The sequence below is a fragment of the Equus caballus genome, chromosome 1, assembly GCF_041296265.1.
Source record: "Equus caballus isolate H_3958 breed thoroughbred chromosome 1, TB-T2T, whole genome shotgun sequence".
Lineage (NCBI taxonomy): Eukaryota > Metazoa > Chordata > Mammalia > Perissodactyla > Equidae > Equus > Equus caballus.
In genome coordinates this window covers 185,396,573-185,889,841 of record NC_091684.1, presented here as the reverse complement: position 1 = coordinate 185,889,841, position 493,269 = coordinate 185,396,573, and the positions used below count along the sequence as shown (strand labels likewise).

The 493,269-nt window shown below is 40.1% G+C and overlaps 7 protein-coding genes, 1 long non-coding RNA gene and 2 pseudogenes across 21 annotated transcripts; 7 read left to right on the top strand and 3 right to left on the bottom strand.

The window, feature by feature from the left end:
• The first annotated feature begins 62,481 nt into the window (after positions 1-62,481).
• On the top strand, positions 62,482-63,422 carry LOC138918815 (ferritin heavy chain). The gene has a single exon (XM_070242123.1). The coding sequence runs from the start codon at positions 62,689-62,691 to the stop codon at positions 63,235-63,237; it is 549 nt and encodes a 182-aa protein (XP_070098224.1). The 5' UTR covers positions 62,482-62,688; the 3' UTR covers positions 63,238-63,422.
• A 19,196-nt stretch (positions 63,423-82,618) lies between these two features.
• Positions 82,619-85,987, top strand: LOC138919291 (ferritin heavy chain pseudogene; annotated as a pseudogene).
• A 17,363-nt stretch (positions 85,988-103,350) lies between these two features.
• NFKBIA (NFKB inhibitor alpha) lies at positions 103,351-107,229 on the top strand. Its single transcript, XM_023624022.2, has 6 exons — positions 103,351-104,349; positions 104,908-105,016; positions 105,344-105,554; positions 105,840-105,928; positions 106,050-106,310; positions 106,664-107,229. Exons 1-6 carry the CDS (start codon positions 103,436-103,438, stop codon positions 106,709-106,711), a joined length of 1,632 nt encoding a protein of 543 aa, XP_023479790.2. The 5' UTR covers positions 103,351-103,435; the 3' UTR covers positions 106,712-107,229.
• A 16,750-nt stretch (positions 107,230-123,979) lies between these two features.
• On the top strand, positions 123,980-127,889 carry LOC138925166 (uncharacterized). Of its 2 annotated transcripts, none has more exons than XR_011440998.1 (3): positions 123,980-124,127; positions 126,026-126,301; positions 127,702-127,845. It is a non-coding gene; the product is annotated as an uncharacterized lncRNA (long non-coding RNA). The 2 variants fall into 2 exon arrangements; XR_011440999.1 differs by having other exon boundaries at positions 123,990-124,127; positions 124,470-126,301; positions 127,702-127,889.
• Positions 127,890-135,461: 7,572 nt separating this feature from the next.
• LOC111769794 (U2 spliceosomal RNA) lies at positions 135,462-135,576 on the top strand (annotated as a pseudogene).
• A 29,665-nt stretch (positions 135,577-165,241) lies between these two features.
• On the bottom strand, positions 165,242-186,128 carry PSMA6 (proteasome 20S subunit alpha 6). 2 transcript variants are annotated; one of them, XM_001491270.5, is made up of 7 exons: positions 185,655-186,128; positions 173,246-173,340; positions 172,688-172,769; positions 171,815-171,970; positions 168,642-168,820; positions 167,293-167,387; positions 165,242-165,462 (listed from the first exon to the last, which is right to left on the bottom strand). In XM_001491270.5, the coding sequence occupies exons 1-7, from the start codon at positions 185,728-185,730 to the stop codon at positions 165,405-165,407; spliced, it is 741 nt and encodes a 246-aa protein (XP_001491320.1). In that variant the 5' UTR covers positions 185,731-186,128; the 3' UTR covers positions 165,242-165,404. The 2 variants fall into 2 exon arrangements, with proteins under 2 accessions (XP_001491320.1, XP_070098213.1); XM_070242112.1 differs by lacking the exon at positions 185,655-186,128 and adding an exon at positions 179,375-185,476.
• Positions 186,129-201,422: 15,294 nt separating this feature from the next.
• On the bottom strand, positions 201,423-316,502 carry PRORP (protein only RNase P catalytic subunit). Of its 3 annotated transcripts, none has more exons than XM_005603440.4 (8): positions 315,994-316,502; positions 314,346-315,632; positions 312,560-312,607; positions 311,950-312,082; positions 274,136-274,243; positions 206,331-206,479; positions 203,203-203,398; positions 201,423-201,827 (listed from the first exon to the last, which is right to left on the bottom strand). In XM_005603440.4, exons 2-8 carry the CDS (start codon positions 315,332-315,334, stop codon positions 201,696-201,698), a joined length of 1,755 nt encoding a protein of 584 aa, XP_005603497.1. In that variant the 5' UTR covers positions 315,335-315,632; positions 315,994-316,502; the 3' UTR covers positions 201,423-201,695.
• A 43-nt stretch (positions 316,503-316,545) lies between these two features.
• Positions 316,546-337,360, top strand: PPP2R3C (protein phosphatase 2 regulatory subunit B''gamma). Of its 3 annotated transcripts, none has more exons than XM_023623974.2 (13): positions 316,546-316,683; positions 320,571-320,698; positions 322,835-322,939; positions 323,588-323,700; positions 324,364-324,461; positions 325,339-325,409; positions 329,531-329,663; positions 331,156-331,211; positions 331,290-331,365; positions 332,141-332,277; positions 334,013-334,150; positions 335,617-335,676; positions 337,058-337,360. In XM_023623974.2, exons 1-13 carry the CDS (start codon positions 316,626-316,628, stop codon positions 337,244-337,246), a joined length of 1,362 nt encoding a protein of 453 aa, XP_023479742.1. In that variant the 5' UTR covers positions 316,546-316,625; the 3' UTR covers positions 337,247-337,360. The 3 variants fall into 3 exon arrangements, with proteins under 3 accessions (XP_023479742.1, XP_070098189.1, XP_070098184.1); XM_070242083.1 differs by lacking the exon at positions 316,546-316,683 and adding an exon at positions 320,203-320,374; XM_070242088.1 differs by lacking the exons at positions 331,290-331,365; positions 332,141-332,277.
• A 522-nt stretch (positions 337,361-337,882) lies between these two features.
• Positions 337,883-417,225, bottom strand: SRP54 (signal recognition particle 54). 6 transcript variants are annotated; one of them, XM_070242071.1, is made up of 17 exons: positions 416,685-416,956; positions 406,849-406,959; positions 404,385-404,476; positions 403,328-403,412; positions 395,573-395,677; positions 394,776-394,842; positions 394,638-394,695; positions 391,527-391,677; positions 389,315-389,463; positions 388,922-389,022; positions 388,345-388,431; positions 384,963-385,036; positions 384,632-384,740; positions 380,156-380,326; positions 377,313-377,408; positions 341,735-341,832; positions 337,883-339,934 (listed from the first exon to the last, which is right to left on the bottom strand). In XM_070242071.1, the coding sequence occupies exons 2-17, from the start codon at positions 406,924-406,926 to the stop codon at positions 339,728-339,730; spliced, it is 1,728 nt and encodes a 575-aa protein (XP_070098172.1). In that variant the 5' UTR covers positions 406,927-406,959; positions 416,685-416,956; the 3' UTR covers positions 337,883-339,727. The 6 variants fall into 6 exon arrangements, with proteins under 6 accessions (XP_070098172.1, XP_001914987.4, XP_014589642.1 ...); XM_014734156.3 differs by lacking the exons at positions 337,883-339,934; positions 341,735-341,832 and adding exons at positions 375,899-376,421; positions 411,124-411,258 and having other exon boundaries at positions 416,685-417,106; XM_023623962.2 differs by lacking the exons at positions 337,883-339,934; positions 341,735-341,832; positions 416,685-416,956 and adding exons at positions 375,899-376,421; positions 417,038-417,225.
• Positions 417,226-417,240: 15 nt separating this feature from the next.
• LOC100057679 (uncharacterized) lies at positions 417,241-461,038 on the top strand. Of its 3 annotated transcripts, none has more exons than XM_005603438.4 (8): positions 417,241-417,373; positions 430,603-430,724; positions 432,587-432,725; positions 434,850-434,971; positions 436,671-436,781; positions 441,073-441,179; positions 442,727-442,817; positions 460,289-461,038. In XM_005603438.4, exons 1-8 carry the CDS (start codon positions 417,241-417,243, stop codon positions 460,298-460,300), a joined length of 837 nt encoding a protein of 278 aa, XP_005603495.1. In that variant the 3' UTR covers positions 460,301-461,038. The 3 variants fall into 3 exon arrangements, with proteins under 3 accessions (XP_005603495.1, XP_023479770.1, XP_001490999.3); XM_023624002.2 differs by lacking the exon at positions 460,289-461,038 and adding an exon at positions 458,200-458,513; XM_001490949.6 differs by lacking the exon at positions 460,289-461,038 and adding an exon at positions 444,627-445,185.
• Positions 461,039-493,269: the final 32,231 nt, after the last annotated feature.

Sequence of the window (493,269 nt, the reverse complement as noted above, 5' to 3'; positions counted from 1 at the left end):
ATTAAAATAAATTTGTACTTATTTAATTACTAAGGAAGTTTAACATCTTATAATCTGTTTATTGAAATTGTATTTTATTTTTTGTATTCTAACCTGTTCAAATTGTCTGCTTTTTTTCCTTGGATCCTTTGGCTATTGTAAAGCTGGTACCCACCAAAAGAGCTGTATCAGTCGTTAAAAATATTAAAATACTTCTGTATTGATTAACAAATAGCCACTATCTTTCCAAATCTTCTCCCCTTGACTCTTCCAGTCACTCCAGACCCTCCCAGACACCACCCACCTCCCCGTTATTTATCAACTAAAGAGTTAATGTCCAACTTACCAAGAGGTCTTTAGGACCCTGTGCTAGCTCTGTGGCCGATGTCATTTCTTATTGGTTAGCAGCCATTTCATACGTATTGTTAAATATTTTAATGTAACCCATGTGCATATATATTGAAAGTATTTTTCCCATTTGACAATAAAACTTTAAAAGGCATCACACTGTATTCCCTTCTCCTTCCATATTCTCTTCCCTTAATTTTTATTTATAATTAGTTGCTGTTTCTCTCGAAATTATTACTGTTACTATAGCTGTTTTCTTTTAAGTTATCTCTCAGCTCTTAAAAACCTATAAAGGAATTTATTCACAAACCTACCTAAGATTTTCACTGAATTTTACTGTTTTGGAAACCTATCAAACTTGTGGTAATCTATCTATTTTAATGCTTTTGGCAGACATCACAAATTCCAAATTTTGTAAATATCAGTAGAGGCCAAAAATAAAGTAATAGTTCATTTTAGACAATAGTAAAGTATTTCAAACCAATTTTTATTTATGATATGTTACCTCCTGAAGGAAGAGTAAATTAATTTTTGTGGACTAAATCATTTTCATACTTGCTTATGATATTGATCTATAAAGATGCTAGCTCTTTTATGGTCTTCTGCCAAATACCTCAATTAGATATTATGATCTATTTTTTATGATTCCTCTGTTTTAAATCTGATAACCACACCACTGCATTGTTATCCAGGCAACATCTTCCCAGCATTTCAATTATCGTAATCTCATGCAGAGCCTCATCAAAAGCTTTTACAAACATTTAGATATATTGTTTGTCCATGGAGTTTTCTTTACCCACAAACTTGTTGAGTAATTTTATAAGACCAAATAAATCAGATTTGCCTGGCATAATCTGTCTTCATAAACAAATGCTGTCCGCTGCCCATCACATTGTTATCTAAATGATTTCAGATCAATTTGGTTCACTCTAACTTGGGCAATTGCATTCTGCCAGCCCCAAACTCCCTCTGTTTTTCAATTGGACACATTATTCTTCCTTTCACTTAACAAAGTGTTCTGTAAAGCAAGCAGGCAAGTATCTGAACCAATAAAGCCTAGTTTCCTGAAGATTTGCGTCTGATAGGCTAACTGAAACTATGTATTACATCCATGTCATAGCTTTAACTGGTGACATTATTACCTAAATCATTGTGCTAGATGTCGTAAGTAATATTTTGTGTTACATCAACAGGAAATTTAGGCAAAACAAAGCATGTCTTCCTTTCGTGTGTACTTATAGTACATACACTACATTCCCTGTTACATAATTAGATTTAGTTGTAATTGAGTTTTATATCAGAGGTTAATAATGAGATACACTGGATGTGAGATGATTTCATTGGAAAACTTCTTATAAATTATACTAAGGCAGAATTATCATTGTGCTTTATCTAAGAATTATGATAGTTCTATATTTCAAGGTAAATAAACAAACTATTCATTACTTATCATGTCATTACATAAAATGTATAAATTTGTTAATGCCATTCCTCTTACATTTATACGATGCCCTTTGAAATCTATGGCTTATCTCCATAAGTGACATTTGCCTAAAACTACATGTTAATTTGGAGGCAATCAAAAGAGGCACTAGGCCAGCTAACACACTTAATGGGCTTGTCTAGCATGTTTCCAGAGGGAGAGACGAACACCCTTCCACTTCCCTTTGGTGTTCCTATATCTTAATTTCAACCAGGCTCAGCTTCCAAAATTCAGTCATAACTCTCAGGGAATGATACCCCTACGGGAAAAAGGAATGTGTAGTTTTGTGCTTGGGAGCCATTTTGACTAGCACTGGTAGCACCAAATCCACATGGCTCAAGAAACAGTAATTTGGAAGAAGACACTACAAGGCGGCATAGATAGAATAAATAGAAAGATTGTCATTATTTACTCACTAAAAGTATCTCCTTAACTAATAGAGTATATAGTTAAAGTTTCTCTGTCCAATAATGAATTGATCAAAACCCAGTGGAAACATGAGTAAAGACTACAGTAAATATCTGTAACATGAAAGTATTATATTCTCTAATCTTCATTATTCTTATTAGTAAGTTGGTTTTATTTTGGTTTTTTAACTTAAGGACATGATAGCTCATGAGATAATTATAATAGCATCTTTCTTGACTTCTGGTTTTCTACTGCTTAAATATCAACCATGCTTTTTTAGTGGAAGATATTAAATATCATGTGTGTGTATGTGTGTGTGTATGTGTGTGTGAAATGATTATTAAAGATGACAGAATTATTGTGAGAGAGCAGGATAGAATGTTGCAGGGTTGGCTACATTTCATTTACTTATTTGCATTTCTCTAGGGACCTTACATAGAGAGAATTTGAATATTGGCCTGGCTGCTGTTGTCAAATGGAGTTGCCTGTCATTAATAAGACCTGTACCTGCCTTGGTACATTGTAACTACAGTGCTGACATGTCAGGAGGGTTATGCTTTCCAAGAAAGCCGATTTCCCCAGAGGCTTATTTGTGGTTGATATTTTGCTGGGGAGGGGAGGTTGTTAAGAGAGGGCAGAAATGCAAAGAAGACTAAACCAAGAAAACTTTCACATTTTCAACTATGATTCCTCATCAGGACCGCAGTACACAGAAAATTACTTGACTATTTTCTCAATTGTCCCAAGGATGGTACATAACTAGTGCCATTCTAGATGCAAGGAGAAAAGTTAATTTGTTACATACAATGGATGCCTTAGGGCATTAGGGCTTAATTCTCCACTAAATCAGTTGAGAAAGACTCGCAGCCATATTTAAGTATAATTCTTTAAATAGTACATTGTAACTTCAAAATAAAGTTGAAGCTCAGATGTAAGTAGCTTTAATCATTTCGATCTATTACGAATAAAGAGATTGATTCGCTCCCCAAAAGGTTAATTGTAATTAATCCTTTGAAACTAGTTTAACAATGAAAGCAGCATTGTTACCTCAGATCTTTTATGGCACAAGAAATAGGGTGCTAGTTAATTAAAACAAGAGCTACAGAGCATATTCATTAGCACTAACTGCTTGCAAAGTCCTAACTTGGTGTCAGGATCAATAGGTTTTATTCCTAGTTTGATCAGAGACTTAACTGACAGACGACCTAACTTTCTAAATGTTTTGACTTCAAACACTCCATTGAAAAATATAAAAACAAATAACTATAAGCAACACCTTTCTCACTGGGAATGTTGAGACAAAGTCTTTACATAAAGGAAATCAATGTGTGTTGATGTTTTATATACTTTTTATAAATAAGAAACTAGGACTGCAATATTTATTCGTAGTGAGCTATTGAATCTATCTTCCTGGGCAGAACGTCTTAAAGAAAGTTCCAAAATGAAAGAAAACACAGAAAAGCAGTATCTCAAAACATAAGGAGGGGAAGGAAAAGAAACCTGTGAACAAATAACACAGTGGAGCCAAAACACATTAGCTATCCATTAGGATATTTTAAAAGTCTACCCAATGCCCATAAATATTTAGTATTTCAACTGAGAAAGTTTGTATAGATATATTCTATAGATACAAATATATATATAAATACATAGTGTACAACTACGGACATATTTTGGACAATTATGTGTGAAATCCTCATCATGACCATTTTCACTGAACGACTCCAGTACGAGTGGAGGATTTTCTGAAACTGAAATTGCTATTTGCACGATGTGGTGCATTGAAGCAATTCAAGGCTTTCATTCCACTTCACTGGAAATGAAGATTCACTGTATTAATGTTCTCTAGACACTTACGTGGTGTGAAATTATGCCCCTCAATTACGAATTCTTCCAGCCTTCGTTCTCTCTGCTTCTCTATTTTCAAGTCTCATTTCAAAAACTCTACAAAATATTTGGCCTCACTTGGCATAAAAGAAGCAAACCTCTGTGCCTTCTTTCCCCCACCTTTATATGGAGATAAGAACACTTGCCTCTCTCATGAAGATATCGTGAGGCATAATATTTTGTAAAGCACTTTAAAACCTTTGATATGAGGGCTAATGGAAATAAAACGTGTATTGTCACCTATTCTTCCAGTTCCTCTCAAGTTGGCCGTTTTCCTTTCGCTTGGATGTTAAGAAGCAATATTGTTTCGCTATTGAATGTTGAAGCTTAGTTTTATTTCCTTCAACTTCTCTCCACTTCTATTTCTTTGTGACCTCTTCTGGTTTCACTACCACAGAATCAGAGATTGCTGCCAAGGACCCATCGAGAACTGATTCAAGTACGATCTGTTTTATAACTAAAGCACCTGTACATGGTCTAATCTTACAACCAAGATGCTCCCGAATACTAATTCATAACTTAAGGCCTCATGATGGCATGACTGGACACTACTGCCACTATATGCCACCACATGACCTTATATTCGTGCTCTCCGCCCTGTCAGTCCTCCATCCCACTTAGTCCTATATTCGTATTAATTGAATATATTCTCTCTCTCGTTCCATTGTGAACACCCTTGAGGGAAGTGCCTGGGTCTATCCACAAAGTACCTAGCACAATGTTCTCCTCATGGTAAGAATTTAATAAATGATTTAAAGTAATTAAATGAAACTAGATTTTGTACTTCCCAAACCAGCGGTACTGCAGGTCTTTGGAGCCAAGTTGGGCTGAGGCGAGAGATGGGGCTGCCCGTTCTTTCCGAACTCAAAGCAGTCCAGGGCTGGAGAACCGCTTGACCGAGTCCAAGGAGTTTGTCTGGATCCCTTTTTATGTATCTGCAAGCCAAATCGGGACCGGACTCTCCTCTTCAGAGCTGCTAATAGGGGACTCCATTGTCAGATTTAAAGACGTGAGCCTCTTTTCTATCTACTATACAACCATTTCTGCAGAAAGATGCTCTTAGAAAGCATCAACATACATGATGAAAGAACACAATAAAAGATGAATAGAGGAGTACGTAAAGTACAGAATGAAAGGATGATGTTGAGAAAATTAGTTAGCTAGAGAGGCCTTGAAGTTGGACAGACCCAAGGTCCTATCCTGGTTGTACAATTTGCTAGCTGTGTTACATTGAATGACTTACTTAACCTCTCTGAACTTCTATTTCCTCATCCTTAGGATAATACTTTCCTTGGACAGTTGTGAAGATAGTTTTACTGTAAGTAATACTAAACCATGCCTGACCCAATGTGGAAGCTCAATCAACGGCATTATCATTATTAGTAGAAAACACACCATGGAAAATTATGAAAGTGAACAACTCAGGAGTAGCCTTAACCAAAGTAACAATGAAACACTACTGAAAATAGCCCTCAGGAAAGCCTAGTAGGCTGAACCACAGGGAGCTTTTTTCACCAACTAAGCAGAAAATCACAACTTTCTCTCCGTCCTATCTCACTCTTAGTAGGGTTCAGAGAAGGAAACCTTTGGTAGAAGAATTACAAATCAAGCATATAAAACCACTGAGTTTGAATAAAATGATTTCCAATTTTCTCTTAGGATCGCTCCATGAGAAGGAGGAACTCTAGACATCACGGGTCCTTCGTTTATCCAGCCAGTTTTAATAAAACAGAAAAGACGGAGTGCAAGGGGGCAACATTTGATCTTATTCTCGCAGGCTCTGTGTAGGAATTAGAAGAACTGGAGTAATTCACTTGTTAGATTTGTTACGTTACATTGGGGTAACATTTCCTTCCAGAATTCTGGGAAAGGAGCATTCCCCAGACACAGAAGAAAGGATACACAGTGACTCCGCCTCCTCCACTCCCAGGTTCTTTTTTATAAAATAAAATGAAGGAATTTCAAAGAACACATCTTAGATTCAAACAGTTTTTCAGGCATCTCAGAAACATTTGATCACAAATGTCCGGAAAATATGATCACAAATCCCAATAGGAGGAGGTCACGTCGCTGCCTTTCTCCTCTGAGCCGCGTGAAGAACAGGTCTCAGAACACGTCTTAGAGAGATACAGACAGACAGACGGCTAGGCAGACAGGTAGCAACGGGCTGGCAGATAGGAGTTGTTGCTAGTGAAATCCCATCATAGCAGGGTTCTCCAGGGCGCAGGATGTCAAACTTAATGCTTCAAAAGAGATTGAAACCATATTTGAAGTGACAGTTCCTGATCAGTCAAATAGGTGAAGATTTGCCAGTGGGGAGAAACAGGAAGATTTCGCTGTGTCGCCCTCCCTGAGCAAACCCCAGTAACGATTACCTTTCCAAACAGAAGCACTGACCACTTGGCATTCGAAGATTACATAACCCAGTACAATAAGAGATCGAAAAAATAAATGGGGCAACACAGCACGTAGTTCAGAGAAGCAATGCCTTTTTTTTTATTATATGGAGCTTAAGTAGCTGACAATGTGGACATTTTCAAGTAACTGAGACAAGAACTAAATGTTTTAGGAAGTCCTAAGTCAGTAGCAAGCAGTGCATGAGGCTTTCCTTCTGGTGATATTCTTAGTATGGTGCTAAAATTTAAGAGGTCATGGGTAGAAAAAGAATTATTTGGTCGGTAGGCTATAAATAATGGTTATATTCTGGGCCAGCTCATTTTTCTTCCCCTTTTTGTGAATGTGTCTGTAACGGGAGGAAATTAAGAAGAGGAAGAATTTCTAGACTGTGGTAGAAGCAATCAACTCATTTAGCCTAAAATTGTGTTGTGCAATCTGATATTTAAAAAGTGTTTGATACACTCAATTTTTTAAGTCTCTGTGACAAAGGAAAACAGCATTCATAGATTTTTCTGTAATGCTTAATTCTGGAATAATGAAATTTTAATTCTCTTAATTATATCTCTTATCAAGTGAATTAAGCGATTCAAACACAAACTTCCCCATTATTTCAGCTTTTCTCTGATTTTCTACAAAATTTATAAATCTGCACTTTACCTTCTACTGCTTGAATATATTCTGGATTTTGTTGTTCTCTTATTTGTCATTCCTAAAGCTTTGATTTTTTTTCTTTATGCGTTTTGGTGGATAGACTGTTACAAACTCCTTGTGGCTACCACAAGTGTTATCTTTCACATCTTGATATCACCCATAGCATCTAAAACAGTTGAGTACTTACTACATGTTCACTGGCTTGAATTGAATGAAATATCTAAAAAGGACTTGAAAGGTTCTATTCTCATTGCTTTGTTTTCAGGATCACACATCAATGTAGAGAGAGAAAAGCAGTGCTTTTGTTCAACCCCAAGAAAAAGCGGTTTCTACCACCTCTACAGGCAGTCCTGGCTAATAGTAGAAGTACTTCTGGAAAGGAAATTCTTTATAGATGGATATGTATGTATATATATATATATATATATATATATATATATATATATATATACACACACATACAAATCCTTTATTTTTGTTTGTTTTATCCAAAAAGCTGCAAATGATATTTGCTACACTAATATTACATAGGAAATGCACCTTACAAGATTTATTTCTTCAGAGTATCAGGAAAAAAATCAATAAGATAATTAGTGAAGAGAAGGGGAAAAATATTCATGAATCTAGAAGGCAGGAACAACTATTAAGAATAGCATTTTAATTCCCAGCATGAGATTTTAAAGTCTAAGATACAAAGTTAATTCCTCTTTTAATCCAATGTTTTCAGTATAGTGACACCTTTTCATTCAAGAACTGTGTCCCTCAGAGTAGATCTTAAATGTTCTTACTACACACACACACACACACACACACAAGGTAACTATGTAAGGTGATGGACGTGTTAACTAGCTTTATTGTGGTACTCATTTCATAATTTCTATCTATGTCAAATAACCACATTGGACACCTTAAACTTACACAACATTATATGTCAATTATACCTCAATAAAGCTGGGAAAAAAAGAACTATGTGCCTCAAAGCAAATGATACTGGAGTTCAAGGAAACTCCAAGTCACTCAAAACATGAAGATGCCCAGTGACTATAAGTTGCTAAACTTCTAGCAGTCTCTCTCTTTTCCTGACACCTGATTAAAGTCTTATCATACATTAATTATTGTTTTGAGCAAAGGCCCCAAATTTCACCGAGTTCACCAGCTCTAGACACCTACAAATATGTTGTGCTATAAATTACTGGCACTGTTTCTGTTGATCTTCAGCATAATCAAACATTTGTAAGCATGCTGTCTTTTCAATCTGTTCAGCTGATGCACTTTACCTGATCTTTCATTAAAGTAATCAAAACACTTGCTGTGTCGCATCTAATGAATGTTGCATGTATGATTAAGTGCTTTCATTCATATTGCAAGTTTGATTTAATGTAATCTGCCTTTCAGACAGCCATTAGCCTAGCTCCTACGTGAATTCGATTAATTGGCTGAATTCTTCCAGATGTCCATTAAGCATTACAGGAATTTCTATGTCGAAACAGCAGGCACTGTCTAGCACAGAACCAAACAATGAACTGTTATATTGCTGCCATGACTTACAAAAAGCCGGATTCATTTTCATTAATAAAACATCTGTACTCCTGCACAGCTATGCATTGAGATGCATTTATTTCATATGTTTATTTCTCTTATGACTGTAAATAGGTAGTTAAATAGAAGCACATTTACTGACACTATGTAGGCCCCGGGCTTAGCAGATGCTGATTGACAAAACAGCTCAATTTTGAAAGTTTACAGAAGGTCCTAAACAGAAGAAAATATCCTAACAGACACCTGTTTGAAACAGAATTAAAGAATGTCTGGGATTGCAGCAATAGAAATAAAGTATTAAAAGGACATTAGAGACTAATTTCTTAAAGGGTTTGATTGTTCTACATACTCCCAAACCATTGGGTCTCTTTAAGAGAAAATGGCAAATGTGGCTCCTGCGGGGGAGACCTGTGCTGTTGTTTCGAAGGAAGAATAGCTTTCTTCTTCGTTTTGGATCGTTCCTTCTTAAAGCAGGGAGAGGCCTGGGGCGGACCCCAGCTCAGCGCATTTTACCATTCCGTACACCCTATTTACCCACCATTTAGGAGGCTTACCACAACTGATAAATGAAACAAAACATAAGTTTCAAATGAAGCCGGTATTGAGGACAATTACATATTCTTTAATACCAAATATTCATCAGTGAGGAGAGCACCACAAAAATGACTTCTTGTGTCTCTTTTATAAGGAGTTACAAATCGATTTTATCAATTGAAACCATTTTCTTACATCCATGATTTTATGAAATGACTATTTTGTAACTATCCATCATCCCTGTTGTAAAGACAGATAGTGTTTGAACTTGAAGACTCAATGCCTTTTATCCTTTTTTTCCACAATTAGACAAAATATGTAAACTTGGAGTGAAGGAGAAAACACAATCTCATAATAAAATATATGTGCAAATCATTAATCATAATATAAATTTTCTAAAATAATTGAACTTCAGAATTTTAAGTTTTATCTGAAATGACTTCTCTATTCGTAGTTTCTACTTCTTTGAAACTTTTTTATAAAAAAGTGATTCTTTATTACCTAGTAGTTTATTTTAATTATGAGTAGGTGAAATTATATTAACTGGAAGAGGACATCTTTTAGGATCAGATCGTCAGTCATATGTGCCATGTTACTAAAATGATGCCAACAAGATTTCAAAGATGGGGCTTGAATAGGCAATATCTCCCTTGACCAGAGGTTTGTTAGCAAATTTTTGGAGGATAGAAAGTCTTATAAAGGAAAATAATTGATAGTCTTCTTATTGGTCTTGGTGCTAAAATGCAGACTTAAAAATACTAATTTAAAAGTACTAATACTAGGGGCCGGCCCTGTGGCCGAGTGGTTAAGTTCACGTGCTCTCCTTCGGTGGCCCAGGGTTTCACTGGTTCAAATCCTGGGCGTGGAGATGGCACCACTCGTCAAGCCATGCTGAGGCAGCATCCCACATGCCACAACTAGAAGCACCCAGAACTAAAAATATACAACTATGTACCAGTGGGCTTTGGGAGAAAAAGGAAAAAAAAAAAAAATACTAATACTAATTTAAAAATATTTGAGTTTACCATCTTTTTCACAGTCATTCTGCAAAAATTCATTGAACACCTGTTATGGAAATATAAAGATACAAGCCATAGCCTCTGCTCACAAGGGAAAGAAAGCATGTAAGTACAGTCATGCACCACGTAAGGCCGTTGAGGTCAATGATGGACTGAGTTTACAATGGTGGTCCCATAAGATTAGTACCACACAGCCTAGATGTGCAGTGGACTACCCCATAGCTTTGTGTAAGTCCACTCTATGAGGTTCACATGACAACGAAATCACCTCACAATGCATTTCTGAGAATGTGGGGATGTTCCCACCAACTCCCTCAAGCTTCACAGAGGAGTTAACATTTGAGCTGCAACTTGAAATAGGAAGAGGAGTAAGATATTCAAAATAAGGCAAGGGAGTAGGGAGCCATAGTGTGTCTCAGGCACCGAGAATAGTGCACGCTGTCAGGGGCAGCATTTGCTCCCCACTCCTGACGTTTCCCTTCATGTCAAGGGACATGTGTTGGAGTGACATTTCTGGACTCTTGCCTTCCCCTCCTTCACTCATTCCTCACAAGGGGAAGAATGACTTAATTTGATGGGAGAGTTAGGGCCCGGGAACTTGGAATGCTTTGCTCAGCCACTTTCCTCCTCCCTCCCCTTTCGGATCCACCTGGTCTGCTCTTGGCCTTCCATAAGCTTAGGAGCAGTTGGTTGTCTCTGAGAGAAGAAGCCAGTAGCTATCCAATGCTGCCTGGGATGGGATGGGTAAGTGTGTCTAATTCTGGAGTCCAGAATTAAGAAACCCTGTTTGCCACATCTAAGCCACATTCTCCAATCACACTATCAGTAGTAATAAAAGTGTATTTTTCTCTTGAACTGCCTCCTTTCTCGTTCTCAGTTGGTGTGGAACTCAGGCAGGGAATTGGGATCTTATTTATTGTCCTCCCTCTCACCCGCAAAACAAACAACCACCCTCAAGACATGTATGAGCGTAGAGCCATGAAAGCCATGTATTCAGAGTGCTGAAACATAGAATGATGGAGAGGAGAGGTTGGAAAGGAGACTGGGAAAGTAAGGAGGACAGATTGAGAAAGCCACTGAGCTTTGACAAGAATTTGCTGAAATACTTCGTTGCAATTATAAAGATAAAATTCCTAGATGTTGCCTAGGACACTGGCTAATGCCGTAATAGAGCCTCACTGGCTCTGATCTCGGGCTTCTCAGGCAGCGACTCAAGCTTTCCTCTGCACTAGAATCATCGGGAGCCCTCGGTAAAATACGGCTCTTGAGCCCCATGCTCAAAGATTCTGATGGAGTATGAGTCCAGGAATCTGTATGTTTAACAAGCCCACTAGGTGATTCTCATGCCAGAAATTTTAAAACCATCCTTGGAGAAACACTATTTGAGGCTCTGAGCTTCAGCTTTATAGTTCTAGAAATTCAGCCTTGTCAGAATACCCAAAGATGTTCTGAGTCCTGATCACCAAACTCCCAAGAGATTTAAATATTTATAATGAGAACTATAACTTTAAAAAAAAGATTGGAGTTCTTGGGACTGTAGAGGCACATTCTCTCCTTGTAGGAAAACCCATATGGAGAGCTACATCATAACAGAAGGTCGCTTGAGTTAGTGGGATGACCTTTACTAATGGCACCAAGCCAGCCTGATGCATCCATCTCCACTGTTGAGGTTGACTTGTAAAGGGGACCGGAAGCTGCTGGTCGGAGCCCCTGCTCACTGCTGTGATGAAGACCTACTGGCAAATTTCTGCTCTTGATTTCTCCTTTTTCTAGGCTTCTTTTAATATATTCTTTAGGTAAGATTAAATATAACTGATAAGGTTACAGATTTAGATATACTAACACAGTCATGTTTTCTTGGAAATATGCTGTTGTTACCTTGAACAGAGTTTGAGCGCTCCTGGAATTCACCTACCCATTTACAAAGTACTGTTTAGGGTGGAATATTTCTGCAAACGAGTGTAAGCTTTAGGATGTCAGAGATCTTGACTTCCTGTTCACCACTTTATCCCAAGTGCTTAAAATAGTGCCTGACATAAAAGAGTAGCCACCAAACATATTTGGAACGAATGAATGATTAGTCTCATGTACTTCATGACCACTTTTCTCATTTTGATTCTCAGAGGCAAACTTTAATTCCAAATCTGGGACTATGTTGCCGTTGCCTCCTACGGGTTAGCCACACACCTCAACAAAATGCCCAAAGCAAATCAGTTGCTTCTGTTACACTTTGGTGATGGGCACGCCACACATTGTCAGAATTTGTTTTGATTTTTAGCACCCATCTCTGAGTTCATGTTTTGTGAGTTCCCAACTGGTTAAAGGGAGTAGGAAACCCCTGCTTGCTCCAGAATAAAAGAGAATAGAAATGGAGCGGACTGGATACTGTTTCTTTTAGTATTTGCGATGGAGAGCTAAATCTAAGAACTTTTTCCTTGGTGTGTAAGCGAATGTCACCCAATACTCCTTGCACCTTCTTCACAACAAACATGAGGAGGAAGTTCCTTAGCTTCTGAGCGGAAGATGTTGTTGATAAATATTGTGAGGCCCCAACTAATTAAAAATGAAATGCAGCCAGCTAAGCTCCAGCCATTTTTAATTTCCAATATTGCTTTGCTTCCGAGGCAAATGTGGACAAGTCACAACTTCTTTTGATGCCTGAGGGACTGAAAAAATTAAATCAGCAGGATTGGCTATTGATGTTTTCTAGCAAATGTTTTGAAATCTCTGCCTTTCATCCTTCTTGTAGGAAAACAGGATTGCTTTGTGAGCCTTCGAAGATATTAATTCCTTTAATAAATCCTGATTTGTATGTTGAAAACTTCCAACGGTTAGGTTTCTGTAGCCATCTCTACATCAGGGGTAAATGTTGCCCTCAGGCAGGCTCCCAATTTTTTTCCAAGTATCATCGCTCTTCGTCTGAAACTGGGGCTAACCAACCCTACAACAGATTAAACACGCCTTCTGTTCAGCCTTTTCTCATAAGATTTCTTTGTTATATTGTCTGCAAGGCAAATTTCATGACAGGCTGTTTGCTTTCGTGGTGATCAGCGCTTAATGAGATAAAGCGCAAACATAAGCAGTGACTGTCCCAGTTCTGGGCTTTGATCCCTGTCCTTCCAGCCAACGTGAAAAAAGATGGACACCAACTGGAGATTCAAAAACAGAGCAAATATTTGTCATCCAGTAAACCAATCAGAGCTCCACCCAACAAAAAGAATAAAAACTCAGTATAGTAATTTCAATGCACAGAGAGAACACTACGTGTGCATGCATGAAAGGTGGGCGTAGGGTAGAAGTTGAGCCTATTGTGAAGAATCTACGTACAGCGTCTGTTTCTCCAACAACCGTCACCACAATGATTATGCAAAGACAGGAGAAATGAGAGGACAGCAGCCAACCATCAGAGGACCCTCCTGAGGCCAGCATTATTTCGGGGGGGGTTCTTTTATTAAAAGGAAGCATTTATGACGTTGGTTTAAAATGCTGTTCTGAGGCATTCTCCTTGAAATTCCTGCTTAAGGGAGTAAATAGTAATGTGTTTCTGCTGAAAAAAGTATACTGTTTTCTCTTTCTTGTCCAAGCCATTAAAAAAAAAAAATAAGAAATGGTAAATAGACTGGCTCTTGTGGGAGAGAGAGAGAGAGGCTGAACAGTGATAAATAAATGAGCCAACACCTTTCCCCTGGAGACTAAACTAAAAAGGGAGAGTCTAGATAGCTTTTGACTTTAGAAAAGGAGACAACAAAGAAAAAAACGAATGCAGAGAGCATCATCAGGAAGGTTTTGAGGGACAGCTTGAGAGCCTGCGACTCAGTGGGGCCCAGCGTCTCTTTTCATGAAGAATCTTTACCATTCTTGAATTAATGATTTACTTTAGACTGATATTTCCTGAAAGTTAAAAGTCCTAAGTAGATTAACTATACACAAATAACCAATGTTGTCACAATACTACTGGCCATGGGACTATATATTTAGAGACATATTTTATTGTTCTTTTTTCCCCATTAAGGTATAATAATGAAAAATTAAACATTACATTAAATACTTTAAGGATTCTATGTTTTAGAATAGCTACCTAATTACATATATGTATGGATAGAACTAGATATACATACACATATGTAATAAGTACACAATTAGAAAAACGAATTCAGGTGTGTACATTACTGCTGTCATGGTTAATCACTTGTTGACTTTAAATAGCATGTTCTGCCTTTATTGAAGCAAAATAAATAAGAATAAAAATGTTAGAATTCCCATAAGTAAATTTTAATTTCATTATTCAAGAATAAGCTATCCTTACAGTTTACTATAATGATGTCCATAGTGCTATACTAAATGTTAAATAATCTATTTTTATCCTTCACACTAGAACTCTAAAGAGAATCCTAGTCATATTTATTCGCTTTGCTACCGACCCTCAAAGGTTCTGATTCTCCAAGTCTGAGGAGGATTCTGAGCATCTCTGCTTCTTAAAAACTCCACAGGTGAGTGTAATGTGCAGCCAGGGTTGAGAACTACTGACTTAGAGGACCTGAAATGTAGAAATTATCGTCATACTTGGGAACAATATCTTTCATTAAGAGTAGAAATACACTGGACAAATAAGTAGGTCTCCAACTACCCCAGAGACACTGAGTCACTACAGAAATCAGAGGTACTTTGTTGACCAAAAGTTCCAGTGTATGAAATGCTAGTGTTGATGATGTCAGCAGTCCCATGCTCTCATTCCCCAACAGAAACATTGAAAAACAAACAGAAATTGTCAGAACCAACTTTGTCAGAACTCTGGAAAAAAGCCAAAGGCTTACAGCAACCAAATGAACACTCAATCAACAAAAAGACGCCTTGAAAATGGTAGAAAAGCTTCGTGGCATTTTTACTTGCCCTTGCCTCCACTCTGGCCTCGTGGCAGTGTTAAAGCTGCAGCAGCCCGCGTTCCTAGGGTGGACCCTGGTCCCTAGTTCCAGAGGAAGCAGACACGACCTTATTTGAAAATTATTGTGTATGTTTATTCTAACCTGTGTGGGGCTATCTGAGGAACCGACTCAAGTGTTTGATTCTGTTTGGACTAACTCAGGCCCAGAAAAGCTGGAAGCATTGTTCAAAAAAGCTGCAAGGCACACTGTCAACCCACAGACGCCTGGAGTAAAGGATTAAGGTCTAGACATACAATAGACCGCCTCAGACCCAGGAGGAAACACTGAGGGGATTCTTTGGGAAATTAGGACATTCAAAAGCACCTATGGAGCCAGCCCTGATGACCTACTGGTTAAAGTTTGGCACACTCCACTTTGGTGGCCTGGGTTCAGTTCCCGGGCACAGAACCATATCACTTGTCCATCAGTAGCCATGCTGTGGTGGTGGTTCACATAGAAAAACTAGAAGGACATATAACTAGAATATACAACTATGTGCTGGGGCTTTGGAGAGGAAAAAAAAAGAGGAAGATTGGTAACAGATGTTAGCTCAGGGTGAGTCTTTCCTAGCAAAAAAATTAAAAATAATTAAAGGGCTAGCCCAGTGGCATAGCAGTTAAGTTTGCATGCTCTGCTTTGGTGGCCTGGCATTCTCTAGTTCGGATCCCGGGCACAGACCTATGCATCACTTACCAAACCATGCTGTGGCAGGCGTCCCACATATAAGATAGATGAAGATGGGCATGGATGTTAGCTCAGGGCCAATCTTCCTCAGCAAAAAGAGGAGGATTAGCAGTGGATGCTAACACAGGGCTGATCTTCCTCAAAAAAGAAAAGTAAGTTCTTTAAATTAAAAAAAAAGTGCCTATATATAAAAGGAATATTCAGGGGGATTTAGAAAGCCAGACACATGTCTAGGGCAAGACACATGCTCAGAAAGACCTGAGAGGACCCTAACTTTTCATCTCAGGCTGATCTCTAGGCTCAGTGCGAGACTGTGTAAGGGTGGCATGCCCCAGCACAGAGCCAATCTGCAAGGACGACGAGAGGTGTGTGCTATTCTTTTGTCTTTCTTTTCTGCTTTTTTTAGGGGGTGGGATGTAATTTTTAAAATTTATTTTATTTGATTTTATCTTCTAGCCTTCAAGAAAGTCTCTGAAAGAACAGAGATTTCAAGGACCACAGATGACGAGATACACAGACTTTGCAAACACACTTAGGAAAAGTCACTAAATGATAGACTGCTATAGCCTTCAATAATCAAAAAATAAAAAACAGCAAACCCTAGAGAAGGGGGAGAATCTGATTTCCAGAGTCACCACATTATAATATTCAAATGTCCATTTTTCAACAAACATTACAAGGTATACAAAAAACAGGAAAGTATGGCCCATTCAAAGGAACAAAGTAAATTGGCCAAAACTGTCCTTGAGGAAGCCCAGACATTGGACTTCCTAGACAAAGACTTTAAAACAACTATCTTAGATATACTCAATCACCAAAGGAAAACATGGACAAAGAACCAAAGGAAATCAGGGAAACAACGTATGAACAAAATGAGAATATCAATAAGGAGACAGAAATTATAAAAAGGAACCAAAGATAAATTCTGGAACTGAAAAGTGCAATAACTAAAGTGAAAAATTCACCAGAGGGGTTCAATAGCAGACGTGAGCAGACAAAAGAAAAAATCAGTGAACTTAAAGATAGAATAACTCAAACTATCAAGTTTGAGGGGCAGAAAGGAAAAAAAAATGAAGAAAACTGCACAGAGTCTGAGGGATGTGAGGAGCCTCATCACGTGAACTAATGTAGGCAACATGCAAGTTCCAGAGGGAGAAGACAGAGAAAGCAGCAGAAAAGTTATTTGAAGAAATAATGGCAGAAAACTTCCCAGATATGAGAAAAGACAAGGAAAAGTCCAGGACCAGATGACTTCACTGGTGAATTCTACCAAACATTTAAAGAAGAATTAACACCAATTCTTCTTAAACTCTTCCAAAAAAGTGAAGAGGAGGGAACACTTCCAAACTCATTCTATGAGGCCAGCATTATCCTGCTAATGACACCAGAAAAAGACATAACGAGAAAAGAAAATTACAGACGCAAATTCCTTATGAATGTAGATGAAAAAGTCCTCAACAAAACACAAGAAACCTAATCCAACAGCATATTAAAATGATTATACACCATGACCAAGTGGGATTTGTCCTAGGAATGAAATACTGATTACATAAGAAAATCAATCTATGCAATAAATCACACTAATAGGATGAAGGAAAAAATAGATGATTATCTCAATTGATGCAGAAAAGGCATTTGACACTCTGTCATGATAAAATCCAACACTCTTTTTAAAAACTCAGAAAACTAGGAATATAAGGGAATTTCTTCAATGCGGTAAAGGGTATTTATGAAAAACTCATGGCCAACATCACACTCAGCAGTAGAAGACTGAGAGCTGTCTCCTTAAGATGGGGACGAGATAAGGATGTCCCCTTTCACCACTGCTATTCAACTTTGTACTGGGATTTCTAGCCAGAGAAATTAGACAAGAAAAAGAAATAAAAGATAACTAGATTGGAAAGGAAGAAGTAAAACTCTCTCTATTTGCAGATAACATGGTCTTATGTGTAGAAAATCCCAAAGAATCCACAAAAAAGCTACTAGAGCTAATAAAGGAATTCAGCAAATTTGCAGGATACAAGATCAACACACAAAAATCAGTTGTAGTTCTATATACCTGTGATGAGAAATCCAAAAAAGGAAATTAATAAAGCAATTACATTTATAATAGCATCCAAAAGAATAAAATACCTAGGAATAAGTTTAACCAATAAAGTAAAAGAGTAGTACACTGAAAACTACACAACATCGCTGAAGAAAACTAAATAAATAAATGGAAATACATCCTATATTCTTGAGTAGGAATACTTATTATTCTTAAAATGTCAATACTACCCAAAGTGATCTGCAAATTCGATGCAATCACTATCAAAATTTCAACAGCCTTTGGTGGAGATAAGGAAAAACTTATCTCCAAATTCATATGGAATTGCAAGGGACCCTGAACAGCCAAAACAGTCTTGAAAAAGAACAAATTTGGAACACTCAGAAATCCCAATTTCAAAACTGACTACAAAGCTACAGTAATCAAAGCAATGTGATACTGGCATAAGGATAGACATGCAGATCAATGGAATAGAATTGAGACTCCAGAAATAAATCCAAACATTTATGGTCAATTAATTTTTTACAAGGATGCCAAGTCCATTCGGTGGGGGAAAAAATAGTCTTTTCAACAGATGGTGTTGGGACAACTGGATTTCCACACGCAAAAGAATGAAGTTGGACCTTTATCTCACACCATACACAAAAATTAACTCAAAATGGATCAATGACCTAAAATAAATATAAGAGCTAAAACCATAAAACTCTTATAAGAAAACAGAAGTAAGTCTTCATGACCTTGGATTTGGCAATAACATCAAAAGCCTGAACAACAAAAGAAAAGTACACAGGACTTCATCAAAATGTAAAGCTTTTCTGCATCAAGATGTTATCAATGAAGTGAAAAGATAACCTACAGTATGGGAGAAAATATTTTTAAATCATATATCTGATAATGATATATTATCCAGTATATATAAAGAACTACAACTCAACAACAAAAAGACAACCCAATTCAAACATGGGCAAAGGACTTGAATAGATATTTCTCTAAAGAAAATATACAAATGACCAATAAGCATAAGAAAAGATGCTCAACATCATTAGTCATTAGAGAAAGGCAAATCAAAACCACAATGAAATATCATTTCACACCTACTAGGATGATGGTAATTTTTTTTTTAAATAACAAGTATTGGCAAGGATATGGAAAACTCTGGTGTATTACTGGTGAGAATGTAAAATGGTGCAGTTGCTATGGAAAACAGTTTGACAGTTCCTCAGAAAGCTAAACATACAATTACCATATGACCTAGCAATTCCACTCCTAGGCATACACCCAAAAGAATTGAAAACAGGGATTCAAACAGATGCTTGTATGCCAGTGTTCATTGTAGCATTATTCACAATTGCCAAAATATGGAAACAACCCAAGTTCCATAAAGAGATGAATGGATAAATAAAATGTGGTATATACATAGAATGGAATATTATTCAGCCTTAAAAAGGAGTGAAATTCTGAAACATGCTACAACATGGATGAACCTTGAAAACGTTACGCTAAGCAAAATAAGCCAGGCACAAAAGGATAAAATGTTCTATGATTCCACTTATATATAAAATGTCTAAATGGCCACCAGGTACATGAAAATATGCTCAACATTACTAATCATCAGGGAAGTGCAAATCAAAGCCACAGTAAGGTATCACCTCACACCTGTTAGAATGGCTATCACCAAAAAGACAAGAGATCAGTGTTGATGAGGATGTGGAGAAAAGGGTCTCTTTGTACACTGTTGGTGGGAATGCAAATTGGTACAGACACTATGGAAAACAATACGGAGGTTTCTCAAAAAATTAAAAATAGAGGCCAGCCCGGTAGCGCAGCAGTTAAGTTTGCATGTCCTTCGGCAGCCCGGGGTTCACCGGTTCGGATCCCGAGTGCAGACATGGCACCGTGCATCAAGCCATGCTGTGGCAGGCATCCCACAAATAAAGTAGAGGAAGTTAGCTCAGGGCCAGTCTTTCTCAGCAAAAAGAGGAGGATTGGCAGCAGATGTTAGCTCAGGGCTAATCTTCCTCAAAAAAAAAAAAATTAAATTAAAATAGAACTACCATATGATGCAGCAATCCCACTTCTGGGTATATATCCCAAGGAAATGAAATCACTGTCTTTAGGAGATATCTGCACCCCAATGTTTATTGCAGCATTATTCACAACAGCCAAGACATGGAAACAATCAAAGTGTCAATCAACAGATGAATGGATCAAGCAAATGTGGTATAAAGAGATAACAAATACAGATACAGATGCGGATAAAAGGAAATGTTTGTGCACTGTTGGTGGGAATGTAAACTGGTGCAGCAACTATGGAAAACAGTATGGAGGATCCTCAGAAAATTAAAAATACAACTACTATATGATCTGGCACTTCTGAGAATATATCCAAAGGAAACAAAAACTCTAACTCGAAAAGATATTTGCACCTCCATGTTCATAGCAGCATTATTTACAATAGCCAAGAAAGGGAAACAACCTAAGGGTCTATAGATCTAATAGATGAATGGATAAAGGAGTTGTGGTGTATATATGTATCTATAGATACCACACATACATATATATACACACATACACAAAATACTTTTTTTTTTTTTTTTTGAGGATGATCAGCCCTGAGCTAACATCCACTGCCAATCCTTCTCTTTTTGCTGAGGAAGACTGGCCTTGAGCTAACATCTGTGCCCATCTTCCTCTACTTTACATGTGGGATGCCTCCCACAGCATGGCTTGCCAAGCGGTGCCATGTCCGCACCCAGGATCCAAACCCAGGATCCGAAACAGTGAACCCCGGGCCGCCTGAAGTGCAACGTGCACACCTAACTGCTGCGCCACAAGGCCAGCCCCCAAAATACATATTTTTGTGTCTACATTTATATATCTATATAGGTACTTATATATATATATACACACACAAAACGTATATATGTATACACAAAATATATATATACATACACAAACACACAACAGAATATTATTCAGCCATAAAAAATTAGGAAATCCTGCCATTTGCAATAACATGGCTGGACCTTGAAGGCATTATGCTAAGTGAAATGTCAGGCAGAGAAAGACAAATACTGTATGATCTCAATTATATGTAGAATCTAAAATATAAAAAATCAAAGTCATAGAGAGATCAGGCTTGTGGTTACCAGAGGGGGAGGGTAGGGGGAGGGGAAATTATATGAAGGTGGTTGAAAGGTACAGACTTCCAGTTATAAGATAAACAAGTACCGGGTATGTAATGTTCAACATGATGACTACAGTTAGTGCTGCTGTATGATATCTGAGGAAGTTGTTAAGAGAGTAAATCCTGAGTTCTCATCACAAGGAGAAAATTCTTTTCTTTTCATTTTATTTTGTCTATATGAGATGACAGATGTTAGCTGAACCTATTGTGATAATCATATCACAACATATGGATATCAAACCATCATGCTGTCTGCCTTAAACTTCTACAGTGATGTATGTCAATTATTTCTCAATAAAACTGGAAAAGAAAGAAACAAAATGTGGTGTGTATATATATATATATACACACATATATATCCAATAAAATATTATTCAGACATAAAGAAGAAGGAAATCCTGCCATCTGTAACAACATGGACGGACTCTGAGCACGTTACGCTAAGTGAAATAAGTCAGAATTTGTCAGAAAGACAAATACTGTATGATCTCACTTACATGTGGAATCTGAACAAACCAAACTCAGAGAAACAGAGATCAGATTTGTGGCTGCCAGAGGGAGGGGTGGCGGTGGAGGACATGGGTGAAGGTCGTCAAGAGGCACAGACCTCCAGGTATAAGATAAATGAGCTCTGAGGATGTGAGTACAGCACGGTGACTACAGTTGCCAACGCTGTATTATATACTTGAAAGTTGCTAAGACAGTAGATCTTAAAAATGCTCATCACAAGAAAAATAATGTGTAACTGCGAGGTGATGAATATTTACTAAACGTACTGCAGAAATCATTTCACGATATATACATATATGAAATCATGCTGTACACTTACACTAAGACAGCGTTATAGTCAATTATATCTCAATAAAACACGAGAAAAAAAATGATCCTTTCCAAATGTTATCTCGTTGACCCAGCCCTATGATTAAAAACTCTCTTTTCTGCCCAGTGTGAGTGAAGGGGAACCTAAAATAGGCAAATTCTTAGAGAAAGAAAGTAGATTAGAGGTTACTAGGAGTTGGGTGAAGGCCAGAATGAGGAGTTATTGTTTAGTGGGTACAGACTTTCTGTTTGGGTGATAAAAATGTTTTGGGAATAGATAGTGGTGATGGTATAGAGCATTGTGAATGCAATTAACGCCACTGAATTTTACACTTAAAACTGGTGAAATGGGGGCCGGCCCGGTGGCGCAGCAAAGCTCGCATGTTCCGCTTTGGCGGCACCTTTCGGCAAGCCAGGCTGCAGTAGGCGTCCCACATATAAAGTAGAGGAAGATGGGCACGGATGTGAGCTCAGGGCCAGCCTTCCTCAGCAAAAAGAGGAGGATTGGCGGCAAATGTTAGCTCAGGACTAATCTTCCCCAAAAAACTGGTTAAAGGGCAAATTTTGTGTTATATAGATTTTACTATAATAAAAAAGAAGAGAGAAAGCTAATGGCTGTCATTCAGATACTCCTGTCCTCTCTGTAGGGAAGGCAAGGGGTATAATTGGGGAGAGGTTCATAGGGGTTCATTGTTAATGTTCTATTAACCTTATGATGGGCACATGGATATTTTTAGTATATTTTTATACTTTTTATTATATCTTACATATTTATAATAAAAGCAGGACGTTATGGAAGCACATAGAAGGTGTACTCAAGCCCAAAGAGATGATCAGGTAAGGATTTCCAGAGAAGCTTAGACACAACATACAACACTATACAATAAGGTCCAAGAGGTTAAAAACTGTATACAATTTACCCACTAATCTATTCCCAATATCTGGCCCATAGTAAGAGCTCAATATTTCCTGAATTTTAAAAAAACGCATGGCTGTCACTTAAGAAACTTTATTGTCTAAGAAAATCTGGATTCAGATAGATAAATCTAGGAGGTAATATTCGCTTTATAAAAGATTTCACAATAGAATTCCTGTACAAAACAAGCTCTTTTTGGTGAATTTAAGTTGTGACATGGTATATAAAAACATGATTACTTACAACTTTGAACATAAACTCCATCATAGAGAAAAATATAAGTGCTTTCTAAATTGGCCTGCTGAGAATTCCCTCGGTCTTCCCAATTAAATGAGGATCATAATGCATCAGGATCACGAGAAATAACAAAATGCTATGTTTGATGATTTGACTGAAAAGCAAAATAGGCTAGAAATATCATTAGCAACATTGGGTTGAGAAAAGATGCAACAAACTACATAGTCAGAACGTGGGAATGAAGTTTTGCCTTTTTTCCTACTGTTTGGTATTATCTTCCCAGAAGAAGGTTAATTGTTTTAATAGTAGTTACAGCCACAAGGGAAAACAGAATTGAATGGTGGGCGTTTTGATAACCTTTGTATGGGAGAAAGGGCCGCAGCCTCTCCTAAAGGAGTCCCCAGTCACTGGGGAGTGAGGCAGCTGGGGATGGAACCCTCTTATCTCTCAGGACACACCAACTATCAAGATCATCTGAGGGCTTGTGAAGTTGACAAATAAGTTGTGCGTGGGCTGCTTATATGAACAAAAAGAAAGACAGTAAAGTCAGAAGAGCAGAGAGTGACCCTTCCCAAGAGCCCGATTACGATGCAAGGCCATTATCAGTCCAATGATTCCCACACATACAATAAAATTCACTATTTTATTAACACAGTGGGATCTTATTAAATCCTAGCAGAGGATTGAGGGAAGTAGATTTCCTCTTGTTTTCCTCTTGAACCTGTCATCACCTTTGCAAAATAACTGTTTCTGCCAGTTGTGGCAGTCAGGCCATCGGAACACCTGCAAATCGTAGTCTTGCCCTTTTTGGAAATGGAAGCGGGTGCTGCATTAATGCAGAATAGGTGGAAGCCTGTCCGGAAGGAGCACGTGGAAGGAACAGATTTTTACTTTCCTTGCTGAGGACAAAGTAATAATAGTAACAATAGTTTAAATTTGTATAGCATTTTACAATTTTCAAAGCATTTCCTTAGACATTATTTCATCTGACCTTCAAAATATTTCTCTGCTGTGCTGTAACTGTGCCAAGTTACTTAACTTTCAGAGTTGAGTTCCCTCACCTGTAAAAAAGGGATAATACCATTTACTTTACGAAGTTGTGAAGATAAAAAGGAAAAGTGCGTATAAACTGTCTAGCGCCACACCCGGAGTGAAGGACCAGTGAATGCGAGCTCTCAGCCTTTTCCCACACCAGCCCTCAACACCACGTCACTCAGCTCGGAAGGACCAGATCTGGTCCAGAACCCAGGTCTTCTGATGCTCCACTGTGCAAAGGAAAGCAAGAGAAGGGAGAGTATTTGACTTTACATGTGTCAGGTACATAGCCTTGATCTCATTCCCACGCCTCATCGTGGGACTGAACTACTCGAACAGTGGTGAGGACGAACACAACTAAAGGAAAAGCTGCTCATCTCAGTTCGTCTTTCTTTCTGCTCCCGACCTTCACACAGCTTGTCTTTGTTTCCTTTACTTTGGTTTTGTGTGTGAAACATATGAAATGCAAAATAGTTCCACATTAAGCCCTCAGCTAGAGAGAGATTATCTTTAAAGCATTCACATAAAAATGGGACTACGAAATAGCCAACTCCATAATTGCAACTACAACAAATCACAGTAAAACAAAAATTATTATTATTGATTGGGTTGCATTCTTAACACCAGTTAAGTAACTCTGTGCAAACTCTTCATTTGTTGATATCTAAGATGAAAATCAGTGAAATTGTCTATAATCTCTATTTCTCAGGTTTGCCTCTCCATAGATCAAACGAGAGTAATTAGATTCTGCTTGACCAGCAGTGGAGGGAAACTCTTTCATTTGGGATCAAGCTCATCCTAGTGGATCCCATCACACTTTCTTTCCTTTACCTACCACTCTGTAGCAATGGCTTCTGTGTTTTGTTTGGTTCAAAGTATCAAAATGTTATCCTATAATTTTCAGTAGAAGGATGCCAGAGTTAAAGTTTGATTCTAATTCTAAATTTAAGGCTTATTCTTCCCATTTCACTTTCTTCCAAAGTTCTCTGCTTGATACCTTTTAAACATGATAATATCTATCCTCCCAATTGTTAATGGCAGTTTTCCTTATTGTAATAAATGTGATGATAAGAATAGTAACTACACCTGCACTTTAGAGTTTCGGAAATGTTTTCACGCACATCATCTCATGAGATCCTTACAATTCCATGAAGTAGACAGTGCAGGTATTATTTTTACCAAGGAGGAAGCAGAGATTCAGAGGCTAAATCGACTTGCCTAAGATTTCCCAGCCAGAGAGCCCTACCTAGAACTCCTGCTACTGCATTACCTCATGTCATTTCGTGGTAATAAAGCTCCTCAGCAGAGTACTGCAGGGCAAGACATCCCACGTCATCTGGTCACGAAATTACACTAACACACAAGGAAGTGTTGAGCAGCCACAGAAATGCTTGTGCGTTATCTACGTGACCAAAAGATGCCGTTGTTATCTTACATATGCATTTGTGCAATTTTTATATTAAGTAATACATGCTGGGAACAATTCTGAGACTTTCTTTAGTGATGGCTATACTTAATTTTTAATGAAAATAGCTTTTTTCTGATTCTAAAAGTGATACACGCTTTTTTCCCCATTCTAATAGTACAGAAAAAAATAAAGCACAAAGTAGAGAAGACCTTAAATCCCAGCACCTAGAGTAAACCACTGCCCCTTTTAGAATCTCTCGAAGTACACACGCACACACACGCACGCACGCACACACACCTTTATATAAATAGCATGATAAAAAAAAAGCCACCTGGCAGTTTTTATTCAACAACATCTTAAATATTTTCCATGTCGATCCATGAGATCTCCTTAACCATTTTTCACTGTTGAGAGTACACAGTGTATAGACACACTATTTTTTCATCTAACTCTCTATTGAAACTTTAAGCTATCTTCATTTTTTATTTTGCAACTATAAACTGCACTATGATGAAAATTTAGGACACATTCCTGAAAGTGTTACTGAAATCAGCGGGTATTCCAAATTTAAAATCATGACACGCGCTGCCATGGTGACCTCCAGAAACATCCCGATTTGCGCTCATGTTGACAGTGGTGTAAGGCAAATCTCCCCACACTCCCAATGATGTCAAGATTTGCCAAGTAATTCTTATCTTTTCCAATCTGAATCATGAAAAATATCTCATTTTCATTTGCATAATTTTGATAACTAGTGATAAATATATTTTATCTGTTTTTGGACTATTTAATTTCTTTATTTTTGACTTCCCTTAACATGTTCTTTGCCTATTTTTTCACAGGTATATTCATTTTTATTAATTTATAGAAATATTTTATAATAGGAAAATCAACTTTTTCTCCTATATATGTGCAGATAATTCATCTTTATTTGTCTTTAACTCTGTTCAAGATGGTTTCTACTTCCCAAAACAATTTACTTTTTATTTTTATTTAATCAAATTTATGAGTCTTTTTCTCTATACTTTTCTATCTTGGATTGTAAAAACATTCATCCGTCTTTTTCTGTAGGACTTCTATGATCTCTTAATATTTTGCTCCTTTAACAATCTAGAATTTATTTTTTTAACAATCTGGAATCAACTTAATTTTATTTTTTGCAGAGTTGCTAACTTGGAAAATGTTGCTATAAGGCCATTTATTAAATATGCCAATTTTATCACATACTAAATTCTTGTATATTCCTACATCTATCTCTAGATTTTCTCTTCTGAACCACTGAGCTGTCTATACCTATGTCAATATCACACTACTATAATTTTTATAGTAGTTTTATAATATATTTACTATTTGGTAGTCAAGTACTCCATTATCACTTTTCTCTTACATAAATTCCCAGTATTCATTTTGCCGGCTCACATTGATCTCATGGAATTTCTGAATTGTTAGGGAGAGTTAGTTTCTACAATACTGAACCTAGAAAACGCTTAAATATTTCTCAGTAGGGAGGGCTTATAGAAACTACATTCATCTATACTTATGGAAGGCTAGAAGCAGTGATAAGTGGTTACATGGAAGAATCAAGATGATGTAATTTAGGTTTTTAAACAGAGGTCTCAGGAATTCTGCTTCTGGTAAGATGGAATACTTATCCCTATTCCTCCCTCTAAATACAACCGGAAACCCTGGACATTACATCTAAAACAAACATAAGAAGACTCTGAAAGGCAGAGAGAATGCAAACTAGCTAGGGATCTTGACATGGTATGAATTCCCTGGATTTTCTTTTGCCTCCTATATGCCTGACTTGGAGCTGAAGAAGCTGGCAACCTGGAAAGGCCAACAGAAGCAAACAAAAAAAGCACAAACAAATGCTTTCTCTCTAGCCAGAGTACCAGAAACACAGCAGCTTAGTAAGACAGAAATCTTTTAGACAATTACTGCTCTACTCCAGCCAAACACCACAGGAAAACTGTAATCCCACCTCCACTGACGCCAACAAAGTCCTGGTCAGAAGCCTAGATTTCTGCTCTCAGAAAGCTTTTTCGAGGTGCCTCAATACCCTCTCCAGGGCGGTGTCAGGGGAGGTCTCGTGGAGGGTCAAGACTTCCGCCGCTGCCCTGTAGCAAAGAGGCTGCCTCCACCTCGGTGTCAGCGGAGACAACGCAAGGAGCCAGAACTTCCACTCCCACCCAGCAGCAGCAAGGAGCACCCCCTCAGGTGTCAACGGAAAGTAGGGGGGGACCAGGACTTGAACATCCACCTGGTGGTAAGAAGGCAGTGCCCCCTGCCTCCCATTGCTGGAGTAGTAGCAGAGAAAGCCAGCTCAAACAGAAGGTTGAAAGAAGATCCAGAGTCTAGGAAGATAATTCAAAATGTCCAGGTTTCAATAAAAAATCACCCATCATATCAAGAACCAGGAAGATTTCAAATGAATTGTTAAAGAAAGACAATCAATAGATTCCAACACCACCGATGTGATAGAGATGTTAGAATTATTCACAAGGATTTTAAAGCCACCATGATAAAAACGCTTCAGTGAGCAACTATGAACACGCTTGAAACAAATGAAAAAAACAAAAAGCCTCAGCAAAGAAATAGAGTCTCAACAAAGAAATAGAAGATATAAGAAGAGCCAAATTAACACAATAAATAAAATAAAAAGCTCAGTGAGTGGGCTTAACAGAATAGAAGAGACAGAGGAAATAATCAGTGAACTGGAAGAGAGAAGAATAGACATTAACCAATGTGGGGGGCCAGCCCCATGGCCAAGTGGTTAAGTTTGCGCGTTCTGCTTCTGCAGCCAGCGTTTTGCCAGTTCGGATGCCGGACACGGACATGGCACTGCTCATCAAGCCATGCTGAGGTGGCATCCCACATAGCACAACCAGAGGCACTCACAACTAGAATATACAACTATGTACTGGGGTCTTTGGGGAGAAGAAAAAGAGGAAAAAAAAGACAATTGGCAACAGTTGTTAGCTCAGGTGCCAATCTTTAAAAAAAAAAAAAAAGGAAATTACCCAATATGAAGAAGAGAGAGAAAACACGCTGAAAAAAAATGTTACAGAAGAAAACATATAGTACTATCCTATTTGTGAAAAAGAAAAAAATATATATACATATATACACACAGACATACACATTTGTAAATAAACTCATAGAAAGGAGCCTAAAGGTTGCACATGTCACGTCTAGAGAAAAAATTAAGAGTTGGTAAAGGGGAATTTTCTCTTCTGCTCTGTGTTCCTCTGTATTATTTGACTCTGCTGCAACAACATATTCATGCTGCTTACATCATATAAAATATTCTTATCTAAAAGAAAGGTTGCCTTTTTGTTTATTCTAAGATGTCTTTTATGTTCCACAGTAGTTTTATAGTTTTCTTTACACAAGTACTGAAAACATTGCTAGACTTTCCCTGAGTATCTTATATTTCTTTGTTGCTCTTGTGAATGAGTTATTTTTTCCCATTATATTTTCTGACTGGTTTTTGTTGGTATACAAGAAAGCTTTTGACTTTAATAAATTTACTATAAACTATTCCGATTACTAAAACCTCTCATCATTTCTAGTAGTTTTTTAGTTGATTTACTTGGTTGTTCCATATATAATCATATCATCTGTAGATAGCTACATTTTCTCCTCCTTTTCAATATTTTTCATATTTTATTCTCTTATTTAATTACATCACCTCCAACTCATAGAACAGTGTTAACCAACAGTAGAATGCTATTCATAACATTAACAGAAATCTTTTCAGTGTTTTACCCTTAATTGATCCTTGATTGGTTGATTGATTGATTCATTCATTCATTCTGCTTATTCACTGCCTACCATGTGCAAGGCATTGTGCTAAACACTAGAGATCTGATGACAAGCAAAACCAGACATGGTCCCTGCTGGCACAGAGCCTTTAGTCTAGTGGGAAAGGTAGACATTAGCAAGTAATCATACTCATCAATGTCTATTTACAAATTGGGACAACTGCTAGAAAGAAGAGCATCTTGATTCTATGAGAATGTGTAACAGAGGGATCTGAAGGAAGCAGACGTGCTCTTCTATTATGAAAGAACCAGAGTAGATTCCATTAAGCCCATTTTAAGTCTACAACCTTTTCTCCTAAGAGAATATAGAGGAAGTGAGAGTCAGATAAGCACCTTACTCAAATCTTTATGACTACGCAATGCAGTAAATACCACTTGCTCCATGATTTTGAGTCAGGATACATGACAAATCAACTCATAAAAGCTACTATTCGTAGATGCCTAGCTCCATGCTACTTTGCATCTTATCAAGCCTCCCAATCATCATTTCACAAAGGTATTATTGCCCATTTTTTACACTCAAGAGCAGTTCGGGTGGGCAGGCCGGGCAAAGTCTTAGGGCATAGATAATTATCAGGGGATGTCCTGACCGCTATTGATTAATGGCTTTTAGCATGCAACATCGAGTCTGGTAAGCCCAGGTATTGACTCAGATTTTTTATTTCACTAGAGTGTATACTCCTCGAGTGTAGGAATTACGTCTAAGTTATATGTATATCCCCAGTACCAAACACAGGGCCACGCACATACAAAGTGTCCAGTCAAATGTTTACTGAATGCTGAACGAATGGATTAATCAAGGATTGCTATGTCTACATAGACTGCAAGCCTCAACAGCCTCCACATTCCAATGTTGCGTAAATTTTAATGCACTGATTTAGATTTTTATTAAGTTGTATGGCTAGGAAAGTTTTCACACTTGGTTGTTACATATTAAATTCTACTCTGTTTTCAAAGTATTGTGACATTGTTTAATTAAAATGCGATAAAAATTAAGTATGAAAATTCTAAAGTAAAATTTAAAGTACTTTCAAGCAGATAAAAAGTACCCTTTGAAAATTAGAATGGGGACCTATGAGAAGACCCTGATGAAGCTGGGGCATTGAACCTCTAAATTCGGCCGAGTTTCTTTGCCAGTAGCAGCAGCCCTTCCATAGCCGTCCGAGGAGGTTAACCCTGCTTTTCCTGAAGAACCTGTAATGCCCTCCCATGAAGTAGGTGCCTTGCAAGACACCGCTGAGTCTCCTCAGCACCTTCCCCTGCCACCCCTCTTTGCTTCTAGATGTAGATCCAAGTCCCAGCAGGCCGCAAGGGGTGAGGGACAAAGGGTGACCCATGAGGAGATGTGCTACACACCAAAGAATTGCATGATTTTTCTTATTTATACCGAAATAAGTGTGGAGAATTTACGTGGGAATGGATCTTAAGGGTGTGGGAGAATGATAGACAGAACACAAAATTGCATCAAGTCAAATGTATTGATATGGGCCCACTAAACAGAGATTCCAGATTCAATATTTAGCTCAAAGGTTTAGAAAGGGCTATAACACTTTATTTGGTTGATTGGCTGAAAGAGACCAATAAGTTGCCTACACCAGATGAAGTAGAAATTCCAGAATTGCCCTGGTGTACTATAAAGGAAGGTATACGAAGGCTTCGGGAGATTGGAATGTTAGAGTGGAGTCATCACATAAGACCTGCTCACCCACCCCAGAAGGATCCAGATGACACATCTTTCACCACAACTGTGAGAAATAAATTTGTGAGGGGAGCCCCAGCATCTTTGAAGTACTCCAACTTGAATCATCAAAACAGAGAGTCATTGTCCCTCAGTCAGTTTCCATACTTGAGCCAGTTTATAGACCCAGAACCCCTTGAATTAAGGGGAGGATGGGTTTCTTGAGGAAGGACCCTGCTACACTGCCAAAAATGTATACTATCAATCTTTCTCCCAGCCTTTCCCAAAGGTAAATAATCTGACTTTGCAGGGATTACTAGACAGTAACTCTGAAATGACACTAATTCCAGGAGACCCAAAACATCACTGAAATCCACCAGGTATCAAGAAGAAAGCATTCGCCAGACCAATAGCTGCCTATCAGGTACCACGGGATGTATTCATTTGCTCAAGCAATGAAACCACACCTGGAACAGCAGCTACAATTGGAGTCACCACCTGGTTAAGCCTATGATAATCCACTGTCATTCTCCAAGATCCACCTGTTTTCTGACATCAAGTTACCACGGGACCTGAGCTGCCCATTATGAACTGGGTGTTATCTGACCCACCAACCCGTAAAGTTGGGTGTGCAGAGCAGCATTCCGTCTTCAAATGGAAGTGGTATATACAAGATTAGGATCAAGCAGGCCTTGAATGCACAAGTAAGTTACATGAGGAAGTGGTCTAAATTCCCATGACCCCCGCTCCTACCAAATTACCTTCTCTCTCCCAGTCTGCATGTATACGGCCTCAGGGAGAGTTCCTATCAATCAGCTGACTGAGGAAGAGAAAACACAGGCCTGGTTTACAGAGGATTCTGCAGGATATGCAGACGCTACCCACGAGTGAACCACTGCACAATAAGCCCCTGTCTGGAACATCCCTGAGGGCAGTGGTGAAGGGAAATCCTCCTAGACGGTAAAAGTTGGAGCAGTGCACCTGACTGTTCATTCTGCTTGGCAGGATAAATGGCCAAGGCATGAGTCTCTAGGGATTCACCGGCCGGAGCTGATGTTCTGGCTGGATGGTCAGGGACTTGGAAGGAACATGATTGGAAAAATTGGTGACAAAGAGCTTTGGAGAAGAGGTATTTGGACAGACCTCTTTAAATAGACAAAAAATGTGAAGATATTTGTGTTCTATGTGAATGCTTACCAAAGAGTGACCTCAGCTGAGGAGAATTTTAATAATCAAGTGGATAGGATGACCCATTCTATAGATGCCGGTCAGGCTCTTCCCCAGCCATTCCTGTCACTGCCCAACGGGCTCATGAACAAAGTGGCCAGTGGCGGCAGGGATGGAGGTCATGCACGGTCTCAGGAATGTGGACTTTCACTCTCTAAAGCTATAGCCACTGCTGAGTGCCCAACTTGCCAGCAGCAGAGACCAACACTGAATCACCAATATGGTGGCACCATTCCCCAGGGTCATCAGCCATTTACCTAGTGGGACGCTGATTACATTTGACTGCTTCCATCATGGAAGGGGCAGTGCTTTGTCCTTAATGGAATAGATACTCTTGATAGGGATTTACCTCTCCCCTATGCAACTTCAGCCAAAACTACCATTCATTCATGGACTTACAAAATGCCTCATTTTTCTATCATTGTATTCCACACAGCACTGCTTCTGATCAAGGAACTCACTTCACAGCAAAAGTGCAGCAATGGGCCCACACTCATGGAATTCACTCCTCCCATCTCATTCATCATTCTGAAGCACCTAGATGGATAGAACAGTGGAATGACTTTTAAAGACTCGGTTACAGTGCTGGTTAGGCAGCAATCCAATATTACCCCTAGTGATCCACTAGGAAAAAGTTTGCTTCCCATCCCTTAACTTTACATTTTTCTGGTCTAAAGATCTTAGTTTCAAATGCTTCCACAGGAGACACAACAATGATTCCATTGAACTGGAAGTTAAGACTGCCACCTGTCCACTTGGGCTTCTCATATTTCTGAACCAACGGACAAAGAAGGGAGTTACTGTACTGCTTGGGTGATTGATCCTCCTTCCCAAGTGAAAATTGGGCCATTATTAAACAATGGAGATAAGGAAAACTATGTCTGGAATGCAACAGATCCCTTAGGACATCTCTTAGCACTCCCATGTCCTGGATTAAAGTCAATGGAAAACTGCAACCACCCAATTCAAGCAGGACTGCTAATGGCCAACCCTTCAGGAATGAAGGTTTGGGTTACCTCCCCAGGAAAAGAACCACAACTAACTGAGATGCTTGCTAAGGGTAAGGGGAATCTGGAATGGAGAGTGGAAGAAGCTGGCTATAAATACTAGCTATGACAGTATATCCAGTTGCAGAGGACTATAATTGTTATGAATATTTCTTCCTTCTTTGGTTATGAATATGTGTGTATGTGTACACCATAAACATTTTTTCCTTCTCTTATTCCCTTATCATGTAACATAAGATACATTATAATAGTTAGCTTTATATCACAGTATTTAAGTTACAGGATATCAAGGAGAAGAGTGAACATCACCCAAGGACATCGCATCTTCTGGGGAAAGGGTGTGTGTGTTTTGGTTGTATGCAAGATGATTGTATCATGTTATACAGAAGTTTGACTTTGTTGTTGTCATCTTTACTTGGAGATTAAGTATGGTTTAAGGAGAAATATAAGGATGCTAAATTGACAAGCAAAAGACTGTGATGGTTGGTTTAATGTGTCAACTTGGCTAGAATATAGTACTCAATTATTCAATCAAATACTCATCTAGGTGTTATTGTGAAGGTATTTTGAAGATGTAATTAACATCTAAAATCAGCTGACTTTAAGTAAAGAAAATTATTCTCAATAATCTGGAGTGGGCCTTATCCAATCACTTGAAAGGCCTTAAGAGCAAAACTGGAGTTTCCCCGAAAAGGAAGAAATCCCATCTGTGGACTGCAACAGCAGCTCCTGCCCAAGGACTTCAAGGCTCCAAGAAGTTTTTAGTATATTCACAAGGTTATGCAAGGATCACCACTCTCTATTTCCAGAACATTTCTATCACCTCAAAAAGAAACCCCATACTCAGCAGTCACTTTTCATTCTCTCCTTCCCTACTCCCTGGGAACCACTAATCTATTTTCTGACTCTATGGATTTTCCTATTTTGGACATTTTGTACAAATAGAATCATACAATGTATGGCCTTTTGTGTCTGGCCTCTTTCATTTAGCATAATGTTTTCAAAGTTCATCCATGCTGTAGCATGTGTCAATATATTCACTGTTATGGCTGAATAATAATCCATTTTACGGATATACCATATTTTGTTTATTCATTCATCAGTTGATGGACATCTGTGTTGTTTCTACTTTTTTGCTATCATGAATAATGATGCTACGAGCATTCATGTACAAGTTTTTGTATGAACATGTGTGTTTAATTCACTCGGATATGAGTAGAATTGCTGCATCATCTCCTTTATTCTTTAAGGACAGTTTTGGCGGGATATAGAAATCTTGATTGAAAGTTTCTTTTCCTTTGAATACTTTGAATATGTCATTCTACTGTCTCCTGACTTTTACTGTTCTTGATGAGAAATCAGCCATTAGTTGCATTGTTCTTCCCCTGTACTTGATGAGTTGTGTTTTCTCTTGCTGTTTCACGATTTTCTCTTTGTCTTGGCTTTCAACGGTTTGACTATGATCTATCCAGATCCAACTTGACATTCATTGAGATTCTTGGATCTATAGATTAAAAATTTTCAACGAATTTGAGAAGTTTTCAGTTATTATTTCTTCTATTTTTTTGCCCCTTTTTCTCTTCCTTCTGGGACTCCCATTAGATGTATGTTGATAAGCTTGATATAACCTCACATGTGTTTGAGGCTTTGTTTGCTTTTCTTCAGTCTTTTTTTATCACTATTCTTTAAATTGGATAAATGTTGAGTCCACCTCATGGGCCTTTTATTGCAGTTATTGAATTTTTCAACTCTCGAATTTTCATTTGGTTCTTCTAAATAGATTCTATTTCTTTATTGATATTCTGGTTGTTGAGGAATTATATATATTTTTTTTAGTTCTTTAAATACAGTTTCTTTCAATTCTTGGAACATATTTATAACTACTTTGAAGTCTTTGTCTGCTAAATCCAACATCTGGGCCTAGAGACAGTTTCCATTGACTACTTTTTTTTTCCTGAGTGTGTATCACACTTTCTTATATTTTTTTTTACATGCCTTGTAATTTTCTTAAAAATCTGGACATTTTAGGTAATATATTGCAGCAATTCTGGATTCTGACTTTCTTTTTTTCCCTCTAAGGATTTTTGCTATTGCTGACTTTAATTGGTTTTTGGTTTTTTGTTGTTGTCGTTTTAAGTAACTTGTCTGGAGTTAAACTGAAGAATCTGTTACCTCCAATGTATGTGGCCACTGATGTCACTGCTCAATTTTTTTATTCTCATTTTTTATATTTCAGCCTGATTTCCTGGCAATTTTTCCTGTGATCACATAGCTCAATGGCGAGCCAATGATTAGTCTGAAATATTCAAACACCTTGAACTCTCAAAACTCCCATTCTCTGCTGGTGGCTCTATGCTTGCTTTAGGGATGCATTTATTTATTTATTTATTTTTAAGATTGGCGCCTGAGCTGACATCCATTACCAATCTTCTCTTCTTCTTTTTCCTTCTTCTTCTCCCCAAAGCCCCCAGTACCTGGTTGTATATTCTAGTTGTGGGTCCCTCTGGCTGTGCTATGTGGGACACCGCCTCAGCGTGGCCTGATGAGTGGTGCCATGTCTGCGCCCAGGATCCGAACTGGCAAAACCCTGGGCCGCCGAAGTGGATTGTTTTCTATATGTTGGATAAGAATGTTGAAATTGGAAACAAGAGTGTGGGAGATTTTCTCTGAGATTTTAACCAATTTCACTTGGCTTTTGGAAAACAGACAATATTCAACTATATCTCAAAGAAAATGAAGTACAACTACTATTATTTTTAAATATTTTTTGACTCTACTTTTCCCAAAATGTTTAAGGGAAAGGAATGTAGTTTGTTAGCACTCTTATTGCTTCCTGTTTGGTTCTGTAAAGTTACTAACGGTATTATTCAGAATGTTATGAACTATTATGACCTCAATAAAAAAAAAAATAGTAACATCAGCAAAAAAAAAAATTTTAAATTCATGATCCTCAGCTTCTTTTTTTCTGAATGTAACGTGTGATAATAAACATAACTTCAGATAGATGTTTGAAGGAATAAAGGAAATGTGTGGAAATAATTTGTGGAGTCCAAAGAAAATGTTCAAGACTAAAAACAACAACAACAACAAAAACCTGTGCATGAAAGCTCATAGCAGCTTTATTCACAATAGCCCCAAAGTGGAGACAACTCAAATGTCCTTCAGCTGGTGAATGGGTAAACCATGTGTGGTGCATTCATACTGTGGAATATTACTCAGCAATAAAAAGGAATGAACTCGTGATACACGCGACAACCTGCATGGATCTCAGGCAACTATGTTAAGTGACTAAAGCCAGTCTCAAAAGGTTACACATTTATATTATTGCATTTACATAACATTCTCAAAATGATAAAATTATGGAGATAGGGAACATATTAATGGTTACCAAGGTTGTGAAAAGGGAAGGAGGTAGAAATAACTATAAAGGGGTAGCAGAAGGGATCTTTGTGATGAAGGAATAGTGCTGTATCTTGATTGTGGTCATGGTAACACAAACCTACATATGTGATAAAATTGCATCAAACTATACACACACACACACGTGCATGCACACGAATGTCTGCTATAAAACTGGTGAAATCTCAATTTCATTATACAAGATGATATAAGATTTTATTACGTAAGGTGTTACTATTGGAGGAAAACTGCGTGAAAGGCATGTGGGACCTCTGTCTACCACTTTTTGCAACTTCCTGTGAATCTCTAATTATTTCAAAATAAAGTGGAAAAAAAGTTGTGTCAAGAAAAAAAAAGTTTTAGCCAGGAGTAGTTAATTTTTTTGCAGTTTTATTGAAGTATAATTAACAAATTAGTTTTAAGATGTTTACAGTGCATGAAGTGATGATTTGATATACATATACACTGTAAAAGGATTCCAACCACCAAGTTAATTAATACAGCCAGCACCTCACATATTTACATTTTTTGGGAGGAAGTGAGAACATTTAAGTTCTACTCTCCTAGCAAATTTCAATTACACAATACAGTGTTATCAACTATAGTCACCAAACATTAGATGTATACATTACTGTGTAACATTAGTTATACTTTAGATCCTCAGACCTTATTGATGTTATAGCTATAAGGTTTTTTACCCTTTTACCGACCCAATCCCTATTTCCCCCAACCCTCAGCCCCTGGCAACCACTTCTCCACTCTCTGTTTCTATGAGTTCAGCTTTTTTTTTTTTAAGATTCCACATGTAGTTGAAACCATGTGGTATTTGTCTCTGTCTGGCTTATTTCACTTAGTGTAATGCCCTCCAATTTCATACATGTTGCTGCAAGTGACAGGGTTTCCTTCTTTTTTAAGGCTGAATAATATTTCATTGTGTGTATATACCACATTTTCTTTATTCACTCATCAGTTTACGGACACTCAGGTTATTTCCATACCTTGGCTATTGTGAATAATGCTGCTATAAACATGGGGGTACAGATATCTCTTCGGGAGAGTGATTTCATTTCCTTTGGATATATACCCAGAAGTGGGGTTGCTGAATTATATGGTAGTTCTATTTTTAATTTCTTGAGAAATTTCCATACTGTTTTCCATAATGGCTGCACCAATTTACATTCCCTCCAACAGTGCGGAAGGGTTCCCTTTTCTCCACATTCTCGCCAACAGTTATCTCTTGTCTTTTTGATGACAGCCATTCTAACAGGTGTGAGGTGATACCTCATTGCGGTTTTGATTTGCATTTCCCTGATGAATAGTGATGTTAAGAATCTTTCCATGTGCCTGTTGACCATTTGTATGTCTTCTTTAGAAAAATGTCTACTCAAGTCCTTTGCCCATTTTTAAATTGGGTTGTTTTTTGCTATTAAGTATACGAGTTCCCTGTATATTTTTAATATTAACCCCTTATCAGATATGTGTTTCACGAGCAAGGAGCAGCTAATTTTAGAATATTTTCTGTGGAGTGTTAAAGACAAAAGACAAAAAATAAGAGACTAAAGAAGGAAATGTTATATATACACAATGGAATATTATTCAGCCATAAAAAAGAACAAAACTTTGCCATTTGTGACAACAAGGATGGACCTTGGGCATTATGCTAAGTGAAATAAGTCAGAGAGAGAACGACAAATCCTGTATGATCTTACTTATATGTGGAATCTGAAAAAAAAAAAAAAAAAACCAAGCTCATAAATACAGAGAAAAAATTTGGGGGGTTGCCAGAGGCAGGGCATAGAAGATGGCAAAATGAGTGAAGGGGGTGAAAAGGTACAAACTTCCAGTTATAAAATAAATAAGTCACAGGGATGTAAGCACAGCTATAGTTAATAATACTGTGTTGCCTATTTGAAGTTTGATAAGAGAGTAGTTCTTAAAAGTTCTCACCACAAGAGAAAAAATTTCATAACTATGTTTGGTGTTGGATGTTAACTAGACTTTATTGTGGTGATCATTTTGCAATACATGCAAATATTGAATCATTATATTGTGTACCTGAAACTAATAGAGTGCTTATGTCAATTATACCTCAATTAAAAAAAAAAAGGAAATGCATGGTGAATAGTCTCTCTTTCCAACTAAACCCAAGTGATCCACAGTATTTTCTTAATGTTATAATGCACACCAACCAGAATGGAAGGGGCTTTTGGAATAAAGGAAAAAACGAAGGATTGTCTAGGCTGTAACAAACAAAAGCAAACGCAGCTTAAGGAGATTTTGGAGGTGTTATACGTAATGTCTGATTCGTTGAACCTGATGGCAAGAGGAATATAAATAGAAGATTCTCTGCCTTTCTCCAACTCACTGTCCTCCAGAATTAGTTTTTTAACCAGGAATCAACACCCTGCAAAGCCAGGATTCAGAGCTATCAAGGACTTACTACCAAATGGATTCTTAACACGGAGCAGAGCCTTATAATTATGACAAACAGCAACATTTTTGCTTTCCGGTCCCTTCCTGTTGTACTCAGGGTTAGTATGATAGGAAAGAGGGAGAGGACTTTGCAGGATAACTTACGTAATAGGAAGTCTCTAGTGTATTTGCAGCTCAGCATGTGGGACTGAAGCAGCTTAACTCATTGCCTGATCTGAAAATAATCACCTTTGATGCAGAATCCTGTTGGGTTCAGAAATTTAATATATAAGACAAAATATTCCTACTTATCTCAGATTATTTATCCATAGCAAAAACTTATATCTGCACATCTTACTGTCTAAAATCTGATTCATCTCTCTCCAGCTCTCTCTCCCCCTGTACTCTTTGAAGAAAGAATATAAAGATATATTTTATATATATATATATACAGTCTTGCACTGCTTAACAATGGAGATATGTTCTGAGAAAAGTGTCGTTAGATGATTTCATCTGAGCATCATAGAGTGTACTTAAGTCAAGTATGGAAGAAATGGAAGAAAATGATTCAATCAAGAGATGTGGTAAACAGGCAATGTATGAGGCTGCTGCGAGTATAACACGGCACACTGTTTTACAGTAAATGTTTTTTATAAGTAGAAAGAGTACACTCTAAAATAATGATAAAAAGTATAGTATAGTACATACATAAACCAGTAACATAGTCATTTATTATCATTACCAAGTATTATGTACTGTACATAATTGTACGTGCTATATTTCTATAAGACTGGTGGCACAGCAGGTTTGTTTACACCAGTATCACCACAAACACGTGAGTAATAGGCTGAGCTACAATGTTAGGATGGCTACAGCATCACTAGGCAATAGGGATTTCTCAGCTCCATTATAATCTTATGGGACCACTGTCGTATATGCAGTCCATCATTGACTGAAACATTGTTATGCGGCACATGACTACGTGTACATATATATGTGTGTGTGTATACATATATTCTCCAGATCTCTAAATCTTTCTCCAGATCTAATCATGAGAAATTAACTGTTTCTTTGAGCTCCCCTCAAGAATGGTTTGCTTCCGATTTCAAGATAGAAAGCTTTCCTTTGCCTTTTGATAACAGCCATAATATTTAATGAATAAAATCACTTTCATTACTAGGGGGAAAATCTTGCTCATCTGTTTTGGTTTCATACAAATCAGGATCAGTGTTTCAGAGTAAAAACAGAATCTTAAAACTTTACAGCTGGAAGGGGCCTTAAATGGTTCTCTCTCCAACCCCTTTATTTTACAGATAAAGAAACTGAGGCACAAAGAAATTAAAGTAACTTCTCAAGTTCAGGAAAACAATAAAGTTAGAGAGACAAGAAGTCTGTCTAATGATTTTAGCCCTGTTCTTAGAAGCTGGAATCTAGTCTTAATCCTTTTGCAAAAACAATGCCAAAACTATCACACTACCACTATTTTCACTATTATAAACAATGGTGCAATGAATATTCTTCCACATATCTCTTTGTGCATACATGCAAGGGTTTCTTTGGGGTCTAGCTCTAGAAGCAGAATTGCTATTGACGAATATTGATGAATTGAAATTGAATTATTAGATATTGACAAATTGCTCTCTAAAGTGGTTGTCTGATTTTCACTCCCACTAGAGTTTGAGTCCCTGTTTAGCCTAATCAAACATTGTAATTTTAACAATCTGATGGGTACGGATGAGATCTTATTGTTTTGAGTTAAATTTCCCTGTTTACTAGTTCTACTGAGCATCTATTCATATGTCCATTGCCTATATTTGATCTCTTCTTCTGTCAATTGTCTGTTATTCTTTGCCAATTTCTCTCAAAGGTCGATCAGTAGTACTTCTTCATATAGTTTTCATGTACTAATTGTTTGTTGCTTTCATGCATTGTAAATATCTTCTCTCAGTGAGACTTTGTCTTATTCATTTCCATCAACCAGAAGAGTATCTGGAAGAACCTAAAATATAAAAAAAAGTGTAGGGCCTGCCCCATGACCGAGTGGTTAAGTTCACTCGCTCCACCTCGGTGGCCCAGGGTTCCCCAGTTCGGATCCTGGGCACAGATATAGCACTGCTCATCAAGCCATGATGAGGCAGCATCCCACATGCCACAACTAGAAGGACTCGCAACTAAAAATATACAAATATGTACCGGGGGGCTTTGGGGAGAAAAAGGAAAAATAAAAATCTTTAAAAAAAAAAAAAAAGTGCAGGGGGCCAGCCTGGTGGCACAGGGGTTAAGTGCATACTTCCACTTTGGTGGCCTGGGGTTCACCGGTTCAGATCCCAGGTGTGGACGTGGCACCTCTTGCCAAGCTATGCTGTGGTAGGCGTCCCACATATAAAGTAGATGAAGATGGGCATGGATGTTAGCTCAGGGCCAGTCTTCCTCAGCAAAAAGAGGAGGATTGGCAGCAGATGTTAGCTCAGGGGTAATCTTCCTCAAAAAAAAAAACTACAGAAAGTTTTTAAAGACAAAAACAGAGAGAGGGAAAGAACAACTTCACACCTTATTCTGACTAAGGCATAGGCATTTGAAGAAGGTTCCACAACAGATTTGATAGGACTAATCATCAAATCACTTTAGTTCAAAATATCCGATTAATTGATTAAAATTTTTACAATCCTAACTTCAGGGCATTCTGTGTTGGTGGTGGTGGCCGTGATAACGGTGGTGGCTTTTCATTTGACATATTGTTTTTTCGTCCATCTGGGCAACTATGCCTTAACCAAAGAGATTTTTTAAAATTTTTGTCTACATTTTAGCAAGTCACCACAGTCAAAAAAGGCTAATAAACAGGTTAGTAAATGTTAGCTTATGATCTCTTAAGATTGTTTCATTGCTGTTTTTTCTTTATCCTCCCCCCTGCTGTGTTTTCTATAGAAGGCACAATTACATAAAAGATACATCCGGTCCACATTTGCTGTCCTCAGGCATAGGAATTAGACGGGGCTATTTCCATACACAGGCTTCTGCTAGGCCTTCTCTATAGATGCCAATTAGAAGATTAGCGTCTTTTCTTTCTCCCTCTTTGCTATTAAATAGCCACACAAAAGCTGAGCTGACAAATTACTCTCTCCATGGTGCTTGACAAAGACAGACAATAGATCATCATCATTTACTATACTCAAATCCTATTAATCACAGATTAATGAGAACATGTCTAGTGGGGAAGAAATTACCAGAAAGTGGGCCTGTTGGCTTGTTCCTCATGTAACATCTGCTCTGCCTTTACCTTTAGTGTCATGTCATCTTTTATCACATTGAAATAATGTTTGCTCCAGAAACATAATTAAGATAATGGAGTAGATTCAGAGCCCTTCCCTTAATAATTAAAGAACCAGGGTTATATTTCTTAGTCTGAAGGCTTCTAAAAAACTAATTTCCCTCTGTTCTTGATTATTTCCTTTTTCTTTTGCTCATAATGATCTATCAAATCTTGGGGAGTTTTTTCCCTCTAAACTGTAATTAATACTCATACCCAAAACTAGGACAAAGTCAGAGTTTGAGTTCCTTTTTCTAGTGAGATAAAATTCACCACTGTCACCACATTAAAGCATGCTCTTCAGAGGATTTCCTTTTTACAATTTGAAATATTCTAAATTCAAATTCACATTTCAATGACTATAAAGCTTGTGATGAGCATCAAGCACTGTATAGGCTTTCCTTAACCCTCACCTACAGTGTGCTCTTTTATTTTTTAATAAATATTTTTATTTTGTAAATGTGTGGTCTCATTAATGTTTTAGTCTTTTACTCTTAAGCCAATTTTCTTCTTAATGCACAGAAGTTGAAACTTGGACTCAAATATTTAATATTCTTGGGGGTCTCCTATGTCCTCTTGTCTCAACAAGGGGTAGAACTGGGGGAACAAGTGAAAAGATATGTTTAAAAAAAAGCAATGGCATCTGTAATCAGCTGATAAAGAGAAAAGAAGAATCGCAATCTATAGTCATAAAATTGAAGAAAGCCATTGCTCCTGTTATTAAAATCTAGAATACGTACTTGTCACTCTTGGAAGGCAGTGGGGATTAGTGCTCGGGGCTGGGTAAGCTGTGATCCAAGGCTCTGTGATTAAGCCGTGATTCAGCACCACGGGGATAAAAACAGCTCCACAACCAAGAGCTGGCAAGCACCAGTTGAGGGAGGCGGGGAGGAGGATTGCAAAGAGCTTCTTAATTAAATTTTAATTATTGCTAATTAGAACTACTGTTTTTTTATATCCCCAACAAGGAAGACAAGAGCTGATCTTGCCTTTTTATTATTCTGCTAATTAGTTTCCCAAGGAGAGGTTTGAAAGGGCAGACTCTGCTTTCACAGTATCCAAGTTGTTAGCTGAGCCAGACCTGCAGGTAACTCTTATCCTAAAATCTGAGCTGTAATATTCCCAGGTAGTTCTTTTCCAGATCTAAGATTGTCTTCCAGACCCATCTCAGGAAATGAGCTGTTATTCTTCAAATCTGCTATTTGAAGAAATCCATGAATTAGTTTTCCTTTTGTTTACCCTGTCTACTTTATCTTCATACAAGTCTCAAAGATGTTTGCTTAATTATTAAAATAGATGGCAAACCCTCTACACACTACTAATGTACTCATGTAAACTTCATGCTTTTGTGAATTGTTTACTACCAGATTTAAAAGAATAACCAAATGTACACATAAAAAGTGACTGCTGGTTTTCTCCAGCAGTGAATTTAGTGCTTTGCAATAGGGAACAAGAACGAAACCCAAGTCCTGCCCTGAAGAGCTCCCAAGTTCTATTAAACACCATTGAAGATGAAATGCTCCAGGTAAATGCTCCACACTTGAGATTGCAAAGCAGAAACCCTAATTGCGAGCTTAAGGATATAATCCCAGAAGGTTCCCAAGACCCATTAGCATTATAAACCCTCTGCAAAATATGAATCCCATTTTATGAGTGCATACATTTCATAATTCTTCTCCCAAGATAATAAAGTTAAGAGTTCTGAGTTGGTGCAGCTCCCTGTGTTAATTACTATAAAATCCATCAAATGAAATTACATTTCTGGAATCAACAGCCTTTGGCCCAGCTCACACACGTGCCTTGACAGCCTTACTCTACGGTTGGAGTCACATTAACACATGTGTTTGTTTCCTCACCTTTTACAGACACAAGAGCCCTGTGATATGTTAATTCACACCAAATTCCAATCCTTTCCCTTGTCTTTATCTTCCCAACTCGATGATATGATGTGTCAACACCTTTCATATTGGGAGGAAAAAATGCTTAGACAAGACTTTGTTTTTACTCAGTTTAATTAAAATTACAGAAACTAGCAAACAAAGAGTAAATAAATTAAATTTGCCTTTCAGTGCCATTCACCGTCTGCCCTGTCAATATCCACCCTGATCTGAATGATTCTAAAAGTCATCTGGGTCTTTCCTCCTCTGATTAGTCAATTAGCCACATCTCACACTGGTTTAAAATGTGTTTTTTCAGGTCAGTGAGTTACTCTCACAATCTTAGAGTAGTTGGCATACCAATAAAGACAGACTTCTGAGATTTCCCATTAGCACCCAAAGATTTTTGCCACTTCTTTATTTAGTATATTCAATATTTGAAAGCTCTCTAATACTGCTATAACTTTTTCTTCAAAATCATAAACATTACACAATCATGTTTTATTTTCTCTATTATATATTTTTGTGTTAGATATGGAGCAGGTTATTATTAAGCTCATGTTCACAGGTTAAGAAAGTCCACTAGAATATTATCCAACTTTAGCTTTCTCGTTTTGCAGCTTGCTCATTAACCGTTTTTGATTGTTCTGCTTTTTGCTTGTTCTGCAATCACCTGTACGAGTCAACGGGATTTTTTTTTTCTTTTTAGTGAGGAAGATTGTCGCTGAACTAACATCTGCACCAATCTTCCTCCATTTTGTATGTGGGTCACCGCCACAGCACAGCTTGATGAGCGGTGTGTAGATCCATGCCCAGGATATGAACCTGCAAACCCTGGGCCACTGAAGTGCACAAACTTAACCGCTATGCCACCGGGCTGGCCCCAGGAACTGGTTTTTTAAGAGATACTTGGGGGGCTGGCCCCGTGGCCGAGTGGTTAAGTCCACGTGCTCCGCTGCAGGTGGCCCAGTGCTTCATCAGTTCGGATCCTGGGCGTGGACATGGCACTGCTCATAGGCCACGCTGGGGCGGCGTCCACATGCCACAACTAGAAGGACCCACAACTAAGAATATACAACTATGTACCAGGGGTCAGAAAAAGGAAAAAAATAACAAATCTTTAAAAAAAAAAAAAAGAGAGATACTTGGACTATTCCAAACCTCTATGGGCAACCATAAGAAAAGCCTCTAGGTTGGGTGCCTCTGAAGAGAATGGCAGTGAGGTAAAGAATGAAAGGGGAAAGTAAAAGAAAACGGGAGGGCAACCTTGCACAGAATAATTGTGTGGCAAGAACTGAATCTGATAAAGTCAATTCTGTGCACCTGAGCCCCACCCCCACCAAAACCAAAACCAAACAAAACAAAAACCTGTGGCCCAGTTACATTCAAGGATGCCTTGGTACATGTAGCTCCACAAGGCTAGAACTAAGCTCATGCCTTCCCAAAAGCTGGAATTCTCTAATCTTTTATTTTAAATTTTGGCAGATTTAGTGAGCTGTAAGGTGTAAGTTATAAGATATAACAAGTAGTGTATACCTAAATTAAAGCACAGGTAGTGGGTATGATCAAAAATTCACATAGCAAGAAATATTACTTTATTTTATAGAAAAACTTAATTTCTGACTCTAGTCCCTCTGATCTCCTAGGCTAGTGGAAAACTTAAGACTAGTTATTTTTAAAACCTTTCCCTCAGTACCTCTGAGTTGTGTCAAGGTTCTGCTCTCTTACCTTCTAGGGCGGGACTGGCCCTGGCACTCAGTTCCCTCTGGGCACAGGCAACCACCGAGTCTGCCCCGGTCTTGTGTAAACGGCGTCGTCAGTATCACTGGTTCTCTTCTCACACATCGATGTATTTGGTACTTGGAATATTCCTCAACTGACTAAATCTCCGTATGCCTAGAGTTCTGAAGATTTCTGCTGCTTCTTTATTTATTATTTGTTTTATTTATTTTTATTTATTTTTATATATTATATGCCCCACTCTCTCCCTCACTTCTCCAGGATGTTCTACCTCAACCTGAAAATCTCCTTCTCCCTTTTTCCTGCTCCACAAACTCTCTAAATTTGCCCAAGAGCTTAAGCTTTTGGGAACAGAAGCCAAAAAGTCTTGCATAAAACCTCTGGATTCTTCCCTATCTCTATAGATAGCCCTGAGCAGGCTGTTTACTTTAAATGGAGGAAGTAAAAAGGAAAATACATGGATATAAAAACAAGCTAATATCACAAAATACTATCCATACTGCATACCATACACTAGGAATATTCCAAATAGATTGCAGTGCTAAATGAAAGAAAGAAAGGAAGGAGGGAGGGAGGGAGCAGGGGAGGGAAGGGAAAGAAAAGAAAAGAAGAAAAGAAAAAACAGACAGGAAAGAAAGAAAAGACAGAAAAGAAAGAAAGAACCAGCCATAAAAGTATGAAAAGATGGCCAGCCCCAGTGGCCTAGTGCTTAAGTTCAGCATGCTCCACTTTGATGGCCCAGATTCGGTTCTCAGGCATGGACCTACACCACTCCTTTGTCAGTGGTCATACTGTGGTGGCAGCTCACATACAAAAAGTGGAAGATTGGCAACAGATGTTAGCTTAGGGTGAATCTTCCTCAGCGGAAAAAAAAAAAGTATGAAAAGAAAGGAGAATACCTTTATAATCTTGGCATAGGGAAGGGCCTTTCTAACTCAGACTTGAAAGCTAGATGTCATCAAAGAAAATATGGATAAATTTAACTACATAAAAAAAATTTTTTAATTCAACACTGCAAAAGAACTATGTGTGATGTCGAAAGATAAATTACGAATTGGAGGGATATGTTTGTAATTCTTTCCACAGACAAAAGGCAAATCTCCCTTATCTAGAAGGAGCTCCTATAAACAAAAACAGGAAAGAGACCATCAACCCAATCCAACAGTAAAATGAGCTAAAGATAGGAATAATTTACAGAAAAGGAAATAAAAACACTTTTTGAACACAAGAAAAGATACCTAACCTCACTTATGATATGAGGAATAATTAAAACTACCCTGAGATATCATTTCTCAGCTATTAAACCAGTAAAAATCCAAAAGTGTGAAATGCCCACTGTTGGCAAAGCTGCGGGCAAACAGGCAGTTTCATACATTGCTGGTGGCAGTGTAAATTAACACAGCTCCTATCAAAGGCAATTTGCAATATCTATCCAAATCACAAATGTGTATGTCCTTTGACTTAGCAAATCCACTGCTGGGAATTTATCCTATAGATACACTTGCATAGGTTATTCACCGAAACATTGAAATAGCAAAAGATTGGAAAACAATCTAAGTGTCTATTAAGAGAGATTTAGCTAACTAAATTATGGTACATCTATATATCGGAATATTTTGCAGATATATGAAAACAGTGAGAAAGCTCTATATGGGGAAAAAAACCACCAGGACACATAAAGGGGTTTTTTTAAGTATACAATATGCCATCTTTTTTGTAAAAAAGAAGGGGGGATATATAGCCATAACTACTTGTATATGCAGAAATTCTGGAAAGATTCAGAGGAAACTAATAACAGTGATTATGGTGGGGGGTGGGAAGCAGACAGTTGGGGCCAGATATGAGAAGTGTGTTCACATGTCTACATGCAATGTGACCCTTTAATGTGTCACTTTTAGTCTTTAGCCATATACATGTATGTTCTCTGGTCCTTTCTACCACTTAACTATGTTAAAAATTACAATGAATTCTGATGATCACTTTATACATTTTTAATGAATTTTGACTGACTCAAAATTTAAATCCAAAATAATTATTCACTTTTCAAATTTTTAACACTTCTAGGCTTAAACAACTGTTGTGTGTTTTTTTTAGTGCCATTAGAGTGAATACCATAATGCTGAACAGTTTTGTCTTTTTAAAAAAAGAATACAGGTAATTTTACTATAATCAGATCTTCAAAAAAAGTTTACTAGAGTACAGATAAGCTTTTCTTTTTGTAAGTATTGTTACAATATCATTCATACAGCCAAATTCCATTATGAGAAATTCCAAGAGACTTTCAGCTATTTTATTGTATTTTCTGTACCAGGAGTACGTAATTGTAATTGCTTGAAATGTATTAGCCAACAACTGAAGCTTGAAATATTTGGTCAGAAATAAATTTTTGCTTCAACATTGTTTGTGCTACTGGATTTGATCCACATCATTACTGTCTGCACACGTATTTTTCTCCAGTCTTGGATCATGCAACCTAGTCGGGGGGTCAAAAGCTGGGCTGTCAGCTCAGACTGTCTGGCCTCATGTCCTGACTCCACCACTTACTACCCGTGTGGGCTTAGGTAAGTGACTTCACTTCTGAGTACTCTGTTTCTTCATCTTAAAATGGGGATGATAGGGAGCTGGCCCCATGGCCGAGTGGTTAAGTTCTCGCACTCCACTTCGGCGGCCCAGGGTTTCTCCAGTTCGAATCCTGGCCGTGGACACGGCACCGCTCATCTAAGCCATGCTGAGCTGGCATCCCACATGCCACAGCTAGAAGGACCCACAACTGAGAAGAATGCACAACTATGTACCAGGGGCTTTGGGGACAAAAAGGAAAAATTTAAAAATCTTAAAAAAAAAATGGGGATGATAATGGTATCTACCTCCTAGGATGCCCCTGAGAATTAAATCATTCAGTGCCTGCAGATAGAAAGTGTCCCAAAAGCTTTAAATATATATCATCATTATAGATAGACAGATATACAAAAAGAGAAAAAACTGCCACCTGATTTTCTGGCATGGACTCCGACGAAGTGTATAAGAACACAATGGCATTTTTTACACAAATAGAACAGATATTCCTGAAATTTGTATGGAACCAAAAAAGATCCCACAAAGACAAAGCAATGCTGAGAAAGAAGAACAAAGCTGGAGGCATCGTCCTCCTGGTTTCAAATTCTACAACAAAGCTACAGTAATCAAAACAGTATGATACTGGCACAAAAACAGACACACAGATCAATGGAACAGAACAGAGAACCCAAAAATAAACCCACGCACATATGGTCAATTAATTTATGACAAAGGAGCCAAGAATATACAACGGAGAAAGGAAGTCTCTCTACTAAATGGTGTCAGGAGAACTGGGGACCCACATGAAAAGAATGAAACTGGACCACTATCTTACATCATACACAAAAATTAGCTCAAAATGGATTAAAGACTTGAATGTAAGACCTGAAACCATAAGACCCTTAGAAGAAAATACAGGCAGTAAGCTCCTCGACATCAGTCTTGGCAAGGATTTTTTGGATTTGACACCAAAAGCAAAGTCAATATAAACAAAAGTAAACAAGCGGAACTGCATCAAACTAAAAAGCTTCTGCACAGCAAAGGAAACCACCAACAAAATGAAAAAGCAACCTACCAAATGGGAGAAAATATTTGCAAATCATATATCTGATAAGGGATTAATATCCAAAATATATAAAGAACTCATACAACTCAATAGCAAAAAAAACCCAAACCAAACAATCTGATTAAAAAATGGGGCCAGCCCAATGGCATAGTGGTTAGGTTTGCACACCCCACTTCAGAGGCCCGGGGTTTACAGGTTCGGACCTATGCACCACTTATCAAGCCATGCTGTGGCAGGCATCCCACATATAACGTAGAGGACAATGGGCACAGATGTTAGCTCATGGCCAGTCTTCCTCAGCAAAAAAAGAGGAGGATTGGTGGCAGATGTTAGCTCAGGGCTAATGTTCCTCACTGAAAAAAAAAAAAAGAGCAGAGGATCTAAACAGACATTTTTCCAAAGAAGACATACAGATGGACAACAGGTGCATGAAAAGGTGCTCAACATCACTAATCATCACGGAAACGCAAATCAAAACTACGAGATATCACCTCACACCTGTTAACATGGCTATTATCAAAAAGACAAGAAACATCAAGTGTTGGCAAGGATATGGAGAAAAGGGAACCCTTGTGCCCTGTTGCTGGGAATGTAACTTGGTGCAGCCACCATGGAAAACAGCATGGAGGTTCCTCAAAAAATTAAGACTAGAACTACCATAGAATGAAAGTAGACTGTTATCTGTTGCCATACAAAAAACTAACTTAAAATGGATTAGAGACTTGAAGGTAAGATGTGAAACCATAAAACTCCTAGAAGAAAATATAGGCAGTACACCCTGACATCAGTCTTAGAAGCATCTTTTCAAATATCATGTCTACCTAAATGAGGGAAACAAAAGAAAACATAAACAAATGTGACTTCATCAGACTAAAGAGCTTCTGCAAGGCAAAGGAAACCAGGAACAAAACGAAAGACACCCCACCAACTGGGAGAAAATCATATATGCAACAAGGGGTTAATTTCCAAAATATATAAAAAACTCATACAACTCAACAACAAAAAAACAAACAACCCAATCGAAATAATGGGCAGAGGATATGAACAGACGTTTTTCCAAAGAAGATATACCAATGGCCAATAAACACATGAAAAGAGGTTCAACACCACTAATCATTAGGGAAATGCAAATCAAAACTACAATAAGATTTCACCTTACTCTTGTCAGAATGGCTGTAATTATCCAGACAAAAAATAACAAATGTTGGAGAGCATGTGGAGAAAAGGGGACACTCATACACTGCTGGTGGGAATGTAAACCGGCACCCCTACTATGGAAAATAGTTTGGAGATTTCTCAAAAAATTGAAAATAGAAATACCATATGATCCAGCTATTCCACTACTGGATATTTATCCCAAGAACTTGAAATCAACAATTCAAAGAGACTTATGCACCCCTATGTTCATTGCATTATTATTCACAATAGCCAAGACAGGGAAGCAACCCAGTGCCCAGTGACCGATGAATGAAGAAGATGTAGATATATATACAATGGAATACTATTCAGCCATAAAAAAGACAAAATTGTCCCATTTGCAACAACATGGATGGACCTTGAGGGTATTATGTTAAGTGAAATAAGCCAGACAGAAAAAGACAAACACCATATGATTTCACTCACACGTGGAAGATAAACAAACGTGTGGAGAAAGAGAAGAGATTACTGGTTACCAGAGGTGAAGGGGGTTGGGGGGTGGGCAGAAGGGCTAAAGAGGCATGTATATATGGTGACTAACAAATAATAATGTACAATTGAAATTTCACAATGTTATAAACTATTATGACCTCAATAAAATAATTTTAAAAAATAGAACTACCATATGATCCTGCAATCCCACTTCTGGAAAGATATATATGTGTGTGTGTGTGTATATATATATACACATATAATCTCCAAAGAAAATGAAGACACTAACTCAGAAAGGTATCTGCAGCCCCATGTTCATTGCAGCATTATTCACAATAGCTGAGGTATGGGAACAACCTAAACGTCCATCGATTGATCAATGGATAAAGAAAATGTGGTGTATATGTACAATGAAATATTATTCAGCCATAAAAAAGAAGGAAATCCTGCCATTTGTGACAAAATGGATGGTCCCTGAGGGCATTATGCTAAGTGAAATAAGTCAGACAGAGAAAGACAAATACTGTTTGGTCTCACTTATATGTGGAATTTTAAATACAAACAAACAAAAAAACCAAACTCCTAGATACAGAGAGCAGATTAGTGGTTACTAGAGGCCGGGGCAGGGATGGGGGTGGGTGGGTAGAGAGGGTCGGGAGGGGCAAAATGGGTAAAGGGAGTCAAAAGGTACAAACTTCCAGTTATAAAATAGACAAGTTCTGGGGACGTGATGTATAGCACAGTGACTATAGTTAATGCTGTATTGTATATTGGTAAGTTGCTAAGAGAGTAAATCTCAACAATTCTCATCACAAGAAAAAAATGTGTAACTATGTCTGGTGACGGATGCTAACTAGACTTATTGTGGTATCATTTCCCAATATATACAAATATTGAATCATTATTTTGTATATCTGAGACTAATATAATGTTATATATTAATTTATATCTCAATAAAAAATTTTTTTAAAAAAGGAATATAAAAACAGAATCTTTCTCTATGAGCCATACACAAACAGACACTCAAAAACAAGAAAAATGTTTCATTGGGGCTGGCCTTGTGGGTGAATGGTTAGAGTTCCACACACTCTGCTTTGGCAGGCTGGGTTTGCAGGTTCAGATCCTGGGCACAGATCTACTCCACTCATCAGCCATGCTGTGGAGGTGTCCCACATACAAGATAGAGGAAGATTGGCACAGATGTTAGCTCAAGGACAATCTTCCTCAAGCAGAAACAAAAGGAAGAAGAGAGGAAGATTGGCAATGGATGTTAGCTCAGGGCAAATCTTCCTCACCAAAAAAATAAATAAATAATTAAAAATAAAAAGATTTTTTAAAAAAGTTTCCTCAAGTCAATTATTTTCCTCAGAGAAGTATCTTGGAGGGCTTATCATCCATTTAGGGTTTGGAGGACTAGCAAGGGAGAAAAGCACACCCAATCTGAAAACGCACTGAATCAACAATGTTATAATATCATTTTCTATCTGGGAGAAAACAACCTATTGTTCACATAATGCAAACAAAGAAAGTGAAGTTCAAGGAAATTATTTTGCCTAGAGCTTCCCAACAAGGGGCATGCCATTTTAAAGAGACACATCAGAATTGGCGGTGGGGGGGCAGCAGGAGAAATGGGATGAGACAGTTACCTTTAACCAAGGGGCTTGAGGTGGACAGGAAGTAGAGAAATATTGCTTTAAAATGAAGTCAATTGGGGCCGGGGCCCGGTGGCGCAGCAGTTAAGTGCGCACATTCCGATTCTGGCGGCCGGGGTTCACCGGTTCAGGTCCCAGGTGCGGACTTGGCACCACTTGGCACGCCATGCTGTGGCAGGCGTCCCACATATAAAGTAGAGGAAGATGGGCACGGATGTTAGCTCAGGGCCAGTCTTCCTCAGCAAAAAGAGGAGGATTGGCAGCAGTTAGCTCAGGACTAATCTTCCTCAAAAAAATAATAAAATAAAAAATAAAATAAAAAAAATAAAATGAAGTAAAGGGGCCGGCCTGGTGGCGCAGCGGTTAAGTGCACACGTTCTGCTTCGGTGGCCTGGGGTTCGCTGGTTCGGATCCCGGTGCCCACGTGGCACCGCTTGGCAAGCCACGCTGTGGTAGCCGTCCCACATAGAAAGTAGAGGAAGATGGGCACAGATGTTAGCTCAGGGCCAGTCTTCCTCAGCAAAAAGAGGAGGATTGGTGGCAGTTAGCTCAGGGCTAATCTTCCTCAAAAAAATAAATAAATAAAAATAAATAAATAAAATGAAGTAAAACTGGCCAAATTATCAGAGGAAAGAGATCGCTTATCATAAAAAAAAAAAAAAAAGGAAGGTTCAACTTAAAAAAGAAATCATTATTGGCTTGCATCTCCACCACCCTGGGCCCCCTCATGTAGATGGATTTGGCTGTTTGTTTTGAGGATGAGGAATACAGATTAATCAGAAGGGTCGGTATTTATCTTGCCTTCCCAGGGGGTGAGTTGGAACCCGATCTTCCATCTTCCCAGGCTTCCTACTGCAGTAATGAAATTCCATTACATTGAAAATGATGTAATCCCCATGGGTTAGTGGTAATCACACTTGACCTATGTGGACAGGGTGGTGATGAGAATGAAAGAACAGGGAAATTAACAGGAAGAAAAGGGCAGCATTTAGATGTGCTTTGCTTGCTTTACTTTGCTCTAATCCAGTTATACAACATCTATTAAAAACTTGCTTCATTTCTGATGAGAAAAAATAATGAAAAATAATAGAGATAAATTGCCAAACAGCTTCAGAATTCAGCGTTCCCTGAACAGGGATCAGCGTTTCTTCTGCTTCCTCCCTCCACCTCCCCTTCCCCCCTCCCCCCACCATTGATCAATTCTCATTATTAGCTCTTAGAAAAGCAGACAATCCCTGGAACAAGCCTGGCTTCAGATCAGAGAGTCAATATTCTACTGTAACAATCTGCCAAAAAACGCAATTCAGGCGCATTTAAAGTGTGTCTCCCCAGAGGAAAGCAAGAAACAGAGGCCACTGAGAGGGCCTCACTATTTAGTCTGATTCAACCACAGCTGCCTCTGACATTTCTGAGCCAGTCGGGGTTATCCTCAGAAAATGCGAGTGAGCAAACGCAGAGTGACAGCAGACCACAGCACAAAGGCCGCCTGGTGCAGGAAGTTTACCCTGCTCCCCTCTCTATCCGCCCCTCCCCTGATGAGGAGCTGAGTTCCCGACGACAAGGACTCCCGGAGAGCGCCAGGGGGCACCAGGTGAGAGGAGGGGTACCAGTCGCATCGCATAAAAAATAATTGATGAAGCACTGGCTGAGGACCAAATGAAGCCTGCATCTCTGGAGGAGCCTTCGGAGTTGCATGATTCGGGATAAACACTGAGTACTTCCTTGTGTGTGTATACATGCGTGTGTGCGAAACTGCCATGTTTGTGGTCAAAAATGGTCAAGCATCCACAATTTTATATCATTCAACCACATATACTTACATTTGACAAATATAACATGTACATAATCGAAAACAGACTGGGATAGAAATGATCTTGGAGAAATGAACTGTTAGGAAGCCAGAGGTGAGGTGAGAATAAATGGCTTATTCAGATATTGTTAAATTGTTAAAAATCCATCTTGATTAGTATGATTTAATTATATTTAGTACTTAAGTTATATATATATGAAAATTACATTTTTAAGACTATTTGTGTTAGTGACATAGTAGTAATAAAAAAGGATACAAACTGTGTGATAAAATTCCAATTCTATTTTTAGTTTTATGTTTTTTATTGCAGTAACATTGGATTATAACGTTATATAACTTTCAGATGTACATCATAATATATTTCTAATTCTGTGTGGATTACATCATGTTCACCACCCAAAGACTAATTAGTTACAAGCCATCACCATACACGTGTGGCTCATCATCCCTTTCACCCTCCGCCTCCCCCCTCTCCCTACCTCCTTCCCCCCGCCCTTCCCCTCTGGTAACCACCAATCCAATCTCTATGTGTTTGTTTGTTGTAGTTTTTTTTTTTGTTGTTTTTTTTTAAGGAAGATCAGCCCTGAGCTAACATCTGCTGCCAATCCTCCTCTTTTTGCTGGGGAAGACTGGCCCTGAGCTAACATCGGTGCCCATCTTCCTCTACTTTCTATGTGGGACACCTACCACAGCATTGCTTGATGAACGGTGCCATGTCCGTTCCCAGGATCCAAACTGGCAAACCCCAGGCCGCCAAAGCGGAACATGTGAACTTAACTGCTGCGCCACCAGCTGGCCCCTGTTGTAGTTTTTATCTATCTCCTACTTATGAATGAGATCATATGGTATTTGACTTTCTCTCTCTGATTTATTTCACTCAGCATAATACCCTCAAGCTCCATCCATGTTGTCACAAATGGTAAGATTTCATCTTTTTTATGGCTGAGTAGTATTCCATTGTGTATATATACCACATCTTTATTCATTCATCCCTTGATGGGCACCTAGGTTGCTTCCAAGTCTTGGCTATTGTGAACAATGCTGCAATGAACATAGGAGTGCATGTATATTTATGCATTAGTGTTTTCAAGTTCTTTGGAAAAATACCCAGAAGAGGAATACCTGGATCATATGATAGATCTATTCTTAATTTTCTGAGGAAACTCCATACTGTTTTCCATAGTGGCTGCACCAGTTTGCACTCCCACCAGCAGTGTACGAGAGTTCCCTTCTCTCCACATCCTCTCCAACACTTGTTTCCTGTCTTGTTAATTATAGCCATTCTGACCAGAGTGAGGTGATATCTCATTGTAGTTTTAATTTGCATTTCCCTGATAGTAAATGATGTTGAACATGTTTTCATGTGCCTGTTGGCCATACGTATATCTTCTTTAGTGAAATCTCTGTTCAGATCTTTTGCCCATTTTTTAATTGGGTTGTTGGGTTTTTTGTTCTTGAGATGTATGCGTTCTTTATGTATTTTGGATATTAACCCCTTATCTCATATATTGTCTGCAAATATCTTCTCCCAAGTGTTAGGATGTCTTTTCATTTTGTTGATGGTTTCCCAATTCTATTTTCAAATGTGTACCAAAATAACTATAGAATATATACAAAACATTAACAACATTCCTGGATTCTTGGATTAGATGTAGTAGTAACTTTCCTACAGCTTCAAAATTTTGGTCATTTATAGATTTTCCTTCCTTTTCTTCACCCCCAACATTAAAACATTGATCATTGACCCTAATGAATATGCAATTATTGTATAATGAAAAATATTCTTAAATATATGTATCACTTTTCTTACCTGTACTCTTATTATAAGATAAAGTTTATTATTCTCCTAAGAGCTAGCAGCAGAATTTTTTTTACACACAAACTTTCTTTGCAAAGTATTTGAAGTAGAAGAGGGGGCCCCCAGGGTATTAGAGAAAGAGGTAAAAATGCCTTGCGCAAGACTGAGTGAGGAATTTGTTCTTCTAGAGAGGGAAAGTAAGTAGGGAAAGTAAGTTTCCTATTAAGAAGGAAAGCAAATGAGGGGAGGGAGGAGGTTGAAAGAGGTGACCGGGCAGATGTGTGTGGTGATGGATGGTAATCAGTCTTTGGGTGGTGAACATGATGTAATCTACACAGAAACTGAAATATATAATGATATACACCTGAAATTTATATAATGTTATAAACCAATGTTACCACAATAAAAAAAATAAATAAGATCGCCTAAAGAAAAAACATCACTAACAACCACATAAAAAAAAGAAAATAGAAAACATAAATACAAAGCTATTTCTATTATCAATAATTGTTAATCCCACATGTGCACTTGCACACATAAGAAAAAAAGAGGTTAGAAGAAACAATAGTGGGTTATCTTTTCTGTGGGTTATTTTTTCCTCCAAAATTTACCATGTTTTTCAAAGTATCTACAGTAAACATGTGTTAATTTGATAATCAGAAAAAAAGTCAGGGGCCGGCCCAGTGGCGCAGCAGTTATGTCCGTGCGCTCGGCTTTGACGGCCTGGGGTTCACTTGTTCGGATCCTGGGCACGGATGTGGCACCGCATATCAAGCCATGCTGTGGCAGGCGTCCCACATAGAAAGTAGAGGAAGATGGGTATGGATGTAGCTCACGGCCAATCTTCCTCAGCAAAAAGAGGAGGATTTGTGGCAGATGTTAGCTCACGGCTAATCTTCGTCAAAAAGAGAAAAAAAAAGTTATTCTAAAAACCAGAGGAGTTTAGATAGATTAAGAAACGGGGAGGGAACATTCCAAGTATATTGAATGCACTGAGCAAAGCGATGGAGGGGACACAGCTTTAACACAGCAATAGGCTAGACATAGTCTAGGTGCAATCACTGAGCCAGTCTGACTGACACCAAGAGTTCTCATGAGAGATGGGTGGGAGAGAAACTTAGAAAGGGAAATTAGGAACTGATGAAGCCTTGAATGCTGATTTAAGCTTCTAGGGACCGGCCTCCTGAGACTAAAATAGAATGGGGGGAAGCCTAGGATGATAAACTGCTCCAGACAAGTTTGTTTCAGAGCAAATCCTAGCAGGATCGCCAGGCCAAGTCAGAGTAACGGAAGATCAGAAGGCCCCATGCAAGTCATAACGGATGAAGGACATGAGTCAGGGAACTTATTCAATCCAGATGCCAGGCTGCTAAAGCATTAGGGAAGTCAGAGAGATAAAGCAAGAGAATTATTATGAGGCAGCCAGGCAAGGCTGAGTCTGTAGTCAGGCTATAATAAATCTCCAATCGAGGCCACAGATTCCTCTAAAGCAAGAATTCTTACCCAGAACATCAAAAACACTTGTGAAGTATTTTCTACACAAACACATACCTTGTGCTGTCCCTTCTGGATGACACATTTACTCTCTAGATCTGACCTTATAGAAACCCTCAGTTAACCCCTCCCAGGGGAGTTCCCTCTGGGAATGCACACTGGAAGAAGTGATTGTAGGAGCCTATCGGGATCAAGTTCTTAGGGCTTATTGTCCCCTAACCCAAGAAGTTCAGATGACTGATCCCCACAAAAATCTCCACAGTCCTAGAGTGGCATCCTCCTCCCCAAACTATCATGGGTGTTCCTTGGGTTCATCCCACATTTCATCAGGGATGAAATCTATTGACGAATGAATCTATTCAAGGAGGGCTATGATTTATCCAGTTCCTGGCTGGATAAGTCCAAGCTATTCAGCAAATTAAAGAGACTTCATCTGTGCTGCATGCTCCTTCTGCCCCACGATGCCCATTCCTGGAAGAGACCAACACTTCCAGCCTCAATCCAGGCGATTTTTCCACAAGTGAAGCCAAGGCCAGTGCTTTCCAAGCCTCCCTGAAGATAAGAATCGCAGGTTCCTGTGCCCATCCCTAGATCAACAACTACAATGTCCACGGGAGAGATCTGGTAATCTGCTCCAGACAAATGCTCTTATGGCCGAAGCATACTTCTTCTGTAAATGCATCTCTGTCTGACCTCCAAGCCCAGCTCATTTGGCTGAAGAGCTCCTACAGCTATGGCTGCCTTCAACACTACCTGGGAGAGGCCCGGCAGCCACCACATGTGAGACATCTCCACTGACTGCGGGCTTCCTGCAAGCTGAGCGAGGAGAGGCGCAGTTGGCTCTGTTCTTCCAGTAACCCGCGTCCAACACAGTCTCAAATCTGTTTCTGAAGGAAACAGTCAGGCAGGCAAATAGGTCCTCACCCGGAAGTGGATTATAGAACAGAATATCAGGGATCCCAGCACCTGCATCACCTCAGCTGGAGATTTCACAGGAATGTGGCCCTATCGGGTTCTTCAGCTTTCATCGAGTAGCCTTCTCCAGCCACTTTACCTGATACGGTTCTGTGGGCCATTAAGGCCTCCTAAAGCAGCAACGTTGTTTTTTATGTCCTAACCATTGAAGTCCAGATTATAGTCTAGACTGGGGTAATGGGGGCATAGTTGGTCCACTAGCTCTTCCAGTAACCCTACATATTCCACAACATTCCACCCATTGCAGGGTCTATACATGGGTGCAGTGCCCAAGCGAAATATAGACAGACAGGAATAGGTAGATCTCTGAGAGTAATGCCTAGGAGACCTGTAGCCTGCCTTCCCCATAATCCTAATCCTTCGGCAGGCTTCCCGTGAAAGAACTTGGAGAAACCTGGAGTCCACCCCAATTCACGGTGAAGACTAAAAGAGAACAGGAGTGAGACCTCTGGAAGCAAAGGCCAAACATAAAAACAGGCTACAATTAGGACCTGGCATCTATTACATACAGTCTTGTTACCATGGATCACACTCTTCTCAGCCTGTTTCAAGCTTGATTCCACCAGTAAATAGTATAATTGCTTTAGCATACGGGGCTTTAACCACCTCACGGCCTTGACCTTTCCCACCATTTCAACCTCCCAGGTCACAACTTACCTTCTTCCGGGCTCTGCACATCTGGACCAACCACATGGAAACAGACCTGTGTCCTATTTCAGGACCTTTCTCTTGGAAGTTGATTCCACGAGTAAACCAAGTGGGCAGACCCACCACATCCAGATGTTCCCACATCCAGTAAGGGAACTGAAGAAAAGTCTTGGAAGATTTTGAGCAAGAGAGTGGTACGATGAAATCTGTGCTTTAAGAGAGTTAATATGACATCTGCAGAATGGATTTAAAGGTAAGAGTTGCTTAATTCATGGGAAGGGTACTGTAATAATCATGTACAAGAGTCTAAAAGTCTAAAGTTGTAAGGTGAGAATGTAAAGGAAGATGCATATATTAGAGGCAATGGGGGAAAAAAATCAATTAATTAAGGGTGTAAAATTTCACCCAGAGAAAAAGAAGGCCTAAGAGAGAGTGCTGGTGGGACTGACATGTCTTAAAAATAGAGGCAGGGCAGAAGAAAGTTAGGTGTCGGAGAAAGCTGGGATTCCTGAGGGTGAGCACGTTTAGGGGTTATTTGGATAAAGCAAATCACTAACTGTATAGGAAGCACCAAGCTTCAGGCACCAATAAGAAAATAAAATTTGATTTCCTTTCTGTATATGTGACTGTGCTTACTGTTTTCTAAATTCAAGAGCAACTCAGCCCAGAAAAAGAATCTCAATAGACAATTCACAGAGGAAGAAATTCAAACGGCCAATAAGCCTTTGAAAAGATGTTCAATAGTGGAATCTCAGCTGATAAGGACTGATTTCTAAAAATAGAATGGAAGGCAAAAATCAAGTACAGTCCAGCCAATTACTCTCGAAAACTTCTTAATTCTCTCATTAAATACAGTATATGGGATTTGGTGGACAGAATCCTACATGTGTGTGCAAATATATAATGGATTGTGTTGCAGGGGGTCCCCAAGACCACCCTTAGTTTCAGTGATTCGCTAAGAGGACACACAGAACTCAGAAGAGCTGTTACACTTGTAGTTATGGTTTATCACAGCAAAGGAAAAAGTTTTACAGAGCAGAATCCGGGGGACGCCAAGCTTGAGCTTCGAGTTGTCCTCTCTCAGTGAAGTCACACAGACAGTGCTTGATTCTCCCAGCAACAACGTGTGACAACATGTACCAAGTACTGCCAACCAGGGAAATCACCTTGAAGCCTTGGTGTCCAAGGTCTTTATTGGGAGTCAATCACATAGACATGAAGGACCTACATGACTGACCTTAGTCAGTCTCCAGTCCCCCAGAGGTCTAATTGCTACAGTGGCCCAGGGCCCCAGGTGAACCAAAACAGGTGTTCACCATAAATCACATGGTTAATATAAACTACCCAGCACGGCCTATGGTCACTATACAAAGACACCCTTATCAAGCAGGATATTCCAAGGGCTTAGAAGTTATCCCCAAGGAGCTTATCAAACGTCAGTCCTAAAGACCTTGGAATATGCAGGATGTGGATGCCTAGGCCTGCTGAGTTAACCCTCCACTGCACATGAACATAAAAATATGGACTATAGGGCCGAGTGGTTAAGTTCGCATGCTCCGCCGCAGTGGACCAGGGTCTCGCCAGTTCCGATTCGAAGCGCGGACATGGCACCGCTCATCAGGCCATGTTGAGGTGGCATCCCACATGTCACAACTAGAAGGATCCACAACTAAGATATACAACTATGTACCCAGGGGGGTTTGGGGAGAAAAAGGAGAAAAAATTTTTTTAATGATTCAAAAAAATATATATATATAGACTATATAGTAGATATCCATGTAAAACAAACTATATAATACTCCGGCTTTAAAGACTAGAACCACAATTCTTTTATAGGAATATATCCAAGTAAATAACAGATATGAATCAAGACCTAGATTCAAGGATGACAGTAAAAGAGCAAAAATTTGAAAACAAACTAAATGTCCAAGACTAGGAAAATGGTCAAATAAATCATGGTACATTTATCTTTTGAACTACTGCATCCATGAAAATCCAGATATTAAGTGAAAAGAACAGGTTACACTATATAATCAATGCTCATTTTTCATGGATTCTGTATTTGCGAATTTACCTATTCTCTAAAACGTATTTATTACCCCCAAAATCAATAATGGCGGTGCTTTTGTGGTCATTTGCAGATTTTCATAAAGTGGCAAAAAATTTGAGTCTCCCTGCAAGGACATTCCCACAAGGTTGAATAAGACCACACCCTGCCTTCCCGTTCCAGCTCTCAGATTGTAAACGAGTGTCCTTTTATGGGTTACCTACTGCCATGTATTTCACATTTTTGTGCTTTTTGTTGGTAATTTAAAATGATCCCCAAGCAGAGTGCTGAACTGCTGTCCAGCATTCCTCAGCACAAGAAGGCTGTGATGTGTCTTTGGGAGAAGATAGATGTGTTAAATTAAATAAGGTCCATTCAGGCGTGAGTCTTAGTGCTGTTGGCCACGAGTTCAATGTCAACGACTCAACAACATATCTTAAAAAAACTGTCTTCAAACTGAAACACACATAAAAAAAAGCTTATGTATTGATCAATTAAGGAAAACATTGTGACTACAGGCTCTCAGGACCTAACACTGTGCTTCTCCCAGGACCGGTGTTTCAGTATTCACTAATTCAGTGTTGCAGTGACTTCACAGAACACAACTACTGCAAATAATGAGAACCGTATACGAATATACAGCAATATGGAGGGATATATATCAAGATATTAATAGTGGTTATCCTTAATAATAACAACCTGGTGGATTTTAATTTTCTCTTTTATACTTTGCTATATTTGCCAGATTGCCTATCAGCAACATGTATCATAGATATAATTGAGGAAAAGTTAGTTATATAATAAATAAATGTAAGACTTTAAGAAATAGATTATGCCGACAGTCTTCGTCGGAGTTGCCGAGGTTTCCTGCTTCAACAGTGCTTGAACGGAACCCGGCGCTCGCTCCCCGCCCCGGCCGGCCACCCAGAGTCAGCCCTCCTTCACCTCCTCACAGCGCCCTCGGCCCGCCGCAAGGCTCCCGCCGCCGCTCCAGCGCCGCCCCGCCGCCGCCGCCCTCTCCTCTCCTCAGCCGTCCGCCATGACGACCGCGTTCCCCTCGCAGGTGCGCCAGAACTACCACCAGGACTCGGAGGCCGCCATCAACCGTCAGATCAACCTGGAGCTCCACGCCTCCTATGTGTACCTGTCCATGTCTTTCTATTTTGATCGCGATGATGTGGCTTTGAAGAACTTTGCCAAATATTTTCTTCACCAATCTCATGAGGAGAGGGAACATGCTGAGAAACTGATGAAGCTGCAGAACCAACGAGGCGGCCGGATCTTCCTTCAGGACATCAAGAAACCAGACCAGGATGACTGGGAGAATGGGCTGAAGGCAATGGAGTGTGCATTACACTTGGAAAAAAATGTGAATGAGTCACTATTGGAACTGCACAAACTGGCCACTGACAAAAATGACCCCCACTTGTGTGACTTCCTCGAGACTCATTACCTGAATGAGCAGGTGAAAGCCATCAAAGAATTGGGTGACCACGTAACCAACCTGCGCAGGATGGGGGCCCCCGAATCTGGCATGGCAGAGTATCTCTTTGACAAGCACACCCTGGGAGAGTGTGACGAGAGCTAAGTCTCAGGCCAGCTTCCCTCAGCCACCGGGTGACTTCCCTGATCCACCGAGGCAGTGCATGCATGTTGGGGTTACCTTTACCTTTTCTATAAGTTGTACCAAAACATCTACTTAAGTTCTTGGATTTGTACCATTCCTTCAAATAAAGTAATTTGGTACCCAAAAAAAAAAAAAAAAAAAAGAAATAGATTATGCCAATTAAAGACTTTAGTAACATTCAGGAAGTCGTGAAAGGTGGGCACTAATGTTTCACCACCCAGGTGAGCACATGAGCTCTCCCTTTGGAGTGGTGGGTGGGGCCTAGTAGAGAAAGCTGACTGAGTAATATTGTGTTTACTCATAGAAACAAAACTTCATTCTATTCACAGTCAAAATCGTGGAAGGGAAAATTCTTGTTGGCTCACCTCTTTCAGCCCATCTTCAAATAGAGCTTATTTATGAGCTGGGAGCTGAAAAGGACGGCGAATCCTTGCCTTGTTCCCACACTGATGCTTGGTGGTAGAGATAACAAAGCTGCTGTGGGCCTCGCATAGCCAACCCATCCCACGTCACACAGTGGTCAGGCTGCGCTTCAAGGAAACGTGGTATGCGAAAGTCAACGCTAAGACCATGAGAAGAGCATTGCAGGATTCTGACAGTCTCACCCCCTGGTTCTCTCTGGGGATGTGTGTTGTCAACACTTCACCCTCACATTACTCATAGGCGATAGCAGCTGTGGCAACATTTTTTCATCCTTGGTTTTTTTCAAGTCCCCTGAGAACCATATAGAACACACCTCCCGTTTACGCCAACTCTTCTTTACAAAGGATCCCTCAAGGCTTCATTAGTTTCTCAAACTAGCCCCGGAGGTCACTGCTGCCACTTTGGGGCAAAGCACTACCCGAGAGCACCCAGAAACCCAGGATAGCCATTGGAATTAAGAAACAGAAAAGCATCCCCACTGCAGGGAGCTCAGGAACACTGTGTGTGGCCAGTTAACCCGGGACTTAGTCAGGCATTCGCACCTAGATAAAGAAATAATGGCTGTCATTGGCTTTGAGGTGCGGTCCTTACCCTAGGAGTGCAAAGAGCATTTAGAAGAGGTGATTCCAAAGAATAAAATTTAAGGCAAAGAGTACTCTTTGGGTGAGACAAAAATTTGACACATCTTGAAAGGAATACTAATGCAATGACGTTTCCTTATACAACGCACTCAAAACGCCAAAGGAATTAATTTTCCTTTGATATAATGCAGCTGGATATTAGCAAGAAAGAACTACATGAAAAAGCTAAGGTCAAATGCATCGAGCATGGAGAACACAAAGCAATTAATGTGAGAGAAAAAGAGGACTGTGGCTGTAAAGGAAACGGAAATGGGGTATTAGCAGCCTTTTGATGATCACAGACCAAGCCCTCTTCAGCAGGAAAAGGTTACATTAACTAAATGGCCTGGGAGCTCTTAACACGGATGCGGCAGAGAGCACGTGCTTCCAGGGCAGAGAAGGAAAAAATTTTATTTAAAGATGAGAACGCAAAAGATCTTTCAAAAAATTTCTTACCGACTACCTAAAAATCAATAAGAAACAGCAAAAAACCACACTAGAACTATGGGCAAAGACACGAAGAGCAAATCACATGCACAAAAAAATTCCTAATAAACATTAAAAGAGGCTTAGCTTTCCTTATAATTAATCAAATAAAAATTAAAACAATAATGTGATTATTTCAACAAATCAGATTGGCAAAGATTTAAAAATTGATGATATTTAGTGTTGACAAGAGGGTAGGAAAGCATCAATGGGGACATAGTCTTGTTAGAATTGTTAATTAGTACAACTCTTTTGCTGGAACTCTTTGCCTTTTTTGGAGGAAAATATAGCAATTTTGATGATATTTTTAATGTTCATCTCTTTTGACTCAAGATTTCTATTTCTAATCACTTGTCTCACAGAAGTGTGCAAGTGTTCAAGGGGGTTAATTATAGCATTGTTTATAATATTTTAAAATTCTAGAATAACCCAACTGTCCATTAATTGAGGTTGGTAAATAACTATGGCACTTATAATGGAATACTATAAAGCTATTAAAAAGAACAAGACGTATCTTTACACAGTGGCATGCAGTAAGCAAGAAAGCAAGTTGCAAAACAATATGACTAGTGTATAGGGTTTCCTTATGGGGTGACGAAAATGTTCTGGAATTAGATCGTAGTGATAGTTGCACAACACTGTGAGTGGACTAAGAACTACTAAATTGTTCAATTTAAAATGGTAAAAATGGGGGCCGGCCCCGTGGCCGAGTAAGCTTAGGTTCACACGCTCTGCTTTGGCGGCCCAGGGTTTCGCAGGTTCGGATCCTGGGCGAGGACATGGCACCGCTCAGTAGGCCACACACGCTGAGGCAGTGTCCCACATGCCACAGCTGGAAGGACCTACAACTAGAATACACAACTATGTACTGGGGGGATTTGGGGAGAAAAAGCAGGAAAAAAAAGATTGGCAACAGTTGTTAGCTCAGGTGCCAATCTTTGGATAAAATGGTTAAAATGTTGAAGTTTATGTTATATGAATTTTACCTCAATTTAAGAAAACAATATGAATAACATAACTCCATTTTTGTGAGACAAACAATAATGTCTATTAGTATGTGTGCAGAAAAAACCTGGAGAAAGATATAGCAAATAATTGATAGTGATTATCTCTGAGGGTGATAGATATGGTCTATTGTCAATATCCATGTTGCATATGTCTCCAATGTTTGAATTTTTAGTAAAACAGCATTTGTAACTTTCATATTTGGAAAAAACATACTAAGTCTCTTGAAAAGTATACCTTTTTCTAGAGAACTAAGTTCTGATTATTTGGGAACAAATAATTGAACCAGTAAAAATTTCCTTTCATCAAAGATATTTCAAAATATCTATTTTGGTGATGATGGGGTTCACAATATGGCACCTTGGCATGGCTGGCCTTGGGGTGGCGTACCAGTTAAGTTTGCGTGCTCTGGCTGGCCTTGGGATGGCATAGTGGTTAAGTTTGTGTGCTCTGCTTTGGCAGCCCAGGGTTCACCAGCTTGGTAGGGACCTACACGCCGCTTATCAAGCCATGCTGTGACAGGCATCCCACTTATAAAATAGAGGACGATGGGCACAGATGTTAGCTCAGAGCCAGTCTTCCTCAGCAAAAAAGAGGAGGATTGGCAGCAGACATTAGCTCAGGGCTAATCTTCCTGAAAAAAAAAAAAAGCACCTAGGCAAATTAAATATCTTAAGCTGAAGGAATTTTTTAAAAATAGCAGAAGCTAGGTCACTCCGACCTCCTTCCCCACCTTCTTCCCTGAAACAGGTCATAAAGCTCCCATGTAAAAGTTCCCCTTCTAGTACCAGGAGAAAAGAAGATGCTCTTATCACCAGAGACAAGCATTGGGACCAATAAGGCTGTATCAACACACCTTGCTAAACTAACCCTTATCTTCCGAGTTGCTTCTTCACCATTTACTTACCCCTAGCCCAAAACTCTTTGTCTTGTCAATTCTTCACAAATTTATTGTTTCTTTGTTCAAAAAGTGGAAAAGCTTCCTGCTCTGGTCACTTCTTCAGGTCTTCATTCTCTCTTGAAGGCTCCCCTGTACACATAAAAATTCAATAGAACTTGTATGCTTCTCTCCTGTCAATCTCCCTTTGTCAATTTAATTTTCAGACCCAGCCAGGGACCCTTAGGGTTGAGGAAAACTTCTTTCCTCCCCCATAGTGGGAATCATCTTGTTTCAGAACTGTGAGATTGTAAAGGCTTTATTTTCTGTTTTGCACTTCCTTACTCAATAAAGACAAAGGAGAACATGCACAAACCCTTGTTCGCTACAGTGAGACGCTAAAATCCAACCTTCATTACGACTGAGACGTAAACACTCATTGTCTGGAAGGAATCGGGTACCGAAGTCTGTGTACCCTGAATTATGCCTCCATTTCCAACCAAAGCATCTGCTGGGTCTTGACCTTCAGACAATACCAGGAAGTATAAGTCTCAGGGTCAGAAGATCAGGATTCTGGCTCCAGTTCCACCACTAATTTGCTGTGTGAACAAAGGCTAATCCTTCAACCTCTCTAGCCCTCCATTCCTTCATCTCTAAAAATGGGGAGATGGTACTAAACACTTAGAGTGGTAAAATTATGTGATTATGTAAAAAATCAAGAAGCCAAACAAACTGAAATAAAATGATGTACACCTGAAATTTATACAGTGTTATCAACCAATGTGACCTCAATAAAATAACGTTAAAAGAAAAAGCCAAAGAAATACTACACTCAGAAAATTCCAGGGGCTGGCCCTGTGGCATAGTGGTTAAGTTCACACACACCGCTTTGGCAGTCCAGGGTTCACAGGTTTGGATCCCAGGCGCAGACCTACATACTGCTCATCAAGCCACGCTGTGGTGGCATCCCACATACAAAATAGAGGAAAATTGGCACAGATGTTAGCTCAGCAACGGTCTTCCTCAAGCAAAAAGAGGAAGACTGGCAATAGCTCAGGGCCAACCCTCCTCACCGCCCCCCCCCCAAAAAGCAACTTTAAACAAAAAAAGAAAAAGAAAATTCCATTTAGGACAGTGCACATAATTTTATATAATCTTAAGAGTCTGTTAAGGCAACTAAGCACAGAGCTGTGGCCAAACATACTTGTTTGTGAGGATGGCCAAGACACTGTATGCTTACATGATGCTATCAAAGAGTTCCTGTGAGTGCAGTGAAGTCCTTCTCTGCAGAAACGTTTGAACCTTCTAAGAAGAAGAAAGTTCACTCAATAATCTAATGTTTCTTCTAGTTCTAAAGATGTGTGATTTTACGAACAGAAAAGAATTGTATTCCTTGCTGCCCCCTTGTGAATTTTAAGGAAACTGCTCCTTGGTTTATTAAATTCCTTTTTTAATTCAGCAAACATTTGTCAAGTACTTGTCTTGTACCAGACACTCTGCTGGTAATGCGAACACAAAAATAAATAAGGCGATGCCCACTCTTAAGGAACTCACAGATTAATAAAGGCTATCAATGGCCAAACATTTGTGCTGTATATGTATACGTGGTCTACACGGCCATACTGCACTTAACAGCACATGGAAACAAAAGAGACTTTAAAATGGTCAGTCTTTTCAGCTCTTTCAGCATAGTCTCTGTGAGTTAATTCCTGTCAGTGTCTCAGTCATATTTCATATTTAATTTATTCTACTTCTAATCTCAGGTATTATCATTTAGTACTATGGGTTTTATTTGGGCATCGTTACCATCATTTTATGTTTGATAACTCTAGACAAAGGCCATGTGATATTCAAACCATACTAACACAAACACTAGTGTCATGGAAGAATTTTTTGCAATAAACAAAAGCATAGCCCATGTCAGGAAAGAAGTTAAATTTTTTTTTCAATTTCTCACTGTTGTAATCCCCAGGGCCTCTGCAGGACCTGGCCCATGGTTGGTTGGTTGAAATAATAAATTTGAATGAATGACTAAAGAGTGGATGAAGTTGAAGGATGGGTTTGAAATCAGCCTGTGAACAAAGAGTAAGACTTGGATTGCTAGAAAGGATGGAGAAGAACAAATGAGAAAGGGAGAGCCGCATCTAAGCCAGGCCGTTTATCAAGCAAAACATGATGTTAAGTACATGGATTAATTATTAATTAGTGCTGATTCATTTAGGGGGCTACTTGAGGCCACAGGTATCCAAATATAGACAGAATCTGACTCGGGTCTTTTCCCTGAGCCTCAAGAGATTATTTACTGTACATCTACTCTTCGGAATAGGAAGAGATTGAAGCAGGGTCTATAGAGAGTGAATCCGGCTTAGTGAGTCAGGAGCCAGAAGGTCTCCTTCCACCACTTCCTGCCAGAATATTGGCCTGTGATACCCACAGCTTCAACCACTTCTTTTCAAGACCTAGATATAAATCTTGTTCAATAAAAACAATTACCAGAAGAGAGAACATTCAACAGTTGTAATTACCTAAATGTCCCACCATTAACCATTTGAATGACTAAAGCCTCTACATTGATTGTTTTAATGAATGATAATTAAAACCAAATAACCTCTAGGCTCATTTGATTTCTACAGTGACAAAACTGAACCTCTAGGCATTATATTGCAAGGCCCTGAATTGAGTCAAACAAAGCAAAACAAATAAAGAACAAGGGGAATTGGGAGGTGGGTGGAAAGGTGCCCATTGCACACTGGAGTAGAAAGAAGGCAGTGTACCACCCTAAACACATTTCGATTACCAGTAGATGGGACAGTCCTGCACCGCTCCCTAGTCAAGAAATTCTTGCAGGCTTTGCAATGTGAATGGTGTAGTTAGAGTAATAACTGCTTCCCACCATCCCCTACCACCAACCAATATGCAGCTCATTTCTGCCCTCTGCAGCTCTGCTTCCCTCATGTGGAGTCATTTCCCCAATTCCCTAAGCCCTGCTGGGAATATGACATGTCCTCGGCTTAGACACGTGATTGAGGATTTTACCTCTTTAAATCTAAGGCATCTTGCAAAGTATTTCCTCCAGCCCCAAAAGATGTTAGCAATGGACAAGGATTAGACACACTTGGTTTGCCATATTTGTAGTACAGAGAAGGGACATCATCTTGCATAAGTTAAGGCAGGGACTGTCACACTTATCATTACACCCTCAGAGGTTAGCGCAGCACACAGTAAGTCCACAAAAATACTTTTTGAACTCAACACAAAGTAATTTATATTAAAATCTAGGCTAGGCCTAACAATATTAATGTCACAAATCATACACTAATAAGTCTTTCCAGAGTACCGTATTTGTTGAAATCTTTAAATATTTAAAATGGCAGGTGAGCAGACTCCGTAACTTGGTGCTCTGTGGTATCTGAGAACACTATGACCGAAAATTTTCTTCTGCAGGACGAGCACTTCAGGGTGGAAGACAGAGAGAGCCAGAAAGTTTGGCCAGTTTGGCACTTTCTATAAACAGTCAGTGAACCCACGCTTACAAAGCATTACCATGTGCTGGGCATTGTTCCAGGCGCTGAGATCATGGGGGAGTCGTCTGGGGTCAGCCAACAGTATTGGAAGACGCTCTCCCAATGAGCTACAAATTAACCCCAAATCTTCTATTTTCCTGGAATTTGTATTAAGAACCTCATATCAAAGAAAACATGACACCCACTGCATGCATTAATTAGTAATTAGTGCTGACTAATTTAGGGGGCTACTTGAAGGCATAAGTATCCAAATACAGACAGAAAGCAATGCATTTTAAAATAGTGCAATTTTCACAGCCTGTGTGTTTGTGTTTAATGGAACCCACGTGCAATGGCATTTATGATGCACTAAAATAAATAAGCTCGCAAAATCCACAGCACTATAAATAAAACAATCGTGGAAAATACACTGCCAACTTCTCCCCTAGTAATCTTAAATTCAAATTAATGTGTTTTCATTATGGCAATCCCTTTGGCTCTTTTAATTTTTTTTTTTTTTTTTTTTTTACCACATTCATGTATTCTCCATTACTACCCTCCACCCCACTCCCACGAAATCTGTACCCATGATGATACTTTTATTTTTTAGGGAAATATTCTGGTTTTTAAAAGTTGGCAAGAGCCCTATCTCTTTAGGAAGCACAGGTCAGAAAAAAAAGCACTACCATATTTGAATTAATTTCAGATGGTTTAAAGACCTAAATGGGAAAAGTAAAAATTTTAAACGATTAGAAGACCATTTAGGAGACTCTCTATGACATCCAGACACAAATAAGACCCAAAACACAAACCATAAAGAAAAGTATTATAAACTCCACTACATTAAAATATAAAGCAATATAATAAAATAGAAAACAATAGTTACCAAGCAATATAATAAAATAGAAAACAATAGTTACCATTAAAAGAAAGGTTAAGAAAAGCTACAGACTGAGAGATGATATTTAGGAGTGTAAATTAGCACAATTACTTTCAAGACAATTTGTCTAAATCTCATAAATTTAGAAATACACATATCCTATAACCCAGCAATTCTACTGTAAAATATACACCTACAGCAGTAATCCTCAGACTTTAGCTTGCATCAGAACTACCGGAGAGCTTGTTAAAATTCAGTTTGCTGGCCCCTCCCCCAGTTTCTGACTTAGTCAGCCTGAGTTAAGGCCCTGGAATTTGCATTTCTAAGAAGTTGCAGGTGATACTCAAGCTGCTGCTGCTGACTCCGCACTACATTTTGAGAGTCACCACCCTAGAGAAACCATCACACACGCACCTAAGGGGACACATACAAAAATGTTCACCATAGTACTGTCTGCAGTTGTGAAAAACTGGAAACCTCCAATAAGGAAACGGTTGAATAAGTGTAGAGCATTCAGGCAATGCAGCTAAACGTGTGAACAACACGTATCTATATGAATAAATCTCAAATCAAAATGGTGAGTGATAAAGCAAGTTGCAAAAGAATACATTCAATATAGCATTTACGTAAATCTGAACACCGGTTCCTATTGTTTATGGATACAGTCATATGTACCCAAAGTAGGAAAACAGGGACAGGAAAGATACATATTAGCGAGAGATTAAGGGAGTTGAGATTGAGAAGGGGTTCAAAGGAGCTTCAATTGTGTCTGGTATATTTTGTTTCTTTAAAACTGACCCCAAGCTCACCTCTTTCCAATTCCTTCCTCCCACCCCAGAAAAGACAGAGGGCAGTGACAAAGTGAGATGGTCCGTCCTGTCTAGGGCAGAGCTGAAAAGGATGGTTCAATGGGAGCGTCCCTCTCCACACAGCAAAATGATAAAGGAAGAAGACGATTGATTTCACTACTTTTTGTTTCTTTTTTCCTGGTCTTTCAAACAAACTTGGACATCAGTATCTGCCTGTCTGAACATAAATAAGCAAATAAATAAATAAGGAGGGAACGGAAGAAGAGAGGAGACAAGAGAGAAAAGAAAAAGAATCACACCAGCACTCTTTAGAAGGACGGCGCCTCTCTTTAGCGAGGGACGTATTTACCATCATGGTGTGGGAGAGGCACGGCAGGAGCCACAAAGTTGTTAGTAAGAACACCAACTTATTTTTCCATCTTCAAGCTGTTTCACTGAGAGTAGAAAACAGAGACACTTACATGAAGTAAGAGAAATGCGGCGCACCCTGAAATGACTACCGGAGGTTTGGGCTCTGACCAAAAAAAAAGTTTCCTTCTTCCTTTGAACGTGAAGAAGTTCAGAGCATGTTACCTCAAAATATGCTGCTTTGGCATATTGACTATTTTCAGTTAAAGGCACTTGGAAAACAGCCAATATAAGAAAAAGACGCCGATCTTTCTTTTTCTTAAAAGCAGGAAATGAAATTCCTACATGAAAGATGTCCTCCGGAAAAGCAAAGTCACATTCTTGTCATCAAGGATGAGAAGTTGAGCCAAGGAGAACTGGATACAAACAGACCTTGTTAACATAATTCTCACCTTCCTTGAGCCTCTCCACAGTTAGTCACTTTTCCACACTTGTTTCTCTTTGTTCAACCTACTGTAAAAGCAAGTAGGTTTTGCCATTTCTTTGGGTTTCATTCTTGTGAGGGCTCCCATGTCACATAAAACTTCACATAAATTTGTATGCTCTTCTCCTGTTAATCTGTTTCATGTCAGTTTAATTCTCAGGTCCAGCTGCAAAACCCTAAGACAGTAAAGGGAAAAATTTGCCTCCCCTACAAATGTATATAATGTCTCTGAAAACTTCCTCTGAACTAAGTCTTGGCTCAATTCAGCTCCCCAGAAACTTCAAATGCTATCAGCTCCTCCAAGAAGCCCTGCTGACCACAGTAGCCCCCTCTTTATCCACAGAAGATATGCGGGATCTGTTCCAAGACCCCCAGTAGATGCCTGAAACCACGGACAGTACCGCACCCTACATATACTATGTTTTCTCCTATACATACATACCTATGATAAAGTTTAATTCATAAAATAGACACAGTAAGAGATTAACAACAATAAGTGATAATGAAATAGAACAATTATAACAACAGACTGTAATAAAAGTTATATGAATGGTTCTCTCTCTCAAAATATCCTACTGCACTGGACTCAGCCTTCTTCTTCTCGTGTTATGAGATGATAGACGATGCCTATGAGATGAGATGAAAGAAGTGAATGAAGGGCATTGCGACGTAGCGTCCCCGGCAGGAAGGAGCCGGATGGCATGAGATTTCATCACACTACTCAGAATGGCACACTATTAAAACTTATGAATTGTTTATTTCTGGAATTTTCCATTCAATATTTTCAGCCTGCGGTTGGCTGTGGGTAACTGAAACCACGGAAAGTGAAACCACAGATAAGGGAAGACTATTGTATGCATTCTAAAATAGCATCTTCAGTCTCCCTCCAATTCCTTTCCCTGCTTTATATTTGTTCACAGTACTTATCACTACCTGATATCTTTTTTTTTCCTGCTTTTTCTCCCCAAATCCCCCCAGTACAGAGTTGTATATTTCAGTTGTGGGTCCTTCTAGTTGTGGCATGTAGGACACCACCTCAGCATGGCCTGATGCACGGTGCCATGTCCATGCCCAGGATCCAAACCGGTGAAACCCTGGGCCGCTGAAGCAGAGCATTGCCATTTACAAAGTATTTTAACATTAGTGATCTTACTTAACCCTTAAAACCTTCCCAAACTGGGTATTTATCTTAGAGAAATGAAGCTTATGTTCATAAAAACTTGTACATGAATGCTTACAGCAGGTTTATGTGATGGAGCAAAAGACTAGAAAGAACCCAAACATCCTCCAACAGGTGAATGGATAAACTGTGGTACACCCATAGAAATGGAATACTACTCACCAATAAAAAGGAATAAACTATTAACACCTGCAACAACCTGGATGGGTCTCGAGGGCATTATATTGAATTTAAAAAGAAAATCTCAAAAGTTCACATATTGTATAATTCCATTTATATAACATTCTGAAAATGACAAAACTATAGTGATGGAGAACAGATCAGTCATTGCCAGGGGTTGGTGACAGGGGAGGGGTGACTTTAAGGGGTAGCGCTGGGAGTTCCTTTGCGGCAAGGAAACAGTTCTGTATCCTGATTGTGGTAGTGGTTACACAAATCTATGACTGGATAAAATGTCACAGAACTGTACAGCGGAAAACAAAAACCAGTACACGTAAGAACTGTGAAATCTGAACAAAATCTCTAGTTAGTTCTTGTTAGCATTGCACCACTGTCAATTTGCTGGTTTGGGTAATGTGTCCCTGGAGGAGACTGAGTGGAGAAAACACAGGAACTCTCTATACTATTGTTGCAACTTTTGTGAGTACAATGTTATTTCAAAATAAAAAGTTTAAATTATGCATAATTCTACGAATTGCATATACAACACACAGTGACTGACTTTTAATTAGAAGGGCTATCAAGTAGAAAGTTTACACTGGGAAGATCCTCGGTTGCAAATCTCAGAGCCATATTTGATATTCCATAGACCTACGCATTCTGAACCACTCCAAAGACTTAAGGAAAGAGTGACACTCTACACCGGTACCTCATAATCGTGATTAGTAATCAACAAATTTACTTTTACTAACCTGGAGCTCTAGCTGCCAATCAGGGTTTCAAGGATAAGCGCTCCCACTGAAATGGTCGGTTTTCACTCTCTGACAGGCAGGGCCTGAAATGTGATTAGAGGGGGGTGGGTTTAATTGAATGTTCTCGTAAAAACCTTCCTATATACAAAATTCTAATGTAATTTTATTCTGTGTCACTTCACATGGAAAGTGAATTTTGGCTGAACACGTGTATGTTGTACAGATAATTTTGTAACTAAACACCTAATCACCGAAATAAAAGAAAACCCACAGAAAAGCTGTGGCAGTGGTGATGGCAACAGCTCACACACGTGAGGGCTCACCCAAGGCACTGTGCTGAGGGCCTCAGAGATGGCCTCATTTCATCCTCACGACGGCCATGTGAGGAGGTATTACTATTGCTTTTTAAAGATGAAGCTGTTGAGACTCAGAGAGGTTAAGTAACTTGATCTGGGTCACACAGGCAGTAACTGGCAGAACTGGGAACCTCCACTGGTCATCTGATTCATGTGTCCACTGCTTTTGCCCCTACATTACAGTGCCTTGATCTTTACTCGCCTCCTCACCTTCAGCTTCCCTTCCTGTCAATCCATGTATTAGTTTTCCTATTGCTTCCGTAACAAATTACTACACACTAAGGACATAAACAGCACAGTTCTGAAAGTCAGAAGTCTAAAATGAGTCCCACTGGGCTCAAATAAATGTGTTGGCACAGCTGTGTTCCTTCTGGAGGTCCTTGAGGAGAATCCATTTCCTCGCCTCTTTCTAGCTTCCTGAGGCTGCCTGTATTCCTTGGCTTGTGGCCTCATCCCTCCATCTTCGAAGCCAGTGAGTCTTTTCACAATGGCAGCTCTCTGGTTCTCTCTCTTCTGCCTCCTTCTTCCATTTGTCCATCTTGTGATTACATTAGGCCCACCTAGATAATCCAGGATCATCTCCCCATCTCAAGGTCATCTGATTAGCAACATCAATTCCATCTGCAACCTTAATTCTCCTTTACCAAGTCACCTCACATGTTCACGGGGTCTGGGAATCAGGACATGGACATCTTGGTGGAGGGGAAGGCATTGTTCTGCCTACCACAAGCCATAATGCTGGCATTGAAATGATCTTTTTATTTATCACTTCAGATGACCTTTCTTTTTCCTATCAATTCTAAATTTTTTCATTTATACATTTATATTCCTACCTTGTTCTTAACAATTTGGTGTGTCTTAGGAATACATACTTGTGTACAGAAAATTACAATGTAAAAAATCAGGGTTGAAGAGGAGATTCTGGGAAGATAGTAGATGAAAAGCACCGAGCGTCTGTCTCCTCACCTGGACAACAATTGCACTGGCAGAATCTGTCGGATGCAACTACTTTGGGATTCTGCAGTCCATTGAAGGTTTACAACTTCCAGGGGATGCCTGGATGGCAAAATGGGGTTAATTTCGGTCAATTTCAAGCCTCAGCGAAGCCCCAGCTACTCACCATCCTCCAGTCCCATGGCAGGTAGCTGTGCATGCATTCCTGGAGCAGCTTGCACACAGCTTGTGGGAACCAGGGTGGGCAACAAGGATCCTGTCCTCCAAATATTGGGACTCTGTGCCCTAATTGCTGTGTCCGACTCAGAGACAGGCAGCCATTGATGCATTGCCCCCTCCCCCACGTTGTTGCAAGCCTCTCCCTGTCTGACCGAAGTGACCTCTATGAGATTTCAAGGGCTGGCTTTCTTCCCCCTCACCTTCATTTTCCTCTTTTCCACATTTTGGGAGCCAGACATTAAACATTAGGATTTTCAAAAGCAACTGTATATATGGGGCAAATTAGAAAGTCACCACACATGCCCCAGGAAATGTACAAGCTCAAAAAAGACCTGAGGAGACCTTACGTCTACATCTCAGGCTGATCCTTGGCAGAGACAGACCCCAACAATTTTTTTTTAAAGTAAATCAAAACAAAACCTAAAGCCAGCAAACCTTGGGGAAAGGAGAGTATCTGATTTCCAGAGTTACCATATCATTAGATTCAAATGCTCACATTTTCAACAACAAAAAAAAAATCACAAGGCACACAAAGAAACAGGACTGTCTGGCCCATTCAAAGGAAAAAAACACATCAACAGACCTGTCCCAGAGGAAGACTAGGTGGCAGACCTACCACACAAAGGCTTACCAAAAACTATCTTGAACATGTTCAAAGAACTAAAAGAAAATGTGGAGAATTTCAAGAAAACAAAGTATGAACAAAGTAGAAATATCAATAGGGAGATAGAAAACCTAAAAAGAAATCAAAAAAGAAATTCTAGGGGCCAGCCCCATGGTCGAGTGGTTAAGTTCACACGCTCCGCTTCGGCGGCCCAGGGTTTTCCCAGTTCAGATCCTGGGCATGGACGTGGCACCACTTGTCAAGCTATGCTGAGGCAGTGTCACACATAGCACAACCAGCGGCACTCACAACTAGATTATACAACTATGTACTGGGGGACTTTGGGGAGAAGAAGAACAAAAAAGAAGATTGGCAACAGATGCTAGCTCAGGTGCCAATCTCTAAAAAAAATCAAAGAAATTCTAGAGCTGAAAAGTACACTGACTAAAATGAAAATTTCAAAAGTAGATTTGAGCAGGCAGAAGACAGAATCAGTGAACCTGAAGATAGGATAATGGAAATTATCAAGTCTAAGGAATGAAAAGAAAAAAGATTAAAGAAAAGTCAACAGAGCCTAAGGGAACTGTGGGACACCATCAAGCAAACCACCATACACATTGTGAGTCTCAAAAGAAAAGAGAGAAAGGGGAAGAGATTATTTGAAGAAATGATAGCTGAAAACTTCCAATTTGATGAAAGACGTAAATATAAACGTCCAAGAAGCTCAATGAATTGCAAGAAAGAAGAACTCGGAGACCCACACCAAGACACACTGTGAACAAACTGTTGAAAGACAAAGAGAGGATCTTGAAAGCAGCAACAGAGAAGCAACGCATCACACCCAAGGGATCCTTAATTAGATCACCAGCAGATTTCTCATCAGAAACCTTGAAGCCCAGAAGGCAGTGGGCTGATATGTTCAAAGTGCTAAAAGAAAAAAACTGTCAACCAGGAATCCTATATCTAGTAAAACTGTCCTTTAAAAGCGAGAGAGAAATTAAGACATTCTCAGATAAACAAAAGCTGAGGGGGGCCAGCCCTGCTCATCACACCATGCTGAGCTGGTGTCCCACGTGCCACAACTAGGAGGACCCACAACTAAAATATGCAACTCTGTACTGGGGGGATTTGGGGAGAAAAAGCAGAAAAGAAAAAAGCTTGGCAACAGCCATTAGCTCAGGTGCCAATTTTTTCAAAAAAAAAAAAGCTGAGGAAATTTGTTACCACTAGACCTGCCCTGAAGAAAATGCTAAAGAAAGTCTTGCAGGTTGAAATGAAAGGACACCAGACTGTAACCTAAAATCATAGGAAAAATTAAGATTTCAGTAAAAGTAAATCTGTGGGCAACTATAAAAGGTAGTATTATTGTAAAAAATGATTTGTAACTCTACTTTTGGTTTTCTACAAGATTTAAGAGAGTAATATATTTTTTAAAAAACAATTATTAGTCTAAAAGCTAGTATTATTATAACTTTGGTTTGTAACTCTACATTTTGTTTCCTACACAATTTAAGTGACTAATGCATGATAAGTAACAATTATTAGTTTATGGTTTTAGACACACCATGTATGAAGATGTAATTTTGTGACATCTATAACATCCATAATCCAACAAAGGCTACATTGCCCAAATACCAGGATGCTGGAGAGATCCACACCTTGGTACCTACAAAGGTGGGTGGATTGGAGCACACAGAGGAAGCCAACCAGAGGAATAGTGGAGGAAGTGCCTAGGATCCTGGCCTTCTGGCCACAGCAGCTGAGCCAGCTGCCCCCAACCCCAGAGAACCTGGCGGGCAGCAGTGGAGACATGTGTGTGACTCCAGTCTCCCAGCTGAGGTGGCACCTGCAGCCATCAGGAGCATAGCAGCAGTGGAAGTGGAACTCTGTGATCCCAGGCCCCCTGGCCATGCTCAGAGCCTGGAGGCAGCAGCAGAGATACACACACAATTCTAATTTCCCAACCACAGCAGCACCTGGAGCCACAAGGAAATAGGCAAAGGCAGAGGTAGAGCACTCCCCTCCCCCTAACCTGGCTCCCCCAACCCCCCTGCCACTTTGGCAGAGACTACAACCCGGGCTCTTGGATGCAGTAGAGGCATCAGCCATTCCTGTACCCCTAGTGGTGAAGCCAGCAACCAGAGCACACTGGCAACAGCAAGGCATCAGTGACTCTGGGAGGTGCAGGCAGGGACCATGGACCTACTGGCAACACCCCTAATAGAGGGGGTGAAGGGCGGAACGCGTCTACCCTCAAATATAGGCAGAGTGCGCTCAGCTAAGAGAAACCAAAAACTAGTGCTATAGCGCCACCTACTGAAAAACAAAAGAAAGCCCTCTAATTTCCAACCAGTTGAATAGTTAGAATCAAAACAAAGCTATGCCTAAATAAGAAAAGCTTTTGCTACAAGTCCACCAGTAGAGGAATAACTCAGCAAGCACCACGAAAAGCCACAGTAACATGGCATGACAAAAAGAAAATAATTCAGAAACCAAACATAAAGTCAGGGAAGAGTGTGATGTAACTCATAAAGAATTCGAAATAGCTGTCATGAAGAACTCAAAGAGCTACAACAAAACTCAGAAAGGCAGTTCAGTGAGCTCAGGAATAAAATTGACGAACAGAAGGAATACTTTACCAAAGAAATTGAAACTGAAAAAGAACTAAACAGAAATTCTGTAGCTGAATAACTCAATAAATAAGATGAAGAATGCATTAGAAAGCATTGGAAATAGAGCCAGAGCAATTAGGCAAGAAAAAGAAAGAAAAAGTATCTAAATTGGAAAGGAAGAAGTAAAACTGTCACCGTTTGCAAAAAACTATTAGAAATAATAAATACAGTAAAGTTGAGGGTACAAAATCAACGTACAAAAATCAGTTGTGTTTCTATACATTAACAACAAACTAGCAGAAAGACAAATCAAGAAAACAATCCCATTTACAACTACAACAAAAAGAATAAAATATCAAGGAATAAATTTAACCAAGAAGGTGAAAAACCTATACACTGAAAACTATAAGACATTGTTGAAAGAAATCAAAGAAGACACAAAGAAGTGGAAAGATATTCCATGTTCATGGATTGAAAGAATTTACATAATTAAAATGTCCATATTACCTAAAGCAATCTACAGATTCAATGCAATCTCTATCAAAATCCCAATGACATTTTTCATGGAAATAGAACAACGAATCCTAAAATTTATATGGAATAACAAAAGACCCCAAATAGCCAAGGAAATTCTAAGAAAAAAGAACAAAGCTGGAGGTACCACAATCTCTCATTTCAAAGTATACCATAAATCAAAACCACACAGTATTGGCAGAAAAAGACACACAGATCAATGGAAGAAAATTGAGAGCTCAGAAATAAACCCACACATCTATGGACAGCTAATTTTCAACAAAGGGACCAAGAGCATGTAATGGAAAAAAGACAGGTCTCTTCAATAAATGGTGTTGGGAAAACAGCCACATGTAAAAGAATGAAACTAGATCACTATCTTACATCATACAAAAATTGACTCAAAATGGATTAAAGATTTGGATGTGAGAGCCAAAACCACAAAGTCCTAGAAGAAAACATAGGCAGTAAGCTCTTTGACATTGCCTTAGCAGTATCTTTTTGAATATGTCTCCTCAGGCAAGAGAAACAAAAGCAAAAATAAACAAATGAGATGACATAAAACTAAAAAGCTTACGTATAACAAAGGAAACCAACAAAATGAAAGACAATCTACCATTTGGGGGAAGATATTTGCAAATCATATATATGATAAGAGATTAATATCCAAAATGTATAAAGAACTCATACAACTCAACAACAAAAAGACAAACAACCTGATTAAAAATTAGGGAAAGGATCTGAACAGATATTTTTCCAAAGAAGATATACAAATGGCCAATAGGCACATGAAAAGATGTTCAACATCACTAATTATTAGGGAAATGCAAATCAAAACCACAATGAGATATCACCTCATGCCTGTCAGAATGGCTATTATTAAAAAGACAAGAAATAACAAGTGTTGGAGAGGATGTGGAGAAAAGAGTACCCTCATACACTGCTGGTGAGAATGTAAACTGGTGCAGCCACTATGGAAAACAGTATGGAGATTTCTCAAAAAAGTAAAAATAGAAATACTGTATGATCCAGCTATTCCACTTCTGGGTATTTATTACAAAGAATATGAAAATACTAATTTGAAAAGATATCTATATCCCTACGTTCACTGCAGCATTATTCACAATAGCCAAGACTTGGAAATCACCTAAGTGCCCATCAACAAATGAATGAATCATATATACATAAAATGAAATATTACTCAGCCATAGAAAATGATGAAATCTTGCCATTTGCAACAGCACGGATAGACCTTGAGGGTATTATGCTTAGCAAAATAAGTCAGACAGAGAAAGACAAATATCATATGATTTTACTCATAAGTGGAAGATAGAAAACAACAACAACAAACAAACACATAGATACAGAGAGCAGATTGGTGGTTACCAGAAGAGAAGAGGGGGAGGGCAAAAGGGGAAAAGGGGGACACTTGTATGGTAATAAATGGAAACTAGACTCTTGGTGGTGAACATGATGTAGTGTATACAGAAGTAGACATACAATGACGTACACCTTAAATTTACATAATTCTATAAGCCAAAGTTACCGCAATAAAAATAATTAAAAGCATACAGAATGGTTTCTCCTAAAAAAATAAAAAATAAAATAAATAACTGAAAGGAATGGGGATGGAGCTATATAAGAGCAGAGTTGTATGTTTTCGAACTTAAGCTGGTATAAATTCAAATTAGAATGTTATCACTTTAGGATGTGAAATGTAATCCCCATGGTAACTGCAAAGAAAATAGGTATAGAATATGCACAAATGAGAAGGGAATTAAGATGTTTTACTACAAAAAAATCAACTAAACACAAAAGAAGACAGAATGCAGGAAATGAAGGACCAAAAACGCTAAGGCATATAGAAAACGAATATTAAAATGACAAAGTCTCTCTTTATCAATTAGTACTTTAAATGTAAATATATTAAAATCTCCAATCAAAAGACACAGATTGGCAGAATGGATTTAAAATAATGATCCAACTATATGATCTCTACAAGAGACTCACTTTGGATCCAAAGACACAAATAAGTTGAAAGTGAAAGGATGGAAAAAGACATTCCATGCAAATAGTAACCAAAACAGCAGAGGTGCCTATACTAATATCAGACAAAACAGACTTTATTTATTTATTTATTCATTTTTAGGGAGATTAGCTCTGAATTAACATCTGTTGCCAATTCTCTTTTTGCTGAGGGAGATTGGCTCTAAGCTGACATCTGTGCCCATCTTCCTCTATTTCATATGTGGGACACCTGCCACAGCATGGCTTGACAAGCAGTGCATAGGTCCGCACCCAGGATCTGAACTGGTGCACCCCAGGCTGCCAAAGTGAAACATGTGAACTTAACCACTGCACCACCAGGCTGGCACCCCAAAACAGACTTTAAATCAAAAAAGTTTACAAAAGTCAAAGAAAGACATTATATATTAATAAGTGGTTGAATAGCAAGGAGATAAACTAATTATAAACATTTATGCACCTAATAACAGACCATCAAAATATATGAAGCAAAAACTGACAGAATTGAAGGGAAAATAAACAGTTCCACAATCATGGCTGGAGACTTCAATAACCCACTCTCAATAATGGAGAGAACAGACAGACAGAAGATAAGTAAGGAGAGGGCTTGAACAATCCAATAAACCAACTAGACCTAAGAGACATACAGAACACTCTACCCAACAACGACAGAATACACATTCTTCTCAAGTGCACGTGGGACATTCTCCAGGATAAAACATATGCTAGGCTACAATTAAGTTTCAATAGATTTTAAAAGATAGATATCACCCAAAATATCTTCTCCAATCATAATAAGATGAAGTTAGAAATCAGTAACAGAAGGAAAACTGGAAAATTAATAAATTTGTAGAAATTACACAACACACTCCTATACAGCCAATGACTTAAAGAAGAAATCACAAGGGACATTAGAAAATGCTTAGAAACTAATGAAAACAAAAATATAACATATCAAAACTTATGGGATGCAGCAAAAGCAGTACTAAGGGGGAAATGTATAGCTATAAACACTTACATTAAAAAACAAGAAAGATCTCAAATCAATGACCTAACTTTACAACTTAGGAAACTAACAAAAGAAGAAACAAATAAACCCAAAGCTAGCAGAAAAAAGGAAATAATAAAGTTTAGAGCAAAGATAAATGTAATAGAGGGTAGAAAAACAATAGATGAGATCAATGAAACCAAAAGTTGGTTCTTTGAAAACGTCAACAAAACTGACAAATCTTTAGCTAGATTGACTAGGAAAAAAGAGAGAATTTATTTTATTAAGATAAAATAAATGAAAGTGGGGACATTACTACTGAATCTATGGAAATAAAAAGGATTATAAGAGAGTACTATGAACAATTGTATGCCAACAAATTTCACAACCTATATGAAATGGAAAAATCCTTAGAAACACAAAACCTATCAAGTTTGAATAATAAAGAAATACAAAATCTGATAGACCTATAACTAGTAAGGAGACTGAATCAGTAATCAAAAACTTCCCAACAAATAAAAGCCCTAGCCTTGATGGTTCAGTGGTAAATTCTACCAAACATTTAAAGAAGAACTAACACCAATCCTTCTCAAATTCTTCCCAAAAATTGGAGTGAACACTTCCAAATTCATTCTATGAGACCAGCATCACTCTAATACCAAAGCCAGACAATGACACTACAAGAAAAGAAAACTACAGAACAATATCCCCTGTGAACATTGATGCAAAAATCCTCAACAAAATAGTAGCAAACCAAATTGAGCAGCACATTAAAAGGATCATACATCATGACCCAGTGGGAATTATTCCTGGAATGCAAGGAAGGTTCAACATACAGAAATTGCTCAATGTTAATCAACCACATTAATAGAATGAAGGGAAAAAACCTTCACAATCATCTTAGTTGATACAGAAAAAGCATTTGACAGAATTCAACACCCTTTCGTGATAAAAGAAACACTCAACAAACTAGGAGTAGTAGGAAACTACCTCAACATAACAAAAGCCATCTATGAAAAATCCACAGCAAACATTATACTCAATAGTGAAAGACTGAAAGCTTTTCCGCTAAGATTAGGAACATGGCAATGATGCCTGCTTTCACCATTTTTATTCAACATAGTACTAGAAGCCTGAGGCAGAGCAATTAGGCAAAAAAGAAAAGAAAAGAAATAAAAGGTATCCAAATTGGAAAGGAAGAAGTAAAAATATCTCTGTTCACAGATGATACTATGTTAAATGTAGAAAACCTTAAAGATTCCACAAAAAAATCTTGTTAGTACTAATAAACAAATTTAGCAAAATAGCAGGATACAAAGTCAACATACAAAAATCAGTTGTATTTCTATACAATAACAATGAACAAACTGAAAAGAAAATTAAAAAACCAGTTCCACTTACAGTAGCACGAAAAGACTAAAATATGTAGAATTAACTTACCTAAGGAGGTAAAAGACTTCTACAATGAAAACTATGAAACATTGCAGGAAGAAATTAAAGAAGACATAAATAAATGGAAACACATTCCATGTTCATGAATTAGAAGACTTAGCATTGTGAAAATGTCTATACTACTCAAAACAATCTACAGATTATATGAAATCCCTATCAAAATCCCAATGACATTTTTTACAGAAATACAAAAATCCATCCTAAAATTCATGCGGAATTTCAAGAGACCCAGAATAGTCAAAACAATCTTGAAAAAGAAGAATAAAGTGAGAGGACTCATAGTTCCTGATTTCAGAACTTACTACAAAACTATAGTAATCAAAACAGTGTGGTACTGGCATAAAGATAGACATATAGACCAATGGAATAGAATAGAGAGCCCAGAAATAAACCCTCACATATCTAGTCAATTGATTTTCACCAAGGATGCCAAGACCATTCAATGAAGAAAGGATAGTCTTTTCAACAAGTGTTGCTGGGAAAACTAGACATCCACACGTAAAAGAATGAAGTTGGACCCTTATCTAATACCATATACAAAAATTAACTCAAAATGGATCACAGACCTAAATATCAGACCTAAAACATAAAACACTTAGAAGAAAACATAGAGAAAAAGCTTCAGGACACTGGGTTTGGTAATGATTCCTTGGACATGACATCAAAGACACAGGCAACAAAAGAAAAAATAGACAAGGTCAACCAAGAAAATTAAAAGCTTTTGTGCATCAAAGGAGGCTTTCGACAGTCTTTTCCAAGAGTCACCAGTTTCCTGCCTCACCAGTGCTTGGATGAAACAGGAGCTGCTCCTCTGGCTGGCCACTTGGAGCCAGCCCTCAGCCACCTCCTCACAGTGCCCAGTGACAGCCCTAAGACCCCTGCTGGGGTCCAGTGCTGGGCAGCCACCGCTGCCTCTTGTCAGCCACCCGCCATAACAACTGCGTCCCCCTCACTGGTAGGACTACCACCAGGACTCGGAGGCCACCATCAACTGCCAGATCAACCTGGAGCTCCACGCCTCCCACATCTACCTAACCGTGTCTTACCACTTTGACCACGAAGATTGGCCTTGAAGAACTTTGCCAACTATTTTCTTCACCAGTCTCGTGAGGAGAGGGAACTGGTTGAGAAACTGATGAAGCTGCAGAACCACCGAGGTGACCAAGTCTTCCTTCAGGATATCCAGAAACCAGACCGGGAGAACGGGCTGAATACACAGGAGTGTGTGTTACACTTGGGAAGTGTGAATCAGTCTCTACTGGAACTGCACCAACTGGCCACTGACAGAAACAACCCCTACTGTGTGACTCCATTGAGGCTCGTTACCTGAATCAACAGGTGAAATCTATCAAAGAATTGGGTGACCACATAACCGATACACAAGATGGCAGGCCCAGAAGCTGGCATGACGCACTATCTCTTCGACAAGTACATCCTGGGAGACAGTGACAATGAGAACTAAGCTTTATGCTGGCTTCCCATAGCCACGGGGGTGAGTGCCCTGGTCACCAAGGCAATACGCACATGTTGGGGTCACCTTTACCTTTTCTATAGGTTGTACCAAAACATCTACTTAAGTCCTTTCATTTGTACCGTTCCTTCAAATAAAGCAATTTAGTACCCTCACCCCTCAACAAAGAACATTTTTCTTTTTTTTTTTTTTAAAGATTGGCACCTGAGCTAACAACTGTTTCCAATCTTCTTTTTTCTTTTTCTTTTTTTTTCTTTCTGCTTTTTCTCCCCAAATCCCCCCAGTACATAGTTGTATATTTTAGTTGTGGGTCCTCCTAGTTGTGAGAACATTTTTCAACAGAGTGAAAAGGCAACCCACAGAATGGGAGAAAATATTTGCAAATCATATATTTGATAAGGGATTAATATCCAGAACATATAGAGAACTCCTAAAACTAAACAACAAATAACCCAATTCAAAACTAGGCAAAAGACTAGAATGGACATTTCCCCAGGAAAGATATTCGAATGTCCAATAAGCACATGAAAAGATGCTCAACATCACTAATCATCAGAGAAATGCAAATCACAACCAGAATGAGATACCGGTTCGTATCCATTAGGATGGCTACTATCAAAAAACCCGAAATAACATGTGCTGGCGAGGATGTGGAGAAATTGGAACCCTTGTGCACTGTTGGTATAAATGTAAAATGGTACAGCCACTGTGGAAAACAGCAGGGCAATTCCCAAAAAACTTAAAAATAGATTTAGCATATGATCCAGCAATTCCACTCCTGGGTCTACACCCAAAAGAATTGAAAGTAGGGTCTCAAAGATATATTTGTACACCCATGTTCATAGCTAAATCAGAATAGGTAAATCATGGAAGCAACCCAAAGGTCCATGAACAGATAAATAGATAGCAAAATGTACGTATATACATACAGTGGAATATTATTCAGCCTTAAAAAGGAAGGAAATTTTGACATATGCTACAACATGGATGAACTTTGAAGATATTATGCTAAGTGAAATAAGCCAGTCACAAAGATACTAACACTGTATGATTCCATTTATATGATGTATCTAGAGTAGTGAAAATGATAGAGACAGAAAATAGAATGGTGGTTGCCAGGGGCCGGGGGCTGGGTGAATAGGGAGTTGTTGTTTAATGGGTATAGAGTTTCAGTTAGGGCAAGCTCAAAGAGCTCTGGAGATGGATGATGATGACGGTTGCTCAAGAATAGGAATGTAATTCATACCATGGAACTGTATACTTAAACATGGTTAAGATGCTAATTTTTGTTATATGTACTTTACAATAAAAAAATTTGAAAAAATCAGGACCAATTTCAGGCCAAATCCAACATGCAGATATACAGACCTTAAGTTTCTATGTAGTTAGTAAATTAAGCAACAGATTTGAATTACCATCCCCTCTACCAACTCTCACCTTCCAGGAGCACATATTTAACAGGCAAGCTTCCCTATGGATTCAGCAAGTGAGAGAAAATTATACGTTATCTAGCCAAACTGTCTCAAGCATGAGTGTAGAATAAAGCGGCTGTCATACATGCAAAGCCTCAAAATGTTGACACCTCAAGCACTCTTTCTTAGGAGACCACTACAGCCATGCATCGTTAACAACGGGGATACATTCTGAGAAATGCGTTGTCAGGCAATTTCATCGTGGTGTGAACTTCCTGGAGTGCACTTACACAAACCTGGATGGGACTGCACACCTAGGCTACACGGTATGGCCTATTGCTCCTAGGCTACAAACCTGTACAGCACATTACCGTATTGACTATGCAGGCAACTGTAACACGATGGTAAGTATTTGTATATCTAAACATAGAAAAGGTACAGCAAAAATATGGTATAAAGATAAAAAATGGCACACCTGTGTAGGGCACTTACCAGGAATGGAGCTTGCAGGACTGGAATTTTCCTTTTCTCTTGCCTCTTCTTTAGCTATGCATTCCTACTGCAGTTAAAACTCCTCATGAGTCAGTTCCTCAGGAACCACCTCTGGGAGCTCCTCAGCATCGTCCTCATCACATCCAGGTTAGAGCTGCTCGCCATCGCAACCACGGCCTTGCTGATGTTTGCAGCCTCCTCATCCTCGGCAAATCCACTGAAGTCATGGATGAACCTCTCCAGCATCTTCTTCCAGATGCCATTCATCCACTCCTTGGTGACAGCACCCCAAGCCCAAGGAAGCTTCTTGATGCAGTCATAGATGTTGTAACCCTTCCAGAATTGCATCAGTGTCTCCTCAGTTGCAGCAATAGCCTGGGCAAAGGTCCTCCTCAGGTAGCAGGCCTTGATAGCTGCTATAACTCCCTGATTCATTGGTTGGATCAGAGGTGGTGTTTGGAGCAAGAAACATCACTTTGATACTGGGATGAAGATCACCAATAAAAGAAGGATGTCTGAGAGCATTATCAACAACAAGCAAACTCTTGAAAGGTACATTATTCTCCAAACAGCACTTCTCCATTTCGTTGGCAGAGCAATTCAGGAGGGCATCTTGAAAGAGGGGCTGGGTCATCGAAGACTTCTCATTGCTCTTGTAGTACACTGGCAGTGTGTGCTTATTGACATGCTTGCAGGCGCTGGGGTTCTCACTGTGCCAGATTGAAAGGTTTCAATTTGTAGCCTGCAACATTGCCCCCAATTATCCTGTCTTAAAAGCCTTGAAACCTGGCATTGACTTGGTCTCCTTGTGGATGAAAGTCCTTTCACGCATCCGGTTCTGGCATAGGGAGGATTCATCCATATTGAATATTTGCTCTGGCAAGTAATTTTCCTCCACAATCAGCTCATCTAGAGTTTCCAAAAATTCGTCAGCTGCCTTCACATCAGCACTCACAGACTCACCACTCACTTTCACATTATGTGATGAATAATGATTCTTGAATCATTTAAACCACCCCCAAGTAGCAGTAAATTCAGCATCGTAGTCGGATTCAGCCTCTTCTTTCAACATCACAAATAACTTTTTACTTTGGCCATGATCGTCATGCTGCTGAGTGGGATATGCTTCTGTGTCTGGTCGTCAGTCCAAGTCTTTAGGAGTTTCTCTACATCTGATACGGGCCCTTCTTGAATTCCTGTTAGTCTCATTGCCTTCGATGAAGCAGATCCTTTAACAGCTCCTGTCACTTTGTTCTTGTCCTTCAAGATCATAGCTATGGTGGCAGGGGACATGCCTGACTGGCGAGCAATGACCATCACTGATTTTCTGCCTCCGTAGTCCTTACTCACTTTTAATTTTGTTTCCATGTCAATTACTCAATGTGGTCTCTTACTGGCAACATTAGCAGTGGATTTTGTACACTTCGGGGCCATGATGAGCAAAACAACATACGATTAATTCAAGCACAAGAGAAAATGATGCAATCAAGAGACATGGTAAAGCAAGATGTATGAGGCTGCTGCCAGTGTAATACAGCACACAATTTACAGTAAACTGTTTTAGTAAGGAAAAAGAGTACACTCTAAAACAATGATAAAAAGTATAGTATAATAAGTGCATAAACTAGTAACATAGCCACTTGTCATCATTATCAAGTATTAGGTACTGCACATAATTGTATGTGCCATGCTTTTATACCACCAGCAGAGCAGATTTGTTTACACCAGCATCACCACAAACATGTGAGTAATGTGTTACACTACAGTGTTATGACAGATGCAATATCATTAGGCAATAGGGATTTTTTTTTTTTTTTTGCTGAGGAAGATTTGCCCTGAGTTAACATCTGTTGCAAATTTTCCTCTTTTTGCTTGAGAAAGATTCACCCTGAGCTATTCACCCTGTGCCAATCTTCCTCTGTTTTATGTGTGGGTTGCTGCCACAGCATGGCCACCAATGTTGCAGCCACAGCACAAGCATCAATGAGTGGTGTAAGTCCACATGCAGGAACTGGGCCCAGGCTGCTGAAATGGAGCCCACCGAACTTAACCACTAGGCCATGAGGCCATCCCTTAGGCAATAGGAATTTTTGAGCTCCATTATAATCTTATGGGACCACCGTAGTATACGTGGTCCATTGTTGATCAAAACGTCTTTCCGTGGCACATGACTGTACATGACATAAGTCATTCCTTAATTCCCAATATAAGATATCTTGTATTTTTCTCTAATTTCTCTACAGAATTGATTATTTAATCCCTGAGGAAGGGACTATATTTTACACTTCTATCACTCAACAGGATTTTGAGACTGTGTTCATACCGTAGTAGAGATTCAATAGGTGTTGTTATTTATCCGAGAGTATTACAAGCAGTACGTGAATCTTCCATTAGCCAAGAGTTGGGGGGGGAGGGGGGGGGAACGAAGTCCCCTGGGACGTGCGGAGTGTTGAGGCTCCTTTCTCTAGCCATTCACTCAGCAGCGCTCCACTGTCTGGTCCCAGTGAGACCATCCAACTTCACCTCCAGTTCCTGCCAACGTAGGCCCTCCCAGCGGTAATCTTCTTAGCTGCTTCTTCCAGAAATGATCATTCTTAGTATTCTCCATGATCTCTAGTTATATTTAAGCATATACAAATCTGGGCAGTTTCTCTTGCTTGATTTCCAAGAAACTTCTCGTGTTAGGAAAACAAACAGTTGTGCCCCGCTTCCGAGGAAAGATTGTCCCTGCAGTTCCACTAAGTCCCAGTAGGTGGCAGTAACATCATACAAAGGGGTTCCAACTTGATCTCTGTTTATTGAAAGAATTCATCTCTTTTGGCCATTGAGGTTACAATATTTATTTTTCATGTGACTTGATGGGCCTTGTCTGTAATTTAACAATATTGGAATCAAATTCTGATAGCTAATCACACGATGCCAGCTCTATTAGATTTCAATTAGCATTCACTCTGATTTGATTAGAAGGCTTTAGCCACTCAAATGGCTAATAGGGAGACATTTAGATAATTGCAGCTGTCTGGGGTCATTACATTTGCTAGCATTTTCACAGAGAGATCCATGTGAAGACGGGGCCATAAAATTTGTTTTCGTTGGTGGAGACAGGGAACGATGGCTTACTGAGGCGGGGGCACTAAGCATTTGCTATTGTGGTCTGGCCTTCGGGATTGTTTTTTCCTTAAGAGGGAAATTCAAGCGTAGGGTGCTTGCCATTTAGCTGTTTTCCAAAAAAGATATTCTTGATTCTCTAGCCACAATATTGTTTCATTTGGCAAAAGAAACGAGGCATTAGCCACGTTTCCTTTTCCTCTCTTTTAATTGAACTGAATTTCATTTGAAGAGATTAACCCCGTCAGAGCTCCCCTCCTGCACAAAGGCCTTCCTGAGTAAGTGGAACGGGGGTCTCCATCCTCGCCTGGCACCACCCCTCAGTGCAAACAACAGAGGCGTTTTACGGAAGCTGCTAGACTACTTGGTGAGGCTATTGAGACATGCTTTAAGCATAAAAGCAGTGCTGGACTAAATGACCTCAAAGATCACTTCAGCTCCTACCGTCTAAGATTCTAGGGATCAACAAAAAATATCCGTGCCCGAAAGAGCCCTCAGACCCTAGGAGCAGGGACAGTAGCCCGGGGTCTCAGAGCGGCCCACCTGCCGTGTATCTTTCTGGGCAGGATGCAGAGGTGGGGAATTTCACCTACAGAGAGTCACCCTCTAGTCTCTGGGGGCCACTGAGAGCTAATTCAAGTCTGGAAAGAAAAAAGTCATCAGTGAGGACTCATGTAATTTTAAAACCAATACTTTATCATTTGTACCCACAGACAACTTGATAATTTGCCAATATGGCTTCAAAACTATGTTCTGTTCAAGGAAACGAATGTGGTCTTTGAAGACTCAAAACCAAATTGTGAGGGAAGCTTAGAACTCTCTTTTGTTCTGGTAGAAAATATTTCTCATGTACCAATTTAAAGACATTAATCCTCATAAATACCCCTACATTCTCAGAGGCCTAGGAGGTAAACTCTTAGAGTCTCTAAGCCTCTTTTTCGTCCTAGGTTTTCGTGCAGGACATAGCCCCGAGGCTCCACAGATGACAAGGAAGCACTTCACTCCGCCATAGATCCCATTCTCTTCCAGGTCAGATTGTTATGTGAGAACAGAAGAAAACGCAAAGCTTTCTTAGAACAATGATCCATCCAGCCTACTAGTTGGCCTTTGACCGTGGCAACTGTTACCTTTAAGATTTCTATATGTTTGAACATAAATTCAGTAATCTTCCAGAAAGACAAACATCCTAGTCTGTCCTTTAACAAGTTAATGAGTCTTTTTTTTTCCCCCAGTACAGGTGGTTGTGGGGTGGGCCAGGACCCAAAAGGTCTGACCATAAAAAGAATGCAGGCTGACGAAATGAAGGTCTGAGCCACGGCCCACGACTCATATGGGTGGGGTCAACTTTTCCCAGAAGTGCAGACAGTGTAATTTGTAATACAGAAAAAATGCGGCCGACATTGCCAGGGTATTCTCTCAGAATTCAGTGAAGAAGTCGGGGTGGATTGGGAGGGGGATGGAAGTGCACATACACACAAAACCGGTGGCCACACAAACACTTCTTTCTATAGCCGTCCCTCCAGACTGGTCTGTATTCAACTTTTTTGGGAAAACCAGCAGCTGAGCTGATGCATTAGGCACTTTGTGGAGGGAACTTCTATAACCCCTCAGAACTGGGAGACCCACAGCTCAATTTTGGGACCTAACGTTCTTCAAAAGTAAATAGTCCATTTTAGTACAAGAGAAGAGGAGTGACATTTTATGGAAGGATTTCCTAAATTTCGTAAAAGCTCAGAAGATCCCAGCATTGATCTGGCTTTCTGTTATCTCTGACTTCATTTCCTATTACTCCTTCCCGACTCACTCCACTTAGCCCACACAGGCTCCCTGCTGGTCCTCAAAGAACGGGCCCACCGCAGGGCCTTAGCACTCACTGAGTCCTGCCCCACCTTCTTCCCCTGGCTGTCGGCACAGCTCACTCTCCCTTCCTTGAGATCTTCACTTCGCTGTTGCCCTCTCATCTTCCCAACCACCCTACTTAAAATTCCAACATGTCCTCTTGCCCTGGCATCTCTAGCCCTTTTCCCTGATTGATTTTTCTCCTTAGCACTCTCGCTAACATACTGTACATCTTAATTCCTTATCTAGTATATTTGTTCAGCTCCCTGAGCAGGGTTTTTGACTGTACCTCCAATGCCCAGAAGAGTGTCTACCACCGTGCAGGCGCCTGAAACAGTTTAGAGTTAATCAAGTTTAGTTCCATATTCATACTTTCCACAGGGACACTCCGATTCACATCAAGAAAATATTCCTTCTAAGCAAATTAATACTATAAGGGTTTCTTAGAGAATGACTAAGCAACCTGGGAGACCTAACTGGTTCCTAGAATCCTCAAGTACATTTGGGTGTTAGAGATAAAGAAGCATCGAGAGCAGTGCTTCTCAAAGCGTGGTCCCAGGCCAGAAGAAATAGGGAACCTGGAGCTCATAAGAAACGCGCCTCAACCCCAGCCCAGAATTACAGAATTCAAACTTCTGGGGTGGGGCTCAGCAATCTGCGCTCTAAAAGCCCTCTAGGTGACTCTAATGCAAGCAGAAGTCTGAAAAGCAAACACTGATACAGAGGAAAGAGCAGTGGGCGAAATATGTAGAGATCTGGATTCTGGTCCCGATCCATTTAATAGCGTGACCTTGGGTGAATCCTTTAACCTCATCCTCCTCCATCAATTCACTTCCAAAATGAAACAGATGCTAAATTTTTACGATACGCTTTTAATGCTCTAATGGTAAATCTTTCAATCACAGCCCTGAAGGACCCCACGAGTTAGCCTTGTAATTGTATATTTGCAAGTAATGAAACATCCTATCTGAAGTAAAACTTTCTTTTCTTTCAGCCTGGCCTTTCCTCTCAAGTTAGCCTGAATTCCTGAGCAGTTCACACAGACACACAATCTTGACACCCTTGACACTTTTGACAATGAGCACCTTGTGACACCCCTCACCTTTCTCAGCTTCTGGGACAGCCCTCTGCTCTGGATTCCCTCCTATCTCTTCAGACGTTCTTTCTCAGTTTCCTGTGCTGGCTTCTCAGCCTCAGCTCCCTTCTTCAAAGCTGGTGTCCCCATCTTGGTCCTTGGAACGCTACACACAATTCCTGGGTGGCTTGGTCCTCACCCTGACTTCAGCTATTTCTTGAATAAGCTGGTGACTTCCAAACGTTTCATTCTCTTAGAACTCCCCACATTAAATCACCTGTTATATAGCCACTGGGCCCCTCAAATCAACATGTCCAAGACAGGACTGCTCATCCATCCCCCAACCCACTCTTCCTCCTATCTTCCCACTACGTACGGAGCCCGAGTCAGAAACTGCGTGCTCCTAGATGCTTCCCTCTCTCCTTCCTTCTCATCCAATGATCACCAAGACCTGTGGAGCTGCTCTCGAATCTCTTTAGCCATCTCTCTTCTTCACTCTCCAGCCACTGCCTTTAACTGGTCACCAGCTTCATGCCTAACCCACTCCAGTCTATTTGCCACCCTGCGTTCTAAAACCCTCCCTGATGAGAGCCCCAGGTAAATCCCTCGGGGGGCTCTCCGTGGCTTTCAGGGTGCTGTTCCAGCATCTCTGCTCGGTCACACGGCGTGCACCGTCTCCTTTCTGCCTGACACTCTCGTCCCCCGTTCCAACACACCAAGCCATGTGCAACTGCTTGTTTCACACCTCTGTGCTTCACCACACTCGATCTTCTCGCTACTCGTACTTCTTCCCCCTTTCTAACTGACTCTTACTTGGCTCATAAAGCGGTCCTTGACCAACCCTCCTAATCTGACTTAGCGCCCCCGTTCTGTGCTCCCAGAGCGCTTTGTTCCTACCTCAACCACAGCCCTCATCACTCTTTACTAGAATCACTCATTTACCGGATTCTCTCCCCGCAGCCTGCAAGCTCCTTGAGAGCAGGAGCCCTATTTTATCTTCTTTGCACCTCCAGACCCCGGCGCAGTGCCCCGCACCAAATAAGTGCTTAATAAACGCTTGACAAATTAACGTTTATTTTTTCTTTAAATATAATACTTTTTTTCTTTAGAGAGAATTCCTTTTTCATATTAGCCACGTGTGTCAATATTTCACATTTCCTTTATCTTAACCAGTCCTTTGACTAAACATAGCGACAGGCTGTTAGGGGCAGACATCTGTTCTTGGTCCTGAAGCTGGGACGAAGAAACAAAGTGAATTTACGCAGAGGGGAAGCCTCTGATGGGAGGTCTGGGGGTGGAAACGAGTGAGAGCCCGTCTGTGGGAGCTGTGACATTTTGAAAGCACCAAATTCACTATCACCTTGAGCTTTTTCTGTGGGGCAAAAGGGCTGACAGAGGTGGGGGCTTTTGTCCTCTCTTGTGGGCAGATTTCCTGGGTGAGTTTTCCTTTTGTGGGGCCTGTGACCACGATGGAGGCTGCCCCAGGAACCCCCATCTATTTTTAGCCTCAGTTTCGCAACCCTCCCATCTACGTCCATGTTAATTTTCAGTCTTGCTGTTGCCAAGATGAATCACCTAGAGTGAGCCTGACAAATTGCTGGACCTGAAGTGAGAATATAGACCTGAAGCAAGAAGGGAAAGCCTTTAACAGCGGAAAGTTGCAAAGACGCCCTGACCTCTCATACGTCTGACGGCCTCCCTGTGCTACTCTTACAAGACAGTTCAGCGTGCGTTCATATGTACAGTTCTTTGAATGAAGTCCTCTGTGATCAGAGTCCAAGGTGTGGAGCGTGCACTGGATAATCTTACCTCCTCCCCAGGGTTTCCTCCTTAAGGGAAACTTCTCTGGGAAACGAATTGTGCTAGATTTTGCCTGAGTCAGATAGACGACAAACCATACACCATTCTTGGTACACCCACGGGCTTTTCGTTTAAATAGTGATTAGGTTAGGTTATGTGTGCTTTGTCAAACTAGGTCAAGCTCTGGAGGGATGATATTTTGTGTTGGGAATGCCTCTGCTTCTGAAAGCCATCAAAGGTCACCCTGGAAGGCAGCTGCCAGGGCTCAACAGCTACCCTTCTCCTGCGTCCAGACAGTCCCGTGTCCATGGCCTTCAGCCTTGCAGTCCATTGATGGAAGTTCTGATGAAGCATCATCCTGCCAGGCAGTCTCTCAACCAACCAGACAGACTCCCTTCAGCCTGCTTCCCCTCATTCCATGCCCTCCAAGGGTTTTTGGCACAGGGGGTACTCTAAGCAAAGCCTCATCTATTCTTCTAAACTAGAGCTTCTGCCCCAATTTCCTTTTTGATCTCTTGTCTTGGGCAGCTGGAACAAGCCATAGGCAAGCCTCCAGGACCTCATCTATGGCCAAAATGAAGGTTTGGAGGAGGAGGAGCCTTCCTCCTTTCCCTGGGCCCCACCCTAGAGGTTACTCTCAGGCAGCAGAACAGGAAAGAAGAGAAGGGAGCACAATCTAGGTTTATTTATAATCTCTTTGCGCCTCTTCTGAATGCTCCAGGCCCTGGATGGGCTGGGCTCTGTGGTGGCTCTGTCTGCCCTCCCATCCTCCCAATGGCCTTTATTCCACAATGCCTCCTTCCTTTGCAAAGGGGAGTGATGACACCTTACTCTCCCCATGCAGAAGTGGGACCAGATGAGCTCTTGAGATAATTCCCAGACAGAGAAGAAAAGTTGATTGGATGAATAAAGAAATATTAACAGAGAAGAAGAGTCAAAGAACAATTATGATAGGTTGAACGAAAAGAGGAGGCTCGTGCCTTAGACAACGGACTGGGCAAGGGAGACAAGAAGAAACGAATATTCTCCTCCCCACTCATTGGTGCCCATTCCATCCCACATCCTTACCTGTCTGACTAGAGTCAAAAGGTGACCTGAGCAATAACTAAGCAGTACAAGGCCACATGTGACCACAGGCCCAGTGTGCAAGACAGACGATATGAATTAGAAGGATTCAGAAGACAGCAGAGCCCTCCAGGAACAGGAAGACAGGGAAGGACTCTTGGAAAGGGTGGCTCCTGGCAAGAAGTGGAAAGAAGCTGGTCCTCGCACAGGAGCGAGAGCACAGGCCGCATCCCACTGAAGGCCAGAGCAGCTGGAGCAGAGGGTTGGGGCTGGGGAGAAATGAGGACTAGGAGTGGCCAAGCTGGGGAGGAGTCTGACTCTGGAGGGCTTGAAATGCTGTCTGAGGAATTCAGACTCTGTCCTACAGGCCAGAATACGTCACTAGAGGCTCTATTACGGGAAATGACATGACAAAAACGTGTGTTAGAAACAATAGTGAAAGGAGAATTAATTGTATAATTGTAACCCTTTTATATTACAGTACTTGAATTTTTTAGCCACATGCAAGTGTTAGGTTTCAATTTAAAACTAAGGGCCAGCCCTGACAGACTAGTGGTTCAAGTTCAGTGCACTCTGTTTTGGCAGCTGAGGTTTGGTTCCCAGGCGCAGAACCACACCACTCATCCGTCAGTTGCCACGCTGTGGTGGCGGCTCACATAGAAGAAATAGAAGGACTCACAACTAGAATGTACAACTATATACTGGGGCTTTGAGGAGAAAAAAAAAAGAGGAAGATTGGCAACAGATGTTAGCTCAGGGTGAATCTTTCCTAGCCAAAAAAAAAAAAAGAAACCAACTTGGGGCCAGCCCAGTGGCGCAGCAGTTAAGTGAGTACGTTCCGCTTTGGCGACCCGGGTTTGCTGGTTCAGATCCCAGGTGCAGACATGGCATTGCTTGTCAAGCCGTGCTGTGGCAGGCATGCCACATATAAAGTAGAGGAAGATGGGCACAGATGTTAGCTCAGGGCCAATCTTCCTCAGCAAAAAAAGAGGAGGATTGGCAGCAGATGTTAGCTCAGGGGTAATCTTCCTCAAAAAAAAAGCAATTAACTAATTTTTAATACTATAGAAAATACAACATATAATTTGTGCCAATACTTTTGAAAGTTTTTCCGACAGGAATAGTCAAGCCACACTGCATGTTGCAGAATGGAGAGGAACGGTGAGGGGTGGGCGGCACGATGGGTTTGATGCTGGGTTCTGCCTTCTGAGTGAGTGACTGAACCTGTCTGAGCCTCAAATCCCTTTAAAACAGAGAAGAGGAAACTCACCTAACAGAATGTTGTCAAGATTAAATAGGATAAAGCATGTCAAGCGTTGGCCCTGGTAAGTGTTCAATAAATGTATAAATAACAAACTGAGAGGCTGCTATGGAAAACAGGGCCTGCCCTAACGTGGGGCCAGAGGAGCTGGGAAGGGATGGGCTGGAGTCATTTCAAAAGCAGGATGAACAGAACCGGTCGGCTAGTAGGGATTTTAGGAGAGGGAACGCTCCCGGCTTTCCCCTGGGACTGTGATAACCGATGCGCTGCGGTCACACCTAAACACCCAGGCTCAGCGCACATCCTCAGCCCACATCCTCAGCCCAAATTCAGGAAATCTCCTCCTTAAGAAAATGTGATTCCGCGGAGAAGTTATTCCACAGATGACCTGAAGATGTCGCTGCAGACAGTACCATCCATACGGCGCTCCTCATCTTCTGTCTAGATGGTCTGTGAAGGAAAAAGTGCTCGGTGCCCCACTAGGTAACGCCCCTTCCTCTACACTCCTGCCCTGGACTAGCCTCCTCTTTCTCCCGTGAATCGTCATCCTTCCGTCTACGTCCCTGCCCTGATGCCCTGGCCCCTGGCGGGGGGGAGATTTGAGTCCTCAAGGCAGCAGAGCCAATGTTTTGACAGTTGTATATGTGCTTCCTGCTCTCTCTCTCTCTCTGTCATCATGTTCATACAGATTATTTACCAAGACCTATACCCATGCTGTCACGCCCCCCCACCTCCCCCAGGGCTCTTGAGTTTCCATCAATGAATCAAGGGGCACCCCTATCCCCTATCTTGCACGCCCCTTGACTTCTCTTCTAAATTGGACCAATTTTCAAATATTACAAGATTTGGTGATGCATTAATCTACCTCACTTTCTGAAAATACTGTTCCTGGTAACATAATCCCTAAACTGTAGCCTACAAACCGCCCTGGGATATAGGAGATGATGAGCATTCCTGAGCCAAGCTGAGTGACGTATCCAGAGGGAATATGGCACAGTCATGGGGCTGAACTCTGACAGCTGAGATATGATAACAAAGGAAAAATGTTCCAGGCCAATATCCCCCTTTCTCCTTGCTCATGGCTTCTGTTTGTGACCCTTCTTTCTCTGTCTCTGATTTGCTTTCAGTATTTAAAAGTCAACCTAAGAATAATTTCAGAATCAGTTTTTTATAGTAGCACCCATTAACAGCATCAGAGATAAGCCTCCGAGACATCTCAATTTCTCATATTTATCCAAGTAACCTGGGGCTCTACTCCAGCGAACAGAGGCTCAAAAGGAGGGTTGGGAAAGACATTATCATAGTGATCACAAGAAAGGGCTGAGGATCCAGTTTCCTAAATCTTCACTCTATTTGCGATCTGAAGCAAATCTTTTAGCAGCTATGATTTTGTTTACTTTTGTCCTAGACCATTCCTAAGACCTTAGACCATCGAGGACAGCAAGGTCGACATCCCCATATAGTTTCTGGTGGCGGATTTTGCCTCCGATGCTGAGGGATCATGTGCCCCTGACCTAATTATAGTGTGCAAGAGCAGGGTCCTCCCATCATTTATGTCCCATATCCTGCTGAGTACCAGTCTCCTCGTATCCTGACTACACTCAGAATGAATTTACAGCCTGCCCCCAAAACAGCAAATACACCAGCATGCAGAGGAAGCAATGTGCTGTTAAACCTCCGCCCCCTTCCTGATCCAGCTGCTCGTCCCGGACAAAACAGAACATGATCAACCCTCCACACCTACAGATATTACTTGGTTACCGCCAACAAACAGCAGAAAGGGAGAGCCAGGAATTTTGACCAAGGGTGACACGTGCAGGCCTCTCCTTCCCCGGCAGCAGGTTATCCAACAGGCGGACTGGGCACATGGTTGGGGTGCCAGCAGAGCAGGTATACCCCAAAGAGATGTTTATTGAGAGAATGAGTTAAAAAACACCACCCCCTAAGCAGTCTTTGTGAGATAAATCAGAACTTTGTGGAGCTATTTATACCGATTTTGCAGTGCAGCAGAGCAGAGGAGGGGTAGCTCTCCTTTCAGGGCTTAGAGCCCCTGATTCCAACCCTGCCTGCCAGGAACAGACTGAACTTCCTGGACAGACACACTCCACCCCCAGCCTCCGGTCACACGGAGGAGCAGAGACCCTGTGATGCCAGGGAGCCGCAGGTGGGTGCCTTCCGCCAAGGCCCCGGGAAGACGTCAGACCTTGCCTGAAAATGAGGTTGTAAACTCAGGGCCTCTATCTTTTGATTTAGCCAAAAGACACAGAAGCGCATTTTGTTTGTTTTTCACGTGTTTTAAAATTTGAAAAACTTCACATCGAAATCCATTTTCTGATTTTTTTCTCTAACAATGGAATATCAGTACTGCGCTCACAGTGCTGCTTGGCAAAACTTGTCTGAGCTGAGTGTAAGGGACACGCTTTTTCAGGCCTAGACCATGAGAGGTGCCACCACTTCCCCTTGGACTCACATGGCCGGCTTCACTCATCTGTGAAAGCTGCCTGGCCCCTATGGGTAGATATTGGCGTTAGACCCTTTAAAGCTTTCATCCCCATTAAACTGCAGGCTTCATAGCAAAAGAAACACATGAAGGCGTTGACAGTTTTATTTTTAAGTCACTACAAATGACGGTTCTGACAGCTGTTTTTCTGTGCGGAAAGATCCAGAGCTTGGGAGCTCCAGGTTCTGAGTCGGATGGATGGAGGCAGTTGCTAACCACCACAGGAGGAAAGAAGACTGAGCCTGGGATCGGAAGCAGAATATAAACCCAGAACCACACAGGGGGGCTGTCCATCAGCACTGTGCCTGGCTGGCCCTTCAGGACTCTGTCATGGCCACTCTCCCTTACAGCCTGGCTGCATTGAGCAACGGGTAACCTTTTTTAGGAGTTCAATTTGCTAGGGCTAAAACAATTTCAGTTTAATCGGCCAGTGCAACTGCCCATGATGTTAAGAAAAGCCAAGTATGTTGGAACAGTTGAACTTACACAAAAATCTCCACACGGCCAGGCCATGGGGCATGTCAGCCAGTACATTCAGTCCAGGCTGTGCATTTCCCACCCAGGAAGAGAGTGAGCTTCACTGGCCATCCTGTCATTCCCTACGGCTGCATCCTGGACTAAAGCACAAAGCAGCTTCAAGGTCAACTGATTCATTCTTTTGCCTTTTGCATTAAAAAGAAAAAAGCCAAATGACGTTAACAACCAGTAGTGTAAGGTTTTAACATCTTCAGTGGTCAAGATTAGCTAAAATGTTTGACAATGAGGTGGGCAGAACTCTAAGAGCCTGAGAGTCCATGAAGTTCTTTCTAAACCAAAAGTCAGCTTTGGTGTCTTCTTCTGCCCCAGCTGCTTGTGTTCTCTGATTTCCAGGTATGTTCTTTATGGCCCGGGATGTACTGTTTGTTGATCTAAACCATATACAGGTATCTATGATAGAGAGAAAACCTGTTGGATCACATTACTCAAAGCTGTCTCCTAGGCTGCAGAGAAACAAAAGGTGCCTCCTTGGGAAACCCCACCACAGGGCCAGGTCATCAAGGCCCAGCACCTCCCGAAATTTCCAAAAGCATGTGACATATCAGGGACGCCTGCGTCTTACCACTAGGTGTCACACTAAACAACCAGGAATAAAGACCACCAGGTCCTGAAAGGCTCAGGGACATAAAACCAGAAAAAAAGGATGTGCAAAGATGCTTATTCCTGAGATGCTTTTTACTTATGCATGATTTTCTTTTTAATGATCATTTTTAAACCTGCAGCTAAAACTTCTCTTCTAAGGTATCCTTTCTAAGTGAGGCACTTAGAATTGGACATTTCTGTACGTTTTTTACAGAAGTCATTATCCCCAGACAGAGGGACATCAGCCCTCCATTCTACCTAACAACTGGAGGAGGAAGTACTTTGAGTAGCTTCCAAATTATAGTGTATTCGGTCTCGTTTTCAAAAATGTTAATACTTTGACTGCTTTGGCCAAATGATTAATATGTTAGGATAGAAATAAACTGCCATGGGGTGCCTAGGTAAATTTCTCTGCATTTCAGTTTCTTTTTGGGAAAGCAGGAGCAATACCTATGTTACAAGATTAGTTCGAGAACTAACAATGTGTTGCGTAAAGCGTTTGAGTCCTCTCCAAAATTTACGCTGTGATATTTCCAAGAGACATAGCCCCCGTGACACAGAGTTATAAATGCATGTGTGGCCAAGTAATACAATTTTTAAACTGGAAAAAAAAACCCTCTAAACAGCATTAAATCCAATCTTATTACTATAAAAACAGGTATACCACAGCAAAATTAACTGATCTCTCCAACTTAACGTGCAGTTAATTCAAGGTAGAGCCTGGAATTGCGATCTCCAGCTTCCAGTCGCTGTTCCACCTTGCCTCGTAATTGCATATTCGAGTATCACATGCTGCAGAGAATGGGGTCTATCTCCGGGACGTTTTCATTTTAACATGTGATCATTACTACCCCAAAGGTTTTATCTCTTTACTTTTTTCCCCCTCATATTTTGTCTCTCACCCCCCCCGCCCCATTGACCCAGATCCCCACATTCAGATACTGTGGGCCACGCAGGGGAGGTGAGGAGAGAAGGGTTGGTTAGTCCCACCCCTGGTCAAGTTAAAGATGATTGCAGAAATCCCTGCAAAACTGTAGAGGCCTCCTGGGGCTAATTCTGAAGATCTCAGACCAAAGTTGCTTTCTCTCTCCTGGACCAGTTCTAGAAGTAGATGAATTCAATTGAGGGCTTACTGGCTAGGAGGTAGGGGTAGGGCAGAGAGCATAAGTTCTGTCTCTGCAGGTGAAACCAGAGGATGGGGAGCCTGGCGTGGCTACTGGGGTTGCATGGACAAGTTCAATGGCTGCCTCCTCCAGCACAGGAGAGCAAGGAGGCAGCAGGGGCAGGGGCAATGTTTGGGCTGCCTTGAGCCCGCTGCAGCAGCCTAGCAGCTATTTTCTTAGCCATCCATAAGGCCTGATCCTGGATAAGACACTACTCAACCCATTCTTCAGCCTCTGTCTCCAAATGCTTCTGGAAAGTCGCCTGGCTGGGCATCCAGCAGGAGGCTCAGGATCCATTCTCTGCAGCAGCACAGTGCAAATCAGAGAACACGACCTCAGTGATTACTGTTACTGCAAGGTATCTACAACTTCTACCACAAAGATTTACACCTTGCTCTACTTGAAAAAAGTTATGGTCACATTCAGCATTTTCCTGCATCCAGGGCACAGTGCTTGCCCCCTCCCCCAGGCAACAGGATTGTTAATCCAGAGGAAATGATTTGAGGGTTCTCCAAGCATTTAGACTGTTAACTCCAAGGCTCTCACAGCATCGGCCTGAGGGGTCTGGGGGAGGGCTCCGCGTCCCGCACGGCCGAGAGCCTGGCATGGGCAGGAACGCAGAGGCAGCCTGCACTCGACCCTCTAACGGCCAGCGCGTCCTTCTCGGCAGAGGGAACTTTGGGGAAGCGAATCCCTACACCCAGCCATCATTTCCACTCGCGTGTTCAAAAGATCAAGAATCGGAAAGGACCGGCAGGTTGGCAAAGCCCAATGAGGAACCGCCCAGCAGGTCTGCGTCCTTGGGATCTCGGCAGCCGACGACCCCAAATCAAATCGATCGTGGGAAACCCCAGGGAAAGAAGGATTCTTGCAGAAGGACAGGATTACTGAGTGCAGGCTGCAGGGAAGTACCGGGGGAGGGGGCCTGGCCGGGAGGACTTTCCAGCCACTCAGCCTTCATCAAAAAGTTCCCTGTACATGACCCCAGTGGCTCATCGCAGGGAGTTTCTCCGATGAACCCCGGCTCAGGGTTTAGAGTTCTTTTTCCCCTAGCAGAGGACGAGGCCAGTTCTCTTTTCTGGTCTGACTGGCTTGGAAATTCCCCGCGCCTGACCCCGCCCCGGAGAAATCCCCTGCCAGCGTTTATAGGGCGGCGCGGCGGCGCTGCCGAGCCCACAACAGTCCCGAGCCGCCGCCGCCGCCACCAGGGTCGACGCTGCCAGCGAGCGAGCGAGCGAGAGCGCAGCCTGCGGCCGAGCGCCCCCGGGACCGCGCCGAGGCCCCGCCGCGCCATGTTTCAGCCCGCCGAGCCCGGCCAGGAGTGGGCCATGGAGGGCCCGCGGGACGCGCTCAAGAAGGAGCGGCTGCTGGACGACCGCCACGACAGCGGCCTGGACTCCATGAAGGACGAGGAGTACGAGCAGATGGTGAAGGAGCTGCGCGAGATCCGCCTGGAGCCGCAGGAGGCGCCGCGGGGCGCCGAACCCTGGAAGCAGCAGCTCACCGAGGACGGAGACTCGTAAGTGGCGCGGGCCCGGGTGGCGGGGCCGGGGTGGGGGCGCCGGGCCTGCAGCCCGAGCCGCGGGTCGCGCGATGGGGCCTGGGGCCCGGGGTTATGCACGCCCCGAGGCCGTGCAGAGCGGCGGGGCTGCAAGGGTTGGGGGTCGCTCTCGGGGCCGCGGTTCGCAGCTCTGCCTTGCAGCGCGCACCCCCCCCAACCCCCCGCGTCCCTGTCCCCGGGACCGGGGGCGGGGCGGCGGCGGGGACGCGAAGTCCCCGCTTGCATAAGGGGGGCGGAGCTCCAGGCCCGCCGGCGGGCGCCGCGCGGCCGGGAGGGGAAGTACAGGGCGTTCCGGGCGGCGGCGGGCGGGGCGGGCTGGCGGGCGCCCGCGGCGGGCGGGGCCCGGAAAGTCCCTGGGCGCCTGCCAGGAACACTCGGCTCATAATAACCTCGCGGAAAACACCGCGGCCGCGGCCTCCCGAAACCCCGGCCTTGCGCAATCCCCCGCAGCCCGCGCCTCCCGGGCCCCACGCACTGCACTCACCGGCCCTGGGGGTTTCCCTCTCTTCCCCTCAGGTTCCTGCACTTGGCCATCATCCACGAAGAGAAGGCCCTGACCATGGAGGTGGTCCGCCAAGTGAAGGGAGACCTGGCGTTCCTCAACTTCCAGAACAACCTGCAGCAGGTGCGCCGCTTGCCCGGCCCCGCGCCCCTGCCCCTCGGTGAAGCCGGATCTAGCACAGCTGCTCCCAGTGCTTTATAAATGAACAGTCACTAGTCCTTGCCTGCCCTGACCTTTGACCTTTGAGTCGGCCAATATCCTAGAGTAAAGCATTCCATTGATTTGGTGAGGCCTTTAGGAAGCCCACCTGGGGGCTCTGGTATTTGTTTGCCTTGTCCGTTGTACCTGTCTGGGAGGAGCAGCATCCACAAGCAGGAGATCTCTGGGGTTCAAGGGACTGTAGGTTTGGTCCTTGACTCATCCTTTTTCTGTTCTCTCTTCTGTGTATAGACTCCACTCCACTTGGCTGTGATCACCAACCAGCCAGAAATTGCTAAGGCACTTCTGGAAGCTGGCTGTGATCCTGAGCTCCGAGACTTTCGAGGAAATACCCCCCTACACCTTGCCTGTGAGCAGGGCTGCCTGGCCAGCGTGGGAGTCCTGACTCAGTCCTACGGAACCCCGCACCTCCATTCCATCCTGCAGGCCACTAACTACAACGGTACGTCTGCCTGCCCTGCTCATCCGAGGGCCGGTGACATGGACAAGGGAGAGGGGGGCCAGCTGAAGGAGTCTAGGCAAGAGCTTAAACTCTCACTGTGTGAAAGGTTCAGAAAATATGTAGGCAAAAGGCCTATCTGATGCCTTTATAAAGTTCATTCAGAACTCAGATTCTGGGTTCTTCAAGTTAAGAAGAATTTGTCCATTAAAAGAATAGGGGAAAGGTTCTGCTTGAGACGTGAGGGTTGGAACAGATGGTTACACTTTTTTCCTTTTGTTCTTCCAGGCCACACGTGTCTGCACCTAGCCTCTATCCACGGCTACCTGGGCATCGTGGAGCTTCTGGTGTCCTTGGGTGCTGATGTCAATGCTCAGGTGAGCGCTTCATGCCTCCAGGTGGAGTGCATCCGGCTCCTCAATAAGACTTCACGTGCTCTCGTTGCAAGCAGAAATTCCAAACTCATCCGTAAACATCCCAAATGCCTTTCGTTTTCAGGAGCCCTGTAATGGCCGAACTGCCCTCCATCTCGCTGTGGACCTGCAGAATCCTGACCTGGTGTCGCTCTTGTTGAAATGTGGGGCTGACGTCAACAGAGTCACCTACCAGGGCTACTCCCCGTACCAGCTTACCTGGGGCCGCCCGAGCACCCGGATACAGCAGCAGCTGGGCCAGCTGACCCTAGAAAACCTTCAGATGCTGCCAGAGAGCGAGGATGAGGAGAGCTATGACACGGAGTCAGAGTTCACGGAGGACGAGGTGAGTCTCAGCTTCTTTGTTGCTCTGCAAAAAGCAGTGAGAGTGGCTGTTCTCCCCCCACCCTCCCAGGCCCCTAGAGCTACTTTTTACCTGAAGGTCTCAACATAGTGAAGTTCTCAGACCTTCGTGTGCATAGCCAGTGTCCCAAGAGAGTGTCTTTTCTTTTGTGCTCTTTTCTAAGGAGAGGAGCATTGAAGGAAAACTCCCTCAGCCCGTGAAGTTAACTTATATTTGGGATATAGAGTAAAGAGTCCAAGAATACCTGAGTTATTCCCACTGGCACCGCCCACCACCATCCCAGCACCCCGGCCGAGCTTTGGAAGTTTAACGTGCCTTTTTTCCTCTGTTTTTAGCTGCCCTATGATGACTGTGTGCTTGGAGGACAGCGCCTGACGCTATGAGCTTCGGAAAGTGTCTCAAAGAACATGGACTTGTAGATTTGTACAAAAAGAGAGTTTTATTTTTCTAAAAAAAAAGCAAAAAGAAAAAAAAGGGTGTACTCCTTAGAACCACACTGCCTGGGCTGAAACGTTTGACTGGGGATCAGCCCTCCTTTTGTCATTTTTGTGAACTTTGGAAGGGGGGACAAGAAAGATCCTTGGAATTCAAAGAAAACTCCTTTTACACTTCACCTTCGTGAGGCTTTTCGAGAAGGTGACCCAAAATCCGATGAAAGGACTACGTTTTATTTATTGTGCTTCTTGATCAAACCTCCATGGATTCAGTGGCCGAGCCCAGTTGTGTCCTGTGACATGTAATGATCAGGTGTACTGTTGAACCTTTTGGTGGTGTGGGGTTAAAAGTTGCTACCTGTCAAGGTTTGTGTCACCCTCCTGTAAATGGTGTACATAGTGTATTTTGTTGGTAATTATTTTGGTACTTTGAAGATGTATATTTATTAAACAGATTTTTACAAACAGCACTGTCCTGATCGTTTTCTTCAGGCCGCGTGGGACTCCTATTCTGAGAGTCATTTGATCCCCAGGTGGAGGTGGAGGTGGAGAGTCGTGTGGGAGCCCTCACCGCAGCCAGCCCCGGAACCCTTTCGGAAAGCAGCTTCTCACACTGTACACCAGCCTCCCCGCCAGGCTTTGCAGGCAGCCCCGGGGCCCTGTGCGTGGGAGGGGAGGCTGTTGCCTGAGGAGAGGAAACACCAGTCTCAGGCTTGGGGTGGCAACAAGCTGCGTGCCCTACATCTGGAAGGCTCTCCATTGTCATTGACTTTCATCCTCTTGGTTTAAACTCTTGCAGGACCCTTACTTCCACTCTAGGAAATTATTTTGGCCGAGAGGAGTATGCTGAATTCACATTTTATTTAGCTGGGCAAGATCTCACCGATAATCCTGGAAGTTCCTGAGGACGTGGGCTCAGGAGTGGGAGGGCACTAACATTGCTTAGCAGGTGCCCACCTCTGAGCCTTGGCTTCCTCGTTTATAAACTGGGCTGTTGTGAAGATTACACAAGACAACCCACATAGAGAGCATAGGGTACCAGGCACATAGTGCAAAAGAAAAATACAAGCTATTGCATAACATCCTGTATTTCACACAGGAAGAAACAAGTCCAGAGAGAATGTCCTGTCCAGGGTCACCTGCAGGACAGGCGGGTGGTGAACCTATCTAATATACTCTTGTTTTCAAGTGGTTAATGTCTTAAATGCACACCACCTCTAACTCGGGCTATTTTGTTACCAGCTCTAGTGTGAAAGTGATCATAGAGGTTTGATCTCCATCAAGGTGTCCATCAGCTCAGTCTACTGAACGATTCTACAGGAACGGAAGACTTCACAAGTAATCAATAACTTATGACATTTGGGTTTAGGTGCTCTGTATCTCTGTGTTTTCATCCCTAAAATGCATCCCTTGCATAGGTAGGAAAAGGAGTAAAGGAAAGTTGAGGGCATTCTAGAAAATGCAGAATGGGGCATAAATACAATTCAAGTCCTTTGGCTTCATTTAAGGAAACAATATTACATTATATTACCCATTTCCTGATCCACAAATGATGTCCAAGTCAAGTCAATACGATCACATTCCTCTCAGACCAAAAAGGAGCCAATATTTAGTGGGTCTTTCATATATAAAGAGTATTATTCTATACTGGACTGACTGGTCAGAGCCAGGTCTGTCCCCTCCTGCAGCTTAAGTCATCTGGAGCTGAGCACTGTGGTGGCCTGTCTATCAGTCTCGTCTTCCCTCAAAGTGCTTCATGCCCTTCACTGAAATTCCTTGTCCCTCCCAGAGCACTTGAACACAAGTGTTAGAAGATGTAGTACAAGGATGTCCATTAGGTTGCACACTCTCAGCTGGTAAGTAGAAGACGCGAGAGGAGTTGGGGGAAGGGGTGGCCACCTTGGATCCAAAAGAACAAAGGTTGGTTGAAGCTTGGCTCCAAATTTGGAATGACGCCCTTAGCGCTTCTCAATCCAACATGCCTCTTTATTCCCCCTGTGATGGTGTGAATTTGTGCCGTGTCCCTCCAGTTCTGTGCTAGAGGGTTGGAGAAACGGGACAGAGGAACAAGGCCCACTCTTCCTCAGCCTCCTTGGTGACCAGCTTTTGTGTAGAGGTGTCACCTTCCGTGGTCACGGCAGGAAGGAGCCTCGTCCTACCCACTCAGGCCCAGCCTCCCACCTTTCTAGGCTTCAGCTTTTCTGCCCTTCAGGCCCCCAAGCCTCGGGGTGGATTCCATGGTTTGCAGAAATCTCGAAGTAGCTGGGCCTGGTTTCTTACTCTCCAGGTCTTTTTCCTGTTTCTCCATCTCCTTTCTTTTTAAACCTGCTGTTTTTCCTTCATACCATTTGTTGGGTGGCTGGAGCCTGGAGTTCCCTAAAGAAAAACTTTGGAACATTCTAATCTGTGGAAAGGCTTCCTCAAAACTCTAAGCAAACAAGAACAAAAGTTTTCAAAGAAAATATTTTGGCAGACTGAGAGCCTTTTGTGCCCTTGATTTTCTCCCGCAGTTCAAGGCCCCGTCCTGACAGATAGAAGGAAGGGAGCCTTGCAAAAGAGGGAAGCAACAGGAGGGGAAATAAAAAGTCACGTCAGCAACTTCCTTGAATTTAAGTTCCTTGATTCCTTCTGCCTGCCTCATCCTCAGGATAAATTTCCTTTATAGGTCAAGAGTTTTTCTTTAAAGAGGGAATGCACTCCAGTCTGAGCCATCTGAAGACCTTCACAAGGGGCCTGGAAATGCCAGAGGCTGGGTGCTTGGGGGTATTTGCATTGAAACTTCAATTGCTACTGGATGTGATTAAGTGGTGACAGTTAGAACTGACTCAGTGAGCTGGGTTCTTCCTTCGCGCCCTTTCCTCCCCGTCTTCATCAACTTGCCTTAGGTGGAGTTGAAGTTTCATTTGGCAAGAAAGGTCAGAGTGGAACTCCTGTCAGAAACATGCCCGAGGAGGATTCCCCGCCCTCTGGTTCTTGGACAAGAATATCCCAGGTCGGGTTGGGGGGGCCGGGGGAGGGCACAGCCCGGCCCCATGGCCAAGTGGTTAAGTTCGCGAGCTCGGCTTCAGCGGCCCAGGGTTTCGCTGGTTCGGATCCTGGGTGCGGACATGGCACCGCTCATCAGGCCATGCTGAGGAGGCGTCCCACATGCCACAACTAAAAATGCACAACTATGCACTGGGGGGATTTGGGGAGAAAAAGCAGAAAAAAAATAAAAAGATTAGCAACAGCTGTTAGCTCAGGTGCCAACCTTTAAAACCAGCTTTTCATCTTCTTAATTAGCAAGTCACCTTCAAGTACGTTTCTTTCATGATTTATGTTCCCTTCTTGGACCTCAGACGGTTATGCCTTTGGCCTTGTATCATGTCAGCTGCTTCCTTTATTACACTTACCTGGCTCGATGGCAGGTCTGTGGCTGCGGCCCCTATTTTGATGTCAATGCTCAGGATCCCGCCCTGCTTTTCAAAAGACTCAGTGCCCGATGCTGGATCGTTCTTAGGAGGCGCTGAGAAGCTTGTCCCGGTTCGCAGCGGTGTCAAGGGGGATGGCAGAGAGCACTGGCCTTAAATAAATACAATAACATTTTATTTAAAATGTTATTCAAAATACGGTCCCCAGACCAGCTGCACAGGCCTTGTCTGGGAACTTGTTAGAAATCCAAGTGTCAGGCCAGCCCCGGACCAACTGAATCAGAACCTGCATTTCAACAAAATCTCCAGGCTGAGTGCACATTGAGTTTGAGAAGCTCTGTCCTAAGGCATGCATGTCATTTATCATTAATTCAAAGACTAGTGGCAAACTGCTTTCAGGCTCAGCTCTGGAATCTAGGATCACACACAGGTGCAAAAATGAACAGCACGGCCTACTGGGGATGGTCGATTTACTCCCACCCCGGAAGTTAGTTTTGTTCCCAGCACAGCTTTGTTTCCTGCCACTTGTCAAGAGAGTGCCACTGGTCACTTGAGACACGGGGATAAGAGACTACATAGTAGTGGCCTGGGGGCACATAGTTAACCAGGGGGAAACCTCTTGATCCGCCTCCCGCCTTCCATTCCTGTTGGGGGCCTCTGCTCTGAGCTCACATCAGCTCAGTGCTTCATCTCACCATCCTGTCCTGGACGTGCTGGTTTGCCTCACTCTCCACCTAAGCAAGGAGCTCTTTGAGGCAGAGGCCGCGACTGGTTCCACTGTGTCTCTAGCCCCTGGCACAGGGCCTGGAGAATAATAGTGCTTTATAATGTGAGCGAATGAATGAGACTGAGTCCCACTTCTCCAGGAGGGAAACCCACACTGGATATCCAGTTTCGGTTTCTGTAATGCTTCCTTAAAATGGGGAAACAACCTGGGATATTCTTTTTTTCGTTTGTTTGACATTGGCACCGAGCTAACAACTGTTGCCAATATTTTTTTTTTTCTGCTTTTTCTCCCCAAATCCCCCCAGTACCTAGTTGTATATTTTTAGTTGTGGGTCCTTCTAGTTGTGGCATGTGGGATGCCGCCTCAGCGTGGCCTGACAAGCGGTGCCATGTCTGCGCCCAGGATCCGAACCAGCGAAACCCTGGGCCGCAGCAGCAGAGCAGGCGAATGTAACCACTTGGCCACGGGGCAGCCCTGAAAAGCTGGTTTTAAAATGAGTTTATTTCTACCTTCATTTGGGGTTGCTGTGGCCTGTGGGAGGGACCCTGACCGGGCCTCGACCTGGAAGGAAGGGAGAGGCAGCCGCTTTCCTATGACAAATTCCCCACTGTAACCTTATCAGAATATGAAAAGCCTGAACATGCACTTGACTAGAATGCATCAGGGAAGATCTTCAGTAAAGAATAACTTCCCCTTCAATGTTGCCATCATTTCACTTTTCCTAATTTAAAAAATTTATTGAGTATATTCAGCTACTTAAAGGTAAGTTTTCAAAAAACTGTTAAGTTGCCATATTTTCATTTTGTACCATATTTTATTCAAAATGTTATTTAACTGATCTATGATAATATATATCATGGGATTAAATAATAGAATAAATTTTTAAATTATTAAACATGTCTGTAGTGCTTACTATGTGCCAGACATTGTTCTAAGTGGTTGACAAATGCTAACTCCTGTAATCCTCAAACAACCCGGTGAGGTAGGTACTAGGATTATTTTCACATTTTTCATGAGGACCGAAGCACAGCCCAGTTAAGAAACTCTCAGCCCAGGTCACACGGTCAATCAAAGGCAGCACAGGGCTTGGGTGGGCTCCAGGTCCACGTTCCCAAACTGTGGCCTAAAGCAGCTTCCACATGTGCCTGGGAATTCCCACTAACTAAGATGATTTCAGGGCATCCGTTCTGAGTGTGTCTTATGTTTGTTACCGATATCCAACCAAAATTGGGTAAATATTACTAAGGATGGTTTAAATTTCTGACGTGTCATGTGAAGGGAAGAGTGTCTCATAGAAACTATACAATAATGCAGAGACTGCAAGACATAAGACCTTAGGAAACCTCGGTAAACTGAGCAATCGCGTGTGACTGGGGCAGCGCTGCACCAAGTCCTGGAGCGTCTCCTCTGAATGCTTCATATCAAGTTTCATCTGGTTCTAAATAAAAGGCAATGAGGCACATCTCTCTTTCCAGGAGTTTCCAGTTGTGTGGTCTGTGTCTGCTTCTGATTGAGGCTCGATCTACCCAAAGTCACCACATTAAACATTTTGGTCAGACTTCTTAAAACTTTGCAGTATTTTAATATTCATCTCCGGGAAAGCACAAAACAAACAAGCAAATGCAACTTTTAAGGACTAATGAAGGAGCTTCTTTCAGGTGAAATAGCCAGTGTTGATTCAGTTTTAAGCTGGTTTTTAAAGTTCTTCTTCGAATGCCTTCCCACCCCCGTCATCGGGAGGCAACTTCCCAGGGCAGGACCTGGCCGCGTGGCCCACCGTGGGTGGCCTAGCCAAACGGGGCAGCCGGGGCTCCATAAACTTTTATGTGTATTTGCACTTAATTCAGTTGTTCTCTCCCACAAAACACAGAGTAAACTCTGATTGAAAGCAGAGGCCCAAGCCATAGACATGTAAATATCATATAATTTACAAGTCAAATAGAGTAGAAACTTTCACCTCTTTGAGGCTAGAACTGGGAATAACCGTAGCACCGGCAGATTCACCACAGAAGGGTCTGTCTTGGGTGTGTGCAGTCCTTGCAGGGTCTGAAGTGCACTCAGCAGTGATGGTCACAAGGGGCACTGGGCTTGCAGCCCTCCCCTCATGGTCCTCACAGCACCCCAAGGAGGGAGGGACAAGGTCAAATCTCAATGAGAATTTCCAATTCGGTTTAAAGTGTGTCTTTCAAAGCAGGGACTTGATTGGGATTGGGGAAATTTCATGATACAGCAGTTTGGGGCTGGAAAAAGCCAGGTGGGGATTTTAAGGCGAGGGGTTCGAAGCGTCCCAGGCGTGAATGGTCCGTTGATGCGTCCTATCGAAGAGTCGATGGGTCTTTCGGGAAATTCCTGCAATGAACAATCAAGTTATTTGCCTGGGCAAGAGTGTCTTGGAATAGTAAAGTTATTGTAATGAACAATGGAAGAAGAAAGTCATGCTGTGTAGACAGTAAACCAGGGGGCAGGAGGGGGTAGTTTTGGTCTCAATCTAATTAGTCATCAGGGCTACAGTAAGGTCCTGAGGAATATGAGGGCACATGACAGGCACATTGTGATAAGTTTAAAAGATTAAAAATTCAGGACATGAACCCTTGAACAATGGGGGTGGCGGGTTGGTGTGGGCTCATGGGAGTTTACAGAGGAAGCTGTACACAGGGAGCACAGAGGAAGTGAGGGGGGATCAAAAGCAAATTTTACCTGCTCTATAATTTCACCCTGTTCAGTAATTTTACTGTTGAATAATTTCAGTAACTGACAAGCCTTAGGTACAATCTCTGTCATGAATTAGTTCACATTGCAAATCCACACTGCAAAGTACCCGTGTAATCCACCTACCACTGGTAAATAATGGCGTAGGGATCATTTCTAAAACAGTGGCTCTACGCCAGGCATTTTACATATGTCAGGGGAGGGAGTATCCCCATTTTCCAGATGAGGAAACTGAGTTCAGAGAGGTTTAGTAACTTGTCTGAGGTGATGCAGCTAAGAAAGGTGGCAAAGCTGGGATTCAAACTCCGCCCCTCTGCCTCCAAAGCTCTTTCCACCAGGCTGGCAGGGGAGCCTCCTCCTGTGCTGACGGTTTTGGAAGTTTCTCAACCACTGCCATTTTCCACTGCTGCTGGCGTTAACCTTAAGGAGCTCGGGCTGCCGTGTAAACCCGTCTTACTCTGAGAAGCCATTTGCTACTACCTCTCTTTCCTTATTGGAAAGGTACCTCCTAGGAGTGTTTGAGAAGTAGCTGATAGAGTTGCTGTAAGCACACAGGGGACTCCTGTTTCCTGTGAACTCACCACACGGCCATGGGTGCAGTCCTGGACGCCAGGCTTCAGTGTGGGAGAGGCCACCATCCCCAGAGAGGCTCCAGTCACCTCTGGTCCCAGCTCAGGGGGCTGTCCCGGGAGAGTTCTTGAGAGCAAATGGTAGGAATCCACCAGCAAAGGAGAAAGAAAAGTCCACCTCCTCTGAGCCTGCTGGGAAACCCCGTTCAAGGTAACACATGGTAAAGTTTAGACCACATTTCAGGGGACCTTCTGGGGTGGAGCCTGGGCCCTGGGCCCTGGGGGAGGCAGCTTCAAGGGGCATTTTTCAAAGGACCAGCAGGCACCAGCCCTGGTGGCTGTCATGACAGAGGCACCTCCAGAGTGACTGCCCAGCCGTTTGAGGATCAAACCAACCTGGCTCCCACTCCGGGCCCTCATCCGTACCATCGCGTGACCCTGGACTAGTGGCTCCACCGCTCTGCTTCTCGGTTTGCCATCCGTCAAGGGGGTAATGCAGCTGCCTTGCAGAGAGCTGTGGTGCTTAACCATCACTAGTGGAGTCTGTAAAGCTCTGACAAAGTGCCCTCACACAGCAGGGTCTCGGCAGAGGACAGCTTCTGCTATTCAGATTATTGGTATTAGTGACATGAAGGGGCGCCTGACAACCCTCCCTTTGGCACGTCGTCCCCTCCAAGCAGCACTCCTCCTTCCCCCACCTCTCAGTCACCCAGGACCTGAGGAACCAGATCCTCTGAGGACAAACTGGGGCAGCCAGTCTTCCCTGGTGCCCTCCCTGCCCGTGTCCCTTGCCCCAGGGCTCCACCCTCACCCAGGCATCTTGGCCTCAAGGCGTGGCCTCCTGATGAGGGGACCGGATGGGTGGGGGGAGCCTGTTCGGCACAGACCCGACCGGCAGGAGCTGCCTTAGGGCTGGACAAGGAGACACGATCCATGAGGCGCCTGATCAAGGGTGGGGAACGGAAGCTTGTTATGGGCCCCGGCCCGGGTGCGAGTCTGGATGCTCCTGCCCTCTGACAGCCCCGCGAAGCCGTGGAAGGTGAAACCGCGGCTCCAGTGGTCAGCAGTGGGCCAGGCTGCAGGCCGCTCAGCGGACGCATCTCAGTGGAGACAGTGTGATGAACACCCCTCTCGTGAGGCCTTGCCAGGAGCCCGCTGTGAGGGGGCAGCTGGTCAGGTGCACCCTCGGGCCGTCCAGGCCCCCCACCCTGCCTCATGATGAGGAAAGTGAACTTTTAGATGGAGACCCTTTCCTTCCTTCCATCAGCCCACCTGTGGGAAGGCAAGGAAGGAGAGAGCCTCCGCTCCTGCAGCAGCATTAACTGTGCTGGAGGAGGGAGGGGGGAGGTCTGTATACCCACAGACGCCCTCCACATGCTATTAAGTGCAGGGGTGGGGGTGGGCGGAGGGGGAAGCACCTTACAGAGCAGTTTGCGTAGTGTAATCCTATCCATAAACAAAAGAGTACACTATAATGTCCCACCTGCCAGGACTCTTCGTTATAAGGAAAAGAAACTAATTCTGGATAATTTAGGCAGAAAGAGATCTGTGAGAAGGATTTGGGGGAGCCCTCAGAATCTCCAGGGGGGCTGGAGAGTCAGAGAGAAGAGCCACTGAGCTCCTCTCGGCAGCCTGGATGACCCTCGGTGGCCCGACTGGATGCCACACAATCGCTCCCATTCTTGGCCTCTGACTCAAGCTCTGGTCAGACGGTGTGATTGCTGGAGCTTCGGTCATGTGCCCGAGCGAGGGAGGCTGGGAACGTGCGTGCTGGCACCCTGGCTTCACGTTCGGGCATCCTCCAAACTGAAGAAGTAGGTTCAGGCAACAAATTTGAGTGACAAATGTCCCAAGATGTAATAATGGTGATTAGAGCAAAGGGTGGGTTTTGTTGTTGTTGTTGTATTTATGGAGAATTTCAAACATATACAAATGTAGAAAAAAATATTAAAATGAACCCCCATCTCCAGCTTCGGTTATCAGCTCATGGGCAATTTTGTTTCATTTATACTCCCATCTGCCTCCTTCCCCACAGCTTATTTCGAAGTAAACACTAGTCGTCAGATCATCCTTAAATATCTTAGTACTTATCCCAAAAAGATAAGGACTATATTTTAAGTGCGTGACTTTAATGCCATTATCACTAACAATAATTCAGAGAGATTTCTTTTGGTGTCTTCTTTGTGCATTTCTCTATTACTTTAATTATCAGGAAAAAAATTAAAGGTAATCACACTTTTAACTTGTTCTCAGAAACATTACCCCACAGCTGAGCATGCCTCACAAACCCAGTCTGAGGAGAAAGGCCAGACAGGGGACACTGAAGCATTACCCAGGGTGACAGTGGGCATGGTTGGGGTCACAAATAACAGAAGTCCCTGGAGCAAGGGGCGTAGAGGCTCCCTGAAGCTGAGGACAGTGGAGAGGGGAGGCTGCATGTCACCAGAAATCGCCTGGCCCCACCTCTGCTCCCCTCTAAGGATGAGCTTTGCCTGGTTTCTCTCTGGGTGTCCTGTCACATGGCAAGAGAGTCGTGCCGTGGCTGCCAAGCTCACAGGTGACAGGCAGAGAACAGAGACAGGCCAAACCCTCCATCAGCCTTGCCCTTTCTCTCACACACACACTCACACACACACATGCACACACTCCCAGGGAAAGGACTCAGACCAGTCTAATTACATCTCAAAAGTGGAGCATGTTTAGGACGTGGCTAACCCCTGAGAACCTGCACTGAGTCCCTGCATGGGCCTAGGCAGAGCAAAGACAATGACAGAAAGAGGGCCACTGTGAGCTGGAGAGCCAGCCCAGTGGGTGCCCACCTCACATAGGATCTGTGCTGGCAGAGGGCTTGGTTTCGGGGAGAAGTCCTGGGTGCCGACAACGGTTAGAAAGCCACACGGAGCAGCACGAGGCAGGGTCAGGTGGTGACCTTGGCCTCAGCTCCCACAGGGGAAAGTCCTGTGGACTCCAGCATCACCGAATCCCAGTCTCTGCCCACTGGACGGCCTTGGCCCACGCGGCTGGAGCCAACAGTGAGCTCTCTGCCTCTGTGGACCTGGGATCAACGTCTGTCTCCGTTTTTCCAAGGTCCGATAGTGCAAGCCATCCTGCACCCACCCAGCTCACAGGATTGTAGTGACGAGGGATGGAGGCAGACAAAGGGGGGCCTTTGGACGGCCCCTCTGTAACCTCTGCCAGGGCTGGGGCCTCAAAAAGGAAAGTCGTGACCAAAAGTGGCCGGGGGGCTTTATACAGTATTGGGTCAATTGGGAACTGTGAGGAGCCATTAACAACCACCTGACACAACCCGGGCCTTCTGTAGATGACACCGGCAGCCCCCAGGGAGGGTCAGTGACTGCCCCAAACCACAGTAAGTTCCTGGGAGCACTGAACCAGATCCAGAGAGCCAACTCCCAGCCCCAAATTCTTGCCAGGATTTGGACAGACAAGAAAGGACAGGCAGGGGACGATGCCAAAGTGGGCATCTGCCTGGAGCCCCTCAAGGAGAACACAGGGCTCCTCGGCTCAGATGGCAGAGGCAAGACCAGAGTACAGAAGGCTGTGGACTTCTGGACTTGACCTACGGGCAATGGGGAGCCACACAAGGTTCTTGAGCAGGAAAGTCACAGGATAAAGGGCAACAGGGGCACGCAGCAGAGCTGAGGATGCAGAGCCAGCTGTAGGGGAGCCCAGCTGGGAAGCTGCTGCAGGCACCCAGCAGTGAGAAAACACAGACCTGGATGGAGATCACGGGGGCATGAATCAGGTGCAAGATGTATTGTGAAAAGTGGGGGACGCTCTGACTGGCTCCCCACTGCCAACTTGTCAGACAAGTGGTTGACTCAGGCCCAAAGCTCGTGTCCATAAGCTGTACACCAGCTCTAGCTAATTTTAAGCAAAGGAGAATTTCACAGGAGCCCACAGAGGATGGAGTGCTCACAGGATGGACAAGAAATTGGGGAGACGAGGCTCGGGAAAGTCAGGAATCGAGGGCCCTAGAGAACTAGAAGACGGTCATGTCCAGGACGCGGAGGCTGCAGCACCCCTGCGGCACCTGCCTCTGTAAATGACCTCTAACTGCCCACTGCCCACAGCTCACTCGCTCAGGATCCAAAGCCCTAGGCAAGAACGCCCAACTGGCCAGGGGGAGGCCACGTTCCTGTCCCGACTGTGCTGGGGTGGGGGTGGAGTGGGAAGGATTTGACCCCCTTGGCTGTCTTTGAGGGAAGTAGGGATGAGGCGGTCTCCCCAAAGGAGGCCAGAGTGCTCTTAGGATTGGATGCTGGATGCCCCAAGATGATACCTAGCCTCCGCCTGGCCCTTGCTTCCATCCCACTGATTCCCCAGCTTGCTGAGATCTCTGACCACCGCTCTTCCTCTCCTGAAACTGCTTTCCAAGATCACCGCTCCCAGAAGGGCCTCTCAGGTGTCTCTGTGCTCCGTGACTTTCACGCCGCATTTGCCGCTCCTGCAGATGACGGCAAGTGCCTGCTGGTGGGCAGTGGGTGAGTCGTGGGCAGACCACTGGGCTTCCAGGACTCCTCAGAATGGTCCTTGGCTCCTTAGGTCCCTCTCTCCCCCAGGTCACCTTCATACAGCGCCAGATCGAGCCTTCCAGCACCCTTCAGATGAAGCTTAAGGTCCTTTGGGGTCACATGAGGTCCTTTACGAGCTGGCCCTGCCTGCCCAACCTCCTGGTCTGCCACGCACACTTGCCATTCTCTCTGTACACTCTTGCTCCTGCTGGTCCCTCTGCCCACAAGGCCTCTGTACTCCACTCAACAGCCCACACATCTGGCTGGGGCTGGCCAACTCCTCTTCAGCCTGCAGAACCCCTTCCCTACCCCCCCAGGATTCCTAAACACCCCTCCTTTGATCCCACCACATTTTGTCATATTTACTTTAATACTTTTTTCCTTTCAGAAAGAAATGGGACTTTGGACATAAGACAAAAATCTCCTTTAACTACCAGCTCTCCATTCTCCCCCTGCCCCAGCCCGAGGGGTAACACCTCCCTGAACTTGGTAGGTGGCCTCTGGATCCATTGTGCATACTTTTTTTATTCCCTTATATTTGCTCATAACCGGTGCTTGGTACCGGTCTTTGGCAGTGTTGATTTTATTCTCATTTACGTAAATGTCGTCACGCTCTAGGCGTTATTCCACATCTTCGTTCTTCCTACTCCCGTCATCAAGGCAATCAGCAGACTGTATCATAAGCACTTCTCTCTTGCCCCTTTGTCTCCCTTCTTGGAGGACAGAGCCTGGGTCTTTTCCACTCTGTATTCCCAATTAGGTGCTCAATAATATTTTCAAATGAAGATATGAATGTAAATATGGCTCGAGTTATTTTCAGTATTTCCACTGAGAATGAGAAGCCACAGCAGCTGCCTCCTCTCCCGTCTTGCCTGTCTCCATCAAGCTCTACCTTCTCTTGGTTCTAAGTTTTAAATCCGCATAGATCCAGCCCCTGCACCCCTTCCCTGCAACACCCCAAGTCCCCATCCGACATCTTCAGCTCTGCTGATCTTTTGGAGCACAATTGAACAAAACTTTGAGAAATACAAAGGCAAATGACTACAAATGACCCCTCTCGGCCAGCAGGAATGGATCAGATGGCCAGATCCCAGCAATGGAGCGGGGACCCAGGAGGCCTTCCCGGGGCCACTGCAAATGTTTTTCTTCTTGTGCATTTAGTTCTTTTTTCTTATAAAGAAAATGCATGTTTCTTAAAGAAAAAAAAAGAAAAAACTCAACCAACTCAACTAGACTTCTCTTACCCAAATACAAACTCATCTTAGCTACAGGGTAGCTCTCAAAATTACTATTTTGAATGATTTCTTTCCTGACTTTATGCCATTTTTTCTTTATACAGTTGTGTATGTATAATTTTGTAATCTAGTTTAAAATGTAACACTATAAGTAGTTTCCATATTATAAAAGCTATTTAAGTGTAAGTCAATGGTTGCAAAATAAATATCCAAGTGAATACTGTAATTTACCTAATCATTTCTCTAATATTAGATATTTAGTTTATTTCCATTTTTTTTCCTGCTTTATCTCCCCAAACCCCCCTGTACACAGTTGTATATCTTAGTTGCAGGTCCTTCTAGTTGTGGGATGCATTTCCATTTTTTTGGTACTGGAAATAATGTTGAATACAGAGCTTCTTCTCTATTTAAGGTTGTGGCCTTAGGATGGTGTTTCATAAGAGTAGGTGCTGGACCCGAGGGTGTAGCTTGCAGAGGCTCCTGACATGCATTGCTAAACCAGCCAGCTTTCAAAGAGCCAGCCCCCCTCCTCGAGGCGGCGGGTGAGGAAGAACACCCGTTCTACAATAGCATTTTTTCTAACCCTGGATGTTACACATTTTCAAAGTCAGCAATTTGATAGGTGGAAAATATATCCTATTTTAAATGTGCATTTCTTCGATTATCATACCTTTTTAAATTATTCAAAAATCAATTTGCTTTATTTGTGATTTGTCTGCTCATATCCTTTATTTCCCTTGGAATAATATTATTTTTCTTTTCCATTTGATGCTACAGTAAGAATTGTAATACTTTGTCACCTTCTCTATCAATATCTTTTATCAGATTTTCTTAAAACTTTTTTTAAGATTGGCGCTTGAGCTAATATCTGTCGCCAATCTTCTTTCTTTTCTTTTTCTTCTCCCCAAAGCCCCCAAGTACATAGTTGTATATTCTAGTTGTAGGTCCTTCTAGTTGTGCTGTGTGAGATGCTGCCTCAGCATGGCTTGATGAGCGGTGCTAGGTCCACACCCAGGACACAAACTGTGAAAACCCTGGTCCGCTGATGCGGAGTGCGTGAACTTAAGCACTCGGCCACAGGGCCAGCCCCAAAACCTTTCTAATGACAGTACTGGACTGAGTTGAAATGTTCAGGCATGATGCTACCTTTCAGGCATACCACGTGTTTTCTCATGCTATTTTCCAGCAGAGTATATTTTGTCTCGAAGGGTACACACTACTTCCATGATATTCCTGGGAAAGGATTCCATTGCCTACATTTGAATGGGAGGCAGAGGCCGCCAGCCTTTGCTTAGAGGAGTATTTCCCTCACTGACGTAGGAAATAGCCTTTACTCAGCTCAGCTGAGTGTGGCTTAATATGTCTTTTAACCAAATCTGTCAATCTTTTCTTATATGATTATTTCTCCTTTAAACTTAGAAAGTCCTTTCATCTCCAACAATCATGTTACTTTTTTTCTTTTGTTTTCTCTTAGATCTTATGGAGTTTTTTAAAAATTTATTTTTAATATCTATCTCCAATCCAGCTGGAATTTATTTTGGTGGGGGGATCTAGGAACAGTTTGGAAATATGCAACAAGAGCTATATTTATACTCCCTGACCCACTCTAGAGATATACTTTCAAGGAAATAATCCAAAATAGAAGATTAGCAAAGATGTTCATAGCAGCACTATTTATAACAGCAAGAGTGTAGAAAGCCTGGATGTCTACCCGCAGAGGAGGAGTGAGGCAACCTGTGACACAGAATAGGAAGAAGAAAGGTGCATATGGTGAATTTTAAAAAGAATACAGGATGTACCTACTCTGTGCTTACACTTTCATAAAAACACGCAGGAATGTGACCACAGCCTGGGGAGACACAAGTGGCAGGCTTGTGAGTAAATTAGTGACTGCTGCTGGGCAGGTGGGTGGCCCCTGGCGGCGCCGTGTCCCTTCCTTCAAAGGTATTCAGAAAGGGGATCTGGAGATGGGAAGCATGCCCCTGGGTGAGTTATTTTCCCTTTCTATTTAAATTCTGTTAATATCAGAGGAGGATTTATTACGTTAATACAGCAGCCACCTGACATTTGCAATGGATGTGTTTCAAGCCCTTTGCCAATCTGCAAATTTGCGCATAAACATCCTGCTCCTCACCCCGTGAACCGTGTCTTGTGTATCTTGTGCTGCTTCTTGTACCTTTTCAACCATCACAAGCTTTATCTCTCACATCATGTCCTTTCTTTTTTTCTACAAAGAAAAAGCGTTGATCTTTCCCCTGCTTTACAAGAGCGACCCTGTGACCAAGATGAGTGAGGCCATCCCAGCCTTGATGGGAGTCAGGCACTGTGTAGACAGCCAGGCTCACTCACCAGGGAGTGACTCCCACTTCAGCGCTGGCCTAACCTTGTCCTTGCAAAATCACAACCCCAAGGTCAGGTTTGCTCTCAAACAGTTAAGCCTGAAATGTCAAATCCACAACTATGACTAGTCTTCTGGAACAAGAAGGAAGTTGCAGTAAAAAGTTACATTGTGGTAGACTCTGCCCTCCCAGCAAGCCAGGCTCCTAGAATCCCTGCCCTGGGTACTCCCTCCCACGTAGGCTCTGGCCTTGGCCGTGTGCCTGGCTTTGGCAGGTGGGACTGTAAGAAGGCATGACACAAAGGCAGCCTTGGTCAGTGCTTGTGCTTTAGGTCTGTCCTCTTGGGACACTCCCTCCTAGAACCCAGCTGCCACGCTTTAAGGAAGTCCTGGAAAGCCAGCTGGAGTGTGGAGGTGCCTGGGAGAATGAGACAGCTCACAGAGAAGAACAGAGGTGCTCAGCTGAGCTTCCAGCTGAAGGCAGACACGTGGGTAACACCATAAGGAAGAGAAGAACCTCCCAGCCAACCCACAGGATCACAAGAAATAATAAATCTAGGTCGTTTTAAGCCACAAAGTTTTGGAGTATCAAATAACTGAAATGCATGGAAATTTATATATAGTATGTACCGTAGGATGTTAAAACAGAAAGTAAAGCACAAAAGAAACACACAGGGATCAATCGAAACTGTATAAAAGTGCGTGCCTAGACCATAAACCAGGATTAGAAGCTGCTTTAAAATTATAGAAAGTGTTTGCTGCTCATTAGGTTACTTTTTCAGTATATGTTTCTTTGAAAGTGCTGTGAGGAATTTCAAAAATTCTATCGTGGCTCCTGTTCTCAAGAACTTCCAGTCCTTTGAAAAAGGAGTGCCAGGCAGCTCTTGGGAACCATGCTTGTGACTCCCAGCCCAGAGAGGGACCTGCTAAATGGGAGACATTCTGGGGCCAGCTAAAGGCCAGCGTGGTTTCCCAGAGAAGCAACTGGCATCCTCTTTTTATAGAAAGGTGGCCCTCAGTAGGGAAGATGCTCCACTATGAAACAAAATGATTGTGTATGTGTGCATGTGTGTGTCCGTGTGTGTGTGTGCGTGTGTGCACATGCAAGCAAGAATTAATCCAGCCTCAGAAAAAAAAAAACCCAGTCCTGAGCACCCGTGGTTGTGGCAGTGCTGGGCTCTGTCCCCAAGGTCAGGGACCTTCTTGGGACTCACTGACAAGTCTTGAACTCTCTCAACTCTTCCGGTCAGCTCCAGACCAAACCACGCTGTGGTTGCCATCAGCAAGTGGCTGACATGATGTGACATGTACAGCTAGGATCTTCTGAAGGCGATTGAACTCTTGTTGGCTGAAATACACCACGTGTGAGGCCTGTGCAAAATTAGGAAAATTACAGAATTGGTAAGGATGCAATGACATCTGGGAAAGTACTTTTTAAAAATAAACCACTTAAGGAACTTTGCAAAACAGGCTACCACAAAAACATAAAACTTTATTTCCACCCTTCCAATTTCTTGACTAATTACGGATAATGTCCATATATGTTTTACAGAATACATTTATAAGAGCAAACAAACATTAATGAAAAAACTAGGAAACCGTTGCTCACGCTGTGAGGGAAAGCTTTTTCGGAAACCTGCTTTTGTTTGTGATTTCACGTCCTATTCACAGGCAAACTTTCTGTTGGCACTATTTCCTGTGGTTCGTGAGATGGATTAATAGTCCAACATGTGCTGGTGTTCCAGAAGAACACCCTGGCTGCCAGATAGGGAGCGGTCTGTGACCCTCTGCAGAAGGACATCGGCTCACTCAGCCGTTCTGGACTCAACCGCTTCTGCAAAGGTAAGAGCACTGTTCGTGCCAACCACGAGTCTTCTAGCCGGGGCCTTCAGCAAAAAGTATAGGCGTCAGGATCCTGATCGATCCACTTATTTAGAGGGAATGACACTGTGTTTGCGAAACCTCTTTGTGAAATGAAGACGTGCTGAGTCATCTTTATGAGGTATTCCTGCAATGAGCTTCCTAGATTTCCCAAGACTTTTTTATTTCATTTTTCCTTGATTAAGAAATTAGTACAATGAGTAGGCTAGTCAATGTCACAGAAGGTAGAAAGACACCAGTGTCGACAGCCAGGCCGGCTTCAGGTTCACGATGTTCTAACTGAACGTGCCTTTCTGTTTGCAGAGGCCTCCATTCACAGATGCAGGAAAGATTGCCTGGCCCTGGGCCCTGGGAAACAAGTGGACTGGCTGCACAGTGTTGACTTGCATCCCAAACTGTCTCCTTCAATGGCTATTTTGAGTTTTAATTGGAACTTTTTGTTCCAGCTGCTCAGTGAACTGGGCCTCTGTGATCTTGATAAAGGAAGGCACCCTTCCTATTTTTTCTGGCTTCCCAGCCCTGCATCTTGGCTTGGTTCCCAGCCTTATTGCAGTCTGTTTGAATAACCATGCTCTCTGCTGAGGGCTCCATGACCCACTCCCTAGTAGGCAGTGCCAGGGGTGGGGCCTGGCTCTGGCCAAACTCATTCCTGGTGGTCTCCTCTTAACTCCCACTTTTCGCCTCAGAGGCGCACTGGGCACCCAAGGGTGTGGGCTGGGCAAGGACTTCTCACAGCTCAGGGGTCGTGGAACTCTTGGAGTCCTCATGGTGACATAACGAAAAGCTCCTTGATCTTGGAACCCAGCTTACTTGGGTGGCCACTGTGACTCTGCTCAGAGGATCCCTCAACACCCCATCAAGGGCACGGAGGCCACCATGAATCACTTCAGAGGGAGGGGGCGGTAGGGCATAGTGGCTCAAGCCATGAGGCCTTGAGCACATCACTTAACCTTTCTGTGCCCCAGTTTTTTCATCTTTACATTGGGAGTTTGGGTAGCTCCTGCCTATAGGGTTGAAAGAAGCAATCCAAATGCCTAACACACGGTAAGCTCTCAATAATACAACCCTTAATATTAGCGGTGGGGTAGTGGGGAGAATAGGAAGTATTTTTATCTGCTCTGCTTCAGAAAACAATCCCACTGGCCCCTGTTAATCTGGCACCAGCTCCCATCCCCACCCCCGCCCCCACCCTGCCTGGGCGGCAGCGGGCCTCGTCCCAGCCGGGACGGCCCAGGCATTAGCACCCAGACCTTCTTCAGTCCCAGTCCTTGGATTTCTGTGGCTTCTGTCCTAGGACAACTGTGCATCCAAGTTCAACACACACTCGTCAGGTGTAGAATTACGAAGAAGGAAGGACTGTGCAGGAAGAGGGAGCAGGGACATTACGCGGGATATGTGGGTTGACACAGATGAACATCAACCTTTACAGCCTACTTTGGGAGATCATGGGAAACAGAGGATTTCTGAGAAGGGAGCCATCGCTCTAACAGGGCTCATCAGAAAGGGCTTCAGGAGGCAGCACTGACTTTCCTTAATAGCCTGGATCTTCCCTCCCCAGCTTCTGAACAACCAGTTTTCAACAGTGTTTTTGACCTGAGCCTCCAGGCCTTTGGCAAGAGGCTTAGAAAAACTGCTCAGAAAACAGCTCAGTGCCAGAGAAGAGCAGGGCTGGGTGCTGCTCAGAGCTGGGATTCCTGGGTTCTGGCCCAGCTCTGCAGCCCTGCAATCCTGCAATCCAGGCTTCTTCCTTGTTCATGAAATTAGGGCGATTAGGGAGTTGGTCAGAAGCTCCCCAGCCTCTCCTCAGGCTTGCAAAGTCTAGGATCCTTTGCTCACCGATCCCTGCCCTCCCCTTCCAGCCATACATCTATGCACCCGGGGAAGAAGCCCCAACAGGATTCAGCTGACTCAGGTTACAGAAACAGGATGCGTTTCATATTGCTCTCTGGACCTGGAAAAAAACTAGAGTGCCAAGGGTGGACCAGCCTGGGAGGGTTTCCTGTTTCTGCGAAAGCTGACTGCCATCAGCATCCCAGGAGCAGTGCAAGCCAAAAAGGACAGCAACTCCTGAGGGCCCCCGCCTCCCGGCCTCCCTGTTCCTTATAGCGCTGGGTGTGGCTGCCGTGCTGCCCCTGGTAAGTGACACAGGAACTGGGAGGCGTCATCCCTGCCCTCATGTTGGTGCAGCTGGTGGGGGAAGCACCGGTTAGTTCGCAGCCTGGAAGCTCCTGAAGGGTTTTGTGTACTCTGGTGCCCGCAGCACAGACCCTGACACAGTGGGGGTCTCAGTGGGATCCGTGAATGGCCAGACCCACCCCTGTGCCTCAGGAAGCTCCACTTTGCCAGGAATGTGCTCAGCACATCCATCTGTCAGTTTCCTGCAGGACCTTCCCTCCATGATATATTCATGCTTCCAGATACCAGGCAGCTCCGTTCCTTTAAATACATGGAGCTGAGATCTTTTAGGTTCTGGGCCCCTAGAATGGAGGGTGGCATTCACGGAGGCCATTTTGCCTGGACATGGTGGGTGTGAGGCCTGTATAAGAGAAGAGGGTCTGAACCAGCTGTCGTGCACATCACTAGGAACAGGCAGGAATCAGCTATCACCGGACAGGGGTTAATTTGGAGAGTTCAATAAAGGGACTGTTTAGAAAGGCCAGGGGCAGGGCATGGGGGCCACTAGGTTCAGTGCAGGGCCCAGGGCTCAAGCAGCGGCCATGACCCCGGGGCCTGGCACACGACAGGGCGCAGGGATCGAGCCCAGGAGGTGAAGGAATAACGGGCCTTGCCCTGTCTCCCGGTGCTGAACCCAGCCTGGAGCAGCGATGCCCCCAAGAAGAGCCAGAGGGACAGGTGTCCGGCACTGCCAGCTCATGTATAAGTGGTTTTGTTTTGTCTTTGCAGTCTAGAGATAATCATATAAAAATAGCTGCATCCAGATGTCTCAAGAGTCAAACACGGTCACCCCAGAACGCCCAGCCTCCCACTGGGTTTGCGTCCTCAGGCCGTTCATGGAGGATGGGCGGGCTTCCCTGCTGCCAGGTCAGCGCCTGGCCGGTCTCAGTGGCCCCATGGTCACTGTCACTGGTGAGCCCTAGCAGGCCGCACCCTCTGTCCAGAAAAGTCCCCAAATCACTCGTTCCACCCCAGGGACCTCTTCAAAACTCAAGTTGCTCAGTCACTGTCCCTTCTGTGGGCCACTCTTGTGCAGAGTCCCAGCTGAAGGGAAAGCACCAGTGGCTGCAAATCACTTAAAAATGAAAACAGACATACTTCATATCCCAACAACATAAAATATTAAAAGGAATTTCTTTTTACAAAATCCAATAAACCACTCACAATTGTACCCACCAAGCAAAAATGTGCCTTCGTTTGTAAGCAGAGTGGTGAGGAAATGTTGGAACACAATCTCGTGTGCAGGGCACTGCTTTAGGGACAAGTCTCATTTTCCCCCCACAAAGAGTTAACAGTCTGAAAAGAGTTGAAGAGGGGCCGGCCCGTGGCCGAGTGGTTAAGTTCTCGCGCTCTGCTGCAGGTGGCCCAGGGTTTCGTTGGTTCGAATCCTGCGTGCGAACATGGCACTGCTCATCAAACCACGCTGAGGCAGCGTCCCACATGCCACAACTAGAAGGACCCACAACGAAGAATATACAACTATGTACTGGGGGGCTTTGGGGAGAAAAAGGAAAAAATAAAAAATCTAAATAAATAAATAAATAAAAGAGTTGAGGAAAAGTAACATTTATGGGATACTGCCTAGCTGTGTAAACTTGGACAAGTTTCTTAACCTGTCGGTGCCACCGTTTTTTAATCTGTAAAATGGGAATAATCATACTGGCTTTTAGGGTTTTGTGAAGATTAAAGAGCCCATCTCTGGAAAGAACTGGCACAGCGTCTGGTGCACAGTAGACTGGTACCTAAGTGCTACCTCGCCAGCAGCTTTTATCACATGCCCACCCAGAGGAGGTGCACAGTCTGTCTTCCACCTCAGGAGACTGCAGCTTGGAGGAGCTTGGTGATGGAAAGTGGTCCTGAGCTGGGATTCAGGAGACACTCCGTGTAGCAGCTGAGCGCTCTTCATCTCTGGGCCTCAGGGTTCCCATCTGTAAAGCACAGATAAGAATTGCCCTCCGACCTACCCACATGCAGGGTGGTTGTAATGATCAAATGCAGGACTCCAAGCTCTCCTTAGATGTCACGTCACAATGTGTCACTGTGCGCAGTCTCTGCTGTAGCTCCAACCCCAGCTTCACTCCCTAAAGCTCAGCTGGGAATGGGATGGCTTGAAATAAACCAATCTCAACGGGTGTGCAAAGACCCCAGGGAGCTCCTCAGCCGTGCAGAGTCCTGGTCTGCCCAGACCACCAGGCTGCTGCTGGGAGGGGACCCAAATGAACCCTTGAACTTCTGGGGACAGGGAATGACAGGAGCAGATGTCCCATCCCTGGTGGTTCCCAGGTTCCAGGAGGAAGCAGGGATCCTGCCCCCATCCAGCCCAGAATGGAACCTGGGGAAGGCAGGGTGGTCTTCTGGCAGAGGTGACTCAGGCCCTGGTGCCCGCAGAGCTCAGAGGGTGGGGGGTGAGGTGACAGGAGGCGAAGTAACAAGTTCCTTTTGCAAACCTAAAGCTTCTAGTTGCAGCTGAACGTAGGGGAAAGTACCGGGGGAGCTGAGGGGCCCTGTGAACAGAGCACCCTTCAATGGGGGAAATAAAAATAGAAACAGAGCTCTCCCCACCCCCACCCCAGCTGAGGCACATCTGCATAGAAAGCCACCCTGGAATCATGCAGAGGCAACCACACGAATTACGCTGATTAAATGAGATACCGTGAGTGCCGGCCTAGCACTGGCTGGGCGCACAGTAGGTGCACAATGAGTTTGTTCCCCTTACACACGTGTACACACATACACAACTGCATTCAGCTTCACCACAGACTTTATGCAAATCCCAAAGACCTACTATGTGCTGGCGTTGTGCAAGGCTCAGGGGACCGGGCCCAAGAGCTAGCCTCGGCCTCTGGGAGCTCCCAGTCTGGCCGTGGAGACAGACCTGAGCCCAGGAGAGAATCGGAGCCCTAACAGGAGCCCTGGGGAGGTGCTCTGGAGCTAGGGGTGCTGGTGGGTGGGTCCCAAGCAGAGGGAACAGCAGGAGGGGCCAGAACTGTGGGGTGACTGTGAAGGGTAGGCTCGGCGGAGGGAGGGTCCTCCGGCAGCATTTTCTTGTTACCTGCCTGCTTGATTTGTTTCTTCGGCCCCTCCTGGAGGGACAGGATCTTGGCCTCCCACCCTTGCAGGCCTCCCTGTAACTGCACAAGGTCAGGCCAGCACGGGGCCCCTCATGGGAGGGGGTGGCAGTAGAGCCCCCACCCCAGATGACAGCACAGGTGGGCTGGAAGAATCTACAAAAGAGCCCTGCCCTCTGGGTTCCAGGAGAACATTCTAACCCATCTCAGAGTCCTCACGGGGCTGAAGGTTCTCCTAGAGGTGGCTCCTAGGACCAACTCCAGGGGCAGGGCCTGGGGTGCCACCCGTCACTTCTTCCCTCCCCACTCCAGTCATGCTTCCCCTCCACTTTTGGGGACAGGTAGCCGGTCCCCTCCACCCCTCGCTCCCTGCAGGCTGGCCCTGGGCTGTGCAAGGGGAGGATGGAAAAGAATCCTCCTCAGTGGTCTGCCCCTTGGGTGGTCATCTCAAGCTAGGCCAACCCTTCGCACTGCCCAGAGGAGCCAACTCCTCAGTCATGAGGGATCTCATCTCCTCCTCCAGCCACATGTTTGCATGAGGAGCTGGGGGGCTGGATACGGGAAAGGAAAGCGGTAACTGAGAGTTGAGCCTGGGGGTTGGTGCAATTTGAATTTTGCGTCAGAGCTGGCCTGGAAAAAGGAACACGTATCTAGCACCCAGATCGTACCCGGCACTGTGTCAGGCCCTTCGTGTACATTCTCATCTGACTCTCACCACAACTTTGTGAGGAAGGTGTTCCACACCCATTTTACAGACGAGGAAACTGAGATATAGCGAGTTTAATTTAGTTGCTCAGGGTCAAACAGCTACCTGAGAGGGAGACTGGCCTCTGGCTCCATTGGAGGCACCGTCTTTTCTGCCTGAGGGGTCCTCGGCAAGCTCCGGGCCAGCGTAGATTCTGAGTGAATGGCTGTGACTGGACTGTGTGTGGAAGGCTGGCTTGGTGAGTGTGGCAGCTCCATCACAGATGGGTGACGAACTGTGCAAGGGGTTTGCACAGGCCACCCCTGTTCCTGCAGTCACCAAGATTGAAATTAGCAAGGGTCCCCAAGCCTTATATTCCAGCGTGGGTGAAGACGGCTTCCCAATTGATGCAGTTGGAAAAGCCCCTGTCTCTACTGCGGGCCACAGAGTGCTGTGTAATTTCCTCTATGGGTCAGTCCTCCACCGAGGGCTGTGACGGGACCATGAGTCAGGCCTCAGCCTGTGGCTCACAAGCCACCAGCTGCCTGGCTTCCAGCCAGCTTGGTGGACACTGGAGTCGCTGCCCACTGCCTTCTCCCATCTCTGTTCTGTCCTGCACGGGAGAGGTGGGGCCACTCCAGGGGTGGTCAGGCAGACAGCCACTGTGGATGACCCAGAGCATGGCAGGAGTTGGGAGCAGTTCTGGGGTGTGGCTGAAGGGAACCACGATGGAGACAGACCCTTGGCCAGCTCCCGTGCAGCGCCCATGAGCTTCCAGGGTCAGGAATCAAAGTGTCACCAGCAACCTGTTTGAACTAGGCCTGATTGCCCCACACAACTCCTAAGAGCATTCTCCACCTTCCCCTCAAGCTCAGGAGACCTGCAGGGGAATTTGCTCCTCTCAGAAAAAGGCGCGAGCTTAGGGAATTAAAAAAAAAATCAGTGGTTACTTCAACAGCCTTCAAGGAATTCACCATGTACGGACAAGGCCTTGAAACTCAACAGCTGGCTTTTAGCAATGAAGAAGGATAATCTTTGGATCTCTTGTTCTGAGCTGCCAGTGGCTCACTCAGAACCCCTCGGGGTGGGGAGTGCCAGTCATTCTTCTGGGCAATTTAAAGCCACGTGCTCTGTGTCACCAAGATCGTGACTCAGCTGAGTGCTTGCCAAAGCTCGTTCACAGAGGGGCGAAACTGCTCTGTAGGCGCTTTTCAGAGGGAGGGCTCTCCACCGCCTGGGGGGAAAACAGGGATACACAGGAGATGGGTCTTTCCAGCTGTCCAGGTGGTGGCCCCTCAGAGCCAGGACCAGAAAGTGTTCAGTTCCGTGTCCCCAGCCCCTAGGCTTTCCGTAAATGTTGATCAGATGACTGAAGAAAAAATGAAGTGAAGCTGATACAAAAACCTACAGCCCATACTTTCCCACATAGGTATTTCCTGTCATCTTACTTTTTAGCAAAGAGGAGTGACACTTTTATGGTCCCTGCAGGGAGCCTGGACCTCCACACAGTGAGCTGACGGTCAGCTGGGAGCAAACAGGTCCATGCACCCCACGGGCTTGCCCTCCCTCTGCATCCCTCTGAGCAGGTAGGAGTTGGCCCAGAACCCTATGAGGGAATAAAGCCACTCCGTACCTGGGCAATTTCTGGAATTATAAAAGGTTTGTGTTGGCTGAGACCCTCAAAACAGTTTATTATTGTGCTCCTTAAAAACCAAAGGCAGGGCTGGCCCCGTGGCATAGTGGTTGAGTTCGCATGCTCCACTTTGGTGGCCTGGGGTTCACCAGTTCCGATCCCAGGGACAGACCTACACACTGCTGGCTGAGCCATGCTGTGGCAGCATCCCACATACAAAACAGAGGAAGATTGGCACAGATGTTAGCTCAGGGCCAATCTTCCTCACCAAAACAAACAAACAGAGGCCTGGTGACAGGTGCTAAAAGCCCAGTCTAGACCAGCATGGCCAGGCTGGGAGGAGTGAGCAGCCACTTGTGGGCCTTGGTCAGGCTGCCCCGACAGAGTGGGTAGGCAGCTCCCCCCACTGCAGGCTCCACCAGCCCCACAGCATCTCCTTCATGTCAAAATCCTCACCTTCAGTTGCACCCGTGTGTCGGACAGCAGTCACCGCCAGAGCTATTCCCCACCTCAGAGAGGAGGACCCAGGCATCCTGGCTTGAGTTGGCTTTTTTTTGCCTTTCCTTTCCTCTTCCCTTTTCTTTCTTTGCCTTCTCCTTACTTAATCTGGTTGTCACCCTGGCAGGTGGGGACCGGAAGCCAGAGAGCCAACATGGGGCAGAGACTTCCAATGGAGGCGAGAGCTCAGCAGCAAGGGCTGGGTGAGGAGCGGCTCCTCGGCTGCCCAGAGGGCAGGCAGATCCTGCTGGTCTCCCTGGACACTTGCTTTCCAAAGTTCCATCCAGGGGGATACCTACAGGGCAGGAGAGAACAGAGGCAACAGTGGGACACGAAGGATTGGGTCCCTAGAAGAAAAGGTAACAAGGAGGACATCAACAGTTGTATTTGGCTGATCACTTAACGGCCAAACCACCAGAGCTGAGCGGATCAGAAATACGGCAGGCATTGCTGCCCAGCTCGAGAATTCGAGTCTTCTCTGCGCTCAGGGCCTGATGGCCCACGTGGCAGGGTTTTTCACTTGCTGGGCCTTCGACAGAAGTGCATTTTTACCGTTCTTTGCACCATAAACAAATAAAAGCGCTCATGGCAAGCAGCTTTCAAAGACCTTTGTCTCTAAAAGGAAATCGGGACAGCATTTTCCCACAAGAAGTTCAAGGGAATTCTGATTACTCAGAACTCCCTCTCAACATCCTTGTGAACATTTGAGAAATTCCCAGTGCCTCCTGTTGCCCTGAGTGCGGGAAGCCAGGGATGAGCCGACTCACACAGCCGAGCAAGGGTTTTTGGACTCACAGCAACTGCAGAAACCGTTGCATAATTGCAATTGTGTGCTTTTTTTTTTCTTCTTAACTTTGATAATGAGAGGAAATGCAAATAAAGAAGTAATGACTTCTGGTAAAATTATGCCGAGAAGATGACTTCCTACTCTCTGTCCCGCCCATCCCCTCACAAGGTCTCCCCTCAAGATCTCTTCTCCAGGAGTTCACTTCCCAGAGCGGCTTTCCAGGATTGCTAAGGGGCATGTGACGCTCTCTGTAATTAATTCTGTGAGACCCCGACTTTGGGGCTCAAAGTTTCCCTCAGGCCTGGAGGATGCACAGACTCCTCAGGCTAGAAGAGCCTTCTGGCCACCAGCCAAGTTCCAATGCAGAGTGCAACTCCAGTCAGGAAAAAGACGTGAGGAGTCTTGCCGAAAACTGTAGACTCTGCCAGAAAAGAATAAAGGGTCTGCATAAGCCTGTCCCCATCACTCCACAGAGAGCGACACAGCTCATCTTGGTTACCTGCAACCATGGAGGATGAGTGGCAGGGGGCTGGAGGTGTCCAGGGGAGTCTAACCAGAGGGCTGTCAGAAGCCCAAAGGAGGTGTCTGCTCGCATGCATGCTGCAGCACTCAAGAGGGAACAGCCACTGGACAGCACAGAGTTCTGGAAAATAAGATTTCCCAGGATTCTCTGCGTGGGTGAATGTTGTAGGCAGGTAGACATATGTCTCAGTTTCTAAAGAATGATCTGTTTTAAGAAAGAAGGAAACAAAGAAAGGAAAGAAGGAAGGAGAGAGGGAGGAGAGAAAGGAAAGGGAGAAGAAAGGAAAAAGAGGCAGATAAAAGTTCTACATCTGTGCTGTTCGATACGGTAGCTTCTGCTCACACGTGACTACTGAGCACTTGAAATACGGTTGATCTGAATTGAGATATGCTGTAAGTATAAAATATATGCTGGATTTCAAGGACTCGGTATAAAAAAGAATGCAAACTAACAATAATTTTTATCAATTACATGTTGAAATGATAATATTTGGGATTAAACAAAATACATTCAAATTAATGTCACCTAGTTTTTACTCTTTTTAATGTGGCTCCTGGCACATAGCGATTACACCTGTGGCCTGCACTGCATTTCTTCTGCAGCTCTGCTCGCTGGTCCAGACAGCGGGCCCCGGGCGCCCAGTGCAGACCCTGGCCCCAGCCCCACTTGCAGTTCCCACCGAACTGCGGAGTCTTTAGCTCCGCCCCTTTCCCTGGACTGACGTAACCCAGCCCGGGTGTGCTGCGTCTTGATTCTTAGGGGTTCGGATGAGATGCAAGCCTGGAAAGCCCTTTCGCATTTTAAGCAGCTCTTTTTCAGTGCTGCTTGACCTTTTAAAATCCTCTGCTTCCTATGAAGGCGCGCAGGGGCTTTCTTGCACTCGTTGGAGAGAGCCGGTAGGTGGCTGTGTGATAGTAACGGAAACTTTGAATAGGATGTGTGAGTCGTGGGAGGTTTTGGTGAGGCCTCAGTGGGACTAGGGCATTAACAGACTCTGTTCAAGTGTGAATCCAGGTTCGCCAGTAAATATTTAGGAGAATTTGTTTTAAAGTGGTTTTACAGAACATCATAGCGACACTAACAAAACATTTCTTCCAAAAATATGCATTGAGCACCCTGGCAGTACACGAGGTAATGAATTCAGCTGGCTGCTGTAGGCACTGCAGGAGGGAGGAGAGGCTGGGCATCTGACTCAGTAGGAAACAGTCCAGGAGCCATCGGTCAACTGCTCAGTTTCCCAGGCCTCCAGCCGTGCGTGCGTACTTTTTATCAAGTCATAATTATAGTATAGATACATGTTTTGCTTTATACTTCCTTCTCATAAATGCTCATAAGCATTTTCCATGTTCCTATATAGTCCTCATATCGTCCTTTTTAGTAATTAAATAATATTCCACCAAGTGACTGTGTCATTTTGTAACCTTCTGTGGAACATTTAGATAGTTTCCAGTTTTGCTCATTTAAATAAGATAGCGGCAAAAACGCAATTTGCTTTCTTTGCTGTCGTTTCTTTTGGATTTATATTTCCTTATGATTAATTCTCAGAAAAGAAAGAAACTACCGTGTTCAAGGGTATGAATGTTTTTCTAGTTCTTGATAGCTATGGCCAAGGTGCTGTCCAAAAGGCATGTAGGAACTCACACTGCTCACAACGATGGACGTGTGTACCTGGTTCCTGGCAACTTTGCCAGCGTTGAGGTGTTAAGCACATATATGTATACATATAATATATATATTTTACAGCATTTAAATGTGCAAAATGCATATATGTGCACATGACATCTCCCTGAGATTTTTTGAAGCTCTTCTAAGCAAAATATTTGTAGACAAGTAACACAAATTTTTTTTTTTCTGAAAATGCCAAGACATTGTCTTGAGCATTTCTGGACTTTGCATGCATTTCTATTTTTAAATTATTCTGTACCAATTGCTTCTTGGCCTTTCAGCTAAGATCAAGTGTTGTATCTGTTCGTATCAGTTTAAATCATTCTGCACCAAAGATATGTCTCTTCTTCTCCATTTATTAATTTGTTCACTTATTTATATCGATATGGACTCATTTTATACATTAGGTTATAATCCAGTACTGCTTTATTTTATTGCTCAAAATTTTCCAGCTTAGGCCTTTGGGAGCTCTTTCAGCTGGCCCCTGTGCCCCTTTGACATCCCCCCATCCCTGTGTCTGTTTCGTGAGCACTTCCTGACTTTCTGGCACTGCGAGATGCTCTATGCCATCTTGTATATTTCCCACCCCAGTCCTAGAATCAATCTGTTCTCCAAGGATCCCTGTTCCTGTTATTGGAAAATGGTTCCAGAAACCAAAATCTGAGTGTCCACTAGGGTGTCATTTCTCAGGCAACAAAGCAAAGACATATGTGTGTTTACTAGCCTGCATGTATATATCCACATCCACAGTGTAACTGTTTCTATGTGTAACCATCTGTGTCCGTGTTAAGTTAAACATGAGCTCTTACTGGTGCTTCCAGCTCTAATCCAGTACCACCAGGATCATTCGAGCCTTGCTTATCTTCCTACTACAACTCCGCAAGCACTTTTAAGTCCTCTTTCCAGGGAGGGCTGATCACCCCTATTGAAGAATTTCCTTTCCAGAAGAACGTTGTTTGTGAAGGGGAAAAAAAAAGTCGTGCCTAATTTCTATCAACAGAGAGAGGAAAATGTCATCAGTTTGTAAAAACTTGAAATGTCCTTCAAGTTATCAGTGGAATCTGTTGCTGATGGAAACATAGCAGTCTGCATGAGTCTCCAAAGTCCCAGGGCTACGTAAGTGACTTTCCTGGTCCAAGGGCCAGTTGACTTTGCCCCCAGCGGCTCCTTGCTGGCACGGAGTGCCAGGGCTCCTGATCAGAACCCATGGGAGGATCCCAAACACAACTGTACACCCTTCAGAGTCACATGTCCTCAGTGTGTCCTCAGAAGAGCTCATGTCTTGGACCAGATGGGCTCCCCTTGCTTTGGTCAATGACACTGGTCACCTCTAACCGAATCAAGCCAATGTGGTGGTGTACCACAGAAAGACCTGTCCACACGAGCCTGATGCTTCTCAGGGCACGAGTCTTCTGTGTCCTTTTACTTTTTAATTGAAGTATGGTTGACTCTTCTGTGTCTTCTTAATCTGGCTTCCCGCCCTCTGGGAGCCCTGAGTCTCCTTTCGACCCCAACATAGGCAGCAAGCACCTCCTTCCCCTCTCCAGCCCACTCTCAGGTGAGTTGGCCTTGGTGTGACAGTCTCCATCCAAGCAGGCACAACTAACTTGTAAAACAAAGTTTACATTTAATTACACAAGTAAGAATAATTGGAACTCTTCCCACGGGTCGGGCTCTGTTCCAAGCATTTTGCTTCTCTGCACATATTTAATCCTTACAACAGGCCTATTATTAGCCCTATTTTTATTGGAAAAAAAAGTGAGGCTCATTGAGGTCTAGTTTTCTGCCTCTTACACAGCTGGTAACTAATGAAGCCAGGGTCTACACAAACCATGGGCGTACACACTGCCGCTAAGTAATGCAGGCTCATTGTCTAAAAATAAGTAAATAAATAAGTAATCCAACAACACAGAAATGTACGTAGTAAAACTCACCGTCCCTCTTTGTTATCCCCTGCCAATTCTCCTTTCCTTCCTAGAAGTAACTGCTCTGTATAGTGTGTGTACATTCTTCTACACCTGTTGCTGTGTGTGAGATACTCATAGGATTTGGAGGGACTTTAAATATATATATTATACTACACGTACCATACTTTTGACTTGTTAGTTTTACTTGTCAGTGTGCCTTAGAGAGCATTCCATATCAGGGGAGGTAAATCCCCCTCAGTCTTTTAAGGATTCCATGGTATGGATGTACCGTAAGTTATTTATCTGGTCTCTGACTGATGGCCATTTAAGTTGTTTCTAGCATGTTGCTAGATCAGCAATGCTGTGGCGAACATCCTTGCATATGCCTTGTGTGAGAATGCTGGAGTGTGGATTCTCATCAGTGGCATTTCTGGGCCAGAGTGAATCCACATTTAACATGTTGCTACTGCCTAATTGTTCTCCAGAAAGATTGGGGTGATCTTCACTCTCCCCAGCGCTGCTGGAGACCACCTGTTTTCCCACACCCTCATCAACACTGAATAGGAGCAACCCTTAACATTTTTACTAATGTGATGGATGAAACTGGGATCTCCCTGCTTGAATTTGAACTGACTTTGTTTGAATTTATGTTTCTAGTTCCCTCATTGCTTATCTGTTACTTTGCTTTGAATTTCTTCTTTTATCTTGTGCAAGCATTTACGTCCTTCCTAATAATAATCTAAAATAACTCTTCCGAGCTTTTTGTGGATCTCATCTTTAAGCTTAGGTAGATTTCACTGAGAAATAGGAGCTGTTTTGGCAGAGTGACCACAGCCCAGCCAGGGACAAGAGGGCTAATTTTCTGTCTCTCCCTGCAGTTGCCTCCTTATCAGTCTTTCCTGGTCCCACCTGGAGCCCCTCCAATGCTCCTTCCTCAAGGATAAACTGTTCTGGAACACGTCAGCAGTGCCTGCCTTTGGAAAGTTGTGGACTTTTGTCACAGCTTCCAGGATGGTTGTGACTCAGCCCGTGTCCTTGCGTCTGAGGCTGTCCATGTGGAAACCACTAATTCCTTGCACACTCCCCGCCCCCCTCCGCCCCCGTCCTTACCCCCCCCATCCCCAGGCCCGCAGACGTACTTGCTGTGTCTTCCTCCCACTGCTCCTCTGCTCCCGCTCGCCCTTTGACTCATAATGCTGTTATAAAAAGAAAACATCTACAGATGCTAACCATTCAAACAGTACAAAATTATCCCATGAGAATGTATGGATATTTGTTGAACCTCTGTGCCTCTTTTGAAACGCCCATGCATAAACATGCATGTATTTGCATATAGATTCCTTTATAAAAATGTACATGGCCGATGACTATACATTGTGTTCTGCAACTTGCTTTTTTTCTTTATAAATTAACAATGTATCTCTGAGATCTTTCCATGGCAGCACAGCAGATCTATTTCATTTTGAATGGCCACATGGTATTCTGTTGACGTGTCATTATTTATTTGTTTATCCAGTTCTCTATTAATAGACATTTGGGTTGTTTCCATTTTTTTCCCACTACAAACAATGCTACTGTGAACATCCTTGTGGCCATGGAGGGATGTCCCTGCAGGGGAGGACTGGAATTGCAGGGTCAACGGAAATGTGGACTTTAATTTTGACAGATATTGCCAACTTGCTCTCCAAAGCAGCTGTGCCAGCTTACCTTCCCATCTACAGTCAGGGGAGAGGCCGCTTCCCTGTCCTTCTCTCACCAGCACCAGGCTTTGGTAAACTGATAAACCTTCTCCCATCTGACAGCAAAAGAATGGTATCTCATTGTAATCTTAATTTGCGTTTCTCTAATTATGGCTGAGGAGTATGTTTCAAACGTTAAGAAGTCATTTGTTTTTCTTTTTCTGTGAACTGCCTATTTATATCCTTTATGAACTCTCTTGGTTGTCAGTCTTTATCTCGTTGATTTATAAGAGTTCTTTGTATAAGAAGGGAATTAGTATTTTTGTTATGTAGGGTGTAATAATTTCCCCCAGTTTATTGTTTATCTTTTGTTTGTAGGCTTTTATTATTTATATGTTGCCCTTAAAGGTTCTGGGTTTTCTATCTTATAGAAAGTTAGAATTTCAATACAAACTTTTGGGTGTGCAAGAATTGATTTTTATACCTCATCCTCATTTCTGTATTTCAGTCCCCATTTTCCTGAGGTGGCAGACACTGTGTCTTGTCAATCCAGAGACTGGCTGGTCCCGTTGTCCCCCCAAAATTCCTGGGATGGTCCTGAGTCCAGGTGGGCTTCCTCAGTACACGGGAGGAGGCCAGAGCTCACGTGATCCTCCAGGCTGTCAACTTGGCATCCTCTGGAATTTCCTGTCTGGTCACTTCTGGGCTGCCGCTTCTGGGCTGTCCACAAGGGCCCTCCTCAGCTGCTCTCTCCTCCATGCCCCTGCATTACGGAGAACTCAGGACTCTTTCTGCCGCCCACGGCGATGCAGAGGCCCATCTGCCTGACACCGCACGGCCATTTCTAACCTGGACCAATGCCACCGCCTCTGGGCTCATCCCAGGAAACTTGGGCAGGACCCCTTTCTCAGGGCCACCAACATCTATGTACAGCTCATGACACCCCCCAACTCTGCCCTCTTCCCAAGCCCGGGATTCTGTCCAGCTGGGGAGACTGGCAAGCCTTGCTCTTCCTCATCAAGGAGCTCCCAAATCTGTGCCCGTGTCTTACATTCCTCTAAGGAGTTGGAGTTCTCTACTTAGAGGTCAGGAAGACTTTCTCTCTACACTTTTTCTCTTCTTTCTGTCATCACATCCCTTCCCTGAGTCAGTGCACACAGAATGGCCAGAAGTGTGTGTGTGTGTGTGTGTGTGTGAGAGAGAGAGAGAGAGCTCAGTTCCTGGGGAGAGGAGAGGCCAAAGCTTGCCAGGAGCTACCAGGAGGAAGGCAGGCAGGTGGTGAGCCCTGTGCACCTCCCAGCGCCCCCTCAGCACCTCTCAGCTGCGCCCCTTGCTGCTGCGGGCTGTGTCCTCTCAGGCCCTCGTCTGACACCATCTGCTGCGGTTTGCCTGCTTGCTGGTGCCCCCTTTCCTGGAAGTCTCTGTGGGCGGGGGCTGGCCCCCCTGCTATCTTCTGTGGCATCTAGCCTGTGGCACATCTGGGCACTCAGTCGGGATGTGTGGTGTGGATTCACCTGCTGGTTTTCACAAGCCAGGCAGTCCTTGTCCTTGATGCTCTCCTAGAGGGTAGGGCCTCAGGGAAGGGAGGACTTGGGTGGCCCCCAGATGGTCTCCCAGGCTTCTGCTTTCTCCTGAAGGCTTTCCTCAGCTGATCCCCAAGGAAGCAGGGGAAAAAGGTCTTCTGTCTGCAGATGAGGCTTCCCTACCCATTTGGCTCCCCGAGCCTCCATCCCTGCTTGGCTGGTGTTTCTTCAGGCCAGGGGGCTGGACAGTGAAAAACGACCTCAGGAAGCAGGGCTTCGGGCGGAGGTGCCAGGCACCAGTCCTCGTCTGAACACAGCTGAATTCATTCCTCATAGTGTTTTCTCCCCATCCCTGCTGCACCTCTGGTTCCCTCTTTACTTCGCCTCCAACGGAATCAAAGCTCCACCTCTAAGCCTTTGGTCATAAGGGACAAGGTCCTTTCTGTGAGGTCTCACATTTCCTGGAAGTGGGGATGCAATACAATCCCTCCAGCTGCACACCAAGAGGGTCCTCCCGACTCAGGACCCCCTCTCCCTGCCCCTCTTGCTCGTTTCTGGGCAGGGCTAGTTCTCGTGACAGTGCAAACAAGTCTTTAGCTTGTCTCCAGCCCTCCGGCCATTTCTAGTCATCCCTGCCAGCATCCTCCATGAGCTCAGCCTGCCACCTGACCCAGTTTTGCTGGCCCTATTGCACCACATCTGCGCTGGTTACCCCTGGGCCTTGCTGCCTCTCATTCTTTTACATTAATTAATCTCTTCTCAGTGGCGTCTCTGAGCAACACCATCCTCCAGCAGGCTTGTCTTGGGACGTAGGCAAACTCATCTGGGAACTGAATGCATGCATTAGTGGAGGTTTGAATCAGGAGGAGGGTCCAGCCTCACCTCTGGCACTGACTGGCTGGTCCCTTGAGTCCCTGAGCCTCTTTCTTCATCAGTAACCTGGTGAAACAAACAGTACTTACCTCTCAGGGTGAGCGGGCCCCACAGCCATCATGTGTGTATTTGGAAAATATGTGCCATCTATTAGAGTAGTAGAATATGAAAGGCATCTTCCATTGTAATTGATCCTACCCCATCTGGCATAAACCTTGAGTCTTAGATTCTTTTGGAGGAGAGGGGGGGTTTTCTCTACCATTTTCTTTCTCTTTTTTCTGCAATCCTCTTTTTTATTAGAAGGTGGAGATGGTGATAGCAGTGTTAGAGAGGAAAAACAGTATAGGGTGCGGATGGGAAGATAAATAGGTTACCGGCAGCCTCGCCTCCCAGAGTAGGGGCCAGCAAATTCAGCTGGGACTGAGGGAAGTTTGGAAGCCGAGCTCCTCACCTCTGTGGGCTCCAGCCAGGCCCCTGCCCCTGCAGGTGCAGTGTGGGCCCTCCCGAGCAGCCCGTGTTAGAAGGCACCCCCACCTATGGATGTCATGGGGCTACCGACACCCTCTTGAACTGCCTTATGTCACTGTGGTTTGTCACATCTGAAACACGGGTCACCAGGGAGAGTGCTGGGCCCAGGAGACAGGGCTCCAAGGGGACACAGGCTGGGGTCACCGTAGAGCCATGGGTAAAGGAGCAGGTAGTCTCCTGAGAGGGGACAGCAGGTTTGGAACGCAGAGGACCCAAAGGCCCTGAAGTCACAATAGTAGCTGGTCTCCCTTGTAGGGAGGCAGAGCGGGAGATGCGGGGTCATCAGCCACGACAGGACACAGGTTAGAAGCAAAGCATAGCAATCAGTACGGCAAAAGATTGACAGCACCTTCAGTTTCCAGCCGTGGGGGAAGGCCTAACCATTTAGGGCATATCCATACCAGGGAAGGCCGAGAAGAAGGATGAGAAATTGTACTATGTACCGACGTGAAAGGATATCCAAGCTATGTCAAGTGAAAAAAGCTAGAGGAAGACAGTGGATGAAGTAAGCTATGACTTGTGTTTTTACATGTATGTATTTGCTTGCATATGCATAAAATATCTCCGGAAGGATTCACAAAAAAACACTTCAGGGAGTTCGTGTTTAATGAGGACAGAGTTTCAGTTTAGGAAGATGAAAAAGTTCTGGAGGTGGATGGTGGTAACGGTTGCACAACAAGGTGAATGTACTTACTGCCACAGAAGTGGACACTTAAAAATGATTAACATGGTAAATTTTATATTATGTATATTTAATCACAATAAAAAAAACCCAAAACATTTCATTGTCTGACTGGGTGTTCGAGAAAGAGAGGAAGGGAGACTTTTCACTACCCCTGCTTTTGTACCCATTGAAATCTTTTCAAAAAATAAATAGAAAAACTGAAAAACAAAAGAAGCAGCAAACTGACAGGGCCCGATGACCAGCTAAGCCTCGCTGGATGGACTGGCTGGTGAGGGTGGTGGCCAGTTCATTGACGAAGACGTCAAGTGGAGGGAGAACACAGTGGGTGGCGTGCCGCCCTGTCAATAACCACAGCCTCATGCTACTTACTGGAATCCAGGTGGAGAGAATCAGAGAGTCAGTGGAAGAGGCTGCTTGACAGAGGATGTGACCTTCCTTCCAGGGTTGCAGCCAGCCTGGGTGACCTTTCGTGGAGCACGTCAGAGGAATTAATACAGACTTCCCTTTCTTCCCTCCCTTTGATCTCTCCTGGGCTCCCCATTGGCCAACGCTGAAAGGCAGCCAGAGGGGAGGGTACCTGTTTGTGCAGGATCAGCCACACGGATCGATTGGCCTCCTCTGGACACAGCACAGGATGGAAAAGGGTGGGGAGAGGAATTGAAGAGACCAAGGGACAATCTGAGACAGCTTGGAGGCAAGAAGCCAGCCTGCCTGGGGGATAGCCCAGCTCCGTGCTCCCTGGGTACCTTAGGCATCAGGATCTGTAACGCAGGGTACTTATCCCAGAGGCCATTATGAGAGTTAAATTTGTTAACATCCATGGTACAGTGCTTAGAACAGTGACGGTCACATGATAAACACTGGACATGAGAGTGATGGCTGTTACCCATTACAGCCTGCTGTGTGAGACCTAAGGCTTTCCACGGCTCTTACCGAGGCAGGGTGCACTGGAGCAGACCCAGTCTGAGAGGGACCAGGGGGCCCAGTGGAGGGTGTCCGGGTGAGGCTGGCACCTGAGAATAGCAGTAATACCTATTAATGGAACACCTCTAAGCGTCAGCACTGTGCTGGGCCTGTTGTGTCCATTGTCATGAACCCTCAACACACATGCCAGCTGGGTGGAATCCTTGCGCCTTATAGAGGAGGGAAGGCTAAAGCTCAGAGGGGGAAGCCCCTGCCTGAGGCCACACAGCTGATAAAGGGCTTGTCCTAGCCAGCACCCCTCCCAGCGGCTAAGGGTTCCTTTAGAAACTCAGAGCCCGTGAAAGATATACAAATTGCAATGTAAAAAGTCAGAATTGAGAATAGCCTCTATTTACAGAATTTCTCTGAGCTTATCAACTATCTCAGCACTTACACAGAGAATAAATTCTTGTGTAAAAATGTTACAGTAGGGCTAGCCCGGTGGCACAGTGGTTAAGTGCGCACGTTCCGCTTCTCAGCGGCCCGGGGTTCGCTGGTTCGGATCCCAGATGCGGACATGGCACCGCTTGGCAAAAGCCATGCTGTGGTAGGCGTCCCACATAGAAAGTAGAGGAAGACGGGCATGGATGTTAGCTCAGGGCCAGTCTTCCTCAGCAAAAAGAGGAGGATTGGCAGTAGTTAGCTCAGGGCTAAACTTCCTCAAAAAAAAAAACCAAAAAACCAGTAAACAGGGGCCTGCCCCGTGGCCGAGTGGTTAAGTTCGTGTGCTCCACTTTGGCGGCCCAGGGTTTTGCAGGTTCGGATCCTGGGCACGGATGTGGCACCGCTCATCAGGCACCGCTCATCAGGCCACGCAGAGGCAGTGTCCCACATGCCACAGTCAGAGGCACTCACAACTGAAATATACAACTATGTACTGGGGGGCTTTGGGGAGAAGAAGAAGAAAAAAAAGAAGATTGGCAATAGATGTCAGCTCAGGTGCCAATCTTTAAAAATAAAATAAAATAAAATAAAAAATAAAAATTTACAGTACGTAGAGAAGAGTCAATTAAAAGTGTCACAAATGTCAAACTTACTAACTTTGAAATGCAACTTTAAAGGAGATTGCAAGCAATTTTATGAAAAATTAAAAATAATAAGCCAGTGTTGAAAGTAAAGCGTTTTTCAGAAAAATACCAGTGGTGTGGTATTTAGAGACAGATAAAATTAAGAAAGTAATAAAAGTACAGGAATAATATTAAAGTGATTAAAGTATCAAGAATAATATTTTTCTTTTGTTATTTTTAAATATTGGGATAATCAACATAAATGTTTTTTACTTGCTCTAGTGTACATTATCTTTTAAAACAATTTTATTTTTGAAAATAGTTTTTAAATACATTATTTTATAAGCCCACCAATATAATAAAATCAACTTCTTAGTCAATAAATACTTAAAAAATTTTAAAAGTCCAAGGCCACCCCCCATGTCAGCACCTGTCAGTGGCTTTGTGGGTCACCTCCTTGCTCCCTGTTCCTGCCTCTTCACAGAACGAAAGACGATTTTCGCCCCTATCAGTCTCTGGTTCACGGTAAATATGAATGAATGAATGAGTGGATGGACAAATGGTATATTTGAAGGACACACAGACCAGTGTAGAGAGGCGTGGGTGACGAGGTCGGGAAGACAGTTTGGGGGACATGGGGAAAGGCTTTGATATGAAGCTGAAGAGAGGATTGTACCCAAGAGGTGGAACAGAGCCCGCTGGGGTTTTGGACAGGAAAGTGTTATGACGAAAGCCGGGCTTTAAGGAAGATTTATCTTACCAAGGGGTGAGGAGAGGTTAGAGAAAGGACTGGTGTCAGGGTCACCATTTGGGGGTTGAGGTGACAGCATCTTTAGGAGGGCCTGGAAAGGAAGGCAAGGAAGTCTGAGAGGTGGTAAAGAGAGCTGGCAGGATCTGGTGGGTGCCCGAGTTGGGGGCCCAGACTCCCCAGTGCTCAGAATGGAGGACACCAAGGCCCCAGCACCACCACCTCCTCTGATTCTGGCCCTGTTTCTAGGGTGAAGTTCTGTCCCCTCTTGAGTGGCTGATGGGAGGCATCAGGTCCTTCCTTATAGTCCCTGAGACTTCTCCCAAGCAGGCAGACCCTGGACAGAACATTTGTCCAGACGTGTTTCTGTATCTCTCAGTGTATCTCCAGGATACCCAGTGGATAACCTCCCCTGAGAGCATCCCGCTGTGCTGAATCCCGAGGGACTGAGATAGCACTAGGAAGAGGAGATTCTAGATCATGTCTCCCTTGCTCTCTCCAGTCCCGCCTTTAATGTCAAAGTTCAAGTTGAACTGGACGTAAGGGAGAAGTAAAACAAACCATAAAGGAAGTGGCCTCCCCTCCCATTCGTGCATGAAGAAAGGCATCCTGGGAAAGAGGCCAAGGGGCCACAGACCGGAAGCTTCTGATTCTTGTCTGCAAGGCCAGTGATGGGCAGATGGGATCTTTATCAGCAAGAACATAGATCAAAGGGTCAGCAGGTCCCTCCAGCGTCACAAGGATGATTTATGACATCTGTGAACCCCAGCCTGCTCTTCAAACCTCAGTCAGAGAAGGGGCCGGGATCCAGTCCCTCGCCTGAAGCAGCCTCAGTGGGGGGAGGCCCACGCTGGAATCAAATAGCCATTTTCAAATTTTCAAAAGAACCTCCTGAGTGATACAGTGATCCATACCTGCACCTGGTGAGAGGACAGGGCTAGCCATGGGCTTGAAGACATGTTGGCACTTCATTCACTCAACACATATTTATGGAGCTCCTACTATGCACCAGGCATTGTGCTGGGTCGGGGGTGACAGAGAGCAGAACAGAAAACGTCTCTGCCCTTGTGAAACTTACCTTCTAGCGGCATAAGAGACATGCTAAGCATATATCTATGACCATTTGAAATGGCCGTGTGTGCAATAAGAGAAATGAAGAGGGGGTCATGATAGAGTGCAGGGAGTCCTTTAGAAACTTGATGGTCAAGGAAATCAGCATTTCACTTGAAAGAGACGAAGGCGCCAGCCATGTAATGACCCAGGGAGTCATGCAGGCAGGGGAGCAGAGAGTGCAAAGGCCCTGTGGTGGGCTGTATCGTGGCTTGTTCAGGGAGTATAAAGAGACATTCGTGAGCTGTGAGAACTGCCTAGCTCTCTAGCACTAAAGTTCCTGAAGGAACTCTTGCAGGAAAGAATGTCCTGATAGGGGTTTACAGTGCTCACAGGTCAAGAGTGTGTGAAGCTCTGGCCCTCCAACCGGCCTTCACTTTCAGGCTGGATGGTAGGGAGCGGCGTGGCTTGTGAGCCCCCAGAGGAGAAAGAGGATGGGTGTGCCTCCTCCGACCTCAGGGGGTTTGAAAAGTCTGCCTGGGTGGGTTGTGGTGCTCTGGCTATGTAAGGAGAGAACCTGGCTGGAAACAAGATGGACGCTGTGCCCGTCCCCCGCTGTCCCAGAAGTGAGAAGGGTTTGCTCCTGTTCCCTTCTGCATGGGCCCTGACATCACAAGCTATGGGCCAGCATTTCTCTAAGTAGGGCAGGGTCCGTGGGAGACAGGTGAGGAGACAGTGTGCACAGGGCCCTTTGGAGGTTATGGGTCATTGCTGGGAGACAGGCTGTTGCTGGAGGCTCGGGCCTCAGAGCAACCCTTGGCTCCATCCGCCTTCAGAGTTTCAACAGAGCCTGGAGTCACTCCAGGGGCGAGGGTGGTGCATCTGCCAACGTCTGCCCCGTTCTCCTCGGCCACGGGAGCCCAGGACCAGCAGCAAGTGGGCAGGAGCCAGACGGGTGTGGGCAATGGGGCTGTGGCCAGTGGAGGCCTTGGGACACGCATGGGCAGGGAGGTCCTTGAAGTCCTGGGCAGCAGGTTCCTCAAAAGCAAAACCACTTGGAACATATCATCTGGGACAGCTGGGCCCCTGTGGCCAGCCCCCCACGGCCCAGGAGGCGTCTGTGGTGGAAACCCCCACAGCAGTGGCCAGTGGGGACAGCTGCTGGCCAGAGATGCCCAGGGCTGCATCTCCCCACCCCTACCCCTGCACAGAGCCTGGGATGGCTGAGGGCGGGGGCTTGGGGATGGAGGGACGAGGAGGCGACTCTGGGGAGACTCTGGCCCCTGCCCTGAGCTCAGGCCTCCCCACCTTGGCTCTGTTCCCCTCTCCTCCTTCTGTTCTCGGCTCTGGCTTCTCCCCCAGTGAAGGCAGCCTGGGAGGCTCGCCTGCCCTGAGGAGCTGCCAGCAAGCTGTTGAAGGCAGGGGTTTGGCAAGCACACAGTGTCGCCTCTGTGGGAGCAGGGGGCTAATTATACTCAGCTGGCAGCAGAGCGGCCGGGAGTTTCCCAGCCTGCTCGCCTGGCCTCTTTCTGTGTGGTAAACACTGCGGGGAGGTTTGGGGACAGAGGGCGGGAGCCTTGAACAGCAGCCAGGTGGGGCAGCCCGGCCAATCCCTGTCTCCAACAAGGAACCTGACTTCGAGTTCTTGAATGTGGGGCAAATCCAGCCCCCTCCAGAGTCCAAGGTCCAGGGTCTAGAATCTAGGGTCTAGGGTCTAGGGTCCTACTGAGGGGGTTGAGTGGCCTGAGATCCGCCCAGCTGGGATATGGTGGAGCCAGAATGGAATGGAATTCTTGGGGAAGGCCCGGAGAAGGGGCCTGGTGGAGAATGTATTGTGTCTGCCTTTCCTTTTCCTACAAATCTTGGGGACTTTCCTGGGGTCAGGGCTGCTGCGGGCAGCCATGCAGGTGTGGGCTGAGGCCTGAGTGGGGGCTAACCCAGCCCGTGTTGGGCTATGTCCCTCTGGATGACGGGTCACTTTCTCCAAGTCACACAAAGGCCCTGTGCAGGCCAGGACCTGGTGCCCACCAGGCCGGGGTCAGAGGGGGTTGCTCATCAGAGATGAGCCCTGTGCATTGGAGAAGCAATTGGCTGGGGGACTCCTTGCCCAGAGGCTGGGCGACTTTCAGGACAGCACGTCTGACCTGGAGCCTCAGTGCTTCAGGCTCCTGGGTGAGGGACCAGCAGGTTTGCAGAGGGGCCTGAGGTCCCGGGCTGAGAAAGGCCAGACCCCTCTCTCCTCCCCAGGCTGTTGGTTTCCACATCCTTCTCTGCCTGTGTACCGACTGCTGCCACTGTGGCCGGGTCACCTCCAAACCAATCAAATTGTATCCCATGTGGTTTGAGTCACGCAGCATGGGAACGAGGCATGGGCCTGTGGAAGTCCAGGCCAGGAGTCTGTGGTACTGGCATTTGATCTGAAAAATATAGACCATGAGGCTAAATTACTTGTCAGATGAGTACATTAGGGCAGGACCAATGATTTAAGTTTGGCCCTATGCTTACATAATTCACAAGAATGTTTAGATTTACAAAAACTGATCTTGGAGCCCTATGCACTCAGTCAGCAAACGGGTGTGGAACATCTCCTGGGTCTCACGCAGCATTGTCTCTGAAGACAGAGCAGGGAAGCAAGTGCACCACATCCTCACTCACATTCTAGTGGGCAAAACAGACCAAAAAACCCAGAAAACAAACAAAATAATTGCAAATTGCCATAAGCACGAGGGAGGAAGGAGCATGCCGACGTAGAGAGTAATGGGCCCGCCTGAGTGTTGAAGCTGCGACTGAGCTGGTCTTGCTTCATTTCTGAGACAAGATAATAGAAACCCCCCCAAATCATTATCAGAGGAAAAACGTGTCTTGACGACCTGCAGATCACAGAGCCAGATTAAGAACGGCCTTCCCTGTACACCCACGCCAAGTGGCAGTTCCGCTCAGAGGAGAGGCCTGCGGGAGGTTTGCACGCTGACGGGAGCGCCCACGGATGTGAGGGATGTGACCACGAACGCGAGGGATGTGCCACCTCTCAGGCAGGAGGGAGAGATCAGTTCTCTGTCAGGTAGCAGGAGGATTCCTAGGTGAGGGAGCTGAGGTTGGTTTGGAAAGATGAATCCAAATTTGCATGCTGGCAAGGGGGCGCCTCCCTGGCCCAGAGGTGCAGAGGAGGGAACAGGAGGAGGTGGGTGTGCTGGAACGGGGTGTTTGAGGCCTCTGCCTGGGGGGTCAGACAAGCACCCTAGGGGAGGATGGTTCCCAGGCCTCTGTGCACCTCCCCCCAGCCGCCTCTGCGGCTCCCACGGGGTTTTCCCATGCTGTCAGCCTGGCCGGAGTCCCACAGGGCAAGGTCCTGGTGGTGATACGGGGGAGGAAGACTCTAGAAAGGGGCCCCTGGGAAGACAGGCTGCTTCTCCTCAGGGCTGGGTGCTCACTCCTCTGCAGAGAGCACCAGGACACTGAAAAATGCTCCTCTTGCTTGGATGTCTGGCCATTAACACAGAAATTTTGGGGTTTGGGGAGCTGGCTAGGGAAGAGGAAACCTGCTCTTTGCATAGAGCTGCCCCTCATCTAGCTCTGGCTGAGCGCACAGGGCAATGGCTCTCAAACTTGAGGGGACAAGAGTCACCTGGGGGCAGCGGGCCTGTTAGTGTGAAGACTCCCTTCCTTCTTCCTGTCCTCTGAGATCAGGGTGTCCAGGGTGGGACCCAGGAACGTGCAGCTTAAACAAGCACCCAAGCGATCCTGATGCAGGTGACCAGAGGGTCCAGAGCCAGGGAAACTGGCCCTGTGTAGCACAGAAGCCCCCAGGGAGGCTGAGAACTGACAGCTCACTGTGGTGCATGGCAGCTCTGGGGACCCCAGGACTTTTCCTTTGGTTCCCACCCCCTGCTCTGCCACAAGGTCTCAGAGGGGGTCTTCTCCTCACTGGCATCCCCACCTACTCTATCTGTGCCCCAACAGACAAACAAAGGCTGCTAAAGTCTCGAGAACCCCCTCCCCTGTACTCTCAATAATGTTTTTCCCACCAGAAACACAGCCTAAACAAAGCAGACGCAAGGATTTGGGGGGGCCTCGGGTCTGGGGAATCCAAGGCTGAAATGCATTTCTCCTACACGTCATTCCTCAGTCCCTCGGCACTCATGGCTGACAGTGATGTTGTCCGTGGACAAAGATGAACATTCCAGAAGAAGTGCTTGAAACCACCAAGCAACAGAGAGCACACAGCTGCTAAGAACCTGGAGGCATCGAGGCATAACTTCTCTGCCCACCCCCATAGCTGTTAGGCTGCAGGGGTGAGCATCCTGGTTGGTGAGGAAAGTCAGAAGGGGATGGAGAGGCCCAAGGGGTGCCTCAGGCAGGTCAAAGATGTTGTCCTCAACAAGCACCCCCACTCCAGGGTCAGAGGCTGGCTGAGCAGAGGCACACGGGGCTTGTCTGGGGGCAGATGGGCCTCACTGCACACGTTTTCAGGCCCCACTTAAGATTCATACTCACCTCTAGCCTGCTGTCTGCTAGGTCCTGAACTGCAGCCTGGGGGTTAGGTGGGGTTGTCCCATCTGTGGGGCTGCCCCAAGGCTGTCTCTGAGGGGCTGGGCACAATGAGGCCTGTGTTAGGACTTGCCAAACTGCACCAGTATTTCAACATCCTTTGTGGGAGGCAGAGATTTTGCCCTGATGATTTCCTCCCCTTTCCAGCCCCAGTCCTAGCCGTGGCCTATGCTTTCACCTCACAAGAGCTGCCGTGGTGGGTTCGGAGGAGCTGCCCCACCTGAGTGCAAGACAGGCCGACAGGCTCAGCTCCAGAGCCCTGAACACTCCCTGGCTTCTGGCTGGTGAGATCCACAGGGCCAGCCACATGAATAAACTTAGCTGGATAATACCAGCCAACATGAAGCCAATTCTGCTTTGAAATCATAAAGCAAAGTTACTTTGGCTTGCTTCTCATTAGGCCTTATACCTCATTTGGTCAACATCCTAATTTGGAGGGCTCAGTGTGAAACGGCAAAGCTTCGCCTGCCCTTTCTTGTCTGTCATTGTCGGTCGCCACAGGTCAGTCCCAGGCTGATCTAGAAGCTGAGCTGGATCCAGATCCCTGTGTCTTCTAGGGGCCTCAGGGACGTCTCTGGGTTCCCGTTTATAGATGCAAAGACGCTGGGAGAGTTGGAGCGCAAGCTGAGTGAGGCCGTAGATGAACTCTGCTGGATTTCACAAGGCGAGGGCTGCATGTTCTGGTTGACGGCAGCCCAGTAGCCGGGAAAGACTCCACGGCCATTGAACGCCGAACCGACCTGGCTTTGAATCACCCACCTACCATCTGTGCGACCTTGGGCAAGTCACTAGTCTTTCTGAGCCTCAGAATCTCAAAGTCAAATAGGCATGAAATATCTACCTCATAGGATTGCTATTGAGAGAGTCAACGGAGGTAGTGTTTAAGCACCAATCCGAGAGCCTGGCACCCAGTTGATGGTCAAGGTGTGTTCCTGCCAACTCTCCTTAATTAGGAGCAAGAGCCCTTGGGGTTCCGTTCCTCTCCTGAGCAATCATGGCCCCATCACAGAGGCAGCAGCAGCGGCAAGATAGGAGGAGAGCTGGGGAGCGAGTACTCATCAGACCCTCAGCCTGGGGACTACACGTGCTGGTGAGGACGGCGGGGAGGGGCTGCAGGGAGCAGATGACCAAGAGTTTTGGGCATCAAACCATTCCGCCTGGGTTGGTCACCGTTTACACAGTCTCTCAACCCCATTCTCCTCTGGAGATGGCAGTCCCCTGGCCCCACCTGCGGGGACCTCACCCTCACCCCTACCTTCTGCCCTGGGCCACCTGGTGGCAGAGCAGGGTGCAGCCAGCTGGGCGCTGCATTTGATCCTTCTCTGGTCACAAGCTCCTTGTCCCAGGGTCTCAGGCCTCTATGACCGAGGGGCATAGGCCAGGGTCCGGCCCCTACATGGCGGCACAGCCAGAATTTGCTGCCCTCCTTTGTGTCCCTGCATTCGTCACCACCCAGGACTGTGGGGCTAATGGGATTGGCCACGTGTCTTCACTTTCTGCTCCAGACAAGGCAAGGAGTTTAAATGCTAAACATGAACACAAACCATTTTTATATATTAAACAAAGAGGACCTCGGAGCTTGTGGGGGTTTTGTGTGGCCTTTCTCTGAGTGGAGCTTGGTTCCATCGGACAAACCGTGCCAAGGCTTTGTCAGGACCCCGCTGTGGGTGCAGCCAACGTGGGGCTGGAGACGTGCGCTGAGGGGCACAGGCCTGCCTCGCCCTCCATCTTCACCTCTCCTGGAGACAGACACTGCTGGTTGCCTGGGCAGCCCTACACACACATTTGCATTACTTTGTGGCAACAGGCAAATTTCTTGGAGGGGGGTTTTGGAAGAGCTGGGAGCTGCCCAGAGGGAAAGCCGGAGGAAACAGGTCTGGGCAGAAGCCGAGGCAGCAGGCTCTGGGGGAAAGGCGGGGCGCTGGCCGGGCCCTGGCAGAGGGATGTCTGTGGCCCTGCACCCCTCCTCCGCCTTTCGGAGCTGCAGAGGGGAAGCCAAGGCCCCAGCAGGCCCAGGCGCGGCCCCCGACCCGCGCTGACCTGCAGGAAAGCTTGCCCAACCCAGGTCTGTGTCAGCGGCAGGATGACGATCTAAGGAGGCGCTGTCAGGCTGCAGAGTAAGATGGAAAATTCCCACGGCGCTCCTGCACCTGAGGCTGCACCTGCGGTGGGGACATGCACGTGCTCCACCCGGGCCCTGACTGCAGAGCCAAGGGGCCCCCTGCAGGGGTTGGTGGGGCAGACCCCGGGGGCAACAAAGCCCAACAACTTCAAGGAGAGGGGACAGAGACCTGGCCTTTGACCTTTCTCTCTGTACTTGAGTTTTGGGAACTGGCCTGACTGTGGGCTTAGTGGATGTGTGTCCGGCAGGAGGCTGTTAGGAAATGAGAGAGGAGAGCTGCTTTCTGCATTTAAGAAGGTCCAACAACCCTCCCAACAGGCTGAGAATCTGAAAAAAATGGGTCCTGTTGGTTCAAACAAATCAAGCGGCCTTCCGCAAGTGTTATCAAGATTTTGAATTTAAGTCACTATTAAAACTGGAAGATGCAGACATTCTAAGGTTCAACCAATACTGATGAATATATAGTTGTCCCTTGGTGTCCAAGGACCCCTCGTGGATACCAAAATCCAGGATGCTCAAGTCCCTTAGTCGGCCCTCCATAAAGATAGCACACGATCTGCAGTTGGTTGAGTCCACTGATGCGAAATCAGAATATGGAGGGCCAACTGTAGCAGTTCACTGGGCCTGGGGTCTTGAGGAGCAGCATTATGGGGGCACCTGCTGTGTGCTGCGGGTTCACACACAGTCTGCCATTCAACCCTTGGTTGGTAAAAGCCCCACCAGCAGGAGGACATGCTCGGTGCAGTACAAAGCAAGATAGAAATGCTCCTGATGAATGTTCTTCCTCAGTTTCTCCCAGGAAGCCAGGCTAGAGCAGGCTATTTCCAGGCCCTGGAAATGCAGGTGTTTTCCATTTAGTCGGTCTACAGAGCAGGAGCCTCATGCTCTCCACGCCCCAGGAAGATGAGAAGGATCTAGGTATCAGGAGGAGTGTCCTCTGGACACTTGGCTGGGAGCCCAGGAGCCTGGGTGCCAAGCCCAGGAAGGCCTCCCCACCCCTGCGGGGCCCAGCCAGAGGGAGGAAGGAAGGAAGCCATGCAAGATAGGATTTCCCCATCCTAAGGCCTGCAGTCTTCCTGGCTCCAATCACCCGATAAGCGAGCTGCTTTGTTAGCTGACCTGTAGTTTTCCACAGGTGACAAAAGCCACTGGGAGGTTGCAAAATTCCTCCCGCACAAGTAGGCTTCAGGAGGCCATACTCTTTCAACAAGGATATGAAGCAAAGGTGGAAGAGCCCTGGACATTCTATAGAGGCTGACTCACCTCAGGGCCCCTTGGCTCGGACCAGAGCTACGGAGAGGAGCTTATAGCACAGAAGTTTCCCATCTCTGCTCCCCTTTCTTGTGCTTCTGAGATCTCTCCATCTCTGTCTCTCCCTCCCAGCTGGTCTTGACTCACACACTCCCTAGGTGAGGCACTTGCCCTTGGGCCTCACTCCCTCTGCTCTGCCCCCCTCCCCAGGACACCTGGGGTGAGGAGCCCCCGGGAGGGCAGGCTCTGGGTGCAGGCCAGGGCCTCAGAGCTCTGTGCTGGGGTCCAGCTGAACCAGGACCACCAGGGCTCTTGAGGACTCTCAGGCCCCGGGCAGGGTGGGGTCGGGGGAGTGGGAGACGACCTGAGTCCTGAGCCCAGGTTCCCCTGAGAGCTCCAGGAGACTGCCTCGGTTCATGGGAGGGTCAGAAGCTGCTTGCTTCCTGGTGCCATCTTGCCTGTTCCTCCAAGAAGAGAAGGCTCTAGCCAGGGCAGGTTTTGCCCTAAAGGCCAGGGACCCCCATGGGAACAGCTGCAGCCTGTGGGTGTCATAAGCAAACGAGTGATGGAGGGCCCAGGAGGGAAGCCCTTCACCACGAAAGAAGTGGGAAGTTGGCTCCCAGGCTGAACCGCAAGCCTTGTGCAGGTTACACGGGGCCACACTTGCTAGGCCCTGGCTGGGGAGGGAGGCTTTTTAGCTGCAGTCTGGCTTCTGCCTTGCTGAGCCCTCGACTTGAGTGAAAAGGTTCTCAGGAAATCATATTTTGGAAGGTCAGGGTGCTTTAGAAACTTGAAAGCATTCAAGAGCCATTCTGGAAGAGCTACGCCATACCCTGTTGATACTGTTCTTTTCCCCACTGTAAATGCATTATGTCATTTAATTCTCATAGCATCCCTTTGAGATGGATCCTATGATTAAGTCGTTTTACAGAAGAGAAAACTGAGGCTGTGAGTACTCAGCTGTGGATCGAGAGTTCAGAGGCTCTTTGTTGGAGGGTTGAAGTCCCTAGCTCTGAGTCCAGCAGATGGAAGCCTGGGGATGCAAGTGCCCCTGTCACCACCTCTCCAGTCAGCGCCTCTGTCACCTGGGTCTCCTTGAGGCCTAGTTTGAAATGGAGCAAACACAGGGCTGGGACTTTGGTGCTGGATGTGCAGCCATCAGGAGCTGTGAGCCATCACCTTTTCATCAGAATTCACCCCAAGCCCTATTTTGCTGTGTTGTCTGGTGCCCAAGTGCCTGAACAGGGGTTCACGTGACTATTTATCTCCCGCCATGGAAACCCCCTCCCTCCAAGGCCATCGGCTCCCCCTCACTTTGTGGAAGGGACGCCTGAGACTGGGGTTTTTCAGAAATGTGAAATCAGCTGTGAGCACCTGCAGCCCTTCCTGCTTTAGAAGAAACTGCACAATACCCTGTTTTACAATGTCATTTTGTTTTTTAAGAACACAGAAAAAAAGAAAAGAACAGAACGTCATCTCCCCCCCCCCCCCCGCCCCCCGCCCTGCCCCCAGCAGGGCTCTCCACATAGTTTGTGGCAGGAAAGGAGAGTACTCTGTGTATTAACTTGTAGAGTTGTTAGAGGCGTCTTCTCAACCATCACGGCAGTTGGCTGCCAGGCCTTGGCGTGCCCCCCACAGAGCCCGTCTGGAAGGAGGCTGGGAGGCTGGTTTTGCACAAGATGCCTTCTTGCCCAGTCTGCTTCTGCCAAGGGGCAAACCCCCACCCTGCCGATGCAGACAGGATGTGACGTTGCCACAAATATCTCCGCAACAGCTCACTTGGAGGAGGCTACTCTGCAAGAGATGCAAGCGCCGAAATTCTCAGCCCCGGGAGAGTTAGCCTGTGCTCCCTGACTTGCCACTGGGCCCCCAGGCCCCAAAGCAGGGTCTGACTTGTAGGAGAGTCTCAAAACGATTTGCTGATCAATAAGAAGAACCAATAGACCTTTTCCTACGCTGACAGGAGGTGGTGCAATAACACGGCCCCTGCTCAACAGCGCTCCTCCCTGGGTCCCTCTTGAAGGACGCTTTCTCAGGTGGCTGCTGGACACAGAGGCACAGAGAAGCAGCTGGCCCACTCCAGGTCACCCTGCGACGGTCTCGACAGCCATTCTGTTAGGCTCAGCGAGCAACTCTTTCGGAGGGGGTGATTTTGTCCCATGCTGTATCCAAACAAAACTTAGATCTTGACCGCTACTGCTTAAGAAACGCCAGTGTGGCCATTTTCACAGAAGCTTCCTTTGCCTTCGCTCTTAGTGAGAACTTATGTAAGCTCCTAAAACATGTGCCTGCCTGGCCCCCGGTGTGGCCCCAGTTATACCGACCCAGGCAAATGTGGCTCTGATGGTGGTAATCAGCTAGACAGCTAGATCCGGTTGATAACCGAGGTGCTGCTCTCAGCCTCCATCCTGGAAAATCCCTGCCAGGCCGGGCCCTCTGAGGCTGTTCGCTGGGGCTCCCCCAAATTCATCCCTACTCTGCCCAGGGAAACCAGGTCTTTCCTGTTCTCCTTCTGCTTCTCCTTTTCATCCTCATTCCAGTCCCCAACGGAGGCTTAATCACCGCGGCTCTTGGTAAAACCTACACAACGGGGTTACCCCTGCGGTTTGCAGGTCACCTTCTGCAACAAGATTAGGTGATGATTTCTGTGTGTAACGCAGACAATCTTCTTGTGGTAACTGCTCAGAAGGGGTATCGAGGGCTTCATCGAAGTTTCACCACTTGCCTTCTGGGATAAAGCGCGTTCCCTTCTCTTGAATGCACGTTTCCCTGAATTCCCTCACATCCCTCTGGATCTGGGACAGGCCTTGTTGGGAGAGGCTGCAGAAAGCCGTTATGGATGTGCCTGGAGCCCAGAGCCCCAGGATAAGCTTGCCAAGAGCTGGGCTGCAGAGAGTGGTTAATTATCGTTAGACATTTGCATTTTTTATCCCCTTGACCGGCTGTAGGAGTCAAGGATGAGGTCAGCGAAGGCACAGATGACATGAACCTAATGCACAGGGGTCACTTCCTGGAAACCCACTTGAATCCTCAGCACACGGGTAAGCTGCCCACTGACCAGAAGAGGTGGCTGAGCCCCCAGGACACTTGACTGCAATCATGCCACCTGCAGTTACCTCTTACCCTGTTTCCTCACTAGCAGCCAACACCAGACCTGACGGGGAGTGCCCTCAAAATTACCCATGCCCAGAGCGGCATCCTGGGAGCCTCTGAGTTGATAGATCAAGGCCGGGGGCCAGGCTTGTATACAAAAAACTTCCCCTGGTGGTTCCGATGTGAAACCCTGGCTAAGAGTCACTAAACCAGCACATTTCAGTTTGAAAGTCTTCACTCCTTACCCTCATGAGATTTGGGCACAGAAAAGTGGTATTACAGAGAATTTCAAACCACACTGAGCTCAGTGATTTCCTTCTTGCGTAGAGGGGTCAGCAGGCAAATAGTGCTTTTTGCTCCCTGGGAGGCTCTTTTTGAGTCAGAAGCAAGCACGGTACCTGACGAAGTGCTTTCATTCAAAGCAAAGGCGGGGCATCCCGAGGCTAGAGGTCAATCAGGTGGATGACAGGCGAGCAGGGCAAGATCGCATCAGGGAACCTCGGAGGCTGCTTTCCCCTCCGTGGCCCTTGTGCCGTGTGTAGCAGTGATGGCTTTGCCCTGGGAGGTGGGAATGCACTTCATGCCCGTGCAGAGTGTGGGCCACCTGGGTTAGGACTGGTCTGTGGCCTGGAACTGAGGAAAGCAAGCCCACCCAACAGGGTTTGAATGAGGGGTCTTGACCAGCGTGTGAACAGCTGAGCAAGGCTCCCTTCCAGGTAATCTACCGTAGGAAGTGCAAACACTTCAAAACTGGGTAAGAAGATATCCGTACCTTCACTTTTGGTATTTTATTGGGAAAATTTGGGCCTATTTGCTCAGAAAAAGACTGAAAACTTAAATCAGCTTAAAAAAAGTCCATGCTTTTCAGTATAGGTTTTTAGAATTCAGGACAATTTTTGTTTGATTGTCTCAGTAATATCTGATCCATTGAAGAACATTTGGAAAATATATTAAAATATAAGAAATGAGAAAAATTATTCATAACCAGAATGAACATTTCGGATTATCTCTTGAGATTTTCCTCATGCACTTAAAAAAATTAATAGACAATTTTTTGGAGCTGTTTTAGATTTATAGAAAAATTGAGCAGATTGTACTGAGAGTTCCCATATAACAATCCCCGCCCCCCCACACCAGTTTTTCCTATTAATATCTTGCACTAGTGTGGTACATTTGTTACAATTAATGAACTAATATTAATATATTATTATGAACCAAAGTCCACAGTTTATATTGAAGTCCACTACTTGTGTTGTACATTTCTATGGGTTTTGACAAATGCATAGTGTTGTGTGTCCACCACTATAGTATCAAACAATGGTTTCACTGCCCTAAACCTGTGCTTCACTAGTCATCGCTCCCCACCCTCCTCCACGCTCCCTCATCTCTGTTCCAAACTCCTGGCACTGATTGATCTTTTTACTGCTTCTATTAGTTTTGCTCCTTCTAAAATGTCTTATAGTTGGAATCATACAATATGTGGCTGTTCCAGACTGGCTTCTTTCACTTACAATATTCATGTCTTTTTGTGGCTTTGATCGTTCATTTCTTCTTAGCACTGAATAATATTCCATTGTCTGGATGTACTACAGTTTGTTTTCCATTCACTTCTTGAAGGATATCTTGGTTGTTTCCAAAATTATGAATAAAGCTGCTACAAACATTTGTGTGCAGGTTTTTATGTGGGCACAAGCTGGACCTTACAGTAAGACAATGTCTTCCAAAGTGGCTGTAGCATTTTGCATTCTCATCAGCATTTGGTATTGTCGATTTTTTTTATTTTAGCCAGTCTAATAGATGTGTAGTGGTATCTCGTTGTTTTAATTTATAATTCTTGATGACATATGATCTTGGACATCTTTTCATATGCTTATTTGCCATCTGTATATCTTCTTTGGTGAGGCATATATTAAGTTCTTTTGCCAATTGTTTAATTGTGTGTTTGTTTTCTTGTTGAGTTTTAAGAATTCTTCATATATTTTTGGATATTAGTCCTTTATCATATATGTGTTTGCAAATATTTTCTTCCAGTCTGTGACTTGTCTTTTCATTCTCTGAAGCATCTTCACAGAGCAGAAGTTGTCAATTTTAATAAAGTCTAGTTTTTTTCTTCAACTTTTTCTTTCGTGGATTGTGTTTTTGATATTGTATCTAACAGCTCCTCGCCAAACCCAAAGTCACCTGGATTTTCTTTTATGTTACTGTCTAGAAGTTTTATAGTTTGGTGTTTTACATTACGTCTATGATCCATTTTGAGTTACTTTTTATGATGGGTGGGGATCTGTGTCTAGAGTCATGTTTTTGCATGCAGATATCCAGTTGCTACCGCACCATTTGTCAAAAAAGACTATTCTTTCTCCATTGAATTGCTGTTCCTTTTTTCAAAGATCAGTTGATTTTATGTGTTTGGGTCTATTTCTAGGATCTCTATTCTGTTCTATTAATCTATCTCTTCTTTCACCAATACCATACTGTCTTCACTACTATACATTTGTAGTAAGTCTTGAAGTCAGGTATCAGTCCGTTAACTTTGTTCTTCTTCTTCTGTATGGCGTTGACTATTCTGGGTCTTTTGCCAAACTTTTGAATCAGTTTGTCAAATATCTACCAAATAACCTGCTGGGATTTTGAGTGGAATTGTGTGGAATCTATAGATTTAGTTGGGAAGAACTGACATCTTGATAATATTGACTCTTCCTATCCATGAACATGGACTCTCTCTCCATTTATTTAGATTTTTTATTTCTTTCATCAGAGTTTTATAGTTTTCCTCATCTAGATCTAGTACACATTTTGTTAGATTTATATCTGTGGTGTTTTGTTTGTTTGTTCTTTTTTGGTGCTAATGTAACCTTCCTATAGACACCTATCAGTTCCAGGAGTTTTTTTCCCCCATGCATTGTTTACATTGTCGAGGTCATAGACTTTGTAAACAATCTTACATCCTGTTTTTTTCTCTCAATTATGTTATAAGCATTTTTCAACGTCATTTTAAATTCTTTTAAAACACTTTTAATGGCAGCAAAATATTTTCTTGAGCTATGATCCATTTGTAACTTCACGCATATTCCTTATTAAAAATACAGAAGAATACAAGGGAAAAAAATGAAATGTGCTAGTAATTCCACCCTAAGTAACCAAAATAATTTCCACCAGAAATACCCACTGTTCGCATTCTATTGTTTTCCTTCTACTGTTTCCTTTCTGCCAGTGGTTCTCCTTTCTTGGGAAATAGCCTTCTTTGAATATCTGATGAAAGCTCTGGGTTTCTCCCAGGAAGTTAAGACATGCACTAAACTTTGCATAGTTTCAGAGTTCTAGGGCCCTCTATGGCCCATCCCAGAAATGCCCCACAAGAGGCTGGCACATTTATCCACCAGCTTCAGTTGCCATTATTTCCACCACACTTCCAGGTTAGGCTTGCAAACAATGAGCAGGCTTTCCTCACTTTAGAGAAGGCCTGAGGCTTCAGAGATGCCCGAGACAGGGAAGCAGAGAAACACATGGAGCACTGAAGGTGGGAAACTGTTGGTGAGTCAGAACTGTCGAGGCAGAGGGAATGAAAGGAGTACCCAAAGTGTCTGCTGCAGGCATCACACTGTATATTTTGTATCCTGTCTCTTACATAATACTACATTGTAAATGTTTCCCATTAAATATTCTTCAAAATAGGGATTTGAATGGCTGCACAATATTCCACAATATTGGATGCAATGCAATTTATTGTTGAACACAAAAGTTACTGTGAAATAATTCTGCATCTCTAATTATGTCACTAGGATAAATTCCCTCAAATAGAATTACATTTTTTTTTTGTTCTCCATATATTCCCAAATTGCCTTCCAGAAAGTGTGAATGTTTATCCTTCCACCAGCAGAATGAGTAGCTAACTTCTAATGTACCTCATCATTCCTTCCTACAATAAATACCGAGTAATTGTGATGTACCAAGTACATTATGTATTATAGTTTTAATTGAAATGTTTCACTAATTTGATAGAAAATGTGGTGTCTGATTTGCATTTTAAAATTAAGATTATTTTTTCAAGTTTATTGACTAGAAAATTTTCACGACCTGTGTTGTTAGTACATTTTTCTATTGGTGTTAGTATTTTCTTACTATTTGAAGTTTATGGTGGATGTTTTTTGTTGTTAGCGAAATCTAAATTTTTTTTTCTTTTAAGGAAGATTAGCCCTGAGCTAACTGCTGCCAATCCTCCCCTTTTTGCTGAGGAAGACTGGCCCTGAGCTAACATCCGTGCCCATCTTCCTCTACTTTCTATGTGGGACGCCTACCACAGCATGGCTTGCCAAGCGGTGCCATGTCCGCACCCAGGATCCGAACCAGCGAACCCCGGGCCGCCGAGAAGCGGAACGTGCTCACTTAACCGCTGCGCCACCGGGCAAGCCCCTTAAAATTTTTATGTAGTGAAATATATAGATTTTTTCCTTCATGATTTTAGCTATTGTTTATAAAATGCTTCACTATTCGGAGAATGTTTCCCCACTAATTTGTGGTGCTAATTTTATCATATATTAAATCACATATAGATCATATATATATATATGCTAAAGTCTGTTTCTGGGCAATTAAAAGTTTCAAAAAACTTTTGACTCAAATTATTTTAAACCTATACATTACTTTAGAAAAGAATTGACTTTCCAGTACGCAGGACTCCCATTCAGGAGCAGGGTGTCTCTCAGTCATGTTTTTGTAGTTTCTTTCATATAGGTCAATATTTCCAGTTAGAACTATTCTTAGGGAGTTTATATTTTTTTCTTGCTACTGCGACTGTAACACACACTCTCTCTATATATTTATTCTATTTTTGAAACAGTTATTCTTGATACAGTGGAACGGTACTTTTCAGAATTTTGAATCTAGCTACCCTACTGATGATGGTGGGGAGGGGGGAACTTGACAAAAATGAGTTGATTTCATCTAATGTCCTGACAAAGATGTGTCTTGGGGTCAGTTGTTGGTTCTATTCCAGTGACTGACACCTGTTAGTTGTGTGATCCAGGCCAAATGACTGAGCTGTTTTTTCACTTGCAGTAGGAGACCATTACCATTTCTATGATCGTTTATCCAAAAGCCTTAAGCCAGATTCATTTGGAATTTAATATATTTTGGATTTAGGGATGTAATACAGTAATATATTACACAACTCTCCCACTGGAGTATAAGAGCAGCACCCTGTAATTAAACACATTAACATTTCCGCAGCGATAAAGAGATAGAAACACCAAGTATAAATGGCTTCATAATTCAGGCCAGATTTTGAGGCTAAATAAGTTTTGTGAGCTTCCTGAATTTTGGAACTGTGGCGAGATTAGAGGACTGAATTTAAACCTTTAAACAGTGTAGAGGATATTGTATGTAAGACAGGGCCTGCCCCAATACAGGCTAATACTTTATTAGCTGATACTCTTTTTTAGGTGAACAATCTAAACAGCAAATTGTAATTCTCATCTGATAACTCTTAATTCACTTCCTTTTTTATTGTATTAGCTAGGTTTTCCAGAATGTAGAGTAAATGGAGATAAGTCATCTTGGGATCATTCCTGATTTCAATAGAAGTGCTTACCGCTATTCACCATTATGATGTTTGCTGTTTTTTCTTGTATTTTGTAAATGCGGTAGACGGTTGGAACATATTTCACCTCAGCACTTCTAACTCTTTGAGATCCTGAAGATCCTGAGTGTAGTAATTTGGTTGTGGCACAAATCTGAATCTTGGATCGGGTGCTAGTGAGGGAGCTGGGTACCCGGTTTGTGGTTCACTTACAACCTAAACAGTACAAAGCTGCTTCTTCATGAAGATGGTGTTCCGAGAGAAGGAAAGCCAGGTGTCTATCCAGATAGTTTCATGTTCATGAACATCTCGACACATCCCTCTGAATGTCAATGTTCAACTTTAGGCTTAAATTTCTTAATAGTTTATCAAAATGCCCTTTGGGTGAAGACATTTAAAGTTTTAAGGTATTTTTCTTAGCCTTTGTGTAAGATTTTAGCATTAACTGCTATCTATCCCCGACTGTTTGTGTTTAAAAATCCCCCCAAAACAGAGTATTTAATATTCACATACTTAAACTGTTTGCTACTTCTTCCAGTTCTTTTAAGCATAAAATAGCCAATCTATTTACTTAAAACTGTTTTATACTTAATCTTTAACTCATCTAGATTTTACATTATAAAGTAAAAACTTGCTTTTCTAACAAAGAGAATTTTCATTTTCTATCACTAGGAGGTATTTTCTTACAGAAAAACCAAGTTATTCGCTAGTTATTCGCCTCATCCATGATTCCAGAAGGGTGAAGTCAGTCAAGGCTCTAAGGGTACAGAAGTTCAGTCTGTTCAGGGGAGCAGCCCTTGTACAGTCTCCACTTTCAGAAGGATGGCAGCACCTTTACAGAGCCTAGTGGATTTCGACGGGCAATCCCAGAGCAGCAGACTCTGACCTGGAAGAACCCCGCCTCCCTTTCAGGACGCTTTACAACTCATGACTCAGCTCTGAAGAGGATGTGGTCGGTGAAGTTTCCTGCTTCTCGTGGTCACAGGTTCAAACGGCCTCCCCCTTTGTGGACCTAGTGGCTGCAGAAACAGGGGCAACTGACTCTGGGGATTGGTATTAGACCAGCAGCCGTGCTCACTAGCATGAGGCAACAGCACCAGTCTCACCCAGCGCAAATGGGAAAGTGAAATGTATCAGCCTTAGACAGTCTAAGATTTCTGGATCATCTGTAACAATTAGTGGTTCAGGTCACCAGGGAATCACTCTGGGAATTTTAAGAACTTAATTCTGTACATTAAAAAAAAAAAAAGAGATTATTCTGAATATACAGTTTGCTCTTTTTCCCTTAACACTGTTTATGATTGTATCTCTACTTAACTACAGACCAATTCCTTAATGTCTGCTTTAAACATTTACTCTAAAGGAAGCACAGAAAATATGCATATTCTACAACTTTTCTAGCCCTATTGTTTCTCAAAGGTAACCACCATTTCTGCTCTTAAAAACATTGGTTGTTATTGAGTGCAGATTAAATGTACATCTCAAAATTACTTATGAGCCATGCTATTTTTTTTTAAACTTTTTGAGATTTTGATAGTTTGCAACCTTGTGAAATTTCAGTTGTACATTACTGTTTGTCAGTCGTGTTGTAGGTGCACCACTTCACTCTTTGTGCCCTCCCCCCGGCCCCCCTTTCCCATGGCAACCACTAATCTGTTCTCTTTGTCCACATGTTTAACTTCCACATGAGTGGAGTCATACAAATTGTCTTTTTCTATCTGGCTTATTTTACTTAACATAATACCCTCAAGGTCCATCCATGTTGTTGTGAATGGAATGATTTTATCCTTTTTTATGGCTGAGTAGTATTTCATTGTATATATACCATATCTTCTTTATCCAATCATCAGTTGATGGGCACTTAGGTTGCTTCCATGTCTTGGCTATTGTAAATAATGCTGCAATGAACATAGGGGCGCATGGGACTTTTGGAATTGCTTATTTCAAGCTCTTTGGATAGATACCCAGTAGTGGGATGGTTGGGTCATATGCTATTTCATTTTTAATTTTTTGAGAAATCTCCATACTGTTTTCCATAGTGGCAGCACCAGTTTGCATTCCCACCAGCAGTGTCTGAGGGTTCCTTTTTCTCCACAACCTCTCCAACATTTGTTACTTTTTGTTTTGGTTATTTTTGCCAATAATGCTAATTTTTTACTGTAGTTAAAATCTCCAATGGAAGTCGGAGTCGAGGTTCAGGAATATCTCATTTGAATGAATGAAGAATTATAAAAAAAAAGGCCTTGCCTCACACGCCAACTTACAGCCAGAGCCAAGTTTTGAAACCAGATTTTTAGTTTGCTATTTATTAATTATGACATGTAACTATAGTTTAAATCTCTGGCTATTGCGTTGCTTAAACCAAAGAAACCTGGATCTCTGTCAACAATAAAGCTTGCTACAAGGTGAAGATGGTGAATATTTAACAGTCTGCACGTACTAAAGGCTTAACACTTAAAACTGGAGGTAAAGAAGACAGGATGCGATTATTTTCCAAAAGCACTGTTTTTATTTATAGAGTCCTAACGACTTCAGTGGCAGCAGGAGTGGGAGAGGTTCCTTTTTCAATCCAGGGGCCTCCAAAATGTTGGTCTGTTGTTACCAAACACACAGGCCAGTGGCATCATGGATTTGGTAAACTAACTACAATGTTTAGTCTCTCTCTGCTAGAGCAACAAGGTGAGCGTCAATCTCTGCTTCTGTGAGAATCCTGGAAGGCAAAGGGAAAAACCCCCACAACTATTTACTTTTTGAAAACTCTTTATTTTGCAAGATTCGAAACACACACAAAAGCAGAATAGATAGCAATAAACTCCTGTGTATATTTATCACCCAACTTCAACAATTATCAATTTATAGCTAATTTTTTCAAAATCTATATACCCACCACTCATCCCTTCAGATTATTTTGAAGGAATTCCTAGACATCATATCAACTTCACCTATACACAAAAATGTTTCCTTCTGACATCAGATCCCGAATTAAGTCTTTTGAACACTATTTTAGTTGCAGCTATGATAGAAAACATTTAAATTATATACAATGTATTCTATTTTAGCTCTTATGTCAAAATGCTTTTATACCTAGTATAACTCAAATCTGAGAGGGAAGAAGGCAGTCCATGTTGGACATATGATATTTTCTAAATGATGTTTGCCCCAAAGAAATAAATTGCTTGGCAACCTTTAATGTGACCTATTACTGCTGGACTTCTAAAAAGCGAAATTTGTCAGTGACACTTTTTAGTGCAAACTGAGGCAATGTAAGCAGTTTGTATAGTTGTTGAATGCTTATGTTATATATTCTAGTTATTATTTAAGTATATTTACTATCACAGAACTCATAAATGACACAAGGGCTTTTTGAAGACATAAAAAGATACAAGATCTTTGGTTTCTTATTTATTTAACTAATAGATGAAAATAAAAAATTTAAAGGTTATAGGAGAGTCTCAGAATAGAAAAGAAAACAAGAACTAATTGTAGGTCTTTAGAGAGATTTATAAATTGCTCCTGCTGGAATTTTACTGCTTTGGAAAAAAAAAAAACCACCTTTTCCTACTGGAAAAAAAAAAAAAAACAACCAGTGGAATCTATCTAGTAGATTCAATTTTTTTTTTTTTAACTCCATGAATTTTTGCTAAACTTTTTATTTTTCTATCACTTACCTGCAGGCAACAAAAAGAACAAATTAGAAAAAAGAGCATACTAATAAAAAACTGTTCAAGGCCTGGTTAAGCTTAGTTTACCACCTTTTTTTCCATCCCTAACCATGGGATGACCGTGTGTCCTGTAATTGTGACCTAAGGGTAGACACGCATGACAGTTAACATGTTTTCCAGCAGTTCCTTGCATCTGTGGATTAGCTGAAGTATTTTTCACTATTTACAAGAGCATCCAGGTTCATGGTAAGTAAACCACCTCATAGGGTTGCTGGGAGGATTAAGTGGCTGATAAATGTTAAGCACCCAGTGCAGATTTGACTCACGGAAGCCATAAGGTTGATCTGTGGGAGTTAGTTACTGAGTAAGAACAGACAAGCATCCAGCATCTGCAATTCAATTAGCTGTATTCAAAATTTGGGTTTTCCAAAGATCTCTAGATAGGGTCTGATGTATATCAGTACTTCATATTGCTCTTCAAAGCTCCCATTAAAAAACCATGAAATAATCAAAGCTCCACCCGAAAAACTTGAAAACTACCACTTTGGGAGTTGAATTTCTATCGGCCTGAAGCCAAAAAAAGAAAACACTTACGCTTACTTTACTCCTTACATAAAGGAGGTTATTTTATATCACCTCTGGTATTAGATATAAAATCATTCTGAAATGAGAAGAAAAGCAGTTATGCCTGTCTTAGACATCCAATAAGTTTTAAAACCGATCTCTCAGGTGCTGAACAAAAAAACTGTAATTGTAGTTCAAAAAAAAGTTTTTTCCCCAAGTTATAGGACAAATGGTCCCACACACCTCCACCTTTTTAGGCTGGAATTCATCACTTGGCAAACTTCTTTAAGAACCTGGCCAATGATATAACTCACCTGAATTTAGGATTTTCAACTGTAACTACTCCAACTTCTATTTCTGAAGGTTTGAAATCAATTGATAGAACAGTAGACAGGCATGTAATCGCAGTCTGAAAAAAGTATCAACATTAAAATATAGTTTTTTTCAGATTCCAAGATTTTCTCATTCCAAGCTTATACAAACATGAGTCAACCACAAGCTGTTTCTGCTCCAGGTTTCAGTGATGCAGTTCTATAGCCACACGTTACTAACAGACTATTTAATATGTGACCTGCCAAGACAAACTTGTTTATACCAAGTTGAGCCATAAATTAAAAGGGTCCATCGAACAAAACAGGATGGTTTACAGAAAACAGTCTGTCTGTTTGATGACCATTACATGCTAGGCACTATGCTTAGCACTTAGGGTTAGATGGGGAGAGGATAAAGATAAATGATACAGTCTTCAATGAATTGACAGTAATGATAATTTAAGAATGTTCTAAGTGGGTTTGTATCTGATGTGATTACTTATGTAATTATGAACTGCAATTTTAAAAAAAACCTTTATGAAACATTTAAACAGGGTATAGTACCTCCCAGATAAGACCTAGCTTTGTATCTCCTGGTAATATAAATAATACTGCCAATCAAACATCAAAGTATTAGATGGTAATTTTTCCTTTATCATTTATCAGAATCACGTTAGTCTTTAGAATGGTTGTATCCCAGACTCTCATTTCCAAAATCTACTAAAACTTTTGTTTTTAACTTATTGGCAGTAAGTAAGAGGCTTCTCTGGTCTAAGCATACTAAATATTTGTATAAGAATTTTTGCTTGTCCTGTCAATTTAAAACTTCCAAACCATAATGAATAATCCCAAGAACCCTGAATAAAGCTAGCTCTACTTTTGCATCCCAGATAATTTCTTTGCCAAGTCATCCTGTGAGTTTATCCTTTTAGTAGGAAGATGTTTGCTTCCCTGAGAATTTGGTGTGTGGCCATTTCTCCTTTAGGACCATAAGAGCAACACTACTGACTCAACTTTTTCACTTTTGCTACCAGGAAGCTTAAGCCTCTTTGAGTCACAACCATGCAGGTCTTTGGGCCTGGCTTGATTCCTATTCTTAGTTATGTTTTCCCATTTTATATGTGGTTTGTTGAAAGCAATTTCAAATACATTATGAAGTGAGACAGGGAATTAGGTGAAGAAAAGCCTCATGGTTTCCATGTCAGCTGAATGACACCAATTTTACCATTAAGCTGACAAACTTGGATCTCATGATATAACCCGGGAATAGCCTGTGTAGCTTGTCAATTACGCAATGATCCTCTCTATTCTATACAGCATAAAAAAAAGTCAGCTCCTTTTGGCTAACTTACTTCCACTGTTTGTTCAAATGTCCAATCAAATTTCTTCTTCACTTTTTTTTCAAGGAAGCTGGTTGACTCGGTTTGTTTAACTCCTGCTGCAGTGGCTTTAAACCCACAATAGTAACCTGCAGGATCACACTTGTACACCTGAGGGCCTTGTTCTTCATCTATACCAATTAAAATCATACCTAAAAAGAAAGACCCTCATTAAATATCTCATACCTTTATACAACAAAATTTCTTCTTCCTTGGTATTGTCACATAGCTGTTCTTAATTATTACTCTGGCCATTTATTTTAGGATATGTGTTTTGCTTTGAGAAAACTGATAAAATAAAGGTTACCCCCACAGATAATTAAGTAAAAAAGAAGTTTCTATTTCACAAAAGATTTTATCACAAATTTTTAAAAAGTTTGAATCTTCAGATGTAATTTACAAACAATTTTCAAATCCCTGCTATTACCCAAAGCATGTTCGTTTGAACGCTAATGTCTCAAGACATTAGCTGGTTAAATAAATTTGGAAAATGTACTTTTCATACAGCTCTTTTATTTAGAGAAGATAGTAACAATAGCATATTAAATGTTCTAAAATTCTCTGCTGTAGGTTGACCTACTTTAACTCAGTAGTTCTCTTCTTTTGGGGGGTGGGGGAGAGAGCAGCCCTGAGCTAACATCTGCTGCGAATCCTCCACTTTTTGCTGAGGAAGACTGGCCCTGAGCTCACATCCGTGCCCATCTTCCTCTACTTTCTATGTGGGACGCCTACCACACATGGCTTGCCAAGCGGTGCCATGTCCGTACCCGGGATCCAAAGTGGTGAACCCCGGGCCACCGGGAAGTGGAATGTGAGCACTTAACCACTGCGCCACCAGTCTGGCCCCAGTAGTTCTTAAATTTATTTGTCCAAGGAATACTTTTCCCTTTTTTAAATTTAAGAACTACCTATTAAGGTTCCAGGGAACTAAAAGTATACAGAATGCACGCACCTGGGGAATGCTGGTGCAAAGAGAAATACACTTAGGAGCTACCTGCCCACCTTTACACTGCCCATCTTTGTTACTACTGGTAGTCAGTATAAACCAAATTCTAAATTTTTACATAGAACTTTGCTATTACAAATCTAATCACGTTATTATAATGATATGCAATTAAAATAAGCACCACCACCAAATTTCTTTCTACTCAGCAGAGCAGGTAACAAAGTATTTAAAGAATGGTTTTAACTCTTGCTTTCTTATATTATAGATTTGAACTTCTTTTATATAATGGCCTATTAGAATATTCAGTATTAACCAATAAATGTGTGCACATTTATAGATGTTTTATAGAGTCTACTAATAAGGAATTTTCAACCTTATTTTATGGACAAACATTTGATAAGTGATCAGATATGTGCTTTATTCGAATATTACGTCACCCTGTAATTTTTTTTACATTTTATATTTGATATATACAAAGTATATATCAAATCAAATCAAAGTACAAGGGCAACACAAAAGAGATATCCACTTACTGCCCATGGAGAGACAAGAAACACTTTACTCCAGGGTCTTGCAAGATGAGCAGGGTCTAATAGGTATAAGGACATGAAGGGCAATCAAGGCAACAGGAACCACACGTGCAGAGGCACAGACACATCAAAGGTCGGGGTTCACCAGGGATGACAAAAAGACCCATGCACTACAGGGACTTCAGTGAGGGAGGAAAGAAAGCAGTACAAGAAAGAGGCTACTTAGGATTAAACTTAAGCGGCCCTGCACATGATATGAAGGAGTTCGGAATTTACACCACAGCCAATGAGGAATCAGTTTTTCCGAGAGCAACAATCACAATTGGATTTTAGAATGATAACTCATGCAGCAATATGGAAGACAGACTAGGAAAGAGTGAGAAGGGAGAGGACAGATAAATTAGGTGACAAAGGCAAGAGACAATGAAGAAGTAACAGAGGAGATGGACAAGGAACAGATATTCTGAGGTAAGGCATGCTGACTGATCAGATGACCAGGGAAGGTGGGGTCGGGGTAGGAAAGAGAAGTTGAGGATGAAAGTAGGAAAACAGAATGACTTCAAATTTGAAGTATCTGTGGATGTGGAGGGAGGGCTTGGGCTAAGGCTAATGTGGGAGTGATTGGCATACAGGTAGGAAATGAAGCCATGCAAGTGGGTGAGACCACACAGACAGAACAAAAGAGGGAGAGAAAGACCAAGGAGAGAAACCTGGTGAGCAACAACATTTAAGGGACCAGCAGAAGAGGATGCGCTAAGGAAAGTGAGGAGGAGAAGAGAGCACTACTAAAGAAATCAAGGGAGACTTTTTAAGTGAGAGGAGAAAATTAGGCTCAGATGCCAAAAAGGGAAACCATTACACTGACTGCCTTAATTCTCATGAATGAATGACACAACGTCAGAAATAAACGTGTATTGAGTTTTTCAGGCTAATTTATTTACATTAAATCTAAAATCAGTAAATTTTATCCCTTTCCCAAAAAATTTTACTTGTTAAAAAAATTTTTTTTATTCTAAAAATATGAATCACAGGAATATGTGTGCGAGCCTCATTCTGTAGGGTGGTCAAAAGAAACAGCTACATTGTTAAGATGCCTAGTTTAGACATTATCATCAAACCAGTAATCTAGAATTGTGGTAGAACTCCCATTACAAAAGCCTAATATTACAGTGACTTGGATCTTTCAAACAACACATCCTAAACAGAATTTTTTTTTCTTGTGAAGAAGACTGGCCCTGGGCTAACATCTGTTGCCAATCCTCCTCTTTTTGCTTGAGGAAGATTGTTCCTGAGCTAGTATCTATGCCAATCTTCCTCAATTCTGTATGTGGGACACCACCACAGCAGGGCTTGATGAGTGGTGTGTAGGTCCACGCCACGGATCTGAACCTGCAAACAAAGCGCCGAAGTGGAGCGCATGAACTTAACCACTGTGCCACTGGGCCAGCCCCTAAATAGAAATATTTTGATAAAAAGTCTAATAGCATCTAAAGCTTAAAGATAATACCTAAAATATTGTTGTGAAACCTATCCTTCATTGCTCATTTATTATAAAGACGTCCTCATCTTATATAATTTCCAAACCACATGTTCAGAACCCAAGTGTTACTGAAATAACTTTCCTTGAAAAACTACAATTCATCATTTGGGAGACATTTTAGCATACTTACAACAACCAAGAGGTCTCATTTCAGCATTTTGTGTGTAGACCTGAGAAATATCAGCAATTCTTTTACACAGCATGTCCACAGGAATCTCATAGCCATACTTGTACTTCCAATTAGCTGCCTCATAGCGTGCCCTCTGTACCTGGGATCTGCTGTCAGCTGAGACCATAGAAAACAAAGGTTTACTTCTTTAGAAGGAAAGAACGAACCTCAGAGCCAGAGAATTTTCCCAGTATATATCTCTCTCCATTATGACTAAAGGAAAGCAGAAGTGGTCCACTATGGCTTTGTTCCCCACCAATGAATATCAAATGACTCAGCAAAAGGACATGACAAAAAGGAAACCGTTAAGAGATGGAGTTTTATCTGCAGCACTGCCCTCTCATGATGAGCCCTTCATCAGCTGTCAAAATAGTTTCTACAGGTATCTAATAAACTCCTGAAAGAAAAAGTTTTAAGGAGAGAGAATGATGTTTCTCTTACCCTTTATTTTGTAGGCTTGAATGTTCCCTTGATTTCAGAAAATAGAAACCCAGAGTAATTTTTACAATTCTCACCTACTTATAAACCAGTGTCATTATTACCAGGTTTGAGATATACTGACTTACGTTCCCTTAAACTATTAACTGTATCTGAAATAAATCATCTGTGAGAGGGGCCTCAGCCCAGTCTCCCTGACAGGAGCACAGAGATCTATTACACTTATGATTTCAGGAATGCTCACAATACTCGGAAGACAGTGACACTAGTCCTGGAAGAGAGCAAATCTACTCATAGCGCCTGAAAACTAGGCACTAAAGGCAGCCTTCTAAAATAATATAACTAAAAAATAATTCGAAGAAAATAACAAATCTAAGTAGACACTGAGCCAATTACCTGTCATTCCTGTCATCACACAGCCAATGTTTTCGGTTATCTTGAATAAGTGAGTCACTGTGCTGGAATCCAATAATTTGTCCTAATGAAAAAAGTAAATTAAGATCACAAAAAAAAAATCACACATCTCTGTGTAGTGATAAAAAAATACTACAGAATTATAACAATAAATCATATAATGAATGTCTTCTGTTCATTTTGCAGTCAAAGCCAATTACAAACAGGGAAGGGGATCTGTTTTCTTGTTTTTTAGATGATATGTTTCCTGTGGGCAAGAATTATAGCTCACCAAAGTGTGTTTCAAGGTCCCTGAAGACAAAAGACCTGGAAATTCCATTGTGCTTATAATCGTACCACAAAATTAACATGTTAATTCTACCTACTCAGCTAAACTGTCCATCGCTGCTCAATAAATACTTCTTAAATGACAGACAGGAAAGCAGAGTCAAAGCCAGAATAATGTTAACGTATATAGGTAATAATATACCTTCCTACAAACTTGTGAAAAGTTCTTGATTATATTCTGTACCAAGTGGCTATCTGGGCAGTATTACTTACAGGTACTTTCTTCTGTGTGACAATTACTGCACAGTCTTTCCCTCTGACAGCTACTGATGTAAGGCCACCCTGGTTAATAGCCTTAAAAGCATATTCTGGAAAACAGAATAGTTTTTTTCTTAAAAGGTAGGATAAATTATCATAGATTCATACAGGAGAATAACAAGCAGTCATTACAAAGAATGAGACTGATCTATTTGAACTAACATGGAATGCCATTGAAGATGTGCAAAGTCAAAATAATAATAATGATAATAATAAGTCATGGCTAAACCAACTCCATTTTTTTCCATTTTAATTTTACTAAAACCATTTTCATCAGGCTCAAGTATCAAATTTCCAATAAAGATTTAATTTTTACATCAAATCTTTATCAATTGTGTGTTACCATTTTAAAAGTTTGTTTGTTTTGTGGCCATTATTTCTACCATGTCTGGTTTTCCTGGGTCAAACTAAGTCGCTATAAATTTTCTCAAGATTTACTATTTCTGTTAACTTTTGGTCAATAACTAATTTGACCATATACAGCTTTAACTTCTTTAATTTTGCTTTCTCCCCCCTCCCAACCAAGTTTAATTTTTCTGGATCATGTTTTTGCAATTTTCACATTATCTACAACATAGGACTCTTTAGTTTGTCTGTAATGAGCTTCAGCCTGTGCACTTCTAGCTGCTCTCAAACCATTGCCCAGGTTCAAACAGCTGGATCAAAGTGGCGGCAGAAAAACAAACTACTTTGGCACCACATAGTTTGGTTGATAGTGACTGCCTTTGGAGAGCAGAATCACAGATGAGATGACCTCTTTCCTTGTTATGTATTTCTGTAATATTTAAATTAAATATAAACACATTTTGTAATTAGGAAAATAGCAAAAGAAATTAATATATGTTCATTGTAGAAAATAGAGAAAATACAGAGAATAACATAAGAGAAAAAAATTACTCATAACTTCAATCATTATCGACATTTTGACACATGGATGCTTTCAAAATTCTGTCAAGTATTACTCTGAGCACTGGGTTTGAGGCCTGGTCTCATATGTTCAAAAGGCCACTAGTGACGAGGACCAGCTGAGGAAGATACTACCTATTACACCAAAGAATCTCCTTTCACAGGAGTTGTAATAAAAATTCTTTATCAAATATTTCTAAATGGCTAGATATTGAAGAGACAACAAAAGAGTAAAAAGTAAAAGGACTCTAGAAAAATCAGCTTTAAGGAAATGCTCAAATCTAGCTTAGATTTAACTGGCCAATTATAATAGATTATTTTTACAATCTCATTACATCACAAATAACTTCTAAAACTAACATTTCAAAATGCTTCTCAGTTCGGTTTTTAATATGGCCAATAAAGTTTCTACCAAATCAACCCTCCACAGATAAAAAAATTATAAACTATAGACAAAACAATAACTACCTGAAGACACCAGAAAGTGGCCCCAAATAGCTGTATTTTAGAATGGGAGTCAATGTTTGGAAGCAGACAATGGCATGGGGTGCGTTTCCCTTTTTCATGGCTTATAGCCTGAATGTGGGCCTCAGTCAGGGCTAAACATCAACAGAAAACTCAGTCCTTTCGGCCTGAAGAACTCGAGGATAGTCTGGGGATAAACACAGCTGCTGGAAAGTGAGCTAGAGAAAGGAGAAAGCCAGAGAGGGAGAGCTGCAACTTCTACATATAAATGTTGCCCAAAGCTCTGGCTGATTCCATAACCACACACGCACAAGATGGACTACAAGCAGCCAAGCTAAGGATAAAAGAATTAAAATGAGATTCGAGCTGCCACCCAAATTAACTGCCTGCCAGAACAAACCAACACTATCTGGAGGACTATGACAGAATCCAGTCTTCACAACCTAATATTCACAAATGTCCAGGATACAATCCAGCATTACCTACCTTACCAAAAAAGAAAACAAACCAAAACAAACTAAAAAAACCAAACCAAACCAAAAAGAGGAAAATGTGATCCATTTGCAAGAGACCAACCCTGAGATGACCCAGATGTATTAGCAGGCAAACTTATTAAAACTATGCTCAATGACACAATGGGAAATATTCTCAAAATGAAGTAAGATTGGAAATCTCTGCAGATAAAATACAAAAAAAACAAATAGAAAGTGCAGGATTGAAAAAACACAATACTTGAAATTAAGAAAAATTCATCAAATGGACTTAACTGCAGACTGGAGGTGATAAAGGAAAGAGTGAATAAGCAAATAAGTGAATATGTAAAAGAGTGAATATACAAATTATCTACTCTTAAGAAGAGAGAGACAACAGATTAAAAAAGACAATGAATCTGTGGGTCAACATCAAAAGGTATAATGCACATGTAACTGGAGTCCTATATGGAGAGGAAAGAGTGAAGCAAAGAAAAATCTGAAGAAATAATAGCTAAAAATGTTCCAAATACGGAAAAAGAAATAAAATTTCGCACTAAAGATCCAGTAAACTCCAAGCAGGATAAATACAAAGAAAACCACACCTAGGCTCATTACAGTCAATTTCCTGAAAACCAAAAGTAGGGAAAATTCGGAAAACAGAGAAAAAGAACAGATTACACATAAGAGAACAACGATTTGAATTTCACAGACTTTACCTGAAGATAGTGGAACATCCTTAAACTGTGGAAAGAAAACCATCAATTCAGAATTCTACATCCAACACAAACATCCTTCAAGAACGAAGGTCAAATAAAGACAATTTCAGAACTGCAACAAGAAATGCTAAAGTTCTTTGGGCTAACGAAAAATGATACTAAACAAAAACTCTGATCTTTAGAAATGAGGAACATCAAAAATGCTGAATATCTGGGTAAATAGTAAAGATTATTTTGTTCTCTTTAATTCTTTAAAAATACATAACAAAAATTATAACATCTGTGGTGTTTATAAAATATGTAGATATATTACTTATAAAAAGGAAAGGGAGTAAATGAACTTACAAGGTTTTGGGATTTGTACTTTTATGTGAAGTGGTAAATATTAACTCTAACAAGACTAGGAGAAGTTAAGCTTGTATATTACAATCCTTAGAGCAACCACTAAAAAAAATTTGCAAAGATATAGCCAAAAAGCTAATAGATTAAAATGAAATTCTAAAAACTATTCAAATAATCCAAAAGAAGGCAAGAAAGGAGGTATAGAGGAACGAACAAGCAAACAAACAAAACAGAGAGAAACAGAAATAATAAAACGGTAAACTTAAATCTAACCATGACAACAACTGCACTAAATGATAATCGACAAAATACCCCAATAAAAAGCAGAAATTGTCGGAATGGATAAAAAAGCAAGACTCAAATATTTGCTGTCTACCAGAGACACTTTAAGTGAACGAAAAAAAACTTGATCATATAAGTAGTAAGCATCAGAAAGTTGGAGGGACTATATCAATATCAGACAAAGTAGACTTCAAGACAAAAAGTATTACCAGAGATAAAGAGGGACATTTCAAAATGGTAGAAGAATTCATAAAAAGACATAACCATAAACATATATGCACCTTATAAGAGTACTTCAAAATACATGAAAGGTAAGTTGACAAAATTAAAGAGAAATGACCAATCCCACTCAGTTGAAGATTTAACACTGACACCCAGCAACTACTAGAAATAGATACACATGAAAAAAACAGACATATATGATATGAACCACACTATCAACCAACTTGATCTAGTTAATATTTGTAGAATACTATTGCCAGCAACTGAAAAATGCACACAGTATAATGGTATAATATAAATGCACATGGTACATCTGCCAAGACAGATCATATGCTAAGCCATAAAACAAGTCACAGTAAATTTTAAAGTACTGAAATCCCTAAATATTTGAAAATTTAAAAACATACTTCCAAATAATCTATGAGTCAAAGGAGTAACCATGAGAGAAATTTGAAAATATTTTAAACTGAATGGTAACAAAAATATATAAAAATTTGTAGGATGTAGCTAAAACTGTGTTCAGAAGGAATTTTATTGCCATGATGGAAAAACCCTAAGGTGGCCTCCCCTCTACAATCCCTGCCTCCGGTGTTCAGACTTTGTGCAACCCCTTCTCCTTGAGTGTAGGCAGGACCTGTGATTTGCTCCTAACAAACTGAATATGGTGAGGGTGATGGGATGTCACTCTCCTGATTACCTAACATTATATGAGACTTTGTCTTGCTAGTAGACTCACTCTAGAGATTCTTCTTGCTGGCTTGATAAATGGCTAGATGGTAAAGAACCACAGGTAACCCCTATGAACAGCCACCAAGTAGCTGGGGCCCTCAGCCCTACACTGCAAGGAAATGCATTCTGCCAACAACCTCAGTAAGCTGGGAAACAGATTCTTCTCCACTTGAGCCCCTGGATGAGAATGGAGCCTGGACAACACCATGATTACAGCATTGTGAGATCCTAAGCACACGACCCAGCTAAACTGTACCAAGACTGCTCTTGACCTATACAAACTATGAGATAATAAAAGTTAGTTTAAGCTGCTAAGTTTGTAGTAATTTTTACGCAGCACAGAAAACTAATATAATAGTCTTAATTGTTTATATCAGGAAAGGTCTAAAAATCAACAACTTCAGTTTCCACTTTAAGAAGCTAGAAAAGGGCAAAGTAAACCCTATTAAAAGAAAAGAAATAATGAAGATCAGAAATCAACGAGAGACAAAAAGAACATCAGCAAAGTCAAAAATTGATTCTGTGAACCAAAAACCCCAACAAAATTATAAACCCTTTAATATGCTGAAAAAAATGGCCCCATACTGATATCCATGTCCTAATCACTGGAATATCACTTTACATAGCCCCAAAAATGGTCTATGCAGATTTGATTATGCTAAAGATCTTGAGGGGGGATTATCCTGGAGGGCCCTACATAAGATCACATTTATCCTAAGAGCGAAGCAGAGGGAGATTTTACACACACACAGAGGAGAAGGCGCTGTGAAGAGGGAGCAGAGAGAGATCTGAAGATGCTGGTCTTGAAGATTAGAGTGACTGCAGCCACTAGCCAAGGAATGCTGGCAGCCTCTAGAAGCAGAAGACGCAAGGAACGCATTCTCCCCCAGAGCCTTCAGAGAGAGTGCCGCCCTGCCTTACACCTTGATTTCGGTCCAGTGATACTAATTTTGGACTTCTGGTCTCCAAAACTGTGAGAGTCTAAGTCTCACAGTTGTTTTACGACACCAAGTTTGTGGTAATTTGTTATGACAGCCACAGGAAACTAATACAAACTCCTAACTAATCAAGAAAAGAAGAGAATATGAATTACCAGTATCAGGAATAAAAGATATAAATAGATATTATAGAGGTAAGGAAATACTAGGAACAATCACTTCTATACAGATCATTCTAAATATCTGGGTCACTATCTTTGATCTTGCCTAATTTCAATACCACATTTTCAATTGTTTGTTGCCTGTTATTACCTGATTGCCCAGAACATGATTTTGGCCTAAAAAATATTCCATCTATGGCTACAGAGGGCAGTAAGTTTGCAATATTTACCAATTCTCCTCCCAACATTACAATTTTTGTTTATAGAGCTTGATCTTTTCCATACCCATGTCTTTGCTTCTTCATGTCCTGCCTGGATTGCCCTCTCACTCCACCCAGCCAAAGCCTGCCCTTCCCCCCTAAGCCTCTTGCATTTCCCATGGACACTTTCTCTCGTTGTCCCAAACAGGACTCTTCAACCCTTTCTCTGAATTCCCATAGCATTTCCTATTTCATCACTAATTTTAGAATTTTCAAGTGTGTATTCCACCCCACACCCACATCCAGATTGAATAGTCAAAGAAAGTAGGAATCAAGAAAATTTAAAATTACATTTGCAACCAGTAGATATTAAATGTTTGGCCGTGGGCCCAATACAGCTTACTCAAGTTGATTTAGAATGTTGGTTTTTCAGAAAGATTCTAATTAATTAAAAGTCAGATAAAATAAGATCAGGATTTAGTTTTTCTTAGGGAAAAAAAATTCTGGTAACACTTGACTCATTCCCACATAGCAACTGTCCTGCAGAGCAAAAAGCATCTAGTGCTGGCAAGTGTTTTGCAGTTTTCTACAGTTCCCACCACTCCTTGTCCTATCTCACCCAGTCTGTTTCAGTCATTTGCATTACTCACCTGGTCTGCCTAAATAATGCAGAAGACAAAAGCCACAAAAGATAGGTGTCACCACCCTCCAATAAAATTTTGTCCTACGAAATAAAAAATATTTTACATACAAAAAATGCTTCTCAACAGAGGATGCACCTGTGAATTGCCAGGCTTCATTGAAGGAGTCCTCCCCCTCTCTCCCTCTCTATACAGACTAGTGCTCTCCAGGAGAACCTTCTGTGATGACGGCAATGTTCGATATTTGCACTGTCCAATACAACAGCCATTAGCTACATGTGGCTACTGAGCACTTGAAATATGGCTAATGCAACTGAGGAGGTGAATTTTTAACTTAATTTAAAGTTCTTAGTTAAGAATTTATCGTTCCTACTATTATCTCCCACTTCTCTGAACCTCCCTTCTCAGTCTCCTTCACTGCTTCCTTCTCCTCAGCCAGCTCCTTAAATATGGGTATTTCCCAGGATTCTATCATTTCTTCGTATCCCTGGATGATTTCATCCTATATAATCACTACTAACTGTCATCTTCAGCTCTGAACTCATACTTGCAAATGCCTATTTCTCCCAAAGATATGTCTGAAAATAAACTCCTCTTCTCTACAAATCTGCTTCTTATCTTACAGTCCTTATCTCAAGTAATGGTATTACTAACCACTCAACTTTTCAAGCTACAAACCTGGGTACCATCCTTGACTCTTCAGCTCTTCTCTCTCATCAGAGAAATGTCCACTCTTATATCTAGGATTTGCTTTAAAACAGCAGAGAGGGGGAAAGTACATGGGAAAGGGGATAAAGAGAAAACAAGGTCGACAAAATGCTGACAACTCATGAAGCTGGGTGAAGGGTACGTGAGGGTCATCGTACTATTCTCCCTACTTTTGTTTCTTTGAAATTTCCCATAATAAAATTTTAAAAAATACAATAAACTCAAGAGTCTCCCCTTCTCCACCTTGTGTCTCCGTATCTTAGCTCACTCATTAGGGCTTATCTGGATCACTGAACGAACCTCTCCTAATCGATCTTCCTGCCACCAGTCCCTTTCTACCCTAATTCTAATTCCACACTCAACTCTCTTGCTATCTTAATAATCTTGTGGTTCTTAAAGACTTCCACCAGCTATGTCCAAAACCCAAGGGACAAAGTCCAATCCCTACCATGGCGCTCAAATCTCTTCAAAATCTTGCTACAATCTACTCTTCTAGTTGTCACTGTCTATGCTCCAGCCACACTGACTGACCTGTGCACTGACTCAAATTTCCTTATCTAGTCTCCATCTAGATGAATTCAACAGCTCTGAGGAATCTTTCCTGGCTCTCCCTGGCAGTGTCACTTCCAATAGTATCCTTCTTTGTACTGTTATTTTAGTACTCACCATAGTGCACCCTAATTTTCAATAAGATTTTGTATAAATGAATCCCCATTATAAACACTACCACCATAAAATATATATTTTGTAATAATTTCCAGAAAAATGCAAACTGCCAGAATAAAGAATCTAGAGACAACTTAGTAACCAAAGAATATCTTCTAAAGAAACACTAGTAGGGTAAAAAGTAATATCACAGTTTATAGCAGAGGTAAGCATGAAGGCCAATTAAGAAAAAACAGAATAGCTTATGGGGCAGCATTTACAAGGCATATTTATTTTTTAAAGTCAGAATTCAAAGGTCAGAAATAGTAATTAAACGCTTTTTTCCCATCACTAAAGATTTTGTTTTTTGGATATTTCAGAAACTTACAAAACTAGCAAACACTATTACATTAATCTCAATAATCTGTCCTTGAATGTCCAAGTTTACGCAGAAAAATCCTAACTGATAGCTCATTTCCCACATTTTAAACGGGAGGGGTCGGCCCGGTGGTGCAGAGGTTAAATTCACACGTCCCGCTTCTCCGCGGCCTGGGGTTCGCCGGTTCAGATCCCAGGTGCAGACATGGCATCACTCGGCACGCCATGCTGTGGTAGGCGTCCCACATATTAAAAAAAGAAGAGGAAGATGGGCACGGATGTTAGCTCGGGGCCAGGCTTCCTCAGCAAAAAGAGGAGGACTGGCAGTAGTTAGCTCAGGGCTAATCTTCCTCAAAAAAAAAAAGAGAGAGAGAAGTGGGAGAAATTATAATGGATTACACTCAACCCCAAACCCCTAATTTCTTAAATTGTAACTTTAATACATAGTAAAATACCTATATATAAGTATTAGGTTGAACCACATGAAACAACCATTTTTATCAGTAAAAAATGGTCGAACATCAACAGTTTCATATGGTTCAACTTAACAACAAACCATTAGGTTAGAATGTACTGCTTCCTTGATTACAAACAAAATGGTTAATGAACAGTTGTTTTGTATAGAGACCTCTTTTCCACAGTAATCTCTTATTCACTTTGTCTCTTTCCCTACAATTTCCCCCAATGCTTTCCCAACTTTTCTGGGACTCATTTGTATAATACTAGGGAAAAACAGGGGCTAAATATAAAAGGCACTGTGACAAAATGCTCAGGACAAGCACACAATGCCAGACAATGGCTCACATTATGATCTGCTTAGTGCGATGCTACCAACAGCAGAGCTGCACATCCCCTTTATGGACACTCACCAGCTTTGAAAAGCATCTACAGGTGAGTCTGAGGTTCTGCCAACTACAGGAATGTAACTCAAGATTTTTCCCACCCATAATTTTGTTTAAAAATGCTGTAGTGAGTTTTGGGAGATAAATACGATTTTTTTCCATATAAACATGGGATGGAAAAATAAAAACTAATTAAGAGATCTGTACATTCTATGAAGTCTGGTTATTAAAAAAACAAAAGATGCTCTACTGGGGTAAGGCAGGTATTCTGCAAGATATGTCTACATTCAATTTCAATGTTGTGCGACTAGAAACTTTTTGTTATTACGATTTTTAGAAACTGTTCGTTCTGTCTTTCCCTAACCTTGTAACCTAAACAGAACGTGTCTCATTTCATAGTGTTTCCTAATATTACTCTTTAACATGGTGATCTTCAACTGGGTGGTGTCATTAGAACTCTTGGCACTTGTGTAGTGGGAGGGGGAATATGAGGTTTGAAAACAAAGTGTTTAATCTCATTACTTATTTGTGCAGTTATAACATGTATTCATACAAATTCATATATGTATGTATATACACATTTAATTTCAAATCAGATTCAAGGAAGGCATGAGAAGTCTGGGTTGAGAAATGCTACTTTAAAACAAGAATTCTTTTTTAACAGCAAAAGAGGCAAACAGTAAGTACTTCTCCATCCATTTATTTTTGAAACTCCTGATTCCATTTTAATCAGCCACTTGTTTCTTCCTGACAGCATCCCTCACAGAAACATTCACTGAGCACTTACTATGTGACAGACACTGTTCTAAGTACTTTACATCTATCAACTCATTAAAACCTTAGGGCCATATAAGGCAGGTGGAATTATCATCTCTATTTTACATATGAAGAAAGCTCTCATCGTTAGTGTGGAGCAAAGACTCAACCCAGGAATCCTGGCTTCAATATAACGCCTCTTCTAGATGAGAAAACTGTCCTCTCCCGTTTGTCTCCACCAGTCCACTTCTTTCCTGTTTTTTATCTGCATGCTCCCTTCTTAGATGCAACCGGGCAATGCTCACATCCACCGGGCAGGAAAATTCAAGCAACTGCTCAGCAAAAGATCAGCAAGCAGAAGAGGGAGGCCTGAAAGGAATCAGGCTTATTCTGCCCTACCTGGGCCTTAGTTTGCCCACTGAAAATTTGGAGAAGTCCTGAGCTTAGTTTTCAAAGCTAGGTGTTCTGTATATAGCTCTACAATTTTTCTTAAAACACACGCACACACCCCCCTTGAATACACACGTTAAGAAAAATTTTTCAATAGTTATCAAAGGGTACAAACGATAATCAAAAATCTTTCTCCCAACTCCCTGGGAGCAAACACTGTCAACAGTGTGCTCTAATTACGGCCAGTATTATAACTAAGTTTATACCTCTAATGTTTGACTTATCAACGTTGGACGACATTTATCTTTTGAGCCCCAATTATGGAAGATGAGGAGCAGACACACCTTTCCATTAATCTTTCCTTCCCTTGTCATCTCCCCATTTTTGTTATATTATTTTTCCACTGTCAAGATTAACAATTTGTAGCACAACCAGAATGACCTACAACTAGAATATACAACTGTGTACTGGGGGGCTTTGGGGAGAAGAAGAAAAAATAATAAGAATAAATCTAAAAAATTTAAAAAAGATTAACAATTCTTACTCTATTATTCTTATACGCTTTGTCTTAGGTGGATTCTAAAGTTTATAAACTAATAAATGGTACTTACAGTATTATGACAATATACATATATTTCACTATAGAACCAAGCATGGATGGACCATAAAAAGGGAAATATTCCATGTCTACAGAACTACTAATCTAACAGACTAAACAAATGAGCCAAAGAATCAAACAGGCAACTAATAATATTTACGGAGCACTCAATACTGTACTAAGCACTCCACATACATCACCGTATTTAATCCTCAAAACAACCACATAAGAAGGGAATTATCTGCCCAACTTTGCAAGCAGAAACTAAGGCTAAAGTTACATCACTTGCTCAGGTCGGCCAGTATGGAGCAGAGCAGGGATCTGAATCTAGGTGTAGCTCCAGGGCCTGAACTCTTCACTATACTGCTTGCTCATTACTAACTACTCTTTCACTTTCATTTTCCTACCAACGTCTAATTAGTGCCCTGAATAGCAGAAGGAGTGCGTCGTTGAACAAGGCAGAGTTTAAAGTCATTCTGTCTAGATATTAAACTTGTTTTGAACAAGTTATGTTCTATTCCAAAGCTTTTTAAACTATTGAAATGACACTATATACAGCCTTTCTATTCACCAAATCTGAGAATTAAAGACTATGCTTTATGGCTGGATTTCACAAAATAGTATACAAAAGCAAAGGGGAGGTCTAAGTGACTTTTGCTGTTCACATATTAAAAACCATGAAATAGAACATTCAACGCAGCAGTCCGATATAGAAAAATTCTTTAAAACTCAGCAGTGAAACTTTAAAAATGAAACGTCCTTGAGGATACAGTTATCATCTCTCTGTTCTATCTTTGATCATATTTTTCAATTGGGGCTGAGTTAAAGGGTTAATGAATTACCCAACATGATGTTATTTCTTGCTACATTATATACAGTAAGTAGCCACATAGTGAACTGGTTTCATTCCAAGTTATCTTTAAGTATTTGTAAAATTTACACGTGAAGAGAACCTCAATTTACAGGCCAACTCTCTCATTATTTCCAAGTACAGGTGATATTACTGTCCTTGCCAAGGCACTGAGGTGCTAAACTCACTAAAAAATGAAACCGTCACAGACCAAATGTAAATCAGGTTCTCCTGAAACTAAGTTCTCTACAGCAAGAGGTTAAGGGTCTGGGCTATAATCATAACTTAGACCCTGAAACCATTTCGACCCAACAAAATATACTGTGATAAGGAAGAACCGATAACTAGCTTAGGGTTTATTTCCATTAAAGCTGTTCTTCAGTAAACAGTTCACCATTCCTCATCTCCTATTCAGGACCAGCTTTTAAACTACAGGAGCATTCAAACAGATGTAGGCTAAAAGGGAGAGGTAGTTTCAAGAGCAGCTCTAGAACTGACAGCCACTCATTCTATCTACCAGTTTTCCAAAGACGTCCTAAACTCTGTAGATCCTTGTAATTTGGCACTTTTTCTTCTTATCCGTTTAGGTATCTGTCACTCCCTTTAAGCTGTGAGCTTCAGTATACAGAGGGTGTGACATCTTTGCATCCCCTAGGACCAGCGCAGTGTCTGGCACATAGTAGGCTCGGAATGCCTGTGTGGAACTAACCACAGGACAAGGAAGTCCATGCTGCAAACAAAGAAAAACGGAGAGGGGACGTTTTAATTGGGAGGTTAAGGAACCAATTACCCTTTAGAGAAGTACAGACGTTGAGCTCACTCAGGCCCAAACGTAACCAGTGTAGAGGCGTCAGGAAGCCGGAGTCCCTTCCCTAACTCCTTATTGTGTCCAGGCGGTGCGGCCGCTCGCACCGCAAAGGCCGAGCCTTCAGCCTGCAGTCCCCGATCCCCCTCCAGACAGGGGTGGGAACACCACGGGGCTCAACGCGGCCTCGGCCCTTCTCCCGGCCCAGCTCCGGCCACGCTTCAGCCCCAGACTAATCTCCGGCCGCGCCTGCCTGCTCCAGGCCGTACCGTGACAGAGCAATCCGAGCGGCTCAAAGGCGGGCCCGGTTCACTCACCTACTTGGTAAAGCCGACCCTCGGGTGAAAAAATGGTAATGTGGCGGTCAAACCCAGCGCTGGAACCTCGGGACATCGTGCACCCACTACTTTAAGCAGTTTCTGGTCCCCGCAGCTCCCACACCAGGCGTACAGACCCCTCCGGAAGTTGCGGCGACTGCTTCCGGGTCACCGGCCGGCTTCATCCGCTCTTGCGCGCCGGACTCACGACTCCAGCGTCAGTTCCCCCGCAGAGAGCTCCGAGGCCCCGCCCCTGGTGGGGGGAGGGGAGAGCGGACGGAAGGTCTTCGGTGTGCGCTTGCGCCAGCTTCCCGTCTGAGCGACTTAGATAACAGGTGAAACTCGGCTTGTGGCGGTTCAGAGCTTTCATCTGGATGGAGAATGAGCTGACTGTAGCAAGAACGGAAAAGCTTTCTGGGGGCCCGGAGTAGCGATTTGCCCATGAGTGTACCCTCAACAGGTCGTGTATTTAACAAGTCTCGTTAGTTTTGTCACCTTTATATCCAGCCTGTCTGGATGCTGGCGTTCTTCCTAACCTCCTCTTTACCCACCCACTTTCCTTCCTGCCTCGGGGAGAGATGGGTTGTAGTTGTTAATTTTAGGTACAGGACGGAGCGGGTTCTGGTAGCCACCGGAAAGAGCAGAATTTTCTTCTGGCCAAGCAAGAGTAGCCCTGAGAGTTTTGTCTTAAAAGTGGAACTGAGGTTGAAATATAGGCGTAATGGAGGGATCATGAGGTTAAGTAGCAGTCATGGATAATGAACAAGAACAGACGGGACGGGGCTCACAGCAGGCTGCTGTTGGATGGACCAGTGAGAGTTAACTCCAAGCCGGCCAGGTGGCTCCGGGAGAACAGCAGGTGGCTTTTTAAATTGTAAAATTGTACCTATTTTGACTTTACCTCAAGGCACACTCCTGTTTAATGAATATAAAATGCAAAACATCATGTTCGGCTAGTGTTGCCACCTTCCCCCAAAGATAGTTTGTGCACCAGGAAGGCCAGATATACCAAGGGTTCTGGCACTTTAATGCCTGCTGTAACTAATAATGAAGTAGAGCTTGTTACCTCTTTACCTCTAGTTTTCTCCTAAACTCACTTTCCATTAAAAAAAAAAAAATTCGTAAGAACCTCTTAAGGAGTTTCTTAAGGAAGGTCCAATTTCTCAAGAATGTTTTTTTTAAAACTAAAGTTCTATCTTGTTAACCTGAACAAGAAAATCCAAAACTGAAACATGATTAAGAAAGTATTTTGTGCAAAACGGCATCTCTGGCACACAGGGTACTTTCCAGCTCTAATTCCCAAGTGTAGTGTAAAAGTTGTCCCTTGATTCTAGTTCGAGTCCTTACCCTCAGAACCAGCTCCTCCTGACCTTTTGAATACTTTTTTTTCCCCAGACACTGAGCAAGCCTCGTGTACTGGAATTCCTACAGTTTGCCTGAATAGCCATAGATAGAGTTTCTCTGTAAGGCTGCTAGGAAGGCAAACTCATTTAGTCCCACAGCCTCAACAGCCCCATCTGTGCTGATATTTCCCAAACCGAGGCCTCTAGCTGGACCCTCTTCCAATGCGGAGTCTTCCCTAATTGCCAATGGGATATTTTTCACAAAACCCAAGGTGTTTAAAACAGAATTCCTCATCTCTTCTCTCCCAAGCCAATTCCTGCCCTTTATGCCACACTGTCCAAGTTCTCAGAGACAAAACCTTTCTCAAAACTTCCTAATCTGTCCCCATATAATCCTGATCCTTCTTATTCTCTTTTTACTGTTATATAATTCATAATTTTATTCACTGTTTATTGTCTCCCCTTCCCCAGTCTAAACTCCATGAGGGCAAGCAGCTTTGTTTTTGTTCACTAGAATAGCTCAGTAAATATTAGTTGAATGCTTGAATCCTGTATAGCATAGGGGTTAGGAGTGCATCCCTTTGTATTTAAACCTGAATTTAAATCCCATTTGTGAGAGTTACTAGATATGTGACTTAATGCAACCTCCATAAATCTGGATTCCCTCACATGTTAAATCTGGGTAAGATCCACTTAATGGAGGCTGTTATGAGGATTAAATGAGAGAAGGCAAGTGAGGTGCTGAACAAAGTACTTAACACATAATGAGCACTCATTAAGCTGTAGCTGTTACCGTGGCCTTCCTCTCTGGTCAGTTACTGAATCCTGGCGCTTATTCCTATGGGATGACTGTCTGCTTTTCATTCTCACTGCCACTTCTGAATTTAGACTCTTTTTACAGTTTGCCTGGTCTGGCACAGTAGGGTCTCTTCTTGTAGATCCACACTCCTGAAATCATTTTTCTTGAGCAAGATCTCATTGGGATGCTTCTCTTTCTAGGTTTCTTTGGGCTACTGATTAAAATTCACTTTTTAGCTTAGTGTTCAAGTTTTTTACAAGCTGACCTGTATCTATCTTTTCAGCCTTCTCTTCCACTTCATCCTTCTAATTCTATTCCAGGGCTACACTCCACAGCATTACTCTCCAATCCCCCACACCCCTCTTCCTTCTGTAAGGACCACTCATTCCCATCTCCTCTCCTAAGAAGCTGAAATCCACCAATCTGTCTCTTTTCCCCCATATGCCCAGTGCATATAATTTGAATCTTTTATTAGTCTGAACCAAATGAAATGGCCATTTTTGTAGGTCTGGATGGTAAATATTGGTAATTATATGTTTTAACTGAAAGAGTTGTGTGTCTGGGCTTCATCAAAGATTGGCAGGGCAGAGGCTGGGTACTTTTCATCTCTGTATCCTCTGCCACCGCTGGCATGGAGCTTGGCTCATAAAAGCTCCATAAATGCCTGTTAAATTCAACTGAAAACTGTATAAAGAAAGGCAACAACTGAGAAATGTTTTCATGGCTGCAGTCCTTTCCTTCCCACGTAGACGTGACTGCTGTGAAGCACCTCTGGGTAGTCACTGCCATGCAGGGATGGGATGTTTAAAATCACACACTGCAGGCCGTGGGGATTATTTCACACGTTCAAACAAATCCTGATCCCCTCTTGAGGTTGCATTTAAGCCGGGCCCTGAAAGAGGCATAGGATTTCGGATGACATAAACATTTAATACTCTTAAGGATACTTCCTGGAAGGAATGGACCTCATTTTCAAAACAAACCCAAACTGAAAGGTAGAATTAGAACATCAGGCTCCTTGAGGGCAGGGGCCACATCTATTTTGCTCCTCGCTGTATCCACAATGCTAAACAGTGCCTCACATGAAGTAAGCACGCAGATCATTCATGGAATATGCATTCTCACTATTTGGGTTTTCTATTATGTTTAATTGCTTTTCTTTATTTGAAGAAATTTGTGAATAAATGAGAAATCTCAATCTCAAAAACCTAAAAGGTCGGAGATTTTATATGACAATTTGAGGTTTTTCCACCTGGGCAAATGAATTCCTCTGGGAAGTCTTTCAGAAAGACAAGCCCCTTGTTGATTCCATTGCTAAGGGAAATCCCCTGGAAGCAGACTTCTTGAAAATGTGCCATTGGGTGCCTAGCAGCAGCGAAACTACTTGCCCAGGTGGACTTCCCCCTGGGTTGGGGAGCTTTCACCAAGGTCTGGGTACCACTACTCCTGCAGCCTTAACATAGGCCTATGGGGGCAAACTTGCTGTGCCTGTGTGGAAAGTTTGATCTTCCTCTCTGTGGGGCCACCAAGTTAGAATTTTGAAATGACTTTCTGGTTTTTTGAAAAATTTTAGAGATGACTTGACATCTCGTGAGTCTTGGAAAATCTCCTGGGGGCCTCCATTTGGCAAGGCCCACATTCTCCCCCGGGGGTGGAGGTAGGTGGAAGGTAGGGGTTACCCACAAGGCAAAGGTAAAAAGTGGCAGCGTGGATTCCCAGTGACTGCAGACATGCTGAATCACATGGCGTTTAAAAGCACGATGAGAATTTAGCCCTTAGCTTAAGATGCTCTGCAGACAGTTTCAGTGAGCCAGGGAATATAAAAATAAAGCTTATCTGTATTTCCATGTGCTATTAGCAGGTGTTGAAACACAATGTCCTGTGAGTTGGCCATAAACACTGGTAACAGAGTGTCTTAAGAGTTAGGATTCCCTGATATAAAGGGGCCTCAAAGGTCAACTGTGGCAGGACAGCTAGGGATGTCGCAGCTCTGGGTGAACAGTAGAAGGGAGGTAGACCTGTGCCCAGCTCCCTAGCCAGACTTTCACCAATTGGTTCCTTCCTCAAGGGACTGGGGGAGGGCAAGAACCTGGCTCTATTTGTATCTTTCTCACACCAATCTCAGACCTGCAGTTCTTCCTGCCTCCCAGCAGCTGTGTTTGGCTGCCTAGGAGTTGTCATTCTGGCCGAGTCTTGGGGAAGGGGAAAAGGGTGATTTCTCTGTACTCTAGTTCTATAATTTATGGGTAAAGGAGAAGGACACATGGGGCACCAAATGTGGGGTGGGGGGTGCTTCTGTGACCTACATGAGGCACCTGGTTATGCTGCCACTCCAGAGCCCTTCAAACCCCTCACTTGACCTGATTCCAGTAAAGCAACACCCCCCTAGTCCCCTTGTCCACACATCTAGTGCGGTTCTTTCACGTTCCAATACCAGTGGTGGGGGCAGTATGATGTCTAGCGACCCAGCAGTCACACAGCTATCATTTCCCTTCTGCTTCATCCTTTCCTTACCAGTCAATATAATTCTGTGCCTAGATTCTATCATGCATCCCCAATAATGATAATGCTGTCCTTTGATTTGAAAGGGAATAAACTTTTATCAGCTCAACTCAAAGCACATTTAACTAAAACTATCCAGGAACTCCTTCAATAGAGCCAAAACCTTTAGTTTCAGTTCACTCTTGATTTTTAGCTATAACAATTTCAGTATTATTCTCTTCCAACTTTTGATATTTCTCTTGTTTTCCCAAATTCCCCCTTAAATGAAGACCCAATGCTCAACTGATCTGTTTCTGGAAACCAAGGACTTTGAGAAAGAGAATTCTCATGGGTCTCCCCAGAATACTGGAAGCAGCAGTGGAAGACCCCAGCTGGCTTGGGCTTAACCGTTGGTGGTTTTTAACATGCAACTTCCCCTTAGGCATGATAACACAGGAAGCCCTTCAGAGCTTGAGAGAACAGCAAATGTTCCAGTGAAAAATAAGATGGGGAAGGGAGGGGCCTGAATCTCAAATATGGTTAGGCTCTGCTCTGAGTGTCAGAAGCAGTGGATTTGAATCTGAGCCTTGCCATAGACTACCTGGTGACCACAACCTCGGTTTCTTCTCTTAAACAGGTAAGCATGCTGTACCCACTTTAAAGGCATAGAAGAAAAAATATTAACCACTACAGTGAAAATAAGCCACCTACTAGTAGACTTGAACTCAGCTTCTCTCTTTATGAAAGGAGTGGGCACTGGTAAATAAGACCTGGATTGTTGGCTATTTTGCTTTGCTCCATCCCTGGTACAGAAGGAAACCAAGCACTGTACTGACCTGCACTGCACTCTGCTATTGTTCAGAAGCGAAACTCAGTCTGTTTTCTTAACTTGGAAAGCAGCCAATTCTCACCCACCGGGTCCCACACACAGGCAGCCTCCCCCATGACTATGGAGGATGGATGGGAACTGTAGGCATCAGTCAGTTCACCAAGATTTTCATACCCATCTTGCTTCTCTCCATCTTGGGGTCTTTATGAACGTTATTTAACTTGATTCACTCTGCTCACCACCCCCACCCCCACTCCCACCCCAACTCTAGCCCTCTGGTAGGGGAAGGGAGCTGCGGAGGCTGGCCAGGCACCAAGAGAGTGAGTCAAGAACAGAGAGGAAATAAGACTCACAGCCTTCCCTTCAGCCTGCAGACACTTCCTCTTCCTTGAGGTTTCCTAATTGGCTTCCTCGAATTCCTATTTTCTTACCACAAAATTAAGTCATCTCTGATGCTCAAATTAGCCAAATTCTCTTGGGATAATGAGAGAGAGAGCAAATGAATGAGGTTTCTGATCATTATAACCAATATTTTCAGTCTCTAATTTGGGGACTCGTTCTTGGGAAACCAGTTATAGATGGGAAAGCAAGAGAATGCTCCAGTCTTATTTTCTACGTGCTTTGAAATGACTTGATGGACCTCAGCTAAGATCCCTGAACTTCACCCAGAGTGCATTTCATCCAGAGTGGTGCAACAAAGACAAGTTTCAAAAATCAACCACAGACAACAGAGCTAAAACATCTCCAGATTAAAAATTCTGGAATGATGTCTTAAAGGTGCATAGCATATTTTATTCCAGTTACCACAGTGCCATGTATATAACAGATGCCGAATAAATAAATATTTAATTTACTTAAGATAAGGGGGGGTTAAATGGTATGATTATAGAGGGTGGCATTGAGATGTTATTATTTTTTGAGGATCACTCAAAGCCTCAGACACCAAAGACTATGTTTCTGAGCTAGCCAGCTCACACACACAATACCAAGGAGCAAGAGGGGAATTCACTCAAAGGAGAAGTGGGAATCAGAGGTAAAAATCAGGAAGACATTTTCAAACAACTTCTCCAAAGTCATTCAACATACATTTATTGAGCCCTTTCTATGGGCAAGAAGCTGGGCTGGCAGCTCTTGGAGACACACAGGTAAACCAGATGGAGTCTCCAGCAGAGTTCAGTGGGGGAGATGAAACATGAATGAAAGCAACGCTGACACAAGGCAGCTCAAGATACATAAGATAGAGTCCAACAAAGCACTGCTGATGGGAAATTACCTTGGGCCATAGGGAACATGAGCCGCCTGCTGGAAGAAGTATATCTGAGCTCAGCTTGGGAGGACAAGCACTCTGACAGGTGTGTTAGCTGTTAGGAGAAGTGTGAGTGGCATCACAATGCAACATGGAGTGGGAATGGCATGAACAGAGAAGCAGAGGAAGAAAAAAAGAGCCTGTGTTTAGGATGTGGCAATAGCCTAGCTTGACTAGGACACAAAACTCTTCTGGAGTAGGGTAAAAATGCAGGGAGGAGGCCTTGAATGCCAAGCTAAGGAACTTATGCTCTGGTTGGAAGGCAATGGAGAGGCATTTAATGTTTTTGAGTAAGGGAAGTGGCACGATTGGAATTATGCTCTGGGGAGATCAACCTGGTGGCAGTATTTATGATGAACTATAGATAGGGATGTCAGTCAAGAGGCTATTGCTAATAGTCCTAGTGAAAGTTTTTGAAGGCCTGAACTGGGGTGGTAGTAATGGGAACAGAAAAGAAAGAATATCTGCAAGATATTTTTTAACAGCTCTCTTTCCATTATTAAAATTAATATACCTCTCATAGCAGCACTATTTGTAATAGGCAGAAACTGGCAGTCCTCTGAATGCCCATCAACAGTAGAATGGATAAACAGATATATTCACACTATACAACATTATGTAATGATGAAAATGAATGAGATACGATTACATGCAACAATATGGATGAACCTCCATAATACTGAATGAAAGAAGCCAGCCACAAAAGAGCTCATCCTGAGTGATTCCCTTTATATAAAGTACAAAAACAGGCCAAACGAATCTATACTGTTAGAAGACTAGATAGTGGTTACCTTTGTGGGGGCAAGAAATGATGGAAGCGGGTACAAGGGGGCATCTGGGTTCTGGTAACAAGCATGACGAAGAAATTGTGATAAAACTACAATTTGATTTTTGTTCTCCTACTCTGCCTTTAACCTTTCCTGCCTCTAGATGCAGTGCTGTGGTCACTTTAAGCAACAAATGCCGTCTCACTTCAGAAATTAGAATATCCAGTTCTACAACAATAAAAATTCCAAACAGCACTGCATCATTTCTACTCTGGTTTCGGACTGAAGCCTCCAGTGGAAAGGGGTCGGGGCACGCCGGCCTTTCCTCCCTGCTTACTCCTGGCTCAATCAGCCCCCCCAACCAAGGTGGAAGATGGGCAGTGAGGGGCCAGGATGGGGAGGGGAGGGAGGGTGGGGTGCTTACTGCTTTCTAGGCCTAGCAGATGCTTAAAGCTGGTGTCTTTGGTGAGCCTGGCAGATGGTTACAGCTGATGCTTCCCCTCTTGGCCACTTTCCTAGGCTCTTCAGTGGTTCTCTGCTGGGTCCATCTATCTTTACATGTAGTTGGGCACTTGCAGCTCCTTCCTCAACACCTGGGCATCCGGAAGTTCCCCTTCAGCCCAAGACAACTCTGAGGCAGCTCTCCCTTCACCACTCCAGCCCCCACCTGGCCCTCAGGAACCCCGCAGTGCAGGCCAATTTCAAGGCAGCAGCCCTCTCTGGCTCTCTTTCCAATGCCCCTTGTCAGCCCTTCTGTCATCCTCTAGATTTGCAGGCAGAGTGGGCCCCATCCACAGAGGCTTCAGCTTTCTCAGACACTTGCACTCCAGGTCCCCCATACTGCAGGAGGAGCTCCAAGTCCTCCTATTGAGGTGTATTTCCCAGGGTCCTGGGGTCAGGAGGCACCCTAGGAACTTCGACCTGGCAACGGCTCTCTCCAAAGAAACACTTTTATCTTTTTCCTTCTTCTGACTCTTTTATACCTTTGGCCTGGCTGAGGGGCCACGAGTTGTGAGGCAGATTCTCCTTTATTCATTTGTAAATTCTGCATATGTGCTGTCTGCCTCGCGCCCACCTGGGAATCTTGGTACCTACTGTACTCATGCCTTGGTGGAAACTGAGCAGGAAGAGACCTATTCTAACATCCTACCACATGTACTGTAACAGTTTCACATTGTGCAGAAGATGAAAAGAAGAAAGTAAAATCATCCGTGATCCCAACACCCCGAGATACCTATTAACCTTTGGAATCAACACAATGTTATTTTTACTTTTCTCCAAGTATCTCCTTCCTTCTTTCCTTCCTGTTTAAAAAATAGGATCATACTAGACATGCCATTTTGTAGATGCTTTTTCATTTAATCCATGCCAATACACAAAATATCATTTTAATCACTGTAACATTTAAAATTATATTCACATCCTCCTCTTGTTTGGAACATAGTTATTTCCAATTTTATTATCCATGACAGTATTATGAATAGCTTCATGTACGAAGCTTTTTTAAAAAGGATTATTTCCTTTGGAAAAGTAGTCAAGAGTTGAATAACTCGCCTGCAACAGACATTTTGAAGGTAAAATCAACACAATTTGCTAATTGATTAGGTATGCAAGGAGGGGGTGAAGAGCAGGAAAAAGTAAAGTAAGGCCGGAAGTCGCTTTGTTGGGGTGAAGATGAGTTGTTCTCAAAGTGGTTGAGTTTGAGGGTCCACAGACTACCCAGGTGGACATGCTCAGCTGCAAATGTGGAACTGGAAAGAAACCAGGGGTAGAGACGGCTCCGTCCTTTGAGAAGTCTGGCTATTAAACTATCCCTAGGGAAGCATGGTTTTGTCAGGCTAGAAGCTTGAGGTATTTGTAGTTAGATGGGAAAAGAGCCAGTGGAAAGGCATTAACTGGGAGAACAACGTCCCAAGTTGGCAAGAAGAGACAGTATGGAGGCAAGTAAGAAAAAGGAGAAAAGGGTCAGGCTAGTAAGGTTATTGGAAAGGGCAAAAATTGCTGAAGAGGCTTGTAACAGATGGCTTTTAGTTCCCAGTGAAGTCATCTGCTGAGAGGGGGAATGTCAAGGTTGTGACTCAGGACTTAGAATCATGTGTGTTGTATTATTATTTTTTAATAACCTTTGAGCTCATTTGAGGCTACTCAAAATACTACTCAAAATATGGTCTGCAGCACTGGCATCACCAGAGCTGAATGAGAGTCAGCGTTTTAAACAAGGTGTCAGGTGATTCTGTCTGTTAAAGTTTGAGAAGCTGTGCTGGAGCCCATCTTCCCTTCTTCACAGAAAAGGACATGGAGGCTCCAGGAGATGAACTATTTTTCAAGTTAAGATTGCAAAGTTTGGGAGAACTCCTTCAGGAAATTAATAGGAATTCAATGAAAGATGAAAGAAAGGACCTTCAAATGGGAGTGAAGTTCCAACAGTATAATTTCATGACTTTTAAGCAATACTATGGTGTTTAGGAGTGGAGGAAGTGGAATGGTCCAGGGCTACCAAAAATTAGGTTTAGAATTGATAAGATGGACACCATAGGAGGTAAAATGAAAGAATCTGTAGTCTTATTGAAGCCATCCCTTCAATGATGAATTCAAGAGATGAATGCTTTAAGAGTGGGGTGGGGAGGAAGGCAAGTGAAGCCAGAGGGGGATGGACAAGAGAAGCCTCTAGGTGAGGAAGGGACAGGCCTAAGAACAGGCCAAGGAACTGCTGGTTGGGATAAGGGAGTGGGGTAGGTAAGGAGGTTGTGGTCAAAATGAAGAACTTGAAAGTCTGAAATCCTGAAACTGGAGCACTTTTAAGTAATTTAAAAGGTCCAGCTTGGCCATCTCACAGGGACTGAAAATCATCAGTTTAAGAAGTTAAGAAACAATGAGACCAAAATATGGCTGGTGTTGAAAGTTCTGGGGATAATAGCAGTGGGAGCAGGAGGAAAAGCAAATCTAAGACATTTATAAAGCACAAACTGTTCAATACTGATTTCCTCACATAAACTTCCCTTGGTGTGTCAGTGACGAAAGAGCCACATGACTTGCTTTAAAAAGTAAAAAGCTCTTTGTCTGAGTAAAGCGGCAATCCTTCCTCAGAACTTCTCTTCAGAAACTTGGTCTGACCAGAGTTTATTTCTTTAGAAGTTGGAGATCAGAGGGCCTAAGTTGGAAAAGAACCATTTCTTTTCTTTCTTTCTTTTTTTTTTTTTTGAGGAAGATTAGCCCTGAGTTAACATCTGCTGCCAATCCTCCTCTTTATGCTGAGGAAGACTGGCCCTGAGCTAACATCGTGCCCATCTTCCTCTACTTTGTATGTGGGACACTTACCACAGCATGGCTTGCCAAGTGGTGCCATGTCTGCACCTGGGATCCGAACCGGTGAACCCCTGGCCGCCAAAGCGGAACGTGCGCACTTAACTGATACGCCACCGGCTGGCCTGAAAAAGACCCATTTCTTCAAGGATTTGACTACTCCTGCCAAAATAGGACTAAATGCCAAAGGACATGACCCTTAATTTGAACCAATAGCTATTAGCAGAGTGATTTCCTTCTGAACACAAGGAGGCCTTAAGGAGTAGTTCATGAGTACTGTCATGTGCCACATAATGATGGTTTGGTCAACGAACGACCATATATACGACAGTGGTCCCATAAGATTAGAACCATATAGCCTAGGTGTGTAGTAGTCTGTTCCATCTAGGTTGTGTAAGCACACTCTTGTGATGTTTGCACAACAACAAAATTGCCTAACAACACATTTCTCATATATCCCCATCGTTAAGCAGGGTACAGCCATGCGAGTAGTATTTTATGGGATACAGCAATGCCCTAGCTTAACCTGGCTGCCCCTTTTAATGAATTTACATTATTATAAAAAGAGTACATGAGGAAGAAGTGCTAGAAGACTATAAGAACAAGGAAAAGTTTTCATTTTCTGTCAGGTGAAGATAATGTTACAAGAGTTTACAAAGAAATGATCCTTAAAAAAATTATATATAATAGGTATATGGAAAAAACCTTAATAGCAATAGACTGCTCAGCTTTAGAGGATGGAAAAAAAATTCAGCTTTGGACTCTAGAACAAGGTCACTGAAGAGAGAAAGAAAATACAAGAATGATTATTTTTAAGGAATTAGTAATACAGTACGAGTTAGGCAAGTCTGGGTGAGAGACTTACCTTTCGGAAGACCTGCCATACCACTTTGAGAGGAACCTGTTTCATGGAGGTGAAGGCCCCATGCTATTCTCCCAGAGCAGGACACCACTCTGCCCCAGAGAGCCAAATGAACAGTAGAATTGTCAGGGAATTCTATTGGCATCCATCATGACACTGACATTCTCTGTCCTGATACAGTCAAAGAAAGCACGAGAAACCTGTTTTAATAATGGACTTTAAATATTTAGATGTGAATTAAACTTGATACCTAGTAATGTTCCAGTCCAGCTGAGAGAGAGGGCAATTTGACCTAGTCTCCTTAAAATGAATTTATGTCTCTACCATATTAGAAATTACAGCCCCTACCAATGATTTCTCAAGTATTTGCTTCTAGGGCTGGATTTTAACTAACACCAAAGAAATGACTGGGGTAGTCATTTTAATGTGGGTGAAATTAACTCTCTACATCAAATTTCTGGTCAGAAGCTACCAAAACCCTACACACGTCTATTTACAACAAATTATCATGGTTATCTTAATAACTTAATTCATTTGATAAGAGTGTACTTCTGAGAGTACTCTAGGAGCAAAACAAACTATTTTTAACTGCCATCAGTGACTAGATAATTGTCTTCCTGTTTATTTCAATTCCTGGTTGTTTATTTCAATTTCCGGTTGGAAGTGAGTTGCGTATGTAGAGTCTCTGGAAGTAGTGTCAGATCAAATACTGCCAACAAAGAACAAAGTTGGGGAGAGAAGGCTTCAGGGAATCTTGAACCACCATAAAATAGACATGATAAGAGAAAATTACATTTTTTTCAAAATTTACTCCATTTACTTGTTGGTGTTCCCATCTCTTGTATTTTCTTTCATCCCACTGGTTTCTATGGCTTCCTTTAGATCTGGGAATGGAAACACTTTTCGTTTATATGGTATAGACTCAAGCACACTGCTTGTCATTGGCTGGGACAAGGCAGGGAAAAGCTGGTGGTCTTGCCTTTCTTTTCCCTCTCAGGTGACTTTTACTCACTTCCCCTCTTACCTTGTTCCCCTCTGGCCTCCTATAGGGCTGTGGGGCTGTATAGATACCTCATTTCCCACTACCCCCTCATCCTCCCATGTAATGCTCACCTAGAACTGCTGGCTTTAGCAAAACTACCAGATGCCCTGTTAAATGTGAATTTCAGATAGACAATGAATATTTTTAGTATAAGTATGCCCCTGCAATACTTGGGACATATTTATACTGAAAAGTCGTTACTTATCTGAAATTCAGATTTAAGTGGGAGTCCTGTATTTCATCTGGCAAGCCTACTCTCACCCTGTGGTCCAGCAGCTGCCTGGTCCCTCTTCCTGAGACTCCGTCTTAAGTCCTAGCCTGAAAGGATAGCCAAACCTAAATACCACCATTTCATCACAGTCCTCTATGTTGCTATTATTCTAGTTGTTCTCAAAAGGGCCCCGTTACTCGCTTTTCTCTCTGTGAATTTTGAATTGCTGAAGGATGGACAAATACCAGCTCCAGACTCCATTTAGCCTTGCCCTCAATGACCCCGATAATTTCTTTTTTAAATTGAGTTCATAATAGTTTACATCAATGTGAGATTTCAGTTGTACATTATTTCTTGACTGTCACCACATAGGTGCTCCCCTTCACCTGCTGTGGACCCCGATAATTTTGATTTGTAGCAAATGAAGATAAGAGTCACCACGATGGATGGACCAGAATTCAGGTAACTATATTACACACCTTTCCTTTCCATTCCTGTTTTAGAATGAGGCTATCAGGAAAAAAGAAATCTAATGGATGAATTTTATAGTGCCTTGGGACAGTTTTTTAAAAAGTGAGAAGCTTGCTAGACGACCTAGGAAGCAGTAATTATACTTAAGTGCAAACTTGAAGAGAAAAATTAATTTAATGTGAAGAACAAGGCACCTGAGGTGAGGTAGTCCCAATGGAACCCTGAGAGAATGAACTCAGGCTTCTCCTGTGAGATTTTCTCCTTATTGGGTCTGAGGACTGCAGGTGGAAAAGACAGTACAAATTCAGGCGCATGCCAGAGGGAAGCACAAAGCTCTTTAGAAATAGTTTTCAGCGGCAGAGTCAATGCCCTTTCAAAGCCTTCTTTGTTCTCTGCTGACTTTAAAGACACTATCAATCGCAAGCATAGCATTTTAAAGAATTCCTTCCCATTGTGTCCGGGACCTTGCCAGACAGATAGCTGTTTCACTCAGGTGATCAGAAGACAAAAGAGCAGCCTAAGTGTTTGGCACCAGCACTCCCCAGGGGCCTGTGTCAGAGCCATTTACTCTGAGCAGTCCTAGAATGGTTCCCCTGCTCCTGGACAAAGGACAGGTGCACCTCAATTTACCTCAAGCAGGAATTTTGGGCTTTTGTTTCTCACTGGTATTGAAGAGTTCAAAAATAATGCGATTTCCTACCACAGTTTTCTACACTGACAAGCCATTCTGGAAACATGGGTCCCTGAAGAGGTTCTCCCTTGTTCCCTTCCTCTCATTCTCCCCCATTTCTCTTATGTGGCTCACCAAGTTTCTAAATCTAAATACCAGATGCCCTATCATTCAGTCTGTCTGAGTTTTTATGCACGACTCAAGCCTAGATCAGTGTACAGTAGAAGAAAGAATATTTGGCTGGGAATCAGAAGAGGTTGGTTATGGTTGAAATGTCTCCACTAACTACCTGTGGGATCCCGGGAAACCATTTCATCTTTCGGAAACCGTTCCTCCTCTAGAAAATGCTACTGTTGGACTTTCTGTTCTTCAAGGTTCACTCCTGTTCTAAAATTCTAGGATTCTTTTTGTATTCTCCCCTATCTTTATGTGCAACTTGTGAGGAATCTGCATTAGGATTTTAGACAAGATTATTTAGCAAATGCTTTTTTCTTTTATAAAGTTTTCTTAAAAAAATAGGATAGTTCTTTTTAATAAAAGCACAGCTCACTGAAAGCACAGTTATCTAAGTGTGTAGTTTATGAAATTTAGAAAGTAAGCAGATTGGAGTTTGAGAAGCTTTCTGATTCTGAGCATCCTTCAATGCTTTCAATGTGTCAATCACTTTCCTGGGGAGCTCTTTCATCTAGGTGTGCAGCAGTGTTGGCTCCAGTAAATGCATAAGGAGAGGAAACATCCCCTCCTGTGTTTTTCCTGGATTCTTTCTCTGTGTGTAGTACATAACAATGATGTAATAATAATATCATACTTATATCCATGTATATGGTTTTATGTAAATGAGGTCATTGTTTTTATGTAAATAACTGTATTTTTATGCTAATATACTTTTTTGACATACATTGTTGTAAATGCATCAATTTTAAGTGTTTAGGGTGATGAATTTTGACTAATATATACATACACTGATGTTAGCATCAGCCAGAACTTTCTATTACCCCCAGAAAGTTCTCTCGTGCCCCTTTCCTCAGGCAACTACTATTCTGATTTTTATCACCACAGATTCGTTTTGCCTGTTCTTGAATATTAAATCATAAAGTATGTACAAGTAAGGAAAGAACTGTCATAAAGTGTGGCAGACATGAATATTTTCAGCTGAAATCAAGGCCCCGTGAGGTGTAAGCTGGCTAGCAAGGGGGTAAAACAGGGAACTATTAAAACTTAATCACTTTGTTAAACTAAGTCAAACTTGATTAAATGAAAAAAATCAGTACACTTTAGAAAGCCCTCATACCAAGTGATGGAATTAATAGTGTTCACAAAATGTTGAACCAATTTGGAAAAGGCATTATAGAATGAAAAAGAAACAACAATAGTCTAGAGAGAAAGAATTGCCCCCTTTCTTCCAACCCAAATCATTGGGTGGGTGGTAAGTAAAAGTTGCCAATAAGCCTTTGATATCTTGGCTGGTTTATCACAGAAGACCATAATTGATTAAGTGTGGGTGGGAGATAATGTGTAGAGGATGAGATGATATCAGAAATGGGAGAAGGGGGTTAGAAACAACCCAGGGCCCAGAGCCGGATGGATTGGTTCTGCTATTAGTAGACCCGCAAGGTGAGGTCAGGAGGAGCAAAATGGATATCTGAAGTACCTGTCGCTCAAGTAAGTGGAATGGCTGACCAAATGGGAGAAACGTAGGCTTTATTCTGCACTGAGTTCCCCAACTCTGGATAAACCTCCAAAAACAAACGTTAGGGGGAAAAATGTAACTGGTTGTGAAAAGATATTATCGCATTTAATTAAAAAATCAATTTGTTGACATACAAACCAACTGGACCAAACAGGATAAACTGGATCAAACAGGATGAAGCAATGCTTTAAACAAGCATTGACTTAAGAGCTCTGATGTCAACCAGGAAGGCAGCCAAACACAAATTTAGCACGAGGGTAAGAGTCTTTATGTCTTTCGGTGAAGGCAAAGCCATTTGGTTGGTACTTCATAGGAATACCTTTCCACCAGGTCTTCATCATATGGTATGTGCCACGAGTCTCCAGTTGTTTGCACCACTGTGTCATGGCTGAGAATACGCTGTTGAATTAAAAAGGGAACCAAACATTGAGAACAACACTAAAGGGTTACCTGGCCATTTCCCTTTCCTTTCTGACAATGTCTCCATTTGTTTCAGAGGAGTATTCTCTGTCTTACTTAACAATGGATTTTTTCAAAGAGCAGCTAGCTCTGCAGAGATGAACCCTAGTATTAGGAGTTCCTTTTTTGGGGAGTTTCATTTTTAAGGTTAAGGATTCTCTATAGGAGCATTGTATTTATAGGATACAGTGTTCCTTTTGTTGACTTTATTGGTTTTGTATATGAGAGAGAAAAGTAGCGAAATAGTATAACGAATTCCTGTGTACCCATAGCCTAGTTTCAATCATTATCAACTCATAGTTAATCTTATTTCATCCATACCCCACCCACTTCCTTTCCCAAGCCCTCCCCATCCCCAAGATTATTCTGAAGCAAATCTCAGATATTAGATCATTTCTTTTGTAATATTCAGCATGTATGTCTAAAAAATAAGGACCTATTTTGTAAATACAAGATCAATACCATTATTACACTTAAGAATTAATAATTCCTTAACATTATAAATTTTCTACTGTTTACATTTCTCCAATTATTAATTGAGTACATACATTTTACAGTTTGTTTGAATAGGAATTGAAATAAGGTTATTACATTGTGACTAACTGAATTGACTCTTAATTCTCTTTCAGTCTAGAGCTTCCCTTTCCAACTATTTTTCTTACAATTTTTTTGTTTTTGAGGAAACCAGGTGAGTTATCCTGTATCATTTCCCACAGTCTTAATTTTGCTGACTGCATCTCTGTGATATCATTTGATACCATATTTCCTATAAATTTGTTGTTTTGTATGTTTTTTGACCATTGGACCATATTTACCATTGGCTAGTTTATTTTTCTGTATTAACTTGCCTTTGGAGTTTCTCCCTTTGATTTCACTTGAGAGGCATCCTTGTAGATACAGGTATCTAAACTAGAATCAAAGGAAACTGTGCCATAGAAGTGGATTAAACAGGTAAAAGGAGTAACTTAGCAGAAGTAGCAGTATGACAAACCACAGGGATAAGGAATTTTGAACTACTGCAAATCAAGAGGAAAATATAAAACACATGAGGAGTTGTAATTGATGACATAATTGAAGTCACAATTGAAGACATCCTAGGTGTTTTCAATATGTCAATTAATGTGGAGTTGGCCTATGAAACTTTTCCTCTGGCAGACTTTCTGTGTCCAGGAATTCGCTAATTCCAAACATCAAACTAAAACTGAGGAAAATAAAGCATTTAGAACCTTCAATTAGTTGCAGCATTCTTTGACTATGCCACATTCTTACTATATACTTGACTCTGTTGACACTGTGTAGAGAACAGGTAACATACCTGAAAGGTTATTTTTGATCCTGGAAGCCTGTTAATAATTGCCAGCTGATGTCCCTGCTGCCACTTAAAGAACAGGCGTTGGGTCTTGGCATCAGGTAGACAGGCCTTGTGGTCCCGCATCAGATCTTTTGTGATAAACTTGCAGTGGTTCCCCGAGTGCAGAGTGGCATACAGAAGGAACGGATCATCCTCCGAGCTGAGCCAGGCATAAGACAGGACACAATCAAGCGCAGCCCAGAGCGGGTAGAGGATAGCACTCTTCACCATGCTTTTTACTTCCAGTCTACTTTCCTCAGAGGGGCTCTGCATTCTTAACCAACATGATCTCAGTGATTCTTACGAACCATCTGCAAGCCCTTAGCTGGTAGGCAACACTATCTAGAACACAGATGGAAAGCTAAGGGGAAGGAAATGCTAATGCTAACTCTAACAGCTCAACTAGGCTCTCCCACTAGAAGGAAGAATTCTAAAAATAATTCTCTCTTTACACTCAAAAGTTGTTTCTCTGTGTTCCCAGGGCATTTTTCCTATTTGCCTCATCCACCAGACAGCACACGTTTTCTCCCCTTTCCTCACTCAAATTCAAGAAACACTCATAATACTAATAGGGCAGGATGACACTTTCTTGCAAGCCACCAAAAATAATGGGCTGGCCTCAAAGCTGAAACTGGTATCTCACAGCAGCTCCTGGGAGTCACATGGCTTAGCACCCGAAGGCATCTCCTGCTTTGAGAAGAGCCAGTGACTCAGAGTCTCCAACAGACTCTCAATGTCAGCACTTACCACCTTAGCACATGTGCTGTAAAAACGGCAGTAGCTACCCTGGCTCAGGAGATTTGGACTGCAACATGTGATAGGTGTTAGGCCTCGATCCAAATGACCCAAAGTAGGACCAGTTAATGTTTACTTTGTACTGGAGTATTTCAACTGAAATGATAAAATTACTGGAATCTGCCTTAAAAATCTCCAGGAAAAATGTGGCGGGGGGGGGGATATATGGAACAAGATTAGCAAAATGATGGTAATTGTTGGAGCTAGGTGACAATTATGTGGGGATTCACTACACTATTCACTCTAGTGCATGTTTGAAAAGGCTTCTTTGGCACATTAATGGAAAATAGAGTTAACGTTAAACTTAAATATTCAAATCCAAAGCCATGGAAGGTCACTGAATCAATCTTTACAACTAGGTTTGGAAGTTTAGCAGATGCAATAAATACAGGCCCCAAACCAAGCATGAAACCAATTTCCAACAGGATTCTTGGTTATAACATTTTGCATTTACCCAATTCTTCCACCTAAGAAAAATAACAATGATGATAACAGCAACTAACATATACGCTTTCATGGACTTGGTGCTGTGCCAAGAGTTTTACATGCATTATTTACAGGTATTATCTCATTTAATCTTCACAACAACCCTATGAGGATTACATATGAAGAAGATGCAAAGAAGGGCAACACCTTCCCAGATAGGAAGTGGCAGGGCCATGATCTGAACCTGGGTAGACTAATTCCCAAGCCTGCACTCCTAATGTCTACGCCATGTTGTCTAAAGTGATTGCATGAAGAGCATTCTTATTGTCTTCTACTCCTGGACACATGGAAATACCCCCTCCCATGAATAAATAAAAGGACTTAGCTAAAGCAAAAAGCGAAAAGGTTAGCTAAAGCAAAAAGGGAAAAGATTAGCTAAAGAAAAAAGGTTTGGGATCTGAATGAGGGGTTAGCCTTCTGCTTCATGCATCAAGAACCATTTTACTTTTCTAAGAATAAATGATTTGGGGCATACTGACAAATCTTGAAGTTATCACAATCAACCTAATAAAACCTACACCTGGGGCTAAGGCACACACATTGTCCATGCAAAGTTGGAAATAAACTTTTGTCAGCATAAACAGTATGAAAAATGAAAAGCCTGTTTCTATGTGCTGTTGAAGATCTGTGCTCCTGCTGATTAGCTGCTTTCCTCTTTATGGACGCTGTACATTTTGTCCCTGATCATGTTTTCCATGTTCCTTTGGCTCCCTGGGAAGCTGGGAGCATCACTCCCTTTATATTTAGAATAAAATCCAGGCCCCTTGCTTGCCCATTAGAGCCCACAACGTCCTCGGTACTGTGGTCCCTGCCTTCTCTCTGCCTCAGAAGCTACTGCTTTCCTTCTTGTTACAGCCCATTTACACTGGCCTGCTTGCTTTCCTAAAACATGCCAAACTCATTCCTGCCGCACGGCTTTTTTAACGCTTGCTGTTCCCCCACCTGGATGTTCTTCCCACCATTTCTCCCCCATTCTCAAATGCCTCACTCCTTCCCTTCAGATCTGCCCCCTCCCAAAGGTCTTTCCTGACGGCTCCATCCACTACCCTCTGACCTACCCCTACCCAATCCCTTTCTATCTCCTCATTTGGGCTTATTGTCTTCAGAGCACTGATCACTGCCTGCAATTACATTACCTGTTTATTTGTTTACCTGTTTACTATAAGCTCCAAGAGGGCAGAGACTTGCTCTCGTTTACTGCTGTTTCTCCAAGAACACGGAAGTTGCTCATATTTGTAAAGTAGTTCTTAAATGATCTATTCAGGACTTTATGACATGCATTCTGTGTACTAATCTCACTTCTGACTTTATCTTCCCCCCATTTCTCCTTTAACCTCATCTATTTAAGTTTATCCTGCTGTAGAAACTGTATTTTTGTAAACTGCCTCAAGTCTTAGTTTTTTTGAATGAGGCTGAGTATATATACACACAAATGCACTTTAAAAATGGTGAAAACAGTAAGCCAGACAGAGAAAGACAAACACCGTATGATTTCACTCATATGTGGAAGATAGAACAAACACATGGATAAGGAAAACAGATTAGTGGTGACCAGAGGGGAGGGGACTTGGGGGGAGGGCAAAAGGGGTAAAGGGGCACATATGTATGGTGACAGATGAAAACTAGACTATCGGGGATGAGCATGATGCAGTCTATACAGAAACTGATATATAATAATGTACACCTGAAATTGCACAATGTTATAAACCAATATGACCTCAATAAAATAATTTTAAAAAATGCTGAAAATAGGTACTAACAAGCAGATGACTGGAGCTTAGTGTAATTCGCCTATTACCTTCTGTACTTACATGTTGTCAGCAAAGAAACAGCTGGCTTGCTTTTGCACCATTTCCATCTCATCTCTTCTCCACCGGGAACCCTGCCTCAGCATGTGCTTCCGGCCCAGCACCAGCAGTCGCAGATTCTGCTTGGCTAGTTGAGAGACCACATCCAAGAGCTAAAAAACACAAAGCCAGCCCCCAAGAGGGTCAAGGGAAGAACCTCAAGTCAGTGGAGTGATTCTTCCAGCTGGTAATCTCAATGGTGAAGCACTCTTTTTCTGGTAAGAGGTGAGAAAACAGTCCTTAAAATAACTTTCCATCTTTGTAAGCCCGAGGAAAATGCTTCCTTATTACAAATTAATGTGTAACACCTGCCCAATGGTCAGGCTCCACTGGATCCAGGAGGGTTTTCTAAGCATAGACTAGATGAGTTGTAAACTGTGTTCCCTCGAGTCCAGTGGGATATAGACAGGGAGGCTAAGGAGGATGGGGTTTGGATCCTATACATTCCCATTCCAGTTTCAACCAAAACAGCTCAGCTTCTGTATGTTTCTATACTGGTATTCTGCATATATTTTCATTTGAATAAAGGGTTCTACTTCTTTTTTCAAAAGTTTGTAAATGGCTGGACTAGAGAGTGACTTTTTGGCCGACTTTTCCATGTTATGATTCTGCTGAGATTGCTACCTTTCATTGAAATCTCTTTTTCCTCCCAAAGGTCTGTCAGTATCCATTCTGTAGCCTATTTCGTCAGTGAATTTACCCCCATTCTCTCTACATGTCTTGTGTGCACAGGAACTCCTCTCAAAAGTCTAGACTTGGACTTTTAGTAAATCTAGTCACTTTGGTGAGCTTGCCTACCTACGTTCAATCTTTCATAAGGAAAAGTCCATATTACTTTCATGTACAACCTATTAAACTAAGCTATAAAGGGATATATTAAGTAAAATAAAAACTAATGAAAAATTAAAACATGTTATATAATAGTGTATCAGAAATATAAAAGTTCTTTAATTTATAAGAATTGCTGAGCCTACAAAAAATCAGAAGTTGAAAGTCATTGAAGAGATCTTTAATTTTCTTGGTTATTGATTGGAAAAGCCACTGATTTTAGTCTAGCTTCCCCTTACTCATAATTTCTTCCCACGTATATTTTCAGGATATTACTTAAAATTCTTTAATCAATAAAATTTCATTTATTTGGTTAGTTGTCAAATATTGCTTTAGCACCTTTTATGTCTAATATACATGTAGACTCTCTGACAATCTAATAACGAATTACTAAGGGCTGAATTTTTGAATTACTGCTTAATGCTTTGGATTTATATTGTTTTTTGTCCATCCCACTCCATTACTAATCTTATTACTTTAGGAAACAGTTGTTGGTTTTATTATCCCTAATTATTAGTTCTAGAATTAAGACACAGAATGGACACATCTTGCCCACGGAATGTGAGCTAGTACTCAAGCAGAGAAGTATACCAAGAAGTGTGTGAGGACTCTAAAAGCAAAGCTTTACAACTAGTAAAATATAATTCTTTCCTTCAAAGCTAGAAATAATGGCTTCTATATTCACTCAACAGTTATTTCCCAGGCCTCGCTATGCATAAGGCACATGGTAAGTACACAGCCCACAAAATTTTAAAAGACGTGGTCCCTGCCTTTACTGAGGGAGTGTCTAATAATTTTCTTACCCAACTATTAAGCCTAGGAAGACATATATGCGCTGGCTTTACATATATTGGATGGTTAATAAACATTTTCTGATTAGCTGAAGAATATGTCCACATCTATTTTTATCCATCATAAAAGTAGCTCATTATGGAAAACTTGAAAAATATAGACTAGAAGAAAGATGAAAGAAGAAGCCACTCATATGTCACTACCCAAAGACTGCTAATACGTATTTATGTCTTTTTATTTTATGCATTTTTATATAATCTTATAAGCTATTATTTTAAAAGTTAGGCTAGTAATCAAAGCAAACGTCTACACTAAGAAAGTTTGGTTCATGGATCAAAACACCTCAAAAGACATTGACAGTGCATCTCCTTCAGAATGCACTTATAACACTCCTTTGTTAAAGTTATGCTGAGATTACAGATTATTTTCAATGAGCCCAGATACAAAATGGCAACTGGATTCATTAAGAGGAGTGACAATTACTTTCTTCATATCTATATCCTACTTTAGATAAATGGCCTTGAGTTTACTAATATTAAATTAAAGATAGGGGCCCAAGGAAGGGTAGAAAAGGCTTAGCGTGGACTACTCTGGGGCACCATCTTGTGGCTGAGATGTCTCTACTAGCAGCAGCTCTCTGAAAATGGTGCAAAAAAGGAAAATAAAGGAAGGAAAGATGAGTGTACAGAATAAAGGCACTGGCCTGAAACTCAATGACAGTCCAGCTAGGAGCGCACTTTCTCTGGGGTAAATTCCAAGGCTGGATCCAGTGGGTTGGGTGAGAGTCATAGGTATACTCAGAATAGTAAAGAAGAAGAAAATTCACCTTAATTCTATGTTAGATCAAAAATAAAACTGGGAGGAATTTCCACTTCTGGGAAGATGGAGTAGATGTACTTTTCCCTACCTCTCCCACTAAGTACAACAAAACCCCCCTGACATCATATACAAAACAAACATAAGAAGACCTTGAAAGGTAGAAAGAAAAAGGCACACTGGCTAGGGACCTTGGGACAAGACGAATGACAAGTTGGTGAGTTCTTTGAATTTTCTTTTTGCCTCATATATCCTAGACTTGGAGCTGAAGAAGCCAACAACCTGGAAATGCCAATGCATGCAGACAAAAAAAGACCAACAAAGGCCTATTCTTTCTAGCCAAAGGACCAGGAAAGAGGCAGTCTAGCAAGACAGAAAACTTGTTAAAATGATGACTCCTGCAGACTGTGATGTTATATATATATATGTAATACCTAGAGCACCATTAAAAATGCTATACAAAGAGATACACTCAAAAACACTATAGATTAAAAATAAAACAAAGAAAACACTATAGATACATAAAAATGGAATTCTAAAAAATGTTCAAGTAGCCCACAGGAAGGCAGAAAAAATTAAACAGAGAAATGAAAAACAGAGATGGCAGAAAACAAAAAACAAAATGGCAGGCATAAGCCCTAACATATCAATAATCACATGAAATATAAAGGGTTTTAATACATCAGTTAAAAGACAGAGGTTGGCAAAGTGGATTAAAAAACATGACCCAACTACTCTATGCTATATAAAAGAAACTCACTTCAAATATAACAATATAAGCTGGTGGAAAGTCAAAGGATGGAAAAAATTATATCACGCAAACATTCATCAAAGGAAAGCTGGAGCGGCTACATTAATATTAAATGAAGTAGACTTTAGAGCAAAGAAAATTACCAGAGACACAGAGGGACATTATATAATGATAAAAGGGTCACCCCAACAAGAAGACATAGCTATCCTAAATATGTGTGCACCAAACAATAGAGCTTCAAAATATATGAAGCAAAAGATGATAGAACTGAAAGGAGAAATAGACAAATCCACAATTAGAATCGAAGACTTTAACACTCATCTATCAACAACTGAGAGAAGAGCTAGACAGAAAATCAGCAAGTACATGGAAGAACTCAACACCACCATCCATGTTCACAGATTGGAAGACTCAAAACAGTAAAGGTGTCAGTTCTCCCCAAGTTGACGTATGAGTTTAATGCAATTCCTATAAAACTCCCAGCAAGAATTTTTTGTAGATATAGACAAAATTATTCTAAAATTATATGGAAAGGCAAAGGAACAAGAATAGCTAAAACAATTTTGAAAAAGAAGAATAAAGTGGGAAAAATCAGTCTACCTCATTTTAAGCCTTACTATATAGCTACAGTAATCTAAATTCTATGATACCGGTGGAGGGATCGACATACAGATCAGGAGAACAGATGACCCAGAAATAGACCCACACAAATAAGCCAAGGAAAGATAGCCTTTTCAACAAATGTTTCTGGAGCAATTGAACATCCATCAGTAAAAAAGGAAACCCCACCTAAATCTCACATTTTATGGAAAAATTAAATCAAAATGGATCATGGACTTAAATGTAAAATGTGAACTATAAAGTTTTAGGAAAAAAAACTAGGAGAAAAATCTTCATGATATAGAGCTAAGCAGAGTTTGTAGACTATAGTCCATAAAAGGAAAAACTGATAAAATTTAAAAATGTTTGCTCTGTGAAAGGCCCTGTTAAAAGGATGAAAAGACAAGTTAAGACTAGGAGAAAATATTTGCAAACCACATATTCAACAAATAACTAATATCTAGAACATACAGAGAATTCTCAGAACAACAGTTAAAAAAGCAAACGATCCAAATGGAACATGAGCAAAGACCTTTCACTGAAGAAGATAAATAGACGATAAATAAACATATGAATAGATGTCCAACAATATTAGCCATCAGGGAAATGCAAATTATAACCCAATGAGGTATCACTACACACCTATCAGTCTGGCTAAAATAAAAAATAGTGATCATATCAAATGCTGATGAGGATGTGGGGAAACTGAATCACTCATATATGGCTAGTGCGATTTAAAATGGTACAGCCACTCTGGAAAACAGTTTGGCAGTTTCTTATAAAACTAAACATGTAACTACCACCCCACTGAGTTACTGCACTTCTGGGCATTTATCCTAGAGAAATGAAGACTTATGTTCACATAAAAATTTGTACACAAATGTTTACCTACTTAGGTTTATTCGTAATAGGTAAAAACTAGAAACAATGCAGATGTCCTTCAACATGTGAACAGTTAAACAAATTGGTACATCCAGACCTTGGAATACTAATCAACAATAAAAAAGAAAAAACATTGATATTGCAACAACCTGGATTGTCTCCACAGAACCGTATTGAGTGAAAAGAGCCAAACACCAAAGGTTATATACATCAAAGGTATGATTCCATTTATATAACATTCCTGATATGAGAAAATTATAAAAACTGAGAACAGATTAGTGGTGGCCAGGGGGCTAAGGAGGGGTGGGGTTGGGAGGGAAGTGGGTGTGGCTATTAGAAGGCAACATGAGGGATTCTTGTGATGGAAATGCTCTCTGTCTTGACTGCATCAGTATCAGTATCCTGGTTGTGATATTATAATATAGTTTGGCAAGATGTTTCCATTGGGGGAAATCAGGTAAAAGATACATGAGATCTCTCTGTATTATTTCTTACATCTGCATATGAATCTAGAAATATCTCCAAATAAAAAGTAAACAAACAAAAGAGCCCCCCAAAACAAAAACAAAACCCCAAACCCACAAAACCTCAAAACCAAAACCAAAACCAAACTGTACCTTCATAGGAAGGATAAAGCGGTATGTGACAAATAGCTAATGTGTACAGAATGGTCAATATCCCATAAAAGGCAACCCTTCCCTTGAGACGATAAACAGGGATTAGGTTTAAATGAGAGAGATGTGGAAGAGTTTCCTTGAGCTCAGGGCAGTCTTGACCAGAGAAGCCGAGATCCACTCTGGGCTGTTCTCAACCTGGAGGACCCAGAGATAGTAAAGACAGTTCTGGACTTGCTTAAGGGGTCTGGAATCTGGGCCACATAGTAGAGCAAAATAATCAATACAACTCATTCTAGAGAATATCTAAAATTCCAAATTGATTCCAGAACTCTGGGTACCCAGTACCTCAATGTTAACTTGGGATTGGATCTCACACCCCTTTCCCATTCCTCCCACATTGCTCCTTAAGATGTCTAAAGCACAATTCTCCAAAAACCAAGAGTAAGAACAAATTTCAGCTTAATATTTGGTGCAAACATTTTCTGGTTTGTGGTCCATTCTAATTTGCTTCATCTTCTGTAGGAACAGATAAGAGGTGTTTTTTTTTTACTCATAAGTGACACACTTACTTTTGGCATAAAACTGCTGAGAGGTAGTTCCTGAGCTTAGGGTAAAAATACATTTGGCAGGGCTATTTGCGTTAGAAATAACTGCGTAGGGATGCTCAGGAAGTAGAAAAGCTGCCTGGGAGGTGGGAGAGGCCAATGAGAGCAAGAGCTTTTCTGAGTAATCCTAAACAGCAGTGTAACTTCCTTCCTCTATTCTTAACTTTTTACCTCCCCCTCTGCAGTCTCTGGCACTTCCTGGGTTGTGTGGACTGTAGATCTTCGAAAACTCTAAAGCCTGTGGGATCAGATGTCTATAGATATTAGAAGTTCTGTGTCAGTTCTTCAGCAAGATAGCTATAATCAATATACTTCATATATAAGAATACTCACTATAGAACACCTTCATGAAAGAAAGTTTTGGAAAAAACACAAAGTCCATCAACAGATGAACAGATAAACAAAATGTGGTATACACATACAATGGAATATTATTCAGCCTTAAAAAGGAATAAAATTCGGACACATGCTACAACGTGGATGAACCTTAAAGACATTACTGTAAGTGAAATAAGCCAGACACAAAAGGACAAATATCGTATGATTCCATTTACATGAGGTACCTAGAGCAGTCAAATTCATAGAGACAGAAAATAGAATGGTGGTTGCCTAGGGACCCGTGGAGGGGGGAAGAGAAGTTATTGTTTAATGAGTACAGAGTTTCAGTTTGGAAAGATGAAAAAAAATGATTTAAAAAAGCTCATACATTATAATTGATTGATTGCAATTAAACAAATGTGGCTGTTTGTCTTACGGAATTTCTCACATTTAGATTTTGCTAACAGCATCCCTATGGTATGATGTTACACATTCTCCAGTCTTCTATGTTTCCTATAAATTGGTAGCTGGGTCTAGAGACTTGATCAGATTCAAGGGTTTTTTTTGGTCTGTGTGTGTGTGTGTGTGTGTGTGTATTTAACATTCCAGCCCTGACAAAGTAAAAAGGCCAGTTCACTCATCCAACATTAATGAGAACCTTCTCTGTCAGGCACTAGGCAGGGGTTTCTGGGGATACAGATATAAAGACACATTTATCCCTAACCTCCAGGAGTTTGCAGTCAAATGACTGTAATAAAGTGCTAAGAGGGAGCACAAAGGACAGGTACGTCTATCAGACTGGTGGGAAGGGTGGTCAGGGAAAAGGGTGGTCAGGTCCACAGAGGAAATGACAGCTAAGTTGAGTCTGCAGACGAACTGTCCAGGCAAGGAATGGGAGTTTCCAAGGACAAGGAGCAGCATGTTGAAGGTGGGGGCTCTTTATTAGTATGCTGAATTCAAGGAACTGCAAGCTGTCAAATGTGGCTCAAGCATCCGTGTGGGAGGGTGAGATGGGGAGTGCCAGAAATAAGGCTGGAAATGAATGTAGGGGTCAGATCACAGGGGCGTGGTAAGTTGTGAGAAGGAGTCTTTTACCACCTGAAAGCAACGGGGGAAAAACAAAGGATTTAAAACAGGAGCGTGACATGACTACCAATTTAGAGAGAGAAAAATTGTGGACTGCAAGAAGACTGGACTAGAATAAGATCAAGCAGGGGGCTTCTGCTGCAATTCAGGTAAAAGATAATCAGAACTGAGGCACTGGCAGTAAAGATGGAGAGGAGAGAGAGCCCTCTGAGAGTAAAGCAGAACTTACCAGACTTACTCATTGATTGGAAGTGGGAAACATGGAGCGGGATATACAAAGGAAGATTTGGACAACTGGATAGAGGATGATAGCAAGATACGGTCTATCAGAGGAGAAGCTCATGACACCGCCAGGTGGGAGACGTCCAGTGGGCAGCAAGTTATGAGACTCTACCATTTAGGAGAGGGCTTTGGGCTGGAGATAAAGATGTGGAGTCAGCAGGGAACATAAGATGGCAGGAGCCATCAGAGAGTAGATGAGGCAGAAGAGGACAGGATACAGACTTAGAAGGGAAGAAAGCCGAGGATGAAGTCTGAGGAATACTATTATTTAAAGGATAGAGTGCAACCTGGGGGGAGGCATTCTGAAGATGCCCTGGGGGGCAGGCGATTTCAGTTGGTTCCCTACACTCTATAGAAGGCTGCAGTTTGCTTTGTCCAGAGAGATTCTGTCTTACACGTGTGCCTCTATTTTGTTGACCAAAAATAACAATCAATTATGCTTTTCATTTCAGATACTGAGTGTTGTGGCCTCTTCAAAACCTCCAACCCCCCAAAAGCTTCATTGTAAAGGGAGGAGGTTTTTGGTTTTGTTTTTTAAAAGATGGAAGAGACTTGAGAATATTTATATTCTAATCAGAAAAAGCCAGCAACAAGGTAGAAGCTGAAGATACAGGCATAGAGGGGTAAGTGTTGGCACAAGGTCTGAAAAAGCAGGCAGAGAGAGAATCTAGAGAACACCTCTTGCTCTGAGATGGATTTGAGCACAGACAATTTGGCTGGGTTCTGTGGTTGGTGCATGTACGTGTGGTGTATAGGTTGACATGTGAGGTCCTTCCTCGTGATATCTTCTTCTATTTTGTGTGCAACAGGAGGTGAGTCACTGGCAGGGGGAGGGCAGAGGCGGTGGAGCAGAAGGCTTGAGGGCAGCAGAGGAGATACAGCCGGTGTGAGACTGGGAGGGGGAGTCCACTGCAGACGTGTAGGGAGAGCAGGGGGTGTAAGCCAGGAGTGCCTCGAGGCAGCGGCAGCAGGCACAATGGGGGAGATTACAGCACTCAGCCTCCTGGCTGCAGTGCAGATAATGATCGCCCCTGGCTCACATTAACATTTGGTCAAAAGGCACTTTCAGGTGGAACCATAATCGAAACATCAGTCATCTAATATCACTCTCTCTATTTACTATTAAAGACACTATTTCAAATTTATGTTTACATCAGTGTAAGATCTGTGGTTTTGGGTTCTGGCCTGAGTCAGGAATTCCAAATTTCTATTTTATTTATTTGCTCAGATCTCTTTATTAATAAAATGTGATTAAGGTACCCCACCACCATCATCCTTAATGGTGGTATCATTTATCAAGCCATCATCAACAAAAGTGTAAAATGTCATCACTCACATACAATTTCTAAATGAACAGATGTTTGGAGAAAGGATCTCGAAACCACCTGGCTTTCAGGGCATGCTCTCTCTAGCAGTGTTTCCTCCTTTTCCTGACTTTAGGAAACAACTAGGGGCCTATTTGATAAGGTGGTCCCAGGAGGCTGCAGGTTAGTCCTGAAGCATGTTTCCTTCCTCAACCTACCCTCCACCTTCTGCCCAGCCTCCCCCTGTAATGAGTGGTGAGGGAAGGTGAGGAGAAGCGGTAATCATCTTAGCCTTAGTTAGGAACAGGCCCCTACTCTACTCAGCTAGTTAGAGCCCAGCACTCAGTGGCTAACGCACCTGGTGTCATTCCCCAGCAGCTCCTAATGCTGTTATTTGATGTGTGAAATGAATGAGTGTAAACAGTTCTTCAGGAACCACCGAAAGTGCCAAGATTCCTGCACTCAGCTGTGGACAGTTTTCTTCAAAGGCTCTGAGGTAGAAGGGGAGCTTGATTAAAGTAGAAACTGGTCTCTCTGAAAACGGTCAGCAGCTGTTACAGGTGCAAATTGCAACCGGGCGGGGTGTCTGAGGAGCACAGCGTCCCGCACTTGGCGGGTGTAAGCTTTTGGAGGCCTCACTTTTCTCAGATAAGCCAGGCAAGTGCTCACAGAGGGATGACAAGAAGTGATTTTGTCTAGGACCTGCCTCCTCTTTACACACACACACTGCTGTAGCGTTCAGCACTGAGCTGCCAGAGGAAAGCAGCTAAATTTTAAACAGAGTGTTGATCTTAAAGAGAATATTTTTAGTTATTTTTAAGTGGAGAGACTTAAAAGTCCATAAAAAACAGAAGAGAAATTCTTAAAATAAGCACAAATAGCCTGCCTCCTGTCCCACTATAAAAGAATACCAATTTCTAATGGCGGTCACACAGCTGTTTGCGAGGCTAGGCCAGGAAATACATGTCTACTGTTTATGCTATCACTTCACCAAACACAACCTCATGGTAACTTGAGGCTGGAACAGGGATGGATGGTGGGGGTTTTCCTATTTGAGTCTGGCTGAATTTCAGGATATGATGGGGTTAATTAAGTCAAAGGCAGACAGGAGAAAGCCAGAAAAGTAATAAAGATTCTTTGGATCCTTTTCTTTCATGTGCATTAATTAATTTTGAAAATTATTTTCCACAAACTAAGAGAACATGAAACCACTTCAGGGACACAGACAATGACTGATGAACTCTACGGAGGCAGTGTTCTCAGACTTGGAAGACCACAAACACAATGTTTATTGTGCACTGTGGGCTCCACAAAGTTTACAGCAGGAAAACAAGGGAAGTCATAACTTACACTAGAACAATGGAGTTCTCTACTTGTTTCTATGTTCCTACTGTCTGTAGGTAAGCTAATATCCAGTTTCATTCCCTTCTTTGTTTTTGTTCCTCTCCTTTTTCTCTTGAACTAAGTTTTGGGAAGAGAATTCACATCCTAGAGATAGTCCTCAAGTGACTGCTATACTCAACATTTTCCTGTGGACCTCTGAAAATGCCGCCAAGGAGGAGAGTGCAGGAGACCCACCAAGGTTGTGGCTCAGAGCTTCTCATCATGTTTTCCTTTGCCTGCTACTCAGCAGCGCTGTCTCAGCCTCAGCTGTACTTTGAGAGCTGTTGCTCTTGCAGAGAGAGAGAGAGAGCACTCTTTATTTTTAGGAAGATTAATGACATTTCCTTGCTAGAATTAGTCAAGAGCTATATACCATGTAAGATACAGATTAGCACTTGATGAAAATGGGAGAATTGGAAGAAGATGAGAAAAGGAAGCGTTTTAGAGAAGCAGAAGCTGGGCTGAGAAGGAAGAGGGAAGTTTTCACTGGGTGGCATTCCAGGAGCAGAAGCTTCGTGAGCCTGGCAGTGCAGCTGCACAGAGGAGAGGCTGAGACTGAGCCAGAGTCCTGTTCCTGCCTCCAGAACCCTGAGCTTTGAGCACAGAAGATTTAAAACTTTGATAACTGACTGATCCTATAAAGCTCTTTGAATCTCCTGGAAGAAAGTACATACATACACAAAACACTATTCCTTTATTATGATACCATAAATGATCCCACTGGTTTATTATATTAGACTCACCATGCCCTATATCCTGCTTTCGTCAGTCTTTGGGATTTTTAGGAGATTTCAATGATCTCATGCTGTCCTTAGTCAATGAAACAATTCTACTGAGGAAGAGAAATGCCCTTCCTGCCTTGGGAACATCCTGTCAAGTGTGGGATGTGTTTTCTGCGTCCCAGGTCTTCTCCCATGCCATTAGCACCCACACAGTTATCCAGCCTCTTAGAAAACGATTATATTGTTGGCCTGGATGGATTTCCCCAGCTAGCTGAGAGTCAGAGCTGTCTAGAAGACAGAAGATTTGGCTCCTGACTCATAGTGTGACTTTTCCCCAAACATTCTCATGCATTCTTTGGTCTTTTTTGTTTCTCTGTGAGATATCTGTGTTTCCTTTATCCCTGTGAGGCAGGAATGGACAGTATTTTGAAGACTGAAAACTAATTTCAGGAAGGTTAAATTAACTTATTCTGATGCATTTTAATTTCCACATTCAAAAGTTTATTAAAAATTCCCCCCAGGGTTCTAGATCCAGTCCACGTTCAGGGAATAATTTGCTCACACTGGGAAAGTAAGCTAACACTTTCAGGCTCCCAAAGCACCAACGAATGACTAGAAGAGAAGAATACGAAGAGGGGGCTCTGAGGCTTGAAAATTTGTGTCGCCTTCCCATGGCTGTACTGATTCACATAGCTTTTGTCTTGGTACACAGCCACACACAATTGTACACCATGCCTATTGATTGTATTTTCTGGAACAATCCTGTCAGTTCAAAATACATAAAAGACCCAGGTACATAAAAAGATACTTTGGATCTCCCCAGTAACGTTCCAAGTCATCCATACAGTTCTGCAGTGGAAGGGCTTATCCAGTAAAGGAAAGTCAATAGAGACATAAAAGAGACTTTTCCAATTTACATCTATTATTTAATAGCATAGTAACAGTAATTAAGAGCAGAAGCTTTGGCATCAGGCTGCCTGGGTTCAAATTCTGGTTCTACTATGTCAGAGCTGTGTGACCTCGGGAAAGTTGCATTTCCTCTTTGGGGCTCTGTTTCATCATTGATAAAATGAAGATACAAATTGGGTTATGATGAGGATCAATTTAGATGCACTGCAGATACAAAGCACATGGAAAAGTACTCAATAAATATTAGCTATTATTAGACAGTACAGCCTACATTAGTAAATTTAGACCTCCAAGCCCCACTGTATTCCCACTCCACCCCCTTGCCCCCCAAAAAAAAGAAAAATGAAAGAGAGATTCTTTTGGCATTATCACAGACTTGGGTGATTTTTGTGTTAATCTCTCTGTCAGCACTTGTAAGGAGTAGAACATACGCTTTCAGGTTAAGAAAGCACAAGGAACACATGCACCTAATCTTAATCCCACTTGAAATCTCACTAAAACCATAATACAGTGTCTTTCCAAAATGACAAACCCACAAAAACTTGGAGAACAAGAAGGGAGACAACAGCAATAAAATTTGGAAGCTGGAAAGCAGATGGACAAGTGGTAAATGACCTTGCAGATCCAACAAAGTTAAATTTGAAGAGAGGTTAGCGAAGAATCAACTCAATTTCTCAAAAGACTCCAGAAGTGAAAGTAAATAAGTGTTTGGCTTAACTAAGGAGAACTGACAGGATTCATTTGAGGCTGTTGAAACATGCTGAAGAAACATTCGATTCCTAGATTTGGCTCCCCACCCCCACCCCATCCATATTGCTTTCTGCAGAGGTTGAGGAGGGAAGTCTGAAGGTTCGTTACTCAGAAGTGGTAAATCAGAGGGTCTCTAGACTGGAGTACCAAGCACATTTGACAGTGTGAGTACCACAGTTAAAATAGCACTTATGTGAATATATGCATATTGAATGCAGAATGCAGAGAAGCCCAGACATCTTCCCCTACTTGGCTCTCAGAACACTGGTAGTAAGGCCTTTACTCTGCAGTCAAGAGAATGGAAACTCTCCTTTAGGGGATCTGACCAGCAAAAGAGGAAAAAACCCTAAAGATTCTGATTATTGGGAATTCCCCAACAAATGGCCCACTCAGATCAACCCGCCATAAAGTCAATAGTCAACAAGCCCCACCTACACACTCAGAGCTTCCAATCAGCTCTTTAGATCATGCTTAATCATAAGCAGACAGCAAAGAATTTTCAGACAGATGTGGAGAGCCCGTGAAATGGAAGAGCCTAAAACAAACAAAGAAAACAAAAAATTGAAAAAAATACAGACTGTAAAGGGAGAAAGAAAAAAACCCACAAATATCTCCTTAAAATCCTATGAGATAACATAATGCATTCATAAAACAGATTTTTTTAAAGTAACAAAATAAAGAAGAGCTCTTGAGAATTAAAACATGACTGCAAGCATGAGTTTAAAAAATCAATACAAGGGTAGCAAGAGAAGACTGAAGAATCCTCCCAGGAAAGGAGCAAAGAGATTCAAAAAATAAGAAATTTAGAGGGCCAGTCTGGGAGATCTGACAACTGAATAAGAGAGAGAGAGAGAGAGAGAGAGAACAGGGAAAACAGAGAGGAAGTAGTTATCAACGAAATAACCATAGAATATTTCCCCAAACAGAAAGATATGAATTTCTAGAATGAAATAGTTCATTGCACATACAGCTCAATGGATGGCAAACAGACCATACCAAGTCACACTATTGCAAAATTTCAGAGCACTGGAGACAAAGAGACAATTCCAAAAGCTTCCGGAGAGAAAAAAGCAGATGATACAGAAAAGATCAGGAGTCAGAACGTCTTCAGACTTCAACTTCAGGGAAACATGAAGCATTGCCTTCAAAATTCTGAAAGAATAGTATTTCTAACTTAGAGATCTATTTTCAGCCACTCTGTCATGTATAAGAATGATATAAAGACATTCTCAGACATGAAAGCTCTCAAAAATTTTACTTCCTATGCACCCTTCCTTAAAAAGCTCCTGGAGAATGTTTTCCACTAAAGAAACTAACCCAAGAAAGAAGAAGACAGGAAACAGGAGACCCAATACAGGAGAGAGGCAATGGGAATTGCAGGAGGATGGTCAAGAGAGATCCCAGGATGATGGCTGTGAATCAGATACAGAGGGCAATCAGTCCAGATTGGAAAGTGACTCCAGACATAGCCACACTGGGGACAGCCATCACCATGATCCCCACTGCCATCACACCATCATTTTAACCTAAGCATATGTGAGCTTGTACTTGGCTTGTCTTAACCATAGGCTGGAATTACTATACTCCCCTCCATGCCCTGCTGCCTGGATGAGTGAAGAGTTGCATTTTACTGAAAATGCAAAAACTTTTGCTTTGACCTACTCCTGAAAGCTGGAGGAAAGCCATGGCGACTCTGGAGGCAGTAAACAGCAGCCTATTCTGTTTACCATATTTCAGTCGCACATCATGTACCTGGTCCAAATTACAGCTCTGCCAGATGCCCTCACTGTGGTTAACTCTCTGTTTCCTAAGACTCAAGCATGATCTTGAACTCTGACTTCCCCAGGAGAGGCTCTTATAAGCTCTTAGAGATGTCAATGCCAGATCATGAACCAAAGATTCTGTTCCCCTTCTCCAGGGAGCTGTCATCTAATAGTGACAATACTGCCCTTTTCTCACACATCTGGGGTTGAGCTTGCGACTCAGTTTTGCAAACCTAAACAATGAAAAGCAAGAAAATTATTTATACCATAGTCATGAAGATGTTACCTGGCTGGGGATGGGGAGTTAGGGGGAAGAAGAGGTTGGGAGGGGAAAGGAGAAGCGGTTAGACAGGGCACACGGGGAGCTTCTTAACCCAACTGGTGGGTACAGAGGTGTTAGTTTTATTATTACTCTTTATATTATACATTTGCACTTAAAGTCTTTATACATCATACGTTTTATACACACACAGAGGCTTTGTATTGTGAACCATATGAAGTTGTCAGGATTCTACTATTTTTGAGGTACAGAAATAGCAACCTCATTTGTTTAAATCTAGATCAGCCTCAGCAATGTACCTTGTGCCGTTTAGGCAAGCTAAGAGCCTGTTTCCCCATATGCAAAATGTAGAGTAAAAAAACAACAACAGAAGATTTCTTAAATGGAATGAACACTCATAACTGTTAACTCTCATACTGTGTACGATCAATACAATAATTCCTGTCCTCTAAAAAGTTAAAATGTAAGACTTTAATGGGGAAATTCCTTTGTGTTTCCCAGAGAAAAGACCTGGCAAATATTATATTCATATAACTATAGTTCAACATAACGTAACAATGAGGACTTAGGAGCAGTTTTTAGAAATCCCCAAGCCCTCACATTTCCCTCACTTCTTCTTTTCTTAGCAGAAATGGGAACACAGAAACTGGAAATGACAGGAAGCAATAATGGGATGTGTTTTGAGGGAGAGGTGTGAGAGGAGGAATTAGATATAAAATGAGACAAGCGTATTCATGATTCTTCTCTAATCAAGGCAGAGACAAGGCAGAGACTTGCTTCTCGGTAGAAGAGCTGTTTCAAGGCTCTTTTCTCAGGCATAGAGAGTAAAAGTTCACGTAAACCAAAGGAAGAATCTTCCAATTTTCTCCTGTTAGGCACGTTTTGCTGGGCAATTATGATGTGTCAGAAGCATCATCACTTCATCCTCACATACGCCCCAGGAATTTGGTGCCATTACTACCACCCTGCTCCTAACACCTGTTACACACGAGGTAACTGACGCTGAGTGAGATGAAGGAGTGAGCTCAAGGTCACAGGCCAGGAAACAACAGAGCTGGGTTAAAACTAGGTAATTCTAACCTCAAACCCATGCTCTTAATCAGCAACCCTCTTCTTACACTTTATAACTCTTGATCCTAACTCTTTTCTTTTCAAAATGTTCCCTTCTTAATCCTGCCCCGTATTCTACAGCTAACTGTGACTGTGATTTTTCCAGTGGCATCCACTGCCTTATCCTTCCTGCGTTGTGGAAATCCCTCGGGATTTTTGATTGGAAGCCTAACACTATATTTCTCACACTGGGTACACAAACGTCGTACTGGGAACTACGCTGGGGAAACTTGAAGCCATAGGATAGACAAAGCACATCCTCCTGGAGTGACAATTTTACTTCAGGTTTTATTCTTTGGGAGAATCTCCTTGTTTCTAATTTGAAAGCAAACATAGAGATGCTGTGTTATCTTCAAGTGCAACATCTGTACTAACTTTTAAAATAAAACAAGTAAGACTCCAAAGATGTTTGGTACTTGCAGAGAGTCATACCTTCCAACCTTTGGCGATAGGAACTCTTTCTCCTCTGCAAGGAGTGTGAGGAGTGACTAGCAGATTGTACTATAAGTCAGCTGAGCCGCGCACTCCACCCAGCCCAGGAACAAAGTCACAATATGGAACATGGCCCCAATCTGACTGTTCAAAGGCCCTTCCAAAACGCTGCACTTGGAAACACACATACTAAGGAAAATGCAAATTTCTGAACAATATGTTTAATGATAGCCTTTTTGTACAAAATAATTGTGGATGTATATGTGAAAATAGTCTTGAAAGATACAAACTAAGCTTATCAGTGGTTTCCTCTGGGGAGTAGGACTGAGAGAACTTTCAATTTCTATCACTTGATACTGCCTGTTTCCCCAATAAACATGTATACTACCTTTGTAAAGTAAGAAAAACACCTAAAGGTTACAAACCAGCAACAACAGGGTGGGGGAAATAGATGAAAGTGGTCAAAAGGTACAACTTTGTGGTTATAAGATAAATACGTTCTGGGGATGTAATACACATCCTGGTGACTGTATCACACATAATACTGTATTGTATATTTGAATGTTGCTAAGAGAGTAGATCTTAAAAGTGCTCATCACAAGAGGAAAATTGTAACTCTGGGAGGTGATGAATGTGTTAACTAAACTTAGTGTGGCAATCATTTTGCAATATAGTTATACGTCGCTTAACAACCTAGACATGTTCTGAGAAATGTGTCATTAGGCGATTTTGTCCTTGTGTGAACATCACAGGGTGTACTTACACAAACCTAGATGGTGTAGCCTACTACACATCTAGGCTATATGGTACCTTATGGGACCTCCGTCAGCTATGTGGTCCGTCACTGATTGAAACATCATTATGCAGCGCAAGACTGTATATATACATATCTCAAACAATTACGTTGTACACCTCAGTTATACAATATTATATGTCAATTATATCCCAATAAAACTAGGGGAATAAAAACAGCAACAACCACACACAGTAATGCCAAAAAACAAAGATAAAAAAGAATTCTTAGAGATCTTCCACGTCAGTAACCTGCTGAAAGATGGAGCCTAAAGGTCAATCTGAAAGTCAGCAGGTCTGTGCAGAGTAGGTTCTGCCTGAATTTATTCAACTCAACTCAACGAATATTTATTGTGGTGTCCACTCTATGACAGGCACTACTCGAGGTGCTGGGTGGGATATTTAGATCTTTATATCAATAAGATTCACTTCTTTTCTTCAGTGTTCATTCCATGGGAGACAGACATATAAACAAATCACTGTAATATATATGATTCTAATGCAATACAATACAAAAATTTACCAAATCAGCGTCCAGGTACTGTCCTAAGAACAGGTGGACATAAGAGTGAACAACACACGGTCCCTGCCCTCCAGCACAGAGCCCAGTGAGAGTGGATACATGGTGTTGGTAGAACCTCTGCAAGGGACAGAGAACTGAGGGGCCTATGGAAGGTTCTGAAAGCCAAAATGGAACTCCCAGCCAGATGCGGGAGGGTGAGAGCACTCTAGATTAAAGAATCAGCAAATGCAAAGGCACAGATGAGTGAAACAGCATGTGATATTTACGGGAAAACAGGAATTTTAGCATCATGGAGTGTAGAGTGCAAGATGAGAGGAAGGAGGAGCTGAGAAGGTGAGAGACAGGTCAAGAGGTACATAGGGGTCAAATAATCAAGACTATGCACTGCACGTAGGACACTGGGTTTATGTGACGAGAAGCCTCTGAAGGCTGTCGTAGCAGGGTAGTGACACTTTGAGGGTCCATTTCAGAAAGAGCATTCTCCCTGAGGTTCGGAATGCAGGGAGGTCAACTACTACACTTCAACAAGAGTGAGAGGTGAAGAGTCTGATTAGGATAGAGAGGACAAGACAGACTAGAGCAGTACTGCCCAAGCAAAACGTAACAAGAGCCACAAATGTAACTATAAGTTTGGTGGCCATGTGAAGAAAATAAAAAAGAAACACATGAAATAAATATTAATATATTTTACTTAACCCACTGTATCAAAATATTATTTCAATATGAAATTAATATAAAAATGATTAATGAGATAGTTTCTATCCCTTTTTTATAGTAAGTCTTTGAAATTTGGAGTGTATCTCAACACTTGCAGCACGTCTCAATTTGGTTAGCCACATTTCAAGTGCTCACTAGCCCCACTGGCTAGTGGCCACCATATTAGACAGTGCAGGACCAGAGGGACGGATTTAGGAGGCAATATTGGAAAGATCTGTTGACTCAGTGAATGTGGAGAATAAGGAGGCAGAAATACCTGGAATGGCCAGCCTGTGCAACTGGATGGAGACTGGCAGCAGCAAACCAAATAGAGGATACAGAAAGGAGAAGAGGTCTGAGGGAGAAGAAAGGAGGAGATAGAAAGTTTGGTTTTTCAGTGTTAACTTCGAAATGCTGGAGCATGAAGTTATTTGCCCAAGGTGACCTAGTGTGACAGAGCCAGAATTTGATCCAGATCTCTTTGATGCCAAGACTCTCCTGAAGATTCCTCTGAGTGGGTATTTAATAAAAAGAAGGATGAGGCATGGAAGGTCAAAGTCTTCCTTTAATTTCATTCAGCATGAAACACCTTCACACTGACATGTGTCAACAAACAAAATTTAAAAATCCAAGTATGTGAAGCTGTACATTCCATCTCCAAATTAATAATTTTTGAATTAACAGCACAGCCATAGTTTTCAATATTTTTTTTTTTTTTTAAAGATTTTATTTTTTCCTTTTTCTCCCCAAAGCCCCCCGGTACATAGTTGTGTATTCTTTGTTGTGGGTTCTTCTAGTTGTGGCATGTGGGACGCTGCCTCAGCGTGGTCTGATGAGCAGTGCCATGTCCGCGCCCAGGATTCGAACTAACGAAACACTGGGCCGCCTGCAGCGGAGCGCGCGAACTTAACCACTCGGCCACGGGGCCAGCCCCCCATAGTTTTCAATATTTTTGAAGAGAATAGATTTTCTGGAAATGTTTCTAATTTTAAAAATCTGTTATAAAAATCCACTTTCCAAGGCACTGTACACTATTTCATAAATATACATGTAGCCTGGAAGAAGTGAAATTTTAAGATTTCTTCAAAATTATATCCATACCATATGTGAAGATATTAATTTCTAAGAATAGTCTAAGAAGTCAGAAAATTACTAAGATCTTCTGATATGCTGAAGAGTTAAAAAGTGAGAGGATCCAGTCTGATTCTATAAGCTGGTTCAAGCACGTTTACTTGAATTAAATTTTGGCTTCTCCTCTAACACCTGTACATGTAGTACAACATAGGAAAAAGGATACCTCAAAAAGGTGGGTGGCATCACAGCTGTCCCTAAGATTATTTGCTGTCTCAAAACACAATCAGTTGCCATAGAAATGGCTGTGATTACACAATTACACACACACACACGCACAGAAAGCTATCTATGAATGTGAATAAACAAGCAAAGAAAATATCTGTTTTAAAGGAATGATTTTCCAAAATAGAAAATGGGTAAACCAAAAAACCCGCCTGGGTAAGTTTTAAAACAAAGAAAAGAATGGCTTAAAAGTTGACCACCATCCAGGAAGTAGTAGACACAATATTTTTAAAAGATGCTAAAATTAGAATGTGGCTGTGCAAAATGCAAGGAAATTGTTCAAATAATAACTTTGGTGGTAGGGGAACAATTTATGAACCATCACCTCTATGCCAGTCCGTACAACAATCCTATCAAGCACTCTCTTCCAAAAACTTCTCTAATTTTTTCATAGAGGTCAGAGCAGAAGACCCTATGTTTTCTTTAGGTGGACAAGGCAGGACAATTCATGTGAGTGGAGACTTGTTTCAAAGTGACATGCCAATGAGATGGCTTAATTTACACACTGCTAATAGGCAATGTATGAAATGCAGAAGAAATAACATGTCTTGTATCTGTAACCTGTCCAAGGGGACAAGAATCCTGTTTGTAAGACATAGACCAGGATCTAATTCTAGAATATACTGCACTTGGGAGTTATCATACGAAAATAATTTTACGGACTGTCTTAGTCATCTCAGGCTGCCATAACAAATTGTCATAGACCGAATCGCTTAAACAACAGAAATTTATTTCTCACGGTTCTGGAGGCTGCAAGTCTGAGATCAAGGTGCCAACATGGTACGGTTCTGGTGAGAGCTCTCTTGCTGCCTTGCAGATGGCTTGCTGTGTCCTCACATGGCAGAGATAGCTTTATATCTCTTCCTTTTCTTATAAAGACGCTAATCCCATCATGAAGGCCCCACCCTCATGACCTCATCTAAACCTAACCATCTCCCAAAGGCCCCATTTCCAAATACCATCACATTGGGGGTTAGGGCTTCAACATAGGAATTTTGGGGGCACACAACTGAGTCCATAGCATGAATCATGTGGTCTGTTCTTGTTCTTCATCCATTCGCTGCCTGATCTAACCAACTCATAGTATGCTGCCAAACTAGCATTCAAATGCTGAGAAGAAAAGGGGCTCCAATTTGATCATTCGCCTTGAAAAAATACTGCCTGTTTTCAGCGAAGCAGAACATCTCTGAAAAAAGCACAGGATGTGGATTTAGTGTAATACTAGAGAGCTGTGACCTCTGGGCAAGTTACTTAGCTTCTGAGCCAGTTTTCTCATATGTACAATGACAAAAATATAACTACTTACCCGCCTAGGGATGTGTCAGGATAAAATCAGATAATATCTACGAAAGGGCTCAGTAAGCTGTAAAAGACTACACATCGTTGTTAGGCTATGAAAGCACAAAAATGTGGTACATTTATATATAGTTTTGATATATTCTGAAAGATTAAAATTTAGAGAATTAAGAAGTTTTCATGAATATCCAGTTGAGATGTATCTTTAATGATCCTTTACTTTAATTCCTTGCCTTAAGCATATCCGTGTCTTCTTTCTTAGTCCCACTGTCATCACTTTAGTTAAAGACGCCATTAGGTCTCCTGATTGGTGTTCCAACCAGGTTTCTCCTGAACCATTGTCAGGTTACTTTTCTTATAATGTTGCTTTCCTTCATGTCATTTTCCTAATCATCCCAATTTCTGAGATTGGTAAACTGTCCTAACCCGCAGGTGTACACAAATCCAGAGAACTACCCGGTGAGGGGAGGGCCAGACATGCGGGTTTGGGAATTACAACTGCATACTACAGGGCATGGTAGTATGGCATAGTGGGAAGACCGTGGAATTTGGAGTCAGACTGGTATTTGAATTCTGGATCTGTTACTCGTATTTGTGGTCAGTGAAAAGTGACTTAATTGCACTTCAGGCTCCTCATTTGTAAAATGGGAATTTAATTGTTTACTTCATGGGGTTGCTTAAGCACAGTGTCCAGTTTTAATAGAGTGTACAATATGTTTTAGTTTCTGTCCCTTTACATAAAACAGACAGAAAAACAAGATGTGTTAATAAAAATAACATGGTAATGTGCATTGTATGTTTAGAGTTTTATTTGCTCCACTTAAGGAGCAGATATTATATCTAATTTTAAAGTTCAAGAAGATAAAACACATAAATTGGAAAGGGGAATTATTTAACAAAAAATTCACATCAGTTACTAAAATAAATCTTTTAATATATTCAAATACCTCCCTGGTCAAAACAACAAATGTAAATCTACAGTCGAACTATAAATCTATTTAAGTTGGAGAGTTACGTGGTTATTTTTGCCTGAGGAAGAGGATGGATTTTAAAGAAACAAAACTGGAGATGAGAAATCAATGAGGAGGGTATGGTAAAGTGGTTAAGTAGACGCTAATAAGAATCTAATGAGAAGGTTACAGAATAGAGGGAGAGAAGAGAATTGATTTGAGAAATAATTAGGAGGTAAAATTGGCAAGACTCGGTGAATGACTGGATATGTGGGCTATGGAGAAGGAGGAGTCACAGATCACTCTCAGGTTTCTAGACTGGATGGCTGGAAAAATGGTGGTACCATTTGTAGGTGTAGAGGTCTGGGAGAGAGAGGCTGAGTTCGGTTTTGGATATACTTAGCTTGAAGTACATGTATCGGGTAGAGACGTAGATTTGGAACTTGACACCATATAAAGGGGTGAGATCAATCAAGATGGGGCATGAGACAGAGCCTCGGGGAATACCAACATTTAAGGGGAAGAGGAGGAAGGAGAGCTCAAAAATAAGTCAGAGATAATAAGGAGTGGTCAGAGAGTAAAATGAGAAGAACAATAGTGTAGACTCACAGAATTCAAAGAGATAGTTTCAAGAAGAATAAGTTATTAAATGCAGAGAAAAGGTGCGAATGTTTGTCACCCCCAAATTCACGTGCTGAAACCTACAGTATTTGATGGCATTTGGAGGTGGGGCCTTTGGAAGGTGATTAGGTCACGAGAGCAGACCCCCTCCCACCCCTGAATGGAGTTAGTGCCTTATAAAAGAGGCCAAAGAGAGCTCTCTCACCCCTTCTGCCATGTGCGGTTACAGTGAAAGGATGGCCATCTATAAATGAAGAATTGAGCTCTCACCAGACACTCAATCTGTGGTGCCAGGATCTTGGACTTCCCAGCCTCCAGAACTGTGAGAAATAAATGTTTGTTCTTTATGGTATTTTTGTTACAGTAACCCAAACGGACTAAGAAAAGGACTAAAATATGTCCATTGGAATTGGCAATTAGGAAATTACCGATGGCCTTAGCAAGAGCAGTTTCAATGCAGTGATGGAGGCTAAACCAGACCTCAGGAGGGTTAGTGAGTAAATGGGTAGCAAGAAAGAAATTGTATATCAGTCTTTTGGGAAGTTTAGATAAGGAGGAGAGAGACTAGAGCAAGCTAGCAAGCTAGCAGTTTATGAATTAGTGAATAAAGCAATGGAGACCCAAGAGACCAAAGAATCAGAAAAGCATGTCACAGAGAGCCCAGAGTGGTACTTCAAGAAAGACGGGATAAATAGATCAATAGGTCGAAATATAAAGATAAAACAGTGTGTTAGAGAAGGAAGAACGTAGATTTTAGAATGAGATATGTCTAATCCTGTGACTTTGACACGTACTAGCTATGAGACATGTTACTTAACCCTTTCTGATCCGTAGTTTCCTCATCTTTAAAAAGGGAATACCACTACCTATGTAACTGTTGTGAGAATTAAACGAGATGCTGTGTCTACCACAGGCACCTTCTGCTTGGTCCACAGAAAGTACTCAACAAATAGTAGCTCCCATTTCCCCTCAGAAGACACTGGTAACATCGAAGAGTGTCATTTCAATTAAGCAGTGAAGACGCATGTGAAGTTGCCCAGGGTTAAGTCATTCAGTTATGAAATATTAAAAATAGGGAACAAGAATTGAAAGAGGAAAGGGTTTGAGAGACTCAACCATGCTCGAAGTCTAAAAGAGTGAAGCAAGTAAAGTGCCAAGAGGAAAGTGAGGCTGCAGAGCAGGAGCCCTCTGTCTTACATACCATCAGCATCTGCCCCCAAACTACTTGAAATATAAGTCCCTCATTGGTCTATAAAGGATGACATTTGCAACGGAGATCAAGTTTTAAGAGGCTGGGCCTGAAAAGATCAAAGGACAAACAAGGCCACCTCAGGGAGGAAAATTGTTGGTGGAGCTGATGCCTGATGTTGTTGACCATTTCAGTAAAGATGTAGGAAACAAAATATTTGGGAAAATTAGTTTCCAAAGCAGATTTGAATCCAAGTATCCTTGGACCTAATTGTTAATGAATGTGAAGCACACAGCTAGGGAATTTGTGGGCAGAAAACATTCCCTAATTGCACAATCTCTAAACCTTTCCATCTGACCTTAACTATAATGATGTGCAAGTAAACATACTTCTCAATTTTTCCAACCCTTCATGCACAAAGAATTACTCTCTTCAAACACATATTTTGTTCTAATAATGAGACTTGACACGATACCTTCCTTAGATAAATTCAAAGCTATTTTCCAGATTGGTGGCGGGGGGGAGGGTGAGTATTATTAATAAGTGTTTTCAGCTCCATATTTTGATCACAAGGAAAATCTGAGCTTTAAAGAATTTAGAACTGAGCAGAGGGGCCGGCCCTGTGGCCAAGTGGTTAAGTTCGCACGCTCCGCTTCTGTGGCCTGGGCTTTCGCGGGTTCGGATCCTAGGTGCAGACATGGCACCGCTCATCAGGCCATGCTGAAGTGGTGTCCCACATAGCAGAACTAGAAGGACCTGCAACTAGAATATACAACTACGTCCTGGGGGGCTTTGGGGAGAAGAAGGAAAAAAAGAGCAGCAGCAGCTTGGCAACAGATGTTAGCTCAGGTGCCAATCTTTAAAAAAAAAAAAAAGAACTGAGCAGAATCACAAGGCAAGATAATGGTATAATGAACCGATGCTATCCTTATTCCAAATCTCTCTCCCTAATAAATACATGAAAAGCAACTTTGTCTTCAAAATACAGGGCTCAGACTTCTTACCAACTGCAAATTTACTGACCACAAATCAAGGTGGAAGAACCACCACACAGCTCGGAAAAAAAATGATGCTGTGATCATCGTGAGGGGAAAGAAACTAGACAAAACACCCCATGTTTTGCTGTGCAAAGAAAAAAAAAAAGAAAGAAATCAGAGAACTCCTCAAAGGCAAAAAAAAAAATCCCTCACTTACTGCTGAAGGTAAAGAAAGAAGTAGTAAGTGAATTTTAGAGTGGCTTACCAGAAGCCATCTGAAGAAAGACAAAGGTTGGTTTCTCCACGAAATCCTCTTCCACCCGACAGAAGACTGCACGCTTTCCCGAAACGAAGGGGCTGCCCTGGGGCAATTGTTGGAACATGGCAACTGACTGACTTTACCATCAAAATTAATTTTGACAATCATCCAAATGAAGCATAGTAGACAGGACTGCTGTGTAGAGCTGAACTGGCCGTGCACTGCACAACTCTAGGGGCAATATTCACACGGACGATAACCTGAGAGGCACCCTATGGAGTTACGCACTGCAGCAACCCAATGGTAGGTGCGTCTTAAAAACAACCCAAGCTCCATGAGGGCAGGGAGTTCTCTCTGCTTTGTTCACTGCCGGGTCCCTGGCACAAAGAATAGAGCATGGTCCTTAAGACAATCAATAAATATTTGCTGGATGGATGAATGAATTAATGAATGAAAGAAAAAGGGAAAACTGAAGTATGAGAGCAGAGAAGAGGGATGAAGTGGATGTTAGAGTAGGATTCCTTATTGGAAGAGACTGAGTGAGTCAAAAAATCCATAACCTTGAAATGGAATTCTTACCTGTTACAAAGGAGGAGGAGGAAAGGATGATCGAACCAGTTTGGACTGTCCTGCCAGGTTTTACTGTGCGCTGGTGTGGACTTATTGGCTGAGCTCAGGTTACACAATAAAGGGGTGGAAAGACCTTGTTAACACAGACGGGAGATTTTCTTCTCAGTTAACAAGTTAAGTATGTCAAGAAAAGTCCACTTAATTGCTTTTTTTCTACATGGCCATAACCATATAGAGAGGTGGAAGTCAGAAAAAAAGATGATTTTCCTTACGAACCCCCCCCAAAATAAGTTCTTGAGCCCATGCTCAGGTGAGATAAACACTGCAGAAGTGATCTGTAAACTGTTATACGCTACCATAATGTTAGCTGCTTTTATTATCCAATTAATAGAAACAGAGTTCATAAAGATTAGCCAGCCAATTAATGTCAACTGACCATATTTTGAGCTTTAGTGTATACACATGTGTATAAAATAGATAACTTACACTATTCTTTGTGTATACTTGATTTTAATTTTGTTTTGTTTATCAGGTTTCAACGAGACCTAAAGCTCTCTTTCTTTACAACCCTCAACATCATCTTTACATGATCCATAAACATATATAGAATTTCTAAGGACATGGGCTATGGTTTATCTATGAAGTTTCTTTTCACATTGCCAGTATTTTTTTATTTCAGCTACAAAAACTTATTTCAAGAAGAGTTGATGCCTCTATATGTCCTATTATGACTTCTCCGATGGAATATCACGAACAATTCATCTTGCCAAGGAAATGTGCTAAGTCGCTCTCAGTTCTGAGCAATGTAACGGGATTTACTGAACCATATTTTTTCTGTTCACAATCTGTTTTCTGCCAGAGTTTTCTGGCACACACCATCTATAATTTCCATTAAAACAACAAAACTAAAACAAAACCAAAACACATAGCTCTTCGTCCTATAAATCTATAGGTAGCTTATCTGGGAGGAACCACTCCCACTCACAGCCACTCGAGGTTTATCGGGATATACTATTTGAGAGCTGTGAAAAGTAGAGTGGGAAGTTCCCTGTAACCAAAACAAAAAATGTTACAGACAACTTAGATGATCCTTACCAATACTTTTCTCTACCTAGCACATGTTTAGGAGTTTAGTAGGTTACACAATACACCAAATAAAAGACAACTGGTATATATTCTCCTCAGATGTGGTAACATGATGTACCAAGGAAATAAAGCTTTAACTGTGTTTTTGTACAGGTAATAAATTCACATAGTTCAAACTCCAAAAGAAACCAAAGGATATTCAGAGAAAAGTTTCTCTCCCGCCCTATCCCCCAGCCACCTAACTCTTCTCCCCAGAGGCAACCAATATTACCCATTTCTTGGGTAGTCTTCTAGAGAAACATGAACAAGCAAGTGCGTGTGTGTTTTCTTTCCCCTCCTTTACACAACTAGCGGCATAATGTACACCACTTCTAGGCAGACTCTCAGGGACTTCTCCCACTATGCCACGGATAGGAAATAGGCTTCCGCTTCAGGTCTTTTTTGATAGAACGATAGCAGCTGCCTCAAGTGCTGTGTTGTGAGGAGTCTGAAGCAAGCAGACCTGGAGGGAAAGTATGCTGTGATTATTTTGTAATATCTGCTACAGCCATCTACTCCTATTCTACGTCACACCGTGCCTTCTACACGCCTCTACCAGAGGAATTACCACACGTTATTATACTTGGGAAGGGGTGTCTGAGGGAAGGTGCCATATCCTTTCATGTATATAATGCAGGGTGGCTACCAGGCACAGTGTCTAGCATATAATTAGCATTCAATAAATACCGGATGAGTCCCACAGCAAAATTCCCAACGTTTAGGGAGATGGAGAGAGCTTTTCATATTCCTGAGTGAGCTACTTCCCTCCAGGCAAAGACAGACTTATCGACCCTGGAATTGTAGATTTGTAATGAAGGTGTATTTGAAACATATGTGACAGTGTTTTTCCCTGTTCTTATCAGAACTTAGGGCAATGCCTCAACCTGCTGGCACTCAACCTGCTTGAGAGAAAATACTTACACAGAACTTCACACAGGATCCTATCATCTGCGTAATCACCTAGTTTCCAATCACTGCCATCTAAAGAGAAAATGGTTGTATAACATGTGATTTCTGAAACAAACATGGGGTGGGGAGGGAGGTCAGGTGATGGTGGAAGAAAACTGAATGGAAATATCATGAGTGAAAATGAAAGTTTACGATTGTTAAAAAAAAATCCAGTTAATGAGAAAAATTAACAGAGAAAGAACATTTCAATTGAACCTTACTCATTTAAGACTCCATCTGCTAATCATTCTCAAATCTCTTATATAAACTTATATTTTCCATATAAGTACTGCCATCTACAGTACATGTAAGGAATCACGGTATTTTTTAGGGGGGAAATAACTAAAATGAGAAGCCTAGCATACTACAGGCTAAGGTCTTCAGGCCCTTTTAAATACACGTGTTTATCAAAGCTACACTGTATGTTTTCTCTTTATCACATAGAAGAAAAGGCAGTAAGACTCAATGGGCTGATTATTATCATTTAAAAGTTAATATTGTAAAGCTAGAGCTTATAATTTAAAGTCTCTAAATGACATGTTATATAACTATGAACAATGAAGAAAAAAGAATTTATAATTTTGAACTAGAATTTTAAGAAATGTTTTTAATATGCCCAAATTTCCATTTATTTCATTTTGCGGTAAGATACAAATTAAGACTCTCCAAGGAGAAGCAGAGAGCTCCTGTAAGAAGTAGAAAGAATCTCTTATTTTTGGTGGGCTTCCTCTTTACTGACCATGGATTAAGCCTAGGTGTAGACAGGATGGAACAGGAGGAACATCAAAGCAAACAGACTGACCCAGATTTACAGCTGCAAGCCGGAAAAGCCGGAAGGAAGGTAGCCCAGACCACAGATGATTTCCATGCTCCCAAGAGTATTATACCAATGTGTTGTCATAACATACTTTTAAGGTAGGTAAGTGGAATCCATTATACGCTTTTAAGGTAATCATAACAAGCTTTTAAGGTAAATAAGTGGAACCCATTAAAACTATATTTTAGAATTAAAAAAGAGAAATTTGATTTTGGAGATAATCAAAGACAGTAATATTAAGCGGACAATGAGAAATTTTCTGGGTTTTTTTAATCAACTATTCTTAACTGGGTATTAAATTTCATCTTCTCAAATCTCATCACATTAAGGTTGCCAAATGTTTAACAGGGAAAAAAAGGCAATATTTATTACTTTCACACCGTACCTCCAAAGTACTACTTTGCTACATGGTGCCATATGAACAGCATTGTCTGGATATGGAATTAGCTCCTCTTCTTTCCCAGCCCCCAAATCCAGTTATCAAAACCTAACCTAATCGTCAAGACCCAAAGCTAGAAGTAGTTTTCCTTTAGCCTATGAACTTTTTTGTCTCCTTCTCAAACATTTCTTAGGGCCCTTAAAGATATTCTGCATATTAACAATTTGAGTATTTACAGGGTTACAAACTCCCCGACAAGGAGAGGAACTGCATTTTATTCATCTTCGCGTCTGCCATGGCACAGCACGGTGCCTGGCACAGCAGAGGAGGTCAATACAGATTTAATGAATAGTGTATATTTACATTTAAAAGTTTATATGGCTCACAGTAAACAAAATAGTAATTTTGAGAAACAGCATGGCACAAAGATCAACAACAGAAGGGTCTTTTGTTACATATCTCTTAGACAGGAAAGCTAGAATCTATGGCAACTACAGTACAATACACAGACGTCAGCTCGTGGTTTTTATGAGAGTAATAATTAATGTCGTTAAGTCACCAGCAGTCTAGTGACAACTTAATGTTACAGCTTGTTACAGCTTCAGTTAGGCTAGAGGCATGCGACTGACAAGGAGCTAAACTTCCTAAGCTCTTTTCTAATCGTTACCGTAGTTTATAGATTAGACAGGTTGTACTGTTGCCAGGGAGATGCAACTGCCACAAAGGAAAGTATAAACAAATTTTACAATACACTAAATGCTGAGAAGAAAGGCAGACATTAAACAGAATCCTTATGTTTACTGATTTAGTTTCTTGGGGCTTCCTTCCTTATAGTAGAAAAACGCCCCATCAAGGTATTCAAGTATTCAAGATCTTGGTAGATTTATTCAGATCCCCTACTAAGTTTATGTACGTGGTGTGTTATGCTACATGAAATTAACTACAACAGAGTTTCTATTAAAACAGTTAAGATCAATATATTTAGAAAAGCAGCACAGAAAATCTATGCAGAGACATGAAAAAATTGATTTATGATACTAGCAAAATCTACATGGAAGAGAAGACTGGACGTGAACATGGACTGATAGAAATAATTAACAGGCAAGAATTATAATTAAGCTAAAAGAGAAACAGATGAAAGGACACCATTAGTCTAACCCTGGACACAATCAATAAACTTCCCATAATCCCACAACCAACAAAAAGGGGTTCATGGTCAAAGATACACAAACAAGAGTGAGGTACAAATCATGTAATTTGAAAGTTGGGAAATGGGTGGGAGAACCAAGCAGACAATAAATAATAGGGAGGGAACATTATTATAATTAGGCAGCTTTGGGGAAAGTTATGTCTAAGGTCAAGGTGCTACACAGCTGACAAAGTCCTTAATTAGTTGTTTTTCTTTTTAAATAATGTTTCATGCTCATTAGGTATTTTCTGGTATTGGTTGTAAAACATTTGTCTTCACTGGAACTTTAGGAAGAAAATAAATTGGAAAGGCTGCAAAATGTGGTGTTTAGGGGCAGAGCCTCAAGCCAGACCGCTTGAATTCAAATTCCCGCTCTCTCACTTACAGCTGTGTGACCTTAGGGATGTTACTTAACCTCTCTATGCCTCAGTTTCCTTATCTGTAAAATGGGAACTAACACTAGTTCCTACTTGATAGGAGGTTTTGTTTGTTATGAGGAATAAACGATTAATTTAATAAATGAATCTATTGTTTATAAAGCCCTTTGGACATATATCTCACAGTAAATCCTATGTGAATGTCTGCTAAATAAAATCTGTCCTCAATAGTTTAGATGTTCATCTGACTTATGAAAAACTTTGGTCCCCATGATTGAGAAGGTGTATAGATATATATATTATGATGACACTAGGTGGAACTTAAAAAAAGTTTTCTGTTTGAACAAGCCCTGCTTTGACTTTATTTTCTGTCCTTTCCCCCCGCCATGGTTTCTGACTCTGCCTCAACAATGCTAGTTAAAAGACAGTTATCCACAAAACAGTCCACCTCTTGTTCAGGGTTCTTAAAAGTGTTCATTTCCTCCAAGTCTGCCAAGCCCCTAAAGAAACGAGAGGGAAAAAGAGGCATATATCATTCCCCTTATTAGATATACGACAGTAAGCATTAAAGCCAATGGTGGAGCAGACTTTGAAGTCTCATTAAGATTATGCAAAATCGGGGGCCGGCCCGTGGCCGAGTGGTTAAGTTCTCACGCACCACTTCGGGCGGTCCAGGGTTTCGCCGGTTCGGATCCTGGGCGTGGACATGGCACCGCTCATCGGGCCATGTTGAGGTGGCGTCCCACATGCCACAACTAGAAGGACCTGCAACTAAAAGTATACAACTATCTACTGGGCGGGATTCAGGGAGAAAAAGCAAAAAAAAAAAAAAAAAAAAAAGAGATTGACAAGTTAGTTGTTAGCTCAGGTGCCAATCTTTAAAAAAAAAAAAAGATTACACAAAATTGAGAAGAGCTCCCACAGAGAGGTGCTGGTGTGATACCCAAAAATTACAGAGTAGGGCCTTCCAATGCTTTATTAGTGAAAAATCAAGTAGATGGAGAGCAAGCTAAAGGCCTCATCCTTAATAACAATCTCTGTCACGTGGGTAATGAGAAACGTAAACTGGAAGGTTAACATGAGGAGGCAAGTGTCACTGAGACTCACACTCTGGAAAGGTACGTTCTATTCTAAGGACGCTGTTGTGATTGATGCACAGCGATACTTTCCTAGCACAGATTACAAAACAGATACAGACACAACATACAGTAGTAACGGGAAACGTCACCTCTCTCAGCTTTGGGGAGAGGTTTCATTCCGGTGAAAGTAGAGCACCTGATAAATTGATACCATATGACGATTTCATTTCTCAGAAAGTAGAGGAAACAACAAAGAGAACTGTTATTCAGGACTCTAATGACTGACAGGGAGGAAACTGTAGGTGATGTAGGAGTGACAGCAGCTTTGAAAGAGGAGAGAGTGCTTGTGAGCTTGGACTTTGTAATACCAAGAAGGAACCTTTTGTATGGGAGGTCCCCAGACCCTAAGAGAGTAAATTTCAAAGTGTTCAGATATAGGATGGGGGTAATTCCAAGGCAGAAACTCTAACAGAGAGTGTATCCTAAGAGAAATGGAAGGTAAGGCTTTAAAAACAAAATTACAGTCACACATCACTTAACGACAAGGATGTTCTGAGAAATGCATCGTGAGGCAACTTCGTCATTGTGTGAACATCATAGAGTGCGCTTACACAAACCTAGATGCTATAGCCCATGACACACCTAGGCTACCCTGGTACTAATCTTATGGGACCATTGTCATATATGCAGTCTGTCTTATGGGACAACTGTCATTACACGGCACATAACTGTATAACATAATATTATTGACTCTGATGAGGAAAAAAGGAGAAAAGAAACTGAAAAAAAAAAAAAACCTAAACAGATGACACGTGTTTATTAAAGGAAGAATGCAAAGAGTAGCACAAATTCACTATAATAATACCAGGAAAGTTATTGTCCAGAATGAGGTAAATATTTTTTCCTACCAAAACTGATCTTTTTTTCCTTTTGTAGGTCAGAACTGTTAGTTAAGTCTACCGAGGAGTGAAGAGACCAAAGAATTAGAACCCAAGCCTGGAAAAAAACTTGAGACTTCAAAATGGGGAATAGGTAGCATATATTTGGGGCTTGGCAGCAGTCAAAATAGACTATTTATGGCCAATAGAACGGTTTGCAGGGACTTTAAAGTTGGGACATCCTACTTGGACTGAGGGTGCCAAATGATCTACAGAAACCGGGGAGACAGGACTTGCCCCAGCAGTGGATCTGAGCGGTATGCCCATATTTCTCTTGACTTTTTCCTCAGGTGTTGTTATTGTCAGGCTTCTTGTTGCTTTTATTGAACACACTTACATTTTTGTTTTTTTGAGTTTTGCTCTGAGATTCTGGAGCCAAATCTGTGGTACTATTGGATATATTGCCAATTTTCGTGGCCATTCTTTCCAAAGACTGGAGTTTGAGCATGGGTTCTTACTGAATAATGTCTTTAAACCCTCCAGCTGTTTCTTGGTGAACACAGGTTGTTTCCTCCATGGGTGCCTCTGGCACTTGTCTTTAGTGGGACCCTCTGAGTCTGGGATCCTTTAATCTCTGCTGTTCACAGGTTCAGGTCCAGTGACTAGTTACAGTTATCAGTAGTAGTAGTAGTATTTTTAAAGTTATGGACAACAAAAAAGTCTTTTCATTTATGTTTGGAGCAGTTAGCATAAATATTAAGAAATAACTAAAAATAAATGTTCAAATTATTTTCAAGTTGGAAATACTGGACAAAAGATTGAATGAGAAAAGAAGTACAAGACAAGGGAGATGACTGAAAAAAGTTACTTCAAATTAGTTCATTTTTCTAGGCCTGGATGAATTTCATCCTAAGATACTACGAAACCTGGCATATAGATCATACAACCATTACTGGTTATCTCTAAAGAAGGGAGAATGGAAGTCTAGAAACAAACAAACATGATTGTGATTTTCAAAAAGGTAGGAAATATTGATCTTGAACATCAGAACACCAGCTCAGAAAAGCAGCAAGACCAAGGAAGACCAAAGAGTAGTAACATGACCAAGGTCATACCACAAGAGTGGCTAGTTAGACACTGCCTCTGAGGCCTGCCGCTGGACCCTCAGGCACCACACACTTGTGGGTGTGTATGTGCACGCACCTCCCCCCCCCAATAGTCACAGTAGGCTAGGACACTGACCTCCATTCCTGTTGCTGTAAAATGTCTCTAACCACATCTGTGTCTTTACACCCTCCAGAGTCCAAGTCCCAGGAGGGGGAGCCCAACTGGCTGAGCATGGGATGTTGTACATCCTAGTCACAGGGCTGGGACCAGGGTGAAGTCACTAAGGCACTCGCCTTGGGCCCAAAATTGAAAGGGACACCAAAAAACTCACTAATCAAGATAAATAATATTTTAATGCAATGTGTTTAAAAATCAAAATTAATCCCCCAAAATCCATGATGAACAAAATATCAAAACTTAAAGAAAGTTTCAATAACAGTGCCGTGCCAAGCCAAGCCATATTGGAGACTGAGGCAAAAGGGAAAATCAATAATATTGACCATGTCTTTGTTTAAAATTTTGATATTTTGTTCATCATGGATTTTTTGCATTAATTGTGATTTTTAAAAAACATTGCACTAAAATATTCATCTTAATTCCTGAGTTTTGGGCACCCCCTTAAATGTTGGAGCTGAGGTGAGTGCCTCAGTCTCCTCACCCTAGTTGCCAGGGAGGGACTGTCTAGAGCCATCTTTGATTTCCCCCTCTGGAAGGCAAGGCTTTAAACCAGGAAGGGAGTGTGCAGGCCTGGTAGCCAGGAAATATTCACTACAAACTTGTGGGCATTTGTACCTACTGCTCCCTTTGCCTGGAACATAAAGCTGTCCTGCCTCCCTCCTCTCCTCTTGATCTTTAGGTCTTGGTTTAGATATCACTTCTTCAATACTGGTTTGGGTATTCCTCCTCATGTTCCCTTAGCACCCTACACTTAAGCTTATCAAAATACTTATCACAGTGTTTTGCAATTTATTTGTTTACATCCTCTCCCAGACTACAATCTTAGATGACACAGATTCTAGGATATTCATCCCTGCATCACCCTAACACCTAACAGAGTGCGTGCCTAGCATACACTAGGCCCTCCATAAATATTTCCTGGATGAATGGCATGAAAGCCATGCCATGGGAAATAACTGAAATTAAAAGTGTTGATCTTGGAAAAGAACAGACTCAGGGAAAAATAAATAGCTGTCCTCATCTATCTGAATGGCTGTCGTGAGGAAGAAGACTGAGACTGCTGTTTCTCAATCTTTGTCCATTCCCGTCCCTCTTGGAGGCAATTCATTACATTCCCATCACAACTGGCTCACAATGGCATTAACTACTCATTAAGGCTGGGATTTTGGGAGGAGCGGTGGTGGTACATATGCTGGAAAGGATCTCATACCTCCGAGAATACAGTATCAGAATGGTGGAGAAATAGTGCATGAGTTATTCTCCCTCAACCTGAGAAATATGGGACCAATCTTTCTTATCTCCTATAGCTTTGCAGGACAGACCTAGAATCCACTGTCAAATATTATCCCAGGATAGGTTTTGGCTCAATATAAGGAAGAATTTTTAAGCTTTCGAGCTATTCATAAACAGAATGGGTAGACATGTGAAATGATGAATGTGCCATGACCACAAACCCTGCAATTCCTTGTCAGAGCATTGCAAAATGAACCTAGCCGAAAGGAGAGTGAGACTGGAGGTGTGATGTCGAATAGTGACCCTCAAAAAGATATATCCATATCCTAACGCCTGGAACCTGTGAATGTAACCTTATTAGAGAAAAGGGTCTTTTCAAGTTAAGGATCTCTGAGAGGAGATCATGCCGGATTACCCAGGTGAGTCCTAAATCCAATGACCTTAGGAGAGACAGAAGGAGAGAAGCCACCAGACACAGAGAAGGTGGCCACGTGAAGATCAAGGCAGGGGGAATTTAGACAAGTAGACTTGTAAGACCTTCTAAATCTAAGAATCTTTGTTTCTAGTCATTTCCTACCTACCGGAAAAAAAACAATAGAGTCCATGTGGAAAGCTACCACTTAGGAAAGTTTTTCTGCAATGTTTCCAGAAACTGTTTCCAGATACTGATACATTTGCTCTCCAGACGTCAGAGAAGAGGAGATGTTTTCTGATACAAACAAGTAGGCATACCAACTGGTGACATTATAAAGTTCACAGTACCAGCCTATCTCCAACAAATGCATAAAGCTGTGTCTAACATGTAGGATGCCATTAGGTGTGGACTCCATTCAGATGTCATGGTCACTTAGGGAATGATAGATAATCTAAATTATGCAGGTAAGGGGCAAGGTATGCTCTTTTGAGTGGCCACCAAATATTTTCCAAGTCCTCAGTGCCTGAACACTGTCATACGTAGGCCACCAGCTTTCATAAGTGCTGTATATCCCTTTGTAGAAAAAATGTCTCCACAGGCCCATCTCACTCTACCCTTAACTTGCTATTAATTTACAAAGTGGGCTTGGAAAATCTGTGAGCACTTCATAAGCTCTGAAAGAAAATGTGAATACCCAAAAAAAGTCCCAATTTCACAACTTTTTGTTGTTGTTAATCGAAAAGGGGGATAGTATAACTAAAACAAAGGAATACATCTTTACTACAGCCACGTGTCGCTTAACAACAGGGATATGTCCTGAGAAATGCATCGTTAGGTGATTTCAGAACATCATAGAGTGTTCTTACACAAACCTGGATGGTGTAGCCTACTACACACCTAGGTTATACAACACTAATCTTATAGGATCTTCATCATATATTTGGTCTGCCTTTGCCTAAAGCATCGTTATACAGTGCATGATTATATATGGTATCAAACAGTATTTTTTACATCTCTAAATTATTTGTATAAGACAAAATACTTTGAATAAAAAAGGAATATTTTTTCCTCCAATTAAAGTTTTACTTGATGATGAGATCAAGTGATGTGTGATGAGAGTTGGGTTGCACACAGACAGTAGGTGGTAGATCCAAACCCAGACCCCTTGCTCCCAAGCTTTTAACCAGTCTATCACACTGTCTCCCAAGTTATTATTCTATTGGTGTCAATAGGCTACCCTGAGCTTGTCCACTAGTTTCTAAATTTATTTAGTTGTTCAAAATGTTTAATAAAAGTATACTATGTGAGAATATGTTGGACTACAAAGGTGAAAAACATCATGAGAACAGTAAGGACTAGAGTGACAAGTGGGGAAGAAAAGATGTGTACATAAATAACTATAAAATAAGGGAAAGAGTGGTAAGAACCACAAGAAAAGTAAAGACAAAATATTTTAGAAATTCCAAGGAGGAAGAGACTAGTTTTAGCTTGAAATAAGAGTAGAGTGGTGGAATCAGGGAAGATTTTCGAGAAGTGCCTATGTGATAGCTCAGAGTCAGCTCAACAGAGGAGATGAGCAATGCAGTGGCGATGAGGATGATATAACGTCAACTCTTAACTGAGCATTTATAATGTGGTCAACATTTATAATGCATTCTTTTATTTAATTCTCACTAAAATACAATGGGTAGGTATTTATCCTCCTTTTAAAGATGAAGTAATCAGAGAGATGTAAGGTCACTCAACTAATAAATGATGGCTCATGGGTAGAGCACATAATGCCAAAATATATGCTATAGATAATATGAGGGACGCTTCTCAAATGGCATCAAGCTATAGATCCAGTGGGGGGAAAGGAAGAATTTTATTTGGTTCTAGGTTGGGGAGTAGGGAAGAAAAAGGTAGTGAAGAAGGCAGGGTTGGGATAGGAATTTACATTTTGGAACTATGATAGTTCGTTTGTCTTTGTCAGTTCTAGGGTTCTTAACTGGGGAATGATTTTGCCCCCATGACATCTGACAATGTCTAGAGACATTTTTGATTTTCACAACTGAGGAAGGGAGAAGGGAGTGCTACTGGCACCTAAGTGGGCAGAGGCCACAGATCCTGCTAAACATCCTACAATGGACAACATAACTCCACAGCAAAGAATTATCTGGCCTAAAAGGTCAACAGTGCCAAGATTAAGAACTTCTGGGCTTTTCTATCTGGTCTCAACACTCCTGGTCAACAACCAGGAATGTTACACTTCAGAGAGTGAGCCAGAAAGATGATGAGGAAAAGGGTAGAGGATGAGAAGAATTCAGCAGAGAAAAAGAAGATATTCTGTAGCTTGAAGCTGGCTAATTAGAATGAGAAACATTAAAAAAAAAAAACAAGAAAGAAAGCGAGAAAGAAGAGCCACTCTTTACAGTTTCTGACACATGGAAAGAAGAACAGAGGGTATAGGAAAGGAAAGGCAAATGAAAGTCTTTCTCAGAATTAAAAGTGGAAATAGGAGAATCAAGACTAAGTTCTACAAGGAACACAGTTCCACTGAATACTCAGTGATGTGCACGTTTATGGATAAGTCTTCAATGCTAAGTAAATCTAGCAAATTATAGCAAGGTATTTTGGTGAGGATTGTGAAAAAACAAAACAAGGGACTAAGATAGACTGAAAATATCTGTGATATAAGTATTGTTAAGTATTTTGAGAACTGTTTTAGGACTAATGTAACGGTTTTGTTACATATATTTTAAGGGTAAATGAGCTTAAAAAATTTAGTAATCTACCTCTAAGTTAAGTTTACCTAACCTGACTTTCGGACAAGGTGGCCAAGGTTCATCTGATTTCCTAAGAAGAATGAATTTAGGAAGGGGCAAGATTTTCTAAATAAAAAAAGCAAGGAAAAAAATAATTTGGCCACGAAAAACTCAAAACTTCTGTATACAAAAGATCATAAACAACATGAAAAGGCCAACTGGGAAAATATTTGTGATAAATCTAATAAGGGCCAGTATACTTACTTTATAAAGAATGCATACAAACAGGGGCCAGCCTCGTGGCGCAGCGGTTAAGTGCGCACGTTCCGCTTCTGTGGCCCGGGGTTCGCAGGTTCGGATCCGGGGTGCAGACATGGCACCACCTGGCACGCCATGCTGTGGTAGGCGTCCCACATATAAGGTAGAGGAAGATGGGCACGGATGTTAGCTCAGGGTCAGTCTTCCTCAGCAAAAAGAGGAGGACCGGCAGTAGTTAGCTCAGGGCTAATCTTCCTCAAAAAAAAAAAAAAAAATTGCATACAAACAAATTAAATTAAGTCCAACAGAAAAAAGCATAATAAACATGAACTTACAGAAATGGTATGAATTCACAGAAGAAATCAAAACGGTTAACAAATATATGAAAAATGTCAGTCTCATTATTTATTTAAAAAATGCAAATAAAAACAATATACCCTAGATTCAGTGCAATCCTTATCAAAATCTCAGCTGGATTATTTGTAGAAATGGACAAGCTGACACTAAAATTCACATGGAGGGGCCGGCTCCGTGGCCGAGCAGTTAAGTTTGCACGCTCTGCTACAGCGGCCCAGGGTTTGGATCCTGGGCACTGACATGGCACTGCTTGTCAGGCCATGTTGAGGCGGCATACCACATCCCACAACTAGAAGGACCTGCAACTAAGATATACAACTGTGTACAGGGGGGGTTTGGGGAGATAAAGCAGAAAAAAAAAAAAAAACGATTGGGAACAGTTGTTAGCCCAGGTGCCAATCTTTAAAAAAAAAAAAAATTCACATGGAAATTCAAGCGACTCTGAATAGTCAAATAATCCTGAGAAAGAAAAACAAAGTTGGAGGACTCACACTTTCTAATTTCAAAACTGACTACAAAGCTACAGTAATCAAGACTGTGTGGTACTGGCAGAAAGATAAACATATAGATCAATGGAGGAGAATTGAGTGTCCAGAAATAAATCCTCACATTTACAGTCAATCAGTTTTTAACAATGGTGCCAAAACAATTCAATTTGGGAAAGAATAGTCTTTTCAACAAATTTTGCCAGACAACTGGATATCTATACGCTCAAGAATGAAGTTAGACCAGCACCTTATACTATATATAAAAATCAACTCAAATAGATCAAAGATCTAAATGTAAGAGTTAAAACTATAGGACTCTTAGAAAACAAAAGGTGTAAATCTTTGTGACCTTGGATTAGGCAATGGTTGCTTAAGATATGAAACCAAAAGCAAAAGTAATAAAAGAAAAACAATTGATAAATTGGACAACATCAACATTGAAAACTTTTGTGCTTCAAAGGACACCATCAAGAAAGTAAAAAGAACCACAGAATGGGAGAAAATTTTTGCAAACCATCTATCTGCTAAAGGACCAGTATCTAAACTCTTACAACTCAATAATAAAATTAACCCAATTTAAAAATGGGCAAAGGATCTGAATGGCCATTTCTCCAAGGAAGATATACAAATGGCTAATAAGCATATTAAAAGATGATCAACATGATTAGCCATCAGGGAAATGCAAATGAAAGCCACAATGAGATATCACTTACACCCACTAAGATGGCCCTAATAAAAAGGACAGATAATAACAAGGGTGAGTGAGGATATGGAGTAATCGGAATCCTTGTCCATTGTTGATGGGAATGTAAAATGGTGTGGCCACTTTGGAAAACAGTCCAGTAGTTCCTCAAAAGGAGTTACCACCTGATGTAGCAATTCCAATTCTAGGTATATACCCAAGAGAAACAAAAATACATGTCCACACAAAAATGTGCACACAAATGTTCACAGAGGCATTGTTCATAAAAGCCAAAAAGTAGAAACAATCCAATTGATGAATGAATAAATAAAATGTGGTATATTCATACAATGGAGTATTATTTGGTTATAAAAGGAAATGAAGTACTGATACACGCGACAATATGGAGGAACACTGAAAACATGCTAACTGGAAGAAGGCAACTGTGGTGATCACTTTGCAATATATACGTATTGAATTATTTATGTTGTACACCTGAAACTAATATAGTGTCATATGTCAATAATAGCTCAATTAAAAGAAAACAAAGCCAGACACAAAAAGCCACATGTCACATAATTCCATTCCATATACAATTTGATCAGAACAGGCATATTTCAGGAAGGCGATTTGACAAAATGTATCAAGAAACTTAAAATGTTTATAGCTTTTGACTCAGAAACCTGAACATATTATGTAATAGATTTACAGACAAGATATTCTTCACAGCGTTATTTTTAATATTAAAAATATGGGAACAACCTAAACATTGAATAATAGGAATGCGGCAAAGTGGCTATGTAATTATTAAAAATTCTAGTTTCCAAAACACATTTAATTCATTAGAAAGGTCTCACCAGATAGGAGAAGACAAAAAACAATCAAAATCAATCTGTCTCTCTCGATATATACATATATTTTAAGGAAAAAAAATTGAATGAGACAAAAAAAAAATAGAAATACATCAAAATGCTAATACTGAGTAGCGAGATTATGTATATTTCTAATTTTTTTCTCTGAAACTTTGCCAGATTTTCTAAAATAAGCATGTACCAAAAATAAAAAAGCTTTTAAAAGTATCAGTACCACCAAAAATTGGTTTATATCACCTCATCTAAATTTAAGGAATCAGACACGATTTCTCAAAGGTTAGGAGTCTGAAGGCACAAAATTAAGCTGAGATTCTATCTCTGTTCAGTTCCTTTTAAGAAAATGCTAGAGCACTCAGAAATACCACAGCACCCTCTTTTGGAAGAAATGCATTGTTCTCCACAGGGAACCTACTGGAATCATTGTTTTTAGAGCTGAAAGAGTCTTTAAAGCTTATCAAACCTGGCCTCCTTATTTTACAAATAAAGAAACTGGGGTTCAACAAGAACAGATGACCCACGATGATAAAGGGAGGGAGCAGAAGAGTGGAGAATGCAGCCCCACAACAGATCCCAACCAGAGGATACTTTTTTCTGATCTTCCTATTCTTTATTCAATAACTGTTTTAAGGATAAAAAAAATAATAATATTCTTCGAATCTTTAGTAAGCATGAAGGCCTATACTCAAAAGGCACTCTAAGCACCCAGCCATTTAAAACTATTATTTTAGAAAGACATGTCCATGCTTGCCTGCTGGTTGATACTAATCAGAGTAAGAATTTATAAAACCTCACAACCTCTGCATTTGTCTATTAATAATACATCCTTTTTCTAAAAGGAAGCAACAGGAGATGAGAGTTAAATCATTGTTTAATTTTAGAAAATAAAATCTTAATGAGAATAGACTCAGAAAATATGTTACCAAATAGTTGACCTAATGTACTGGGATATTATTCTGGAATAAAGTCCTACAATTTCATCAGTTAGGCTGGTTTATGAATGGCTATTCAAAAAGGAAAGAAACAGTACACAACTCTTTTCCAAAAACATAAAATAATAAAGAGACTGCCATCTTCGCTTTTATCATTATCCTACTCCTAGAACTGAGTAGTACCCTGCAGCCCTGACAGACAGTATTCTTGAAAGAACACGCTGTGTTTTCCTCTTATTTGAAGGATGACTGAGAAAAAGAAACAAACGGATATTTTGACAAGTGACAGGTAAAGAATAACATGTGGCTTTTATCATCAGATTAACAGCCTTTAAAGTATGCTGAATAGAAGCACTGGGATAAATACTCATTCTTGCCTGATAGTTATCTATGGATAAATCTGTAAAGACAAGAATCAGTCATTCTCTTTTTGACAAATATTTACTGAGCAGGCATGATCTGCGAGGCATGGCTATAGGTGCTGGGAATATAGCAGTGAATCAAAGAGGCAAGGTCCCTTCTCTCGTGGAATTTACATTGTTGGGAGGTGGGAAATTGTGAGCAACAAAAACAACTAAATGAACAAGGTGATAGCAAAGCATGAAGACAATAAAACAGGTATCAGAAAAACCTTACAAATAATCTTTACAGTGTTATACACTCAATAAAACAATGTTCATCAGTTGCACTGTGGCATCCCAGCCAATCCTCTATCTTTGTCCATTATAATGCAATGTGATGCAGGCATGAAGCCTACAGCGACTTGCTCTACTGAAGAAAACTGGAGGAGGTGAACTGTTTCGCTTTTTCTCAGAAGCTCATGAGGCATATCTTAGTATTCCAGATATCTAAATTAATTTATTTATCCAATATCTAAATTAGGCAACACTTCAGGTATTTCTAGCTAGTCACATGTTTTGATTTTCAAGATTGATATTTCTTAACATGAGCCTCTTCTTGCAAAACTCTGCCACTGTCAGAAAACTAGCTCTTCTTGCCACGCCCGCTGACTTCCCAATCTGAGTCTCCTCCATGGGCTAGTCAAGACTCAACTACAAGCTAAAAGTTAGAAATAAAAAACCATTGAGATGCATCTGAAATCATATATATTTTATATACCTTTTGACTTTTCCTTATCCATTTTCTGGATGAAATACACCAACTGAAAGCAGAGAATGAGATGAAGCATCTTCAGGACCCAAAATTAAATAAACATTTTGTTGGTGGAGAAAGGAAGAATATAGATGTCTTTTGATAGATAATTAATGGAAACTCCATTTACACTTTATAAATAGGAATATTTTTCTAGTTATTCAGCCAAAGGTCTTTCTTCTAGTCAACAAAGTAAAAATTCAATTCATAACACCTAGTCAATTTCTTTTTTTCCATTTGTGAGTGTGTGCAAGAGTATGTGTGTATACTCACGCAGTTCTTTGAGTTTTAAGCAACACCACAATCAGGATACAGAACAATTTCACCATTTTAATTTTTGTAATTCTGTGCTGGTTAATATTTTAACACTAGCGTGTATTTTTATTTTTTAACAATTGAAATGCAAAGATCTTACCCATTTTAGAGAGAGTGCTCTAGCAAAACTGGGAGAAGATAAACTGGTGGAGCATGAGATTAGAGGGAGGGTGGCAAAAAAGTAATAAAATACGCTCAATATTGCTACACGGAATGTAATTCAACCCTGAATACAGCCAAGAAATCAAGAAAAATGATTAAAGGAGAAAACAAAACAAAAAAACAAACCTAAGAAGTTTCTGACAAGGGAACTAGGAATAAAAATGACCCCAACGTGAAAGGGTATAATTAGGGTTTGCTGTGATGAATACCACTACTTCTTTTGCATTTGTTAGGAAATTTGACTGCTAAGTCAGTATACCAGACGCTGGAAATTTATGAGGAGGAACGTCCTTGCGTTTGACTGTCTAAAACTGCACTGTCCTATATGGTGGCCACTAGCTACACGTTACTATTGAGCACTTGAGATACAACTAACTAGAATTAAGATGTACTGGATTTCTGTGACAATTACTATTTACATAGAACACAAAATATTTCATTAATGATGTACAAAATACTAGTTACATGTTAAAATGATAACATTTTGGACATGCTGGGTTAAACAAAATTTAAAGTTATTTCACCTGTTTCTTTTAACGTTTTTAATGTGGCTACTAGAAGATTTAAAATAACGTGATATTTCTCCTGGACAGTGTGGATCTAGAACGTCACTGGTCTGCTCTGTGAGAACCACTCCACAGAGGCTGACGCATCGTACGAAAAAGGCTGGTGACGGGGGGTGAGCCCTGCACGAGTTAGTCAGAAGTAGTCATGCCCAGACACTTGAGTTCAGCCAGTGTGGGCAGAAATATAAACATTGATCGAAAGAGAATAGATATAGATCTCTGCAATCCACTTTGAAACACATAAAGAAATCCACGTGAATTAATGAATGGAGAAAGAGAGAGAGAAAAATAGATGGCTGATGAAGCAAGCATAGTACGATGTTAATGGGACAATCTAGGAGATGGGGGTACAGATGGTCGCCGTAAAATCCTTAAACTGCTGCATTTTTGAAATTTTTCATAATAAGATGTTGAACAAAAAGGAAACAGGAAGGTTGTGGCAGCATGGAATAGCAGAATAAGGATTGAACTGTGGGGTTATGAGGGCTGTTACAGGTTCTCTCACTGTTGAAATGTTGCATATGTTGCAGTTTCTTTGTTGGTGGAGAAGAGGACAAGGAACTATTAATATATTCATAGTAATACTAAAGAAGATACTTTTTTTTCCCTGAATACTACAGTTCTTAATTTTTATCTGATTTCTGCCTTCAGGAAGTAAGGCTTTTAATAAAGCAGAATTATAAGGTCTTTTATTTTATATTCAAGAACCTTCTTTTGAGAGTAGAGAGTTAAAGGACATAGGCAAAAACATTTCAGTGTTTATGTCATCTATTGATATAAACGTATGCACAAACCCAAAGGCTCTGGGTCTTTAAGTAAATGGCCTGACAGTATAAACTTGTTTCGCATCTTAGGCTGTTACCCCTAAAGAAGAAAAACAAAAGAAACACAACCACCTTGAGAAGAGAAATTCAAAAGAGAGGACTCCACGTGACACTAATAACCTTAATATTAGGAAACTTTAGGGATTAAAAATCAACACACTGTATGCAATAAGTTCACGTGTTAGAACTTCAACACTGCTGGGGCTGGCCCCGTGGCCGAGTGGTTAAGTTCGCGCGCTCCACTGCAGGCGGCCCAGTGTTTCGTTGGTTCGAATCCTGGGCGCGGACATGGCACTGCTCGTCAGACCACGCTGAGGCAGCGTCCCACATACCACAACTAGAAGAACCCACAACGAGAAATATACAACTATGTACCGGGGGGCTTTGGGGAGAAAAAGGAAAAAATAAAATCTTTAAAAAAAAAAAAAAAAAAAGAACTTCAACACTGCTAAATGACAAACGGCAAACGTATAATCTCTACTGAAGAGACATTTCCTAGTCCACCTTCTTGGGGAGCACCGGGACACTGTAAATAATTAATGTGAATTACACATCTTCAAATGGAAATGGACTGAACCTCGAGAAACAATCCAGCTTAGTTCCATGGTCTAAGGAACATAAAAACTTAGGACTCCCACTTTGGAAAAGAGCTGACTGCAGCAGAGAAGCTCTCTTACCTAAGCTCACCGGGTCAATAAACAGTGTGTGGCGGGGTGCAGGTCTCCTGCCCTCTGATATATCAAGATGTTGCTAATCTAGGGACTCAGGATGGAGAAGAGATTGGTTTCAGGTTAAGGGGGAACACTTAGAAATGATCTATCACCTTGAGATAAAAAGTTTAAACCTGAGGCTTGTTAGTGGGAATATAAAGTTATATAAAATAGCTATGGGCTTCAACAGTGCAGTCCTGGCCAGTCTTAAATCAGAGATCCCAAACAGTAAACAGTGAGCTACTGGTAGATCTGAGGTTCCATGTGGGGTCTGCACTGACTCAGGTTAGTGTCAGAATTGAATTCAATTGTAGGATATCCAGCTGGTGAAAATTGTTTGATGTGTGAAAACCGCACACATCTGGTGTCAGAAGTGAAGTGTGTCGTGTTCTGCACGAGTAGTAAAGGAGAGACACACAGGAGTGTGTTTTTCCTAAACACCCCTCAATGCACTCCATTCTGGCTGCTGGTGCCTTCCCTCCACCTCCATAGCTAACTCTCTGATCATCAACCAACCCCATATCATAATATCCAATGACATTTCATGAGCCTCATTCCCCGTGATAGTTCTGCAAATTTTGACAATATTAGCCTCTGCCTCCCTTTTGAAACACTCTCCTCCCTTGGCCGCCATAATAACATACTCTCTGGTTTACCTTCAATCTCTGCAGCCACTCCATCTCCTTTGCATGCTTATCTTCTTCTACACAAGACTTATACATTGGAGTTCCTTAAAGCTGGGCCCTAAAATTTCTCTTTTCTCATTTCATACGGTTTCAATGATCACCTACAGGCATTTGAATTAAAAATTTCTATCTTCTTACGGGGCGGGCCCCGTGGCCGAGTGGTTAAGTTCGCGCGCTCCGCTGCAGGCAGCCCAGTGTTTCATTGGTTCGAATCCCGGGTGCGGACATGGCACTGCTCATCAAACCACGCTGAAGCAGCATCCCACATGCCACAACTAGAAGGACCCACAACGAAGAATATACAACTATGTACCAGGGGGCTTTGGGGAGAAAAAGGGAAAAATAAAATCTTTAAAAAAAAAAAATTTTCTATCTTCTTGGGCTGGCCTGGTGGCATAGTGGTTAAGTTTACATGCTCCACTTTGGCAGCCCAGTGTTCACTGATTCAGATCCTGGGCGCGGACCGATACACTGCTCATCAAGCCATGCTGTGGTGGCATCCCACGTATAAAATAGAGGAAGATTGGCACAGACGTTAGCTCAGCCATAATCTTCCTCAAGGAAAAACAGGAGGACTGGCAACAGATGTTAGCTCAGGGCCAATCTTCCTCGCCAAAAGAAAAAAAAATTTCTATCTTCTGAGCAGACCCCTCTTCAGACCTCCAGGCCTATATGCCCAACTACCTATTAGGCATCTCCTTTTGGACACTCCAAAGGCATCAAACTCAACACATCTAAAGCCAGAGTCACAATTTTCCTTCCAAACCTCTCCCAGCCACTCTAAGTAAATGGCATCACCATCCATCCAGTTAAACAAACCTGTACCTTGGTGTTATCCTTGGCTGCTTTCTCTAATTCATACACCCCCATCTAACTCATTAGCAAATTCTCTCCATTTTATTTCCTAAACACATGAAGATTCATCCACTTCCTACTTAGTCTCTCCCTCTCTGTCTTTTTGTGCTGCATTCTGGTGAATTTCTCAGTACCAACTTCCAGTTTATAAATTCTCTCTTACCTTGTGGCAGGTCTCGAGTTTATCATGTCTATTGAACTCATTATTTCAATGAGTATTTTCCTTCAAGATCTGTAACTGATCCTTCTAAACATCAATCTGTTCCGGTTTCACTTCTGCCTGTTTTTGTTTCACATCTTCTTGCTCATCTTAATGAAATAAATTTATTTGTATCTGAGCATATTAAACATACTTTAAAATATTTGAGACTTTCAGAGAATTAATCTCATCTGTAAACTTATGTGTTAATTGCTTATTTTGTTGTCTTTCTTAGCATTAAATTTCTTCACATTCTGGAATTTTGGTTTGCAGGCTCATTTCCATTTCAAGTTAGAGTTTTTGTTAGTTCTCTCTCTTTCCTATTCTCTCTCTTAACTTCCTCTATGCTGAGCCTCTCCCTGCCTCAAAGTTTTGGGATTACCCACCTCCTTAGTTCCTGAGTCCTGTGTTGAGACTGGGAAGCTGGGAGGTCTGGTCACTGGTGGGTTGGTAGGCTATTTCTTGTGTCTTCATTCCTGGGGCTTGTAGCTTGTCACAGGCCATAATTTCAAATGGGAATTATAAGATTCTTTTCCTTACCCCACTCAGCCTGCTTTGCCACTTTGAGGAGGCTCACTCTTGCCCCAGCTTTAAGCAATAAATCTGGCTTTGCCCCCATCTCACGTGGCACATTTTTAGTCTCTACCACTCCAAAGGAGTTGAATGCCCTGCCTCCATGCCTGTTCCAGGACTCAGAGCTAAGTAGGCCTGTGGTTTCAGCCCCACTCAAGATTTTATGTTTCTAATGTTTTGTTCTGTTTTTGAGCTTGGCAATATCTTTTTGGTTTTCTGTTTCTATATTGTACCTATCATTGATATATGTTTGGTGCAGAGGCGGTACATCAAAGTATGAATTTATGGAACCATCCTGACTGGAAATCACTGATCCACTTTCCACACTACAGCCAGAATTATACCTTCAAAATGAAAATCTGATGATGTCAATTCCCTGCTTCCCATCACTCTTAGGATAAGGACACAAGTCCCTCAAGTTGTAGATCTGCTCCTACCACTCTGGCCTTCTTTCAGTCCCTCATTCTTGCCATGTTCCTCATCACCACTCCCAAGGGCCTCTGTACTTGCTGTTCTCTCTACCTAAAATACTCTTTCCATCCTTCTTCATTTAGTTAACTCCCACTCATCCCTCTGATCTCAACCTACCTGCCATTTCTTTAAGGAAAGCTTCCCTGATCTCCTTGCCTAGGTCAAGTCTTTTTTTCTCAAATGCCCTCACTGCACCATGTACCTTTTCATGTTTGTCTGCTAACACTTATAATTAATTTTATATAATTGCAATTTTACTTGTATTTCTATGATTATTATATTAATGTCAGGCTATAAGTTTCATGGGGGCAATGATCATGTCTATTTTATTTGCCATTGTATCCCCAAGCTGCCAAATGACTGAAAGAAAATTCTGACCCTTTAACATGGTATTTAAGGTATACTAAACCATGGCCACGACAGACCCTTTCAACCTCATCTCCCACTACTACCAAACAAGTAAGCTACGCTCCAGCTACTTGGGGTCTACTCACTATTCTACAAATAATGCCTTTCTTTTCTTCTTTTTTTTTTGAGGAAGATTAGCCCTGAGCTAACTGCTGCCAATTCTCCTCTTTTTGCTGAGGAAGACTGGCCCTGAGCTAACATCCATGCCCATCTTCCTCTACTTTATATGTGGGACACCTGCCACAGAATGGCTGTGCCAAGCAGTGCCATGTCCACACCAGGGATCCAAACTGGCAAATCCTAGGCCACTAAAGCGGAACGTGAGCACTTAACCACTGCACCACTGGGCCGGCCCCTAATGCCTTTATTTTCTGCCCCCAAACACTCATGGCTCAAACCATTACCTCTGTTTAGAATATCCTGCTCACTATCTTTGCCTGATGAAATTCACCTGGAATGCCACCTTATTCTTGAAGGCTTTCCCTAACCTCCTTATCTGCACTTCACTTAGGCTGTTAATATGTTCCCTCCCTTATTTGTGTGGGTTTTATCACTTCTTCTAGGTTGTAAGTTTCTTGAAGGCAAAGGCCATATAGCCATTTCAAGAACCACATAATAGTCACTTAATATTTGTTGAAGTGAATTTGGGCACAGATAATTAAACACATCTTTGTTGATTTGTAGAAGATATAGATTTTATTAGAAAGTGACTATGCTGTATTTAAACCCCATCAAACAAAATGTCACAGTAAAACAAAACTTTGTTGGTTTTGAGTTATATAACACAAAAGCTTGGTTGTTTTGTGTGTGTTGTACTAAAAAGTAAGAACACATGGAGAGAACAAAAGGACATATTTTATGGTTTCTAAAGTAGCACAAATTAATATAAATAAAGCTCCATCAGTGTACTATTTATTCCTTCTGCTATTAAATCTTAGAATATCCTAATTCCCATGTGGGGTAGCAAGACTGGAAGCTTAAACATTTAGGGGTTCTTTGGGGAGGAGTTGGGGAGTGGCAGTGGAGCAACAAAGAGAGTGAACTGTTCCCTACTAGGGGTAGAAAATACACAGGTTGGTGGCCACAGTTGCACTCTCATTTTGATAAATGCCACATACCAGGGAACATCTGGAGAGAGGTTTCCTCGGATTGCAGGTCCAAGTTGGTGGGTTAAAGGAGAGAAAGGACACAAAGATAAGTAATCTCAGGGTGTAGGGCTCAGTGGGAACAGAATAGAAAACCCAATGGATATAAAGAAAGAAAGCAATCAAGTCTCAGGACAGCAAGGAAAAACCAGCAGAAGAAAGAAATAGTGGGAAAGATTCCCACCGATTCCTTCTATAGCAACACATCTAAACAACAGTAAGTCTTTTTATGAGAAATATGTAAAAGTGGTCTCTACCTACAATATACTTATAACCTGGTTAAAGAGAAGTCTTACACACTTGAAACAATCATCAGAGAAGCCCAAGTAATCTTCAAATGCTAGAGTGATCACTGCAATTACATAAAATAATTGAGCAGATGTGGCAATTTCACTAGTACAGCTAAACTAGTGAAAAACACAGGTGCAGCTTAACAAAATTAATGCAAAAATAACTAAAAGTTTTGACTGCATCAAGTGTGGAAAAAAGTTCTCAAGTTCTAAAGCATCTCAAACCACAGAAAGGGTAAGCTCTTTTCTTTGTATTTCCATTGACTCTAAAAATAAGCCTGTATTACTTTCCAGAATATAAAAGAAATATAAACTCATTACTAAAAATATTCTAACACTATCCAAATATATAATATAGAAAACCAGTGTGCTATATACCTCTCCCCTTAGGAGGTAACTAGTGTTATTAGTTGGGTAACAAGCACTTTTTGATTATTTGAGACACAGTAATAGAAGACATGCTCTGAACAAGTTTATACTAATTATTTCAATTTCTTCTTTTACTTGTACACCTCCTACTCCACTGCTAAGGAAACAGAAAAGGAAAAAGAAAATCCAAAATACACGCTGATCTTCCAAAACAGGCAACCACAAAGAAGATTAGCCTCTGGGGAAAAAAAATAAATAAAAGGTGACCGGGCAAAATTGTTACACTAAGTGGCAGAAACAAATATTACTGATTTTGAAAAATGGTGTAAAAGTAGAAAAAATACTAACCTTTCCTTTTTATTGTCCTCAATAATAAAAAAAAAGGGGGATAGGATTTTTTCGTTCAAAGAAGATTGAAGCAGCCTACCTAATTACCTATGTTTTTTACCTTTTTAAAAAGAATGTTGTACAAATGAGGCATTTTGTAATGCCATGAAAGTAAAGAAATGCTCAAAAACCCCCAGAATGTTGGGGGTATGTCAAAGGGACACAGGAGCTAACAAAAAGCTTGCAATGGTCAAAGCTAGGATAATTAGAGCAACAAAATAAATATTAGATTATAACCTCTTTAAGTATAAAAATAAATATCTATGAGTCCATACTGCTATAAATAAGTGATTAAATAAATAAAAATACAGAGGAGAATATGCAAATTCCCCATGCAGAACAATTCCAAATAATTTATGCAAATCCTCTGCCCCCAAGGAGGTGGAGCAGAACTCCCCCTCTTTAAGTGTGGGCTGCATACAGTGACTTCCTTCCAAAGATTACAGTATGAAAAGGAGGGAAAAAAAATAACTTCACAGTGGAGAAACTTGACAAATGCTTCCTCAGCCAGGTGATCAAAGTTAACATCAACAGTGATCAGTCATGTTGATAGGATGTGCCTTTAATATGCTGTGATGGGAATGTGATCTTCCTCCCAAGAAGCCATAACCTCAGTCTGATCATGAAAAAAACATCATACAAATCCCAACTGAGTGACATTCTATATAATACCTGACCAGTACTCCTCAAAACTGTCACGGGCATCGAAGTTAAGGAAGGTCTGGGAGGGGCCGGCCCGGTGGCACAGCGGTTAAGTTTGCATGTTCCACTTTGGTGGCCCAGGGTTTGCCGGTTCGGATCCCAGGTGCGGACATGGCATTGCTTGGCAAGCCTTGTTGTGGCAGGCGTCCCACATATAAAGTGGAGGAAGATGGGCATGGACGTTAGCTCAGGGCCAGTCTTCCTCAGCAAAAAGAGGAGGATTTGCGGCAGATGCTAGCTCAGGGCTAATCTTTCTCAAAAAAAAAAAAAAAGGAAGGTCTGGAAAACTGTCACAGCCAAGAGGAGTCTAATGAGACATGATGACTAAATGTAATGAGGTATCCTGATGGAATCCTAAGACAGAAAAAGGACAGTAGGTAAAAACTAGGAAATCTGAATAAAGTATGGACTATGAGTAATAATAATGTACCATACTAGATATGAGGTATGTAGGAACTCTCTGTACTATCATCGCAACTTTTCGGTAAATCTAAAACTCCTCTAAAATAAAACCTTATTTAAAATAACTAAGAAACTCAAAAAAAGAAAAGTATGTAATTTCCTTGGATAAAGAGAATAAATATCATAAAAAGTCAATTATTTCTGAATTAGTAAAAATAATGTAATGCCAACAAAAGTACATTATTTAAATGAGATATAAGATAATGCTATATTTCTGAGTTGAATGAATAACCGCCAACCTTTATTTTTTCTATTTTCTATAACTTATTCTTACTTTCTATCACCCAATAAGCTCAAACTTCCCAATAGCTGTGTAATCGATTTCTTCATTTTCAAAATATATATTAAAAAGAATTATCTAGTAGCTTGAGATCCAAGCTGGATCTCAAGTCACAGTGGCAGTACAGTAGAGTCAGGATAAGTGCAGGCTATGGAACAGACTGCCTAGTATGAATACTAACCCCACAACTTACCAGCAATGTGACAAGCTAACAACCTCTCTCGCCCTTAGTTTCCTCATAGTAAGATGGAAATAATAATAGCACCTACCTTACACAGTTGTACAGATTACATGAAATAATGCGATAAAATTTTTAGCACAGGGAAAAAATTCAAAGTTGTTACTTGTCCCCTGATGTGGTTCTCATCTCCATGGTCAATGTTAACCATGAACAGGTTAAAACCATCAACAGAACCTGTATTTAAAGACACTACAGTATGCCAGTGAGTGAATGTGAGACAGAGAGAGAGTGTGAGTGTGTGTGTGTATAGGGGTTGGGGAGGACCTGGTGAGTGTGTGTGTGCATGTGTATGTGTGTGTATGGGTTGGGGAGGAGCTGGTGAGTGTGTGTGTGCATGTGTATGTGTGTGTAGGGGTTGGGGAGGACCTGGTGAGTGTGTGTGTGCATGTGTATGTGTGTGTAGGGGTTGTGGAGGACCTGGTGAGTGTGTGTGTGCATGTGTGTGTGTGTAGGGGTTGTGGAGGACCTGGTGAGTGTGTGTGTGCATGTGTATGTGTGTGTAGGGGTTGGGGAGGACCTGGTGAGTGTGTGTGTGCATGTGTATGTGTGTGTAGGGGTTGGGGAGGAGCTGGCTAATACCCACAGCCTGGCATCCTTCACAAAGTGACTCACTTAAGCTAGGACTTAATTAGAAATCAAAGAGTAAGGAACCAAACGTTATGATGTCTATACGTCATTTTTTCTCTCTGGTGACAAGTCAGAGTGATAACCAAGTAATGGACTTGGAAATGGAATTGATAAAACAAAATATTGGAAAGTAACTAAGAATTTGGTATACTTACATGTTTTCACAACCAGGGAACTACGTGGCTTTGTGATTTTCACTTTCAAGTTCTTATTTTGGTGAAAGACTGGTATTGATAAAACACTTCATGTATATTTTGCAGGGTTATTTTGGTCCATTTGAAGAGGAAGTGCTGTTTCCATTTACGTTCCAAGCTTAAATCCAGTAGGACTGCCTATCTATTATCTCTTTCCTAAACAGACGAGAAATTTTTCAAGAGGTTTTCCTGACATTCATACCATAACATGGAGATTTTTTTCTGGAGAGGGATACATATCATAATTGGAAAGCTTCAATTTAGATTAATTCTATAACTTTATATATACAAGCAATTTCTAGGCATTTACGGTTTAGAAAAGACTGAGAAAAAGCTCTGCTGATTAAATTAAACGATGTCAGGTAAAGTTTGCAAGCTTCTTTTTTCACATGAAAGAAATGGTACTTGCTATAATTACTTAAACACCGAGGGCAATTCTGATACTCAAACCCCACCGGAGTACCTCTTCAAATCTGAGAGTGCTTACTACACACGAGCTATATTAGGAATACACGCTTTCTGACCAGATTTTTAAGAACTGCGATGAAACTATAGTTATATTTTTAAAACAAGGTCTAGTACTGATGTGTGTTACTGTGGCACTGAAGTGAAAATCAGCTTATCCATTTTCCAAAGAGGTCAAGAAGCAGAGTCCTGCTACGTGGCCTTCTGACCAAGCGCAGACAGCATCAATGATGCTGAGTTACTGAGGCCTGTTCAGTACCGTCAGAAGCCTCTCTCAAGCTCAGACACTGTTCTTCTGACTCCTTTACTGCTGATGCTTACAAAATCCATTTGCCTGGCCATAACAAGGATGCCGTGAATAGCACGCAGAGCGCCCAAAAGAGAAATCTCTTTGGTTTAAATATTAGGAGTAATGGTACTTTCCCTGAAAAATTTGTTTCCATTTGATCTTATGAATTATGTGAATACTCCAAATCATTGACTCTTCTAATGGAAATACTTCCTTAGAAGGTATACCAGAATTGGATGTTTTCAAACTTCCCCACTTTTTGATATTGCTCCATCCCAGCTCCTCCGAGAATCTCTTTAGGTAAAGAGAGATGTTTATATGGGAGTGCGGGATGCTTATGGATGATGTGGAGGCAGAGAAAAAGGAGAACTCCTGCTCTCTGGCAATCATGTTTTCATATTCAAGTTTGTTGAGAGAATTTACAGCCCAATTAATAGAGCACTTCATGGTATGCACTTTGTGTAACAACCTCAAACCTCTTATTTTTCCTAAGCTTATTTTCCCTTTGTGCTCTTTTCTTAACTTTATTTTAACTTACTTTAAGTTTATTTTATTTTCTGCATTGTGTCCATTATTATACCCATCTTATATCTCCTACAGAACAAAGTGGGACAGAAATAATCTATAAATAAAAAATATCCCTTTTGGTAGGGGGTGAATACTTGAAGGAACTATATATCCTTCCTAATACTATCTAGAAAAAAGCCATGTCTAAATGAAACACTGGAATAAAACCTAAGATTGAATTGATCTAAATCAGTTGATCTTAACTGTATTTGGGAGAAAAATCAGCCTTTACTATAGTGAAAAGTCTGAAACAAACTATTTTAAAAGGAAAAAAATTATCTTGATAGAAATACATTAACACAAAATTAATGATTAATAAAGTGTTACCACTGTTATAATAATTAGGTAAGAATAATTTATACAGATTCAAAAACGTGTTAAGTAAATTTACTACTCACTCTGGAATTGCTGCTTATCTTACAGATTTAATAAATAGTAAAAAAAATTTTTTGGTTGAATTGGTTGAAGTTGTACTTTCATAGGTAGCCTCTAACTGCCACATTCCTGAGAAATGTTTTAAAACACTGCCATAGAAGCCAGGTACACATAATAATGATTCATAAGAACAATCTCACCACACCCCAAATGGCTATCACGCAAACATTATCTGTGACACATCAAGAGGAGAATCAACTTGCCATTAAGATTTTTGCCAGAGAGAGAAGAGATATGGGAGCCTGGCAACGACGTGTTCCTAACAGTGCTGTTCTAAGATACCCGATCACTTGATTAATGCAATTGGGGAAATTTTCTTTCAAACACTATGCAAAGTACACCTTTTTTTGAATGTTTGGAAAGAAAGGGATATGAGGCCAAATTCATTATAGAAATTTTGCCTGGCTTCATTCACCTTTCTACTTATTCCCTTGATCACTTCACTTAAAACCCACCGGTCTGACAGCTGATCATTCACTTCATTAGCAGTTTGTACAAGGAAGAATAATTCTGAGTGGTGTAGACTATTCCAGCAGTCACATGACAAAACAGCACTCTTACATGTGTCAAGCTGGTGGAGTGGGTGGAATGCCACATAGATGGAACAAAGTACCTAGTCAGACTGGCATTATTTGACTTAGGGCAATGCAACTTCCCTGAGTTATCATGTCATGAAAGACGAATAGTAAGAAACAAAACAAGAAGCACTTTTTGTGTATTTCAGTGAATTCTGGATTGCCATCTACTGATGCCTATTTATTTCCCCAAGTCACTTAGACCACCCTTGAGTAGCCAGATGTAATTATTTTAAAAATAAATAGTCAAGATTAGATCTACTTTTTTCCCTCATGTAGTAAGTCTATAGATTAGAGAACTCTTAACAGCCCTTCTTAAACCCTAATGAACTAGGACTTAAATGCTGTTACCAGATTAGCTGCCTTAAGATTCATAGTCCAATTCATGGTTTCCATCACTGCTTTTTTTCTGAATCTTAGGCTTATGAATACATACGAACAGTGACTTATTTGGGTGATTATTTCAGATGCCCTAGAGAGAAACAAACATTGCATTGGTTTGATATTCCATATATTCCATATAATTACTTTCAGTCTCAGGTTTTCCCCAGTTAGCACCTTCTCTTTGGGCTACTTAACATTTTTTAAAAAATCATACTCTAGGTAACTTACATCATCATAATGCTAACACAACTACTTGAAAACATACCTGTTGGTTATGGAAACACGACAAACTTCTATTTTGAAAGTGGAAGAAGTATATTATTCTTAGGACCAAGTTTCAGTACCTTAAAATGAGTTTCATATATTTAGTTAAAAAAATAGATTCCCAATCTAGGAATCATTAAGATTTTTAATGATTTTGAGTATTTGACTTCTATAATTGCTTATTTTTGTAAAGCTATATGAGTGTACTTCTAAGAAACTCTTTTTACATAATGGCAGTTCTCAAAATGTGGTCCCCAAACAAGCAGCATCAGCATTACCTAGGATTTTACGGAAATGTAAATTCTCAGCCTCACCCCAGACCTTCTCAATTAGGACCTCTGGGTGTAGGGCCAGCAATCCCGTTTTAGCAAGTCCTCCACGTGATTCTTAGGCACATTCTACGATACAGCAGAAACATTAGTGAATAAGTTTATAATATTAAAAATTTATTTTAAAGTTTCTTATCTTTAAAAATATGTGAGTTTTTAAAAATAGAAATGTAATAAGTACTTGTAAAAATATATAATTGTATAAAGTAAAAAGCGAAGTCCCTTCCTGGATTAGAGTTTAACCCTGAAATAACTGGATTAATAATTGTTCCTGTAATCCTAGCCTTAAAAACACTAAAAGAATGCCACAACTAGAAGGACCCACAACTAAAAATACACAACTATGTACCGGGGGGCTTCGGAGAGAAAAAGGAAAAATAAAAAAAAAATTTAAAAACACACTAAAAGAATGACTTTTTAAATTCCTCTGGAAAGAAACTATTATTAACTAATTGACGAAAATTAAGAAAATGTTTAGAAGTAATCTCCAATCACTTATCATTTCCAATCATTAGTGATCAACAAAATTTAGGAAAGTAAACATGGAAAAATGACAAGTATTTGATTCTAGATTTCAATACAGCAAAAAAATTACCCAAACACTTGCTCAGAGCAGACATGGGGGCAGTACGTTCTTCGACAGCAACAGTAGCAGCATGACATTCAAGTTTTAGGAGCCAAGGAACAAGCCCTTCTACCTCTAAAGCCAGCCCTTCAGAGCTAGTCTTCAAGCAGAAGGAACAATTATATGGAGAAGAATATTTAAAAGTTAAGGAGGTATAATAAAAATTTCACTTCAATACTTAATCTAACATCTGCCATTGCAAACACAGTAAGGTATTTACAAGTCTCCTGGCTACTTTAACATTATTGAAACATAATTTCAAGCACAGTTGGTGTCAAACTCCACAACATTTCTACAGTTTGGGCAAAAAAATATGCTGAGGATTATATACACAAAAGAACACTGAGCACAGTTTACTGTATCTTAGGTTCTTTACAGTGTTGAAACATTGACAAGAGGTTATGTAAATCAACAGAAAGAAATAAAATAACTTGGGTGGCAGAAAAAAATGCGAACTCACTGCCAAGTAAATGCTACTGCCAAATGACCTTAACGGCTAATGCCTTTGCCTCTATTTTTCTCTCACTGTAGTAAAACCGACTTAAGAGATGGCAATCGAAACAAATGCTGCAGTCTTTCCGCCAAACTACTTTTATTCAATGCCCCAAGCAAGCTGTAAGAATGAAAGCATCCAGTGCTGATGTCTGGCCATCGTTTTTTAAATTATATTATAAATTTCCATTCTGCTGAAGCCATTTTAACCAATTCTCCATTACCTACAGAGAGCAGAGTTTTGAATAGCTAGCAAGATTAATTGAAATGATGTACTTTTTCCCCTAGATACCCTCTCCTAGAGGAGCTTATGAACAACTGAAAATCCAAAATGCAAGCTGAAAAAGGAGAAAGGAACAAAAACATTAGGACTGAATCATGGGTAAGTGGGTGGGAGAGGGAGATAATAAGAAAGAAAATGCAAGATAAGAAGCTTTCCACTCTACATCCTTTTGTTTTCTAGGTGAAAAGTTAGTATGTTGTTCCTATCTCCTCAAGGCGCTCTCACATCAACAATTATTAATGATGACTAGATAGCTCAAAAGAAAAAACCACCTTAAAATGAAAGTGAAGTATGAGTCATGGAGACTTCAGAATTCCTACCTGATCGTTCTAGGGAAAATGATCAACGAAAACATCAGCTCTTTCTACATAAAATTACAGTGAGGGAAAGTGATGTTGAAAAAAATAATCCAGGCAAAGACAGTTTGCATTGCCATGCTGAAACTCACTTCTAGCTCCTGAGCTAGACTTGTAACAAGCAAGACATCTTCAACCTCAGTCATTAGAGCTATTCAAAAATACTACTTCTCTTTCTCTTGCCAGCAAATGGTAAGATTGCCCTCCTATCCTGCTGAGCTCAGGTGTCGCTATGCTATGTAATTTGCATTAGCTGCTAATAAAAGATGAGCAGAAGTGCTGGGTATCATATCTGAGCAGAAGCTTTACAAGCCAGGGTGTGCTTCACCACTTTCTCTTTCCCTCTGTCACAGTGACTGGCAATATTTCAGAAAGTTATTCTGGGTCTTGGAATGAGGATGATGACGATGGCACAGTGACCTACAATGGACATGTAGCATGAACAAGAAATAATTTGTTGTTTTAAGCCATTAAAATTGTGGATTTATTACAGCAGCACAGCCTAGCCTATCAAAAGTAATACAGTCTTTTATTTTTTCTGTACTGTTGATATATTTCTTACTTAGTTACTTTGCGGAGAAGGTGGCCATTCATTTAGAGACAAGTTTAAATTCTAAGCATCAGTTCAAAAAGAATGAAGACCCAAAATTGAAACAATTAAGAGTGACTGTCAGTTATTTAAATCAGGAGACTAAATACATCCTAAAAAACTACCATATTTTTGTTTCTTCAAAGTTAAGACCATGGACAACTAAATGCACTCACAAGGTTGGTTTTTTTTTTTCTTTTAAATTTATTGGACTGTGTGCCAGGCACTGTGATAAGTGCTTTTCAAGGAGTATCTCATTTAATCTTCACGTAAGTCATCAAGAGGTTAACTAACTTAACCTAGGTCACATAGCTAGCAAGGGAGGTAAGTTGCCGAGAGTAAAACTCAAGAAGTCTTTCAAAGTTAAGCCTGACAAGCAGCTATTATCTCTAACATTATATAATTGAATGTACATCATTTGTTCATTCTCTCATTCAGTCACTAAGTGTCTCCTGAGTATTTATTACATTCAAGGCTCTTTTCTTAGTCCTGAAGATGTAACAGTGAGCAAGACACATAAGGTCTTTAATCTCAGGGCATTTACATTCTAATGGAGGAGACTGATAAGTTAAACAAAGAAATGCAGAGGCAACTGTAGATACTAGCTGCTGTGTAGGAATTAAATCAGTTACCTATTATCGTGTAATAAACCACCCCAAGACTTGGGTTAAAATAAGCACTATTTTATCACAATACAATGGATTGGCAATCTGGGTTGGGCTCAGCTGGACAGTTATTCTGTTTCACATAGAATTGGCTAGGCTCATTCATGTGTTCACAATCAGTTGGCAGCCTGCCTGGAGGCTATGTGGTCCCAGATGACCTTACACACATGTCTGGAGTCTTATTTGGGATGGCTGTGTGCACACGTGCTCTCTCTCTCTCGTTCTCTCTCTATGTAGCCTCAAGAGACTAACATGGGCTTATTCACAAGGTGGTAGTTCCTAAAGAGTGATAGCATAAGCTGTATAGCCTCTTGAGTCACTGCTTGAAAGTTCCACAATGTCACTTCTGCTACATTCTACTGGTCAAAGCAAGTCATAATGCAAGCCCAGATTCAAGAGCTGGGGAAATAGACTCCATCTCCTGATGAGAGTAACTGCAAAGCATCTGCAACCATTTTTAATCCACCACAGAAGCAACTAAGGTTGATGTAACTGAAAATACAGGCAGAAGACGGGTGAGCAGAATGGGGTTACTTCAGAAGAATCAGGGAAGACCTGTGAGGTGCTGATACGTGATCCAGCCATTTGAAGACAGAAGATTAAAGGCTGGAAAAACAGCAAGTACAAAGATCCGGACACAGGAATAAGTTCAGTATGTCTGAGGAACAGGAAACGCTCTAGTGTGTCTATAATTCAGTGAAAGACAAAGAGAAAAAAACAGAGATGAGGCTGAAAAGAGAGGTAAGGATCAGATGCTGAAAGGTACTACATTCCATGATAAAGAACTTGGATTTTATTCTAAGTGTAATGGAAAGTCATTGAGGCAAGGGAGAAAAAGCAAGGAGACCACTTAGGAGTTTAGGTGAGAGACAATGTTAATGGAGATGGAAAGAAGTAGTAACGGGATTACAGGTCATAGTTGGGGGATTATGACCAATAAAACTTGTCAGTCAACTTGATGTGGGTCTAGTGAAAATGAGTAACAGTGGCTAGAATCCCTAGTTTTTACCTTGAGCAATTAGGCGGATGGTGGTGCCAATTACCCACTCACTTAAGCTTAAAAAAAAGAACACAATTTAATTTCTACCTCCACTTATCCATGCAATGCTTTTCCTCAGAAGCATTTGTTAGAGTCAAAATAACATGTTGTTGGAGGACTGCTTTTCATAAAAAGAAATCCATGAACCTAAAAACTGCTCCAAAAAACAAAGTTTATTAAATTAAAAAAAGAAAAGAAATCCAATCCAAGAAAATCCAAAAAACTGTGTTACAGCAGATGGTAAATGACAAAGAGACGTCAGTCCAAGTACTACAGAGAGGCCGACTCCAGTGCTCTACAAGGTTTGTAGCTAACACTTTTTAACTTAGTCAGTTTGTCCCAAATGACAACATTTTCTGGGGAATTTTCTGAAGAATGTTACAAAACTGTTTTTGCAATACTTATTTTTAAAGAAATTCTTATCCCATGTATTTTGGGTAAATAACATTCTTCATTCTGACATTTCAAGTAAATTTCTAAGAAAAGAGTCATACACAAACATAAGAATCACTGTTAATAGACGACAGGATGCACAATATACTATGAATTTGTTTAAATAACATAACTAGTAGCCTAATCATGTTCCTAGCATTCCCATTATTGGCCATAGTCATATCCTCACATCCTAAAAGAGTATTTGGCTTGGAATAAATTCTCAATAAACAGTAACTGAATCTACATCATAATTCCATGCTAAGATGCTCTGTCCTTCTCAAAATGGAGGCTATGTAATTGATCCACTAGTCACTCAGAACCCTTCCCTCTTCTTAAAAAGAAAAATACAAACCAGAACTTTTCTTCTCCTGAAAATTTGAAACCAAATAAATATTTTTTAAGCAGGATACACTGTACACTTGAAAAACATCTACAAGGTAAGTAGCAAGTCTTATTTTGCCCAGATATACAGAAGGTTAAATAAATGCATTAGAAAGGGCCAAGGCTAGTCCCATATAAATCTCACTATACTCTAAATTATGTTGGCTGGTCATCTACCCAAAATTGTTTCTCTAAAATGCAGACACTGTAAATGCAAGAATTAAAACTATAAAACTTAGAATAAAACATAGGCACAAATCTTCCTGACCTGGGATTAGGCAATGATTTTTTAGATATGACACCAACAATGACAGGCAACAAAAGAAAAAAAAGACAGAATAATTGGTCTTCATTAAAACTAAAAACTTTTGTGCTTCAAAAAACACCATCAAGAAACTGAAAAGACAATCCAAATGGGAGAAAATATTCACACATCATATATCTGATAAAGATCTAATATTCAGAATATACAAAAAAATTCCAACTCAACAATAAAAAGACAAGTAACCCTATTAAAAAATGGGCAAAGAATTTGAATAGACATATTCCAAAGAAGACATACAAATGGCCAATAAGCACAGAAAAAGATGCTCAACATCACGCGTCATTAAGAAATGCAAATCAAAATGACAATGATTTACCACTTCATACCCACCAGGATGGCTATAATCAATAAGACTGATAATAACAAGTGTTGGTGAGGATATGAGAAATCAGAGCTTCTATACACTGCTGATGGGAATGGAAAATTGTGCAGCTACTTTGGAAGTTTGGCAGTTCCTCAAATGGTTAAACTGAGAGTTACCATTTGATCTGGCAATTCCACTCCTAGGTATATACCCAAGAAAACTTAAGACATGTCCAAACAAAAACTTGTACACAAAACGTTCACAGCAGCATTATTCTTAATAGCCAAAAAAGTGGAAATAACTCAAATGTCCACAAACTAAAGAGTGGATGAAAAAAATTTGGTATATCCATACAATGGAAAACTATTCGGCAATATAAAGGAACAAAGCACTAATCTATTCTACAATACAGATAAACTATGGAAACATTATGCTAAGTGAAAATACGAAATGTCCAGAATAGGCAAATCTGTAAAGACGGAAAGTAGATCAGCGGTTGTCAGGAACTAAGAGAACGAAGGAATTAGGAGTGACTACCAATGGGCATGGGGTTACTTTGGGGAGAATGAAAATGCTCTAGAATTAGATAGTGGTAACGGTTGCAAAACTTTGTAAACATACTAAAAACCATTGAATTGTACACTTTAAAAGGGTGAATATTATGGTTTATGAATCATATCTCAAGGAAACAAAAGCAGATACCAAAGAATTGAGATATGACTTGGTCAAGACCCTGAATTATGCCACACTAGCCAGGGACTTTACAGTCTCCAGTTCCATTGAGAATATCCTGTGATAGTATTAAGACACCAGAAGTTCTAAGATGAAGCACTGATTTAGTAATAACTTTTAAGCAAAAACTGAACAAAAAAATTGTCCTTTTTTAATAACCAACAAAATCATATATGAATCCATCCAGTTCCATACTATATTCTTTTCTTCGGAATCAGAAGTAACACTTAAATACACACCTTCATATCTGGGTTCAGGCTCTTCTGAATTGCTTTTGGTCACAGCAGCTCTGTACAGCCTCCTGGCGACAGGTTACATACCACTCTCCTGAGAACCTGTGTTGTTCATCTCTCCTTTGTACAATTTTTAGGACCAACAGCAAAGACAGATGGAAGAATACTGGGTTTTCCCTATATTTTGCATTGGATTAATGCTTTTTCATTCAATGAATTATGCCACTCTGTAAGTTAATCAACTTCTCTTGAATGTCTATGGGAAGCTTTTGGCAGACAGAAGTTTGCTGCCTGAGTGACAGCTTTTCAAAATGCAAAAATCAGTTATAACAATCTCTCCTCACTTTAAAATCTGTAGAAATGTGTCAGTTACCACTGCCTTTTACTGCGTTGTTAGAAAACCTTCAGTAAATATTTAAAGTTAAGATTTAGGTTAAACGGTGTGTGGAGCTGCCAATATAACTAACTCAACTGAGATGACAAGTGGATGAACAGACATACACTGTGTTCAGCTAACTTGTGCACACCCAGGCAGTGACGACCACTGAGTCCCAGCTCTACACGGCAGCTGGCAAGTTTCTGCTGACATCAATTATAAGACATACCCTGACTTCAAAAAAATTAATACATAAAAAAAGGTGCATATGAAAATTAAGAAAATAAAATAAAATTCACAGCCAGAACTTATTTTTAGCTCCTTAATCTCTGTCACCCCTAAGTATGCTCTGAGATCAAGCTATGGGATCATAGTCCTACTCTCTAAATAATGAACGTAAAAATGGTCTTTTCTCATTTATGAGCTTACAGAGAACAATGTTGGATATCTAAGTAACCACTAATGGAAAAGGACCAAGAATAATTTGTCACATATGATGCAGAGTTCATGGGTACAACATAAATGATTATTCTACAGAAAAAATCTGGAAACTTCACACAATGATGAAAAAACTCAAGACTCATAGAACTAGGATTCCTAATCTTTCCTTTATGTACACTTATAGGCAATTGTATTAAGAGAGAGCGCTAAAGAGGCCAAATAAGACAGTGCAGAATATTTCCTTTCTGGGCCATTTTATTAAACTTTGTTTACAAATTTAAAGAATGTTTGACCTAAATAATGGCAGGAAAAAACTGTCCAGCTCTTTTCACTTAGCAGATCCATGGCACAAATGTAACTAAATAGTTGAAGCCATCATGTAACAAGCAACCTTGAAGAAAAGTGTTCATCTGGGCACTTTTCTACGCTGTTAGTGGGAGCATAAATTGCTACAATCATTTTGGAAAGCATTTTGGCAATATGGTGAGACCTTTAAAAATATCCATACCCTTTGACTCCAGAGTTCTATTTCTGGGAATCTATTCCAAAGAAATCACCTAAAACAAGTGCAAAGATCTTCCAAGCATGACTTACCAGAGGAAAAAGCAGACACAATCGAAAAAGCCCACCAACAGAGAAAGGATTAAAAAATTGTAGTATATCCACAAGACTAGAGTATTATAGTTATTTCAGAATATTTACCAAGAATGTCTTTCCACTTTTTTCTTTTCCTGATGGTAGTTTGTTTTTTATTTTAAAGTAATATATGCTCATTGTAAAAAAAAAAATTCAAAAAATAAAAATGAAAAACTGAAATCCTTTCATTCTCTTATATTCTATCCCAAACTCTCAAAGTTAACTATTGTTTTTCTGTGTATGTAATTTCTACAAATTTTCTAGGCATATCCAAACTTATCTAACATTTACATATGTGTAATCTTTTGTTTTGTTTTTAACGCAAGCGGGGCCATATTAAGCATGTTGTTCTTCAACTTGCTTCTTACACTTATTTTGGCTGTTGCTCTGTATCAGCACATACAGGTCTACCTCAGTCATTCAAAGTGGATGTTTCAACATACATCAGGTCCTAGACTGATAGATATTCAGGTGGATTAGACTCTTCTGCTTACAGACAATCGTATAACTAAAATACTTAGATGTATAACTTTATGTACTAGTGTGAATATATCTCCTACAAGTAGAATTTCAACATTTTAGGTATTCAAAGTTATAGCCAAATCACTCATGAAAAATATTCCACTGATACCCTCCTCTCTACCTCTCCAAACCATTTAAAATACTAAATACTACCAACTTGTAAATCTCTGCCAATCTGGAGGCTAAATATTTTAATTTGCATATCTATAATTATGAATAAGGTTAAACCACTTTTCTACTTCATAATTCATTTTGTTCTTACAGGCAGAAGATTCCTTGGTCTAATCAGGAAATGAGCCTTTTGTCACGTGTTGTAAACAATTTTTTCAGTTTGTTGTTATCGTTTAACAGTGTTTATAGTGTTTCTTACTATCTAGCAAATTTCTCTATTCTTCCCATTAGAGCTCCTGGATTTTATGTAGGCTTCGAAGGTCCTTCCATCTCAAACATTTTAAAAAGCACATGTTTTCTCCTTTTATAATTTCACTTTTACTGAGAGCTTTCAACAACTGTAAATTAAAATATAGATATATAATTATTTACACAGTTGGAGCTCAACTAGGTAAAAAATAGAAAACTACTACAAGGAAATAAAACATTGACAGTGATTATTGCTGAACAGTAGGATTATATACAATTTTCTTTCTTGTAATTTCCAAATTTTCTACAATGAACATGCATTTCTTTGATAATCAGAAAAAAAATTTCTTAAAACCATCATATTTAAAATTTTTTGTCTGTTATTGATGGTGCTGGCTTCAATTCTCAATCAAGCCTTAGCTGAGTATCTGACTAGATGCCATCTAACACTGAGGCAGTCTTGTATTTACTTTCAACTCCACTGAGACGGATGACATGACAAGAGAAAATCTTCAACTGCCAAATAAGGGTCTGCTGAAAGCAAGAATGATGGTTCCATTTGGGAAGTGAATTTGGACACTACTCACAATGATAGTTACACCTACTAGGTACTTACTATGTGTTAAGTGCTTATACGTATTAATTATTCCTCACAACATCTTTATGAGATATTATTATCTCCATTTTACAGACTGGGAAACTAAGGCACAGAGAGGTTGAGTAACTTGCTCAAACTACGGAAGCTATGAAGTCGCAGAGCCAGGATCGGAATTCAAAGGGTCTGGCTCCAGACGCCCCATTCTTAACTTCTAAGCGAAAATGCTATTTACAAGATCAACTGGAAAAGTGGGAAGCTACTTCTGACAACCTAGAAAGTGTGTAAGAATGGAACTAAGCCACAATAGGCCCTGCCAGTAAGATTCACCCAAAAAATCAAAACACAGGGGCCTATGGGAAATGTGATTTGCCATTATTTTTTACAAATCTCTAGCTTTAGAGATTCGAGACAAAACTTCAGGAGGAAGTTCTTTTCCTCTTTCCTCATTCAGGTGGTGTCTCTACGCTGAGTCCCCAAGCTGAGGTTTCCCAAATCTCATGCCAGTGCGTTGCCACAAGATAAGAGTGCTCTGAAGAGCTGGGTAATAACAACTACTTGTCACATCAACTGTTGCTAACATTAAATTCCTTTAGGAGTAAAAGCTAAAAGTAGCCGAGATTCCTGTGATTTCCCTGGTCGATCTTTTGTTCTTTGCCTCTCTGTCTGCCAACATCTGCTAACATCTTTCAAAATGTGCACATTTTTATCCCATAATGCTGGGGGACATGTCCACTATATTATCTTCAACATGTTACTTTCCCCCAAAAAGTTAGCCCAATTTGGGATGTGTATCTCTGGCAAGCCAATTTTTAGTGCTTTGTGTGAAGCTGAAAGTCAAACAAAAGGTAAACAAATACGAAACTTTCATTCCTCACAGATTCGATGGTGAACTTTTCAGAACGAGCTCTTCTGATTCTGAGCTCTACCCAGCACTAGCGATAATAATGTCATGCTTCCTTTCCCAGCTTTGCCTTTGTCAATATTACCACCTCAAAGACCCCTTCAAGTACCTAAGAGACAAAAATATTTTCAACTTGCTCTTGTGATTTTTTTTTAAATAAAGGATTTAAAAAGCACATAGTTGACCATAAAAATGAAGACTCAAATATAAAGGAAAGGCATATATAAATTTCTGTAAATCAACCTTGTCCTTTGTTAGTACTTGTAAGCTTTTCTGAGTATAAATGGCCAAATTGGACTGGCGATTCTCTGTTTAAGTTGGCGTCAATTTTTAAGAAGTAACAGAGTTTAACTACAGATGAATGGCCATAGATTGCCAGGGATAAGGGCCACAAGCCAGAAACCCAGGAGAGCTCTCTGCAATCCAATTTTGATGTTATGACTGCTTTCCAAGGATTTAGTGTACAAAATTAGCCTCACTTTTCTAATTTGTAAAATGAGGATTAAAATAATTGCACACTGCTGCTATAAAAAATCATGATATCACTATTAGAAATTACTAGGGCATTTATAAGTTGATAGAACAAATGATTATCTTACCAAAAAATAACTGTTTAGATTAGTTTATGAACATACTGTATTTGGAAAAAACAAATGTGAGTAATGAATACCTCTTGATACAGCGCATGTTGATAGTTTCAAATTGCAGGATGTGACCCACAGGGAAATGACAGAGCAACCCCAAAGAGAGAGTAGAGACCTAGAAGAACGTCAGCGAAAAGTTATACAAAAAGGGCTGAACTGGCCCTTTCTTACATGGACTTTCTCATCTCTCACTCCTGCCCAGCCTGTAAGAGCCGCTTACTTGCCTGAGATGAAAACAATGAATCTTAGATGAGTTGTCGGTCACTGTGGCACCTTAGGAGCTTATTTTTAGAGGAAGGATAAACGGGGAGCTAAGAGACCCAAGGAAGATCACAAATGGGTACAATAAATATTTCTAGAGATTTGGAATAGCAAAATAAAACGTGTACTTACGACTTGAGATTCACGAGCTTTAGGAAACATTTTGGCAACATTGAGCCCATCAATGACAATATCAAAAGGAGGACAGTGTTTCACAAAGTTCTGAAATCTCTTAAGTTCCTAAAAAAAAAAGTCAGACGAAACATTAATACGAACTTAGTAAGGACTTTATTATAAACACATTGCTATGACTTTTATTATTGTTTCGGTAATTCAAAATATTCGTCCTTTAAACATACACACACAGAAACATACTTTGAAAATGAAATCTGAAAAAGCCAGCCTAATGGATGCAACTGCATATAATGATCGATACCCCTTATAATCTCCTAGTGCTTTACACTGCACAAGGTACTTTCCCATGCTATTTCATTTGAACGGTAACCAACTATCTAGTCTGCTTAATTGACACACATGACAGTCATGATGAGAATGAAATGTCAAAATCTCTGTGTCCTGTTCCGTAATCCAAGGAGAAGGAAACCTGAGATATGAGAGTCTACCAGTGCAACTGTGTTGAAAGAACAAGGCTCTATAATGTGCGGCTCCACCTCTGTCAGTGAGAGGCTTTTGTTTACTTACGGCTGTTTTGAAGAGTTAAAGACTCATCCATTCGTTCAACAAATATTTGTTGAGCAGCTTCAATGTGCCTAGCAGATACCAAAGAGACAAAATCCCCTAACTTAACGGAGCTTGCATTTTAGAGGGAGGAGACACAAAATAAACCAAATAAATACATAAATTATATTAAACGTCAAGTGTGATGAGTGCTACAGAGGAAAGAAGAGGAGGAGAAAGAGTTTCACTTCTGGTAATGATGGAGTAGTTTGTATTGGACTACCAGATAATATCATAAATTCTACACAACTACTTGAAGCACTAGAGAATGACCAAAGGCAGGCAAAAATTGGAGGGAATACAAAATTTGAAAGAAGTTTTGGTGGTTTCCTACCATGTCGGAAAATTCTTTGACACTCCTCCCCCCCAAAAAAGTGGAGTCTAATTCCTTCCACGTGAATATAGGCTCTGCTTTGTGACTGCCTTACTGAACAGAATGTGGCAGAAGTGATGCTATGGCTTCCAAGGCTAGGTAATGAAAAAGGCAATGGAGCTTCCACTTGGTTTGCCTTCTCAGGATTCTTGTTCTTGGAACCTACTCATCATGAGAAAGTCCAGGCAGAGGCTACGTATTCGTGTTCCACCTGACAGTCCTACTGGGTCCCAGGCAATGGCCAGGATCAACCACGAGATCTATGAGAGTGAGGAAGATGTCAAAATGACTTCAACCCCCATTTGATTAGGACAGTAGGAGACCCAACCAAGAGCCATCCAACTGAGTCCAGTGAAGCCCTAGAACCACGAGGGATAACAATAATAGTAATAAATGACTGTTTCTGTTTAATGCCACTACATTTGGGGTAGTTTTCTATCTAACTATAGATAACCAGAAAAGAAGAGAACTGTACCAGGTGAAATCCGTCTGTATATGGCTATTTGCTAGAGGGCTTTCTCCAGTCAGCATGGTTGGCAGGTGCAGCTGGAAATCAAGCAGAAAGCTGCAGATCTACTGGTTTGAGAAATCAGAAGACAGAGTTCGGGGCTGCCAGAGAGACTAGAAAGTGAGAGGGTGCTAGAAAGGAGGGAACCACAAAAATCACGGCAAAATCTGCCCAAATTCTTGGCTAACTCTCGATCTGTACATGCACAGAAGAGACTCCAAAGGGCCCAGCAAAAAACCAACAGACGAAAGACTTGAAAGACCTCAGCAGAGATGTCAGCTACTATCCACTGCAAAGGAGACAGAGTCTGGCGTCTGAGTCTAAGCAAGTTTAACAGCCTGCTAAAGCAAAAAATCAATTGTCTCCAGAAGAAGATAACAAAATCCAGAGCCTTTGCAATGTGTCCTTCACAATGTCCAACAAACAATTAAAAAATTAACATGAGAAGAAACAGGAAAATGTGACCCAGAGTCAAGAGAAAAGGAAGTCAATAGAAATCAATCTATGGTCCAGATGCTGGAATTAACAGGCAAGAATTTTAAAGCAGTCATTATAAATACATGCAAGAATTTAAAGGAAAATACAGTTATAATGAATACAAAAAAGAGAAAACACAAACTATAAAAATGAACATTCTAGAACCAAAAAGCACAAATATGAAATAAAATATTCACAGGGTGGATTTAACAGCAGATTGGAGATGGCAGAAAAGTCGGTGAACACAAATGGCAGAGCAATAGAAATGACCTAATCTCAAGAAAAAAAAGATTGAAAGGAAAAGATGAAAAGAGCCTCAGAAACATGTAGAACAATGTGCAGAACAGACTAACATACGTGTAATTAGACTGCAGAAGGAGAGGACAGAAAGCAAAAGGTAGAAAAAATATTTGAATAATGGCCAAAATTTCCCCAAATTTGGTGAGAAACATAAAGACTCAAGAATAGAGCAAACTCAAAGCAGGATAAATGCAAAGAAAATATAACTAAAACCATAACTAGGCATACCATAGTAAAACTACTGAAAATTAAAGATAAAGAGAAAATCTTAGAAGCAGTCAGAAGAAAAGGATACATTACATACCAGAGAAAAATGATACAAATGACAACTGAATTCTCATCAGACACAATGGGAACAGAAAACAATGATAACTTTAAAGTGATGGCAGAAAACAAACAAAAAACTGTCAGACATCCCAGAATTCAATATCTAGAAAAAATCCTTCAAAAATTTGGGTAAAAAAATAAGGTGAAATAAAGATATTTTCAGGTAAATGAAAACCGAGAGAATTCACCATTAGCAAACCTGCATCACGAGAAATGCTAAGGCAATTTCTTCAGGCTGAAGAAAAATAAAATCAGTTGGAATCCTGGATGTAGAAGAAGAAATGAAAAACATTAAAACAGTAAATATATGGGTAATTATAAGAAAGTATATTTTTTTCTTCTCTTAATTTCTTTAAAAGACATGACTGCTTAAAATAAAAATTATCATAGCACTGTATTATGGGCATTAAAATGTACGCAGATGTGGTCTATACGACAATAATAGCATAAAGACCACGAAGTGGTAAGTGGAATTCTACTGCTGCAAGGTTCCTACGTTTTATGTGAAATGGTACAACCTAAACTCTAAGGGAACTGGATTAAGTTAAGGATTCATATTGTAATCCTAAATCATATATTTAAAAAACTGCAGAGAAGGTATAGACAAAAAGCCAGCAGAAGAACTAAAGGGGCGCCAGCCCTGTGGCCGAGCAGTTACGTTCGCACGCTCTGCTTTGGCAGCCCAGGGTTTCGCCCGTTCAGATCCTGGGCACAGACATGGCACCACTTGTCAGGCCACGCTGAGGCAGCATCCCACGTGCCACATCTAGAAGGACCCACAGCCAAAAATACACAACTATGTACCAGGGGGCTTTGGGGAGAAAAAGGAAAAATAAAATCTTAAAAAAAAAAAAGAACTACAGGAATACTAAAAAAATTTTTTTTTCTTTTTCTTTTTTTTTTTTGAGGAAGATTAGCCCTGAGCTAACTACTGCCAGTCCTCCTCTTTTTGCTGAGGAAGCCTGGCCCTGAGCTAACATCTGTGCCCATCTTCCTCTACTTTTTTATATGTGGGATGCCTACCACAGCATGGCGTGCCAAGCAGTGCCATGTCCGCACCTGGGATCCAAATCAGCAAACCCCAGGCCACCAAGAAGCAGAACATGTGAACTTAACCGCTATGCCACCAGGCCACCCCCTAAAAAAATTTTGATTAGTCCAAAAGAATATGAAAGGAGGAACAGAGCGCCAAAAAAAAATGGTGAAATAGAAAACAAATAGCAAAATAAAATAGTGAAATCCAACGCTATCAAAAACGCTGTTTCTAATACATGTACTCTAACTATAAAGATCCAGATAAGCTGAAAGTGAAAAGCAGGAGGAAAACATATAGCATGCATCAGCAAACTTAAGACAGCTGGAGTGGTAGCATTAATGTCAGACAAAATAGACTTCAAGAAAAGGAGTATTACAAAAAATAAAAAGGGATACTTCACAATGACAAGATCAACAAATCAGGAAGTCATACTCATAAATAAGAACATAGCTTTGAAATACATGAAGCAAAACTTGACAGAACTGGAAGGAGAAACAATTCTACAATTATAGAAACAAGTCTACAATTATAGATGAGATTTCAACACTTCTGTCTCCATAATAATAGAACAAGTAGATAGAAATCAGTAAGAAGACACAAACTACACTAGTAACTACTTTAACTGGATTGATATCTAAAGGACACTACACCCAGCAATGGCAGAATATTCATTCTTTTCAAGTACACATGGAACACCAACACTGAACACAAGCTCTAGGCCATAAAATGTCTCAACACATTTCAAAATATTAAAATCTGAAAGTAAGTTTGCTGATCACACACACACACACATACATTAAGTCAGAAACCAATAGCAGAAAGATGTCTATAAATGTCCCAAATATTTCTATATAACGCATAGGTCAAAAAAGAAATTACACATGAAATTAGAAAATATTTTGAACTAAGTGACAATGAAATATTAAATATCAAAATTCATGGGATGCATTAGAGCAACACTAGGGAGAAATGTATAGTTTTAAGTGCTTATATGAAAAGGTCTAAATAAATCATTGGTCTAAGTTTTCACCTTAAGCTAGAAAAAGAAGAGTAAATTAAATTTCAAAGAAAGTAGAATAATAAAGCGCAGAATCAAAGAAACAGAAGAACAAGAAAATTAACACGGGAAAAAGTTGGGGGAAAAATCAATCTCAATCCCCATCTCACATCACACTTCAAGGTTATTTTGAAACAGATCATAAATCTAAACCAAAAGCCAAAACTAAGAAAATTCTAGCAGATAATAGGAGAATTCTTCACAACATCATATTTAGCAAAAATTTGTTGGGCAACACATAAGTCAACACATAGTGTGCCTCTTGATATGATGCCTCTGAGAAGAATACAAGAGCATTTTTGTGATATTCTTGCCAAAAACGCATAACCTGAATCCATCATAAGGAAACATCAGATAAACCCAAAGTGAGAGACATTCTACAAAATAATAGGCCTATAGTTTTTTTAAAAAGAAGTCCAAGAAAGACAAAGAAAACTGAGATTTTTTGTTGCAGATTAAAAAAGACCAAGGAAACATGACAACTAAACCCAATGGGTGATCCTGGATTGGGTCTGGGGATGGAAAAGCTTATAAAGGACATTATTGGGACAAGTGACAAAACCCAAGTATCAATAATATTATTGTATCAATGTTACAAAGAAGAAGAACTCCCTTTAGGCGAATAAGCACATGAAAAGACACTCAATATAATTCATCATCAGGGAAACGCAAATTTAAAACCACAGTGAGGGGGGCCAGCCCTGTGGCTGAGTGGTTAAGTTCGTGCGCTCCGCTGCGGCCGTCCAGGGTTTTGCCAGTTCGGATCCTGGGCTCGGACATGGCACCGCTCATCAAGCCACGCTGAGGCGGTGTCCCACATGCCACAACTAGAAAGACCCACAACTGAAATATACAACTATGCCCTAGGGGGATTTGGGGAGAAAAAGCAGAAAAAAGAAGACTGGTGACAACTGTTAGTTCAGGTGCCAATCTTCAAAAAAATAAATAAATAAAAATAAAATCACAGCGAGATATCATTATACACCCACTAGAATGGCTAAAATTACAAAGACTGACCATAACCATGATGCGGAGCAACTGGACCTTTCAAACATTGCTGGTGGGAGTACAAAATGGTACAACCACTTTGGAAAACAATCTGGCAAATTTCTCATAAAGTTAAGCATATATTTAACCTACAACTCAGCAATCCCACCTCTAGGTATTTATAGAAGAGAAATGAAAACCTACATCCACACAAAGACTTATGCATGAATGCCAATAACAACTTCATTCCTAACTGCTAAAAACAATTCAAATGTCCATTAACTGGTGACTGAATGAAAAAAACGTAGTATATCCAGACAATGGAATACTATTCATCAATAAAAAGATACTGTTGATACACAACATGAATGATTCTCAAAAGTTTTATACTAAACGAAAAAGGTAGACATAAAAGGCATAGTGTAAGATTCCATTTACACAAAATTTAAGGCAAAACTGCACCAACAGAAAGCAGATTAATGGTTCCAGGGAGGAGGGAGAGGGAACTGCCTGCAACGAACACAAGGGAACTTTTGGTGGTGATGAAAATGTCCCATATCTTGATTACGGAGGTTATTACAGAACTGCATGCATTTGTCAAAACTCACTGAATTATACACTGGCAAATTTTAGTATATGTAAACTATACCTTAAGAAAGCTGATTAAAAAACGTAAGAAAGAAAACCCTACCACTATACATATTTCATCTTCAGAATAACCACTGATCCATATGCGTGCTTTCGTTTCTCATCTGACTTCTTTAGTTTGTCTAGCCCCACCAGCTACAGTTGTGGGACCATCCCCTTTCCTTTCTATTCAGCAAAAGACTTTGTTTTAAAATTTCTTTGCTCAAATACATTTCCTACAAAGTGTTTAGAAAGTTCCAATTAATATCAAAACTAACTAAATATTAGTTGGAATAGGGACACTATTTTTTGTAAATGAAAATAAAGCTATCAAGGAGAATTAAAACAGTTTACACATAATATGACCAATTTTGTTTCAGTCTGAATGAATCAAGGAAAACAAAATAAGTGCATTAAATTTCTAAATTTCAGGTTCACTAATAATTAACAAGGAAAAGATTTCCCACTACACTTCTAATTTATCATTTTGGTGCTGCTCTTAGTACCATGTTATATTCACCTCAGGAGTAATGACAAAGTAAGGGAGCTCAGTATTACTGGCAAAATGGACATCTGTAAAAATCATGAGTTAAACCAGATAACTTATAAAATCCCCTTCCAGTTCTGATCTTCTATGTTAACAAGACTTGGAAATCCCTTAAAATCACAGAATGGAAAAGGGTATGCCGGATGGCGTGTTTGAAAGGTGATCTCGGGAGCCTCTGTGCAGTCACAGGACATGTAATAAAATGCCACCGAAGACTCTCCTCCTGAGCCGTGTCTTCTAACAGACGGACAGCAAAACCCAAGACGTCAGGTTGGGTTTTTTTCCCATTACTAAAGCTCCGTTTACTAAGTATGTTACTACTCAGGGATTCTTTGTAATACTTCTGGTGGGCCCCCAAGATGCTTACTTTTCAAACTAAACAAATTTATGTCACAGCACTCAAAAGCCACTGAGAAGACCATGCTGATAAGGCATGACAAAGAGCAGACCTACTGAGAGAGCACGCTGACTGTGGCATGGGGCATTACAGGTCTGCAGGTTTCACTGTTTTAATGGAGGGTAAATTTAAATGAACAACAATTATTTCTCTCTAGGGCTACTGCTGAGACTGTACTTGAGTGCAGATTAGCTAATGATCTGGTATGCAAAAATCCACTGACATTTTGATGATTTGTTTCTTGACTGTTAATAAAAGTTCTTTTTTTGTAAAAATAATTTTATTGAGATATAATTCACCTACCATGCAATCCATTCGTTTGAAGTGGATTCAACATCACCACAATCTAATTTTAGAATATTCTTGTTCCTCCCACAAGAAACTCCATACTCATTAGCAGTCAATCCCCATCCCCCGACCCTACTACACAGCAACCACTAATCTACTTTCTATCTCTACAGATTTACCTATTCTGGACATTTCACATAAAGTGAATCATACAAATATATGGTCTTCTGTGATTGACTTCTTTCACTCAGCAAAATGTTTTCAAGGTTCAACCACGTTGTAGCATGAATCAGTTCTTTTTATTGCTGAATAACATTCCACTGTATGGGTATACCACGTTTATTTATCCATTTATCAGTTGGTGGGCATTTGGGTTATCTCCACTCTTTGGCTATTACAGATAATAACCGTGTACAAGTTTTGAACATCTGTATCAAGTTTTGCATGGATGTCTGTTTCATTTCTCGTGGGTATATACCTAGGAGTGGAATTGTCAGGTCATATGCTAACTCTTTTTGAGGAACTACCAGACTGTTTTCCCAAGTGGTTGTACCATTTTACATTCCCAGCTGCAATGAATGAGGCTTCCAATTTCTCCACATCCTCACCAACACTTTCTCTCATCCGTCTTTCTGATGAGAGCCATGCTTGCGGGTGTGAAGTGGTATCTCATTGTGGTCTTTATGTACGTTTCCCTAATGACTAACGATGTTGAGCATCTTTCATGTGATCACTGGCCTAAAGAGAGTTCTTCATTTTTGTAACATATAGGCTTTATAAATTCAATGTATATCTCCTTCAGCAATAGTCACAACTTCTGTTATCTTTCCTCATTTTATGCTTTTAAGTTTAAATTTGAAGAAGGTAACTTCACAGGAAGTGTAAATGCTATGACTTGGAAAAGTTTGTTAACTAAATGCCTACAGGGATCAGGCAGGTAGTGTCAATTAGTAAAATGGGCCAAGTCTAAGAAAATATAATGGAGCAGGCAAATGATAAACAGAAAATGGCATTAAGTCTCATTGTCCGAGATTCAACAGAAAGAGGTCAAGACTGTGAGGAAGTGGAGAACGCAGGTCCCTTAGAAAGGAAGCAGTCCAGTGCTCAGTCCAACTAATTGCTGCCACACAAAAATAAAGACCCAGGGTTCACAGACTTGATTTTTCAAGGAAAGCAAAAAATCCGGCCTTTTGAAATAATGTCAAATAATGTTTTGGAAGAGTAAAACACAAAGAAGCTCAAACAAAAAAACATATATGGGCTGGATTCTGCCCTTAGGCCACAAGTTTATAATACACTCACTTGGTCAGTCAACACAGTTTTATTAAGCACCTGGGACATGCCAAGCAATGTTCTAACTCCCAGGAACAGAACATAAACAAATGTCCTGCCCTCAAGGAGTTTATATATTAGTGGGGAGACAAGCAATACAAGGTAACGAATAGATAATTTCAGGGAGAGATAAGTGCCTTGAAGAAAAATTAAGCAGGGTAAGGTGTTGGCACCACCCTCCCGAGCCCCTCTACTTTAGATATGGTAAAAGGGAAAGGCCTTTCTAACGAGGTGAGATTTGAACAAACCTGCAGGAAGTGAGGGAGTAAACTATGCTTCCTCTGGGGGAAGAGCCTTCTAGGTCGAGGAGAGAACTGCTAAGGCCCTTACTAAACACCAAAGAGCTTTGCATGTTTGAGGATTGACAACTAGGCAATTGGGAAGCTCAAAGAATAATTTATAAAGTCTTTATGTATTTATGCTTGAGTGTAAATTTTAAAAAGCAACTCTTGCTTATGACTACACTAAGGAAAGAGTAAATAAATGCAAAAGCAATTCTAAAACAGTTAATCAAAAGTTTTAAACTCTCTACCTTATTCAACCTCTTATTAGAAACAATGAAGCAGAACTGATATTTGTTATTTTGTGGTTGTTACCTAATCACAAAGGAGTAGGAAATGATCCAAAGATGTGCAGCAAGAAAGAGAAATAAGGGGGCCGGCCCAGTGGCGCAGCGGTTAAGTTCGCACGTTCCGCTTCGGTGGCCCAGGGTTCGCCAGTTCGGATCCCGGGTGCGGACATGGCACCGCTTGGCAAGCCCTGTTGTGGTAGGCATCCCACGTATAAAGTGGAGGAAGATGGGCATGGATGTTAGCTCAGGGCCAGTCTTCCCCAGCAAAAAGAGGAGGATTGCTGGCAGACATTGGCTCAGGGCTAATCTTCCTCAAAAAAAAAAAAGAAAGAGAAATAAAAGCACGGCACAGCTTATACGCTACACGTGACACATAAGCTCTAGAACAGAGGTGACTCCAAGCCTGCCATCAAGGAGCTGACTTCATAATTATAAATGAATCTAACAACAGACATAGCAACAGAACATGACTCTTCTATTTATTACTCCTCTTACATTATGAATGAGAAAGCAAACATGTTAAGCAACTGATTTTTCTCAACAAATGATATGCAAAGAGACACTAAAACTTTTTCTACCTTTCCACTTAGAAGAGGTTAAAACTCTTCAATTTTTTGGAATGATGGTTCATATGTTTATGATGCTTTACTTCTATTCTGAGACTTTGATACAAATCTCACCAGGAAATTCAAAATAGATCTCTCTCTTTATTTTACTTAGTTAATTCCTACTCTAGAATACCAATTAAGGGGAAACAGGAGGAGTACAGTAACGTATACTCAAAACTTTACATTATAAAAGAAACAGTGATCTTGACACGTTAATTATATCTAATGTACCACAAACATCAGATATTTTCCAAAGATTAGAAGAAAGGGAATATTAAAACAACTGGCTTTAGTCACAGTAGATATGGAAAAACAGGGGAATACCAGCTATTTTGGTCGGAAGCACTGCTCTCAACATGGGAACAACAATAAAAAATGCATCTCTGCATCTAATGGCAAATTTCTTTGCGTGCCTTCTTAAGCATGGAATCCAAACAAATCCTAATTAAAAAGAACACTAACTTTTTAATTAGTTAAATTAAACATAACTAATTAAATGACTGCCTTAATGTAGCCAGGGAAAAATGAAGTCACATGTCTAAAAAATGTCACTGCAATGCAATAACTAATAATCTTAGAAAGTTTATACTCATTTAATAGCAAGTTACGTTTTAGGAGATGTTTTTCATTTAGTAATTATAGCTATAATTACTATAGTTCAGTATTCTATTTAAAAATACTTATAATCTTAACTGAGTTTTCTGACTCTAGTAAGAAGAAAAAACAAACAAATAAAAACCAAAAAAATCCTTCTTGCTACAAATACATAAAAGGCTGGATAAAAAACTACAAAAAATACTTAATGCATGGTTGAACTTGCAAAAAAGAAAAAGGAATAAATCTTCAAGTGCCAGAGATAAAACTAGATCTGAAAATCAGAATGGTAAGGATAAGAGATGATGCTAATATCGTCCAGGAGAGAAGGAAAGAGGAAAAATGGGATGGGTATTAGCAAACAGGGGCTTGGCTTTTGAGATCCCCATGGGAACTGTGGATCTATCAAACCTTGGGCCCAAATGAGGGGAGAGGTTGGAAGTGAACTCCTGAGTAAATGAGGAACCTTTAAAAATTAGTACATTGATGTCAAAACCCAATACACCAGCTTCTCTATCTCTACCAGGGGTCTAAGTAAGAAAAAAAATTTCTTAAGAAAAATAAGCTCCAGGTTGACATCTTAAATGGGTTTGGAGTACAAATTTAGACAAACTGTGTGATACAAAATCATCATGCTCCACTGAGAAATTACACAAAGACTGGTTCTGGGCTAGTAACACCCCATGGGCACTCGGCAGAAGCAAACACAAAACCTCTCTGAAGAGACACTCTGAACAATCCAGGCAACAAAGGACTCTCGTAGAAAGAGCAAGCCCCCCCAAAACTGGACTCACCAATTTAAAATTACAAAACACAAGAGTAAACAATCCACCATGAGTGAGAGCCTTTGACACAACAGAAGAATTAGAGCCCAAAGAACTCAGGATGAAGGATAATAAAAAGTCTAAGAGACAATATTAAATAAGTATGTAAAAATAATTAAAACATAAAAGAATCAGAAGAAAAGACAAAGACCATTAAAAAACGAAGAGGAAAATTTGAAAGAGAAGTTTCTAAAGTTAAAATTCTAAAATAATTGAAACTAAATGGATGGGGTAAAATCCAAATATCCTTCCACCGGTCAATAAACAAATTGTGGTAAATTCATACACTGAAATATGCTCAGCAATGAAAAGGAATTAGGGATACATGCAGCAAAACAAATTCAAAAACATACTTAAAACTAAATCTAATATATTGTATAAACAAATAACATTATATTAAGTGAAAGAAGACAAAAATATTATAGATTATATGATTCTATTTATATGAAATTTCCAGTAAAAGCAAAACTGCAGAGACAGAGAGCAGGTCAGTGGTTGCTGGGGCGAGGAGCAGGAGCAGAGAGTGACCTCAAAAGGGCATGATGAAACTTTCAGGGGTGATACAAGCATTCTAAAACTGAATAGTGGTGATGTCATACAAGTGCAAAAATTTACTCAAAATCATTGAACTGTACACTTAAAATAGGTCAATGCTATGGTCTGTAAATTACTGAAACATTAGGGGAAAAATCCCTAAATGAATGGGTAGAGAGAAGAACAGACATGTCTGAAGTGAGAAAATAGTGAACTGGAAAATAGATCTGAAGAAGTTACCCAGAATGCAATTCACAGAGATAAAGAGATGAAATATACGGAAGAGAGAGTAAGAGACATGAAGGAGAGTGAAAGGGGCCAGCAAGACTCTAATAGAAACTTCAAGAGAAGCATTATTTGAAGATATAAGGGCTGAAAATTATTCAGAACTGATTCAAGACTTGAAACCTCAGATTCAAGAAGCTCAGTGAATCCCAAGCAGGAAAAATAAATGCAAGCACACATACACATCATAGCAGAATAGCAGAATGAAGAAAAAAATCTCAAGAGCAACAAGGGAGACAGAGAGGATCTACAATGGAACGAAAATGGCACCAATAGCAAACTTCTCAACAGTAACTAGAATAGAGGCCAGAAGACAACGGAATACTATCTTCAAAGTGTTGAGGAAAAATACTAAATTCTATATAGTTAAACTATGATTGAAGTAGGTATTTTCAGACAAAGAATAAAATAGTTTACCACTCTTATCCTGTCACTGAAAGAATATCATTCAGGAAAAGGTCCAACAGGAAGTCTGGGGTTGGGTGAGAATGCGAGGGCTGGACCTATAAAGATCTGTGTCCCTGGCATACAGGTGGTAGAGAAAACCACAGGAGTGGGTGAAAATGGACAGGGAGAGTGGGCAGAGTAGGAAAACAGGAAGGAAGCCCTGAGAAATGCCAAAAACTAGGGGACAGACAGAGGACATATTTTATTATTGTCCTCTTAATAAATAAGAGGACAAACTTGGTTGCATCTATGAAGAAAGAGCAATGAGCTTTAAGGAGAGAACAGCAGGAGATGCAAAGGGATCTGGCAAAAATAAAACAGAAATGCAAGAAAAAACAAAATGCAACAGCAGAATTAAATCTTCGGTGAAAGCCGTAAAGATTGGAAGTAACATACTAGAACATGGATTTTGTGAAATGCAGCACAAACTCTGGAAAATTCTAGTAGAACGCAGAGGAAAAAAACAAAAAGAGAGTTAAGAGAAGGAACATTATAAAGGACAGAGACTAGAGGTCCAACTTAAGCCTCACAAGGGCGCTCCCAAGGAATAAATCAGAACAAAAAGATGAGAACCAATCATTTAAAAAAATATATCTTTCCTAAGATTAAAAAATATCTAAATCTTTAAGGACTCATGAGGTTCAGGGAAACTTAATGATAAAATTCACCTAGTCCTCTTCCCATAAAAGTTTTAATTTGGGGGTTGAAGAAAAAAAAATCCTATATATATCCAGGCCAAATAATAATAACAACACAAAGACTTCTACAGAGATTTCCATGTGCCATGTAGATCACAAAAACAAGAAATCTAAGTGTGTTTCATCTATTAACTCTCTTATTCTTCTGTCAGTGGTATGAGGTAGGTATTACCATTTTCTCCACTTAACAGATTAGAAGACTAAAGCAGAGAGAAGTTAAGCACGTCACATAACTAGTTAAGTGGTGGACTTGGGATTTGAAACATAGAAGTCCATGCTCTCATATGTTCTACTACACCTCAGAGCAAGAAAAGTCAAGCTGGGAACCCCAAAAGCCAGAAGACAATAAAACAACTATGTTCGAAGACAGTGGAGTAGTTCCCACCCGGGCCTGTGCCCCCTGGCACCTGCCTTGTAAGTTTTTCCTCCTTCCCGGACAGCACATATTATTAAGTTCTTTAGCAAGGCACATCAGTCAAGACAACTGCCATTCCCCACAAGGTACTGGGAAACAATGAAAGAGAAATGCAAATGTCCTTCATGAGTTCTCTTATTGAGAAATCCTACTTGCTTTGATGTGCTCTCCCTAGTGTATTTAGGAGAGATATCCCTCCCTCTCTTGCTCTCCCCAAAAAACGACTTATAAGGACTAATGGGATTTCACCTGAATAGATGCCTAATGAAGTATTTTTCAACTGCAGGTCACAACCCATTACTGAGTTGTGAAATCAGTTTAATAGGTTGGAACCAGAATTCTAGGGGAAAGTAAACAATTAAAATACAGTGCAACACATGTAGCAAGAGAACGTAATTTTTTGTATGTAAAATTTTTTTTCAGTTAGTAGATGGGTTGTTTCATAAAATGTATTTTGCACTTGAGTTGTGGTCAAAAATGTTTAAAAGCCATGGGTAATGGGACTCTGTAATATATACAAAACATGATTTTGCCCCAGGGAACATTATTAATACATTTTATCACAGACCTATAATATTTGTCCCTTGAAAGTTTATTTAAAAAAGGGCCAAAACCTCAGTCCTATGGATGAGCTCTTCTACATATTAAGACATATTATAAAACTACAAAGCCCAAAACAGTGTGGTCATGCACACACATTAATGAATCAGAACAGAAAGTCCAGAAACAGACCCAAATATATATAGGAATCTGATACATGCTACAAGTGCCATTCCAACCTAGTCAGGGAAAAGACGGGTTTTTAGATAAATAGTGTTGACACAATTAGGTAATTAGCTGGGAAAAAATCAAGTTGGTACTATACCTCATTTACATCAGAAAAAATTCCAAATGATCAGAAATTCAAAGGGAAAACAACAAAAGCAAGAGCAGCAGCGGGCAAAAGGAGGTTCTTTGTTTGTGTTTGTTGTTTGTTTTTAAATAATCTTGTAATGGAAAAGGCCTTTCTAAATATGCAACCCAGGAGCCATAAAAGAAAACTTTGATAAATGTGACTATTTAAAAATGTGCATGGAAAAAAAACTGCAGGTAAAAAAAAGCCTCAAAAAATCTGTAATTCAAATAACAAATTTTTCAAAAAAAGAACTCCTACAAACCAATAAAAAACCCTCAATAATTCAAGTAAAAAATGGGCAAGACAGAAGCAAGCAGTTGGCAGAAAAGAAAGACAAGTGGCTTTTAAACCCATGAAAAGATCCTCGACTTACTTACTAAGAAAAATGTAAATTGACTCTACACTGAGACTCCATTTCTCACTTAAGATGGGCAAAGATCAAAACGTGTGATGACACACTGGAACACAAAGCTGTGGAGAAACAAGAATGCTCATACTTTGTTGATCAGTATGCAAGTATACTGAGAAAATTTCCATGAAGGCCAGTCAAAATTGATATCTCCCCATTCCCCCGGGAATTCAACTTGCAGGAATCTATCTTACAGCTGTATTAGAATATATGAGAAATTACGAACGTGTAAGATGATTCACAGTGGCATTTTTTTAATAGTAAGAAACTTAACCTAAATTTTCATTAATAGAAGACTAAATAAGAAACCAAATTAGTCATTCTACACAATGAAAAACCATACAGCTAGAAAGAAAAAAAAAGAGGAGGAAGAGGAAGAGGAGTGAGGGGGAAGGAGGAAGAAGATAATCTATTTTTTTGTCTTGAGATACAAAATATAGCCCACTATCAATTACATAAAGGACTGAAAAGGTTTCACTAAACAATTCTCAATCATCTTGAATCAAGAGTTAAAGACACATGTTCTCTAGCAGCTAAGTATATTTCCAAGCCGATTTTTCTACTAAATACCCCAGACAGAATGAAATTTACTCACAAGTATAAAGTTATTTCTTAAATCGTGCCTGGGCTTTGGGAAATAGATCTTATTCAGGTAAAGATGGTTTAGAAATTAAATTTCTAGGTAGAACAAAAAGCCATATTCTTTTAATCCCACTCTCTTTCCCTTTCATGTCATATCCTAACAGACTTACAGAGAACAGCTAAAAGAAAGGCAAAAAAACAACATATCTTTCATCACAGAATCTTGCTCCTAAATTAGAAAGAAACAGATCGGGCATGGAAAGGCAATAACCCGCTTGGATCCTGCAAATCCAGAAATGCTATCAACCACGTTTTTGTTTGTTTTTTAAATTCTGCTTTCAGTTCAAGGAGTTCATCCATGCTCACACACCCTGGAAATCCCCTCTGCTGCGCAGCCAACCAGGAGCCTGCTCTGAGGCACCAGCACAGGGCCCAGCTCCCTCCCTCCCTGGAAGCAAACACGCAGAATATTTAAGTCCTTTCACCGGGTGATCCCCAAACAAAACAAAACAAAGCAAAACAAAAACGTTGCACAGATAAGACTCACTGAAGAACCTTTTAAAAGGAAATCAGAAAGTCAACACTTATTTTTCAAATAAGGGAGAGAAATGGCTTGAAGAAAAATTGAGCACTATACATAGACAGAACTTAACTAAGAGAACTCAGAAAGAATTTCCAGAGAAAAGCAATTACGCAGAGTTGCCCAAGGCTCTTTTTAAGAATCTTTGTAGATTCTTCATTGTTCACCCCGAAAAAGTGACCAAAATCAAAATGCTTCCTTTACTAATAAGTCTGGATACGATGTTATTATCCTCCTCCTCAGGGACATGCACAAACCCTCAGAGGAGCTGTGAGGACACTGGAGCCTGGACTAGCGATGAGCTAACCTGAGTTTGCATCTTCCCAGCTGGGCCAGCCATTAGCTCATAGGACTTTGGTCAACTCACTTCAGTTTCCTGGGCCTCGGGTTCCTCAGCTATAAAATGGGGCTGCCTACTTCAGAAGGCTATTGTAAGGACTCAATAAAATGAAATGATTTGACTATAGAAAGTCTATACTACAAAAGCCTCTACACGTGTTTTAGGTAACTAGTAATAGTACAAGTTTTACCAATGGTTTGTCACCATTTAGAACTCTGGATTTTAATACAGGATACCAGGAAAATAACTTTCCCTGCTTTCTGTTCCCGACTCAGAAACGGGCTCCTGTCTTCATATGGCCATAGAGGAGATGGATCCCCGTAAGTACCAATAACCTAACTGCCTCCACAAGAATAAGAAAAACATGTTCTACGTTTCGTTTGTGCCCAGGCGTTCTGATTCAGGGGCCAAAGAGACCATTCGGCCCATGCCCTTCAAAGGGTCTGTCCCGGGACTAGATCCGCTGCCCTTGCAGTGCACGTGTAGAGATGATTCATAAATCAAGTGCTTTCTGCTGGAGCTTGCCTGTAGCGCATCCCTGTAGATTACCTTATGTTTCACAATGTGTATGTGGGTTCTGATTCTATCCTCAAAACAATCCTACTAGAAAACTGAGATGTCGAGGGGAAAAAAGACCAAGCTAATAACTACATAAAAAATACGGAGGCTCTATTTCTGACTCCTACTTAACTCATTACTTTAGAGCTGAATGAGCTATTTCTTTTGTTTATAAAGTAGAAACAACAATTTATCAGTTGTATCTGCAAAAGTCATCAAAGTTTAAAATTTTCTTACAGCAGTGAAGTAGAATTTACTATCATCTATACCCAATTTTATTACTGATTAAAAAAGAAAATGGTTTGGATTGTCTTTTTGTCCTCTTTTAATGAAAAAAAAATCAAGAATAGAGAAGGGAAAATTTTAAATTCCTGGAATTTCTAGTGCCTAAGATAAACAATACTAAATCTGACTAATGTTCAATAGCATACAGTAAATCTTCCTGCATTGCAGTAGCAAGAAAGTAGCCCATGGAAGCTGTCCACATGAAGGGCAGAAAGGAAATGGGAAGTGATTTTACCCTGAAAGAAACTGGAAAGGTGAAAGAGTCAAGCAGTAAATGGGAGAGGCAAGACTACTCAGGTAGAAGTCTTGGGGATATCCCGGGAACACTCACAGGCTCAAATGACGTGTCTTGTACATCTCATCAGTGGTTTTCCCTTCTAGGTCTAACTTGTGCAAATATTGAATAACTTAAGAGCAACGTACAACTGGAAGATGAGTCATCCCACCAGTAATCAACAAGATTAGGGAAATTCTATTTTCCTGTGAACTCTGACACAGTTTGCATCTGTTTCATAATTCCGGCTAGCAAATACCACTAATCCCTGTTTGCGCACTTTTTCTTCTGCTGCCATTAATTAAGCAAGTAATAGCAAGCTAAGAGTTAAGTACTCTTCCACCCTCAAAAACACGCATCAGACTAATAAGGAGGTAGAATTACTAATAAGTGCAAACAGCATGTGTAACTGAGTCCAACGATGTGGGTTTGGATCTGGGCTTCATGACTTAAACCGTGTAGCGCTGGCTCCACCGTTCAGGAACTTCGCCGAGCCCGTTCCCTCACCTGCACAGTATATAAAACACTCCTTCCCTCAATGTATGGTAAAGGTTACACAAGATGATCAGGTAAATGGTAGCCATGACATAAGAAATGCAAATATTGGATGGTTTAACATATAAACAGCAATATGTACTGCACGCTCACTGGATGCCAAGTGTTGTGGAGAATACAAAGGAGGGTGCCCTGTTCCTCACAAAGAGTTTATAACGTGGCTGAAGAGACTACAGATACTGATGTGGAAAAGTAAGCACCAAAACAAGAACACAGGTATAGGATTTATAGCCAAACGTGTGCCAGAGTTAATAGATGCAACAAGTTCAAAGGAAGAAAAGATAAATGCAGACTATAGAGGTGAGGAAAGGCTTCTGACACAAAAGGGACTTGAGATAAGCCTTGAAGAAAAACAGGATTTGGAGATAGGAGTACATTTAGATGAAGGGAAAAAGCAGAGGATAAAACAGCAAAGCAGTCCAGAGGCAGGGAGCTGCCGACTCCGGGTGAAGCAGGAGTTTGTGGAGGAGAGTAATGAACAATGGGGCTTGAAAAGCAGGCTGCCCCGAAACTGTGGAGAGGGAGTTGCTTTCAGGGTAAGAACGGGAAACTGCAGAAGGATTTCAGGCAAGGTAATACTACGATTAAATCAGCGTTTGGAAAGATGGGTCTGGCAACAGTGTGAAAAACAGATGGAAGAAGGAAAGTGCAGACACAGGAAAACCAGTTAGGTGGCAAGAAGGAGGTTGAGGCTGAAACGTCCAAGGCCTAGACAAGATGGAAGTGGTGGAAAGGAAGCAGCAGAGGCAGATAAAGAAAACTGCACAGAGGATTAGTGACTGATAGACACAGGTGAAGGGCAAGAGGCAAAATCGGTTTTAATCTCTTCAGTCTGGGTGGCAAAGAGTAAAGTCACAAAAGAAACGCAATGGCAGGATGGGAGCCTAGAAAGGGAGAAGTATTTATGAAGACTCTGATTTCTGACACGTTTCTGCTTCAGAGGCTGGGGGTGCACCAGTTCGGACCCTGGGCGGGGACCTACACACCGCTCACCAGGCCATGCTGTGGCAGCGTCCCATGTGGAAGAACTAGAAGGACTTACAGCTACGTGCTGGGGCTTTGAGGAGAAAAAAAAAAGAGGAAGACTGGCAACGGATGTTAGCTTAGGGCCACTCTTCCTCACCAAAACAAAACAAAACCTAGCATTTAAATCAGCTGTGTAGGTAGCTCAATCCATACCCAGTCCACTCTTCCAGTTATAAGTCTGCAGAAGAAAAGCCAGCACTCCTGAGTGCAGGAAATCACATTTTACTTCCTGCAGCTGCTTACAGCTGAGGAAAAGGCAAAAACAAAGAGGAAATGTGCCTGGAGAGCTCATTAACAAAGAGTGGAAATCCCCTTACTCCACATCTCCCAGTTTGCAGCTCGGAGGACGGAGGCTCTCAGGTTCAAAGCTCCCTTCGTGGAAGGCCTAACCACACCAGAACTAACCTGCAGTGGCCACCTGACTAAAGGCAGGGGTGGCTGCACACGGAGCACTCCAGACTGCCACTTAGCTACAGCTGTCACAATATAATGGACTAACACATACAGGATTCTTTTTTTTAAGGCTCCCCAGAACAAACAATAACCCTTTTGCAAGGCAAAAGCAATGTGGTTCAGTATGAACTCTCTCTCCACCTCGTGATGTAAATTTCATCTTGTGCATTTCATAAATGGAAAAAGGACTGCTACCATGTGCAAATGACAGGACAATTTTCAGTATTTTAAAAATACTATTTGATTAAAGAAGGGGACTTTCACTTTCTTATAGTGACATTTCTGAACTACTTTCATCTTTTATAATGAATATATGTTTGTGTGGAGAAAAATACTAGATGATGATGTTGCCTCTGCATGAAATTCACTAAAGATGCCTTGTTTTAAAATCTCCCTCTTTATAACTTCTATCCTGAAAGCATATGGTATTTATTTAATATGTCAGTTTTTTTTTTTTTTTTAAAGATTTTATTTTTTCCTTTTTCTCCCCAAAGCCCCCCGGTACATAGTTGCGTATTCTTCGTTGTGGGTTCTTCTAGTTGTGGCATGTGGGACGCTGCCTCAGCGTGGTCTGATGAGCAGTGCCATGTCAGCGCCCAGGATTCAAACTAACGAAACACTGGGCCGCCTGCAGCGGAGCGCGCGAACTTAACCACTCGGCCACGGGGCCAGCCCCTAATACGTCAGTTTTTTAAGAAAGATTTTTACAATGGAAATTTCAAACTTACAGAAGTAGACAGAATAATACAATAAATCCCAATGAATCCATAAACTAATTTTATCAACTTATGGCCAATCTTGTTCCACATGTAACCCCAACTACTCTAGGCTCCATTTCCCAGTTATTTTTGAAGCATATCTCAGAGATCACATCATTTCATCTATAAATATTTCAGTGTGTAGCTCTAAAATATAAAGAGTTTTAAAACACAACTGACCAGTATTACTACATGTAAAAAAATCAATAACAATTTCTTAACATCTCCAACAATTGGTGTTCAGATTCCTTGATTGTTCAGATCTGGAATTAAAGGCCCAACATCATCCACATCCTGCAAACGGTTGATGTATCACAAACTGCTTTGGATCTGTAGGTGTTCTCTCTCCTTGCACTGATTTACTGGAAGAAGCTGGGTTGTTTGTCTTACAGTTTCCCATGGACCAGATCTGGTGATTCTATCCTTGAGGTGTAATAAGTCCCCAACAATTCCTGTAAATTAGTAGTTGGCTCCAGAAAGCTGATCAGATTCAAGTTTAATATTTTCATGTTCCAAGTTCTTGACTTTTCCATTTGCTATTTCTTGAAACCTCGAGAGAGAAGAACCACTGGCCAAGCTTCAACCTATAGCTAAAAAGTAGTGCTGGATAATAAGGAAGTGTTCGGTGCTCTGCTCAAGACTTCCCGACTTCCAATTTCTACCTTAAGATATTAAGGAAAAGCAGCGACGCCATCTATGGAGCTTCACACCATCAAAACCTCAGCAATGATCTGATGCCCCTCTCTTCCTTCCTAGACCGACACCACACTAGATACAGACTCTGCACTTTTATTCATCTAAATCACAGCTTCCTCTCCTACTCTGCGCTGAGTTCAGGGCTCCACCATCATATCTGCTCCTGCTAGGAAAAGATGACCTCATCGTAACACAGAACTAGGTTGCCTGGCAACAGTTAGAAAGTCTTAACATTTCAGAGCTGGAGGTCCTTGGAGACCATGTGGTCCAGTCTTCTCTGTTCAAAGATCAGGAAGTAGAGAATAAGAGTAATGAAGTAACTTTCCCATGGTTATTATAAAGATGATGTTAAAGGAGTTAATAGTTGTAATAGCAACTAGCATATAATGAGCCTATACAGATGTTTGCTTTTTTTCTTTTTTTGGTGAGGAAGATTGGCCCTGAGCTAACATCTGTGCCAATTTTCTTCTATTTCATGTGGGATGCCACCACAGCATGGCTTGACCAGCGGTGTTAGGTCCGCACCCAGGATCCAAATCTGCAAACCCCTGGCCACTGAAGCAGAGCGCCTGAACTTAACCACTACACCACTGGGCCAGCCCCCAAATGTTTGCTTTTTGGAAAAAAAACCATAGTTAAAACTAACTAAAAAGCAGAATTAGTATTTGAAATATCTCTTGACTTCTTCAAGTATACAAACAATACTCCCTTCTCCCTTGCATTTGGAGAAATAATGTCTACATATAAGTAAACATTCCAGATAACTGAGGCATGCTCCTTTAAACACTCAATTTCATTTCATTTTAATCTTTTAAAGTCAAGATAATCCAAGATGGAAAGTGTTGTTAGAAATGTACTGTATACTTTCCCTTATCAAATGAAGAACAGCAAACCATACCTTATCAAACCTCCTAGCGACCAGCACTTCACCAGGAACACAGGGAAGCTTCGTGAACGGAACTCAGACTCTGGAGACAGGCCTGGGTTATCATCTGAGCTCTGCTACTAACAAACTCGGCAAAGTCACTTAACCTCTCTGAGGCTTAGCAAAAAGAGATGCTGCCTTCCTTACAGGATGATCACAAGGATTAGTGATAACAAAGATCCCAGCTCAGTGCCTGACACATAGTAAGAATTTAGTAAATGGCAACTATTATTCATTAATTCAACAAATTCAGCATCTTTATGCCAAGCACTCTTCTAAGTTCAAACAGACAAAAATTCCTACTCTCACAGAGCTTCTATTCTAATATGGAGAAAAAATAGATAATAAAAGCAAATAAAGTACATAGGATGTCATATGGTGATAAATGCTATAAAGAAAAATAAAGTAGGGACAGAAGACAGGGCTGCTTGGGTGAGGGTGAGGGAATACATGCAATTGGAAATAGGTGGTCAGGAAGAACTATTCTAAGAAGGAGATGTTTAAGAAAAGAGCTGAAGGAGGTGGATGAATAATCATACAGATAACTGGAGGAAGAGGAAATAGCAAGTGCAAAGATCCTGAGGCAGCAGCATATCTGGTAGGATGGAAAAACACCAAGGAGTCCAGTGTGGCTGGAATGCAGTAAGATCTGAGAGGCTAAGGGGGCCAGACTGCACAGGACCTTACGGGTCACTGTAAAGACTCTGAGTTTCAGCCTGAGCAAGATGGAAAGCTATTAGAGAGTTTTAACCAGAAGAGTGATGTGATCCAATATGGACCACCCCAGCTGAAAACAGACATGGGTGCTGGGAAACAGGGAGATCAGTCAGCAGGCTATGGCAGCTGTCCAGTCTGGAGATGCCACTGGCTTGGATCAAAATGTGGAAGTAGTGAGGGTGAGAAGTGGTCAGAGAGACTCCGAAGAAACTCCACAGCATTTTCTGGGAGATTGGAGGTGGGGCATGAAGGAAAGAGGCAGGTCAAGGATGACTGACATTCTTGATATCTGCATAACCAGGAGAAAGCTGTATTTACTGAGAGAAAGCCTGCAAGGGGGGCCTCTGTCGAAAGCTCAGCAGTTTGGTGCTACGGAGAGTGGAGGCGGCCCCTGCCTCATGCTCAGCATCGCAGCTGCTGCTCTTCCACAAGGGGAGTTTTCTCTGCCCTCAGAAGTAAGCTAGTGTCTTCAGTACCAGTGCGGGATTGTTTCTAATCCACTATCTTATTTACACAATTCTATTCTCTAAGGCCACCCAATGAAAAGGCAATAAAAATGGATACATTGGGTCCACAGCAAAAAAAAATGGAATCAGAAATCTGAGGCGGCATTTTCTAAGCAGAAGAAAAGTGTCGTCACTTTAGGCAGAGCCTCACTTTCAACACACTGTTTCTAAAAATTCACTTATAAAATGGCTATTCAGAACTCACAATACGTTTCCCATAAATACAAATTTATAAAAAATGACTTGGTTTCGATGCCGAACTGCATAATGGGGCTACATTGTAACAACAGTACCAGCCTGCACCTGAGGGAGCAAGACCACAGGGTGTAAGAAAGACCAGACTGTCTCGCCATTGGCCTGAGAGAAAACTCAGTCAAGTTCATCCTTTGCACACTCCCACCCTGTTCAAACCTCCTCACGTGAGGGTGCCTTTCTCCCTCGGCCTCTGCGCTGTCATCCACAGGGATCCTCCAGCTCTGGATCCTCCTCAGAGCCGCCCCCACCATGTCCTCCACGTCTAAACATCACCCACCAACTCTGAAACAGCAGCAACCAACACCCCCACGCACCCCCAACTCTCATGCCCTTGTCAAACAGACTCAGCGAGGCCTCAGGAGGAAAGGCTCTGCCTCAAGCTTCCGCTCACAAAAACGGGTGGATCCCGGCTGGGAGAATTTCAACAAGTGCCATACAAAAGAGAAAACGAGAAGAGTGAAGAAACAAGGGATTATCTGATGCTGAAAAGGCCACTGCAAGGAGTCAGGCTGCTGCTGTTTCACGTGTTTACCCTTCCTGTACTTCTGAACTCATTGATTTTTCTAGAAGTTTCACATTTTTTATCACAATTCTTGCTCCAACACACCTGGATGACCAAGCGATCACATGGCCATTTTCCAGTTTTTAATTGTTGAGTTGAAGAAGAGGGAATGGGGAACAGCATTAGTGATTAATTAAGTATGCACTGGGCAGAACTTTCACAAATTGAGGACTATTTATTCATTAATGGGCTTGTATAGAGACTTCGAAACACATGGCTTTAAAACTATACTTTGCAGATAATTAAATTTCTCTCTCAGGTTTTTTTTTAAACTACCAAACCCCCAAAATTTGCCATTTACCACTCAACATTTTTTTAAACCTGGGGGAAAACCCCATAGTTCATCTTCGAGATAACCAGATCTTCAAACCCACAGGAGAGGAGCGTGAAGGTTCTGAAGACCGTGATGAAGAGCTCAGTTAGCTCACGTCTTTCAGAGTCTGCAGCTGCCACTCTCAAATTAAGAAAAACACAAACAAACCTACATTAGATCAGTTCTTATACTGACATTTCATTTGGGTCACAAGTGCTGTCTTAAATCTGTACTTAGAGAAACACCAGAAGGCCTCCCTTCTGTCAATTAACTGAAGAGATATTATCAAGCAGAACAAATGGTTTGATTTAAACTTAACCCTAAAAACTCAATTAAATGTACTACAGGCAATTTGCCTTCCTCCAATTTCTTTTTTAGAAAACAGAATCCCAAGTCATTAAAGTTTTATTTAAGAAGTTCTAAATCACAGGATTATGGTGGACTGCTATTGTGATTAAAGTTTCGTTAAAAGTTGAAAAAAAGTTCCATTAAAAGTTCAAAATGAGAGGATTATGGTGGGCTATTATTTCCTTTTCAGAGTTGTCTATTTTCACTGAAATTTTTTTAAAATTAATAAATATTATTTTTATTTTTAGGAAAAAAAAATTTCCATTTTGGAAAGTGAAAAAAGATGATGAAGTAAGTCTCAATAAGAACTAAAAGAGAATAGAAAAAACTAAGAAGATACGCTGAGAAGTGACACTGTTGTCTTTGTTTTGCTTTAATTTCCTTTCTTAATATGTTTGTATAATAAAATTGAGGGAAATAAATTTCACTTAAACGTTTCAAATAGAAAGAAAAAGGAAACTCCATCTAAAGCAGAGTATTTCTAGAACAGTGGTTCCTAAACTCTGGTTCATGGAACCCTGGGCTTCCCCAGGACACCTTTAGGGGATCTGTAAGATTAAAAACTACTTTTATAATAATACTAAGATGTTATCTGCCCTTTTCACTCGCATTTGCTTACAACTATGCAGTGGAATTTTGGCATAATATCAAAGAAGAATAACCACCATTATCTGAAAATACCAATAAAATATTCTTTCCTTTTCCAACTACATATCTCGATGAGCCTCCATTTTCTTCACATGCTTCAACCAAAACAATGTTCTACAACTGAACAGAGACGCAGATGGAAACATTCCGTCGTCGTCTATCAAGCAGTGGAATCAGAGACGTTCACAAAGACATAAGACGACGCTTTCTTCTTGCAGAGTGTTTTTTGTTTTGGATGCTAGGTTATGATTGAGAAAAAATGTTACGTAGGTTAACATGTAATAGTTTTGATATTGTTATTTTAAATAAATTAATACCTATTTTTAAAGGTTCTCAGTTTTGATTTCTAATCCAGTAATTATTAATAGATATAATCCCACATAAACAAAAGATCCCAGGGGTTCTTAATTTTTAAGCATGTAAAAGGGTCTTGAGACCAAAAAGTTTGAGAATTGCTGTTCTAAAGTGTTATTTACTCTACAAGAAAAATATAACTTTACAAAGGAGTATTTCTAAGATAAGAGAAATAAAGAAAGCTGCTTAAAAGTGAATTTGTAATTTACAGGACAAACGATGAAGCTCAGATTGGCTTCACAATAATCTGAGGGGTAAAGGAGGAATGTGTAGAAGCATAAATGAAACAAGAGTGGCCATGAGTTAGGAATCACTGAGTTAGGGGGTTGTTATACTAGCCTCTCTACTTTTGCCTGTGTTTGAAATTTTCCCTAAAAAAAGATTAAACACAAAATTGAAGTTATACCTGAGCAGTTGAACACGAAAAAAAAAGAACTGACTGTAATTTAATGTAATTGTTAAGAACAAAGGAAAATAAGAGGGAAAAAAATCTTATTAATATTAAACTAGGGGCCAGCCCTGTGGCCGAGTGCTTAAGTTTGCGTGCTCCGCTTTGGCGGCCCAGGGTTCGGATCCTGGGCGCAGACCTAGCACTGCTCATCAAGCCATGCTGAGGCGGCATCCCACATGCCACAACTACAAGGACCCACAACTTAAAAAAATATACAATTATGTACGGGGGGCTTTAGGGAGAAGAAGGAAAAATCTTCAAAAGAAAAGAAGAATAAATCTAAAAAAAAAAATTTAACAGTATCCACATAGCTCCAAATTCTTCTTTTGATCTTCACTGACGTGCTCTCAATTAGTTTCATGTGGTTGAATCAGTAGTACATGCACATTATCTGCAGTTCTGCTTTGTTCACTTAAAATCCACATATGCAGCTCCCATCTTTACCTACTATCATTAACCTGACAAACGAAAATGACATAGATATCTTTCAGTTTGATAATAAAAGCAGCTCACCAAATCCTTTAACCTAATTGACTTGGCTAAATGACCTAGGATAATTTTTACATGTTACACTATTGCCATCTGCTGGCTGGGATGTCTAAGTACAGTAAATAAAGGTTTAGAACTGAAAAGCTAAAAATTTACCTACGACTGAGACTTTTTCCCAAAATTATCCTGTAGAAAAGAAGCTGCCAAATATACATTAGGATTCTTCAAAACCTCACATTAGAAGGAGTGGTTCTCGACCATAGGAAATCATCTGGGAGCTTTCAAAAATTCTGATGCCTGGGCCCCAAACCGGAGCAATTAAATCAGAATCTCTATTTTATAAAAAATGAAAGGCAGGCAACAGACTGAGAGAAAATATTTGCAAAATATTTTATATCTGACATAAGACTTGTATCTAGAATATATAAACAACCCTTACAACTTGAGAAAACAACCCAATTTTAAAAACGGGCAAAAGATCACCAAGGGAGACATATGGATGGCGATTAAGCACATAAAAAGATGCTCAAGATTATCAGTCATTAGGAAAATGTTAATTAAGACCATAATGAGATACTACCTCACATCCATTAGAATGGCTAAAGGGAGAGATTGTTGGCCAGGACGTGAAGCAACTGTACACTACTCCTCATACAGTGCTGGTAGAAATGTAAAATGGGACAACCACTTTGAAAAACAATTTGGCAGTTTCTTAAAAAGCTACACACACACCTACCATAAGACCCAGTCGTTCAACTCCGAGATGCATACCCAACAGAAAGCAAAGTTGTAGTGGGTTGAAGAGTGTCCCCTCCAAAACTCATGTCCACCAGAATGTGACCTTTCCTGGATGCACATCTAACTACTTACAATGAAGTCATACTGGAAGAAGGTGGGCCCTAAATCCAATGACTGATGTCCTTACAAGAAGAGATGACATACAGAGAAGAGGAAGCAGAGAGTGGAGTGAAGTGGTTAAAAGCCAAGAAACACCAGGGATCGCCAGGAGCCAGGAGTTTCTGAAGCTAGGGGAAGGAAAAGAAGGATTCTTCCCTAAAGCGTTCAGAAGGAGTATGGCCCTGCAAACACTTTGATTGTGGACTTCCAGCTTCCAGAACTGTGAGAGAATAAATGTCTGTCATTGTAAGTCCCCCAGTTTGTGGTGATTTGCTATAGCATCCCTAGGAAACCAATACAAAAGCGTAAAGTACAAAGACTTGTACAAGAATGTTCTTGTTAGCTATATTTGTAATAGCCTCAAACTGCAAATAACCCACATGTCCAACAACAGGAGAATAAATTTACAATCATGCTATATCCACACAATGGAATACTACTCAGCAATAAAAATTAACGTATGACTGAGACACAAAACATGGATGAAATCTCAAAATCTCAAAATGCTTATGAATAAAAGAAGCTAGACAAGACTACATATTCTATGATTCAGTGGTGTTTATCTCGGGGGACAGAAGTGAGGGAGGTGTAGGAGGAAGTCATTACAAAGTAGCAAAAGGAAAATTTGGGGGGGTAATAGATATATTCATTATCTTGACTGTGGTGACAGCTCCACAGATGTAGACGTGTTAAAATTCATCAAGTTGAGGGGAACATGGCAGAAAACAAAGCACCAGGAATCTGCCTCCCCACCTACACAACAATTGGACTGACAGAGTCTGTCTGATATACCTATTTTGGAACTCTGGAGTCTGTTGAAGATTTGCAACTTCCACAGGAAGCCCTGGATGATAAATTGTGATTAATTTCAGTCAGTTTCAGATCTAAGCACAGCACCTACCTACTGTTTACTCCAAGCCACATGGCAGGTAGCTGTACACATGTTCCTGGAGCAGCCTGCACACAGCTAACAGGAGCCAGAGTGGGCAAAAGGATGCTGGTCTCCAAATATCAGGACTCTGTGCTCTGATTGCTGCTTTTGATCACGGAAGTGAAAAGATGCATAATCAAGAAGAAAAAAGAAAATCTGAATACACCTGTATCTAATAAGGAGATTGAATCAGTAATAAAAAAATCTCCCAACAAAAAAAAGTCCCAGACCTGATGGCTCACTGGCAAATTCTACTAAACATTTAAAGAAGAACTAATACCACTCCTTCTCAAACTTTTCCAAAAAATTTAAAAGGAGGGAACACTTCCCTACTCATCCTATGAGGCCAGCATTACCCTGATACCAAACTCAGAAAAAAGATACTAAAAGAAAACTACAGACCAATATCCCTTATGAATACTGATGCAAAAATCCTCAACAAAATACCAGCAAGCAGAATTCAGCAGCATATTAAAACAATTATATACCATGACAAAGCGGGATTTAATCCTGGAATGCAAGGATGGTTCAGTAAATGAAAACCAATCGATATAATATGCCACATCAACAGAATGAAGGGAAAAAAAACACATGATCATCCAATTAATGCAGAAAAAGCATTTGACAAAATTCAACACCCTTTCATGATAAAAACACCTAATCAAACTAGGAATAGAAGAAAACTACCTTAACATAAAAGCCATATATGAAAAACACACAGCAAACATCATACTCAATGGTGAAAGAGTAAAAGCTTTTCCTGTAATATCAAGACCAAGACAAGGATGCCCACTTTCATCACTTCCATTTAACATAGTACTGGAAGTTCTAGCCAGAGCAATTAAGCAAGAAAAAGAAATAAAAGACATCCAAATTGCAAAGGAAGAGAGAAAGTTATCTTTGTTTACAGACAATATGATTTTATATGTAGAAAATCCTAAAGATTCCACAAGAACTGATAGACCTAATAAATCAATTCAGCAAAGCAGCAGGATACAAAGTCAACACATAAAAATCAGTTGCATTTCTATAAACTAATAGTGAACAATCTAAAAAGCAAATCATGAAAACAATTCTATTTATATTAGAATCAAAAAGAATGAAATACTTAGGAATTAACTTAACCAAGGAGGTGAAAAACTTGGACAATGAAAACTACAAAATGTTGCTGAGAGAAATTAAAGACATAAATAAATGGAAACACATCCCATGTTCATGAACTGTAACATTTAATATTGTTAAAATGTCAATACCATCCAAAGCAATCTACAGATTCAGGGCAATCCCTATTAAAACCTCAATGACATTCTTCGCAAAAATAGGAAAACTCATCCTAAAATTCATATGGAATCCCAAGGGACCCTGAATAGCCAAAACAATCTCGAAAAAGAAGAACAAAACTGGAAGACTCATACTTCCTGATTTTAAAACTTACTACAAAGCTACAGTAATCAAAACAGTGTGGTACCGGCATAAAGACAGACATACAGACCAACGGAATAGACATAAACCCAGATCTTCTCATATCTCATATATGGTCAAATGATTTTCTTTTTTGAGGAAGATTAGCCCTGAGCTAACATCTACTGCCAATCCTCCTCTTTTTGCTGAGGAAGACTGGCCCTGAGCTCACATCTGTGCCCATCTTCCTCTACTTCATATGTGGGACACTTACCACAGCATGGCTTACCAAGCGGTGCTATGTCGGCACCCAGGATCCGAACCAGCGAACGCCAGGCCGCTGAAGCAGAACATGCGCACTTAACCGCTGCGCCACGGGGCCGGCCCCTGGTCAAAGGATTTTTGACAAGAGTGCTAAGAGGGGGAAAAGACAGTCTTTTCAACAAATGATGCTGGGAAAACTGGATATCCACATGCAAAAGAATGTAGTTGGACCCTTACCTAACATCATATACCAAAATTAACTCAAAATGGATGAAGGACCTAAATGTAAGACCTAAAACAAAAAAACTCTTAGAAGAAAATGTGGAACAAAAGCTTTATGACATTGGGTCCGGCAGTGATTTTCTTGGACATGACACCAAAGGCATAAATAACAAAAGAAAAAATAAACAAATTGGACTTCACGATAATTTTTAAAATTCTGTGTATAAAAAGACTCTATCAACAGAGTAAAAGGGCAACCCACAGAATGGGAGAAAATATTTGCAAATCTACATCTGATAAAAGATTAATATCCAGAATATATAGAGAACATCTAAAACTCAACAATAAAAAAGCCAAAATCTTGTTTAAAATATGGACAAAGCAGGGCCAGCCCAGTGGCATAGTGGTTAAGTTCGCTCACTCGGCTTTGGCGGCCCAGGGTTTACGGGTTTGCATCCCAGGTGTGGACCTACTCACTGCTCATCAAGCCATGCTGTAGTGGCATCCCACACACAACATGGAGGAAGACCGGCACAGGTGTTAGCTCAGGGACAATCTCCCTCAGCAAAAAAACCCCCAAAAACAACGGACAAAGGGCTTGAATGGACATTTCTCCAAAAAAGATATAAAAATGGCCAATAAGCACATGAAAAGATTACATTAATCATTATGGAAATATAAGTCAAAACCACAAGATACCACCTCACCCCTTTAGGATGGCTCCCATCAAAAAATCACAAAACAAGCGTTGGCAAGGATGTGGAGAAAGTGGAACCCTTGTGCACTATTGGTGTGAATGTAAAGTGGTACAGCTGCTGTGGAACACGGTTCCTCAAAAACTTAAAAACAGATTTAGCATGTGATCCAGCAATTCCACTTCTAGGTAGACACCCAAAAGAACCGCAAGCAGTGTCTTGAAGAGTTATCTGTACACCCACGTTCATAACAGTATTATTCACAACAGCTAAAATGTAGAAGCAACTCAAGTGTCCATTGATGGATGAATAGATACACAAAAGGTGGTATAGGCATACGATGGAATATTATTCAGGCTTAAAAAGAAAGGAAATTCTGCAATATGCTATCACATCGATGAATCTTGATGACATAATGCTAAGTGAAATAAGCCAGTCAAAAAGACAAATAGTGTATGATTCCATTTATACAAGGTACTTACAGAAGTTAAAATCATAAAGACAGAAAGTATAATGGTGGCTGCCAAGGGCTGGGAGGAAGGGGGAATGGGGTTATTGTTTAACGGGTATAGAGTTTCAGTTTCAGGTGATGAAGAGTTATGGGGATGGATGGTGATGATAGTTGTACAACATGCAAATGTATGTAATACCACTGAATTCAACTTAAAACCAAAAGGCTTAGGGAGTGGAGTCCAGGTATCAGTAATTTTTAAACATCTTCCAAAATATTCTAACCAGCAGCCAAGGCTGAGAACCACTTCATTAGAGGGTACCATTTCACATACTTTGTTTTGAACAAAAGTTCTATTTGGTGAAAACATATAAGCCTGAAAACAATTTTGATAATGCTCATTTTAGGTGCTTATGGAGGTCAGCTGACACCATAAATTTTTTTAAGTAGACAAAGAAACCCAACATGGATTTAGTACTTACTCCTTGGTTTGTACCTCACATTCCCAAATTACACACAAGCTTTAGAAAGCAATATTGAAGGCAGTGCCAGCTATTTGTTCCAAGTACAAAATAATTTAAAATGCTGAACACAATATAGTTATAACACTACATATTTGCAATGAATGGTGTTATGGACTGAATTGTGACCACCCCACAATTTATATGTTGAAGTCCTAACCCCTAGTACATCAGAATGTGACTGTATTTGGAGATAAGGCCTTTAAAGAGGTGATTAAGGTAAAAAGAGGTCATAAAACGAGACAATCCAATCTCATTGGTGTCCTCATATAAAAAGAAAATTTGGACACACAGAAAGACACGGGGAATGCTCAAGCACAGAGGAGGGCGTCTGAGGGCAAAGCAAGAGAGGGCCATCTGCAAGCTCAGGAGAAACCAAACCTGCCGACACCGTGATCTTGGACTTCTGGCCTCCAAAACCGTGTAAAAATAAATTTCTGTTGTTTAAATAACCCAGTTAGTGGTATCTTGTAGTGGCAGCCCTAGCAAATTAATACACATGGTGAGCAAAAAAGTAAGCAAGATGAAAATCTTCGGGAAATGACACTCCAGAGCTGAACTTGACCCTGGGTGCATGCCAAACCCGGATAGCCTGACGCTGGAGGTGGCCAGGGCCTGACTGGCTCTCCCTCTGAAATCTTAGCCTCAACTATTTCACGTGCTCTCTGACCTCAGCCTTCCAGTTTTCATTCCCTTACTCTTACTATCCCTTTTCTTCTGTCCCACATTGAGACTACCAGCCCCTTGAACCCTCCAGGACAGTGCTCTCCGGCGTGCCTTCCTTGCCTGTCTAGTCTGGGCCCCATGGTGATCATGTTAACTACTCTGTAGGAACTACCTTCCCCTGCTCCCTGTCACATTGTCACAGCCACATCTAACCAATAAAACCCAAAATCTGAACCAAGGCTACATTTGCTCTTCACTATGACCACTCTAGGAGAGCCGAGCTCTGTTGGAAAAATATTAAATCACACATTCACACAGAGAAATGTGTACAAATTCACTGACTCACATCTCAGCACTGACCCCCCACGACAATCTTTCTGCCTTGAGTAGTATCTCCACCATTCTCCTCAAGAACCATTCCAAGCCTTCCTCGCTCCCTCGAGCCCTTCACTTGACTCCCAGCTCTCACCTTGCATCCCATTTAACATAGCAGATGTCATTTCCCTCAACCTTCTCTCCCTCTACCTGTACATTTACCTATATCCACACTCATCCTCACTTTTCCTACATCTCAAATGAAGTTTCTCTCATTTCTAACCTCCCCATTTGGGCTCTTTTTGGCAACTCTCCTACCACTGAACCTCGCTCATCCGTCATCCATTCTCTCTCCTGCTTGTCCTGCTTATTTAACATTGCTATCTTCACCAACACACTTTCTTCATCCTACGAACATGCGTGTCTCCCCGTCTCCCTACACCCTCCCTCACCTCTACCATCCTCCAGCCACCACTATCCCATTTCTTTCTTCAGGTGTGTTCACTCAGTTGCTATAACCTGGCCCCCAGTGAAGTATTGAAACTGCCTTCCCTAAAGTCATCAATGACTTCTTAGTTACTTAATTCTTAAGTAGTAGCTGCTTCTTCTCTCAAAGCATGCTATAGGACCAAGGAGAAAGGAGAGGCCACCCTAGTCCCCACTGCTCCTTCAAAGTCACTACTTCTCCACTCCCCACGTCAGCTGAGGCTTCCGATATTCATCTACACCAGGGGTCAACAAACTTTTTTCTATAAAGGGCCAGACTTTAAATAGTTTAGGTCTTGCAGGCCGCATGGTCTCTTTTGTACCTACCCAACTCCGCAGGGCAAAAGCGGTCACAGACAATACATAAATGAATGAGCGTGGCTTTGTTCCAATAAAACTTTATTTACAAAAACAAGTGATGGGCTGGATTTGGTCTCCCGGCCAGGTTTGCTGACTTCTCCTCTTTGCTATCATCTTGTGTCATCCTAGGCGTCTCTACATTTTTTAAGAATTTATCTGACTCACAGTCTTCATCACCAGCCTCAGCGGTAAAGCACAATGCCTGGCACCTCGTAAGCATTCCATAAATGTGGTTGTAATTATTTTTTTTCTTGGTGAGGAAGATTGGCCCTGAGCTAACATCTGTTGCCAATCTTCCTCTTTTTGCTTGAGGAAGAATGTTGCTGAGCTAACATCTGAGCCAATCTTCCTCTACTTTATGTGAAAGGCTGCCACAGTACGGCTTGATGAGTGGTGTGTAGGTCTGCACCCCAGGATCCAAACCCATAAACCCTGAGGCCACTGAAGTGGAGCGCATGAACTCAACCACTATGCCAGCAGGCTGGCCCCTTAATTATTTATTTATTTATTTATTTATTTTTGAGGAAGGTTAGCCCTGAGCTAACTGCTCCAATCCTCCTCTTTCTGCTGAGGAAGACTGGCCCTGAGCTAACATCCGTGCCCATCTTCCTCTGCTTTATATGTGGGATGGCTACCACAGCATGGCATGCCAAGCAGTGCCATGTCCACACCTGGGATCCGAACCGGCAAACCCCAGGCCACCGAAGCAGAACGTGCGCACTTAACCGCTGCACCACCAGGTTGGCCCCTTAATTATTATTTTTAAAAATTATCATATGGACACTCAAGAGCTCTGTGGATGACCATCTAGCACTTTAGGCTCTCAGTTTCTTCATCATTCGTAACTCGCATACCCTGGACTTTGTCATCATCAAGACCACTCTATCTCTGAAATCTAAACTCTAACATACACTGATGAAACCTCCTGATTGTCACTCTCAGTTCCTTTATGCTTGCTCTTCAACCTCAGTGAGCTTCCAGTCCACTTTTACCTCTACTGTCTCCTAAGCCATGAGCTCTCACCCATCTTTACTTCCTTCCCATCACCCTTGATCTCATGGTCTATTAATTGAGCCACCCTCTCATCTATACCCTCAACTCCTGTTTTCCCTCAACTGTAGCAGACTGGCAAAATCCTGTACCATCCAATCCACCTGCCTTCTCTGTTCCTGTACCTGGATGGCCCAGGACTACTGAAAATGGCTCAGAGATCAATGCCATTAGAAACACAGGCTCTCCAGCCTCAGCTGGGGCTTCAGCAACATCCAGTAATACTTTCCCCAATCCTCTCACAAATATTCCAAACTTCCAAGGCTTAAAACTCTCCTCAAGGTCCCTTACGCTATCACACCTTCTCCCATCTTCGAACAACCAATTTGCTTTGGGCCCTTCAGAGAAATTAGAGGTCTGAATAAATGCTCTAAACGCTTTGCTGCACCTACACAGTTATCCACCATCCTTAATTCCTTCCCGTTAGACCCAGAAAAAGAGCTGGTTCTACCTCAGTCCACCGGCAGTGCCCAGGATCCATCCCTGCTCCTTCTGCTTCACCAATATTACAAAAACGAAACCTGAACCCATCCAGCCACAGACCTCTCTTCGCTGCTCTTTAACCATGAACACATTTCTCATCCTGAGTGTCCTCATCTTCAAACTGCTGATACCCTTGCAAGTTTGCTGTGAGTGTAACAGGCCTAGAAGTGCTTGACATATGGTAATTATTCAATTAATACCAGCAATTGCTACGTTTCATTAATAGCTTAAAGGTGAGAGGTAGACGACAAGAAAGGGGATACAGGATTGGGGCCAGCCCAGTGGCATAGCGGTTAAGCTCGTGTGCTTTGCTTCAGCAGCCCAGGGTTCACAGGTTCGGATCCTGGGCATGGATCTACCACGACTTGTCAAGCCACGCTGTGGCAGCATCCAACATAAAACAGAGGAAGATTAGCACAGATGTTACCTCAGCAACAATTTTCCTCAAGTAAAAAGAGGAAGATTGGCAACAGATGTTAGCTCAGGGCCAATCTTCCTCACTCACACACAAAATATATATAAAACAAAAAATGTACCTTTATAATGGCGATATCTGGGAGTTGTCCTCTTAATCAACTGATCAAACTTAGCATCCGCACTAGTGAGAACAACCTGATATTATGTGGCTGCTGTGATGCAATAAGGAGCACACAGCATCTAGTATACCCAAAAGCTTTTATACTGAATTAATGAAGAGAAAACAATCAATTAGTCCACAGTCTTGCTACTCAAAATGTGGTCCAAACACCAGAATCACATCACCAGGGAGCTTCTTCAGAATACAGACTCTCAGGCCTCACTCCAGAAAACTGAATCACATTTGCATTTTAACCAGATGCTCAAGTGATTCATAGGCACAAAATTGGAGAAGCCACATACAAGACACACCACCCAGACTTTTCAAAAAGTCAGTGTCATAAAAACAAAAAAAGGCAGGGGGAACTGTTCTGGATTTAGAGAGAGACAGCAATCAGAAGCAATGAGTGAGCCTTGATTGAATCCTGGATCAGAGGGTAAAAAGTTATAAAATACATTTTGGGGGAACAACTGGGAAAATCTGTGTACTTTTTATTAAATGACTCTGAAATAATGTTAAGATTCTTAAATGTGATAATGGTATTAAATTACACAGAATTCTCTTATTCTTAGAAGATCTACGCTGAAATATTTAAGATAACACGTCTACAACTTACTTCTAAATGGTTCCTAAAAACAGCTAGATAGAGAGGAAATATAGGTGGCCTAACAACAGCTGGTTACTCTAGGTGAAGGGTATGGAGGTGTTCATTGTGCTACTTTTCTCACTTTTTCTTTTGGTTGAAAATTTTATTAAATAAAAAGTTGGCGGGTGGGAAGAACATTCAATGGGCCTGCAACAGAAATGGTAAGTTCTTGGTCGCAACAGCATGATTCCCACAATCTCACATCTATCTCAACACCTACTTCCAAAGACACACAGTGTTCAACGTTTGATGAGAGAAGGGAAGTTTGTCTAAACCATAGTTTAGCTCGCAGAAATTCCTAAGGCATTAAGAGCTGCTACAACCAGCTGGCTGCCAGGCATACACGGAACCATGGATTCTCTCTAACTTTCCATTCCATGAGAGGCAACAGAGTGTAACGGCAAGATTTTGGGGTCAGTCAGATCTAGGTTTTATTAGTGAGGTGTCCTTGGGCAGATTTAATCTCCCAAAGCAAGGTACTGAAGATTAGCAAAACAAAACAAAAATGACTTAGAGAATCAAATTCAATACTAAGAAAACTTGGAAATCATTTTGTCAAGTTACTTGAAACCCTCTTGACTAGAAAAGCTGTGAGAAACCATAAGGAGTTTACTGAACACAGTTTTCTGGAAGCATTTAGACAAAGAATAAGCATCTACCCTTTTGGTTTAAACGCACTTGTGCCCAGATGAAATAGGACTGACTTGAATAGATGGATGATAATCTAACCCAATTATTCTACGAAATTCCAAAGCCATCTCTCCTAAATGTTGACAACTTTGGCCAGTGGGCTAAATCCAGCCACAACTTCTTTTCATGAATACAGTTTTACTGGAACACAACCATGCTCATTCATTTATGTATTGTCTGTGGCTGTTTTCACTACAACAGCAGAGTGGAAAAGTTGAACAGAGACCATATGGTCCACAAAGCCTAAAATATTTACTATCTGGCATTTTACAGAAAAAAATTTGCTGACCCTTGCTCTAGACAAGCAATCCAAGAATACAATAAAACCTGTTTTAGACTCACCTGAGGAGTCGTCTTCTTGTATTGGTCACCTCCATCTATCACATCCCTCAAGATTTTCCCCTTGAGAAACTCATACTCTTCTGGACTCAGGCGAATAGACTCTATGGTTTTTCCACAGCCCAAACATTGACCACTGTAATTACAATTGCTTGTGTTAAACAGTGTCCTGGAAAAGACCTTTTTCTAACATGAATAATCCTAGGACATGAGGGGATTGAAAGGGTAATTTAAAAAGAAGATTACAACCCTTGTGATCATCACATGCATCTGATTTTTGTAAACCTGATAATATGACACAGTTGTGTGCCAGAAGATCCAAGAATACACTGCTGAGTGTCCAGATAAAGTTAAAGTCCTTCCTAAAACACAACTAGGTCCCAAATCTCTAAGGGAAAACATCTCTGAGGCTTCACACCAGGCTCACAGCACCTGCAGAGAAAACATTTTGAGCATAGCAAATCCTCCAAATGCAAAACACTGCTTTTTCTTGGCTACTCTAACTCTTAGTTAGCCTATCTCTAAGACATTCCTAAAAATTCTTTTAAGTCAGCAGCAACAAAACCTACTAAACCCGAATCAAACAAGTTAAAAACAAAATATTGGCCTTTACCTTTTCTGGATTGTGGTGAATTGTCCCTTCCATTGTTCTCCAGGAACACTACAAAAAAGATTGCAAAATCAAATCATCAGAAGGTCAGGTGCCTACTCAACCGAAAGACAGTCACTGTATTTAGAAACTCAGTAGGCAAGAGCTCTGAAAAGTTCAGGATACTTCCCAAGAATGGTTAAATCACAGAAGTACTTGACACCCTGTGATGGGGCTGAGGAGCTGATGGTACCCTACTCTGGATCTCCTTCTTCCCTTTGCTTCTCCTCCAGTCATCTGACCCTCATCTTTGAGTCTAAATCTACCTTCACAGGACCTGTACAGAAAGCAGCTGACATTAGTACTGTAACTTGAAATCAACTCAACTCTAACCTTCTCCATAAAGCTGCCAGAGATTGTTCCCGCCCAGAGTAATTCCTCCTCTTATACTAGCATGTTGTACACCACTATTATTTAATGGTCAAGTATTGTATTCCCATTTAGGTTGTGAATGCAGTCATAATAGATCTTATATCAAACACATGACACTCTCAGTGCCTAGCCTAGCTGGAGGCATTTGAAACAACTTATTGATTTATTTGCTCAACCAACTTATTCTTTCTTCTTTCTTCCTACATTACCATCAATCCCTATTGATTCCACTGCCTTCTCTCTTTCCCCAGTTCTTAATTCAAGATCTCATCATCTCTCATTCAAACCTACAATTCCCTCCCAATAGATCTCCCTGTTTCCAATCTTAATTCCTCTCCAACCTTCTTTTTTCACTGTTGGCAGTTACCTTTCTAGAACTCCACTCCAAGACCAGCACTCTTTACTTTTTTTTTGAGGAAGATTAGCCCTGAGCTAACATCTGCTGCCAATCCTCCTCTTTTTGCTGAGGAAGCCTGGCCCTGAGCTAACATCCGTGCCCATCTTCCTCTACTTTATATGTGAGACGCTCCAAAATCTTTGTCATTCAAAGATTTTCACAATCTAACTCTTCCACTGATATTCAACAAATTTGTTAAATAAGATAATTAAGCATGATTGCTACTTCAAAGCTCTGTAGAGATAACACAGCAGGAAAGCTAGAGAAAAATAGAGAAAAGGAATGAATTTTTAGGAAAGTGCCTGAAGCAAATTAGTGGTGAAGAAATAAGAGAATAAAAGACTGAAGCAATAAATAGGCAGGTAGCCAGTAACATGAATAAAAGTAAAGCAGAGAGCCTTGGAGGGAGCAGTCGAACGATGGAAAGATCAGAAATGAAGGGGAAGGATGAGGATTTTCCATTTTAACCCTACATATCAGGTTTGATCAGGATCCTCTGTCCATTCCAATCTGCGCATCCAAGTGGATAAAATGTATGGATTAAACAGAACATACATAATCAAGCGATACCAGTTACTAGGTTTCAGAACTTCTGAAAATACTAAAATGATCCAAAGACAGCTCCAATTTACTTGCTGTGAACTCCAGCCACCAGTACTATTGGTAACTACTCACATAATACCAGATACCTCAGAAAACAAAATAAATGATCCTTCTAAAAGGAAAAAATACATAAAATCTACAAGTGCTCTATAATTTCCCTTTTACGTAACAAGTAGAGACTAGTACAACTTGCTTATGCTACTTTTTTTAAAGAGAAAGAAAATTTTGTCTTAATGGGGAAACAAATCTTACCAAAAGATGGAAAAAAGTATAACCTGAATAGAGTAATTCTCAGCAACTAATAAAGAAAAGGAGGAGGCTACTTTTAGATATAGGTACTAAAATAAAAACATACATAAAAAGGAAAATCAAAATTACCTCTCAAACCACGTTTTTATACTATGTGCAAATGACTCCCCAGGATACAGCTGATTATTTCTTAGATATAAAAGAATGTCCAGTAGTTTGTTTGAATACTGATCATCTTTTATATCTTTTCCAAAATCAAAGAAGGCTTTTAAAGTTTCCAACATAGGAACCACATCATGACCTAACAGTTCCTGATACAAATCCCAAGCTGTCTTTACATCTTGATGCAGGAGGGCTCCCTGGATACAGTCATGATAGTTCTTTTTCGAAGGGATCATTACTTTTTTGATGTCCTCTAACAGCAGCAAGGCCTCCCTCCACCTGTCTGAATGGATTAATCCTCGGATGAGAAGACTATTCCCTCCGGATTCTAAACTCTTGTATCTGGTTTTCATGATTTCATAGACATCAATAACTTCCGAAGTCTGCTTATGAAAGACACAAAGATACAAATACTTGACCAGCAGATCATAGCCTATAATACCATTGTTCTTTGCAGCTACCCAGGCTAGCAGAGATTTGGCCACATCCACAGAGCTACGGCAGTGAGCCATTTGTGAGCTGATCCAATTTTCAAAATTAGCTTTTCCTTTGAAATCTTCTTTAAGTTTATCCCACTCCTCTGAATTCAAAGGTTTCGTTGGAAGTTGAATAGTGTCCCTCACAGGTGACAAGACATGATCTTTACTCTGAGGATTCATCTGTGATCTTTTCTTAGCTGCTCCAGCTGCAAAAAGATGAGGAGAATCAGAAGAAACTTGCTTCTTATTGCCCTTATCTCCTTTCCGGGGATATTGGGCTTTGGCAATCAGCAGATTCACTGCTTTGGTATTTTGTGGAGATGCTGTTTTAAGAGAAAACCACTTCTGTTGGTTCCTGATGCCATAACAGTCTTTGAGAAAGAGACAGACAGAAGAGTGTGCAGGGCCTAGTCCAAGGTATGGGTTGCTCTTCCAAAGCTTAGGAAAGCTTCGGATACCAGTGAAACAGAAAGTCATTCTGCAGTGGGATCAGCACCAGAGAGTGAGAGAGACGTTCCAAAAGTCCTACGTTTACAGCATAATTAAGAGATTGGGGGTGGGGAGGGGAGAATCGAAGCACAACTTTTTAAAAGATGATTTTCTGTCTCTCACAGACAAATCAAGGTTCTGCTTTGGGGGTTATTTAACAGCAACGAAGTCTAGTGAGTTCTCTCCATTAGACAACGATCCGGGACATCCAACCTCAGTCGCAAGCCCCAGAACCAGATGACAGGGCGGGGATCCTCCGGTGCCTGTTACATTCCAGTCCGCGAATCTGAGAAGAAAGCACAAGGAGGACAGCCCAGTCGACTCACGTGGACCACAACTGTCCTAGAAGAGGGGCTGGATCCCATGGGAGCCTTGCTGAACAAGGGAAAACCGCGCCCAGGAGCCCCCGACCCCAGACCCACAGCAGCAAGGACAGCGGCGATAGCCAGTCTAGGGGCCCTGGTCCTGCATCCAACTCTCCCCAGGCGCCAACCTCGTCAGCGGAGGGAATGGAGTGGGGGAGGCGGGGAGAGGGCCGAGCCAACGGCTCAGGCAAGGAAGGGAGGGCCGCGAAGGGGACGGCCCACCGGGTACCAACCGATTACAAACCAAGTCCACTTCACTCAACAACTCCGCGCAGCACTCACGCTAAACGCAGCCATCAACGCGGCGGGAACTACCGTGTCCACAATGCACCGCGGCGGCCCCGGCCGCAGGGGCGGGACCAGACAGAGCGCAGGCGTCCCACCGAGCCTGGCTGCGAGAAAAAGGCGATTTTGAAGTTTTTAGTGGCAGAAGCGAGCAGAGGTCCAAGGCGCCTGCTACCTTCAGGGCACCTCCAGGGCCTCCATATATCCGCAGTGAACAATGAAAAGAAACTGTGAAGGAAGAAAGCTTCCCTCGAGCCGGAAAAGCCAAAGGACTCTTGAGTCACGTGGTGCACACGCGCCAAAGGCCCAAGGTGAAGAAATAAAAGGCTGGCGTCCTTATCCTGCGCCTTTAAAATCGGGCTTGGTGAAGTTGCGATGCTGCCTTAAAGACAGTCATTTTCCATCCCTTTCACGTCGGCTTCCCAGCTGTCAGCGTGATCGCGTTATTCTCCGAAGTGGCTACAGGGATTGTTCTGACCTCTTTCCGCCCACTTCCGCCCGTGTCCAAGATGGCGGCTGAGCGGCCCTCCTAACCTTTGCGCGGCTGGACGGCGTTTGACGTCGGAGCTGGGAGGGGGTGGAGCGGCTGGTAAACAGCAAATGCGGGAAGCGCTGCGCGGGAGTCAGCCATGGACTGGAAAGAAGTTCTCCGCCGGCGGTTAGCGGCGCCGGACACCGGTCCACAGAGTGAGTTTGGGAGGGGCCGCCCGCAGAGCCAGCCCAGCCGAACTCCTAGAGGCGGGGGGAGAACGGGGAGGGGCGGCGACGGGAGCCGCGCCTTCCGCTCCTCTGAAAGCTCTCCTGACAAAGGGGGCGGAGGACACTGAGGTTGAGGGATCCAGGGAGGTGAGACCCACCCTTCCCTGGGAAAGGATTTGCGGGAATGGAAAGCTGCCTTATCCGCTCACTTGCGTGGTCTTGACAGAGGCTTGTGAGGAATAATTGAGAACCCCGGCTCCAACAACTCTTGGGTCCTACCAGAACCTATCACCCATTGATCCTACTGCCTTTTTACTATCACACTTTTCACTTCCCTCCTTATCCATATTAGATTTCATAATCCTTTTTTCCTTGTCCATTTCCCCGTCCTTCACACTTGCTTGTTAAGCTAGCTGGTTACAGCTGTCTTTCCTCTTCCACACCTGCACCCAGGGCGCTCACAGTGGCTGGAGGAAAACGGAACCAAGCTGAAGTGTCTCTTTTAATTCAAGTCCACTCACCTAAAGTCGGTGTTTCAGTCATTCATTTAGTCTCCTTCCGTGTTTCCTTAGACAGTCAGTGTCCCACATTGTAAGGCACTTCTCATACCAGATCTCCAATCCCCCAATATGTCCTGCCTACTCCTTACCTTCAGCTGATGGACTCCTGTGTGTATATTTATTTGAGAAAGTGGAAGCAATCGAAGAAGAACCTCACCTGTTCCCGTTACCATTCTGTCAGCCCCTTCCCCCGCCATGGGTGCCCATACACTCTCCCTTCCTGTTAAGATGACAACCGTCCAAGCTCCTCCCCTCCAACACTAGATCGTGTTCCCTTTCTTTTATTCACTGCCTTCACTCTGGCCTTACTCTCTCTCTCATGCCTCATAAAATATTTCTTCTCTACTGGATTATTTTCATCAGCTCTGACAAACATGCTGTAATATCCCCTATCTTAAAAAAAATAACTTGGGACCAGCCGGTGGCGTAGTGGTTGAGTTCATGCTTTGGCGGCCTGGGATTCACGTGTTCAGATCCCAGGCATGGATGTACACATTGTTCTTCAAGCCATGCTGTGGCCATGTCCCACATATAAAATAGAGGAAGATTGGCACAGGTATTAGTTCAGGGACAGTCTTCCTCAAGCAAAAAGTGGAAGATTGGCAACAGATGTTGGCTCAGGGGCAATATTCCTCACCTACCCCCCCCCCCCAAATTTGATCTCACATCCCTCTCCAGCTTTTGTTACCTTTCTCTGCACTCCTTATAGGAAAACGGTCTTGAAAAAGTTACCTTTATTTGTGCTTTCTCCTACACTTCACTCTTAAACCCACTCCGTTGCTTGTCTATTATGCACCAAGTACGGGTCTAGGTTATAGCAGTAAACAAAACAGACAAAAATCCTCATCTAGGGGCTGGCCCAGTGGCGCAGTGGTTAAGTTCGCACGTTCCACTTCTCGGCGGCCCAGGGTTCACAGGTTTGGATCCTGGGTTCGGACATGGCACTGCGTGTCAAGCCATGCTGTGGTAGGCGTCCCACATATAAAGTAGAGAAAGATGGATATGGATGTTGGCTCAGGGCCAGTCTTCCTCAGCAAAAAGAGGAGGATTGGCAGCAGATGTTAGCTCAGGGCTAATCTTCCTCAAAAAAAAAAAAAACTCCTCATCTAAAGCATAGAACTTACACTTCAGTGTTGAAGGAGGTGATAAATTAATTAAGGCATTTGGTTGTAGAACTGCTGTTTAAGGCTATTTCCTTCGTTGGTGTGCCAGATCCCATGCCATTTTTGCCTACTCAAGGATGTACTCCTGCAGTTGCCCCCCTCTCCTGCATCAGGTTTTCTTTCTTGGTCATTCCCATCAGTATGTGAACATAGTGGTATTTTCCCATCTGAAAGAAACTTTCTTGTCTTAACTTCCGCCTCTAGCAATGCCTCATTTGTCTGCTTCCGTTATAGCAACACTTGTGAAAAGAATTGTGGGTTAAACCTGTGCTTGTCAAGGTCATCCCTGGTCTGCATGTTGTTCCCGTGGTCCGTTTTCAGTCCTCACTTTACTCGACCCGCCGGCAGTCCCTGCCAGGACATGGTAGTTCTCTCTCCTCCTGCACACAGTTTCTTCTCTTGGTTTCTGGGAGACACACACTCTTAGTTTTCCTCCTGCCTCACCAGTCGCCTTTCTCAGTCTCTGCTTTCTCTTCCTCTTCTCCCCAACAACTTAACATTGGAACGCCCAAGGCGGAGTCCTCGGTCAGCTTCTATCCTCTGTGTACACTCACCTTCATGGTGAAGTTATCCAGTGTTATGGCTTTAAATACTGTATATTTGTATTGTCTCCTAAATTTTTATCTGTAGCCTGGACCTCCTTCCAAATGCCAGATTCTTATATTTAATTGCCTACTTGACACGGCCACTTGCATCTAATCGATACCTTAATCTTAACTTATCCAAAACTGACCTCCTGCTCTCCTTCCTCAGTTGCTGTCTCATAGTTTTCCCCAGCATAGTTACTGGCAACCCCATGTGCTCACAAAACCTTTGGAGATGTCTTTGACTGCTCTCTTTCTCTGATACCCACACCCAGTGTATCAGCACATCCTGGGACTTAGAAGAAAATATAGAATATAGTTACTCATGACCACTTCCATTGCAGCCACCCTGCTCCAAGCCACCACCATCTGTCACTTAGATTACTGCATTAGCCGTCCCGTTGCTTAGGGTGGCTCTCTCCCTCACCAGAATACAAGCCGAGGTCTTTCACGTGACCTAGTGGCCTGGCTCCCTGCTATCTGCCTTCCCTCGTCTCCTACTAACCCTCTAGGCTGCTTCCTCTGCCTGGAATGCACTTCCCCCTGAATATCTGGATAGCCTGCTTCCTCACCTTCTTCAGGTTGTTTTTGCTCAATTTCATCTCAGTGAGGCTTTCTCTGACACTGTTGAAAGCTGCATGTATATACGGGCACATATGCACACATCCACTCACGTATATACTTGTGTGTCCCTAGAATAGTTGAATGAAAAAGAATGAATGAAATAATGAAAATGACTCTTGGGATTTGGGCTTGGGTGACTGGATGGATCGTGGTACCACTAACTGAGATGGGAATATGGATTAGAGAAGAGTAGTAAGGTGAGGGGTGGGGAAAATTATTTTAGCACTGTTAGAACATGAGGATGAAAATATTTTGTTTGAATCTATGAGTTTAGAGTTCAAGAACAATGTCTGGGTTGGTGATACAGGTTTGGGACTTAGAATTTAAACTACAAAAGTTGAAATGATAGAGGAAAAAGGATTAATGAAAAAGAAGAAATGGCCAGAAAATAGGAGAATCAACAGAGTGCGGTTTCATAAAAGCTAAGAAAAGGTTAGAATGATCAACAGTATCAAATTTAACAGGGAAATCAAGGACAGGTCTGTTAAACTAAGCAATTAGGTCATTGGTTGCCCTGGCAAGAACAGTGTCTGTAGAGCGGTAAGAGCAGAAACAGGATTGCATAAAGAGGGAATGAGAGGTAAGAAAGTAGAGATAGCCAACGTAGGCTTTTCATTTGAAAAAGTGGATGAGGAAGGAAGGAGTCGTGTAGCAGCACGTAGAAAGGAAGGGGTTTTTTGGAGGGATGGGAAAGACCTCAGTGTATTTGTAAGTTAAAGAACAGCCAGTAAAGATGAAGAAATTGAAGGTACTGAAGAGAGAGGGGGGAAGAAGGAAAGATTCTGGGTATTTTAAGAAAGTTGATATAGTAGATGTTCAGTGTCTCAGCCCGATTGTGAAGGCCTTTTTTGCACTGTAATTAGACTATAGTAGATAGATGACCTGAGGAAAAGTGTTGTTTGACTTTAAAAGTGCCTTTCCCCCCTAATCTATTTTGTTAACAGAAAAAAAAAATGAACAAGAATTAAAAGAGGAAGAAATGGATTTATTTACCAAATACTACTCAGAATGGAAAGGAGGTAGAAAAAACACAAATGAATTCTATAAGACCATTCCCCGGTTTTATTACAGGGTAAGTGGTATCTAAACAAATGTCTTACAGAGTTTATAAATGAAATTTAATTTTAAAATGGGATAAGAATCTTATACTTTATAAATAAGTAAATTAACTATATGTTAAATTTTATATATTTATCCTTTCATTCTAACTTATCATTATCTTAGAGCTGATAAAATCTTGAGTTTTTGTATAAATTGATATAAGAACACAAAGTTACTTGCCCCCTTTTTTGAGCTATGGGCTTTTTCTTTCTTCCTTCTCATTTTTATGGATATTAGTAGTAGGCATTCTATTGGATTATGTTGTCAGGCTCTTTAGAAGACAGGTTTACTTGGCTGATCACCATTTCTAACTTTGTCTTTTACTCATGTTATACAGTGTAAAACGTTTGCTCAAGGCTAAACTGAAAAACTGAGAATGGGAAAGTGAAGGAGTTATACTTAATTATATATTTCCTTGTGCTGAAACTGTAAAGAAGTCTTTGAAGAGAGTTATAGATAAAACAGTAGCACCTTAAGAAAGCTATTCCCAGCTGACATTCAAGGCTACCTAAAAGAATAAGACCTGTTCAGTATTACGTAAAATGTAACCACTATAGAAAAGTTAACTGGAAATTTCGCTGAATGTCTCTTAAACCTGTTACTTTCTAAACTCAGTTAATTATAACATTATTTGCAAAGAAAGTAAACATTTTGTTTCACTTGCATTAAGGACTGAGGTATTAATATAAGTGAATTATCCATATAATTGTAGCATTTCTTCAAGTACAAACTTTTTTCATGTGAACCATTTTTATTGGCAAGCTTTCTGTAATACTATATGTCTCCCAGCCTTTTAAGCATTATATGACTAATCCACGTTTGTCATGGAAAAGAGGGAAAAAAAGCTAAACTAGATGATGTTTTCCCATAACATTGCCCAGAGATGGAAACAAACATTTTTACATGAATCTTTCCACATATTTCTGTGATCACATGTGTGTGTTTAACAAAAATGGGATCACATCACACATATTTACCTGTTTTTTTGCATTTTCCGTTTTCTTAAACAGGAACTAGAAAACTGATTTTTCATAGTCTAGGGGAGGGAAGGGAATTGGCATTTACTGATCGCCTGCATATTTCAGAGCACTGCAGATGATACTCATCATCTCATTTAATCAGGATTATGAAATAGGGTATCTCCCTACCCCAGGAGCAGCCCTTAGATGCGGATGTGACCCCACTCCTGAGCCCAGGACTCACTTTCTGATACTTGTAGTACTAACCTTGCAGTTCCTGAGGGGACCCTTTTCCCCGTTTCTGTCTCTTCCTTCTCTCTGACCTCTGCCAGAGCCCAGGTGGTTCTGGTCTGCAGATGTGGATTTGTGAGACATTCTTTCCCTTGTCTCTTCTCCCTCTCCTGCTTGCTGTCCACTGCTTCAGAGTAACTGCCTGTCATCTTTGGTCACCACTGCTCTCCTTGGAGCACAATCCCAGTCTGAGCCCCAGCCTCTCCTAATGCTTCTTCCTTCTCCATTCGTTGTGATGGGAGGGATGGCATCTTAGTTCTTGGAAATGAAAAGGGAAAACCATAACCCCCAGTTTGGACTACGGGTTACTTAGCTACATTTAAGGAGGCAAAGGTGTAAAAAAGGAAGAAGAAAACCTCAAAGCAAATTGTTTGAAGTCAAGTGGAATGAGTAACTTTAAAGCCTTGCTTATGGAAGTCACCCCACTGGGCAGACCCTCTGCCTTGGAGGTCAACGTAAGAGACACTGGCTTGACCATCTCCAAGAAGTAAGGAGATCTGGTCTCAAAAGGCATGCTTTGCTAAGACTGTCGACTTCAGCTGGTCCTAATTTAATTCTACATCAGTCTTAGGTTATAGTGCAAACAGTGTTCTAAGAATATAAAATGAAACTTGGGCTAGACTGTTAGCTTTTTGCAGGCAGGGACCTGGCCTTACTGACCACTGAATTCTCTGTGGATCTCTTTTTGTTAAATGAACTTTTTAAATGAGTCATTATTTGAAGTTAAGCAAAATTGAGATACAAAAAGTAATTTCAGGCAGTGGCATACATAGTTATTTTATGAGACCCAGTACATTTTACATAATCCAATAGTCTAGAATTTAAGTATAGAAATTAACTCTACAATGTATTTTTAGCTGCCAGCTGAAGATGAAGTCTTACTACAGAAATTAAGAGAGGAATCCAGAGCCGTCTTTCTGCAAAGGAAAAGCAGAGAACTGTTAGATAATGAAGAGTTACAGGTAAGAATGGAATCAAAGGTTGCTTTGCATGTTAGCCGTTTCCTAGTTCTCTTGTGTCACACAGGGACTCAGGGGCCTTAATGGGGCCGGTGCTGCAGAGTGGGTGAGAGCACAGGCTCTGGAGCGATGGTTCCGCCAGAACCAGCTGCAGAGCTTGCAGGGGTCCAGTCTCCCAAGGGTAGTGTTGTTTTGCTTTTTAAGTCCCTAGGTGATATTAACATGAGGCCAAAGTTGAGAACCATCACTGTAGGGTCAGACTACAGGGGTTCACTCCCAGCCCTGCTCCGTGTTGGGCAATGGACTTAACGTTTCTGTGCTTCAGTTCCTATCTGTAAAGGAGGGATGACAGTATCTACATCATACAATTATGTGGATTAAAGAGGCACTATATATGAAAACTTTAGAACTTAGGAAGCACTCAGTATATGCCAGCTATTTTTATTGAGCTATTTTTCTTATTATAGCTATTATTTTTATTATTTATTTTATTATGTTATTAATAATCACAAGGATAATAGAGGATGAGATTCATCTTAGTATTAACTCTCTGCTATCAGACTATCATTTTAATGGAAATAACACATTTAACTAGCTTTTTAAATTTTATTCTGTTAATTATAACATCTTCATTTCTGCAATTCTCCTAAGAATTTATGGTTTTTGCTGGACAAGCACCAGACACCACCTATGATTGGAGAGGAAGCAATGATTAATTATGAAAATTTTTTGAAGGTTGGTGAAAAAGCTGGACCAAAGTGCAAGTAAGAATAATATAATTAACGAAAGAGTATGTTACATTAAGCATTTTAAATGCCTCAAGTAAATGTTAATGAAAATTTAAGTCAATGGTATGACAACTTGAGCCAATTTGAGTTACTGATGAAGTTTTATAAAATTATTTACAATCAAGAAAACCACATTGGTATGAAGTTATTAAAAGAAATAACATGAGCCAGCCCTGATGGCCTGGTGGTTAAAGTTCAGCGCTCACCACTTTGGTGGCTTGGGTTCGCTTCCTGGTCGTGGAGCCACATCACCTGTCTGTCAGTAGCCATGCTGTGGCAGCGGCTCACATAGAAGAACTAGAATGACTTACAACTAGGATATACAGCCATGCACTGGGGCTTTGAGAAGGAGGGAAAAAAAAAAGAGGAAGATTGGCAACAGATATTAGCTTAGGGTGAATCTTTCCTTGCAAAAAAAAAAACAATAAAAGAAATAATTATTTACAATACTATAGGCTTTCATTCTTAAGACAATAGAATGCGAAGATGTATGACAATATTTTAAGTTTTGAACTCTAGTTCTCACTTTTTTTATCACTTTGATTTTTAATTGTTTGAATTTATACTATTTGCTAATTCATAGAAGTCATTTCTATATTATGTTGGAAAATGACTCTAATCCTTATTTCCTTTCGTTAGGCAGTTTTTCACAGCAAAAGTCTTTGCTAAACTCCTTCATACAGATTCTTATGGAAGAATTTCCATCATGCAGTTCTTTAACTACGTCATGAGAAAAGGTGACTTTGTTTCCCCTGTGCTTGCCCTCCCCCTGTCTGGGAGTCAGGGAGGGTTGTGGTCCGTGCTTTTATGCAAAGTTGAATCCCTTCCAGGTGCAACAACTCTCTTAGTAAGTTTGCAGAGCAGAATTTCTTTCTTTTGACCAAGATTTGTTTTCTTATAGTTATGATTCTCTCCTGGAACTTACTGGAGCTGAGATTTTCTACCGTAAATTTGGGTTCATTATTATAAGAAACAAATAAAACAAAAACCTCATGTTTCCTAAAGATACTAACTAACTGGATATACCAAAAGCTAAACTAAGAGTTTTAATGTATGGTGATTTGAAATAATTTTAATTCACTGGTAAGTTTATTTCACCAATATATTACAGGTTGAGTTGCCTGAGAGGATAGTTTCGAACTCACAACTATAGCATCAGATTCAAGGAAGTTTGTATTAAACAACTTGGAGTAGCTATGATTCCTATAAGTTCCATAATGATCTGTGAAGTCCTCTGTGTACCATCTTTAAGTAATATTTGGTTGCAGTAATTAACCTCAGTAGAATAAAAGCAGCTTTCGTGAAGGCGTAACATTACACTCACTGTCCCTGTTTGGTGGAACACGAGTTTAATAGGTAAAGAACAATATCTTCGAGGGCGCCACCGTTGTTGCTGTAGGCATGGTAGAACTGTTGATATCTGCCGTTAATTCTCTGGCATGTTTTGTCTCGAGTAATTTTTGGGTTAATGAATAAGTGTGTGTGAGAAGAGATGTGTTTTAGAGTTATTAGATTAGCTTGTCCCTCTAATCTGGCTCTTTATCTCCTTTTGTCCATTTATATGCTAAAGGATAGATCTTAATACTTACATTTTATTTTCTTGTTTCTTGTAAGTTTGGCTTCATCAAACAAGAATAGGACTCAGTCTATATGATGTTGCTGGACAAGGGTACCTTCGGGAATCTGTAAGTATTAACCTACTTTAGTAACTACTATAGACATCAAAATGTTAACAGTGGTTATCACTGGGTGTTGGGATTATAGGTGATTCTTAGTTTGTTTTTGTTACTCTGTTTTTGTTTTTGCAAATAACGTGTTACTAAAATTTTTTTTAATGTATATTGACCACAAAAATTCCTTTTTAGATTCTTTTTCTCAACCCTTAAAACGCTTTTAAAGGACAAAATAAAAAGAGTGTCGTGTTTTAATAGGATTAAAAACTCACTGAAGAAATAGTGAAAAACTGTTGGTTATTCGTAAGTGTTATCAGTGTATGACTATTTTAAAATGTAAGGGCCAGGAATTTCTTCTTTCTTTTTTAGGAAATATAAGAGTAAAACAATGTGACCACGTTCCTACCTGTAGGTGTGGGTTGTAAGGCCAGTCCCAAGAGGCTGTTTATTTCCCATTGGATATTAATATGGTTAGGCCACGTTATCAACAGAGAATTATAGCCTCATGATCCAAATGACTATACTTCTTGTAACTGTGGGTGTCTAAACTATATGGACGTGCTTCTTTTCACCACACACTTTTTTCCCAAATATGGAGCCCTTTTTAAGGTTGTGGGGGAAAGGGGAAGGGAATTAGGCATAAATATGAACCAGGTTAATTAATCACTTAAATATTCAAATATGCAATTTAAAGAAATGCAAATTCCCTGTTATAGTTTGTTTCCTGTTATAATTTGTTGCAGTCTGTTTTATCCCGATTTCTGTAGAGAGAATCTGTTAGCTCACACTGAACATTTACATTTCTAGGGGGACCATCTTCTTCACCAAAAAAAAAAAAAAAAAAAACCACAAAAAAAACTCAAACCTTTCTCGGGACACAGTACCATTCTTGTCCTTTAAGGTCAGATCAACTTGACAGTAAAAGGTTTTTGCTCGTATCCATCAAGAGACTTAGCAAGGAAGACATACTAGCCACCTGTTGATACTTAATTCAGGTCAGATCTTGGAGTACTTCTGTAGCTCTGGGAATTCTTGTCAGTAGTCACTCGGTTTACAAAACACACTTGCCCTTTACTGTTTGTCTTCCCTCTGCATGAATCGCAGTAAAAGTTGACAGAGGGAGGTGGGAAGGAGAAAGAAAAGTAACAGTTTATCTCTGTAGTGTGTTTAAAAGAGAGTTGTTTTACCTTCTCTCAACAAAAGAAAACATTTCTCTCAAAGAAAAGAAATATTTCTCCCAACCTTGCCACTTTGCCTTTTGAAACAAGACTTTGTCTTCCTTATTTAAGACAGTGATTTCCAGAGCGAACTTCTATAATTTGAGTAGCGTAGGCAAACTTTCATTCACTTACTAAGTAAGCACTTAGCAGACAATTTGTGCCAGGTATTCTGAGCCTTACTCTTACGGAGCTTTTTTTCTAGCAGAGTGGGGAGGCAGACACTAAATTATAAGCAAGGTAATTTCAAATAGTGACAAGTTCCATGGAGACAATAAAATAGGGTAGTGGGAGAGTCTGACAGGGGTTGGGGGCTATTTCAGATAAGATGGAAGGGGTGCCTTTTTGACATAGTGATTGCGTTTTAGCCATAAAGGATGAAAAAGAAGCTGGCCTTATGAAGATGTCATTCTAGAGGGAACGGCAATTCAGTGTCCCCAAAGCGAAGTTAAACCTGACTTGCTCTGGGAACAGAAGGAAGCCAGTGTGGCTAGGGCATATGAGCAAGGGTTAGAGTGACAGGAGATGAAGTTGGAGAAGCAGGCAGGGGCCACCTGGAGGGTCTTTTAGGCCATAGGAAGGAGTTTGGATTTTATTTTGAGATTAATGGGAAGCCATTAGAAGATTTAAGCTGAATCTGTCAGGATATGGTTTACATTTTAAAAGATCACTCTGGATGTTGTTTGGAGAATGGATTGTAAGAGCCTAGAATAAAGAAGGAATAGTTAGGAGGCTGCTGCAGCAGTCCAGGTGAGAGATGACAGCTGCCCAGACCAGGGTGATGGCTGTATAAAAAGCAAGTAACAGATTAATTCAATATATCTTTTGGACGCACATGCCCCCGCAAATTTGCTGTTGAATTCGATGTTGGGGGTAAGCCGTAGGGGCCTTCGTGAAGTTAAGGTAGGAACCAAAGATGAGTTTTAGATTTTTATTTTGAACAACTGCTGGAATAGGGAAAAATGGGTGAGGACTAGGGTTGGGGATGGTAAGAGTCCCTTTTTGGACACATCAAGTTTGAGTTGCCGTCTGTGTGTTCTACAACTTAAGTTATAAAGTATCTCAGATCACCCAGAAGCATTATACTTTACAACGTGCTAAAGCAAAAGTAACAAAATGAAACCATGAGAGGCTTTTAAATATATAATCCTGGAAAAGGGAAAGCCTTTCTAAGTAGGACAAAACTCAGAAGTCTGAAAATCAATGAATAAATTCAGCTAAATTAAAAAAAAAAAATCTGTAGAGCAAAGACCATCATAAAGTTAAGAGAAAACAACAAGCCAGGAAAAATACCTGAAACTCAGTCAGAGACAAATGGCCAATTATCCTAATGTATAAACAGTTCCTAGAAATCAAGAAGAAAGTAGCTGCTAACCCAATATAAAACTGGGCAAAGGATGTCAATAGTTTGCAGAAAGCAAAATACACACGCTTCTTAATCAGACGAAAAAATGTTAACTTCACTTAATATGACAAATGCCAAATAGATCTACACTATCAGGTTGACAAAGAGCAAAAAGTTTTATAATCTTTTTAATGAAAGAATGTCAAAGAGGCTGAGGTTTCCCAAACTTTTTCAGTTTATGGTGCCCTTATTGTCTCAATAATTTTTTCATAGTACCTCTAGGCCAAAAGAAATAGTTCCATTTATTAACCCTAGTTCTAAACAATTTAATGAAAGTGTCCATTAAACTTAATATTCTATTAGCCATTTGAAAAAAATAATACAATTAAAATGATATTTTTACTTTATTCTTAAATAACAATTACTAACGGAATGTGTGTGCCCATGGGGCACTGTACAGCTACTCATACCTGAGAATTAGATTCGACACAGTCATCCTCAGTTCCTCTTCCGCACTAATTTTCGGGTGGTACTTGCTTTATCACAGCAACCACCAAAAACCTAGCTTTGCAAAGACTGGTGTCATCAAGAGGAATGTATTTCGTCTAATGTTGAAAATGTGAACTACCTTGAGCTCATAGCTCTAACTCATAGTGACATCTGTCGTGCAGTGTCCAACACATGTTGATATGTTTCCCTCAAAAATTTAAAATATCCTGCTGCACGCCCGTAGGTTAACTGTGGCCTCGTGGGGTACAGTTTAGGAACTGTTGGTATAGCCTTCACATTGCTGGGGGAGTGTAGGATGGATGTGGCCTTTACGGGAAGGTGGGAGGTTTGCCAGCGTCTATCAAAATTAGAAATGTGCATATGCTTTGACCTAGCAGTTCTACTTGACAGAAATTATATCCTATATTCTCCCATAATATCTATGAATGAAAAATTAGCCCTATAATGTTGTTTTTAGTGTAGCAACACGTTAGAACAAACCTAAATGTCCATCAATAGAAGACTGGCTAAATAGATTATGGTACATCCATACAATGAAATAATACTTAGCTATTTAAAGAAAGTAGAAGCTCTTTGAAAGCCAATATGGAATCACCACAGAGTATATTAAATGATAAAAGCAAGACACAGAAGAATTTGCATGGTATGCCGCTGCATCTTGCGTAAAGAGAGGAGGAGAAATAAACATGTATGTATTGGCTTGTATGTGCACCAGTTATCTTTGGAAAGATACATCAGAAGTTGATGATACAGGTTAGCTCTGGGGAGAGGAAACAGGTGAGAAGGAGATTTTTCAGTGACTACTTTTTTGTTCCTTTTGAATTTGGAACTGTGTAGAATGTATTACCTATTCAAAAATATGTTAAAATTTAAAAAGAAGTAAATTAGTAGAAATAAGTTTAATATAAAATAGTTTCACCACTAACATAGTTCTGAATTTATTTCATCATTAATATAGTATTAATGCTGAATAATTTTTAGGACTGAAATTCTATTCCATTGTGTAATGAAGAAACAAGATCAGACATTTAACACTTTAAAGTTTTGTTTTGTTCTTTCAGGATTTAGAAAACTACATACTGGAACTTATCCCGACTTTGCCACAATTAGATGGGCTGGAAAAATCTTTTTACTCTTTTTATGTTTGTACAGCAGTTAGGAAATTCTTCTTCTTTTTAGACCCTCTAAGAACAGGTAAAAGAAATCCTATCAAACTTATATGTTACAAGGATATTATTACTTATAAATTTTAATAACTAGAGAAAAGTATTGGAAATGTCATTTATTTATTTTCCCATGTCATTGCCATTAATACATAAAGATCATTTATGACTTACTTGCACTGACCATAACCAGCTGTCACAGTGGGCACGTCACCTAACATCCTACAGTGTCTTCATCTCTAAAAGTCTGAACTGGGTAATCTGTGACTCTTTTCAGTTCTAAGAAGCCAGTTATTCTGATATAATTTGCTATCCCTGATAAGTCATCTAATGGATAATTGTTCTTTTTGATGAAAAATATGAATTGGGAGATAGGAGAACCATTTAGCCATAATGTATTTTTCTCGTTCTCGAGTTAACTGTCCGTCCCTATGAGGATCAGATGAGTAAATTTGGCCTCATTAGCAGTACACTTTGTCAACTGTTCTAACCTGCTAGATTTAAATACATGTCACTGGGGCAGAGGAAGGGACAGAAGGCCCACATCAAAGTCCTTGAGTCTCCTCGTGTCCATGAAAATCCAGCTGTAAGTCCATCACACTACATGGTGGCTGACAATCTCTTTTAAACGCCTCCATTATAGGCACATACTCATCTTTTCCCTTCAAAGTTTACAAAATAATCATAGCCAACAGTTTGACTGTTGATTGTATACCAAGTATCGTGCTAATCATTTTACAAGGATTCTTTCATTTCCTTCTCATAATTTCATAAGGAAGGCATTATTTTTATTGTCCACATTTTATGTGCGAGGCAACTGAGACTTAGCTAGATTACATATCTAGAAATGGATTTAAATTCCCATCTGTCTGCTCTTAACCACGCCTTTGTATTGTTTCCTATTCCAGAAACTGCCAAAGAAAAATGGACACATTCTCCTTGTTTGATTACTAGCAGTATCATATGCATAGCCACAATACTCAACATAACTTTTCTGGGAATCTGATATCAGTGTAATTTTGGAAAGAATTTATCAATTGAATTTATATATTTGGGGGTATACAGGTAGACATATGAATTAGAGATTTTACTAAGTGTTCCCTGCAGGATTCCCTTTTCATAACAATATATAATAAGCACTTTGAGCATAAGAGCCAGGAAGCTTTAAAATATCAATTGAGCGGCCAGCGCAGTGGCATAGTGGTTAAGTTTGTGCGCGCCGCTTCAGCATCGTGGGGTTTGCCAGTTCAGATCCTGGCAAGCAGCTCATCAAGACATGCTGTGGCGGCGTCCCACACAGAACTAGAAGGGCCAACAACTAGGATACACAACTGTGGACTGGGGCTTAGGGAGGAAAAAGGAAAAACAGCACCAGTGTTCATTGAGTTCTGAATGCTGTTTTGAAAAAAGTAAAAATAAAGTATCAATTGAGTGGTTGCTGTTCTAAAATAATAGTGTTGTAAAATTGAGGTGGTCTTGTTTTAAAATGAAATTAAATAATTGTGTCTTTATATTCTTTAAAGGGAAGATAAAAATTCAAGATATTTTAGCATGCAGCTTCCTAGATGATTTATTGGAGGTAAATATGTTTTTTAAACTACTTAATTATACCACTTGACAGTTGCTATCTTTTAATTATGTCTCTGTGTTCATTTAGTTAAGGGATGAGGAACTGTCCAAGGAGAGTCAAGAAACAAATTGGTTTTCTGCTCCTTCTGCCCTAAGGGTTTATGGTATGTTCCTATTATGGTAAAATTCGAATTATCCTGTCCTCAGTTAATTGGTGTTCAAAGGACAGTTTTATGCATAGGCTTATTTACCTTAAGATCAAAGTATTCTAACTTAAGAGCTAGTATTCTAGATTACTAAAAATTACTTGTTTAAATACCGACGTTTTAAATTTGTGTAACTGTTTTGGAGTTACTGTAGTTTCTAACTCTTTAGTAGAACATACAGAATGTAATGTGATCCTTTCTTGTTGTCTCAGGGCATCATTAGGAACATCAGCTATGGCCTTGCATTGTGATAAAATGCTGCTCTCATGCACCACAGAGGGAGGGGTTCTAGGGCCTGGTTTGTTCTTTTCTGGAATTTCGTTAATCTGTTACATTACTCTGTTGGGTGGTCTTCTGACTCATTTTGGGATCTTTGCCTTCTGCTTTCAAGTGCCAGCATTTCAGTGGTTTTTGTTGATCCCCACCTCCATCTAATTTAGAAACCTAGGAAAGTCCTAAAAGTTGCAAACTGAAAACAAATGATGATGAAAGTGAGATAGCCCAAAGGCCATGACCTTCGTGATGGGTTTTCTGTGAGCAGTTCTGGCTTAACACTTGTTCTGACCGAGGTCACAGGGACAGCTGATGTTAGGGTACTACCCTAACTACAACGTGATTTGTTTGAAAATCAAGATACTAACCAATTTGAACTTTTTGTTAGTGTTTATTCTTTTCTCTTTTAATTAGAATTTTATTTTGGTCATACGTGTCTTTTATCATCTTTATTCCCAAGGCCAGTATTTGAATCTCGATAAGGATCACAATGGCATGCTCAGTAAAGAAGAACTCTCCCGCTATGGAACAGCCACCATGACCAATGTCTTCTTAGACCGTGTTTTCCAGGAGTGTCTCACTTATGATGGAGAAATGGTAGTAGTTTAAATCTCGGATAAGTTTTAAAAATTTAGGCTCTGACAATTTCCAAAAGCCTTTTTCTTGCTGTGATACAGCATTATTTTTATATCAGTGTGTAACAGTATCTTTAAAAGGTGTGAACTGATTAAATTACTTGAGATTTGGAACCTTTGATCTTAAGGTAAATTTGTTTAAAAACATTTCTTCCCTTAGGAACTCAGGCCAAATAGAAGATTTTAATATTTTGTTCACTTCATTGTCAGTGCACCTATTGTAGAGGAGCATGGACTAGAAAGAAAAAAAACCTGAAAAACTAGCAAATCCTGTTGACTGTTTTCATATGCAATCATTCATTGCTTAATGATGGGGACATGTTCTGCAAAATGCATCATTAGGCAATTTTGTGGTGTAGACATCATAGAGTGTACTTACACAAACATACATGGTATAGCCTACTACACACCTAGGCTATATGGTACTAATCTTATGGCACCACCGTCCCATATGCAGTCTGTCGTTATGTGCCACATGACTATAAATGATTCATTCATTAAATTACCAGGCCAGATAGTACCACACATGCCATGATTGAAATCTAAGAATCAGGTTGTCTTACTGTCTATAACTGGCTATATTAGTAGCTAAAGATTGACTAACCTGCACCTGTCCTTTTATCACAACAATGCAAAATACTTAAGAAGAAAATTCTAAACAGCATTTTAAAATCACCATTCTTTGTATTAAAAACATGTGTTAAGGATCTCATAAATTTCCCAAACCAGTGATGGTCATATTGTCAGAAGAGAATCAGAGTTTTAGGTTTTATGATTTAGCTTTAACTGGTTTTCTGAGTAATACTATTGTTAGCCAGCTGCAAAGGAAAAGGGGAAAGAGGCACAGAAACTGCCGCATGACTGCACAGCTGTCTGCCAGTGGCCAGTGCGGAGCTTGTGGTTACTAACGACTTCTGGGGAATAAAGAAAGTTAGAGGCTACAGCTGTGCTGGAGTTAGACCACGATGAGGCTGCATCTCTCCAGCTCTTTATACTGCAATTTATGCGGAAAGGAATTCTTAATCTTAGCCTAAACACATCTGTTCCAAGAGTATAAAATTTTTTTCTAAGTGAGAAGAATCTCCCAAGTGTTTTACTACTTTTCACCATGCAAAAAAAAAAAGTAATCTGTGACCATCCCTTTTCCGGAAAGAAAGCTTTGTTCCCTTCGTCTTTCTAGCCTTCTTTGTACTCTTGCCTTTTTTATGGATGAGAACAATGGCAGTTCACTGTAGAGTATCTGGCAGTTTTAAGGTGACTTCTTATTGGAAATCATCTGATTTAAAATTTTTAAACAATATTTCAAAACAGCTAGGTAAATGTACTGTTCTCTTCATTCCAGATAAAGTTGTTTTTCAAAATGGCCACAGTGAAATGAAGATATAAATTTACTGGCAATGTACAATAGCTTAATCACTGTCCTGTCCATTTCAAAAACAAAGCGAAAGAAAATTATGGTTTAAACGCACAGCAAATCTTGCTCCTCAGCAAATGAGCCAAGTCTCCAAAACTGTCCTGTGCAGATGAAATGCTACATAGAATTCCTGAAAACCAGTGTTATGTATACAAATGGATCTCATTTCATGTTAAAATAAATTGCCACCTTTGACTGCAAAATAGCTTCATATCATCAGATAGTTACTTGATAAGTTAATTCCAAATAAGGTCTCTAATGCAAGTCACCTTTTTCCCTATAGGACTATAAGACCTACCTGGACTTTGTCCTTGCGTTAGAAAACCGAAAAGAACCTGCAGCTCTGCAGTATATCTTCAAATTGCTTGATATTGAGAACAAAGGCTATCTGAATGTCTTTTCCCTTAATTATTTCTTTAGGGTAAGTCTTGTGTGTAAATGAGTCATTGTTCCTTAAATTATGTTATACCATTTGGTTTACTCAGTGACAATTTTATCTAACTTGTGATATTTAAATTTAACAAAAGGGTTTACATAACAGATTTCAGATGGAAATCAAGTATGTTTTTAGATTTGTGTTTTATATATATATATATATATATATATTTTTTTTTATGAGGAAGACTGGCCCTGAGCTAACATCCATTGCTAATCTTCTTCTTTTTGCTTAAGGAAGATTGTCCCTGAGCTAACATCAGTGCCATCTTTCCCTCTTCAGTATGTGGGACACCACCACTGCATGGCTTGATGAGCTGTGTGTAGGTCCTCACTGGGGATCCAAACCCATGAATCCTGGGTATTAAGATAACACCACCCCATCATACGAATGCCCCCACTGTAGACAGACCTATTAAATGAAAATTCAGTTTTAGGAAAACAGTAAATATATCTTTTGAAATTAAACACTTAACTCCTTTTAAAAAGGTTGCTTTATAGTATCTTCTACTCCTACCATACTAAATTTTATTTATTAAATACATTGAAAATATTTCATACACACATTTACTTTACCAAAGTTATTTAGGCTTGGTTGTATGGACTAAGGTAAGAAGTTACTGGTGCTGAGCCCTGCAATCCTGGGCCATTCATAGAGCCTTTGTACATCACCATCCTAGTGATCAAGCTGGGCCTGGATGGTGCACTCTAGGTCATGCTATCCAGGTCCACTGCTCTACTAGCTGAGTGTACTCAGAGATTCTCATCTACTTCAGAGACATTCCCTGTGCACTCCATCAGTGGCAGCACACACAGAGGAGGTACTTGGAACATATTTAGTTGACTGTTTACCAAGAATTTTATAAAAGCTTCACATTTTCCACTGAATGACTCTCAGCTAAAATATTTATTAGTCCAGCTGGATCACAGTAGTTTCTTCAGTCAGTAGTTTTCGTTAAAGCTTATAAAAGAGTTCAGGGGTAGTTTACCTCTATTTTTTTTCTGTCAGGTAGAAGGCCAAGTGTAGGGTCGGAGGGGAGGTGGTGGAGTGAATGTCTTAAAGATGGTGAAGGTATGAACAGCGTTTCTGGAAAATGAGAGGAACAAGTCGTAAGAGAATAATTGCTAGGCCACGTTAAAGGCCCACCTGAGGTGGAGACGATTCCTCCGTAGCAGCAATAATCTGTAGTCTTGTATACTTTCTTCCTGAAGTTCTTAATAACTAAAGTAGGTCTAGAAAGGTTGATGGTTACACTAATCCAGTGTTTAGGTTCTACTGAATGGATGTGAAACATGGTCAAGGAAGTTGAGAATATTGGCAAGAGCAGTTGAAACAGTGAGGCTTGTGGTCTGATAGGAAAGGAAGTGGAACTAGAAAGGGGCTGTGGGACAGAAGAGGGGGCTGTTGTATATTTTATTTTTTATTTACAGATTTATTTCTACTAAATACAGGCCATACAGGAACTAATGAAAATCCATGGACAAGATCCTGTCTCATTTCAAGACGTCAAGGTTACTTTTTCCTTTAATTTGCATAACATCAGATAATCACTTATATTAAATGAAATTTTCTATGAAAGCAACTTATGAACAATGAAGTACTGAACCAAATCAAATATTTGCTGTTATTTATTCTGAATTGATATTTAAATCATTAGAAACTGAGACTAGGACTAATTTGTGTAGTTTATGATTTTAGCATTGTCAGCCTTGTGTTCTCATTGGAAGCATTCATTCATTTTGAGTGAAAATTAAGAGAATCAATATAGCCTGCATCCTTTGGCAGTCTATTCCACTGTAAACTGAGTTTTTAACTTGGGAACTATTTAGGTTCAGGCACTTTTTCAGTCTGCTACTTCAAAGGGCTTGCTTGCTTTGGTATTGGTTAAGGAGACATCAGTCCTACAATATGAAAACTACCATTTGAAATATATGCTGCTGTGTAGCATTTTAGTAATCAGACATTCACCAGCTATGAAAAACATTGGGTATCCAGTACCAATTCAAGTTTAGGTTGAGTAATGTAATAAAATAACCCATCTAATCTTAACCGAGTATAAGATAAAGGGCTATTTTAGTTTAATAGAAATGAGACAAATTTGAAACTATGCAACAGGCAACTTAAGAATTAGTAATTTTAAGTTGCCACTAACCTAGAAAAGGAAATTTCACAAACATACAAGAATAAAAGTTCATACATTTCATTTACCTGAATTGTTCTAATCTTTTAAAAATGTAATTTGCCTCCTTACATGTTATTATACTCGGAGTAATTTTACTACAAAAAGATTAGAAAACATGTACTAATTCCATGTAAGTATTCATACAGTACACTTCATAATGTAGACGAGACTCTTTCATCTATTCCAGTAAATTTTAGCACAATTTAGTGTCATTCTGGATGACTAATTCTTTAATACTTAACCCCCCACCCCACAGTCCAGAGTAAAAGGTTGACATCAATTTTGGAAATGAAGCTTTGTCACTGTCTTAGCTCTGAAGCATTTAAGTTTTTCCTTTGAGCTGAGTGTGCACTTAAATCAAGGCCTTGCTTTACCACCAATTAGAAGACAACAGAAAAGTATACGTAGTTATTCAAAGAACACTGTGTTAGATAGTTTTGCCACTAATTAGCTATGTAGCTTGGATTAAACTCTGAGCCTGTTTCTTCTATAAATGAGGGGTAGCTATCACATACCTAAGGAATCTTCCAATAAAATTCTGTGCTTGTACATAGAGAAAAGGAGACTGCTGTCTGTTAAATGGCAAAGCAAAAGTTGGAACAAAAAATTTCACATAAGCTCAAGTGTCTGCCCTGAATTGTAGATTGCTGTGTGACAGAAATTAAGTGAACCAGATACTATATTTCATTGTATTTTTTCCTCTCTCAAAGGATGAAATCTTTGACATGGTAAAACCAAAGGATCCTTTGAAAATCTCTCTTCAGGATTTAATCAACAGTAATCAAGGAGACACAGTCACCACCATTCTAATTGATCTGAATGGCTTCTGGACTTATGAGAACAGAGAAGCCCTTGTTGCAAATGACAATGAAAACTCTACAGACCTCGATGAGACATGACCTCTCAAAGACTAGACTGTATTCATTAAGATAAACTTGAATGCTGCATGTAAAACCTTTTGAAGCAGAATCCCTAGAAATGGTCTAAATAAAACAGTTCATATGCCTACTGAACACAGCAAGTGTGCTGGTTTATTGGAGTTTTGGAAGCAATAGGACCAAATTAGGAAGTAGTAATTCTGGTTTCACTTAGCTCAAATATGGAAAGTGTGATTTGGTGAGGGTAGGAGTCCACTTTAAATCCATATAATCTCTAGAAATAAAGAAAGTTTTCTTGGAATATTTATGACATTCGTCTATTTGGACATGGTATTTCTTTTAACAGGCTGTTTCAATAAAAAGTATTCAAGTTAGTATTTTACTTTAATTAAAATCATTAGTATAAAAAATGTGTCTTTATTAACCAGTACCAGGGTGACATTTTACAAAACTTCATTTTGTTAAGGACTTTTGTTAGAGAATTTTAATTCAGCTTAAAGGTTCTCAATTGTACTGTTATGTTTAGTTTTTAGGAGACGAAAGATTAGAAGAGGGTAGAATATCATGAACTATGATGCAGAGGGAACAGTAATTATTAAAAGGGTTGAAAAGGAAGAAAAAGGGAAAGAGGCTTAAAAATAAGACAAAACCATTTAATGCATTTATGGGAAGTTTTATAGTTTGCATAAATAAAAATTATAAAAATTTAAGGCACAGTAAATAACTATATGAACATTACAAACTGGCCACTGTTGGACAAGTAGACAAAGTAAAATTCAAGAAACGTAAAACCTTCATAAGTCATTACCCTCCTTCTACTACAATCACAAAAGTTACTAAGTAAACTCTTAGATCTCGTGCTTCCAGGGGAAAAGACTCAGATCACCTTTAGATATGCATGCCTTCACAGATAATCAAATATCTGAGTTGGAGGTACTATCTCAAACGAAGTTAAAACGTCAGGTTAGCATGCTTTGAGCTATCGATCAACTATAATTTATGGTGACGTTAATTACATAATCTGAAGATTAATCCTTTAAGCACTAAATTTTGTAGAGTTTATACCCATGACTAATGCCCATCACATGCCATGAACCACCATACCATGAATCCATGTAACTGAAGATTCCTAATGAAGAAATTATCTTTCCTAATCCTTCAAATTTCAGCTGAAGAACTTAGTGGCCAGATGTTCATATTCATTGATAATAGATTTCCATTAACAGGCCCACTGTACCTATATTGTAAGTTTCTTTGAAGCCTTATTTTATATAAATATATTTGAGATTGAAAGGTTAATGCTGTTTAGAAGGCTATTAACAACCAAACCACCATTAATCTCTAAAAGCTAAAAGTTTGTGAATATGCTTTTAAGAGCAGCCTATCTGAAATACTCCATACATTTTTCCTTACCCACATTTAGTACAAATCAAAGTCATACAGATATAAGATTCTGAATACGTATTTAGGAATATTTTCAAAGTTAGTTACATATTATACTTTTGTAAGGTTTGCTAATAGCACAGTGGGTAGAGAGATGGTCAACCTGGGTCAAGTAAACTGTCCCCTTCACTGTTGTTACTTTGAAGTGGGCAATGACAGGTAACTTCATTATGCTGCCACTGCACCTTGTACAATATTTAACAGTGAGCCCTGGAAGGTTAAGTCTTCACTGTCCCCCAGCCCCACTCCCATCCCCGCAACTGCTTGGGCCATAGGAGGAATTCAGGGCTGAGGGAGTGACAACCAGGATGCCATGTGGATAATCACTAGGTATTACCACTTGAATATAAATATATTAATAAATTCATTCCATAACTAGGGTTTTTAACATTATGTTCAAAGCTAGTTATTTAATTTGAATAACTACTGAAAAAGAATCTCAGATTAACCTGCATTAAAAAATGGAAACCCATCTTAATATTTGGTGTTTTTATAAACTCAATCACTTTTCCATAAAACAAAGTTATTCTCAAGGAAAGAAAGTTCAATGTGCTTTTATCTTGCTCCTTTTATTACACACTCAAGTGAACCATCCTTAGTATGAAATTAATGGGTAGCTATATAAATGTAAGACATAATATGAGAAAATCTAGGGGAAAAAAATCCTCATTTTAATCAGAGACTAGGAATATCAGCTCTAATCAGCCTTAATCAGCAACTTACCTATTTTTTTCCCTCACAAACAGAAATAAAAGACAAGATTGATAATTTAACTCCTTAATTGGTGGTTAGGGCTCTAGAATGTCCTTAACTTTTTTAAAAGATCATTTTAAAACCAAAGCACTAATTTGACACACAGTAAAAGAATAGTACAAATATCCACATTTCAGATATGGCTCTTGCTACACAGAGCCTAAGAATGAAGAAACACGTTTCCCTTTCCAGATAACTTAATAATTTAAAATATAAATAACTGCATTAAGTCCCACTGAATAGAGAGTGTGAAAAACCCTGGTAGGAAAGCCACCTTAGATTTTGAAGGTTGACAGTCATTTCCTTCTACGGTGGGACAGAGACTGGATTTTCTTTGCTTTCCTTAATTACTTCACAATCTCCCTCCATTTCAAAATTGAGATTCACAAATGAACTGGATACTACTGTTTCTGGTTGCTCTGTCTGAACAATGGAATCAGCCTGCAGCTTATTCTGTTGGTATTGTCTTTCTGCTTCTTCAGACATCCTGTTTTCTTCTTCTTCTTCTTCTTCCTAAAAAGAGGATATATCAAGAATAGTTGAAAAGTGTCCAAAAGGAAGAGTATTTGTTCCCTTTCAGCTGCTTGTGTTTTTTCCTAATCAAAACATTAGTGCTCCTGAAACTTATATAATGTTACAAACCAATATGACCTCAATTTAAAAAACAAAACACATTAAGTGTCACGTCCAATTCAGTTTGGTCTAATTAAGACAAGACATACTTCCCTTTCTTCTGTTCCCAAATTGAAATGAAAACTATTGTATGACATTTTACGGAAAGAAGTTATTTTTAAAACATAGTACAGCACTGCTTAGCTTAAATGAGACCTGAATTAACTTTGAAAAGGGGCTATATCTTTTCAGATTAAGTCTTATCTAAATAAAAAATCAGCTAATACTGCATAACTTCAGTTACAGGGTATCAGCCTATTCAGTGGAATAGGGTGATGTATTCACTAAATGCTATAGCACGCTCGGGTTCCCATAAGCACCTAGTATACAGATAAGGCAGGCCCTGCCCTCAAGGAAATTTATAATCTAGGAGGGAAGTTAAGACATGTAAAAACAGTATCAAGACAGAAAGGAATGAGCACTACAGAGATTTAGAAAAAGTAAATAACTTCTAGTTCCAGACCTACTACATTCATGGAGGAGGTAGCATTTGTATTGGACCCTGCACTATGACTAGTTGTTACAGGGTGAGCAACCTGTCAGGAAGATTAATCTAGAGCTTCCTTGAGAGTGAACGAGAAAGAGACCATTTAGGAGACTATTACAATAGTCCAGATGAGATAACATGGCTCTAAACAAAGCCAGTAGTGTTAAAAACACTCATCCATCCATAAAACATTTTTGAGGCCACATAACAAATATAAAGTTAGTTGACCTTTCCAGATTCATCTCCAGCCACTCCCCCGTTGTACTCTATGCTCCAGTGACAATAAAGCCCTATTTTTTGCCATTTCCCCAAACAAACGTATCTTCAGGCATTTACCTGAATTGCCTTCCTCATTTGCTTGAAGGAGAATAATAAAAGATTCTAATATTTATTTCATGCTCCCTCAAATTCACTAGGTGCTGTTCTGAGCATTTTACATACTAACTCATTTAACCCTTAGAGCAACTGTGAGCATGGCTTCTCTGCTGCAATTATCCTCATTATAAAGATGAGGGAGCTGAGGCTTACAGAGGTTAAGTACCTTCCCTCCCTGAGGTTACAGAGTGGGAAGTGGCAGAACCAGAATTTGAATTCTGATCCTTTGGTTCTTGATCCCATGCTCTTAAGAACTCAAGCTTTTTCACTCTTCAAGGCTAAACTCGTCACCTCACCCTAAGACCTCACAACATCTGCAGACAGAATCGCCTCACGTCTTTGTGCCTGAACAACTGGCCCTTACACGTTTCTAGTACATGTCATTTTCTGTGCATCAAACCCACTCCCCTTCTCCTACACCCTGTCTATGTGTCATAAATACAGAGACTAGGTCTCGTTTCCTCATCTTAAAATTGGAATAATCATCTAAAGACAGCTGTGTAAAGGTTAAATAAGTTAATATATACAAGGCACCTTACATTGCACCTAGCACAATGAAATCTAGCTGGGTTTTGCACTTAGAGCCTAGGGAAATGTCAGTATTAAAAAACTCTAAAATGCATACTGATTTGATAAAGAAATTAATGGCTGTATAATGAAATGCCTGGTATAAAGGGAGCCACCTTTTAGGCAGCTAGAGGATAGATGTGTTCGTTACGTAACCCGTCAGGTCCACAGCAAACCAAACTGAATCAGGAAAATGTAAAAAGGAGACACACCTCCTTCTTCATCCGGTAATACTCATCAATGGCATACTGGTATTTTGGGGTGCTGATGCCCAAAACAGATGCAATCTTCTCTCCAAGAAAGTCACACACTAAAGATACAAAAGTTAAATGGCTTACACAATTCCATAAACATTTCTTGAGCACTTTCTATGTGCAAGGCACTGCAGAAATACAAAAGTTACAGTCCCTGCCCTCAGAGAGATTATGAACATTCAGTACATCTCCTCTTTATATCCTCCTTGATTTCCCCAAGAAGGACTGTGGCTCCTTGTGCGCTCCCAATAGCACTCTTCTCACACTTCTTATTGTAACATATCTCCAGGTGTTAGAATTATCGGTTACATGTCTATTTCTTCAAAAAAAATATACACTCTTAGAGGGTTGGGATACCATTGGGCTGGAGGAGAGGAATGGCTTGTACTACAACATTTACTAAGTGCCTGCCACGTGCCAGGCACTGTGAAAGGTTAGACTCAGCTTGAAGAACTTGCCCAAGTTGACAAAGCAAACCCAAAATCAAATCCAGATCTGAATATAAAGCTCATGTTCTTTTCATTACACCAGACTGTCCAGGATATATTGAGTGCTCAGTAAATGTTTGGTGAGTGAATTTACTATTCAAAATTAGATCCAATAAAAAGAAAGTGATAGAAGCTATGAGAGAGTTAAAATTGTAAGCAGAGGAAAACTTTATGATTTAGAAACTATAAAGTTATTATGATTAAGTCCTAAGTTGATAACTCATTTCCTTCAAATAGGACTTAGTTATATCTCAATTTAAGAAATGAAATATTAATGAAACAAAACATAAATGAATTCTAACTACAGGCTTTAGCATAAGCAGTCAAACAGAATGAGAACAAGATTAGTAGGGAACCAAATGACAAAATAGCAAAATAGTTGCTAATAAAAAGAGCTCAAGAACATGAAAATCATATCTAAATTAATATAGCCATTTGTCATTCCTTTTTTTTAAAAAAACACAACCAGAAGCTGGAGAATGTTTTAAGTAAAGTACAGTTAGATTAATATCTCCAAAGCTAGCTAGCTGCTGAGAGTGGCTAACTCTCTATTTTTCCTCCTTCCTTTTTGAGACACGCCCCCCCTTGGCAAAGCTCCTGTTCTTGGAGCACATTATAGTAGTTATACAGTATTCAAACAGAAAAGTAATACCTGAGAGGGTTGATGTGGCCGCACGAAGCATGTAAAACCATAAGTAGGGGCCCCAGTTAAGTTTTGTCTGCAACAAAAAGTCAGGTTAGCAACATTCACACCTAAACTTGTTCTATAAATTTAGGCCAGAATGAAGTAGTCAAATACGTGGAGGCATAGAATATGCTATAGAAAGTACTACAAACGAACTACAATCCAATAAAAAAAGTTAAAAGCTTTATAGATGGAATTCCACAAAGACATTTTACATTCACCCATATAACTACGACCACCTTCAGCCATGGAATAACAAAAAAAAGTAGCAGCCACTGAAATGGGGTTGGTAAATCACGGTCTCGATTTATGAGTTGATAATCCAGAGCCTGCCTTTCTCCTGTTTTGCTGCTTTTTTGTCTTCAACGTTCATAAGGACATCAGTGAGAGTGTGCAGTCAACAGAAAGGGATCTTAACAGATCACATGGTACAACACACTTATGGTATAGTGGGGAAATTAAGGTTCAGAAAAATTAAGCAGGATGGGGGCCGGCCTGGTGGCGTAGTGGTTAAGTTCACATGCTCCACTTCAGTGGCCTGGGGTTCCAGGTTCAGATCCCAGGTGCAGACCTAGCACTGCTTGTCAAGCCATGCTGTGATGGCATCCCAAATAAATTAGAGGAAGATTGGCACAGATGTTAGCTCAGCAACAATCTTCCTCAAGGAAAAAGAGGAAGCCTGGCAACAGATGTTAGCTCAGGGACACTCTTCCTCACCGAAAAAAAAAAAGAATTAAGCAGGATAAGTATAGGCATATCAAATGAACTCTTAATGGTGGGAAAATAAGTAACCAATAAGCAGCAAGATGAGTTTTTTGTTTCTTTAAGAATTAAAAAGGGATTAGACCATATAATGTAAGACAAGCTCAGCGTATATTTGGTTGGCCAGCACCACTGGCGGAACGCAGTCCACAGTGCCCACCTCCATAGTTAATCTCGCTGTTGTAATTCCATAGAATACTTCTGTGAAGCTTGCCACATAGATTACAGTTTGCCTCTGTGGATGAAATCAGTACGACAAACACGCTTCTTTGTACCAATATTTTTATCAAAAGAAAACACAGGACAGAGCCTGCAATCAAGCAAATACATTAATAAATGTTTTAATATTGGTTCTGGGGAGGGGAGAAAAAGATAAACTTGTCCATAATCTTCTTAGCTGATACATATTAATGATAACAAGGGCATTAAAAAAGCAAATACAAGGCTATCTGTAAGACAGAAAACAAGTCTTTCTTCTCTATTGGTGAAATGGGAGTATCTTCCTTTTCTGTTATCTGAAGCCGATGAGGTTGTCAATTTTATTGTTATTTTCTTTTCTTCCTGGTTGAGAGGGAAAATTTTTTACCTGGGGGTTTTCAAACTCATTTTGAGTGGTCACTGTCTGTCTAAGCAACTTCTTTTTATTCAAATTAATTTTAAAAATAAAGTTGTATATTTTAAATATTAAAAAAAAAAGAATATAAGACTGGGCAGATGGGCTAAAGCAGAGAGGAGGAGACATATAACACAGCCTTACCATGAAAAGTACGTGTGCCAATTTCTGTGATCGTGTCCTGAAAAGACACACAAACAAGCTCACTCCTTAGTCTCTGTTTACACAAGGATGAATGTCCAATGAACAAATACATGCAACTAAGAAAATGCTGTGTATTCTCCCTCATCAGATCTGCTATATATCTTCTATATTTAGAGCAGGAGGCATCTCTTATAAGGGTACTTTAGGGCTCTGTTTAATATGCCCTAACCTCAGTGTTTACCTCATGATTTTTACAGCAAACGGGACAGTGCAGAAATACAGGGAATGGAACCAATTTCTATAACACATGGTAAATGTTAGGGCCAAGAAACTACTTAGGAAAGAACTGAGCATGCTTTTGGAGGAGAACATGTATTTCTCAATGGACCAATTCTCCCAGGGTTGTCTCTAGAGAGAAGAATTGCTAACATCCAGGCTGTGACAACTAAAAAGTCACACCTGCTCCGGGGCTGAGGCACTGGATAAGGATTCCTGAAGAACATCTGTCACTATCACACATAATAATACAGACTGAATTTATAGGGCCCTTTGTTAGACACTGACCTTACCAAATCAAAAGGACAGGTGGCTCAAGAGCCTACATGGAACCCTCCAGTAATAGGAGAATTGAGACAAGATCTTGGGTCCTGAAAACTTCCAGTTTATGGTGCAAACTCAAGTTGATTCATTTTTTTTCTCCAAAAATTTAAGTATCATTTCTTCCTGAATAATTAAGTATCTACCTCTTCCTTAATAGGGAACTATTAAGACCTGCTTTTTTTTTGGAAGATTAGCCCTGAGCTAACATCTGCCACCAATCCTCCTCTTTTTGCTGAGGAAGGCTGGCCCTGAACTAACATCCATGCCCATCTTCCTCCACTTTATATGTGGGATGCCTACCACAGCATGGCTTGCCAAGCGGTGCCATGTCTGCACCCGGGATCTGAACTGGTGAACCCCAGGCTGCCGAAGCGGAACATGCAAACTTAACTGCTGCGCCACCGGGCTGGCCCCAAGACCTGCTATCTTTTATTTTCATTTTCAAACAACTTATTTTTAGATTATAAAAGTAGTGCTTATTTATTGTACAACACTTAAAAAACGGAGAAAATTATAAAGAAAATTTGTCACTCAGTTTTCCACCACTCACAGATACTTATTAACATCTTAGTGTATTTCCTTAAGTATGTACATCCTTTACAACATTGTTGTACTTTCTCTATCCTGTTGTTTCTGCCATTTACTATATTGAAATATTAAGCATATTTCCCAAATGCTTAAATTCCTAAAGGTAGGATAAAGAGGCCAAAAATATAATCATTTGGAAAGCTCTTCCTTCACACTGCAAAACTTCACACCAAAATTTACCAACAAATATCCAGCAACAATGTATGAAATTGTCCATTTTCTTGTATCCTCACACACTATACTATCCTTTTCCTTTTTTAAAATTTGACATCCGAAAAACTAGTCCAGATAATTTTGAGTTCGGACTATATTACAGAAGGCATCAGTCCTTTTATATAGGTAACAATTATGTGCATAATCAAAATTTTAAAATATATATACTTAGATACAAGCATATACACAATTTTAAAATATATATACTTAGATACACGCATATACACAATTTTAAAATATATATACTTAGATACACGCATATACACAATTTTAAAATATATATACTTAGATACACGCATATACACATATTTGAGGAACCCTAATTGAAACTAAATCAATGGTTAAAGGAATTATAGGAAACACATTTACTCTTAAAGCACATCTAAGCTATAATCCAAGGGAAATAATTACTATAAGATTGTAAAAAGATCTAAGTCTCCATTTCTTATTTTCTTTCAAGTATCATATGCCTCAAGTATTATTCTTAAAACTTTATTTTAAATATCAGGGTTTTTTTTTTAATTGGGTCTGTTTTACAAATCTAATATGCAAATATAGGACAATATCTTTTCAAAATTCCTTTGTTCTATCAGATTTATGATGCATTAGAAGCAAATAGAAAATGGAAAGTGATCTTCACATTAAGTGAAGCCAGGTCTGTCTACAGTTATTAACACCTGTTAAAATGGCTATTATAAAAAAAAACACAAAAGATAGCAAGTTGGCAAGGATGTAAAGAAATTGGAACACTTGTACACTGTTGGTAGGAATGTAAAATGAAGCAGCTGTTATAGAAAACAGTATGGAGTTTCCTCAAAAAATTAAAACTAGAAATATCATATGATCCAGCCAACCCACTTCTGGCCATTTATCCAAAAGAATTGAAATCAGTATCTCAAGAAGGTATTTCCACTCCCACGTTCACTGCACCATTATTCACAATAGCAAAGATGTGGAAACAACCTAAATGTCCATTGACAAATGAATGGATAAAGAAAATGCAGCATGTACGTACAATGAAATATCATTCAGCCTCTAAAAAACGGGGAATCCTGCCATATGTAACAACATGGATGAACCTTGAAGACATTATGCTAAGTTAAATAAGCCAGTCACAGAAGGATAAATACTGCATATTCTACTTATATGAAGTATCTAAAATTATCCAACACATAGAAGCAGAGAGTAAAATGGTGGTTGCCAGGGGCTGGGGGGAGGGGGGAAATGGGGAGTTGTTATTCAATGGGTATGAAGTTTCAGCTAGGTAAGATGATTAAGTTCTAGAAGTCTGCTGTACCACAGTGTGCCTATGGTTAATAATACTGTACTGTACACTTAAAAATTTAAGAGGGTAGGGGCTGGCCCCGTGGCCGAGTGGTTAAGTTCGCGCGCTCCGCTGCAGGCGGCCCAGTGTTTCGTTGGTTCGAATCCTGGGCGCGGACATGGCACTGCTCATCAGACCACGCTGAGGCAGCGTCCCACATGCCACAACTAGAAGGACCCACAACGAAGAATATACAACTATGTACCAGGGGGCTTTGGGGAGAAAAAGGAAAAAATAAAAAAATAAAAAATCTTAAAAAAATTTAAGAGGGTAGCTCTTAAGTGTTCTTATCACAATTGTTTTTTTAAAAAAAAGATGGATATTGTGAAAGAAGTTTAAGAAGGGAAAAGAGATTTTATAGGTATGTTTCTTGAAATCCAATGTGTAATTAAATTCTGTCTGTTGAAGACAAAAAAAACAAGTTAAATATTCAGGTGGCAGCTTTCTTTTTTTTAATTTTTTTTTTTGAGGAAGATTAGCCCTGAGCTAACATCTGGTAATCCTCCTCTTTTTGCTGAGGAAGACTGGCCCTGAGCTAACGTCCATGCCCATCTTCCTCCACTTTATATGCAGGACACCTGCCACAGCATGGCTTGCCAAGCAGTGCCATGTCCGCACCCAGGATCCGAACCAGTGAACCCCGGGCTGCCAACGCGGAACATGCACACTTAACCGCTACACCACCGGGCCGGCCCTAGGTGGCAGCTTTCTAATGGCATTTAAGATGTGCTTATTTTGCCTGAAAAAGCCATGCAGGTGGGAGTCTTGGTCGACTGTAAACTTTAAAAATCCTTTTTGAAATGGACATGACAAAGGAAGTTAATTCTGGCCAAAAAAAAAGATTTGGTGGACAAATTCCCTAAGTAGCTGAATTAAACTATAGTGTTTTTAAACTATTAATGTTAAAATTTCCCTCCAAAAAATACTTGTTATTTGGGGGGCTGGGGAACTATTTGCAAGTTTGTTTTATGACCAGAAGTCTATATTAAACTACTGCATTAAACAAAAAATAGGGACAGACTAACATGAACATGTGCATGCAAAAAAATAAGCCAAATGAAGACATCTGCAGTCCAGGCAGCAATGAAAAATGTCAAAAAAATGAATTGTATCTCATTTAGAAAAGGATTTAAGTAATTGCTATTGTTTTGTCTTGCTTAACTTAGTCAACAGGGATAGTCCTATTTGCTCATTATAAATTCTTCATGAATTGTACTAGATTTTTTTGTGAAAATTTTATTTAGAAGTAAAATGTTAGCTCTCAGCTTCAGGCTGAGTTTATAAGTTTCCTACTAGCGGTATATTACATATGTATAATATATTACATTATGTTATATTATATTAATATATAATAGCTCCTATTTTCCTGAAAATCTCTGAACTCTAGAAGATATGAACTACTACCAAGGAAAATATAACTTTAAAACTTCAGAATGGCTATTTCAGGAACACAGTCATCAAACTAATTTCCTAAACTCTAAAATAAATCTTGAGGGGCTGGCCCCACGGCTGAGTGGTTAAGTTCAAGCGCTCCACTGCAGGCAGCCCAGTGTTTCATCAATTCGAATCCTGGGCGAGGACATGGTACTGCTCATCAAGCCACACTGAGGCGGCGTCCCACATGCCACAACTAGAAGGACCCACAACTAAGAATATACAACTATGTACCGGGGGGCTTTGGGGAGAAAAAGGAAAAAAAATAAATAAAATCTTTAAAATAAACCTTGAGTAAGAACCATTGAGAAAACTTAAAAATTAGTCAGGGTTTTCAAATACCAATGGAGTTCTAAAATGACCTCTTGAGTAAGATTTCTTGTGCTACCTACTATATTTGTTTTGTTAACTAATACTACCTTACATTACATGTACATCGTTCTAAGTCATTTTTCAATGAGTTTTCATACAATCTCATTTAATCTTCAAAAACAACTCAATGTATATGGGGCAAATGTTACCTTTTTTGTATAGTCATGGAACCTGAAACACAATGGGAGTCAAGTCTTTGTCAAAAAGTGATTACAACAGGACTGAGCCAGAACTAACACCAAGCTTCTGACTACTCACATTGCCTACCAGTGACGGAAATAGAGGTTTCTTATCACCTAGGGACCTGTTAGTTTACACCTAAGAATTCAAATAAATTCTAATGGAACACACTATATACAAGGTAATTAAAGACATTAAGAGTAGCCATGAACTTCTAGCATAAGAGTGTGAGGAATTTTGTGGACTCATTTCCCAGTGAAACTGGTGAAAATTATTAAAAATAAATATTTAAAGCCTCTGGAAATGGTCCTAAGGGCATATGACGCATGAAGAAACACCTATTCAAGAAAATATATGAAAATTTGATAAGAAAAGTCTGTGGTAATTGAACCAAGATCACTCCTTCCCATTGTCTTCCCACAAGAGTGAGGTAAAAACTCAACTCCAGACTGGTACAGCCAAAAACACTGGGCTCCCTCTACTCCCGGCTTCCACTCAGATGGCTTTCTTCCTGGGAGGAAGAGGACATCAATCAGCATTTCTAAGCTACCTATTACTGAGACTAAGTTCCAGGTGAGTGCAGTTGACAGGCGAGGGCTCCCTTCTTCCACCAGCCCCAACTCAGGAATGGAGGCTCTACCTTTGGCACAGTACCACTGAGAATGCTGGGGCACTGATCACCCTTACCCTAGTTCATAAGGCAGTGGTTCCTTGCCAGAGAGGCATTTCAAGAAGACCTAAGGATACTGCTCCCCACTTCGACTGAGTGCTCAGCTCCTCAAGTAGAGTGCCACTCAGAGAGAAATGCACCAGTGTCCCTACCCCCCAACTTCAGAGTTCTGGGTAAGAGATTTCGCCTAGGGGGAAAAGTAGGCCACAAAACAGATAGCCCCTGATCTATTCCCAAATGAAATGATTTAATTTGCAACAGAGGCAAAAAAGCCCAAGCCTAGAGTGCTCTCCAAACCAGTGGAGATTGTGGTAAAGGTAACTGGGAGGACATTTTTAGATTCTATGAAGGTACAGGCTAAACTAAAAGCCAGCTAGTTTCTAGCAAAGAACAGCGGGTGGGGAGGAAAGAGACTTCACTAAAATAATCCAACTGTCACTAAATAAATAAATAAGCAAATAACAATATCAAGACCCTGTGGGGAGTGTGGAAGGCAGTGGGCCGTACCCAGAGTTGCTACAACATATTATCTAAAATGTCCAGTTTTCAAAAAACAGCTACAAGACATGCAAAGAAACAAGAAAGTATGACTTGTACATGGGGGGGAAAAGCAGGCAATAATAACTACTTGTGAGAGTGACCAGAGTTGGATTTAACAGAAAAAAACTTCAAAGTGGCCTTTATAAGTATGTTCAAAGAACAAAGGAAACCATAATTAAGGAAGTAAGGAAAGTATGAGGACAACATTGCATCAGAGAATATCAATAAAGAGATAGAAATTAAAAAATAAAACCAAATGGAAATCCTGGAGACGAAAAGTACAATAACTAAAATGAAAAATTCAATAGGGTGGTTCAACAGAACAAAAACTGACAGAAATGAAGGGAGAATAGACAATTCAACAATAATAGTGGGAGACTTCAATACCCCATTTTCAATAATGAATAGGACAAATAGGCAGAAGATCAACAAGGAAATAGAAGACTTGAACACCACTATAAACCAACCAGACCTAACAGACATCTATAGAATACTCTACCCAACAACAAAATATACATTCTTTTCAAGTACATATGCAAGATTCTCCAAGACAGACCATCTGCCAAGCCACAAAACAATCCTCAATAAATTTAAAGGGTAGAAATAATATAAAGTATGTTCTCCAACAACAATGAAGTTAGAAATCAATAACTGAAAAAAAAACATGGGAAACTCACAAATGTGTATAAAATAAATAGCAAACTCTTAAATAACCAATAGGTCAAAGAAAAATTAAGAGGGAAAAGAGAAAATACTTTGAGATGAAGGAAAAGGAAGATGTAACATACAAAAACTTATGAGATGCAACTAAAGCAGTGCTTAAAGGGAAATTCATAGCTAATTAAGAAAGAAGGAAGATAACCTAACTTTCCACACTGGAAAAAGACGTGCAAAGTAGACCCAAAGCAATAGAAGGAAGGAAATAATAAAGACTAGAGTGGAGATTAATGAAATGGAGAAAAGAAAACCAACAGAGAAAAATCAATGAAACCAAAAGTTAGTTCTTGAAAAAGATCAACAAAATTGACAAACCTTTAGCCAGAGTGACCAAAAAAAAAAAAAAAAAAAAAAAAAAAGACCCAAATTACTAGAATCAGAAATGAAAAAGAAAATAAAAAGGATTATAAAGGAATACCATGAACAATTACATGCCAGTAAATTATATAACATATGAAATGGACAAATTTCTAGAAAGACACAAAACTACTGAAACTTGGCTCAAGAAAGAAAGAGATCATGAGTAATCAAAATGCTACACACAAAGAAAAGCCCAGGAAGCTTCAGAGCTGAAGTCTACCAAACATTTAAAGAAGAATTATAGCAATTCTTCACAAACTCTCTCAAAAAAACAGGAGGAGGAGGAACAGTTCCCAATTCATTTTATGAGGTCAGTATTACTCTGGTATCTAAACCAGACAGAGACATCACAACAAAACTACAGACCTATATTTCTTATGAATATAGATGCAAAAATCTTCAACAAAATACTAGCAAACCAAATCCAACAACATATAAAAAGAATTATATACCATTATCAAGTGGGTTTTATCCTAGGAATGCAAGGTTGGCTTAACATTCAAAAATCAAATAATGTCACCATATCAATAGAATAAAGAACAAAACCACATAATCATCTCAACTGATGCAGAAAAAGCATTTGATAAAATCCAATACCCCCATCATGATAAAACAAAAAACAAAAAACTCAACCTAAGAAGAGAAGGTAAGTTCTTCAAACTGATAAAGGGCATCTACAGACTACCCACAGCTACATCATATTTAATGGTAAAAGGCTGAACAGTTTTCCTCTGAGATTTAGAACATGACAAAATGTCCACTCTTACCACTTCTACTTAACATTGTAATGGAGGTTCTAGCTAGGGTAATTAGGCAACAAAATGAAATAAAACGCATCCAGATTGGAAGAGAAGAATAAAACCACCTCTATTTGCACAAGACATGATTTTGCATATAGAAAATCCTAAGAAAGCCACTAAAAAATTCTTAGAATAAAAAAGCTCAGCAAGACTGCAGAATACAAGGTCAACATATAAAAGGCAATTGTAATTCTATATACTAGCAATGTACAATCTGAAAATAAAATTAAGAAAACAATTCCATTTACAATAGCATCAAAAACAATAAAACATTTAGAAATAAATTTTAAAAAGAAATGCAAAAGTTACACTCTGAAAACCACAAAACATTAAAGAAAGAAATTAAAGAAGAGCTAAATAAATTAAAAGATTCATGAATCAAAAGACTTATCATTAAGGTGGCAATACTTCCAAATTTATCTACAGATTCAACAAAGCCCCCAGCTGGCTTCTTTGCAGAAACTGACAAGCTGATTCTAAATTTCATGTGAAATTGCAAGGGGCCCAGAATAGCCAAAACAATCTTAAAAAAGACTAAAGTAGAACTTACATTTCTCAATTTCAAAATTTACTACAAAGTAACAATAATCAAGACAGTGTCGTACTGGCATAGGGACAGACATACATACATCAATGGAGTAGAACTAAGCATCTAGAAATAAAACCATGTCCTATGGTCAAATGATTTTTAACAAGGGTGCCAAAATCATCCAATGGGACAAATGGAAAACTACATGCAAAAGAAAAAAGTTGGACCCTTACCTCACACCATATACAAAAATTAACCCAAAATAGATCAAAGATCTAAACATAAGAGCTAAAACTATAAAACTTAAAAGAAAACATAGAGATAAATCTTCATGACCTCAGATTTGGCAAAGGATTTTTAGATATGACATTAAAAGCACACGCAACAACAACAAGAAATAGATAATTTGGATTTTCATCAAAGTTAAAAACTTCTGTACTTCAGAGGGCATTATCAAGAAAGTGAAAGACAACTCACAGAATGGAAGAAAATACTTGCAAGTCACCTATTTGATAAAGGACTTCTATCCAGAATATACAAAGAACTTTTCCAATTCAATAATAAAAATATAAATAACCCAATTTAAAAATGGGCAAAGGATCTGAATAGACATTTCTCTAAGGATGATATACAAATGGCCAATACACACATGAAAAGACAGTCAATATCATTGGTCATCAGGGAAATGCAAATCAAAACCACAATGAGATACTACTTCATACCCACTAGGATGGCTAGAATAAAAAAAGATAAGTATTGATGAGGATGTGGAGAAATGAGAACCCTCATATAATGCTGTCAGGAATTTAAATGGTGCACCCATTTCAGAAAATAGGTTGGCAGTTCGTCAAAGGATTAAATATAGAGTTAGTATATGACCTGGTAATTCCACTTGTAGGTACATACCCAAGAGAAATGACAACATACATCCACACAAAAACCAGTAAATAAATGTTCACAGCAGCATTATTCCTAACAGCCAAAAGGTGGAAACCCAAATGCCCACAAACTGACAAATGTGGCATATCAAAGAAGGAATGAAGTTGTGACACACGCTATAACATGCACGAACCTTCAAAACATTATGCTAAGTGAAAGAAACCAATCACAAAAGATCACATATGAGTTCTTCCATATAAAATGTCCATAATAGGGAAATTTATAGAAAGAAAGTAGATTAGCGGTTGTCAGGGGCTGGGGGTTGGAAGATAGGGAGTGATAACTAGAGGGCACTAAGTTTCCTTTCGAGGTGTTGCAAAAATACGAAAATTGACTGTGGTAATGGTTATCCATTTCAGTGAACACACTAAAAACCACCAAACTGTAAACTTTAAATTGGTGAATTGTATGCTAGGTGAACTGTATCTCAATAAAACTTTAAAGAAGGAGTAAATTTTTAGGAAAGTAGGAAGGATGTATTTTTTCTTTGCAAGCCTTTATTATTAGTTTCTGTGTAATTAGAGGGCAACTTTTGAGACAATAACTTTTAAAAACATGCTTATATACACAAATTTATACAGACACATAAGAACTAACCCCTTCAAAGTAATTTAAAAGACAAAGATTTATTTCAACAATTCTTCCACTGCATGAAACACCTCTGCAATATTCTGCACGCTTTTAGAATTGCCTTTAGACTATATTGCACAATTCTTTGAATATTTTCTCTCGTAGAGAATCTGGATCTGATTTTTTTAATAACCTATAGTTAGAATCAAATCTGATGAAAAACTAGTAATCTAACATTTTAAAACTCAAATATAAATTAATAATTCTCTATCCCGCTACTTTATTTTCCTCATAGCACTTTTCATAGTCTGATAATTATAGTATTTGTTTACTGCCTGTCTGACCACTAGCATATATGAGCAGAAATTTATATTGCCCATTGCTGTACCACCAGCACCTAAAATAGTACCTGTTAGGGGCTGGCCCTGTGGCCGAGTGGTTAAGTTCGCGCACTCCGCTGTAGGCGGCGCAGTGTTTCGTTGGTTCGAATCCTGGGCGCGGACATGGCACTGCTCATCAGACCACGCTGAGGCAGCGTCCCACATGCCACAACTAGAAGAACCCACAACGAAGAATACACAACTATGTACCGGGGGGGCTTTGGGGAGAAAAAGGAAAAAATAAAATCTTTAAAAAAAACAAAAAAAATAGTACCTGTTAGAAAGTGAAAATATTTGATCAAGTGAACTGTCAAAACGACTACTTATAAGGGCAACACTCGTTTTTAAAAAACATATAGGGGCCAACCCCATGGCATAGTGGTTAAGTTCACATGCTCTGCTTTGTCAGCCTGGGTTTGCAGGTTCGGATCCCAGGCATGGATGTACACATCACTCATCAAGCCATGCTACGGTGGCATCCAACATACAAAACAGAAGAAGACTGGCGCAGATGTTAGCTCAGGGACAATCTTCCTCAACCAAAAAGAGGAAGACTGGCAACAGATGTTAACTCAGGGACAATCTTCTCCACTAATAAATAAATAAATAATAAAATAAATAATAAATAAACTATACAGTTTTTTTTTTTTTTTTGAGGAAGATCAGCCCTGAGCTAACACCTGCCAATCCTCCTCTTTTTGCTGAGGAAGACTAGCCCTGAGCTAACATCCGTGCCCATCTTCCTCTACTTTTTTATATATATATGTCGGACACCTGCCACAGCATGGCTTGATGAGTGGTGCCATGTCCACTCCGAGATCCGAACCGGCAGACCCCAGGCTGCCAAAGTGGAACATGTGCACTTAAGTGCTGCGCCACGGGGCCGGCCCCAGATAGTCTTATAATTTTTTTTTATTTGAGCTCATAATAGTTTACGTCATCGAGAAATTTCAGCTGTATATTATTTCTTGTCTGTCACCACATAGGTGCTCCCCTTCACACCCTGTGCCCACCCCGCACCGTCCTTCCCCTGGTAACCACTAAACTGTTTTCTTTGTCCATGTGCTTGTTTATATTCCCACATATGAGTGAAATCATCTGGTGTTTGTCTTTCTCAGTCTGGCTTATTTCGCTAAGCATAATTCCCTCTAGGTCTTTCCATGTGTTGCAAAAGGGATGAATTTGCCTTTTTTTTCCTGTCTGAGTACTATTTCATCGTATATATTATTCTACATCTTCTATATCCAATCATCAGTCGATGGGCACTAGGATAGTTCCCATGTCTTGGCTATTGTGAATAGTGCTGCAATGAACATAGGGGTGCATATGTTACTTTGGATTGTTGATTTCAAGTTGTTTGGGTAGATACCCAGTAGTGGGAAAGCTGGGTCATATGGTAGGTCTATTTTTAGTTTTCTGAGGAATCTCCATACTGCTTTCCATAGTGGCTGCACCAGTCTGCATTCCCACCAGCAGTGTATGAGGATTCCCCTTCTCTCCACACCCTCTCCAACATTTGTTATTTTTATTCTTAGTGATTATAGCTATTTTAACAGGCATAAGGTGGTATCTTAGTGTAGTTTTGATTTGCATTTCCCTGATGATTAGTGATGATGAACATCTTTTCATGTGTTTATTGGCCATCTATATATCTTCTTTGGAAAAATGTCTGTTCATATCCCCTGCCCATTTTTTTTTTTTTTAAAGATTTTATTTTTCCTTTTTCTCCCCAAAGCCCCCCAGTACATAGTTGTATATTCTTCGTTGTGGGTCCTTCTAGTTGTGGCATGTGGGACGCTGCCTCAGTGTGGCTTGATGAGCAGTACCATGTCCGCGCCCAGGATTCGAACCAACGAAACACTGGGCCGCGTGCAGCGGAGCGCGCGAACTTAACCACTCGGCCACGGGGCGAGCCCCCCCATTTTTTTTTTTTTAAAGATTTTATTTTTTCCTTTTTCTCCCCAAAGCCCCCCGGTATGTAGTTGTATATTCTTCGTTGTGGGTCCTTCTAGTTGTGGTATGTGGGATGCCGCCTCAGTGTGGTGTGATGAGCAGTGCCATGTCCACGCCCAGGATTAGAACCAACGCAACACTGGGCCACCTGCAGCGGAGCACGCGAACTTAACCACTTGGCCACGAGGCCAGCCCCCCCCCACCCATTTTTTGATTGGGCTGTTTGTTTCTTTTTGTTGTTCAGTTGTATGAGTTCCTTATATATTACAGAGATTAACCCTTTATAGGATATATGACTTGCAAAACTTTTCCCCCAATTGGTGGGTTGTCTTTTGGTTATGATCCTAGTTTCTTTTGCCTTGCAGAAGCTCTTTAGCCTAATGAATTCCCACTTGTTTATTTTTTCTTTTGTTTCCATTGTCTGAGAAGACATGGTATTCGAAAAGATCCTTTTAAGTTTTATGTCAGAGTGTACCGTTATATTATCTTCCAGGAGCTTTATGGTTTCAGGACTTATCTTCAAGTCTTTGATCCACTTTGAGTTTATTTTTGTGTGTGGTGTGAGATAATGGTCTACCTTCATTCTTGTGCATGCGGCTGTCCAGTTTTTTATAGCCACGTCTTTTATGATTTAGAAATCCTTAAATTTAGCTGGTGAATCACATAAAGTTAAGAACCGTACATTCCTATCTTCTAATCAAAACCTGAGACAATATAAAAAGAAGTGACAACACCTAAGTTTTAGCTGGAAACTATCATGGTAGCACAACCCTTAATTAAAAGAGACTGAAATCCAATCACTCCACTTAGTAAGATAAATCTTAAAGAAACATATCCACACTGACAAAGAACTCTGACACTCAAAAACAAACTATTTCAAGCTACTGGAACACAGGAAATATTTTCAGCAATATTGTGTAAAAATATTATTTTCTACCAAAATCATAATGCATAATTTTATAATCAGAATATAGTTGACTTAAACCTCAAAAAGCCTCTTCCATTCAATATTTAAGGAGAAACAACCCAACCAAAACAAAACCGGTTGAAAAAAGGATCACCAGTATCAAACCTACCGGATCAACAGTAGGCAGAACATCTTTCTTCTCCAGGCCATCGACTTCATCTTCATCTGTGCTGTATTCTTCCATGGTTTCACCACTAACAAAGTGGATGACTCTCCTTGGGACTTTCTTCTTTTTTCCTATGACTCCCAGTTCTACATTTTCAAAGCCTCTTTCATTACTCACCTAATGTCAATAATAAATTAAGAAAATGAGAGTTTCAAGTGAGATTAATCTTTCACATGACAAAAAAAAATTTTTGGTTGCTTTATTTTAGGAAATAAAGAAACATAAGCCAATTCTTAAACAGTTTTTTAAAAAATAAAACAGATCATACACACACAAGAGTATCAACAGCATATAGGAAGAGTTTAATGAATAATAAAGCAAACATCTGCATACTTACTACCGAGGTTAAAAAATAGAACTTAACCAATTAAACTTTTTGTTTATGTCAACAGCTAAGAAATCAAGCACTACACTGCAGGTCACAGCAATTTCAAAGCTGTATAATATGTGAAGACATGTTGGACATCAATTATTTTACAGAATAATGCTAATTATGGAAGGATTAATGTATAATATCAAAGGAAAATCATATAGATGCACAAATACATATGCTAGACGTGTAAAACAAAATAATAGTTTATATTAGGGGATTCTCCTAAGTCTTTGGATTTGAGCTTAGCCATGTGTGAGCAAAACCAAAACAGTTCACCTTAACTCTGAACCTCTCCTTTTCTCAAAACAGGAGTTCCAAATATAAAAGTCTCTTAGTGTCAAGCAGGTACCAAAAATGAGCAAAGCTATAGGTGGAAGGGGGTACCCTTTGGAGAAAGCATGCCCCAACTAAAGACATTTAAAAAGAAAAAAATTGTAGGTGCTGGCCCGGTGGCGCAGCAGTTAAGGGTGCATGTTCTGCTTCTCGGTGGCCCGGGGTTCGCTGGTTCGGATTCTGGGTGTGGACATGGCACCGCTTGGCAAAAGCCATGCTGTGGTAGGCATCCCATGTATAAAGTAGGGGAAGATGGGCACGGATGTTACCTCAGGGCCAGTCTTCCCCAGCAAAAAGAGGAGGATTGGCAGTAGTTAGCTCAGAGCTAATCTTCCTCAAAAGAAAAAAAAGAAAGAAAGAAAAAAATTGTAAAGCACTGTGCAGGGCAAATAAAACTCATTTGTAAACCAGATCTGGAAAGCAGGCCATCAGTGTTTTTTCTTTGAACTTCCAGATTTCTTAGCCAGTAATATATAGGTGATAACAGAATTTTCCTGATAGTAAAAAGATTTTACAAATTTTACAACTATCCTAATCTATGGAATTCTAACTACATCCAAATTTCACTCCTAGGGAAATCCTAATTTTACCTCATACATAGGTACAGCCATGTTCCAAACTCGCAGTAAATGCACATCGTGGGAGAGGATGAAGAGCTAGCTTTTCCCTCTCCTCTTGCCTCAAGTTTCAACTCTTGAGAAAGCCTTTACTGCATCTTTGTACTAGAAGATTTCCAAAAGGCACGGTGCAAGTGACTCTGAAGAAAAATCTGGCAACAGTGGTTTCCCCTGGGGATATGAACGAAGACAGGGGAGGAGGTACAGGAAAGGGAGTGGTCAAGGGGGCTCTATTCTTTTTGTATTTCATTGTTTTGTTTCGTTTTGTTTTTGTGATGAGAATATGTTCATGTATTACTGGTACAATTTTAAAACTAAACCAAAGCAAAATGATACAGGACTATAGGACTGCCATGATTAGAGGCCATGTCAGTGGGATTCTCTAGTGTAGTCCAGAGTTTAAAAATTTTGTCCTCTGTCAATATTCTCACACTTGTTGATATGACCAAACGTAATTCAAACCCATGACTACTATTCAACCACTAGAAAAGGTCTTTGAACTGCATTTGCAGGGATGGGATTGTACTGACAAAAATAGTGGACTAGAATTGCCCAGTTATGCAAGTATAAGTAACTTTATTTTTATGCATTGTTTCCTCTTAATCCTCTAAGGGCCTTCTTAGAAAAGATATAAGGTTCTTCTCTGTCCTTCATTTCCCAAAGGTAAGTTTAGTCATTTGCCAAGATTTGAATGCAGGCATATCCAACCCAAAGAACAATGCATTTTTTCCATGACACACATGGATATCACTGACAGCAACTATAACTGACTTGCTGATTAAACTACATGTGAACTTAAGCTATACATGAACTGAGATCATGAAAACCTGACAACACGGACTATCTATGGATTAACCTGAAAAAACAAAAACCATACTTCTCCCTAGCCTGTCCTGAGGCTCCAAACAAATCCCAGCCCTTAATAAAGGAAGACCAGCCATTCATTGTGTCCATAAACAAAATGGACAAAAAATGGTCCCCCTAAGCCACCTTTCTTTCACCCCCAGTCCCTAGGCACGGTGATCCATTCCAGCCGCATCTCATTTTTCCCCTTGATGTAAGATTGGGTTTATGGTTGTCCTGACATCAATGTCTCCTTCTGGACCATGCCTTTTTGGACTCCTTTATAGACAAGGGAAAGTCAGAGGAGCTGGATTAGATCTCCAGTCATCCTACTAACTGGATGGATCTGATGCCAAAGCAACAGTCCCAGTCAGTGCATAGAACTAAGACCTTTCACAGTTCATAACCACACCTCATTCTACCCCCACCCACTCCCATCAGAGCAGAAGCAGCTTCTCATTGCTCCCTCTAGCAATCTCTGATTGGCCTAATTTTTATTTTCTAAGACACAGGCAAAGGAGAAGGGGTGTCTCTCATTGGCTCAACTACTTTATCTTCCTTAGGCAACTTTAATAAATCAAAATATTCTGGCTGGGTCATAATAACTAGTATAAACTTAGCTACTCTCCCATTAACTCTGACTCCTGGCTGTATTCTTTCCAAAAGGTTAAAAAAAAATCTACAAAGGGGAAGGCTGAAACATGATTCACGTTTTTCATTCCAATACCAAAGATAGTTAAGTATAAATGGAACTTTGAGTAATAGTCTCTATACATAATATGTAATTAAAAATGGCATTTTATTTGCTCTGTCATCACACTTTATATGAAGATTTTTATTAAAGAGAATTTTATTTAAGGGCTTTCTTTAAAAAGCTTGATATTAACATTTAATACAGTAAAACCCAAGTTTTAGGTTTATCATCTTAAGCAGGAGTGAGCGAACTTTTTCTGGAAAGGCCAGATACTAAATATTTTAGGCTTTGTGGGCCATACAGCCTCTGCCACAACTACTGAACCCTGCGAAAGCAGCGATGGACAATACATAATGAATTTACCATGTTCCAATAAAACTTTATATAAACCAGTGGCTGGAGGGACCTGGCCCATAGGCTATAGTTTGTCAATGCTTCATCTTAAGGAACCAGACTGGCAAGTAAAAAAATCTGTGAAAGACAATCTATGATGTGTTCCAACCTCTACTTGCAGGGAGAGAAGAGGGAGTCAGTTAAGGGAAGTATTGATGGGTAAAACCAACCATAAAATAATTTTGTATAAGATTTCCAACAATTATAAATGAAAATTATTCTCTGAATTTTGCAAACATTTCATTTTTCGCTAGACAAAAGTAAACCTTCAAGTAAGAAAATTTTCACTGTCAATTATACAAATTTCATTTTAACAAACTCCAAAGGTCTGAAAAGACAGTTTCCCAACACCAAGAAATTATGAGATGCAATGTTAATAATTAACATTTTATTACAACACATTTTATGGTTAACCAGACTGTATGTAAATCTGCGCCTCTTGTTCCTCACAGCTTGTTTTAACAGCAATTTTCTTTTTATATACTCCTATAGCACCCAGAACTTCTTTAAAACAGGTACTACACTTGGAATTTATTCTGCATCACCTTCCCAACATAGGCGGTTAGCAACATGCGAGTAGGCAGAGTGTGTATCCTTCACTGCTATACCTTTAGCCTACAGCTCCTGGCAGATCATAAGTGCTTGGTAGCAGAGGTGCTAAATAAATAAGCTAATGAGTAGTACTGAAATTTTAACTCCTTTAACAATACTGAGGCTGAGATTCTGGTTAAAAGTCTACTCAAAGAAGCTTCTGGGCAGCCTGGTTTGAGGCCTAATTCTTAACCCAGACCTAAGCTCCTATCTCTTACTCTCTCCCTACATGGCACTTGGGATTTCTCGGTTGTGACAAACAGATAAGGCAGTACAGGACAGCAGCCTCTCCGTCCACCCACGCCTCCACTTCACTGGCCTCTTCCCTCTTACTGTGGTCAAACCCCCATACATAGATCTTGGGTTCCAAGAGATGTTTCTGCTTTAGAAATGTGAATGAAGGAGCAAAAAGGAAAAGTCAGAAAACAGTTTGTACAGTAAGAACCCATTTGTGTTTAACCAGAAAGAAGCGATTATATATGCTTAGGAAATTCCATAAAGAATACATCCAAAACTTAACAGTTACCTTTGGGAAACATGAGGAACAGGGGATGAGGTATGCCTACAACTTTCACTTTTTGCTCTACAGGCTTCTTTACTGTTTAAATATTTATTTTCTTATTTTTTAACCAAGAACATGAAAATAACATAATATCACTCACTAAGCCAAGAAAGAGCCTCTCTTCAAACATTTATCTGGTAAATCAGTATAGGTATGTTTACTTTGCTATCAGAGAGATTCAAAGCTGAAATAGTGATGAGATCAATTACAGTAAGAGAAGGAGAAAGGAAATGGAAAGCACATGAAGTACCATGGACTGAAAGGTTCAGTTCAAGCGTGCCTGTCAGCAACAGGTCTCACTCAACTGAAAATGAAAAGGGGCTTCCTAATCAACTAGTGTTGCCCTGAATTCCTGCAGGTTTCCTTCCTCCTCCTTAAGTAAGAGAAAAAACAAGAAATTCCATATAAAAACTGGTAGTTGGAAAAGTTTTTGTTAATGCAAATTACATCTAGGAGCTATACTCACATTGAGGCAACATTCTCTGTAGGTTAGGGGAAATGTCTTACTAACTAACATTTTGGGTAGGTAATCTCAAAAATATGGAAAAACTTCATTTTCACTGAGGGTTTTACGATTTCTACACAGGAGAAACTTGAGATTTTTAATGGCCAAAACTGTATACTCCTGAGTTGGTTTCACTTAAAACAATATCTTCATTAGTTTTACTTGACCAAAAATCCTAAACTGCTACTTTAGATTACCAAATCCAAAACAAAACAAACCTCCAAGCCTTACCTAACTCGCTGAACTTACACTGTCCCACAGAGTAACCACCAGCCACATGTGGCTAATGCTCACTTGAAATGTGGCTAGTTCAAACTGAGATGTGCAGTAGGTGTAAAATAGGTACAGGATTTCAAAGACTAGTACCAAAAAGAGAATGTAAAACACCTCATTGATAACTTTCATATTAATTACATGTTGAAATGTTTTTGAAAAAGTGGGTTACTAAAATATACTATTAAAATTAATTTCACTTTGAATTAATTATATGTTAATTTTTTGATAAATTAGGTTAAATGAAACAATATTAAAATTAATTTCACTAGGTTCTTTTTACTTTTTTAATCTGGCTACTAGAAAATGCACAATTTACAATTCAGCTCGAATTACACTTCTAACGGACAGTACAGCTCTGAGCCTTAGTAACCTCATTGGGGTGAACGATGACATTGGTGGAACCACATTAAAACAGAGCCAAAGCAGTCATTTCAGAGGAACTGCCTCACACCTTTTGTTTTATCTTCCAAACTGGACCAAACCACCAACATTCCAAGAAGTCAGTAACGACAAAAATATCCTATTTGCAAGGACTGATTAAACTGGACTTTGCTGATGATTAAATGGCTAACGAATCAATGAAGTACAAGTCTAGCCTCCTGCCTGATGACCAAATCTCAAGACAATCTATGAAGCACAAACCCAGCCTTACCTCATCTAGCACCAGTGAACTCTTCCTTGATACAACGTGCCTCATCTTTTCCCCTGTTCCCCATAAAAACTCTGAGCCCCTGTCCTGTACCTAGAGCACATTTGAGTTTCTACTGGAATATGTGTCTCCCAAATTGCAATTCTTGAGATCCCAAATAAACTTTTACTCCTCCCGCAGTTTATGCCTCTTATCTGTTGACATTGCATAGTAGTGTCAGAAGTGGGATCCAGAGGGACTGACCTCCGATTCCAGTGCCGCTTTGTGGACTCCAGCAAGGCACCTGCAAAAAGTCCTCTGTGCTCTATCGTCTCCTCCTGGCGGCTCTGGCTCCCGGTGGTAAGTCCTCCTGGGCCTGAATTTCCTGCCCTTGTTAGGGGTTCAGACTCCTTATTTGGGTGTCCTTTGATACCGGTTCTGGCTACCATCCTGTCGTTGTTGGCTTTGTTAAGGACTTGTTTGCTTGGTTCCTTGTTGGGCCTTTGTCTCTCTGGTAAGTACTTACAAATGGGAAGACATTTTCTAAGGAAACTGCCCAAGAGCAGCCCCCCTTCTGGGATTCCTGCTGGTTAGATGTTTAAAGAATACAGGCCTTCTAAATGTAGATTTTTGTCCTGCTGGATTCACATTATTCGGATGATTTGGAGGGTTCACTGGCCTAAATGGGGCTCCTTTGAAATTCCTAAATTGGTTTATTTGTGTGCTCAATTGGAAAAAAGGTTATCAAGTCAAACAAATTGAATGGGAAGCTTATTTCAATTGGTATCTTGAGGTATCTAAACGAAACACTGAAAAAGTTGCTTCCCTGCAAGCTATTAATTCTCAACTCACTGAGGCCAATTCAGACCTCTCTCAAAGCTTGCAAAGCTAGAAAAGTGAGCTGACACTTCTTTCTCTGTCACTGCCTCCACTCCTTCTCCACCCACATTCAATTCCTAAGACTGAAGGAAAGTTTTAAGCTGCAATTACCGGAAACTCCCAGGAAAACAACAACAAAAACAACTTGCATTTTTCTCTCTGTCGTTTGAAGTTGTAAATTTTGCCATGTCTTTAGAAAGTAAACACCCCAGGAGACAACTGTCTCCAAGCTGCTGCCAACTGGAAAGGCTTCTCTGAGCCAGCTACAGCCGCTGCCATCTGAGGGTTTACCCCCTACCTGGGGAGTGCTCAAATTGTGTGTTTTGTTGTTTGTCCAAACAGCCACAGCCAGCGGGTCAGAAGTACAGGTAACAATCTGGGGCTTGCAAATGGCATCTCTTTGTCCAGGCACGCTTTAACATGGGAATTTCATCTTCTAACAGTTCCCATGAAGTTTCTCCCTCAGGAACTCCAGCTGGGTTTATATTTAAGAACTATGGTCCTTCCTCTAATAAATTTTTGTCCCAGTGGACCAATAATACTAAAGATGATTTAAAAATACAGTGGCCACTTTGGGGCTCTTTTGAGCTTCTAAAACTTGTCTTTTTGTGCACTAGATTTGAGAACCAAGGACCAGACAAATTGAATGCAATCTTTAATTTCTAAAGAATCTAGCATGCCACCTTCTGGCACACCTGTTTAAAAACTATGGTTCCAGAAGCTGTAAATATTTGCAAGGAACAGCAAAATCTTACTAAACTTGTCACGTCCTGAGAGCTTGGCTTAGTAACTGTCAGGTTGAAGGCCAAAATACGGCTGAACAGAAATGTGGGTTGAACTCCCATTTTTGGCTAGGATCCTGCCAAAGTGCTGCGAGCCTCAGCCTTGGGGGAATTATACACACCAGGAGAAGGAACGTCCCAATCAGATAAGATCAGTTAAGCAGTGCACTTAAAAGCAAAGGATCAAAATTCCAAAATAGCCTTGCCGAAAGCGTCACTCCTTAAAGCTAATGAAAAATTAAGAAGTAAGAGGTACCTAAAAGAAAAAACTATACAAAAGTCTGTTAAGTTAAGGCCTTTACAGACACCCCCATATCTACTTTCAAAGGAAGGCCTGAATGGGCTCCTCCCAGAGTTAACGAGACTGAGAGATTTTCTGGTAAACTGCTACATTATTCCTTTAAACAGACAAGAAGAAACTAAAATTAAAAATTAATATTAATGGAGTTATTTAATACTGCCAGAAGTATCTGCTATTTATCCCAGCTGAAACCTGACAAGATACTTGAAAGGAGTCAGTAACTTACGATCAGAAATTTGGCCAAATTAGAAGCTGATATTCGTAGCCTTCATCCCTAAGTTAGAATAAAACTGTGTACTCAGAAGGAAAGAAGCAAATTAGGGATAATGTAGTGGGACAGGTAAATCAACCTATGATGTCATTTAAGTTACAACTTAATTTTTGAGGAATTGAAAGCAACAGTCCTTATCTTACAAATCTTTGCAAAACCAGAAATGCAGGTTTAGTGGCAGTTCAGATTTCACCCATGCCTTTCCACCAAGACCCCAAACCTCCCCTATTAATCTCAAAAGGGCTGTAACCTCTCTGGGAAGTGTTATCTACACCATCACCAATTTCTAAGACTGAAGGGAAAAAAAAGGGGGAAAAGAGGCAAATGACCACAGAAGCACCTTTGCACTAAGTCCAGCATCTTTTTTTTTTTTTTTTAAAGATTTTATTTTTTCCTTTTTCTCCCCAAAGCCCCCGGTACATAGTTGTGTATTCTTCATTGTGGGTTCTTCTAGTTGTGGCATGTGGGATGCTGCCTCAGTGTGGTCTGATGAGCAGTGCCATGTCCGCTCCCAGGATTCGAACTAACGAAACACTGGGCCGCCTGCAGCGGAGCGCGCGAACTTAACCACTCGGCCACGGGGCCAGCCCCTAAGTCCAGCATCTTAAGTGTCTTCCCCACAAATATCAGTAGAAAAAGCTTTAGCCATCTACAGATAACCTTAACTTATTCCATCTGCCAGAAACAAAAATATTGCTTTTGGTCTCACCAACTGTTTGCAGTACCCTCTTCAGGAAACATGAACTGACTCCACATGGGACGGTCACTGGCAGGTCAGTGTCTGTTGGTATACAACCTTCTGCTGAACCCTTGTTGTCTTATGCTAATATGACCAGCTGCTCTAAGTCTCTAATGTCTTATCCTCAAGTCTATCAGCAACAGGTTAAAGAAGCTTTCCCAGATTCCAATTTAAAGGCTCCTGTTGGTCACAATCTAGAGCCTGGTGCCTGGGTATTCTGGAAGCATCATCAGAGAAACACAGCCCTCAAGCCCCATCAGAAGGGACCTTACCAAGTGCTCCTAACCACTGACACTGTTGCAGAACTAGAAGGCACTGAATTTTGGAGATACATCTCACAGTTAAAGAAGGCTCCATCTGACATGCTGTCCTGTACAAACGCTGGAGACCTCCAAATCCAACTGCCTAGGAAGAGAAGCAGCTGACATCTGAGGCAGACAGCTTTCCCAAAATGGCTGAACCAGGCCCATACACCTGCTACTTGCTGTTGCTTCTTGCCTTATCTTCTCCCTCTTTCTTAGAAAGACAATACTCTTATCCGTATCTCCCAATCTGTTACAATAGGGGGAAATCTGTCTATTAGGTTTGTCATCAGAAACCCCCTTCTGTACATGAATCTAGAGAATCCTTCAGTACATTTAACTACCAATCTCTCCACTATTCCCCCCCTAATTCATGGTGCTAAGTGTCTAGAACTTCTCACCTCACCAATCAAACCTCCAGAGACGTAAGTGTAACATTTGTATTTGTTGTAAATACCTCATTTTACTTGGGTAAACACCTCTGGGAAGGTAGAGACAGAACGAGACAGAATCGGGGCACAAGCCAAATGGTTAAATACAGTGGCCACTGACATCCTGTCATTCTTGGATCACTTTAGCTGGCTGCCCTCAGGCACTGACTCCTGGTTCAGGTCTATTCTCCAATTTGGACTTACCATTTTGCTTGTTATTATAGGAATTCTAGTTGTTGTAAAACTTTTTCTCCTCTGCATAGCTCAATGTTATAAAAACTCCACTTGGATAATGGTTGTTCGGCACTTGGAAATGATTAGTAAGGCTTCACATGAAACTTCACATGAGAAACTTCAAGGAACTACAGATGACTACCCTTAAAAGAATTTGATGGTAGAGCCTTCCTTTGCTCTGGCGCTCTTGTCGCTCCTGTCGCTCCAATGTGGCCTAACGGTTCCTAAGGAAACCGTTTTCCCTCCTACGTGGGACACGCATACTGGGAATAAGCCTTCCTGGTGACAAGGGACCAACGATGTTTTGATGGCTGATCAGCAATCCTTTCCAATAGTCAATCAGCAATGCTTTCCAATGTTTGATCAGCAATGCTTTCAAGAGAGATCTTGACCAAAAGACGAAAATGTGAAAGATGACATGAGGAAAGCCATATTAAAAGAGAGCCAGAGCAGCCATTTCAGAGCAACTGCCTGTCATATTTATTTTCTTTATTTCCAAACTGGACCAATCCACCAACACTCCAAGAAGTCAGTAAGGACAAAAATATCCTGTTTGTGAGGACTGATAAAATTGGACTTTGCTGATGACCCAACTGCTAACCAATGAAGTACAAGTCTAGCCTCCTGCCTGATGACCAAATCTCAAGACAATCTATGAAGCACAAACCCAGCCTTACCTCATCTAGCACCACTGAACTCTTCCTTGATACAACGTGCCTCATCTTTCCCCCTTTTCCCCAGAAAAACCCTGAGCTCCTCTCCTGTAACTGGAGCACACTGAGTTTCTACTGGAATCTGTCTCCCGAATTGCAATTCTTGAGACCCCAAATAAACTTTTTGCTTCTCTTGCAGTCTATGCCTCTTATTTGTTGACACTGGAAAGACAGGATAACGCCCACCTTATGCATAAGTTATAAGGATTAAGTGAAAAATAGCCTGTAAACCCTTCGCACATAGTTGCTGGGAGCTGACCAAAGGGCAGATGTCAAGTCGGGCACTTGCACAACGAGAGGCCGAGAAGAGACTGAGGCCGGCGTCACCTGGCTTCCAGCTACTCTAACGACAGCCTCTCGGGGACACGCCTTCCTTGTCTCCTTTGCAGACTCGAAGCTGGCAGATCGCCCCGGAAAGCCGCGGCCGCCTCCGAGTCTGCGGCGCTGCCAGCGGAGGGCTTGGGAGAGGCCGCCGGCAGCAGAGGCGTCCGCCCCTTGTCCCCAAGCCGGGGTCTCTGAGCAGAGGCGGGGATACCGTGAGGAGGAGCCCCGAAACGCCCCTCCGGCGGGCGGCCTGCTCGGAGGAAGGCCGGGCAGGCCAAAAGGCCGCCGGCCGACAAGGCAGCGAGGAGGCTGGGCTCCCCCGGCCTCAGCCTCAGCGCCACCGCCTCCGGGGCGGCCCCCTACCTGCAGCGCCGACTCCCTGAACGCCGCGGCCGCCGCAGCCCCCGAGTTCGGGGCCGCTTCTCCGCCTTCCGCACGGCTCCCTGGCTCCTGGTCCATCGTGGTCGCCGCCACAGGACTGCTGGCGCTGGCGAGATAGATCGCAACGGCCGATAAGCTCACTTCCATCCTCCGCCTCCCCGCCCCGTCGCCGACCGAGCCCACTGTCGGGAAGTGGGACTCACCAGCAGGGTCAGCCTCACGCCGCGCCCGGCCACGCCACAGCGGGGGACTGGGGCCTGGGGGCGGGGCCGGCGGCGTGGGGGCGGGGCCGGCTCGGCTGCCCACCGCCTGGGAGGCGCAACCACCGGCTCTCGCGGGCGGGGCCGAGCTCGCGGAGCCGCAGCCTGGCACCACCAGTGACGTCACGCCTCGTACCTGCGCCTCGAAGCTGGCTTCCGCGCCCCGCGCAGCCGTTCGCCCGCGGCGTCCTGGGCGCTCCCCCTCCCAGCCCGTGGCTTCCGCGCTTGTGAAAGGAGAACAGCTGCCTACTGTGCGCGAGGGCTTGCGATGAGATGTGGTTGCTGAAGACATGGTTTAAAATGCACGGCTCATGCTACTTATTCCATTTCTAACATTCAGTCTAGGCAAAATACCCTTGAAATAAGAGCCTCAGAGGGGAGTTTTGCTTACACTTGTTTGAAATACTTTATAACTGTAGGAAAAGTTGAGGCCTCAAGGAGAGCTGAGGGCAGCGAAAAGCTTCCATTTTGACAAATGTGAGGAACAATTTATTATCTCTGGGCGGGGAGGGTGTGTAGAGGGGGCATCCCTGATTATTCCCGTTTTTCCCAGTGTTCAATCAAATTAAAAAGTCATGATTGCAATGATCACTGCATTACTTTAACAAACTAGTTGGAGCATGGCCAGATAAATGGTTTTTTATTGTAGTTTTAGTATGATACTTTTCACGAATTGTAGAGGTCAGAAAATACATTTTGGTCACAGTGGGGGGCTTCATTTAATACTTTAAATTCCGTCTTCATGCAAGTCAAAATTCAGAAATGCTCCCCAAAGTTATGGCCTGTGGTATCTGTTGTTCAGCATGGCACCAGCAGGTCCAACACCCCTACAACATTAAATATTCCTTTCTCTCCTGTGCAAAAATCCTTTTTCCCTACTCTGCTTAAGATTTCTGTACACTTTCGATCCTGCATATAACTATGATAACCTAAAAACCACACGAAAGCCTGAAGAACAAAAGGTGATCATTTGAAAACCATCTACATTTTAAAAATTAAACATTCAAAATCTATTTTCTGGTAATAAAACCACAGGAGCTTGCTGCTGAGGTAAATGAGTTTTAGTAACATGATCTGATGCTGTCTAGTGGCATTAGCAAGGGGTTGAGACAGTCAAAAACAGCAAAAACAAACTCTGCGATAAATTGAAAAAAAAAATAAAGAGCCAATTGTTAAACACTTCATGAATTGGCTTTCATAAACAGGGCAGTTCTACGTTACATGTATTCAAAATCCCTTTCCTCTTACTGGCAAGGATAACAATCTTTATTACTAAAAATTTGTGGAATGTTTATAAATACCTGATTTTATTTTGAATTGGCAATTAAACGTCAAATAATTTTCACTGCTGCATCAGAACTTATTTTCATGGTTAACAAGTATATTTCTTAGTTTACTGAAAATTCAAAATGCGAGTCACATTCCAACATAAACTGGAAGTTTTTCCTCAGAAGAGTTATTTGTCACACAAATATGCAATTGAGGAGCAGTCTATGACAAACCAACAACGCATAGCAACGGAAAACCATGGAAACTCCAATGGTTTCATTTTGGCGATTTACATTTTTATCATCATTTCCATACTGTCATAGCTCAACTAAAAGTGGGCAACAAAGCAACATGCCAAATCGTTCCCTCTTTCACTTTGTAGTATAAATTGTATTCTATGACAAAAAATAAATTCAGATATAATTTATCTACTTGAAAACATAATTGCAGTCTAAATTCATCATTTAATGATGCTTGTAGAGCTAAAAGGTAAATTTGGATCTACCTAGTTCTGTGAAAAGCTGGGAAAACAAAGCTGAATAAAATTCGATAACCAGGAATGTCCATCAAATAAAAAAAGAATTTCTTAGGGTTTTAACATACCTAAATATATATATTTTAGTAGAGAGTATTTTTAAGGTTATCCCAACCCTCAGGGAGATATATTTTCATTATCAATGATGCACAAGAAAAAATAAGGTGGTAAAAATTAAAATACATTTTCGGTTGATTTTAAGCATAAAGATAAAGAAATGGTTAAATCACAGCAGTGGCTTCATTCATGGAGCCTGATATGCCAGGTACTGCGCTACGGGCTTTCCTTGTATTAACTCTTCCTCACAACTCTGAGGTACTAGTATAATTACCAACATTTTACATATGAGGAAACGAAGGCTCAGAGAGGTTAAAGTAACTTGCTCAGGGCCACAGCTGGTAAGCAAGCAACAGAGCAAAGGTTCAAACTCAGGCAGTCTGATTCCATGGCCTACACTCTTAGCCACTCTGTCCTTCTGAGAATGAAAATGTCAGAAATAGGGGGGCAGATAATTCTGAGACCAAAAGTGAGTGTGGTATTTGGAGAGATTTGGATGGAAATTAATAAAGTGCATATTTTTTGAAGTCTATTATTAAAGAGACAGCCATTTGTAAGCTTTAAAGCCCTGCATGTAAGAAGTAATTGAAAACACCAAGTGAACTTGTTTTATTTGATGCTAGGTGAACACATGGGTTTTAATTGAAATTTGGTCAGATTTTTTAATGTCATAAGAATGTACTATTGATAATCAACTACCAAAATTCTTTATATGGTGGCAGTCATAAAATATTAGTTTTTTGGTACACTATGCCTGAATGCAGTAATATCAGGTTGAAGAGCTGTACATCTTAATCTGAAGTCTGTAGATCCTAGGAGTCTTCTGATAATAATCTAAAAAACAAGTATAAAGGATATAATAAGGACTTCCACAATTAAGGATGCCTTTTAATCTCAGTGCAAAACAATCCGTTGTTTCTTTTAACACACTAAGAAAGAAACTGCAGAAAACCAAGGGATGCACATCCACTGCAGGGTCTCTCACTCTGTGTTTCCCATTAAATGCAGTGTCAGGAAATAGACGGATATTTCTCGCACTTCTGCCAGCAACAAAATTCTGAACCCCTTAACTGATTTCCCAAAGTCAGAAATTATGGGCCCATGAATATATCCAACACCAACTCTTACCTTTTTTGGGTCACGGAGGAGCACGTCTCCCTCATTCTAATATAAAATCACAAAAAGCAAGCAAGCATGATTCCTAAACTATGCAAATACACAGACAGTACATGTTCTCCTCACTTGATGCAGATACAGAACCTTTCTCTGGAAAGACGCTCACAAAACTTTGGCATACGTTGCTTAAGAAAGAGACCACAGTCACAGGATATTGCTTCCTTCCACTTCCCATGAGAAGGAAAAGCCTTTACGCAGCAGTGTCACAGGAGTCTCAGGCCCCTTAGGAGATTTTCTTAGCATCGGGCTCATCTCAATTACTCCTTTTACAAGCAGCTACTGCTGTGCAACTTCTTCACTGTTTTTCCATTTATGAGCCAACTGGTACTGAGAAATGCATTGTTTTAGGCTAATGAGAGAATCTTGTAAGCCAGGTGAAGCTAAAAGATATAACATGCTCTTCAAATGATGTTTTCAAACGAACAGACAGAAAAGCAATGAGACAATAGCATAGGCATGCCAAATTCAAAAGAACTTGTGTGGCACATTAATATTATCAAAGGAAATGGGCCATAATTACCAGCTTACAAGGTGTATTTTGTCTTTAAAAGTATCCAAAAATTACCTTGTACTCAATATGCTTGTATTACAGATAAGAGGTCAGTAGAGAGGGATAGGGCCTGGAGTACTCAACACTGAGCACAAATAAATTGTTCCCTACCCCTAATGGCAAAGTGTGGGGAAAAAACTGTTAGCAAAATTTCAAATCACATCAATAACTACTTTACAAAAGCAACAAGCCATGGACTAGACCACTGATCTAGAAGTAAAATTTAAATTAATCCCCCAACATTTGAGATATAAATGCATCATTCCTGTACCTCGTGGCTCAAAAGCAAAGAAGGTACTAGGTTCAACCTTAATGCAAAAGCTTAATGTTCAGAACATGGTAACTGCAACTTAGAGCAGAATTTTGACGATGACTCAGTTTTTAATCCAGTGAATGCCAGCAAGGAACAAAATCATCTAGATTTGAGCTGTGATGACAGCTTTCCAGTTTGGAATAATGATAACTTACTTGGCTTTATTAATAATCATTGCTAGGTTTTAAAGACTAAAACTTACATTTAGTTGTTATTTAGCAAGGTTCCCACTGACACAGTTTTTATTAGAGCTTATTCAAATTCCTTGGTTGCTCTCTGTATTCAAATAGCAAAATACTTGATTTTACTGCATACACAAGCATCGAGGTGAAATTCCTTTACATTTGTTTTACACACTGTTCCATTTTTTACTGAAATATTTGTTTACATGTACTAAAGCTACCTGTAAAAGAAATCCATTCAATTTTATTTTATATTATGGTTTACTTTTTAGACACCCTACATTTACTGACATAAGTTATTAATATTATATTAATTTTACCTACATTGCTATGCATGATGAGACTTTAGTTCTGGTAAATTTCCTGGTTTTGCTGCCTTCTCATATCAGTATTTATTGATAATATTACATTTCTTTTTTTTTTTTCCTTAAGATTTTAGTTTTTCTTTTTCTTCCCAAAGCCCCCTGGTACATAGCTGTATATTTTAGTTGTGGGTCCTTCTAGTTGTGGCATGTGGGACACCGCCTCAACATGGCCTGACGAGCAGTGCCATGTCCGCGCCCAGGATCCGAACCCGTGAAACCCTGGGCCCGCGAAGCAGAGCACTCAAACTTAACCACTTGGCCATGGGGCCGGCCCCAATATTACATTTCTTTTTAGGTATGTGCCACTATACTTCTATTCAAGGTTAGTAAATGTTACTGCATATCAGAACTTAGGACTTCTCACATTACAATATACTGTATTTATTTAACAAAATAATGGTTTATGTAATACACTTTAAAATCACTTTTACTACATGATGAAAAGTACTTAATTTTTTCCAAAAAATTTCTCCATAAAATTGCAATGCTTTGTGTATATATACACCTTATATCTTATATGCCAGCAAATATGACACTTGCAGGAGAACACTGACATCCACCAAGTTAAATTGTTGACTTGCCCTTTCTTGGTACTGTAGTTTGTTGATAATTAATTTCTGTTTGTTTTTATTTTACAATTACATAAGCATTCTAAGCCTAAGGAATTATACCTAGTTTTATGTTTGTACATATTTAAGTAACATAAGATTCAGGAAGAATCCAATGCTGTACAATGTCAGATCTAGCTAGTGGTCTAAGCTGGGAATATAACAGATACCAAAAAGCTAAGGAACCAATTTTAACAATAGCGAAAAATAAAGGAAATTTGTTCAAATTATTAAAGAATTTGATTTTAGTATGTAGTACTTATGCTGTCAAAAATCAGTAGTTTGATAAAAACTGTGAGAACTGAAGGATAGCTTTTGTAACTAAAGATGCCAGGTAGAGGAATTAATGGAATCAGAATTTTACAGAGCATCTCCAATTCCCTCATTTTACAGAAGAGGAAAGAAAAATGGAAGCTGAACTAGGTGTTCTGGGCCTTTAGTTGTCCTTTGCCACTGTTATTTTTACTTCTGAAAAACATAATTTGTATCAGACACAAAAATACTTAAAACAATGCCTGAAGCCATAAAGTTTGACCAAGTGTCTCATTTTCTTTTTTGGTCAAAATGCAAAAGTGGTACCTTGAGGACAGAAATCACAAAAATGCATGCCCAGAAAATGTGGTATGCATCAGTTTAATGAGAAACTAATTTAGAGAACAGTATTTTCTCTATTGTCAAATTTCTCTAGCTGGAACTCGTGATGACATTTCTGCAAAACACAAGATACATCACTTTTACAGGGTATACAGTGTTCTATACAGATATTCTAGTTTTTAGCTGGTGAAAATAATTTAATGGGTTATAAAATCTTTGCCCAAGTATACAGGAAAATCAGCTGCATTCTTTATGTAATTATTTTTTAAAGATACTTTGGCTTATAAGACCTTTTTAAAAACTCTTGAGACATAAAAAATTAATAGTATAAAGACTAGCTATTTCTTTCACTCTCTCCTACTAAATCAATCCTTTGCTGAATCAGTTCATCCTAGTTCAAAACACACTGCTATACCAGATCTATGATCTTCACGACATCAGTAATGAATATGTATAATAATTATCCTAGTATTTTTAATTAATTCCATAACTTATGTAAAAGCCATTGTTCTGAATGAACTGTGCAGCAATCCAAAGTAACCAACAACCAGATCAACCTTGTCATAGTCTCATTATTTTTAATGTATAATAGTGACAGCCTACTATTTGCAATTATTTTCCCACTAGGAGGTCTATACATGAGCTATTATCATCAAAGTACTTCAATTTCTTCAAGCAGATTTTTGGTATGTAAGAAACAACAAAATTAGCTTTAAAAAAAAACCCAAATATTGCCATTAAGGCTTCAAAAATATGAGGTAAGAAAATGCAAGTTATATACAAAACATTATATTGAGAACTGTAACTAAATTCACAATTTCAATTTAAATGGAAGAGCTAAGATTTTCTATGGCAAAATTATCTTAATTATTCTAAGTTAAACAAAAATTGCTAATACTAATGGTCAAGTTATTCTACCACATTTCCCATTAAAGGTATACCTCTAGGAATAGTTTTAAATGACACATAGCTATTGGCTTTCTGTGTGCCTTTTAACATGATACACTGATAATTTTAAACCATAAAGAAAGTTAACAACCCCTCAACTTATAATGACTTTGAAGTTTATTTTACAGCACTTTTTATTGAGACATCATGTTAACTACTGACCAGGACTGTTTACAAATGTAATGCTTGGCCTCTGAGACAATTAAAAACTTTTAAGTACTAAAATTTTACATCATGATTTGTTTAACTTAAGAAGTGTTATGATAGTGAAAACTAACAGAAGAAAATCTAAGGCAAAAATATAATGATTTCCACCAAAACCATGTATTCCCTCCCCCCCATCAGAGGGAGGGAGGGAAGGAAGGAAGGAAGAAAATGAAAAGGATGGGGAAAAAAGACAAGAAGAGAAAGAAAAAGGGCAAGACAGGCCAGAAAAATACTTTTTTTCCCCATTTGCAAAAAGAAGGGAAACTCTGAGGTCTCAGCAAATAATTTTATCAACTGAGTCTGTTTATATTAAGGCATCTTCTTTACATATTATTGAATCCCATCATGCCTTTCATATTGCCAGCAGCACCCTGCTGAAACTGCCTCATCATTGACTGAAGTCCCGCCATACCACCTACAGCAAAAGGAGAGGAAAATCAGATCATTACGTAGAACTTGACACATTTGTTACTTTTGCCTAATACTTTAACTTCTAAAAAGTATACTGTGTTCTGACTGGAATTTGGTCATCAGCCTTAAAGAATATACCAATTAAAATTGTATTATTCCTAGTATCCTCACCCATAAAAGAGAATGAATAACCTACCTCATCAAGTTGTGAGGAATAAATGAGATAATACATGAAAAGGTCTTAGAACAGAAGGTGTTACACATGTTAGGGAGTCAACAAATCTAAACAAAAAAAATTCTCCTGGGAGTCAAAAAGAGTCTCGTTGTGAATACTAATCAATTTGGGGAGAGGAGAAGGAGTTATTTCATAGGACTTACAGAAAGAAAAGAATTCACCATTTACTGAACATCTACTATATGCCAAGAACTGTACTAAATGCTTTCATATATATTAGCTCATTTAATTGTCACAATTTCCTGATGAGATATTATCTGTGATTTACAAGAGGGGAAAGTGAGGTTCACAAAGTTTAAGGAAATTTTCATAGGTTATATAGTAAAAGTGGAAATGGGTTTCAAAATCCCTATATAATTTCCAAGTCTCATCATTGAAAATATCCAGATTCTAAACTAGGGCAAAAGGTCACTAGAACAAGCATTAGCAAAAGATGACTAAGTAGCTTGCTCAAAAATCAGAGATGGCAACAGAGGAATGCATAAAACTTCAGCGTATGTGGCACTATTACAACCATTTAACTTAGAAATCAGATGGCCATTTCCCTCATATCACACATCTTTTGAACAGATTTTCATAAAAGCACAACAGAAGCTTATTAAAACTCAACTCTTATCAACTAAACTTGGTATTAGCAACTGACAACAATTTTGTACTTACCCATGTGATGAAGAACTCTTGGATCCATCATTTTGGCCATTTGTTGATTCAATTTTGCCATCTGCGACTGGCTCACATTCTTAGACATGTCACCTCCTGAAAAAAAAAGGTTTTGAGTCAATATAGAAGGTAATATAATCAAGGTAACATAGAAAGTTTAGTGAAGTGAGTAAATATAAGGGAAAAAAATCACCTATAATTTTATCACTCTAATACATATTTGTACATATTCCCTTCTACACTCTATCTCAATTACACACATAATTTTGAGAAAGAACAAGCAATATTCTACATTAAGGGATATTGAAGGGACTTTCTTAAGCACTATGATCTTTCTTAATTTTTTCAGTTATACCTGTGAATGAGGCACTGTAAACAAAACTGTACCCAGTGGTTATTAACAGGAAGCTCTAACAACTGTTTAGTAGTGATAGGAAGGGATGTTGAACAGAAACCTGAGTTTAAAGATATGGGTAATCAGGAAAGAAACTGGATTCTGGTAAATGAATATGAAAGAATGAGTCTGAGAGAACTTGAAAATTTGTTTATATCTAAGAAGCTATTAAAAATAACAAAAAGCTTCAGAGAATAGAAAGACAGATAATTCAATTCCATTTATCAATGGCTTTCCACACACTTAAGTTGAATTTCCACAGTCAAAACTCCACAATAAAAAAGGCAGCCAACGAAAGAGATGAGAGCATCCTTTGGAGAACAGCTGCTGTGCTCTTAAGAGACAGGAAGCAAACGCAACCATTGGTGCACCAGCAATGAATAAGAAGAGCTGCTTCAGCAAGATTATTTCAAAGGAACAGTAACTATGGTACTTCTCAGGAGCACCTATGAAAATGAAAATCAAAGCTGTCCCTGATTCTCTGATTGAAGCTGGCTAATCTGAATAAATTATATGAGTTAAGAACTACGAATGAAAGACAAGATACGTTTTTATAAAACAGGATAAAAATCTGTGAAAAAAATGTTCATAATTAATAAATCTCTGCAAGATGTGCATTCTATATCCACTGGTGATTTATCATAAGGGTTTGTTTCTGAGGACTTTAAAACTTGTAAGAAATATTAAGTTTGGTGTGACAAGGATGTGCGCCGTATCCACTGCCCGTTTCATCCTGGGTGTGCCTTTACTGAGTAAGCAATGCTTAGGTAAGGTCTGAGTGATGGAGCTGCAGTAGTTCTATCAAGAACAGTAAGGGTCATTTGGGAAAGATGTTAAACTGACATAAAGTGTTTATTAATCACTATCTGAAACAGCATGTGATGTCAGGAATTATAACCAATTTTAAACATTTTCGTCTAACTTTTCTCCCTTGTCACAAAAAAGAAAATAGGATATAGCAAGAAAGGAAAATAAGTACTCCAGACAAAAGGTGATAAAAACATCTGTAAATACTGATCCTTTTTAGAAGGCCATTCAGTGGTATTGTTCATCTTTGGAGCTTGCCTAATCAATATTTTTTGAAATAATAAATTCACTTTATAGTGGTTATAATATAGAAAAAAATTAAGAGAGAGCTAGAACAGTTAATTAACTCTTTGAAAAAACAAACTTATCTTTTTACCTTACACAATACATAGCAAAATAAATTCCAGATGGGATTTTAAAAAACCTAAAAATAAAATCAAAAGGAGTAGAAGAAAATACAGGTAACTACTGTGGTATCAACATGGGAAAGGCTTTTACAAGCATAAAAGAACTCAAAGGAAATGATAAGTAGGCTTGGCTACATTAAAACTGAAAACTTCTGTTCATTAAAAAACATAAAAATAAAAGGCAAATGAAAAACTGCGAAAAACATTTGCAGGCATAAACCAAGGATTTTAAAGAGTTATTACAAACCAAGAAGGGGAAAAAAATGGAACATACAGACAAGGAACCTAACCAGGTTCACAAGGGAAAATTAAACCAGTAGATGTATGAAGAAATGTTAAATTTGAGTAGTAATCTAAAGAACACATAATGAAAAAGCATTTGACCATTAAATTGGAAATATTAAATTATTACAAAATTTATTTAGCACCTACTATGTCTCTGATCAAAACAGACAAAATCCCTGGCTTCATGGAAGACTCCACAGAAACTGACGGAAGAACTGATACTGAGACAGAAGCAGATGACTCAGCCTAAATATCCAACAAAGAGGCATTGCACTAAACAAAGATACCTGCATGACTGGAACAGTATTCAGCAGTTAAATTTTATTTTAAAGAATATTTGACAACATGGAAAAATAGTCATAATGTATCAGAAGAAAACACTAGTTGTATCAAATTTTATTTGCAATAGGACCCAAGGGATTCTCTAGGCACTAAAGGTAATGTGTACTTTAAATTTTTTTCTTATACTTTCTTATATTCTCTAAATTTTCCTTAATACATATCTTCATAAAAATAAAGTCATTAAGTGTTTTTGGGGTTTTTGGGGGTTTTTTTGCTGAGGAAGGTTCCCCCTGAGCTAACATCTGTGCCAATCTTCCTCTATTTTGTATGTGGGTTGCCACCACAGCATGGCCACCCACTAGTGGTCTAGATACATACCTGGGAACTGACCCTAGGCCGCCGAAGCAGAGCACACTGAACTTAACCCCTAGGCCATGGGGCTGGCCCTAAGTGTGCTTTTTTAACTATTAGCGTTTATTATCTGGAAGCTGAAAACAGATAAATCACCGATCACATTATAAACCCTGGAAGTACTTGAATACATAACAGAAAATTCAGCAATATATTTTCCAATACTGGCAGTACTCCCTGGCTGTCACTTTTAGTTCCTCAACTTCTTTCTTTCCTTTCAGTGTGTTAACTAATGATAAGTTTGTTATTTTTCTTACCTTTGAAAAGTCCTTTTATACCTCCCATCTTTTTTACCATCTGTGCAAACTTGGTATATTGTGTCAAAAGTTCTTGAACATCTCTTGTTGATACACCTGATCCTCTTGCTACTCTTTGGATTCTTCCTGGTTGCTTACTAAAAACCTTGGCACCATCGGTACTGTCAAGTTCTGTAAGCAAGGGTCAATTACTTTCACTTACATGCAATTAACATTCATTACCAAAGCAGTTATGTGCAAATATCTTACACACAGAAAAACAAATATAATGGTCAAAATACCACCAGAGTTAACAAATATTATCATCTGCCATGCTTCCATCTGATTTTTAAAAATTAAACATGGAATATATTCAAAAGAATATTTATAATAGTCATAAGCTATAAAAACAATAAAACAAATACACATGTATTCACCCTACAGTTTAAGTAAAACAGAACATTCTGAAAACCACGTCCACCTTTTATATAACTCATATCCAACTGCTCCTCAGAACATATACCAAAGGTATAAGGTATATTTCCAAAAAGAACCAAAGTGCTCACCTTAGCTCTAAATAACTATTAACCTTTAAATCACAAATGTAGGCATATAAGCAAGCAGAAGTAGGTAGGTTCTATCTATAATCAAAAGAGTAATTGTTATATTTCCTATAATCAAGTAATTACTACTAGTATTTTAATCCTTTCTGTAACATAAAGAATGAGTTAATTCCCTCCAGAGTTTTGATAACTCTTAGAACATGAGGTGCCTTTCTTCCGGCCTTAGTTGCATACAATCTCAGGGATGGGATGGACTATAGTCAAAATTTCTATTATGTCTGCATTCTCTCTACAACATCTCCCAATAAGTGGTCATCTAGTCTCAATCTTAATACCCCCAGGAGAGACGATCCACTATCTAAAACACGGTAATCTATGCCATTCTATTATTCCTGTAATTATGGAAAATCTTTTCACATATTAAAATGAACTATGTTTGCATGGCACTTCTTCCTGTTTGCTTAGATGTCTCCTTGCCAGGCACAAAGAATAAGGCTTTCAAATATTTGAGAGCCACCGTGCCTCCTAGCAATTTTCTCTAGAATTGGACAAATATCCAATTCTTTTGACTGTTCCTCTTATAACATGGTTTAGAACCCCATCTGTTATCCTGAGTTCCTAAATACATCTTCTCCTTTGTCTATACCCTCTAAGCATATTGTCCAGAAGTGACCTGAAATCCAGGTGAAGTTTGATTACCAATGAAAAACAAAGAAAGATCAAATTATCTCACAATAAACTTGAGTTCATTAAAACCTCTAAATCCATTTCATAAATGAAGCTTTTAAGTCATATCTTCACTATAAAATATTTAGGAAATATGTATCGTATTCCTTCCAAGAGCTCAAAAGGAGTGAAAGAAAGAAGATAAGCTAGTATCAGCACATCATGGTAAGCAATATGAAGGAATTACGCAAACAGCAGAGGGAGACACAATTTAGAGAAGAAGGCAAGTCAGGACAGACTCCATGCTAGCAGTTTCTCCTTCGCTGAGTAGTCCTGAAGGACAAGTTTGAGTTATGTAAAGAAGAGAAAGGAGCAAGGGACACTCCAGGAAGCACAACACAGATTCCTAGAATAAATGAAAATAGTTTTGTGTAGAAGGAACCAAGCATGGGTAAGAGCTGAGAGATTTAAGAGGTTGCAAAAGTAGGTAAGGATAAGATTATAACAGAACTTGTGTGCCAGGCTTAGGAGTCTGGAATTCACCATGATGACAATAAAGAACCACCGAAAGATTCTGACCCCAGAATTATTTGTTTAGAAAAACCATTCTTGTGGCAGTGAGGAAGACAGACTGAAAAGAGGAGTGCAAAAAAAGGGGAACGTTAGGAGGCTACTGTAGCAATCCAGGTAAGAAATGAGGAGTGTATGAACTAATGCAGGGGATACAGGGACGAAGAGAAGAGGGAAGATAGGAGAAATATTTAGGAAGTAGAAATCACTAAATCTGAGGTGATGTTAAGGCTTCTACATTCCACTTGAAGTGGCAAAATACTGATATGAGTAGACTGTGGTAAGTTAAATATGTATGTATACTATAACACCTAGAGCAACCACTAAGACAACTATTCAAAGTGATATAGTCAAAAACACTATAGGTACATTAAAATAGAATACCAAATAATGTTCAAGTAATCCACAAGAAAATAGGAAAGAAAAAACAGAAGAACAAAAATCAGAGGGAATAAACAGAACAAATAATAAAATGGCAGAACTAAATCCTAATATATCAATAATATATCAGATAAAAGAGATCACCAGAATGTGATCTCTTTAAATTAAAAGAAAAGAACATAACCCAATTACATGCTGTTGACACAAAACTCACTTCAAATATAACGATACAGGCAGCTTAAAAGAAAAGGATGGAAAAAGACATACAATGCAAACAACTAATTAAAAGAAAGCTGAAGTGGCTGTATTAGTATCAGACAAAGGAGGACATTATGTACCTAATGATAAAAGGGTCAATTCACCAAGAAGACATAATAATCCTAAATGTGTCTGCACCCAACAAAAGAGCTTCAAAATAAATGAAGCAAAACTGACACAACCAAAAGGAGAAAAGTGAGGCCCTTCAATTCCTCTATCTGCATAATCCACAGAACCATGAGACAGAATATCAGCATGGGTAGAAATCTAAGTTGACTCCACTTTCTAGTTTGGGTGACTGAGAGATGGAAGTGTCGCGCACTAAGGAGAAGCACTCCATTTTGGATCTGATGTGCCTTGGAAAACTTTCAAACATGTAAATAGAGATGTCTGTCCACCATTTAGTGAGCACCTAGAGAGGAGGGGATCCAGAGTGCCGACTCTGGAGCCTGAAAGCCTGAGTCGGAGGCCCAGGCTCTTCCCAGTCTACCTAGTGACCTTGGGCAAATTAGGCGACTTCCCTGCATCTCAGTTTCCTAATCTGTAAAAACCAGATGATAATAGACTTTGATCCCAGAATTGTCCCCTAAGACTTGTTGTGATGATTAAATGGATTAATATATGTAAAGTGCTCAGGACAGTGCCTAGGACAGAGTAAATACTCTAGATATGGCTGCAATTATTAATTCTACATGCAAAACTTTTTGCAGTGTTGAAGATACAGAGATAAGAAAGACACAATCTTACTTGGGTTACTATGAAAGCCTAGTTCTGAGGAAAGAGGTAGTGACTGCAAAAAATAACGAGTTAAGTAGAAAAAGCACAGATGTGATGAATTATTTAAAGAAAATGAGCAGAATGATAAGAAGCACTGGATGAGGACAGAACCCTGTAGTTATATTCATTTAAGAGGTGGGCTGAGAAAGAGACTGAGTTAACAAGAAAGGTAAAGATGAAAGACCAAGAAAAAAAGGTGATTACCAACATCCAATACTGTGAAGAAAAAGACTGCAAAGCACCCCCTGGAGAAGACCAGAAGGCTACCGGAGATCTTTGTATGATCTATCTTGGGGTGGTGGTGGGGACAGAAGTCAGATTTCAGTAGTTTGAGAAGGATACAAACTGTTCCTTTAAGAAGCTTGACTGAAAAGAGAGTAAAAGTATGCGGGAAAAGTAAAGCCCAGAAAATGCGAACTTAAAAATGTTTATATGCTGATGGGAAAAAAAGTCAGAAGGTAAGGAGAGACTGGAGATATAGGAAAGGATTTTATTTGTGGAGAGAGGTCCTTGAAAAAGCTTGAAGAACGGTTTGTGGCTGTCCTAACCTTATAGGTAAGTCAGCCAAAGGTTGAGGGAATTCTATGCTAAAAGCCTGTATTTCTTTGTGAATGAGGTCAGAGGTCAAGTGGTAAAGCAGAAGACCTAAAAAAGGGTAATAAATGTTTGGCATACAGGGGCTGGGTAAAGGGTGCTAAAAGACTGGGAGAGAGACAAAGAGGGCATGAGACTAGAAATGCTAATGGACCAAGGACCAGATGAAAGACCTGGAAACACAGGAGGGAGTGACAACACAGGATTACAGAGACAGAGCAGTGTACTTCTGTAAGACTGAAACCTTGAGAGTGTCAGAGCACAATAAGTTTGTAAACACTGCTTAAACTATCCCGCTTTGAGAGATTCCCAACTCAGGTTAGCATATTAGAGTTCTGAGGAGACTTAGAATAAATAAGCTTATTAGTTTCTTTAACCTAGCATTCCCCCAAATTTATTTGACTACAGAACTCCCCTTTCAAGTTATTTCTATCAACATCATGAGGAACCAGTGTTCTTTCCATGGAATTCATTTAAAGCAGCACTGTTCTAGACATTTCTCTCAAAGATAAAGTCAATCCAATAATCATAACCCTTTGAGTAAGAGCTTTCAAGCAGCTACAGATCTCCCTAACAATAATCTTTCAGTCTAAATTATTCCCCATCTTGTCCACAAGAACACCACAAAACTCTTAACTTGCTGATATTCAAAACATTGTACTCCAAGTGAAGTAATGTTCCACCTTACCTTGATCGTTCATACTATCCATTATCGTCATTAATTTCTTTAACCTTGCCATTGACTCCTGTTCATTTCCTTTGCTCATGAAATCTGTTCCAAAACCAGGGATCATCCCCTAAAACAGATATATTTAAATATAAAATCAAAAACTAGTTTAAGATTTTTTAATTGTTCAGAATGCTGACATTTAACTACTAGTTTTAATAATGACACTAAGTTTTTAAAACCTATTTTTACCCATACAGCAAAAATAATTAAAGCTAGTGTATCTATTCTTAGATATTTTAATGAAAAACAAAAGAAGATAGATAGAAAAAAACCTTGTAGGACAACTAACCAAGATCTGACTGAAGGGGCCCATTTTCATGATATTTTGAAATTGTTCATACATGTCTCGCAACGTAAACTGACCTGAAATACAATACAAACGATTCAGAAATATTAGAGAATGTACATTTCCATTCAATAAAACTAACCTTTTCCTTAATCACGGGTTCACCTTGAAGCACACTTACCAAATATCCAATGAATAAATATTCACTGAGCAGTTATTATGTGCAAGATCACAGGATGAATGCAATGGAGAATACAGAGATACACAGATCTTATCCTAGAGAGGCTTACCTTCTATCAAAGAGAATGGACACAAACACACAAGAAATCTGAAAACACAGCAGACAAACTATACCCACTAGGATGACTAAAATTAAAAAGCCTGACAACACCAAAAGTTAAAAAGTATGTGGTGCAAGCAGAACTCTCACATATTGCTGGTGAGAATGTACAATGGCAAAAACTCTGTAGAAGGTTATCTGGAGTTTCTAAAACAGCTTAGCTGTCCATGAACTGGAAAATTGACAGACTGTGGATGAACTACTACTCAGCAGTAAAAGAACGAGCTACAGGTAAGTACGACTACATGGGGGAATGTCAAAGACACTACGCTGAGCCAACACAACCAGGTGGGGCAAAAAGGACATACTCTAGGATTCCTCTAATATGAAGTATTTACTGAGAAGGAGAATAAGCAAACTTCCTAAAGTAATGGAAATGTTGTGTTTCCTGATGGAGTGTGGGTTATTGTGCATTTGTCAAAACTGATGGAATGACAGCCTTAGGATCCCAGTATTTCATTATATGTAAATTAACTTCAATTAAAAAAAAACAACAGAGAAGGAATAAGACAAAGGAGGAGGAGTATTTTCTATTTACGTCCTAAAAAAGATATAAATGGAAAAGGTATTTGGGTTTAGGCATTCTGAATTTGAAGTGGCAGTAAAATATTTTAAAAGAAATGTTATAGCTGGCAGCTAGAAATACAGAATTAAACGGGTAGAGAAGGTGAAGGTTGAAATATATCTTTGGCCGTTTTTCAGAGTGGCAATAGAAGCTATGATAATATAGGAAATCCACTATCATGAAACCCAAGTGAAGAGTTTGAAAATAGAAAAGGCAGATAATACTGTTAAATACTGGAAACCAAGAATAAAGAGAACGTCACCACATTTGGAAATTAGGAGGCCCTTGGCGACCTCAGAAAAGAGTAGAATGTTAGGAGCAGAAGCAAAATGCAGAGACATAAGAAGACACCTAGGAGTCAGAAAGCAGACTGACTAGGAATATATTACCCATTAGTGTGGTAGTGGAAGCAGTGGTAGGGCTAATCGAGATAGAGGAAGGCAGAAGGAATAAGCAGTAAGGCAGGACAGATTCATTCATCAGCAAATATTTACTAAGGACCTGCTAAATGCCAGAAACTGTGCAAGATAGATGAACATAAAAGATGAAAAACACAGCTATGAAACCTACCTTCACTTTCAAGCAGGAAAGACAGGCATCAAATAATTGCCATACTACAACAATAATACCATAAAACAACAATTATAGGGTGCAACGGAAACATATGGAAGCAGAGGGTTGTAACCTAGTCTAGGGATCAGGTAAAAATGTCCCTGAAGGAGGACATTTAAGAAAGGACCTAAGTATGAGTCGGAGTTAGCCAGTTTGGCCGGTGGAGAGTAGTGCAGAAGCAGGAAGAAGAGAGGATACCTGTCTAACAGGCAGAGGGATTAGCAAGGGCAAAGGCCTAGAGGTGAAAGGCAGCCATGTACATTTGAGAAATTGAGAGAAAGGCAGCATGACCGGCACAGGGAATGCTGAGAACAGTGTCAAAACGGGACACAAAAGATAAGGGCTAAATGGTAGAGTCATTTAAAAATATTCTAGGGGCAATGGGAAGCCACTGAAAGATTTTAAGACAGGCAGTAAGGGGAACAGATTTGCATTTCTGCAAGATCCTTTTGGCTAAAGTATAAAAACTAGATCCAAGGAGAAGGGTCCAAGAAACTGGAAGATCTGTTAAAAGACAGAATAAACAATCTAGGCAAGAGAGGAACTTGCATCGTTGCAGGGGATGGAATGGAGATATTTAGGAGGCAGAATCACTAGGACTAATTGACTGATGGGAAAGGGGTGAGCAGAGTGAGGAGGAGATAAAAGTCAATGACAACACCCAAGTTTCTGACTCTGGCAACCAGACAAATGATCCTAACATTCACTGATGATGACAATGGGTGGGAGGTTGGGATGGGAAGATAAGGATCTGTTGAAGTGTCTATGGAACATCCAAGAATGGTCTAGTAAACATATAGATATCAGCTTGAAGCTCCAGAGAAAGAGGATGGCCTAGAATGATCCCTGAAAAACACCAACACTTAAGACAGAGGTAAAGGCATAGTACCTGACAAGATGAGTGAGAAGGAGCAAAGACGCAGGACAGTATGTGGGCAAGGAAATTAAGAGCAAGACCATTGTGAGAAAAAGAGAAATGGTCAATAATAATATATGTTGAACACTTCTGATGTGGACATTTTACATTTATCAGCTAATTTAATCTTCACACTCTATGAGTAAGATACTTAGTATTATCTACTTTTTACAGATGAAGAAATTGGGGTTAAGTAATTTGAAAAAGTTATACAGATAAAAATAGATCAGATACAAATTCAGGTATGTTAGGTTTAAGAACCTGAGGTCTTAATCACAACGATATACTTCTCTATAAGAGTGTGGTGTGAAGAAAATTGTGTGTGTGTGAGAGTGTGTGTGTGTGTGTGAGTGTGAGTGTGTGTGTGTGTGTACTTGGTCTCATTCTTTTAAATTTTTTTTATATATTTTATTACATATATACATAATTTATAAGTAAACACAGATCATAAGAAAACATTCTAATTTACTTTTAACCTGTTTTACTTCAAGGAACCCAATGTAAGTCTCAATTTTAACCTTAAGGCAATTCGATTACAAGAAAGAAAATAAAAACACTCAATTCTATAATTGCTCAGCTGTCTGAGATTTAAAACGATGTGCATATAAATCATCTAAAAGGATAAACATCTGGGGACTGGCCCTGCAGCGTAGCGGTTAAGTTTGTCACGATGCACTTGGGCAGCCCAGGTTGGCAGGTTCAGATCCGGAGCACGGATCTACACTACTTGTCAGCCATGCTGTGGCAGCAACCCACATATAAAGTGGGGGGGGAAAGACTGGCACAGATGTTAGCTCAGGGATAATCTTTCTCATCAAAAAATAAATAAAATAAAATAAAATCTGAAGAATTGACTTTAATAGCAGTTTATCATTTAAAACAAATAGTAACTTTATCAAAAAGAAATCAAGGGAAGACATCTAAGATCACGTGCTTTTCGCCACTCATATACCATGTTTCAACTTCTCTATAAGTGCTTCATTGTCATCCAACTTCAGCTCATTGACTTTATCTATCAGTCCTTCAATGTCACCCATACCTATAAGACTCAAAAAAGAAAAATTAACAACTAATGGTATACTCTGCTTTACATTATACAAAATACATACATATATAATAACCTAGGAGAGAGGCGGGTCAGGTACTCCTACTACAGGTGAGAAACCAAAGCTAGGGAGGTTAAGTGACAAAGCAGCTACTCCAGCCCAGCCTTAAACTCCAAATTCCATGCTAACTAATAACACTTGGAGATTGCAAAAGTTTTACTGCCATTACCACTGCTATCAGTACTATCACACATTTTTGCATTGCACTCTAAAACTTTTCCAAAGAACTTTCCATCTAATGGCCATTTTACCACTCTAACCACAGGAAGCAGATAACCATCATCCTTATTTTAAGTGAGGAAGATAAATCTTAGAAGCAAATGATTTTCCTGAACTAATAAGTCAGAGGGCAGGATTAAAAGCCTAATCTAAAGATCCATGCTATTTCTTGGAGGTTTTCTACATCTTCATCACTGTACGTACCAAGAAGTTTGCTGATGAAAGGCTGTGTTTTAAAAGGCTCAAAGTCATCTATATGTTCCCCAGTACCAATGAAAATAATTGGACTTTTTGTGGCAGCAACTCTACAAAAAAAAACAAACATAAAATAACCTCAAAAAGGAAAACAAATTTATAGCAGATTTAAAAACTAAACAGATAAAGGTACACAGGTCAAGCTTCTTTCCACTAGTTAAAACAGAACTGTATCAGAGAGACTCCAAAATTCTGTTTCCATTTCAACTTCTTTTATAGACCATATTAGGTCCACTATTGGAATTATGTTTTAAATGATCAATAAGAAAGCCAAAAAGACACAAACACACACACACACCCATATAAGACCAAGACACAGGACAAAAGCACCACGATACTTACGCACTGAGGGCACCACCTCCTTTCGCATGGCCATCAAGTTTTGTCACTATTACTGAAGCTACATCTACTTTATCTTTAAAAGCCTTAGCTTGAGCTTCACAAGCTTGCCCAATGGAGGCATCCATCACATAAACAATGTTATCAGGTTGCTAGAAAATTTAAATAGAAAAGACAGATGTTTTTCCGATCTTAAGCAAATTTCATCATTACAAGCTATAGAAAAACATTTATTATAAGTAATTATTCATTCAACCAATAAATATTTATCGAGGGAGTACTATGTAGTAGGCAGCATTTAGGTCCTGAGACAAAGAGAGGAATAAGAAAATCCTTAGTCGTCGTAGGACTTACAGAGGAGACAGATACCAAATAGGCAAATAAATATTTCAGGTGAACAATAATTAAAATGAATAGAAGAGTGTCAGGTTTGAGGTCTGGGAGACTTCTTTAGGTAGGGCAATCAGGGAAGGCCTCTCTGTAGGTAAATTTGAGCTGAGGCCTGAATAAAGAGGAAAAAGTTATGCAAAGATCAGGAGGAATATTCTAGACAAGGGGAATAGCAGAAATAAATCAGAGAAAAATAAAAAGTAGAAGAGTATGCACTGAAACCAACATGAATAACATAAGGTGAGGCTATTTCCCTTAGCTCTGCTAATCTAGGTCAAAATAACGGCATAGCTAGAAAGAAACTTACTAGCATTAACCACTAACCAAAGAAGTACTGCCAACACCCCAATGGCAAAACACGGGTTCATAATATTTGCTACAGATTACCTATAAACTGCTTCTTCTCCTCAAGTTATCTCCATCACAATTTTTTTTTTTTAGCTTAAAACAACAGAAATTTATTTTTGCATAGTCTGGAGGCCGGCAGTCCAAAACTCAAGGTGTTGGTTCCTTCTGGAGGCTCTGAGGGAGAATCTGCTTCATGCCTCTCTCCTAGCTTCTGGTGATTGCCAGTAATCCTTGGCATTCCTTAGCTTGCATCACACGTTTTTTTTTTTTTTAAGATTGGCACTTGAGCTAACATCTGTTACCAATCTTCTTTTTTTTTCTCTTTTTTTCTTCTTCTTCTCCCCAAAGCCCCCCCAGTACATAGTTGTTTATTCTAGCTGTAGGTCCTTCTGGTTGTGCTATGTGGGACGCCACTTCAACAGAGCTTGATGAGCAGTGCCATGTCTGTGCCCAGGATCTGAACCTGTGGAACCCTGAGCCACCGAAGTGGAGTGCATGAGCCCAACCACTCAGTCATGGCACCGGCCCCCAGCTTCCATCAAAATTTTCAAGAGACACTAAAGGATGATTAGTTTTTTAAAATGCCTCATTTTAAAAATCTTTCAAAATTCATCTAAAGTAAATGTTTCTAATTTAATTTAAATTATTTATTTTATTTATTTTTTTTTTTTTGAGGAAGATTAGCCCCGAGCTAACTACTGCCAGTCCTCCTCTTTTTTCTGAGCCCTGAGCTAACATCCGTGCCCATCTTCCTCTACTTTATATGTGGGACGCCTACCACAGCATGGCATGCCAAGAGGTGCCATGTCTGCACCCGGGATCTGAACGGGCGAACCCCGGGCCACCAAGAAGCGGAATGTGCAAACTTAACCGCTGCACCACCAGGCCGGCCCCTAATTTAAATAATTTACAGAAAGGAAATTCAACAGATATTAAAGGTTACATTCTTAACTTTTTAATTTTTTCTTATACATGCTAAAATGATGATCAAGTGAGAAAGCAAATTTTTTTTTTAAGATTGGCCCTGAGCCAACATCTGTCGCCAATCTTCTTTTTTCTTTTCCTTCTTCTCCCCAAAACTCCCTAGCACATAGTTGTATATCCTAGTTGTAGGTCCTTCTAGTTCTGCTATGTGGAACACCACCTCGGCATGGCTTGATGAGCGGTGCCAGGTCTATGCCCAGGATCTGAACCATCAAAACCCTGGGCTGCCGAAGCAGAGTGTGTGAACTTAACTGCTCAGCCATGGGGCCAGCTCCAGGAAATTTTTTTTTATATTTACTCATGAAAATTTCATATTTAATGTAGAGAAGATTAAGTTCTTATCATACAGATATAGGTGCCCAAAAGAGAATTAAATTACTTGGAAACTGTCTTACAGGCAAAAAAATAATTTATATGGATCAAAAACTCAATCAGGGCCTATAATTAAATAAACCAAAGTCCTTCTAATGTGGTTAAATCGAAAGCTACTTACTATAGCATTAGCAACTTGAAGCATTTCTTCAAATAGAGAGTCTTCTTGTTTATGGCGGCCACTTGTATCAACAATAATAATTTCAAAATTTTCATTTTTGAATTTCTCCACTCCTTCCGAGGCAATGATAACAGGATCCATTTCTGTATAGCTATTTAACAACAACAAATGATTTAACGACAACCACAACAGCAAAACTTCCAAATAGTAATAATTTGGAAACTGTTAAGTGTACCTTCAACCTAGTCTGAAAAAGTCATAATGATCACACTTCCAATTTAGAAGAATAAAATCTAATAAGTGTTAAAGATAGCAACCCACTTCTAAGAGCAGCATGAAGCTGTACCCAGTTTTCTAATTACAAAATCCTGTATGATTCCACTGAATGTCTTTCAGAATGAGTTGTTTCTCTCAAGTTTTTTTTTACATTTTCTCTAGTAATTGAACTTGTGTTACACAGTGTTTCACACATGCTTTTCCATTTAACACCCTTTTGTAAGCATTTTATAAAACCATTAAATATTCTTGTAAAACATGACCTTTAGGCTATATAGCATTCCATCAGATAGCTATGCTATCACTTATTAAATAAATGCCCCATTGTTGGCCATTTAAGGTTTTTCCAATTTCTTGGTATTAAAAATATAGCCAATATGAATAGTACACAATGTTGTTTCTTTGAAATTGTTATGACATACTCCTATAAGTTGAATTTGGATCAAATGCTCTGATCAGTTAGGCTTTTGATCTTTAAAAGGAAAATGTCCTCAATAAAAGTTTAATTTCATTTCTATTTCACTACATTTTCACAATTCTCAAAAATCTTTTCAACTTGAAAATCAAGAAACGAGATTGCATTTTAAATTGTTTTCTTTTGATTAGTGGCAACTCTTTATACAGATCAATACTGTCAAACAAAAAGCAAATAATGTTAAAAAAAAAGTTTCCCCTAAATTAACAACAATAACAAAAATCAGGTAGGAATACACTTAATAAGAATATGTGTGAGATTTAAACGAAGAAAATTACTCTATTTAAGGAAAAATTTTTTAACAAAAAAGACACAGGTTTCTTAACAAAACTAGACAAATACAGTAAAGATGACAGTTCTCCCCTAAATTAACTGGTTTCAGTGTAGTTCAAATCAAAATCCTAGGGACGTTTTTCTTTTTGGAACTTAACACAGAATTCTAAAATTTATCCAGGAAAATAAGCAGGTGAGAATAGGCAAAAAAATGTTGAAAAAGAAGACAGAGATTAGCATTACCAGATATTTTTAAATATGATAAAGATACAGTTAAAATAAAACTTGTAAACGTGCAAAGAAATATGAATGAAGATGTTCATAAGAAGGGGACTGATTAATTATATACATGCATACAATGGAATACAACGACACCATAGAAAGAATTACCTTAAACAGTAAACTGTCTATTCCAGAACTATTAAGAGCCCATCCTTTTAGTAAACGTTATAATAAAGTATAACATATATATAGAAAAGATGCACAAATCGTAAATTTTCACAAAGCAAATACATCCAGATCAAGAAACAACATAACCAGCACCTCACTCCCTCCTAAGGTAATCACTATCTTAAGATCCCATTTTTAACCAACTCAACAGTGGTATATTTACATACCATAAATGCACTATTTTCAGTGTTCATTTTGATGAGTTTTGACAAATTTACACAACCCATATAACCACTACCACAGCAATCAAAGTGCAAAGTACTGTGAGGTTCCATTTCAATTTAAAATAATCTATTTCTCTCTCTATATATGTGTGTGTTCCTTTGTACAGATATTGAAAAAAGCACAGATGGACATGTTAAAAACTGGTAACTGGGAAGTGAACTGTTAGTGCTTTCACTTCTTTAATTCAAAATTTTTAATTAAAATAGTGTTTAAAAAAAAAAGAACAAATGATAATAAAACAAATAGTCCTGTATCTACCGCTCAAAAAATAACTGCTAACACGTAAATTTAACACTGGAGCTACAGTTCAAGTTCCTCCCCAGCCCCATTCCCTTCCTCTTCATCCCTCCGAGGAAACAGTGATCTAATACTTCACTCCACACGCGCAGTATGTTTTCTAAGGGTACATGAGCAAAGGAGAGCGAATTTAATAAATGCTATTGAGAATACTGGAGACAAATTAATGCTCTGGCTTTGGTTGATGGTTTAGTAATTATCAGCTAAATTATACCATTTGCAAATTGTCACCCCTAAAGACGTTAACTATTATCCTTTGATTTTAAAATCTATATCAGAAACAGTTCTTATTCTAAAAATAAAATTCCTAGTATTATTCTTTGATCTACCTGTTAGAATTTATCAAAAAAAAAAAAAAAACAAAGAAACAAATTTTAAATAAAGAACATACCATAGCCAAAGTTCACCAGCTTTTTTGGCCAAAGAGTAGATGGTAATGACTAACAAAATGATAACATTCATTTAACTACCCCAAATTTTAGCTTCTGTAAACTTTCTTCCTGAGGGTATTACAGACTATTTACATTAATAATTTTAAGAAAAATGCTCTTCCCTCAAATAAGTCCAAATAAGTCCTTCTAAATTCAATCTAGACTCGATTCTTTTAATTACTCATTCTAACATACATAAACCACCTAACTGAACAGCAATGTCTCAAATGAAGGATAGCAACGATCAGGAGCTCTCCCTGAGATAACCACAGATTAGAAGCCATTTTAGGGTAATCAAACACAAACGTTTTTAAATGACGTAGTACTGACGAAACAGACAGTATGGAAAATAACCAGTGTGGGGTTAACTGAGGAATGCTTCAGATGGGTGTTAAAAGAAACAACAGGAATAGAGAAGCAGGAGGTGGGAAAGCATGTGAGGCAGGATGATAAGTACAGGCAGAATAATAAACTAAACAATGTCCACTCCAATCTACCAGGCTGCATCAGAGGAGTCATGTTATAATAATAAAAGATAACAATTTATTAACTATGCCCCCACTTTGTTCCAGAAAGCATTTAAGCTTATAAGTATATATTAAAATGCAAACAGAGAGCATAAAACAAAAAGTCAGACAGAAAAGATGAGGCACAGTAGTATCAAAGTTAAAAACAGAAACTCACCTTCCATAGAACGGAATTCTTGCTTTGGTAGCATTCTGTTTTAGTTGGTCAAAAGCCCCTACGAGATAATGAGTTAATGAGTCCTCGAACTTGAAAATAAAAACTACAGAAAACAATTTTCAAATTTCAACACCTTACCAGCTCTGAATGTGTCTGCACATATCAAACACGTCTTCCAACCTTTCCTCTGGTAATAATATGCCAACTGGGAAAGGAAGATTAAAAAATATAGTATCAATAAATACAAATTATTATATATATATTTTTCTGTTTACCCTTTTTATTTACTTACGGAGTAAAGGTAAACTGCTCATATTCTCCTGAAAGTGCTATCATTAAATTTTTGAATACAACAAATTTCCTAAAGAGTTTAAACTCTAACTGCCATATAGTCACAATCAAAGGATATAAAATGATCAAGCAACAAATGACCAGAGTAAAACATGTTAACTACTTTTGATGTTAATTAAGCAAAAACAAACAATCACATAATCTGGTAACAAAGTTGAGGCACTCAATTCTGGAGGAAAGGATGGTCTAATGAATTAAAAATTAGCATAAGGACATGCAAAATGAAGATCTATATTATGCTGAGTGGGACACTGTAAAAAGGGAGTCTTAAGCCAGAGGAGATAAGGTAAATTTTCCATGTTCTCTTCTCCAAAAATCATATCCTCACCTCCTTAAAGGACAGAAACAGTCTTTTTGGTAAAAGAAATACCATAGTTATATAGAATTCTACCAATCTTAGAAAAAGCAATCACACGAGAGACTATGGAACTCTTCTTATCCTACAAAAAGCTATTGCAAAAACACGATACATCAAGTAACACAAAGTTGTAAAGCAAGATTCCACAAAGCTTGGCCTTAACATAAAACTTGATTTATATAAACATCTTCTCTACGACTTTGTTTTTAAACTAAGCATAGTTTACCTTTGAACATGTTGTTGTTTTACCACTCCCTTGCAATCCAACAAACATGATCACGTTCTGTTTTCCTTTAGTGGGTGTCCATGCTTTAACTCCAGGGTCCACAAGCTACATCCCAAAAATAAAATCAAAATAACATCAGGTTAACATATGCTTACATTCAAAATCCCTCTTTTAAATTGTAAAAATAATTTAAGGATGTTTTGGTATAAAAGGCAACCATAATCCTACCAGTCTAATTCAACTCTATTTTCCTTTGTATGCACATAGTGAAATTTCAGAATTTAAAATAATGCATTGCAAAGTCACAAGCAAATCTATACTCTAAAACCAATTCAGAGTAAAAATCGCAAAACATTTTCTAGAACAAGCTGGGCTGTGAAGAAAATGTGAGACCAAGTTTGAGCCAAAGAAGCAATCCACATAAGCACTGCAGAAATATAAAAATATATGTAGAAACCACATATGAACTTTTAAATTTCTAGTAATGACATTGAAAAAATGAAAAACAAGCAATATTAACTTTAATTCTTTATTTAACCTGATATATCCAAAATATTATCATTCAACATGTAATTTACATTGAAAAATTAATGAGATTTTTATATTCCCTTTTCTCATGCTAGGTCTTCAAATTTGGACTAGATTTCATATATTTCATACTTAAAGTACATCTCAGTTGGGACTAGCCACATTACAAGTGCTCAATAACCACATGTGGCTAGAGGCTACCATACTGGGACAGCATATAGCTTCATGTTCAATTTGACAAATGTTTACGTATGAGCAAAATTACAAATTACACGTGAAAGACTTTCCAGGTCAAATGTCAAATTCTCCAATGTTAAGATATACTGTTCTATAAAGTTATCATATGTAGAGGGCTAGTAAAGATAATCACTAATTTTATAATGACAGTCAGTGGAAAATTAAGGTTCATATATGGACAGTCCCCAAACTAACAAGCATGAGGCCTTTTTAAAGTTCATTTAAAAAATAATTCATTTGTGAGTCAGTTGTTTGGAGCTTGAAACATGTATCTCCATAAGATAATAAAGCCAGAACAGTAGTTTAAGTCCTAGACCTGAGGCTGGCAAACTACATGTAAATAAAGTTGTAATGGACCACAGCCACACCCATTCATTTACTGCTTCGGTGCTACAACAGCAGAGCTGAGTACACGCATGTGTCACTAAAGATGGGGATACGTTCTAAGAAATACATTGTTAGGCAACTTCATCATTGTGCGAACATCAGAGTGCACTTACACAAACCTAGATGGTATAGCCTACTACACACCCAGGCTTTATGGTACACAGCCTATTGCTCCTAGGCTACAAACCTGTGCAGCATATTACTGTATTGAATACTGCAGACAACGGTAACACAATGGTATTTGTGATCTAAACATAAAAAAAGGTACAGTAAAGGTATGCTATAAAAGATACAAAATGGTACACTTGTATAGGGCACTCACCATGAATGGAGCCTGCAGGACTGGAACTTGCTCTGGGTGAGTCAGTGAGTGAGTGGTGAGGGAATGTGAAGGCCTGGGGCATTTCTGTATACTACTGTAGACTTGATAAACACTACACATTTAGGCTACACTAAATTGATAAAAAATATTTTCTTTCTTTGATAAATTAACTTTAGCTTATTGTAACGTTTTTTACTTTATAAACTTTAATTAAAAAAATTTTTTGACTCTTTTGGAATAACACTTAGCTTAAAACACATTGTACAGGGGTCAGCCTGGTGGTGCAGCAGTTAAGTTCGCACATTCTGCTTTGGCAGCCGGGGGTTCACAGGTTCAGATCCCAGGTGCAGACCTATGAACCACCTGTCAAGCCATGCTGTGGCAGGCATCCCACATATAAAGTAGAGGAAGATGGGCACGGATGTTAGCTCAGGGCCAGTCTTCCTCAGCAAAAAGAGGAGAATTGGCGGCAGATGTTAGCTCAGGGCTAATCTTCCTCAAAAAAAAAAAACAAAAACCCACATTGTACAGTTTCTTTATATCTTTATTCTATAATTTTATTTTATTTTATTTTTTTACTTTTTAAATTTTTCTGTTAAAAACTAAGACACGAACACACACATTAGACTAGGCCTACACAGGGTCAGGATCACCAATATCACTGTCTTCCACTTCCACTTCCACATCCTGTCCCACTGTAAGGTCGTCAGGGGCAGTACACTCATGCAGCCATCATCTCCTATGATAACAATGCCTTCTTCTGGGATACCTCCCGCAGGACCTGCCTGAGGCTCTTTGTGAGGAGATGTCACACTTTTCAGAAATACATCCATAGTGGTTTCTTGGTTTGTTTGTTCTTTTCATCATAGATTTGCCTATAAGCAGATAATACACCACGAACATTCCTCTGCATTAATGAAAACCTTTTGGTGTTGAGGTTCATGTTTTCAAACTTTTTAGGGAGCTTGCGGAAGTCTGCAAAAGCTTCTGCTAAATTCTTCCCTGTGCATTTTCTTGAGGGTTCTCATTTTTCTTCTCCCACAGTTTCCTTTTCTCTTGCCTCTTCTTTGGCTCTGCTTTCCTGTTCCAGTTCCAACAACTCCTCATGAGTCAGTTCCTCAGGAACCACCTCTGGGAGCTCCTCAGCATCGTCCTCATCACATCCAGGTTAGAGCTGCTCGCCATCGCAACCACGGCCTTGCTGATGTTTGCAGCCTCCTCATCCTCAGCAAATCCACTGAAGTCATGGATGAACCTCTCAAGTGTCTTCTTCCAGATGCCATTCATCCACTCCTTGGTGACAGCACCCCAAGCCCAAGGAAGTTTCTTGATGCAGTCATAGATATTGTAATCCTTCTCGAATTGCATCAGTGTCTCCTCAGTTGCAGCAATAGCCTGGGCAAAGGTCCTCCTCAGGTAGTATACCTTGAAAGATGCTATAACTCCTTGATTCATTGGTTGGATCAAAGAGGTGGTGTTTGGAGGGAGAAACATCACTCTGATACTGGGATGTAGATCACCAATAAAAGAAGGATGTCCGGGAGCATTATCAACAAGCAAAATCTTGAAAGGTATGTTATTCTCCAAACAGCACTTCTCCACTTCATTGGCAGAGCGATTCAGGAGGGCATCTTGGAAAAGGAGCTGGGTCACCCATGACTTCTTATTGCTCCTGTAGCACACTGGCAGTGTGTGCTTATTGACATGCTTGAAGGCCCTGGGGTTCTCACTGTGCCATATGAGCAGGTTTCAATTTGTAGCCTGCAACATTGCCCCCAAGCAAGACTGTTACTTTGTCCTTAAAAGCCTTGAAATCTGGCCTCCTAATGGATGAAAGTCCTTTCAGGCATCCATTTCCAGAATAGGGAGGTTTCATCCATATTGAATATTTGCTTTGGCAAATATTTTTCCTCCACAATCAGCTTATCTAGAGTTTCCAAAAATTTCTCAGCTGCCTTCACATCGACACAAATTCACTTTCACATTATGTAATGAATAACAATTTGTGAAACGTTTAAACCATCCAGAGCTAGCAGTAAATTCAACATCATAGTTGGGTCCAGCCTCTTCTTTCAACATCTCAAGCACTTTGCGTTGGCCGTGATCATCATAGGGCCCAGTGGGATATACTTCTGTGTCTGGTCTTCAATCCAGTTCATTAGAAATTTCTTCATGTCTGGGGCCAGCCCGATGGCACAGCAGTTAAGTTCACACATTCCACTTCAGCGGCCCAGGGTTCGCCAGTTCAGATCCCGAGTGTGGACATGGCATCGCTCGGCAAGCCATGCTGCGGCAGGTGTCCCACATATAAAGTGGAGGAAGATGAGCACGGATGTTAGCTCAGGGCCAGTCTTCCCGAGCAAAAAGAGGAGGATTGGCAGCAGATGTTAGATCAGGGCTAATCTTTCTCAAAAAAAAAAATTTCCTCATGTCTGATATAGGCCCTTCTCAAATTTTTGTGTTGCTGCCTTCAATGAAGCAGATCCTTTAACAGCTCCCACCACTTTGTTCTTGTTCTTCAGCGTAGTAGCTATGGTGGAATGGGACACGCCTGACTGGTAAGCAATAACCATCACTGATTTTCCACCTTTGTAGTCCTTACTCACTTTTAATTTCATTTCTAGGTCAACCACTCAACGTAGCCTCTTATTGGCAACATTAGTAGTGGATTTTGTACACTGCGAGGACAGGATTCAACAAAAAAAGATAAGATTAAATCAAGCACAAGAGAAAATGATGCAATCAAGACACCTGGTAAACACGAGATATATGAGGCTGCTGCCAGCATAACACAGCATGCTGCTTTACAGTAAACATTTTTTTATAAGTAGAAAGAGCATACTCTAAAATAACAATAAAAAGTATAGTATAGTTAATACATAAAAGTAACACAGTCGTTTATTATCAAGTATTACGTACTGTACATAATTCTCCGTGCTATGCTTTTACACGACTGGCAGCACAGTAGGTTTGCTTATACCAGTATCATCACAAACACGTGAGTAATATGTTGCACTACAACATTATGATTGCTATGACATCACTAAGCAATAGGAATTTTTCAGCTCCAGCATAATCTTATACTTATACACCATGATATACGCAGTCCATTGCTGACAGAAACATTGTTATGTGGCACATGACTACAGTTGCAACAGAGACCAAATGGCCCACAAAGAATAAACTATCTACTCCTTAAGAAAAAAATCTGCTAAGCCTATGCTAGAAAATACCATAAAGGCCACATAATCCATATTACACCTGAATTTTGAGGAAAGCCATATGGTAGAGAAGGAAGGAAAAAAACACATTTTGTTATCTCTTTCCCAGGTATAGGTCTAGCCTTAAGCATACTTCTGAAACAGGCAAAATCTATGGAGCATAAATCCACGCCCCTTCCTTCTAGTTCTTTCAGAACACTGATGCTACTCCACATTCACCTTCATTCTCCATTATCTCACGGCAGAATCATTCCGCTGTCTATGAACCTACTATTTGGAACATATATGTTCTACTGAATAATTATTTTATAAATCTATCTTGTCTTCTTCCTGCACCCTAAAACAGCAGTACTGAACTTTTCAGTCACAGGACTCCTTTATAATCATGGTAGATTGTACAGGTTAGTTGCAATGTGAAATCTGAAACCATATAAACTTTCATACTCTGTTACATTAAAATCTGTTATTCTATCTTGCACTTTGAATGGATCTTACAGTGGTGAACGACTTTGTAATCCTTAGTCACTTAGAAAATACCGGTTTACTGAGTTATGCATATCTCCCATTGTTAACACACTTCACTATACAACATCAAAAAACTGTATTTATTAATATGAACACTGATCTCATCAGAAAAGTAAGTATTTGGACACTATCAAACTTATGGTGGAAAAACAAGTTTCTAGTTTTCACTTGAAATCTCGAATTTTATCACTGGCCACAATATTGTTAGCTATTTGCCTTAAAGTGACAGGCTCATTTTATTTACTTTGGAGACAATGCCAAATACTCAAATCTGAATAACCACAGATTATCTGTCTGTTGTTCGTTCATGTAAAAAAGGTGTTCTATTAAAGAAGCAGCTAGCTCAGCTTGCAATCAAATAATCACATGTGCTTTTCCTCAAGACAACCATCAAACTTCAGTATGCAGCAAAAGAACTTCCTACATATTTCCCATTCCATCACATAAAATCTTACATAGACGTGTATACTTAAGGGTCAAGATTTAATTCAATTAATAATTTCTACTGTTCCATCAAGAACACTCATAAGTGAAACCACCATTTTTATTTATTTATTTTTTTACTGCAAGTGTGGTCATAAAGAGTACCAGTTCTACTAGTATAGTTTGGCACCACTGCCTTGATTTATGCTAGGGAGTTTTACCCACCATTGCTTTTGCACTATCAGTGCAAATACCAACACAGTGAAAAGGGCAAAAAAGGCAAATAATGTCTTAGTGTTATGATGAAAAGTTTTTTTTCCTTTTAAAGATTGGCACCTGAGCTAACATCTGTTGCCAATCTTTTTTTTTTCCCTTCTTCTTTTCCCCAAAGCCCCCCAGTACATAGTTGTACATTCTAGTTGTGAGTGCCTCTGTTGTGCTATGTGGGATGCCGCCTCAAAATGGCCTGATGGGCGGTGCCATGTCCGCACCCAGGATCCAAACTGGTGAAACCCCAGGCCACCAAAGCAGAGCGCGCAAACTTAACCGCTCGGCCATTGGGCTGGCCCCAAGAGTGGCCTATTTTTATTGTAGACTTTTCTGAATATAAAATTCTAAGCACAAGTACGAAGGCCAGTGCCATTCTTGGAAAGATGCCAAAGCCAAATTACAAAAGTAAAACTTCACTATAGATTAATGATGGAAGGGCGTCTTTAAGTTTATTCTCTTTTAGTCTCAAGTTTTACCTATTGAAGGTCCTACTTTTGTACAAAAAGTCACTCTTGGCAAGTGTTCTTTTCTACACTGTTCATTGTGTATAGAATTCCTTTTGAAAAGACCAAATATCTCAGCTCTTGCCTAGATTATGTGCAGTTTTGAATCAGTGAAGTTGTATTTTGCAATTAGTAAATACAGCCTATTGCCCTGTCTCACCTTAGAACTGATGTTACTGCTGCTGTAATGAAAATTGTGGTGAAAATCTTAGAGCTTTAAAAAATACGTATGGTAGGGTATGGTCCAAGGGCAGGGGAAAAAAATGGAAGGAGCTAAAAAAAATTTTTTTTAGAGCAGCAGATGTCTGCTAATGGTCTCCTAGTATTTTGCTGTATATCACATGAATAGTTTCATTTACTCCTTTGGTTCTAGCAGAGCTCATTGGTACTTTGAAAAAGTTTAGTGTCTCAGATTTTGTCATTTCAGTTTAGTCCTGTAGACTAATTGATAAAAAAAAGAAATTCAGACCTAAAAGAGGTCAGAGAATTTATCCAGTCATACTTCTCAGTTTGCAGTTGAGAAAAGTGAGACAGCTAGTTAGTTGCAGACCCAGGTCTCATCTCCAAAGTCCTTATGTAGGACTCCTCACGTTATTTCCAGATTGCTTTTCATCTAGCATGTGAGGTCAACACAGGATGAGTGAAAATTTTTATTATTAGGGGTTGGCATCCATAGGCAATTCTGGAGCATCAAGTGCTTCGTTAAGCATTTATTGAGTATTTGCTTTATTCCAGGCCGTGTGCCAAATGCTGTGATTACAGAATGAATAAGACTGGTCTTTCTATCAGGAGCTTATGGTCTAGAGCAGTGGTATACAAAGTAAGGTCAAAATTGCTTTCATACGGGGCTGGCCCCATGGCCAAGTGGTCAAGTTCGTGTGCTCCGCTTTGGCATTCCAGGGTTTTGCTGGTTCGGATCCCCGGCGCAGACATGGCACCGCCCCATCAGGCCATGCTGAGGCGGCATCCCATATGCCACAACTAGAAGGACTCACAACTAAAATATACAACTGTGGGGGATTTGAAGAGAAAAAGCAGAAAAAAACAAAAAGAAGATTGGCAACAGTTGTTAGCTCAGGTGCCAATCTTTAAAAAAAAACAAGGCCACCTTAAAAGAGTTAATAATCTCAATTTTTATTTTTAATACGGAATTATTACAAATAGAATTAATACAAAAATATCAATCCTTCAATTAATATTTTTAATATAGAATATTCACCAGATGAATATTCTATAAAAACATAAAGTATTCTGAAACAGTATTCTTATTTGCAGTGCTGATGTATTTTTGCCCACTGAACCCACAGAGAATCACAGCCTAATCTTGCTACGCGCTTACCTTCACAAGCTCCTTAAACACAGCATGCTGGATCATCTTTCTTTTGTTAAGACCAGATGCCATCTCTTCAAGATCAATAGCAGACCTAAACGATGATGGCATTTAGGGGTAGGAGGGAGGAAAGCTAGTTAAGACACACTAAAAAAGAAGTTTCTGCTCCAAAGAACGTACGAATATTCAATCATTCATATTAATAGTCTTCTAATTAACATGCATATAATTACTACAGATTCATAAGTCTATACCACAAAGAATTTACCATGAAACATTAGATGCAAAACTTTGGTTAGTTTTTTAAGGCTTTTTTTTTTTAAGTCTAAACATTAATTTGTCCCCATATCATTGCAAAGTATTAACTATATGTACTTTTCTTGCAGCATAAATACCTTATACATCTTTACGCCTAGCAGAAAATAGGACTACTTTCTCTAGTTCTAAATGCTTAAATGCTAGTAGTTCTACATTTATTAGCCAGTCTAACAATACAAAAGAAGGGATGGCCTGAGCATGACAAGGGCTATGATTCAAGGAGTTAAGTGAGGTGCCTGTGTTATTCTCTGTGCCCTGCCCCAGCCAGTGCCTCTCCCGATGAACACAATAACTGAGACCACACACATTATTCCCTCATTCAAATATGGACAGAAAAACCAAAAGGGGAACAAAAAAGAATAGAATTCTCCAAAAATGAAAGAGGCTGATTAATGTCATCATAAGCCCGAAGAGGACAAAATGGCACCACTTTTCTATGAAGAATCTGAATTGTTAAAAGGCTTTTATATTAAAATACTATAGAGTATATGACTGAATCCATCCAAATAAAAGAGTAGTAAAACAGAAAGAAATCCACAATTAAATGAAAGCCACATGTAGTTTATTCTTTGAACCATCATTATGGAAACATACTATATATGCAGTCTTCCAACATATGAGTTTTATTCTTTCCCAGTGCTGTATAGCAGAAATGTTTCATGATATAGCAGACTTTTCTAGTTAGCTCCTCATCCCAGTAAACTAAATTTAGTTTGGCCTGTTTTTTTACCTGATTAATTTAACTTACTTTACATTTTCTCTTAGTTGCTTCACTAGTTTAATATTAACATCTGCTTCCAATAACGCTGTACATACTTCTTTTAGCATAGCATTTAATACCTGCAAATAAATAAATAAATAAAAGTTTAAAATGCCCAGCATATCATTTCAAGCATATAAAAACAATGGTTGACCATTCATCATATACTATCATAGCTTAATAAAACACTACTACACTATTGGGGGGGGCGGGGGAATTTTCCAGTTAGCCTTAGAGAGATAATCTTAATAAATGTCTAGTCATTTTATCAAAATAAGGCATTCTACTTAGTTTTATTCAACCATTAATTGCCACAACTTTATTCCTATATTAAAGTAATAATAGTAAAGACAATATACAAGCCAAAGAAAGTTACTACATGACAGATGTTGCCAATGAAGTTTTCCATGTCATTGAACACCCCGTTGCTGATACACAGCACTTTATACTCACAATATCTGCTTAACTGGACTACCATGGAGGAAAATATAACAAAAGAAAATGACCCAGTCTGACCTAGCAGCCTGACTACTTCCTCTCAGAGCAGATGAACAGAGTTTAAAAGAAACTATCCTCCACTAATAACTATCATCACATATTTGCTGAGTTGCAAGGCATTGTGGTTAAAAGTCATAAGCTACAAAGTCTTACGAAAAGATGAGGCTTTTGCTGCTCATCTAAATAAATGTTTACACACTAGACTGTAAGCTCCAAGAGGGCAGGGATTTTACTCTATTTGGTTTACTGCTATATCCCTGGTGCCACGAAAAATGTCTGCAAAAATGTAGGCCTGCAAATACTTCTTGAATGAATTCTCATCTTCAACTGCTTTCATGTCCTACAGAGGCTTATCAGATTTCTCTAGCCCTCATTAAAGGAGTCTGATAAAAATGGAACTGATCTTTTTCTTTAGAGGGACTTCTCCTTGTTCATTCCCTAGCAGCACAGTAACAAGAACAGAGAAGCTGCCAATTCAAGCAACAGCTGTTATTCTACTTCTCACCAAGCTCTTCTCCCTGGCTTCTTTTTTCTCTACTATAAACACAAACAGCATAGGATTACACAACAGGGAAAACTGTCCGGAAAGCTTTGTTTTATTTGTTCTGAATTCCAAAGACTACACAATGGTTTAAGTTATGATTTATTATTTAATAATAATTATTAGAAAAAGCCCTGGATGAGGAATCAGAAAAAAAGATTCTAATCCCGGTTCTTCCAATAAACATGTGAAACTGACTCTCTGTTGCTCTTAAATGAGAGGCTGGACTAACTGAGCTCAAAGATGGTCCCAAAATTATTTAATCCATTAGCTTATTAAAGCATTAATATCAAGTACTACATTAAAATTTTTTTTCAAACCTCTAAGTTAGAAAGTACTTTTAATTTATTATTTCATTTGACTCTTTTTTTTTTTTTTTTGAGGAAGATTAGCCCTGAGCTAACTACTGCCAATCCTCCTCTGTTTGCTGAGGAAGACTGGCCCTGAGCTAACATCCATGCCCATCTTCTTCCACTTTATATGTGGAACACCTACCACAGCATGGTTTGCCAAGCGGTGCCATGTCCACACTCGGGATTGGAACTGGTGAACCCCAGGCCGCTGAGAAGTGGAACATGTGAACTTAACTGCTGCGCCACCGGGCCAGCCCCTCATTTAATTCTTAAAACCATCTCATAAGGTAAATGTTATTTTCTTATTTTATACATTGAAAAATCTAAGTTGACTTGCCCAAATTTCTATCACACACTTACTCAGTGGGACGCTAAACAAGGTCTCCTAAAACCAAATTCAGTACTTTTCCATTGGTACCACAAAATATAAAGTATACTTGTGGACTATAATTATCTTTTTTCAATTGACAAACCATTAAGATACAATGAGTGGGGGAAAAAAATAGGAGAAAGAAACATCTTAAACAATAAAGCCAGGAGAAAGAGTACTTCAGATACCATATAAGGAGTCAGCTTATACAATCTCCAAAAAACTGAAGGAGGATTTCAGAGAAAATGAATCAAAGTAGACAAGATAAAAACACCAGCCTTTTATAAGAATGCTAACAAAAGTCAAGGAGAAAAGGTCAGACACACGCATGCCTAGCCAAGAAGAAAGCAGCAGGATACTGAAGTTTTACGCTTATGTCAAGAGAGAAAGAAAAAGTCTATTTCCAGATCTAAGCCATTTTCAAAATATAAAATTTATGTCATTTTTACATATAAGGTAAGGTTTGGCAGGTTTTTTGTTGCTTTTTTCTAATTCTTTATAGAAAGTTGAAATAAATAGTAAGATAGTAAACTTCTGAGTAAAAGCACTATCTGGTGTATCCAGCTTTAGGTTTTTATCTACAGGCATTCAATCTACATTAAAATAAACATAAACATAGAGATTACTAGTAAGCCATCTGCTCAATGCTAGCGATGATGTGCAATCATACATAGTTCACATATTACATACCTCTTCATTGATAATGGTGGCATTGCTCAATGAGCGTAATGCTGATGTTATTTTTCTTCCAAGGTCTGCTAGTACCATTTTGAAGGCTTTAGGATGTGATTACAGGAAAATCTAGGAAGGAAAAAAAATTAAAAATGTTTGAAAACAATCAATATCAGTTCTCATAATTGAAGACTTCTAAAGAAGAGTATTTAAGTTCAAACTAAGGTACTCTAGTGTTGACATACTATAACTTCAACGTCTATAGCCTCAACTTGCAGCTTCAATATAGTCAGGTCCAAAAGCTAAAGCTACCACTTGGTTATGATGCCTTATGTTTGAGTACCTAATTGGAATATTCTACATGAATCTGCAAATTTAACATGTCAGATAACATGCTTTCAGGAAACGATGACACAATCTCAAATTAATCTCTTCTTATTTTGGACATACTTGTGAATATGAATAACTGACTGACATATCATGCACATTTGTAAATGAAAAGAGAAAGAAAAAGGTGAAATCTCCACCCAGGAATATTGTCTAACTTGCTATTAAAAGGACTTTGTAAACTATTTTGATTCGCATTCTAAGCAAAAAGAAAAAAAAGGTTTTAATTAATAAATCACAACTTTTCACACACATTACATTATCTCCTTTTATTCTTCTAACAATCAAGGAAAGAGATATATTATTGATCTTCCTATTTTAAAGCTGTTCTTGTGTCCTCAACTCTAAAACAAGATAACCTCAAAGGTCCTTTCCAGCTCTAAAATGTTATGGTTTTAGAGGGCCAGCCCGGTGGCAAAGTGGTTAAGTTCGCACGCTCCACTTTGGCGTCCCATGGGGTTCACCAGTTCAGATCCTGGGCACAGACCTACACACCGCTCATCAAGCCATGCTGTGGCAGCATCCTACATACAAAATAGAGGAAGACTGGCACAGATGTTAGTTCAGGGACAATCTTCCTCAAGCAAAAAGAGGCAGATTGGCAACAGATGTTAGCTTAGGGCCAATCTTCATCACCAAAAAATAATAATAAAATAAAATGTTACGGTTTTGTAAAGTATGTAGATGCACCTACCACATGTAAGTCAGGATGAAAAGACTCATGGATGGTGAGCAAGCAAATGTGACTTGTAGTCCCTCCCCTCAAGTGGGTTATCTACTGGCTGGCAAGATGAGGCATATGAATGAACAGCAAAATAAAGTAAATACTAAGAGAGAATTCCTCTTGCCTGACTGCCTTCTAACTGGGACATCAGCTTTCTCCTGCCTTCAAACTCAAACTGAAACATCAGCTCTTCCTGGGTCTCAAGTATGCCAGCCTTCAGACTGGACCTACATGATCAGCTTGGCTCTCCTGGGTCTCCAGAATGCCAACACCCTGTGGATCCTGAACTTAGCCTCTGCGATCATGTGAGCCAATTTCTTATAATAAATCTCTTTCTATATGTACACACAATCTATATATGCATACGTGTGTATATATACATATATATATATATATATATATATATATATGTATACACACACACATCTTATTGGGCCTGTTTCTGTGGAGAACCTTGACTAACACCAGCAAATTACTAGTTCAAAGCTGGCAACAAAAGTTTATGATCAACTACCAATGATTATTTCTGTAAAAATTCAAAGGGAGAAGACAACAGGCTCAAGTAGACAGAATAGGCTTCATTGAGAAGGTTGAGTATGAATTTGATCCTAACATATGGCTAGAATTTAGACAGATGGAGAAGAGGACAAAAGGGAATTTAAAGAAGGTGAAATGGCATAAGCAGAAATGGAGACACGGAAAAGCCTGGGACACACTTATACCTCATATACATACTATACTTACAGATTACTGAGTATTATTTGCGGGACAGTAAATAAAACATTCTAGTTGGGACACATGGCCATATAGTTAGAAGAAACACAGGTTGTAAAGGGCTCTGAAAACCAGATTAAGAAATATCAACTGTCCAATATAAGCAACATTGGCAAAAAAGTTCATTGTTGAAAACAACTGTTTTGGTAACTCTTCCGAGCTAATCTAGTCTAATTTAGTCACACAACATTATCTACCTACAAAGTATACAGGAGATTAAAAATAAGAGAAACCGGAGGACAAAAGAGCTGGCTCATCCAACATAGGGAAAGTGGAGAGATGAAGGGAGTCAAGAGAAGCTGAAAGGGAAATGCACTCAAGGACTTATCACTGGCAGAGACATATTCCAGGTTAAGCTCCAAATTAAACACTGCACTTCCACTCAGGTAAAATTTGGTAATTAGAACCTAAAAAATTACTACCAACACTGACAGAATTGAAAAAATATGCTTACCGTAAAATTTTTTACAATTACATGGTTACTTAAGCTGAAAGAGCAACTACTTCATAGAAAAGATCCAGAACTTTTCCTTATCCCATACTTATTATACTATTATTGCTTAGGTAAATATTCTTCAGGTAAGAAATAAGATTCAGATGTTTCCATTCCCTCCTTCACCACTGTGTTACCAGGGGTGATCCTAATTATGACACCACAATTAACTTTTTTAGAGATCATGTCATAAACAGATCATCCTCTATTTTAAAAAGCTATACTAGTTAACTCTTAAAAATAAACCTATCTTCCTATGTTTACTGGCTCTCTTAAATTAAAAAAACTTCTGTGAAGTTTTCCAATACATTTTTCCTTATGTAAGCCTTACGGCAGCATATTTTTTAATATATTTGCCGAATTATAAAAACCTGCACTTCAGTAGAGGAAAAATAATATCTAATAATATATTTTATTTATACAGTGTTTCTTCAACAATTTCCAAGGATGTGTTTTTGAAAACGTTGATGTTACAATTCTTAAAACCTCAATGACTTCCCATTTCATGCAGAGGCAAAGCACTCAGAATGGACTGTAAAGCACTCCCAAACACACACACACTTGATTTTAGTCACGCTCACGTCCTCGCTGTTGCTGCTGCACACTTCCACCTCAGGGCCTCAGTACTAGCTGGCAGGGCATGCTCTTCCCCTGGCTGATAATACAGCTCCCTCCCCCGCCTCCTTCAGATCACTGTCCAGATGCAATTTCTCAATGAGCCCTTCCCTACTCACTTGTTTAAAATTGCAACCTCCCTTCTCTTTATTTTTTCTCATTGTTCTGTTACCAACTAACATACGATTTCCTTATATTATATATTTGCTTATATATTGTCTATATTCCCCAATCGAAATATAAGATGCATGAGGGCTGGGATTTTTGCCTCTTTTGCTGTCCCCTGTGAGCTCACTGCTTTAACTATCCTCAGTCTTATGTAGTAAGCCTTTAGTAAAAATCAACTTTATGAATGAATGATATATTTAAGACCATAGGGAAAAAGCAAGACTAGAGAACCAAAGTCATGAAAGGCCTTACAAACATCTCTTAAGTCTTTAAGACTTAAGACTAAAAAAAAATCAATGGAGATAACATGACAAATCAAAAGAAGATCAATGACCTAGGTAATTGATATTGTACAATTAATATTCATTTGCCATTACTTATTATAACTTTCCAGAATTTCCCTAAAAAGAATTTCCAAAAAGATTTTTAAAAATTAACTTCACCTTGTTCTAATATGCACACTGAAATGCAAAATATTTTTTTAATGTTAACAGCTAACACTATATCTCAAATTGGAGTAATTTACAATTCAAGCACATGCACTCAAAATTCTCTTGGCTAACTAAAAAGATTTATAGAAGTAAATCTGTGTATACTTGAATTTCACAGAAGAGAAATCTCTACTTAGACGGGGCTGTTGGAAAGGTAAGGATCACCGTACAGTACTTCATACAGTTTAACATCTATTATCTCATTCCACCCTCACAACAACTTCATGAAATAAGCAGGTTAGCAAATGGAACAGCCATTCCTTACCAAAATAGCAAAAAGACTTCCCACAGTCCCTTGGCTACACAGCCTTAGGTCCTAAGGTATGAACAATGCTTTAAACAATAGCGTTGAATACCCTTAACAGCAAATCCCAGGGACAAATTTTGCTACTATACTACAAGAGAGGAAATCATGTTTTGAAAGCAAAGATGCACATTTCTCGTCATGGAAGAGTAATTGCAATGTTCAGAAAGAAGTGACCGGTACAACTGCAATCAGGACGCACAAGGAGTGACGCTGGCCTGAGTCACACGTTCCTCTAACAGGAGTCTGACTAGGAGTTGGATAGTGAGGTGACGGAAACAGACTCAGGTTTGGGGTGCCCTAAGCAAGACAAGCAAGGGCCCAGTATCACACTTACCTGCTGCAGTGTGAAGTACTGGAAAGAGCATGGGCTTTGGAGTCTCACAGACTTGGATTCCAATCCCAGCTCTGTAACATACTGGCTGTTACTTTGGGCAAGTTACTTAATCTCTCTGAGCCTCACTTTCCTCACCTGCAAAATGGAGATAATACCATTACCAAGGTAGTTACCCTGGAGGACTACTGGCAGGATTAAAGGAGACAATATGCATAAGACTGTCTGCAAGTGTCTAGCGTATTAACTTCCTTCCTTTCTTGAATGATACCAACTGGCTTTCCCTATAAGGTTATCTGAAGTGTGAGCAAACTGGAAATTTTCTGAATAACCCTACTAAAGTGCCTGTCCCACTAGGCAGGAACCACTCCTGGACACTTTAACATTTAGCGCCAATTACATGTACCTGGTTATTATTTAAGAGAAGCTGGAGTGTCCAAACGGCCACTTTTCTTTATATAAACAATTATAAATATTCCTGCCAGAACTCTGCCTGATCTGAGATTATAGAAACAAATCCTAACGATTAGCGATTTCAAATCCTTTTATAATGAAAATCCGTATAAAAAAGTTCTTCCAAGCTCTAGTCAGTGATTAACTTATTGGATCGATATTAGTCTAAAGAACTAAATACACAAATATATTATCAGCAGTAAATATCCTCAGAAAAGTCATTTAAACATTATACATTTTTCTATAAACTAGTCATTAGCCCAAACCAATACTTGCTTTCCTGACTATATTACTAAATATATATATTTAATTCCACACAGCATACGTGTTCATAGTCTAGGACCACAGAAAAGCAAACTTATTTAACAAAGTGGGCTATAGGTATTATTTGGTAAAATTATTATATTTGAATAAGTAATATTATAATGTTAATTATGACTTTTAAATTTAGGAATATTTTTTTCATTATGAATTTACCTAATCTCCAAGGACATAATTCACCTTTTTGTTTTGGGATTATAAAAGGATACACGTCCACTGTAAAAATTCAAACATTACAGAAATATTAAAGGTAGAAAATGTAATTCTCCTAATCCTAACCGCTCTTGTCACCTGAGAACCACCAATTAATAATTTGGTATACGTTCCTATAGATTTTATTTCCTATGCATATAATTTAGGCAAGTCTTCACAAGAACTATGGTTTTGGGAGGGAGTGAAAAGAGAAGTAGAAATGAGAGAATTCTTTTGTAAATACGCTTGCTAATGCTAAAAATATGCTTGAATACAAATTGCATATATTGTATAATCCATGTTTTGTCTATAAACAAATCTCAAAAAACAGACATTAGCCACCAGGGAAATGTAAATCAAAGGCACAATCAGATACTACTTCACACACACTAGGAAGGGTATAATCAAAAAGACAGATAATAACAAGGGTTGGTGAGAATGTGGAGAAATCAGGACCCTCACGCACTGCTGGTGGCAATGTAAAATGGTGCAGCCCTTTGGAAAACAGCTTGGCAGTTACTCAAAATGTTAAACATAAAGTTACTGTATGACCCAGCAATTCCACTCCTAGGTACATCCAACAGAAAGGAAGACACACATCCACACAAAAATTTGTACATGAATGGCCACTAGCAGCTTTATTCATACCAGCCAAAAAGTGGAGACAATCCAAATACTCCTCAGCTGATGAGTGGATACATAAAATGTGGTGTATCCATACAATGGAACATTATTTGGTAACAAAAAGAAACGAAGTGCTGATACATGCTGCAACTTGGATGAAGCTTGAAAACATTATGCTAAATGAAATAAACTGGTGATGAAAGACCACATATCATATGATTCCATTTATATGAAATGTCCAGAAGGGGCAAATCTATAGAGGCAGAAAGTGGATTAATAGTTGCTTAAGGCTTCAGAGTTGGGGGAAAACGAGGAGTGACTGTTAGCGGGTACAGGGTTTCTTCAAGGAGTGAGGAAAATGTTCTAAAATTCATTGTAGTGATGGTTGCACAACTCTAAATACACTGAAAACCACTGAATTGTACACTAGGTGAATTGTATGGTATGTGAATTTTGTCTCAGTAAAACTGTTAGAAAATAACATTTGTCATCTCCGGATGCTGAATAACTAGTAATGTTTATTTTCTTATTTATATCTTTTTGTAACTTCCAAATTCTTGGTAATGACTAAGAGTATTATTTTTATTTTTAAGCCAAAGGGAAAATTAACTATTTTTCAAAGTTCTCCTTGTGAGAATTAGAGTGATATTATCCTAGGAGTTGAGCAGGGTCAACCCTTGCATTCATCTATTCATTCATCAAACACCTCCTATGTGCTCCAAGGAACTGTCCCAGCACGAGAAAAGTTCTACTCCAAATCAATTACTTACATTAATTTAACACAGACAAGACTCCTCTATTAAGTTCAGATGATAAATCATGCATCATATCATCACGGACTTCTCTGCCTTAATTTTTCACCAAAGGTTATATTTAACTATGTTAAGAAGTATCAGGAAATTCTCTCTTCATTAAAATAATTAGTTTCGAATTTTAAAACTCACTTTTGTATTAAAAATAAAACGACTGCAACACTTCATAGTTTAATAGCAGAAAAGGATATCAAAAATTCAATTAGCAAGAAGGGGTAGTAACGCAAAAACACTAGGAATCATTTCATTAAGATACTCTTTGGCTGTCAGGTCAATCACAGAAAGAATCTTTATGTAAACTCTTACAAAGAGGAAAATTAAAACAAAGTCAAAAGAATTCCTTGGAAATGGTTTTCCTTGAAGTTGAAAAGAACATAGATGGAAAATATGGAGGAGGGGGGATAAAATGCACATGCTCAAGCAATGGGTTATTTCAATGACATTTAGATAACACCTGGGGCTGGCCCCGTGGCTGAGTGGTTCAGTTGGAGAGCTCTGCTGCAGGCGGCCCAGTGTTTCGTTGGTTCGAATCCTGGGCACGGACATGGCACTGCTCATCGAACCACGCTGAGGCAACGTCCCACATGCCACAACTAGAAGGACCCACAACGAAGAATTTACAACTATGTACCGGGGGGCTTTGGGGAGAAAAAGGAAAAAAAAATAAAATTCAAAAAAAATTTAAAAAACAGGGCCAGCCCGGTTGCACAGTGGTTAAGTTCACATGTTTCACTTCAGCGGCCTGTGGTTTGCTGGTTCAGATCCGGGGTATGGACATGGCACTGCTTGGCACACCATGCTGTGGTAGGCATCCCACATATAAAGTAGAGGAAGATGGGCACGGATGTTAGCTCAGGGCCAGTCTTCCTCGGCAAAAAGAGGAGAACTGGCAGCAGTTAGCTCAGGGCTAATCTTCCTCAAAAAAAAAAAAAAACAATGGGGTTTGCTGGTTAGATAACGCCTATCAGCTAAAAATTAAATAATCAGAATCTCCAGGGATGGTAACACCAAAAAGTTTTCAGGGAAGTGGCCTCATCGAAATTCTTGATTAGGAGAGCAAAACAAGGCATCTATATTTTGAAAAACTTCACTGGTTATACTGATGAGCAGCCAGGGTTAACAATCACTGCATGAAGCAATACTCCTCAAAGGAAACAAGAGAATGAAAACTCTGTTTTATAATTCAAAAATTAGACACTATGTAGCAAATACATTGGAGATGGAGATTTCTTTCATTGGAAGGAAAAATTTGAGAGCAAAGAGACTACACACACTAATCAGACTCCGAAAGTCTAGTCAAGAAATGTAGGCTTGAACTAGGGAAGCAGAAGTCAAAATGAAGAGAAGGGGCTTGAGTCAAGGGCTAACCCACAAAACAGGATCTATAAGACCTGATGACCAAATGGCTGGTGAGAAGGAAGCAGAAACAGAAGGCAAAAATGACTCCAAAGTCTCTGATTTGAATAACCAGATAGCTAGTGATGACATTAACCAATGAATGGAAGGCAAAAAGAGAAGCTGGTTTGAAAGTTAAAGAGTTAATAGAGAAAAGGTTCAAGGGGCTTTAAAGGTTATTTGTGATATTCTACTACTTAAGTTGGATATTGAGTATACAGGTGTTCATTTTATCATCCTCTTTTAAATTGAACATACAAAAATCACAAAATTCAACTACGGGTCAAACAAGGGGTTAAAACTCGAAAACACACTGGGAATTACTGCTTTTATATACTTTTGTACATATGATATACGTACTAATGAAAAAAGGGAGAAAAAAGGAAGGAGGAGATAGTGAATGTGGTTTTGGACCTATTGAATCTAGAGAAACTAAAGAACTCTACCACTCATGGGACAGAGGCTAAAGAAAAAGATTTGCAAATGTTTGGCATACGAGAATAATGCCATGGAAGCCATGGATGTAGGTAAGAACTCTCAAGGAGAGCCTGTGGGAGACCACTTGGATTACAGTGATAGCAAAGGGTCAACTAGAAAGAGTCAACTAAGACTGAGAATAATCAATGGGATAGAAGTTTTTACTAATTCCCCTTCCTCTCCAAAGGCATACAGAAGATCAATTTTTTTTTTAAATCTACCATTTATGGTTATCTTCCTATATTCCAGTGGTAGGTCCAGAATTTCCAGATGGATGGCGTTAGAAGAGTAATCTATTTGAAGGAAGGCATGAAGATGCTTTTGCATAGTACTTTAGATTAAGTTAGAAAATACTAATTGACCACATCAAAAAATCAAGGGAAAAAGGTTTGAGACAAATCTTTCCCCTCCCCCTTGGCACCACCACTGCTATATGCTAGACACGATGCCAAACATGTTACCTAATCTTTCATCCTCATAATAAGCTTATCAGGTAGATGAGGAAACTGAGGCTAGACTGAACAGCAACTTGCTCAGGGTCGCAAATCTCCTAAAGAGTACACTAACTCTCATCTGTGTTCCCATAACTCTCATGGCTCTTTATATCTTACTAGAGTTTCTCATTACTTATTTTGATACAATATATATTTATGTGCCTCTCACAGTACTGTTAGCTCCTCAATGACAGGGTTTGTGTCATTCATTTCTGTATCCCTATAACTAAGAATGAGAAAATATTTTGGATTAAGTATATGAAAGAACTAGATAAGAATAACATCAAGAAAGCCAATAGGGGAAAGAGTTTCAAGTAATGGTTGGTCAGTAATGTCAAATGCTAGAGAGACGGGCACCAATATATCTTAAGTCATCACTGGCCCTGAACTGATATCCCTTATTCATTTACTGAATGCCTACTATATGCAGGACAATGTGTTAAGCACCACGGATACGGAAAAATTAAATCTGGTACACGTCAAAAGGTTTTCTGGGAAGCAGTCACATCTAAATTCTTGATCCAGAGAGCACAACAAAAAGTCAGGCCTGCAATTGTCTACATCTAATTTGGCTCGGGTAAATCTGAAGACAACTTAAAAGGGTCACAGCGCATCTTTTAGTAAAACTTCTGATGGCGGGCACGAGATGAAAAAGGGCCAGGGCATCTCGGTCTCGGTGACCACGGCCGACGGCCAGGGAAGCCGACTCGCTCCGAAGTCTCTAGCCCCCTGAGCAGGGCTGGGGCTGCCCTAGCTGCCACTCCGCAGCCTGGGGCAGGAAAAAGCAGACACTTACCGAAAAAGGCACCGCTACCGCCGTGGCCCAAAGGGGCCGGGGATTTCTTCGCGAGGCCCCAGGCCGTGGGAGGAAACCAAGGAAAGCGGGGATCAGACAGACAGCTACAACCCCACAGCCCGACTTTCCAGACTACATAAACTAGGGTCACAGCGCCCAGCTCCGCGACGCCAACTCCCACCAGCTGGAAGACCGACGACTGCCACCGAACCTTCCGCCCAATGAGGAAACGTCACCACTCGGCGTAGACCAGCCTTTCATAAAGGTACACTTCCGCTTCCGGGGCACCCGCCGCGTTGCTTCAGTGCGTTTACCGAAAGGGTTTAGAAAGAAGTCTGGCCTCCAGGACCCACCTTAAGAAAAAGTGGCTTAGCTGAGCACTGCCAGCTAAGAGGGAAATGATGAGAGACTGGGGTGCGATTGAGTGTAGGGATTCCGGAGCGCAAGTGGGAACTCCAGAAAGGGGGCGGGGCTTGGGGCTTTCGAAGCCAAGGGAGGAGGGTTCCACCGAGGGTCGGATCGCGCGTCGCAGCTCGTCCCTGTCGGCGCGTGCGCAATGCGAACCTTCCCCGGCCCTGCTTTATGCCGCAGCATGGAATTCCGCTCAGCGAAGCGAGCGGTCCTGCAGCTGCTCCGTACGGTGGCCCCGGCAGACCTCCCAGCACTGCTCGAGTGGATGCGAACTACCCGTAAGCGACCAGAGTCAGAGGCAGGCGGCTGGGGAAGGATGTGCTATGTTCGCTGACTTGTGGGATTTAGGATGAGGCCGAAAGCTGTACAGGGGGTCGCTGTGCTGGTCTCTCCTTTGCTACGGGGCAGGTTGACGGGGACACGTGTCAAAGCTTGGCAGGGTCAGAGTCCAGCTTGAGACTGGGTGCAGGAAGTCCTCACTCTGGCTTGTTTGTGATCGCGCTGCTGACTTCAGACAAGCCGCTAGAAGCTCCTCGTGCCTAAGCCCTATTCTGAAGGGAAAACAAAAAAAGAAAGAGGGGTCAGCCCTCAGCTCCTGTTACTCCCACAACTTGTAGGATACTACCTGAAAAAGCGCTTTGCGAGAAAAGTTTTAGGCTGTAGAGCTGGAAGCTTTTACTCTACAGGCAAAAATCACTTGTAGTTAGTGTCTTTACTTTCTCAATCGTAAAATGGGCCGTCGATTTAATAGCTGTTTTTCTGGGGTAGGGGGAGGGAAAGAAAAGGAGGGGGAGGGAGATTTTAAACTGTTTACAAAATTAATAATAGTAATAATTAAAAGCACAAGTTAGAATTGAGGAAATGTGGTAATTACGTGTAGTTATTGAAGAATAGGATAGATCAGTTTTGGCAAAGTGAAGCCTGGTGAAAGTAGAGAAAATAGGATATTCTTTCTTTGAGAACTATGCCAAACCATACTATTCCTCGATACCTCTAAACATTGATGCCTATTTTTATTTTCCTCCAGACTCATGACTTGAAATATTCCTGTTCGCTGATGACTCCCACTTTCAGACTTCAAACCCTGACTTCTCTCTTTGTGGTGGTAGAGTCAATCAGTAGGTTTGGGTACTATTATTATTACCACACATTTTGGAGGATCATTTTAGATAAGATGCCAAACTAAAATTAACTTGGACATCTGATAGTGGGTGTAGCCTGGAAAGGAGAGAAAATCAGAGAGGTAGCTTCAGATTTATGCACACGTGTAAGATTCAAGATAGGAATTTCCAAAATATCCTGAGTCTCCTATCACTGCATTAAAACCCTGTCTTGACAGTTTTACTTATCATATCCCAGTTGTTTATAATAGACAGTGCTAATTTCCATTTGTTTTTTCCTACATTCCTAAGCACAAGATCTTTTATTCCAAAAGCCCTGAGTGCCTACAAAAATGCCACCTACTGCCTGGTTCTGGCAATTGCACAGTTACTAAAACATCCTTGCTCTCAAGATTTCAATTTTGTGGAGCCATTTGTCATTGAAATCTCCAGATTTGGAGGCATCAATTGAGACTCCATTTTTCAAAATCAGGAAAACTTGAAAGCGTGTTTTGGATGATAATTTTGTACACAAGAAGACCCAATATCACTGGCTAACGAATACATTTTTCTTTTTTTTAAAGCACTTTTTGTGCCTTTCTCCAGCAGACCCTGTAGTCAGAGAAGCTCAAGCAATTTGTTAAACAATTTAGAAAACAACCTGAGTTCTGAAGAATGTTTATTAACATGACTGTCTGAAGAAGTGAGAGTGTCACTTAGCTTAAAATGAAGTATGTTTTAATATAAATCTTAAAAAGTGTAATTTAGCATTCCTTTTTAGGTGGTAAAATACTCATAAAATTTACCAGTTTAACCATTTTTTAAGTGTACAGTTCAGAGGCATTAAGTACATTCACATCGTGCAACCATTATCACCATCCATCTCCAGAACTTTCTCATCTTCCCAAACTGAAACTCTTATACCTTTTTATGAAGTGACTCTAAATACAGCACAAAAGATTCTTCCAATCAACCATTTTTCATTTTCCTAATTGATTTCCTTCTTCCAGAAAAAAAGAATTATTTTGTTATCTCTGGCATTAAGTCACTTTCATAATATCTTACTTGTATGACATTTGCTTAGACCTTTAATTATTATAACTCTCCTTGAATTTTTATACTATTTGATGGAATAGCAAGAGCCCATAATAGGCAGTGCGTATAACTTTGGTTTTGAGTGTTGAAGAGTTTACTGAAACTAAAAAATATCCACATACAGCTAACAAGTAAAATCACAATAATTTTAAATACAGAAAAGAAAGAAGATTATTCTTGGTCTCTGAAGGAATATTATCACACCAAGACCTAGGGTCATTTAGGATCAGGCCGATAGAACCAGAAGCTTGGACAGGGCAGAGCCAAGCTCATGTCAGTGTCTGATATAAACTGAAGATGTAGAAGAAATAAAGGTAGGAGCCTGCATTTCATCTTGGTACAGCTGAGGCCAGAGGTCTAAGAAACAAATGAGCACCGACACAGGAAGGATGAACCAAGTCTGAGGGGCAAAGCACACAAAGATAAACCTCCCCCACAGAAAGAAAGAAAAAGAAAAAGTGAAAAATACAGCAGAATCTCAGCTCATTGATTCAAGAGCGTCTGTTCTCTTCTGTTTCCTGTATGTGTGTAAAGTAAGCTCTTGATCTAGATTTCAAAGGCAGGAAAGTGAGTGCAATCCATAAGTGAAGGGAGCTGAGAGCCAGAACTGCAAGCTGGGTCCCCAGTCAGCATAGAAAAAAAATACACTGGAACAGCTCTTAAGAAACGCTATTCTGAAGCCTCTGAATTTTTCCTGGATATGGAAATACAAATGAGGAAATCAAACCAACAGCTCATAAGAGTTACTATTAAGAATCAAGTTACAAAGGATAGAAAATTAGGGTTTGCTATAAGAAAATTAACAAAATCATCAGGAAAATATTTAAATGCTTAAAGAAGATAACAATAGGTGACTAGAAGCTTCTCTGTATCCTGTATTTTAAATACATCTTCACAGAGCAGAACTGGACATGTTGCTGAGCAGCAGCTACAGAGCTGTTAGAGGTTCTTTGAAATTCCCACAAATCTAAAAAGCAAAGCCTGGGATCTGGTTAACAGTAGTCAGACAGCGTACTGCTCCAGTTATATTGTATTTCCACTGAGAAGGTATCCATATAACAAAGATTTTCTGATCTTTATTGAAACCATATGAATCTGTGAAAGTTACCAAGTATATAAGGTAGTAAAAAGAGGTTTTTTCAAAAACTGAAAATGTGGACTGAGCAAATGGGTACCTCTTGAAAGTTTTCTATCAAATAAATAAAAATAACTGTGCTTTTCTCTCTCTCACGCTTGTATGTTAAAAATGGCCATGATATATAAAAAGAATAATACATCACGAACAAATGGGTTTATCCCAGGAGTGCACTGTTGGTTTAACAGTACAAAATCAATCAATGTAATTCACCATATTAACTAAAAAGAAAAACTTTGTGGTTGTCTCAATAGACAGAGAAAAAGCATTTGACAGTATCCAGCATCTCTTCCTGATAAAAGCTCTCATCAGACCAGGAATAGAAGGGAACATTCTCAACCTGATAAAGGGCATCTATAAAAAATCTACAGCTAACATCATACTTAATGATGAAAGACTGAATTCTTTCCCCTAAGATCAGAAACAAGACAAGGATATGTACTCATCATCTCTATTCAGCAGCATAAAGCTTCTAGCCAGTATAATATGGCAAGCAAAGGGAGGAGGGGGGCATCTCAGTTAGAAACAGGTGAATAGATCAACAAATTGTGGTGTATCTTTATAATGGAATACTGCTTGGCAAATAAATGGAATGAAGATTTATATGCGCCACAGTGTGGATAAATTATGCTAAATGAAAGAAGCCGTGCTCAAGAAAGACGGCATACTGTACGATCCCATTTATATAAAACTCTGGAAAATGCAAGCTAATCGACAGTGATAGAAAGTAGATCTCTAGTGGCTGGGTGGGTGGTGGGATTGGAGAGGAGGAGGGCTTACACATGGGCGTGAAGAAACATTTGGGGATGACAGATGTGTTCACTGTATCGCTGTAGTGATGGTTTCATGGCAATATACATATGTCAAAACATATAATTGTACACTTTAAGTATGTACAGTTTATTGTATGTCAATTCTGCCTTTATAAAGTTGTTTAAAAAATGACCACAGATTCTTTGACCCTCATTCCCTGAGAGATCAGGTCTGTGTTTTCTCCCCTTGAATCTGGGTGGGCTCTGTGACAGCTTTGGTCAGTAGAACATGGCAGAAGTGACACTATGCCAGTTCCAAACCCAGGACTTAAGAAGCTGGCAGTTTCTACTTCCTGTTTCTTGGAATGCTTGCTCTGGGAAAAGCTAGCTTTCATGTTTGTAGTACAACTACCCTGAGATTGTCATACTGTCAGGAAGCCCCAGCTAGCCTATGGAGAGCAAGATGCTCAGCCAGCCTATAACTCTTCCTGCCATCCTAGCCGAGGCACCAGGCATGAGTAAAGAAGCCATCTGAGATATCCAGCCAGTCAAGCCTTTATTACAAATAACATTGCTATGAACATTCATGTGCAGATTTTTGTGTTAACAAGTTTTCATTGCTCTATGATAATGTTCAGGAATGTGATTGCTGAGTCATATGGTAAGTGCATTTTCAGTTTTATAGAAACTGCCAAACTGTTTTCCAGAGTAGCTGTACCGTTTTACATTTCCACCAGCGATGTTTGAGTAATCCAGTTTGTCTGCATCCTCGGTAGCATTTGATATATCAGTATTTTTAGCCATTCTTATAGTTGTATAGTAATATTCATTGGATTTTAATTTCCATTTCCCTAATGATGTTGAACATTTTTTTCATGTGTTTATTTGCCATTTATATGTGCTCTTTGATGAAATGTCTTTTGCCCATTTTCTAATTGTATTTTTATACTCTTGTTTTGAGAGTTCTTTGCATATTCTAGATATAAGTCCTTTGTCAGATATATGGTTTGTGGATATTTTCTCCCAGTCTGTAATTTGTGCATCCTCTTAACAGAATCTTTGCAAAACAAAAGTTTTTAATTTTGATGAAGTCCAACTTATGCAGTTTTCCTTTTTTAATGTCAAATTTAAGAACTGTTTGTTTAGCCCTAGATTCCAAAGATTTTCCTGTATGTTTTTTCTCTTTATTTAAAAATTATAGAACACTATGTTAGTTTCAGGTCCTATTTCTTTTCCAAAAAGAATTGTGGTTTTTTGTTTTACATTTAATTCTTTGGTCCAAGTTAATTTTTGTGTAAGGTGTGAAGTTTAGGTTGAAGTTTATTTTTTACCCCTTCAGAATCGCTTTTGCTCCAGCACGTTTGTTGAAAAGGCTCTTCTTTTGCCATTGATTTGCTTTTGCATCTTTGAAAATCGGCTGGCCATTTTTTTTGTGGATCTATTTCTAAGTCCTCTGTTCTCTTCCATTGATTTATGTAGTTCTCCCTGACCAGTACCACACTGTCTTGATTATTGTAACTATTATTATTTAAAAGTGTGTTGTTTAATTTCCAAGTGTTTGGAGATTTGACTCTTGTCTTTCTGTTCAGTAACTAGAAATCAGTTTTCTAGTTTGATTCCATTCTGGTCAGAGAAGATACTCTGTGATTTCAGTTCTTTTACGTTTTTGATATTTGTTTTATGACCCAGGATATGATTTATCTTGGTGAATGTTCTGTGGGTACTTGGAAAAAACAGTGGGTTCTACTTTTGTTTAGTGACGTAGTCTATAAATAGCTATTAGATCTTCTTGGTTGATGATATTTTTCAGTTCTTCTACATCTTTGCTGATTTTTTGCCTAGTAGTTCTGTCCATTGCTGAGAGTGGGGTGTTCAAGTCCCTAGCTATCATTGTGGATTTGTCTCTTTCTCATTTCAGCACTATCAGTTTTCGTTTCGTATATTTTGAAGCTCTGTTGTTTGGTGTATGCACATGTAGGATCACTATGTCTTCTTGATAGATTCAGCCTTTTATCATTATGTAATGTTCCTCTTTGTCCCTAATAATTTTCTTTGCTTTAAAGTCTATTTTATACCATATTAATATATCCACTTCTTTTTTTTAACTAATATTTGGATGATATATTTTTTCCCATCTTTTACATTCAGTCTTCCTATGGCATTATGTTTGAAGTGAGTTTCTATTGACAGCATGTACTTGGGTTATGTTTTTTAAATCTACTCTGCCAGTCTCTGTCTTTTAATTGATGTATTTAGACTATTTACATTTAAAGTAATTATTGGTATGTCAAAGCTTAAGTCTGGCATTTTATTGTTTGTTTTCTGTTTTTCAACCTGTTTTTATCTTATCTTGCCTTCCTGTGGGTTACTAGAACAGTTTTAGAATTCTGTTCTTGTTTATAGTGTTTCTGAGTATATCTCTTTGTATAGTTTTCTTTATGGTTGCTCTGAGTAATACAGTACACATATGTAACTTATCACCGTCTACTGGTATCACTGTTTTATCACTTGAGTGAAGTATTGAAATCTTAGTTCCATTGAGGTCCCTTTACCCTCTCCCACTTTTTAAATACATTGTTTTATGTATTTCCTCTATATACATTGAGCACTATATCAGATGGTTTTATAAATTTTGATTTAACCACCAAATATGGTTTAAGAAATTAATGAGGAGAAAGACTGTGTATTATATTTACTCTATTTTTATCCATTCAATTGTTCTTTCCTTTCTGAAGTCTGCTGTTTCCTTTCTGTGGGAGAGCTTCCTATGGCTGTTCTTTAAAGACAGGTCTGCTGGCAACATGTTCTCTTAGTTTTCCTTCATGTGAGGATGTCTTTATTTCTCCTTCATTCCTGAAGGATAATTTCATCAGATATAAAATTTACAGTTTGCAATCCTTTTCTCCCAGCACTTTTTTCAGATGAAAAATTTGCTGTTGTTCGAACTGATATTCTATAAGTAATGAATCATTTTTCTCTGGTTGCTTTTATTTTTGGTGAGGAAGAATGGCTCTGAGTTAACATCTGTTGCCAATCTTCCTCTTTTTTTTTTCCTCCCCAAAGACCCAGTACATAGTTGTATATCCTAGTTGTAGGTCATTCTAGATCTTCTTTGTGGGATGCCACCACAGCATGACTTCATGAGCGATGTGTAGGTCCACACCCAGGATCTGAACCCACAAACCCCCGGCCACGGAAGTGGAGCATGTGAACCTAACCACTTGGCCACAGGGCCAGCCCCCTCTCTGGTTGCTTTTAAGATTTGTTCTTTGTCTTTTGTTTTCAGGAGTTTATGATATGTCCTTGTGTGGATTTCTTGGGGTCTATCCTATTTGGAGTTTGCTCAGCTTCTTAAATCTATAGGTTTATGTTTTTCACCAAATTTAGGGAGTTTTTAGCTATATTTCTTCAAATACTTTTCAGCCCCACATTCTTTCTCCCACTCCTGGAACTCTGATACTAATGTTAGATCCTTTGTTATTGTCCCACAGATCCCTGAGGCTCTGTTCAATTATTTTTTTCATCTGTTTTCTCTCTGTTGTTCCGATGGAATAAATTTTATTGATCTGTCCTCACGTTCACTGTCATCTCTACCTACTATTGAGCCCATCCAGCAAGTTTTTAATTGTATTTTGATTATTGTATTTTTCAGTTCTATAATTTCCATTCCATTCTTTTTTTATAACTTCTTTTTCTTTGCTGAGATTTTCTTTTTTTTTTCACTTGACACAAGAGAATACATTTTTATGATGTCTGCTTTAAAATCCTTGTCTGATAATCCAAATTCTGTTTCATTTGGATATTACATCTGGATTGCCAGATTAAAATTATGTTTTAAATGATTTTCCTTGTTCTTGGTGTGGTAAGTGATTTTTTAATTGTATCTGGGGTATTTTGGATATTATGCTAGGATAATTTTGATTGTATCCTGGATATTTTGGATATTAGGCTAAGACTCTTGATCCTATTCTAATCTTCTATCTTAGTAGGCATTTGCCCTGCTTAGGTTTAATCTCTTGATTCCGGCCTACTTTTGTGGGCTGTAGTTCCCATAACATTTAGTTTCCAGTGCCCTTGCAGTGCTATTCAGGTCTGCATAGCTCTTTGGCCCTGCTGCAGCTCCTGCTCAATCTATGCTGGTGTTGCCTGCTTGGAGAAAGACACTTTCTTGGACCACCTCATGTTGCTGAGCTGCCTTCCACTGCTCGGGGTTGGAGGGACAAGCATTACCGGGCCTGGTTTCCTCTCTGCCAGTGGGCAGAAGTCTGGGAGATGCCAGGCCTGGGTCTCTGAGCCACTGGGTAGAGGACCTAGAGATAGTAGGCTTCTCTCGTGTTACCTGATAGCCTGCCGCTTCCCCAGGTGTAGAGTAGGGATTAGGGCTCCCCAGTAGGTCTCTGCTGTTCTTCCCCTTTACCAGTCTTGGCAAGAGAGAGGAGGCTTTTCTCAGTTCTTTGGGGGTTTTTTGGTCTATGCTGGTTGGTGGTTCTGGGATGCAGGCCTCTCCAGTGCCCAGTCTAGGCTACATGAAAGATAAAAAGGAAAGCCAGGGAATGCATCATGGTGACCTTCCTCAAGCCCTGAGGTCCCTAAACAGTTCACCTTCTTTCTAGCTTTCAAAGTCCTTTATGATTGCCTTAAATTATTTCAGGAGTATTTAGTTGTACTTAGAGGAGAAGAACAGGAGAAAGTGAGGAAAGTTGCCATCTTGTCTAAGACCAGAAGCCCCCTCAATAAATTTTTAAAATTTGAATAGGGACTTCAGGGTAATATATGAAATGATTGAATAATAGGTAATATATAACCCGATATTTACTTATGCATTGTAAGTCATTAGAAGTAAGGATATGGGCGGAGTGAAGGCTGGAGGTCAAGGGTGAGACTTCATGAAGACAAAGTAACTTGGACAGGCCCTTATTGCAGAAAGCGAAGTCATACACTTGAAAGGAACAGTATGAACAGGAAGGAACATGGAAAACAGCTGAGGAGATTTGCCTGTCTTGGGCAAAAATTATGTTAGGAGTAGTTAGACTAGAAAATAGGATGGTTGGACTGTGGTGATATAAAAGGCCTTAAAAGTTTAGACTGAGGCTTGACATGCTGAAAACAGAAAACCATTCAAAAATTGTACTGAGAGGGAGAGACATGAAAGTGAGGTTTAAGCACGATTAGTTTAAAATCGGTGTGCAAGGTATTTTATAATATGGAGAAGCTGACATCAGGGAGCTGGTTATGAGTGTGTAATGGTGTTTTGAGTGTGAGGTGATGACTGTGGCTGTGAGTAGCTGAAGTGGGAATAAAGAGGAAGAAATATTGAACAGCGATGGGACTTGACACCTGCCTATCAGAAGTGAGCTTTGATTCATGGACTGTCGGCTTTGGTGACCTCTCTTTCCTCATATATTTAATTAAATATAAAAAGGAGATTTTTAAAGAATTAGTTTTCCCCTTTGGAGAAGCTCTTCTTTCTCTCCTCTCTTCCCACCTACACTTGTAATTTGAGAAAAAGTTCACTGTCCTTAGGCAACTGATTAACATCTTTCTTTAATCTTTTTCCAAGCAACATACTATTACCACGCATTCTGAAATAGCTATTATACATGTTAAAAGATGTTCAGCCTCACTAGTAATTAAAGAAATGCAAATTAAAACAACAAAGTTTGTTTTTATGGTAATATTCAATGCTGTATGGGTTTACCGAGACACATATGCTTTACCCTTAGAGTAAATTGGTGTCTTTCAGGAAAGAAATTTGACAGTATGCAGCAAAAGGCTTTAAAATGTTTAAGTGCTTCTCCATCTAAGAATTTATAGTAAGGAAATAATGAGAAATGCAGACATGATGTATGCCAAAATGTTAGTTGCAGTGTTCCCAGTTTTTCACAGTTATAACTATGTCTAAATGTGTAGTAGTAAGAGTGAATGGTTAAATAAATATACATTTGATGGAATATTATATGGCCTTTAAAAATAATGTTTTAAGGAATTTAATTTTAATAACAGTAAATACTTATAATGGTAAAAGAATTCCAGTTTTACACTTTTCGGTAATATCCTATCATATCCTGTCTTTTTCATTTGTTTTATAGCCATTATTAGGGCAAAAATGTCTTGCTGTTCCTTTCAGAAGTTATTTGCCAAGCATTATACATAATAAAACTAACATTAGCCTTCTTGAGCTAAAAATTTCCACAGTGCCTTACATATAGTGCTCAATAAATAGTAGCTATTACTATTAAAGATCTCTTAAGAACTTTCTTCCTAGAAAAGTATACATATTTATGTATACAACCAAGCATACAACTTTAGGCACTTTATGGGCCCCTTAAGGCCCATATGTGGATCCTCTTAACTAGGGCCGTGGTGAAGAACCCCTGCTGGAACTGAAGAAATCTCTTTTTACCTTTGAATGTGGTGGAATCCTGAGTTTGTTCCAGGGTAAGAGGTGCCAATTCTCATTTTCACCTGGTATCCTTGGTATTGAGGTAAAACAAATGCAGTCTGCGTTTAATACTGCCTTTTAAAAATGGTGAGTAATTTAATGCACAGTCTCATAGTATCTCTCATCTTGACTGGTGATGCTCACATTAATTGGCAGATTGACTCCCAAGTAAACGTGTTTAACTAGAGTGACAACTGGAAATCCATTGTGATGTCAGAATTTGTAGCCATTCCCATCTTTCATTTTTCCAGCTCCCTGGATCTTCTCATATGATTAAGACGTTTGGCCTCCACCACAACCACCCCTTCCAAATCTGTTAATAACCCAAGAACAGTAGTGATCAGGGTCTTAGGTGCTACAGTGACAGAAGAGGAGAATAAGCTGTAGTAGTCAAGGATTAGAGAACTAGATTGCCAAACTGTGTTCACTTCCAGGGCTACATTTGAAGGGGCTGGTGAACAAGTGCAGACGAAGCCACACTGGCTCCCACATCATCTGAGGAGCCGTGGTCAGAGCTAGGGAGAAGGGAAGACGAAGGTAGTGATAGCTGCTCTGCTGCTAGCCACCCGCCTTTTTTCCGCTTGAGAGAGGCTGCATCGTGTAGTAATGAAGAGTTCAGAGGTAGACCTGCATTCAGTCCCAACTCTATCACTTGCTGGCCCATATGACCTGAGGCAAGTAACTTAACCTCTAACCTCAGATTCTCTTAGTTATAAAGCAGAAATGATAATAGTACCACCTCTAGGATTCTTAGGATTAAATGACCATGTTTGGAAAGCACTGCGCCAAGTCTCGCATGCCTTAAGTGCTCATTCAGTAAATGTTGTATAGCATTAAAGATGACAGTTCCTCTCAGGTGAAATTGGAAAAATGAGTTAATGATATAGAGAGGCAGATTCTGGCCCAGTGTGAGAAAGCAGTGCTGTCCCTGAATGTGTTCAAGCAAAGACTGAACAACTATCATATATCAGAGATGTATAGATGGATTCTGCCATTTGGTACTAGGTCATCGTCTAAGTTCCCTTTCCACTGTAAGACTCTTATTTTATAAGGCAGACCCACATGGAAACTGTTTTATTAACATCATTGTCTATGTCACAGAATTAAGTCCAAGGAACTTGGGCTATGAAATATCTTAGTTTAACTGAATGAGATTTTTATTAGCTTCTTTAGTTATACTATTTACAAATTGAGAGAACTTGCTAGGAATCACTGGTGTGAGTGATATTATTCAAATTCACTGTGAGTCAGGAGGCTTCTAGGCACTGTTGTATCTATGGAGGGAAGCTAAGCAGATGTTAGGTATTAATTAGCACCTTGAGAAAATTTAATTAGATTTTAAGAATATAATGAAAAAGGCCAGTTTAAAAAAAAATGCATCACAGATGCTGTTGAAGTTCCACCTAAAACAATTTGGAATGAATCTTAATAGTGTTTTTGTTTCTCTATAATTTATATTCTGCCTCCTAGAAATAATTCAAAGCAACAGCTTAGAACATTATACTAGTTAGATGAGGAAAGAAAAAAGAGCTAAAAGAGAGCCAAATAGTATATCTTCGTATTAACTACTATTGCTCAAAGGGAAGTTATGGAGAGAAAGAACCTTTGTATGTAGGAACACAGAAGATATATTGAAAAAGAAGAGTACCTTTATTTAGAGGCAGAAAACCTAGGTTTATTTCCTTGTGCTGCTGTTGGCCCGCTTTGTAACTTTCACAATTCGTTTAACCTTAGAAGACTCCGTTATCTCATCTGTGAATTGGGGAATGGAATCCTGCTTTGTCTTCCTCACCTGGATGTTATAATAGTTATATGACCCAGTTTCTATGTGAAAGAACTTTGTAAACTGTAAAATATTATCCAAATTTTCATTGTTATTTGTGACATGAAAATAGCATTCTGAACCACCAGAAGAATTATTTTATGTTTAAGAAAGAAATCATTAGCTTACTTGAAAATAACCAAAGATTTGGGGGTCAGGGGATGTGGAGACAGATGGGTTTCCTTGTTTTCCGTCTACAGCTATTTTAACACAGTAAGAAAGGCACAGTCCCCTTGGGGTCCTTTCACTCTAGCAGGAAGTCAACATAAGAAAGTCTTTTAAGAGAAGGGTGAAATATGTTCAATAGTAGCTCTTTCCAGTCTACATTTGGCAACCCAGACAGTAGCTACCTTTAAGAGCATTTTACTTCCAGATAAGTCTCATTCTATATAAAATTATATCTGAGCTGCTTAGAAATCATACTTTTTTAGAACCAATTAAAAATTTTTAAACACACAGAAAAGTTGAAACAACAGAACAATGAAAACCGATTTTATACCCACACCTAGATTCACCAGCTGTCAGTCTCTTACCTACGTCTTCATCTTCCTTGCTATACACACACATACACACTCCTTTTGCAAGATCATCCAAAAGAAGGCCACAGCCGTCAGAAATGTGGTATTTTAATGATCATTTTATCTGCTGCTCAGATGCAGCCGAGCATCATGATGTTGTAAAGTGTGTTATATAGTTGGTACCAGCTGTTAGTGCTTATTATCTGAAGTCTTGGGTACATTTTATTGGAGGCAAGGATACTCAGATTCGGGTTATCTTCTTAGTCATCCCGGTGTGATGTCTCCTAAACTTCTAAGATCTGTACAGTCAGAGAAGGAATATTGGACTACTTACTGGTGAGTTTAAGACCCTAATAACTAATGGCAGTGCTATTCTTGAGTAAAAATAAAGTAGTTAAAGTACTATGTATTTTTTAAATGCCTTTGTTTTTCTATAACAGGCTGAAATAGTCAAGTTTTATATTTTCAAGCAGTTTGGAAACAGGAAGAACTTGATATTTCAAATGTAACATTTGTTAGAATTTGAATATTTCATTAGTTAGAAGGTTTATTTATTGTTATAACTTGATGCTGAGGGAAAATGTCCATTGTAATCACTTAGTCTGACCACAACCATAAAAGCTATTTCTTTCTCTTTTTTCAGGAGATTTTGATGAATTCACTCAAGATAATAATGACATTATGTTGAAAAACATAGCAGAAGACCTTCGAAATTGCTTACCTCTAGAAACCATGCTTTCCTCAGAACATCTGGCCCTCCAAAAAGTAAATACATTAAATAATTACTCTTAGTGCTGCTTGAGGATTCCCCTCTTCCCCTCTAACCCCACAGCGTTTCCAGTCTAATTAGTCTTGAATTCTGCTTTAAACAATTTTTCATTTGGTGCTTCAACCACATCCCCAGTTCTTTTGAGTCTGTAACCCTTTGGCTCCCTAGTACTATTTGGTCAGTAAATATATTTTGAGCGTGACCTGTTTGCCAAGCACTCAAACCCCCCACAAAACCAAGGCCCAACAGGAATCTGGCCCTGCCTACCTCATGGTCCTGGTCTTCTCTTCCCCTGTGCCGTTTCCCTCACTTTATTGAGGGTGAGGTTCACCTGTTTCTTGCTCCTACTTTTGCATTGCACAATTCTTGCTTAATCTTCTATTCCTTTATTCCTAGAATTAGTTCGCATTTTTCTTCTCCAGACAACCCCCTCATTCAAGTCCCTTCAAATCCCAGCTCTGACGGGATACATATGCCATGAATACTTTTCCTAAAGCAAAGCTAGTAATAATAATCTCTTCTTCTCCCATTACTCTGAAAACAGCAATCCTCTTGTGGTTTTTCAGCACATAAATTCCTGAGCAGAGAAACTAAATTCTGTACATTTTTAATAGTGCTGTGCACATTGTGAGCACTTGGCAAATCTTAATAAACGTCCAGTCATTCAGAGTAGATTCTCAAAGGAGGAAAACAGTGGATAGTATAGAAACTGAGAGATATTTGTAATATAGTTTGGATGTTATTAACAAAACAATCTTATCAGTATCGTTAATAAAACAATCTTGTCAATATCAACCAGATCTTATCAGTATCACAATATATAAATTAAGGAAAAAGTATTCATTGCATGTTAATGGTCAACCCACAATCCCATATCCTAACAAACTCTTTTTATCTTCTTTTATTTCCTTCTGGTCCTTGTGCATGTTCATACATTTTACATACTTATAATACAGATTTTGTGTGTGTGTAGATGTAGATAGAATTTTGTAGGTTTCCAAGCAGATATGTTAATTCTTTATTATAGTCAAGGTAGAAGGAAATAGCATTTTTTACTTTGTAGCCACTTGCTATTATATCATGTACCACCAGTATTAATAAAGGGCTATGATTTATAAGCATGAAGTTTTACTAACATTTTTATTATTTGAAAACTTTGCCTCTGGCAAGATCACTTGCTAAGTATTTGGTGCTGGGTAAGTCACTGATATGTGGGACTTAAAAGCCCTGGTATTAGTTTCAACTTACTAACTAATGTCATTTCTTGGGAGAAATCTCTGGGTATCAGTTTCTTTATGTGTAAAATATACTATATAGGATGGACAAGGTGGTCTCAAAATACTCTTTTCAACTAAAATTTTCCACATTTCTCATAGCCATGTTTTGCATCATTACAGGTCAAATAAAAAGTTGCTAGTGGGGCCAGCCCGGTAGCGCAGCGGTTAAGTTTGCATGTTCCACTTTGGCGGCCCAGGGTTTGCCGGTTCGGATCCCGGGTGTGGACACGGCACCACTTGGCAAGCCATGCTGTGGTAGGCGTCCCACATACAAAGTAGAGGAAGATGGGCACGGATGTTAGCTCAGGGCCAGTCTTCCTCAGCAAAAAGAGGAGGATTGGCAGCAGATGTTAGCTCAGGGCTAATCTTCCTCAAAAAAAAAAAAAAACGTTGCTAGTGTCTCAGAAATAAAACAAAAGACAGCAGAGTTGCTGACTTCAATAAGCGAAACTTGTCTTTCTGTGCCTTGTATGTGCTCTCAGAATTTTAGCATATGAATCACTGATGTTTTCCCTTATTTAGCAATAAAAAGAGACTTCTTTGTACTTTGTTTCTTTTGATGTTTTTCTTCTCTCCGCCAGATACAGCGGCAGCCAGAACCCACAGTTCACGTTGATGCATTCCTTTATGATGAAGACTTTATTGATTCATTGTGTGAGGAAGGAAAAATGAGCAGAAACTACTGTACGGTGTGTGGCTCACACCAGACGGCACCTTTAGGTGGGCACTCAAGTACACAAACCTGATGGCTTTATGTGTACTTTTCCTTTCCTGTCATAAGTTTGCAAATTCTTGACTAAGTCATTCAGTGTTTTTGAAAGCAAAAGGCAAATCTGCAGCGTAGCTGTTACCACTTACTGCAGTGAGGGAGACTAAATAGAAATATTGTCTAGGGAAGCTAGGCCACTTAATGTCTCCCAGGAGAGTATCTCTGCTTTTCACAGAAACTAATCAGAAGTCACTGAGTACAGGGAAACTGACTCATACTTTCCATACTCAAAAGAGATTCATATATAAACCATAAAGCTGATTTATTAACAATGAGAAATATAAGTGTCAGGGGGGCTGAAATGTTCTCCCCATAAAAACATCTACTTGAAAAATCAGATGTATTCAGATCTTGTTGGAGGGGCATGGACTCGGAGGACAGAGATAGATGATCTCGAGAAAGAGTTTAGTCACACTGTGGTATGACCTAGCGGAGCATCTCCAGTCCATGACGGAGAGCAACTCTAGTTACAGGAAGTTTCCTGCATCTCTGTCCTTGACATGCAGCACCTGCGTCCCAAATGGGAAGCTAGACTGACTCCATGCTGCTAATGTGTCAGCTCTTCTGTTAACATAGTCTTTGTTCAAACTGGATAGGATTGTCTAGGCTGTTACTTGAGACATGCTATTGCCACCTCCTTGCTCACTTAGATTTAGAATTATTGCTTAGAACGGGCTACCCCTCCTGGTGAGTAACCTTGTGCTCATATTACCGTTCTTAGACAGTAGCATTCTCAAAAGTTAACTACCAGCAAATCTGTAAGATGTTGCTAATACAAATATATTGTACCTATGTTATAATTAGGGATTAAACTTCCCTGACTTACTAAGATTCTATTTTTGGATAGTACTTAGGATTCCATTTGAGGTAGTTGAAATTCACAGAATAGAAAAGGACTTAGACAACAACAATAAAGGGAAAACTAAAAAGTGAATTATAGCTGTAACATCTTATCAGGTCTGCTTTATAGAAGAGCTATGTTTGACAAGTAAAAATTTGAAGATTAGCATACATTTTCCTATAAAAATCAGGTTGTAAATAGTGACCGGTACCCGGCCAGCCCAGATCACTATAATGAATCTGAAAAGGCTATCGCCCTGAGGGGCTCTTCTTCCCGATTTGACAAGGGGCTTGTCTAGCTACAAAACACTAATGACTCTGAGGCTCAGTGCAGAAGCACTAATATGGCCAAGAAGGTAGTGAGGACGGGGATCCCAGGGAGTTAAGGACTATGGTGGTCAAAGTCCACCCTCCAAAAGTTACTTCTGAGGCCTAGTGACCCCCTTTATTTTCTTCCAAGGGCTTAGCCTGCCTGCTTCCATTTTCTCTGCCAACATCTATTAGTTATGACCAAAGTTTCTCCCCTTCCTGGCCATTATATTATGTTGAACATAATATAGTAAGTCTTTGGGTTACCTCCATGTTGGAGAAAAACAGACTCAGGCTCTCCCAGGTATTTCATTACAGAAATAATGGAGTGAGAAGAAGGGCTAGGAGGCTAGAAATTGTAGCAATTAAACTAAGGGAAATGAAACAGTTTCTGGGAGTATCTTAACCTCCTTTCATACCATCCCTCTCCTGCACTCCACAACACATTTTAGGTTGGTCAGGCTGCCACTTTGTGCCGCTCCAGAGATGATCATTCATTTGGTAGTCTATAGTCTATGCAGCAATACGTGGCAGTTCTGTGGTTGTCTCTAGGGTGAGGTGAGAAAGCCACATGGTATGGGCATTAGGAAGCAGTCCCAGGGAAAAGAGGAAGGGAAAAGCCAAGGACACCTAAGCAGCAGCCTGAAGGACATGAGGAGCCCAGGATTAGGGACAGGCAACTGGGTAGCTGTTCCCTAGAGACCTTTTAAATGTCGGAGACTTCATATTTATTCTCCTCTAATACAGCTCAAATGCAAAATTATCACATTAATTTCTTTTCTAAATAATTAGAAATGGCTTTCATTGATTAAGAAAAGAAAAATATGAAGTATACTTTATAAATACAGGTGAAAGAATTAGAAATACAGAATGGAATTGTTAATACCCAAGCAAAATTTGATGTTCACTCTGTTCTGATTCTCCAGGATTTATTTCTCACTCCTTCTCCCTCATGGAATTGAAGTTCATTTATCATCACGTACTCCCTGATCTGTCGGGAAAGGTCTTGGTTGACGTTGGCTCCAGGCTTGGCGCAGTCCTTTATGGGGTAAAGTCCAGCTTGTGGACATACTCAACATTTGGAAAATACTTTCTTCTGCTACCAACAGTTTTGCCTGCCACCACCCAAAGTGACAGCTTGGCTTTATTTATTAGAGTAACAGAGTAATAAAGTTAAAATAGTAAATTGGATTTGGAATTTCAAAGGCCCACTCTATGATTTCCTTTGCTAGTTTGTCTCTGTGGCACAAATGAAGGCATATCAACAAAACAGAAACAGGAGACCCTCACAACACTTTGCCCTCCTGACTCCGTTTTCTTTGTACTGTACTAAAATAGTACACTGAGCTTTGATAAGCGCTCTTAGAGAACTGACAAATTGACTTGACCTAGGAAATTATGTACAGCCATAAGCAAGTCACTTAACGCCTCTGGGCCTTGAGTTCCTCCCCTGTAAATGAGCTAACCAAACGATATCCGAGGATACATCTTGCTCCAATTTTCTCTGATCCAAAGTTTGAAAGTAGACATTTGTTTCTGAACTATCGCTTCAATGTGGTTTTTTTAAAAATTCAAATCATGAGTCTTTCTAATGTTCTTAAAATGGTTTTATCAAAAAACCGAAATGTGGTTTCTGGTTGTCATTAGCAGACTTGTTAAAACATGTGGCCAACAGCAGTAGAGACTCATGCCAGAAACAGACACTATCAGTTCCCAGCATCACTGCCTGCTCGAAACAGAAACAGTTAACTCTTTAATGCTTAATTCATTTTTCAATGTTAAAACTTTTCTTCTAATTAGGAAAGATAGCCTTAACAGGAAATACGCAGTTTGTCAGGTGGTTTTTGTTTGGAGAACGGTAGAGATTATGATTGTTTACCATATTTTGTCCGCTCTTGTCAGCTTTCTGATTTGTTAGCAAAGTATATAGCTGAAATAATTGTGGCTATGCAGTATGTGGCAGTGTTAATAAACTTAAACATATTGTCATTTTTCTTCATATTAGGTCACTGATTCAGTCAACAAAAAATTTTTGAAACCTACATATGCTCTGTTGAACATATTCTAAAAATCTGTGATGAACAATAGATACAGATTTGGTTTGCACATAGGTGTTAATTGATATAAAATGATCTTCAGAATATGATTTGACCTTTCTTTCCAGATTACTTTTTTGTTGTTGGAACCAAAAATAGATACATAACAATGTAGCCAATTCTTGATTATCTTTGTTAACTAATTGGTCAGTTATCTTTGGCAGATTGCCAGACACGAGGCTGACTTCCCTAAGCCAAACAGGACACACCTCCAGCCACCTTCCTATAGTGTCAGACTGTGCGTGATTTTCCATTATATTCCCCACAGGTTAACTCCTTTCTTGCTTTGCCCTGATGTGACTTCCCAAGAAATCACGGAAATAGAGTATCAAACAAAAAATGTATATGTGATCACTTTGCTCATTTCCAACTTTGTTGAAGGCACAGTTTTATCAGGAAAAGTAAGAAATCAGTCTTTAAAAATATATTTCTTCTAAACAATGAAAAATAAACTACAGTCAAATTCTTGATCAGTAAGAGACTTTAAGTTCTTGAAGTTGTAAGTTTACATAAACTACAAGATGGATGTTATCTTTCTTTTTTTCACCTTGTTGAATTCTATTTAAAGTTTGACTTTTTAAATGTCAAGTAGAAATAAACTCATAATTGAAAGTTCATTCATTTGCATCATAGCATATCTTTGTATTTTAGGGGTATCTTTACAGTTCAGCATTGCAACTATATGGAGTAGAACTGAATGGAGACTTTTGCCAGTTGCAGGAAATGATCGTAAAAAAATACCAGTTCACTGACAGAATAAAGGTACCTTATTAAATATATATTCTGTTATCCATTGCATAGCTTAATTTAACCCAATTTCTTCTGGAAAATCTTTCTGAATCTGTTCTTGCCTGTTGTTCTGTAGAAACAGATTGAATTGACTTAATATTTTAAAACATTAATAAAGATAAATTATTATAATTATGTTCCACTCACATATTTCTCTTCCTCCCCAATTTTATTAGAAAGTAGAAATTTTTTCCTTCTTTTTTTGTATCAGCTGTAGTTTTAGTAGCAGCATTTTTGAATCTCTAGATGTTGGTCAGAAGAGTGTTTAATTAAACTCTGAATGTTGAAAGTAGACAAAAAGGTTAAGTCATGCTCTCAGTTCTTTATCTTATTTTTCTAAGCTTTCAGGAGGAATTATGGATGCCGAGGAACAGCAGTTCATGGGGGAATGATAACCTGGGTTGGGCTGTGACATAAGTTTTCTCTTCTATATATAAGGGGGGAAATAACCAAAAAGAAAGGAAAGGATATTTTTGGGTTAATCTTTATCGTTTCACTAACGATCCTATACTTCTAATGGCAATGCAGAGAAATATTGTGTATCTAAGGATCTCTGGTGTTAAGGGCGATCTGATGTTGAAGGATGTATCTCAGCAAGATTAAGCATCTAGCCTTCCTCCTTTGTATGAAAGGAAATCTTTTCATTCTCTCCCTCCTTCCATCCTTCCTTCTCTTTCTCACTCTCTCTCTGTCTCATCTTAGAAATAGAGAGGCAAATGATCAAAGTGAATTCATTGACCAGTGATAAATTCATGGATCTTCCTCACTATCCCATATTTGGTGAACAGAAACACTCTGCTCTTGCATAATAAGAATCACGTAAGGAACAGGAATATCGATTTAATTGGAAATGAGATTTAAAAATTAGGACCTCTTATCAAAAAATGGGCAGAGGACATGAACAGACACTTCTCAAAAGAAGATATGAATATGGCCAATAGACACATGAAAAGATGTTCATCATCGCTAATCATCAGGGAAATGCAAATCAAAACTACACTAAGATATCACCTTACCCCCGTTAGATTGGCAAAAACATCCAAAACCAAGAACGACAAATGTTGGAGAGGTTGTGGAGAAAGAGGAACCCTCATACACTGTTGGTGGGAATGCAAACTGGTACAGCCACTATGGAAAACAGTATGGAGATTTCTCAAAAAGTTAAAAATAGAAATACCCTATGACCCAGCCATCCCATTACTGGGTATCTATCCTAAGAACCTGATATCAGATATCTCAAGAGTCCGTTGCACCCCTATGTTCATTGCAGCATTATTTACAATAGCCAAGACGTGGAACCAGCCTACATGCCCAGAAACTAATGATTGGATAAAGAAGATGTGGTATATATACACAATGGAATACTACTCAGCCATAAAAAAAGACGAAATTGGCCCATTCACAACAATGTGGATGGACCTCGAGGGTATTATGTTAAGCGAAATAAGTCAGTCAGAGAAAGACGAACTCTATATGACTCCACTCATAGGTGGAAATTAGTATATTGAGAAGGAGATCTGATTGGTGGTTACCAGGGAAAAGGGGGGGTGGGGGGAGGGTACGGAGGGGGAAGTGGTGTACCCACAACATGACTAACAAAAATGTACAACTGAAATCTCACAAGGTTGTAATCTATCATAACATTAATAAAAAAAATTAAAAAAAAAAAAATTAGGACCTCTTAAGAATCATAGTTTATAAACGGACAACCAACTACTTTTTTGTTATTTTTTTAAAGAAGTTGATAAAGTTGTATAAAATACATATTTATTTACATTTTAAAAGATTTTTACCCCTTGCTTTTCAAAGGAATATGTGTGGATGCACACCCACGGAGACCTTCCCAGCTTGTGGCTTCTGTGGCTATCAGCAATCCAGTGGTTGAAAGCTGTTTTTACACACTTATTGGCAACCTTAACAGTTTCCTTCCTTGAGGCTAAAGACAAGTGTCGGATTTGAGGGGCCCTAAGATCAACAGAAAGGAATTCTAGGATTATTTTTGATAGTATCTGTGTTGAAATCTAACTAGCCTTCAAGGCTCAGTGTTTGCTTTTTTTGTTTTGTTTTTGTTGTTTGGTGCTTTTTAACGGGGCTTTCGTCAGAGGTCTGGGAATCCATGGTTGTCTGTTCATACTTACATGTGGTTGAAGTTCTGAGTGCTTGAGTGGGGACTCTGAGCGCTGTGGGCTTCCCTGTTGAGTTTGGGTAGTTTTAGCTGGGGAATATCTAATGAAGTATCTCAAGATCTTTCCTCTTGGACTGGTCTGATTGTCCGGAGAAAATCTTTCCAATCTCCTTACTGAATGGCAAATAACATCCTGGGTAGTGAGTGGTAGAGGAAAAGAATGGGAGAGGCAGGAGGGACTCAGCATCCTGTCTGCATATTTCCTTAATTCCCTTGTTTTCAGTGCATCATCCTTTCCTTCAACCAGGCCTGGTGTCCCCTGACCCAGAGACCTTCTGTTTCACCCTTTCCAGAGAATCAACCTCTATTCTTTTGCTGGGGCAGGAGAAAGGTGTATAGGGATCTGGCTGCTTCTTAAACTGACTGTCAACCAGATAACCTTATTTTTAACACTTCTCCCTGCTCTTTCACCCAGTGATACCTGGTACCACCAATTATGCACCTTTTGGAGATTCTCTAGTATAAATCAAGTGTAGATCTTAGCTTTCTGTATTTCTAGCTTAGAAATCAATTTTCTCAGGTCTCTTAAATTCCTTATTACTTTCCTCTTTTTTTCTAACTTACAAATATTTATGTCTGTTATTTTCTTTCTAATTCTCTCCATCCTTGTGGGTATACCCTATACTGTTAGAATGGGTTTCAGGAAAGTACCAGAGTATGTGCATGTGTCTTATCCACTGTCTTTTCATGGAAGACCCATTGATTTAAATTCTTCTTTCTTCCCTTTCCTCCAGGCTAAAGGTAAACTTTCCTTCATTCATATCTTGTTTATTCCTTTCAGAGCACTTATATAAAGTTATGAGCATAGCTGTTTCATCGCATTACTAGATTATAACTTATTTGAGAGCAGATATTGTGTCTTACCATTGTGGCATATCTCCCTGCACAGTATCTTGTACATACGAGGTGCCCATTAAGAATTGGTTAATTTGGTTGCCTTGTGACCTCTGCATTGTTAGCATTCCAGTTTGTCCAAAGCTGTTCCTTCAGGTCTCCCTGGGACCTCTAGAGCACCTCTGTTGGTCGCCATAATTAACTGATCCACCTGATTCTTTTTTTACCCTATCTGTGGGGTCTGGGGGGAGAGTGAAGAGAGATAGGAAAGAAACAGGGAACTGTGTGAGAGCCATGGCAGATCAGTAGGTTAATTTACATACCTGTTTCATGTCTAAGCTACATGTTTAGAAAGTTTAAGTGATTAACTATTTTCTGTGTGTTCAGGAACATGTCAAAGCTGTATTTCACAGGCTTCAGGCCAAGTTAATTTAAATTATTTTAGTATTTTTATTGCTTAAAAAAAAGGAAGAAAATATTTTAAAAATCAGACCTCACAGTATTCTGAATAATTATGTTATATACTGTAAGACCAAGTGCTTATTTGGAAAGAAATCATATAATACAAAGTGGTTAAACTTTTTCTCCTCTATTTTTTAAATAAAAGTTGTTCTCTTTGTTCCTGAGAAATAAATGTTTCCTCTTGTTATCTTGCCTGTGGTCAGTAAGACTTATTGACTGTGATCTAGGCTAATCTTTTGAGGAATTTAATTTTAAAATAAATTGTTTTGTTTGCTTTTTTGGATGTATATATTCAAGTGAATTTTAGATGAAGAGTCAGACAAGGCCAAGTAAATTATTGTTTTAACATTTTATAATGTGTAAATTACTTTTATGTTTTTATATGGTTCCATTTAATTCTGTGAATCAGGACAGATATTATTCCATTTTATTTATGAGAATACTGACCACCTAAGTGTACAAACCTAGTTGATGACAGAGCAGAATCAGAACCCAGGTGGTTTGACTCTTACAACTAGTGATATAGTTGTAGTGTAAAAAGCTCTGAGCTGGGAGTCAAAAGAGTGTAATTATGACTATACAAGTAATTCTATCCAAAACAAACAAATTTTCACAAGTTGATAGTTTTTATTAAAGTATCTCCCATTGGTGGTAGTACTAAATAATACTAAGAAGGGTTAACCTCTCATATTGTCTCACAGCATCATTGAACCGACAGCTGTTTCTTCTGTAGTTGTCTGGTGTGGTACCTTTGTTCTCTTAAATGAACTCATTCTTCTTTAGGTGCTTCACGCAGACGTCTGTACCCAGGGCTCACTTCTGCAGAATGCTGATGTTATCATAATGAATAATGTCTTCGAATATTTTCTGGATGAGGCAGAACAGGCCAGGTACGTAATTTATTCAAGCAGGAAATCTGTCGTTAAAATATATCCAGCAAAGTATGGACAGGGTTTGGTAAAGTAGAAATGTTTTCCTGTTAGACTTTTTTTAAAATGACCTCAACTGTGAGGAAATTATATTAATAAAGAAGTGTGTTATGTATAAAACAAAAATAAAAATAAACTTTGTCTAACTTTGTAAAGTATTACATCTAATCGGGGGCAGATATAAAATGATATCATGACCCAAGCATTTGCTCAGTCATCAGGGCTTAACAAAAGACGATAGGCTTTGGAGTCCAGAAGAAAATCGAGTGCGTCTCACGAATAAAGTAGAGGAAGATGGCCATGGATGTTAGCTCAGGGCCAGTCATCCTCAGCAAAAAGAGGAGGATTGGCAGTAGATGTTAGCTCAGGGCTAATCTTCCTCAAAAAAAGAGTGCCTCTCTGTATGTTTTCAGTAGGTGAAACCAATACAACTACTACAGTGACAGCTCTACCAGAAACAGCAAGTGCTATTTTCAGAGCCATGCCCAACTGTGCCAAGATACTCAGCTTCCATTCTTACTAAAAAAACTCTTAAAATACATCATTTTTAAGGAACCACATCAAAACAACAAACAGCTGTAGCCCAAACACAATGACATTTATTATCAAACACTGCTACATGATTTTAGTTCTAGCCTGAGAAAAAGAACGTTTGTATGATTTTGCCTAATAAACTCTAGAATGTACTAGACCTAATAACCGTTGCTACAACTAAAATAAGTGCAAGTGACACACTGCCCACCACTCCACTGTGAGGGGTGCACATCCCTATTTCGCTTGGCCATCGCTCCCCAGTCTTAGGGTGTCCTGTCAAGACTCACGCATGGTGTGGAAATCCATTCCACATCTGCACTCAAGGTCAATCAGAACCGATCAGACACTGCCCTCGGACACTTGCACAGGGCCATGGCATTCCATCATGCTTTAAACCTGGCTGATCGCATTGAACTTCTCAGGTGCCATATTGTGCAGAAGCCTTTCCAGTGAATATTTATGACAGCCAAAGAAAGTGATTTCATTCTTGATGTTATTTTGAAAGATCTGATCTATACATTATACTCCTCTTGTTAGTCTTTGCTTGGTTTCTGGCTTCTATGGCCTTTTTCCAAAACTCTTCCCCACCTCTCCCCCTCAGCCCTGTTCCATTCTGCAGAACCGATTTTGTCACATTTCATAAAGAATTTAAGGGGCTTTAACTGCTGATCCAGCTCTGACTTGTGTATTGGTTCTGAAAACTGAGTTCTGGCCTTGTGGTAACCTGGGTCCCCATCTGGTCAAATCTCTTCCATACTGTAACTTCACAATTTTCCAACACCCCTTCAGGAACTGAAGAATTCACCAATTTCTACTATGTTGCTGCAGTCCTGTTTCCTGCAGGCAAACATTTTTGCCCATTTGGATTTCTAGATGTCACCTGTGCTGCATTTTCTTTTGTCATCCTCATTTTAAAAAAAAAGGATTTCCAGTGCCGGGGAAAACCTAACATCTAAGTTTGTAATTTGTTGTAGAGCCTGGGAATATATCAGCCGTCATGTAAGGAAGCAAGGATCCTTATTAGTGACAGTACCAAGTCTCGAAGATTCTCTCTCAGGTCTTCAGGTAAGTAAGCCTCTTTCTCAGCATTTTCATTGTCAGAACTTTTCTCCTACTTCTTTCTGATAGCTGTTAGAATATTCTAGAAAAGTTCTGTCTGAATATAGTGACAGATGACAGAATAGGAAGACCTTATGGCTTAAGATCTAGTTTGTGGTTTGTTCACTGGCCTCAGGAGCTCTGAAATTGTAATTCTTATCTTGATATAAATTCTTTTGCTTCTCCACTCAATTTTTCCAGCTGTGGGGTTACAGTTTTATGTTAACAAATGCTGTAAATGTTTGTAAGAAGCTTCGAACACCCACATTATAACTGTTTCCCTTAGAACAAAAGGAACAGAGTTATTCAAGGCTTCTAGAATCAAATAAGTAGACTGGAGGCCCACCGACCATGCACACTTCAGCTTCTAGGTCAGTTTAGAATCTTGCACAAACCACTTCCTCAGTTTCTCCATATAAAATAAGGCCGATATTTAATAAGATTCGACCCAATAAATTGACCCTTATATAAAGGTTAATTGGTGTTTGTAAAGCTCTTTGAGATCCCCTGATGAAAGATACTATTGTATTTCTTAATACAGAATATTATTGTTGTTTTCATTAGTAGCACTTTCCCTGCATATAAGCCCTGTCAAATTTAAGTATCTATTTCTTCCTTTAAAAAAACTAAACCATCATCAATAAAACCTTCTTAGAAAATTTTTTTGTCATTTATCTAAATTATAAAAGTAATTTATTTTGCCGTGACAAGGAAAATAATCCAGAGATAGGTACAGAAAAGATGATAATCTTTCCAGTGTCCCCCACTTAATTCTTCCCCGTGACATCCCCACCTCACAAGTGGTGTGATCTTACCATACTTTCCATACTCGTAAACACATACCTTTCAAAATATATGGTCTCCAATTTATAATTTCCCTATATATATTGAAGTAATTCAGTGATTTTCACTTTCCAAAATGATAGCTTTCACACTAAATACATAACTCTGTCTAGATAACCACTGGAAATTAATATTTATGAAAGAGCCCTTATACATAAAGTCTTGAATAACTTTATTGCTTTCCTATTTAATGACGCTTCTTTAAATAGATATATCCGTTGGTGGCTCCAGAATCTCTGTGTGGGCATTCGTTTGCAATGTGAAGGGAAGGGCCTGAGGAAGGTTGTGGGAGATTAGCCCCCTCATGCAGCCCCTTAGCACCATCACTGTGCATATATGAACAGTTTTTGTGTGTTTTCTGTGTATTCCTCTTGTTATTTTAGTCTTTTATTATTTAAGCCTAATGATAATTACTAAACTAGTTACATTAAAACAATTACTCTATTCTATGTTTTCTTTATTCTTTCAAGTTCCAAAATCAAAACACATTAAGTCCCTGAATCCACGGTCCTACCATTTAATATGACAAAGAATTGTTCATGTAGCACCATGTAGAACTTAGTTTTGCTCATTGTAATAAAAATCTGTGTTCAGGGCTGGCCTGGTGACACAGCGGTTAAGTTCACATGTTCTACTTCAGCAGCCCGGGGTTTGCTGGTTTGGATCCCGGGTGCGGACCTACACACCACTTGGCAGGCAATGCTGTGGTAGGCATCCCACATATAAAGTAGAGGAAGATGGGTATGGATGTGAGCTCAGGGCCAGTCTTCCTCAGCAAAAAGAGGATTGGCAGCAGACGTTAGCTCAGGGCTAATCTTCCTCAACAACAACAAAAAATGTGTGTTCAACTACTTAGTTATAATTTCTTGAAATTCCAGAGAACAGGATCATTCTGCAATTTTCATATTTGTTTATAACTCTTTTTTTTTCCAGATTAATATACAATTATCTCCCTGGGTTGAAGAGGTACCACTGAACTATGATGTATACTCAGAAAAGGATGTTGACAGGGAAGCTCTTGAACAAATACATTTATATAAGATTCTCTAGCACACTAAAATAATCCTACCTCAGTGTAATGTTTTGTTGAATATATTATAAAATAGTGGGAAAAAAAGCATAACCCCAAAACCCTAATACATATTTTTTCTGCATATTCCTATCTAGTCTTTGACATATGTTTACATATTTGTAAGTAGTTGTATATGTATATAGACAACTTTGCTTTGTGTGATAATTTAATTAAATATTTATCTGAGGGGCCAGCTCCGTGGCCGAGTGGTTACGTTTGCACGCTCTGCTTCAGCAGCCCAGGGTTTCAGTGGTTCGGATCCTGGACGCGGACATGGCACTGCTCATCAGGCCACGCTGAGGCAGCGTCCCACATGCCACAACTAGAAGGTCCCACAACTAAAATATACAACTATGTACTAGGGGGCTTTGGGGCAAAAAAAGAAAAATAAAATCTTTAAAAAAAATTTTATCTGAAAAATTTTGGTTTTCCCCTCGTTTCTTTTATTCTGTTAAAAGTATAAATATGTGTCTTTCTTTATTCACTAACTCTGTATACCAAGTCCAGATGTGACAGAAAAACCAGAAGTAGCTTCTCTCATGGGAGAAGGGTGGAGGGGAAGGCAGGTTACATTGTATCCCGTTAATTAGATCTCTGTTCTGTAAGATTCCTTGTACACAGCTTTATCTGAAGAGATTAGCACAAGAACTAAACTAAAAAATAATTGCAATTGCTAGGGAAAAGCAAAGCTAGAAAGATAACCTCCAAAATATAAATAGAGATTATATCTAGGTAGAGCAATTACTGGTGTTTTTGGTGTTTTTTTTTTTTATTTCTGTATTTTCCTTTTTTTTTTCTATTATGACTTTTTTTTTTGAAATCAGGGAAAGCAAAAATTTTTTAAAAGAATATAATGGAACATCAAAACTTGTACAGTTAACTAGTTCCAATAATCTCATATTTAGCATTACATTTAAATTACCTTTTTAAACTAAACTAACCCACGTTTTCGAATTCAGGACCTTGTGGAGATCTGTCTTTTCAAAGGGAGTTATCTAATATACTTTTTGTCATCACCTGCCTATGAAAAAGAATTTGCAGCGGCAGTCAATTCTAACTTTTAAAAGGAAGTTATTGGTCAGTAGCCAAACAAAATGCTAGAAATAAAAACACAAGTTTGGAACTTTGCCTTTACTGTCGATATTAATTAATAAGTTTAATATTTAGGGTCTGGTATAATATTGAATATCAGAATAAATGCTGAAATTCCAATAATTTCTTATTCATATAGGCATTACTTACTCCTGCAAACCCATTAAATATTCTTACCATGCTGCTCACCCAAAAAAGAAGCTAAAGCAAAGGTAGGAAGTATCTGTCAACTTCCAGCATCTCTGAGTAACAATTGGATGGATGTTTCCAGGAGGTTGTGCAGATTTTCTGAGACTTTGGAAAGAGATTTCTAGAAAAGGAGAAAAATTAAAAGTATTTTAAAATAGCTTGTAGCTGTTATTCATATTTATATTCGTTGTTTTATATGTAATTAAATGTATTTATTGGTTTATTATAATAAGTTATATTTAGCACTTGATTTCAAACACAACAAACAATATTGACTGTCGCAAATAGTGAGAGCACACATAAGACACAAATAGTAATCATCCATGAAAAAATGAGTTTATTAGCAGTATGGCACATAATTACAAACATATAACATTTATTGAATTTCACTTTATGCTACACCCGTAGAAACTATGTTTCCTAAACTCTGAATCCCAATTGCCCTAGTGTTTGCTCCTCAGAAGCATGAACCTCTAAAGCAAAATCTGCTGCTGTGGCCCTGGGTCAATGCCAGAACTCCCGTTCTAGAATGCCCCGGACAGGACAGAAGGAGAGAGAACACTAGCAATACTCTGGACCATGAGTCCAGAGACCATGAGAGGTCTATTTGTAAACCTAGTTTCAGGTCATTGAGCCCCTCATCTGTAAAATAAAAAGTACTCAGCTGTCATTAGTGGAATACAGCCTACATATTATAGGTGCTTTCCACAGACACGTAATTAAAGTTACAGAAACTATGGACAAGTATTTAACTATTGTTGTCACTATTATGATGTTTAGACGTGTTAAGCTATGGATCTTTAACTGATGGAGTGAAAAAAGGTATAAACAATCTAAAATACTGGAAAATAGCTGTGTGATATCCATGCTTAACACGTTTTTAAATAAATGCCTGAGTCAAATATTACAACTATAGGATATATTGAGGAGACATTTCTATACCAGTATTAGTATTCTGTATGTGGAATTATTTAACTTAATTTTAAACGTCTACATGTTTGTCTAGAGACAATGACCGTCATTAAAAAGGCCAGTTTCTTACGTGAGGAGAATTGTGGGGGTGGGAAGTTTTACGCTTCCTGTGGTTTGTCACTCCTTAGTGTCAGCCTCCTCTCTCCCCTCTGCTGTCCGTGCAGGGTGTCTCAGAAGGCTCAGGAGGAAGGAGGGTAACAGAGTTAAGATATTTTCATATTTCAGCAGCCATTGAAAAATAAACAAAAAGAAAACCATTTTCTCATATAGCATTACTGGTGCTCAAACACCTAAAAGCAGTAAGATTACAGTAAACGTCCATATTATTTAGCTCTTTACCTCACAAAATACATGACAAATTTGATGAAAGAGTTAAATTCATGAAAACAAAGTTGCTTATTATAAATTTAGTACTTTTTTCTGTCAACGTTCCTTTAAAATTACCAAACTTCATAGAGCTTCCCCAAGTTTGTCACCTCATTCCTTCATCTGATCTCCTCCTCTACTGCAGACGCCCTTGAGGTCCCAACCAGGTCCTATTTTGGGATACCACAGCTTAAATGTTCCAGAATTTCACTGTCAGTACACATTATAAGGTATTTTCTGTTGATGGTGAATTCTGTAGTCATGCAACTATTAATTGTACTAACTAATCACACAAACATGTATTCAGCTCACACTATATATCTAGCACTCTGCCAGCCTCTGCAGATACAAAAATGGCTCCACCCTGAAGGAACTCTCACTCTAAGAAGGAAGAGGGACACGTTAGACACAGGGTAAAGAAAGATCCCTGGTAGAGGGAACAGCATGTGCAGAGGCGTAGAGGATAGTGAGTGTTTTAGTCTGACTAGAGCCCAGGGTAGGATCACATGAGGTTGGTGAAGTAGACGGATGCCAGATCAGGAAGAGCATGGTGTGTCAAGCAAAGAAGACCACATTTTATGCTGAGAGTCAAAGTGAGCCATTAAAAGATTTTAAGCAGCATATTGATATGGTCAGAATAAAATTATAGAAACATGATTCTGGAGACATTATCTAGGATGATTAAAGAGGAAAAAACAAGAGGCAAGGGGATAAGTCAGGAAGCCTTTATGGTGGTCCAGTGCAGCCAGTAGGGATGAACTAAGGCAGTGACTCTGGGGATGGAAAAGAAAGGAGTCAAGAGGTATTGTATTTAGTAGGACTTGGCACTTTGTTGGGGAGTGCAAAAATCCAGAAGTGAATAGACCTTAAACATTACATTTATGAAGATACACAAGAAAACCAATGTGACATTACAGCAAATAAGTCAAAAGATAATAGCCAAAAATCTACTGAATAGAATCTTATACTATCAGCATAAAAATAGTTAAATACTAAGTATATGGCCAAGAAAGAATGCTAGGAGGCAAAAATTAACACAATAGCTTTAAAAAGAACCTGCCAAGGGTGAAACACACAAGCGCACACATGCGCGCGCACACACAGGATAAACAAGGATATTAACATTGAAGAGAAGGATTTGGGTGGGGCATAGAGTTCCAAACATTTTTCATGTAAATAAATAAGAATCTAATTGGGAAAAAAAACACTTAAGGATTTCACTGGGGACATGCTAGCTCAGAAAAAGATTTCTGCTTTTAGGAGGAACTCATTTCCTGGGTACAATATTAATTCAGCAGGCCCTGGCACTTGAGCTGCTGTTAACTTTCCTAGACTTATCCAGACGCCTTAAGCAACTCACCCACTTTAGGCTGCAGTTTACCCACTTGTAAAATAAGTTAATTAATGTTTTTAGACCATGAGTTTCACAGAAGTATTATGTACATTAACTGAATGATAGCTGAACACCTTGAGATACACACATGGAAAGGCACATAAATACAATACAAATTGGAATGGTTTTTAGTCTCTTTCTCTAAAGAAGTGACCAAAGAAAATTGGTAGATATAATAATCATAATTGTATCAAGCATCCTCATTTCCAAGGGCATTCAAATTCAAGTTACTCTTTGCCAACAACAATGATCATCTGGTTGTGAAATTCTCTAAATCTTCTTGGTTTTCTCAAATTTCTGCTTTCTTTGAGGGAGATGAGAAAAAGAAAAATATGCCCAAGATAACCTCCTAGGAATAAGTTGAATATGGATTAATGAAAATGTAATCCTGTAGACTAAAAAGAAAAAAATGGATGAAAAATCTCAACTGAATCTAATGGCAAGAAAAGACCACAAGCTATGAAATCAGTTGTGTTTTTTTGTTTTGTTTTGTTTTCTTTTGAGGAAGATTAGCCCTGAGCTAACATCTACTGCCAATCTTCCTCTTTTTGCTGAGGATGTCTGGCCCTGAGCTAACATCCATGGCCATCTTCCTCTATTTTATTCGTGGGACGCACTCGATTTTCTATCTGGACTCCAAAGCCTATGGTCTTTTGTTAAGCTGGCTCTATATTGTAGATGTCATAGCCTTAACGTCAACAGATTCTAATGGCAGAACGCTGCTTCATTTCCCCTTTAGATTCCTCATCAATGTGAGAGTTGCTGGAGTAGTCATCAAACATATGAGCTACAGCTGTGGTTTATAAATCTGTTGGGCGCTGAAGCCAAGAGGAAGAATGACAAGTAGATCATAGTTCAAAATTTGTGGCTTTTGAATAAAAAGTACAACATCACTTTAATATTATATTTAGTATTGCTTAATTCTATGAACATAACATCCTAGATGGAAATTATTCATGTGATTCTATTTGTACATTGAAAGTTACCTCTGTAGAAAGTAGGTTTAGTCTCTTCCCTTCTTTTTCCCATTTACTAAATTGTTCATCCATTGTAAAGTAATACCTGAACTTTTCAAAAGCAACTGAAGACATAGAAAATATGCCAAGATTTTGGCTTACAGGCAGAAAGGGCAACTAGTAGAGACTATAAATGATTTATGTAAAACAATGACTCAGTTTTTGGACTCCAGCTTTGTTTATTTTTCCTTGCCAAACAGCCATCATTATTTAGGTCAAATTGTAAGGTGCAAATAAGAAGAGCCATTCCTTCTGTTGGAAGACAAAGAATTCAGAGCAGCATACAAAGTTAGAGTTAGAAGATACCTTAGGATAAACTTAGTCCAACTAACTTTAGGATAAACTAGTTCAACTGCATTTTCTTAGAGGAAGAAAAATCATATTTGGAGCCTCTTGGAAAAGTTGGAGAAAACAACTTCCTTAAAATATATCTGCATCCTGGCAACATAGGACCTACAATTTATGGAATAAAATGAAGCTTGAAAAGTACCTTAGGTTGATGTTGAGAAATTGGAAGCTTCCTACTTTGCTGATAGGAATATAAAATGTTGCAGATGCTTTGGAAAATAGCTTGGTAGTTCCCCCAAAATGTTAAACAGAGTTACTATACGACCTAGCAATTCCACTTCTAGATACATACCCAAAAGAAAGAAAACATACATGCAACATAAAAACTAGTACACAAATGTTCATAGTACATTATTTATAATAGCCAAAAAGTGGAGTAGGGGAAACAAATATCCACCAACAGATGAAAGGATAAACAAAATAAAATTCCATTGTGTGGAATAAAAAGAAATGAAGTATTGATACATGCTACAACATTGATGAATCTTGGAAACATTATGCTAAATGAAAGAAGCCACTCACAAAAGCTCACAGGTTGCCTGATTCTATTTATATGACATGTCCAGAATAGGCAAATCTACAGAGACAGAAAGTAGATTAGCGGTTGGTTAGGGCTGGGACAGAGGCAGGAGGAGGATGCGAAGTGACTACTAATAGATACAAGGTTTCTTTTTGGGTGATAAAAATAGTCTCAAATTAGATTGTGGTGATAGTCACACAACCCTGTGAATATGCTAAGAACCACTGATTGCACACTTTAAATGGCTGAAATTGTATATTGTATGGTAGGTGAATTACATCTCAATAAAACTGTTTTAAAAAAAGAAAATGAGGTAGGAAAAAAAGTACCTTAGGTTGTAAACAGTATCTGTGGCTTTATCCTTCTAACAGCTGGGTAGTTATTTAGAACAGCAGTGTTCATATTATTAAATCATAAAGTGAGAAGACTACCTGTACTTAGTTTAAGTACATACTTGATTTTCAAAAAGCAAATAATTGCATTAAAAATTATATAATCTCAGTAGGTTCATTAGGAGAAAGGAGATCATTTTAGTACTGGAATATCACCTATTTTATGTGTATGTGGACGTAAAGTTCTAACTCTGAAAACACTGTAAACCAGCAGTCTTCCGTTCTCCTCTCATGCAAGTCCCCCGGGAACCCTGGATGGGTCTTCAGTATTTTCATAGCCTTCATACATTTTTTAGCACTGATGACAACTTCTACATTTATGACTGTAGACGTGAAACAAGATCTGGAACACGTCTAGCTGACTACAGTCTAAAAAATAGCAGGCTGCCCCAAAACCAATGAGGCAGCAGGCCTCAAAGCACTGGAGTACCCTGTCTTTTTTTCTCTGTGTTTAATAAGAGTTTGCTGGGAAACTGAGCATAGGTACTGGGACTAGGAGATGCCTATGTACTGAACACTGAAGGGTCAGAATGACTCGGGTAGGAAAGATGGGGCACTCATAAAATATATCTTTGATCCCTGCAAAAGGACTCCAATTTTTGCAGGTAAAACAATTTGAAGAAACCAATTCGTAGGGCTTTACTAAGACACAAATTTAGAATCCTAACTAGTTCTTCTAAGTACTACTTCTAACGTTAATATTGGTATCAAGCCATACAGCTTGATTGAGTTATAATCAATATACAGTAAGTGCAATAAGTACACTATGACATATGTGTACACTTTTGAAACCATTACTACAGTCAAGATGATAAACATGTCCATCCCTTCTAGAGTATTCTCTTATCACTTTATCATCCATCCATCTCTTGACCCCTGCCCCAGGGAAAAACACTGATCTGATTTCTGGCATGATAGATTAGTTTGCTTTATATAAATGGAATCATACTGTATACACTTTCTTTGTCTAGCTTTTCTCATTCAGCATAAGGACTTTAATATCCATGCGTGTTGTGTATATCAATACATAGTTTGTTCCTTTTTATTGATGAATAGTGTTCCATGGTCTGGATACACTACCATTTTCTATCCATTCACCAGTTGATGGACTTTGAGTTGTTTGTCAGTTACACATAAAGCTGCTATGAACATTTGTGTACAAGTTTTTGTGTGGTTATATACTCTCATTTCTCTTGGGTAAAAACCTAGGGCTGGAATGGCTGGGTCATATGAGATGTATATGTTTAAATTTTTAAATAACTGACAAACTGCTTTCCAAAGTAGATGTATCATTTTATATTGCAAACAACAGTGTATGAAAGTTCTGGCTCTTCCACATCATCACAAATCTTAGTATGGCCAGTCTTTTTAATTTTAAGCATTCCAGTGAATATGTTTAAGTATCTCATTTTGCTTTTTCCCTCTTTTTTTTTTTTTTGAGGAAGATTAGCCCTGAGCTAACTACTGCCAATCTTCCTCTTTTTGCTGAGGAAGACTGGCCCTGAACTAACATCCATGCCCATCTTCCTCTATTTTATACGTGGGACGCCTACCACAGCATGGCTTTTGACAAGTAGTGCCATGTCTGCACCTGGGATCCAAACTGGCGAACCCTGGGCCACCAAGAAGCGGAACGTGCACACTTAACCGCTGTGCCACTGGGCTGGCCCCTCTCATTTTGCTTTAATTTTCATTTCCCAAATGATTAATGATGTAGATCATCTTTTCATGTGTTTATTTGCCATCTGTATATCTTTTGGGGGGAAGTGTCTGTTCAAATATTTTGCCCATTTTTATTATTTTTTTTTTTTTGCTGTTTCTTTTATTTATTTATTTATTTTTAAATTTTTTTTTTGGATGTGCATCATATTTCGAATTCTGTATACATTACATCATGTTCACCACCTGAACACTAATTATAGTGCATCCCCTCACATGTGAGCCTACTCACCCCTTTTGCCCTCCCCCCTCCCCCCTTCCCCAATGGTAACCACCAGTCCAATCTCCAATGCTAAGCGTGGGGTTTTTTTTGTCATTTTTATCTTCTACTTATGAGTGAGATCATATGGTATTTGACTTTCTCCCTCTGACTTATTTCACTCAGCATAATACCCTCAAGGTCCATCCATGTTGTCACAAATGGCCGGATTTCATCATTTCTTATGGCTGAGTAGTAGTCCCATCGTGTATAAACACCACATCTTCTTTATCCATTCGTCCCTTGATGGGCACCTAGGTTGCTTCCAAGTCTTGGCTATTGTGTATAATGCTGCAATGAACATAGGGGTGCGAGTATCTTTATGCCTTTGTATTTTCAAGTTCTTTGGATAAATACCCAGCAGTGGAATAGCTGGATCATATGGTAGATCTATCCTTAATTTTCTGAGGATACTCCATTATTTTGCCCATTTTTAAATTGGGTCGTCATTATTAAGTTGTAAGAGTTTTTCATATATTCTAAATACAAGTTCTTTATCGGATATATGTTTTGTATATTTTCTCCCAGTCTATGGCTTGACTTTTCATTTTCTCAATGGTGTCTTTTGAAGAGCAAAAGTTCTAATAATAATCTATTTTATCAATTCTTTTATAGTTTGTGTTTTTCGTGGTCCTTCCTATTTAAGAAATCTTTGTCTAACCCAAGATCACTAAGATTTTCTCCTGTTCTCTTCTAGAAGTTTTATACTTTTAGCTCTTACATATATATGTGGTATAAGGTAACTGGCTCTTTTTTTTTTTTTTTTTTGTCTATAGATATCCAATTATTCAATACCATTTTTTGAGGCAATTATTCCTTCCTCCACTGAATTTCCTTGGAACCTCTGTCAAAAATCACTTAGCCCATATATGTGTGTCTATTTCTGGACTCTATTCTGTTCTACTGATCTATTCCTCTATTTTTATGCCAATAGCACACTATCTTGATTACTATAGCTGCATAATAAGTTTCAATATAAGGCATTGTAGATCTTCCAACTTTATTTTTCTCTCAAAGTTGTTTTGGCTATTCTAAGTCCTTTGCATTTCCAGTCAAATTTCAGAAACCACATGTAAATTTCCACAGAAAAGCCTGCTAGGATTTTCATTGGGATTGAACTGAATTGAATCTATAGATCAATTTGGAGAGGACTGACATCTTAACAATATTGAGTCTTCTAACCAACAAATAAGGTAGTTCTTTCCATTTACTTGTCTTCTTTAATATCTCTCAGCAGTATTGTATAGTTTTCAGTGTACGGGTCTTGTACATCTTTTGTTAAATTTATTCCTAAGTATTTCATATTTGTAAGTGTTTCTTATGAATGGTATTTTTAAATTTCAATTTCTGATTGTTTGTTGACAGTATATAGAAATACAATACAGTTTTTGTGTATTGATCTGTATTCTGCAGTCTTGCTAAATTCACTTATAAGTCCTATAAGTTTCTTGTTGATTTCTTTAGAAAAACAGTTTTACTTCTTCCCTTCCAATCTATATACTTATATTTCTTTTACTCACCCTATCACAGTGGCTTTGACTTCCAGTAACATGTTGAACAGAGGTGGTAAGAACCAACCTTCTTGTCCTGTTTCCAATCTTGGGGAAAAAGCATTCAGTCTTTCACCTTTAAGTATTGTATTAGTGAGAAGTTTTCTGTACGTGCCTTTTATTAGTTAAATGAAGTTCCCTTCTATTCCTAGTTTTCTGAGAGTTTTAGCATAAGTAAATATTGAATTTTATCCGATTATTTTTCTGCATTTATTGAGACAATTACATGGTTTTTCTTTTAAAGTCTATAAAAGTGGCAAACTACATTGTTTGATTTTTAAATGTTAGGCCAACTTTGCATCCCTGGGATAAACCCTACTTAGTCGTGATGCATTACCATTTTTGTAAATTGTTGGGTTTGATTTGCTAGAAGTTTTGAATCCATGTTCGCAAAGGATATTGGTGTGTAGATGCAGTTGTTGTTCTTGTCGTTTCCTTGAAATGTTTTTGTCTGGTTTTGTGTTAGGCGAATGCCTGTCGCTGACAATTTCTGCCTTTAAATTGTCTATTTAGGCCGCTTACATTTACTGTGATTATTGATATGATTTAGTTTAAATTTACCACTTTTCTCTTTGTCTCATCTGTTCTTTGGTGTTTTTCTTGTCCTACCTTCTTTTGGATTAATTAGAATACTTTTGATGATTTTATTTTACCTGATTATTAGTGATATATCTTTGTGGGGTTTTTTAATGATTGCCTGGAGTTCAAAGTATACATTTTTAATTTACCACAGTCTATCTTATGTAATTTTATACTAATTTGTATATAGTATAAAGAATGTATAATTATATACATCCCTTTGCCCCATCCAGCCTTTGTGCTGTTGTTGTCATACATATTTACTTCCACGTATATTATAGACTCCACAATACATTGTTATTTTTTTAAGCAGATCATTATTTTAAAAGAGAAAAGCCTTATATTTCCCCACACATGTACCATCTCCAGCACTCTTCATTTCTTTGTGTAAATCCACATTTTCAACGGGTTACCATTTTCCTTGTGCCTAAAGAGCTTCATTTTTCATTTTTTTCAACTGGTCTGCTAGTGATGATCTCTCAGCTTTTGTATGTCTGAAAATGTCTTTATTTTGACTTCATTTTTGAAAGATTTTTGCTGCATCTAGAATTGTAGGTTGATGGTTTTGTCTTTTGTTTCTCTTTTAATATTTTCTTTTTGTTACTGGTCCTCAACAATTTCATTTTTATGTGCATTAGTGTGTTTTATTTCCTGTTTCTTTTGCTTGGGATTTATTGAGCTTCTTGAATCTGTGAGTTTATACTTTTCATCAAACTTGGAAAATTGTTGGTCCTTATTTCTTCAAATACATATTCCTTCTCTCCATCTTTCTCCTCCTCTTTTAAGACTCTAACTACACATATTTTAGGCTGCGTGATTTCTCATGCTTTGCTTTTTTTTCCCCCTCACTCTGTTATGTTTCTATGTTTCATTTTAAATAATTTCTATTGCTATGTCTTCAAGTTTACTAAGTTTTTCTTCAACAGTGTCCAATCTGCTGTTCATCCTATTTGGAGTATTGTTTTAGACATTGATTCTCGTTTTTATCTCTAGAAATTTGATTTGGATCTTTTATATCTTACCTCTTCTTGCACTTTCCTCTACCTTCTTGAAGATATGGAGTATTGTTATAATAGCTGTTTTAATATCCCTAATTTAAATAATCCTGTCATCTGTGTCATTTCTGGGACTGTGTCTATTGATTAATTTTTTCCTCATTATAGATTGTATTTGCCTGCTCTTTTGAATATCTTCTAATTTTTGATTAGATGCCATTGTGCTGGAGGTTTTTTGTATTCCTTTAAGTATTTTTGGGCTTTGTTCTAGGATGCATTTAAGTTCCTTGGAAACAGTTTGACCCTTTCAAGTCTTACCTGTAAGCTTTGATGGGCAGGTCCAGAACAGCCTTTAATTTAGGGCTTATTTGGCCCAACTACAGAGGCAATAACCTTCTGAAGCCTCTACTCAGTGCCCTACATGTTAGGACGTCCTTCCATTCTGTCTGGTTGGAACACAAGTTATTCCTCACTCTGCATGACTCCAAGTCTTGTTGTGCTTATTCTTTTCCAGTGATTCTTTCTCCAGTCTTGGTAGTTTTCTCACATGCAGGTACTGATCAGCAGTCAGTGGAAGATTCAAGAGGAAGTCTGCTAAGCTCTTCATTTGTGCAGCTCTTTCCTCCAGTTTTCACCCGCAAATTCTGATGCCTTTGCTTTCCATATCTTCAAACCATTTCCTCAACTCAGAGGTGACTGAGCTCTGTTTGGGTTCCACTTCCTCTTCCCTATGCTGTAGCCTGGAAAACCTCCTGTAGCCAGGGGCAATCAGAGGACTCACCTTGTTTGTTTTCTTCTCTGAGAAATTGCTGTCCTGTGCTGCCTGCTATCTGATATCTGAAAACTCTTACTTCATACCTTTTGTCCAGTTTTTAAATTGTTTTAGGTGAGAGACTAATTCTGGTTCCTGTTACATCATCCTTGCTGGTAGCATAAATCATACCACAAATTTTTTATTTTCTTAGTTAAGCAATCCAGACTTAAGGTTTTTGAGTCATTTCACAAGATGACGGAAGGTAAAAAAGTGAGAAAGGAAAAAAAATCCTAAAACAAACAATTAAGAAATGAGAAAAACAATCATACTTTGCCAAAATGTAGTACTAGGTAATAATTAAGCAGCTTAATTAACACCTCAAGAGCTTTTAAAAAACATGTCAAAAATTCCTTTAATCATTTATTATATCTTGATTTTACAGCTTCAAGTATTAAACAGATTTTAAGACTAGCAGTTTTTTGTACTCTTCCACTGCAATTTTGCTCCTAAGTAAAATTTGAGAAATTTACTTAAAATTATGGAAGATATTAAGCATAAAACTTAATTTTCAAGTGACCAATTGTTACTCTAATGAATCCAAAAACAAGTAGGATCATTTTCTAGCAAGTCACAGAATGACAGAGTGGAGAAGGCAACTCAGAAGAAATTATTTTTAAAAGAAAACTTTCAAAGTGAATAATAAATATGTTTTCCCCTGTGAATATTAAAAAAAAAAAAAATCACCTCAGATGAGTTATCTCACATTTTCCAAACAGAAAAATAATCATCTTTAGGCCAAGAAAAGATGTGGAAAATTTCAAACACACAGTTTTCATAAAAGGTGGTACAACTGAAAAGGGGTTGTAATATAGCAACCTCTCCAGTGGGCTTCTTGGACCCTAATCACCTAAAAGCTGTGTTGTCAGCATTTCCGTCAAACGGATGAAATGAGCCCAAAAGGATACCTCTGGTAGAAAGGAAGGCACAATAGAAATGTTACTCTGTAGGGGTGCCAATGGGCTGAGGATGTGGTTATTACCCTCCGCTAATTGCGCAAGAATAAAGCATCTTCTGCTCCTTTTTGAGGCTTCCAATGATCCCCAGCTCTTGGCTTTCACATCATTGTGTAATTTCCTCCTGTTGTGTGTGGACTAGACCTAGTGACTTGTTTCTAATGAATAGAATACAGCTAAAGTGATAGAACGTCACATCTGAGATTAGAGTACAAAAGACTATGACTTCCATCTTCCTCTCTCTCTCTTGCTCTCTCACTTGCTCACTCTGATGAAGGAGACTGCCATGTTGTGAAGTGCCCAATGGATAAGTCTAGGTGGCAAAGAACAGAGGGGAGCCTCCAGTGAACAGCCAGGGAGGAACTGAGGCCCTCAGTGCAACACCCTGAGAGGAACTAAATCCTACCAACACCCTCCTGAGTGAGACAGGAGTGGACCCACCTTCAGTCAAGCATTAAGAAGACTGTAACAACAACCAACACGTTGATAGCAGCCTCGGGAGAGTCCCAGCATCAGAAGATCCAACTGAGTCATGCCCAGCCTCCTTACCCACAGACTCTGTGAGATAATAAATGTTTATTGCTTTAAGCCACTATGTGGTAACTTGTTATGCAGCAATCGATAGCAATACAGATTCCACTTGATAAATATTAACCTAGCTCTAACTCAAATTTCATTTAACTAAAGAAGAAATTAATATGCATCTGAGAAGATTTATTCTTTACCCAGTCAAGGTAGTTATTACCCAGAAATACTTGCCAAGTGATTGTGTCATGATCTCACATCTGAGTTTAGAAATTAATCCTCAACAGTTGTACTTTCCAGTCATACTTTTCCATTAAAAAACCATGAGGTTCTATTTTTACAAACCATAGATACCTAATTAGTTCTCCACTATTCTGAAAAACAGTATACTCGTAGCTCTGTAGTATGGTCAATTCTGGAAATAAGTATTCTGTAGTAGAAATTATCAGAGCTGTAGATTTGAATAGACCAATCTATTTATTTTTTTATTTTTATTTTTATTTATTTATATATATATTTTTAGGAAGATTAGCCCTGAGCTAACTGCCGCCAATCCTCCTCTTTCTGCTGAGGAAGACTGGCCCTGAGCCCATCCTCCTCTACTTTCTATGTGGGATGCCTACCATAGCATGGCTTGCCAAGCAGTGCCATGTCTGCACTGGGATCCAAATCGGCAAACCCAAGGCCGCTGAAGCAGAACGTGTGCACTTAACCGCTGCGCCACTGGGCCAGCCCCTAGACCAATCTATTTAATTAAACCCATCATTTCATGAAAGCCCAACTGGAGAACAATCAACTTGACAATTCTCATAAATAGTTAATTAAAGAAATTATTCTCAAGCTGGTGGGTACATAGATGTTTCTTTAGTTATCCTTAAAATCTATATCTATGTTTTATACACTCTTTGGTATGTACGATACATTTCATAATAAAAATGAAGTTAAAAAAATCGAACAAGTTTTCTGCCTTATTCTGATATTTAAGACTTTGGTTAAAAGTTCTTCTTCTTCTTCTTTTTTTTTTTTTTGCTGAGGACCATTAGCCCTGAGCTAACATCTGTTGCCAATCTTCCCCTTTTATTTTTTTGCTTGAGGAATATTTGCCCCAAGCTAACATCTTCCTCTACTTTATATGTGGGTCGCTGCCACAGCATGGCCAATGAGTGGTGTAGGTCCACGCCTGGGATCCAAACTCACAAACCCAGGCCCCTGAAGCAGAGTGTGCAGAAATTAGCCACTAAGCTACAGGGCCAGCCCCTAAAAGTTCAAGTTTTAAAGGGCACCTATGGTAGTCATCTGAAAAAAGAGAGCGCTTTCTAAGCGTCCATTAAGTTGAACATACTTTAATTAATTCTCCTAAAATTGTGTAAGTTAACTATTTACTGAAGATCAGTTACTCAGGTCCTCTAGAGTTAATTATCTTTTAGTTTTGAATGACAAAGGGTGAAAAAACAACAGTTAAAGAGAAGCCCACAAAAATAACAAAAAGGGAAATTGCTCCTGCAATTACTTCCTTTTTCATCATCTATAGGCTTAAACACTTGCCCACATGGACTGGTGCTCTGTCCTTTCTCAAATGTTCGGTCAGAACATGGAGGGCTCCCTTCGACACTGGTGTTATGAACACTGCTGTGCCTTTACTGCTCATTCTGAACTTTAACTATGACATCATTGATTGAACCAGTCATGCATGCTACCACTTAAAAGTTTGGAATTAGATTAAACTTGCCACTGTGTTTTAGAATGAGATGCCTTTAGAACTTTTGTTTATGGAGTTTTTTATAAATTCAATGCCGTTTTTGACTCTTTTAAAATTATGTCTCTATTTTTCATTCATTCAGCAAATACCTTGAGACCTTATACTCCATATCTATAACTGTTCAAGATAAGAATGCAGCAGTGAACAAGACAGACAAGCCTCTAGTCTTCATGGAGTATATTTTCTCCTTGGGGGAGCGGTGGGAGTACAGCATCCTAGACAAGTAAAACAAATTACCAATGGAGTTTTTGCTTGACATAATACTTTTCAATAACATATGACCTATTGTTATTCAAGGATTACTATATACACCATATAGTCACCTGTATATTACTATATAGCTCCTCATACATGTTTAGTGACACTTCATGCTATACTCATTAAAACAGGGAAATTAGTTATCACCTTTGAAGGGGAAAAGATTCTGGCAAGGAAGACCTATACTGTCCACCTGTAGCAGACTACTTAATACCGTGTGGAAGGCATTTAGCAAAAGAACACAGGAGATGAGAAGAACTGCCCAAAGCTTTTCTCCTCTTTGATCAACATATTGTGTCTCACATGACAAGGGCGTGACACCACCTTATACACAAACTTACCCTTCTCCATTCAAACTCCAAGCTGGCAGGGGAGAACAGACAGAGCACTGTGTCTCTTTCCTGGTGCGGCATGCCAGGGAGAAATACCTCTGTTATATAATTTTCTGCATCTTCAAAACAAATCAAGCCTCCAAATAAGAGATGTTGTCACCCCTAGAAAAGTTATACCCATCAGAAGAGGAGATCCTCATATGTTGCTCATAGGAGTTCATTAAAGCCTTAAAATGTCCAAATACCTTGACTAAGCGATTCAATTTCTAGGAACTTAAGAAAAGTAATCTGATATTTATAAAATGATTTATGTTTGATGGTTCACTACAGTGTTGTTTATCATGGTTAAAAATTAGAAACAAACTAAATGTCTAATAGTGGGAATTAAGTACAGAGCGTCCTTACTCTGGAATTGACAATCAGGTAGAGAAGAACATACCAGGATGTGAGTAAATATTCACAATATATTGTTAGGTTAAAAAATGATGTTACAGAGTGTTACATAGAATAAGATCCTAATTATATGTGTATGTGTGTGTGTTTGTGTGTGTATAAATGTATACATAAATGAAAATGTTAAAAGGTATGTGCCAAAAGATTAACAATGATTATCTCAGGGGTGGATTTTTTTTTCTTTCTTTCCGCTTTTCCGTGTTTTTCAAACTTTCAAGAACGCAAAGCCAGTATTCCTTTTGTCATCAAAGAAAAGTACAGTAATTTTTTAAAAATTAAGTTCTACTTTACTAAAACCCCATCATTCTCATGTGGAACTACTCTCTCCTGCCATCACTTTCTGAGTGTCTATTTATTGTCTGTACCTCTGTACTTCAACTGTCAGTGTCTGATATTCATCACAGTTTCACAGTTACAGGATTACGAGCTTCCAACTTGTCTCAGTGCTTCTCTCTCTTTAACAAGTGTTTGCTAAATTAATTTACATGCATTTATCCTTCTGCTAGCCTCTGTGACAGAGTTGCAAGGTGGAACTGTAGGTAATAAGGACTTGGGGGGATATAAATTAAGATTGCACCAAATATTAATACCAAAGCCACAGGCATGATACATTTCTTTGCAAAACAATATTCTGAAGATGCAATGCTGCAGGCCAGGAAGAAAGAGAAAATGTTGCAGAAAGGAGTGGGGCCATCAGGAAGCCTACTGAACATGAAAGTGTTGGGCCATACTCTGGAAGAAATCTACCTGAGATGAGTGCCAAAGAAGCCTTTCCTGCCCTATTTACCGTCTACCCCAGAGAAACTCTTAAAAGACTGGGAAGTCTCTCTTTCTTTTATTTTTTTGCTCCTTCCTTCCTTTCTTTCTTTTTTTTTTTTTTTTTTAGCTTTCTTTTAGTTACTCATTTGTTGGCAACTGTACAGAGAGAAAAGTTTTTTCTTTCCCCCTGGCCCAAAGGTTTGAGTCTCAAGCATGTGAAGGAGTGAGTGCCTGCTCTCTAGGAGAGCGCAGCTCCAGGAAACCAAGACAAAGAACAATAGCACGGGCACCCGAGGTGGTGAGAGAGCTGGGGTCCCTACACCTGGGAAATCAATATTAAATGCCCCTCTACAGAAGGAACTACTAAAAAGATAAGACACTCTGCCAGCTGAGAGGAGAACAGGAGTAGCGAGAGTTACATGCACACAGAACACAGGGCTGTGTACCATCCACAGCCCCAGCAGAGACAGCTGGGGCACAGCCAACAGTGGCAGACAACTTTCATCGAAAAGCAGACACTACAACTTTGGGTGTCCAATGCACCAGCAGTGATAAGAGCAGCTACTTCCATTAAGGGAACATAAAACTGAAAGCTGCAAATTACAGTTTTTCTATTCCGTGCTTTGCTTTCCAGCAAGTCACGTGTTTATCAGACTTCTCTTTATTTAAAAATTGAGTGATACTTCTTTCCCACTTACAGGTGCCTCCCCAAATACAGTCAACACAAGGCTGTGCTTTGGCTACTCTTGTTTTTTAAGAACAATCCTAAATCAGCATTTTTAATTGACCACATAGGACGAGATCAAGAAAGACTAATGTGTTCCAGCTGCCTTGTTCCCCTTTATGACCAAGCAGGAAGTTTCAGAGCAAACCTCCGCCCCTCAGGAAGTTTACGTCAAACCGAGTATTGACATCCTGTTTAATATAGTCTTAAATTTTTTCCTCAATTCTAGATACTCACTATTTGAATTAAAATGTTTGAGTAATCTGTCCTGAAATTACGTTTGAGTCTCAAAAGACTATGTTTATCTGTTCCGAGTGACAAATGGAATATCTCTATGACTAATAATGATAAAAGTAACAAGTGTTTTTAGTATTAAGTGCCTATAATTGTAACTCTATTTAGACCCCGAATCCCTATGCCTTATTCATTTCATCTCTCAGACGGTCCTTATTAACCAATTCTGATTCATTAGTCATGCGGCTAATACACTGCATACAAACAAGCAAGTAAAACCCTCGATGGAACATCCAGGTGCTTCCCTCAGGACGTAACATGTAACACTGAAGGAAGGTGACGGTCTGGTGGTTCTGGATCTTCTGGAAACTGGCTGTGTGACTTTGGCTGAGTTCTTTAACCTCTCCACCTTCAGTTTTCTCACCTGAAAATGAGAGGGGTGGCTTAAATTATCTTTAGTACATCCTGTGTGATTGTACAATGGGGAAGTGGAAATCTTTATCTTAGTTACTATAAAGTCATACTCCTTAATTTAAAGAAACATATTCTACCTGTAAGCCTCAGGATAAATATGATTGCACCATCCTAGATGTATTGGTTAGGATTCTTTATGGTTGCAAGTAATAGAAATCCAAAAGGATCTTATTTAGATAAGAAAGTGAATTTATTATAAAGGTACAGAAGTGTCTCACAGAACTCAAGGACAGAAATTCAGCTGCCCATAAAGAGCCAGGAAGACGAACGTCTGAAGGACTCTCTCTCTCCTGTATCTTTCTCTCTTTGTACATCTGCTTCATCCCACCTTCTCTCTGAAGACCAGGTTCTTCTGCTTCCCCGGACCACGTGATGGAAAATAGGACACCGTGGAAGCTCTTGAATTGACAAGGTATAGTCCAGATACATGAAGAGAGATGGCTCTCTCTCAGTCCAAATGCCACCCTCCAGGAAAGGGCTCTAATTGGCCCACATTAGGACAGATGCCCACCCTGGACTAATCAATGTCATCTAGGTTTGGGACCACTCACCTTGAACATAACAGCTTTCACCACAATCCTGAGGAGGGGGAGGAGAAAAACTTGTAGAAAGGGGAGACAAGTAGAAAATCTAATAGATGATCTCACACTAAATTACTGCTTTACACAATAGCATTTTTTTAAATTTTGAAATAATTATAGATTTACAAGAAGTTGAAAAATTAGTACACAAAGTTCCACCCAGTTTCCCCCAGTGGTAGCATCTTACAGAACTGTAGTACAATATCAAAACCAGAAAACTGACATTGCTCTAATCCACAGACTTCACTCCGACTTCACCACTTCCTCATGCACTTATTTGTATGTGTGTATAAAAATCTATGCAGCTTTATCACATCTTTACAGATTTGTGTCATCATCACCGTAAACAAGATGCAGAACTATTCTATCACCACAAAGGTCCTGTGCACAAATGCACAGTTCCATGAATTTTCATGAAGTAAATGTACCCTTGTAACCCAGTTCAAGAAACAAAATCACCACCATCTCAGAAGACCTCCTTATACCCCTTTTCAGTCATTACTCTCCCTTAAGAGTGAATTATATATCTACACTCCTTCGTATCTGGCTTCTTTTGCTCAATATTATGTTTGTAGCATTCATCTATGTTGGTTTATATAATTATTGTTCACTCATTCTCCCATGAGCTTAAAATTTTTTTACAATTTTGTTGAGGTTATTGTATGTTATACATGCACATTTTTATGCACATTTTTAGAGTTACAATTTGATTAGTTTTGACATACGTATACACCTGTAGAAATACCACAACCAAGATAACAACCATATCTTTTTCCTCAAAATATTCCATGAATTTTTAAAGTTAAAAATGGAATTTGAAGAAGGTGACTATCTTAGGGCTACACTGGCTTTCAGATCTTTTGTGGAAGGTTGGGGTAGGTAATATTTACTTTTCTTTATCGTTAGGAGGACTTTAATGAGAAAAGTTTACATTACACATGTTCTATCGAAAAACAAATCTAGCTTTACAAGACCACAAATGTAAGTAGTTTTTCTAAACTGCCTCCTAAAGTGGTTCTGTGAACTAATGTTATCTGTGACCGCCAGAGACAAATGAGAAATCCTGACACGAAAGCAAAAACAAAATCTACACACGCAAACACACCCACATGCATGCACACGTGCAAAAGGACTAACTGGACCAAATTTCTAGATTAACTAAAAGACATAAATTCCAAACTATAAATACAATAATGGTATTGAGAAGGCGACAGACCAAAGAATATTTACTAATTTTATACACATAGAAAATTTACATAGCACTATTCTTTCTTAAATGTGCACAATATTTATGTAGCTGTTCCCGTTGCGCCTCTAGTCACCTTCCAAATTCTTTGTAGACTTTACAGGAAGCTTCTAAGTAAATAAATAATGAAATTGAAAACAATGAAATTTACTTTGTACTTACCTGATGATCCTGGGTACCGCTTCCACATATGCCACCTACCCCATTCCTCTCACTTGCTGAACCTGCTCTTTGCGTTTATTGTTACCAGTCTCTGAGGAGCTGAACCTCCTTTACAACCCAAGGGAATTTCCACAACCCAAGAGAATTGGGCCAAGAGAATTTCCAGCCCAGGCCATCTCCCGCTACAACATTGCAGTGACTCATAGTTGAAGAATTGTAAGGAAGAAGAGAGGGTTCAAAAGACTATAAAGTTAGGGGGCTGCCCAGTGGCACAGCGGTTAAGTGCACACATTCCACTTCAGTGGCCTGGGGTTCACCAGTTCAGATCCCGGGTGTGGACATAGCACCACGTGGCAAGCCATGCTGTGGTAGGTGTCCCACATAGAAAGTAGAGGAAGATGGCCACAGATGTTAGCTCAGGGCCAGACTTCCTCAGCAAAAAGAGGAGGATTGGCAGCAGTTAGCTCCGGGCTAATCTTCCTCAAAAAAAAAAAAAAAAAAAAGACTATAAAGTCAGAACAACATGATTTTCAACAGGGGGAAGGAAGATATATTCCGCATACTGTATTCTGGTGAACTTGACATTACTATCAGGAAAAAGTCAAGAATAGCTCTTCACAGGAGATTTGAGAGCATTTAAGGAGACGACGTTTATCACTTAGGGCCAACCTGAGTTTATCAAAAACAAGGTAAGCCACACTAACTTTATCTCTTTTTCAGATGATATTGGTAGATTGGCAGTCAAGGAGACTGCTACAAGAAGAATGTAAAACATTGAACTCCTTGTGGACAAAATGAAAGAAAAACTGTGGATCAGATTATAATGCAGTTAGATCTTGCTTAATTGACTTTGGCCCAAGAAAGCAGAAAACTGTTCTCTTGGAGGAATCCTTCAGTTACGCTGCAGGGGTCTGCCATGGCCTGTATTGCACTTCACATTTTTATTAATGATTTGAATGGAAACTCACATACAATTAAATTTGTAGACCACATGTAGTTAAGGATTACCAATCTGCTCATTGACACTAAACCAAATTGTAAAAGCTAGCATTTCAGTTAAAGATCAACTGTACAAGTTTAGTTCATGTAAACATGTCCTTCAGCAGTATCTGGAAAGATAAGGATTTTAGTAGACTACAATCTTGGGCTTCATTAGTTAAAATTCAGTGCTTAGAACCAGAGGAACATTGGTCCTATCTATTCTTGCTTGATCAGAGTATATCACATTTTCAGAGAAACATTAATAAACTGAAAGAATCCACAGGAGGCCAACCAGGATAATGGGAATTTGGAACTATGTCCCACGAAACTGCTGAAGAACCAGTTCTGTCTGGGGAAGATGGGGTCGATATATCTTCAAACATCTGAAGGAGAGTTATGTGGCAGATATTAAACTTATTATCTGTGACTTCAGAGGACAAACCCAGGACCAATCTATAGAAACTACATGTAGACCAAGCTTAGCTCAATCTAAGAACTTTCTAACCGTTAAGATTATAGGTTGCTTTGGTGGATGTAGTAGACAGACTAACCGCCCCTCAAAGATGTCCATGTTTTAAACTCTGGAACCCATGAACATCTTGCTGTAAATGGCATCAAGGACTTTGTAGACGTGATTAATTTAAGGATCTTAATTTAGGGTGAGTACCTGATGAGCCTCGTGTAATCATTATGGTCTTTAAAAGATGGAAGAGGCAGGGAGAAGAATCAGAGAAGGAGATGTGATAACAGAAACAAAGGGAGATATGAAGATGCTATGTTGCTGGATTTGAGGATGGAGGAAGGAGTCGTGAGCCAAGGAATGTAGGCAGCCTCCAGATACTGGAAAAGGCAAGGAAATATATTCTACACTAGAGCCTCTGGAGGGAATTCAGCCCTGCCAACACCTTGATTTTGGCTCAGTGAAACTCAGTCTGGACTTTTGACCTCCAGAACTGTAAGATTATATTTTTGTGTTGTTTAAACAACTAAATTTGTGGTAATTTGTTACAGGAGGTAATGAATTTCCATCATCACAGGGGCAGGGGCAGAGTTAGGCCTCTGTCTTCGCAGTGTTTTGGTTGGCTTTGGGCCAGAGCCACTCAGAATGTTGCGGCAGAAATCCTGTCCTGAAAGACACACGGTGATCTGAGGAGATCGGAAGGTCCCCTCAGGCCCGCCGCCACCCTCCAGGGCAGGGGCCCAGGCCTGCGGACTCGCCGGCGGGAGCTGGAAGTGCGCATCCCCGCAAGGAGCCCCTGGGTGCATCCGGCTGGACCGCTGGCCTCAGCGGAGCAGGGGTGGCTGCAGGGAGGGCGGCCAGGACGCCAGTGCCCCAACTCACGAGGAGCGCCCGGCTCCGGGGAGGGCAGGCGGATGGAGGGGCAGCAGCCGCCGGGGCGGGCGCGAGGACCGCGCGCGGCCAGGGCGACCCGGACGCCCCGGGGGAGCGCCGCCTACCTGGGTGAGCAGTGAGGGTGCTCCGGTTAACGTTGGGCAGAAAACCAAATGATCTGCTGTAAACTACCAAGAAATGCCTTTGTTCCATAGGAGCATTAGAGGACCCTTCTAGACTCAGTTCCTCATAATAAAAGGCCTTAACGGTGTAACCCAGGACAGGGATCTTGACGCCAGTTTCCCCTAAACCCTTTGGTCGAGCACTGCTCTCATCTCTAGAGCTGCCTCCTTCTCCTAACGATTTCTTTCTTTCTTTTTTTTTTTTTTTTTTTCAAATTCAGCCCCTAGTCCAGTTCTCTTTTCCACAAACCTGATGTTTTTCTTTATGGGTCCCTAAAACGGTGTGGTGTAGAGCATACTCAGCCTATGAAATAACGATCAACAAAAAATGTCTTATTGAATTAAATTTACTTCTTAAATTGCCCACAGTGTAGTCTCTAATTAACAATATAATAATATATGTAATATTTTTTAAGGAAAATATAGGACATAGCTATTACAATCCTAAGTTTATAAATAAGAAAAATAAGTACAACCCAAAGGCTTGGGAATATCCACATGCAAAAGAATGAACTTGGGCCTTTAACTTATACCTTGTACACAAGTTAACTCAAAATGGATCAAAAGTCTAACTGTAAGAACTAAAACTATAAAAGTCTTAGAAGAAAACAGGGGGAAATCTTTATGACATTGAGTTTGGCGAGGTTGTCTTAGATGTGACACCAAAAGCACAAGCAGCAAAAGAAAAAGACAGATTGGACTTTATCAAAATTAAAACCTTTTGTACATCAAAAGATACTATCAAGAGAGTGAAAAGAAAATCCACAGAATGAGAGAAAATATTTGCAAATCATGTATCTGATAAGGGATTAATATCCAGAATATATAAAGAATTCCTACAACTCAATAAAACCCAATTAAATAACAGGCAAAGGACTTGAATAGACATTTCTCCAAAGAAGATATACAATGGCCAATAAGCACATGAAAAGAGGTTCAATGTCACTAGTCATTATGGAAACGCAAATCAAACCACAATGAGATGCTATTTCACACCCATTAGAAAGGTTTTTATGAAAAAAAATGGAAATAAGTGTTGGTGAGGATGTGGAGAAATTTGAAACCTCATGCATTGTTGGTGGAAATGTAAAATGGTGCATACTAGGAAACAATATGGCTGTTCCTCAAAAAATGAAACAGAATTACCATATGATCCAGCAATTCTACTTCTGGGTATATACCTAAAAGAATTGAAAACAGGAACTCAAACAGACACTTGTACACCAGTTTCCATAGCAGCATTATTCACAATAGGCAAAAGGTGGAAACAACCCGAATGTCCATCAACAGATGAATAGATAAACAAAATGTGGTGTATACATACAATGGAATATTATTCAGCCTTAAAAATGAATGAAATTCTGATACATGGTACAACATGGATGAAGCTTGAAAGCATCACACTAAGCGCAATAAGCCAGACACAAAAGGACAAATATTGTATGATCCCACTTACATGAGGTACCTAGAATAGGCAAATTCATAGAGACAGAAAGTAGAATAGAGGTTACCATGTGCTGGGGGGAGGGAGGAATGGGGAGTTGTTTAATGGGTACTGAGTTTTTGTTTGGGATGATGAAAAAGTTCTGGAAATGGAAAGTGGTCATGGTTGTACAACATTGTGAATGTACTGAATGCCACTGAATTGTATACTTAAAAAATGGTAAATTTTATATTATGTGTATTTTACCACAATAAAATTTTTTTTAAACCATAGGAAACATGAGTCTTTAGCTTTATTACTGAAAGCCCTTGTGACCTCCATGTTTTTGCTACAGGGTGAACCAATAAGCCACGACAGCATGGGAACACCAGATACAAATGGGAATTTAGTTAAGGAATTGTGTGTGTGTGTAGACAATGGATGTTTTGTCTACAGTAGACATGATTCTTCTAACTGATTTGACAAATGTGTCACAGCCTCTTTGCTTCCTCTCTTCAATATACTGTGCCTTGGTTGTTACAGAAGGAGGTGGAAAAGAAATTGCTAGTGATACTGCAAATAACTTCCTTCACCTTTTTTTTTCTGCTTTATTTCCCAAACCCCCCCGGTACATAGTTGTCTATCTTAGTTGCAGGTCCTTCTAGTTGTGGGATGTGGGACACCGCCTCAATGTGACCTGACGAGCGGTGCCATGTCCGTGCCCAGGATCTGAACCCTGGGCCGCTGCAGCGGAGCGCGCAAACTTAACCACTCGGCCACGGAGCCAGCCCCTCCTTCACCTTCTAACCTGGAGATCAGTTAAGGGAAGAAAAGTGGCTGACGGAGTCCCTGCTAGCCATGCTTCTCAGCCACATGACCACTAAGCCACTTAATTGCTCCCCAGGGTCAGGAGTGCCCCAGCCCCAGATTGTTTTATGGATATTCTACCCACTTCCCCACCCCCATGGGGTTTGGTTTAAATGTTTTAAGTTCAGCAAACTGGATTATTTGTTCCTGGTGAGCATTGGCATATACTGAGGTTTATTGTAGAATGTTGATCCTGAACAATAATTCTACGCAAAACTTTCATCATGCTTAGCAAAAGGAAATTTGCTTCTTCCCTAAAATAAAAGGTTTGCATCCTCTAATCTCTGACCACAGTGTCCAGTCTTTTCATCTCTCTCACTGTTCCTCACCTTTAGCTAGTGTTAATTTCCTTCCTTCTTCGTAGTCCGTAACTTCAGCCTCCCTGTTGAGAATATACCTAACTTCCTTAAATTCAACTACTTCAATACACATAATTTTACTTCCCCCAGTCATTGTCTTTCCTCCTATTTAATAGTTATCTATGTTCTAGAATTCATCCTACCCTCATTTGCTCCCTTAATTCTTCTTTCATTTATCATCCTCCTCCTCCTCAATGTATTCAGCTACTTCTCAACTGGATCTTTCCTTTAGCATTCTAATCTGCTCAAGCTTCTTCCATCATAAGAAACAAAACCAAAACCAAAAATAATCTTTGACCTTTTATCTCTCTCAACTATTGTCTTTGTTCTCTTCTCACCTAACCTTCTTGAAAGAGTTGCATGTACCACTAGCTAAACTTCCTCACTTTCCACTCATTCTTTGGTCAACTACAACTGTCTTTGACCACAACCTTTCTAAAACTACTCTTGCCAAGGACACCAAAGACATCCTAGTCTCAAAAATCCAATGAACACTTTTTAAAAGATATAATTAACATGCCAGAAAAATCACCATTTTGCAGCGTACAATTAAGTGACTTTTAGTATAGACACAAGGTTGAGCAATCATTACCCCTATCTAATTCCAGAATATTTTCATCATCCCAAAAGAAAAACTCCATAGCCGTTAGTAGTCGCTTTCCGTTTCCTCTTCCCCACTACTCCTGGCAACCACTCATCTACTGTCTCTCTCTACGGATTTGCCTATTCTGAACGTTTAGTATGAATGGAATCATACAGTAGATGACATTTTGTGACTGGCTTTTTTTATTTAGCATAATATTTTCAAGGTTCGTCCATGTTAGAGCACGTATCAGTACTTCTTTCCTTTTTACTGCTGGATAAATCTGTAGTATGGATATATCGTAGAATAGATATATCATTTTGTTTATCCATTCATCAGTTAAAGGACATTTGTGTTGATTTCACTTTTTGCCTATTATGAATAATGTTTCTATGGACATTCGTGTACAAATTTTTGTGCGATCATAAGTTTTCAATTCTCTTGAGTATATACATATGAGTGAAATTACTGAGTCATATGATAACTGTTGAACTATTTGAGGAACTGCCAAGCTGTTTTCTAAAGCAGCTGCACCATTTTATGTTCCCACCAGCAATGTATGAGGGCTCCAATTTCTCCAACTCCTGTTATCTGACATTTTGATTCTAGCCTTCCTGGTGGGTATGAAGTGGTATCTCCTTGTGGTTTTGATTTGTGTTTCCCCAATGACTAGTGATGTTGAGCATCTTTTCATGTGCTTATTGGACATTTGTATGTCTTCTGTGAAGAATATCTATACAAATCCATTGCCCTGTTTTGTGTGTGTGAAGAAGATTGGCCGTGAGCTAACATCTGTTGCTAATCCCCCCCTTTTTTTGCTTGAGGAAGACTGTCACTGAGCTAACATCTGTGCCAATCTTCCTCTATTTTTTATGTGGGATGCCGCCACAGCATGGCTTGATGAGCAGTGCTGGGTCCACACCTGGGATTCCAGACCTGCAAACCCCTGGCCACAGAAGCGGAGCACACAAACTTAACGACTATGCCACCAGGCCAGCCCTTTTGTCTTGTTTTAAATTGCCTATCTTTTTATTATTGAGCTTTAAAAGGTCTTAATATATTCTGGGTACTAGACCATTATCAGATACATGATTTGCAAATATTTTCTCCTATTCTATGGGTTTTTCGTTTTTTTGATAGTGTTCTTTTTTTTTTTTTAAGATTGGCACCTGAGCTAACATCTGCTGCCAATCTTCTTTTTTTTTTTCCTTCTTCTTCTTCTCCCCAACCCCGCACCCAAGTACACAGTTGTATATTCTAGTTGTGAGCGCCTCTGGTTGTGCTATGTGGGACGCCACCTCACCATGGCCTGATGAGCAGTGCCATGTCTGCCCCCAGGATCTGAACCGGGGAAACCCTGGGCCGCTGAAGCAGAGCATGCAAACTTAACCACTCGGCCATGGGGCTAGCCCCTGATAGTGTGCTTTGACATACAAAAGCTTTTAATTTTAATGAAGTCTGATTTATCTATTTTTTTCTTTAGCTGCTCTTTTTAGATGTCATACCTTAGAAACCGTTGCCTAATCCAAGATCATGAGGAATTTACGCCTATTGTTCGCTTTAAGACATATAGTTTTAGCTCTTACATTTAGGTCTTTGATCCATTTTCAGTAAATTTTTATATCTGGTGTCTAAATTCACTTTTTCACATGTGGATATTTTGTTGTCTCAACACCATTTGTTGAAAAAACTATTCTTTCCCCATTGAATTGTCTTCGCACCCTTGTTGAAAATCAATTGACCATAGATGTATGTGTCCAATGGGCACTTTCCGTACCTGACCTCTCATCAGTATTTGACTCTGTTGATCACTCCCTCCTTTTTCTGTGATTCTGCTCAGTTACCAGGCATCATGGGAATTTGCCTACTTTAGAGATAATTCAAAGTATATCCATAGACAAGTAGTTGGGTATCAGTATGCCTTAGCTGAATAAGCACCCTGGCTTAGGAATCATGAGAAGTGTTTGTGTCTCATTTTCTGTGAACGGTTTGGTCAATGTACTTTGCCCATCTTTTTTAGGGGTTGTGGGTCTTTTTCTTTTTTATTCTTTCACAGGAACTCTTTAATATTAGAAAAATTAATTCTTTGTCTATACTATGTGTGACAAATGTTTTTCCCTAGCTTGTTCTTACTCTTTTGACTTTCCATATGAAAGTTTTTGCCATGCAAATTTTTTTTTTGGTTAATTTATCAGTTTTTTATGACTTTTTGGCTTTGTATCATCTTAAGAAAGGGCTTCCTTATTCCGAGATTAGCAAAACAAAAAAATACTTCCATGGTTTTGTCTTTTTACATTTAAATCCTGGATCCATGTGGAATTTACTCGAGAATAAGGTGTGAAATATGGATCTTACTTTTTTTTCTGGATGGCTATTTTTTTCTTTTATTTCAATTTGATTAATTGAATAATCCTCTCCCAATTTTAAATAGCCACTTTTATCATGTTTCAAATTCTCTTGTTTTAAAATGTATTTCTCTACTTACTATTAAATTTAATTAATTTGTCTATGCATAAGCCATTACCACATTGTAAAAGTATTATTGCTTTATAAATATTTTAATATCTTCTTTTTTTTCAGAATTATCTTAGCTTAGGTGATAAACTTTCAATGGTTCCTGTTAAGGAATAAATTTCATCTTATTTATTTTAGCCTGTGAAAATATTTTTGAATCTTAATTCTGAGATAAACTGCTATCTCTCTTTTTATATAACCGTCATATTTAATAACCGTGCCTATAAATCTTAACCCAATATAAAATTCGACCCAAAGGGGCTAGAAATAGAGTCCTGTAGCATTGTCCTAGAGCCTTATTAGTCCAAGCAGGGTCTGTGGACCAACCCCACCAATGTTACTTGGGAGTTTGTTATAAATTCTGAATCTCAGGTCCCAACCCAGATCTACTAATTCAAAATCTAAAGTTTAACAAGATTCCCCCAAGTGATTTGTGTGCACATTAAAAGTTTGAGAGCAGTGTACAATAGAGGTTTCCCTCTAGGATAGTAATCCACAACCTTCGCTGCATGTTAAATTCACCTGGGGAGCTTTTAAAAAATACTGAAGACTGGGCTGCACCTCTAGAGATTGATTTAGTTGGTTTAGGCTTGGAACCCTTGGCATCAGTATTTTTAAAAAACCCTAATTGCAGCCAGAATTGAGAAACAGTGCTCTAGAATTACAGCTTGTCATTGTTAGGGTTCTAGTTACTTAAAAACGAGAAGGATGTCTTTATTATATGATTGGGTATCATTAAAAAACAACCGTGAGAGGCCCACCTGGTGGCATAGTGCTTAAGTTTTTGTGCTCTGCTTGGGTGGCCCAGAGTTCACGGCCTGGATACCGGGTGCAGACCTACACACCGCTCATCAAGCCACGCTGTGGTGGTGTCCCACATACAAAATAGGGGAAGATTGGCACAGATGTTAGCTCAGGGACAATCTTCCTCACCCCCCCACACCCCCAAAAAAACAAACCAACAACAACTGTGATCCAAAAGCACACTGTTATCTATGCAACTTGCATGCCCTGAACTTCTTAGCTGTTGCACCTGCCTGACTTGGCTTTTTTCCTCACCATTTCTTTAGTTTTCTTTTTTCTTTTTTTTTTTTTAAGATTTTATTTTTCCTTTTTCTCCCCAAAGCCCCCCAGTACATAGTTGTGTATTTTTAGTTGTGGGTCCTTCTAGTTGTGGTATGTGGGACGCCATCCCAGCATGGCTTGATGAGTTGTGCCATTTCCACGCCCAGGATCCAAACCAGTGAAACCCTGGGCCGCCAAAGTGGAGCGTGCGAACTTAACCACTCAGCCTCGGGGCCGGCCCCTTTAGTTTTCTTGATAAACGACTCTTGCTCCCTGATGACTTAACTACCTTGTCTTCATCTTTCTCTTCTGACATCCAGTAAAGGTTTCTGACTTGTCTACTAACTCTAATAAGGAGCCACAGATTGGTTCTTGCCTGTGTTTCTGTCCTACTGTCTTAAATATTCCTGTTCATGAACCTGACGTCATTTAGTCTCTGCCTACTAGTTCTAGCTTTGGTTTGAGAGACTTTAATTCCTTGTACAGTTTAAATTCCATACTCGTATAATAGCTGTCACAGCGGTGAGCTCATCTTACTGTTCAGCCATGGTGATGAGAGAAGGCAGGCTATAGAATTCCCTTGATAGTGCCGGCCCATGGCTGAGTGGTTGAGTTCCCGCGCTCTGCTTTGGTGGTCCAGGGTTTCACCATTTGGGATCCTGGGCAGAGACCTAGCACTGCTCATCAAGCCGTGCTGAGGCAGCATCCCACATAGCACAACTAGAAGAACCTGCAACTAGAATATACAGCTGTGTACCAGGGGGGCTTTGGGGAGAAGAAGAAAGAAAGAAAAGATTGGCAACAGATGTTAGCTCAGGTGCCAGTCTTAAAAAAAAGAAGAATTCCCTTGATATACTAACCCAGTAAAAGAGGAAAAGCGGATTTTTTTTTTTTTTTTTTTGAGGAAGATTAGCCCTGAGCTAACATCTGCCACCAATCCTCCTGTTTTTTGCTGAGGAAGACTGTCCCTGAGCTAACGTCCGTGCCCATCTTCCTCTACTTTATATGTGAGATGCCTACCACAGCATGGCTTGCCAAGTGGTGCCATGTCCGTTTGGCACCCAGAATCTGAACCGGTGAACCCCGGGCTGCCGAAGCGGAACATGCAAACTTAACTGCTGTGCCACTGGGCCGGCCCCAGAAAGCGGATATTTTTTAACAAACTGGAAAAGGGGATTCATTGTCAATGACATTGTGAGAGAATACATGTTGGCTTCTAACGATCACTGTGTACTTCCATAAATGCTCGTAAGACAGTGTCCAATAAATGCTGCAGGCTACCACAAGAAGCTTTCCACTGTGTAATTATTGAAATATATACAAATGAAAATTTGGAAAGTTATCAGTCTACAGTATTCCAGAAACATCCCCTCCCCTTTATAATATTATTTCTCAGAGAGTACTAACACTGACTCTGAAATCAGTGGGCAAATTCTTTTCAGCATCTAAAGGTATAATTCTAGAGAGTCTTGGAGTCTTGAACTCAGAGTGAGTGGATAATCCTTATTTCTTCACAGACTGTGGGCTTCTGGTCTGCCTTTCGGTTTATTTATGTAACACACACAAATGGAGTACCATCATGTGCTGAACCTGGACAAAGTTGAGTAATCAAGGAGTTGATTCTCCTTTTGGAGGTGGTGATATATATGTCCCCAACCCATACACACCCTTGTGTGAATGGAGTGGATTGCATGGGGTAGATGAAGTGTGTGAAAGTAGCCGGTCTTAAAGTTCTGAATTTCTAATGCCGACATTATGGATTTGCAGATTTTAAAGCTTGTCCCGGGGGTGTGGATAATGTTAAGAGTTTTATCTTGGAGAGGCTGGAGATCGGTTTCCAAGTAGTATTTTGATTTTTCCCGCCTTGAAAATTTTTCTTTTTTTTTTTTGCTTAGAAGATGGAAGCAATATAGTAATCAAGCAGCCCAACTCTCTTTTTCTCATCTCCTGAAATCACAGCATTTCCCTCAAGCAGTAAGCCTATTTCTTTTTGGAAGTATTTTCTCCCACAAACTCCTGAAGAGAGTCTGCAGGTGAAAGATAAAATAAGAAATTTGTATCAAGATAGAGATTTAAAATTTTTGGTATTTGGGGCATATAATCAGAGTGCTAAAGGCAAATTTGGCTCAAATATTTACCAACAAGTCACTCGTAACATATTTTATGATCTGCCTCAAAATCTGTCTTTTCCAACTTCAGAGCAGCAGTGGGGAAGAGGGTTAACAATGATGGCTACACAGCTAAGGTTTTCTCCATGCCAGGCGCCCAGTCTACTGGATCCTCACGACAGCCCTCTGAGGTGGGCACTCTTATTAACTCCCTTTACGGATCAGGAAGCCGGCACAGGGGCAGGAAACAGACACGTACATTGTTCAGTATGTGCAGCTACTAAGTGGCAGAGAGAGGATTCAAGCCCAAGCCGGCTTGACTTCAGGGCGTAGTGAGGAACCGCCATGCATACTGCTCTCTTCTCTGCCGTTATCCTCTGCTCCCCTGTTCCGTAAAGCTTGTCTTGCTGCCCTCCTTCAAGTTGTCAGCGGAATATTGAAGACTTAAAGTTGAAATGATGCTTGGAAGCTGCTGACTAAGCAATTTCATCGCTTCTTAATTCCATCTCTATCGTGTATCTGCGGTGGTGTGTGTTTGTTTTTGATAAAACACTGTGCTTTCCGTCAGGGACATATGAAAACAAAAAAAAGGAGAGAGGATGGTCCTTTTCTAGCCCCTCAGCCCTACTCTTTGAGGAGAGGTTCATGGACTTGATCGTGCCCACAAGGCCTATTGGAATATGTGCTTTCTGTTCTGTCTTTGGCATCCCTGCACATATCTGAAGCAGACAGAAATACAGAATATACCCTCCCCAAGACACTTTATATTACATTTTCATATTTTTTTGCGGGGGGTGTAAGATTGGCCCTAAGCTAACATCTGTTGCCCATCTTCCTCTTTTTGCTTGAGGAATATTGTTGCTGAGCTAATCTGTGCCAATCTTCCTCTATTTTCTGTGGGATGCCACCACAGCACGACTTGACAAGTGGTGCCAGGTCCGCACCTGGGATCCGAACCTGTGAACCCTGGGCTGCTGAAGCAGAAACTTAACCACTAAGCCACTGGGTCGGCCCCTACATTTTCAGATTTTGAGCTCAACACTTGGTCATAGCCCATGTGTCAGAACTGTGTTCAGAGAATAAGTGAGAAAGGAGAATAAGAATATGTTTTTCTCCAATAACTCAAATGTTCAGTAATCTCATCTTTTCTAATAAAAAAGATTGACAACACACACATATATGTTTACTTCACTATAAATTACAATAAATGAACTTACCACTTCAGTGTTGGCTCAGCTACTGATTACGATCAACTTTAATGGAATGTTGAGATTCTACTACTGTTTTCCTGTAGGTTACTAGTTATTAACCGCTAGAAGGAAAAAACTCAGTAGAATAAATAGCATATGAATGCAATATGAAATTCAGCCCATAACTTTCCAAAGCCAAAAAAAGGTAATTGTCTAAATATTTCTTAGCTGTTTAGAACTTTTGTTACCTGTAACTGCATTTAGTATTTAAAATCTATTTTGTTTGAATACTGCTTGGAATTAACTGTATAAATTAAATACTTCAGACTATTTGGAAAATTGTGAAAAATTTGAAGTTTTTCTCCATGAACCATTTCTCTCCTTTTCTGTGGATGTTTCTGCATTCTCCATTTTTCCAGGGACCGTGTCCTGCTGCAGCTCCTCCAGCCACCTCCTGTGTCCACTGAAGAGTCACCAGCCTGGCAGTGGGCCTTTCTGCACTGAGCGCCAGTTTCCTGCAAGTCTTACACAGGTTGGTAACTGATTAATTCAAACTAACATATTAATGACTGACAGCTGCTTGGGAATTTGGAGAAGAGGTTTGTGAAAACCCTCTCTCTGTGCCTTTCAAATCCCACCTGGGCAATAGATTAATTAGCTTATTTCCAAGAGTGGTCTTCTTCCTATTCAAATTAATTGACAAGTCCTGTACATTTGCAAAGACTGTTGTTTAAATACAAAATAGTTCTTTATTAAGGTGGCTATTGCTTGCATTTCATTGTGTCTAGCATATGGGATTTTTTTTTTAACATCCAGAGTTAAAGTAAGAATTAGGAGACGAATTCCAAAATCGCATATCAGAAACGTATCTTTTTCCCAGCTTTGTTGCTACTGGATATCCTATATGCCTTTTTATATTAATCATTTATAAAATAGGAATAAAATGTGGTAATATTTCATAGAAATTAATGATTATTTCAGTTTATAAATATAAAACAAGTAAATAGTAATTATGATATTAAAGTCACAATCTTGTGGTTTCCTACAATATTACCATTTATTTATAAAATTACACAGGTCTAAATATAGCCTTATAAGTTAATAATTTAAAAAGTGTGTGAAATGTTAACTCTTTTTAAATATTAAATCAGGATGGATAAAACTTTTGGAAGTGTTAAACACAAAATGAATTTGCTATAGAATTTAATTTTTATATGCGTGAAACTTTTCCCTACTTAGCAAATCAGAATGAAATAAAACTATTGGCGCTTTACATCAGTGCTATTTATAGGTTCTCAATCAACACTGCTGATTGATTTTAAGTGAGTTACAATTTTTGATTTCATACACAGTGCATAACCTGAGTCCTGTTTCAGTTGCAGATCTCGTGGATTCTATCTTTAAATTAGAGCACCTAATTTGGGTTTCTCACTGAGGTTTTAGAATTGGAGAAAAAAATTGGCATAGCTTTGAAAGCAGAATTGTTTTCAGTAATTATGTTGAAAGGCTCTTGTATATGTTTTCCATCAACCAGATAGGTTAATTAATTTTCAATACTTTTGTGGACAATTTGAATCATATATATCACTTTCAATTAAGTAAAACTTTTTTTGGATTTTCACATGAGTGTGATTAAATATAGTGCATCATTTTAACAAACACTGTATTTGCTCATTTATTTTTCTCATATGAATGATGAATCATAGCTTTCTGGCTAATCAGTAACTACAGACTTAAATGTGCAAACAGTGGTGTTCCTTTTTCATTTTTTTCATCAAATTGTAAAAATTAAATTGGACCTATATTTTCAGAACTTAATAAATCAGAGATGAAACTCAGAGGTAATTTGTGAACTCTGCTTATTCTTTCCAATTCATTTTAAGTAGATTTTTCTGTTTACCTGTGAATTCTTCATATATTTTCTGTACAATAATCATTCAGTTCTTTAGCAGGATTTAATAGATATCTTTTATAAGCTTGGCACTTGCCTAAATGATATTTGAGTATAATGCACCTATTTTCTAAACCAAAAAAATAGGACACATGCTCTGACAAATATATCTTTGGTGACAGTATTTCCGAATCATAGAAATGACAACTATCCTGAACAATCGAAAACATGATGAGGTCAAATACGAATGAGTTGAAAAAAATGAAGACATGATATAAGACAATAATAAAAAATTATTTACTGAATATCTACTGTGTGTCAGATACTTTATATATAGTATACCTAATTTTTACAGTAACCCTGCAAGATAGGTGCTATTATTTCCATTTTATACTTACAGAAGCTAAGGTTTAGGGGTGAGAGTGAGATGATAATGTAATTTTTCTAAGATCAAACAGCTGGTCTGTGCCAGAGCTGGGACTCAAATTCAGAGCTGGTCTCACATCAAAGCCTATGATGTTCTAGCATCTCTTAGCCTACAGATATTTGTGGTTAAGAAAGGATGAGAGGGGAGTCAGGAGTCAGACAAATTGGGCTTTGTTATTGGCTTATATTGTCTCTACCACTTAGTAGTCATATGACTTTGGCCAAGTCAACTTAACTTCTCTGAGCCTTAATTTTCTCATGAGTAAAATAGGTTTAATAATACCTACCTCCAGGGTATTGTGAGGATTGAATGAGATAATGCATGCGTAGCACTTAACAACAGTGCCTGCACATAGTAGGCATTCAATAAGTGCTATTATTTTTGTTATTGTTTCATAGTAAAAGTTCAAAAGAGAGAGTGACATTGATATATGCTAGTAAAAATGCTATTGCTGGTGAAAAATTTTATAACATAGGTCTTCTGATCCCATGTAATTCTCTGTCAGATTTAATAATTTCACTAATAAAAATAATTTCTGAATAGTGATTTCATTGTTTACTATTCTGCTTTTTAAATTCCCTCTTTTAAATCTTTATTACTTCAATGCCTATGGTAAATCTAGATGAAGCATTAATGGGGAGAATATTCCTGGCAGAGAAAACAGCACCAGGAAGGATCTGCAGAACCAGGGACTGAGCGAAGGGGAGTGTGTCTGGAGAAGGAAGCCGGAGGAGTGTGTTATAACAGGAACCAGAAGGACAGATGAGGGACCAGAATGTCCAGGGTTGTGAAGGCTTTGCTAAGGAGTTTGGGCTTTCGGAACAATGGGAAGAGATGGAAGGTTTTAAAGTTGAAAGCGACATGATTAGGTCTTAGTTTAAAAAGCAAAACAAAAAACTCTGTAGCGTGGAGAGCTGCTAGAGAGAAGGAAGGGTCAATACGGGTAAATTAAGAGGCTGTGGGACTATTTCAGGCAAGAGATGATTGGTGTGGATTTGGATGGTGATCGTTGGAAAATTAAGTTGATCTGAGTAATATTTAAAAGGAAAAAGGGATTTTTATGGATTAGATAATGGGAATTAAGGGAGAATAAAGTGGTTTTACCATGAAATACAGTCATGCTTTAGAGATAAAGTAATTTGGGAGCTAATTATATTAACAACGACTACAACAATAAAACGAAACAAAAACCTTCCTAAAATGTAGTTAAAGATTAAGTTCTGTGAAGAAAGACGACATAGTTTAGGTAGAAATAATTAACTATAAAAAGCATTAGTAAAAGTCTAAATTATTTCTAATTTTGGTGGTAGCCATGATATGGCGCATTTGCATGAGTTGTCACAAAGTTTGAAATGGCATTTTGGATGTCCTTTTAAAGTTGTGCACGCAGATGGCGGTTGCACTGTTGATAATGACGTGGCACTCCTGAATGCTTTCATCCCAGCACAGTAAAAGCTTTTACAGATATTAAAATTCACAACACCTCTGACAAACAGTTTATAAGTAATTAAATTCTGTGATCTACCCACTTGATGTATGAATCAGTTCCTAGTTAATATGCTCTCTTACATGTTTAAAATGATATTTAAAAATTAAAATAACAATAATGGCAGTGCTGCAGAGAAATACAAAGGAGTTTAAAATAACCACCAAAACTCCAAAATTTAAAAGTAGAGCTCCGTTAGAAATATGTGAAACTTTATGCATGAACTAGTTCAAGGTGAAACTAAAATATCAAAAATTAATTCATTCTTCAAAAAATATTTTTGGAGGCCCACTGTCCAGGAAACATGTGCCAGAGGTGGTTATCCAACAATACATACGACATGGCAGACCCGACGCTTGTCCTTGAGAAGCTAGCTGTCTAAAGAGAGAAACCACCAAGAATGCAAATAATTATCATAAAAAGTGTCAAGTGCTATAGCAGAAGTGTTTAAAAAGTGCCGTTCTACTAACGCACGAGGATGATGACATGTAGAAAGGCAAAAGATCTTACTATAATTAATAACAAACACTCCAAAGCCTTTGTTAATAATAACAATTTTTTCTAAAGCACAAAGATATATTTCTGTGCTGTGAAATAATGAGGGACCTCACAAAATCTATGAATAGGCTTGTTCTGTGGCAAACATCTAATTTAAACCCCTTATTTTATAGATCTGTTAACCCCATGTAAGGCCGCAAGCCCAGCCGGGCCAGGGCGGCAGGATATCGTGCTGAGAGACCGAAGAAAGGACCCGGAGACTGCGAGCGAGACGTGTAGGTTTATTGGGACTGACTTACAGGGAGAGTGTCCAGTGGCGGCTGGCTGGACAGAAGTGTGCACCCGCCACCGCCCCCCAAGAGAAGCTTGCTTAAGTAGGCAGAGGAACAAAGGCTGCATGCTTGCCGAGGGGCTGTCCTTGGTATGACCAGCGTTCCCAGGAACAGTAGCTCACATAGAGGGTCTCTGCGTCCCTGTTAAGACGCGATGTTCTTCACGTGAGATAAGGGAGTATCCCGGCTGGCCAGGCCCAGATCGTTACAAATCCCGGTAGCTGGGCTGCCTGCCCAGAAGGGAGCCGGAAGGACGCATGGTTGCAATGGGCCTGGGGGCTTCTGGTAAGCAAGCAAGGCCCAAGCCCTACACCCCACCACTAAGAAAACTGAGTTTCCACCACCACCAGAATTTTAGTGACTAGAGTTAATGGCAGAGATTAAATCTTCTGGGTGCTATTGGTGTTTTTTCCACCCTACTTTTAACATGTATTTATTTCAACCCTGTTCACCATTCAAGAAAGGAGAAACTCTATTTCAAATCTCTATGAATTAACACAATGGAGATGCAAAAGATACAATCCAGATTCTTCATAGCATTCATTCATTCACTCAGGCACTGTGCCTGCCCAACCCCATCCCAGGGTTATTGACATATAAACAAATGGGTCCCACGTGGTGTAGGAGCCAAGTAAGGGAATAAGGGCGCCAAGAAAGACAGGTTCAGTGTTAGGGGTGTTTGGGGGCAGGGGATACGAGAAGTGCTTCCTTGAGAAGATATGTGCTTAGTCTAATATGTATTCTCAATCTGTATTTGCAAAACAATGGCTTAGTCCGTATAATTATATCTGACGTACAAAATAGAATTTTTGGGCAATAGTAGTTTTTATTCTGGCCAATTAAAGTTATGCAAGAACTTTTGGACTCAAGTTTTTCCTGGGTCCTGCTTATTTTGGAAATTTTAGCCCTGCTTACTGCAGTTTATGTTTTCTCTGACTGCTGAGACATACTAACGAGCTTTTGTTCTTGAACAGACGCGTTGCAACAGCTTTGGAACGTGTTTGTAAAATTAAAAGACAAACAAAAGCCCCAAGTGCTACAGTTCAAAATTTGCTTTGTATTTGATCTGCTACTTTGCTTCCAACTTTAAACTCTACACAGACAATGCAAAAACCAGATAAGTGCAAGCTGCCGAGAACCTTCTGCATTGATTGCCTCTTGGGAATCTTAACATTTGAATTTACTTCCCACGGTCCAAGCAGGCAATAAGCGGGGACTCTTCAGAAGATCCAGGGGCCTACCTAGTTGTGTAACCCCTTTGTTAGGAAGAACAAAGTCACAGCAAAATTAAATTTTAAGCTATCCTTGAGGACATGTGTAGAATGTTATGTGTTACTAATAGACAATTTGTAAGCCTGAAGCCATTCAAAAGCCAGAGAAGGGATATTCAGGCTAAAATAAAACTTGCTACTTTGTTAGAACAGAGAGAACATGTTTTTGTTGGGAAGCTAAATCCTAGGAAAGACAGAGACTAAATACTCCAAAGACAGCAAGTCCCAGAGAGTCTTACTTTTGGAGTGAGGGAGATAAGCCTTCATATGACCCAGGGACTTCATTAGAAAAGCCAGCGCTGCTCCAGGGTTGCTGTTGCTGTAGCTTACAAGCGTCAGAGAGGGTGTTTGTGGTGAGTTAGGGCAGGGGGCCTACGTGAACTCTGGCAAGAGTAGAAACAGCCAGGAATAGAGGTGAAATGTGCAGGTGGGGCTGGCAGTTTGAGGGGAGGACACAGGACAGTTTATAGAGAGTTGGGCCCAGATTGTTGCACTGGGCACCCACCTAGCATTTTTAAAAAGGTAAAATCAAGTTAAAATGAACGTGAAAGCCTAAAAGTAGAAAAGAGGTGTCTCAGGCTGTAGAGATAAGGCATGATCGGTCCCACTCATGGCGGGAGGGTGAATAAAAACACTGACTGCTTTGATTTTGCTGCTGTGTACAAAGACGCTTGTTATAACTGAATACTGGGGGCCGGCCCATGGCCGGGTGGTTAAGTTTGCATGCTCTGCTTCTGCAGCCTGGAGTTCACAGGTTTGGATCCTAGGCACAGATCTATGCACTCCTCATCAAGCCATGCTGTGGCAGCATCCCACATAGAAGGACTAGAGTGACCCACAACTAGAATATACAACTATGCTCTGGGTCTTTGGGGAGAAAAAAAAAAGAGGAAGATTGGCAACAGGTGTTAGCTCAGGGCCAGTCTTCCTCACACACACACACAAAAAGCATAAACATGAATGCTGCTTAAGGGGAAAGGAGAATAATACTAAGTGCCTGTTATGGACAGACACTATGCTTAGCACTTTTTCTGAAAGGTAAGAATTAACTTTCTCAATAAAAATAAGCAATTAGAAGACAGAAATTTCAATAATTTTTCAAAAGCCATTTTTCTTGGATTTTTCTGGATGAAATTGCCAATATCATTAACAGAAAGAGAGACTTGTAAAGGAGAAAGAAAGCAATGTTTTCAGTTGTGTTTGTTTTACCTAAGTGAGCAGTGGCGGGCCGATGCAATCAGCCAAACTTGGGGACTAGGATGGTGTTGCTCTGGGGGCATCGGTGCTTGCATTTTGCATTCTTCCTAGGTAATTATATTACCAAAGACAAACTACTGCATCATGCATTGTAAACAACACTTTTCCCCAGAAGTACCATAAAACTTGTGATATATTGTCTTCCGGTTGTCATAAAAATTACTGAGTTGCTGCAGTTAAAGACAAACAAAACCCAGCTAACCTTATTTTTATTCTTACTGTAAAACAATATATGCCCGTTACAGAAAGGTCAAAACAGCAAAATAAATATTTAAAATAAAAATTAAAAATAACCAATTAACCTCTCAATCCAGAAATAAATACTGGCTACTGTTAAAATTTTGATATATCTTTGAGACATGTCATGCATACCATTTTGTAACGCGTCTTTTCATTTGAACCATATGTTAAAAATATCTTTCTTGGAAATAAAATACACTTCTATGACATCATTTCTGATGGCAGTACAGAGGTCAATTTTTGGATATACCATAATTTGTTTAATCTCTTTTTACTAAACATTTGAATTGTTTTCTTTTTTTTAAATTTTTTCTTTTTTTGCTCATATAAATAGAACTTTGACGAACATCTTTACATTTAAATCTCTGCCCACAGTACCCAAATTTTCTGGGGAATATAGTTCTAGGGAAAAAAAGTGGGCAAATTTTATTCTTTGAAGATTAATAAATGAACACTGGTGTGCATATCTCTAAATTCTAGTGAGACAGCATCTTTTTGTATTTTTTTCATTTTTAAGGGGCTTCATGTCTTTCACCAGCTTTTCTTTTTTTTTTAAGATTTTATTTTTCCTTTTTCTCCCCAAAGTCCCCCCAGGACATAGTTGTGTATTTTTTTTTAGTTGTGGGTTCTTCTAGTTGTGGCATGTGCGAAACCCTGGGCCATCGAAGCTGAGCACACGAACTTAAACACTCGGCCATGGGGCCGGCCCCTCTTTTGCCCATTTTTCTGTTGGCTTCTTTCTTTTTGTTTGTAAGCACTCTTTATCTGTTAAGGATACTAAATCTCTACCTGTTGTAATTATCACACATATTTCTGTAAGTTCTCCATTTGTTCTTTAATTTTACTTTTAGGTAAAAAAAGATTTTATTTTAATATAGTTAAGTCTATCAGTCTATTCTGTTTTATTTCTACCTATTGTATCATGCCTAGCCAGCCTTTCTCCACACCAAGGTTATGCAATACTTACAAACATTTTCTCCTAATAATAGACTTTTAAGTCAGAATAATATGGCTTATACTTCTATGTTTTCTTTTTCATGTAGTATTTATTCCATGTGAAACTTACTTTGAAATAAGACATAAGACAGAGATATAATTGACTTTTTTTCTCGAATAGTTTGCCAGTTGACAATACTGTTTTATCAGTTGACTGATCCATCTTCCCTCATTGCTTCAAAATCCTACCTTTTTGGGGCCAGCCCCGTGGCCGAGTGGTTAAGTTCATGTGTCCCGCTTCTGTGGCCCAGGGTTTTGCTGGTTTGGATCCTGGACACGGACATGGCACTGCTCATCAAGCCATGCTGAGGCGGCATCCCACATGCCACAACTAGATGGACCCACGATGAAAAAATATACAACTATGTACCAGGGGGCTTTGGGGAGAAAAAGGAAAAATAAAAGCTTAAAAAAAAAAATTCTACCTTTCTGTATTCTAAATTTTTACCTGTACTGGGATATTTCTGGACTTTCTCTTTTGTCTCATTGATGTATGTGTCTATTCCCTGTTCTCTTTTCTTAAAGGGAACTGAATTTATTCACTTCCAAGACATCATAACACAAACCAGTAAAAAAATAAATTAGTTTACTGATTCACTAAAGGGGAAAATGGTGAGGGTGGACTGTGTGCTAGAAAGGTAGGGCTTCATGATGGTATGCTAATTCACAACTGAACACTTGCATTCCAGATAGGACAATGAATCCATATACCTCTATGTGCTGTGCTTTTTAAAGTCCCATTGATCTCTGGAAAGAGCATCCTAGATAGGTCCAAAAAAGGTCTGGCATACGAGGGACTCTAAAAGTTCATTTTTTAAGTTTCCACTTGTAGGCCTTGCAACATTTTAAACTTTTAATTTTGAAATAATAATAGATTCACAAGAAGTTGTTTAAAAAATGTAGAGAGGTCCCATGTACCCTTCACCCAGTTTTCCCCAATGACAACAGCTTGCATAACTATAGTACAATATCAAAACCAGGAAATTGACATCAGTACCATCCATAGAGCTTATTCAGATTTCACATGCCTGTGGGGGTGTAAAGTTCTATGCAATTTTATCATATGTAGATTCATGTAATCACAACCACAATCAAAATACAGAACAGCCCCATCCCCACACTAACCCCTGCCACCTCCATCTCCAATTCCTGGGAATCACTAAACTGTTCTCCATCTCCATAATTTTGTTATTTCAAGATTGTTATATAAATGGGCTCACACAATATGCAACCTTTTGAGATTTTTTTTTCACTCAGCATAATTCCCTTGAGATCCATCCAAGTTTTTATATCAATGGTTTGTTCCTTTTTAGTGTTGAGTAATATTTCATGGTCTGGATGTACCATAGTGTGCTTAGCCATTCACCCGTTGAAGGACATCTGGGTTGTTTCTGGTCTGGGGCTATTACAAATAAAGCTGTTATGAACATTCACATATAGGTTTTCATGTGAACTTAAGTTTTCATTTCTCTGGGATAAATGCTCGAGTGCCATTGCTGGAATGCATTTTTTATTGAAGTATAGTTGACATACAATATTATGTTTCAAGTGTACAACATAGTGATTTGACACTTGTATATATTATGAAATGATCACATGGAGTGCATTTTTTGTTTTATAAGAAATTGCCAAACTATTTTCCAGAGCAACTGTATCTTCTACATTCCCACCAGTAATGTGTGAATGATTCAATTTCTCTGCTTCCTTGCCAGCATTTGGTGTTATCATTATTTATCATTTTAGCCAATCTGATAGATGTGGAGCAATATCTCATTGTGGTTTTAATTTGCATTTCCCCGATGCCTAATGATATTGAACATCATTTCATGTGCTTATTATCTGCTATCTATATCCTCTTCAATGAAATGGCTGTCCATGTCTTTTGCCCATTTTCTAACTGGATTGTTTTTTTAACTGTTGAATTTTGAGAGTTTTTAATATATTTTATATATTAAAATATATTGGTGGATATGTGGTTTGGAAAATATTTTCTCCCAGTTCATAGCTTATCTTTTCCTTCTCTTAACAGGGTCTTTAGCATTACAGATTGTGATTTTGGGTGTCAAGACTAAGAACTCTTTGCCTAACCGTAGATCCCTAAGATTTCTTCTTTTTTAAAAAAGTTTTATAGGAGCCTGGCCTAGTGGCAGAGTGGCTAAATTCACGTGCTCTGCTTCAAAGCCCGAGGTTCGCAGGTTCGGATCCTGGGTGCAAACCTAGCACCACTCATCAAGCCACGCTGTGGCAGTGTCTCACATAAAATAGAGGAAGATTGGCACAGATGTTAGCTGAGGGCCAATCTTCATCGCAAAAAGAAAAGAAAAGGTTTTATAGTTTTCATGTTTTACATTTAAGTCTGTGATCCATTTTGAGTTAATTTTTGTATAAAGTGTGAGTTTTAGGTTGAGGTTTATTTATTTTGCCTATAGCTGCCCAATTACTCCACCACCATCTGTTGAAAAGGCTATCCTTCTTCCATTGACTTGCTTTTGCACCCTTGTCAAAAATCAGTTGGGCATATTGTTTGGGGTTATTTGTAGTTCTCTTCCATTGATCTATGTGTCTACCTGTCCTGTTTATTCTTTTTTTTTTTTGTTTTGTGAGGAAGATTTGCCCTGAGCTAACATCCGTGCCAATCTTCCTCTACTTTGTACGTGGGATGCTTCCATAGCAGGGCTGATGAGTGAAGTAGATCTGCACCCAAGATCCAAACACACGCCCCCAGGCCACCAAAGTGGAGCACACAGAACTCCAACCACTTGGCCACGGGGCTGGCTGATGTTCTTTTTTATTTTTATAGATTTATAATTTGTTTCTGGTAAGGTAAGGTCTTCTTCCTTACCCTTCTTTTTCAAAAATGTTCTTGCTTTCATGAGTCACTTTAGCCTAGTGGTAAAGAGGTTAGGCTCCAAAAACAAACAGTGGTTCACTCAAGTAGCTATGTGATGTTGGGCAAGCAAACTAAAATCTCTAAATTCCTATTTTCTCTTCTGAAAATGGAGTTGTGAGAACTAAATTACTTAACGCTTGTAAAGTGCCATAATATTTAACATATAGTAAATGTATTTGTCTGGTTGTCTAATGTTGTAATAAACAGCCCCAAAATTTCTTACTTGAGAAAAATAGACTTACTTCCTGCTCATGCAACAGGTCGATGTGGGTGTTCCTGATCGGGCAGCTGCCTTGAGCAATTCTCTTCTTGGCTGTGACTCAGGGACTTAGGCTCCTTGAATCTTACTTTCATCTTGTGGCTCCACCATCTCTACGTCTTTGGAGTCTTTTCATTTAGTTGATGGAAAAAGACAAGGAGGAGCAGAGAAGTGGTTGAGAGGGTTTCTTCCCCCTGCTCTAAAAATGGCACTTTCTCCCGTGTTACGTTGGCCAGAATTCAGTCACAGGGACCAATTAACTACAAGGGAGCCTGAGAAATGTGTTCTGTGTACCCAGGAGGAAAAGTAAACTCATGCAAACACATATAGCTGCAGTCTCCAACTCGGGCCTAGAATAGGGAGAACAGGAGATTGAGATGAGAAAGGAATGATGAGAGAGTGGCAGACACACAAAGATCTCAAGGAAGTGTTTCAAGCAGAGGAAATATCAAGTGCAAAGGCCTCAGTCTGGGGTCTTTCTGAATGGGATCTTTCTTCCCCTGTATTTTCCAAATGATTGCTGCTACTCTATAGGAAATTTATCTCGTAACCCAACATCTTTCTGAACCTCTCTTATTAGTAGGAATAGTTTTCTTAATTGATCTTGGTGTTGTAGACAATTGGATCATCTACACATAATAATAAATTACTCCTATTTTTTAATATCTATACCTCTTATTTCTTTTTTGTCTTATTTATTAGCTAGCTCCCTGAACAGATATGAATAATAGCAACAACAGTGAGGATTTTTTTATTGTTCCCAATTTTGGTGGAAACATAGGTAAAGTTTTATGTTAAGTTTGAAATTTGCTGTTTATACTTTTTGTCTTCATTTATACTTTTGTTTGTTTTTACAAATCAGGAACAGACATTGAATTTTACCCAGTTCTCTTTTGTTCTCTCTCAAAGTGATCTTGGATTTTTACTCTTTTGATCTAATAATATCACGAAATTTGTTTATTGATTTCCTAATGTTGAACCATCTGTACATTCTCAAAATAAGTCATAAGTCCGTCCTGGTTAAGGTGTGTTATTCTCTTAATATACTACTAGATTTGATTGCTAATATTTTATTTGAGTTTTTTTGGTATGGATTTCATAAATGATAGTCTGTGGTTTTCTTTTTTGTGTGTGCTTTGTGCCTCAGATTTTGCCCTCAGGGTTACACTAACTTTGTAAAATGAATATTAAATCTTTGCATAGCATTCTATTTTCTAGAATAGATTAGATATTATTGATTATAAGGTATGTCTGCCATAAAGTTTTGATAGAATTCACACAGAAACATTTATGAGCCTGGAATCTATCTCCACTCTTTGTAGATGAGGAAACTTTTCATTTTCAAAGGGCTTACGTGCCAAATGGAAATTTAAAACCCCAGTCTTACAAAGGCTTTTGCTTTCTGCACCAGCCTGTTGTTTCTCTAGCGTGATTAATTACCCTGAACTATCATAGGGATGTCTGGCAAATAAGGGGTTCTTCTCATTTGGTAGAACAGAATTTACCAAAGGCTTCAATAATCTGGCGTGGAGGGGAAATGAAACTTCTGTATCTGTGAGTTTCCCATATATGATCACCTAGTGGTTAGCTGTCTCTCCCATCCCAGCCCCCACTGCAGCTTCACTTTTAGCCTGTGGGGGAGGACCAGTCAGGCTTATAGTCTCTCTCGAAAATATTCTTTCTGGTTATAAGACTCTCTGCTACTACTAAAAGCCACTAGAAACGGATTGAAGTCAATTCTTTGAGCTACTGCCTTCTCTCTCCTGAGGCCTAGAGGGAAAGTGATAGGGCAGGCCCCTCTGGCTCTAGCCTCCCTGTTCTTTCAGACTTCATGAAACTTACGTGTTAAGCTTTGAAACTTAGATAAACTTCTCGAAAGCCTACTGAGAAAATAATATCGTCCCTGTGTTTGCTGGCCTCGAGCTCAGTCCATAGAGACACAGACTCTCCATTGTTGTGCAGGGCAAATTTTGGTCCTTTCTTGTCTTGCTCAGGGAGCCCAGTAGCAAAATTAAAGAGCTTTAATGGCTGTTCTTGTCCCTGTTCCACCTAACAATATTTATTTCGTTTATTTCAACGACTTAATATCAAAATCTTTTAAAATGTGAAGAGGATATCACCAAAGAAATGTCTAAATGGCCAATAAACATATAAAAAGAAAATTAACCTCATTAGCAATCAGGAAAATGCAAATTGAAGCTACAGTAAGATAGTGCTACATACGCACCAGAATGGCTAAAAAGAAAGACAATACCAAGTATTAGTGAGGATATGCAGTTACTGGAACTTATATAATGCTGCTGGTGGCAATGCCAATTTATATGACCACTTTGGAATACAGTTTGTATCTATTCAAGCTAAAAATATTCATATCCTATGACACAACAATTCCACTCCTATCTATACATTCATATGTCCAAGAGTCATATACAAGAATACTCATAGGCCAAAACTGAAAACAACCCAATGTTCATCAACAGAAGAATGGATGAATTATGGTGAATGCATACAATGGAATATCGCATAGTAAGGAAAATGAATAAACTACAGCTATGTGTAACAACATGGATGAATTTTTATGAACACTGAGGTGCAGCCTATGTTCTCTTTCTATACTTGGGCAGTGTTTTTTGTGGTAATTCATTGAGCTGAATATTTATTTTGTGAGCTGTTCTGTGTATTTCACAATGGAAAGCATTAAAATATATGTGTGTGTGTGTATGTATATATACATACAGATAACGCATTCTCAGACTCTTGAGTAGTATATTGAACATAATTTTATCTTTTCTTACTGTTTTAGAGGAACTATAGTAAACACTGTTATTTTGAGGCTGGAATACACTTATGTGGAACTTTTTGTCCTAACATTAAATGATTCTAAATCCATGTTTTTAAAATTCTTGTATCTGCTTCTGAGTGTCTATCTTGAGTCAGAAGCAGTTCTGAGTTACCTGCTGAGGTGCAGAAATTATGTCTGACTTGTATACTAGCTTGTAGTTATCTCTACTTTCCAGTGAAATACATGATGCAATAAATATGAATATGTATCATCTTGTTTGTATTAAAAAGAATTTAAAAAATGAAAAGAAAAAATTCCTCTAGATGACTTCAAGAAAAAATTAGCCAATTTTCTGACCTATTCAACATCTCACTGTGATGACAGTATTCACAGGAGACGGTCCTATTCCTTCTTATTAAAGATACTCTTATGGGGGCTGGCCCTGTGGCCGAGTGGTTAAGTTCACATGCTCTGCTTTGTGGCCCAGGGTTTCGCCAGTGCAGATCCTGGGCAAGAAGATTGGCAACAGATGTTAGCTCAGGTGTCAATCTTTAAAATAATAATAATAAAAAAGATACTCTTATGGATGTAGAAATACCATTCTTTGAAGTCCAGGATAAAGTGACTTCTCAGCAATCAAAGAAGGAGTTTCCAGGTGTGGTCAGCATGGTTAAATGTTGTAGACAAATCGAGAGGCAAGAAGACTGACTGCAAACAACCCTTGGAAGGAAAACCAGCTAGCAGAGCGTAAGAGAGAACGAGTGCCGCAGAATTTGGGGTATGGTGTGGATGAGAAAAAGGAATAGGAATAGGGACAAGCGGAGACCTTTTTCAAGAAGAGATGTGTATATTTAACATAGTTACATGGATCCAGGGGAAAAGGCAATAATTGATTAAGTCGGGTTT

Excerpts from the sequence above, each read along its gene's own strand:
- LOC138918815 (XM_070242123.1), top strand. The coding sequence starts at position 62,689 with ATGACGACCGCGTTCCCCTCGCAGGTGCGCCAGAACTACCACCAGGAC.
- NFKBIA (XM_023624022.2), top strand. The coding sequence starts at position 103,436 with ATGGGCAGGAACGCAGAGGCAGCCTGCACTCGACCCTCTAACGGCCAG. Across the intron at positions 105,017-105,343 it reads TCCAGAACAACCTGCAGCAG|ACTCCACTCCACTTGGCTGT; the intron begins GTGCGCCGCTTG and ends TTCTGTGTATAG. Across the intron at positions 105,555-105,839 it reads GCAGGCCACTAACTACAACG|GCCACACGTGTCTGCACCTA; the intron begins GTACGTCTGCCT and ends TTGTTCTTCCAG.
- PSMA6 (XM_001491270.5), bottom strand. The coding sequence starts at position 185,730 with ATGTCCCGAGGTTCCAGCGCTGGGTTTGACCGCCACATTACCATTTTT. Across the intron at positions 173,341-185,654 it reads GGGTCGGCTTTACCAAGTAG|AATATGCTTTTAAGGCTATT; the intron begins GTGAGTGAACCG and ends TCTGTTTTCCAG. Across the intron at positions 171,971-172,687 it reads TGTGATGACAGGAATGACAG|CTGACAGCAGATCCCAGGTA; the intron begins GTAATTGGCTCA and ends CTATGGTCTCAG.
- PRORP (XM_005603440.4), bottom strand. The coding sequence starts at position 315,334 with ATGACTTTCTGTTTCACTGGTATCCGAAGCTTTCCTAAGCTTTGGAAG. Across the intron at positions 312,083-312,559 it reads TTCACCACAATCCAGAAAAG|TGGTCAATGTTTGGGCTGTG; the intron begins GTAAAGGCCAAT and ends TTGTAATTACAG. Across the intron at positions 201,828-203,202 it reads GATCAAAAATAACCTTTCAG|CGTATTCTCAGCCATGACAC; the intron begins GTATGTTACCTG and ends TTAATTCAACAG.
- PPP2R3C (XM_023623974.2), top strand. The coding sequence starts at position 316,626 with ATGGACTGGAAAGAAGTTCTCCGCCGGCGGTTAGCGGCGCCGGACACC. Across the intron at positions 323,701-324,363 it reads AAAGCTGGACCAAAGTGCAA|GCAGTTTTTCACAGCAAAAG; the intron begins GTAAGAATAATA and ends TCCTTTCGTTAG. Across the intron at positions 329,664-331,155 it reads TTTAGACCCTCTAAGAACAG|GGAAGATAAAAATTCAAGAT; the intron begins GTAAAAGAAATC and ends TATTCTTTAAAG.
- SRP54 (XM_070242071.1), bottom strand. The coding sequence starts at position 406,926 with ATGGTACTAGCAGACCTTGGAAGAAAAATAACATCAGCATTACGCTCA. Across the intron at positions 394,696-394,775 it reads TGCAGACACATTCAGAGCTG|GGGCTTTTGACCAACTAAAA; the intron begins GTAAGGTGTTGA and ends ATTATCTCGTAG. Across the intron at positions 389,023-389,314 it reads GGAGGTGGTGCCCTCAGTGC|AGTTGCTGCCACAAAAAGTC; the intron begins GTAAGTATCGTG and ends TTTTTTTTGTAG.
- LOC100057679 (XM_001490949.6), top strand. The coding sequence starts at position 417,241 with ATGCGAACCTTCCCCGGCCCTGCTTTATGCCGCAGCATGGAATTCCGC. Across the intron at positions 436,782-441,072 it reads AGTTCACTGACAGAATAAAG|GTGCTTCACGCAGACGTCTG; the intron begins GTACCTTATTAA and ends ATTCTTCTTTAG. Across the intron at positions 442,818-444,626 it reads ATTCTCTCTCAGGTCTTCAG|ATTAATATACAATTATCTCC; the intron begins GTAAGTAAGCCT and ends TTTTTTTTCCAG.